The sequence below is a fragment of the Rattus norvegicus genome, chromosome 4 (genome assembly GCF_021556685.1).
Source record: "Rattus norvegicus strain SHRSP/BbbUtx chromosome 4, alternate assembly SHRSP_T2T, whole genome shotgun sequence".
In the NCBI taxonomy this organism is placed as follows: domain Eukaryota; kingdom Metazoa; phylum Chordata; class Mammalia; order Rodentia; family Muridae; genus Rattus; species Rattus norvegicus.
Window position 1 is genome coordinate 68,862,404 of NC_141537.1, and position 576,716 is coordinate 69,439,119.

Here is a 576,716-nt window from a genome sequence, read left to right on the forward strand (position 1 = left end):
CAGAATGAGGCATTAGAGAGAAGAGTGACTTAGGGCAAGAAGGAATGAATGCGCATGTCCACCACAGTAAGCTGTGACCCTAACAGTCCAACTCTGTAAGTGTGATCAAGGAAAGCAATGTCAACCTCTGGCCTGCGTACCAGCCACGTACACACACACACCTCACGAACATGCAAGCACATCAATATACATATACACATAAACACACACACACACACACACACACACACACACACACACACGAACATGCATGCACATAGCCATGCACATAAACACACACACACACATGTGCACATACACATGAACCTAGGAGCCACAGTCATCAAATGTACAAATGAGTATGTACCCTCACAAACCCAAAGAATAAAAACTTGGTCAGGCCATGGTGGTGTTTGTCTTTAATCCCAGAACTTAAGAGGGAGAGGCAGTCAGATCTATGAGTTTGAGCCCAACCTGGACTACAGAGTAAGTTCCAGGACAATCAGTGTTACACAGAGAAACCCTGTCTAGGTGGAAAAGAAAAAAAAGAAGTGAGGGGGCTCCCAAATCCAACGAGCTGCACAGGCTGTTTCTGTGGGTGGTAAGAGGATACGGTGTCCTCTTTGGCAAAAGGAGGTGCCACTGATGATGTCACTGATGACTAAGGCAGAATGACAGGCGCAGGGTGAGGCAGTCCTGGTAGGCATGGTTGCCTAGCTCAGTTGCTGAGGGGAAAGTTGTGGGTAGAGCCAGGAAGGCAACAGGAAAGAAAACCAGGATGCTAGTCAGAAAAACTAGTCAGTACAGGTGAAGACTCTTGCAGCTAGGCGTGGTGGCTCGTGTGTGTCACTCCAGCACTTGGGAGGCGGAGGGCCAGTTAATTCCACACCACAGGGTTACCAGGAGAGCACCTGTTTAGCAAGCACACAGGCCCTGGGCACCAGCTGCAGCACCAGGAAAATGAACTGACACATTCTAGGCCTTCGACCTAGCTGACAGGAGGGGATTTTCTTTCTTTTCCCAAGTTCTTATTTAAGGAATATATAACTACTATTGTTAAATTCCGAAACACGCACACTTAAAGGGCAAAATGTTTCCTGTCCAGGAACTCTTTATCTTAGTGTGTAAAAGCCCCAAATTAATTTTTCCCCCAAAATAATTTTTAACTAACCAAGGATCCACTTTCAAACCAGCCTTTTCTACTATTTCTGACATATGTCAGCATGTGTGCACAGGTGTGTGGGCACATAAGCACACGGAGACCAGGGGTCGGCGCTCGGTACTTTCTCTATCACACACCCTTCCCCACTGAAGATGTATTTTTTATGTGTATTCGTGTTTTGCCTGCAAGTACTTAAGTGTACCATGTGCACGTAGTGCCTGTGAAGGCCAGAGGGGGGCGCTGGATCCCTTGAGACTGGAGATACATAGATGGTCGTGTTCTGGGAACTGAATCTGGGTCCTGAGCCACCTCTCCAGCCCCTCACTCTCTTCTGAGATAGGCTCTCTCCCTGAACTAAGCTCACTAATTCAGCTGGACCCGTCTCAAGTGGTTCCTGAGCACTGGTATGTGCTGCTGCACCCAGATGCACATATGGGGACTGAGAATCCAAACTCAGGAGTTCATGCTTTTGTAGCAAGCACTTCGTTCGCTCAGCCAGCCCCCTCCCCAGCTCTGACTCTTTCTTCCAGGGAGACATTTAATAACAAAATGAGGTGATCGCCTAGGCATCTGTTAACTTTACTTCCTTCACAGGTTGGCAGAGGTAGATCGAGATTGCACTCAGAGACTCTGAGAGAAAGGCATCATTTCATCCTGTTCTGAGTGTTTACAGCTCCATTTCAGGTACAGCTTGGAGAGCCAGGGAGAAGGGGGTGCTCAACCACTGGGGACTAACCTGGGAAGGCACAGGCAGATAGCAGAACATGAAGATGCCACCCACTGATGAGGATGAACCTCTGAGCCACACGTCTCTGCACAGGGAGAGGGCAGGTTTATACAGCACCTAAGGGCAATCCCAGTACCTAGGGCAGAGGAGCAGCTCTCGCCATGAGGAGCAGCAATGGGCAACTCAGGGCATCACTGTACTTAACTGTAAGGCTGGGCTGGAGTGCAGCACAGTGGGAGACACACACCGGGCATGTGCAGGACCCAGATTCCACCCTAGCACCACAAAAAGGAAAAAACGAGCCAATGTAAAGCTTAGGCAGGGATTAGGTAACCAGACAGCTGGACGTCTATTACAGAAGCTGGGGGTGGATTTGTCCCCTCTTCTGTGTTTTGTGCTTTCCCTTTATGTCAGTGACTGAACAGGAAATGGTCAGAAATCTGTAGTATTTCATTTTTTGTTGGGTTTTTTTTAAAATATTTATTTTATGTTATGAGTACACTGTAGCTGTCTTCAGACACACCAGAAGAGGGCATCAGATCCCATTACAGATGGTTGTGAGCCACCATGTGGTTGCTGGGAATTGAACTCAGGACCTCCGGAAGAGCAGTCAGTGCTCTTAACTGCTGAGCCATCCCTCCAGCCCCATCTGTAGTATTTTTGCAAGTACATGAAATATACATTTTGGAGCATAAAGCAAGAGGTGGAAGAATATTTCCAAACCCAAAATGAATTAGGTGTCCCTCAAAATTGTACATTTTCCTCCTAGTTTGTTTACATAATTTAAAATGTATGTACAGAATGACCTTCATCATCTTGAACATACACTCTACAATCTTCTAAAAAGGCAGGCCTCGGGCCCTAACAATACACTAACATGATTCAGTACATAAACTTCACACCCCCTGGACAAATTGCCTTTGTCTTTTCTCTAAGCCTGGCCTTCTGCAAAGGTAACTCCAGGAACTCAGCTGTGACTGTGACAGAGACCAATCTTTCAACAATAAGGCTACATAGAACAGCTTCTCAGAGGGTCTTACCTTTCCTAGACTGTGAATGTGGGGTTGAAAGTTCCATAATGGAATGTCTAAAATAACTTAATAGTTCACAAACAGAAGACTGCTCCTAGGAGTCAGTCAAATGAGAGTGAAGTCGGAGGAGAACAAGCAAACTGCCATTCTGGAGAGGACGAGGACTTCCAGAAGCCACAGAGTAACCCAGCCATCACAGGGTGTGATCTTCCGCCTCTGCAAGGTGCGCTCTGTCCACAGCAGGCCTGCAGCATCGTCTGGACTCCGCTCTGCTCTGATGCTTAGGTGATCCACACTCTGCAAACGTGGCATCAGCACAGCGTACCTCAGTCTCCTCGCCAATATAAACTTACATGATTCTGCCTCCTGCTCACTTAGCTCTTGATTAAGGCTGAAGAACAAGGGTCCAGGACCAAAACCAGTATTTAAGGTCAGAGGGAAAGGCTGACAAGCCCAACAAAGATGCTGGCAGCTTCACTTTCCCTTCAGTACATCCACAAATGTAATAAAAATCTTCCGTGACTGCTGTAGTGTACAAAAATAATTCGGCCCTTGCTTGCCAGTGTCTGGGGTAGCTGGCAGTGTTGCAGGATGCCTGGCAAGCTGAGGCTCCATTAGTGTTTAGATAACTCCACACGAGTGGGCTGAAGACCTATGGGCCCTCATAAGCTTCCAGTCCGTTCCCTCTTGTGGGTACCCGCTACTCATTAAGTATGGGCGCTTGTCTCCTCTGCACAAGAGAGAATACTTCCCTCACTATCAACGGTGAGATAAACAGAATTGTGCAACTTGTCTGTGAAGAGAAAAAAGTTTTTAAAATGAAGCAACAACTTATTTCTTTTAGAGCATCATGATTTGAGCATTAATGACGGATTTGGGCAAAACATTCATTTTGACTTCACAGAAATAAAACTTTCTGTCTTCTGTGAATTAGAAAATGACTTGAAAATTATAGTTAGAATAACAAACACATAATGTCACACAGCTGTGAAAATATAACTTAAGTGTGCCACAGCTACAGGCAAAGCAAGTCACTAGAGATGAACGTCAGGCTTCTTACATCAGATCTGGTGTTTAACAGTCCCTGGTAGCCTCATACCCTCAGGTACTTTGTTCTATTTAGCAGGTCTTCACAAGCCTGCATGTTTATTTTTATTATTCGTTCTCCTCTCTCTCTCTCTCTCTCTCTCTCTCTCTCTCTCTCTCTCTCTCTCTCCCCGCCCCCCCCGTGTGTGTGTGTGTGTGTGTGTGTGTGTGTGTGTGTGTGTATGTAGGGAGGAGGGAGAGCGTCAATGTGCACATGTGTACGCAGGTGCCACAGAACGTAGGAAGGTCGGAGGACAACTTGGGGCAGCATGGCAGAAGGCTGAGGCAGGATCTCTCATTTCTGCTGCTGTTCCTACAGGTTAGCTATCTGCAGGCTTCCGGGCGGCTTTCCTGTCTCTGCCTTCTGGCAGCAGCTATGGGGTCACAGATGTGTGCCATCACACCTTGGTCTTTACAGAGGTTCTGGGTATCACACTTGGGTTACCAGGTGTGTGCAGCTCGGACTTTTACTGAACTGTCTCCTCTTTGTTCTGTGGAGCTGGGCACTGAACTCAGGCCTCAAACATGCTGCATCCCAAGCCCACAAATGGATACTAGAAACGACTGGACTAACTTTATTTTTAAAGACAAGGTCTTTTAGGCTGGCCCTGAACTCATAATCCTCCTGCCTCTGCCTCCCAAGTGCTGGCATCCCAGGTGCGTGACACAAATCTGAGTCATTAGAAGCTGGAGAAGAGAGTCCCCCAAACTTGCTCTTGTTGACAGGCTAGAGGACAATTGTCTAGACTTAGATGGTGGCCTGTTAGGATGCCTAGTATCAAGAGCAAGGTCATCGGCAAGTGAGCTTAGTTGACCTGTCTTGAGCCCTGTCCCACCAACAATACAACAGAATATGTCACTTGCCTTTTCAACAGGAAGCAGCATTTTAAAGACAGGGCCTAATTGACTCTTTCTCATAAAGCACAAAATCTCAGCCGATGATCTCTAGCTGAGAGGCTTCCCCTGCAGAGTGTCCTGGAGTTGGACGTGTTAATTAGAGCCTCACTTCACTCCTCTGTAACACTGTTGCTTTGCTTCAGAATGCTCAAGTCCTGTTTAGCAGCCAGTCAGCCGCCCAGAGGAGCGCTGATTAATGAGTCTTTTCAGTATAATCAAAGGTTACTTTTCACACTAAAGTCTTTAAAAGCAATCAGCAATTTTGTTGGTTTCGAATCCTGATGAAATCAAATATTCTAAATTAAATATGGAAAATGGTCAAAAGGAAAACACATTTACCATGAGAATAAAAAACCACACTTACCATGAGGATAAAAAAGTAGAAGACCCACATCCACCCCAAGTTGTCCTGGATCAAAGACACCAGATACTAAAGGGAGAAAGGGAAACCATGATCAGTTCTTTATAAATTTACCAAATGATGGCTGGGGACGCGACTGCCCATGAAGTGCTTTGTTAACATTCACAAAGGCCCCAGGTTTGATCCCCAACATCACATAAACTGAACATGGTGGTGCATGCCTGTGACCTTGCACTTGGAAGGAGGATCAAAAGTTCAAGGTCATCCTCTACTGCACAGGCATTTGAGGTCAGCCTAGGCTAAATGAGACTCTGTATCAAAACGACAGAACGAAACAAACAAAAACAAGGGAACAGACAAACAGGGCTTGTAGTTAAAGCACTGGCTGCCCTCACTCATAACCACCTGTCAGTCCAGCTCGGGGGAACCCACACCCTCTCTGACCTCTGAAGGCACCAGACATCTCTCCACGCACACACATGCAACCAAGGCAAAGCACTCAGGCACATAAAATATAAATAAACCAGACAAGGTAGCTTGAAAGGAGATTAGGCAGGACTACTCTGGAAAATCAGGAGCTGGAGTTTGAATAACAACTTGTCGTTTTATAGAGCTCTAGATGGGGCCGCAGCATGCCCAGGCTGGTCTTGAACTCATGCTCAGTCAGTCTGAGTGCTGGTAATGACTACAGGCTTGGCCCAACACTCTGCCTCCGTTTACATTTTATTACTGCCTCATCCTGTACAAAACTGCCGGGAAGCTGTGTGCTCAGTCTGCTTTCAGCATCTTCTGCCCCTGCTGCTCGCCCTTTATCCTGGAGCTGATGCTTCCAGAAACAAGCTGTCTCCTCCTGCAGCTCACTCTTCTTTCCTTTTCAAGTGTTTCTGAGGCACAGTCTTAGCATGTAGCCCTAATCGGCCTGGAAGTTGATATATAAACGATGGTGGCCTCAAATGCCCTGCTCACGCTCAGCCACACTCTCTGTTCACAGGGTTACTATGTTACCAACATTCTGCAGCCTAACTCTTCCCCTTTACCTTCAGTTACTGAAAAGAAGCTGAGAGCACTTGACCCAGCTAACCCTCCCCCCTTATTACAGGACTATCTAACATAAACTTTGCAGTCCTATGCTTCTTTTAGTGTGTGCGTGTGTGCACACATGCACGCACATGCACAGGCCCGTGAGTGTGCCCCAGTGTAAAAGCTGGAAGAGCATCTGGAGTCTTCCTCCATCCCGGTGCCTATTCCCGAGGTCGCCAGACACAGGAGCCATATTTTCTCAGCTAGGCTGGAACCCACCAGGCCCCAGCAATCCTCTTGGTCTATGCCTCCCTCAGTGCTGGGCTACAAGTGAGCCTGGGACTCGAGGATCCTAATTCAGTCCTCTTGATTGCCCAGGGAGTACTCTGCCCCCATTTTAACCATTTTAAACTCACAATGATGTACACTCACAAGAGCAGTTTGTTACCTAAATCTTTTTACCCATAACACAAGCCCAGTAAACAGCAGTACCCACAACCTAGCCACTGGTAAGTTGTATCTTGTTTTCTTCTCCCCAGAGTCAGGGTCTCACTCTAGCCTAGGTTGGTCTTGAATGCATTATACAGTCTAGGGCTGCCTTGAACTTGTGTCCATCCTCTTGCCACAGTCTTCCAAGTGCTGAGATTACACCTGACTTAGCAACTTTTAAATTTACTTTCTGAAGCTATAAATTTGCTTATGTAGATACTTTATGTAAATATTTTTTGGGTTTTTTTTTTTTTTTCTGTCTGGCTTACTAATCATTCATTTAGTAAAATTTTCAAGATTCAACCAAACAGTAAGCAAGCATTAGCTCCTTTTCATGGCTGAACAGAATTTCACCGAGTGCATATATCATGTATTTTTTAATCCACTCATCTGTTGAATACCTGCTTCCACCTTTTATCTATCATGAATAACACTGTAATAAACACCAGCATACGAATATTAGTCCTTGCTTTCAGCTGCGGAGAGGGGAAGTAAACATAGGAGAACTATGCTAGGTCACATAATAACTGCACATTTAATCTTGGGAGGGGTCCACATATTTTCTGCACCATTTTATTTATGCTCATACCAGCATGTAAGGCTCTGACTTTGTCTGGATGCACAAATGTATGGCACTTAAATGCCTGGTTCCACGGGGGTCAGAGAAGGAACCTGGATCCCCTGAAACTAGAGTTACAGCCACCACATGGGTGCTGGCTCTCATGCTCTCTGGAGGAGCAGCCAGTCCTCTCTCCCGCTAAGTATCTCTCCAGTCCCTATGTTCTGCTTTTCTTTAACTACAGGATCCTCATTAGCAATCAAGTCGGACATCGGTGACTCTGTCCGTTTTTCTCTGCTAAGGCCACGGAGACGCCTTCCGTGCATTCATGTTAGCCGCTTATATATATTTTTAATAAAAATTTGCCTTATGGGGTTGGGGATTTAGCTCATGGTAGAGCGCTTGCCTAGCAAGCGCAAGGCCCTGGGTTCGGTCCCCAGCTCCGAAAAAAAAAAGAAAAAAAAGAAAAAGAAAAATTTGCCTTATGTTTTCTTTTAAGAATTTCATAATTTTAGCTCTTAAAGTATAAAATAAGAATTCAATTACATTATTTTTCACGGGGCTCTCTAGTTCCTCCATACCACTGCTGAAGAGAGGACTTTCCTTCTCTAAACCTTCCTGCTAAACAGTCTTGACATTAGTCCTGAAAATCACCTGATCACAGATGAGGTAAGCCACATCCTCTGACCACATCATTACTGAAATGTGTGCTGGGAAAATAAAAGCAAAAGCACTTAGTGACCTGGCCTAGGTGCTATCAGACAAACGGACAGCGCAAGTCCAACGGTGCAGCAGCGTGCCTGAGACAGAAGCACCTGTGAGAATGAGCCAGGAAGGTCATGTCAGCCCGGACAGCTCGACGCCCAGCACAGCTTCAGAACATGGTGCCTGCCAAATGCTAACTGGAGCTCGACCCTTAAAAATATTTATCATTCAAACAACCACAAGGATGTTTTTTGTGTTTGTTTTTCAAGACAGGGTTCCTCTGTGTGGCCCTGGAGCTCAAGGGGGTCAGCCTGAGTGCTGTGATTAAAGGCCACTACCCGACTAGCACTGTTTTCTTATTCATTATGTGTATACATGGGCTCTCTCTCTCTCTCTCTCTCTCTTCTCTTCTCTCTCTCTCTCTCTCTCTCTCTCTCTCTCTCTCTCTCTCTCACACACACACACACACACACATACACACACCATTGTACATGTGGAGGTCAAAGGACAACCTGTAGAATTTAGTTCTCTCATTCTACAGTGTGATGGCCAGGGATCAAACTCAGGTGGACAGGATTGTTGGCAAATACCTTTCCCCACTGAGGTACCTTTAAAAAATGTTCTGTCGATGTGCAGTTTGATAACATAAAGGTTCATCCACTACAAGGACAAAGCACAATGGTTTTCAGTGGATCTGAACTTATGCAGCCAATCATATGCAGTCAGTTAGCAATGTTCTGACCAACTCCAAAAGCAGCCAGCCCACAGCAGTCACTCATAGATACTCCACCCCTAGGACCCCAGATCAGTCTTTTTTCCTATAAGTGTACCAACTTTAGCCATTTCACATGAATGAACACACGGCGTCTCCGGGACTGGCTTCTTTCAGTAGCATATTGTTGAGGTTCATCTATGCTGCGGCATCTTCCAACCCTTCGCTGTTTTTTTTTTTTTTTTTTTGGTTCTTTTTTTCGGAGCTGGGGACCGAACCCAGGGCCTTGCACTTCCTAGGCAAGCGCTCTACCACTGAGCTAAATCCCCAACCCGCCTTCACTGTTTCTAACTGATGGGTAACACTTGCTGTATGGATATGCCACATCCTGGTTACACATCCACTGACTGCTGGACACGTGTGCTGTTTCTACAGTTAGTGGATAACATGTTGAAGTTTCTTTCTTTCTTTCTTTTTTTTTTTTTTTTAAGGGTTTGTGCCTTTCTTTTTAAAGATTTATTTATTTATTAAGTGCACTGTAGCTGTCTTCAGACACACCAGAAGAGGGCATCAGATCTCATTACAGATGGTTGTGAGCCACCATGTGGTTGCTGGGATTTGAACTCAGGACCTCTGTAAGAGCATTCAATGCTCTTAACTGCTGAGCCATCTCTCCAGTCCCATGTTTAAGTTTCAATGGAGACATTAGACATTTGTTCTCCTTTCTCCTTAGTAGACAATGCAATTTGATCTAATCCAGAAATGTGTGTCCAAAATGCAGTATGAGGCTTGGTAAGCTGGCCATGCTCAGTTTGGAACAGAGGACGGAGATCCAGATTGGCGTTGACCATGTGTAATGGCTGCTCGCCAGGAGGCAAGCAGCAACTGCTATGGCAACCAGGAGGAAAAACAATAAAGTCTTAAAAAGTCCAGGGAAGGAAGAAGCAACATTGACCTGGAGGAGTCCAGGAATGGCTAAGGGCAAGGCTGATGGAGTCTTAACCTTCAGTCACAGAGTTTATATATAAGGCAAATCCTTAGGCAATGAAAAGTCATCCAAGAGTCCCCAAGAGCTGTGCATGGTGGCTCACACCTTTAATCCCAGCACTCAGGAGACAGAGGAAGGTAGACCTCTGAGTTCCAGTACAGCCAGGGTCATCTGGGAAATAAAATTTTACATATATATTCCGCAAGAGAGGGGTTGGGGATTTAGCTCAGTGGTAGAGCACTTGCCTAGCAAGCGCAAGGCCCTGGGTTTGGTCCCCAGTTTTGGAAAAAAAAAAAAAATCCGCAAGAGAAGGAATAAACAATGGAGAATGATTTACTCCTGACCCAACCGCCCGACTGTGGCAGTCAAACTCATGGTGACCCATGCTTACAGTTGAGACACGCAGGACTAAAACTCCAAGTAGCCAGCACAGTAACACAATCCTATAATCCCAGCACGTGAGAGGTGGGTCAGGAACTCAAGGTCAGCCTGGGCTACATAAGAAACTGTCTTCAAAAAGGAAAGAAGAAACTTCAAAGTAAAATGTATTAGGAAGGAACAATTTAAAATCCTCAATGTGATGGGGCTGGAAAGATGGCCAAGGGTAAAGACCCTTGTCGCCAAGCCTAATGATCTGGGTTCAAACTCCAGGCTCACACAGTGGAGAGAGAACAGATTCTGACAGGTTGTCCTGACTCCCACATATATGCCCCATGGCATGCACACACGTACAGACGTGTACATGTATAAAACAAGACGACTAGTCACCTCCCCTCTGACGTGAAGCCTTCCGAATGGGTGACAATATCCCTGCTTGATTTCCACCCAGAGCAAACAGAGATAATTCTCCTACTCTCGTTAAATTATTTTTTTAATGCTTTTGTTCTTTAATTATACAGTCAAATATCAAATATTTCTTGTAGGTGCTTTGGAACCAGAACGTCCCCCGTGTGCCAGGAGCAATGAGGTAGGGCTACAGGGGTGACCAGTCACAGTGCTGCTCTCACGGAGCCTGCACTTCTGCAGTGAGCAGTCACTGCAAAGCATGCACTGTCTGGCCGGGTCACATCTGGATGGGCTACTGTCCCTCACTGTTTGCTCCCTCACTGACCACAGGCACTAGCTATCAGTGATTCACCCCACTAATCAAGCAAACCAGCAAACTCAAATCATCCTGACTCCCATGGTAGGGCAGTCTTAGCCTAGAGGCTCTCCACTGTCCACACGGGAATATATAGGTCCACAAGTTCCAACTCAGCATGTCTGCAGACCTCCAGGATTCTGCATCCCGGATGATTTTGCTACAGGACACCTATGGTCAACCTCTGGGACCAGTCAGAAATGTCTGGCCTTGGAGAAAACAGATTGTACCCAGAGTTAGCTACATAATCTATGGCCATGTGTGATGCCTTCCATGCTAGGTCCCACCTAGGGCTGAAAACCTAGGGTTTTCTATGCAGCAGTCCACAGCACAAGAGCGCCCCCTGCCGTGGGAGTCAGCAAACACATGCTCTCTCACCTGGCCCACGGCAGCACCAATACTCCCAGTTCCATCAACGATCCCTGTGACTGTAGCCAGAGCCTCGCTGCTTCCTTGGATCAGTTCTTGGCGACCCAAGTCTGCAGAAATAGCAGAGCTAACCATATTGGATGGTCCACCAATAAAAAACCCTGAAGCCATAAAGAGAACAGGTTCAAGTTAAAATATGATCCACATTTCTAGCCATTGACCAGAGACGAAATATCCCAGTGTCTTAGCCAACGAGTTGGGGAGAAACAGAAACTAAAGGAAGTGCTTCTAGATAGTATTTTCAGACTAATGGTGTCTGCCCTTCTAAAATCCCTTCTCCAATGATATGACACTCTGGTGTGCCTACAGCACCTGAGGGAAAGAACATCATGGCGGGATGGTCAGCCTTTTTGATGCAATAGGCATGACCTCATTATCAACAAGTGGCAGCAGCTTGTCAGAGTCTATTATAGCAGAATTATGTCCCCCAAACACCAACCCACTCAGGTCACCCAACACACTGGAAAGAGAGGGATGAGACAGTGCTATTTCAAAGGGGACCAACGGGATTTTATCTGCCACTGCTCTTGTAAGGCCACCCGTCGATGGGCATGGCTTGGCTCTGGTAAACTGAGTCATGCTAGTGTCAGTCCACTTGTGGGGGATAGCTTTCTCTGAACTCCTAGAGGGACAGCGCAGCGAACAGAAGTGTCAGTCCACCGTACCTGTAATGGTCATCAGGAGTGCATTGACGGACTTGTTGTTTGGAGAGCCTGTGAGAGAAGAGACACAGCCCCGTGACTGGAAAAGCAGTTGCATGTGCCTCCATCAGCAGTGCACAGCCAGTGGCTGCATCCCGGCCACCTCACAAGCCGTCCAGAGACAACAAAGGCAACAACTCTCAGGGCCCCTTCCAGCTTTTGTCCTGCCTGCCTCTGGCTACTGCTCAAGCTAATGAGATGTCTAAAAGCCAAGAAAGACTCTGCCCCTTTAGAACACACACACATACTCCAAGACCTACTAATTACCATCTTCCCACTTTTGAAACCTTGCCTCTTTTTATGGTTTTATTGGCTCTAATGCTGTCCCTCTGGAACCGCCCCTCAAACAAAGCAATCCACTCCCAAGCAAGCTTTTAAACAGGTCCACAAAGCAAGGGAGATGACAGTTTCCTCCCCACACAAATAAAACCATGTGATGACAGTTCCCAGGCACTCATAGCTAATCACAGAGCTCTCCCTGGCTGACCACTGACTCTGGGTAAGTGCCTACCTTCAGAGAGCAGGAATCAATGCAAATGCAAAGGAATACTCACGACTATACCCAACAAGGGACCCAACTGCCAGGAACAGGCTGAGGGCCAGCACTGGTGCTCTCTTTTGCAGGACGTCAGAGATGAAGCCTTGCAGAGTCCCACCTTCAAGCACAAAGAGACGTCAGTGGAAAGCAGCTTTGGCTGTTCCTCGGGGGCCAAGGACACAGCTGGTTCTCCCAAGTCTCCCCCCAGTCACTGCCCATGGACAGGACACCACAAAGGAAGAAAAAAGAAAGCCACCGAAACCATTAATAGTCATATTTACCACTTTCCCTACCAAATAAAGACTGAACTGATTCCCCTGGATTTCCTCACTTGAATTTAAAGCATGATGAATGGAATCAAGAGAGTCTGGGGGCTGGAGCAGGAAGATCACAAACGTGAAAGCGGCTCAGGCTGCCTGCGTGACTAGAGAGGCTCAGGCTGCCTGTGTGACTAGAGAGGCTCAGGCTGCCTGTGTGACTAGTGAGGCTCAGGCTGCCTGTGTGACTAGAGAGGCTCAGGCTGCCTGTGTGACTAGTGAGGCTCAGGCTGCCTGTGTGACTAGTGAGGCTCAGGCTGCCTGTGTGACTAGAGAGGCTCGGCCGTGAGGCTCGGCCTCAGTGGCACAGCCCCGAGCTGCAGCTCCAAACCACTTCCTCCCCTTTGCACCGAGATGCATGCTTGAATTGTGGAGGATACAGAAGCATGGTCAGGCTCGGGTGTCTACGTTACTCTTGGCTCTGGACCTAAGACTACCAATAACCAAGTTCAAATGTAACAGCAGTGTAACACCTAAGGGCCTACTGTGCAGTTCGTGTGTTCAGGATAGCGTGGCTTTCCTGTAACTATGTGTAAACACCAGACAGAGATGTTTAGGTGGGGCCCCAGTGCATAATCCGCTGGTCTGGTTTAAAGGTTTATTTCCTTGTTCGTACTTCTGGCTCTGATGCAAAGCCCCTGCTAAAATCTGTTATAGAACTAGTGTTACAGTGCATTTGCTATATGGTTCAATCCTCAGCCTGGAAAATAAAATAAACCCATTGTATACAGCAAGGCAATTGGGAACACACACAAGAAAGGAAAGGAAAGTCCCTTCTGTTTCCCTTTCTCTGGCACCTGACAATCTACGTACTAAGGCGCTATGTTTGCTTCCTCGGCCAGAGACAGCGAGACAGTGGGAAGAGGCCAAAATGAACACATTCCTACTCCATCTTGAATCTCTCACAAAATCAGCTTCAAAGCCAAGCCATCCCTGAAAGCACACAAAGGCCCTGCATTTAAAGAGATTCCCAAGTGTTCCCAGGACAAAAGAACTGATCCGTCAACCGCAGACTAAGAGAAGACAGCCCTATAAATCACAGCCTGTCTCGAGCTGGTCTTCCTTCCTATGGACTTTTTGTTCTCACAGAAGTTTGCGTGTTTACTGGGAGGACAGGTTGGGAAAGACGGCTGTGGAACAAGCAATAAAACTTCAAATGAGGCGAGGTTCCCTAACTGTGAAAGACGGCCGGCGACTAACTGCGGGAGGGAGGTGCACACGTGCGTACCTATGATGCCTCCAACATCGTACCAAATGGACAACTTGTCAGCTTCAGCCTCCTTCCACCCGAAGTTGTTACTCAGATAAAAGGGCAACCAGAAGAAGAAGGAGTAATTCACTAGCTTCAGGCAGGCGTAGGCCAGTGAGTACTGCAAGAAAAACACAACTATCAACAAGCAGCACGCTGCACAGCATGACATCGCCCTGACTTTACCCAGAAGCCCTTTTCTCTTTATTTCTATTGGTTTCAAAAAACAAAAACAAAAAACCAAAAAAAAAAAAAAAAAACAAAAAAAAAAAAAAAAAAAACCAGAAAACAAAACAAAAAAAAAAAAAACAAAAAACAAAAAAACAAACAAACAAAAAAAAACCCAAAGAACTATGCACAGGTTTTCCCTAACTACCCCCAGTTTCTTCTCCTATCATTTCTCTGGTAAAAGCAAGCCAGTGTTTGAAACCCAGAAAGCACCCTACCCATATTTCTTTATTTAGACAAAAGGTCCCTGGTGTCCATGCTTCCAACCAGCATCAGCCACAGGCAAAATTGGCCTAGCAAACCTCAGCTCATACTGCCAGCAGTCAGACTTTCTTGGTTCTCTTCCCACAAAGTTAATTCTGCAAACTACAGAGATTAAGTGACTAGGTCACAGACAAAAGACATCCACCTGAGGATCACGTTGGAGCTTCCAAAAGCCCTACATCCCACAGAAAAGAGCCAAAAAGAGAAGGACCATGGTCTTCACTGGCCTCTGGCTCTCTTCTGAACGAGAGCTGCCTTAAGTGGGTGATGGCTGAGACTCCTAGATTCAACACATACATTATGACCAGGAAACCCTGACCATTAGCATCAAAGGGAAGGCAGAGGAAGAGGGCGGACTTCAAAGGGTGTCTGGCTAGTACTTCTGCCCCTTCCCCCCAGTGCCAGTTATTTCCCAGGTGCCACTTGTTTTAAAAGAGCTTCCCTGGCAGGCAGGGCAGCAGACGCCCCATAGAGAGTCAAATCCCAATCGCTGCAGCTCTCTGCCCAGACAGCCTGCTACAAAGACAAAGGCTTAACTAGACTTCCTCTCCACCCTGCCTGTGCCGGAGAACAATGGCTCAGGACGTACAAAGGAGCCAGCAAATGAGTTTCTTGTTTAGCCACAACGACTGAAGTTCTGTCTCAACCAAAACAACTGCCAGTAAAATAGTTTAGTAACTGAATGAACGGGCCTAAAGGGCCTAAAAGAACCAGTCTCCCTATGCCAATCGCTGTCTTTGGATTCAAGGATTAGAGAGTGTTACGCTTGACTACCTGTTGGAAGGGTTGTTTCTCAGCAGAGAGGCAGAGGGCAGAAGAGAGCTGGGAGGGACAGAATAGCATGGCCTACAGACTTGTATCAGGAAAACAAGGTGAGCAAACAGATGCTTTGACGACTACACGATGAGCTAGGTAAGCTGGGTGTCATCTCATCCAGGGCACTGAGACACAAGGATGGGTTGGGTGACTTACCCAGGTCTCACGGAAAGTTACTGGGCAAGCGGCAAACACAACCTAGGCCTCTTAACCTCCACTCCAGTGCTAGGCACCTAAAACATCTGGACAGACAGACTGCAGCAGGACGGGTTCGGCTCAGACAGAGTTTATCCTGACTGCAAAGGTTGTGGAAATGCTGGGACCCATTACCAAGAAACACTTGTATATTCTGTCTTAGGCAACTCCCTACACCCTGGAATGATCAGAACTCACAAATAAGGCAGATAATGAACTGTTCAAGCCCCTTCTTGGTCCAGGAGAATCCGACAGATTCAAAACACATATTTAGAAACTTGTTAATTTTGCCTTGGTGGTTGCATGATGGGTCAGGATCAGCAGGTCCACAGTCACAGCTGGCCTTCCCACCTGACCCAGGTTGTCTGAAGCTTCTATGTGTGACAGGCTTAAGTGAAGACTTTTCAGTTCTCCCAAAGCTGAAAGTCTCCACTTATCACGGCTACCAGGGAAGCCGACAGATGCTACACAACCCTCTCAGACTGTCTCGTAAACTGAAGGCAGCATGCTTCCTCCCACCCAGCAGAGCACCACTGAAGGCCTGAGGCCTGGCCAGCTGTGGGAGGAGACAAGCATCCTTACCGGTATGACTCCAGGAAGGCAGCAAGCCTGGTGAAAGCTTATTGCCTTCACCTGGATGACAGCTCTGTCCTCCTGGATTGAATAATTGGGCTCATAGTCATCTTCATTTTCAGCACCATTAATGAGTGGCCTCTGTGAATCTTCCTCCGAGCCCGCCTCTGCCTCGATACTCGGGAGACCTAGGAGGTGTTAACAGCAACTGTTTACAGAATACAGGCCTTCCTAGGCTCTGCACACATCACCACTTACAAGGTTCATACTGTTCTTATTTTCATTTTGTAGAAGACCCAACTAAGGACAACTACATCCAACTGACTCCACTGAGCCTTCACTCACGAAGAGCTACGCACTTCTCTGTTCCTGAGGCTTTGCTTGTACACCCCACATTTAACCATAAGAAAGTATCAAACGCAATCCTTTCTTATAGAGGAAAAGAATCCATTCTTAGCCAGTATCTCACTCACGCAAACCATGGACAAGTGTTCGGTTCTTCCTGTACTCAAGAGAAGGTGAGCTGCACTCCCCTCAACTCCCTGCAGTGGTATAAGATGTGGCTGTGACAGGGGACAGGGGACAGGGGACAGGGGACAGGGGACAGGGCAAAACTGCTTCTTTAATTTCCCAAGAGGAGTGTGCAGCTTTCCTTAGAAAATGTCATTTCCTGTCCTTGGACTTTCCTCGGCTCCTAACAGTAAGATATTTTGAATGGAAGAGATGGCTTTTCCTCACCAATTTCTTCTGGTGACACTAGAAGTCCAAAGAAAATGACGATCCCACCAGCAAATTGCACAGACGCGGTCACGAGAAAGGCGTACTAGAGGAAAGGAGAGAGGTGGCTCTTATAGAGGTCATCACAGCTATGTTCATTACAGACACATGAGGGAGGGTGAGGACAGGAAAGACAGGGAGGACTTCAGTGCCCTGAGCTCCAGGCTGGGCACTGTTCCAAGTGACCTACATGTGACTTCCCATTGCATTTCCTAAGGACATGGTGAGACTCAGAGGACCACAAGGGTCACCTGGATACTAAGTGGCTACTCTTAGGATTAGAAAATCAGGATTAGTTCCTCAAATCTCATTCTTTTCATTATTCACACTCCTACAAAAAGCATCTGCCTTTGAAGACATTAAATCAAGGGGATCAAACAAACGCAAAACAGTGTTAAAAGGTAACACGCAGGTAAACAGACAAGAAGAACCTAGTAAGAAACATTCAAGATTGGGGCTGGAGAGATGGCTCAGAGGTTAAGAGCACTGACTGCTCTTCCAGAGGTCCTGAGTTCAATTCCCAGCAACCACATGGTGGCTCACAGCCATCTGTAATGAGATCTGATGCCGTCTTCTGGTGTGTCTGAAGACAGCTACAGTGTACTCATAACATAAAATAAATTTTTATTAAAAAGAAAAGAAACATGCAGGATTCAGAAGGAAGCACCAGCTAACGGATGCTGACCCAACAGGATGGTGTGAAGGGAATAGTGGAAAATTCATCTTCCAAGACACAGGTACGACAGGCTAGGGATGAGATGGGACATTCTCTACAAGCAAGCCCTAGGTGAGACTTTGGCCTAGGACTACAGGGAAGAAAACTGCCACGGAAGATGGCAGAGGTCAGGAGGGAAGACTCGATGGCCAGGCTGTACTGCCAGCTTATCAATAGGGAAGACATGTTGATAGTGTTGATACGGACAACGAGGCAGAATTTTTAAACAAGTGAATGACAAAATTAAAGCATTACTCCAGAAGCCAGCCTGAGGAGCAGCACAGGGGTGAGTGAAATTCACACTTGCACCAATTAGTACAATCCAGGTGTGACAGATGTGAAAAGGCCTGGAACAAAAAAGGTGATTGTGATAGAAGACAGGCCTCTGCCTGGACCACATCTACTCTCTGAAAGAGCAACTGACTTAATTATTTAGGTTTCTGAATGGGCATCCTACTTAAGAAAATATGCATTCAAAGGTGGAGTAAGTCCTTTTTCCCCAACCCCTCCCCAGCCCAAACATGTAAACACTGCTGTATTTTATGTTATGGACCATGGTTAGGAACCATACAGGCTAAAACGGCCCCTTTCATTTCTCCTTTCTCCCAATGGCTCTCAAGGCACACTGCTTGGCCTGCTTGCTGTCTGTGAGGTCTTCCCTGTGTCTTAATCATTTTCAGTTCCGAGCTTCTGATTCTATGCCACAGTTACATGGCATCTTCCAACAGGTACAGCAGAGTTTAATACTTCCCCATCTGGGGTTGGGGATTTAGCTCAGTGGTAGAGCGCTTACCTAGGAAGCACAAGGCCCTGGGTTCGGTCCCCAGCTCCGAAAAAAAGAACCAAAAAAAAAAAAAAAAAAAAACTTCCCCATCAGCTGACATTTAACACCAATCTTTGGCTATTACAAACTGTGCTGAGGTGACTGTAATAGCATTTGTTTGTGCGTGTGTGAGCACGTTCACCGGTGCTGATGCTTCCTGGAGGTGAAACAGCTTGGTGAGAGCAGCTATAACTTGAGACATTGCCAATAACTGCCGTGTCATTGCCTCACAGCCTCGAGGACACAACAAGTTACCAACCTGAGTCTTACCAAGCTAGTAAATACTCAGTAGAGATTTTCTGTCCCTTCCTTCCTTACTTAATTTTCCATAAAAAAATTATTTACTGGTTCAAAAAAAAATAGCTAAATTCAAAATACACCAAGAATTTTGGATAATTTGCATGCTTCCCTTTCTTTGTTTTTGCAAAGAAATATTGGAAGGCAGAACGAAGACGACTCAGCTCTCCAGACGCTCAGACTACGATGCAGCAGGTAGACCCAGCTTCTCGTTCTGTTAGTTCTAGGGACTGTTTTCTAGGATAGCTGCACTTCTAGCACCACTCCAACTCCCAGGGATATTTGGGATGGATGCCTAGAGCTTCCTTGGCCATTTGATGCCTCAGGAATACAAAGCAGTTAAAACATTCCAAGCAATTGGCAGCATCTCATGAGATACTCCCAAAAGGCTCAAGGGTCAGGAAGGAAGCGACCTGTCTTTACCCCTCTTTCTACAAGCACAGGCTTACTTAAACTTGAGCCAGCCGGGAATCCACTACCCCACCCCATTCAGACGCTGCCAAATGCACATCAGACTGATCAAGCCCCACCCCAAAGGCTTCCTCCCGTTGGCATGGACATAGTTGACAGTGTACCTGGAGACTGAAGGTCCCTTCAGAGGCTCTTCCACACCCACAAAGGATGTTGGCAGCTGGGCTGCCCCCCACCCGGCCTTGCTCAGTACCCACGGTTCTACATCCTTTCCTTTCTTGCATGCTGGGCTATCAATCAAGTACTCAAGTACTGGTGATCATCACACAGCCCAAGCCCCTCAAAACCAGGCTGCCTTCCTTCTACCAGTAACATTACACACCACGGCTCCCAAAACACAAAGTCTTCTTGCCAGGCCTGGTGGTGCACTCCTGTAATCTTAGCACTTGGGAGGGAGAGGGAAGAGGGTGAGGAGTTCTTGGTTAACTAGCAAGAACAAGTGTACACACATAAGCTGTGAAAGAAATACCCACCTCATAGCCATACTGGAGAACCGATGAAGCCAGGCATGCTCCCAAAATATTGCCCACTGAAGCACAGGCACTCCAGAGACCAAAGACAACTCCTCGGCTAAGGAGAACATGGAGGACCAAAGACAGTGTGTCAGAGGGATTCTACACCCAGGGCAAAATGAAAAACAATGGCTCAAACAGTAAAGATGTGCACTACAAAAAAACAACAACCACAACAACATTCTATTTAATTTTTTGAAAAATACATCAGAAAGGTAAAACCAGATTCCTGAGATGTAGTGCTATTACACTTTCATTTAGAGGCTAGACACTGAGCTCAGAGGTACAGCCCCCGCACTACAGTAGTGAAGGCCTGAGTTCCTTGTAGGGCAGGTCAAAGAAAAAGAAGTGAAAAGAAGCCAGGTATGGTGGCTTATACCTCCAAGCCCCGCACTTAAAAGGCTAGGGCAGGATTAGAGCAAGTTCAAGGCACCCACACTACATTGCAAGACCCCATTTCAACAAAAACAAAAGATGAAAATCTCCAGTGTATAAAATTACTAAAACCCATCAAGGGGTCATGGAGGAGGCAAATCAGGAAGCCAGGACCTAGCTGCCCACTGAGAAGAAGAATCTGGCCTGTGAAATCTGTGATTTTCAGCACTCAGTCTCAGAGGACTTTGTGATTACTTAGTGGTCAGCTTCCCTAGCAGTCAGAGTCTGAAGCAGTACTGTCCTGACTTCTCTAGGGACAGCTGTTTCTTTAACATCAGTCGGCTGGCACTTCAGAACCCCAGCAGAAGGATCCCAAGTTCAAGACCAGTCTGAGCTCCATGGTAAGACTCTACCCCAAAGGCTTCCTCCAATTATCATGGACTAATCTTTGTTGGCAGTGTACCCTGGAGAAGCAAAGTCCCTCAGAGGCTCTTCCACGCCCACAATGGACACTTCCATAATGCCGAGGTCCACAAGACCCCTCCCTCAGTTTTATCATCCTTTTCATTCTAGCCCTACATTCTTGAAAAACCTCCAAGATGGGCTACAACTTGAGCATTAGTGTTCATCACACAGCCCAGGCCACTGCAAACCAAGCTAGCGTCCTTCCATCAGTAACATAGAGCTTTCTTGCCCGGCCTGGTGCTGCATGTCTGTAGTCCTAGCACTCAGGAGGCAGAGGCAAGCGGATCTCTGTGAGTTTGAGGCCACCTGTTCTACACGTTCTAGGTCAGCCAGGGCTACATAGAGAGACCGGAAATTTTAAGCTGGGTTGGGAGCACACACTTGGGAGGCAGAACAGGTAGATCTCTTTGAGTGTGAAGCCTGCTTGGTCTACACTAGTCAGGGCAACACAGCGAGATGCTGTCTCAAAAGGAAAGGAAAAAAAAAGGAAAAAAATTTAAAGGGCTGGGGGATAAAACTTTGTGGTAGAGCACTTGCCTAGTATGTCTGAAGCCCTGTGTAACCTCTAATTCCACCATTAAAAAACAAACATAAAAAGGAAGTGCCTTTACCATGCAACCGTACTAATACGTGGGCAGAAGGAAGCAGAGGGCACAGTCTGCTGTGATATAATCAGAGCGCTCTAGAATGTCACTTATCCTTCTGCAGGGCAGCTGACAGGCAACGGTCACAGCACTACAGACTGTTTGTGATCAAGGAGCTCCAGTTATGAAACTGGGCAGGATGGAGGCTGCGAAGCATCCGCCAGTGCACGGTGACCGCCACAGCGGAAGGGGAATGTCTGTTGCATCCTCTGCTTCCCATGTATAAGAGTAAATGTGCGAAGAAGCCAGATGGGAGATAAGCATGCCCCTGACAACACAGACACACTGACCCAGGCAAATGACTAGAGTCCAAGTCAACACTGCTTCCGAAACAGAGGCATCGGCAACAGTGACAAGCCACAGAGCAAGTCTAGTTCAGTGAACCCTGTCCTACGGCTCAGACCCAGCATGCCTTCTTCCAGGCTGCCTGAAGATCCACAGCAGGTAGGTACCTTCCTCTATCTCGCAGCTCACACCACACATGGCAAATCCAGTAGAATCTAACCTGAAGGCTAAGGGGTAGGGCAATGCTCAATCTAAGCTCCAAAGTGTGCAGCACCTGAATTAGAGCCCTTGCTTGTGACCTTAGGCATGTCCTTAGGAACATGGGAACTTATTTCCTGTGTACTGGCAGTATCTTCTACATGTGACACAAGTGCTCAACCCTGGGGCTATCCCCCCCAACTTTCACGAATAACTTTCGAGCTAAGTTTCTTATGGTAATGAATGATAAGGAAACCACAGAGTCCCAAGATGTGACAAAGAGGACTACACTCAAAAGAACGCCCATAAAGGATGGCACATGGGTGGGACTGTTACAGTTCCTAAAGGAGAAGAGCTCAAGGAGGATGAACGGGGACACACAGCCTTAGGAATATGACTCTCTGGGTGTCTATAGACCATCACTGAAGTCCACAAGACACTCTGCCATGGGCCTTGTATCCTGAAACTGCTCGGAGAGATGATGAGGCTCTGAAGCACCAAGTAAACAGAATGTGACCCAGACACAATGGCCCGACATCAGTGGCAGTCAGAAGAAGGAAACAGCATACCCAGCTTTCCCAAACCAGTTGCCCATCACAGCAACCACACAGGGCCAGCCAGTGGACTGCAGCAGGCCGTTCACAATCCACAGGCCACAGTAGAACCACTTGTTGTAGAAGTGCAGCCATTCCGTAAGAGTACCAAAGACAAACACCTTCGAGAGAAGGAAAGAGAAAAGGGACATGTGACATCCACACAGACAGTTGCAATACACCCTGCTTTCCAGGATACACAGAAAGTACACTCATGGGATAGGGAGAAGGCTCAATAGGTAAGTATGAAGACCAAGTGCAAATCCCTGCAGCCATGTAAAAACCTGAGTGTGGTCATGTGTACCCTTGTCACCCCAGAGCTGTGTGGGATGCAAAAAGAAAGATTGCTGAGGCTTGAGAGATGCCAGCTAGCGCCAGGTTCAGGGAGAGACCCGCCTCGAGAGAACGGGGTTGGAAAGGGGTAGATAGATCAGGACCCACTCTGCCCCCCGCATTGGCTTCTGTATGTGCACACATGCGGGCAATATACTCGTGCAGGCACATAATTATGTGTGCACACACACGCACATGCGCACACGCGCACTCGCACGCACACACACACACACACACACACACACACACACACACACACACTTCAACTTGCATCTTCTACTCTAGAAGCAGAATCCTCATTTTCTGTCTTCTTCCATCTGCTCCCTCATCCCCTGTGTGAATGGCAATCTCAAGAGGGCTGCAGCGCCACACAAACCCACATGCCCATGTTCGGTCAGGACAGAGCGAGGCACTGGGCATCAGGGCAGTCCCAGGCGAGCACAGTTGTTATGGCAACTACTAAGTTCACTCCCATGAGTGAATCCTAGCTGTCATCTGCTGAATTATTCAACAGTTTCTACCATGGGCCTATTTTTTTCCAGACACTTTGCTCAAAGGGACTTTTGATTCACAGTCGAACCCTATTTTGAGAGGTCTTGGTATGGGTGAGTAAAATACTGTCAGATCTCAGTTGTAAATTCTGGAATAAGCACAACTACAAGAACAGAAAAATGGGCAGTGGTTGCCAGCAGCTGGGCAAAGGGGGAGAGGTAGTCCCTCAGCTATGCTTGTCTGGGGAAGCAACACTACATGCTTAAGGGTTTAATGGATGCACTGTTTAAATATTTAAAAAGCATGAATATAAGTAAGTACAGGCCATCAGCTTATGGATAAACTGCTTTGATTTCTAAAACTCTAAGAAAAAAATTTTTTCCCTGTAATATAAATGTCAGACATTGAAAAACTATGATCTCAGAGTTGATTCCATCAGTAAGAACCCCTTACTAACTGGCAGTGAGCAGTGACAATGGCTCTGATATGGATCCCGCCTTGCACAGCACCTACCTTGTGACGCGCCATTCCAAATGGTGGCAGGCAGACGCACACATGCACGCACGCACGCACACGCATGCACGCACACACGCGCACACTGCAGCAGCGGGAGGAGGGATCTGCACATCCCTTTGTAATGAGGAAGGTGAGACACTGCAGAATCTGGGTCGGAAAACAGGAGAAAGAAGAGGCAAGCCCAGGCTGTCCCAGGCTGTCCCAGGCTGTCCCAGGGTCTGTCGTGTTACTCTGGAAAGCCAGACTGAAGCAGAAGCACAGGTGAAGGGAGAAGATAGCAAGAGTACCGAAGAGGTCAGGAATGTGCCTGCCCAAGCAGGGGAGGAAGTCAGGACTCTCACTGACTCAGAGAGGTGCAGGGGTGTCACCTGGCCATGGCACGAGGGCCATTTGAGGCAAGAGGGAGAACAAAAGCACTGGGTAGGAAGCAGTGTCCGGGGAAGGTATCAGAAAATATTTTGTCTTCAGCAAAGAGAGACAAGCAAATATGATTGGCAGGCAGCCTGAGACCAAATGCAGACAGCCCCAGCACTAGGCTGTTTATTCAGACTACGGGAATCAAGGAAGGACAACAAGATCCACCTGAAGCTGGGCAGTGGCAGAGCACACCTTTAATCCCAGTGCTCAGGAGGCAGGGGCAGAGGCAGGAGGATCTCTGAGTTCAAAGCCAACATGTGCTACAGAGTGAGTTCCCGGACAGCCAGGGCTACACAGAGAGACACTGTCTCAAAAAAACAAAAACAAAAAAATAAAAAAAAAATAAAAAAGATCCACCGAAGCCAAAGACACACAGGGGGATGGCATGAAGACGGCCTCTCTCCTCCACTCCAGATGGTAGAGAGGGCTACCTCAACTCTAGAGCATCCGGTCAAAATAGTGGTAACTGTTTATTTTTAAATTTTATTTATTGTTAGCGTGTTTATGTTTGTGATATGCAAGTGTGAGTGGGTGGAGATACATGCAGGGTGCACTCGTGAAGGTCAAGGGGCAACTTTCAAGCCCAGGGTCTCCATACCCACGGTGGGATCAGAGGACTGAACTCAGGTCACCAGCTGAGCTCAGCTTCTTTAACTAAGCCATCTGGCCAGCCCAGTAATAACTACAATAATTATAAAATCTTCCAGCTTACCACGAATGCAGAAGAGCACATGCCAAAGGACAGAACCCATCGCAGATTCAGCCGGTCCCCTATGATGCCACTGATGAAGAGGCCCTAAAATAAAAGCATTTCATTTGGTGGCTCTACAAAAGGTCACAGTCGGTGACACATGAGGCAAACCAGAGAGGTGACTGAAAAAAGAAATCAGCCCTTATTCCCATGTCCACATTTGTTCAGGAATGTCAGTGCTTCAGCAAATAACAGTGCACTGTAAACATGCTGCAGGGAAGCCAAAGCCAAGCCTCCAGGACACCCTGTTTTCAAGATGAGCTGGGCTAAGCAGTCCTCAGCCTTCCTGCACTATGAACCACCTGCCCTTGGAGCTAAGGAGTGTTGCCTCTGCTGGTGACTTGTAAGGTGCAGGACAGCTCTCTAGCTGTCTGTGCCCCTTGGCTTTCAGGGCATCTCTAAGCAGAGGACGGACGGGAAGGCTGGAAGAGGCGTGACCAATGAGAGGCCTAAGTGGCCTGTCTTCTGCCTGTCTTCCCAGTGCCAAGCAGGAACTAAATACTGAGATCAGTCCAGAACTTGAAGGCAACACACCTTACATTTCTGCCACAAGCGTGTAAAATGAGTAACTGTCCTGACTTCAAGCTATTTCTAATACACTGACTGTCTTGATGACACAGAACCCTTAGATGACAGATATCACAAGTGCTTGTCCCTCCACACTGCAAGCACAGCACACAAGCATTAAAGTAGGCTCAGTGATCTACAAATGCCACGAGAGGCCTTGTGCCATTTGTGACCAAGGGGACAATGAAAAGCTCTTTCGGATGATGAAATCAGCTGGTTACGTGTTGCTCCAGAAAGCAGAATGCCGGAGGGTCATGTGAAGAAAGGCAGATGCAGAGAAACAACCAACTTGGAGCTGGAGAGATGGCTTGGCAGTTAGGAGCACTGGCTGCTCTTTCAGGGTCTGACGCTCAGAACTCACAACTATCTGCAGGCCAGGTCCCAGGGATCTGATACAGACACTGGGCACGCAAGCGGTGCACAGACATACATGCAGGCAAAACGCCCATATACATAAAATAAAAATCTACCCGGCATGGTGGAGCGTGCCTTTAATCCCAGGACTTAGGAGGCAGAAGCAGGAAAGTCTCTGCTGAGTTTGAGGCAAGGCTGAGCTATATACAAAGCAAGCTCTAGGGCAGCCAGGGCTACATAGACCTTATTGCAAAAAGAAATGAAATTTTTCAAAGGATCTTATGAGGGGGAAGGGAAGTCAGTAGTAGTAGAACATGTGTCCAGGTACAAGCCCCAGGTTTAATTCTCACCACCACAATATTTAAAATGATGATGATGATGATGTGATAATATAATAATAATAGTGATAATGATAATGATGATGATGATGATGATGATGATGATGATGATAATAATAATAATAATAATAATAATAATAATAATAATAATTGGGGTCTAGAGAGATGGCTCAGCGGTTAAGAGCACTGACTGCTCTTCTAGGTGTCCTGAGTTCAATTCCCAGCAACCACATGGTGGCTCACATGGCTCTGTGATGAGATCTGATGCCCTCTTCTGGTGTGTCTGAAGACAGCTACAGTGTACTCACATACATAAAATAGATAAATTAATTTAAAAAAATTTAGTTACTTAAAAATTAAAATAATATAATTATATATAAATTATATATAGAATTTAGTAGCTATTTAAAATTTTATAATTATGTATAAACTATATGTAAAATGATATAATTTTAATATATTAAATTTATATAATAAAAATCTTTGATTTAAAATTTTAAATTAAGGGCTGGAGAGATGGCTCAGAGGTTAAGAGCACTGACTGCTCTTCCAGAGGTCCTGAGCTCAATTCCCAGCTCACAGCTCTCTACAATGGGATCCGATGCCCTCTTCTGGTATGAAGACAGCTGCGATGTACTCATATACATAAACTAAGTAAATATTTAAAGAAATTTAAATTAGGGATATTTTATATAATAGTTATTTTAAAAACAAAATATAATTTTATATATGAATTTATAAATTATACTTTAAAATTATACATAAACTAATATAATTCTAATACATAAAAATTAAGCCATTATTTAAAAAACAAAAGTCAACTTCATAATATTAACACTCACCACCGCATAGGAGAACAAAAAAACAGTATCTAGTGTTCCAAGAAAAAGAGTGGCGTCCTCCGTGCTGGGAAACAGATGGTTGCTGCTCCAGATCTGCAGAAACACAGGACATGTCACTCCGCTGCGGCCTCAGTACTTCATATCGTTCATCCACCTGCAGCCACCATGACTGCCTAACCCCAGTGGTGAAGGGCACGGCAGGGACCTCTGGTAAGGAAACGCAGGCACACGAGGAAAGGGGTGATCCCAGACCAGGCTTCCTGTGTGAAAAGCCAGCTCTACAAGGGCCTGCTGCCCCTCTAGGGCGTTTGGGATGCTCCTTAGCACACTGTCTCTCTTAAGTAAAATGCTGAGCTGCTGGTAATGGGGAGCTGCTGGTGACCTAGTCGTCAGTGAGGACACTAGGCGTGTGTACAAATGCAGGCATCTGGAAGAAATAAATTCTGACTGAATTAGATGCCCTGTAAATGAGAGACTGTGCCCCTCCATCTAGGAAAGCCATGTTTCATATACCTTAAAAGTAACTCCCCGGGGCTGGGGATTTAGCTCAGTGGTAGAGCACTTACCTAGGAAGCACAAGGCCCTGGGTTCGGTCCCCAGCTCCGAAAAAAAGAACCAAAAAAAAAAAAAAAAGTAACTCCCCGAGCTGGAGAGATAGGTCAGTGATTAAAAACACTGGCTGCTTTCAAAAGGCCCAGCTTCAGTTCCCAGCATCCACCATGTGACTCACAACCAGAAGCCTGATGCCCTCTTCTGGCCTCCATAGGAAGCAGGCACACATGTGGTACATACATACAGGAGCAAAACACTCATATGCATACTTTTTTAATTAATAAAAAATTAATAATAAAAATAGAATAAAACGAGCTCCCCAGAGCAGACACTGACTGGAGCTGGCGTTGCAGGAAGACCTGACCACAAATGAACGCAGCTGAGTGTAGGGGTCCACACGTCTGCTTGTGGGTTACAGCAGTGGTTAGAGCACCTACTTTAGGATATTAAAGAGAAATTTTACTGTCAGAAGTATGATTTTTCTAAGATTTATTTTTAGAGTCTGCAAGGTATAGGCCGGCAGGTATAGTCCAGGCCCCTTGAGTTCAATCCCTCAGACCCACGGTGGAAAGAGAAAGGTATAGGCCAGCAGGTATAGTCCAGGCCCCTTGAGTTCAATCCCTCAGACCCACGGTCGAAGGAGAAAGGTATAGGCCGGCAGGTATAGTCCAGGCCCCTTGAGTTCAATCCCTCAGACCCACGGTGGAAGGAGAAAGGTATAGGCCGGCAGGTATAGTCCAGGCCCCTTGAGTTCAATCCCTCAGACCCACGGTGGAAGGAGAAAGGTATAGGCCAGCAGGTATAGTCCAGGCCCCTTGAGTTCAATCCCTCAGACCCACGGTGGAAGGAGAAAGGTATAGGCCGGCAGGTATAGTCCAGGCCCCTTGAGTTCAATCCCTCAGACCCACGGTGGAAGGAGAAAGGTATAGGCCGGCAGGTATAGTCCAGGCCACTTGAGTTCAATCCCTCAGACCCACGGTGGAAGGAGAAAGGTATAGGCCGGCAGGTATAGTCCAGGCCCCTTGAGTTCAATCCCTCAGACCCACGGTGGAAAGAGAAAGGTATAGGCCGGCAGGTATAGTCCAGGCCCCTTGAGTTCAATCCCTCAGACCCACGGTGGAAGGAGAAAGGTATAGGCCGGCAGGTATAGTCCAGGCCCCTTGAGTTCAATCCCTCAGACCCACGGTGGAAGGAGAAAGGTATAGGCCGGCAGGTATAGTCCAGGCCCCTTGAGTTCAATCCCTCAGACCCACGGTGGAAGGAGAAAGGTATAGGCCGGCAGGTATAGTCCAGGCCCCTTGAGTTCAATCCCTCAGACCCACGGTGGAAGGAGAAAGGTATAGGCCGGCAGGTATAGTCCAGGCCACTTGAGTTCAATCCCTCAGACCCACGGTGGAAGGAGAAAGGTATAGGCCGGCAGGTATAGTCCAGGCCCCTTGAGTTCAATCCCTCAGACCCACGGTGGAAAGAGAAAGGTATAGGCCGGCAGGTATAGTCCAGGCCCCTTGAGTTCAATCCCTCAGACCCACGGTGGAAGGAGAAAGGTATAGGCCGGCAGGTATAGTCCAGGCCCCTTGAGTTCAATCCCTCAGACCCACGGTGGAAGGAGAAAGGTATAGGCCGGCAGGTATAGTCCAGGCCCCTTGAGTTCAATCCCTCAGACCCACGGTGGAAGGAGAAAGGTATAGGCCGGCAGGTATAGTCCAGGCCCCTTGAGTTCAATCCCTCAGACCCACGGTGGAAGGAGAAAGGTATAGGCCAGCAGGTATAGTCCAGGCCCCTTGAGTTCAATCCCTCAGACCCACGGTGGAAGGAGAAAGGTATAGGCCGGCAGGTATAGTCCAGGCCCCTTGAGTTCAATCCCTCAGACCCACGGTGGAAGGAGAAAGGTATAGGCCGGCAGGTATAGTCCAGGCCCCTTGAGTTCAATCCCTCAGACCCACGGTGGAAGGAGAAAGGTATAGGCCGGCAGGTATAGTCCAGGCCCCTTGAGTTCAATCCCTCAGACCCACGGTGGAAGGAGAAAGGTATAGGCCGGCAGGTATAGTCCAGGCCCCTTGAGTTCAATCCCTCAGACCCACGGTGGAAGGAGAAAGGTATAGGCCGGCAGGTATAGTCCAGGCCCCTTGAGTTCAATCCCTCAGACCCACGGTGGAAGGAGAAAGGTATAGGCCGGCAGGTATAGTCCAGGCCCCTTGAGTTCAATCCCTCAGACCCACGGTGGAAGGAGAAAGGTATAGGCCGGCAGGTATAGTCCAGGCCCCTTGAGTTCAATCCCTCAGACCCACGGTGGAAGGAGAAAGGTATAGGCCGGCAGGTATAGTCCAGGCCCCTTGAGTTCAATCCCTCAGACCCACGGTGGAAGGAGAAAGGTATAGGCCGGCAGGTATAGTCCAGGCCCCTTGAGTTCAATCCCTCAGACCCACGGTGGAAGGAGAAAGGTATAGGCCGGCAGGTATAGTCCAGGCCCCTTGAGTTCAATCCCTCAGACCCACGGTGGAAAGAGAAAGGTATAGGCCGGCAGGTATAGTCCAGGCCCCTTGAGTTCAATCCCTCAGACCCACGGTGGAAGGAGAAAGGTATAGGCCGGCAGGTATAGTCCAGGCCCCTTGAGTTCAATCCCTCAGACCCACGGTGGAAGGAGAAAGGTATAGGCCGGCAGGTATAGTCCAGGCCCCTTGAGTTCAATCCCTCAGACCCACGGTGGAAGGAGAAAGGTATAGGCCGGCAGGTATAGTCCAGGCCCCTTGAGTTCAATCCCTCAGACCCACGGTGGAAGGAGAAAGGTATAGGCCGGCAGGTATAGTCCAGGCCCCTTGAGTTCAATCCCTCAGACCCACGGTGGAAGGAGAAAGGTATAGGCCGGCAGGTATAGTCCAGGCCCCTTGAGTTCAATCCCTCAGACCCACGGTGGAAAGAGAAAGGTATAGGCCGGCAGGTATAGTCCAGGCCCCTTGAGTTCAATCCCTCAGACCCACGGTGGAAGGAGAAAGGTATAGGCCGGCAGGTATAGTCCAGGCCCCTTGAGTTCAATCCCTCAGACCCACGGTGGAAGGAGAAAGGTATAGGCCGGCAGGTATAGTCCAGGCCCCTTGAGTTCAATCCCTCAGACCCACGGTGGAAGGAGAAAGGTATAGGCCGGCAGGTATAGTCCAGGCCCCTTGAGTTCAATCCCTCAGACCCACGGTGGAAGGAGAAAGGTATAGGCCGGCAGGTATAGTCCAGGCCCCTTGAGTTCAATCCCTCAGACCCACGGTGGAAGGAGAAAGGTATAGGCCGGCAGGTATAGTCCAGGCCCCTTGAGTTCAATCCCTCAGACCCACGGTGGAAGGAGAAAGGTATAGGCCGGCAGGTATAGTCCAGGCCCCTTGAGTTCAATCCCTCAGACCCACGGTGGAAGGAGAAAGGTATAGGCCAGCAGGTATAGTCCAGGCCCCTTGAGTTCAATCCCTCAGACCCACGGTGGAAGGAGAAAGGTATAGGCCGGCAGGTATAGTCCAGGCCCCTTGAGTTCAACCCCTCAGACCCACGGTGGAAGGAGAAAGTGGACCCTGGAAGTTACCCTCTGACGTATCTACATACCTGCTGTGGCATGCACACGTCCTCACTAATACACACGAAACAATTTTAAAATTTTAAGATTTATTTTTGTTTCTACCCTCCTTTGGGGGGAGGGTCTTGCATGTGTGTGTCTGGAAGTGTAGGTACCGTAGAGGCCAGAGGCACTGGACCCCCTGAAACAGAACTTGACCTCTGCAAGGACAAGTGCTCTTAACTGCTGGGCACCTTTCCAGACCTAAAACACGGCATCTTTAACAGGAAGTAAAATCCTGGGGCTGGTGATATGAGTCAGAGAAGGAGAAAAGCTGGATCTAAACTAATTTCCCAATTTCTGCTATGGTTCAGAGCACAGGATCCACAGGATGGGGCTTGGCAAGGCAGTGGTGGCACGTGCTTTAATCCCAGCACTTGGGAGAGGCAGGCCAGCCTGGTCTACAGAGTGAGTTCTGGCAGGCCAGAATCTGATTTCTTAGGGACAACCAATCCAAACTGAAAATCAGCAGCTCTGATTATAGACAAACTAAATGAAAACCTCAGGAGCTGGGGTAAAGCCCAACCTAGCACACTTGTGAAGCACATGCCTGGGACAGATGAAATCCTGGAGCACCAGGACTGATTGATTAACCAGTGAGCAAGCAAGGATCAATATTATTCCTAATAATAAGGGCTAATAATGGGAATAATTTTTTTCTTTTTTTTTCTCTTTTTTTCGGAGCTGGGGACCGAACCCAGGGCCTTGTGCAATAATGGGAATAATTACCACCAAAAATAGTCAACCCACAGGCCAAAGATAGCCCTCCTTAGCAAAGCCTGCTGACCAGGCTGGCCCCTCAGCAGGAGGGCACTCTCCTGAGGACTGAGAGCACTCTCTGTACCCAGCAATCCTGAACCCTGCTTTCCTGAGACCCAGGAATTTTAATATTGTGCCTGTGTGGCCAGCCCCAAATAAAATCCCTGGGTATGAGTCTCCAATGGGCTTCCTGAATAGACAGCAATTCACATATGTTGTCACAGCCGCTTGCCCTAAAGTAGAAACCCACCCTGGGAGGAAACCTGCAAATGTGTGCCTGGTTTCCGTTTGCTAATTTCACTTCCTGCCCTTTCCCTGTTATAAATCACACATGCTGAGTGCTGTGACCACTACCTATCAAACCCCGGGTGGTCTTGGGGACTGCAAACCCAGAAACGCAAAACCCAAATCTAGTTTTCTGGGTTCTGGGCAGACTGTACCCAAATCCCACACTGAGAGCTCAAACATCGCCAGCCTACAGCTGAAGGAGACAAAGATGTTTGCAGAAACGAGGGGCCAGCAAGAAGGCACTTAAATCTCCAGGACCCACAGGTAGGAGGCAAAAAACAAACTCCTGAACACTCTGAATATGCAAATAAATAAAACTCTTTTTTAAAAAAGGAGGAGGAGGGAGAGGAGGAGAAAGAGGAAGAAGATGATGATTATTTCATCCCAAAGAGAAAAGCAAAATTTAGGCAGAAAATGGGCAAAGAGGAGCTGGAAAGATGCTCATCAGTTATGAGTGCTTGCTGTTCTTTCAGATGACTGATATTCACTTCCCAGTACCCACATGGGGCAACTTATACCCTCCAATTCCAGAAAGCCTAATGTTCTCTTGGCCTCTGTGGGCACCTGCATGCATGTGTGGGCGCATGCAGGCACACACACGCACACACGCACACACACGCACACACGCACACACGCACACACACGCACACACACGCGCACGCACGCATGCACGCACATGCCCCAAAATGTTTTAAAGGAGAGTTAATTTTTAAAAAGGAAGCATTAGTCAAGCTGGGTGGCACTCGCCGCTAATTCCAGATCTCAGGAGGCAGAGGCAGATCTCCGTGAGTTCAGGGCCAGCCTGGGGGCAAGCCCAGAGCAGCCAGAGTGTACAGAGATCCTGTCAAGAAAGGAAAGGAGCAACAGAGAGAGGAAGGGAGGGAAAAGGAAAACAAAAAAAGAAAGAAAGAAGTAAGTGTCTGGGCATAAATGACTCACACCTTTAACCAAGCACTCAGGCGGCAAAAACAGGCAGATCTCTGTGGGTTTCAAGCCAGCCTGGTGTACAAAGCAAGTTCCAGGCTAGCCAAGACTTCACAGTAAGACCCTGTCTCCAAAAAAAAAAGAGGAAGAGAAGGAAGAAGAGGAAAAGAGATGGAGTGAGGAAAAGGAAAAGGTAAAAGATTAAGTAACAACTAAAAATAAAAAATAAACTAAGGGGGCTGGAGTGGAGAGGTGGCAGAGGTTAAGAGCACTGGCTGCTCTTCCAGAGGTCCCGAGTTCAATTCCCAGCACCCACATGGTGACCCAATCTATAATGAGATTTGGTGCCCTGTTCTGGGTGCCAGAATGCTGTATACATCATAAATGAAATAAATCTTTAAGAAAATAATAAAATAAATCAAGGGGAGAAACATGCATGGCATTTGTTAAACTCAGTGAGGGCGAACCAGAACCATGTGATTTCACAACAGTGAGAAATAGGGTGCACGGGCTGAATCTGAAGGTTCTGAAATGATGGCAGTCTGGACCTCAAACCCTAGGACACAGAGTCTGAGAAGACGATGGAAAAAGGAACTGAGGAAGCACTTATGGGCAGACAGAGGGAGCCCTCCTTAGCTCCATCCGGCACTCTGCATACCTCTGCAGGCAGGTCAATCGATGTGTTAAAAGCATCTGGGGTCCACTGCTTAGAAATGCTGACTTTGACGTTGCTAAATGTTTTCCTTGATGCATGGAGCAGTGAATAGCTGCAAAACACGAGAGAAGACACAGCTGAACGAGAAGCAAGGAAAACAGGTCCCAGCAAAAGTCAGACACCTGAACACTTGCTTTGAGTCTGGAAGCTTTACAAAAAAGAAAACTTTTTGCTGCTTTGTAAAAATTACTAATTAACAGAAACTCTGCTAGGCAGATGATGTCAGTGCACACTTTTAATCCCATACTCAGGAGGCAAAGGCAGGCACAACACGGAGTTTGAGGCCAGCCTGGTCTACAGAGAGAGAAAATTCCAGTGCAACCAGGATTACACAGGGAAACCCTATCTCAAAAAACCAAAGGGCAGGGGGGCGCTGCTATCTTCCTTGTGATCCCACTGTCTGCTGTTTGTGCATAACTTACCCTGGAACTAAATGTGACGGGCTGCACCTACTTTAAGGCATGGTACCAGTTCTGGAAAGCAGCCTTGCCCTCAGGTTTCTGTCTCTCACTCACACAGATGCCTACCCCCATCTCAGACAAATGGAGAGCTCTAAGTCAAACTGTCAAAATTACCTACAACTCTTATAAGCCTACAGAACCACTTTTCTAATTATTACTGGAAGGGAAAGGAACACTTAAGAGTGCCTCTGATAGAGATTAATGGGGCTGGTGGTGGCTCGGTGGCTAAGGAGACCTGACTCCAAGCCTAATGCCCTGAGTTCAATCCCCAGGGCACACATAGAAAAAGGACAGAACCAGTTCCAAGAACTTATCTCCTGACCTCCACACTCAAACCAAGGCAGAGATCATGCCCATGTCCAAGAAAATATATCAGAACAGTTGGATAAGAGGTCTCTGTATAATATGCCCCTACCCCTAAATGTACCAGTTCAGGTTATGTTCTTAAAAAGGTCACTTAGGGGGCTGGAGAGATGGCTCAGCGGTTAAGAGCACCCGACTACTCTTCCAGAGGTCCTGAGTTCAATTCCCAGCAACCACATGGTGGCTCACAACCATCTGTAAAGAGATCCGATGCCCTCTTCTGGTGTGTCTGAAGACAGCTACAGTGTACTTATATATAATAAATGAATAAATCTTTAAAAAAAAAAAAAAAAAAAGGTCACTTAGGGCTACAGAGTCAGAAACATGGGGGATGGAGAGATGGCTCAGCAGTTAAGAGCCCTCATTGCTCTTCCAGAGGTCCTGCAACTATATGTAATGGGATCCGATGCCCAGATCTTCTGGCGTGTCTGAAGACAGCAACAGTGTGTGTGTGTGTGTGTGTGTGTGTGTGTGTGTGTGTGTGTGTGTGTATCTTTAAAATAAAAAAGAAGGAAGAAGAAATATGGACAATTCCTCCAATCATGCTAATTAGTCAGGGGTTACTTACTAACCCTCAAAAGTTACCACGATTCCTTACACATCTGTCTCATCTTTGCTGCTCTGCTAGGCTCTTGGTTCAAGGTGGGACATTTAGCAGCACCCCCAAGTCTCTGACAGTAAATGAAAATAGCAACCCTCCATCAAGACAATCAAAATGTCACCGAACTGTCAAATAACCCCTAGAAAGCAAAATGAAAAATGACCTAGAGAACTTCCATCCTAAAGTCATCAGTAAACTAAGTACAACGGGGATACCTGCATGCACATATATAATATAAGGGCAGATGTAGAATTGTGATTTCAAGGCTAGCCTGAGTGACACATGTATAGGTCGTGCGTGTGTGTGTGTGTGTGTGTGTGTGTGTGTGTGTGTGTGTCTGTGTGTGTGTGTGTGTGTGTGTCTGTGTCTGTGTGTGTGTGTGTGTGTCTGTGTGTGTGTGTGTGTGTCTGTGTCTGTGTGTGTGTGTGTCTGTGTGTGTGTGTGTCTGTGTGTGTGTGTGTGTCTGTGTGTGTGTGTGTCTGTGTGTGTGTGTGTGTGTGTCTGTGTCTGTGTGTGTGTGTGTCTGTGTGTGTGTGTGTCTGTGTGTGTGTGTGTGTCTGTGTCTGTGTGTGTGTGTGTCTGTGTGTGTGTGTCTGTGTGTGTGTGTGTGTCTGTGTGTGTGTGTGTGTGTCTGTGTGTGTGTGTGTCTGTGTCTGTGTGTGTGTGTGTGTCTGTGTGTGTGTCTGTGTGTGTGTGTGTCTGTGTCTGTGTGTGTGTGTGTGTGTGTCTGTGTCTGTGTGTGTGTGTGTCTGTGTGTGTGTGTGTGTGTCTGTGTGTGTGTGTGTGTCTGTGTGTGTGTGAGTGTGTGTGTCTGTGTGTGTGTGTCTGTGTGTGTGTGTGTGTCTGTGTCTGTGTGTGTGTGTGTCTGTGTGTGTGTGTGTGTGTCTGTGTGTGTGTGTCTGTGTCTGTGTGTGTGTGTGTCTGTGTGTGTGTGTGTGTCTGTGTGTGTGTGTGTGTGTCTGTGTCTGTGTGTGTGTGTGTGTATGTCTGTGTCTGTGTGTGTGTGTGTGTCTGTGTGTGTGTGTGTGTGTGTGTCTGTGTCTGTGTGTGTGTGTGTGTCTGTGTGTGTGTGAGTGTGTGTGTCTGTGTGTGTGTGTGTGTCTGTGTGTGTGTGTGTGTGTGTGTGTGTGTATTTAAAAAAAAAAAAAGTTGGGCAGCCAAGAACTTGATGAACACTGTAGTGCAGACAGTGAAGGCGTCCTACGTGGCTTCCACCAAATACCAGAAGTCACAGGGGATGGCGTCCCTCAACCTTCCTGCTGTGTCATGGAAAATGAAAGCCCCCGAGAAGAAGCCCTTGGTGAAGAGAGAGAAGCAGGATGAGACACAGACCAAGATCAAGCGGGCCTCCCAGAAGAAGCACGTGAACCCTGTGCAGGCCCTCAGCGAGTTCAAGGCCATGGACAGCATCTGAGCTCCGTAGCCCATGGGGTCCCGAAAAGTCGGTCACATACTTCTCCACTCAGATGTGTTTGCTAAGTAGAGAGCTCTGTTGTATTCCACAGGGAGGGAGCAGATTTCAAACTCAGCCAGGTGGTGAATTTTGCAAGGACATGTTTGTGTTAAAGCTGGTTAGAAAAAAAGCTTTTAGAATTCAAAATATATTTCTAGCTATATTTTTATAAGCTTAATTGAAATAAAAATTCTGTAATCAGAGAGTGCCACATTAACTTCTTGGTCCATTTCTGAACAGGCCGGGGTGAGCACCCAAGGGAGAGGTTGCCTTTAGCCCTACTGTGGGGCAGTATGGAATCAAATGGCCAAGGGTGACCCAGGGTAAACCACGGGGCACCTTAAACTGTGTGAGAAAGAAGGTCCAGAAACCTGAGGAATAAAACAATGGATTACCCTGGAAATTGATTGGTTTCTTTATGAAGCAGAATAGGAATTATGATTCACGGCTAAGTTACTAATGTGCTCTGCTGTAGGACACTAATAGAGTTGCTTTTCTCGGGCTAGAACGTTATGATGCTGTAATCAGAACATGCTTCCCCTGTTATTCCAGCTGGAAATGCAAATTCATCGTCGGGCTCTCGTAATAATCGCAGTGTTTCCTGCTTTGGGCTGGCTAAGGAGCCTTGACAGCAGTGTTCGCTTAGGCAATAATTTAGACTCCACCTTACTTGTGATTACTATAGCAATTACCATAGCTACAAGATAAGATTTTACTGTCTTATTTAAATTTTATGAATCTGTTTTTTATACTAATTTTCCCAATAAAGTCTATTATGAACCAAAAAAAAAAAAAAAAAAAAAAAAAGTTGGACTGTGGCTGGGCTGGGGTGGTGGTGCACACCTTTAAGCCCACCTTGACTCCAGAGGCAGAGGTAGGTGGGTCTCTGTGAATTCAAGACCAGAGTAGTATACATAGCAAGTTACAGACCAGCTAGGGTTACATGCTGAGAAGCTATATCAAAAAGGTTGACTCAGGAGGGCATCATTAAATATTTAGGGGGAAGAAGTGAAGCTCAGAGACTGAGCTTACTCTCCATATGCTTGCAGCCCTGAGTTCCATGCCGAGCACCAAAACAAAACAAACAAAATAAGAAAGAAAGCTATCAGAAAGAAAGCTATCACAGAGAAACCTTGTCTCAAAACAACAACAAAGAGAGCTATCTATTTCACTAGAATCCTGTGACAACCAGCATACTGATACAGTATCGTCCCCACAGGCAGAAGACAAGACTGTCAGCAAGCCATTACCTGAAGAATGTAAGCAGGAACACAGCAACATGGTGATGGCTGAAGCTGGTGAGGAGAGTTCCTCTTTGCAAAAATCGTGGCCAGGCCATGCTCTTCCCACCTCCCTCTTCACCTTGACATCAGTCTTCCCAGTGACGGAATTACATTGTTTCTTCTTTCTGGGAAGACAAAGATACATTATTGACATGTCTTCAAACATAAAGCAGACCTACTGACACACACCTGTACTTCCAGTACTTGGGAGGCTGAGGCGGAAGGATCAAGAGTTAGCTCAAGGGCATCCTCAGCTACAAGGTGAGTTTGAGGCCACAGGAGCGCAGAGGACACAGATTCGCTTGCCAGCACCCACATGGAGGTTTGTTCACTCCAGTCTCAGGGAATCTGATACCCTCGTTTGGCTCCTCAGGCACCAGGCACACATGTGGTGCAGACATGCATGCAGAAAAACACACATAAAATAAAATTTTATGGGTTCGATCCCCAGCTCTGAAAAAAGAACCAAAAATAAATAAATAAATAAAAAATAAAATAAAATTTTAATTTTAATGTATTAAGGTAAGTATTTTAGTTTAACTGGTCATGGTGGCATACATCTGCAATCTTGGTATTCAGGAGACAGAATCAAAAGTTCAAGACTAGCTCAGGATACAGAGCAAGTCACTAAACACTAACTGTTTTAGCCCCAAATCAATAGAATGTAGCTAATTCCACTTTTAAATATTCCTTCTGAAAATGCTAACAAATTTATGAGCATAGTAAGAGTCTAAAAATTCTGACAAAAGAAAAAATTTTATAATTCCAGAAGTTATAAAAACAAGAGCTATCATGTGCTGCTACTTAAATTACAGTTCTTGGTCTTGGCAGATTGCTTGCCTGGCATATGGGAAACCCTGAGTTTGATCCCCAGCACCATATAAACAAGGCATGATCATGCATGCCCGTTATACCAGCACTGGAGAGGGGGAGGCAGGAGGATCAGAAATTCAAAGCCATCCTTGGTATACAACAAGCCCTAGGCCAGCTGGCTGTGTATAAAACAAAACCAAACAAAAAACAAACAAGAAACCGGTTCTTTTACCTGAACACATTCCAGGTCAGAACCCTGTAAAAACATAAGATATAAAATTCAAAATGTAATATAAGAAGAGCTAGGGCCAGCAAGACAGCTCAGTCCATTAGGACACGGGCCGCCAAGCCTGATGACCAAAGGTGGATCCCCAGGACCCACACAGGGAGTAGAGAACCAACTCTCTCCCTCAAATTGTCCTCTTACCTCTAAAGTGCACCATCCCCCACATAAGAATAAGTGTAATAAAAATAATAAGTGTAATAAAAATAAATAAATGGATACCTACATTAAAACTCAACGAATTGAGATTACTATTGCTTTAGTAGTAATAGTTGTTTAATCAGAGTCACATAAATGTATGTATGTATGTATGTATGCATGTATATATGTATATATGTACGTATTGAGATATGAGACCATGTGGATATGGTTTCTAAATAAACTATTTTATCCTAAGCCATGGAGATGAAAGATAAAATATGTGGGGAAAGAGTTTTAAATAGTCACCTGCTGTTGGCAGACTGCCATTTGAAATGAATACTATTATAGTATTTGGTCCTATGTAATTAGAATAATTAAAAAGTACACTGTGCACATATATCCCTCACAGCCCAGACACAGCTTCCAACCAGATGTGAACGAGGGGCCCTTGAGCACAGGAGTTTCTGCCAAGTCTGGATGTCAGTATACCCTGCTTTCAACAGATCCAACACTCTGAACACACACACTGTTCATGCCTAGTGTTTTTCAAATTTAGCCAGTTCTGTTACGATGAATAAAACCCAATTTTTTTTTCTCTATTTTATTTATGTATTTCCTTCCTTCTCCTTCTTTTCCTAATCAGGCAGGGTCTGGTTATCCTACCTAAGCCGGCCTTGAACTCTCTACATAGTCAAGGATGACCTGATTATCTGGCTTCCTTCCATCACCCAAGAGTGCTAGGATTATAGGTGTGCACCACCATAACCCATCGGAAGTCTAGACAAATACTTTACCACTGAGCTATTGTTTAAGAAATACACCTGCCTCTGCCCCCCACGTGCTGTAACTAAAGCTGTCCACCACATGTCCAGCTTGCTGACTTTCCCCTAAGGACACATCCTGCAGAGATGGTTCAGCAGTGGAGAGCACTAGCACCCACTGGTGGCTCACAGCCCTCCGTACTCCAGCTCCAGGGAGTCTGACGCCCTCTTCTGACCTTTGCAGGTATTAGGTTCATGCAGGCAAAACACGCATACACATAAAACAAAAATTTTAAAAATATTTATAAGGACATGTCTTAGGCTAGCCTCAAACTCACTATGTAGTTCAAGATGTCCTCCAACCTGTTGCAATCCTCCTGCCTTAGCCCCCTAAATACTAGGATCATAAGTACAATCACATTCCACTTATTAAAGTCAAATTTCTTTTTTTTTTCTTTTTTTCAGAGCTGGGGACCGAACCCAGGGCCTTGCGCTTCCTAGGCAAGCGCTCTACCACTGAGCTAAATCCCCAACCCCTAAAGTCAAATTTCTGTTTCTGAAGTCATAGTAACTTTAGTATTTTCTCAGTGTGAATACTGAACACATAACTATCATGTAATAGTTGATGGTGCTAAGAATTGGCTCCCCCCCCCCCCCGGGGGCTGGGGACTGAACCCAGGACCTTGCGCTTCCTAGTCAAGCGCTCTACCACTGAGCCAAATTCCCAACCCCAGAATTGGCTTTTCTTATTATTTATGTATGTATTTACTTATTGTGTGTGAGCGTGAGAATCTGAGTATGTATGCTAAGATACACCATGGAGGTCACTTTTGGGAGTTGTCCCATTACTGTCCCACCAATGTCCTCTTACCATTCATTATGGGCTCTAACCCAGGACATCAAAGCAAGCACTGGCTTTTCCTATTTTTAAACCACAAAATGCAGTGTATATTTGTCATATGCAGTATGTTTTGGAGTGTGTATACCAGTGGAATGGGTCCATCAAGGGAGTTAACAGATGCACTGCCTTACCAGCTATCACTTTCTGCAAAGGGAAACACTTAAAATCTACAAGACACATTGTTTTTACACCAGTTACCATACTATACATACAATAGGATCTTGAACTTGGTCCTTCTTTCTGAAGGAAATGTATCCTTTGAGCAATAACCCTCAACTTTCTACACTGATACCTTAAAAGTAAAAATAATACTAATAAAATAAAATGTTAAAAGTAAGGCCTTGGGCCAAGTGGAGGCACACAGGTCTTTAATCCCAGCACTTGGGAGGCAGAGGCAGGTGGATCTCTGAGTTCCAGGCCAGCCTGGTCTACAAAGCCAGTACCAGGATAGCCAGGGATACACAAAGAAACTTGTTTTGAAATTAAGAGGGGCTGGGATGAGGGAGGAGAGAGAGAGAAAGGAAGTCAGTCAGACAGTCACAGGCCAGGTTGTGACACACCCACTCTTAATCCCAGCAGTTAGGAGGCAGAGGCGGATGGATTTTTGTGAGTTCAAGGCCAGCACTAGCCTATAGAGTGAGTTCCAGGACAGCCAATGCTGTACAGACAGACCCTATCTCAAAAATTGAAAACAATAAAAAGGTCTTGGCAAGAGCTATTAGCTCCTGCTGGTGGGCTACACTTTGATCTCAAAACTCAGGAAGCACATATGCATATATATGTGTGTAAATACGTGTGTGTGTGGGTGTGTGCATGCATGCGTGTGTGCGTGCATGCGTGCGTGTGTGTGTGTGTGTGTGTGTGTGTGTGTGTATGGGGCCAGCAAGACATCTCAGCAGGCAGGGGCACTGGCTGAACTAGCCTCGTAACTTGAATTCCATCCCTGAAACTCTCATAAAGATGAAGGGGAGTGGGGCTGGGGATTTAGCTCAGTGGTTAGAGCACTTACCTAGGAAGCGCAAGGCCCTGGGTTCCGTCCCCAGCTCCGAAAAAAAGAACCAAAAAAAAAAAAAAAAGATGAAGGGGAGCACCAACCTCTCAAAGCTGTCCTCTAACTTCAACATGCATGCTGTGGCACACCCCAGCCCCAACACATACACACACAAAGAAAGTTAACTTATAAAGGTGAGCAGCAAGATGGTTCAGCAGGGAAAGACACCTATAACAAAGATAGCAATCTGATAACTCATGCAAGGCAAAAAGAAAGCACCAGCTGTGTGTGTGTGTGTGTGTGTGTGTGTGTGTGTGTGTGTGTGTGTGTGTGCGAGCGCGCGCGCACACATTCTGCAGAAAAGAACAAAAGTACACTATGAATGCTGATACAAGATGCCTTTACTCTGCCACACATCTGGAGATGGTGTCTCCCTATACTATGCTGCTTTGGGATTTAATAGTTCCCTAAATTGTTACATTGTTACTCCTAAACTTCTAATTTCTTTATTTTTAAACATTGTCTCACTGTGTTGCCCAGGCTGGTCTAGAACTTGAAGCAATTCTGCCTCAGCTGCTCTCCCAGAGTGCTGAGGTTATACGGGTGACCCACTATTTCATTTCTATAGAGATATTTACAGTTTATTCCAACCCAAATTTAGCAAGCCTTTAAAAGTTTCTTGTGCAGGAGATGGTGAGGCAGTACTGTAATGCCAGTACTTGGGAGACTAGGGCAGGTGCCTATCTAAATACATAATACATACATACATACATACATACATACATACACACACACACACACACCATACATGCATACATAGGTAAATACATAAATAGTGAATAAATATGTTTTCATTGGAAATGTTCTGAATTGATAACACTTGGATCAAAGTCCACAGACAATGAAAAAGAAGCTGGTAGGAGAGAAACCATCTAACAGACCCAACACTCCTGCACAGTCTGCACCACTGTCTAGCCCACCCTCCCACCAGGCTTCCTGGGAACCCAGAGAGCAAGCTAACTAATCCACATCCTTACCAACACCTGACTGTCTCTGTCTCTGTGCCTCTCAAGAAGCCACCACCCCTATCACAGCTTACCTGCTTCAAAAATCAAGGGGCCCTGCCTACCTTGTCCCCAGGGCAGCTCTCACCCATTTTCCTCCGAAGCTCTTGCTACACTACCCTTGGGTTGTGGTACCCACTACCACAACCAGCCCTCCACACTGGACAGCTCCTGTTCCACAGGCCCTTCCCCTTTGCTTTCAGAGGTTTTGAGCAGGCAACTGGAAGAGGAAAGAGTCCCCTTAAGACCCTTCTGTAGTCAGGCCTTCTTCACTTGCCCTTTCCCTGTGTCCCCAAGAAGCCTTCATGGGTGAAACTCAGGCCCGGCATCGGCTCCCACAGGCATTCTAAACGCCCTTGCCTTCTAGAGTGCTTGAGTTAGTCAGCTCCAACACGCATTTCGCCCAGCCAGGCTCCTCCCTTACCCACACTTCCTTACCAGATTACATGCCATCTCCCCAATGAGTCTCTTCTTCTCAGGGCTGGCCCGCTTCCTTCCCTATATCCTCACAGCTGAGTTCTGTCAGAGGAAAATCACACAAGCAGGCTGACTTCAGATTCAAACCGCAAACCTCAAAGGGCAAGCACCACTGCCCGGCAAGCCTCCCATACTTCCCTAACAGCTTCTCCTTCTCAGCCTGTGAGGCAGAGCTTTCTCTCTTCCCTTTCTAAACTCCAGTACCTTTTCCTGCTCTGTCGCCCGGGCCTGTGCCTTTACACCAATGCCTCCCAGGTTTATGCCACTAACCAACTAACTGCACGATTGGCCCTCCACAGATCCAAACTGGGATCCATTTGCTCCAAATCTATCCCTCCCCTGGGATTTCCCAGGATTCCCCACCTCAGAAATAGCACCACCATCCCTCCTGTGAACAAAGGAATGAATAGGATTCATTATTTTCCCCTTTCTCTGAGCTCCCATATCCAGCCCATTACTAAATACCTTTTTACTGTGTCTCCCTGCAACCACCCTAAAATGACCTTCCCTGATCTACCACCTGTCAGCTATAACAGGATTTTTCTCCCCATATGACCCCACCCACAAATAATTCCTCACACTTTAGCAAAAGTACATCAGGCAGAGCGGCACACATATAAACGCAGCACTCAGGAAACTGAGGCAAGATTACTGATTTTTAAGGTCAGCCTGAGCTACACAGAAAAAGACTCTATCCCCAAAACATATATCAAGGGATTGGACCCTACATAATGGTAGAATGCTGACCTAGTGACACCCCCCCCCCAAAAAAAGATGGGTGATAAATCAAATGGTTTAAAAGCTGTGATGGTTTTTCAAGAGATAAGATTAAAAGGTCAAACTCTTTGTAGAGCCTTCTCCCCCTGTCTGACTTAGTGCCCTGAAGGAGAGGAGTATGAGTAAGGGATAAGGAACGGCTGGGGCTGGTAGGGGTCTGCCTGAGTAGATGACTGAGCTGGAAAGGTTGAGGGTTGGTAATAAACAATCCAGGCAGTGTTAGCTGTCCCATCATGTGACAAATACCTGATGGGAAAGACTTAAGAGAAGGACATATATTGGCTCACAGTTTCAGAGATATCAGTCCATATTTGTTTGGTTCAACTGACTCTGGACTTATGACAAGGCAGAACTTCAGGATGAAAGGACATGGGGGTAGGGGGCTGGGGGAGGGGGATGCTCACCTCATGGCAGCCAAGGAAGCAAAGGGAGCAACAAGCAGCAGACCCCGTGACCTCCCATCAGTCTGACGGGTATGAACTCATCAGTAGCTTAGCCTACTGAAGAACTTAGCATCCTAGTGATCCAATCACACACAACAGCACTGCCACCTGGTGACCATGATGCCCACAGATGAACTTTGCAGGACGGCACCTCATGTGCAAACCGCACAGAAGATCAAAAGGTATAAAACAGTAGACAGTGGAGACAAAGCCTCCCTTTGTCTCCAAGTACCTTGTCTGAGCAGTTCCTGTCCTGTCTTGCAGATTCTGCACCTCTGCTTTCGCATGAGGCAGAGCCTCTTCAGCTAACCCTCCAAGCACAGAACACAATTCGGTACTTTCTCTTCTTCGCTGGGGCAGTGTGCTGATTCACCCACCTCTGTTTCTTCAGAGGCAGTCTATTTCCTCAGCACCTACCAACCCGCTGCTTCTAGGCATGTGCAGTTCCCATTACGTGAACAAACTGTCTATTTTACCAGTCCCACCCTGAGTTCCCCATCCTTTGTCAGGCCATAATCTACTCTCTGTCCACTTGTCCCCTTCCCTCTCCACCCTCCCTGTACCTACCCCTATCTCCAATCCCTGAACCCAGCAAGCCATCTCCTCTAGGCCTTTGTGCTTTACTCTTGGTTCTTTGCAATAGCTTGTTCCTCCCTTTCTTGGCTCATGTCTCAGATGTCACCTCCCTAAGCGGCTGCCCAGACAACTCATCAAAAATAGTTCCTCTTGCGGCCAGGTGTGTGGTAATGAATGTCTTCAATCCCACAAGAGTGAGCAGAACTGAGTGTGTTTGACGAGGTCAGCCTGCGCTACAAAGCAAGTTCTAGGCCTGTCAAGACTTCACAGTAAGGCCCTTTCTTAGACAGACAGACAGACAGACAGACAGACAGACAGGCAGGCAGCCAGGCAGGCAGGCAGGCAGGCAGGCAGGCAGGCAGGCAGGCAGACAGACAAAATGCTCCCATTAACCGGATTCTGAGCCACACCGACCCACTTATGAGGTAGATGGAGGAAGACTGAACACCCAGGGAGAGAGCACTTGCCTCGCATACACATGCGAGGCCTGGGTTCAATAAATAAATAAATAATTTCTATTCCCTGTTTCTGTGTCTTTAACAATTTGCATGTTTACTGTTTATCTATAAACTCCATTTAAAAACAAACAAACAAAAAAATCAAAACAGTGTCTCTCTGTCCTAAATCCACAGCTGTGTTCCCAGGGCTTACCAGAGCATTTAAACAGATTCCAAAACACAACAACAATAACAACAACAACAACAACAACAACAACAACAACAACAACACGAAACTTTGTCAGTGACTTCTTTAGTTGAGTGCCTATAGGGCACCAGGACCCTGATAGGTACTTTGCAAATATAATCAGTCAGCTCTCTGGATATTTCTCATATGTACACGTGGAAAAGCTAAAAGAAAAAAGCGCCTTGGGCTGCGTAACACATGATAATTAGAATTACCACAGCTTAATCTCACTGGTATGTAGTTTAGGATGGGAAAAGTCCAACTTATAAACAAATGTGGTTCCCTAACATCCTCAAATGTACGGATGTGGCAATCATCTGGCTCCCAAGGATTTGATTCTTACATGTGCGAAGTAAAAAGATTATGTGTACTCAGAGCACTGGCTGGTCTGTAGGCAAGCTCTAGACGGATTGGTGAGCTGGGTCCTTTTACAGTTCTGTATATGCTATCACTGTGTGCCAATGCTCACACTTACACAGTATCTTTCTGATCTCTCGTCATCTAACTTAGAAGCTATTTACTGGCACATTATACATCCTTTCTCTTTTCAAAGCTCAAGCCTTCCCAGGTGCACACTCCTATAATCCCAGCAGGAGGGAGAGTCCAAGTATGAGGCCAGCCTGGATGACAGAGCTAGACCTTGTCTTCCAAACAAGCAAAGTACACATTCATTTGAGAGCCTGCCTTAAAAGTATGGTGTATTTCAGTGGTAGAGTGCTTGACCTGCACCCATGTCACCTGCCAGGGTGGTGCACACTATTTACCCTAGCACTCCAGAGACAGAAATATTAGAAGGTCAAAGACAGCTTCAGTTACACAGGGAGATGGTGATTACCTGGACTATTTGACACTGGTCAACACACACACACACACACACACACACACACACACACACACACACTCTCTCTCTCTCTTAAAACTGCCTCATTACCACAGATGTTAAGGACTTAGCTACTGTTTCAGGGTTCCTAAAACCACATCCATTTATACCAGGGTTCCTAAAGCCAACTTCTCCCTATTTTCTATTCTGGGGCATGTTTCAAAGACAACTACTTTCTCCTCCATCCTCCAGACAAAGCACTAACCGTGCCAGCGATCACTGCAACGGCTGTCAGTCTCACCGATGATCAGGCACTCGTCCCGAACTTTAAACAATGAATACTGAACTGCCCCTGAAACACTGAGAGCTCTGACCCTAAAGTTCAAGTCTATTTACTTCACTTCTTTGAGGGTCGATTTCCTCTTCACTTAAGGATTAAATGAAACGACTTACTGGGATTTTAGGGTAGAGTCTGTTTTACAGGAAACATCTGGCAAATGGCAAAGAAATAATACAACTATCAAGATGTTCTCTTCATCAGCGATTGCTTCGTAAACAAAAATGTGTGTGAAGACACCAAGCAATGGTCAAAGAGGCTCGTCCTGGTAACTATGCATCCTCTAAACACTTCAGTAAATTATCACGGCATCGCTTAACATATTGCAGAAAATGTTAAAAATGGACACATCCCCATTGTCTTATCAAAATTAAGAACAGGCCACACTCTGCAAATAAGAACAACCAAAGTCTGACACTCGAAACAGAAGCAGAGCCAAATTCCTTAACTGAGGTCGTGGTAGTTACTGGAAAACAAAACCCTAGTTTCTCCACGAAGTCCGTTCTCCCTCTCTGACCTCGGAGCATCCTATACAAAAGCCTCCCACCCTACCTGAAACGTGGCCCTCCTCTTGCTAGACCATGAATCCTTTCCTTGGGTTTCATTTTCTTCCGTTCAAATGTCCCATGATCCAAGATCCGTAGGCCGAGGGGAACAAGTGCCCCCAACCCGGGAGGTCTGCGTGGGCTGGGCTGGGGCCACCTTCCCTCTCTAGTGTCCTCCTCCCCCTGCGGTGCACACAGCCTCAGGACCGCACAGCGGCAACACCAGGCGCTCCGGTGGGTCCGGGTCCGAGTCTTGTAGGGGCCAGCTGCCAGCAGCGCCCGAGCCGCCACACCCACCAGCTGCCCGCGCTTCCCACGCCCGAAGCCCACCGCGCGCCCAACCCCGCCAGGACCCGGAACACCGGAGTGCACGCAGGCTCGCACCTGAGACCCGCAGAAGTACCCGCTCCGCTAGACTCGGCTCCGGCCGCCCCCGCCGCCACCTCACCCAGAGGGATGTGGCCAGAGTTTCCGGAGGCTCACGTGACCTCGCGCACAGGTGCATGCCGGGAGCTGTAGTCCGCCAGTGCCGCTTTACCTGAGAGTTGCGAAATCCACTGGTGGGGTTTAACTGAACTGCAGGAAGAGACTAGGCCTTGAAAAATTAGCTGAGAACAACCGAATGAGAGATATAATTTGAGAAAAACCGATAGGTTGAGCATTTTTTCAAGAGGAGGCTTTATTCTGTTTTAGATTCTTGTCTAATTAAATGTAGTTGTCCATATAAGTAGGAACATTCATTCACCTGTCTGTATTCGCACCTCTACACCACATTGCCATTACATCAAAATAAGTCATATTAAGATCCCAGCAGTGTAGCTGCAGATACTATTAAATACATACATACATACATACATACATACATACATACATACGTGCATTTTTTTTTAAATTGGGACTGGAGAGATGGCTCAGCAGTTAACAGCATTAAGAGCAGTGGCTGCTCTTCCAGGAGAGTTAGATTTGGTTCCGTGGTAGCTCACAAACACAACTCTAGCTCCAGAGGACCTGACGCCCTCTCGTGGCCTCTGTGAACGCTGCACGCAGATAGCATACTCTCAGACAGACATGCAAAAATACATAACAACCCTCAGAGCAAGATTCCAAAAGTCGTGATAAACACAAAGCATGCATGTAAGCAGACTCCAGAAACACCTCCATGTGGTCAAACATGATAAGCGTTGTTTTCTGGGGCACTCCTGGATCTGGGTTCATTTCACAGTTAATCATAGGCATTGGTGACGTCCACTAAACTTCTCTTGACTTGCATACCAACTTTTAGCCAAACTTTACTAAGACCCTGAGGGTTCTGGTTAGGAAAGCTCAAGCCACAGCCATAGACCCAAGATTCCTCAGCAGAGGAGAAGCTGGAGTAATGAGCTAATGCAGAAAGCCTTAGGGTCACCTAAAAGCAGCTCAGCAGCCCCAGACCCTAACACGGAGACCTCAGTGTGTTTATTTGTTTTACAGCTTAGGGTGCACACCATAATGAGGGGCTGGAGAGCTGGCTGCTCTTCCAGACAACCTGAACTAAATCCCCAGCACACATAGTACCTCACAACCATCTGTAACTCCAGGGGATTTGACGCCTTTGTCTGACCTCCTCCAGCACCAGGTGTGCACATGGTGCACAGACCTATGTGCAAGCAGAACACCTAACACTGTAAGAGAAAAGAAAAAAAAAAAAAAAAGGAGGGAGAGTCAGGTAAGGGAGGGACACAGGTAAGGGAGGGACACATCCACTTAGCTTGCCAAGGGAAGCATCTCAGGTAGAAGATGTGGGCAAAAAGAAAAAACACTAGTAAGTAGATTTCCAGATTGTAAGTACTTCAGTTTTCCACTTGTGGATTTAAGATGAAGTAGAAGAGGAGCCGAAGGTGCTGGGGAGATGTATCAGTGGTTAAGAGCCATCGCCGTTCTTCTAGAGAACCTCAATTCTGTCCCCAGCACCCGTATTAGTCAGCTCACAAGCTGCCATACCTCTGGTTCCAAAGGGTCCCATGCCTTTTTCTGGTCTCCTTGGACACCTGAGCATGGCGTGCACACACGGAGAGACACCCTCATTCGCATAACTAAGAGTTAATTAATTGGACTGGAGAGATAGCTCAGCTGTTAAAGGCTAGGCTCACAACCAAAAATATAAGAATTAATTAGATTGAAAAAAAAATGGGGTTGGGGATTTAGCTCAGTGGTAGAGCACTTGCTTAGGAAGCGCAAGGCCCTGGGTTCAGTCCCCAGCTCCGAAAAAAAGAACAAAAAAAAAAAAAAAAAAAGTAGAAAGGCATCTGGCGGGCTATTTAACATTTAATTTCCACGTCTAAGTGCTCTCCCAGTGTGTGGGCTGGGTCTGAGACCGTTGACTTAAACAGTAATCATCACCAAAACAGAGAAAGAAGACATTTACTGCTCCCCTCTCTGACAATGACATTTCCTGCCCCAGCCCACACATTTGTGGTGGATTCTTTTTTTTTTTTTTTAAAGATTTATTTATTTATTTTATGCATATGAGTACACTGTAGCTGTTTTCAGATACACCAGAAGAGGGCATCAGATCTTATTACAGATGGTTGTGAGCCACCATGTGGTTGCTGGGATTTGAACTCAGTACCTCTGGAAGAGCAGTCAGTGCTCTTAACCACTGAGCCATCTCTCCAGCCCTTGTGGTGGATTCTTGACCTACAACCAGTTTCCAAGTTACACATGTGACAGTGGCTCTGAAAGCCGCAGCCATCAGCAGCATGCGACAGTGTCATTTTCTCTGGATAGAGTGAGAAACAAATCCAGTTTTGGGTTACCTTGCTCAAAAGAGATATTCCTGAAAAGCCATTGGGTGGGTGGGGCTTGGGGTAAGGTGAGTCACAACCTAGAGATTACTTGAAGGTATCACAGACACCATGTTCTCGAACGAGGGACAGCTAGCTGTCTCCTATCTCATGAACGCTGAGAACTGAATTCGAGCCCCCTAGAAGAGCAAGCAGTAAGCGTCCTTAGCCACTGAGCCGTCGCTCTGAAGGGGACTAATTAATACAGTGTAGAATTAATGGACTCTTTTGGTGGGAATAGGAAATTTACCTCAGATCTTTGCTCTTAATGCCAGTGTGAAGGACGAACTGGTTCTAGGTTCTCTCACACTTAAAGATTAGCCTCTGCTTCGAGGTAAAACTTTTTTTTTTCTTTTTTTCAGAGCTGGGGACTGAACCCAGGGCCTTGCGCTTGCTAGGCAAGCGTTCTACCACTGAGTTAAATCCCCAACCCCACAAGGTAAAACTTTTAAGGAACACTCCCTCCCCACACCCCCACATGCAGTAAAGCAGTTTTATTTTATGTACTATTTTATTTTGGTGCTGGAAACAGAACCTAGGGCTTTGCACTTTCTAGGCAAATATTCTACCATTAATATAAATCCCCAACTGCTCTAAACTCTTTTAATTCGGGGCCTTTTTGTTTGGTTGGTTTGGGGTTTTTGTTATTTCGTTTTGTTTTTTTTTTTTTAATTTTACTTTTATCTATTTGGCATGTGTACATGTCTTCGTGCATGTATTGTAGTCAGAGAACAACTTGCCACTCGTTGGGTCCTGGAGCTAGAATTCAGATCTTCGAGCTAGAATTCACATCTTCGAGCTTGGCAGCAAGCACCTTTACCTAGAGAGACACCTTGTGGAACATGGCTTTACTTTTTCCAGTTGCTTGAGCACCACCTTTTTTCCAGGGACTTCTCAAAACAAGTCACTCAAGACCCAGATCAGTATCCTCCTCTAAGCCGCTGTCATCTCAGTTAACAGCCTCTCGGCCCAGCCAAACAAGCGTATCGGGCAGGATGTGCGGTGAAGGATGCGGAGCAAAAGGAGGAACAGGGTAGCTTAGCAGTCGTCAGCTGAGCGAAAGGCAATTCTTTGCGCTTTCTCCTTATGTGATGAATCCTGGCAGGAAAACTAGCTGTGTGCGCTGGGCCCAGGGCTAGCCAGCACCTCGCCTTGGACTTCAGGCTCCTTGCAGGTGGGAGGGAGGCATTGCCCTGTTTCCCTTTCGCTTTCTCTGGCCACCAAACCTGACGCCGCCGGAACTTCAGTTCCCACCGTGCAAGAGGAAGAAGGGGACGGCGGAGGGCTGCAGAGAAAACCAGAAGAAAAAGCAAAAACTACCTGCTCACCAGCGAGGTGGGAGAGTGCCCAGGTAAGCAACAGGTGGACGCAAGAGGTGAAGGGTGCCGGGTTTGTGGGATGGTTTTGTGTGGGAGGACTCTGCTGGTTTCTCCTTGCAGGATTTATATGCTAGCTTAAAGGGGACTTTTGTGGAACCCCGGGCACTTTGAAGAGAAAAAACAGAAAGGGGACTTGGAAACAAGGTTTCAGCTCAAGTTACCGTGATAAGATACCGGAAGTAGAATGGCTTTCTTCAGTTGAAAAGACTGAAAAGACGCGGAAGAAAAAAAAAAGTGGTTTGACTGTAACTCACCTCAGCTGGATTAGTTTTCCGTGCGATCTCAGGGGCATCCAAACGGTACTAGACCATTCCTTGCCTCCTTAAAGTCTTTGGTTTTTACATACAGACAGGATGTTTGTGTGCGTTTTTATTTGTCTGCCAAAATAGACATGCGCATTTGTATGAATTTTTATATATCTGTCAATATAGACGTGAGGTTTTTCCATGACATCAGAGAAAACTAAAAATAAATGAGGGAGATATGAAGGTGTCATAAGGTAAGAGCAATTTACTCAACCTCAAATTCAATCATGAAAGGGGGTGTTTTGGTTTCATGAGATATTTGGTGGAGAAACCTAACTACATATGTGAAGGACAGTTTAAATGCCTAAGTGCCTGCCCTTACAGGAATACGCTTGCTGCTTCAAGTATCTGCTGAGTTGTTATGTGGACCAGAAATTTAACATGGTGCAAAGCAAGGGGGGTTCTGAGATTGGCAGATAGGAATCCCGGGAGTCGGGTTTCATTCAGTTCATGGAGTGTAGGGCTGCCCCTGTGCACAACTGTATTGAAGAGAAACGGAGTTCCTTGATATTGAAGATATGGAAGCACAGGTGAGTGTTGAAACAAGATGCTGAAAGCGGGGATGCAGTTTCAGGTGATTGATGTATTGAGTGATGGGTCTCAAATCTCATCAGATTCTCCTGGGAAACATGCACATGTGTATCCATTGTTTTAATTCTTATGTGTGTGTTCATGTTTGTGAGAAATGACTCAGGTTTGGTTCCTAGTACCCACATGGCATCTCACAATCATCTATAACTCCAGTTTTAGGGGATTCAATGCCGTCTTCCAGCCTGTGGCAGCCAGAGGTCAACCTCATGTGTCATACTCAGCTGCCATTTGCCTTGAACACATTTGACATAAAAATAAATGTTTTTTAGTGTATTTAATCTTATCTTTTGTGTCTGGGTGTTTTGTCTGAATATATGCCTGTGTTCTGCATGCATACAGTGCCCACAGAGGCTGGAAGACGGCACTGAATCCCCTAAAACTGGAGTTATAGATGATTGTGAGATGCCATGTGGGTACTAGGAACCAAACCTGAGTCATTTCTCCAGCCCTATAAATTAAATATATATAAATATAAATGTATATATGTGGATATAGACACACACATACATATGTATCAGGTCTGGGATATATAACCCTGATAAAGTTCGGCAAATATCATCATAGAAACCTTTAATACATTATTTTCTTTTCCATACTCAAATCCCCCACACCCATAGTGTGTGTCAAAACACACACACACAACCGTGAGTCTCACTATGTAGCCTTAGCGATCTGAAGCTTGCTAAGCATGCCAGGCTAGCCTTGAACTCATAGAGATCCACCTACCTCTGATTGCTGAGTGCTGGGGTTAAAGTTGGGTGTCACCGCACATGGCCTTGCCAAATCATTCTAATTACAGTTTTAATTTTGAATATCCTCAAAATTCTAATTTCCCGGATGAGAGGAATGGAGTACTACCTAGAATAAAAAGACCACATGGGCGCTGGAGAGATGGCTCTGAGGGTAAAAGCACCTGAGTTCAATTCCCAACATCCACTTCAAGCTCCTAACTGCCTGTCACTCTGGTTCCAAGGCACCCAATCTCTCCAGCCTCTTTGGCCATTGTACCCATGTATACTCACAGACATGAGCATCTTCTCAGCCAGATCCTGTCATTGGTCAAGGGCTGACTGGGTAAGCAGTCTTTTAGTGGCTGGGGTGTGTCTTCCACCTGACTGACAGCTAGAAAGTTACTCCTGGAGGCATTGCCTCCACTGTCCCATTCTTTGGGTACCTCATCTTCAGGACTGGGACTTCCTCAGCTCTGTAATCAGGTAGAGTCAACTACATGCTATTCCCATGGAAGAACAGCCTTACGTGTCCACCTTACCTGGGGTGTGGATTTATGGGGCATCTCCCTACAGCTGACCAGTCCCTGGCATCGTTCACCCATGAGAATATTTGCCCCGTGAAAGCCACAACTGCCACAGCTTTTCTTCTTCTACGGCAAGGAGGTAAAGGTGACCTCAGTGCCCAAGCCTGGTTGGTGCTCCCTAGAAAAAAACTAAATGCTCTTTTCTCCCTAGGTCTGTTCTGGGAAGCCAGAGCCATGCAGTTCTCCAGCGCAGCCAGAACAGTGGACGAGAACGTGGACTATTTGTTCAAGGTCATCCTTATTGGGGACTCCAATGTGGGGAAGACGTGTGTGGTTCAGCACTTCAAATCTGGGGTCTACAGTGAGTCACAGCAGAACACCATTGGGGTGGACTTCACAGTGCGCTCCCTCGAGATAGATGGCAAGAAGGTGAAGGTGAGAGGGGGACCAGGGGTAGCTCCATCGTTTTCGTTAGCCAGAGGCCCCATTTTAAGTATAAACACAGAAGCCTTAAAGATGATATTGCTAAGTCTACCTAAAGGTCATAAGTTCTACAGTCAAAAATAAGGTAAAAGACCAAAAGAGGATTCACAAACTGGAAATATTTGCACCATGAGAAAGGGCTAGGTTCTCTAATATGAAAAGAACATGGATAAATGTCTAAGAAAAGCCCAGCGACTACCTCATGGTGCCTATCCATAATCCCAGCATAAGACAGACAAAAAGGTTGAGGCCAACCTGGGCCACATATTGGGTGCCAAGCCATGCTAGGCCACATAATAAGAACCCAGTCTCAAAAATAATCAGAGCTAGGTGTAGCAGTGCACACCTTAGGCAGAGGCAGTTGGATCTCATTGAGTTTCTATGAGTTCAAGCCCAGCCCCAGCCAGAGCTGTATGAGACCATGTCTCAAAAATAAACAGACAAAACAAAAACAAAAAACAAAAACAAAAACAAAAAAAAAAAAAAACAATGACCAAATGTAAAAAATGGCCACAGACCAGGAAAAACCTCACTTCACCAATTTGTAAGAACAAGGTCAGTTCCAGCATGACAGCTTGCTACCTAGTCTGGGCCCTACTCAGATGGAGAATTCAGGAAAGTTAAAAGAGAGGTTTACCTGTCTTCCTCTTGGAATGCCAAGAAGAGACATAGGTGACGACTTGGTGACCCTTTGCTCTCTGTGGAACCAGACTTCACCCATATCCTCCCAGAATTTATGTTTGTTTATCCCAGACCCTCTCCGCCTAAATCTTGAGCATTGCTTCTGAGGCCATTAAACACATCCTTATGAGATTCATCACTTTTACTTTACAGTGGCCTATGTGACTTTTTAATCTTATTTTATTTTCACAGCAGGGTTTCTCTGTAGACCAGATCGAACTCAAAGATCTGCCTGCCTCTGCCTCCGGAGTGCTGAGATTAAAGGAGTGTTCCACCACTGCCTGGCAACTTCTACGATATCTTAGGCCAGTTTATCTTCATTATTCTCCCTAGACCCTAAATCTAAACCCTAAACACTGCTTGTAAGTCAACAGGGCCCACCTTTATGGAAGAAGCCAATTTGTACTTTGCAAAAAGTCTCAAAGTAAACATGTCTTAAGCTTTGTTGCACACACAGGACTAAATTAATTGTCATCAGAAAACATCTTTTTTTCCAGGGGCTGGAGAAATGGCTCAGTGGTTAAGAGCACTGACTGCTCTTCCAGAGGTCCTGAGTTCAGTTCCCAGCAACCACATGGTGTCTCACAACCATCTGGAGTGGGGTCTTGGCGCCCTCTTCTGGCATATAGGTGTACATGCAGGCAGAACACTGTAAATAAACTTTTTTCAAAAGAAAAAGAAAACTTTTTTCCAAAATTGTGCTGTGCTTAAATATTGGCTGAAATAAGCAACCTGGTGTCAGACTCCAGAAGTTTGGCTCAGCACCAGTGAACTGAGTCGATCTGAGCCAAGTTTCATCCTTACCTCACCTAGATCGTTTCTTTGCTGACTGTGCTGCTTTCAGAGAAGCACAAGCACATGTGTACCATGCAAATATACACAGAACCCGTAAATAAAATGTAATAAATAATAAGTATAAACACCCATCGTTACTCTCAGAGAACTATAAGACGGTGGGGCAAGCTGCCGTGTCCCTGTAATCCTAGTACTAAAGAGGCTGAAGCAGGAGGATCACAAGTGTGAGGCCAGCCTGGGCTGTATGTAGAGAGACTTTGCCTCTAAATAAATAGGTAGACAGACAGACAGACAGACAGATAAATAACATTTTTTTTAAAGATTTATTCATTTATTATATATAAGTACACTGTAGCTGTCTTCAGATACACCAGAAGAGGGCATCAGATCTCTTTACAGATGGTTGTGAGCCACCATGTGGTTGCTGGGAATTGAACTCATGACCTCTGGAAGAGCAGTCGGGTGCTCTTAACCTCTGAGCCATCTCTCCAGCCCCCAATAAATAACATTTAAGAAGGCATTTTTAGGATCATTGGAAAATTTTTAATATGGTCTCGCTATTAGATGACACCAGGGAATTGTTAGCCGTGAAGCTGGCATTGTGATTATGTAAATGAACATCTCTCTGTAGCTTGGAGAAGAAGTAAGTCCAGAATTCAGAAGGTAGAGGCAGGAGGATGACAGCAAATGTGACGGGCAGACAGCAGCTGGTCTGGGTTTAGGGCTGGGTTTAAGAAAATAGCTACTGTGTATTAATACAAGTCAGCTGAAGGGATTGGCTATCAAAGAACAGCACAAGGGAATCCCCCAAAAAGGAAAATCTTTTTTTTTTTTTTTTGGTTCTTTTTTTCGGAGCTGGGGACCGAACCCAGGGCCTTGTGCTTCCTAGGTAAGTGTGCTCTATCACTGAGCTAAATCCCTGGCCCCAAAAAAGGAAAATCTTAATAATTATTGAATCCTAGTATAGGAAGACTCATTTTTCCCTAGTCTCTTCTGTCTGGTGGCATGTTCACAATTTTTCTTTCACAGATAAAAGGGGAGAGGAGCTGGCAGGATGGCTCAACAGGTAAAGACAACCCCAATGACCCAGACACAAGCTGACTTCCTGTACCTGTGGGCTTTCCACCCAGTCACTTTGTTCCCAGAAATAACAAATCGGAGACTAACTATTTATTAATAAATGCCTAGGCCAATAGCCTTGGCTCTGCTCTCTGACTAGCTCATCACTTATGTACCCTGTTTAAAGTGTAAATCATTCTGTGTCTTCCTCGTTGGTTACCTGGTCCTCAGTTTCATGAGACAGTCTTCCGCAGAGTCCAAGGCAAATCTCCCTCCGACCTAAGTCTTCCAGAATTGTTCTCTATCTCTGCCGGAACTCCCACCTCCTATTTCCTGCCTCAGCTCATTGGCCATAGGGCTTTTTATTGATAGGTGATGTGTCCATACAGTTCACAAAAGATTCTGTCCACATCTGACCTCCACACATACACCATGGCATACAGTCCCCAATGCTTAGACACAGGATTTTTTTTTCTGATACTACAGTAACTAGGGGTTTGTACATGTTACACAAACACCATACCTCTGAGTTACATTTTAGCCTTTTTTTCAAATATTTTATTTTTGAGACAGTATCTGGCTAAATCAGGCTGGCACTAAACTTGCTTTGTAGCACAGGCAGGCTTTGAACTTGTGGTCCTCTTGTCCTGGCCTTATGAGTAGCTAGGATTACAGATACCAACCCTGCTAAAGATCAGTATCTACATAAATGGTCTGACATAGGAGGGGAGCAATGCCCAGCATAGAGACTCATGCCTTGGATATCAGCGCTTGGGAGGTAGAGGCGCTTCATGACTTTTAGGCTAACCTCAGCTGTTTACTGAGTTCAAGGCCAGTCTGGATCATATAAGGCTTTATCTTAAAAATGAAAACTTGGGGGCTGGAGAGATGGCTCAGAGGTTAAGAGCACTGACTGTTCTTCCAGAGGTCCTGAGTTCAATTCCCAGCAACTACATGGTGGCTCACAACCATCTGTAATGAGATCTGATGCTCTCTTCTGGTGTGCCTGAAGACAGTTACAGTGTACTTATATATATAAATCTTTTAAAAAAAACAAAAACAGGGGTTGGGGATTTAGCTCAGTGGTAGAGCGCTTGCCTAGGAAGCACAAGGCCCTGGGTTCGGTCCCCAGCTCCAAAAAAAAAGAAACAAAACAAAACAAAACAAAACAAAAACAAAAACTTATACACAGGGATGGAGAGACCACTCTGTAGTTAACAGCACTTGTTTCTCTTGTAAAGGACCCAGGTTTGATTGCCAATACCCACATGGCAGTTTACAACAATCTATTTCAGTTCACAATCTCCAGTTTCAGGCTGTCTGACCTCCAGTTCCAGGGTATCTATCTGATGCCTTCTTCTAGCCTCCTTGGACACAAATGGTGTAGGCGTACAAGTGCACATACACACATGCATGCACGCACACATGCATGCAAAATACATCTACAATGATTCTAAGTTATTTTTCTTTCTTTTTTTTTTCTTTTTTTCGGAGCTGGGGACCGAACCCAGGGCCTTGTGCTTGCTAGGCAAGCGCTCTACCACTGAGCTAAATCCCCAACCCTATTTTTTCTTTATTGGAAGGTGCGAGTTGGTGCTGATGTGATTGACGTCTCAGACAGTAACCTGGAAAGTATTGTTGAAGGAAGCTACTGAATGTGAACATTCTGAGTGATCCTTTAAAACCAATGCAGTTGAGCCTATGCCATCCCCTTTGCCAGAGTTCTTCCCAATGGGTAAACTTGAAATACATATCTGAAAATCTAGGCCAAGGGATGTTTGAGGTCAGCAGTCAAAAGAGAAGATGCAGGAATAAGCACCTCCTCCATCGGTGGAAGAGACCTTAGGGTGACCGCTAAACCAGAGAGCACACTTTGGCCCTTCCCATCCCTACTGAACCTGAGTGGGTTGAAATAAGACCCGGGAATTTGTTTGTTCTTCTAAAAACCTTATATCTTATATCGTTTGTCTGCTGTGTGCGCTAGCACATCTGCCACCGTGTATTTGTGAAAGGAGGACAACCTGCCAGAGTTGGCGCTTTCCCTTCAGTAGGGGTGCCAGGGGTTGAACTCAGGCCATCAGACTTGGCAGTAGCGCCTTTACCCACTGAGCCATCTTGCCAGCCCACGGGAAAATGTTTGTATGATGACTTAAATGAAGGAACGTCCATGCTGCTAGAACTCCTGTCATGGCCTCCGTCCTTCTGCAGATGCAGGTGTGGGACACTGCAGGCCAGGAGCGCTTCCGTACCATCACCCAAAGCTACTACCGGAGCGCCCACGCGGCCATTATTGCCTATGACCTCACGCGGCGGTCCACATTCGAGTCTGTCCCTCACTGGATTCATGAGATAGAGAAATATGGAGCCGCCAACTTGGTCATCATGCTGATCGGTAGGAGGTTTTCCAAGCAGTTATCTTCCTGACCCAACTCTGCCTGCGCTCAGCTTGCTTTCCTCGGTAGTGGACTGTGAGATCCTGAGAGTCTGAGAGCGAGCCAGCCGTGTAATCCCAGGTCTTTGGATGGTGAGGCAGAAAGGCGGGAGGTCAAGGGAAGCGTGAGTAAGAGACCGTGAAACTCTCTTTAAAAGGTGGGGTGGGGGAGGAGATAGTCCGGTCAACACAGTGCTTGTGGCAGAAGCCTGAGGGCATCAGCTCAGATCATCAGAACCAAGGTCAAAGGCGGGTGCTATGGCGCACATCTGCAACCTAGAGCTTGGGAAGGAGAAACAGGAGGATCCACCGGATTCACTGGCCAACCATTCTATCGGAATCAGTGAGGTCTAAATTCATTGATAAAAAGAAGTGTAAAGAGTATAGGAGGCAACTTCTCATGGTAGATTATACCGATGTCTACCTTATAAAGGTCTTTAGCATATGGAATTTCTCTTTTTAAAATGTCAAAGGGAGGGTTGGGGATTTAGCTCAGTGGTAGAACGCTTGCCTAGGAAGCGCAAGGCCCTGGGTTCGGTCCCCAGCTCCGGAAAAAAAAAAAAAAAAAAAAAAAAATGTCAAAGGGCTGGGCATGGTGGCTAGAGACAGATATTTCAGAGTTGAGGATTTGCCAGATTCAAGTCTGGTACATTTGGTGTTCTGTAGAAGGGCCTAAGCCAACACCTTAGGGACTGTGATCATATAACAAGGTCCAGTCTAGCCGGGGCAACTTGAGATCCGTCTCAAAGAACACAGGAAGGGGTGGGCAAGATGGCTAAGTGATAAGGGCACTTGCCACTAAGGCTTAAGACTTGAATTCAATCCCCCAAGAGAAATAACTCTTGAAAGTTGTCCTCTGACCTCCACATATGTGCTTTGGCATGAGAATGCACCGTGCTCCAACACAAGAAATAAATGTAATTTAAAAAATATAAAATTAGGGTTGGGGATTTAGCTCAGTGGTAGAGCGCTTGCCTAGGAAGCGCAAGGCCCTGGGTTCGGTCCCCAGCTCTGAAAAAAAAAAAAGAACCAAAAAATATAAAATTAAGTACAGAGACAAACAAGGGAAGGGGAGAGGGAAGAGGGTTTACTTTGGATCAAGACAGGTTCTGTTACTCATTTGTGTTACATTTACACATCTTTCACCCGCAGGGAACAAATCAGACCTGTGGGAGAAACGCCACGTCCTGTTTGAGGATGCCTGCACACTGGCTGAGAAGTATGGCCTCCTGGCTGTCTTGGAGACATCCGCCAAAGAGTCCAGGAACATAGATGAAGTCTTTGTGCTCATGGCGAAGGAGTTAATTGCCCGAAACAGCCTGCACCTATATGGGGAGAGTGCCCAGCAAGGTCTTCCCCAGGATTCCAGCCCAGTTCTTGTGGCCCATGTCCCCAGTGAGCGCACTCACTGTACTTGCTGACCATGTGTGGGAGGCCAGCACACAAGCCAGGGTATCCAGATGCCAGTGTCTCCCCGGTAGCATCGAAGGCTGAGCCTTACTGATGGGCAGCACAGACTCTCAGGAAAGGGGACACCACTGTCCTCAAGGACTCCTATTGAAATGAGGACTTCAGGCCCTGGAGGAAGAGGGTTAGGATGGATTTTTCCCATACTGGTCTCTGCCTCCCCAATGCCCAGCAGTTTTATAGTGGAGTTTGCTTCTCTGTTGTACAAAGACAGTAGTTAAGTAGGGAGCAGGAATATGCAGAAAGGATATTTGGAACATTCTAGATTTGGGAACAGCCCAGGTACTATTGGGAAAGGCCTGTAATGAAAAGTCAGCCTGCTTTCCAACAGTCAACACAACCAGGCCTTCTTCCTGAGGAGCAAGGCCTTTTGACCTAGAAGCCAGCAATGCCTTCTTGCTTCTTGGTTAGGAACTAGGAGGCAGATAGAACTGGCTTGCCCTCTGTTAATCTGTTTGACCAAGAATTCTTAAAACATCAAAATATCTCCTGTACAGAAGTCAGTCCTGCGTTGAAATTAAATTGTCCTTACATTATTAGCAAACCAGTGTTGTGTTGCCTCCCATAAGATGTGGTCCCAGAGCAGCTGATGCCTTCTTACTATGGAGGAGCCCCTCCTTCAGAACTACAAATAGAGGGCTAGGGTAGCTCAGTGCTAGAGCACGTATAATGTTCTAGGTTCAATCTCCAATGCTGCAGAAATAAATGAAAATCAATAAATTAATTTAAGCATAAAGGAGGCATGGTAGCATGAGACTAACCCCAGCACCTAGAAAGGAGAGCCTGGAGGGCCACAAGTTCAAGGCCATCCTGGCTCCTTACTGCATTTGAGGGCAGCCTAGGTCTGTATGAAACCCTGTCTTATTGTACTTAAAAGTGTAGGGTTTGGTGGTACAGGCTTGTAATCTCTTCTGCTCAAGAGACTGAGGCAGGAGGATCAAAAGTTCAGACCAGGGCTAAAGAAATGGTTCAGTAATTAGCAGGTACTGCTCTTGCAGAAGACCTGAATTTGGTTCTGGGCACCCATATTGGGCCACTCACAACAGCCTAGCTGCAAGCCCTCCTCTGGATCTCACAAGGACCTGCACTCATGTACACATAGTGTGTGTGTATGTGCGCGTGCACACACACACACACACACACACACGCACGCACACACACTTAAGCCTTTAAAAGGCTCAAGACCTGCCTTGACTAGAGAGCAAGTTCAAGGCCAGCCTGGGTGATTTATCAAAAAAAAAAAAAAATCCTAACTCCAAGGGCTGAGGATGTATAGGGGTGGTGTTCGAGGGCCTGGGTTCAATCCCCACTACCAGAAACCAAACCAGACCAAAAACCTACCAAAAAGTAAAGGAGACACGAAACAGGTACTGTGAGGGTCATACCAAGTACATAAGGGATCCCAGAGCTTCAGGAGTCTACGCCCCAGAGGGCAGCAGCACCCTGATGAAGGACACATTGGCAGCTAAAGGCCAAGGACTGCCCTCTGTGACTGACAGAAGTTGGGTGACACCAGTGGGAAATCAATAGACCCCTAGTTACCAACTGCAGTGCAGGAGGGAAGCGCCTGAGACTAGCTGAAGTCTCGCCCAGGCTCCCTCCCTGCCTGCCCCTGCCATGGCTTGGCTCCCCTTTTCCCTGCTCTCTTCCTAGCACTTCAGCTGTACTAAGGCCTGGCAGGAGACAGAGAGCTCGCTCCAAAAGCACTCGCATCCCTGGGGAAGCCGAGTCCTTCAGGCCACCTCGGTCCTGCCTTCTCTCATCCTGACATCCTGAAGGCCTTAGGTTGATTGTTCTCAGGCTTCTCATAAGGACATTAGGTAGGATGGAGAACTTGACCATGGCCAACAGTTGGGAGATGTGAGGGAATTTGAATTCTGACCTTCATAATGGATCCGGAAATGAATCTGTCATTGCAAGATGAGAAGAGCAATGGAGAAAGCCTGTCTCTCCCAGTTTGTGCCTGCATAAACAGAGGGCATTTTACATACTCTCTTTCAAGCTTCCTTTGAGAAAGTCATAGTTTTTTGTTTTTTTTTTAAGATTTATTTATTTATTTCATGTATGTGGGTAGGGGCTGGGGATTTAGCTCAGTGGTAGAGCGCTTACCTAGGAAGCGCAAGGCCCTGGGTTCGGTCCCCAGCTCCGAAAAAAAAAGAACCAAAAAAAAAAAAAAAAAAAAGACCCAAAATAATCATGTATGTGGGTACACTGTTGCTGTCTTCAGACCCACCAGAAGAGGGCATTGGATCCCATTACAGATGGTTGTGGTTGTTGAGAATTGAACTCAGGACCTCTGGAAGAGCAGTCCGATGGCAGCTGAGCTACCTCTCCAGCCCGAAAGTCACAGCTTTCGTGTATTGTTTTAACTTGTGTGTGTGTGCATGAATGTGTGTGCACACACGAGCGCTGTGGCACACTCATAGCTGCCAGAGATTGAACTCTGATTGCTAAGCTTGGTGGCAAGTGGCATTCACTGAACCATCTTGCAGGCCCCCCCACAATGTCTTCCTAGAACACAGGTTCTTGGGACCTTCCCCCCAGCCCCCCACCCCCGGTTCTCGGAGTCATTCCCCCCAGGTTCTCGGGGCGTCCCCCTCGGGTTCTCGGGGGCGTCCTCCTCGGGTTCTCGGGGGCGTCCCCTCGGGTTTTCCGGGTGTCCCCCTCGGGTTCTGGGGGCATCCCCTCGGGTTCTCGGGGCATCCCCCCGGGTTCCCCCGGGTTCTCGGGGGCATCCCCTCGGGTTCTCAGAGCATACCCTCGGGTTCTGGGTATTCGTCAGCTTTCAATACCTGAGAAAATGAGGTTGTGAGGGGGAGAAGTTAATTTTGGCTCAGGTACAGAAAAGTCATTGTGTGGGCTGTGGTGGCACGGTTCATCACAGCAGGAGGAGGCTGTGTGGTGAAGGGTGGGAGACAAAATGGAAGGGAGGAGTTAGAGTCCCAAGACCTCCTTCAAGCCATGCTGCCACTGACTTGGCTTCCTTGTACTGGGCAGACCCCTTATAGGATCCACTTCCTGCTTCCTGCCCGTCGTAGTGTCACATACGGAGACGTGATCCTTTAACACGGAGCCTTGAGTTAGTTCTCTCCAGAGAACTGTAACAAAAAGAGCCAATCTGGTCCCTCTCCCTCACTCTTTCTGGCCTTCTCAAACAAATGTCTGGCATGGTGATACCATGCACCATGATGTTATATTGTAAGTACATCTCTCATCAGGGCCAGCACCATGACTTTTAACCCATGAGTTAAATAAGTCACTTTCCTTTTGTGAGTTACCTAGTCTCAGGTATTTCATTACAGCAATGTGGATGGACTGCTGCAGCCTGCCGAAGGTTGTGTGTAAACAGTGGATGATTAGTGTCAAGCATCCTTGATAAGATCATGACTTGGGGATGCTAGGCACTCGCTGTGGCATGAGATCAGGTGGCATGTGTCCTGTGTAGGAGATGCTTCTTATCTGAGATCTGCTGCTCTCCAACTAATAAACAGAGTAATGTTTTTCATTTGTTCATTAAATGGAAGGTGGCTTTGGCTGTGATTTTTGCAGGTGATTTTTGCAGATCAGTAACTGAAACCCTCTTACTATACATATAAATGTGGGGCCAGGGAGATGGCTCAATGGTTAAGAGCATTGTCTGCTCTTCCAGAGGTCCTGAGTTCAATTCCCATCTGTAATGAGCTCATAACCATCTGTAATGGGATCTCTTCTGGTGCATCTGAAGACAGCTATTATGTACTCATATACATAAATAAATCTTTAAACACACACATACATACACACACACACACACACACACACATATATATATATTTTAAGGTAGAGCACTTGCCTAGTATACATTAGGCTCTGAGTTTAAGTACCAACATTCCAAATAAATGAACAAAAATTAAATAGTTTAAAAAATTAATTTTTTAAAGACAGTCTCATGTAGCCCAGGCTGGCCTTGAAGTCCCTGTGTAGCCAAAAAGGACCTTGCAGTCCTGACTCTCTGGCTTCTATCTCCCAAGTACTAGATTACCACTGTACACTGTCACTGGGTCACTCTGCTTTCTGGAGCAAGGACTTGGAGATTAAGAATGCTTGTTGCGGGGTTGGGGATTTGGCTCAGTGGCAGAGCGCTTGCCTAGGAAGCGCAAGGCCCTGGGTTCGGTCCCCAGCTCCGAAAAAAAAGAACCAAAAAACAAAAAAAAACAAAAAAAAAACAAAAAACAAAAAACAAAAAACAAAAAAAAAGAATGCTTGTTGCTCCTCTGGAGGACCTGAGCTCATTCTCAAGCTAGGTGACTCACAACCAGTCTGGCTCCAGATTTGACGTCTCCTGGTCTCCATAGATACCCACACACATAAAACTAAAGATACATCGAAAACATTAACCGATCTAACCATAGCATGTCTTAAATCTCAGCACTCAGGAGGCAGAGGCAAGAGGATCCCTTTGTGCTCCTGGCCAGTCTTGTCTGCAGAGTGAGTTCTAGATAGCCAGAACTATATAGTGAGATCCTGTCTTGAAAAAACAAAACAAAACAAAACAAAACAAAAAAAAACTCAAAACAAAGATTAAAATCTGCAAGACAATAGTATGCACCTTTAATCCTAGTATTGTGAGGTCTAGGACAGTTTGATCTACTGAGTGAGTTCCAGGTCAACCAGGTCTGCACAGTAAAACCCTGCTTCCAAAACAAAAAGAAACAAAGAAATCTCTTTTAGCTGCCCTCGTGGGTTTTTGTTACTGTTTCCCTCTCTTTGTAGCAGGTCTGGAGATTGAACCTTGTGAGGATGTATGCCTGTTCAGCTGGGAAAGCCAAGGGCTTGGGCCCCTTGCACACAGGGAGACAGGAGAGGTCACAGATTCTTTCCTCACAAAGAACTTCAGATCACTCAGCAATCTGAGGAAGACTAAAATGCATGTTTAAAATAATTACAGGTCAGAGGATGGCTCAGAATGTTTAGAGAGGTTTACTGCCCAGGCTGACAACCTGAATTTCGAATTTCATCCCTAGGACTCACACAGTGAAAAAGGAGAAACAATTCCTGCAAGGAGTCCTTTGACCACCCCATGTACACAGTTCGCAAGTACACACCACACACACACACACACACACACACACACACACACACACACACACACACACACACACACACTGTATCCCCAAGGGCTGAGGATATAGCTTAGTTGACAGAATGCTTGCTTCTGCAAACCCTGGGCTTCATCACCAGTACCAAGTGTGGTAGTACTTACTTATAATCCTAGCACCCAGAAAATAGAAACAGGACACATAGAAGTACAAGTTTATCCTCAGCTAAATAGCCGCAAGTCGGAGGGACAGACTGGGATACAAGAGACCCTGTATCCATCAACCAAACCATTAGAACATAAAGCTAGGGGTTGGGGATTTAGCTCAGTGGTAGAGCGCTTGCCTAGGAAGCGCAAGGCCCTGGGTTCTGTCCCCAGCTCCAAAAAAAAAGAAAAAAAAATACATAAAAGGAAGTAATTCGTACCTTGAAAGGAAGTGCTCGCCAGTGGGTCGCTGGGCTGCAGACCTGTGGGTGCACGTTCATCTTGCCTTGCTGTGTCCCTCTCACCAGCACTTTGAAAGTTTCCTCAACTTCTATGATTTATACACTTTGGGGGACAGTCTGGACTCTGTCCTCCCTACAGCTCCCATGTGGGAACAGAGTCCACCCGGATACTGGCAACCTCTTACTAACCACCCCGGCTGGGCTACTGTTGAAATTCTCAAGTACGTACTTGAGAGGGACCCAGGAGACATATAGACAGGCTGGAGGTGGGGGGAGGGGGGATTGTTGGTTACACGCACCAAAGTCTTGCCTGCTATTAAGAGTGAGGCAGTTGGGTTCGGTCCCCAGCTCCGGAAAAAAAAAAAAAAAGAACAACAACAAAAAAAAGAGTGAGGCAGTCTTTCCCAAAATTTGGCAGGTTCCTACGTGCCCTGTAAAACCATTCTCAAAAGACCTGGCCTCACGGATTTGGCCTAGACAGGCTGGGTAAACTAGAATTACTACAGCCGTCACACACCCCAGATGTTACATAGCTGGCAACCAGGTGGTTACACGAAACCAAGATCCCAAAGGGACAGTCTGGGGAAACAAAGACAGAAAATGTTTCATTCAGTGATTCTATTGTCTGGGGGTGTGAATGCGTGGAGATACTTGTTAATATTTCATTGCTCATAAGTTGTCCCTGAGGAAGCTATGGCACTTTCAAGCTTCCTAATGGTGGCCAGCAGAACCTGTGAGGTGGAGTTGCCTCAGTGCCTGCCCTGAGCAAGTGTAGCCCTGATGCAATTGACTGGTCAGTCAAAGTACCATCTAATATGGCTGGCAGGCTGGTGAAGTCATGGTGTTGTGTGAATCAATCAACGAAGCTCTGTCTGCAAGGTTAATAGTGGCGAAAATGTAGTTCCTCATGCCTGAGTGTTGATCTAGCCTTTCATGGGGCTGGGAACTAAGCAGTTCCAAAAGCCATCATTTGAGCTGGTGAGATGACTTACCCAAGTCTAACAACCTGAGTCTAATCCCCAGGACCTATTTAGTGGAAGGAGAGAACACTTCCTTACACAAGCGCGCACACACTCACAGACACACAAATTTATTAACAAATTTAAATGCAGTCTAAGAAAAGTCAACCTTCACATAGAGGAACAATGATGTGGCTGGAGCAGAGCTCCCATGGCTCTAATTCCCCTTTATTTACAATTTGTAGAGACTTCACTAAAGGGGAAATTGCCTTAGATCCCAGAAATACCAATTATCTATGGTTTGCTGCAGTCCAGAACACCTAATCAAAAAGCTGAAGGCAGCTTCCGGCTCCAGCTGAGCTGCACCAGATTGTGAACCACCCAGGAGGTAGAGGCTGGCAGATGTGTTAATTCCAGGCCAGCCAGAGTTACAATGAAACCTTGTCTCAAAAAGATGGATATAGAAACAAAATAACAAAACCAAAATGGTCTACACTGATTTGCAGCCTGATTAACATTCTGACTTCTCAAAGCAGGTGGAATACCATGCAGTTTTTGACCTAAGATTGTTCGGCATCAGAACCCAGAACCTGTCGTGTATGTTTTGCCTGTATGTCTGTCTGTCTTTTTTTAATTTACTTATTTCATGTTTGTGAGTGCACTGTTACTGTCTTCAGACACCAGAAGACAGCATTGGATCCCATTACAGATGGTTGTGAGCCACCATGTGGTTGCTGGGAATTGAACTCAGGACCTCTGGACGAGCAGTCAGTGCTCCTAACCGCTGAGCCATCTCTCCGGCCGTGTATGTCTGTGTCTTGTGTGGACTTGGGCCCAAGGTCAGAAGAGGATGTTAGATCCTCAGAAACTACTTAGGGATGGTTATGAGCCAACATAGTGGTAACTGGCGTTGAACCCAGGCCTTTTTAAAGACACAGTCTCATTCTGTAGCCCTGGCTAGCCTAGAACACACTCTCTAGCACCTGCCTCCCAAGTACTGGGATTAAGGCATGTGCTACATGCCTGACTTTGGACAGGTTCTTGTGTAATTCAGAGCCAGGCTGATCTACCTAGTTCAGGACAGCCAGAGCTTCCTATGAGGCCCCACCTCAAACAAACAAGTCCTCATAATCCTGTGACAGCTTTTTTAGGCAGGTGAAGACAGGACATTGTATTAAACTGTGACAAAATGTGGCAACAGCTGTCTCACCCAGGTTTAATCCCCCTCATCTATGTCCCTGGGGCTACGCTTTTTCATAGTAGACTGAGGCTGGCAGCATATCCATTTTTCCACAAAATTTCCTGCTATGGAAAAGGATACGAAATCACATAAGGCTCACTTGACTGATTTAAGTATTTGGTGTGAAATTTTTTTGTCTTCATGTATGTGTACCATGTGAATGCTGTTCCTCCTAGTTTAAAACCGTGGGGAGAGAAGTTGGTGAACAGGGACAGTTGTTATGACTAGACAAACCCTTCACTAGGAGGTATCCCACCTCCTCCCAACCCCAAACATAAGGCACATTCTTGCTTTTTTGCTGGGGACTGAATATTGGATTTGCTTATTTTTTTTTAATTAAAAAAATACTTATTTTATGTATACAAGTACACTGTGGCTATTTTCAGACACACCAGAAGAGGGCATCAGATCTCATTATAGATGGTTGTGAGTCACCATGTGGTTGCTGGGATTTGAACTCAGGACCTCTGGAAGAGCAGTCAGTGCTCTTAACCTCTGAGCCACCTCTCCAGCCCTGTTTATTTTTTCAAGACAGGGTTTCCATTTGTAGTCCTGGCTGTCTGAAACTCACCATCTGTAGGCAACACTGGCCTCTAACTCAAGTCTCTCCAGTCCTTGAGCTTTAAGCTCTTTTTAAAGATTTGGGGGGGCTGGGGATTTGGCTCAGTGGTAGAACGCTTGCCTAGCAAGCGCAAGGCCCTGGGTTCGATCCTCAGCTCTGAAAAAAAGAATAGAAAATAAAAAAAAAGATTTGGGCTGTTTGGACCAGGATGGTCATGAGAAACATTGACATTGAGTTCCCATCTTTGTCTCAAGTGTGGCTAAGTGCTGGGGATGGCGAGGGTAGGGTGGGCAGATGAGTTTAGGTACTAGGGTACAATGGAGCTAGAGAGATGGCTCAGAGCTTAAGAGGACCTGCTGTTCTTCCAAGGTATCCAGATGTTCCTAGGTAACCAAGGTATTCCTAGCACCCCCATTTCAACAACCAGCAATGGTATTACACACCTTTAACAGTAGTTAGGAGACAGAGGCAGGCAGAACTCTATTCAAGGCCAGCCTAGTCTACATGAGACTCTTTCTCAAGATAAAGTGTCCCACGGATATTATTTTCTTGCAGAGAACCTGAGTTCAAGTCCCAGCCACATAGTGACTTAAGACCATTTGTGACTGCACTTCCAGATGACCCAATGTCCTTACCCTCTGCAGGTATCAGGCATGTGGGACAGACATATAGATATGTGTTAATTGGAGGGGCTGGAGAGATGGTTTGGCCATTAAAAGCACTAGCTGCTCTTCCAGAGTTAAATTCCCAGCAACCACATGGTGGCTCACAACTGTCTGTAATGAGATCTGGTGTGCACAAAACAAAAACAGAACATCCACGCCCATAAAAAACATGAACAAATATTTTTGTAAAAAATGACTCTTTCAAGCCAGGTATGGTGCTGCACACCTTTAATCTCAGCACTTGGGAGGCAGAGGCAGGAGGATCTCTGAGTTCAAGGTCAGCCTCGTCTTCAGAGTGAATTCCAGGACAGCCAGGGTTACATGGAGAAATCTGACCCTGACAAAAACAAAAAGATTAGTCTTTCAAATTCCCCATCCATGATTTACAGCTGTCTTGTTGGGAGCCTGAACCAGGCTTCACTGCAAGCATGTTACCAGGAGAGAGACTGAGCCTGAGGTAGAAGGCAGCCTTGAGAAGAGACCCACTTCTGGCCAATCCACACAGGACTGAGAATGAGATGAACAACTCTGCCATCTGTGGGGTTGAAGGCAGGTCATCCGTCACACAAGACAACAAACTTTTTCTTTTTTCAAAATTGTTTTATTTGGGAAAAGTGCTTCTTACAAAAGGGCAGCTGCAAAACAGAGACCTCTGCAACGATGACGTGTTTTTCTTAAGTGAAAGACTGGGTGAGTTCCGGGTAAGCAGGGCAGAGGGACAGATCCGAGCATCTCCCACGTTATTTCAGGAAAGAGCAACAGAATGCAAAGGTGAAATTCCCGCCAAGGAATTTTAGCAACTCTTGCTTGTCTTGTGGATGGCCACACCCTCCCTTCTCTTTACCGGGAAAGGGGTTCATTACTTCTGCAAACCTCTAGCACAATCAACACCTCAGTTTGGAATCCACCTGTCTTACTGTCAGAGCTCAGGCAGGGATGGAATGAGGCAGATACCCACAAAAACAAGCACAGAACCTCACAACAGGCCCCCTCAAATGAGGACAAAGTTTTTTTCCAAAAAGTGCCTGGACTGAAAAGGCTAGACTGTAAAACATTCAAAACATCAGTGTGTCCAAGACCCACCTTGTACTGAAAGGGACAAGTAGGTCATTTAACCTCTACAGCTGATCCCATTTCTCTAGCATACAGACAGACAGCTACTGCTACGTTAACAACTACTGACATACTGCTTGGTCCTTTAGATCTACCTGACACATGTGGCTGAAACCACTAACCCACATCTGCCCACTAAAGCTAAGAATACTGCACCTATGCACCGATGGGAAGCTGCTCCCATGCTCGCCCGTGCGCGCCCATGCTCACCCACCAAGTCCATCCACCCTTGGGAGTTAACCGCCAGCTCTGCACTGAGGGAACACCACCGCATCCTTCATGTTTTTAGATTTTCTCATGTCAACCTCAACACATTTGCACCTGGTTCTGGTTACCCAGTAGTAGTTCTTGCGTGCAATTAAACAAGAGCCCAAAACCACAGCACAAGCACATGTTGATGGGGATTACAGGGTAGGGAACATAGATAAAACTGTGAAGGTGCAGTGCAGGTCTCACAGAAACCTCGGGGAACCTTCCTACACCTATCGCAGAGAGCGACTTGCCAAGTTAGGTCCCTTTTTTTTCCCAATTGCCCCTATCCTTGGACCCCAAAGCACAGTCAGTGCTTTTTCCTTTGAACCTCAAAGGGGTCTCAAAATGAGTGTGCAAAGTCCATGAACACAACCTGGCCAAAAACAGATGACGCAACAAACCTACACTAACTGTCTGACAGTTAAATTCATGTTACAAAAAAACTAACTTTAAGATTTATTTTTGTAACTTTTGAAACAGAGAAAACAACACACTCTTGGGGGAAAGGTGAGGGTAGAGGAACAGGCCCTGGGTAGTGATCACAGCACCTGGAGTTTGAGAGGCCTGCCTAGGAGAGCCACACGCACTGCCATACAGCACAGGGGACAGCTACTGTCTGAGGCTCCGCAGACCAGTTCCTGCGCCACGCAAAGCTGCTATAGCTCCAAGTCATAAAAATCCTCCAGCTCATCGTGAAACAAGTCCCACTCGTCCTCAGAGTCTGTCAGCTCGTCGTCCCCACCTGCAGCCAAAAGCATAAGCAACATCTCGCCCAGCTCAAAGGTGACAACCTCCTCTTCGTCGTTGTCAAAGGGGTTGTTCTCTCTCTCCTCAATGAGCTCCCAGAAGTGGCTCCTTCGTTGGGCCTGTAAGAAACAAGGCCATGATAGGGGTGGCACTGTCAAGCAGTGTCTTCTATCCTGTGGCTTATAAGGCAAACCATGTGGCACAGAGAGGGCATGGTGGACCAGAGGTCTCACTTAGTCCGCCTTGCCAGAGCCTCCCCTTGGCTATTTGCAGGTTTAGGCTAGGGCTTTGCACAAGTTCCTTTCCTACCCCTCCCCGTCTTCTGAAGTCTGACTCTTTTACTCTAGTCTCCCCCCGCACCTGAGTGTCATTCTCCCCTACCCCAATATGTGCAGGACTTAACTGACAGTGTGCTATTTCCCCGTTTTTAAAAAAACAGCGAGAGTTACCCGGTATCTGCTTGATGTTCCCACTTTCTGTCTCTGTGGCTCCTCTCTACGGCCATCAGGGTACGCATGCTTGTAAAAACAGTTCCCTCCAAATGGGCAGCTCCCACGTCCTTCATCAAAATACCTGCACGCCTTGTTGCTGGAAAGGAAAATATCGCAACCCTTATTCACAGTGGACTTCAGGCCTGTATGACTATCATCTGGGGCTTCTCTTTAACAGGGCAGAACCAAGACGTCAGTGCACAGCCCCCCAAGATGTGTTCTTAGAAACATGTGCTCCAAACACTGACTAGCAACATCTCTGCTTAAATGTACACGGTTCACCAGCACCAGCACGAAGTGAAGATCATTTAGAATCCCGATACACAAGAATTCCTAGGACGACTCTTATGACTTGGAATGCGCTAGAACACCCTGCACAGGCTTTAGCTAGAGTGGAGACTTCATTCTCACAGCCCCTCAGCATACACCCAAGGACTGAGCTAAAAGTTAGAAGCACGAGACAAACTGGGCAAGCAGTCATGGAGGTGACAAAGGAAGCGTCCTGTGCAACAAGGGAAGGGTAGGAAGCAGGAAGGAGTGCACAACGCAGCGCTGTTCTATCCAAGTGAGCCCGGCTGCTCATACCTCATGGCCTCCTTGTATTTCTGAATGAGTTTCTGCTTCTCTTCTTTCTCTTCCACCCAGTACTCACTTGGAATGACAAAGTTAGATGTGATCCGGCATTCGGGGCAGGACCTGGGAAACAATGAACAGGCTGCAATGGACATCCCCCTCTGTGCCCACTCTGTAGGACACACCCTGGTGTGTGGCCCAGACTTAGGTTAACTGACAGGCATGTGAGCATTAGCAGAAAGGGATTCCACAGTCACAATTGACCCCTTCTTTGGAGGAAAGACAATCTCCTTCAGAAATCAACTCAATGGCTAGCCAGTTTTTTAAAAACTTATGTAAAAAACAAAAACAAAATAAAAACAAAAACAAAAACAAAAGAAGACATTTCACACAGACTCCTTTCGTTTAAATAAATTTATTTCTTGTTAACTTTGCTCTGGATTATGTGGCTTTTGTTCAATTATGAGAACAGATTTAACGGATGGTGGATTTTTGGCTAGCTTAATGGATGATATAGGAAAGTGGAAAGTAGAAAACACCAGGAAACATACATTCAGAGCTAGATATGTTTGTTCAAGAAACCTAAACTGTCTAATCCATTAAACACAATCTCCTCAAAAAGCAATGAAGACTCTACTAACTGATACACAGGGTTTCCTCATTCAAATAAAATAGACAGACCAACTAACCTAGCAGCTAGCTGAAATACAAAGAAGAAATCCCAATTAGAACACCCAGGTTCATGATAAAATACATGCATTTAAATGTGGTCCTTCTGGTTGGAAGTTGGCACAAGACACTAAATTCTTCCCGAAAATAGAAAGCACAAATGAAGATTGGGGAGGAGTCTCACTTTATGATCTTGCTCTCAAATTGTTTAGCACTTCTCCACTTGCGAATACACTTGAGACAGTAGGTGTGGTTGCAGTTGGAGAGGATCCCAAAACGACGCTCGCTGGGGTTGGCTTTCTCATAGACCACCTCCATGCAGATCCCACACACCATGTCCTTGCTGCGCTGAACAGCAAAAGAGAGCTCCATGTCCTTCTCATGGGCCTCAATGCACGACTGGAGGGAGGGAAGAGACATAGGCACGGTCAGGCCGCTGCAGTCCTGACTTCAGTCAAGGCCCTATGAGACTGGTTTCAACCTGACCTGGTAAAGGCTTTATTACAGCACAGGGCCATACCGCCAACGTGCTCAGATCACTACAGTCAGATGGGAAGGCTCAACTTCCAACATTGCAGACCTGCAGCGCTCCACCCCACACTTCCCCTGCAGCAAAGACCCTGTTAACTTCGTTGATATTTCAGTTTCTGGGTGGAAAATGAAGAAGTAAAGGCTTCATTTCAAACTTTAGGATAGTGAACACTTGGGAGGCGGCGGCAGAAGGGGCGAGAGTTCTCTAGGCCAGCCCTATGCTACATGAGACTTTGTCTCCAAAGGAAAACAAAAGAGAGTTGGCTGTGGTGGGCACACCTTTGATACCAGCACCTGGGAGGCAGAGGCAGGCAGAGCTCTGTGAGTTTGAGGCCAGCATTGCAAGTTCCAGAACAGCCAGGACTATGTAGAGACCCTGTCTCAAAAATAAAAACACACAAGAAAAAAGAAAACTACTAAAGTAAATCAAAACAGGTACCAGGTGACAGTTATGTAGGGCACATTACTTCCATTATCTCTTTAAAGGGGTGGTCTCAGTGGCTCATACTTGAGTCTGGGTAACTCCAACATTCCAGACGCAGAAGCAGGAAGAACCCAGTATTTTGAGGTACAGCCAACCTGATCTATGCAATGAACTCCTGGTCAGCAAGGGGAATGCCAAGAGTCACCATCCCTCAAAAATTAAAATTAAACACACACAAAACACTAAACTATTACGGAGACAATTCATACACCACCCAATTTACCCACTTAACATACGCAATTAAATAAACCTCAGGTACTTTCAGAGGTACAACACTGTTATTTAATATTCAAGGTTTATCTTATAAATTATGGGGTGGGAGGTATGAAAGTGACATATGACCAGTGAAGCCCAGGAGTTGGCGCTCCTTGGATTCTAGGTGGCTGTGAGTCACCAGATGTGGGTGTTAGGAACTACCTATGAGTATGTAGTATAAGAAGGCCAAGCCACCTCCCCAGCCCCACTATTTATTTGAATGTGCACGTTACCCCTCATAACCCCACTCAAAAGTTGCTCATTTTCCTTCAAAATTCCCATGTGGACAACCATTGTTCTGTGGTACACCAATTCTATGGCTTTGACACTAACTTAATTGACTTACTATATTTTACTGCTGAGTAATATTCTGAATTTTCCTCAGCACCTATTTTCTTTACCCACCTCCACTCCGAAACTACATGAATAATGCTATTATATTATCAAGGGCACTGGCCATACAAGTCCAGCAACCCCCACACAAAGGTGGAAGGAAACAGCTCCTCAGAATTGCCCTGTCTTCTACAAAGGGTTTTTTAATAATAAAAGAAAGCTGAGTGTAGAACTGGAGAGATAGCTTGGAAGTTAAAACCCAGGCTGCTGCTTCAAAGGACTTGGTTCAGTTCTCAAAAACCACAAGGCAGCTGCATAGCTTTTGTTCGAGAAAATCTGACACCTTCTGGCCTCTATGGCCATTGCACGCATGCTCTCAGCATCACCCATGCACATAGAAAAGCTACATCTGTAAACAGGGCAGCACTATATATCCCCAGTCAGCCAGGCACTCAAGGGGCTACGCAGAATTACTCGGTGACCAAGTCATTACCCTTCCAAAGGATAGTCAACAGAGGGCCAGCGACAAACAACCTGGTAGGTCAGGCCTAGCAAACAAGATGAAGTACTGGGTTTCATACAGCAGGAGAGAACCATCACCCAAACTGTCCGCTGACCTCTACATATATGTGCTGTGACATACAACCCTCCTCACAATGAGTAAACTTATGTGAAAGCAAGTTTTAAAGGATAGCTAAGATAAAAGATGCATGTTCACAAAAACAAAAGCTTACACACCATGAAACAATCCAAGTATCTATCAAGTAATGAAGAGAAAAAACAAACTATTGGAGCCCAAAGGACTCCTCAATAAACTGCTTATAGTATAAGCATGAACGCCTGGATTTGGGCTCACAGAGTGTGTGAGAGAGCCAGGCTCAGCGAGTACATCTATACCCAGGACTAAGAGAGACATGGACACTAGACACAGGCAATCCAACTGGTGAGCTCCAGATTTTAGTGAGAGACCTTGCTTGTCTCAAAGTTGAGGTAGAGAACAATAAAGGAGGATACTGAATGTTGACCTCTGGCCTCCATGTAAGCATACACACACACACACACACACACGCACACACACACACACACACACACACACACACACACACGACTGTATAATAAATAGCATTCAACCAACATGCAACCACAGAATGAAGTAGGGTACATATTCCAACAGGGAAAACCTTGAACATCATCATCTAAACGAGAGGAACCAGTCACCGAAGGTCAGATATACCAAGTAATTCCAGCTACATAAGTCATCCTCAATTGGCAAACCCCAGAGAAACAAAGCAGGCCCACTGCTGCCAGAGCTCAAGGAAACGTAGAGAGGAGGCTGACTATAAGTGGGCACAAGGCTTCTTTGGGGAATGAAAAGGACCTAACTTAGAATTATGGTAATGGGCTAGACAATGCTATCAGTGCATTCAAAAGCAAAGAAACATGCATTTCACAGAAACTATAAGAAAAACTATTAGTAAAAAAAAAAAAGAAAGAAAAAGAAAAATTCGAACAAAAACCAGAAAACCACCAACTACCTTTTGAATGCCCATAGTCTGAGGTTCTGGAACCAGAACTTCTTTAGGAAGAAGTATGTCTTACCATAACTAGGCTCTCCAGACCCTCCTGCCTTTGGCCTCCACTCTGCCTAGATTCTATAGGTTTATCTTTGACAAAACACTATAAAAACGTGGATGTACATCACCATCTATTGGCTCCTCATACTTGGCACGAGCTGCTCTGAGCACTTACTTTTATGTGCTGTGACCTCTGGGCAGCATCCATTGGGTGTAGGACCTGCAGGCCACACATGTCACAGGAGTCTCCGTGGAGATACACACAGTTTTCCCCATAGCGACACTCTCCCACTGCAGCATAGGGGCAAAGCTGCTTCTCTGTCTCCACCGTAGTTGGCTCCTTCTCTGACTCTTCCTTGGTCACTGAGCCCTGCAGGGGCACTTCAGTGCAGGAAGGGGCAGCTGAAAATGTTTAAGATGGTGGTAAAGGTCCAAACACAAAAGGCAAGCACGAACTATAAGGTAACAGAGTAATAAAAATAGAAAACTTTAATGAAACCTAAAGCCAGGCCTACTGAACACCCTTCACTTTTTCACCCCTTTGGTTTTTTGAGACAGGGTTATACAGCCAGGCTGGCTTAGAACTCACCCTCTGCCTACCTCAGAATACCCAGTGATGGAATACAGGTACACACCACCACTGTCCAGCTCTGTTTTGTTCTTTCTGGTAAGATCTGAATAACCAGGCTGGCCTTGAACTCAGCACTCCTCCCACCTCAGCCTCTCTAAAGCTGGCATTACAGGTGTGTGGCACCAAGCCCAGTTCCGTATGTGACTTTCTTTAGAAGTGAAGTGTAGTATTAGTTAAGTACTGTAGTAGGGGTAGATCAGGAGAATCAGGAGTTCAAGGTCATCCTTAACTATTTGAGGAATCTGAACCATAAGACACCCTGTGTCAAAAAAAACAAAACATCAAAGGACTGGTAGTGGGCTGAGTGTATAGCTTTATGGGAAAGCATTTGCCTAGCATGTGCAAAGCCCAGGGTTTGATCCCAGCACCACCAGGAGCAGGCGGGGGACAGCATTCGGAGACACCAGTTTTTAAACACGAATTCATTTTATTGTAGTTCAAAAAAATTTTTTTTTACTTCATCTTTAAATCTTAGATAACCCAATCTAACGTGTAGACAGTAGGTTAAGCTCAAACACTGGAAACAGAAAAGCTGACACTGAGTTCACCGTGGCCTGTCATTTAGCCCTTTGATTGCAGTTTACAGGGTCTTCACAATACTTACTACGGCCACAGTAGGGCTGCCCAGGGACAAACTCAATGGCATTCACCCAGTCCTCTGAACCCGCTCCTACAGTTGGAAAGTTTGGGTTTCGTGACTCAGCTTCGCCTGGATTCATTTCAGCAAGTGATCCAACACCAGAAGGGAGACTTGAGGAAGCAGCAGGGGATGGCTTTGCACTCAGGTCTGTAGCAGTCACTTCTTCCTGTTTCAGTGGCTTGCTGTGTTCGTATCTGACACACAGAAAAGCAATCAGTTACCATCAAGCTACATAGAGCCCCCAGACACTTTTCAAACTTCAGTGTGAACTAAACATGAGCAGGAGCACCTGTCAAGGCTTATTCCTGTGTATGTGTTTGTTTTTTTTTTTTTTTTTTTTTTTTTTCCGGAGCTGGGGACCGAACCCAGGGCCTTGTGCTTCCTAGGTAAGCGCTCTACCACTGAGCTAAATCCCCAGCCCCTCCTGTGTATGTGTATCTGTGTGTATGGGTGTCCACAGAGGCCGGAAGACAGCATCTAGATCCCTAGGGCCAAAGTCAACAGGCAGCTGTAAGTTGTATGAGTGCTGGGAAAACCATATTCAGGTCTCCTCCAACAGCAAGTGCTGAGCCATCTCTCCAACCCCTAGATGACCTTGAGTTGGAGGGCTTGGCTATGTAACTCAGGCTAGCCTCACACTCATTATATAGCTCATGATGACTTCAAATGCATGGATCCTCCGGCCTTAACTGCTTAAATGTGGGGCTGCAGGCATACCAACAAGCCTAACTGAATCCTTTTCATCTCTGTAATGCTATGGATCAACTCCAACCAGAGCCTTGTGCATCTAGGCAAGAACTGAGCTATGCTCACTGCCCGATACCTAACTTAAGTCTGGAGTCGAAAGCCCATGACTCAGCCTGTCTAGGAAACCTCACTATGATGTCATATTGCTGATAAAGGTATGAGACCCAGACTTAGCAAACTTTACAGAGTCAAGTACAACTGGATGATGGGCCACACCCATAATGTCAGCTATCTGGGAGACCGAGGCAAGAGGATTCCATGTTTAGGGTCAGCCTAAGAAACTTGCTGAGACACTGCACTAAAACAAAATTTAGTAAAGACTGTCCTGTATAATACTAGCACTTGGTGGGCTAAGGCAGGACAATTACCACAAATTGAAGCCATCTTGGGTTATAAATTGAGTTTCACTCCCTACCCACCCCTCAAAAGAAACTGACAAAAAGAAACAAACAAACAAAAACCCCAAAGTTAAACATTTTCAAGCAATTATTTCTTTTCTTTTCTTTTTTTTTGGAGCTGGGGACCGAACCCCGGGCCTAGCAAGCGCTCTACCGCTGAGCTAAATCCCCAACCCCAATTATTTCTTTTCTTAATACCTGGCAGTAATAATGAGTGTCTACCAAGCACGAGGAACCGGGCCTCCTACTGTGCAAGTGGCATGAATGAAGCCTCCTTAGGAAAGAAAATGTTCTGAAATGGACATCAGTTAAACAGCAGCAGTCAGTGATTCTGCTAGTTTGGAAGTTGTCTCAAAAAAAGAAATCTAAATAAAAAAATCTAAATCTTTTTTAAAAAGGTCTATCTATTTATTATATATAAGTACACTGTAGCTGTCTTCAGACACACCAGAAGAGGGCATCGGATCCCATTACAGATGGTTGTGAGCCACCATGTGGTTGCTGGGATTTGAACTCGGGACCTCTGGAAGAGCAGTCAGTGCTCTTAACCACTGAGCCATCTCTCCAGCCAGAAAAAAATCTTTGTTATGAGATTATATTCAAAAGTAAATGGAAAGAATATAAACGTATGTAAAAGATGGGCCTTGAGGCAGTGTACACCTATAATTCCAGTCAGATCTCTGAATTCCAGGTTAACTTAGTCTACATACCCAATTGCAGGACAATCAGAGCTATATACTAAGACTGTCACCAAAAGAATCAATGTTACATTATCAAATCTCCTCAGTGAGACAATAATTCCCTTATAGATCTGCATAGAATGTTTCTGAAGTAAAAACTATACCAGGAAGGATTAAAAAACAAAACAAACAAAACAAAACAAGCCATGGCCAGCAAGGTGGCTCCAGGGCACCAAGCACACACACACACACACACACCAAGGTGCAAAGTTAAATAAATAAGCGTTCAGACAAACAGACTTGTGCACACAAAACAAATTCAACTACAAGGAAAAGGTTAACATACATACGGAAACCTGTATGGGGGTCTCTGAAGAGCACAGACTGCCACTACATGTAGTCTTCTACCCAACTTCAGGTAAGAATGGCCTTTAAAACCACATCTTACTTCTTTTCTTCTCTTTCATTTTCAGTTTTTCTGAGTTTCTCTGTGTAGCTCTGGCTGTCCTGGAACCTGCTTTGGAGGCCACGCTGGCCTTGAACTTGAGATCCACCCACTTATCTCTGCCTCCAGAGTTCTAGGGTTAAAGGCATGTGCCACTACACCCAGCTCAAGGAACACCAACTAATGCCCTTGTTAACATTCAAATAGTAGTGGCCCAAAATAAAAAGCTGTAATTGGAACTACTGTATTCATTAGTCTGTTATCTATGGCTGATTTTGCATAAGAAACCATGTCTTGAGTCACCAAAAAAAAAAAAAAAAGTGTACACACCCATCCCGTAGAGAACATTTGCCAATCCAGCTTATGAAGATTCTCACATCCACTAGAATCAAGAGCCACTGACAGAGAAGTTGTTATTACAGCTAATAAGTTATAATAGGATGTCACAGAATTGCTGATTCTTTTCCAGTGTGTTAAGTGATGAATAATTAACAGAGAAAACATACGTATCAAGCTCTCTTCCATACTCTGCATTAATACAGCATCAAGAGCTCCAACGAGGCCTGGCAAGACCCTGACTGAGCCCCGTGGATAAAGGAGTGTGCCAGCACACCTAAGCTGAGCTCCATGCCTGGGACCCACCTGACGGAAGGAGGGTGCTGCCCTCTGACCTTCACCTTAGTCATCACACCTCTCCATCACTCTGTCCTGTGGTCTGCTCTCCACAGCTCTCTGCTCCTCAAAATTTCCATTCCTCTCTCCATGTCTGTCATACATGGGGCCATGACGTACTGACTGGAACTAACTTCCCTCAATGAGCCTCGTCTACATCATCTATCGAAACTGTTCTGCAAAGAACTGCTCACTCAGCATAAAGATGGTATCCTGACATCTCCTCCCTTAGCAAGTTTAACAGCAAAAGACTAACCATTAGGCTCAGACGCCAAGGGATCCATTTCTGATCCCTAACAGTTAGTTATGAGGGAGGGGCTTACATTTTACCCCACCTTTATTTACTGATTTTCTAACTAACTCAGGTAAGGATGACTTCCAAACATTTCTAACCAACAAATGTTGCTAACTACCAATCTGTTGGTCAATCTATGTACATACCTATCCATACATACATACAAACATACACCCACCCACCCACCATCTGTATATGTCTGAGATACTGACTATAAATCTTACCTAGTATAGAAGTTTTTAAAACCTTTTCTTAAAGATTTTTATTTTATTTTATGTGAGTACACTGTTGCTATCATCAGACACACCAGAAGAAGGCATTGGATGCCATTACAGATGGTTGTGAGCCACCTCGTGGTTGCTGGGATTTGAACTCAGGACCTCTGGAAGAGCAGTCAGTGTTCTTAACCGCTGAGCCATCTCTCCAGCCCAGAAGTTTTTATCCTTTCATTCATCCACCCAGCCACCCAACTAGCTATCTATCTGTATGTGGCTGTTATACTGGCTACAAGTCTTACCTAGTGTGGTATGTATGTATGTATGCATGTATGTATGCATGTAGTCATGCATGCATGCATCTGTATGTGGCTGTGACTACAAGTCTTACCCAGTGTGATAATTTCAAAGATGCTTCTTCAAAAGTGGAGCCCAATACCTCCTCCCTTCAATGTGGCTGGACTTAGTGACTTTGTCCAGATGTTAGTGAAAGTGACATGTTGTGACTTCTGAGACTTGGTCATAAAAAAGGTGGTGTATCTTTGCTGAGCTTTGACTGCTAGCAATAAGCTCTTTTCAGATCAAAAGCATTGTTAGAATACTATGTATAATGCTATTAGAATTATATATACAAAGCTACCAGAATGACCTATGTTATTTTCATTCTTCAGCCCACCCTTAACCAAAGAGTTTATAAACAAATCCTTACCTGCAGCGGTCTCCATAAACACAGTACCCTCTTTGAAAATACTTGCACACTACACCATATGGACTGTCAGAGAGGTCATGAGAGTATCGACAGTTATCTCCTTCCTTACAAACCCCATGCATAAAATATCTGTAAGACAAATAACCAGAAATCTAGATTAGAAGACTAGAGCCAACTCTCAGAGAACTCATCACCGGGGTTGGGGATTTAGCTCAGTGGTAGAGCGCTGGCCTAGCAAGAGCAAGGCCCTAGCAAGGCCCTGGGTTCGGTCCCCAGCTCCGAAAAAAAAAAAAAAAAAAAAAAAAAAAAAAAAAAAAAAAAAAACCAGAGAATTCATCACCACCAGTCAGTCTCCTGGCGTGTTCACAACTGTAGCAATGAACACAGTCAGCCTAGGCTGGAAGACACCTTTGGGTCTACAGTAGGTAGCACACAGATCAATCAAGGAAGCTGCCCTGAAGAAAGACTATCCTTATATGGGGCTCCTTTTTGGGAAGGTGGGGGATAAACTAGGGCCTCACACAAGCACTATATCACTAAGCTGTACCCTCAGCTCCCACAATTGTAAATTTATCTTGTTCACTGAAGGTCAGTTCTGGCCACCGCCCTTGTTTTACCACTCTAGAGGAGTAGCTTTGTTTGTATTTTCCACTAACTTAAATCCCTAACCATTACTATCCTCAAAGCACACAGATAAAGAAGCTACATATACTACAAAGTGTCGGACTACCATTTATATTCAACTTTGTTAAGGAAACTCTTTTAATTCCTTAAAAACCACATATGACAAAAGCAAAATTAGGCCAGCAACTTTAAGGATCACAGGTAGACATGATTAACCGTTTCTAGATATCAACAAACAGTGACACCATTACATGAGCATTTGCTAGCCATGTAACCTTAGACCCCACCCGCCCTACCTAGTACCCAGTGCTCTTTCTTCTAAATTGCCCCAAGGGATATTTGCAGAGCCCCTCCTCCGCCTGTACATCACTCCAGCCAGAGTCCATTTTCCTCCTCCCTTGGTCTCTGAGCAGGACATTGATGTCACCTTTTGGCATGCCAGAGAAAGACAGTAACTGTTTCTTAGGTGTAACTTTGGTTGGCCTGGCAGAGGACTCTACTGTATGTTTGAGCCACAGCTCTCTAGAATGTGGGGGAAAAGAGCAGTGGGGATGTTTACCACAATGCAGACCCCACTAAATTGAATGCTATGGTTTAAGAACTCAGTTGTTAAAAGTACAAACTAGTTATTATTCTTGCAGAAGACCTAAGTTCAGTTCCTAGCACACAAGTCCTCATGACCAGTAACTCCAACACCAGATCTGAGTCCTCTAGCCTGTGCAGGTAGTGTCATGAAACCCACAAACTGACAACTTAAAAAAAATCTGAAAATTAAAAACAAAGGCTTGGGAGCATAGCTGAGTTAGTTGTACAGTCCTTCCTAGCACACGTGAAGCTCTGGGTTCAATTCCCAACACGGTCAGGAAGAAAAAAAGAGTAAACAAACCCGGTTTCCCTGCAAGAACAAGTGTCCTAAGCACTAAATCATCTCTCCTGCCCTGACACATACTCTTTTTTTTCCCTCCTTTAGGACAGATGTCAATATGTATCCTTGGCCTCCTGAAAGCTAGGATTAAAGGTGAACATTACCTTGCCTGGCTCTGATGTACATAGTTATATACCCTGTATCGCAGATGATACTTTTAAATTCCTAGTGAAGGAATACTACGGTTTATTCTTTCTCTGCATTTCCTATGGTACCTATCTCTTTATCTAGAAGACCATGAAAGTGCCAAGGTAAATCAAGAGATTACTGAGTTCAAGACTAACCTGGGATACACAGTGAGACCCTGACTCCCCACTCTCCACCTACCTCTCCTCCAAAATCCACTGTAATTGGTCAATAATAAATTTCAGAAACCAGGTGTGGTGGTGCACACCTTTAATCCCAGCCAGGACTGGGAGGCAGAAGTGGGCAAATCTGACTTTGAGGTCAGCCTAGTCTACAAGGTGAATTATAGGACAGCCAGAAATACAGTGAGACTCAGCCTCAAAAACCAAAAATAAATAAATAAAATTCACTAGGAATCTTGTGGCAGTTGGGTAAGGGATTTCTAGAAACTTCTCTCTGGTTTAAAGGTACAATGTATTCCCAAAGTCATATTAGCCACATTGGGGAGGAGAGAGGCGGCATTTTTTTATTGGGGGGGAAAAAAAAAATCAAAGCTCGAGCTGAAATGAGGCTCAACTGGTAGAGTGCTTGCCTCGCATACACCTAAGCAGCTCGGGTCCAATTGCCAGCACTGTGTGAAACAGGCAAGCATGATGGCGAAAGGCCTGCGATTCTGCCTCTCAGGCTGTAGAACAAAACAATCGGAAGGTCTGACAAAAAAAAAAAAAAAAAATAGATTTTTAGGATAAGGATATGGAAAGGCCAGTCTCAGTAACCCAAGTCCCTGACTCAAACAAAACAAAATCAAAACAAAACCAAACACAAAAGACAGAGCCAGTTGTGGTGTCACATGACTTTAATCCCAGAGAATGGTGGCCCAAGCCTTTAATCCTTGAAACACTTGGGAGGCGAAGGTGGGATCTCTGGGTTTGAGGCAACCCTGGGTTCCAGAACAGCCAGGGCATCACAGAGAAGCCCTGTCTCAAACAACCAACCAACAACCAATGAACAAACAAACAGTAAGAGGAGAAACAGAAAGAAAGAAGAAACTGCTTAGGATCTCTGTGTTCTTCAAGATCTATGTAGAAGCATCTAACTTTAAAATTACTGTTTGAGGGCTGGAGAGATGGCTCAGTGGTTAAGAGCACCCGACTGCTCTTCCAGAGGTACTGAGTTCAATTCCCAGCAACCACATGGTGGCTCACAACCATCTGTAAGGAGATCCGATGCCCTCTTCTGGTGTGTCTGAAGACAGCTAAAGTGTACTTATATATAATAAATGAATAAATAAATCTTTAAAAAAAAATTACTGTTTGGGAGCTAGAGAGATGGCTCCTCTTCCAGGACTGACTTGACTTCCAGTGCCTACATGTTGGCTCACAACTCTTCAGATAGCCTCTTCTGGTTTCCATAGTCACTGGACATACAGGTGGCACAGACATACATTCAGGCTACACACATAAAGTAATTAAAACAGTTTCCAGCTTAGAGGCTGAAGAGATGGCTCGGTAGTGAGAACATGTACTGCTCTAGCAGAGGCCTCCATCTTGATTTGCAATATCCATCTCAGGTGGTGCACAGTTGCTGTTAACTCCAGCTCCAAGGAGATTGATGCCTCTGACCTCTTTGTGCAACTACATCATTCACGTGGATGATGGACACACACAAAATAAAAATGAAAATAAATCTTGCCACTCCTACATAATGACTTCGAGGCCAGCCAAGGGTACATAGTGAGACTCTGTCTCAAAAAGCCGATGAACAAATATTGACTGTCTTATTCCACACTCAAGGCAGCTAGCAACAAGGATTGGTTTCATCGCTGAAGAAATGAAGGCCAGCCTGCTGGTGGCAGCATAACACAGTTTCACAGCAGAGGTATTTGTTTCTTAGGCAGCACAAACAGAACACAAAGAGAACTTCAGGATCACCGACAGTAGCTAATGAGGAAGTGAGACTGAGTAATTACAAATGAAAACTAAGTGAAGTGGTCCACGGCAATCAGGCCTGCCACAGCCACAGTGAGACTGTCTCAAAACAAACAAAAGAACAACATCCCTGGGCTGGAGAGATGAGCAGTTATGCTTCTGCAGAGGACCCAGGTTCCATATCCTGCACCCACAGGGTGGCTCGAGCACAACTACTTCCAAATCCAGCCCCAGTGGATCTTAAGCCCTCTTCTGGCCTCAATGGCCACAGTACAGATACATATATTCAGGCAAACACTCATACACATTAAAATATAATCTTGAGGCTGGAGAGATGGTTTAGCGGTTGAGAGCACTGACTGCTCTTCCAGGTCCTGAGTTCAAATCCCATCTCACAACCATCTGTAATGAGAGCACATGCCCTCTTCTGGTATCTCAAGACAGCTACAGTGTACTTATATGTAATAAATAAATCTTTTAAAATATCTTTTTTTAAATTAAAAAAATAGGGGATGTAGAGATGGCTCATGGTTAAGAGCAATTGCTGCTTTTTCTTTCTCTCTTTCTTTCTTTCTTTCCCCCGGAGCTGAGGACCGAACCCAGGGCCTTGCGCTTGCTAGGCAAGTGCTCTACCACTGAGCTAAATCCCCAACTCTGGCAACTGCTGCTCCTAAATTCAATTCTTAGCACCCATGTGGTAGATTAGTCTACAGCTGCAGTTCCAAGGAATCCAAAGCTCCCTTCTAGTGTGCAGAAATATAGACAAAACACCCATATACATAAAGCATATAAATTAGTTTAAAACAACAAAAAAAAACATTCTTTTCTAAGCAAATAACTAATATGCCCTAATATAGAAAACATTCTACTTCAGGGGTGCAGATGGCTTAGTGAATACTGGATCCTAGTACTCACCTGGGCAGTTCACAACAGCCTGTAACTCCAGCTCAAGGGGGAAGCTGATACCTCCAAGGGCACTGGTACTCACATGCAGACACCCACACACGCATTCTCAAAACCAGGTGTTACTATCAAGCTCACTTAAAATTAGGTACATTTCTGCAGTTAACTCAGTACATAATCAATGTTTTTCTGCTGAATGAGATAGTCCCAAGAAGATAAGCATGTTCCAACAAGTCATCTCCCTTTAGCAACTTACAAGTGTACTTTAAAAAGAGTCATGGGATGAATGCACAAATGTTTGTAAGTAAACAATTCTACATTTTAAAGATTTTACTTATTTTAGGTGTATGAGTGTTTTTGCCTGTATGTATTGTTACTGTGTGCGGGAAGAACCCATGGAGGCCAGAAGAGGGCACTGGAACTGGCGTTACTTAGTAGTCAGCACCATATAGGTAGGTACTGGAAAGCAGGCTGGATCCTCTGTAAAAGCAGTAAGGAAGTGTACTTAACACTGAGCCATCTCTCCAGAACCACTGTACTTTCTTTTCCTTTAAAATGAAAGCAGAAACTTCTTACAACATCAATTGGAGCATTTACTAGTGTTCTATGCTGGGCTCTGAGGAAAAGCCCCGGAGGTGTGATAAAATAGAACTCAGCTCCAAGGGATCAAAGTCTAGAACAAAGATTTCATCGTTGTTATTCCTCCATTCAAAAGAAAGACTTTGGGAGATCATGTTGACAGCTACAACACAAAACAATTGTCGAGATTTGTACGCAAGGCATATCAAATAATTAAGGTGGGTCACCTCAGAGGTTGGGCTGGTCAAGACAACATCCTACCTCAGCCACCTGACTAGCCAAAGCACGGGTACAGATGTGTGCAGGCGTGAAGGATTCCACAGGCCACCAGAAGTGACTCTGCAAATACATTTTTAGATGACTGGTCTAAGCAGAAGCTATGGAGAACATTTCTTTGGTTCTAATCCTCAGAAGCAGCAGGAGGACCTGCATGAGTTTAAGGACAGCCTTGTTTACATAGGAAGTTCCAGCCAGCCAGTGCTAAGTAATGAGACTCCACCTTGACCCACTCCCTCCAAAGTGCAAGGAATTTAAAACTATCTAAGTATGGAAGCCTGAAGCCCTTTTCTTTCTATTTTGGGTCGTGGGGAGTTAACTATCTTGGAGCCTGGAGCCCAGGCGGGTCACAAACCCCTGTGCAGCTAAGAAAGACCCTGAATTCCTGATGCTTTGCCTCGACCTCCCAAAACACTGTTACAGGTGTGGGCCTCCATGTGAGGCTTTAAGCTTGTGTCTTGTTTTGCCTTTTTTTTTTTTCTAATGAATACACATTGGCATATGTGCCACGGTGCATATGTAAAGAAGCTGGAGGATAAGTAACTTCCAGGAAATCAGAGCGAACCCCCTTGCTACCTAAGGCATCTTTTGCTCATTCATCACAAGCCTGTACCCTTTCAGAGCTTTTCATACTGTGCTTTCAGTTTACCTCATCTACATAGTTTTCCTGAGACTCATCCCTCCCCGTGAAGCCCTGACTGGCAGAATCACCATATATTCCAGGCTAACTACAACTCAAGATTCTCCTGTCTTAGCCTCCCAAACCAGAATACTCAAAGACATTTTTGTGTTTGTATGCATGACCAGGTGTTTTCCTCTATTGTTTTGACTTATTTTTTAAAGAGAAAGGTTCTTTGAACCTAGAGCACACTGTGCGGGCTTTTTCAAGGATGTTGGAGATCAGAATTCAGAACCTCATGCTAAAGCAGGAAGCTCTTTACTCTCTGAGCCATCTGGATCTACAGCCTTAAAAAAATTCCTTTTAAGAGGTTGGGGATTTAGCTCAGTGGTAGAGCGCTTGCCTAGGAAGCGCAAGGCCCCGGGTTCGGTCCCCAGCTCCGAAAAAAAAGAACCAAAAAAAAAAAAATTCCTTTTAGACTTATAGTGGTTCACACTGCTCCAGGTAGGACCTAGAAAACTCCATTAATTCATTGAACCTTAAGGAGTTGGGCTTGGCCTATGTTTGTAATTCAGCATTTAAAATAAATGGGGGGATGGACTGGAGAGATGGCCATTAAGAGAACGGATTGCTCTTCCAGAGGTCCTGAGTTCAATTCCAAGCAACCACATGGTGGCTCACAACCATCTGTAATATGATCAAATGCCGGCTTCTGGTGTGTCTGAAGATAACGACAGTATATTCATACATAAAATAAATCTTAAAATAAAATAAATCTTAAAATAAAGGTCCTCCCGGGCACATTGGAAGCTCAAGTTCACCCTGTGCTAAGCGAGACCCAAGTTTATTTTTTAAAGACCCTACACTGGGGTCGTGGTGGAAGCCTTTAATCTCAGCACTGGAAAGGCAGAGACAGGTGGAATCTGAGATATTGCCAGCCTGGTCTACAGAGTGAATTCTAGGATAACGAGAGCTATCCTGGAATTGAGACAGAGAAACCTTGTCTCGAAAAAGAAAAAAAAAAAAAAAAGTAAAGCATAAAAAGCCCCTAAAATGGAGACTAGAACAGTCTGCTGAGGAACTAAAAAAGAGGAAATAGGGAAAAGCAAACGGGAAGCAGGGGAGCTTCAAAGTTTACCTCATCTACCAAACCCTACCCTCCTTTGTAGGGGATATATAGATGGTTATGATCTCAGGACTAAATGGAGACAGAAGTGGATCAACAAGTCCCAAGTCATTCCGGGTTATATTAGCCTCTGCATCACTCACACACCCACACAGAGACACACACACACTCCTCAGAAGAATAAAAAAGGGGTGGTGACAAGACATCTTTGTTGATACAATGAAGGCTGAGTTTGATTGCTGAGCCACTTATAAAAATGAAAGACACTAAAATTGTCCTTTCAATTTTACTCCACATCTCCACAGGTGCCAGGGGAACAACTGTCCCACCCACAAATCTTAATAAATAAATAAATAATGCTAGCTGGACAGCAGTGGCTCACCCCTTGAATCCCAGCACTCGAGAAAGAGAAGCGGCTGGATCTCTGAGTTCCAGGTCAGATGATCTACAGGGCTAGTCCCAGGACAGATAAGGATACATAAAGAAACACTGTATCAAGGAAAGGAAGGAAGAAAGGAAGGAAGGAAAAGAAACGTTGAAGCAGAAATGTATAAAGTTGCAGACATCTGACAGGATGATAATGAAATCAGTTATGAAATGTTATTTGGTGATAACTAGCCTAGATGAAGATAGATGAAAGGAAAAAAAATCAAGGTATTTAAATTTTCAATATCAATCCGGGTAGTAACACTATCCTAGCACTAGGAGGGCAAAGACTAGAAGATGATAGTTCAAGGCCAGCCTGGGCTAATAAGTAGCAGTGTTAGGACAACCAGGGCTGCAAAGCTGGACCTTGCCTCAAAAAAAGAACAGGCCGAGGGGAAAGCTTTAATATGACGTTATTAAATGTACTACAGAAAAGACTGGAAGGCTGGGGATTCTTCAATTTCGGAGTTAATATCAACACCGAGTTCTTCATTAGGAACGGCCTTTGGCATTTGCGTATAATGGACTGTCCTTGTCTGGTGAAAAGTGGCATTTCCTTTTAATTTTTTTAGCCGATAAAAAGGCGTACAGTCCTTCCTGGTAGTTAAATCAATATTGTCGGGCGTGGTATCATCTCACTCCTGCAGTCCCGCACTAGGGAGAGGCAAAAACAGGATTGCCGAAAATCCTAGGGCAGTCAGACTATATAGGTCAACCGGGGCTTAGAACAGGACTGTCTCAATAGCCCCCCTCCCATCGTTAATACAAACAATCCTCCAACGTTTATAGCTGGGAAAAAATTTTTTTACATGCGTACTGCAAAATCGCCACCTGATCATACATTTTCCGAATAATTTCGTCTCGCTTACCAAACAAGAACCAAACCTCTCTCCTCGGATCTCCTTTCTCGCAAAGAGGAACGCCGCTCAAAGGGACAGTAATAATAATGGCAGTTCATACAACCAAGGTTGGAGGAGCCTAACGCCGGCTCCGAACGCTCGGTTCGGGGACAAAGCTCGGAACCGCCGACCACCGACTCACATACAAAGGCATACAAAAGCGGCTGCTCCCGGCGGGGCGGGGGTGAACGGCGCAGAGAGCAGAAAAAACGTTACAAACGGATAGCCCGGCGCGGAGCCCCGGGGCCGGCCGAGCTCGCCGGGACCCTTGGAGGGTCTCAGGGCGCACCGAGGGTCGTTAGAGCCCGATTCGCATCGGCGAGCTCGCGCCGCATCCCCGAACCTGTGGCGATGGAGGTCGGGGCGGGGACACCGGTCCTCTCAGCACACACCGGGGAGCCGCTAGGCGAGGGGAGGTGACGGGACAGCCCCGCAGTCCGAGCCCGCAGACTGAAACCCGCAGCGATGTCGCGGCCAACCTCTGCGGAGGCTGACGCAGCGATGCTGGGAGGGCGGCCGCAGCAGGGACCCCGCGACGCCCGCCTCCGCCTCCTGCTCGGCCCCGCAGCCCCCGCCCTCCGCCGCGCCACGCAACGTCCTACCTGCAGGTGACCTGTTTCGTCCAGCCGCCGCCGCTGCCGTCGCTGCCGCCGCCCCCTCCTCCCGCCCCCGGGGACGGGGCAGCGACTGTGGGGATAGAGGTGAGGGAGGCCGCTGCCACCGCCGCCGCTGCCGCTCCTGCTCCTGATGTTGTGGCTGTTGTTCCGGGAGCCGCAGCCTCCGCCATTACTGTTTATCCCACACAGCAATGGCCCCGGAACTTCCGGGATCACATAGTTCCGGTCCGGCTAAGAAGGAGAAGACAGCGAAGGGAGGGGAGGGGAGGGAGGCTGAAGAGCCCGAGAGCTCCACGCCAGTCCCGTGCCGTGTCACCGCGTCTCGGAGCGCTCTGGTCTCGGGAACTGCAGGCTCCGCTGGGCGCCCGCGGCCCTCCTTCGGCGATGCTGATTGGTGAGGAGTCAGGCCCCGCCCTAAAGGGGCGGGGCTGCACGCTTAGCCAGGTGTGTTCAGATGGTCCTGGTCTTAGCCATCAAAGGACCACAAGCAAGGACCAACCTCAACCTTTGGCTGATAACACTGTACAAAGTGAGGAAAGCCCTGGAGTGGGTCTGCCCTTTCTCGAGTATGAACTGGATACCTATTGTGTTGGGATCTGTTTCCTTCTCTCTCCGGAGGACAGTGGCCACTGTCTCCCAAGAACTGTCAGGATCTGTGTTGATGGAAGTGCCAGGTGGGCCTGGTGGCAGACATCTTGGAATCCCAGCAATCTGAAGACTTGAGTATCACAATGACTTCAAGTTCGAGGCCATCCCAGGCTACATAGACCCTGTCAAAATAATAATAGTAAGGATTAAATAAATTATGTGAGGTAGCCTATGTTTGTAATACCAGCTCTTGGGAAGCTAAAGGAAAAGTGTTTGGTTTTGTACACCTGACAAGGAGCTGAAGTGCAATTTTACATACCAAAGCAGACTTGGCTGACAGGTTTTCCCAGTATCCATTCAGTCACTACCCGGCATACCCTGTCCTCTCTACCTTGAACTTTCCAGCCCAGGGGCTAGGCTGCAGTTCCCCTAGAGGCGCCTCCCTATATATTCCAGACATTTTGGTCTGTCTCTTCCCCTTCTCTACGCCTGCCTGCCTGCCCGCCCTTTCTCTCTCTCTCCCTCTTACTTCTTCCCCATGGCAACTCCCGAGGCCAGTGAACTAACCTGCCCCAGAGCAGCTTCCCAATAAACCTGCCTTTAATATAATCTAATCTGGTTTGAATTGGCTCATTTCACCAGCATCAGAGAAATAACCCATCAAAAAGGGTCACAGGCGGGGTTGGGGATTTAGCTCAGTGGTAGAGCGCTTGCCTAGGAAGCGCAAGGCCCTGGGTTCGGTCCCCAGCTCCGAAAAAAAAAAAAAAAAAGAACCAAAAAAAAAAAAAAAGGGTCACAGGCTTGAGGCCAGCCTGGGCTACCCTGCAAGAATCTGTCAATAACATAGAGCCTTCAGGGGCATGTTCCCAAGGACTGTGTTCAGGCAACTAGACCTGTTCTAAAGTTTCCACCATCAGATTGTATTAATCCACTGATAAGGTCAGTATTGTCATGAGCCAATCATTTCTCCAAAACTCTGTCTAAGCCTAAAGCACTGGAGACCAAGACACATCACATAAACTTCTGAGGAACATTTTAGATCCAAAGTTCTCTCTGCCCCCCTCTCCCTCCTCCTCAATATGTAGTCCTGGCTGGACTTCAGTGAGCAGAGATCTGCCTCCCACATACTGAATACTAGGGTTTAAAGCCTCCATCACGGTCCCCCTTTATCCTATTTTACCTTTAATCTACCAGGTTTGTTACACAGTTGTTGGGGAGGTAGCAGAAATGTTAGCAACAGATTCAATAGAAAAGTTCTTGTCACCATAGTCATTCACAGGGACCAGCCATAGCCCTCCGAGGTGTAGGCTTCAAGACTCCACCATATGCTGTCGTCTCCCACATCTGAGCCAATTACTAGGCAGAGGAAAAGACTGTTTCAGATTCCGAGTGGATGGTGTGTCCAGTTTCACATTGTGCTGTCCACTCCCTGGTCCTCTGGTGTCCACAAACACCTGGGAGGCAAAGAGAAAGAATCAAGCAGCTTTCTACCACAGAGGTTTCTAGAGGCTTCTGGACTGCAGCAGCCATGGATGGCAGGAAAACTGTTCCACAGGAGGGTGCAACTGAGGCTCATGGGATGCTTGCAAAACTAGGCCAGAATAAAACCCCCTCCAAGCAGAGCCCTGCTCCTACCTCCCTCCCAGAAGCCCTTGGGGCCACAGAACAGCGCTGGTAGACGGCGTTTGGTGAGCCTGGTATGAGCAGGCAGGAGACTAAGAGGCTGTGATAGGGAAGATGTGTTCTAAAGCACCAAGGTTTGACAAGGACAGGAGTGGACCTTCCAAATACAGGGAAAGGCGTTCGCTTCCTCTCCCTGCAGTACCAATGACCAGAATCCAGGCAATCCAGAATCAATACAGGCACCCCCTTCGATTTTTTTTTTTAAATAATTCAAAAGTTTGTTAGACATAGAAAAAAATAATATCTCACAGTCAATACTTAACTTCCTGGTCAAATAATACACTTGAACAGAAAATTACCATACTTTTGGCCTAAGTGGTGTAGGCAGCTAAATATGTGAATGAGTATACTTGCCCCAAATGTGCAGCATCATGAGAAAAGTGATTGACAAACTCATCACTGGTCCTGGGACCAGCCAGCTTTGGGCCCTGGGGAATCTTTTGCGAAAAATCACCACATTCACACAGCTCAGTCCCGGCAGAGGTGGTGTAGCATGTGCTCCTGGTTCCACAGTGGACAATTTTTTCCCTGCCTGACTATGCATAGATCTACGTTGCCCGTGTTCGAGATGTTTTGCTGGGAGGGGGCCCTGAGGAAACCATATCGATGCTAACAGCTGCATGTTTATCCGTGAGAGTAGTAGGTTCCAAAGTGGTAGTGGAGAACAGACTAAGTTTTCCCTTTCTTTTTCTTTCTTTTCGTGGCCTTTTGAGACAGGGTTTCACTGTGTAGCCCTGGCTGTCCTTGAACTCACAGATCCATCTGCGGCTGCCTCCTAAGTGCTGAGATTAAAGGCATGTGTCACCATTGCCAATGTATTCGTTTAAGGCGTACAGTACAGCACGATCCAAATATATAATAAAGGGATTATTATTAACAATAAGTGCATTACCTAACAAGTTTCTTTGTACATGGTAAGAAGCTAAACTCTAATCTTTCAGAAAAATTCTAATATATACTATGCTACTTATTGTATACCTCATTTAGTAGATTAGACCTCTAAACTTATTTGTCCTACCTAACCCTTTGCCAGAATTTCCCCGTTTCCTGTCCACTGTCTATGACAACACTGGTTCTGTATGTTTTATTTTTTTAAAGATCCCACAACTCTATGACATCCCTAGAAGTCTAAAAGCAAGGTAGGGGTCACCGAAGATCTTCTGGAGCCATTTTTAGCCAGGGTTCTGGCTCTTGTCCAATGTCTGTTCAAAATGCCTCAGTCTGGTTGGAAACAGGGGCTTGAAGGTGTGCCAGAGCATTTCTGTCAGTATTCAAAAGACATAAGTTCCTCAGCCTCCCCAGGGCTGGGGTGACAGCCATGTGCCACTATACCCTCCCCCCTTTTTTCATAAATTGTTTTCCCTGTTTGGTTATTTAAGTTTTGGTAGTGATTGTGAATTTTGCGTTTGTTGAGGTCAGAAGCCAGTCACAAGGGCACCGGAAACTGAGGAGTTCATAACCCTTGAACCATCTCTCCACTACCCCCAATCTATATCTTCTCATTGTTACCGCTGTAATAACGGCACATTGTATCCGTGTGGAAAAATAGAATGAATGAATGACTATGAGGAAGACGCCATCCAAGGCCTGCACTGAATGTAGACTAGGATGGTGCCCAGCGCTTAGCTTTCACCCCATCGACCTGTGTTTAGTGAGAAAATGAGAGGACTCAGAATGCAGAGATGACAAAGCCACCTTCGTGTATTGATTTGTTCTGAGAAATAGACCAACCTGCTGACTAAGAAGTTGGATGCCTGACAGGGGAGCCCTATCTGCAAGCAAAGCCTTTGATCCAGGAACTTGCAGTCAGAGATAGCTGTAGCTTGCTTGTTCTTGGAGCTCACAGAGCACCGTGAAGCCAGGCGGGCTGGGAGGGAGGGTGTCGGCGCAGGTACAATTACAAACTGACTTTTAAATAAGATGGGGGTGGTGGCGTAGGCCTCTGCCATAGACAGCAGGTGAACAGACAATGGGGGGCCCAGGATGGCGTGGGAGGAAGCCAGAGATAGCTCTGCAGTGCTTCCTGGGAGCAAAGTCCCCTGCTAGGAGCAGGCTGCAGCCAGCAGCTGGTTGGATCTGGTCCTGCAGACAACACCCCTCCCCCCCCCCCCCTGAGGACCCCAGCAGGGTTTCATCCTTCCTTCTAACTGGGATGTTCCCGGGTTCCACTCAAGGTTTCTATACCTAAACTCTTATAAAAATAAATCAGCCCTGAGTCAAATCAACACATCCTGACCATTTATTTATCAGACAATTTGGCACCTGCCTCCCAGTCTCTATCCAATTGATATCTAGCGTTTGGTGTCTAAAGGCCACACATAGTTCACATGACCTCCAGATTCCCATGCTTTCATCTTTGTTGTCCTTTCTGTTTTCTTTCTTTCTTTTTTTTTAATGTCTTTCCCCCCCCCCCCCCCCCCGGAGCTGGGGACCGAACCCAGGGCCTTGCACTTGCTAGGCAAGCGCTCTACCACTGAGCTAAATCCCCAACCCCTCTTTCTTTCTTTTTAGATGCATTTATTTTATGTGTGTGAATCTTTTGCCTTCATATAAGTCTGTGCACCACAGGAATGTCTGGTACCCATGAAGGTCAGAAGAGGACATAAGATGCCCTGGAACTGGAGTTGCAAATGGTTATGGGCCACTATGTGGGTGCTAGGAACCAAACCCAGGTGCCCTACAAGAACAAGTACTCTTACCCTCTGAGTCATCTCTCCCGCCCCTCCTGTTTTCCACAAGCTTCTCTCTTTAGTGACCACAGGCCTTCTCATATTCTGGGTCAATGGTCGACTACTGAACGCCCACCCCATCGCTGTTCTTATATCCCCTTCTTAGCCTACCACCCAAAGAAGCACCATTTGTCATATAGTGTTTCTGGGTAACCGAGTCCTACACTACTTCAGTGAAAGCCTATAGACTTGTAAAATAAAACTGGTCAGTTAGGGGCTGGAGAGATGACTCAATGGTTAAGAGCATTTGCAGCTCTTCCAGAGAATAGGAATTCAATTCCCAGCACCCATATCTGTCTGTTCATATCACCCAGATCCAGGGCGATTTGAGGCACTCCCACGTAGATGACATGTACTTGCCCAAGTGTATGTATGTGCATGTGTGCACACAGAGACACACATGCCATATTAATTAAAAATTATATACTTATTTTAAATTATCCAATGTGGGTGAGACACAGTGGAGCACACCTTTAATCCCAGCACTTGGGAGGTGGAGGCCAGCGGATCTTGCTGAGTTGAAGTCAACCTGGTCTACGCAGCTTACTATATAAGCTAGTATAAGTAACTTACTATATAAACTTACTACGTTAGCTACTATAAGACCCTGCCTCAAACAAGTAAAAGCAAGAAGCAAGTAAGAATAAATAAATAAAAATTGGCCAATTCAAATCTGATTAATCTGGTAGTATAAGCCAGGCGTGGTGGTGAATTCCTTAAATCTCAGCACCCAGAAGGCAGAGACAGACGGATCTCTATGAGTAGGAGATCAAGGCCAGCCTGATCTACAAAGTGAGTTCTAGGACAGCCAAGGCTGTAACACAGAAAAGCCCTGTCTTTTAAAAAAAAAAAAAAATGGGGGTTGGGGAATTAGCTCAGTGGTAGAGCGCTTGCCTAGCAAGTGCAAGGCCCTGGGTTCGGTTCTCAGCTCTGAAAAAAAGAAAAAAAAATTAATAATAATAAAAAAAAACTGGTAGTAAAGACCCTCATTTCAATGCTGCATTTGAGATATAAATAAATTCAGTTCTGTGTTAGTCAGGTTTTCTTTGAGATGGGATTATAAGCATAAGTCACCATGGCATGTTAATAATTTTTTTTCCTTTTGGCAAGACCTCACCCATGCTAGGCCAGGAACACAAGGAATCATATCTCCAAACCACGAAACTTCAATTCCTCTGTCTGAGGGTGTTCCAGCTAGTTAAGGCCTTCCTTGTTTTGATAGCAAGCACTGAAAAGGGGCAGGATCAGCATGGGGGGGGGGATTAAATGGTACAGTATACTTCTGTAACAATACTGTAACAGTATATTTTGTAACAATGTGTTTGTTTATTGTAGCCCAGATTAGCCTCTAACTCATGATCCACAACACCACCACTTTAACTTCTTGAATGCTAGAATTACAGATGGGTACTACTGTAGTACCAGGAAGCATTCGTGAACCCCAGAAGACCAGTTGGGAGCTGATCCAATGCAATCACACAAGGGTCTTTACTCATAAGCTCACTCTTGGGCTTAACTCACCGCCGATCCACAGGATGGTTTCTGTGAAGAAGCCCTAGCACTCATCGGGACAAGGTTTTATAGGAAACGACGAGCAAAGTGTGAGTGTTACTCTTCTAAGCATCTAATTGTGGGGGGAGAAGGGGGCCTACTGTGGCCTTTAACATAATTGGCTGGTGCTGGGAGCCAAACCAGAGACTTAATTTCTGCTTTCGTCCTGATTGGTGGTTGCTAGGCAGGGGCAGGCTTGTAACCCGGAGGTGCAGATTTGTTGGAGGGAATAACCTGGAGACTGGTGCTAGACACTGGATTTGTTGGGGGTGGGGGAGGTAACCTGGAGACAACGCAGGCTTTGTTGGGGGGTAGCCTGGAAACTTGTGCTAGGCTCATTAGTTTACTTGAGTTCAAACTTAGATCAGGTTCTCTTTTGAGACTAAATTTGGTCTCTCACTACCATTCGTGGCTTATTTTATGATTTTTTTTCCAGTTCTGAGACTTGAGCGGCTTTTTATTACCGTATTAAGATTGTTGTTGTTGTTGTTGTTTCTGTTTTTGAGACAAGATCTCAAAAACCTGCCGTTCTAGATGACCTCAAACTCCTTGGCTGATCTCAAATGTTCACCATCAGCCTGCCTCTGCCTTAGTACCAACCACACCCTGAAAGTTGTATTTTTGTTTTGTTAACATCTATTTCCTGGTGGTAGCAATTTGATTTGCTCCCCACCCCTGTGTGTGTGTGTGTGTGTGTGTGTGTGTGTGTGTGTGTGTCTGTGTGTGTCTGTGTGTATGCATATGCTCGCTTTTTTTTTTTCTTTTTTTCGGAGCTGGGACCGAACCCAGGGCCTTACGCTTGCTAGGCAAGTGCTCTACCACTGAGCTAAATCCCCAACCCCATGTGCTCGCTTTTGAAACAGGTTCTCACTCATGTAGCCCAGGCTAGCCTTAAACTTGTTGGATTTCTAAACTGGCCTTGAACTCCTGATCCTTCTGCTTTTATATTCCAAATGGTGAGGCTGCACACTGGGATGGATGTTGAACCGGATATCAATGACTAATAGTTTAACAGGTAGAACTATGACCTGACTGGTGTTGGGGTGGGACTGAGGTGGTGAGGAGAATTTCCACGGAAAGCACGTTAGGCAGATTGCTGCCCCACCCACCACAGCCAATGCTGAGGAGGCGATCCCCTTAACTGAGTCCTGATCTAAAAGCTGTCTTTGGGGTAGTGTGAAGTGGGACTAGAGTTCAAGTGTAAATCAGAAGGTGAATTCAGAGACATCCCTGTAGTCCCAGCACTTGGAAGGTGGAGGCAGAAGACCAGAGCTACCCTCAGCTACGTAACAAATTCAAGGCTAACCTTTGTTACCAGAGACTTTAATCTCCAAGGAAATACCCACAGCACTAAATAAGTAAATAGCATTTGTAACAGATAAAACACAGCCAGCTAAGTGACTTTTTGTCATATAGCCAATGTGAGACAGGAGCCAAGCTGCCTACCAGGATGACATCACAGGTACAGCAGCCTGCTACAGTTAGCTCCAGATAATAAGGCCCAGATGTTATAAACAGCCCTTCTGACACACTGACTTTAAGGTGAGCTTTTCCGTGAGCTTCCTGGAGATAGACAGTAGCTACATGGTCTATTCCCTCCTTTCACCCCGTCTACTTTATAATAGACGCCTAATTACCCACAACTCTCGAATCTGCTCCATGTCACCATCAGGGATGTGATAATCAGCCTGAAGGTCTTGGGAGCTGAGCCTGAACCACTGTCTCTAGGTTTCAAGACTCAGAATAAGCTGAGATCAGAAGGAACCACATTTCCTGTACAGGTGGAAGAAAGGAGTCACAGAAAGCACCATAGCAACCAAGTGACAGACAGGCTAGGATGCACCAGACCTTTCTGTCTCCCATACTTACTTACCTTCCCTTGCTGCCTTGGTGTCCATGGGGAGAGGGAGGGTAAAGGCTGGAAAAAAAACAAAAACAAAACAAAACAACAACAACAACAACAACAAGAAAAACAAAACAAAACAAAACAAAAACCTGCTTTGGCTGAGCCAAACCAGACTCTAATCTTCTGGAATTGTGTAAAAACAACTCCCAGGGCTGAGCTGAGTGGCTCAGCTGGTAAAATGCCTACTGTACAAGCAAGAGGACCTCAGAACACACAATTAAAAGAGCAGGGGGCGGGGTGGGGGTGCTGCTTGTAATCCCAGCACTGGGGAAGTAGACACCAGAGCACTAGGGGCTTGCTGGACAGCCAGTCTAACCTCATCAGCAAGAGGCAGGCCAAAGCAAGGTGGTCTGGCTAGATGGCTCAGTCGGTACAAACCACTTGCCATGCAAACCGGAATTCCTGAGTTTGGATCCCCAGAGCCCACATGAAAACCTCAATGAGCACAGTGGCCTCCAACAGGAGATGAAAGGCTGAGACAGAAAAATCAGTGGAACTCTCAGGTCAAGTAGCAGGGGATATGGAATAGCAAGGAGTCTCTGTCTCAGACAAGGTAGAAAACTGAGGACTGATGTCAGGATGACTGCTGACGCCATGTGTGCTCTCTGAGTGTGCCTGTCTGTGTCCACACACAGAACATGTGCACAACACACATATCACATATCAAATACACATACATTCACACACACATACACTTTGAGGTGGAAGGCACCAAAGAAACAATACTATAGGTTGACCTCTGGCCTCCACATGTGTATGCACCCTAATATACATAGCACCAGCCCTCATAAACACCCCATGAATAAATACCAATGCCTACAATTTATTTGTATTCTCTCTCTCTCTCTCTCTCTCTGTGTGTGTGTGTGTGAATTTATTTGTATTCTCTCTCTCTCTCTCTCTCTCTCTCTCTCTCTCTGTGTGTGTGTGTGTGTGTGTGTGTGTGTACACATGCATACATGTGCATGAATGGATTTGGAAGCAAGTGCTTTTATACACTGAACCATCCTCCTGGCCCTAATGCCCACAGTGTAAATGGAAGTGATCAGGACATGCTACTCCTGAGTGTGTCACGTTAGCCCAACACAAGTTTTAAGCAGAAGGCAGTTGAGCATTAACAGCCACAGAGGCGTTCTTTATTAGGAGCAGCATGAGGCTTCACTGTGCCTGTGGCTTTCTTCCAAGAAGACAGAGGGGACTCTTATCACCAAAGACAGGAGAGGAATGGGATGAGTCGGCATGAGCTCAGGCCCTCTCATTTCTTATCATTTCTGGCTTTTTATATGTGTTTTTACATATATATGTATATATAACTTGGTTTTGTTTTTAAATTTGTTTTCGTGGGTCTGAAGAGATGGCTTAGTGGTTAAGAGCACTGGCTGCTCTTGTAGAGGACCCAATTTCTATTCCCAGCACCCATGATGTAGTGACTTACAACTACCTGTAACTACACTACCAGGAGATCCAATGCTCTCTTCTGGACTCTGTGAGCCCTAGGCATACATGTAATACACAGACATACAGACAAAACACGTACACACATAAAACAACTTAATTTTCTTTTTGTCTCTTTTGGCTCTAAACTTGCTAGGCAGTTACTCTGTCGCTATATTCCCAGACCCCAACTTACTTGTTATTTATTTAGAGATAGAGTTTCTCTGTGTAGCTCTGTCTGTCCTGGAACTTACTCTGTAGACCAGGCTGGCCTCTGCCTCCTGGTGCTGGGATCAAAGACGTGCACCATCACCTCCAGGCCCAACACAAGTTTTTCTAAAGTGCACATGTATGCCTTCTTATTTCCTTTTTTTTTTTTTTTTTTAAGATTTATTCATTTATTATATATAAGTACACTGTAGCTATCTTCAGATACACCAGAAGAGGGCATCAGGACTCTTTACAGATGGTTGTGAGCCACCATGTGGTTGCTGGGAATTGAACTCATGACCTCTGGAAGAGCAGTCGGGTGCTCTTAACCACTGAGCCATCTCTCCAGCCCTCTTATTTCCTTTTTGCAATAGGATCTCACCACATAACCCTGATTAGTCTGGAACTTGCTATGTAGACCAGGTTGGCCTGGAATTCACAGAGATCTGCCTTCCTCTGCCTCTTGAGTGCTGGGGTTAAAAGTATGTGCCAAGAGAAACCCTGTCTAGAAAAAACAAACAAAACAAAACAAAACAAAACAAAACAAAATAAAACAAAAAAGTGTGGCACCTCACCTGGCTGCATGCAAGTCTTTCACTGACTATATAGTTAAAAGTAGAATTACCAGATCATAGGACATTTTTTAAAAGATTTATTTATTATTTTATGTGTATTAGAACGCTGTAGCTGTCTACAGACACACCAGAAGAGGCCATCAGATCCCATTACAGATGGTTGTGAGCCAACATGTAGTTGCTGGGAACTGAACTCAGGACCTCTGGGAGAGCAGTCCATGCTCTTAACCAATGAGCCATCTCTCCAGCCACGTAGAACATGTTCATTTCCAATTTTGCTTGGAATATCAAGTTTTCCCAAGTGTATGTGCGGTTTTATTACCACCATTTATTGCTTCATATTTTCTCTTCAAACTGTATTCTAAAGGAACCGAGGGATCTCCAGTGACCTGACTCCAGCCTATCAGCAAAGCTATGGCTCAATCAGAATAGGCAGGGGCTTGGGGATATGGTAGGTACAGTGCTCACTTATACCATATAGAAAGGTTGGTTCAACCTCCAGAATGCCATAAAAACTGAGCTTGGTAGTGTAAGTGAGTCTTAACTACTGGGAGACACCCCCCCAAGTGAAACATGAGAACAGAGTTCGATGCAAGTACAAGAGGTTTATTTTCCGGCACGTTGGGGTCAACCTTCAATCAACCCCTTGAGGTGAGTTCCTAGAAGGTGACCCCAAATGGCTATAACAAGCAGTTTTTATACTTTTTAGGGGTATAGGTTGCATCAGCAAGGTTACAGTTTAAACTTATTGGCTAAGCATATTGACCTTTGAATCTATTGGCTAACAAGCATGTGGCATGCATTCGAACTCTTTCTGGGACCAGAGGGTCAGGTGACTGTGTCAGTACATTCTTTGGATTTTCAAGTGTCCCAGCTCCTCCTGAGAACTGTGGGTGGAGAGTGGAACTTGGCCTAGCCTTGACCGAAGACAAGAAGCTGGTACTTGGCCTAATCTTGGCCTGAGGTGGTGGGTGTAAAGTTGTTGAGACCTCTTAGGGTCCCCATAACCCTACTTTCTACCAGGCCAAGCCTCTTAATAGCTCTTACACTTCAGTAAGAACTAGGGTCCTTACATACCTGTAAGTACAGCAGTCTGGGTTTTGGAAGCAGGATGATCACAAGTTTAAAGGTGAGCCAGTGAGATAGCTGCCCCACATGGGTACAAGGAATTGAACTTGTAAGAGTGGTGAGTATCTCCGGTCCGTGGTGGTATACACCTTTGAGAAGAGGCAGCCAAATCTCTGTGAGTTTGAAGCCAGCCTGGTTTACAGAGTGAGTTCCAAGGCTGCCAAGGATACGCAGGGAACCCCTGTCTCAGAAAAAAAAAAAAAAGTAGTAACTGTTAGTGTATAGGCATTCTGCTGGCCTGCCCTTGGGGACCTGGCAATAGCTTATGTCATTAAAGTATCTGCCAGGTGCACATAAAAGGATGACCTGCCACCCCAGTCTCTCCCTTTACCTTCTCCTCCCTCTCCCTAGACCTCAAGGCTCTGCCCCCGTCTGTCTGCCTGTCTACATGTCCACTCATCTGCCTCTACTCCTCCGAACCCTCAATCCTCTCCCTTTCTCTCCGCATCATGGCCCACTTGTCTGCCTCTGCCCTTTCCCAGGTCCTTCCTCACTCTGCTCCATTCCCTCAATAACTTCCTGCCTCCTTTACCCCAGATCAGTTGCATGACGTAATTACCCAGGGGCACATCTTGGCACGAGGCTGCCAAGTACTCCTTCCTTTTAAGTGCAGAGCCTTTTCTCCAGCACTATCCATTGATATTCTATGTATGAAATAGAGACATATTTATTTTTTTCTATATGGAAAACCACTTTCCTCAAGGATTCCTTGATTTGGGATATTTTGAAACAGCTTTAGAACCAATCACAGTTCTTTTAATATTTAAAAAATAAGGAAAATAAGGAGACTGGAGGTTGGGAGACTTGATTCCTAGTGCTACATAAACATGGCTGCACATGCCCATAACCCTCATCACTTAAGAACAATGGCTCCTCTTCCAGAGGACCTGGCTTCAATCCCCAGCACTCTTGTGGCAGCTCATAACTAGTCTGTAACTCTAGTCCCAGCAAATCTAATGCTGTCTTCCAGCCTCTGTGGTCACTGAGCACATACACGGCACAGAGGCATGCACACAGGTAAAACACCCATACACATAAAGAAAAGTCATCACGTGCTACTGTTCCAGTCTAGGCCTCTCAGCCTGGTTCATCTTCTCTGCCAGGTAAAGGAATAACAGGCAACAGGGAATATCCTGACCACAGCAAACAGAATCAACCACTGAATGAAAGGCTTTCTTTACAGGTGAGAAAATGTGCCCACTCACACAGCAAGCACATACAGGTCTTCCTTCCCTAATTTAGGTTTGGTGGGTGATCAGGTCACAACTGTTAGGTAACATGTCCTGACCTGGCCTTGAACTTGGTGAGCCAATCTATCTTCAGAAGAAAAAAGTTCTTTGTTTTGGGCTACCAGGCTTTTGTCTCAGGTCTGAAGGGAGAAGAAGACTGTCATCTTGGAAGTTCAACACCTGTATTACTTAGTCATGGCTCCTCTCCCTATCTGTCTGCCTGTTAAGAAGTCTATCTAATTCCTCACTACCTTAGTGCTCTGTAGATTTGGGAGTCCTATCTGGGTGTAGCTCAGTGGTAGATTCATTACTTACTTGGGAGAGGGCTTGGGTCATCCCTGAGGAGACACACACACACTCAGCATGTGTCTCTATCTTAAGTTCTATGACCCCAGTCCCTTAGTCAGGGTTTTCTCTGGTTCCTCTGGCCTGGCATCCCGGCTTTCGTTTCCAGAACAGCGCGAAGGTTTCCAGGGTGCTTCCCATGCTAGGGATGAGGGAAATTCTCTGCATAAGCTATCATTTTTAGACCCAGTAAACTGCTTGACCTTGGCCAAGCATAACAATGAGATTGTAGAAAGATGGAATGCTCTCTTTAGGTCGCACCAACAAAATCATCTTGAGCTCTATCCCTTTAAATAGCCATTACTATCAACCTTTGACAATGACCTACGGTTTTTAACTTTCAGATAAAACTCTCAGGAGCTTGACACACCCTACCTTCACCAACATTAAAGCTTAATAGGTGATAATAAAAATAGGGTTCTGTGCCGGGAGGTGGTGGCTGAGTGTGTTTGATCCCAGCCCTTGGGAGGCAGAGATCTCTGAGTCTGAGACCAGCCTGGTGTGCAGAGTAAGTTCCAGGGCAGCCATGACTATAAGGGAACCTCTGTGTCAACAACAAAACCAACCAATAGGGTTCACTTGCTGTTAAGGTTTGACTGTGAAGTGTTCCCTTTCCCCACCCCAGACCCTCAACAGGCTCATCTGTTTGGTCTGCTGGTCTCCAGGAGGTTGTAGAACCAATAAAAAGTGAGGCCTAGCTGGTAGAAGGGCACTAGGGACGGGCTGTCAAAGGTTACAAAGCCAGTCCTGCTTGCAACCTGGCCATCTTGTTTGCCACTGTGACACAAGGAGTCTGGCTACACACACCTGCTGCCGTCTGTTCCGCCACAATTTCAAGGTCAGCAACGCTGTAAAATTGCACCACCTTGCCTGGCTAGAATAAACTGGTTTCTCATCGCCCTGAGGTAGAGTTGACGCTTTATGTAGACACCTCGGAGGAGCCGAGGGAGGATGGGTACGAATTGGAAAAAAGAAAAGAGGAACAAAAACATTCCTGCTTCTTTGAAAAGCTGGGCTGTGCTGTGACCCTGGCCTTTTGTGTGGAGGCACCATCTGCCCTCCCAAGTGTGGCAATAAACTCCACTGTGTGTCTGAGAGATGCTGCTGCCATTCATGTGAGCGGAGCACATTGAAGCCACTCTGTTGGTGAGTTCAGGGACCCAGCAGGACGCTGACAGCTGCTATAATGAAAAGATGCTTTTCAAAGAAGAGCAGGGTCTCTAACAGCCGTGGGAGAACTTTGGGTGTGTATTGTGGAGTTATTCGCTGAGGCAGCAGACCTATTCCCAACCGCTTGAGAGTCAACCAACATGGGGTCATGGGGATTCTTTTTTTAATTTTTTTTCTTTCATCTCTGCCCTCAATTTTTGCTTAGCTCTGAGATAGGACAAAAAGACAGGAAAATTATGAGGTCATGAAAAGTAAAGGCACCCCACTCATGGGGTGGCCTTCAACTCAAGGTTAAGGCATTTCATCAGCAGCGAAGCAAGAATTCCAGCACAAATAACACCTCCTAAAGGCCCTTAAGCCTTCCTGGTTACACCTACAACTCTTTAGAAACTCTTTGTCTAAGCCTAGGGCTCCTGGTTTTACCTTTTGAGATGACAATCCATTTACACCCAAGGCTCCATTCTGTAATCTCATTTATTAAACGGAGAGATGAGCTCAGGCGGTGCTGACTCAGCCTTTAATCCCAGCACTTGGGAGGCAGAGGCAGGCACATCTCTGAGTTCCAGGACAGCCAGGGTTATTATACAGAGAAACCCTGTCTCAAAACCCTCTGTTACCTATGTCCCTCTCCCCTTCAAGCCCGATCACACAGCTTCGTCTGGTTAAAGTTACTTCAGATTCCAGAAACAGAAGAATGATCCCCCAAATAAAAATAATCTCTGCTGCCCAAGGCTATACCCTGAGGCTAGAGAAGGTGTCTCCTGAGAGCAAGCCTGCCCTCCCAAGCAGTAAGGACTTCGGCTTCCAGCCAGCCCATAAAACCAGAACATCTCTGAGATACTGATCAGCCTGAGAGCCTTGACGGACCACTGTTCAAGCACACCTTTTGCCCACTCTGATTCTTCCTCTATTTAACCCTAAAGCTCATGTCAGTACCCCAAGGCGGACTGGGCACACATCTTACTGGTTTGGCCGGTAAAAGTGCTTGCTGCTATATCTGACAACCTGAGTTGGATTCCTAAGACCCACATAGCCGACGGCTAATCTGACTTTCAGGTTGTCCCCTGATCTTCACATAGACCATGTTATGTGCCCTTCCTCTCCCAAGTAGGTAAAGGTAATAATAGTGCTTTGCTTTGTTCAGTTATTCAGAGAGAGCCTTGAACTCAGAGATCCACCTGCCTCGGGCGCTGGGATTACAATGGACGATCATGCCTGCCTTGATTCTTATTTATTTGTTTTTTTTTAATAAATAAATAAATAAAGCAAGCAAACTCTTTTTTTTTGCTTTTAAAGATGTATGTATGTAAATATGTATGTATGTATGTTTGTTATGTATGTATGTATGTATTATAAGTAAGCTGTAGCTGTCTTCAGGTACACACACCAGAAGAGGGCATTCTATCTTATTACAGATGGTTGTGAGCCACCATGTGGGTGCTGGGAATTGAACTCAGGACCTCTGCAAGAGCAGCCAGTGCTCTTAACCTGAGTCATCATCTCCCCAGCCTAAGAATTTTTTTTTTTCAAAGAAAATTTTCCGGGCTGGAGAGATGGCACAGTGGTTTGTTTGTTTTGTTCCTGTAAAAGCCATTCATTTAAAAGGATATCTGGCCCTGGCCTGCAGTGTGTTAGCTTTCTTGATCATGAACATGAGGCATTTGGTACAGACACAACTTTTTTTCCTTTTTTTCCCCCAAGTTTATGTATTTTATTTCAAAATAATCTTCCTGGCCAGGCATCCCTAGTAACTGAGATTAAAGGTTTTGGCTTTATTTGAGACAAAGTCTAACTAGGCTGACCTTGAACTTGCAGTGATCTCTTTGCATCTGGAGGAGGGCACTGTCTGGGATGGTAAGTCCATCCCACCATTTTGTGTGTGTGTGTGTGTGTGTGTGTGTGTATTTATCGAGGGTGTTTGTGTGCTTGTCTGTGTGCATGTACAAGTGAGGGCATGTACTTCCCTGAGTGTGTACACATGAAGGGATGTGTGCTTGAGTGTGTATGTGTGTCCATGTGATCATGTAAGGGGGTTAGAAGCTTGTCTACCTTTGTATACATAGAGGCCAGACAGAGGTCAACCTTGAGCATCTTCCTCTATTGTTTTCCACCTTTTTATAGATGTAGTTTATTTCTGTGTGTGTGTGTGTGTGTGTGTGTGTGTGTGTGTGTGTGTGTAGTGGGTACAGTGTGCATGTGTATGTCTCTGTATGTGAGTGGTGTGTATGAGTGTGTGAGTGAGCTGTATAGGGTATGTGTGTGTATGTGTGTACCTGTATGTGATGTGTGTGTATGAGTGAGTGATGTGGTGCATGTTGTCTATGTGTATGTGAGAGGCAGTGTGTGTTTGGTGTGTCTGTGTTCATGTGTAAGTGGTGTCTGTGTGTGTGTGTGCACGAGTGCATACATGTGTGTGAGTGCCACATGTGTATAGGTGGCCAGGAGAGAGTGATGGATCCTTCCAGAACTGTGCTTGTGAACCACCTAACATTAGTGCTAAAACCAAATTGAAGTTCTTTGGAAAAGCTAGAAGAATCCTTAATCCTTTTTGAGCAATAATATATATATATGTATAGATATGTATTTTTTTAAATAAATGATTGTGGGGGCTGGGGATTTAGCTCAGTGGTAGAGCACTTGCCTAGCAAATGCAAGGCCCTGGGTTTGGTCCCCAGCTCCGAAAAAAAGAAAAAAAAGATTATATATATAAATGTTTATTTTAAAATTATATTTATCGTGTGTGTATGTGTGTGTATATGTATGTGTGTGTATGTATGCATGTATGTGTGTGTATGTATGTATGTATGTATGTGTGTGTGTGTGTGTGTGTGTGTGTGTGTATGTATGTGTGTGTGTGTGTGTGCATGTAAGTACAGAGGGATCTGACCTCTGTGACTGGAGCCACCCTGGGCAGCTGTGAACCACCTGACCTGGTTGCTGGGAACTAATTTATGTCCTATCTAAGAGTAGTTAAGTGTTCTGCACCACTAAGCCATCTCTCTGGTTCCATCTAGACCCTCATTAAACACACACACTCACACACAACCGTATATATATAATATATATGCACATATGTGTATACATACACACATACACATAAGCATACACACATAAGAAGAAAACCCACTGTATTTAATTAATCCTTCTTTCAGGAACATGGGTAGATCACAGTCAGTAAGCCAGTGGCTATATCAGTGAGGGAAACAAGATGTCCTCAATTCCACTTTCTAATTTACAGAATCTGGAGCTTGACATTTTAAGCTAAAGTTACTGGTCAGCAAGTGCTAAGTGTCCTCTTGTCCTGCCCCAACATAAGCATTGCCACTGGATTTTCTCATGGGTGCCAGTTTCTGGCACAGGTCCTCGTGTCTGTGCACCAGGCACTTTACCCACTGAGCCATCTATCCAGCCCACCTCAGTCCGTTCTGTCTCTCTCTGGCTCACTGCTTACCCCTTTAACCTTTCCCCTTCAGCCAGGTAGAATTCTAGAACTAAGAGGACTGATTGACAGACAGGTTTGTGGCATGCCACTATGCCCCATGGGGCAATTATTCATGACTGGAGGCTGCACACTGGAACAGAAATAATCTTCTCATGGGGACTAGCTGGGCAGTAGCTGGGGGGAGGAAGGAATAATGGGTTCTCTCCACAGGTGCTTCCACAAAAGAGAAGGTCTCTCCGTGCTGAAGGAGCTGGGTTACGAGGTAGGAACTGCCTAGGGCAAGTTGAAGCTAAGGTGGGTATGCCAGAGCATGGCGTTCAGAGGCCTTACCTGAGTTAGGCAGGAAATCATGAGGAGATGGCAAGTTAAACACACAATACAGAACAGCACCCAACCCTTGATGTCTCCCCGAGACACCAGTCTTCACCCTACAGTCTCCAGTCTGGACGCTCCAGCCCAGACTCTGGCAGATGGGATGGGACTGCCCTTCAGATGGTTCCTCACTCTGAGGAGTTATAGACACAGCTGATTTGGAAGTAGCTGCTCCTGGCAGTTCTCCTGCTAAAGGGAAGATTGAATCCTGAGCTGTGTTGGAGAGAGACTAACAGGAGAGCCCAGATCAGAGGGAGAGGCCAAACTCTAGCAAATCTGTTGTTGGATGAAGGTGGTGGGGGAGACAGAGCAGGAAGAACGCCATTACTCTAAACCCACATTTGCCATTCGGCACCTCAGATATCTGATTTCCAAGCTTAGTCCATAAAACTAAGTCTCAGGAGAAGAATGGCAGAGAGGAAGAAATTGTCATTTGCTCTGCAGAAACACACGCATGGAGGGATGTAAGACCGAGGTTTGGAGGCAGTTTTGAGCACTGACTACTCATTGGAATCCAATGCCCTTTTCTGGTGTATGTGAAAACAGCTACAGTGTACTCATATACTAAAATAAATAAAACAAACTTTGAAAATAAAGTAGATAAGTCTGTATCGAGACAATGTAAATCTGAACAGGCATAAACTAAAAAAAAAAAAAAAAAAAAAAAAAAAACCAAAATAAGATATTCTAAAGTGACTCCCATTCTATCATACCACTGAAACAATGAAGCTCAACTCCACAAGGCAGAAGGGATGGTGCATGCCTTTAAGCCCAGCATTTGGGGAGGCAGAGAGGCAGGTGGATCTCTGACTTTAAGGCCAGCCTTAGCATACAGATCGTGTTCTAGGACATCGCAACCAGAACTACACAAAGAAACCCTGTCTCAACAACAAGAAAAGAAAAGAAAGAAGGAAGGAAGGATGGATGGAGAGACCGCAAAGAATTTCCCCAGGATTATCACTGTGGAAAAAGGAAAAGGCACTGGCCAGGAGAGAGCACTCATCTTCAGGGAGAGATTTACAACTGTGAGATTGTAAAACCAGCCTGCTGCTGAAAGAGTGTACCCCTAAACGGGGAGCCGCGTCTCTCGCTCCGATCGCGGGGTGGGGTGCCCCCAGGAATCACAAGTAGCCAGTCTTGATGTAACAGCAAGAGGTAGCTTTTATTAACGAGATCCCTATTAGCGGGATCCCAGGTCGATACGTATCTCACACAGGAGACAGAGGAATCGACCCCAGGCCTCCAAACTCGGGGGTTTATATAGGGGAGGTTAGGGGCATTCTCTCGGTTACACATGATTGGTCATTTCAAATGGTGCATAGTTACTTTCGGCACGAAATTACATCAGCAAGGAGTAAGTGCTCTCTAGCAGCTCGGCAGGCAGGTAGGGTGGCTCATCTCACTCAGGCGGGTGAAGGAAGGGGAGGGGGTGGCTACGGATGGTCAGTGTCCTTGGGGCTGATAGCTGGTTCAGCAAGTCCTATCTCTGGCTCTCCCTCAGGCACGTCCGGCCCTGCACATCCGGACTCTGACAATGAGTAACCTTTTAAAAACTCTAGTTCTACACTGCCATCTTATGCTTGAAAACCATCACGCAGTAAAGACAAACTCGACACGTTCCTGTTTAAGATTAAACCTGTTTCTCAAGGACTGTGCTATGCCCCTCCTGTAACCATTAAATACAAATGTTTCTGTTCTGCTGTTCCAGGAAATGACATCCTTGCCTTTGTTTCAAATGGTTATTCTGACCACCTTGTTATGACTCCCTTGTTCTATTCTGCTTCTGTAGCCCTTCTATTTGCCTGCTAAATCCCCCATTTGAAACCCCTCTATCCCTGAGATACAAAACTCTTATCCGCCAAGCAGTGGAGCTGTGTGCCTTTGATCCAACACTCAGGAGGCAGAGGCAGGTGGATCCAAGCCCACTCTGGTCTACAGGGCCAGTTCCAGGGCAGCCAAGGTTACATGGAGAAACCCTGTCTCAAAAATACAAACACCTAACCAAATCAAAGTAGCCTATCTTCCTTCCCTACATCCAAGGCCAATCTTTTGTATTCCTCCTTAGGGGGAGGCAGGGGTGTACACGAATAAAAAGTCGTGCTTTAATTAATTGCTTGCTTTAATTGATTTGGTCATGATGATTTAGGTAGGTGGTCTTTCTCCTCACAATTTCAGGATTAACATTATCCCTTACATCATGGGATTAACATGGATTTATACCATGAGACTGAAGCTGGGCAACAGCCAGCCTACAGCTTCCCGGACCACACCTTGGCTGGACCCATGAGTTCTGGGTGTCGCTTGCTTCTTATTTAAATATTACTCTTAGGGCTGGAGAGATGGTTGAGAAGACTTGAGGTTCAATCCCCTACAGCGGCATGGTGGCATCTGTCACTCTAGTTCCAGGGGACCTGATACCCTCACATAGACATACATGCATTCAAAACACCAGTGCACATAAAAACAAGTAAATTATTAAAAAAACAAAATAAAAATATGACTCTCATTTCAGGGCCCTGAAGATGGATTTGAGACTCACTAGACCACTTTCTCTCTCCCCCATGTGGCCACATTACATAATTTTTTTTTTTTTTTTGGTTCTTTTTTTTCGGAGCTGGGGACCGAACCCAGGGCCTTGCGCTTCCTAGGCAAGCGCTCTACCACTGAGCTAAATCCCCAACCCCCACATTACATAATTTTGTTCTGCTTTATTAATTTACATTGTTGTTGACTTGCATTTAGTTGGCTTACTGAAGATGGGTGGCTGAATCCCGCTTGTTGGGGTGCAGGCTGTGATTCCCCGGGCTTAGTAACATTCTTTGTCTCTAGCTCCTAAGTGCGAGAACTCCAGACTTGTACTATCTATCCCCTTTGGCTTCTGTTCCTAGTTTTGATGTGAGTGTGGAAGATCCTCCTTCTGCCATCTTCCCAATAAGTATTTAGGAATCCAAGGCTGCTGTGACTTCATACCTAGAACAGTGGACTTGACCGACTACAGAGGTCTCAACACCAAACACGGTTCTCCCCTCCAAGGGCATAAGAGAATGTTCATTCACGAGACAAATATTAGTGACCATGGTCAGGGAACAGAGGGTCAGGTGACCCTAAATACCAGTGTTCCAATTGATGACGCTTTCATGAGTTTTCTCACAGTAGCAGAAGTGTGAAGAAGTTCATAAATCAGGATGCTTTATATAGATTTTGGTGGGAGCATCAGGTAGGCGGGTTTACAGCAAAGCAAGGAGACCTCTGCTGTAGGCTACAGTGCTCTCTGATGGCATTCTTAGATTTGTATTGATAGAAAGAAAGCTAATGGTCTGCTTAAAAACTCAGAAGAGGCTTATCTCATAGTCAGGGGATGGATATAGGGCAAATACAGAGGGACTTTATTAACGGCTATTAAGAAGCTAGGTCCTGAGTTCAATTCCCAACAACCATGTGGTGGCTCACAACCATCTGTAATGGGATCTGATGCTCTCTTCTGGTGTGCACTCATATACATTAAATAAATAAATAAATCTTTTTTTTTTTTAAGCTAAAGATAGTCCACAATACTTTGGTTCCAGATCTGTAATATTCCAGTTCACCACAAAACACAGACGCTCCAGCCAATGAGCTTTTAAGACTCCTTGGCACAGGTACAGCTCCCGGCTTTCCTCTCAAGCTTGGGACTTTATCATGGGGCCCTCTGCCTGGCTGAACTCCAAGACAGTGGACTTGTTTTCAGGAAGGGTGCCGGGCATCCCTGCCACATTCTAAAAGAAATTTGGGACCAGGTGTGGCGGTGCATGCCTTTAACTTTTAATTATAACAATTCTAGCACAAGGAGGCAGAGGCAAGTGGACCTCTGAGTTTGAGGCTAGCCTGGTCTACAGAGTGAGTTCTAGGCCAGCCAAGGACTACAGTGGTACTCTGTCATAGAAAAACAAAGAAGTAGGATGTACACTTCCCTTTCAGTGTAGTCATTGAAAATTGTGGCCGGCTCTGGTGGCGCAGGCCAGTAGGATTTGCTGAAGGAGGCAGAGGCAGGAGGATCTGGAGTTCGAGGCCAGCCTGGGATACACATTTTGGGGCTGGTGACATGGCTCAGCGGTTAAGGGCACTAGACTGCTCTTCCAGGGGTCCTGAGTTCAATTCCCAGCAACCGCATGGTGGCTCACAACCATCTGTAATGGGATCTGATGCCCTCTTCTGGTGTGTCTGAAGACAGCTACAGTGTACGCATATATATATATATATAATAGATAAATTAAAAAAAAAAAAAAGAAAATTGTGAAGTCCAGTCAGTATAGTGGCACACACCTTTAATTTCAGTACTCAGGAGGCAAAGGTAGGCAGAGCTCTGAGATTAAAGCCAGCCTGGGCTACAAATCGAGTTCCAGGACATCCAGAGCTACACAGAGAAACTCTGTCTTTCAAAACCAAATCAAACAAACAAACAAAATATTGAAATCCAAAAAACCTTCCAAGTTTATGTTTGTGGTCTTAGAGTGAGTTTGAAACTTAGATAAAGAGCTAAAAGTATACACAGTTCCAGTCAAATCTCATCCTCGAAGGTGGACTGACATGTTTTTTTGCAACTTTTAACAATCTCTCCAGGAGACAAGTTCCCCCTCCCGCTGGTGCCTTGTCCCTCGCTCAGCACTAGATTCCTGGGGGGAATTCCCATTTCTTTGGTGTCCATTATTCCAATTGATAATTTTATTGATAGGCAGATTGAGAGACACAGGTGTCTCTTTAGAATATCTTCTCTTTAGAATATCTTTATTAGTGGCAACACCTGCAGGTGGACGTCAAAGTTAGAGGCTAACCTGATCTACATAACAAGTTCTAGGACAAGCTAGGACTAGGCAGAAAAATAAAAAACAAAAAAGGCTTTTAGCCAGCAGCCTCCACCCAGGAGAGTAGAACAAAGGTGGGCTCCTTAATCTCTGAGAACAAAGGGAGCTCCTCGTGGTTCACAGTGCCCGAGCCACCTGAAGAGACCATCAGCTGCCAGTTAGTCGCTCAGCGGCTAACGAGACACAGAGATGGACTGAAGGGATTTCAAGCATCCAAACTGGGTGGGCAGCCCAGGGACAGAGCACAGGTGTTGAGGCAGGGGACAAGAGTAGAGCGGCTAGCCCTTTGTTGGCTAAGCCTATGGAGGCACAGAGAATGAAAGGATCTCAGGAGCCTTTTCCTCAATTTCATCAGGGTCCTATTTTTAAAAAAAAGGGTAAGCGAGTTGGGGTGGGGGTGGGTGGTGGGAGGATGGGGGTGGGTGGTGGTGATGGAGAGCTGGCTCAGCGGTTAAGAATACTGGCTATTCTTCCAGAGGTCCTGAGTTCAATTCCTAGCAACCACATAGTGGCTCACAACCATCTATGATGAAATCTGGTGCCCTCTTCTTGTGTGCAGACATGTCTGCATGAGAACACTGTATACTAAATAAATAAATTAAAGGAAAAAGAATAGAAAAAAATTAGAAGAGTACAATGGCTCTCTCTCTGAAATTCCTCTACTCTCAGTAGTTCTAACTTTTCTTTAATTCTCATTTCTCTGCTTTTTCTTTTTCTTTTAGAAATAGGGTCTCAGGGTCTCACTACAGCAGCTTTGGGCTGGCCTGGAACTCTCTGTACAGACCAGTCAGGCCTTGCAGGGTTAGGATCAAAGGAATGTGCCACCACCCCCCACTTCCGCAATTCCTTTTAATGAAACTTGCTCTGTACACCCATGAAAGCCTGTGACAAAGGAACTCTCTCAAGTTGAGCTTCACTGACCAAAGGACCATGGGTCAGACACAACTGTTTGGAGAAGAGTCCCATCATCCTATTAAAAACAAAACAAACAGCCCTGGGGCTGGAGAGATGGCTCAGTGGTTAAGAGCACTGACAGCCAAAAAAAAAAAAAAGCACTGACTGCTCTTCCAGAGGTCCTGAGTTCAAATCCCAGTAACCACATGGTGGCTCACAACCATCTGTAATGGGATCTGATGCCCTCTTCTGGTGTGTCTGAAGACAGCTACAGTATACTTATATAGAATAAATCTTAAACAAAACAAAACCATGTCACTGGAATTATAGGCAAATCACCATGCCTGGTCTATGCAGTTCTGGAGATCAAACCCAGACCTTCATCATTTTTTTTTTTTTTTTTTTGGTTCTTTTTTTCGGAGCTGGGGACCGAACCCAGGGTCTTGCGCTTCCTAGGCAAGCGCTCTACCACTGAGCTAAATACCCAACCCCGACCTTCATCATTTTAATAGGTTTTACATCATTTTTATTTATTTTTATGTGTATGTGTGGTTTTTTCCCTGCATGTATTGTCTGTGCCCCATAATATCCTTGGCACCCACAGAGCAAGAAGAGGACATGATTCCCTGAGATGGGAGTTACAGATAGTTGTTAGCTGTCACTTGGGTCCAGGGAGCTGAATCCAAATCATCTCCCAGATCTTTTGCAAGAGTAGCCAATGCTAAACTGCTGAGTAACCTTTCTAGACCTGCATCTCATTTCTTAAAAAGAAAAAAAAAACAATTTTATAGAAAAGATGAAACAAAAGCCAGGAGAAATAAATATATTAATACAAGCTGTCTGAACTGTGCGGAAGCTCTCCCTAACATGTGCTTCTCCTCTTGCTGGACGCAGGGTTGTATAACTTTTTCTGATGTGACAAACATCTATTATCTCAGGTACCACGCTGGCAACAGACCAAAGGAACCTTTCTACTCAAGTCTGGCTTAGTTTCCTGGGGTGAGTTTCAGCAGTGTGGGTGAGGGCTTACTTATAGGGACGTGGGTGAAGGGTTACCTATGGGAACACAGAGGAGAATGACTCAAAGACAGCTGCATCATTGAAAATCCCAGTGGGCTGATGACTCACAAAAATTGCCTCCTGAAGTCCCTGCATGACTTGTAGGCAGCTCAGCTTGCTGGAGAATCTGTCCTTGCCTGGAGTTATTACTGCTTATGTAATCTTAGAGGGTGAAGGGGAGGCTTGAGTCCTGTAAGTTTCAGGAACTTCTTGAAGGTTGTAAGTTTAGCTTACTTCTTTTTTTTTTTTTTTTTTTTTTTTTTTGTTCTTTTTTTTGGAGCTGGGGACCGAACACAGGGCCTTGTGCTTCCTAGGCAAGCGCTCTACCACTGAGCTAAATCCCCAACCCCTTACTTCTTGAGTCTTAAAGAGTCTTCCCCAGGAGAGAATGGTTCCATTTAGAGGAAATAATAAGACAACAGCCAGGGTTTTAGCCCCCCTTTTTCCCCTAGTAGGCTTTCCTGGAAATGGTTAATTTTGAGAAGATCATTGTTTTTAGCTCTGTAGAACACAGGACCATAATGAGCAGAATCACAGACTATATTGACTTGGTTTCATATCCTGGAACAAGGGACTAAGGTGTATATTTTACATATCAAAGCAGACCTGACCTCCAGGTTTTCCCAGCATCCCTTAGTCCCTACCTGGCATACCCTGCCCCCAACCCTTGTAGAACTAGAGTTTAAAAAGGTTACTCATTGTCAGAGTCCGGATGTGCCTGAGGGAGAGCCAGAGATAGGACTTGCCGAACCAGCTATCAGCCCCAAGGACATTGACCATCTGTAGCCACCCCCTCCCCTTCCTTCACCCCCCTGAGTGAGATGAGCCACCCTACCTGCCTGCCGAGCTGCTAGAGAGCACTTACTCCTTGCTGATGTAATTTCGTGCCGAAAGTAACTATGCACCATTTGAAATGACCAATCATGTGTAACCGAGAGAATGCCCCTAACCTCCCCTATATAAACCCCCGAGTTTGGAGGCTCAGGGTTGATTCCTCTGTCTCCTGTGTGAGATACATATCGACCCGGGAGGGGTTGGGGATTTAGCTCAGTGGTAGAGCGCTTGCCTAGGAAGCGCAAGGCCCTGGGTTCAGTCCCAGCTCCGAAAAAAAGAACAAAAAAAAAAAAAATGTATCGACCCGGGATCCCGCTAATAGGGATCTCGTTAATAAAAGCTACCTCTTGCTGTTACATCAAGACTGGCTACTCGTGATTCCTGGGGGAACCCCACCCCGCGATCGGAGCGAGAGACGCGGCTCCCCGTTTTGGGGTACGCTCTTTCACCCTGAACTTCCCAGCCCAGGGTCTTGGCTGCTCTTTCACTATATTACCCAAACATTGGCAGAGATACTCACTCTGCAAAGCACAGAGAGCTGCAGAGGCCAGCATTTAAAAATTGGAAACTCTTGGTCATAGCACATCCATAAATCTGGGTTGTTGAGTACAGTCAGAGGGTGTCCATCTTGCCTCTGCAGCCCACCACCGTAATCATGCACAGGTAAGAAGTTTGGGAACTGTCAACACAATGTGTGGCTTGTCGAACATGAGTGAGGACTTCACATTCTTTGGATGAACAGTTGGGGCATCTGTATTAAAGCTTCCTGTTACTCTTACTGCCTCTGATACGCTTTTCTCTCTCACAATGAAACCAACTCAGAGAGACCCAGAAGATACCTGCTATGACATAAATTTTAGTAGGGAGCCAGCAGGCAGGCTCGCAAGTTTTCAATGCTTTCTCCAAATTTCACTTTTATTAAAAGGTTTCTGAACCAGGCAGCAGTTAAATATGGCTTTAATCCCAGTACATGGGAGGCAGAGAGGCAGGTGGATCTCTCTGAGTTCAACGTTTTCCTTGTGTACAGAGCAAGTTCCAGGACAGACAGAGCTACACAGACAAACCCTGTCTTGAACAAACAGAAAGGTTTCTATAAAAAGGAGGGGAAAGCATTTATCTCTTCACTCTGGAGTCCAGGGGTCCCTCAAATGGGGATTATTTCAGTTAAATTTCCATCCTCCGTCAGGTTAATTAGAGCAGATGCAGACTAAGACACAGGATTGTAATGGTTTGGGCCTGTGAGCCCCAGGATCGTGTCTTGTGGGTGGTACTTACACTAGGGAGCTGGGCAAGCATGCTTATTAGAATGAGAAACTTCCACAGGCGGGAAGCATAGTGAATTCCAGGAAGGATACAATCCAAGTGGCTAGTACTGTGTGCTTTTAAATACTCACACAGCAAAGAGCAATAGTGGGGAGAGGGAAAAGGGTGACTCCTTCTGGTACGAAGCCAGACTGATTACTTCCTGGCTCTAGAAGGCTGTCATAAACCAATACAGGTCATCAAGCAGGAGACTTTGGTCCATGGAGTCTGGCAAGCAGAGGGCTTTGATCCCCAGAGCATATGCAGCTGAAATGGGCAGAGTTTCTTCAGATGGTCAGGGTCTTGCTGGGACTGGAACCTAAGTTCCATTGTCTCTGGTAAGTTTTTTTCTCTTTTGGTGAAGTGAGCCAATTCAAGCCAGATTAGATTATATTAAATGCAGGTTAATTGGGAAGCTGCTCTCAGCTGGGTGAGTTCACTGGCCCCAAGGACTGATGCTAGGGGAAGTCGCCTTGGGAAGGGAGAGAGAAAGAGAGAGAGAGAGATAAAGATAGAGACAGAGACAGAGACAGAGACAGAGACAGAGACAGAGACAGAGGAGACCCAAATGTCTGGATTATATAGGGAGGAGGCTTTGGGGCGAGGGCAACCCAGCTCCTGGACTGGAAAATTCAAGGTGTCGGGTCAGGGTAGGCCAGGTAGGGACTGAGGGATGCTGGGAGACCCTGAAGTGGAGGTCAGGTCTGCTTTGATATGTGAAATATGCATCTCAGTCCCCTGACCCAGGCCTGAAACCAAACAGTCTCCTGCCTTAAAATGACACCTAACAAGAGTTAGAGCAGCTCGAGCGATGGGCGATGTTCTTGCAGAGGACCCTACTTTACTTCCTAGAGCCTGCATGGGGCCGCTCAGAACCACCCATAACTTCAGCTCCAGAGGACCTGACATCCTCCTCCTGCCTCTGAGGGAACCCACACACACCCATAAATAAAAAACAAATATTTACTTATTTTTAATATCTATTTTATTTTTAATTGTATGCACACATGAGTGTCTACGTAAGAGTTATGTGAACACGAATGCTGGATGCCTGAAGTGAGTGTTGGAAACTGAATTTGGGTCCAGACAAGAGCAGAACAAACTTTTGACCATAGAACTGTCATCTCTTCTGCCAAAACCCAAAAGCAGCAACAAAAAGAGTTATTGTAATTCATAGTGCATTCAGACAGTAGAAAATCTCCCCTAGGTCCACAGCGATAACCTATCATTACTCTCTTTCTCTCTCTCTCTCTCTCTCTCTCTCTCTCTCTCTCTCTCTCTCTTTCCTTTCTTTCTTTCCTTTCTTTCTTCTTTTTTCTAGGTTTTCGAGACAGGGTTTCTCTGTGTAGTCCTGTGTTGTCCTGGAACTTGATCTGTAGACCAGGCTAGCTTTGAACTGGAGATTCTGCCTCTCCCTCCTGATCAAAGGTTTGCACCACTGCTCAGCCACTGCTGTTTCACATAATCCTACACTAACAGTAGTAGGAATCTCAGCAATTTGCTCAAATTCAAATGTAAGCCAAGAATGATGGCTTATGTGTGTGGGGAAGGGTCTCAGATGACTCTGGCTGACCTTGAACTCATTATGAGACTGAAGGTGGCTTTGAACTCATGCCCCTTCCTGCATCCACCTACCAAGTACTTGGGTTACAGACATGTACCACCATGCCACAACCAAGAATCTTACTCTTTCTCCCATTGCAAAGGCAATACCCTCAAAGATATTTAGGCCTGGGATAGCAGAAGTCACCCATCACAGATCAACTGTCATTTAAGACTCAAGATGAGTCCAAATGGCTTCACACTCAAACATGAGAATAAAAATTTAAATGCAGTCGGAAAGCAGGAACACAAGAATTAAGAATTAATATAAGGGGCTGGAGAGATGGCTCAGAGGTTGAGAACACCAACTGCTTTTCCAGAGGACCTGAGTTCAATTCCCAGTAATCAGAGTGGCTCACAACCATCTATAGTGAGGTCTGGTGCCCTCTGTTGACTTGCAGGAATACATGCAGGTAGAACACTATATAATAAATCTTTTTTTTTCTTTTTTTTTTTTTTTTTTGTTCTTTTTTTCGGAGCTGGGGACCGAACCCAGGACCCTCCGCTTCCTAGGTAAGCGCTCTACCACTGAGCTAAATCCCCAGCCCCAATAAATCGTTTTTAAAAAAATTAACAGGAAAGAAGCTAGTTGGCATAGTAAGACTGGAAACCCTTCCCTAGTGGGGCTACATACAACAAATAGAGCATGCTCAAAAAAAGCTTATGCTGTACAAAGGTGGGCAAGGCAGGTACTATGGTATGTCCTATGAAGAGTTAGAGGCTTGTGACACTTCGTATATGTGTGTGTCACATACCCATGTGGAGGTCACCTTTCACGAGTCAGTTTGCTCTTTCCATCACGTGGATCCCAGGGATTGAAGTCAGGTGACTGATCAGGCGTGCCCACGGGTACCTGTACCACTGACCCATGTTGCTGGCTCCCCATTTCTTTTGCTTCTAATGATGGGTATGTCTGTATGTCCTCTGTGGGCATGTGCCTTGCGTGCTGGTGCCCTCAGAGGTGGGAGGTGTCAGATCCCTTGGAGCTGGAGTTACAGGTGGTGCTGGAACCACGCTGGGATCATTTGCAAAAAGCAATACGGTGTCTTCACGCCTGAGATGGCTCTCCATGTTTCACTGTTTCTATTTCTCACCCTTTGTCCCTGAGTTAATTCTTTGCCAGCAAGTGACCCCTGAACCTGGATCCTCACCTATACCATAAAGACAATGCCAGAACAAGTCACATAGAAAGCAAATAAAACGAGCACTCTACCAAATGAACCCAAAGTCCAGCAACTGTTCAGCTAATGGCTTCAAAAAGAACATTTCAAATGCTTTGTCTTGGGCTGGAGAGATGGCTCAGTGGTTAAGAGCACTGACTGCTCTTCCAGAGGTCCTGAGTTCGATTCCCAGCAACCCACGTGGTGGCTCACAACCATCTGTAATGGGATCTGATGCCCTCTTGTGGTGTGTCTGAAGACGGCTACAGTGTACTCACAGACATAAAATAAAATAAAATCTTTTAAAATGCATTGTCTTCACAGATGGGCACCCAAGAACACAAAACAAACCGAGGTCTGGGTTGTGAGACTTTACTGGGAACTCTCCACGCCATAAAACCGACCAGCTGAGAGGACTCCTCATACCCAAACACAGTCAAAATCCTTTATCAATGAACCAATATGTATTTGTAGGCAGCTGACATCCTAGGTCAGGGATTGGAGGAAAAGCTCCCAGCAGACAACAATCCCCTTGATTTCCAGCCCAGAGTATCAGCCATGAGCCGACCTCCTAATCGTGGTGGAGGCACACCAGAATCATGTCTTATTACACAGCATGGAACTGTATTAAAGGGTCAGGGTATTAGGAAGGTTGACAACCTCTGCTCTGGAAGATCCCTCTTGCCAGGTTGTTATAGGCTTTGGGTCCTCATGTTGCTCAGTGTAAGAAATAGTTATGGTGCCATTTTCAATATGACCTCTCCCTCCCTTAGCCAGGGGCTGGTACCTGCTTGTCTCAGAATTCTGAGAGGTAGTAAGGTACAGGTGATCTTCTAAGTAACTGATCCCAGAATGGCATGGGACTGGGAGGGCAGTCCCAGGTCCCTAACAGTTCATCCAATGAGGCTTTGTGTCCTAGTCAATGAGATGGAGAATTTGGGATGTGGGAATCCCAGCCTGTAGAAGAAGAGGATATGACTTTTCCCCTATTCAAGGATTTGAGACAGCGCTTTCTGTCAAGTCATTATGCTGGCCATTTTTGCCCCCCCCCCCCCCTTGACACTGGCATCCCTTTCTGCAAAGCTGTGTGTTAAAAACTGCTTCAAGGTGTTAGCAGTAGTTTTATAAGTGTGCCGGTTTTCCTCATAGCCCAGCTAGCTCCCAGATCATTGAGACTAGACTGTTGGTTTATAAAGCTTGAAGGGCACAACAACCGAGCAGTACTATTCCATTTTAATCCTCTATAGTAATCTGACTACCTCCCAGCCAAAATCCTTGAGATACTTTGCATTTTATGGTCCAGCTGTTTTTCTCTTGGTGTATCCTGAAGTCTCTCCCCATGGCTAATCTCCTTTTCCTCTCCCTTTTACTCCCTCAACCTCCCCTGGCTGGGAAGAAGCCCAGCCTCATTCTCTCCCCTGCTCAGTCATTGGCCGATCAGCTTCCTTATGGAACAATCAGGGAATGGCTGGGGAGCAATGTTCGCACAGCATTGAGACAGGGGCGTCTCAGAATAAGGATTGCAACCCGATAAGGGAACACAGAAATCAGCATTTGGGTTACAGAGTGCACAATAATATCATGCCTACATCAAGGTGTCATGACATATGCTTATAATCCCAGCAGTCGGGAGGTAGAGGCAGGCAGATCTCTGAGTTTGAGGGCAGCCTGACATATATATGCTGAGTTCCAGGCCAGCTAGGGATACATAGTGAGGGCCTGCTCAAAACAAAATGGAATAACCCACAGGAAATCCAACGACAACAAAATTGCCTCTCCCTTCCTAGTCTCTCTCTCTCTCTCTTTTTTTTTTTTTCTTTTCTTTTTTTCGGAGCTGGGGACCGAACCCAGGGCCTTGGCTTGCTAGGCAAGCGTTCTACCACTGAGCCAAATCCCCAACCCCCCTTCCTAGTCTCTTGAATTCATTCTCACTAGGAAATTCACCAGTTTCTTTAACATATACAATTCTTTTATATGTTTCTTTAACATAACAATTCACCAGCCTCTTTAACATAGGCCGGACCCACCTTAAATGCAGGGCTGCTATGCCATTTCTGGTCCCACTTGGAGTTTTCCCATAGGCTGTTGAGGCACAGGGATGAGAGAGTAGAGAACAGCTTCAGTCCAGGTTTCAGGGTTCCAAGGGAAACTCCAAGGGAACAGGGTGGGTAGGGGCCATCCCGGTTACGTGGTGGCCAAACCCTATTGCTCTGCTGAGCGTTTAGCTAGCCTGTAAGCGTGGTCCTGCTTCACCCACAGTCCCTTGCTCAAGTAGTTTTACAACTGTCATTTAGCCAGAGCCCTAGGCGAGGTCTGTGCATTAAATCTGTGTTCCCCTCTAGGACAATCTAGCCTAGACTCTGACCAGGGACTCCAGGAATTAGCCTTTCGGGGAAGGGTCCTTTAGGAAAAGGAGAGTAGGATTGGGCAGGTAAGCGACCCAAAGCTGGTCCTTGTTAGGGAAGCTGGTACCAGGCTACCTAATTGCAGCCAGAAGTCCGCAGTTGAACTCCTCTTAGGGCCTGGGTGAGGTTAAGGTGTGGTCACTAGAGAGCGGTGGAGCGTACTTAATTGACCTTGACAGGTGTGAGCAGTACAAGCCTGTTCATCCGCCCTGTTTTGCCTTTTCCTGTTCTTGCCTCTGGTCAGGCCTGTTATAGCCCCACCTACCCACCAAAGTCTGCCTAGAAGGGACCGCTGCAAAACAGATGTGCATTCTGGTTTAGGGGAAGGAAGAAGTTCCTATCAATGCAAGAGAGGTTGTAATTGCATACCGTGAATTACTTACTTTAAAAGAATGGCTAAGTTTATGTTCTGTGACTTTCATTGTGATCGAATAAGGAAACCGGTAGAGAATGCAAGGCAGGATTACCCTGAACTGACCCAGGGAAACAAAGACAAGTGGGCAAGAGAATTTGCCACATCCCTCAGTCTCTGGAACCCCTTACCTCAGATTTCACCCTCACTAAGCCCCTGGCAGTTTGTGTGGTTTCCTTTGCAGTGTCTAGCGTAAAGGTCTTTCTTAGCCTGCTGCTAAGGTACCTGGGTGAAGCAAAGAGCTGTTTCCAGCAACAAGAGTCCCCTCCCTCTGAGAAAGAATGACACCCATTTATTGCTCTTTGGTTGTATATGTTCTTGTGCTTTTTTTTCAAGCATTAAAAAACAAAAAAAACAAAAAAAAACAACAACCTCTGTGTGGCCTGTGTGTTCAGTGTGCCTGGCTATGTGCATGCAGGTCCCCTCGGAGGCCAGAAGGGCCAGAAGACAGCATCAAACCCCTGGAGCTGGAGTTATAGGCAATTGTGACACCCTGATTAGGCTACAGTAGCTGAACCATTGTGCTCTGCATGAGCAGCTCTTAATCACCGAGCCATCTCTTCGTTTTGTGGGCTTTTTTTCATGTTTTGTTTTAGATGTGTGCATGTGTATATACGTGTACTTCTCATTTGAATGGGGTATGTGTGGATGTATGTGTGTGCACGTGTACTGTGGAAGTCCCAGAACAATGTGTCAGAGTTGGTTTTCCCTTCCTACTACGTGGGCCTGAGGACTGAACTCAGGTCATTAGGCCTGGCACTGGCAGTTTGCCCACTGAGCATTCTCACTGGGCTCCACCTTATTGCTATCTTCTTACTTTATTGCTTATTCATGCAGGTGGTGCATCTGTGTCCGTGAGTGCAAGTACTGGTAGAGGTCAGAAGGGGGCAGTGAATCCCCTAGAACTAGGATTACAGACGGCTGTGAGCCACCTTGGGGATGGGTGTGGATCTAGGTCCTTTTGTTGACAGAGCTCTTAACTGCTGAGCCATCACTCCAGACACACCCACTTTTTTTTTCTTTTCTCTTTTCTCTTTTCTTTTTTTCCGGACCTGATCTCTTTCTTGGCTTGGGGCTCACCTATTAGCTTGGCCACTTAAGGCAGCAGGATCTGCCCGTCTCCACTTCCCCAGTGCTGGGAATTACAAATACAGGTCATAAAGCCTGGCTTTTAAAAACATGGCTTCTGCAGACTGAACTGACGGGGTGTGTGTGTGTGTGTATGTGTGTGTGTGTTTTATTTTTTTTTAATTTTTTTTTTCGGAGCTGGGGACCGAACCCAGGGCCTTGCGCTTCCTAGGCAAGCGCTCTACCACTGAGCTAAATCCCCAACCCCTTGTGTGTGTGTTTTAGAACAGGATCTCACTGTGTCGCATGGCAATCCTCCTGCCTCAGTCTCCAGAGGGCTGGTATTTGGTATTTAAAGCATGAGCCACCAGGCCTGGCAGTGCATGTTGTGGTGCCAAATAGCAGAGGGAGACTGGTGATATAGCAGCAAACCTGATTTACAGGGCACAAAGACCTTATTTATTTTGAGGCAGGGACTCTTTATGTAGCCCAGGCTGTCCTAGAACTTGCTTTGTAGATCGCATTGGCCTGGAACACACATCTGCTTGCTTCTGTTTCCTGAGTGCTGGGATTCAGGGAATGCACCACTAGGACAGACCAAACAAACCCCCTTCTATTATTATTATAATTTTTTGAGACATGGTTTCTCTGTGTAGCCCTGGCTGTTCTAGAACTTGCTCTGTAGATCAGGCTGGCTTTGAACTCATAGAGCTCTGCCTGCCTCTGTCCCCCGAGTGCTGGGATGGTGTATGCCACATGCCCAGTAATGAGGTGGTACCAGCACTGCCAGGCTCTATTTAAAATTTTTACTTCATTTATGTGTTTGCATGTGCACAAAGCCCAGGCGTGACACATGTCTGGAGGTTAGAGGACATCTTGCGGGTCCTGGGGATTGACCTCAGGGGGTCAGGCTTGGTGGTGGCAAGTGTTTTAATGAGATAAGAATCTTGCCATTCTTAGTTTATGAACATTAAAAGTAAACTCACCAGTGCTTTAAAGCATTAAACAAATACTGTGTGACGTGCTGTAGAGAGGTATGTGCTCCACAGACAACTTGGTGGAGCTGTCCTCTCCTCCATCTCCCTGAGTCCTCTATGCAGCGTTCACCAGCTGAGCCATCTCGCTGGCCTGATCCTTCTTTACACATCAGTGTGTTAAAAGATGTAAAGGACACTGAAAAAAGCTTCTTTAGCGTGCCAGAGGGCACAGGCCTTTGATCCTAACACTCTGAAGGCAAAGACAGTAGATCTTTGAGATCGAGGCCAGCCTGGTCTACAGAGTGAGTTCCAAACAGCCAGGGCTCCACAGTAAAACCATGTCTCAAAACAAAAACAAAAACAATTTTAGAAAAGGAAGTGTATATTTAGGGGCTGGAGAGATGGCTCCGTGGTTAAGAGCACTGGCTGCTCTTCCAGAGAACCAGGGTTCAGTTCCCACAGGGCAGCTCACAACTCCCTGGAACTCTAGTTCCCGGGTTTCCAACCCCCCACACAGACATACATGTGGGCAAAACACCAGTGCACATAGAATAAAATTGAGAAATAAAAAATAAAAAGAGAGAAAAGCCTCTTCATACAAGTAGCCCAGCACATTTCTCCCAATTTTATTTTAAATTTTGCTTAAGTCAAATACAAAAAACATTAATAAAATAGAATATTATATACTTGCTAGGAATGTTGATAAACATATATTTATTTATTCACCTGGAGTTCTTCAGTAAAACAGTATAATATAAAATAAGTTAGAAAAGAATAACGTATATTCCAAAATACTAACCATGGTCACCTGGGGGCAATATAAAAATACACGGAATATTGCTGTCAGTAAGGTTACCTAAACGGGGAGCTTGTGTGGTGGGTTCCTCAGCCCCCATGCTCACATTCTTTCTCAGGCTTCCCTCGACCCTAGCCACACAGCCCTATTAATCCTGCCCAGGTCAGAGGCAGTCCAGATGTGGTTAATTACTGGTGGCCGTCACCGGGGCCCAGCAGTTTCAGAGTGATAGCCCCGAGGCCAGCCTGAGAACCTTTCTTTTGCTGCACACAGGACTCTTGCAGATTCTCACTGGCCCCACAGGTCAGCTGATCTGGGTCCTCCCTCTCATTAAGAGAAGCAACTACAGAAGCCTTTCCCAGCTATGTTGGCCAAGAGGACTAGGTTCACAGCAGTGGCCTAAGTGTCATGGTTGGGACACAGGAAATAGAAACTTCAGGACCCTTAGAACATTTTATTACCAGTTGAGAAGATTTCCTGTTTTTATGTGTCCCTCTAAAGGTCACAGACTTTTTGGGCATGAATGGTTTTATATGGCTTCTAAGGGGGGAAAAATGAAGTCAAGAACAGTAAAGTCCACAGTCTCTGCCACCAGGTGGCGTCATAGACTAGTCGGGAAGAACCAGTGGCATAGCTTCTGCGGCTGCCACCCTTCCCATGTCCTGGCTCCACAGTTGTCAACAAGCTGGCCCAGAAGAGATGAGGTGGGGCAGGAGAGCTGAATGAAGAGCCAAACACTTCCCTTCTTCTTCTCTTTTAATATCTAAGACTTAAAGATTCCTAGAACCAACCAACCAACCAGAGTAACAACAGTCTGTCTGCTGGCGGGTCTCTCCCAGAGCTGTTCTGAGCGTCTGCCACTTGCCCAGCTCAGGGCCCATCCTGGGAGGACTGGGGCGCTAGGGAGGAGGTCTTCCCTTGAGCCAAGATGAGGGCTATTTCTTGTGGAGAAACTTCATTTTATTGCCTAAAAAAGAAAGTGAGAACATTTTATCAGGGAAGAGGGAGGGAGGGACAGCGGGAGGGGTACGGGAAAGTATGTATCTCAGCAGACTGTGGACTCAGTTCCCTCCTCCCACCTTTATGTGGGTTCTGGGGACCGGGCTTTGGCTTGTGTGGCAAGTGCTGAGCCATCTGGCTGGCTGGGTCACTGAACTTCCTGCTCTTCCCATGTTCACCTCCGAAATGCTGGATTGTAGTATGCACCATAAGGACCCTTTTGCTGATTAAACTGCAGTCCTGATTCTTTTCTGCTCATGGCCATTCGGAGGTTGGGAGGAGTCCTACCTGTGTTAAGATACTCCCTGTCTGCTGTCCCTGCTGTCCAGGGGTGCAGGAGATGGTGGTAAGGACGTCAGTGTAGTAACCCTGGGGCCCAGAGACAGACTGAGAGGTAGACCGTCCACCCTGTACGGCAGTTCCCAGATCTGGTAGACTGAAGTAATGAAGACTCCAGGAAAGATAGTTTAGAACTTAGGTGGCAACAAAGCCCCAGGCCTTACCCAGTCCCTTGAGGAATTTATTGACCCCGCTGTGCTCTCCGCTGGGCAAGGTTTCTAGGTACTCCTGGGCTCGGACTTCAAACAGACCTGGTGATGAGAGATAACAGAGTATTTTAGAGCCTTGCCTTTGCACCTCTGCACAGACCTTCTTCCTCGACAGCTCAGGAAAGGGGAGCCTTGCTTCTGAGCTGCAGCTGGTCTATGAACATGCTTTCAAGCATGAGGTTTATAGGGTTTTTACTATCCTTATAATTGCCCCACCTTGTATAATGGCTGTCTGTGGGAAGCTGCAAAGTCCGCTCACACATGGGACCCCCTTCTCATTCCTGCTTCCTTTCTCACCAACAGCGACTTGGAAACCTGGCTATGTGACTCTGGAAGCGAGGGAAGCACTGAATGAGGCCGGCCCTCTTACACCCTCTTGTCCTGAGGGAATCCTCTTCAGAGCTGCCTATCTTTCCTGTGCAAATGGCTGGCTGTGGGAGTTCAGGGCTTCTAGCTGAGTTCACAGCACCAGAGAAATCCCAGGCCAGGGACCAGCTATCCCTCTGGAACTTCTGGCCTCAGCACAGCCATGCTGCGAAGGTAAGTACCTTCCCAGCTTTAGCTCCTACCAGAACAGCCTTTACCAGCATCCCTAGAGTTTAGATTCCCAGAATGCCCAGGACAATGAACATAGGTGTCTCTGTCATTAGGTAATCCTTGTTTCCTATCTCCCTAGAAGCAGCATGGAGTCAATGCATGTGGGGCAGGAAGAAGAAGAGAATTCAGAGAGGAGGGAGAAGGGCCAGCAGGAGAATTCAGAGAAGGAGAAAGGCCAGTGTGGTGGGAAACTGAAGCAGGCTGCCCAGATGATGCAGTACTGGCCTGAGCCTGCAGGCCTCAGACCAGGCTCTCTGGAATTTTCATCCCATACACAGTCCCTGGGCAGGGAAGGGAAGATGGGAAGAATGGAGAGGCTTGAGGAAGAGGAGAGAGGGGCTACAGAGAAGCAGGAGGGATAGGGGAGACCTGGGAGAGGTAGTCCACATTCACTTCCTGATTGCAGCTCTTGTGGAGGCCAGAATACTCTTCTTGCTTGAGTCTTTGTGACTTTCCCCTGCTCCTCAGCTACTTACAGCCTTAGGCACCTCTACCCCACTGCTCCAGGGAGGTTTGCGTGTGGTTCTAACCTTTGGCATCTTGCCTGCGCAGTTCCCGCTCCTGGATGAAGCCACGGAAAGTCTGGGTCTCCATGAAGACCTCCAGGAAGCGTCGTAAGCTCTTAGAGGAGACAGCTTTTCTGAAGGCCTCTCGCTGCAGGCTCCGCTCCTCGCCCGACGTCAGGAACAGGGAGTAGTGGCCCACAATCTCCACAAAAAATCGGACAAAGGCTTCGGAGACCACCTCACTCAAGGAACTGGACTCGGGCCCTAGCAAGGGGCACAAAGGACGTGACGGTGAGGGGAGTGGGTGGACCAGAGGCCAGGTCGGTTACTGATCGTAAACTACTTCCCTCCACAGCCGCCTGGGACCTCCCAAGAGAAAATGCACTTAGAGTTGTCCTTTTCTCTTTTAGAGCCTAAATGGAGGGAGTGGGAAACTCCTGCGATTATGGCAGGAATGAAGTCCAGGTGACGGCTGCACCCCACCCACGCTCTCCTCCTAACCCTGCTCTCTCACTCAGCCATTGGCCAGTTGTTCCAAGGCCCTGGCATTTACCATGCACACAGTCCAGCGGGCCCCCGTCCTGGTCACAGGCCAGATCGTTCCTCTGCTCCAGAATGTGTTCCAGGGCTACCTGAAGCTTCCGGGGCAGAATGGAATCCTCGTCCTCCATCTGTAAGGCAGGAGACAAGGTGTGCCCACCGCATCCCCAGGCAGGAGCTGAGCTCATGGTTTAAACTTTGTTTTTTTTGAGACGAAGTCTCACCTTGTCTGGCTAGTCTGTGACTCACTATGTAGACCAAGCTGGTCTCAAAGTCATAGAGATCCCCCTGCCTCTGCCTCCTGAGTGCTAGGCTCAAAGGTGTGCACCGCCATGCCTGCTTGTTTGTTTTGTTTGCTTTTGAGACAGGGTTTTTCTGTGTAGCCCTGGAACTTGGAACTTACTATGTAGACCAGGCTGGCTTTGAACTCAGAGAAATCTGGATGCCTCTGCCTATTGAGCGTGCTACCACCATCCAGCAGATTTTTTTTTTTAAAGTACTCAACTATTTAGAGTGTGTACTTCTCTTGTTCCACCATGTTGGTCCTGAACTCAGGCCATCAGGGTCTGTGGCAAGAGCCTTTATCCACTGAGCCATCTGACCCGCTCTCAGCTCCTAACGCAGTAGGAGCTGTGAAGAACCACAGATTTCAGGTTCAGATCTCCACTCTAGCCTTTACACGCTGTGAGCGCCTCCTTGTGTTCATTTGTAAGACAGGCTGCCTTGTCTTAGAGACTGAAGTCCACGCAGTTCTCTTGTGTGGAGACAGAGACCCGGCCGGGGCAGTTATGGCTGGGGACAGTAACTGTATGGTCCAAAGCTGCCTTGGAGCAGTGGTGGACCTGGTGGTGCAGGCAGCACAACCACTCAGCCAAAATAAAGGTCTATTAGTTCTCTTATATTTGGTTTTTTTTTTTTTTTTTTGGTTCTTTTTTTCGGAGCTGGGGACCGAACCCAGGGCCTTGCGCTTGCTAGGCAAGCGCTCTACCACTGAGCTAAATCCCCAACCCCAGTTCTCTTATATTTGAAACACTGTGGATCAGTACAGAAGACAGATGGAAATGTGTGGTGTTGAAGGTCTGTAAGGCCAGCAATGCAGGTAGAGCTTATTCCCAGGTCAGGCCAGCCTGGCCTATAAAGTGAGACCCTGGCTCAGAGGGCAAAGTATAAACGACAAAACCACCACCTCCTCCTCCTCCACCACCACCTCCACCACCACCACCACCACCACCACCACCATCTCTGTCATGAATATCTATAAATGATTCTAAACCAATCCATCTGTTTCCAGTCTCCCTCCCAAGACAAACACTAACGTTTGGTAGGTCTTCTTATCAATCTGTTTTTTTGGAGGACAGGGTGTCCCTGTGTAGCCCTGACTAACCTTGAACATCTATACCAGCGCTAACCTTGAACTCTCGGAGAACAACCCACTTTTTGAGTGCTGGGATTAAAGGTGTGCACCATCACACCCAGCTCCCATCAGTCTTTTAAAGGAAGAATACATATAATTTTCTTTCTACTTGTTTCTTTTTTTTTTTTTTTTTTTTTTTTTTCCCCGGAGCTGGGGACTGAACCCAGGGCCTTGCGCTTTCTACTTGTTTCTTTTATCTTTATCTTACTTCTCTTGGAGGGGGGGGGGGGGGGATAGAATCAGGCTGGGGAATGATACTATAGTGGTCTAGTACATGGAATCATGAGATCTATGTCCAGCACCCGAACAAGCAGAGACAAAGCCAAACGAAATACCAAACTAAAACAAAAAAGAGCAAAATAATAAGACACATAGTTTTCTATATCTATTCCTTTATAATTTTTTTCCTGAAAGTATCTATAACCTAGGCTGGCCCAGTTCTCACTATCCCACTGTGTGGCCCAGCTGGCTTGAAATTTAAAGCAATCCTCCTGCCTCCGTCTCCTCTTCCTCCTCCTCCTCCTCCACCTCCTCCTCTGCCTTCACCTCTTCTTCCTCTTCCTCCTTCTCTTCCTCCCAAGTGGAAGGATTATTGGAAGGTATCACCGTGCCTGGATGTACCCTGATTCTTTTTTTCAATTAAAATTTACTTATTTTAACTTTATGTATATGAACGCTTTGTTGGGAACTGAACCCTGGTCCTCCGCAAGAGCCGGAAGTGCTCTTAACCGCTGAGCCAGCTCCCCTGCCCCCCCCCCCAATTAAAAACATTAGTGTAAGCGTCTGTCCATGTGGACCTGGGCATGTGAGTGCAGAGTGCAGTGACTGGGGGCGGGAGCTGTGCAATCCCTTTGAAGCTGGAGTTAGGAGTGGTTGTGAGCTATGGCTTCCAGGGGAAGAAACTTGAATTCTTCAAACACTCATACAAGCAGTGTGAACTCTTCATTGCTAAGCCTTCCCTCAAGCCTGTACCCTGATAATTAACTGGCTGAAGCTCGTAAGGTGAAAACCAATCTTTGCTAACACCTTCCTCTTCCATCCCCCATCCTTGGCTGGCCTTGGCCTGGGCTGGACCGTTGTCCGGCTGAGCTAGTGGGTTCAGGCTTGCTACAGAGCCTTCCTGGAGCTGGAGTTGAGCTCTCTGGAAGGAGCAGCAGGCAGGGCTGGATTTCTACTCACCTGTCTGAGGAATCGATCATTGATGAGATCGACCACAAGAACCTACAGGACAGAAGAAAGGGGTGAGTGTTGTCAGTAGGGTTTCTGGGATAAAGACGAATGTGTGTGTTTTTATTTTCTCCTCAGCCCTGGAGATGGGAAGAATGTGTGTGTCTATGTTCTGTCAGGGAATGGGGAAGTGGACCAAGCTCGTACTGGAGGCTAGGACACACACATCAGCAGCTGGATTCCCAGACCTGTTCTGACTACCCAGAGCTTCTCTGCTGTTTGTTTATGGGTTACAGAGGTGGGACAGAAGATGCTAATCTGCCCCTCCCCACGCTGGGGTTTCACCCTTTTATCCCTGAGATATTCAGTGAACCTGCCAGTTCTTCAGAGGGAAGAGGGGTGGAGTCTGGGGGACACTGTCAGGCTGCAGGCTGTGTGCTTTGTTAGTTAGTTTTGGGGAGGGAGCACTCTCCTCAGAGCGGGTTGAGATACAGGACCAGCGAAAGGGTGAATGACCTACACTGTGTACAAAGCTTAAGGACACGCTTACACGTTGCCTCTGAGGGCGGACCCTCATGCAGACCCTAGCTTAGATGGCCAACTATGATGGAGGAAGATCAGGGGTTGGATGGCCTGCCTGACTACTTGCAAACAGGTTTGGCTGTACTGAGAGCTACATAAGCTCCGTGCCTTCACACAAACGACCAGTATCCCCAGTCCTGGGACAATGGAGGGCACCTTCACCAAGTTCAAGGCTGAACAGCAGAATCTGGTTTCCTACTCTTGACTCCTGGGGTCCCCTGATTCAGGGCAGGTCAGACACTATTTAAAGGGGACTGAATGATTGCGGAAGGTACCACACGCAACTTCCCGTGCTTGCACACTAAACTGTAAATCTTGGGTGTTATCACAACAATGTGGTTTATTTTGCAGTGTTTTGTTATATAGCCCAGGCTGACCTCAAACGTGAGATCCCTCTACCTTGCTTGGTGAGTGCTGGGGTACGGAGTGTGATACCCACACATCCAGCTTTGTGGCTCTATTTTTCCCTCCCTTTAATTCCAGCTTTTATTTATTAGTGTTTCTTGGACTGGGGGCTGGACCTAGAGGTTTGTGCATAGTGAACAGGCACTCTATCACAGAGTTAATTCCTTAGCCCTGGTCTCCCCTCTCTCTTCCTCGCTTTAGTGAGTGTGTGTGTATGTGTGTGTGTGTGTGTGTGTGTGTGTGTACGTGTACGCACACCCCAGCATGCACATGGAGGTCAGTGCTCTCCTTTCAGCATGTGCCTCTCAGAGAACTGAACTCAGGTCATCAGGCCTGACACTGAACCATCTTGCCAGTCATGCCCTGTGGTGGTTGTTATTATTGTTATTGTTATTATTATTATTATTACTACTACTACTATTATTATTATTAAATGGCATAACTAAGTCCTTGACTACTCTGTCATCAGTGCAGGGAGACAGGAGGATGGGGCAGATGGCTATGTTTGATGTCAGGGCTTCTAAATGGCTGCTTATACCGGCCATGTCATTTAGAGGAGAAGTGACTGATGAGAGACTCTTCCCACTCCTGCCCAGCATCCCCTCCTGTTGTGTGGCCTGGGGAATCAGGTAGGGCTCCTTGGCTCACTCACCTCTTCCAGTGGCAGCTCCCTGAGCAGTGGCAGCGAGCTGGAGAGCAGCCCGATGAGGAAGGGCGTGGGCGAGCACACTATGTCAATCATGGCAGGCGGCAACACTGGGATGTAGGTGTGCTGCCAGCTGAAGGGGTAGATGAGTGCTACCATGGCGTGGCAGCATTTGGACAGAGTGCTGCAGGGGGGACAGACAGACAGAAAAGGCTGGCTCAGTGTGGGTGGGGCAGAGCTAGGGACGAGGGATCCCAAAGGGGCACTGGTTAGAATAAACAGTTCTCAAGTGATCACAAATCTACACACATCTACAAAAAAGTGTTCAGCTTCACCAGCCATCAGAGAAACACAGGCCAAACCACACTGAGATTCCCTCTTTCCCTGGTCAGAATGGTAGTCACACGGGGAAAAAAACGGTGAATGCGCTTACCACACAAGATGATGACCCGAGTTTGGTTTCCAGAAGCCAAAGGGAAGGGAGACACAGACTCCTGAGAGTTTTCCTCTGACAGTCATATGTGCGCTGCACATGCACTTTAATATACACAATAAACCCCCCCCCAAATAAAACCCCAAAACCCAACACCAAATACCAGCTGAACACAGTGGCACACGGTTAATCTTAGCACTCAGGAGAGAGGGGGGACCATTGTGGGTTTCGGGACAGCCTGGTCTACATAGACAGCCAGGAACACATGACCTTGGTTCAAAACACACAACAAGCCTGGTGGTAGTGCTCACGCCTTTAATCCCAGCACGTGGGAGGCAGAGGCAAGCGGATCTCTGTGCAGTGGAGGCCAGCCTGGTCTACAGAGCAAGTTCCAGAATAGCTAGAGCTACCCGGAGAAACCCTGTCTCAAACAAAACAAACCAACCCAAAACTAGACCATTACACACCAAAAAACAAACCTCATCAAACAAACAAAACAATGAGCCCAAGTAACAAATGCTGTGAGTGTGGAGAAAGGGAACTGCTTTCCAAGCTGGTAGAAAGGTTACCTACTGTAGGAGTCAATATGAGCTTTCTCTAAAAGCTAACACCAGCCCCACCCTTCTCCTAGTTTTCCACTCCCATGCTTTACCTAAGGCACGGCAAGCTGACCTCTCAGAGAGACCTGCACTTTGATGCCTACTGAGTGCTAGTCACAAGAATTAGGTTCGCTGTGGGACTCATCTCAGTGTTCAAGAACAGGAATGGACAAGAAGAACGTGGCAAATTTCATTTCTTTTTCCTTTTTCTTCTTTCTCCTGAGTCAGGGTTTCTTTGTGAAGCCCTGGCTGTCCTGGAACACACTACGTAGATCAGGATGGCCTCAAACTCAGAGATCCGACTGTCTCTGCCTTCCGGGTGCTGAGATTAAAGACGTGTGCCAGCACCGGCTGACCTGTAAATGTAAATTTTATTTCTGTGTTTGTGTGTCCTGCCTGCATGTGTGCCTACGCATCACGTGTTTCTGGTGCCCTCTCAGGTTAGAAGGAGTCAGATCCCTGGAACTAGATTTATGGACAGCCGTTAGCTACCATGGGGTTCTGGGACCTGAACCTGGGTCCTCTGTAAGAGAAAAGTCTTAATCACTAAGTCAACTCTCCAGCCATTTTAGTGTGTGTGTGTGTGTGTGTGCCTGTATGTGCACGTGTATCTCATATAGAACAAAGTTGTATCTCTTCCAGGGAAATAGATGCAACTGGAGATAACCAATCATGTTAAAGAATTAAGCCAATAACAGAAGACAAATACGTTTTGCTTTTGGTTCCCAGGTTTTATATGGACACACACAATCCTGTGTGTATATGTGACATGGATGTGGAAGTAAAAGTGTCTGAGGGATAAAGGGCACTAAGGCTGGGAGATGGGGGAGGGGCAAGAAGAGGGAGATAAGGGGGCTGTGGGGAAGGATATTCAAACAGTGTACACTGTATGAGAGTAAGTTTCAGAACCATCAGTGCCTCGAACTAGCGTATCACGTCCTTTGGCCCTAGCATGGCTCAGAACACACTCTATAGATGCTATAAGAAACAGCTTCAGGGATGATTCAAGCCCTAGGTAACTATTAAGGAAGGACTTTTTTTTTTTCCTTCGGAGCTGGGGACCGAACCCAGGGCCTTGCGCTTCCTAGGTAAGCGCTCTACCACTGAGCTAAATCCCCAGCCCCAAGGAAGGACTTTTACATATGAGGCCATAGGTTCCACCCCTAGCACTGCAGAATGACCCATGAATAAAGTCCTTTCATATTAAAGAACCGTCTCAAGTAGTTCAAGACGTCCTTGACCTCTCTGTATAACCAGCCAGGATGACCCTGAACTTCTGCCTCCTTAGTGCTGGGGTTATAGGTATGTGTGTGCACAGCCATATATATCTGTGTGTAAACCCCATGCCCCACTTATGAGATTCTGGGAGTCAAGGAGGTTCAGGGCCTTGTGCATGGTACAATAGTGCTCTACCAGTGGAGTTATATCCTCAGCTCCTTGAGCTGTCAAGGATTCTCTCTCTTTTTTTTCTTTAAGGATTTATTTATTTATTTCATATATGTGAGTCCACTGTCACTTGTCTTCAGACACACCAGAAGAGGACATTGGATCCCCATTACAGATGGTTGTGAGCCACCATGTGGTTGCTGGGAATTGAACTCAGGACCCCTGGAAGAGCAATCAGTGCTCTTAACCGCAGAGCCATCTCTCCAGCCCCTGTCAAGGATTCTCAAGCTAATACTTTCCCTTTTGGACCTACCAGTACAAAGGAATGAACCAAGGGCCTTAATTTTTTAATTTCTTTTTAAAAGATAAAGGGTCTCAGGGGTCCTAGGTTGGCTCAGATTTACTATGGTGCTGAGGTGAATTTTGTGAGCTCCTGATTGTTGTGGCTCTACCCCTCAGTGCTGGGATTCAGTGGACACTGGGATCTCTTAAGTACTCCCGACTCCAGGAAAGTTTTAGATCTGGAATCACGATTCAGATCTGGAATCAGTCCTAGTGATGTCCTCAAATCCTTCTTTAGAAACAGGGTCTTGACGTGGAGCTCAATCTGACCATAAACCCGAGAGTCCTCCTGCGTCAGTTTCCAGGGTTCTGGGATGTCAGGCACGTGGCACCTTAACTGGCTTTGGGTTTATCTGGTTTTGAACTTTGTAGCTAAAGACACTGAGCCCTAAGGAGTTTAAGGTAAACTCTAGGGCAGCTAGGGACCATGAGCCCCAGAAGGCAGTGTATGGGGGCCAGGGAGCGTCCGTGGGACTGGGAGGGATGCTGGAAGGAAGAGAGAGAAAGAGAGGGGAAGGAAGGAGGTTCAGGAGACCGAGGCCCAGGGGAGGGCAGCCTGTGTGCTTTCTCTCTCATTGCCATAGAAAAAGAAACCTACTTGACCTTTCCCCAAATCAGAAAAAGGCAGCTGTGCTTTTCCTGTAAGTCTCGTCCTCAGGAGAAGGCTGCTCTCTCTGCTGCTACAGCACTGTTGTGATGACGCCTTTAAAAACCCTCTGCTGCCATCAGGACTTCAGCAAACCAGGTGGAGGGAAGTGGAGAACAAAGCTGGACCAAGGCTAGGAAAAACCACTATCCATGGATGCGAGATGCTCAGGCAGGGTGAAGGAGGGTTAGAGAGAGATGGAATTCACGCCACATCAGGATGCTGAGCGCAAGACCCACTGTACTCAATCAACTTCCTTTTTCTCCTCACAGTGATGGGGACTGAATGATCCCAGGGGCCCCAGGCACATCCCAGCCAAGTACTCAGTTCCACAGGGGACAACCGAGGAGGACACAGCTGCTGCGTAACATGTAGGCAGGGCTGCTACTCACAGTCATTTTTTGGAAGGAATGTTCAGGATTTTCTCTGCTTAAAGGTCAGAGCCTTTAAGGACCAAACACCCCCGGTACCTGCTATCATTAACACCTCATTAGCCAGACAGGAGGGAGGATGGAAAGGGGACAGACAGGACAACAGGCAGGCAGCTGCGGAGACCTCATTCCTCCTGCCCCAGCCCATTCGCTACCTTAAACAATTCTGTTCTGGGCACCAAGGAAAGGAAAGGTTGGACTCTAATTACACCGGTGGTAGCTGCTCGTTCCCTAACAGAAGTGGCAGAGAAGAAATGAAGGACTCTGAGAACAGCTTGTGTTTTTTCCAATTACTGCAGTGAGCACTGATGGAATTTTGCATGCATGGGTGGGGCAGGGGGTGGGTACTGCAAGGAAAGGGGGAAAACAGAGCCTAGGAGGGGACTCTTGGGGTAAGCTGGGGCAGAGCCCTAGCGCCTCACTGAGCTTGGCTGTTGCAGAAGCGGCATCTGTGAAGGATGGCCAGGAGAACTGTCTCACAGCTGGCTCCCATTACTTCGGGGGTGGAGGGCCTGCCAAGCTCCCACAGCTGTGACCAATTGTGCAGAAGTAAGGGAGGGAAGAGAATGCCCCAGTGGGAAGGTGGTTGGGCCAGAGGGCTCAGTGATGGACGCAGGTGAGAGGAGGTGTCAGGTCTTAAGATGTGTAGTATTGGGAGGTGGTTCCTAAGGGCATTGTACTAGAACATCAGCATGTGTTTGTGAGAGGTAACATCTGGAAATGTTTCAGTTCTGGGTGTTTGGGTTCCTGAGTTAGACACCCAGGAACAGCTCAGATGGTGATTCACTCAGTACCCAGAAGAGCGCACAATGTATCTCTCCCCATTCCTGCCATTCCCAAGAACAGGAATGAAGGGCAAAACTCAGGTTGTCCTGCACATGAGGTACACTCCCAGGAAGTGTATCTCGAAACAAGACGGCCATGTTTCCTGATAGCACCTTTAACTCTCAAGTAACATGTCACTGAGTTTAAAAGGCACACAGGCTGGCCCTCGAGAAAGGTCTGGTTCTGCTGTCTTTCACTACCTCAGGTCCCCCACTCTTCCCCTACAATAGATGCGAGCTGGCCTAGACGAGTCCTAGTGTCCCTCCAGCTTAGCACCCACCCACCCACTCTGAATCTGTATGATGGCACATCCAGGGGCTAGAAATGGGTGCTTTCTCCTGAGGCCACAAAACTAGTCAAGTATATCATGGTAAGACTTGTTAGCATGCCCGGATGGAGGAACAATGGTGACATCGCCCTTGCAGGAGCTGAGATAACCCTGGTGTCTGAGCTACCGAAGGCAGGCCTGAAGTGGAAGGCCTGACAGAGGTTGCATGAACTGGGTGGGCACTGACTTCCCATTGAAGGACACTTAGTGATGGGTTAGAGGACAAGAGCATTTATGTATGGCTGTGCTCCCAAAGCTAGCTTCCTCTTACAAACCAAGTGTTCCTCTTATAAACCAAGGGAGTTCATATTTAGTCAGAATGTATCCTCCCCCTTTTGAAACAGGATCTCATATATCCCGGGGACCTTGAATTATGCCATGAGAATTGAGCTTCTCATTCTCCTGCATTTACCTCCTGAGTACTGGCTACAGGTGCTGGTTTTATTAGGTGCTGGGATTGGAACTCAGGGTTAGTGCACACTAGCCCAGCATTTTACCACCCAAGCTACATCCCAGCTAGTGAGAGTTACTAATTGTCTTCAGTGTGGGCAGCGGAAGCTAGACTCTCCATAAGCTATGCAAGTACAACAATCTATTTTCCTGGCCCATGGCTTTACCATGTGCTATCATGCTATTAAAAGACTTTCTTTCCACAGAGTTTTCCTAGACTAGACTCTTGTCAGCTGCTCTGAGAACCTGCTGGACACTCAGAGTATAGTACACTAGGTGCCAGAGCATCAAGGTGGTGGCTGCCACCATTGCGTGCAGGCAGGCCTTGGACAAACTGTGTAGCTGTGTATAGAAGACATGCAGGACCTCACTGAAGCTACGTAAAAATGAACGGAGAGGAATAAGCAAAAGAATGAATATATACAGCTACACACAGAGCTCTGTGTAGCGATCTGTGTGTGAAACCCAAGGTTCAAACACCATTAGTCAGGACTTGGTCACCTCATCCCACACACATTAGCTAGGAGAGGAGTCTTCAGCTTATGATTTTTTTATACTGGAAAAAGACAGAATATTAAATATTAAACACTGCCATCTTAAACTTTTATACAAACTTGCTTATGTGCAGCTATGGTCTATAGTTGCTGAAGCTTTCTAGAACTGACACTAGTAAATAAACAAAATATTTATCATAAAAGAAATGAAGACGGGTATAGGGAAATATTTATCTGGGTTGTTATGGAGACGGCACAAGCCATCATAACAGCATTCTTTGCTTTCCATCTGTCAAGTTTGAGCTTGACAGAGCCTTTAGAAACATTCAAAGTCCACCCTAAAGATGAAACAGAGTAAAAATGTTATTTTAAATATGATAGGTTTTTGGCTCAGTTAAAAACCCTTCTGTAACTCAAGAGTGTTTGCCACTGAGTCCCAGCAAAGATAACTAAATGCAATGGAGGTTGGGGAGTCAGGATCGGGGTGGGAGGAGAGTGCTGAGGGCAACTGAGGCCCACCACAGATGTCACAGGGTCACTCCCTGGGTTTGTCATCTCTGGTGTTCTCATGCTCTGCTCGGTGGCCTCACTGAGACTGGGGCATGGAAGGAAGAGGGGTAGGGTTCAGCCTTCTCCTCTTGGCTGAGCAGGATGGGGATCAATGTGCGCTCAGCAGGGGAATGTCTCAGGTGAAGGCCGAGCTGGGCCTTATGCTAATGACTTTCTTCTCAGAGTCTCCCAGCTCAAGAACAGCCAGCCTGCTCCCAGCCCTTGTTTGCTAAGGTTTGAACAGGGAAGCTTTGGCTTCCCATGGTTCCTACCCCATACACCTAACAGAAGTGAATAGATTCTTCCACCAGGCCTACGAATCAGATAATCTTAGGGAACATGGTGCCAGGAGAGTTGGAGGCTCTTGGCCCACAGAGTCTGTTCCTTTCAGATCTAAGAGAAACCTGGAGGGACTCCCAGTCATACCTACCCACCGGGGCCCCAGTGGGAAGGCCACCGAGAGAAGGAAGGTTCCAGAGAAAAATACTTAGCTTTCATAGCCACAAACGAAGGGGAAAGAATCTTACAAAAGACAGGCTCTTGCTCTTTTGACAAGACTAGCCTGAAACTCAAAGCCAGTCGACCTCAGCCTCCTCATACTGGATTACAGGCACCATCAGGCTCACAAGGGATCTGCACGGCCTACCTGACGAAGACTTCCTGCATGTCTGTGGATGTGCAGGGCCCCAGAGTCTGTTCTGTCACCCCTCCCACCACTGCCCTGCAGCTCCTGACTCCCCCCACTTGTCCCCAGTGTCAGGCAGCTCTCCTCTGCCTAAGGAGGGCCTAACTTCTCAGCACATTCTGGCTGCCTTCTCCCCTGCCACAAAAGAAACACGCTGGGCAACCGGACCACTCTGGGAACTCCCTGCAGAAGCTGCGGGGGCAATATCAGTGCCTCTCCCTGCCAAAGGCTGTTCACAGAGGGTACAACTCCAAGAGCAGACGGTTGGTCCGACTGCATGGAAAGTGAGGTGAGGAGAAAAAGACCAGAGGCCCTCGTGGAATGGATGCTGAGGCCCAGGGCAGAGCCCACTCAGGTGCACAGGGTTTGCTAGCGTCCAATCTGCCCACTCAGAAATCTGTCCAGGATGGAGGTAGGTGGGTCGTACCTCTTTCTTGACTTGGGTAGAATGTTTCCTCTGGTTTCCTAACATTCTGAGTCCATGTTGCCTTTGGATGTTTCCTCCCTATCTGTTCGTATCTTTTCTGTCAGTGTATGCTGACCAGAAAATTCCTACTCGATGCTTGGTTGGCCTGCTCAGCTTCGGCTGGCTGCTCTCACGGTCTCGGGCATTTTCTCCAGCTTGGTCTCCCCTAGTCTAACATCTTCATTCCCAAGGCAGTACCCTAGGGGCTGTGTCCTGAACTCCGCTCCTGGCAGGTGCTGGGTTTACTTAGCTGATCTCCACTTCTTGCCAAGACCTTTCTGAAATCCGTCTTTTCCCTCTTCTCCAAATCTAAGCCTTGAGAATCCAAGGGAATGGGGGTTGTTGGGGAAAGGGGAGTGGGCCTTCCAGAGCATGGAGACAGTTACCATAGAGCAGAAGAAATCCTGGTCACTAAAGGGTTATTATTACTCATGCCTAGCTTCTAGTGCCCAGCACTGAGAACGCTCTGTGTGAATCCCCCAGTGCCCAGGAGCTTGGAGAACTGCCCAGCTCCTAGCACCAGCTGCAGGCTGAAGACGGGGCCTGCTTCCTGAGCTAACAGAAACACACAGGGGACACAGTGATGGTGACATTTAAAGTGAACAGAGAGCTCAGACGTGAGGTGGGGGCAGCCAGGGAATAGCCAAGTGGTTATCATAAAGGTGACCAGATGGATGCATTGAGCATAGGGCTGGATTGTTGACCCCTCCCCAACCTCCTGATGAGCTCCATGTTGAAACATGTTGTCCTTTTCATTCTTCTGTCCCCTTTCTTCTTCCCCCCTTCTGTTCTCTGCAGCAGCTCAGTCGTTTCCTCTCCAAACCACAGACAGCACCGCTCTTCTTAGTTGCTGGTGTGTATTCTCTCCAGATGGCCTCCACTGTTTCAGCTGCTGGTGGCCTCCTTCTTGGCCTTTCCTGGAGTGGCAGGTATCACACATACTCCCATAGGTTCTAAAAAGCTCCAGGTCCGTGTTTCAGAATTTTAAAAGAATATACATTTATTGTGTGAATTATATTTGTGCATCCATACATGCAGGGAAATCAGGGGACAACTTTGTGGGAGTTGGTTCTCTCCTTGCACCACATAGGCCCTAGGGATTGAACTCAGGAAGTCTAGCGTGATGACAGTCTCCTTTATCAGCTGAGCTCATCAGTGGTTTTATTTGTTTGTTTGTTTTTAATTTTTTTCCAAATCCTATTTTTTTTTTTTTTTGGTTCTTTTTTTTCGGAGCTGGGGACCGAACCCAGGGCCTTGCGCTTCCTAGGTAAGCGCTCTACCACTGAGCTAAATCCCCAGCCCCTCCAAATCCTATTTTTAATGATGGTTCTTAAATGTTTTTTTTAAAAGACTTATTCATTTATTATATATAAGTACACTGTAGCTGTCTTCAGATACATCAGAAGAGGGCATCGGATCTCTTACAGATGGTTGTGAGCCACCATGTGGTTGCTGGGAATTGAACTCAGGACCTCTGGAAGAGCTGCCAGTGCTCTTAACCACTGAGTCACCTCTCCAGCCCGGTTTTATTTGTTTTTAAGATAAGGTCTTACTATGTGATCCATGGTGCCCTGAGCTCACAGAGATCTGCTTGCTTCTGCCTCCCAAGTTCTGGAATTGAAGGGCTGAGATCACGAAAATGCTGGAATCATTCCCTTGCTAGAATCCAGAATCGAGACTTATTTACTTATTATGTATACGGTATTCTGCCTGCCAGAAGAGGGCACCAGATCGTATTATATATTATAGATGGCGGTGAGCCACCACGGCTTTCTGAGAATTGAACTCAGGCCCTCTGGAAGAGCAGCTAGTGCTCTTAACTTCCAGCCCACCAATCCAAATTCTTTCCTTTTGGATTTTCTTTGATTTGTGATGTGGCCTTCTGAATCGGAGAATATGTTCACTGGGATATGGATGGCATCCTACGGGACAGAGGTGTGTGTGTGTGTGTGTGTGTGTGTGTGTGTGTGTGTGTGTGTGTGTGTGTGTGTGTGGTGTTGTGTTTGATTTCTTTGGTTTAGTTTAATAACAAACAAGAAAGGGATGTAAGTCTGTAATCTTCCACTTAGTCTTGTGGTCTTTCCCTGAATTGAACCTTGTCTTTTCTGTCTGTTCATCTCTTCCTGCCCAACCTCGTTCTCCATTCCAATCAGGGAGCTGCCTCACAGTTTCTGAAGGTGACAGGTTTAGCCTCTACTGATTCCTTGCCTTTGTACAGACAACTCCTTCCGCCTGCAACATGCTCTTAGTCTTAGCGCTAAGTCAGATTGCTCCACACTGGAGAGGAGTGGCCTCTGTCATCTTCTCAACTCACTGCCTCTAACAAGCCCTCCCAACATGGTGTAGTGTACTTCCTGGTCCCCCCACGGAATGAGAACTCTGGAGAGAGTGCCTAGCTCACAGTGAAACCTGGAAAGCAGACCAAATACCAGAGAGGCTTGTGCAACGTGCAGTCCTACATCCCTTTACATTAAGAGTGAGCCTCACAGGCCTCCAGGTAGCCTTGTTTCTCAGAACCCAGTCTCGACACCCTTGAGAGTTTAAGAGTAAGCATGTTTACACGTATGTTTACACGTACTGTCAGGAGCAGCAGAGTTGGTACCTGAGTTTGTCTGCGATGAAGATGACCCTCCTTTCCAGAAGTAGGGAGGCAAAAACACTGACCAAGTGTCGGACACTGAGGGAGGAGAACAGAGACTCAAAGTCCACATGCTCTAGCCGGGAGTCCAGCGGTCGGCACAGCTCAATCACCTGCCAGGGAACAGGAGCAGCTGAGGTGGGCTTACACAGCAGGCCGTCCTGGGACTCCCAGGGCCTCTGCACGGGTGGTCCACTAGCATGGGGAAGGGAAAGAAAAGGCAGGAAAAGGGAAGAGAGTGGAGAAGGAGGTGTTAGAGAAGCAAGTGGCTCGTGCTCAGTTGAGGAGAGTTGGACAAAGGAGACAAGGAAAATGGACGGCACCATCCATGGCCCTTGGCCATATTGGGAGGCTCATCCTCTGCATGCCCCCTGGATAGTTACGTTGAAAACTGACCTAGCCTCAGAGTCCTGGAAGAAATCCTGTCTTCTGAAGGCCTGTTTCAGCTAGAAGGAAATCCCAGGCCTGTGCCTATAGCCCAGGTTGGCTTCAAATTTTCTATGTAGCTTAGGGTGGCCTTGAACTCTCTGTCTGTCTGTCTATCATTGTGTCTGTGATGTGTGTATGAGTGCAGAGACACATGTGCCAAGGCACATACATGTGTGAAGTTTGGAAGACAACTTTCAGGAGCCAGTTCTCCCCTTCTACCACGGGTTCCAGAGATCGCACCAGTCATTGACTTGAGCAGCTGGTGCTTTAAAAGAAAATCTTTTATGTGTATGGTTGTTTCTCTTGCATGTATGTGCACCATGTACATGCAATGCAGTGCCCATAGAAGCCATCAGATCCTCTGGAACTGGAGTTACAGATGGTTGGGAGCCACCATGAGGGTGCTGGGAATCGAACCTCTGGAATAACAACTGATACTCTTAACCACTGAGCCGTCTCTCCAGCCCACGGCCTTGAACTCTTGATCCTCCTTGCTCCGTCTTCCAGAGGCTGAGCTTACAGTGTGCACCATGTCCTAGGAGTTCCAGTCAGTTCCATGACTCTTCCTACCCTTTACTGTCTGATAGGATCCTGGATTTATCACAGGTTACATGTGTGAGTTTCTAAGTTTCCCTGTAAAAAGCGGCTTCGGCAGTGTTGTGAGGGGAGACTGGCTTTTCCTCTACCACAGCATCCACTGAGACCTCTCCCTACACTGGGGCCCTCCCTCCTGACCTTCAGTACAGTTCCATGGTCAGCTAACTCTACCTGGATGGGGTAGTTTTGGGTTCCCAAGAACTGCTCAGTGCTGGACAACTGGGTTGAACGGGTACATCTCTTCTGCGTCTAGAAGCAACTGGTTTCCAGCAGAGATCCAAGGCTGGAGGAGACCAGTGCTCTGATGTTTACTGAGATAGACGGTATGAAAAGAGAGATGAGAACATACGTTGTCATCAGGTCCCATGGTCTGACCAGGCCAAGGACAGGCTTTGAAGGGTAGGGTAGATATTAAGTACACCCAAGATGGTCTTCACTGAAAAGAACAATTCAAGTTACAAAGTTATAAAGTGAGGCAGGCCCCAAACGTGAATAGATCTAAATGAGACTGATGACGGACAATGGGCTTCAAAAAGAAGCCAGGGCGCACAGAGCACATCTCTGGCAAACCTCATGTTGTACAGCATGGCTCCTGTGGGTTGCTCCCAGGAGCCGAGCCGCTGGACAGACAGGACTGAGGGTGGGTGAAGAGGACTGACCACTGAATTGGATGCCCTGCTGAAAGGCACAGCCTCTCCAGTCACAGGGACTGGGCTGGCTGGACCACCCGTTCTCCTGGCAGAGGAAGAGTCTGACAGCTTACCTCAGTCCCCGAACCTGGTAGGAAGTTCTTGACAGTGATGGTTTTGCCCAGGGCTGGGAAAGGGGCTTCCATGACACTCCTCATGAGGGGCTGCACCAGGGCAGGGGAGATTCCTCTTCTCTTTTCCACCTCGTCCAAGATCTATGAGAATAAGAAAAGTACCTCAGCTATGCTGAAGTCCGTGTGCTCAGTTCTGGTGTAGAGGACCTGCCAGAGCAACTCACGGATTAGGGGGATGGAGATGTGGGAGCTCATGAGGGGCTGTTGGCTCCTTGGGGGTATAAAGTTGGTTTTTTTTGAAGGTGTGGCTGGCCCCTGTATGTTGACCACAATAATACCCGTGAGCATATATAAGGATGACACAAACTGAACCTAACAGTTACTACAAGACAAGGGGGCTGGTGAAGAGCACTGACTGCTCTTTTGAAAGATTTGGGGGTTTGCAACACCATAGGAAGAACAACAATATCAACCAACTGAACCCCACCAGAGCTCCCAGGGGTATGGGAGAGTGGAGAACGGGGATAACATTTGAAATGTAAATACATAAAATATCCAAGAAAAATAAAATTATTAAAAAATAAAGAAAGATTTGAGTTTGATTCTCAGCACTCACATGGTGGCTCACAGCTACCCTTAACTCCTGTTCCAAGGAATCTGACACCCTCTTCTGGTCTCCACAGATACGGCATGCACACAGACATGCATGACAAAACCCCATACACATGAAATAAAAATAAAAAGTCCTAAAAACAACAACAATAACAACAAAAGCCAGCATGGTGGCACATGCCTTTAATCAAAGCCCTTGGGAGGCAAAGCAGGCAAAATTCTGTGACTTCCAGGCTGGCCTGTTCTAGGTCAGCCAGGGCTACACAGTGAGACGTGACCATAAGGAAATAAGCAAACAATGATAACGGGCGCATGGGTGGGGGCAGGGTGGAGAACAGAGGTGGGTCTCGGGAGGAGCTGGGGGAGGAAGAAGAACGAGCATGATTAAAAATAAACCCAGGGGTTGGGGATTTAGCTCAGCGGTAGAGCGCTTGCCTAGCAGTGCAAGGCCCTGGGTTCCGTCCCCAGCTCCTAAAAAAAAAAAAAAAAAAACAAAAAACAAAACAAACAAAACAAAACAAAACAAAAACCCAAAGTGAAAAACCACGCACATGTATGGAATCACAAAGAATTAATAAAAATGTGTAACAGTCTCCACAAAGAATTAGGGGGAGCTCTGCAGTTCCTATCAGGGGCTTCAGGGCTCGTTTACCATGTGACTCTGTAGTTCACACTACTCATTAATAGGGAAGCCACTGTTTCTTCTTGTTGACATGTGACTTGCTGGCTAATCCGTGTACATTTTTTACTCCTGGGCTTTGTGCATAATAGGGACTGAGCTACAATGCTGACCCACACAAACTTCCTCCCTTCTTTGTTCCTTTCTCTTCTTCAGGGCACCAGTTCTTCTAGGAGTGAGCCACTCTGGCCACACCCTTCGCTAACTCTTATTTCTTGAACTAACAATGAGAGAAATGGATAAAAAGTGAGGAGGGAGCAGACAGGGAGCAAAATACTAAGATTGAAAGCAGCAGGGGACGGGGCGCTGCTGCAGACAGATGCCACTTCCAGCCCTTGCCCTGCTCTCCCACCCTCTCTCTGGGCAAGTCCTCACCTTTGAAAAGAGGCTGAAGCATCCCAGGCGGCTCACGATGCAGTAAACCTCAGGAAGTCGCTTCCCTTTGCCTCCAGGCTGTTTGGGAGAGAAACATTTGGACTTGTGAGTGTTGAGGTTGGGGAAGGTGGACCCCCGAGGCCCTGGAGCTATCCTGTGTCAGTTGTGGAACACCCAGTAAGGCAGGCACTTGCTAGCACCCCATTTTACCATTCAGAAGCCTGAAGGTCACAGCATGCATTTTTGCTCTACAAATATTTCTGGCATTTACTTACTTACTTACTTACTTACTTACTATCTGTGTGGGTGGGTACATATGCCAGGGCACATATGTGGAGGTCAGAGGACAACTTGCAGGTTAGTTCTCTCTTTCCAGAACTAGTCAAGACACCCTGGAGCTGGAGTTATGGATGGCTGAGAGTCTTCAGGTGCATTCTGGGAACCAAACTAGGTTCTTTGTAAAAGTAAGAAGTGCTCTAAGCCCCCAAGCCATATTTCCAGCCCAAGTGGGTCCCAGGAATCAAACATAGGTCATCAGGCTTGGCAGCGAGCACCTGTACCTCCTGAGCCATTTAGCCTGCCCTAGTTTTATTCTTTAGAAGGACCCAGGTCAAGGGTTTAACATGCATGGGTGCTGAATGTGGTCTGGGGACCTGCTTCACTGTAGCCCCTCCTACCAGTTGTTTGAGACGGAATGTCATAATATCATAATCAGTACCCTAAATGAGAAATTATTTCTGAAGACCCTTCTGGGAAATCACTTTAAACTCATTTTCAAGGGAAAAGGACCAATCAATGTCAACACTTTAAAGCAACCATAATAACACAGATATCACTCCACTTACTCTCTTTGGTTGTTACCCTTGGTTTTTACCTATCAAATCAATAAATATTGTCACACAGTAGCTGCTCCATCCCTCCTCCTCCCTGCAATGGCTGGAGATAGAAACCAGGGCCAGCGATGACGTATATACATACATACATACATACATACATACATACATACATACATACATATATACATACATGCGCGCGTGCATACACACACACACACACACACACACACACACACACACACATCTCTATGCCTGGCATCCCTGGAGGTCAGAAGACCAAACTGGATATTTTCTAACTACAGTTATGGATGGTTGTGAACCAGCAGGTGCTGGTTCTGGACTCCAAACCCGGTGTCTTTTGCAAAAGCAAGAAGTGCTCTAAGCTCCTGTACCAGCCTCCCAGCCCAAGTTTCTGATTCTTTTTTTTTTTTTAATATTTATTTATTTGTTTTATGTGAGTACACTGGCACTGTCAGACACACCAGAAGAGGGCATCAGATCTCATTACAGATGGTTGTGAGCCACCATGTGGTTGCTGGGAATTGAACTCAACGACCTCTGGAAGACCAGTCACCGCTCTTAGCCACTGAGCCATTTCTCCAGTCCCAAGTTTCTGATTCTTAAATATTCCAAAAGGGATATTTTTACATTATCTGAATCTTCTAACTATTCTTAATGCTCTCATCCAGCAATCAGGTCTGTTTAGCAATGTTTTATTGCAAAGGAAATTTGGCTTAAGCAAGAAAAGATCTTTAATTTGGGAAAAATCAATGAAGTGTTTTCTTCCTTTTTTTTTTTTTTTTTTTTGGTTTTTCAAGACAAGGTTTATCAAGATAAGGTGTAATAGCCCTGGCTGTCCTAGAACTCATTCTGTAGACCAGGCTGGCCTTAAACTCAAAGATCCGCTGCCCGTCTCTCTGCCTTTGAGTGCAGGGATTAAGGGTGTGTGCACAATACCTGACAATAAAGTGTTTTCTTACTGATGGAAATAATCACTTCTACCGAAGGAAACCCAGTGAGTTTCCAAATCATCCCTCTCCTCGTACCCCCTCTCTCTGTGAGTCTGTGTGTCTATGTGGTGTGATTAGCCCTGACTCAGGAGCCTCCGGCACAACTTCTTTGGTACTGGGACTGCAGGTGCACATTACCAGGGCTAGCCTCAGCTGTGATTTTAACTCCCTGGTTAACCTGCCACCCCCGGCTCCTTCTCCAGCAGCACAGGTGACATGCGAGTGTCTGTCGAGGGGCTATCTGTCTGGGAAGCGCTGGCTGGATACTAACCAGCAGTCTTCGGCAGTAGCCAAACCTTCTGCTGCCATCTTCTCCAGTTAAGACAAACGAGAACGTTTCACTGCGGTTGAGGAAACACAAACAGGTTACAAAACCCGACACACCCCAAAGAGACGCCCCCTACTGGAGCGATCAAGTGGCAGTAAGGAAGGGGGACAGGCTGGAGAGGCCGCTCATGCTCCTTGCTCTGACTGCCCATCTCTTTGTGAGACTTGGGTCGCCAAAGCAAATGTCAAGGAGTGTACCGAAAATGTCCTGAGAGGAAATGAGGCTTTTCTGCCCTGAGCTACCCCACAATTCTGTCACCTGAGTGATCCTAGGCCTTAGGAACAGCTGCTATTTACTACAGAGAGGGACGAGGGATGGCTGTCTGTCTCCACAGTGGAAGGTGAGGATGTGACTCAGGAGGGACCAGCTGAGGAGAGAACAGGTTGGGCCTTTCTCAGGACTGCCTGCAGTGTGGTTCTCTCACAGGAATGTTTACACCTTGAGGTTTGCCTTTCAGGCAGCAGGCCAACTTCTTAGGACACAGTGTGCCTCAAGCACTCCGCATATGAGCCTGGTGAGTTGGGTGACTTCTGATGGCTCTAAAGCAGAAATGCGAACAGATCCCAGGCCTAGCGGCAGCTAGAGAAGTCACTGGAAGGCTTCTGGACCCTGTGTGGGTGAGGACGGACGACAGGCTGCTGCCCTAACTTCTCCCAGGTTAGGATTATATCCGGGAGGTCTGACACAGAGCTGCAGACTGTGTGGAGGCTTTGTTAACACCCACTTAGCGGGCACCTTTTGCCTCGGGGAAGTTTTAAAAACCCACAGGGGAAATCTCTAGGCTGGTACCCATCAGGACTGCTTAACTCCTGAGTTCCAACCTCCGTACCCGACATCCAACTCTCGAACTCTGGACATGGACAGAGCCGTTGGAAGCGCTTACCTGGTAAACTCCTGGACAGGACTCCAGTCCTTGGCATCAGGGAAGCAGAACTGGGGAATAGCCTTCAGCTGGTCCTCAGCCTCTCTCAGGAACTTGAATGACTTTTCTAACTGCAGAGAGAAAGTTGGGAGAGAATCACAGACTAAACCCCACTAAGGGACAAAGAAAAAAGTCCCCGTGCTCCCTTCTCTGCCTATGACTACCATTCAGCAACTTCCTGGGGAAGGGTCTGAAGCCCATCTGTGGGCTGTTTCCCCCGAGACAATCCCAACTGTAGTCTGAGAGGGCAATCCGGAGACAGACAACCACAGGCTTCAGAGAGACGTCCTGATTCACACTCTGGACTACGTGTAAGAAAGGCTCTGTGGCAGTCCCTTCCAAAGGGCGCGTGTGGATATGGGGAGCAGTGCTATCCATCAGCTCTTCTGACTGCCAAGTGTGGTAATCCCCAGTGACTGATAGCAAGGTCATGCTGCACCTAGAAACCAACTGGTCTCACCGGGACACTGAACGCAGAGCTGGAAGGGAACTTAGACAGCATGGGGCCCACACTCTCATTTCACAAGGGAGGAAACATGACCTGTGATTTGTCCTGGTCACACAGCAAGTTTAGGGGGAGGGAAGGTGGTCATGACAGCTGGTGTCTCTGCCTCCCACACTCAGGACAGAATCCCAGGCAGTACGGACGGGAAGGATGAGGATCAATTAAGTCTGATTTAGAAATCATATTTAATGTCATGAAGACCAGGCATGGTCATGCACACATGTAATCTCGTCCACTTAGCTGCATAGTGAGTTCAAGGCTGACCTGGGCTACATGACAATGTGTCAACACAAACGGACAAAGGACAGTAACGAACTTGCTTATTTTGTGTATCAAATCAATAGGAGTCTGTTTTCATTTTATAGGTAGTTTTTTGTTTTGTTTTTATTCTTATTTATTTGTTTACTTTTATGTATATGTGTGTGCACCTGGATGAGTTTATGTGCACTACATTTGTGCAGGTGCCCTGGGAGGTCAGAGGGCATTGGATCCCATGGAGCAGTTGTGAGCCACCTGGTGTGGGGGCTGGGAAAGGGATGAAGTACCCCTCAGAGAGTGGTAAGGTGCTCTTAACCACTGAGCCATCTCTCCAGACCCTTGCTTTGCTTTCTGGAGACAGGGTATCAGTATGTAGTTCAGGCTGGCTTCAAACTCACAAAGACTCTCCTGCCTCAGTCAGCCACACCTGGCTTAATGGAATATTACTAGTGTGACAATGTGGACTCCCGACCTTGAATAAAAGGTTTATTAGACTGTGGGATAAACCCCATTTCTTAAAAGCTTATAAAAAGTCTGGGCATGGTGGTGCACCCCTTTAATCTCACCACTTGAGAGGCAGAGGCAGGAAGATCTCTGAGTCTGAGGCCAGCCTGGTCTATATGGTGAGTCCCAGGTTATGAGGATGAAATAGACTCTGTCTCCACATGCACACATGTACCCACACAAACAAGCATTACCCAGAGAACCCCGAACGGCAAAATCGGGAAACATCTAAACGAAAAGGTCCAAGTCTGGGCTGTATAGAAGCTTATCTCGGGCTGGAGAGACGGCTCACCTGTTAAGAGCAGTCTGCACTCCCTGAGCTCAATTCCTACCAACCACCTGGTGGCTCATAACCGTACTGGGGTCTGAGGCTCTTCCAGTGTGCAGGCACACATGCAGACAGAGCACTCATACATATTAAATAAATAAATAAAATAAAAAGACTATCTCGAAACAAGGAGGTGCAGAATGATCCAGAATGAACAGAATAAAACAGACTCACATAAGAAATATCAGGGGCCAGATACACTTCCAACAGGGAAAGACCAGTTAAACAAAGGAGGCTCCCTCCATACTGGGGCATTAGAGAACTTCAAAAATTATGCTTCAAATTTGAACTAACTATGTTTTAGAATAATATGCTTACAAGGCTGTGCATTGAACAAGATACAAAAGCCATAGTTATGACTGAGAGTAACAATAGAGGGGACACAGTCTGAGGAAAGACTAGAAGCCGAAACAACAACATGCTAGCTGTGGAGAGCTCGTGCAGATCATGGGTGACTTTTTCTTTACATCTTCCTGAGTGAGCTCTGTTTTCAATAGTGACTTAACTATCTCCTAAAAGGGGGTTTAGTGAGGCTCCAGGCAGCAAATGGCAAGCAATCAGCGGTTCTAATGACTCAGTAATGAATTCATGACTTGATGCCTTTGTTCTGGAACCCCAATTAAGTGTTACCACGTGCTCCACAATGTGCTGAGCCCTGAGGGCAATGCAGAATGACAAGCCGGGCCTCATGCCTTGGCGCCTCCTGGGGCTCTCGACTGGGCTGTATGAGCCAGTCGCATATGATACACTGGGGGTTTTCAAGAGCATGTTCCCTAAAGGTGTTGGAGGAAGAGGGCAGGCGCTTGTGCCCATGGTTACTTCCATTCACACCATCGTTCCAAATGTCAGCATACTTCTCGTATACCTCCTCCCCACCACCCCCACCCCCCCACCCCCTGCAAAGGGCAGGAAACCCATTGTATTCTCTTTATAATCACTTTGGGATCAAGCAGAAGATCCTTAGAATATCTGGATGTAAGCACTGGTTTGAGTGAATTAGAATACAGTTGACTCTTTAATGCAGATGTGAGAGCCCAAGAGTGGCAACACTGGCTTTATTAAGTGCCCCTTTTTTAGGTGCCTAGAAACGATTGGTGGTGTAAGCCACAATACGGCAGGGTTCCCTTCCCTGCCCCGAGCCCCCACCCCCCAACACCTAGCGGAACAGGATGTATTCAAAGAAGATTCAGCTCAGACATAAGGTGATGGATTTAGGAGTTGTGTGGCTTAAGGAGAAAATGCTGAGATGGGCTGAGGGGCTGGATAAGGAGACGGCAGAACGACAGAGACGATCAGCACTGTGGCCGTAGGAATGCAGGAAGTTTTGTTTGTTCTGAAATATGGTCTCATGCATCCCAGGCCTGCCTTGAACCCACTATGTATCCTTGAAGATGACCTTGAAGTTCTGATCCTCTTTCTCTACCTTCCAAGATTACAAGTGTGCACCACCCTGCCCAATTTATATGGGATTGGGGCTAGGGCTTCTCTTTTTTTCTCTGTGTAGCACTGACTGGCCTGAAATTCTCCATGTAGACCAGGCTGATGTCAAACCACACAAAAATACCCCTGTCCACCTCCTCAGTGCTGAGCTTATTAAAGATAATATGCCACTACAACCTGGATTATCTTTGCCTGCTTTTTTTGGGGGGGAGTTGCATCCTTTAATCTGTCCTCCTGGACCCTGTCATGTTCCCAGTATTAGCTTTTTCACGGGGCAGACACTCCTTGGGGCTCACTCCTTGGGGTTCCAGACCCCTCCCTGAACCCAAGCTGACAGCCAGAACATGGTGGTCCCCGGGCAGCCCCCAGCGACCCATCTCCCCTACCTTCAGAGGAAATTGCTGGGTGAGCTCTGGCACATAGGCAGCCCCTGCCTGCTTCTTGTGTAGAGATACGACCACAAAGTACTCGAAGAGTTGCCTCTCTTGGTACTCAATGAGATCTCGGTCAAGTGATGAGTACCGAGGGGCCTGCTTCAGGCGTGACTTCACATTGACCAGGCGCTGGCTGTGAGCTGGAGAGAAAGAAGCCGCAGGCCTGTTGTGACTCACTTGTCAATGTGGAATTGCTCAGCATCCAACTATTATGTAATTCCTAGCTTCAGTACGTTTTCTAATCCCCGGAGTCTTTCCACATCTAGCAAATTAGTAGAAAACTCTCTGGCCTCTTGCCAAACTCGTGGGAGGGGTGCCATTCATTTACAGGCCTGTCGGCCAAGCAAGGCACAGTACCCAGGCTCAGATCTGGCCGGGGCTTTGTGGCTAGGCCTGGAGATGGACACGTTTCCTCTTTGTCTGTCTTTAGGGTGGAGACTACCTTTCTCCTTATTCACTGCCATGTCTTTCAGTTTGTGTGATATTACAAAATCCAGACTATGGGACTTTTGGAGCTGAGGGCTTTGTAAACATCCTGTATGACGTGACAATAGAGATCTGGCTACCTCAGGAACCCCCTCCCACCTCTGCTCCAACCAGTTCTCTGCAGTGGGAACAGACTTACTTGTTCTGGGGGTGGCCCAGTAGTAGATGGTATCTGAGGTGAATGAGGGAGAGCCACTAGGTGTCACCTCACTTAACACCCAGGGCTGCCTTCACTGTTCTCTCATGGGGGGCTGAGAAGTCTCAAAAAATTCACTAAGTCTTAGACCAGGATCACTGAATGTCAGGCCCACAGGCACCAATTGCTTTACCAACTTCATCTGGCAAGAAAGGAGCCAGAGGCTCTGAGATCTTAACAGATTGCCTAAAGTTCATATAACCATTATCAAGTAGGGTACCTGACATCATCATCAGGTGGCTGCGTTACTGTCATACCTGATCTCTGCACAGGTCTGGCCTACTATCAAGCCTTGATAAGCAAGCCTGAGCAGGCCATCTGTCCCTTAGCTGTAGGAAGGAGCCATGTCTACAGCTGGCCAGTCAACTCATGCACCCTGCTCTCCTCACCTCCCAGTCAGCTCATGCACCTGTTCTCCTCACCTCCCAGTCAGCTCATGCACCTGTTCTCCTCACCTCCCAGTCAGCTCATGCACCTGCTCTCCTCACCTCCCAGTCAGCTCATGCACCTGCTCTCCTCACCTCCCAGTCAGCTCATGCACCTGCTCTCCTCACCTCCCAGTCAGCTCAGGCACCTGTTCTCCTCACCTCCCAGTCAGCTCAGGCACCTGCTCTCCCCACCTCCCAGTCAGCTCAGGCACCTGTTCTCCTCACCTCCCAGTCAGCTCATGCACCTGCTCTCCCCACCTCCCAGTCAGCTCAGGCACCTGTTCTCCTCACCTCCCAGTCAGCTCATGCACCTGCTCTCCTCACCTCCCAGTCAGCTCAGGCACCTGTTCTCCTCACCTCCCAGTCAGCTCATGCACCTGCTCTCCTCACCTCCCAGTCAGCTCAGGCACCTGTTCTCCTCACCTCCCAGTCAGCTCATGCACCTGCTCTCCTCACCTCCCAGTCAGCTCAGGCACCTGTTCTCCTCACCTCCCAGTCAGCTCAGGCACCTGTTCTCCTCACCTCCCAGTCAGCTCAGGCACCTGTTCTCCTCACCTCCCAGTCAGCTCAGGCACCTGTTCTCCTCACCTCCCAGTCAGCTCAGGCACCTGTTCTCCTCACCTTTTAGCTTCTCCTCTGTGTCGCTGTCAGACTCACTGTTTTCATCTGTCACTGGAACAAAACAACAAGGAAGGAAGAGGTAGATGTGAGTCCCAGCGCAGGAAACAAACCCCAAACTTCTAGGCGAGAGGGGGATGTTTTGTCAACTAAGTAAAACATGTCAGTCAAATTCGGCTCAACTAAATGCATTAGCAAACTGATTAGACTCAGGGTAAGATGGCTCCTTGAGCAGACTATCTATAGCAAGAGGCAAAAGCCCTCTATTGTAGCCAGGAAGGTCGCTGCCGGGTCAGGTGACATGCAGCCCTCAGCTGACTTGATGGTAGGCAAGGCAGAGGGAGCCAGAGCATGTGCCACTGAGGCGGGCTCCTGGCCCTTTATCCCAGAGAGAAGAGCAGACAAGAAGCAGCCATTGCTTCCTCCTTGGCAAACTGGGGAAAAACAAGGGAGGATGCATTCTCTAGGAAGGATGTCTTCTCCCAGTTCTAGTGAGGAGAACAGTCCTAGCAGGGTGGGCCAGAGGAGTCTACCTTTTCCTGAGTTGCTCTCCGTGGACTGGGATAGCCTTTTCACCCGTTTCTTTCCTCTCCGGGCCTCATAAATGGCATTGATCCTCAACACCAGCTGCCAGATACCAGAAGAAAAGCCATCGTTAATTACAACCCTGGTGCAGATGGTTGTCTACGTTGACCCTTCTTTCCTAGGATGATGAAGGGAAAGGGGAGGGGACACACTTCCACTGCCTCATGTCTTCTGATCATTCTTTTTTTTTTTTCCAAAAGGTTCTCTACCTTTTTTTTTTTTTGAGCTGAGGACCGAACCCAGGGCCTTGCGCTTGCTAGGCAATTGCTCTTCTGATTATCCTTGTCAAGCACACTGTCAAAACACTGAAGGAGGCTGTCTCCACTGTTGTGAGGCCAGCCAGGTCTAAACGCCCCTGCCCAGCCCAGACACTGAGGCAGTCCTGGGCTCTCGGTATCACTCAGTTCCTCCTTCTGATACTTTAACACTGTGATGTCACTGTGGCTTACGTATTTACTCCCAAAAAAACGAAACAGGAGAAGGAAAAGACAGAATAATTCCCAGGCAGGGCCACTTTGGGGGGAACCATTCCAAAGAACGTTTGAGCAGCCCCAGCAGAACGGTTGCCTTCAGAGTCCTACTCCTGACTGTGCAAAAAGGAGCTCTGTGGAGGAACCTCGCTCCCATGCTCTCGGGTCCCCATTGTACAGCAGCACATGTGTGGCACGGAAGTAGCCAGAGTGCTCTGAAACGTGACGCATCCCAGGGCTTAGGCCCACTGTTACAGAGCCTCTGCTTCCTGCCATAGCACCGTCTGGACCCTGTGGGCTGTCACTGCTTACAACAGTCACTTCCTTGAGAACAGAGCTGCTTCAAAGGCAAAGGTCTCTCTTGCTGTTGGTGATTCCTGTATCTCTCCTTCCTGTCCTCTCCTCAGCCGCTGACTGTACTCACGTGTCGTGCCAGATCACTAGGGCTTGTCAAAAGGGTACATGGTACATGTGCCTTAGATTCCCACACCAAAATTAGTTTAACATTCATCTTTTTCTTTGTGGGGAGCTAAAGAATGAACTTAGGGTTATTAAGTACACTAGGCTTGTACTCTACCACTGAGCCTAACCTTGACTCTGCCTTTTTGTGGGGTGGGGTGGTACAGAACTCACTCACTACTTAGCTCAGACTGGTCTTGAGTTTATGATGCTTCCCTTAGTCTCCTCCTAAGTGTGTGGACTACAGACATGAGCGAGTACACCTAGCCAAGCACTCAATGTCTGTTTTTACTTTTTTTTTTTTTTTTTTTTTCCGGAGCTGGGGACCGAACTCAGGGCCTTGCGCTTACTAGGCAAGCGCTCTACCACTGAGCTAAATCCCCAACCCGTCTGTTTTTACTATACCTTTACTTTCCTGGCCCCCTCTGGGTACTAGCAGGCCATTTCTTTGGCCTCTCTGGGCCTGACTGATGTCCAGAGAGTTACTTCAGGTTATTTCAAACGTCTCTTGCCTTTAACTTTCTAGGTGATCAAGACGTTTAGTAGTCCTCTGCTGCCCTTCACTCTAGTGTGTTTCTCTGGGAGCCACTCAACGGGCACCTGAAAGGCCCTCTCAGCAGAGCCCCTGAAATCATGGCCCATTTTTCCTCTCCACAAGGGCAGCCTCCAAGTTAACCTGAGGTAAAGGAAGGAGGAGAAGGAGGAAATCTACCATGCATAGTTGAGGCAAAACAAACAGCATAAAAATGTGGACTAGAAGTGAAGAGATGGGTCAGTGGTCAAGCACATAGGCTACCCTTGTAAATGATCCATGTTCTTTCTCTGTCTGTCTGTCTGTCTCTGTCTCTCTCTCCTTTGTAAGTATAGGTGTTTCACCTTTATGTAATGTGTCTTCATGCATGCATGGTGTCTCTAGAGGCATTAGATCCTCCAGAACTGGAGTTACAATGGTTATAAGCCACCAAGTGGGTGCTGTGAGTTGAACATGGATTCTCGGGTTGGAGAGATGGCTCAGTGGTTAAGAGCACTGTCTGTTCTTCTGGAGGTCCTGAGTTCAATTCCCAGCAACCACGTGGTGGCTCATAAGATCTGGTGCCCTCTTCTGAATGCATGCTGAGAGAGAGAGAGAGAGAGAGAGAGAGAGAGAGAGAGAGAGAGAGAGAGAGATTGTGTGTGTGCATTTCTGTGTGAAAGTGTGGTGTATGAGTGTGTGTGACTATTAAGACTGTTAAATCTCTACCCTATCCTTCCTATCTTGGACCAGCTCTCTCTCTCTCTCTCTCTCTCTCTCTCTCTCTTTTTCTCTTTTTTTTTTTTTTTTGGTTCTTTTTTTTGGAGCTGGGGACCGAACCCAGGGCCTTGCGCTTCCTAGGCAAGCGTTCTACCACTGAGCTAAATCCCCAACACCGGACCAGCTCTCTTAAATGGATCACTAGCTCCTCTCTGTAAGTCAGTCACTGAGGAGAATGTATCTAAATGGTAGAGTGCTTCCCTAGCAAGTGTGAAACTCATGTTCAATGTCACACACACACACACACACACACACACACACACAAACACACACACACAGTCGCAGGAAAAGACTCTTGTCAAAAGGTTAGGTAAGGAGAAGGGCACAGACTACAGTGGTAACAGATGACCCACATATCCTAGTTTGGTGTCTGTCTGTCCCACAATGAGGGAAAACCAGAGGACCTCCTACTCTCTCTCCTCAACCTCCTTCCTTTACAGAGAAGTGGGGGGTGCATCCTGGACCTCAAAACCCAAAGTATGTATTACCTTGGGGATCTTTTTCTTCTTCCTGCCATTCTGTAGGTCTCCAAGGTTAAAGAAAGTGTCGTCCGGGCTGCTAGGTGTGGAGGGAGGGCTAGTTCTCAGCGGGGACCCAGTTCCATCCCGGCTCAGCTTCCTAGTGTCCAACAGCTTGAAGTTTCTTCTCTCCGAGTTTTGCCGGAAAAATGCAGACTTGGACAAGGACTGCTGTGTGAGAAAGGGGAAGGCATCAGTCCATACAAAGGGACTGAGGTGTACGGTCAGTGCAGAGACACGGAACTGAGCAGGCTGGGCTGGGTTCCCAGGGTACTGTGGTTTGCCATGCTAACTAGGCTGTGCTACCATTCCACTGTGGAAAATGTATGCGACAGAGGATGTAACTCCAGTTTAATCTCTTTTCAGATGTGTGGGAAGCCACCTGCCACCACTGCTTTACAGTTGAGCCTTGATAAAAGTTACATGTCAAGGGGTTGGGGATTTAGCTCAGTGGTAGAGCGCTTGCCTAGCAAGCGCAAGGCCCTGGGTTCGGTCCCCAGCTCCGGAAAAAAAAAAAGTTACATGTCCAGGGAATTGCAGGACTAAACCGGCTTGCCAGGGGCCTGCTCTGTAGGAACTGTCGTCCCTCTGGGCATTCGCATCTTCTTCTATTTGGAGTACTGAGGTTTGAGTCTAAGGCCTTACACGGACAGGCACTCTACCGCTGAGCTAGAGCCCCAATCCAGGATTTTGTTTCTGAAACAAAGCTTCTTTCAAATCGAAAAGCAAACCAAAAGTTTACAGCTCAGTAGAGAGAGTGGCTCAGAGGACTCATGTGGCACATACACAGTGCCAAGTTTGATCTTCAGAAACCCCCAAAATAAAAATGAACTTTACTCCTGGCCTGGTAGAGCATGGCTGTAATTCTAGCACTGGGGGAAAAGGGGGAACCAGATGTACATGGCAAAGTCCTCCCCAGCTGCACAGCAAGTCTGAGGCTCGTCTGGGCTGCACGAGGCTCTCTGTATCAGAGAAAAATAAAAAATAAAAAAAAGAGAGAAAGAAAAAAGAAAAAAAGAAATTTATAGTTCACAACACAGAAGAGAATCCATTTTTTTCCTGATAAATACAAGTTGATAAGCACAAGCCCACTCAAAGAGACAAACAAAACAAAACAAAAAGCAAAAAAAGATAAGAATGCTCCTAAAGTGGGAGTATAATGATTCCCAGATCTGTAGAAGAATCTGGACTTGCTCCAAAAGTAAAAGAGAATTCAGGCTCCACCAAGGAAACATTTTTCACTCAAAAAAGTAACAATTTGCTAATCCACTCTGTAAGAGAGACTTTGGGGAAAGTAACTTCCTTACACCACGATTGAGAATCAAACCAGCAAACCTTGAGGAGGGGTAAGCTGAGCACACGTTAAAAAATGACAATGTGCATACCCTACAATCCAGCAGTCCCACCCCTAGGAATTCCCCTTCCTGACGCACGTGGGTAACGTTATATTGCAAATGGAAAGTTACACTCTGCAGAGAACATCATACATTGTGACATGGCGTGCGATCACAAAGTGCCGTGAACAACCTAAATGCCCATCGACAGAGGTTGAGCAGACAGATTGGGATAGAACCTGATGGTGGAAGAGCAGGCAAACGTCAGATGAAAGTTGAAGACGGTATAAAGGTTCTTCGGGCACAGATTGTATTTTTTAAATGTATCTATTTTATTTTTATGTAAATAGGTATTTTGTACACCATGCACATTCCTGGTGTCAGCAGAGACCAGAAGATGATGTTGGATCCCCTGGGAATGGAGATATAGATGGCTGTGATTGTCACATGGGTGCTGGGAATGAAGCAGGGTCCTCTGGAAGAGCAGCCAGTGCTCTTACCTGCTGAGCCGTCTCTGCAGAGTGGGATCATTTTTAACGGTTATTTACTGTGTGTGTGTGTCAGTGCTTGCTGTTGGTGCACGTGGAAGCCAGGGGACAGCTTTCCAGGGGTCACTTCTCTCCTTGATTTTGAGGCAGGGTCTCTCTTGTTTTTGCTACTGTACTGTGTTCAGGAAATTCCTGATGATCATTTTGTCTGACTTTCATCTAATCATGATAGGGCTGAGCTTGTAGACTCTTACCGGCACATCCAGCGTCTTAAAATTACCAGCTTATGTAGTACTGTGTGTATGAGTGCATGCTGTGCGTGCCACCGTACGTGTGTGGAGAACAGCTTTCAGTCTTTCTTCCTAGCTTTACCTGGTTAATGGGACCAAACTCAGCATGGCCGCTTGTGCAGCAAGCACTTTTACCCACTGAGCCATCTTGCTGGCCCATCAGTTGAATGTTGCTCTGCATAGAAAGCAAGGCATGGCATGTTGGTTTTCATGTGTTTTAAGATATAGGGTATCTGTCTGGAGAGATGGCTCAGAGGTTAAGAGCACTGTCTGCTCTTCCACAGGTCCTGAGTTCAATTCCCAGCAACCACATGGTGGCTCACAACCATCTATAGTGATACCTGGCACCCTCTTCTGGTCTTCAGGTGTACATTCAGACAGAATGCTGTAAACATAATAAATCTTTAAAAAAAATTAAAAAGGGGAAAAAAAAGATATAGGGTATCACTGGGTGTCCCAGCTGTTGGGAGGCAGAGGCAGGTGAATTTCTGTGAGTTTGAAGCAGCCTGGTCTACAGAGTTCCAGGATAGAAACCCTGTCTCAAAAAACCAACCGAACAAACAAACAAAAAGATATAAAATATCTGGCAATCGGTAGGCATTCACTGTCTTTGGTCTCCTTCCTTCCTTTCTTTTTTTTTTTTTTTTCCTTCGGAGCTGGGGACTGAACCCAGGGCCTTGCGCTTGCTAGGCAAGTGCTCTACCACTGAGCTAAATCCCCAACCTCTGTCTCCTTCCTTTCAACACTGATACTTTTCCCCACTCAATATTCTCTCTCTCCTGTGTTTTGGATGCGATGCTGTATGCCTATTCTCCTTGGGGAACCCTCTAATATTTCAGGCTATCTTAAGACATGTCCTCTATAGAACTAATAACCATCTGCCAGTTTTCTTTCGTATTATATTTTCATCACAGGGAACAGCTGGCAGAAGAACTGTTTTGCTTTTATGGTGCTGGGGTGGGGGCAAACCTTGAGCATGAGAGGCAACTGCTCTCCACTGAGTTCCCCCCGACCTATATGTTGTATAGATTTTATTTTATGTGTATGGGTGTTTGGCTGCATGTATATATGTGGACCACATGTGTGCCCAGTGCCCAAGAAGGCCAGAAGAGGACACTGGATCTCCAGCAGCTAGCTGGAGTTAAAGGTGGTAGTGAGCCACCATGTGGGTGCTGGGAATCAAACCTGATAGTTGGGGACTTATGGAAGAGCGGCCAGTGCCACCTCTCCAGCCCTCTTCTTGTTGGTAAAAGACTGATTTTTATCTTATTTTTCGCTCCTGCTCCTCTCAGTGTTTGACTTATTTTTCAGTTATTTGTGTGCATGTGTGTCTGCTGTATGGGTTGTATACGTGCATGTGTGCTTGCAGAGGCCAGAGACATCAATTCCTTTGTAGCTGGACTGAGAGGCCAGTGAGCCTAGTCCCCTCATGGGGACTAGGAACCAAACTCCAATCCTCGCAAAAGCAGTGATGGTGAGCCAGCTCTCTAGTCCTCTAACTTCCTCATTCTTTACCCAGAGAACCTATCTGCTGGGCTGGTGAGATGGCTCAGCAGGCAGGGGATGCCATGCCTGAGGACCTGACATTGGTCCATAGGTCCCACGTGGTAGGAGAGAACCAACTCACACAGGCTGTTCCAACCCCTACTCGCTCGCCTGTGGTACGTGCATATGCACACATATGCGAAGGGAAAAATTAGAAAAAGAAGAGCATCTATTTCTTGTTAGATGTTTAATAAATACTGGATTCTATTTTGGTCTGGATTTTCTTGGTTTGCTTTTGAAACATATTTTATTCATTAATCCATTGGAAATTTATTTTATGGTATGCTAATCTAAATCATTTCCCTCCATGCTAATTTATCCCGATTCCATTTAATGAATGAGCCTTTCATTCTCAATCAATTTACAAAGCTTCGTCTACCTATCTTAAGTGCTCACAGAATAGGCCTATGTTGTCCCTGGATTCTCCGGTCTTGCTTAGTTCCAAGTAGGACAGATTTACAACTTCAGAGCCCTTTCTTTTTCAAAATTTCCAGGAACAAAGACTCCTATCTGCCCTGCGGTTGGTTCTCCCATTCATCATTGGTCTACAAGGAGCAAGGAACTGCTTGGCACAGAAAGCTTCCAACAGTGGAGTGCTGACCTGCTGTGGCCAGTGTGGGCATCTTTATCATCTTGGCACAGAAATCAGCTTTCTTAGCAGCCTAATTCCACCTGCAGTGAAGTCCAGGAAAATGTCCTGAAACTTTCAGGACACCGAAATCTATATAGCTGCTGGCAACCAGCGGCTATCTGTTTCTGTTCAAGATTTACACTGGACCAGTTTGCTTACAGAATATTTGGCGAGTGAAAAGGTCTGAGAAGGGAAGCAACCAGAATATGGTACTCAACTCTGGATAGCATGCCAAGGAGCCTGGCGGAAGCTATGTGCAGGCTGCATCCAGGCTGCATCCTGGTGCCACTGCTGGGGAGAAGGGATCCCGCAGTCTCCAGAGTGTCCAAGCAACTGACGGTCCAGGGAGCTGGGGAAGGAGTAGGCTCTCAGTAGCTTCTTGTTTGACAAAGGGGGAGGCAGCAGGATATGGGGATGAGTCTGAGGCTCAGAAAAAAGAATCAAATTCTGACAGGAGTCTCTATTCGGGGCAACAAGGGTCCTGAGGGTCCTGGGGGGAAATGGCACCATAGTGAGGAAGTCTGTGTGCGGAAGCTTCTGGAAGCAAGGGTGCGAGTCTAAGACCTAGCAGGAGCCAGCAAATATCTTCTTCAGAGTCAGACAGTATCTACGGCAGTGTGGGCCGTGCCCTCTCCGCTGCAGCTTCCTAACCACGCTAAGTCCTTCTACAGCATATGTAATGTGTGAAGGGCTGGTAGAGAGATAACACTTCATTCATTAAAAATCTCATACCATGGGCTGGAGAGATGGCTCAGCGGTTAAGAGCACTGACTGCTCTTCCAGAGGTCCTGAGTTCAATTCCCGGCAACTACATGGTGGCTCACAACCATCTGTGATGAGATCTGATGCCCTCTTCTGGTGTGTCTGACAGCTACAGCGTACTGATATTAAATAAATAAATAAATCTTTAAAAAGGGTTGGGGATTTAGCTCAGTGGTAGAGCGCTTACCTAGCAAGCACAAGGCCCTGGGTCCCCAGCTCCGGAAAAAAAAAAATAATCTCATACCACTGCATTCATAGAAATCAGCAACTGGCAGTAGTTGCCAAACCCTGACTATAGCTTTGAAGGGAAGCCACTGGAGCACCTTAAAGGTGGGGTTTCCAGGCTGTCACGCAGCAGATTCTACTGTTTTTTTCATTATTTGTTCATCAATTTTTATTTCAATAATTACTCTACATACTCTTTATCATCTATTTATATATCTCACTAGATATATCATCTATTTATCTATCATCTACCGATATTTATTTATTGAGAAATTTAAGTGAGAGCACAATTTTCTCTACAGATCTCACATTATTCACTCATGAACCAGTAGTTAAAGGTGTGTGTACACGTGGTCCATCACTAGTTCTCTCAAGGAATTTGGTTGTATTTGCCCCATGAAAAAGCACTGTTCCACTGCCATGGCTGAAACACACTGATTTTTTTTAAGGCACCAACTAACAGGCAGTGATGTACTATGGACGAGAAGGTTTTAAACATAGGATTGAATACCATTGTAGCAAATGAAATACACATTTATATGAAATATGCCAGAAATTAAAATATGTTTCAGTGTCCACTGGAAAGTGTTATTCTCTCTTAGCAAACAATACTATTTTTTTTTATTAACTTGAGTATTTCTTTTTTTTCTTTTTTTTTTTTGGTTCTATTTTTCGGAGCTGGGGACCGAACCCAGGGCCTTGTGCTTCCTAGGCAAGCGCTCTACCACTGAGCTAAATCCCCAACCCCGAGTATTTCTTATATACATTTCGAGTGTTATTCCCTTTCCCGGTTTCCGGGCAAACATCCCCCTCCCCCCTCCCCTTCCTTATGGGTGTTCCCCTCCCAACCCTCCCCCCATTGCCGCCCTCCCCCCATAGACTAGTTCACTGGGGGTTCAGTCTTAGCAGGACCCAGGGCTTCCCCTTCCACTGGTGCTCTTACTAGGATATTCATTGCTACCTATGGGGTCAGAGTCCAGGGTCAGTCCATGTATAGTCTTTAGGTAGTGGCTTAGTCCCTGGAGATTCTACTGTTGATGGGAACCAACAGGTCAGCACTCACACTGCCTCATCCTACCACGGCTCCTCCGGCAGCTGTGTCACCACGGCATATGGCCTCTAATCTCACGGGCGCTGGATTCACCATGCACCACAGAAAGCCTGTAGGGCCTGAAGGAGAGAAGCAGACAAGGACCCTTTTGCCTGAGGTCTGACTTGCCTGGTCAAGCCTTGTGAGTTGTTGCAGGAGGCTGTGATGGGTCCTGGCATGTTGAGCCTCCTCAGAGGGAGATGACACAGGCACAATATATGTATTGGAAAAGGACCATCTTGATTAGCACATCTTTCTCTGACATGAAAATTAGTCCTTGACAGCTGTATAATTACAACACTTAGGAAGCTGGTGCAGGAGAATTACAGTTTGAGGCCAGTCAGGGTTGCAGAGTGAGGACACCCGCCCCCACCTCAAAACATATAAACGAACAGACAGAGGCTGGGGAGATGGCTCCGTGGGTAAAATGCTTGCTCTGTAGGTGAGCCCCAGCGCTCACACGAACACAGATGTGATAACACACTTGTAAGCCTAGCACTTGGAGACGGTGGTGGGATTTCCTGGGTAAGCTGGCTAGCCAGAGTAGTGAAGCCGCAGATTCAGAAAGACTTGCTCACGAATAACGTGGAGAATGACTGAAGACGACACCCAGTGTCAACTTCAGACCTTCAGTACACACCTTCAATGCACAAATGCAATACAACTGTGCACAAACAGGGACATACAAGCACCCAACACCCCCACATGCATGCACAATTTCTTTTTAAGTTTTACCATTCTTTGTGTTGTAGTGTGCAGTAGGTATGGTTATATAACACTGTTTGGGGTTCGCAGACCGCAACATCTGCTCTTTTCTGAAGACACTGTCCAATGGTCCCTCCCTTTCCCTTGGGACCAGACAGGAGTTAATTAAACAAACATCCCAATAATGGCGTAGGGCTTTCTGAGGCTGGTAGGGGAGTTCAACACAGAGGGGCTGCCTCAACTACTTCTAAGGTCCCAGATGCAGCCCAGATGTGGTAGACGTTCAATGAATAGCTGATGAGAGAAATGGGGGAGCGGCAACGTCTGCAGCTGTCCCTCAGAGCGGCGGCACAGACCAGACACCCAGATGTGAGAGCCGAGGAATGAGCTTGAGACACAGGGCCCAGGGAGGACTCGCACAGGCCCTAACGGCCTGTCCTGTCGGGGGCACTGGTCAGTGCACCCTGCTATCCAGGACAACCGCCTCTGGACAGAAACCTGACCTGCATCACCACCACTGCAGTTCGGCTGCTGTGCTGGCACAGGCTCCAGGTTTGCCCAGCCTCGCAGACAGGAAGGGCTACTCAGCCTTCGTTTTCTGGTATGAGGGCAGAGCTGCCTGCTCACAACATAGCTGTTCAGCTGTTACTCAGTTTCTAAGAGCACAATGTGGAGAGCTAGGCAGGGGGAGGTGAAGAATGGAGATGACCACTTCTACTGTATACGCGTGTGGGGCCACATGCACATGCGTGCACGAGTGTGGAGCCAGGGGTCAACCTCTGGTGTTGTTCCTTAGGATACCGCCCAACTGTTCTCTCTGTCTCTGTCTCTCTGTTCCTCCTCCTCTCCACTCTTCCTTCCCTCTTTTTCTCCCTACCCCCAGGCCCGTCTCCCTCCCTTCCTCCCTCCCTTCCTCCCTCCCTCCCTCCCTCCCTGACACAGGGTCTCTCACTGACATAGAACTCTTATTCAGATGGACAATAAGACCTCTGCCTCTCCAGCGCTGGGATTACAAGTACACACATCTCTACATGGTTTCTGTACATGGGTTCTGGGGGCTGAACTCGATCCTCATGCTTGCAATGACAAGCACCTTATAGACGGAGCCATCTCCCTAGCCCCACCCCACTTCCTTCCCACCCTCCCTCCCTCCTTCCTTTCCTTTCTTATTTCGAGATGCGGGTCACTTATATCCCAAGCTAACCTTGAACTCATGACATAGATGAAGCTATCTTTGAATTTCTGGTCTTCCTGCCTTGGCCTCCCAAGAGCTAGGGTTATAGGTGTGAGCCATTATGCCCAGTTTCTTCCTTAGTGCCAGGGACTGAACCAGGGCTTTGTGTGCATTCTGACACTGATGGGCTCGTAACCCTTGTTTCCTTACCTCAGTCTAGTTTCTGAGGGAATGGAAGTTCGTAAATGTTAGACACATCCATATCCAATGGGAACACATTTCCAAGGCAAGTAGAAGCCACTAATTATTGGTTACCATGCAGTCCTCATGACAATTCTTCTCCATGTGACACTTAGTTGATTCAGGCAAATACTGAGGCAGCATGACTGGTTATGTCCCTAATTCTTCTAGAAGTCTGTGGCTGCTGGAAGTGTTCCTGTCTGACACCAGGTGTAGAGAGCATGCCCTATGAAGATCCTCCCCACCTTCCAGCAAATGCTGACCCCGCCCTGGGAGACTACAGCTATTTAGATGCAATTCTCAGGCTGGAAACAATCCTGACAGTAGACATCGAATGACTCTGGTAGTTTAAAATTTGGTCTTCCTTTATTTACTTTCTTCAACAACAAATCTCTTAAGAAGTTCAAAAGGGGGGTTGGGGATTTAGCTCAGCGGTAGAGTGCTTGCCTAGCAAGCGCAAGGCCCTGGGTTCGGTCCCCAGCTCCGAAAAAAAGAAAAAAGAAAAAAAAAAAAAAAGAAGTTCAAAAGGATCTTCTGTAAGAGGGAAGTCAGTCTCTGGATTCTCCTAAGACCACTGAGGTAGCTGCTTCCCTCACAGAAATACTCTGTTCATGCATGAGCAAATGTAAGGTTTTTTTTTTTGTTTTTTTTTAATTCTTTTTTTCGGAGCTGGGGACCGAACCCAGGGCCTTGCGCTTGCTAGGCAAGTGCTCTACCACTGAGCTAAATCCCCAACCCCGGTTTTTTTTTTTTTTTTTTTTTTTAAAGACAGGGTCTCACTGTGTAGTTCTGGATGCCTGGAATTCACTACATAGACCAGGCTGCCCTCAAACTCACAAAGATCCACCTGTCTCTGCCTCCTGAAGGCTGGGAACAAAGACATCACTACACCTGGCAACTAAAGAAATGTTTCTAAAAAATGTACACAGATGATATCAAACCTCACAAAACCATGCTATACTCTGCCTGCCTTCCTTCCTTCCTTGTTCCCTTCCTTCCTTCCTTTCTTTCCTTTCTTCTTCCCTCCCTCCCTTCCTTCCTTCTTTCCTTTCTTTCTTAAAGATTTATTTCTTATGAGTACACTGTAGCTGTCTTCAGACACACCAGAAGGGGGCATTAGATCCCCTTACAGATGGTTGTGAGCCACCATGTGGTTGCTGGGAATTGAACTCAGGACCTCTGAAGAGCAGTCAGTGCTCTTAACCACTGAGCCATCTCTCTAGCCCTTGCCTTTCTTTCTTATATCTCTATTTCATTTCTCTATTTACTTACTTGTCTGTTTATTTATAGTCAGGATCTCACGGTCTTTGTCTACCAGGCTGGCCCTGTACTTGAGCAGCAATTCTCCTGCCTCTGGCTTCCAGGTGTGGTCCTCCACTCATGGCTCAGGACAGTCATCAGAAGATGTGCAGTTTGAACACACTGCTTTTCAGTCACTGAGTTAGGAGAGGGTCCTGAGCTAGACACCCAGAGTTATTTTAGGGACCCCTCGGAGAGGGCTGGTTTCAGGAGACTGGTGCCCAAGCTAGTACCTTGGTGGACGTGTCCGGGATGGAGGAGGTGGGAGATCCAGGGAAAGTCAAGACACACTTCTTGCCCAGGCAGCGGCCATGTGACTCCACATCCTCATAAGGATTTTCCTTCATTGGCGGATCTGTGACAATGACAAAATGGGTCAGGATGTTAGAGCTTTACCTCTTCTCCCTTTTTAAAAGATTTATTTTTATTTTATGTGAATGGTGCTTTGCTTGAACATATTATCTGTGCACTATGGGCATGGCTGATACCTGAGAAGGTCAAAAGAGGACGTTGGCATTGGGCTTACAGATGATTTTAAGCACTGGAAGCTGAACCTGGGTCCTCTGAATAGCGGCCAGTGCTCTCAACTGCTGTGTCGTCTCTCCAGCCCTGGGCACTAAGCCACCATCTTGGCCTCCTCCTGGGAGTGCTTGTGGGATGTGTGTAGTTTTGCTGGCCATCCCTTCCTTGTGGCAGCAGATCCTGATTCTCACTGAGGAGATAACGTCCCATCTTCCCACTTGTAGCTGCATCAAGTAAACTCCACTCTCAGTTTCCAGGCTAACTGTTCTGCCAGGTCTGGATCCTGGACAGCCCAGGCCCAAGGCAATCTCCAAATGGTACTTCTGGCTCTAAAAGTGGACATGGGACAAAAGGTGGTCTGGCTGGAGTGACTGAGGACATTTGCTGGGAACTGAAGGCCCCAAGGCTCTGGTTTTACAGAGGAAAGCCATGGGTCCCAGGGAGCTGGTAACGACCTTCCTGGGGACTGTAAGAAGCCCGGCTGAGAACAGAGACACCCTGGGGAAAAGAGACCATTCTCCCAAACTACCTTTGCTATTTCAGGGGTGGGAACCCGGACTGAAATGGCTCTGCTAAGCCCTCCCACAGTCCTGGGCTTCCTCCTCTCATGAGGCATTTCTGATACTGATAACACCACGAGTGTCGTCTGTGAGCATCTACCCTCTCTGTGGGCCTTCTCCCTCTCACTGGCTCCTTTCTGCTTTTGTTTTTTTTTTTTTTTTAAAGATTTATTTATTTATTATATATAAGTACACACTGTAGCTGTCTTCAGATACACCAGAAGAGGGCATCGGATCTCTTTACAGGTGGTTGTGAGCCACCATGTGGTTGCTGGGAATTGAACTCATAACCTCTGGAAGAGCAGTCGGGTGCTCTTAACCGCTGAGCCATCTCTCCAGCCCTCTGCTTTTGTTTTTTAAGGTTATATTATAGTTTTTATTAGTGATCCTGAGCATATGTATTTATAACAGTTAAAGTGTAATGATGAGTGAATTTAACATATTAAAAGCTGTATACCATCTGCGGAAGAGACTATATGTTATACAAGAGATACGCAACCATTTTTTGGTGTCTTTCCCTGAGATGGGTTACAGAAAGCAAGCAGTGCCTTCATGTTTATTATTTCCTTCTTCAGCAGCCCGGTCTCTCTCCTGCCTTTCTGCCAACTCTAGGAGCAACACCTCTACTTCTGGATTTCCTGACCTCTTACCTAGAATGTCTTCATAGACGTTCTCCTCTGATAAAGTGCGTGTGAGTCCCAATTTGGTCTGTGCATACCAGTCCACCCTGCTGTTCTCAGAGGAAGACTGCAGTAAGTCCTCGAACTCATAGGACTTTCTGGGTTGAGGAGAGTGGAAAGAAACAAAAAGAGAACTTGAATCAGTTTAGGCTGGTTCTGAACACAGCAGAGGTCAGAATGCAAGGGGGGCCGAGCCAAAGCCTTCAGAACAGGGCTGCAGAGCTGTAAGTCAGGGCAAACGCCTGACTTGCAGCAGAAACCCATCTGCAAAGGAGGGGCTATCATTCCGTTAGCCTCTTCTGCTTCTACTAAGGGACCAAGTCTTAGAGCGCTAGCATACTGAATCCAGTCCAGTCATACATATTAACCATTTCTCTGGGATGATAACATGCTGTGCTAGACGGACTCTGAACTCTGTCAGTCCAGGTTATTTCCCTATTCAATACTATAAGGGTAGATGACAGGGTGAAGGTGCAGTTCGCAGCTCAGAGCCCTAACGACTAAAGACATTTGCACACTTCTTGGTGCAAGCTCTCTTTCTTACAGTGCATGCGACACAAGTCATTTGGAGTATCGTGGGGTTTGTTGGGATGGGATTAGCCACCATCCAAATAGACACTGCTGGACACCCTGAACTTTCAAGATATACCTCAACTCTGTGGTGATTTTTTTCCGTATTTGTGAGAGCATGATGTTAACATATAAGGCATGGTTTGCATTTGAATCCTGACGCATAAAAGGCTTTGTTAGTCTAAACAGCGTTTGGAAAGACTATCTTTTAGGAATAGGAATTTTCTTTTAAAAAGCAGTTAGGAGGCGGGCATGGTGGTACGCGTCTGCAATGCTACACTTGGGAGGCTAAAGCAGGAGGGTATAACATCAGGCTCTAGGTCAGCCTGGTCAATGTAATGGATAGGCACTCTGGAACAAGTCTTTAAAGCCAGTGTCTAGGAGTCACAGGCAGGCAGATCTATGTGAATTCTAGGCCAGCCTGGTCTACAGAGTGAATTCCAAGCCAGCCAGAGCCACATAATGAGGTCCTGTCTCAAAAAAAACCCCACAAAGGTACAATACAATAAAACAAAACAACAACAAAACAAACAAAACAAAACAAATAAAAGCTGGGTATGATGATTCATGTTTCTAATCCCAACACTCTGAGGTAGGAGAACTGTCAACGGTCTGTGGCCTACTTTGGGTGCAATAAATTTCAGACCAGTCCAGCCAGTAGATTCTGTTTCAAAACGAACAACAAAGCATAATAAAATATCAACAAACAAAACATCAGAACCCAGAGTCCACGAGATGGCTCTGCAGACAAAGGTGCCTGCCACCAAGAATGAGGACCTGAGTCCAATCTCCTGGATCTGCATGGCAGAAGAGACCCAACCCTCGTGAGCCGTCCTCCACTCGTGCATCCCTCGCAAGCCGTCCTCCGCTCGTGCATCGTGGTACCAGAGCATGCCTCGCCGTGCACACCCACAAATAAGTGCACTACAAAATCCAAACCATTCGTCTGCCTCTACGTCCTAAAGGCTGGGATTACTGGTGTATAGATCATGCCTGCTTATGGGGTGCTAAGGATTAAATCCAGGTCCTCATGGATGTTAGGCAAGTAGGGGCGACATCTCCAGCATGTACCCCACCCTGACCCCCAGCTCCTCTGGTGAATTTCATCCTCTAATTTCCCCCTTTTCTTTCCTAGCCCCCTTTCTTTTGCACATTTCCCCTCATGAGAGACTAATCCCAATCAGGAGGTTGAGGCAAGGGAACTTGAGTTTGAGGCCAGCCTGGAAAACATCATGAAATTGTCTCAAAAAGACATTAAAAAAGAAAAAGAAAGAAAATCATGACCAACGTCCAAATAGTGTGTGGGGGTTTACTAATGGCGTTTCCATATTCTTGTAAATAAATGCTAATTGAATGAAGACAATGGGCAAGAACCTCAAAATTAACATGCCTCAAATGAAAGTCCTCTCAGAGCTGCCATCTGGAAGGCCAGCCAGATGCTGGAGCTGCAAGGCATGCACGGCCCCTTCCGGCCCACCTACACCTAACCAACCAAGTGGCCTTCTGCCTCCCCAGCCTCCTAGGAACTGACCACATCTTCTGTCCTCACTATAATTACATCATGGCAGTGACCACAACACCCACTGAGCCACCAAGGGGAACCCTGGCAGATGCCGATCTGATGACTGCTTCCTTCGAAGCTGTCAAATGCTTACCACCATTCCTCTCATCTCCAGAGCTCCTCTAGAACTGGTTCCATTAGACCTCAAGGCCTCCTCTTTATCCTCGGGTACCCCTACCCCACTCTGTCCTTTAGTTCCTCCGGCACAAAGAAAGCTCAATGTCTACACCTACTTTCTGATTGACCACTGTCTGCCACCTCCTTCTGTGCAGAGCATCTGACCTCCCCCTCTCAAGGCTGCCCTTCCCCCGCAGGCTGGATTCCCACAGCACCTTTCCTCAGAGCACGAACACTAAGGTCAGCGGCCAAGCCACACGTAAGCAGTGCGTGCTCTACGAGGGCGGGGTCTGTCAGCCTTGCTCATTAATAAATCCCCACGTCTTACACTAAGCACAGCAAACAGTTGGCTGAATAAGTAAATGAGCATTTATTAATTAGTTAATTAATTGGCTGATTGATTTTGGAAGCAGAGTCTCGCTCTATAATGCAGGCTGATTTGAACTCACGGCAATCGTCCTGAGTTCAGGGACTAATGGTGTACGCCACTGTGCCTGGCTATGAATGAATAAATATATGGAAAGTTGCTTTTAGCCTGATATGGTGGCCCATACCTTTAATCGAGCACTGTGAGGCAGAGGCAAGCAGATCTCTGTGAGTTTGAGACTAGCCTTGTCTATATAGTGAGCAGGGCTGCATAGGGAGGTCATACCAAAAACCCCAAAATCAAAACGAACAAAAAACACTCTGACATGTAAATGTATAAATTTATGGAGCAGAGTGGGGACTCAGAAATAAACACAGTTACAGCCACCTAATTGGACCAATGCGTCAAACACAAATTGGAAACGCTAGCTTACCTATTCAACAAACAGCGCTAGGAAAAATGATCACCAGAATCTCTCATCTGCAGGAAAAAACCTATCTGATTAAAGACGCCGAATAAGACCTAAAACTCTGAAATTGCTGGAGTCAAAAGCATGAAGACTATACACAGAATCCAAGGCCCAATGGTTCTCACCCTCCAGTGAAAAATAAGACCCAATAATGGCTCTTAGAATACAGAACAGCAACTAAGGTCTCTCTGATTTCCAGTGTTGCTCCTGGTGAAATAAATGTCTGTTAACCCAAGCTTTCCAGAGCTTTCAAGGCAATTTTGCTCTGAACCTCAGACTAGCCAATTCAATCTTCTCTGACATTCATTTAGTTGCTTTTTGGCTTTTTTTTTTTTTTTTTTTTTTTTTTTTGAGGCAGGTCTCTGTGTAGCCCTGGCTGGCCTAGAACTCACAGAGATCCACCTGTTCCACCTCCCATGCGCCACCACTGTCCTTTCGTCTTTTTTTTTTTTTTTTTTTTTTTTTGGACAGGGTCTCTCTATATAGCCCTGGCCGTCCTGAAATTCATTGTGCAGACTCAGAGATCCACCAGCTTCTCCCACCCAAGTGCTGGGATTACAGGCACGCACCAACAAGCCTAGCTTGACATTCTTTTTAAAAGATTTTTCTGGGGCTAGAAGGAAGGCTCAATGGTCAAGAGAGTGGTCCTCTTACAGAGGACTTAGGTTTGATTCCCAGTACCCACATGGTGGTTCACAACATCTATAACTCCACTCCAATTCCAGGAGATCCAATGCCCTTTTCTGATTTCCATGGGCACCAAGCACATACATGATACACACATGCACACGCACACGCACACGCACAGGCAGACAAACACATGTTTGTGCAGGTGCCTGCAGAGAGCTCACTGAATCTCCTGGAGCTAGAGTTATAGGTGATTGTGAGTCCCAGACACAGGAATTGGGAACTGAACTAAGATTCTCTAAGAAAGCAAGAGCTCTTAACCACTGAGCCATCTCTCCAGCACTCCTCTGCAGTTCTTAAACAAATCCATGTTTTAGACATACAGCCTGGCACCCATGTTGACTGGGACCTTCTCACAACGACAGGGACACAGTAGCAAGGCTAAAGAATTAACTTGAACTGGCAAACGGATGATAGCTAAGGGTCCTGTCCAGTCAGACCCAGAGTGGGGATGACAGAGTCAGTGATGGCACAGGGGCCGTGTATGAAGTTTCCTCAGGTCCTAACGTCTGACCAGGACGCCCCAGGGAAAGGAGAAATCTATTTGATGCTAAAACCATCTGATGAAAAGCTAAAACCGCGGACAGTGGCGAGGTGTTTGGTTTTATAAAGATTTAAAAAAGTGCAACTCAAATGTAAAAATCTGAATTCAAGTTCAAGTACTTGGAGCATACATCTGGGTGTGAATTCAAGATATTGCTTATAGTTTAAAAAAAAGAAACCACTTGTCTCCTGGCAGCCTCGAGGCACTCCTGCCGGGGTACTGAACGTACGCCATGAAGATATACAGCCAAGCTCACATTACTTAGGAAGCTTATCTTTGGAATTTCCTGACATGTGAGGGGCTGGGGGCCCATGTCCTTACAGTTAATTTCCTGGGGTTTTAGAGAAATGAAGAAAAGGAAGGGGGCAGGTAAGGAGAGAGGGGAGGGGAAAGAAGGACAGAGAGAAGAGAGGGGACAAGGCTTTCCTCAAACCAAGAATCACACTCCCTGGTTTGGTGGCTGGGGTTAGCTGATTGGCCAGGGAAAATACAGTGACTTCAGCCTGTGAAGCCCCCAGACTGGCTGTGTCATTCTAAACCCTCAAATCCTCGGAATCCTTCATTTCTTCAGCCTTGGCTTGGCTCTCCTGACTCAGAGAGGGCAGGCCGTCTGCCAAATGCAAGAGTAAGCCATTTTTCTTTCTCTATGAGATAGGACCACAACAAAGAACATTCTTTTTTTTTTTTTTTTAAGGGTAGAATGTGAGCATCTTGCCCTAATCACCTCCACTGTAGTATTTTAAACAAAACGAGAAACCTAGAGTCAAAAACTGTTAAAACGCAGTTGATGTGATCATATTCAAACTAGCCAAGAAAAACTTCACTGTTGGATTGAAACTAAGAAATTCTAGCTGCTTAGAAAGAAAACGCTAAAAGGCTAAAGGCAGCAGATTGTAGCATGGAGGAAAAAGATAACGAGAGTAGTGACTCACCAGGCCGACCGCCTGTCCAACCATGACATACACAGACAAAAGATCTGTTTCCAGAACCAACCTGCCCCGGGGAGGGTGAGGGGGGACATCCCTCAGAGAAGCCACGAGGCTGCAACTAAAGCAGCCAGGCTTTGGCGCTGGGCTGGGAAAGGGTTTAGGAGATGGGGGCTGAGGGTACGTGGGTCAGGGGAACATGAGTGCAACATGCACAAAGCTCTGGGTTTGATGCCCAGCGCCAAAGCCAGGTCTTCCGTCAGCAGCAAACTTTGACTGGGCTGGCCAGGTGGGGCAGCAGTTGCCCCTGCAGAGGACCCAAGATCGATTCCCTGCCCCTCGTCAGGTGCCTCACGACCACCTGATCTCCAGCTCCAAAGAATCTAACACCCTCGCTGGCCTCCACAGGCACACAACCATGGGGTATACACACAGACACACGAGTAAAAGTAAATCTTATTTAAAAACAACAAAACTAACAAAGAGCAGGCTGGAGATGGCACAGGTCAGGAGACCTGGCTGCTCCTTCCACAGTACCTGAGTTTAACTCCCAGCATGCCCAGGGCAGGTAACACTATGCATCTCCAATTCCAGGAGATCGGAGACCGTCTTTTGGCTCCCATGGGTACCAGGTATGCATAATCCATGCAGGCACAACACCCATGTACATAACTTTTTTAATTAAACAAATTTAAACAAACAAATGAACAACAACAAAACAAATACCCAGTCTGGGACTGGGAAAATGGCTCACAGGATTCGACAAGCGTCAAGGTCAGCAGGGAAGTGAGCTGGTCCGAGTGAGGAGCAGCATGACTTAAGGAGTGCTGGTTCAAACCCGGCAGTTTATTGTAACCATATTTAAGTACAGTACATTCTGGAAAAAGGCTTCTTGGTAACAAGTTCCTCAATCCCATGTGCACAGTAAAGGTTAAGGCACGATTGCATCAAAACTCTTTTGCAAACTGCATGTGACCTCTGCCACGAACATAGGTTCTAGAGCTTAAGCCTAGGATCTGGTTTGGTCTCCTATGGCGGTAGCATAGAGGTCACCAGGCTATAAGGTACACATGAAATCTCCCCTAAGGATAGGTTCTGTTGACTGAGAAACAAAGCTAAAGGTAAAGGTCTAGGAAGGAGAGTCTGGGATAAACATTCTGGGGGTTTTGGGGGAGGCCTGGTCCTAGAGATGCCAAAAGTCACTTGATTATTAACAACATTCACTCCATTTCCTCAATTGAGGAGACAACCCTGCCTGACTAACATTCCTATAAAAAACTGTCTCAAAAAAAAAAAAGAAAGAAAGAAAGCTTGCAGCTTTCGGGTGACGGTGCTCCCTGCCACCTGATTTGATTCTCAGAATCTACATGGTGGAAGGAGGGAAGCAACTGCTACAAGTTGTTCCGCTCCTGTGGTAAGTATATATGTGCGTGCACACACACACAGACACACAGTGAACAAATGTGAACCAAAACACCCACCCGAGTGTAGATTTCCCTCATTTATGGAACACTACACAAAAATCTTCAAATACTAGCAAACTGAAATTACCCATACACTAAAACAGAAGCAAAGCAGGACAATTACAAGTCCGAGGTCATGTGATACGTGCAAGTTGGAGGCCAGCCTGGGTTACATGAGATCCTGTCTCAAAAAACAAAATCAGGGCTGGAGAAATGATTTGGAAGGTAAGGGTACTTGCACGAAGCCTGACACCTTGAGCCCAATCCACAGAGCCACACTGTGGAGGAAGAGAACCAACTCCTAACTCTAGTCTTGCCACTGCCATATGTGTGTGCACACACAGCCCCACTGTCCCTGCAAAACAACAGTAAATGTAAAAAAGTGTAAAGCAACTTCTCAAAAAAAAAAAAAAAACAAACCAAAAAACCCAAAACAAACAAACAAAAAACCCATAGGTATGTGAGGGCTAGAGAGGTATATTTCCCAGGTAAATAATTACGAAGTTAAGAGTGCTGGAAAGAGAGATGGCTAAAGTTTGGTTCCCAGTTCCCATGTCAAGCAACACGGCCTGTGACTTCTGCTCTAAGAATCCAATGACTTTGCCCTCTGTAAGTACCCAAACACAGACATACATGTATGTACACACATGTACACACATGTACACACATGTACACACATGTACACACATGTACACACACACACTTAAAACTAAAATAAATCAAACCTTGAGAGGTAGACAGGAGAAAAAAATGAAAATAAAATATATAACTTTTGAAAATAAAATATATCTTTTAAAAATAAGAATGAAAGGGCTGTAGTTAGAGCACAGGCTGCTCTTACAGAGAACCTAAGTTCAGTTCCCAGCAACACCTGGTAGCTCATTCCCATCCGTAACTCCAGTTCCAGGGGATCCAATCTCTCTTGTAGCCTCTGTAGGCAATAGGCATACACGAGGTTGACCGGTATGTGCTTACAGTCATACAAATGAATAAATCCTTTAAAATTATCTATGATAAATACTATCCTGACATTACAAAAACACAGATAAGATCATCTGACAGTGAACCACTAGAAAAGCAGAAAAATGTTTCTCTAAGGGGTCCTTTAAAAAGACCACATAGGGGTTGGAGGAATAGCAGTGGCCAAGAGCAGTCACTGCTTCTCCACTGAACCTGGGTTCAATTCTCAGCATTCATGTGGTGGTTCATATCCATCCATAACTCTGATACCCTCTTCTGATCAATGGAGACACTCAGCATGCATGCGGTACACATACACACACTCAGTCAAAACACTCACACAGAAAACTCAGTGAGTAAATCTAAGGAAAAATGAAGGATAATAATAAAAACAGTTTCCTTAAACATACCTACTATAAAAGAGGGGCAATAAAATCACATGAAAATTACAACAAAGGAGTCAGGCATAGTGGTACAGGCATTTAATTCTGGTACTTGAGAAGCAGAGGCAGGTGGATCTCTGAGTTCAGTGCCAGGCTGGTCTACATATTGAGTTCTAGGACAGGCAGAGCTACATAGTAAGACCCTATCTTGAAAAACAAAACAACAACAAAACAACAACAAAAATTACAACAAGGAGCTAGAAAGATGGTTCAGGGGTTAAGAGCACTCACTGCTCTTGCAGAGAACCTGAATTTACCTAGCAACTAATCAACTATAACTCCAGATCAGGGGACTCTGTCTCTGATCTTCATGGACACCTACACACATACATAATTAAAAATAATTTAAGATTGTAACAAAAACATGAAGCTATGTAAGAAGAAACAAATGTGCACAATACTAATTTAGAACATGTATTGGAGTTATAAAATATGATAGTAATAGAATATTTAGAAAAAACACACAAGAGTTTTTTTTTTTTCTTTTCTTTTCTTTTCTTTTTTTCGGAGCTGGGGACTGAACCCAGGGCCTTGCGCTTGCTAGGCAAGCGCTCTACCACTGAGCTAAATCCCCAACCCCAAGAGTTTTATATATATAAATAATTATATTTGTCCGGTATACCCCTCTGAACCCCATATTTGGGAGCAGAAACATCTGTATCTTTGTGAGTCGGGGGCCTGTCTGGTCTGTATAGGGAGCTCCAGAACAGCCAGGGCTACACAGAGAGACTCTGTATAAACAACACACACACACACACACACACACACACACACACACACACACACACACACACACTTTAGAACATGCAAACTTTTTTCCTCTTGGAAGAGAACAGAAAAAATTAAGTTATCTGAACCAAAACCACCAGAGCTGATAAATGACACTCACTGAGTGGGTGCAGAACACAACTTAATTTCTGGAAATTCCCTCTGACTGCTGAGGGAGGACTATTCTGGGGGTGGGGGTGGGGAATGGTGGTGGGGAGTGGATTCAAGGTGATATAATCAGATTCAAGATCAAGTTTCAAAAGTAGGACTGAAGGACTTGCTTGCTGGGTTAGCGGGGAGTGAGCATGTGACAAAGATCAGGGATCGCCCAGTTCTAGTTCTTGGGTCTCTTAACTAAATGAAGGGAAATGAAGGGAGACGCCTTTTAACAAGATGTTGGTTCCGGTGAGAGGAGATGGTTAGTGGTGGTCTGTGGTGACAACCACATGGGGATCCAAGCAGGACATGACCACACACATCTGAGACTGATGAGAGCTCAACTGGGAGTCAGACACTCACAGTACATGTACAGGATGGGAGGAGACCATCAAGGAACAAGTGTAGGCAGGGGAGAGACGTCCTTGGCTTGAGCCTGGCTGGGGTAGGGGTAGATTAGGATATTAGGTATTATTCCTTTTGTTTTTTCAAGACAGAGTGTCTCTGTAATCCTGGATGTCTTGGGACTCACTCTATTGACCACGCTAACTAGTACAGGTACGAGGAAACAAGAGATTCCTGAGAGCAGCCAGGAGGAGGCCTTACCTGGCAGTTCCTGACCCAGTTGCCAAATAAAAGCAATGTTTCAAAATGGGTGATGTAGAGGATTTTTAATCCAGCAACAGGCTTCTCTGGCATGGGATCACATCCAAAGACCTAGGTCTGTGTGATCTGGCTGGAATTCAGAGACACCTTTAATCCTTCTGGCTGAAATATAGCCCCTAGTACACACTTTTAATCCCAAACAATGTGGGTAAAAGTAGTTGTAGAAGAAAGACATCAATTTTTGAAAGTGATGTCTAATTGAGGAGCAGACAAAGTGACGAATCAGAAAAAGATTTGACAGAATGATAGGATACACCCAACTCTCATGAGAACAGCACAGGAAAGAGAACCTGTTTAAGAGCAATGCAGAGAGAATCAGTTTGGCATCAGTGCAGTGAAGAGTTGAGTTAGTTCATGTAGTTCAGTGCAGGTCAGCAGAAGCAGTTGAAGCCAGAGAATAAGGAACTAGAAGATTAGAACAAATTCCCAGACTTGGTTTGAGGCCAAGGAGAACAATTCAGTGAGAAGCTGAGAGAAGCCAGGTTGAATCAGTCAGCTTGGAGAGGCATTTGAGCCTGAACAGCTGAGTTGAACCAGCCAGCCAAGGTTCAGAAGGAACTAGAAAGGGTGAAGTTATCAGCAGTAAATCTCCAAGTCAACATAGAGTGAATAAAAGGCACATTTACAGGGTGATTAACAGTTGTCCTCAATACCAAGGAATGTCATCTAAGAAAGTGACAGAAAATTGGCTATTGTATTTACTGAGATGAAGGCTGCTGGTGGCCTTGGGCAATGGTAGATTGAGGATGAATGGCCAAAGCCAATGTGGAAAGCTGGGAGGCAAATAAAGGAATAAAGTAGGTCACTGTTATCTCGTCACTTGAGAAGCTAAGGATTGCCACAAGTTCAAGGCCAGCCTGAGCCACACTACCTGAGTTCTATGACAGCTTGGTTCTCAGAGTAAGACCCATAGAGGACTCGATATCCTGAACAGACAACCACTAGGGAAATCAGGAACGTTAAGCATGCTCATCACTTCAACGGAAGGATGTGTGTACCTGTTTTCCATCCAGAAGGCTGGAGTGAATGTTGTTAATAATCAAGTGACTTTTGGCATCTCTAGGACCAGGCCTCACCCAAAACCCCCAGAATGTTTATCCCAGACTCTCCTTCCTAGACCTTTACCTTTAGCTTTGTTTCTCAGTCAACAGAACCTATCCTTAGATTTCATGTGTACTTCATAAAGCTGGTGACCTCTATGCTACTGCCATAGGAGACCAAACCAGATCCTAGGCTTAAGCTCTAGAACCTATGTTCGTGGCAGAGGTCACATGCAGTTTGCAAAAGAGTTTTGATGCAATTGTGCCTTAAGCTTACTGTGCACATGGGATTGAGAAACTTGTTACCAAGAAGCCTTTTTCCAGAATTGTACTGTACTTAAATATGGCTACAATAAACTGCCTCTAGAAGTTTGAACCAGGACTGGTTAAGTAGTGCTGAACCTAATTTCCTTCTTGCCTCTCAAGGTTAATTTCTCTACTGGCTGTAGAGTCTATAGGGACCCCTAAAAAGACCCAGCTGGGAGTGGTGGCACATACCTTTAATCCCAGCATTGGCAGGCAGAGACATCTGTGAGTTCAAGGCCAGCCTGGTCTACACAGAGAATGCCAGGACAGCCGAGACGACATACATAAACCCTGTAAAGAGAGTGGGTGGGGGAAAGATATAACAGAGCTTTGATTCCTGAAACCTACAGAAGCCAGGCGGGCAGTGCTAACCGTCTGTGATCCCAGCACTCTGGAGACACAGCCGTGGCATGCCTGGGCCAGGCTGAATTGGTGAAAGATGAAAGACCCTGCCTCAGTAAAAAAGATGGAGAACAATGGAGGAGGATACCTGATGTCAACTCTGACCTCCACACCAGACAGACAGACACACAGACACACAGACATACATACGCACAATGTATAAACAAACAAACAAACAAACAAAAACAAATAAGGTAAGCCAGGAAAGGTTGGAGCTAGTAAACTAGGAAGTGGCTGGGTTCACAAACTCCTTCGCTTAACCTTTGGTTATAAACACAAGTGCTTATCACACCTGAAATGTAACTTTTAAAGACAGGATCTCACCAAGCTGCCCAAGCTGGTCTTCAACCTGCTATGTTGAATGGGCTGGCTTTGAATTTATGATGCTCCTTCCTCAAACTCCCCAGGCTGGATGATAGGCTTGACCACTGTGTCTGACTCCAGAGGGAAATATTTAGAAGCAAACATCCCTTTGTGAGGACAAAAGCAAAACACTGCAGTCACCACCTTTCCAGGTGAGCCAGCAAGCTGCCTCACGGGATGAACACTCACTGCCCTTGCCTCACGGGATGGACACTCACTGCCTTGCCTCACAGGATGGACACTCACTGCCCTTGCCTCACGGGATGGACACTCACTGCCCTTGCCTCACGGGATGGACACTCACTGCCTTGCCTCACAGGATGGACACTCACTGACCTTGCCTCACAGAATGGACACTCACTGCCCTTGCCTCACGGGATGGACACTCACTGCCTTGCCTCACAGGATGGACACTCACTGCCCTTGCCTCACGGGATGGACACTCACTGCCTTGCCTCACAGGATGGACACTCACTGCCCTTGCCTCACGGGATGGACACTCACTGCCCTTGCCTCACGGGATGGACACTCACTGCCTTGCCTCACAGGATGGACACTCACTGCCCTTGCCTCACGGGATGGACACTCACTGCCCTTGCCTCACGGGATGGACACTCACTGCCTTGCCTCACAGGATGGACACTCACTGACCTTGCCTCACAGAATGGACACTCACTGCCCTTGCCTCACGGGATGGACACTCACTGCCTTGCCTCACAGGATGAACACTCACTGCCTTGCCTCACAGGATGAACACTCACTGACCTTGCCTCACAGGATGAACACTTACTGACCTTACATAGGAGCCCTCAGGTGAGTGTGAGCCATCAGACGGAGAAGAGGCAATTACACAGGAACACAGGCAATGGCAGAGTCATCTGGTGAGCACCTACCTGTGGTCAGCACTGGGTCTCTGCCTCCCAGTCCACAGTCTTCTATTCACAGAAGTGGGAGGAGGGGAGGAAGGCAGCGGTGGGGGAGGGGGAGGCAGAGAGGGCAGGGGAGGCAGGTTTCTCTTCTCTTTCTTGAAGCTGATGCCTGGGTTTCCGTCCTTGTCCCCTTCTCCAGCGTGTTTGAATGTTCTGCGGGGTTTGGGGACGGGGTTGATGAAAGGCTTTTGGGGGTGCCACCTGGAGCCCCTGTACACATTCTCCTGGCCTTTCCACTCCTCTGAGATCTCCGGGCCCGGCTCCCTGACCTCCGAGTGGTGAGCTCTCCGGCCAGATGCTAAGGAGACCCCACTTTCGTGGCTTTCCGGAATGGGCTGGTCTTCCTCCGTCTTGTCAGGCAGACAGTGAGGTGAATAACAAGTCCCCGGCAACTGGGGGTCCAAGCCAGCGGAGCCATCCTTCAAGGCCTTCTCTAGCCTCTTGACCTGTCTCAGCACGGAGAGATGGTCACTTTGAAAGCGTAGGTCACTGGGCTTCAGTTCACGACCTCGGGGCTGGCTGGGCTCTGGCTGACCATCGATCTGCCTCAGGCCTGGCAACCGTTCTGCGTCCTGACACATGGTTCTTGTCCTGCTGTCGTTTTGCAAGCTCTCTGTTTCAAGCCTCATTCCATTCTTGGTTCTGGTGAGTTCGCTGCCTCGTCTCTCTACCCTGCAGGACGGCAGGTAGTCCTCTTGGCCATCTGTTTGCCTGGCAGGGTCGGAGGCCGGTGGCTCCTTCTTGCCTTCCCACTTGGATATCTTGTCCTTTATGCTGAGGGGCTGGGCTCTGGCTTGGGTAGATGGTCCAGGGTTCTGGACACTACTGAGCTGCTTCTTCAAGGGCCTGCTGGCTTCTTTAGCACCGAGGTCTGCAGCCGGGCCACTGATGATCATGTTGGAGCTGAGCATGTCCACTCTTGCCTCCAGCATGAGGGTGTGAGGGCTTGAGGGACTCCTTCCCAAGGGAGGTGCTGGATTAGTCTTTTGCAAAGAAACGGACCTCCCAAGCAGTTGTCTTCTAGACGCTTCCCTAGGCTTTGCAACTTCTGCTTTGACCCTGGACCAGAGACACAAATACAGAGAGGCAAATACAAGAGGGGTTTGTAAGTTACTGCCCTTGGTCAAGCATGGAGAGTTGCCAGAACTCAGTAAGTAACCACAACACTGAAGCAATTATCTAAAAAAAGTGTTTTTATCAGTTTTAATTTTTATGTGTATGGGTGTTTTCCTGTATGTCATATCTGCTAACCTTGTGCGTGCCTGTGCCCGGTGCCCATGGAGGTCAGAAGTGGGGTCAGATCTCTTGGAACTGGAATTAAAGATAGTTATGAGCTGCCGGGTGGGTGCTGGAAGTGAACCCATGTCCTCTTATTAGAAGAAACAGTACTTTTAACTGTTGAGCCATCTCTCCAGCCTCTGAAGCTGCTTTTTGTTTTATTTTATTACTTTTATATCTATGCTTTTTTTTTTTTTTTTTTTTTTTGGGACAGCGGTTTCTCCCGGGTTAGAACTACTAGGTACTGTGGCTGGGTAGTGAGACGCTGGGATCCTCCTGTCTCTGCATCCTTACTGCTAGGATCATAACTGCCATGCCCAGGTTTTCCCCTGGGATCTCCCCAGCACAGCAATGGCCAGTTAACAACCAAAATAACGCCACAAGTCCCTGAGTCTTTGTTAATCCTAGGCTTAACAACCTGTCTTCAGGTGAGCTGTGAAGTTAGGATGAGCGGGAGGCTCTCTGGAGCATGTGCCCCACTGAAAGGGCTGAGAGAGGGGTTGTTACGTCTGCTTCCCTACTTCTAGAAGAACCTGGCAGAGCTGGAGTCAGTAAGTAAGTTGCCTGAGTGAATGTAAGTCAACAGGGAGATCTAGATTTTATACATGGCCTAGAAATGCACCGTCCAATACAGTCCCCAGCAGTCATAAGCGGCTATTGGAACTTAAGACTCTCAGTTACCCCAGTTGCCAACAGGTCACTCAGAAACCCCGTGTGGCGAATGGCTTCTTAGTGGACAGAAGAGGTTCTCTGTGATTGCAGACAGCTTTGTCTAGCGTGTGCATGTGGAAATAGACTCCTCGAAATATGACTTTAGGAGGTTGGTACCACAAAGGTGCCAAAGACTCGTTAGGCAGAAAACATCCGAATGTTAATGAGAATACATATGTTTAAAATAGAAAACATTCGTGCTGTGCATGGTGACTAGATGTGTGGGTGCAGGAAACAGACATGAAGCTAGGGGGTTGCGGGGTGGGAAGGCATATTTTCCAAATTTGCATAAATCTGACGGTATAGTAACCGAAGAACTCCAGCTAAGGTTCACAGCAAGGGAGCCGTAATTAGCCGCCACATTCCTCCTGTTACTATAACTTTCCATTCCAAAGACCAGGAGTTGTTTATATAAATAAGGACCTCTCCCTTAGTTACATCATGGGCACACATATTATGCTGCTGTTGCACAGTATAAATTTCAAACTTGTGAAAACACAAACACACTTTCCATGGTGATCAGACCAGAATTTGTTTTTGAAAACAACAATTAGGGTTCATAAGAGTGCTTACAGAAGAAAAAATAGTATTTATTTTATTGGTACTTTATGCATGAGTGTGTTTGCTGGCACATATGTAAGTGCGCCACATGTGCGTTCAGTGCCCCTGGAGGCCAGAAGAGGGCGCCACACCCCTTGGAACTGGAGTTACAGGTTGTGAGCTGCTGTGTGGGTACTGAGAACTGAACCTGATCTTCTATAAGAGAATTAAGAGCTCTTAACCTCTGAGCCACCTCTTCATCCTTAAAATTCTTTTTTAGGCTTCCGGTTTCTGCCTGCACCCAGAGCTGAACTGATCCCACAGCTCTCTGTACCCATATCCAGCTGAAAGAAAACAGGTCTACAGCAGTGCTGACACACAGGCTTACAGGAGGGTCAAGCCACTGTCAGAGACAGTAAGACAAGCTAACACCAGAGACAACCTGATGGTGAGAGGCAAGCACAGGAACCTAACCAAAAGAAACCAAGACTACTTGACATCATCAGAGCCCAGTTCTCCCACCAAAGCAAATACTGGATATCTAAACACACCAGAAAAACAAGATTTGAATTGAAAATCGCATCTCATGATGATGGTAGAGGATAAGGGACATAAATAACTCCCTTAAAGAAATACAGGACAGCACAGGTAAACAAGTAGAAGCCCTTAAGGAGGAAACACAAAACTTCTTTTAAAGAATTATAGGAAAACACAACCAAACAGGTGAAGGAATTGAACAAAACCATCGAGGATTTTTTTTTTTTTTTGGTTCTTTTTTTCGGAGCTGGGGACCGAACCCAGGGCCTTGCGCTTCCTAGGCAATCCCCATCCCCCCATTGAGGATTTAAAAATGGAAATAGATACAATAAAAAAAATTACAAAAGGAGAAAACCCCTAGAAAACCTAGGGAAAAGGTCAGGAGTCATAGACGCAAACATCACCAACAGAATACAAGAGAGAGAAGAGAGAATCTCAGGGGCAGAAGATTCCATAGAAAACATTGACACAACTGACAAAGAAAACGTAAAATGCAAAAAGCTCCTGTCCCAAAACATCCAGGAAATCCAAGACACAATGATATCAAACCTAAGGATAATAGGTATAGAAGAGAGTGAAGACTCCCAGTTCAAAGGACCAGTAAATATCTTCAGCAAAAGAAAACTTCCCTAACCTAAAGTAAGAGATGCCCATAAACATACAAGAAGTCTACAGAACTCCAAAAAGATTGGACTAGAAAAGAAATTCCTCCCATCACATAATAGTCAAAACAGCAAATGCACAAAACAAAGAAAGAATATTAAAAGCAGTAAGGGAAAAAGGTCAAGTAACATATAAAGGCAGACCTATCAGAATTACACCAGACTTCTCACCAGAGACTATGAAAGCCAGAAGATCCTGGACAGATGTCATACAGACCCTAAGAGAACACAAATGCCACCCCAGGTTACTATATCCAGTAAAACTCTCAATGAACATAGACGGAGAGATATTCCATGACAAACCCAAATTTATACAGTATCTTTCCATAAATTCAGCCATACAAAAGATAATAGGTGGAAAACTCCAACACAAGGAGGGAAACTACACCCTAGAAAAAGCAAGAAAGTAATCTCCTTGCAACTGACCCAAAAGAAGAGGCCCATACAAACATAATTCCACCTCTAACAACAAAAATAACAGGAAACAACAATCATTAACCTTAATATCTCTTAACATCAATGGACACAATTACCCAATTAAAAAACATAAACTAACAGACTGGATAGGTAAAGAGGACCCAGCATTTTGCTATATACAGGAAATATACCTCAGTGACAAAGACAGACACTATCTCAGAGTAAAAGGCTGTAAAACTATTTTCCAAGCAAATGGTCCCAAGAAACAAGCTGGAGTAGTCATTCTAATATTGAATAAAATTTCAACCTAAAGTTATCAAAAAAGATGAGGAAGGACACTTCATATTCATCAAAAAAATCCACCAAGATGAACTCTCAATCCTGAATCCTGAATATCTATGCTCCAAATGCAAGGGCACCTACATTCATAAAAGAAACCTTACTAAAGCTGAAAGCACACATTGCACCTCACACAATAATAGTAGGAGATTTCAACACCCCACTCTCATCAATGGACAGATCATGGAAACAGAAATTAAACAGAGACATAAAGAAACTAACAGAAGTAATGAACAAAATGGATTTAACGGATATTTATAGAACATTTCATCCTAAAACAAAAGAATATACCTCCTTCTCAGCAACTCATGGTACCTTCTCCAAAACTGTCCATATAATTGGTCAAAAAACAGGTATCAACAGATACAGAAGAAAATAATCCCATGTGTGCTATGTCCTATCAGATCATCCCGGACTAAGGCTGGTCTTCAATAACAACAAAAAACAACAGAAAGCCCACATACACATGAAACTTGAACAACATTTTACTCTATGACAACTTGGTCAAGGAAGGAATAAAGAAAGAAACTAAAGACTTTTTAGGTTTTAATGAAAATGAAGGCACCACATACCCAAACTTATGGGACACAATGAAAGCTGTGCTAAGAGGAAAATTCATAGCTCTGAGTGCCTCCAAAAAGAAACTGGAGAGAGCATACACTAGCAGCCTGACAGCAAACCTAAAAGCTCTAGAGAAAAAAACAAAACAAACAAATAAACAAACAAACAAAAAACCCGAATATACCCAGGAGGAGTAGAAGGCAGGAAATAATCAAACTTAGGGCTAAAATCGACCAAATAGAAACAAAAAGGACCATAGAAAGAATCAATAGAACCAAAAGTTGGTTCTTTGAGAAAATCGACAATATAGATAAACCCTTATCCAGACTAACCAGAGGGCACAGAGAGTGTGTCCAAATTAACAAAATCAGAAATGAAAAGGGAGACATAACAATAGAATCTGGGGGCTGGGGATTTAGCTCAGTGGTAGAGCGCTTACCTAGGAAGCGCAAGGCCCTGGGTTCGGTCCCCAGCTCCGAAAAAAAGAACCAAAAAAAAAAAAAAAAAAAAACAAAAAACAAAAAAAAACAATAGAATCTGAGGAAATTCAAAAAATCATCAGATCCTACTACAAAAGCCTATATTCAACAAAACTGGAAAGTCTGGATGAAGTGGACAACTTTCTAGACAGATACCAGGTACCAAAGTTAAATCAGGATCAGATAAACCATCTAAACAGTCCCATAACTCCTAAAGAAATAAAAGCAGTTAATAAAAGTCTCCCAACCAGGGGCTGAAGAGATGGCTCAGCCGTTAAGAGCACTGACTGCTCTTCCAGAGGTCCTGAGTTCAAATCCCAGCAACCACACGGTGGCTCACAACCATCTGTAATGAGGTCTGATGCCCTCTTCTGGCCTGTAGTTGTACATGCAGGCAGAAAGCTGTATAATACATAATAAATAAATATTGTTTTTTTTTTTAAAGGGGATTTAGCTCAGTGGTAGAGCGCTTGCCTAGCAAGCACATGGCCCTGGGTTCGGTCCCCAGCTCCAAAAAAAGGAAAAAAAAGTCTCCCAACCAAAAAAAGCCCAGGACCAGTTGGGTTTAGTGCAGAATTCTATCAAACCTTAATAGAAAACCTAATACCAACATTGTCCAAACTATTCCACAAAATTGAAACAGAAGGAACACTACCCAATTCCTTCTATGAACCACAATTACTCTTATACCTAAACCACACAAAGACCCAACAAAGAAAGAGAACTTCAGAACAATTTCCCTTATGAATATCGACACAAAAATACTCAATAAAATTCTCACAAACCAAATTCGAGAACACATCAAAATGATCATCTATCATGATCAAGTAGGCTTCATCCCAGGGATGCAGAGATGGTTCAATATACGAAAATCCATCAACGTAATCCACTATATAAACAAACTCAAAGAAAAAAACCACATGATCATCTCATTAGACGCTGAGAAAGCATTTGACAAAATTCAACACCCCTTCATGATAAAAGTCCTGGAAAGAATAGGAATTCAAGGTCCATACCTAAACACAGTAAAAGCCATATACAGCAAACCAGTAGCTAACATTAAACTAAATGGAGAGAAACTTGAAGCAATCCCACTAAAATCAGGGACTAGACAGGGCTGCCCACTCTCTCTCTACTTATTCAATATAGTACTTGAGTCCTAGCCAGAGCAATCAGAAAACAAAAGGGGGTCAAAAGGATACAGATTGGAAAGGAAGCAGTCAAAATATCACTATTTGCAGATGATATGATACTATACTTATGTGACTCCAAAAGTTCCACCATAGAACTTCAAAACCTGATAAACACCTTCAGCAAAGTGTCGGGGTATAAAATTAACTCAAATCAGTAGCCTTCCTCTACTCAAAGCATAAATAGGCTGAGAAAGAAATTAGGGAAATGACACCCTTCGCAATAGTCACACATAACATAAAATACCTTGGTGTGGTATGACTTTAACCAAGCAAGTGAAAGATCTGTATGACAAGAACTTCAAGTCTCTGAAGAAAAAAACTGAAGAAGATCTCAGAAGATGGAAAGACTTCCCATGCTCATGGATTGGCAGGATTAATACAGTAAAAAATGGCCATTTTGCCAAAAGCAATCTACAGATTCAATGCAATCCCCATCAAAATTCCAATTCAATTCTTCATAGAGTTAGAAAGAACAATTTGCAAATTCATTTGGAATAACAAAAAACCCAGGATAGCAAAAACTATACTCAACAATAAAAGAACTTCTGGGGGAATCACATTCCTGACCTCAAGCTGTATTCCAGAGCAATCCTGATTAAAAAAAACAAAAAACAAAAACAAAAAACTGCATGGTATTGGTACAGAGAAAGGCAGATAGATCAGTGGTACAGAACTGAAGACCAAGAAACGAACCCACACACCTATAGTCACTTGATCTTTGACCAAAAAGCTAAAACCATTCAGTGGAAAAAAAAGATAGCATTTTCAACAGATGGTGCTGGTTCAACTGGAGGTCAGCATGAGGAAGAATGTAAATCCATCCATTCTTATCGCCCTGTACAAAGCTTAAGTCCAAGTGGATCAAGGACCTCCACATCAAACCAGATACACTCAAACTAATAGAAGAAAAAGTGGGGAAGAATCTCAAACACGTGGGCACTGGAGAAAATTTCCTGAAAAAAAAAAAAAACCACCAATGGCTTATGCTCTAAGATCAATAATCGACAAATGGGATCTCATAAAACTGCAAAGTTTCTGTAAGGCAAAGGAAACTGTCATTAGGACAAAATAGCAACCAACAGATTGGGAAAAGATCTTTACCAGTCCTACATCTGATACAAGACTAATATCCAATATATACAAAGAACTCAAGAAGTTAGACTCCAAAGAGCCAAATAACCCTATTAAAAAACAGGATACAGAGCTAAACAAAGGATTCTCATTTGAGGAATATCGAATGGCTGAGAAGCACCTAAAGAAATGTTCAACATTCTTAGTCATCAGGGAAATGCAAATCAAAACAACCCTGAGATTCCACCTCACAACAGCCAGAATGGCTAAGATAAAAAAATTCAGATGACAACAGATGCTGGTGAGGATGTGGAGAAAGGAACACTCCTCCACTGTTGGTGGGATCGCAAACTGGTACAACCTCTCTGGAAATCAGTCTGGAGGTTCCTCAGAAAATTGGACATTGAGAACCCAGTTATACTTCTCTTGGGCATATACCCAAAAGATGCTCCAACATACAACAAAGACACGTGCTCCACTATGTTCATAGTAGCCTTATTTATAATAGCCAGAAGCTGGAAAGAACCCAGATGCCGTTCAACAGAGGAATGGATACAGAAAATGTGATACATCTACACAATGGAGTACTACTCAGCTATCAAAAACAATGACTTCATGAAATTCATATGCAAATGTATGGAACTAGAAAATATCATCCTGAGTGAGGTAACCCAATCACAGAAAAACACACATGGTATGCAATCACTGATAAGTGAATATTAGCCCAAAAGCTTGAATTACCCAAGATAAAATCCACAGACCACATGAAGGTCAAGAAGAAGGATGACCAAAGTGCAGATGCTTCAGTCCTTCTTAAAGGGGGGAACAAAAATATTCATAGGAGGGGATATGGAGACAAAGTTTGGAGCAGAGACTGAAGGAATGGTCATTCAGAGCCTGCCCCACCAGGGGATCCAGCCCATGTATATACAGCCACCAAACCTAGACAATATTGATGAAGTCAAGAAGTGCATGCTGACAGGAGCCTTATATAGCTGTCTCCTGAGAGGCTCAGCCAGAGCATGTTGAAAACAGAGCCAATCATTGAACTGAGAATGAGGTCCCTGTTGGAGGAATTAAGAGAAAGGACTGAAGGAGCTGAAGGGGCTTACAACCCCTTAAGAACAACAATACCAACCAATCAGAGCTCCCAGGGGCTAAACCACTACCCAAAGACCTCACATGGACAGACCCATGGCTCCAGTCACATATGTAGCAGAGGATGGCCTTGTTGGGCACCAATGGGTGGAGAAATCCTTGGTCCTGCCCAGGGTGGACTCCCCAGTATAAGGAAATGTCAGGGTGGGGAGGCCAGAAGGGGGGTGGTTGGGGAGGGGGAACACCTTCATAGAAGAAGGCGAAGGGGGAGGGAATAGGGGGCTTATGAACGGAAAACTGGGAAAGGGAATAACATTTGAAATGTACATTAAAAAAATCCAATTAAAAAATTTTTAGTTGTCTTCAAGATAGTAGATGAATTTAGGTTTTAGGCAGAATCATGACTCATCACTATTTTCCTGAGAACTGAAATGGCAGAACTTACGGTTTCCTTTCTCTTGACAAGAGGGAAGACGACAGATGAGTGAGAACATGGCCACCCAGGTTAGTGTGTGTTGCTGACAGCCACCGACAGAGCAGACGTCACTCAGTCACAGACACTACCGTGGCTCTGCACGGTGGATACATGCAAGGGCTGTGGAGTCACAAAGATGTGGGTTTGAGTCCTTGCTAAGTTTTCTTCTCCGAATGGAGACTGAGCCAAGGATTTGAGCATGCTGGGTGGGCTCTACCCCTGAGCTATATCCCCAGCCCTCCATTTTTTTTTCTTCTAAAAGTAGGAATACAAGCTCCTTTCTTCTGGAGCCTTCTGAGTGCAGAAGCCACGTCAGCCTAGTTTGTTGTTCCTGGTACATGGTAGGTTAGTACATATGCATTTAATAAATGAATATATATCAAATATATTTACATATATTTATTTAGAAATGTAATATATTTCTATAATATTGATTTATATAGTATATAAATGTTTTAACATATAACAAATTTAAATATATAAATATATGTTTATATGTAAATGTTATTTAATTATATATAAAATATAATAATATACAATAAAATACAAATGAATATATATACATATATATATATATGTATATGTATCCATCCATCCCAAGGCACTCAACTGATGGCAACTGTGACCTACAGTTTTCATTTAATATCTCAAACACCTGGAGTTTGAGGAAGAGACAATGGCTTGTTGGAAGAGCATACTGTATTTACCAAGGTCAAGCAAGAGGGGTAAAGGATGAGAACACTATTTCAACTGTCCCCAGGCCAGACAGAGTGTCTTCTCCACATGACTCTTATACCCGTGGGGGTCTGCGGTTCCTGTTTCTAGGGTCTGGGCTGCAGAGTTGTGATGAGCTGGCTCAGTGATAGAGGAATGTGAGCAGTATTAGGGAAAAGCTCCACGCTAGCAGAAGGTGGGAAACGCTGACCATGTGGCCAGCTACGGCTGCAAAGCTTTAAGGTTCAGAGTTATATGAAAAACCGTGATTCTACCCTAGAAAAATAGGCTCTGGCCTGGAAGGCACACAACACTCACTCAGCAATGTCCACACCTCTCCAATGAAGGCAGTTCAAGGAGACGTCTGACGGGAGGCTCGGGAGAGTGACACTTCCTTAGTTAAGGAAAGGGGGTTGGTGAAGGAAGAAAAGGAAGGAAGGGAGACAGGCCTTCATTTCCTACACTCTCAGGGAGAGTGGAAGGAGGCTGAGAAGCTTGCTTGTCTGCTTCTCATCCTTGGTGCACGCCAAGGGAGACTCTTACTTGTCAGTCAATCTGTAGCTCTGAATTGCAGTTGGGCTGTGGCTGCCTGTGGCCTGCCTGTCCCTGGTCACTATGTCAGCATCAAGACAGGCTCCAGGAAGCCTAGAGGACCAGGGATACATACTCAGTGAGGCACATGGGTCCCTCCTTCAGAAGGAAATGTGTATGTGGCCCCACTTCACCCAGAATGGGAGGTGGCAAGAAGAAACCATTCAGGGCTGGAGAGATGGCTCAGTGGTTAAGAGCACCTGACTGCTCTTCCAGAGGTCATGAGTTCAATTCCCAGCAACCACATGATGGCTCACAGCCATCTGTAAAGGGATCCGATCCTCTCTTCTGGTGTATCTGAAGACAGCTACAGTGTACTTATATATAATAAATGAATAAATCTTTAAAAAAAAAAAAAAAAAAAAAAAAGAAGAAACCATTCAGAAAAGCTGTCCCAGGTGGATGAGGTCACATGATCTCCTCAGGCTTCCAAGACTTCTTCCCTTTCTTTAGGGCTGGCAAGCCTGCCAGGTAACACTGAGGTTACTCAATGTCCTGGCTCAGAACTTCCCCAAAGCAATCAAGGGGCCTGTTCCAAGACATGCTTATAGATCTTAGCTAGCAGCAGGGAAAGGCCAAAGAAGAGACATAAATAAATACATGTGGCGGTTTGAATGGGAATGACCCCATAGGCTCATATATTTGCATGCTTAGTCCCCAGTTAGAGGAAGTATGTTGCTGGGCTTTGATGTTTCAAAAGCACAAGCCAGACTCAGTCAGGCTCTGCCTCCCCCGTGCCGCACCCCCCCCCCCCCATTGTCACTGTCTGTTTGTCTCTCTGGCTGCTGCCTGGGATCTGGATATAAAGCTCTCAGCTACTGTTCTAGTGACATTTGTGTCAGCACACTCCGAAACTTCATGTAAGCCCCAGTTAAACCCTTTTCCTTTATAAAAGAGCCACCTTGGTCATGATGTCTCTTTACAGCAATAGAATAGTGAATAAGACAGCAAACACATAAATTTAATTACAACATAAAATAAATAAAAATATAGTACTGATGGACCACACTTTATGAAGATGAAGACACGGTCTGGTGAGATGGCTCACAGGTAAAGGTGCTTGTCACCCAACCTGATGACCTGAGTTCTAGCTCCAGGGTGGAAGGAAGGACTCACCTTACACCGTGTCGTCTGCCCTTTTCACCAGTGTGCATGCACGTACAAATAAATAAAGATACAAGCATTCTTTTTTTTTTTTTTTTGTTCTTTTTTTCAGAGCTGGGGACTGAACCCAGGGCCTTGCGCTTCCTAGGCAAGCGCTCTACCACTGAGCTAAATCCCCAACCCCACAAGCATTCTTTTTAAGAGGAAGGAGGCAAGGGGGACCCGAGAGCTGAACAATGACTGGAGCAGGCGAAGTCACTGGAGCTGGAGCTGGAGACTGGGAAGAGCTGGAGCACAGGCTTGCCCAGGGGCTTTTACTGTGCAGCAAGCCAGCACCATATATTCTGGAATAAATCTGTGGTGTAACTGAGCCCAGTTCTCCAGGGAAGCCAGGAGCTTGGGCCTACCCATCCCACAGTGGAGGGGAGCCCTGAAAGGCCTTTCACTGACAGGAAGGAACTCATTGTCCCTCTCACAACACTCACAGCTGAAGCTTCTGGAGCCTCTCCATGCGGCTGGGCCCACAGACACTGCCTTTCTGTCTTCTTCTGGCAGATAGCCACATGGGACGGGAGGGGGGGGGAAGCACAGTCGATCTCCACTCCTTACCCCTGCTCTCTACAGCCTGCACTCTGCCTCCACAGACCAAACACCCACCATGCAATCCTCTTCCCTGTGAGCCAGGCAGCTTCCCATATTTTTTTTTCGACTCCTGTCAAGCTGTGTGCAGGATGCTTTAGGGGACTCCTAGTGAAGTAAGACTCCTTCCTTCAGGAGCACACCAGGACAGTGCCTGGGCTACAGTCAGCTCCTGCAGCAGCTTTCTCTCCCCACTGTCTGAGGAAGCAAAGCTTTTCCAAATGGAGCGGAGCCACCAACATCCTTCCAGAGGATGCTCCCAAGTAGTGTTAGCCTCAAACACATGACACTAAGTGAAGTCACTTCCCATCAGGTAATAACTCCCAGGACTAAAGTCACAGGCTCCTGGGGACCGACAGATGGTATATTCTGGGGTCCTATTCCAAGGGCAAATCTGAATGGGCAGCAGAGTGTGGAAGTGAAGAGACAAAAAAATACACTCACATTTAGCAACAGCCATCAGGATGTCTCGATTCACACAAGTGTGGAGTAGGCTGTTCTCTCTCTCCCTCTCTCTCTCTCCCCCCACCCTTGATGATTAGGCTAGCCAGATGTCTCAGTGGGTAGAGATACTTGCTGCCAATCAGGGATCATCACCAGAGCCCACAGGGTAAGAGAAATTGACTCATACAGCTTGTCCTCTGACCTTTAGAGGCAAGCTTGTGGCACACATGCAATACACACATACACCACACACACACACACACACACTCATACACACATAATAATAATAAATCCAGGCTGGAGAGATGGCTCAGTAGTTAAGAACACTTTTATTTTAGAACAGAACTAGGACCTGAGTTCAGCTCCCAACAGCCACATGAGGAGGCTCACAACTACCTATAACTTTAGCTCTGTGGGTCTGACACACCCTTCTGGCCTGCACTGGCATCAGCACACACAGTCTATACTCACATATACATGTAAATAAAAGTAATTAATCTTTTTGTTTCTTTCCTTTTTTGAGACAGGGTTTCTCAGTGTACCCCTTGCTGCCAGTAATTGAGGCTGACCTTGAACTCAGAAATCTACCTAACTCTGCCACCCAAGTGCTGGGATTAAAGGCATTTACCAACATGCTTGCTTCCTAAAAATCAATCCTAAAACAATAAGGCTAGCCTTATTTGAGAGTACTTTATATACATAAACTTTACTGTCATTTTATAGGTCTGCACTCCAAGTTTGTGAACTGTGCACTGTGAGCTTAGGGACATCTGTGATATACCGAATCAACTCTGGGGGCTGGCCTGGAACCTAGCATGATAAATAACAGTATTTACATGACTGTCACACAACTGAGAACTCATTTTTTTCTTCAGCAATTTGGCCTTGTGATTCAGACTGCTGACCAAGACAGATAATGAAAGAATATTTATACCACATTTCCTCACCCAACTGTTTTCTATAAAAGTAGGACTTCCTATTAACCAGATGGGCCTACTTATTACTATTTTTGTTTTTTGAAACAGTGTGCAAAGCACACACATCATGCATGAGTGTGTGTGTGTGTGTGTGTGTGTGTGTGTGTGTGTGTGTGTGTGTGTGTGTGGCAAGCTGTCTTAGAATTCATGGCAAGTCTCCTGCCTCAGACTGGTATCTACAGGAGTGTACCATCTTATCTCTGACGATTAAAAATTTTAACAGCCCTCAAATGGTCTATAACTACAAAGCTCATGTTATTTTTTTAAAGATTTACTTATTCATTATATATGAGTACACTGTAGCTGTCTCAGACACACCAGAAGAGGGCATCAGACCCAATTACACAGTTGTGAGCCACCATGTGGTTGCTGGGATTTGAACTCAGGACCTCTGAAAGAGCAGTCAGTGCTTTTAACCCCTGAGCCGTCTCTCCAGCCCTGTATTATTATTATTCTTTTAAAGATTTACTTTTATGTGCGCTGCCAATATGTATGTCTGTGTCACGTGCATGCTTGGAGCCTACAGAGGTAGAAGAGGGGGTTGGTTGGACGGGTTCTCTAGAACGAGACTGTAGTTATGACATGGTGCTGGGACCAAACCGTGGTCTTCTATAAGTGCTCGAGCGCCGAGCCACCTCTCAAGCCCACTGCTGCATTTATTTAAAAAGCAGTATTTTTTTCAGTCCCTTAAAGCATACCCTACCCCCAAGGTTTACAGTCCAGCTAAAACTCCCTATACATCATTTTTTCTATTTGCAAGTGGCCTGGACTACAAGTCAAGTCATTAACTAGAAAAACAATACCTCTCTGGCAGAGGCTAGAGAATTAAAACCGAGAGTAGTTTATCCCAAATAGGAAGGGGGAGCCTGCAGCTCCGCACCTCAAGGGGAGGGGAGCCTTCAGGTCCCTGGCACTGTCTGTGGAATTCACCCCGGCCTGACTTTCTGACTCTCTTGCCTCCCAGTGACCAGGGAGGCATAGCTACTTGGGCATTAATTATCCCCTTATGACTTAAATATGATATCTCGGAATCCCATCAAGCAATTCTTGTTGCTTTTAAGAGTTATTTTCATTCCAATCATGTGCATGTGTGCATGTCTGTATGTGGGTGTGTGTGTGTGAGGGCCAGCGGCCTCATATTCCCAGAAGTTGGAGTTTCAGGTGATTGTGAAATGTCTCGACCTGGAGCTGGAGAGATGGCCCAGCAGAAGAGCACTGGCTGCTCTTCCCAAGGTCCCATTTCCAGTCTCAGCACCCGCAAGATTGCTGACGAACCATCTGTAACTCCAGTTCCAGGAGATATGCACCTCGTCAGCCTCCGTGGGCATCAGACATGCATGGTGTACACACGTATGTGCAGGCAAAACACCCATAAGGTAAAGTAATTAAAACTACAACTAAAACAAGTATGTTTATGGAAGTGGGAATAACCAGGCAGGGGAGCGGGTGCATCTCCTGATCTCACGTTGGTAAACTATTTCTGCAGCACAGTATTTATACACTTGATAATGGTCATACAGTTGTAGATTACACTCATTATTAGTCCTGTCTGTCTGTCTGTCTGTCTGTCTCTCTCTCTCTCTCTCTCTTTCCTTCCTTTTGAGACAGGGTTCCTGTGTACAGCTCTGCCTATCCTGGACCTTGTTCTGTAAAGCAGGCTTGCCTTGGATCCACCGAGATCCGCCTGCCTGTGCACTGTTAGTGTTTCAAGAACAATCCAATGTTTGCACATATGGAAGAAGATGGAGAACTCTGGGCCCCAGGAAACGCCTTAAATGGCTTGCACTGCTTCACAGTGGCCTCAGGAATCATACAATAGGCTCTCTGTACTCTCTGTGTTTCTAATACAACCACAACTCAGAGATACTTGGGGAGAAAGAGCTGCATCTGTCTGTACTAAACATGCACGATTTGGGGAGGGGAGTGGTTTCAAGACATGGTTTCCCTGGCTGTCCTGGACTCACTTTGCAGACCAGGCTGGTCTTGAATTCACAGAGACCCATTTGCCTCTGCATCCCGAGTGCTGTGTGTGTCACTACCACCCAGCTTCATGTACACATTTAAAATTTTTTATTTATTTATTGCATGTAGCACAGCATTTATGTGGATGTCAGAGACCAGCTATGGGGAGTTGGCCCTTTCTTTCCACCATGGGGGCCTGGGGTTTGAATTCAGGTCATCACACCCACCCTTGTTTTGTTTCTGGGGCAGGAAAAGCTCATCTCAAACTTCTATCCTTCTTCCTCAGCCTGCCTGGTGCAAGGGTTGTAGCTACGTGCCACCACGTCTGCTGATCTTGGACTATAACTTAACATGGTTTATTTTGATGCAAGGTAAGCCTTTTCTCCTTATTCTCCCAGGGATTTGCTAAAGAAATAGAGGCTTGCAGATCCCCACACTGGCTTTGGTATAAGGATTTCAGGTCAAAGCAGAAGCTAAGTCACATGGAGACTGCCTGTGGCTATGAATACTCAGTCAGTGATAATATCCTCTTCTAGCCATCTGATTGGTATTTTCCTGACTGATACCTGACTGATTTCCTGTCAGTCCGATGTATCAGTGCCTCTGGGAACCTGTGGCTAGCCCAGCCTGAGAGAGCTAACTAGACCTCACATGGCACCGAAAACAAGTCAAGATGTCCCTTCTCCCTTTCCTAAAGGCAGGAACTCACGTGTGCAGAGAATTCTTTCATTTAGAGATGTATTTGGCTACCATAGAAACATGGGAAAGTGTTTATTTCTCTTGACATTGTGTGGAAATCAAGTTGCCATCTCTTCTCTCATTAGCAATGTTAACGCTAATTAGCAATTAGAATTGCTTCCCTGTTGCCTTCCGGAGGGTTAACAGGCAGACGTGTACTTCCATAGGCTCCTTGTACAGGAACACAAGTTACAGGGTGAGGAAAGTTGATGGTGTCAGTCCCCTCAGTGTCCCTAACTACTAGTGTTGTTGGCTCTGACAAAGCCAGTGTGTGTGTGTGTCATAAGCAATAAAGTAGAAGGTACAGGGCCGGGCGTTGGTGGCCCACCTCGTAATTTCAGAATTCAAGAGATGGAGGCGGAAGAATCTGGAGATTAAGGGTTTTCTCAGCTATCTAAAGATGGGTCTGATGCTTCTGATGCTAACCTGGCTTATATAAGATCCCATATGCAAAAGTCTGCACTGTGAAATGTATTAAAGTATGACTTCAGAGTCTTAATTTGGATTTCTCTTTTGTGTTTACTAGAAAATGAAGCCAGGGACTAACATATATCAAGCACGAGCTCCACCCTAAGCTCAATCCTTCTGTCTGTCTGTCTGTCTGTCTGTCTGTCTGTCTGTCTGTCTGTCTGTCTGTCTTTAAATTAAAAGTAGTACAGAGCTGGAGAGATGGCTCGGTGTGAAGAGGACTGGCTGCTCTTCCAGATGGCCTGGATGTGATTCCCAGCAACCACAAGGTGGCTCACAACTGTCTGTAACTTCAGTCCTAGGGGACCCATGCTCTCTGTGACTTCCAAGGACACCAGGCACACATGTGGTATACAGGCATGCATGCAGACAAGACACCCACACACATAAATAAAATGCACATAAGCCAGGCAGTAGTGGGGCACACCTTTAATCCCAGCACTTGGGAGGCAGAGGCAAGGAATCTCTGAGTTTGAGGCCAACTTGGACAGCAGAGTAAGTTCCAGGACTGCCAGGGCTACACAGAAACCCTGTTTTTGTTTTTGTTTTTTTAAAGCACATAAAATTTAAAAATAAAAGTACACTTCCTCTTGGTTCTTTTGTGCACTGCAGGTTCTCAAACTGGTAAGAGTCAGAAGTTCTAGCTTTCTTTAAACTCCTAAATATCTAAATTGCTCTTGCTTCTCTGTTCTCATCTATGACAGGAATTATGTTTGTTGCTTATTTCTGCAGAAATCAACACTCTGCCATTTACCTGATGAGAAAATGAATCTCCGAGAATTAAATTCCTAACTCACAGGTAATGGAAGCAGGATTGCAGCTACGCTCTAAATGCAAGTTGGTACACAGGGTCAGGGTGTCAAGGCTACATCCCTGGGTCTCCCTCACCCATGTTGTCAGTCACCTGTGGTCAGGTGCCCTAAGTCAATTTAAATACTACATGAAAACTGACAGGCAAAAAAGAAAGGATCTGTAATTTTTTTGTTTTGCTCCTTCTTTTTTGTTGTTATTGTTGTTTTGCTTGTTTTCGTCTGAGTCTGTTACAGTCTCACTCTGTAGCTCTGGCTGTCCTGGAGTTCATTGTGTAGACCAGGCTAGACTCAAACTCACAAACTGCTTGCCTCAGCATCCTAAAGGCATGTGCCACCACCGCACCCAGCTCATCTGCATATTTTACATGTATGCTATTCTGAGTAGCGAGAGGGTAATCTCATGCTGTCCTGCTTGATCCTACCACATGGGAAATCGCTCCTTGGTCCTGCAGGACAGGCTGTGTCACAGAGTAGATGTAACAGTTACAGTGACGTCATCAGTCAAGATAACACGGTGATCACGTGCATGCCTGTTACTACGCAGGCCCACATCATTCCCCTCAGTTCATCTCACCACATGGGACCCGTATCCTTGTTTATCATCACAAGAAGGGCGAGTGTGGGAGTAGGACAGGTATTTTGAGAGAGCGTTAGTTCGCATATCCTTATTACAATTGTCATGTCATCGCGTTTTACTGCACTGTTACTATATTCTCTATTTCTCTACTCACTACTGTAGCCTCCTCCTTTATCTTTTTGTACCACACTGAGTTTTGTAACACTTGCTCATTCCCACTTGGGCATGGAAGGTCTTTAATCTCAGAGTTTAATCTAGAGGCAGGAGGATCGGTGAGTGTTAGGTTACGGTGAGACCTTGTCTCAGGGTTGGGGGATGAGAACGGGCTGGAGGGATGACTCAGTCCAAGTGCAGGTACCAGAACTCATGTTGAGCAGCCTACAGCAGCTGTAATGCAGCTCTGGGAGGGATCTCAGCCTGTGGCTCCCATGCACACTTGAACTCACATACCAAAAATAATAAAATAATTATTTTAAAAATGGAGTAGGGGGGCTGGAGGGATGGCTCAGCAGTTAAGAGCACTGACTGATCTTCCAGAGGTCCTGAGTTCAATTCGCAGCAACCACAAGGTGGCTCACAACCATCTGTAATGGGATCTGATGCCCTCTTCTGGTGTGTCTGAAGACAGCTACAGTGTACTCACATCAAACAAATAAACAAATCCTTAAAAAAAAAAAAAACAAAAATAAAGTTTCTAAACAAAAATTAATAACCAATTTAAAAAAGATTTAAAAAATGGAGCAGGGGAAAAGACTGTTTTTAATGGAGCTGTCTTTTTATAGTTCTGTAACTGTGTTATACTTTGGAATTTATCCTAAGAGATAACTCTAAAGACAGAAGAAAAATGTATGCATGACACTCATAGCTATTACTTATAATACTGGAAAACTAAAAGCAGTTCAAACGTTAGATAATATATCTATTCCCTGGAATATTATAAAGTACGTTATATTTTAGAGGACTATGGTTCTGGGACGGGGAAGATGCTCGGCGTTAAAAGCACTTTCTGACCTCCTGTGGGCCTGAGCCCAGCACCCCTTTAATAAGCCAGGCATGGTTTCCAACTCACCTCTAACACCTTTGCTGGGCTCAGTGGGGAGACAGAGTTCTTTTTTTTTTTTTTTCTTTTTTCTTTTTTTTTTCCGGAGCTGGGGACCGAACCCAGGGCCTTGTGTTTGCTAGGCAAATGCTCTACCACTGAGCTAAATCCCCAACCCCCGGGAGACAGAGTTCTTTTTTTTTTTTTTTTTTCAGCTTCATTATGATTTAATTTTCTGGAATGATGACAATTTCCAAATTTAATGTTATCTTTAATAGAATCAAATTCAAAGAAGACATTGTTAGGATTTAAGACAAAAATCTTAAAACATGAAGTTGTGATTCTTCCTTGCTGACGAAATTCACAGGAATTTTAGAGACAGAGTTCTTAATGTGTTACTGGACGCCTGAGCAGCTCAACAGAATAGTGGTCAATTAAAATTAGCCTGAGGCGGGGCTGTTAGTGGTAGAATACACTTAGAACTCGGGAGACCCTGGATTCAACCTCGAGTACCAAAAGAGAAAAGGTAATTTCATAAAACTGGATGAGCCTTGAGCCTGGGTCCTTCTCAGCCAGAAATCCAGCAGCAGCAGACAAGGACTAGTTTCACAACACAGCCGGAGCCTGGGGGTTGACAGCAGCCTCTGAGGAACTAGATATCCACCCACTAGCTATTAGCCTCACTTTAAAAATGAGGTCAAGGGTCAGAGGCTTGCCCAGTATCAACACGTTTAAGAAAAACAACTGGGAGCCCAGGCAGATCTCTCTAGTCCAAATCCCACATTTCACTTTTCAAACTTTGATATCTGTTCCCTACACACCTGAGATAGTAATTACATGGGATCATCACCTCTCTAAGATTTGATTCAAGAATCTCAGCTCTGCCAGGCCCCACTGGTGATAGTAACCTCAGAAACCCCACAGGGTTAGGCTATTTGGAGCAGCTTGACCTGCTTCTAAGGGCAACAAGCAGGAAATAACTTTCATTCATAACGTTCTGGGATGGTCAGGGTGAGAAAATTAACAGTTACAGTCTGCTAGGCATTGCTGTAAGCGCAAACATAATAACAGAAGTAACACATGCCCTGAAAAACAAAAAACTATGCCCATATATATTCTACAGAAATGTTCAGAGGGGCAGTGTACATACTGACCAGAAAGCAATAAAATAGAAACATTGGACAAAGAATTCCAAATAACCATCAGTCAATGAATGGGTAAATAATGTGGCATATCCATAAAATGGAATATTATTCAGCCATAAAAAGGACTGCGGTACAGATACATGGATGAACTTGGAGAACAGTATGCTAAGTAAATTGAATTTAGTAAAAAAATTCCACATACTGGAGCTAGAGAAGTTGCAGTTGAGAGCACATACTCTTTTTGCAGAGGACCCCTGAGTTTGGTACCTAACACCTAGGTAGGATGGCTCACCTAACTCCAGCACCAGCGGGGTGGATGCCTCTGGCCTCTGTAGGCACCTGTGCTCACAAGAACATAACATACACAGAAACACAGTCACAGCCACAGCCACAGCCACAGCCACAGCCACACGCACACTTTAAATAAATCTGGGTCTGTAGTGAGATCTGGCATGTTTGGGCTACTGGGCAGGAGCATGTACTGCTCTTGCAGAGGACATAAATTTGTTCCCAGCACCCATGTCTGGTGACTCATAACTCCTGTTACTGCAGCTCCGGAGGGATCCAGGACTTCTACACCCCACAAGCACCCACCTGCACTGCATACACACTCATACATTAAATGATTTTTTTTTTTCGGAGCTGGGGACCGAACCCAGGGCCTTGCGCTCTTGCTAGGCAAGCGCTCTACCGCTGGGCTAAATCCCCAACCCCTCATACATTAAATGAAACAATAAGTTTTAAGAATCCTTTTTTAAAAGCCCACATAGTGTATAATTTCATGTTTTTGAAATGTCCCCAATAGGCCAGTCCACACAGACAAAGCAGCACAGAGGTCACTTAGGGCTTCAGGAGTTTGGATGACTAAGGGACATGCTGGATACGGGTGTTTTTTTTTTTTTTTTTTTTGGGTTCTTTTTTTCGGAGCTGGGGACTGAACCCAGGGCCTTGCGCTTCCTAGGCAAGCGCTCTACCACTGAGCTAAATCCCCAACCCCGGGTTTTTTTTTTCCAGTGAAAAATTGTCCTCAAATTTTGATACAGACAAATGAAAAAAATCAAACTGTACACTAGTAAATCATGAATTTTTCTTCTACATGAATTATACCTCAAAAAAGTGATTTCCCCCTACCTGGAAGGCAGAAGGTAAGTTTTATCCAACCCCAGCAGTGAGGCAATCATAACAGGAAGTCCATTTCAATTACAAGAGTCTTGAAGCAGTTGAACGGTATCACTGAGCCTTAGGGGAGCTGTGTCTTTCCCCATATCCTCAATTTCTGCTTAGGTCCAAGTATTCACTGAATGGACTTTAGGACTAGGATCTAAGAAGCACAAGAGCTAAGCTCGAGAAATGCTATGCATAAAGAAACCACTCACAGGTAGCAGGTAGCTCATGCATGCACGAAAAGGGGCTAGCTTACATTGCAGGGAATCACCTTCTACAATCTTCCTGTGCTCAACCACCGATCTCAAGGCCACTGGCAGCCATATTTAAGCCAGAGACTCACTGTCCTGGCCCTACAACAGATCAGGGTTAATTGGATCTAAGGGACAATTTGTGTTTGGCCAATCAGATTCCACTTTAAGGAAGCTGGGTCAATTTCTGTGTGTCTGGAACAGGAAACAGTTGCTGTAAAGCAGCTGTTTCCCTCCCTGTGGGCTAAGGAACACAGAGCCTAGCAGGGGAAAAATGGTGGTAGTAGGTGACTGTGTACCTCCCCTGGTTCTAACCCTCTTTGGGAAGTCTGCACTCCTGTCCACAGGTTCAATGAGATATCATCATCTTTGTTTAAACAACACAAAGGATCTCTACTAACACACAATGCTCAATAACACACACCTATTTTCCAAAGTGGAAAGGGAAGGGGAGAGAGTCTTAAACAGGATTCTGCACTCGTGTGGTTCATTAGAGGAAGCTGAGCTCTCTTGACTCTTGTGATGCTTTGTATATGCTTGGCCCAGAGAGTGGCACTGTAAGAAAGTATGGCCTTGTTGGAGTAGGTGTGACACTGTGGGTGTGAGCATAAGACCCTCATCCTAGCTGCCTGGGAGTCAGTATTCTAATAGCTGCCTTCAGATGAAGATGTAGAACTCTCAGTTCCTCCTGCACCATGTCTGCCTGGATGCTGTCATGCTCCCATCCTGATGATAATGGACTGAACCTCTGAACCTGTAAGCCAGCCCCAAGTAAATGTTGTCCTTTTAAGAGTTGCATTGGTCATGGTGTCTGTTCACAGCAGTAAAACCCTAACCTACACAGCTACTAATGAAACCCAAGCCCCATCCCTTTGCCTCCAGCCTGCATAGCAGATTGGCTGTGAACTAATAGCATTCAATACAAACTCAGGAAAACTGCTTTCAGGAAATCCCTTTTCCTGGGTGAGGTTGATTCCTCATTAACACTGGATGTGCCAGTGATGTCTGTTGTCTGTAAGGAGATGGCCACAAGACCTAAGTTTCTCTGAAGACTTGGGAAGGTATTAGGTGCTAAACCAGAGGGTATGCTAAGCCCTGGATGAAGTAAATGAAGTCACCATATTAGAAAGTTGCAAAACCACCACCACTCACTAAAAAAACAAAACAAATGACTAGTATATCCTGAGAGAATTTAATGAGTGGCCACTGTGGATATAGGACCAAATAGTAGCCGCTCCCGGCTTGTTCAGTCCTTGCTTTTGGAACTACACTACATGAGGCAGCTGACTGCACATCCCACCCCCAGCTGCCAGGGACACACGTGAATGAAAACACTCCCAAGAGGCCACAGCATCAGGAGCAGAAGCCAGAGCAGGCTACTGGGAGAGAGAGGATGCTCAAATCTCTTCCCATTTTCCCATCCTTCTATTTACAGAGTCATTTGGTTCCAGGAAGTGCCGAGCCCCTTCTCCCAGGACCCTGTTGGGAGTGACGCCTACACTGGCTGACCCAGCCTGCCACATCCTCCTGCTGGCCTCAGCAGCTCTCTCCTCATGACCCTGGGGTCACTGGGAACCCAGCCTGTAAATGACTGTGCTCCTAAAAGAGCCCTAGTCTAGTGAGGACATTCAGAGAGGAAGGGGGTGGGGAACATAAGAGCTAGGAAAGCCCATCAGCTAGGCGCTCCCAAGCATGCATGCAGGGGAGTGGCAGGAAGTCAGGTCTGCAAATGACAACACTAGCCCAGGGGCCCCCTTGTCTTCCCTGTGGAGCTGAGAAAGGCAGGAACAGACTCTGCAGAACCCAAGGCAACTGTCATTTCGCGCCTACCCGCCTCCTCCCTAGTCCTTTCTCCAGATGACTCAGTTTCTGTACAGAGCTGCTTGGGGGGGGGGGGGGGGAGACCATGGGATACTTGTTCAGATCCCCCCTCCTCTCTGTCTCTGTCTCTGTCTGTCTGTCTGTCTGTCTCTCTCTCTGACACACACACTCTCTCTCTGTCTCTTTGTCTGTCTCTGTCTGTCTCTCTGACCTTCCCTCTCTCTTTCCCTCCCTCCCCAACCTCTGGTTTTTACTGTTTGTTTTTCTGGATTATCAGAAAGCTCTGAGGTTAGTGATTTTATTTGAAGAAGCGCTGATCAGCAAGTGAAGGGCTTTCAACTCTGACAACCCGAGTTTGATCACTGGGACCCACATGGCAGAAGGAGACCATCAGAACCCACATGATGAAAAGAGAATCAACTCCTGCAACCTCCTGACCTCCATACATCTGCTGCCACAGATGGTCACACAGAGAGAGAGAGAGATGATGGATGGATAGATAGATAGACAGATAGACAGACAGAGAGATAGGTGGATAGATAGATAGACAGATAGATAGGAAGGAAGGATAAAATGCAATGAAGTGGGGTTGGGTTTTTTTTAGGGCGGTGGGTTTCTGAGACAGGGTTTCTATGTGCAGCCCTGGCTATCCCAGAACTTTCTCCATAGACCAGGCTGGCCTCGAACTCAAAAGATCCACCTGCCTCTACCTCCCAAGTGGGGTTAAAGGAGTGTGCCACTACCACCTGACTGACTTTTTAAAGAAAAGACATGGTCTTGCTATTTTGCCATGTGCTATGTGCTGGGATTAAAGGCGCTCGACATCAATATCTGACTGGTGTTTGTTTGTTTGAAGAAGTAATAGTCTAGCCAGGAAGTGGTGGTGCATGGTACAGGCCTTTGATCCTAGCTTTGGGAGGCAAATGCAGGAAGATTTCTGAGTTCACAGCCAGCCAGGTCTACAGAGCAAGTTCCAGTACAGCTTGGGCTACATAGAGAAACCCTATCTTGAAAAACAAGTTAATAGCTTTTGTTACAGGGTTGGGGATTTGGCTCAGTGGTAGAGCGCTTGCTTAGCAACCGCAAGGCCCTGGGTTCGGTCCCCAGCTCCGAAAAAAAGAAAAAATAGTTTTTGTTACTAGAATGTTGAATCAGACAGACAGACAGACAGACCACCAAGTCAGACCTGGCAGAGCAGCCTATAATCCCAGCTATTCAGAGACTGTCAATCCCCCTCCCCCCTCCCCCCTCCTTATGGGTATTCCCCTCCCAACCCTCCCCCCATTGCCGCCCTCCCCCCAACAGTCTAGTTCACTGGGGGTTCAGTCTTAGCAGGACCCAGGGCTTCCCCTTCCACTGGTGCTCTTACTAGGATATTCATTGCTACCTATGAGGTCAGAGTCCAGGGTCAGTCCATGTATAGTCTTTAGGTAGTGGCTTAGTCCCTGGAAGCTCTGGTTGCTTGGCATTGTTGTACATATGGGGTCTCGAGCCCCTTCAAGCTCTTCCAGTTCTTTCTCTGATTCCTTCAACGGGGGTCCTATTCTCAGTTCAGTGGTTTGCTGCTGGCATTCACCTCTGTATTTGCTGTATTCTGGCTGTGTCTCTCAGGAGCGATCTACATCCGGCTCCTGTCGGTCTGCACTTCTTTGCTTCATCCATCTTGTCTAATTGGGTGGCTGTATATGTATGGGTCATATGTGGGGCAGGCTCTGAATGGGTGTTCCTTCAGTCTCTGTTTTAATCTTTGCCTCTCTCTTCCCTGCCGCTCAGGCTGGTTTTAAACTTTGCATCTTCCTCCTTCAGTCTCTGAATAGCTGGGATTATAGGCTGCTCTGCCAGGTCTGACTTGGTGGTCTGTCTGTCTGATTCAACATTCTAGTAACAAAAACTATTTTTTTTCAATGTCAATCCCACGCTGCAATAATGAACAGATGTCTAGAATTATTGAGGATTTACTATTTGGTTGCTGTTGTTATTTTGTGGGAGGGAGGAATGAGGTCTCACTATGTAGCCTTGGCTGGCCTGGAACTCACAGAGACCCAGCTGCCTGTGTCTTTAATGCTCACATTAAATGTATGCACCACCATACCCTTTGAGCACTTACTACAGGTAAGATACACTGTGAGCTGTTTAAGTGGGTAGCCATCTTTCTGGCCCTTGTTCAGGTTTTGAGATGGGGATCTATGGGTTCTAAGCCAATCTTAAACTCTCTATGTAGCCTTGAATGGCTTTAAACTCCAGCTCCGCCTGACTCCACCTCTCAGGTGCTGGGATTACATGCCTGCACCACCACATCTGGCTTTCTTCATTCCATCTGTACACAAAACCTACTACTGCCCCCTTTACAGACATCTGGAGAGGGGATGAACTTTGCCCATGCCTGAATGAACACAGGTGGTCAAACGAACGATTCCAGACGTCCGGGGGTGGGGTACAGCCTTCAATTCAACGGAACTGATTGCATTCAAAGCAGCCAACCATCAGCCTGTTGTCCACCAGCCATGCCCTGGTACAGAGGCATGCCGGGGCAGCCGTCTACACCTCCAGAGGCAGCCATATACACTGCCATTTGGAATTTCTTTCTCTCTGTAGGCTTTCCTGCTGTTTGTTTGCCTTAACCTGACCTCACTGTCCCTAACACCAGAAGAGGAAGGGCCACCCTGCTCATCTGTCCAGGGCTGTGGAAACCCAGAGGGTATCATGGCCTGCCTGTGCCTCTGAGGGCTGGATGTTCACACCACATCACCAAGCAACCACTGGAGTGGAGTGCACCTGGAGGTCACATTCACTTGCTTCCTGGCAGCCACCCCAGCTCCAGCTGTGTTGCCTCCCTCCCTCCCCTTCCTGTCCCTCTCTTCCTTTCCTCCCCCTCAGCCTCCTTCCCACCCTTTTTTTGCTGGCTTCTGTTCTTTCTTTCCATGAGCAGAGAGTTTCCAGGCTTGGCCCACAGCCAGCACATGTGGACAAAAGACAGCGATCTTAGAGGGAGACGTCCCCTTCCATGCTGTCCGCAGGGCCAGCACAAGAGAGCCTAGTGAGGCTGCTCCCGATTCTGGGAAAGGGGTGGAAGACATGGCCTATCACAGGGATTAAAAGCAGAGGATTTGGCTGGTTCTGGACCCCAGGCTCTGAGTCCAGTGAACCTGAGAGCTGTAGGCCTTCTGGCAGCTTTCCTATAGCGACTTCCCTATGCCCAGGCCTCTTGGTTTTACCAGCAGCTTTGCAGGACCTTGCAGCCATGAGGCTGCACCTGTCGGACATTCCAGCACATTCTGAGAGAAGTGCTCAACAAATGTCTGCTGTGGTTTTAAAACAAGCCTCACCCTGGCAAAGATACTAATATCCATGGCGCTGGGCCCTGGATTGATAAGGACCGTGCACCCGAGTTCTATGAAACCTAAAATACTCTTTCAGACAGGGCTGTGTGTGTAGTTCAATGATGGTGTACTTACCTAGCATATACAAGGCCCTGGTTTAAATCCCCACCACTGTAAAACCCACCCTCGACCCTCACGCTCACACACCCACCAGCAAACTCTGAAGCAAATGATCACAGTGGCAACGTAATCTGAGAAAGTTAGTTTGGGTTATCCCAAGAGCTGAGCCCCTTTCTTCTGCAGTAGAAGCAAGACACCCAGGACATACTGACCCCCAGCCTCCGTTCCCACAGGGTCATGGAGCCTGCTGTCCGTTCTGACCTCCCCAACCAGAGCTATTCAGTTTCTTGTGGGCGAAGGCCCTTGTCTGTCTGTTTACTATCTTGGCCTGGTGTTTTTGTACTTGAAAGTTTTGCAATGCCTGCGAGTATGTTCTTCTTCACTAGCTAAATTTTGAGATATGAAAAATGGTCTTTTGCCTACAATTTCTCTTAGTTAATCTGAGGCAGGGTGAATGGATTTAAAATTGACTGATAAACTCAATCGCCAAGCAGAACACCAGAACACCGCAATGGTGCAGTCTGGAACACACCAATGTAAGAATTGGTCTCTGCCCTGAACTAGAGAGATGAGACAATGCCAGGCAGTACAAGGGCAATAAAGAACTGCTATTATTCTAGACAAGAAGCCGGCTGGAAGCCAGGAGTGGTAGTACAGCCTTTAATCCCAGCCACCTCTGGAGGAAGAGGCAACAGGGCAGGGGAGGAGGTAAGGGGGATCCCTGAGTTCAAGGGCAGCCTGGTCTACACAGAGAGTTCCAGAAGAGCCAGGGTTACAGCTACAGAGAAACCTTGTCTTAAAAAAACAAAACAAAACAACAGCAACAAAACAAAACAAACAATAAAATAGAAGAAAAAAATAATAAACAAGGAAATGTGATGCAATCACAGGGGAGTTTTATTTGGCCATGAAGAAAATGAAGGAACTCATATCACTTGTAGGGAAGTGGAAGGAATTGGAGATCATCAGGTAAAGCAAAATAAATCAAACTCAAAACACACAAAAAAAAAACCAAACCAAAACAAAAACAAAAAAAAAAACAAAAACAAAAAACCCCCAAAACCAACCAACCAAACAAACAAACAAAAAAACCCCCAGACAAACAGATAAGACATACCAGGCACAGGAAATGTAAGATATACATTAAACAAACAAACAAAAATTCCAGTGACTCTGCCTAAGTGCTGAATTTACCATCACAGCAGTAAATATGAAAGAAAGGGTATAAGAATCCAGGAGGACAGTGAACACTGTAACACTGCATGGGCAATGCTAGAGGAATCCAGGAGGACAGTGAACACTGTAAGACTGCATGGGTAATGCTAGAGGAATCCAGGAGGACAGTGAACACTGTAACACTGCATGGGTAATGTTAGAGGAATCCAGGAGGACAGTGAACACTGTAACACTGCATGGGCAATGCTAGAGGAATCCAGGAGGACAGTGAACACTGTAACACTGCATGGACAATGCTAGAGGAATCCAGGAGGACAGTGAACACTGTAACACTGCATGGGCAATGCTAGGAGCCACAGCCGCCTTAAAGGAAAGCAGAACCTAGTAAGTTCTTAGATGTGACTTGCCATATGATTTGAACATAGGTCCCTTTGAAGTCTGTGCTGAAGTTTAGCCCCCATTCTGAGATATTAAGGTGAGACCTTGAGGGAACCCTCAGGTGATTAGGCCTCTGGCCTCATAAATGAATTAATCTATGCACATGATTAGCAGGTTGAGTCACTATCTATCTAAAGAGTGGATCTACTACAAGAGCCAGTTTCCTCGGAGACGCAGTGGTATAGTGCCTGTTTAGCATGCTTGAGGCCGTGAGCTCAAACCCCAGAACCACAAAATGGAAAACAAAAACCTCTTATTAAACAGCTTGTCCATTTAAAAGCCAGCTTGGTTAGGTATCCCCTGTTCCCTGACTCAACCATACGATGTCCCGCATCATTTGAGGATTCTGACAAAAAGGACATCGTCAGATGTTGTTGACCTTGGGTCAGAATCAAGCTAAATAAAAAACCCTCTTTTCTCTATAATGTGCTCAGCCTCCGGTACTGCATTATTAGCAACCAAAACTGTACAGTTGCCTGACATGATGGAAAATCTCTGTAATCTCAGCACTCAGAAACAGAATGTGAGCCCAGCTTTGGCAATAAAGCAAGAGTCGGCCTCAGAGGAGGAACCATAACAGATGGGCTCTACTATCTGGAAACAGCAAGACTTGCAAGCTAGGATGTTGGAGGGAAGAGAGAAGAAGACAGAGGGCTGGTAAGCTGAACGGGGGCGGGGGGGGTGCTTTGAAAGCAGGACAGAAAAACTAATCAGTGTTTGCTACCCTAGGCAACGTGGAGGGTCTGCAATAAAGAGCTGTTTTTTTTTTTGTTTTTTGTTTTTTTTTCCTTTTCTTTTTTTCGCAAGGCCCTGGGTTCGGTAAGTGCTCTACCACTGAGCTAAATCCCCAACCCCAAGAGCTGTTCTTTTGTGCACACAGGAGTAGGAGAGCAGTGAGCTAAAGGAGAAAAAACAGCTCTGAAGGGGCTGAGCTGAGATGTGAGCATAAATGAGATGTCTGTGAGAGCGGCAGCCACTTGGGATCTTACATCACCTTCCGCTCAGCTGCATCAGACATTGCTGTGTCTGGGCCTGATATGTGCATTGGACTTTTTATCTTATGAAAGTAAGATTTTATTTTAAATTGTGTGTATAGGCAGCATGTGGTGGCATGGGCCTTTGACCCAGTACTCCAGAGGCAGAAGCAGGTTAGTCTCTGTGAATTCAAGGCCGGCTTGGTTTACAGAGAGAGTTCTAGGAAAGCCAAGGCCACGAAGAAACCCTGTCTTGAAAACCAAAAACAACCACCAAAAAATTGTGTATATGTGTATGAGTGTGTTGAACATGAGTTTGAATCCCTGCAAAGACCAGAGGTGGTTGTGAGCCATCTGGTGTGGGTGCTGGGAACTAAACCGGTTCTGAGAGAGCAGCAAGCACTCTTAACTCATGAGTCATGTCTCCAGTCCTCCCTTTGTTGCCCAGGCTAGTAACTCAAGTGATTTTCCTGCCTCGTCTCCCAAGAAGCGAGGACTCTAGGCTCATGGCATCTGACTGAATTCTTTTTATGTCTCTACTATTGTCTAGCCCAGCCTCGGGCTACTGAGAATGAGGAGGGTGATCAGTGAAGATCCCTTTTGCAAAAAAGGGGTCAGAGAGATATCTCAGTGGACAAGAGAGCTGCAGACCTCAAGACCTGAGTTTGATCCCTGGCATGTACTACATCCCCTTGCACACCAGTAAGTCCTTGATTTGCACAACAGTAAGGAGTTGGGGGTGGGGTGGGGGGAGAGTTATGGGCAACCAGCGTGGTATGGCTTCCAGGCAAGGAAACAGCACATCCGCATGCACGCATACATTCAAACATACATACATACATACACACATACATACATACATACATACACACATACATTCATTCATACATACATACATACATACATACTTACTTACTTAATAAAGTCAGGACATGAGCACCAGCCAATCAGAACTGCCTCTGGTTAACTCCTAAATAGCCATTCTACGTGGTCCTATGTGATTAGTCATATACTAACATAGCAGTATTTCAATGTTCTGACAAGTGGTACAAAGGTACCAGTCTATGCCAACTTCCTATCAGCCGTGACCTGGGTTTCGGAAAGGGATCAGCAACCATGACAATGGGGAATTGGCCCCTTTATTTATAGATGGTTAGAGGCAAAAGCCAGTTTCAAAGCTCCAAGGGAAGAAAGTTGGGGACTTGTCTCTGGCCCCCTCCATTTGCAAAGTGTCCCTTCTCATCTTGAAAGCTGTTCTCTCTTTTCCTCCAATAAACTGTCATCCTGGGCCTTAAGCTCTGTGTGTATGTAGCTAGAGGTGACCTCAGGCTCCTTAGTCAGGCCTGGGCCAAACGTCGTGCCCGGACTGTGTTTGGGAGTAAGAGCCTCTCCTGGTCTTGCCCATGCAGCTGGGATCTAAGCTTGGTTATTTTAAGAACCATTAAACATCTCTGTCCCCTCTCTGCCCCTTTCCCATCATGTTAGATGCTTCAGTCAGCTGGAGGTAAACAAAGATCACTGCGACCTCTTTGATGTCCTGGGAGCTTGTGAATGCTCATTGCCACTAACACAAACGATGACATGGCCAGATGGAAAGCATGACAGTCACCAAAGGATGCAAAACGAAGAAAAAAATCTTCCTAGTAGACCACCCACTCCATTCCAAGACTGAACTAGTGTTACCTGTAGCCTGAAGGATGAAGAAGAGAATTCCTCTCTGCCTAGGGAGCCAGACACTATGCTCAGTAAAGAAGCCCAGAATAGCCAGCCAGTGGCACCAGAAATCTCCCGTCTTTATTGCCCCGGTCTCTGATCAAGTCTGTGTAAAGTGGTTTACCCTCTCCCTGTAGGGGATGTGGGTCCTGAATCTCAAGCTGCCCATCTCACACTTGTCTAGGAACCAAACAAGAGTGTCCACTCCCTTGTCACTAAATTACCAACCTGCCTAAGGAAGGTTGTTGTAATGGGGTTTGACCCACACTCCTACACAAACAATCCTGCTTAACTCATCTGCCTGTGTTTCCCAGGGACAGGAGAAGTGCAAAGTGACAGAAAGGTCTTACTCCAAGCTTTTAGTTTCTTGGGGCAAGATGTCAAGTCCTACTTCCCCATGGTGAGCTGGAAGGGGCAAGCATAGCAACCCCTCCTCTGACTCTGACCAGGAACAACCACATCACTCACAAAACCCATCCTCCACCTTGTTCCCCTCCTTCCCTGGGCCCAGGGTCTAACTCCAGAGGGCTAGAAAAGTCCAGGAAACAGAAGAATAGCACCAAATCATTCTGCTCAGAGTCAGAAGAATGAATGCTGCATTCGGGCTTTCAGTTTTTGCCAGCAAAACCACAAGGTGCAGCCTACAGGACTGCCCAGTTCTGCCTATGCCTCTGTGGAAAAACTCATTTTTACTTACACTGAGTACAGAGGCAGACACAAGCAGTCCCAGCAGACAAGAAGTAGAGACAGAAGGATCCTGTCTTCCCTTCAAAAAGAAGTCGGCTGGATGTGGTGGCAAGTTCCTTTAACCCCAGGATTGGTGAGGCAGAGGCAGGTGGCTCTCCACTCGTTTGAAGCCAGCCTGGTCTACAAAATGAGTTTCAGGCCAGACAAGTGCTATACAGTGAATCCCTCAAAAAAGGAAAAGGAAAAGTATTCCCCTTTAATGATGATTTTTAATGAGATTGACTTTATGTGTGCATGTGGGTGGGTAGGACTGTATGCATACATGTATGTGTAAATGTGTATTTGGGTGCCCAGAGAGGCCAGAAGCAGGTGTTGGACCACTTGGAGACATAGGTATTTGTGAGTTGCCCTGTGTGGGTGACTGCATTAGAATTCCAATTCTTAACAGCACCCCTAGTACTAACTTTTTCTTTTCCTTTTCCTCCTTTTTTTTGTCCTGGAACTCACTATATAGGCCAGTCTAGCCTCAGAAGCTGCCTGCCTCTGCCTCTGCTTCCTGAGAGCTAGGATTAAAGGCGTGCAAGCACCATGCATCATGCCTGGCTACAACCTGGTGGGTTTTATGTGGTGGTGGGGAGTGAGTCTGGAGGAGGTAGCCCAGGGATTCCTCAGTGCTAACAAGTACCCTGCCAACTGCACCACACGCCCAGCCCAATTTTACCCACCTACCGTTCTCTCTTTTTGTCTGAAACAGGGTCTCACTAAGTATCCCTAGTTCACCTGCAATTTACTGTATAAACTGGACTGGCCTCAAAGTCACAGAGATCTATCTGCCACCTTGCAGGGACTGGGATTAAGGTATGTACCAGCACGCCTGGCTCCCCAACTTTACCTTCAATCTGCCCCCAGTTTGAGACAACCCCCTTATCTGCAGTATACTACCTTAGGCATGCTAGACAGACACCACCCCTGAGGCACGCCTGAAGACCCAGTCTGGCTTGCATGCAATCATCTGCCACCCAGTACGGGTTTGCAGAGAACTCCTGTGGAGTCGGATTTGCGTCTTCTGACTCTCACTGCATTTTCTGAGAACAAGGAAGTCCGAGGGAGAAGTGGGCAGCTTGGGTGGTAGAATGGTTGAGTGGGTAGCACACACAAAGTTCTACGGTGACATTCAACTACACGGTGAGTTGGAAGCTAGCCAAAGAGCTTCAACAATAAAAGAAAAATAAACACAATAATAAATAAACAAGTGCAGAGGAGAAAAGGCAGGAACCATGTGGCAACTGTTGGCTGTTGGTTTTTTTTTTTTTCCGTTTTCTACAGAGGGTCTTGCTATGTAGATCAGGTTGTCCCCTGGAATTCACAATCTTCCTGCCTCACCACCTAGGGGTGTGCTACCACACCCATCCCAAACGGACTCCCATGAAAGCGACAGCACGAGACAAAATGGAAGCAACTTGTTAGCCAATAACCCACCACGCTTTCCTCAGAAACTTCAACGCTGTCGGTTTTACACTTGATAATCCTCAGAGTTACAAATTGCTTCTGAATGTGCCATACCACAAACTTTGATCTCATATAAACTTAAATGAAGATCCATAACGAATTCAGCATGGAACTGGTGTGAAACAGGATGATAGGTAATATATAATTTTTTTAAAAAGAGCATCAGAACTTCATTTTCAAAGGAGTGACTGGGCACAAACATTATTTAATAAGTACCTGACCTTTGAGTTCCTCTTTAATCCAGCAGTTCCACTTTTAAAAATTTAGCTGACAGAAATATTAGACCCAGGGTTTGTGGCAACGTCATTTGCAGTAACTAAAATCGAACCATAATTGATAGTTCGCACAAATTAATTTAAACGGAGGCACCACAGACAGTGGTTAAAAAGAAGACTGTTAGGTGGAATTATTCTCATAAAATATTGTTATATTGTGATACTATGCTACAGAAATGTTTCCATTTTGCCATATATATATATGAATACAGATACATATATAATATACACATACACACACATATACACATATGTTATATATAACATTCACACACATATGCAAAGAAAAAAAGACCTAGGAGTCTTGGTAATACAGGCTTGTAATCATAGGTAGGGCAGTGAGATTAAAGGTAAGGCCTGCTCAGGCTATGAGTTCAAGGTCAGCCTGGGCAATTTAGCGATGCTCTGTTTGAAAACAGAAAGCTAGGGGGAAGGGGGAAAAAAAGGAAACAGAAAGCTAAAAAGGGGGGCCCAAGAAGGTGACCCAAGCCCTTCCAGCACTCCGAAAGCACAGGAAGGAGGACTCTTTAAGTTTGAGGACAGCCTGGTCTACATAGGATTATAGACTGGAGCTTTGATGGTTAGTGGGTAGTGGTAGTGGGGGTGGGGTTAAAAAAATTGGATATGGTGCTGATGAGGTGGCTCTGCAGGTAATGGCACCTGATGCAGGTCTCATGACCTGAGTTTGATCCCAGAGACACACGTGGTAGAAGGAAAAGAACTGAATCCCCCAAAATGTCTTCTGATTTCCATGAGCTATGTGGTGCTAACATATACATGTGCACTCTTGTACTCTCTCTCTCTCTCTCTCTCTCTCTCTCTCCCTCTCTCTCTCTCTCTCTCTCTCTCTCTCTCTCTCTCTCTAATAGATAGAAGCTGGAGAGATGGCTTGGGGGTTAAGAGCATATAGTGCTCTTGCAGAGGACCTGATCGATTCCCAACACCCATGTCAAGCAGTTCACAGCCACCTGTAATCCTAGCTGTACAGGAATCTGATGCCTCTGGCCTCCAAGGGCACCTGCACACACATGCATGCCATTAAGGATAAAATATATCTTTAAATTAAAACAAGGATATAGCTCACCGGTAGAGTGAATGCCTACCTAAGCAAAGCCTTGGGTTCAATTCCCAGTAAAGAATGAAACGAAACTAGGATCTGGGGGATTTGTTTTATATACAAAACATCCACCTTTTTGGGGGCTAGAGGGAGCATAGGGAATACGCTTTCTTTCTTTCTTTCTTTCTTTCTTTCTTTCTTTCTTTCTTTTTTTTTTAAGACTTTATTACAGATGGTTATGAGCCACCATGTGGTTGCTGGGATTTGAACTCAGGACCTCTGGAAGAGCAGTTAGTGCTCTTAACCACTGAGCCATCTCTCCAGCCCCCAGGGAATACACTTTCATCATACATTGCTGAAAGGTTCTTGTTTTGGTTTGCTTTGTTTTTTTGAGACAGGATTTTCCTGGCTGTCCTGGAACTCACTCTGTAGTTGGCCTCAAACTCCGAGGGATCTGCCTGCCTCTGCCTCCAGAGTGCTGGGATTAAAACTGCTCCGCTCTGAAAGGTTTTATAATGAACACAAGTCTTCTTAGTCTACATATAAGCATACACGCATAAAAGTGAAACATTTAAAACATAAATTCTAAGAAAACAAAACACAAAAGGAAATGAACTCAACACTGTACTTGAACTGGTCTGTCAAGTGTCTGACAAGAGCCACTGTCACAGAAAAAGTAGCTCGTCACCGTCTCAGTCATAGCCATAGTCACAGTCATGGGTCTCCAGCCTGACTCCACCCCCCAGCTTGATGCCCTCCCCCCACCTCACCCTGTCCTGGCACTTGAGGGCAGTGAACCTCTTCCCTAAGCTTGCAGGGTGACTCACCCCATCTCGCTCTGAGGTTACGGGAAAACACCTCATAACTTGGTCTTTCAAACTGAGCAGCTAGAGGAGGAGGACTCTGGAGGTCTGCAGCTCATGGGGGTAGGGAGGGGATAAAGACAAAGACTCTGGCCCAGATGATACAGGGCCCAAGTTCTGTGCAAAGTGACTTGATTTTGGTCTGAATCAGCCTCTGCTTATAAACCAGGGCAAGGCTCTGACTGTGGCTTCTCTGCATGGTGCTGCCTTCTGAGCATCGAGGTGAGGGCTGAGCTTGCCTCAAGTGCAGACAGGTCCAGCAGCCTCTCTGCTTCCCCCTGTGAGAAGACCTTCAGCAGAACTGGGCTGCCTCTGGATTCTTAGGAGACCAGTGGTTCTGGCTGCAAAACAGTTCACGTGGACACTTGAGGCTGTTGGATGAGCCCAAGGCTGGGTTCCTGGTGTCACCGAGGGACAAGAATGTGGACTGAGAGGAGGCTGAGAAAATGGTGAGATCTCACAACTTGAAAAGTGTGTGGCCCTCAGCCATTTCACCTCAGAGGACCATTTCACTAGCATCCAAGGTAGCCTCAGGGTAGGAACCCCTGAGCCCCAGTCTTGAACAAAGTAACCACCAGAATAACACAGAAGGGCCTGCATAGACTTAGAGTGAAACAGTAAGTTCAAGAGCTTCACGGAGACTGTGGGACACACAGCCCCAAGCAGGGTCAGCCTGGGCTACTTGGTGCCTAGGATACAACCCATATGTCCCGGGGGACCTTCTGGAATCCAAGGTTTATCTGCTTTCTGGGGAGGAGCCCTCAAAGAGGTGGTAAAAGCCTCAACTCTCAGACTTAAAATCATCTGGAGACCCTACCCTCACCCCTAAAATCCCAAACCAAATAAACAGAAAGCACCTGAAGCAGGGTCCACTCTCAGAGACTTTTCTTTAACTGGTTCGAAGGTGAAATGGGAACATGGGCTATTTTTTAAAGTCTCCCTCCCTAGGCCTGGGGTTGAAGCTTAGTGGTAGGATGTTTGTCTCCTATATATCTGAACTTTCTCCTATACATTTGACTTGAGGACCACAAAGCAGCCCCTCTTCCCCAGAAATGTCCCTCTCTCTGGCATTTACATATACACTCTGAGGTGCAAGACAAGTTTAAACTATCAAGGAGTTTGAGACAGGCATGGTAGGGCACCCCTGTAACTCAGCCCCCGAAGGATGTAGTGGTCCAAATGAAATGTCCCCCGTAAATCTCGGGCATTGAATAGTCAGTCCCCAGTTGGTAGCTATTTGGAGAGGATGAGGAAGTATGGCTCTACTGTGGAAAGTAAATCACTGAAGGTGGGCTTCGTGGTTTCAAAAGTCTACACCACTTTGAGTTAGGTCTTGCAGCTTTCTGTCGGTGGTTTGAGATGTGAGCCCTCGGCCGCTCTCCAGCCGACTGACACTTGATACTTGCTACCTCTGGTTTGCTGCATTGGACTCCAACCCTTTGGCACCATTGACTCCAAATAAACCCTTTCTTCTATAAGTTGCCATGATGTTTTATCACAGCAATAGAAAAATCAATCTACGTGGTGACGTCTCATAATCAAAGAGGCAAAGAAACTGAATGGGGTGCGGAGGGCTGGAGAGATGGCTCAGCAGTTAAGAGCAAGGGCTGCTCTTCCTGAGGACTCAGGTTTGATTCCCAGCACCCACATGACAGCTCACAATCCTCTGTAACTCCAGTTCCAAAGGATCCAATCTTTCTTCTCTTCCTCTAGGTCTGCCAGTCACACATGTGGTACATGAACGCACATGCAGGCAAACACCCAAACACACAAAGGTTTCAAATAAGTGAAAAGGAGAGAGAAGAGAACCTGGATGGGGAGAACAGAACCCCACCCTTCTTCGATGCCAACCATGCAAGACCTGTCATGAAGTTTACAGAGCTTGTCAGCAAGGCTGTGGCCACGGATTCTGTAGGCTGCCAGCCTCGTGCAGACATCAGAGGGAAGGGTCACTAAGGAACCTGTGCACAGTATGCAGGACTTCCACGATCACTCTTTCTGAAACTTCACCTTGTGGAAACAATGCCCCCATGGTGGGGACCTCTTGGGCAGAGGAGTTCAGATCTGCTGAATCCTACCCTCCCCTTTAGATTCGGACCCAGAATCAAGGCTGGAGGGCAGAGGGATCTGGATCACACCAATCAGGAAGGAAACTGAAACCCTGCTCCCAGGGCTACACCCCAGCTGACACTCCACCCTCACCAAATCCAGGCTCCCCTAGACCTGAGGTAGATGGTACAGGAGGACTGTTCTGTGGAGCTTATCGTCTATCTTTTATAACACTGACAACGAAGGGTTTTTCTTTCCTCTCGATTTCTCCTCCCCTCCCTCTCTCAGCCTTATCTATGTCATTTTGTTTACGTATAAAGACTTTATTTTTCCCCCTCTGTCACTCTCTACTCTTTACATGAAGTTCCTCTGCTGAACTCCCAGTTGAGTTCAATTCCAGGAAAAAGTTTGTTCTCAAAGTTCATCTGTGCGCTTTCTGTTGTCCCCGGTCCAGAGCTATGCAATCCAGTGCATCTTTGTTTGTTCCTAAGCTGCCAGGAAACTGGAAGCCAAGCTCACTGTCCAAGTGCTGCAATCTGCTCCATTCAGGCCATTCAAAATGTCCCCCCTCTTCTGCTCCCTCCTGCCGAACATCTCCAGCTTTGGGTTTAGTTTGAGGAACCTCATCCTGTGCCCACACCCATCGCCCTTGCCTTCTTCTTGACCTCCGGACTCCATCCACTCCTCCTGCCTCACAGTTTCCAGGACACCAGGCTGCAAAGCCTGGGTCTCACTGGCCTCAAAGCCAGAGTGAGCTTTCTAAAACACAAAGCTGGTCTATCGTTCCTACTTTGAGGAACCCCTCCTTCTACATACTGCCCTGCCTTGCTGAGACAGACATCAGAGAGACAGACAGATAGATGCATGCACAAGGGAAGTGTCGGGGAGAAAGGCAGAGGCTATGACTCTGACTCCAGGCCCAGGCACACAGAGTCTCCCCCATGCCAGCCTCTCTCCTCTTCCAACTTTGCATCAGTTGTTTCCTCTATCTATGACCAGCTTCCCTGCGATTCCACGGTGAAGTGATTTGCAGGGCATTCACAGGCACCCTCTCTGAATTCTCCTGGCTCTACAACATACAACATGAATAGCCCAGGCCAGGGTAAGATGGTAGCTTCAGGTAGCTTCTTAACCACTGCGTCCCCGGTCACCAGCACACAGAGCCATTTCTTTCTTTTTTTTTTTTTTTTTGGTTCTTTTTTTCGGAGCTGGGGACCGAACCCAGGGCCTTGCGCTTCCTAGGTAAGCGCTCTACCACTGAGCTAAATCCCCAGCCCCACACAGAGCCATTTCTATGAGTGAATTAATGTCCAGGCAGGTGCATTCTTCCAGAATGAACATCCAGACATGAAATGCTCTTCCAGTTTCCTCATCCCCATACCTTACAGTCTCTGAGGGATGGCAAGCCGGCTCAGTGGGCTTTTTGCCAAGCCTGATGTCCTGTAAGATCTATCCTGACCACCCACATGGAGGGAGGGCAGAACTGACTCCTCCAGATTGTCTTCTGATCTACACATATGACTGGTAGCACACCCACAATCAATAAAAATGCAGTAAAATTATTTTAATTAAAAAAATAGTCTCATAGCTGGAGACATGGCTTAGTTGGTAGACAGCTTACGGCGCATGCAGGAAGCCTCCGGTTTGAGCTCTGGCATCTCCTAAAGGTTGGTGCCACGATCCTGTAACAGTGCTTTGGAGGCAGACTCGGGCTAGAGCGATGGCTCATCAGTTAAGAGCTCTTCCAGAGGACCCGGGTTTGAGTCCTAGCACTCACATGGCAGCTCACAACTGTGTGTGACTAACTCCAGTCCTAGGGGATGGGCACCAGAGCCTCTGTCGGCACTGCATGAACATGGTGTACAGACATACATCCAGGCAAACTCATAAGGATATATTAAATTTTTAAAAATTAATTCAAAATCAAGTTTAAGGTCTCTCTAAGCTACCAGAGATTCCCGTCTCAACAAACGAGTCCCTGAACTGAGCCTGTCTGTGCCTACCAGTAATCCTGAATTTAGAGAGTTAAGGAAAAAAAGAGGACTGTAAGTGTGAGGCCAACATGGGTCACATACTGAGACCCTGTCTCAAATAAATAAACAACAGGGGCTGGAGAGATGGCTCAGTGGTTAAGAGCACTGACTGCTCTTCCCAAAGTCCTGAGTTCAAATCCCAGCAACCACATGGTGGCTCACAACCATCTGTAATGGGATCTGATGCCCTCTATATAATAAATAAATAAATCTTTATAAATAAACAACAGTCTGTTTCTGTTTGTCCTCGGCTTCCTCTCAAAATCTCCACTTCTCTCCCCGTTTAGGCCATCCCCTAAACAGTCTATTCAACTCTTCAGGTGTTTGGTACTGAAGGCTTTTCTATAGTAACCACAGCAGGTGCAAGTGATTCATAACAAATTACTGTAAAGTGCCTATTATAACACTATTACCACACCCCACAATTACCTGTCTTTTGGAGAGCTTAAGTCACGACCCTGAAAGCCATCAGAGCATGGGCCAGAAGTCAGCCTGCTCCTTCCTCAGCAGACTGATTAAGTCAAGGGACCCTGCATTTTCCTCGTTTCAATCCAGGGCCATGGAAGGCACTTCATAGCTTCCTGTCTCTGCCCCTCACTACAGGATTCCAGGCGCTGAGCTCCCTCTGGCTCAGCGGTCTGACTCCATATCTCAGTGACTCTCTTGCACAAGACTATATCCTGTGTTGTTAAGAAACTTACCCCTGGGCTCCATCTACTCCCAACTCCATTCTTTGGGGTTGGGGGGGGGGGGAATGGGAGAAGTAAACTTCAATGTACCCAACTTTCCAACACGGCAAATCCTGACTAGAGCCGTCTGGACTCCCCCACCCCGGCGTACACACTCGGTCTCACACACGCTTACTCACTCACAGGCGCCCGGGAGCTCCGGCACAGCGCAGGGCCGGGCTCTGCCCAGATTCTGCAAGTTTCTTCGGCCCTAAAGTTAGCCCGATCCGGGGAAGAACTATGGATCGCTCCCCGCGCCGGTCCCCGGGGCTCCGAGGAAGCGTCCCCAGCGCCGCCTGCAAAGATCCCCGGCTCGCGCCAACACAGTTTCCTCCTCGCCCCGCGCGTACCCTCCCGGGTCTCCCGGAGCTCGCCCCGCACTCTAGCGCCCAGCCCTACCTCTCCACGGGAGGCGGCTCCGCGGGTTCTGGGACGCAACTCGCGGTTGCCCGGGGCGGGGGCGGCGGGGACCTGGGGCGCCATGGCCCGCTGCCCTCCGCGCCTTTGTCCGCGCGGCCTCCCCCGGCCGCCGGGAGCCCCTCGAGTCCCCGCCGCGCGCGCTCTCGTCCGGTCCCCGCTGCCTCCGGCCTGGGAGGCGCGTTGCGTCCCCTCCGGCCTCTGGCGCGCGCGGCCCCTTCCTCTGCCTTGGGCTGCGCCGGGACCGTCTGCAGTGACGTGCGCCCCCTCCTCCCGACCCATCCCGCGGCTCCAGTGAGCTAATCCGCAGCTGGCGGGCGCCCGGCCGGTTGCCACAGCAACCACTCTCCCAGGGCCCTCCGCCGAGGGGAGCCACGGTAAACAGGACCTTCTGCCGCACTCACTCGCCCCCTCGCCTTTCAGGGGGTGGGGGAGACGGCGTTTAACCTTTTCTGTGCTGAAGATCGCCACACGGGTTCTCTTCTATCCCCGGCCGAGGTCCATTCTCGAGATGCACTGAGCCAGGGGCCGAAGACCAGATTTAGACAGCACCAAAGCCTCAGCCACGCTCCCTGCCCAGCTTTGTTTCTGGGCAGTTAGAGTGGATGCCTTAGGCAGAATTGGGCTCCACATTTGCCCCCAAGCAACCGACAGTCATGAGATAGGCCTTCGAGACCCACTGCCTCATGTTTGCCCACAAGCAACTCATAGTCATGGGATAAGCTATTAGGACCCAAGGGTCCATATTTGCCCCCAACTGACTCACTCAGGAGATGGGACATAAGGATCCAGGGGCCCATCTCCCTACAAAAGTGTACAAAATGGGTCCCAAGTCCTGGTCAGGAAAAGTGATCAAAGGACTGACTTTCCCTGGTCCCACTTCCACAGGGCACAGTTAAAGCACATATACAGGAGGTTTTAAGACAGTATGATTGCCAAATTGAAAATGCTGTGGTCCCCCCTCCCCCGCACCACGAGGGAGCCAACACAGGTTGGGGCATTCTCTGGGGGCTTTGATGGCCAGCGATAGTGAATCAGTTATAGAAGGTGGAGAAACAGGACAGACAGAGAAGGCAGCCTGGAAGAGGAAAGAGTATGACTAGTGACTTTGGGGGAGTCGCCTCATGGTATTTGGGGAACCCTTAAGTGTCCTGGGCAGAATTTGAATATTGTGCTCAAGGCAAAGAGGTCCAAGCAGAGGAATACCAGATAAGTGCTCAGGCCTGACAGTGGCAATTTGTCTGCCCTGTGGGGAGGTGCCAGCCAGTCTCCTTCCTGGCTATTAGAGACCCTCAAGAGTTAACCTATGTTTCTGGAGTGGTCTAGTGGCCTAAGCTTAGGTTAGGGTGGGCAGTTGGGGGTGGTGTGGGAACAGACCCAGACCTGTGACAACTTCACAGAGAGGGTCCCTCAGAAGAACTATTTTTCTTCTATTTAGCTCTATTTAGCTGTATATAAAGAGGAAGGCCTGGCCAGGCATGTCTGTAATCTCAAGACTCAGGAGACTGAGGCAGGAGATCTCTAGTTTGTGTGCAGGGGTGGAGGTAATGAGAGTGGACTTCAGACACCAGGGAACTGGGTCCCAGGCCGGGGAACAAAAAGTTGCATGTCCTTCATAGCTAAGCGGTTTGCTCATTGCAGGAGATCTTTGAGGCCTTCCTAAATTCTTCATGCCACACCCATTTCAATGAAGCACTGTAGACTTTCAGAACAGATATTTGCCAAGTATAAGCTTTTTTTTTAAGTGTTAGCATTCAAAGTATTGCTTTGTTTGCATCTTTCTAAGTTCTCCCTTTCTAAATAAAGATCAAAGGCTTGGCTTCTTGGGGGTTAATTACTCCCAGGGCCACAGGGTACCCTACAGCAGCAAACTGGCAAAGTTCAATGGGAACTGGGCCAGGAGCCCAGCTGGCTGCCTCCCTTGCCCCAAGCGCAGAAGCGCTCCGGGGCCTTTGAGTGTCTGGTTTTCAGATAGCCAGTCTCATCTTAGGTGGACCTGACAAAGCACTGGCTGAGGACCCAGTCCTTTGACAATTCCCAGGCCACAGTTTTATCGTGGAATTCTGGGCTCTAACTCGTCTTAGGAAACTTCGTCTGCATCTGCCCCTGGGTCATATTTTGATGAATGTTACTGGGCCTTTCCCATCCCAGTCTCCTCACTTCCGGTGCTCCCTTACTGCTGGGTCATCCTATGGCTTTGTCTCCAAGACCCAGATCCATTCATTGTCCTGTCCCTCTTTCTCTGTGTGGCCTGTGCTGGCTTGTGCCCATTTTCTCAGCTGCTGGCTTTTGGTCCAACCCAAACCCTGGTGAGTTTCTAGTTTCAGGTAGCAGCCCCCACCCCCACCCCCACTCAGGGTAGGTGCTCTGTCCTGGGGATGCTCCAAATCACATATCTCCTACCTTCCCTGTCTGTCCTCAACCTCTCTCCAAATGAGACCTAAGATAGGCATAAGGTCAGCTTTCTGTATCTACAGGAGAGTGGCTTTACCATCCCCATCCCCCCACCCCCATACCAAAAACATTTGGATGTTCCGACCAGTTCCTTGTAAAAAAAAAAAAGAGGTTTTGCATTTGCATATATCATACGTGAATTCTTCCACACCCTTTAACACATCTCTAGATTATTATTAATTACCTCTATCTAATCCAATGTGTTGTATTAACTATACATTTTTGGAAACTGTGTCTCATATCTCTGGCCCCCAATTTTCTGTGTAGTTGACAAGCACTTTGATCTCCTGACCCCTTTTCTCCTCCTCTCAGGTGTTAGGATTGCAGGTGTGTACCACTGTGCCTGACTTTAGACTCTAATGTTTAGAAGCTGGTGACAAGAAAAGAAAAAGATTATGCATGCCTTGCATGGTGGTGTCCATCTCTAATCCCAGCACTCAGTAGACTGAGGCAGGAGGATCATGAGTTCAGGGCCAGCCTGAGCTACATAAATCTCCCAGGAACCCCTACCACACATTTCCAGTTGTACATTTCAGGATATTTCCTACCAACCATGGGCTGAATCTAAGACTTTAGAGCACACAGATACAGAATCCACAGACGTGAAGGGCTGACTGTATGATCTGGTTCTAGAGGGTAAAGGTAAGGATGAGACAGAGATGACTTCCTGTAAACCTTTAATTCTGCTTTCCCTATACATCACAGCGTTGGACCACTTCAGAACAGATGTTATTTCCTTCCCCCCCTCTTCCTTCTGGGTCCTATTGAAGAACATAGGCTTTGGATTAGACAGCCAGAACCAGCTCTGGAACAGGTTATTTGGTCTTGAGTCCTGTATTTTCAGGGATAAAGTGGACATAGAAATAGTTGTGACGGGTTGGAGAGATGGCTCAGAGGTTAAGAGCACCGACTGCTCTTCCAGAGGTCCTGAGTTCAATTCCCAGCAACCACATGGTGGCTCACAACCATCTATGAATAAAATAAATAAATCTTTAAAAAAAAAAAAGAAATAGTTGTGACAATGTTGTTGGGTTGGTGAGGATGGTGAGGATGACATTAGATAATGGATAAGAGGGTTTGCTGCTGTGCCTGACCCAACTGAGAAGAGAACTCAAAACTGGGTCTCCTGTCTCCTGTCTCCTGTTTCTCTCTCTCTCTCTCTCTCTCTCTCTCTCTCTCTCTGTGTGTGTGTGTGTGTGTGTGTGTGTGTGTGTGTGTGTGTGAGAGAGAGAGAGAGAGAGAGAGAGAGAGAAAAGAGAGAGAGAGAAAGAGAGAGAGAGAGAGAAATAGGAGGGGGGAGATGAAGGTATGATACCTGTGTGGGTATTTGAAAGACTAGAGGAGGGCAGTGTCAGGTACCCTCAATCACCCTCCACCCTTTCCCTTTGAGGCAGAGTCTCTCCTTGAACCTGAAGTTCACATTTTACCTTCTTTTTTTTTTTTTTTTTTTTTTGGCTAGAGTGGCAGCCAACAAGCTCCAGCTCCAGAGATCCTCCAGTCTCTGCCTTCCCCACCCTGGACTGGGGTTATGGGCTCATGCAAGAACATACCCAGCTTGTTTTGTGGGTGCTGGGATCCAAACTCAGGTCCTCATGGTTGCTCAAGTCCCCTTAACCATTGTGCCATGTCTCTAGGGTTTTTTTTTTTTTTTTGGTTTTGTTTTGTTTTATTTTTAGTTTAGTTTTCCCATTTTCTCTGCTTTTCTTTTCCCCCATGAATACAGGGTGTGTCAGGCTGGAGATAAATAGGGAGGTTTACTCTTCTCCCAGCAGAGCCTTCTACCAAAGAGCGATAAGCAGCCAAGAACTCACTCACCTCAGCCACCAGCTAGGGCGGATGAGAGGGAGCACCCCAGCGACCTGAGCAGCTTAGCTCTACTGAGAAGCTGGATATCACGTGAAGAATGAAGCTTCGGACATTGCCCTCAAATTTTCTCATTTTGGATGCTAAATTTTTCCTGAGTAACTTATTTGTCCTAAGGCACTGTTCCCTGTCGTGTCATGAATCTTATCAGAGAGCACATGAGCCTAGGCCGCCTGTCCGCTGAACCCAAGTTCTTTCTTTGACACCAGACTGTCCGGGGAGAGCGGTTCTATACAGCACCGCCTACTTTTCTAGAGCTCTTGGTCTGCATCCAATCCATGTCTTTGCCATGGTTTCCCCTTGTGGAAGATACAGGTAGTGCCACGACTTGGGGAGCTCTTAGACCTGGGTTTCCTCCCAGCTTGGTATGTGGGGATGGACTCCTTTTGGGCTCTTGTCAGAATCTTTATTTTGACTCACTGACACTTGTCTGCCAGAAACGTATACACAGAGTCAATGATGAACAAGACCTTTGGTTAACTATTCTCTTGAACGCGGTATTGAGAGCACGAACACATTTCCATCGGATAAGGTAGAACAAAGGAGGGACCTAACAAAAGTATGTCTTATGTTGACACAGTGTCGTCTCATCGACCATGCATACCCACAGGACTTAGAGTCTGTGGAGACATTCTGGAAAGCCTTTTTCTAGTCTCCTTTAGGGCCCTGTTCCTTTCCCCCTTTGGAGGCCACCTCCTCAGACCTGTCCTCATCCCACGGTCAGGCCCATCCTTGGCTCTGTCTCTCTTCTTGGGGTATTAGCAGAATATCTGGAAAAAAAGTTGGAATGGTGGTTCATGCCCTTAATCCCAGCACTCAGAAGGCAGAGGCAGTCAGGTCTCCCTGTGAGTTCCAGGACAGTCTACAAAGCAAGTTCCAAGGCTGTCTCGGAAGAATGAGAGAAATCAGCCAAGAGAAACCCTGTCTTCAAAAAAAAAAAAAAAAAATTAACCAACAAACAAACAAACAATCAAAAATTGGCTATGCAGGCCTGCATTCAGAGAAAAAGACTGTATTCATGTATGTATGTATGTATGTATACATATGCGAAAAAATAATTTATTCATTTTTTTATCAGAAGTGGGGATTCCTTTCTTTTTGTTTGTTTTTAAGACAGGGTCTCTCTGTGTAACATCTCTGGCTGTCCTGGAGCTCACTTTGTTGAGGCTGGGCCTGGAACTCATGCCTCTAGTATTAAAGGTGTGCGACCACCACCACCTAGCCAGAACTGATCATTCTAAGACCAGGAGTTCTGGATCACGCTTAGCTACATGGTGTGTTGGAAGACAGGCTGGATTACCCAGTCTCAATAAACAAAGCCAAACCCAGGAAATACGCATATGTAGATTTAGCTGAGTCTTAGTCCAATAGGGTGGCTTGGCCCCTGTCACTCCTAGTACGGTATTTCATGCACAGAGTCCAATTCCTAAGGAACCTTTACCTGAGGACTTGTAAGTTCACTCAGGTCCTACCTAGTTGTCTCCCTCAGAGAGAACAAAACACAAGCAACTTGACAAGGGGGATGGTTTACTTTGGCCCAGCGTTTGAGGTATGGTCCATCATGGTGAGGTGGAAATGGAAGCTTGAAGCAGCTGATCACACTGCACTGTGCAGTCGAAGCAGGAAAAACACGGTTGCCCAGCTACTCCTTCGATTATTATTTTGTTTTTGAGTCCTGCACCTTCCAGACCATGGAATTGTGCCAGTAACATGTAGAGTGGGTCTTTTCATTTCAATTCACTTAATTATCTGTCTGTCTGTCTGTCTGTCTGTCTGTTTCTCTCTCTCTCTCTCTTTACACACACACACACACACACACACACACACACACACACACACACACCTGTAATGGTATTTTGGGTTTTTAAAAAAGATTTATTTTAGGGTTGGGGATTTAGCTCAGTGATAGAGCGCTTGCCTAAGAAGCGCAAGGCCCTGGGTTCGGTCCCCAGCTCCGGGGAAAAAAAAAAAAAGATTTATTTTTATTTTATGTTTGTGATCACACTGTAGCTGTCTTCAGACACACCAGAAAAGGGCACCAGATCCCATTACAGATAGTTGTGAGCCACCATGTGGTTGCTGGGAATTGAACTCAGGACCTCTGGAAGAGGAGTCAGTGCTCTTAACTGCTGAGCCAGCTCTCCAGCTTTTTATTTTTTCGAGACTGGGTTTTTCCATGTAGCCTTGGCTGCCCAGGAACTCGATATACAGACCAGGCTGACCTCTAACTCAGAGAGCCTCCTGCCTCTGCCTCCCAAGTTCTGGGATTAAAGGTGGGTGTCACCACAGTCCAGCTCCTATGATGTTTTAGGTTTACAGTTTTGGTTCCCATTCCTAGCTATCCTGCGGTGTATGTAGCTGGAGCAATGCGTGTCTGCATGTCAGTCCGGGGCTCACATACTCTTGTGGGATTTCCTCTGAGATCCAATTGAACACTACCACGAACAAGAATAAGGGTGTGGTGGCACCCACCTTTAATCCAAGTATTCAGGAGGCAGACACAGGTGGACCTGTGAGTTCAAAGCCAACCTGGTCTACATCTTGGGTTCCAGAACAACCAGAACTATCTGATAAAGAGACTCTGCCTCAACTTCTCCCCCTACATCCCCCTCCCTTTCCCCAAAAGTGGCTTGGACCTTTGGGAAAGTGGACTCATCTGTGAGTGAATGCCGGCGGAACTCTTTATGCCAACGATGCACCCAGGATGCACGATGTCAGTCGAGCTGGTACTGTGAGTCAACCCTTCTCTCTTCTCAGGTCCCCGGGCAGATGGGGTCCAATGGGTCTTTGGGAACTCCAACTCCAGCACTACGTAACTACCAGTCTGACTCCCATTCTGCTTTTCCCCGCAGCAGGTATCAGGTGGTACCACTGATTGCAGAGCTTACCTAGAAGGCTCTCCTAAACTGGCTTCTCATTTAACAGAGGCAATGAGACAGAGGTCGCCTGCCTTATCAAGGACAATATCATCACGCTTCAGAGTCATGGCTACTAGTCAGGCTTTTTGTCATTGACGGCTTGTTTTTTTTTTTTTTTTTTTTTTCTTGGAGCTGGGGACAGAACCCAGGGCCTTGTGCTTGCTAGGCAAGCGCTGTACCACTGAGCTAAATCCCCAACCCCCGTTGACGGGTTTTTGTTTTGTTTTAATATTGTTTACTGATGGTGTGTGCATCATGCCTGCAGGTACCCACAGAAGTTGGAATCCGTCAGATACAGGTACTGGGAACCAGATTCTGGTCCTCTGAAAGAGGATGAAGTGATCTTCAGTACGGAGCCATTTATCCAGCCTCTGCTTTGTTTTTGAAACCAGGAACCACTCTGTAGCTCAGGCTGGCCTGAAACTCATAGCAATCCTCTTGCCTCAACCTCTTGAGTCCTGGGATGCAGGAATGAGTCACCAAGTTTAACCTGGTCAGGTTTTCAGAACAGATAAGTCCCAGGTCTCCCTGGCAGCAGAACTACTGGGTTTAGCATATTGGAGCTGGAGGGATCTAAGAGATAGGCACACCCGTACTTCCCAGACGGAGAAAAGGGACTGTCCCTGCAGTGTTAACACAAGTCTAGAATCTGGGAAGGCATAGCAAGGAGCGTGACAAAACTTCAATGGGAGAAACTCTGATGCAAAGAATGACTTTGACTCCAGTGATGAGCAGAGAGAAAGGGAGAAGTCACTGAACCAGCCCTCCCTAGGGAGGGATATATAGGCAACACCACAGGGCATGGTTGACAATGGCTTTCTCTTCTCTTCAGAGTTCTGACATTTTTTTTTCCTCTGTGCATACGGCTGTATGGGACGGCTGAAAAAATATGATACATATTTAAGTATACATGTATATTTAAAAAACACTGGAGATTAAACACACACACCAAGCAAGCACTCTGCTCACCTGAAGCTCTATTCCATGACCAAAATTTTTACACCAGGCTCCAACTTTCTTAGGGACAAATCACAGGTCAGGTGTATCACATAGGACTTGGAACAAGGTCGGGGGGCAGAGGGGGTGACCTCAGACTTTTCTTTGCCAGATAATTACCTTGACCTTGTGGAAAAAGAAGAGACGGGAAAAGATAGATTTTAGCTTCTCATTCACCATTTTGGACTGTAAGAAATAAGGGTTTGCAGTTTATAGGCTGCTAGTTATGGTATTTTGCTGATGCAGCCCAAAGGGACCTGCAGGAACAGGGTTGATTCTGACATTGTGTGCGAAGGGGTCGGAGCTGCAGCTAAATAGCTTCCAGTTATAGGACACTCCTCCTGCACCATCCCCTCTGCAAAGCAGGGAAGCGTCCTGCTCAGAATGTCAAAAGTACGGAAATCAGGGCTGGAGAGCAGTTAAGAGCAGCCTGGTTCTATTCCCAGCACCCACACGGTGGCTCACAATCATCTGCAACTCCAGTCTCAGGGGTTCCAATGCCCTTTTTGACTTCCACCAGTCATGCATGCAATAAACAGATGTACATGCAAGCAAAACACCCACACGCATAATATAAGAAAGCCAGCTTCCTTCCCCTGAGCACCGTATGTGCCCTGCCTCATATCTTCCACGTAGCCATCTTACGTAGGAGGTGCTAAAATGCTAGGCTCCTGTGCAAAGAGACATCTAAACGGACTTAACATCCCTTTGTTTTTCCTTCCTTGGCACGTCTGGAACACTAGGGGAAGCCTGGTGGCACTTCAAAGTGAGTAGTGACACCTAGTGGAAGTAATGCGAACCACACTAGAAGGGACGCTGCTGAGAACTGGAGATTTTATTTGTGGGCTTTTGCTGTTGAGAAGAATCTGGAAGTCAATAGAGGATACCAAGACAAGGACAAATGGGATGTTTACTCAGACTTAGCTGAAGAAGGGAAGCTGGCTACCACTGTGGGCAGAAACCGATACTCAAGTGGAGCAAATGCTGGTGGGCACAGGTGTGTGGAGGTGTGCCGGACCCAGGTGCTGTTGTGGGTGGGGTGAAGGAAGGGACGTAGTCTAGTTTCATTTCTGCTGACTGTGATAAGACATTTTTTTCCTCATTATGTAGCTCTGTCTGTCCCAAAACTCACTCCGTGACCAGGCTGGCCCTGAACTCACGGAGAGCCTCTTGCCTCTGCCTCTCAAGTGCTGGTATGAAAGGCATGTGTCACCATACCTGAATAATTTCGTGTACTTGCCAGGTTCCATTCCATCATTGGACAGAAGTCAAGGCAGGAACTCAAACAGCTAGTCCCCGCAACGGGCTGATTAACAATCAAGACAGTCTGTCACAGACGTGACCAGAGGCTAGCCTGATCTAAGCAATCCTTCACTTGGGCTTTCTTTCTAAGTGATTCTAGGTCATTGCATGTTGACATTTAAAAATAACCCTCACAGCTGCGCAGGAGAGAGGGGAGGCAATTGTTAATAGCCAGCAGCGGTGGCTGACCCCAAGGAAGCTGAGACTTCCAGACACAGCAGGAACGAGACACACATGAATACACAGACTGTGACAGCACACAGTCCTGGGCAGGCCCCACGTCTACCAGGAGTGAACACGACAAAGCAGACTCCATGGTTCTTGCTCTTGATCTTTTTGTTTTTCAGGGTTTTTTTTTTTTTTTTTTTGGTCTTAATAGTTTTCTTTTTGTTTGTCTGTTTTGATTCGTGGATGAGTTAGGGGAGGGGAAAGAATACACTTAAAACGTATGAAAAAAATTTTGAATAAAAGCTTAAAATTAGGGGTTGGGGATTTAGCTCAGTGGTAGAGCGCTTGCCTAGGAAGCGCAAGGCCCTGGGTTTGGTCCCCAGCTCCGGAAAAAAAGAACCAAAAAAAAAAAAAAAAAAGCTTAAAATTAGTCATTGTAGGTACATTATGTGATTGACTGTCTACAGTTGGTTTTGAGTTAGAAGCAGGGTGAAACTGGGAAAGTGGAAATCTTTGATTTTCTTTTTGTAATCAAAACTTTAATCCCAAGGATTCTCACAAACATATTACAAATGACAGCATGGAAAAAAAAATCTTGCACACAGCAACTCAATAGTTCAGCTCTACAACAATGTATCCTTGAACTCACAGGGCTCTGGTATCTTAGGGTTTTTTGTTTGTTTTGTTTTTTGGGTTTTTTTGTTTTTGTTTTTGTTTTTGTTGTTTTTGTTTGTTTTTGGTATCTTAGTTTTACATTTCCAAATAAAGACGCTACAACAGCTCTCCGTCAGCAGACAGCAACCAGGAAGGAACCGCTTTGAAAACCGTCAGAGTGCTGTTCCTTCCCTTTATCTGTTGGCTTGTGTTCACAGCAGCTTTGAAAGACCGTTCCTCATTTCACCCACAGTGCCACACTGTGTCTCAGCTACTGGAGGAACGACAGCTTCAGTCAACCCCAGCCAGCTGCTTCATAACATTAGAACATCACACTTAAAACGAGGCCGGATCTAGGTTTATTTCAGTCTATGAAAAACTAAAGTGCAAAGAAAATTCAATCTTGCTTAAGGGAACATTGTAAAGTAACAACTCTTGATATCACATTGCCTCTTATGATCCATTTGAAACAATAGAGAATTACATTTTGTGTGTCACTGTTCCAAGAGACAAAACAAACTTGAACAGCTAAAACAGCTGAAAAATGCACCAAGCCTATGAAGTCTCAAACAAAACTTGAATTTCCTGTACATACTCCTGTCAAATGAAGCTATTTTCTGTACTTTTGCAAACTGGTCTTCTATTTCCTTTCATTTGACCTAGATCGGCTACTATATGTAGAGAAGAATCGAAACGACTTGTGATTTCTCTCATGAGAGAGAGAGACCTTTCTCTTCTCCTCTCTCTAGCTTCTCCTTCTTGGGGATCTGGGCAGAGGTGGAGGACTCCTTCGGTAATCATCTCGAGGATGATGACCTCAAGAGGAAGGCGGGCCACAGTTCTGTTCCACTCTTACATGGCAGCCACATAGCGTTCTTCCATCTAGCTCGCAGACAGCATCAGCAGCATCTCGGGGATCCTCAAATTTGATGAAAGCAAAGCCAGGAGGGTTTTGAGCAACCCACACACTTCAGAGTGGTCCACAACAGCCAAAAGCCCGTTTGAATTCAGTCTTGTTCCCATTGTTCCCTAGATTACCTACATAAACCTTACAGTCCAAGGGACAGGAATCACAATGCATTTCAAGATCCTGGGTTCAAAAAGCCCGAACAGGCCCACCCACTTCCCTCTTGCTCTCCTCTCACAGAGGAAGCGTCCATGAAATAGCCAAGATTTTTTTTAACTTAATTTTAATTTTTTAAAGAATTATTTATGTATATGAGTACACTGTAGCTATCTTCAGACACACCAGAACAGAGCATCAGATCCCATTATAGATGGTTGTGAGCCACCATGTGGTTGCTGGGAATTGAGCTCAGGTCCTCTGGAAGAGCAGTCAGTGCTCTTAACCTCTGAGCCATCTCTCCAGCCCCCTTAATTTTCTTTTTCTTTGTGTAGCCCTACCTGTCTTGGAGCTCTCTCTGTAGACCAGATTAGCCTCACAGAGATCTGCTTTCTTCTGCCTCCCTGGTGCTAGGATTGAAGGTGTGCTCTATCACTTTCTTGACTCTGCAGCTGGCATTCTTATTGTAAGCCTATAGCTGTTGCAGGGGTCAGAGGTCAACCACAGCTCCACTGTGAGATATGGTCTGGCCGTCCTTTCCTCTCCAGTGTAGTCTGTCTTATGGTACCACGCAATCTTCACTGCTTTCACGGCCTTTGCTACACTTTGAGACTGCACTTTATTTTTTTCCTTTTTTTTTTTTTTCCTCGGAGCTGGGGACCGAACTCAGGGCCTTGCGCTTGCTAGGCAAGCGCTCTACCACTGAGCTAAATCCCCAACCCCAAGGCCCAAAATATTAAGAAGTAAAATTTGTATACTTACAAGAAGACTGCACACTTATATGTTCTCTCATTAGTTCTTCCCCTTCTAGAAATGCATATTCTCTTGCCCTGTTCCTAGGTGTACAGATACAGAAGCTGAGGGTGGGGCTAGCCTTCTAAGTATAGTTATGACAGATAATATGGTACCATAGGTAAATGTCTAGGATGCTACAAAGGCACCCACTCCTGTCCTGAGAATTGGCTAAGTGTTGTTTTTACTCATTTTTATGGGTGGGATGGGGTGGAGTGGATGTGGGCTTTAACAAAAGCAAATTGGAAAACATGATTTATTTATTTAGAGGTAGGGTTTCCTGTACCCATGGTAACTTTGGACTTTTGTTCCTCTTGCTTCACTTTTTAAGTGTTGGGTTTCATTTGCGAGCAACTATGTCCACCTGGCACCACTTAGACAGGGTTTCACTATGTAGCCCTGGCTGGCCTGGAACTCACAGAGATCTGTCTGTCTCTGCCTCCAGAGTGCTGGGATTTAAGGCATTTGATGTGACGCCATGACAGGTGAGGACTTCATTTTAAATGAGATCTTCTGGGCTGGAGAGTTGGCTCAGCGGTTAGGAGCTTGCTCTAACTCAGAGGTCCTGAGTTCAATTCCCAGCAACCACATGGTGGTTCACAACCATCTGTAATGGGATTTGATGCCCTCTTCTGGTGTGTCTGAAGACAGCAACAGTGTACTCATATACATAAAATAAATCTTTAAAGAAAAATGAGATCATCTTCTACTGGGCATGGTGGCACATGCTTGTAGTCATAATCCCAGCACTCAGGAGGCAGAGGCAGAAAGACCAGAAATTTAAGGTTATCCTCAGGAACATGTCAAAACAGAAGCCAGCCTCAGCTACTTAAAATCCTGTCTTTAAATTATTTATTTATTTATTTACTTACTTACTTACTTCACGTAATGCCTTACAACTATCAGCCAAGTACTTGGAGAGCTGAGGGAGGAGGACCTGAAGTTTGAGGCCAGCTGGCTCATCCTGAGATGCAGACCAGCCTGGGCTGCGAAGTAAGGCTTTGTTTCAAAGTAACAGTAATGGTGATAATACTGCTAAATAATAACATAGAGAACAGATGAGGTCTCCCACAATCCTCCTTCCATGCCTGTTGTACAATGAAGGAGAAACAGAATTGCTTCTGCTTTTATTTAAATGATAAAAACGACAAGGTTTGCTAATTGTGGAGATCAACACATTACATACACCCAGCTTGCTGCTGCTTCTTCTTTCGTACTTTTTACTGACTCTTTGTGAATTTCACACCGTGTCCCCTAATCCTACTTATCTTTTCATCCCTCCATATCTAACCCGTCTGCCCTGGCGACCTCCTCATCAAGAGAAAACACACAAACAAACAAACAAACAAACAAACATCTCGTCCTGAAGCTGCATGGTGCCATGGTGTGTCACACAGAATATCCCTTTGCCCAAACGTCTTTCCTTGCAATTCATTACAGTGAGTTATTGGTGTAGGTTGAGCCCTTCCCCTTCAGCATACCATAAATACTCGACCTGCACTGGCGCTTCTCTCAGATATCCTGTTGTTGCCTGTGCCACGGAGATCCTGCAGCCTTGGTTCTGGAGGACCAGTACCTTTACACCCTGTAGCAGTTTATAGGTGAGGTAGATGTTAGGGTGGGACAACTCAAAGTCCTGGATCTGGGCCTGGGTGATAGCTCAGTCGGTCAGCCTGACGGCTCTTTAGCACTGTCCATGTGTCTTAGTTAGGGTTTACTGCTGTAAACAGACACCGTGACCAAAGCAACTCTTTTTTTTTTTTTTCTTTTCTTTTTTTCAGAGCTGGGGACTGAACCCAGGCCTTGTGCTTGCTAGGCAAGCGCTCTACCACTGAGCTAAATCCCCAACCCCCAAAGCAAATCTTATAAGGACAACATTTAATTGGGCTGGGTTACAGGTTCAGAGGTTCAGCCCATCATCATCATGGTGGGAGGCATGGCAGCATCCAGGTAGTACATCTTCATCTGAAGGCTGCTAGCAGAATGCTGGCTCCAAGGCAGCTCGGATGAGGGTTTTAAAGTCTAAGTCCACAGTGGCACACCTACTCCAACAAGACCACACCTTTTAATAGTGTCACTCTCTGGGCTAGGCATACTCAAATCACCATACTGTGCAAAGGGCAGGGCCAGCTCACCCAGTGCCATAGCTGGCAAGAGGCTGGGCTAGCTCTCCTGCTCTCCTGCCCTCCTGGCCAGCTCTCCCACACTGTACAAGCAAGCAGTAGGGCCAGCTCTCCATGAGCTTCCTTTTTAAACTATTATTTTATGTGTGTGGTTGTGTTGCCTGCATGTGTGTATGGATATCAGACGTGCACAGACGTCAGAAGAGGGTGATGGATCCTGTGGAACTGGAGTTACAGACAGTTGTTAGCAGCCATTTGGGTGCTGGGAATGGATCTTGGGTCCTCTTAACTGCTGAACTCTCTCTCTCTCTGTGCCTTTTTGAAACAGGCAGTATCGCTGATTGGCCTGGAGCTCCCCGTGTAGATCAGGCTGGTCTTGAACTTTACCTGCCTCAACCTCCTCATCTCCTCTACAGATGGTTGCTGGGAATTGAACTCAGGATCTCTAGAAGAGCAGTCAGTGCTCTTAACTGCTGAGCCATCTCTCCAGCCCCTAAAAATTCTTCATAGATAGATTTATTTATTGGAGCCCAGAACTAGGCAGCATTAGGAAGGTTGAAAAAACACTGCCTTAGGGGAACTTGTCTAACTTTAGTTGGATTTCTCTCCCCATGTCCACCCTCATGTGTCCTTTTTTGGAGAAATAAAGGTCCAGAAAAACTTGTCTGGGGTCACACTAGAAGGTGCCATGGGTTAAAATGATGTACTCAGAACTATTCAAGTCTTTTGTGAACAACTTTGGGACAGGCAAATGAGTCAGGAGAAAGGGGATACTTAGTAATTAGGGTCTGGCCACATTTCTAAACATTCTTTTTTAAAAATAAATTTATTTTATTTTATTTGTATGAGTACACTGTCGCTGTTTTCAGACACCAGAAGAAGGTATTGAATCCCATTACAGATGGTTGTGAGCCACCATGTGGTTGCTGGGAATTGAATTCAAGACCTCTGGAAGAACAGTCAGTGCTCTTAACTGCTGAGCCATCTCTCCAGCTCCTAACAATTCTTGACAGATAGATTAATTTTTTTTCTTTTTTTCTTTTTCTTTTTTCTTTTTTTTTTTTCGGAGCTGGGGACCGAACCCAGGGCCTTGCACTTGCTAGGCAAGTGCTCTACCACTGAGCTAAATCCCCAACCCAGATTTATTTATTTTATATTATGTGTGTTTTGCCTGTGTGTGGGTCTGAGCACAGATCCCCCTGGAACTGGTAAGTTAGGGATGGTGGTAAATCATCATGTGTGTGTGCTGGGAATTGAACCCACAGCTTTTGCAAGAGCAACCACTGAGTCATCTCTCTCCAAGCCCTATTTTGTTTTCTTGGAAAAGGGTGTCACTATGTAGTCCCTGTTGGCCTGGAGCTTGCTATACAGAGCAGGCTGACCTCCAACTTACAGAGACTCTGCCTCTTCCTCCCTGTTGGAATCGAAAGTGTGGGCCACCATGCCTGGCACCTGACCACGTTTCAAAGCATGATTTCCCAAGACATCATGTCTGCTTTGGGAAGCCCAAAGGGTGTATGTACCCCCATCTTTTAGAGTTAGGAACTGGGTTGTTATTGACAATATGTGTTTTGGGCCACTCTGCCATTCCTGACCTCCATTTGTGGCCCTGATCCTACATTTGGGGAAAATTACTATATCTTCTGAGCCTTCTGGATGGCCTGGGGGTGTGTCTTAAAGTTGAGTGACATGTCCAGACAGGAATACTGGATCTTGTCCTTCGTTCTCTTTTCCCCATAATTCTTTTCACCTGTGATGCCTTTAAATCTACCCTTGGCCAGACTTTTGTGCAAATTTCTTTCCACACAGGGGCAAAAGCTGTGGATTGGTAGTAGGGACTGTGGTGCTCCAGGGCAGGCAGCCTTTTAAGTCCCACAGTGCTGAGAAGAAATCGTGAGACCTTTCCTGACTGTGTAGGCTCAGTTCCCATCCTACCAATTCCGCCTCACCTCCTACAACCCCACAAGTCCAGGCTGTCCAACCTGGTTGGTTGGTTATTCAAGATTGCATGTGCTGACACACACACACACACACACACACACACACACACACACACACACACACACTCGTCTTAGACCATCAAGTTTTTCCTACTTTGGAGTTTCCGTTTGGCCTCTCTTCCAACATCCTTTTTTTTTTTTTTTTTTTTTTCCAAAGCAGCCCCTACCTGCTCCTCACTGCTTCCGTGGCCCTTGCTATATTTTTATTTTTTTTAATCACATTTATTTTGTATGTGGGGGACACGACTTAAAAGAATTGGTGACCTCCTTCCTTCATTGTAGGTTCCACGAATCGAGCTCATTTATTTCGTCGGGCTTGACAAAAAGTATCGTTACCTATCTATTATTATGACTCAACAAATATTAGATTAAATTTAATAAAGATGGACTTGGCTCAATAAATATTATTTAACTGTATGAGCCATTCCCTAAGGTCTAAACACCACCGCCAAGCCAGTGCAGTCTGAGACTCAAGAACCTTGGACCTGTACACAGCAGTTGAAAATCTCGCCCTCCCTTTGGACCCAACTACAATATACCGTGTAGTTTAACATTTCGGATTTAAGCTACGAGGCTGTCGAAGAGGAGAGGCAGACGTGGAAAAAAGGGCTACAAAGCTTGCTTCTGTGTTTTGCTCTAAATCTCTACCGGGACTCGGTGTGCCCAGGCTTTTGCCCTGGTTCTCGCCGCGGCCCCTTTAAGGAGCGTGTCCTAGGCAGAGAGGGCAGACCTAGGTACCGGAAGTCCGGAGGAGCCGCGCTGGCTTGGACGCTGAGTGCTCTGTCTGGCTGACTGTAGGCTCCGTGCTGTCCTGGGGTGGTCGGGTGGGTGTCCCTGCTGTACCCCGGGAGCCCGGACCGTTCGCCCGCCGGAGCGTTCTTCTCTGGTCTTCCCGCGGCCCTCTGAAACCTCTCCGTCCGCTCTAGGCCGCGGGTCCTCATCTCCATCCCTGGTGTTCGGTGACTCCCGGCACTCTGAGCTCTGGCGCTGGACAGCTTGTCGCCCGTGGTCCCGGGCTCAGGTTCCCATTCCCTGCGCTGGGGGTGGGAGCGCGGTCGGACTCAACCCTGCTTCGCCACGGAGTGTCTCCACAATGGCTTCCCTTTAGGTAGAGGGCAAGCAGCCTAGGCCTGGGGGTCTGGAGAGGATGGTGAACCCCTGGCGTTTGTCTGTCAGGGTCTGCTTGTCACACTTGAGATGCTTTGAGTTCGGAAAGGAACTTGGGCTTTCCAGACCCCTGGGATGCTCTCGAAATGCCAGATTATGTTGGTTTCTGCTAGGTGCTTTACCCAAATTCATCTCAGCCCAGGGCAGTGTTGGGGAGGCGGCGCCTGGCAGCTTGTGCCAGCGAAAGACTCACTGGAGTAACCTGCCTGAAAATGGACTAGTGAAGGTGGCCCAAGAAGGGCCTCTGGCCCGCATATTACTGTGTCTCTGCCTAGGGCTCCGCGCTGGTGTGCTCTTGGCGAAATTCCTCCCCCTCCTCTTCTTGTACCCTCTCACCTACCTGGCCCCCGGCTTCTCCACCCTCTGGCTCCATCTGCTTTTCAAAGCTACAGAGACCTCAGGCCCAACGTATATCAAATTGGGACAATGGGCCAGCACCCGGCGTGATCTCTTTTCAGAGGCTTTCTGTGTCCAGTTCTCCAAGCTGCATGTGCAGGTGACCCCCCACCCTTGGGCAAGGACGGAATACTTACTCCAGCAGGCATTTGGGGAGGATTGGCACAGCATCCTCTTTTTCGAGACCCAGGAACCTGTGGGTTCAGGTTGTGTGGCCCAAGTGTACAAAGCATTCGCAAATATTTCATTGCTGGAGAAGGGCAGAATCTGGAGACTTGGGGAGCTCTCTGTCCCAGGAACCGGGACAGTCGGGACGCAGAGAGACCCCTTTATGAAAGACTGGAGGCCTTCAGAAAACCTTGCCGACGAAACATTTATAGAAAAGCTGCTTCTTCCTAAAGCTGACCTTGTTAGGTCAGAAGTGGGTGTGTCTCAGGCTCCTGGCCAACCACCCAAGTCAGATCACCTCATCCCAGTGGCAGTGAAAGTAAGTGCTCTCAGGACCTGGCCTAGTACTCTTCATCGTTAATCAAGTGCCCACTGAGCTATCTGCCCCAGATCAGAAACTGACCCCAGCGAGAGTCACATTGCTTTCTGTTCAAAGATGGAGTATTCCGTCTCCAAAGATGCTTGGGAATGGAAGTGTTTTGGATTTCATATGTTTCTGGATTGAAGAGGATTTGCATATATATCTTTGATGAGATAATCCTGGGATAGGACCCAAGTCTAAACGTGAAATATGGAATTCATTTATGTCACACACACACACACACACACACACACACACACACTCCCCAACTTACACATGTAATGACGTGCCCTCATCCCCTGAGGTCTGGTTTGGAATTTTTCACTTGTCAGTCCTTAACTGTGTCAGATTTTGAAGCATTTTGAGTTTGGATTAGGGCTGCTCAACCTTTATTCTCGTTACCTCTGTCAATACCTGTTAAATTCAGGCTGTTTCAGTCAAACTTAGTTCACACATGCTAGGCAAGCCCTCAACCACTGAGGTATATTGTGAGGCCTCACTCTGCCTTTTATTTGTAGATAAGGCCTTGCTATGTTAATTGTCCTCCCAAATAGCAGGGATTGCCAGTACCCCTAGGCCTCCTGGCTCAAGCTTGTTCTTCCTCCTCCTCCTCCACCTCCCTTTTTTTTTTTTTTTTTTCTTTTTGAGGTAGATTTGTAGTATGTAGCCCCTTGGCTGTCCTGGAGCTTACTATGTAGAACAGGCTGGCCTCAAACCCACAGAGATCTGCCTGCCTCTGCCTCCTGAGTGCTAGAATTCAAGGTGTATTCCTCCACAACAGGCCCTGATTTCATTTCTTGACTTCAGGGTACATTGGTATGAATAGTCTGAAGGAGGAAAAAAAATGACTTGGGTTTTGCTACTTCTGGAGAGGAGGGGCCACCCCCCACCCCCATCCCCCCAGAAGTGTCATGGGTATTGGGTTACTTCCCTTTGTTTTGATGGGAAGCACTCTGGCTGTCTTGAAAGTGGCAGCCTGTGCTAGGTAAGATGTTCTCTTCTGATCACCCGCCCTGTCTCCTGGTTCTTTCTGGCAGGTGTTACACCCAGGCTTGCTCTCTCAGGTGTACATAGATTTACTGCTGATGAAGATTGGAAGCCAAGCCCTGGGGCTCATACCAGGAGTCAAATGGCTTAGCCTGCCTGAGATCGTGGAGGAGTTTGAGAAGCTCATGGTCCAACAGGTTAATCCTTTTCTCAGCTGTAAATGGCGTGTAACATAGTTCTTGCCGTTAGCAGTTGCTCATGAACCAGCTAAATGATGAGTGAGTCTGTAATTTCCCATTCTGTCATGCAGAACATAATCTATTAGTCAACGTGGGTAATGCTGGCTGGCGGGTGAAACAAGGAACGATCCAGTTCATGCAGCTAGGCTATTTCTTGCTTATATTCAGGTAACCCGAGGGAAGAGGGGAGCTCTGCTTTGAAGTAGTATTAGGACTCATTCCCTTTGCAAGATTGGCACTGTCATTACAACTGGGAAAACAGAGCCTGGGCTGCCTGTCACCACAAAGGCCAGTGAATAGAGACAAAAATTGGGCCTTAGCATTTTTTTTGTTGTACCTTTTATTTATTTATTTATTTATTTATTTATTTATTTATTTATTTTTTTGTGGGTATGTGGTGATAGTAGGCATGGTCATGCTATGGCATGTGTATGTAAGTCAAAGGACACCTTTGAGGAGTCATTCTCCCTTTCCACAATGTGGGTCCCTGAGGCTGGCCTCCCATTGCACCGAGTGTTTTTACCCAGTGATCCATTTTACTGGCCGAGAATTGAATCTTTAAATTGTGCTTTATTTAGAGAGCCTGTGAAAGACCTGCCTTACATATTTTCTCCAGTTAGCAGACTCTGTGGAGTGGGTTGGGAGTGGGGAAACATAGTCATTTATCTGGAGCTCAGTCTTGCCCCTGTGGTCAGCCTGTTGGCTGTAGTTTTGAGGCTCTTGCCTCTTTGGCCTTGCACTCTTCCCTCACTCTGGGGAGTTCTAGAAACACCAAGTCTATCTAGTGTCCAGTTATCAACCTTGTACGTCTCCATGACATCTGAGCAAAGGTAGAGAGAGCCCAGTATCTTTTAATATTGTGCATCTGTTAAGCTGTTAATAACAGGGACATGTAGATTCCTTTTTGCAATATAGAATTCAGGTCTGATACAGAATGAAATTGCTCTAATCCATCCCCTCTTACCATCTCCAACACAGTCAGTTTGGAATGGAGATGACATAGAAGGTGTAAGAGATTTTATGGGTAGGCCAGGAAGTGAGAAACATCTCTTCCTTCCAATCTACCCAACCAGATTTCCCAGAGCCCTTGGGAAACACAGTTTGAGGGCAAAGTGAAACTAGATGGGTGACATTAACTCTGCCACCTTAGATGGCTGACCTCTAAGACAAGAAGCCTCATCTTTGTTTTCAGAGCTAATTGAGTAGACATGGACCCTCCCTGTTGGAGACCTTTGTGTGAGCAGACCGACTTTGTAAACTAAGTTGGAGGTATCTGGGCCTTCAAATGAGCATCTGGCTTCCTGTTGGTAGCTTAGGTATGGGTAGGGTTTCAGAAGCTATGTACTAAGACTTCATTTATAGCCTCTGATTGAAGCTTGGCTTCAATCCTTTTCAGCTTCTAGGCACTTATTTTAATGTTTAGGAAGTATTTGGGTGACTCAGGCCTATAATCCCAGCACAAAGGAGGCAGAGGCAGGCAAATGTCTGTGAATTCAAGTCCAGCCTGATATAAATGAGTTTCAGGTAGCAGGTCCTGTTTCAAAAAAACAGAAACAGACAGTAAAGTATCTGAACAATACAATAAAGGAATTTTTGCCTACAGTCCTGAAGACTAGGCCCAGGCCAAGAGAGATTCTGGTTCATCAATGCCTTCACATGGTAGAATGTGTTAGCATCTCAGGCCTCTTGTATTAGGACACAGAGAGCTTTACTCAAGGCCTAATCACTCTGTGCAGCAAAGCCCTAATTGGTTATACCATATTCTTGGGAGCTAGGATTTGAACATAGGGATTTGTGGGGAATGGGAGGTGTATGTGGAGGGGTATGGCATTCAGACCAGGGTAGAGAGCTTGGTTTCTGTTCTGGAGTATAGCAAGTTTGATAGAGATTACAGAGAAAGTAGCTTCTAGTGTAGCCATCATCTCTTTATTTTGACTCTTGGCTTCACCTTCTATCTGCGCTTCAGCTTCCATTAAAAGCCTGAAAGACATCAGGGTCCCATCGCTGAAACTCTCATCTCTATGTTTTACTCATTTGTCTTAAACCAGTCTCTCTTGCTAGCTCTGACCCCCAACAGACCTCGCACATGGCAGGCTAGGTGTGTGTGTGAGTTCTGTCTCTGTTCATTTGTAGAGTCATGTCATAGTTATTACAAACTCTCGGGATCGAGGAGTGTCAGGTCAGGCTGTTCCACTCCGTAAGACTTGAGTGAGGCTGGAGTTTGGGATGGTAGAATAAGGTGGGCGTCACCAAAGGAGGAGGATCTAGAGAGGAGCAGGAGCCAAATCTTCACCTACCTGAATGTCACTCTAAAGAACGTTGATTTCAGGGCTGGAGAGATGGCTCAGTGGTTAAGGGTTGTCTTGCAGACAACAGCCCCCAAGCGTACAGTGGCTCACAATCTTCTGTAACTCCAGTTCCAAGGCTTCTTTTGATTTCCATGGGCAACAGGCATACAGGTGGCACACATACATATATGCACACAAAACACTTATACACACAAAACACTTATACACATGAAATAAATCTCTAAAAATATTTAAAGAATGCAGACGTCACCATTCACATGGCATGGATATAGTCAAACAGATTAAGAGAAAATTTGGAAAGTTTAGTAAGATAAAATTGGGGTTGGGCATTCAGCTGTAGCAGTTGCGCCAGTGGGTGGATGGCAAGGCCCTCCCCATGTGGAACATTGATCATAATGGAAGGAGAGGGGAACAGGGATGGACTAGTTGGGCAATGAGGTGGCCAGATTGTGGGAAATGAGCAGAGCATCCTTTGGTGTGAAGGGGACCCAAATCCTCTCAGAGGATCTGAGGTCTGGCTTAGAGGAGTTCATGTGCACAATGGATGTTAGCACCTTCGGTGGTAACTTTGAGCTGGCTGGTGTATCTTCTCTGAGGTGCCTGGTATTCTGTAGAAGCCAGGGGAGCTGGTAAGGAAGGAAGCTGACCTGGTCCTCCTGGCATCTTGAAGTCCTCCTTGTGTCCATACTAACTCATCTTTCCTCACCATCCCTGCAGACAGACCTGCGCTATGAAGCTCAGAATCTAGAGCACTTTCAGCACAACTTCCAGAACATGGCATCTGTGAAATTCCCCACCCCGCTGCACCCCCTCATCACTAGGGATATACTGGTGGAAACATACGAAGTAAGGACCTGGTTCTGCTTGGTACTCATAACTGGCCGTTCCCACAGACGCTTCAGGCTGAAGAGAAGATGTGGTTTTGTTGGTAAAACTGGGAGGAGGTTGGGAGTGATGGAGGGTTTGTCCAGCATGTGCGAGGCCCTGGGTCCATGATCAGTACTGCACAAAACCAATCTACTATACACCCAAAGCCTCGGAGGAGCAGGAAAGGGAGTGGAGTGAGCTGGTCCCGAGAGCCCCAGGTAGCCTCAGACTGAAGCCTTGGATTGAAAACCTACTCTGCTCTCTTATTAGCTGGTGACCTCATGGTGCTGTCCCAGGAGTAAGTGACACATTGAAAACACATGTGACTCAGAGAAAGTACACTTACCTTAGCTGTCCTCTAGATTGTCTTATTAGCGATTGGTATGAGAGGCCCAGGGCTGTGTTTCCTAGCTGTGTAACTCAGAGCCTGTTCTTAGACTCTCTGGGCTGTTCTGTTGCACTCCATCTCAGTGGGTTGCCTTGACAAACTGAGCCATCTGTTGATTTGCTAGTTGTCCATTCTTCTGGCTGCCCTTTCCCAGCTCATGTCTCTGTTGATTATTATTTTCTCATTTTATTTGGTCTTGAGACAGTCTCACACATCCCTGGTTGGCCTCACGTTTTCTATGTAACAAACGCTGATCTTAAACTCCTGTTCTTCCTGCCTCTGCCCCCAGGGGCTGGGGTTCCAGGCTTGCACCACCAGGCCCAGCTCCTGGTTGACCGTCAGCACCTTCTCCTGCCCTTTCCCAGGGCTCACACATCTCTTTCCTCTTAGTAGCAGAGTCGATGGCTATTAAGAACAATGTGTGAGTAACAAATAGGAAGACAGCACAGATATATGACCTAGCCTGGAGAGGAGGTGGGCAGCCATCTGAATTAAAGCTTTCTCCCTGCTGTCTTCAAGGAGAGTGTCCCGGTGTCCAGCTACCAGCAGGCAGGCGTTCCCACCGACCTGAAGAGGAAGATTGCACAGCTGGGGATTAACATGCTTTTCAAAATGGTGAGCAGGGGGCGCTGCCTGCGTGCTGAGGCTCAGTACACAGCGTGTGTACGGGAAAGTGCCAGGGCCAGCCCAGCAGAGAGCTGCAGGTTGAGTGAACCAGCTGAGTGGAGCCCCTCCCCAAATGCTTCTGTGACCCAAAGCTTGTGCTGAGACCTTGCTCTGTGATGTGCATTCTGTGCTATGGAAAGAGTGGAAGCACACAGTCTAGCCCATGGTGCTGCATGTCAGATACTGTTCTATCCATCCTTCAGTGCTTATGGAGTACCTGCTGTGTGCTAAATGCTGGACTTGATGCAGAGCAGACCTGACTCCAGTGTTCATTGGGTGAACTTGGGGAAGAAGCACATGGCATCAAGGGCTGGAGCCCTTGATGGGGACCTTGAAGGGACCTTGATGAAGCTTGAAGGGACCTTGTTTGGACCTGAGGTTTCATTCAGGAAGTACCTCCAGGTCAGCCAGGGATGGGGTGGGGAGGCTGTGTCAACCATGGTAAGACAAATAGGGGACTCATCTAGAGACAACAGCCTATGACAAGGGTGGGATGCAGTGGGAGATGTGAAGGTGTATTGTGCAGAACATCCCAGGGAGTCAGGACTTTAATCTGTGGGCAAGGGGCCCATTTGAGTTCTGTTCCTGTGAAAGGATTTCACTATTACAATATTTGCCAAAATTGTGTGTGTGTGTGTGTGTGTGTGTGTGTGTGTGTGTTCAAATTGAGAGTAAGTTGAGACAGCTTTGTTCTGTATAGCTTAGATTGACTTAAAACTTATTATAGAGCCCAGGATAACCTCAAACTCACATTAATCCTCCTGCCTCAGCTGTTTAAGTACTGGGATTACAGGCCATTCTGCCAGGCAAGTATACCATCTTAAGTATATTCTTAAATTTTCATGCTTTTCAATTTATTAAAATGTTTTGACTTTTAAAGGTTTGTCTGGTACCTAGAAAGCCAGAAAGGGCATTAGTTACAGATGGTTGTGAGCTCCCAAGCTGGTGCTGGGAATCTAACCCAGGTCCTCTGGAAGAGTAGTGAGTGCTCTTAACCACTGAGCCATCTTTCCAGCTCCAAACTTTTATGTAAAAAAGCACAGCGTTATTTTTAGTGTTTGCTTATTTGTGAGCCTGCACACGTTGTGTGGCATCATATGGGAGCCAAAGGACAGCTTGTAGGATCATTCCTCTCTTTCCATCATGTAGATCCCATGGATCAAACTCGGGTGATCATCAGGCTTGGTGGCAAGTGCCTCTACTTACTGAGAAGCTTACTAGCCCCTTAGTGAATTTTAAAGTATCATTCTTTAATCCAGACTCAGACGGTGGGAGAGTGTGAATGAGGCAGAGAGATAAGTTAACTGTGACAGCTGTGACCTGGAGTTGGAGTTGGGTTGGAGGAGTGACGTGAGGCAGGGAGGTAGGTTAGGGCACTTTTGTGGAGGAGTCCAGAGGCAAATGGTGACTCCTTTTCTTTTTTTGAGACAGGGTCTCGTGTAGATGAGACTGGGCTTGAACTTGCTCTGTAGCGGAGAGTGACTTTGGAACTCCTAATTCTAGTTTCCCTACCTCTCCAATGCTAGGATTACAGGGTTATGGTCGGAGCGCACTGTCATGCTGGGATTAGAGGATTGTGGCCTGAGCGCACTGACTTACATACTGGGCTGATGTTGACTCTGAAATATATTTGGGCCTCCTCATCTTAGAAGCCCGCATTGAGCTTTTCTCATTCCTGTACATCAGGATGAGGTGGGGGGATGAGTAGCAGGCACCTGGCCTCATCACAAGGATTTCTGCCTTTCGTAAGACTGCAGCAGGGCATCTCGGCGCACTTTGAAGCACCAGGAAATGCCTGCTATATTTGGAGACATAATTAGTGGTCAGAGCTGGGTCTGGGATGTGTCTTGAACCAGGTGTGTAAAAGAAGGCTATGGATGCTCCAAACACTCAGGGCACATAGGAGAGCACTTGGAACCCAACGATGAACTGAGAAGCCTGCTGAGAAAGGGCAGGAAAAGTGAGTGGAGAGGCATTCAGAGGCTTCTTGCCTGGTGAGTCAAGAGTTGAGGTTCCCTACCAATGAAATGGGATGCAGAGGAGAAAGGGAGGTTTGAAATTGCTGCTTTGGTTCTGAGAAGAGAGTCAGGGGGTTTAGGAGGCTGCCTTGTGTTGTCTAAGTCACATTGTCATTTTGGACATTTGGAGGCACATTTGAGCTATCTGGTCTACCCAGGTGGTCTACCAGTGGTATTATCTGATTTAGTTGTGTTACCTGCTACCTGGGGACAGGGAGGGACAGCTGGGGCAGGACTCTGAATCTCTGCCCTTAATTCTAGCACTTGAGAGGTAGAGACAGGAGGATCTATCAGAAGTTGAGGGCCAGACCGGATGACATTAGACCCTGTCTCTTAAAATTAAAATCCAAACCAATTGGAATCAAAGTCTCCTGCCCAAATTGTTGTTTGAGAGCATCCAGCAGCAAGGGCTTTATGAAATGCCCACCTCCTTGCCTTGTCACAGGCAGCCCACTGTTCCCTAAAACTTTTTCTGCAGGTATCCCAGAGGTGCTAGGGTGGGAGGGTTGACACAGACCTGAATGATACAGTCTCTTCCAGATATTTGTGGATAACTTTGTGCATGGAGACCTACACCCTGGAAACATCCTGGTCCAGGGTGCTGATGGAGTGTCCTCAAGCCTGGAGATGCAGCAGCAGCAAGTGGATGTCTATGACACACTGGTGGCTACCATAGCACCTGCCCTGTGCCCACTGCGCCTGGTGTTGTTGGATGCCGGCATTGTGGCAAAGTTGCAGGCTTCGGACCTGAGGAATTTCCGGGCAGTTTTCCTGGCTGTAGCGATGGGACAGGTAAGACTCACTGGGGTTGGCCTTTTAGGCTCTGGGGAACTCATCCTGTGTCACTGGTGAAAGCCCACCGTTGCCAGACTCTATGGTTAGACTTGAGTGGAACAGGTGTAGGCATTGACAGTGTGCTGGTTCTCAGGCTTGGCAGTGTAAGGTTGGAACCCTTAGTTAGGAAGGCATTCTCTCATGTATTTTGCAACTGTAGTTTCTCTCACTCTGTCAGCAAATTTGTTGGCACGGCAGTGACAGGAGGCTACCTTAAAAAATTGTCATTTTATGTGTGAAGTGTGTGTGAGTACAGGTGCACAAGAGACATGGTGTGCATGTGATGGGCAGAGGAAGACTTCGGGAGTCAGTTCTGTCCTGTAGCCCTGCACTTCAGAGACTGAACTCAGGTCATCAGGCTTAGGTGGCCAGCATCTCCATCCACTGAGCCATCTCACTGGCTGCTCTAGCTTTTTGATCAAACAATGGCTGTCTTTCATCTGTGAACTTTGTTGCAAAGTAAAGGGTGGGAAGGCTCCACACTGTAGAGAACATTTCCTCTACGTGGGGCAAGATGGTTGGTTTCTATGGTACGGGGTATGAGTAGTTTCCCTCAAACACTCTGAGGGGCTTTGGAAGTTATCGTTAGACAATAAAAAGTCTGACAGAGCTTCTGTGGAGCTCAGATGATGTGTTGTAGCAATGAGGATGGGAAAACACTTCTGACTGCACGGTAGAGAATTTTTCTGTGACAAAACTCCGGAAAAAAAGAGCACCCCACCTCCACCCCCAAAACAGGCTCTTACTTTGAACTCACAGAGATCCACCTGCCTCTGCCCTAGAGCACTGGAATTAAAGATGTGCTCCACTACTCACAGCTAGAGAGCTGTTTTCTTTTTAAAAGAAGCAGGATCCAGGGGCATCCCTGCTTGGCTTTTGAAGGAGTCAACTGAAGCTGTAGCCTGAAACCAGTTTGAACGAGTCTCCTGCTTAAACAATGGGATGCTGTGTCTGAGGACATCTTCCTATGCCTAGATTTGTGTGATGGTGAACTGTCACAGTCACTAAGAAAAAGCTTAGTTCTTGTGGCCATGAATTAGGAGGTGACAGACATTTGAGGGGATCACCGGGGACGGGCTGTGGAGACTGTCCTGGGTACTTTAGTCGGAGGGATTCAGGAATCTGGGGAAAGGTCTGAATCACAGGGACCAGGAACGCTCAGCCTTTCCGGCCTAACCTGTAGGGCCTGGTGGCTCCAATTGGTCGTGGAAGCACCCCATGTGGCCCAAGAGGGAGACAACTGCATCATTGTCTTAGCAGAGACCTTAAAATCTTAAAAAGGCCTAGTGGATGGCAGCAGCTGAAAGGGGTTGGGGCCCGAGAATGGGGCTGTCGACAAACCAGGTGGGAACAACTGAGATCTAAGAGCATTCAGTATGCTTGAATAGACACTGCTTGCTCCGCTCTACAAAGCCACTTTTCTTTTCACCATCCAGGGCCACAGAGTGGCTGAGCTCATGCTGCATCATGCCCAGGCCAATGAGTGCAAGGATGTGGAAAAGTTCAAGGCTGAGATGGCTACACTGGTGACCCAGGCCAGGAAGAACACCCTCACACTGGAAAAGGTAGAGGCTGTGTGATTGGTCAGAGCAACTCTTACACAGGAGTGAGGGAGGGGGTGGGGGATGTCCTCTGTGGGGAGTTTGCAAGGAAGTGTCTTTTTGTTTGTTTGTTTGTTTTTCCTGAGGCAGGGTTTCTCTGAGTAGTCCTGGTTGTCCTGGGTCTTGATTGTAGACAGGCTGGCCTTGAACTCAGAGATCGCCTGCCTCTGTCTTCCAAGTGCTGGGATTAAAGGGTTGCACCACCATTGCCCAGCAGGAGGTAGGGTTTTAGTATAGGTAAAAACCAGTCAACCAACAAACCCCCAAACTTACCTTGTTCCCATGTCTTCTAAGAAGCTCAAGGGGCCTACTGAAATCACAGGCTTCTTGCTGGTAGAACCCTGCTTTACTCAAGGAATAGCTGTTGTCTGAACATGCAGGAAAGCAGCATCCCAAAGATGTGCCATAAGCCTGTGTCCCTCATTTGGCCTCCCCCAGTCTCTGGTGTATTTACCTTCAGTTAACTCGGGTTGGTGGCCTGTATTAGCAGGACTGGCTATGCACAGAGTAGACACTACCGCTGCTGATCTGGCTTATTCAGATGGTTACAAATCACATGCTCATGTGTTCGCTCACACACACACACACACACACACACACACACACACACACACACACACACATGTTCAGACACCAGGCAAACCTCTTTTTTTTTTTTTTTTCCTTTTCTTTTTTTCGGAGCTGGGGACCGAACCCAGGGCCTTGCTAGGGCCTTGCTCTTGCTAGGCAAGCACTCTACCACTGAGCTAAATCCCCAACCCCCAGGCAAACCTCTTGTCTCTGCTATCTTGATACAACTTAGTCTGTTTCCTTCCAGAAATTCTGAGTGTGGTAAGGGACAGGGAGAAGCATGGGGTGGATATGGCTCTGAGATTTCCTCTGCAGGCATTTGTGACTTGAAACTTGAGATGGGAGTGAGGCCCCTATTGGTAAATTCCTTTCTGATGTTCATTGGGTAGTGTGTGTGCACACTTGTGAGTGTGGCAGTGGGGAGGGGTAAGTGTCAAAGGACAGGACCCTGGAAGGGAAGAGATGCTTCTGGGATGCTACCGGGACCTTTTGTCTTGCAGCTTCATGTTTCCAGCCTCCTGTCCAGTGTCTTTAAGCTACTGATGACCCATAAGGTGAGGTGCTGTTAGAGGGTGGGTGGGGGGAGAATCCCATGGACAGCTCAAGCGGGGCTCAGTGATGTGGTTGTCCCAGATCCTGAGCTGCATTCCAAGGTCAGAGAAGAACTGCTGTTTGTCTGCTCCAGGTGAAGCTGGAGAGCAACTTCGCCTCCATTGTGGTGGCCATCATGGTGCTGGAGGGGCTCGGCCGCTCACTGGACCCCAAGTTGGACATCCTGGAGGCAGCAAAACCCTTCCTCCTCAAAGGGCCAGCATCCTTCCTGTGACTGTGGCAGTGGGCACACAGTAAAGGCAGATCCCAAGGGTCTGTCCTTTGGCAACTGAGACATCTAAAATTGGGATGTGTGGCAGAATCAGCACCACCGCTCCCAGTGGCCTAGCCTCAGGGTCTGCTTAAAAAACTTTGGGTTATTTTAGGGCAAAGGGAGGGAAACGGAAACTGGTGCCAGGGACACTATTTCAGGAAAGAAGACAAAATACATTTACTTATTTTGTTTTTCTGTTTTCTTCTCCTTAAGTCTGTCTGTCTGAGTGTATCTATATGTACGTAGATGCCTACTGAAGGCCAGGCGAGAGCATGGAGTCCTTTGGAGTTACAGGCAGTTGTGAGTGCTGGGAACTGAACTTAGGTCTTCTGAAGAGCAGCAAAGTGCTACTAACCACTGAGCTGTCTCTCCAACCCTTCTTTGGCCCCTCCCTCCCTCCCTCCTCCCTCCCTCCCTCCCTCCTTCCCTCCCTTTTTAAAATTACACATACTTGTGTAGGAGAAGGGGCTGTGAAGATCAGAGCCACAGGGATTTCTTGGGATTGGACGCCTTCAGTTCAGCCATCTTGCTGCCTGCCTTTCTTGTTTCTTAACTCTACAGTCTTTGGTCAGGTCCTTTTTGCTGGTGGTTCCTACCTCTTGCATGTAATAATTAAAAACCAACCCACACGATTGCCGGCTATGCTCTAGTAATGCGGTCTCCCTATCCCTGTGGTCCCCATGCGGCTGCTCAACTCATGGTTTTCTTGCCTTGCTCAGTACAGCTCACATTTCCAGTCATCCACGCCCTGCCGCTAGCTGTCACAAATCCCTATAACCCAGTAAAATCAAAAGTCTAGAAGCTTGTAATTTATCAGTCAGATTTATATCAATTAATTCTCAACCCACAAAATGCCTACACAGTGAACTCAGAGCCAATATATATATTGATACAAGCTGCCCACCTAGACTGGACAAATTGCCCTATATTATTCTATGCTCTTCTATACTATCCATAGCTACCTGTGGCTTTTTAAGCCCATGTGATTGGGTTCGTCCTCTTATTCCTCCATCTTCTCTGTCCTTCTGTCCTCTCTGTCCCCTGTCCTCTGTCTCTGAAACTCTCAGCCCTGCCTTCCTTTCATGCCCTCACCTGCGTATTGACAGCAATCTACACCTACCTTAGGTTAGAAAATGCCATGAAATCCTGCAGACCACAATTAATAAAAACTTTTTTGAAAATAATGTATGCAGTTGGGCAGTGGTGACACACACTTAATCCCAGTGCCTGAGAATCAAAGGCTGGCAGATCTATGGGTTTGAGGCCAACTAGGTTTACAGAGTGAGTTCCAGGACAGCCTGGACCACATAGAGAAACCCTGTCTTGAAAAACCAAAAAAAAAAAAAAAAAATCTAGATTTTACAAAAAGTTGAAAGTCATTTTAAGTTTTATATGGGCACTTTCAATACTAAGAAAATTTTAAAGGTATAATTGGCAATTTGGGTAAATTTTAATGGGGTTCAAATTATCTTGACAATTTCTAACATTTGCTAATTTCTTTCTGAAGGTATTTTTCTTTCTTTTTTGCACCAGGTATGTTTTATTTTCATCAATCATACAAATAATTTTCTATAATATCCTAGGGCAAACTGGTGAAATTTGGCAGTCGGATTAGTGGAGGGGTCCCCTTCAGAGACCCATGGGCCGGTGGCATCGGTGCGGAGTGCCCAGGTTCACAGTGGAGCTTGTGGCTTGCGTCCATCTTGCAGGTGGCTCTTCCTCCACATCACGAGAGGGTCTTGGAGATGAAGGGGTGGGGTGGGGGAATCTTCACAGGCTTTTAAGAGATTTCACTCTTTTCCTATTCAATGGTCTCTTTGGTAGGCAGGGTGTTCTCCTGTGTCTCGGTTTTCTTCAGCTTGGCCTTATTGAAGCTGGCGATTTCCCCATGTCCGTTTTGTCTGCCATTTTCTTACAACTTGTAGATCCTCATTCCGAGGTCATGCTCCAAATGCTCCCACTCTCGTTGCTACAGCAAGAGACCCTGAAGGTATTTTTCAATGTTAGAACAGTGAGGCTGGTGGTATAGCTCCACAGTGGAGGCTCGGTCTACCAGGTCTGTGGCTCCAGGGTCAACCCCAGCACCACCTACCCCATCAGTGGCTGTTGTAGAGCCAACAGCTTCCTCTCTTCGTTGGTGGGGAGGGGACGTAGCAAGCCTTTGAGAAATAATCATTTCTGTTTTCTCATACATCCACTTTGGGTGACTTACTAAGAAAGATGAGTGAGGGCTGGGGAGACAGTCCAGTGGTTAAGAGCTCTAACTGTTCTTCCAGAGGTCCTGAATTCAATTCCCAGCACCCACATGGTGGCTCACAACCATCTGTAATGGGATCTGATGCCCTCTTCTGTCATGTAGTCACACATGCGGACAGCACTCATATTCAAGAGTCAATGAACTTCAGCCTACCTGTAATACTTTAATACTAGGAAAGGAGAGAGTAACAAAGGAATAGGAATTTCCTGAGAACAAGCTCTGAGCTTGATAATATCTTAAGTGACTTGTGCAGATGAAAGGCTTTGGTGTTCAGAGAAGAAAGCTTTCTTGTCCTAATTCACAAGGTTAAGTGCCCCAGCTGGGGTTTGACTAGATGCCTCCCACTTTCTAAGGTCTTTTCACTGTGTGTGAAGTGTACATGTGGATGTTGAGATCAGAGGACAAGGTCAGGTGTTGGTTGTCTCCTTCCGTCAAGGATTCTGAGGAAGACCTAACCCTATAAAACAACTTTTATTCTTTTGTTGTAATTGTTGCCTGGGAAGCTTACAGCCTCTATCCGCTAATGTAAGCCTAGTCCTGGAAGCTTCTAGCCTCTGTACAATCTAATCTGGGCCTAGAATGCTTTCAGCCTCTTAGACTTGTTGCTGAGTAAGCTCACCCTCTCTACCCTTTTCTGAACCCTGGCTGGCTGGTTCAACTCAGCTGTTCTGGCTCAAACTCCTCTCCCAGCTGATTTATTCCACCTGGCTTTTCTCTCTGCCTCTGAATCGCTCTGCTTTGCTTCCAGCTAACTCAAGCAGTCGTTTTGAATCTTCTGATTCCTTCTCATGTTCGTTCTGAGTTTACCTGTATCTAGCTTGTTCTCTCTTCAACCTGTCTCTGTAAAACTCTCCCAGTAAAATTGCCTTTTCCCTCTGAGCTGCTCGCTCTGCTCTGCTCTTCTTCTCTTCCCCCTCCTGTATTCCTGTACTGTACTCTCTTCCTCCTGTGTGATCTCTCCTTTAAGTAGCTTCCCTTTCCCCTATCTTCTTGTGAGAGTTGGGCAGATTCTATTCTGTCAAATCTTTCTGTGATTCATCACTTTGTCTGTCACTCAATTAGACATCACTTTCAAACATGGGTGCTTCCTTCTACAAGCTAACTGTACCTTCATTGTTTGGTATTAAAGGTAAGTATTAAGGGTGCGTTTGTATTCCAGCCAGAGGGGTTAAATGTGTGTCCTAAGGACTGATCCACACAACTAGAAATAGGTTCAAATATCCCGTAACAACCCAGGTTATCAGGTATGCATGGCTAACATGTTTACACACTGAGCATCTCATGGGCCCTCTATAACCTTTTAGAAATATAAACTGTGTGTGTTCTGTAGTATTGCCTAGAACTAGACAGCTATGTAGTTTGAGAGGTGAGCTTTCCAGAAAGAACTGAAAAGTGCCCTTTCCATTCATGAGCTGTTTCTCTTAGTGGGTTGTATGAGTTGCTAAAAGGAGTGGTGCACAGTAGCCCAGAGAAAACCATGCCTTTGACTATAAACTGCAAAGTCAACTTCCATCCATAGAATTCTACAGGTTCAGGGTTCAGCCGAAGGCTTGGATTTAGCAGATACAGTTTGCCAGTCAAAGTCAGCATCTGGGAGCCAAAAGTTGGTGGGATGGACTGAAGCTTAGAAAATGGAGGGGCTATTATCTTTAAAACTGCAGCTTTGGGGAGCTAAAAGCCAAAGAGAAACTATTTCTATTTAGTAAAGCCAGTGAAGTAGCTTAGGCTCAGTGAGTGAAGGTGCGGGCTGCCACGCCTGCCGACCTGAGTTCAGTCTCTGGGACCTACATGACAAGCCGACGTCTGCAGATTTCCCCTGACCACGTGTATACAGTGGCACTTGAGGATCCACAGACATAACAGCCACACACAGACACACATAGACACACACACACACACACACACACCACACAGACACACACACAGACACACACACATACAGACACACACACACAGACACACACACACACATAATAATAATGCAAGCCTGATCGCAGATGGCAGGAGAATAAACTGCTTGTGCTCTGACCTCTCATGCATGCCTTGGTACAGGTGAGCCCACACATAACACTCAAAAATCTGAGTTTTGTTTAGGTTTAACTCCTAGGGCAGGTTTCCTGTAACATACAAGGGCAAAGAGGCCCATATGTAGGCACAGAAGGCAACTTGTTAGTCATATTTGATGTTCCCAAGTCACTAAGTTCAGGTCTGGCCTTGATGAGTACTTGACTCTTGAAACTGAAACACCATAGTGATTTTCTAGTGTGTGGAAGGCTAATGTTATAACCTAAAAGTGCATGTTCTGCAAACAACCCCAAACCATAAGCTGCCAGGGACGATCTTGTTGGATCAGTATTTTTGGTATCACAAAGATCCCTACTAGAACATAGCGAAAGTAATCCTGCAAGGCAGTGTCTTTTTTTTTTTTTTTTTAAATAAAAAATGTGTGCCATAAGCCAACTGACCTTGCAAGCACACTAGGGCAGGAAGTTCAGTTGTTATTCTAACATAGGTGATGACTGTGTCTCGTCCTATTGGAGAGAGCTCCACCTCAGAATCTGCCATGGTTGGATAGCTCCCTATAGATGCAAAGGAAGGAGGGAAGGGGTCAGAGGCTCTTGTCATCAGAATGAAAGGCCTTTGTATAAACAAGTTTTCCAGGTGATTAAAATACTTGAATAGAAACTTTACAAGGTGGAGATTTTTAGAGTATTGGCCCTTTGTATGTTAGCCACTTTTTATAGAAAAAAAGCCCGTTTCTCACCATCTCTTGAGGTTGTTAGCACAAGTCGTAGGTTTGGAGTCTATCCAGATTTGGACAGAGGCAATATTGACAGAGAAAAGCAGGCTGAGGAAGGACGGTTATTTTGTTAGTAGCCAGTGGAGCCTTTGTTTCTTGAAGGAAATCTGAAGTGAAAGAAAAAAAATTAAAGTTATTCGGAAATATTACAGTAAGCTATTCTGTAGATCTAGTAACTAAGAACAGAAATGCAGGTTTTGTTTTATGGAGATGAGCTTGAAAATTCATGTTCCCTCCCCACTCAAGGGAGGAGACTGAGTGCATCTGTGCGTCTACGTGATCCATTTGTGCTGTAGCTCCCACTGCAAGTACGGCTGAGGTCAGGTCTCAGATTTCTTGGTGATTGTTAGCCTTAACCGGACTGCCCTCACGTCCTTGTTTTTCTGCTTGCTTATTACAATAACAAGAGAGAGAGAGAAAAAAAAAAAAAAAAAAACAACAACCAAACCTAAGAACCCCGAATGGTCTAAGGATTAAGGCGTTAGAAACCTTTACTCATATTCCTGGCCGCCTTATTCCAAGGAGGCAGGGTTGGGTTCCTCAGGTGACTCTGATGCCAGCGGTCCACGTTCTGAGATTTAACACCTGGCTGCTGGTGAATCATCAGGTTTCAGAACAGTACTGGAACAACGATGTTATAAACTAAACATGGCATGGTTCAGAAAGGACTTAGCCTTTAACAAGGGCCCACAGTGGCAAGAACACGCACGAAAGCACCGTTCATATAAGCCGAAGCAATAAGGTCAGCTAAGAGCACCTTGCCACGCTGCGTCACGAGACAGCCAGAGCTCCTCCCAAAGGACGATCTATCTGCCCGTTAACCCGGAGCCTCTAAGGTCCGCCAATAGTCTGAGCTTGTCCGCTGTGGCCTACCATCAGCCCCGATAGAGACGCGCGACGCAGTGACGTCACGTTCCAGGACTCGGGGAAGTGACGCATCAGGGGTGGGGACTGCTCTCCCGCTAGGATGTCTGCGCTGGCCCGCCTGGCACCTTTCGGTCGCGTTGGAGGCCGCCTGCTTCGGGGCTGCCGCGCGCGGGCAGCTGGAGACGGTGGAGTCCGTCAGTGAGTGTCGGGTGGGGACCAGGGCTCGGCCGGCTCGAACAGGCAGCGCTGCCATCCCGACGCTGTCACCTTGAAGCAGTCGCCCGAGCGAGTGCATGACACTTTGCTGCCGCCTGAGGCATGCTGGGTCTTGTAGTCGGCCTGGACGGAGACTGTGGCTTTTTGGTCGGATTGGTGGGGTAGAGGTTGGATGGCACAGGGTTAGGGGAGAGAGGCGTTAACTAGGACTTGAGTGCAAAGAATCCAGCCGTGCACAGTCTCCGGGCCTGAACCTTCCAAGTCGCTGGCTAGTGTAGGTCCGGAGCGCAAGGAGACCAGTGGAGATGGGCTCTGAGACCAGAGTGGGCCAGGCAGGGAATGCCTTGGAGGACTGAGGATTTTTCCATCAGTCCTGGGCAGCCACGGGAGACCTTAAGGTAGTAAGGTAGTAAGTTTGTTATTTTCACCATTAGGTACATTTTTACTATTAAAATTTGGCACTTTTTTTTGAGCCTCACTTTGTAGCCTCGACTGGTCTGGAATTCGTTAGTGATCCTTCTGTCTCTGCCTTTGGAGTGCTGCGATTAAAGGCGTGGCTTACTCATTTTGCCTTCTCTATCAGAGATTTGTAAGACTCATAGCTTTATTTGTTGTATTGATATTTCTCTCTCTGTCTCTATGTGTCCCACACCCCCACCCCATACTATCTCTCTCTCTTGACTGAGCTCGCATAACCCGGCAGGTTTTGTCTATCGAGAATTCCTTTAAGATCTTCATACTCTTACCTTCTTGAGAATGCCTCCAGCTCAGTCTCACTCTAAATCCTTCACTTGGATTTCCCTTACCTCCAACCGGGGAAGGGCTCCGCTATTCGGCTAAATCCCCAGCCCTTGGTTTGGATTTTTGGGCCACAAAAGGTCCAACCCAGGTATAGTTTAGGTGCAAACCTACCTGAAGTTTGGGCTCTGGTAACGAATTCCAGCTCTCTTCCCGTTGGTTTACTATTTTTTGCCCTTTTATTATAGGGCTACAGCTTGATTCAGAAGTCTAATGATTAGGCCACTTGTTGTGGGTCTCCTAGTTACCTGAGTGGAATCCCTGTGAATGCCAGCTCCAGTACTTGCTTCCCAGCCATTTGTGCTCCGTTATTGATGCTTGAAAGAGAACCTTTATTTATTTCATTTGGCATCATGTTTATTTTAATTGGAAGTTTCCTCAGGGTATCTAGATTGCCACAGTGCATTTAGTCTAGTTTGTAGCATGACAAACAAGTATTTGTTGAAATTTTTGTCTTCCTTCCTCCCTCCTACCACTGCCTTTCTTTCTTTCTTTCTTTCTTTCTTTCTTTCTTTCTTTCTTTCTTTCTTTCCTTCCTTCCTTCCTTCCTTCCTTCCTTCCTTCCTTCTTTCTTTCTTTCTTTCTTTCTTTCTTTCTTTCTTTCTTTCTTTCTTTCTATCTTCTTTTTTTGGAGACAGGATTTCTCTGTGTAGCCCTGGCTGTCCTGGAACTCACTTTGTAGACCAGGCTGTCCTCAGACTCAGAACTCTGCCCACCTCTGCCTGCAGAGTGCTGAGATTAAAGCCTGGCTGCACAGATAGCTCGTGAGTAATACCTGTTAAATACAGTTGGCATGGGAATTCCAGAAGCCGTTCTGCTATCTTCTTTAAGTGGTGAAGCAAGGACTCCCGACAGTGGCTGAAAGTAATAGCTGAGCATGATGTGGGGAGGCCTTGCCGGAGGATCAGGAGATTGAGGCCAGCCTGGGCTACACAAGAAGATCCTGTCTATAAGAGAGTAGAGCATAGTGATTACACTCCTTTAATGTCAGCATTCAAGAGACAGAGGCAGAGGATGATGAATTCCTGGCCAACCTGGGCTAAATAGTGAGTTCAAGGACAGCCCGGGCCACACTTTGAGGATAACTAAGATCTCATTCGGAGCCTTCCAATTGAATGTGCTAAAGGCTGGGTAAATATTTACACAAGAATATAGAGCTTTATCACCAAGATGACTTTAGGCCGATTGGAATTTCGAGGAAGTTTTTTTTTTTTTTTTTTTTTTTTGTGTGTGTGTGTGTGTGTGTGTCTCCGGGGACCAAACCCCTGTTAGGAAACTACTGTATCATTGTGCTACACTCCAAGCACAAGAGTTAGGTCTTTGCTTAATAAAGTGAAAAAGAAAACCAAAATTATTGATGTTATTTGCTTGTAGGCAACATTCTTGGGCTTTGTCATCAAAATGCTTGTGTTCACATTTGTAAAACAGTCACAGCATCTGTCTCATAAAGTCATAAAGTTAAGACAACAGATAACAGTCACAAAGTCCAGTATGGTACTTGCACATGTGAATACGAGTCCCTGCCTGCAGTCTTTCAGAATGGGAGAGAATAATAAAAACAGTCCCAGCTCGTCAGAGTAGTCAGGGCTGAAGAGTTGGTTCAATGGGTAAGAACAGGAGCAGCAGAACTTGAGTTTGGATGCTGGCACCGGGAGGGAAAGCCAGGAGTTGCCCTCTGTACATATAACCCCAGTGCTGCAGGAACCAAGTCAAGAGGATCCCTGGGCCCAGCCCCAGGCTCAGTGGGAGATCCCATGTCAAGGGGATGTGGTGGAGAGTGATTGAGCAAGGCTCTCCCTCTTCTGCTAGGACAAAAAGATGGGCAGAGGTTGGGGAAGAACCATAGGAACATTGCTATTTACAAATTCTACAGTAACCTACAGGACATTTTAGTGCGTTTTTGCTATGCTGGGCTGAAATTGTTGAACATGTATAGGCATTTTTATATCTGGTTCTTCGCATCAGCATATGATTTTACTGCTGAATAGGTCACATGCCTTAAGTATATATGGTTTAGTTAGAGTTAACTTACACGCTCACAGTTCCGGTAGAATAAGTAAGGCCCTGACGGACTGTGTTCCACAGCTTGCCAAGAAATGCCTGACGGACAGCTGGGATCTTCGCTTACTGTTGCAGCTTCTTTGCCTTTTTCCAGAGGTATTGGAGTTTTAAAGATTTTCTAAAGGTCACCTTCCTGTCTGATGGTCTTTTTAGATGTTTAAAGAGTTTCTGGGATAAGGTCTCCTGCAGCCCAGGCTGACCTTGTGCTGCTGCTGCTGCTGATCTGTCCCCAGCCTTTCTCCTCCTAGTGCTGAGTACAGGTCTGTGCTCCAGTGCTTGCTTCTGGATAAAGCTTGCACTAGGGCACAGATGTATGTCATCTCTGAAGTACACTGAGAAAGTACACAGAACAAAAATAATTTTGATTTTCTTTTTTGGGGAGGGTAAGTTAATTACCGACTACTTCAGGTTCTCAGTTGTTCATACAAAACTTCTGGGGTAGCACCCCATAACCATCACCAATTTTTCTGGTACAAAATGGTGACTCTTCACTAAATGAAACCATACATTGGCCTCTTGTCTATTCAGCTCCTTTTCCTGCTCCCCAAATTTAAAGCAAGCTAAGTGAAAAGCCATTATACAGAGGGAGTAGGAGCCTGCCAGTCTGTATTTTTGTGATGAGATGTGCTAGCTTCAGCTTTAAGGATGCTACAGAGAGTTGAGATGAGTTCTCTGAAAATGGAGTAAAAAAGCGATTTTTTTGTATTGCTTTGTCTTCTAGTGTTGGCGATGGTGGACACATTCAGCCCCGGTACAGGGAGTTTCCCCAGCTTACCCAGTCCCAGGTGATCCATGGTGAGGTCTTAAGCTCACTCATGTGGTTCTGGATTCTTTGGAGATTTTGGCATGACTCGGATGCTGTGCTGGTAAGTACAGGAGAATGGTTCTAGTCCTGATTTGACAGCAGGAGAGGGGAGATTCATGGATAGCTTAGCTTGTGTTTGGAGATTTTTTTTTTCTGTCCAGGTATATCCCTTTACCACCATATTGTCATATAACCTAGTGAAACTTGTCACTTTTGGATCTGTTTATATGACAATGTACATTTTGGGGATCTGCGATTTGTGGTGTCCATTAGGTAGCCACATGAGGAAGGGTGGTTAAAAAGAATTCTAGGGAGCTGGAGAGATGGCTCAGTGGTTAAGAGCACTGACTGCTCTTCTAGAGGTCCTGAGTTCAAATCCCAGCAACCACATGGTGGCTCACAACATCTGTAATGGGATCTGATGTCCTCTTCTGGTGTGTCTGAAGACAGCTCAGTTTATTCACATACATAAAATAAAAACATCTTTAAAAAATTAAAAAATAATAGTTGTAGGATTGGTGGGTTACACATCTTCATTTGTGGTCAGATTTCACTTCAATGGTTTTGGGTAGTGTGTAGCCCAGGCTGCGCTCACTTTCCATATAGGTGGGACTGGCCCTTAACTCCCAATCCTCCCTCCCGTCCCTGCCTCCTAAGCACTAGGCAGCCTAGCATTCAAATGCTTGGCATCCTCTAGTCTGTCTAGAGGCCCAGAGCAACTAGATTTGGTTGACCTCAATAGAAGATAATTTGTCTTGAGAAAAGGAGTTATTGGTGATTCTGTTATTCTAGTGCTTGTCACATTTTTAGACTCTTGTTTTCTAGGAAGTTTCATCCTTAAGACTTTGAAACCTTGAGGTTGGTGGTTGAGCATGTTTAACAAGAATGAGTCCCTGGGGTCCAATCCCCAGCACTGAAAAAGACAAGAAAGATGGACGTTGAAACTTATGAATCTAGGACACTTTGAATTTTAGTAAATTTAGATTTGTTTTCAGGATAGATCGGGAAAAAAATCCAATAGCTTCTTCAGTAACAAAACTCTCTTTAGCTGGCAATATGGCAGTTTGGGCTTGACAACCTGAGTTCCATCCGTGGGACCCATGTAAAGGAAAAAGAACAGAGTCCCACAAATTGATGGTCTTCTGACTCTCCAAGGTGAAGGTGGGCATGTGGCATGCATAAGGCCACATGCATGACAAGGAAATGTAAACAAAGACGGTACACAAGGTTGTATAGGTTCAGAACTGTTAGGCTGCGCTGCTCTGTCCTCTTAGCACATCTCTGTGCCCTTGCTTCTCGGGAAGGAGCTTTGGCTGCACATTTCCCTGATGTCGGAGGAGACATCAGCGTTTCACTGTAGATCAGTCATAGTAGGCAGTAGATGGTACTGCAGCAGAGAGGGCTCCAGGTCAGGATAAGGCACCATCCACTTGAGGCTCCCAAAGCCCAGAGCAGGAGTGAAGAGCTTTTGTGAACATTTCTGTTTTGCCATGACAGTAATATTGCTGAGATGAGTATATATGAAATCTGTGGCCTCCACTTCTTATTCTCCATCATAAACATACGTATTGGCTTAGGCTGCTACCTCTAAAAGAATCCAAGCCCCTGGGTGATGTCATTGAAGTAGGTTGAGCCGGTAACCGGTTAAGGGAGGATGCTGCATGCTGTGTGGCAGGTGTTAGCTGTGGTAATTACATTGTTCATTCTTCTTTCAACATTTATCTTGAAACTTCATTAGCTGCATTTGTGAGTACAGACCCTTGACTTTGTTTTCTTTTGATCCGTTGTCACCAGGGTCACTTTTCATATCCAGATCCATCGAAGTGGACAGATGAAGAACTGGGGGTCCCTCCTGACGACGAGGACTGAAAGTGTAAACTCCTCTCTGTACGAGTAGGTTTACCCTAAAGTTCTTGTTTTTTTTTAAAGATATACACATTTTTATATACATCGATGTTTTCCCTGCATGTTTGTCTATATGAGGGTACCAGAACTGGAGTATACACAGTTATGAGTTGCCACGTGGTTGCTGGGAATTGAAACCAGGTTTTCTGGAGGAGCAATGAGTGCTCTTAACTATAACTAATGAGCCATTTCTCCAGCCTCTAAAGTCTTTAAATTCTGACTTGTTTTGCACTCTTTTTTTTTTTTCTTTTTTTAAAGATTTATTTATTTATTTTATGTACAGCATTCTGCCTGCATATGTGACTGCAGGCCAGAAGAGGGCACCAGATGTCATTACAGATGGTTGTGAGCCACCATGTGGTTGCTGGGAATTGAACTCATGACCTCTGGAAGAGCAGTCAGTGCTCTTAACCACTGAGCCATCTCTCCAGCCCTGTTTGGCCTTAGACAAGTATATCCCAACAGCATGAAGCACAGCCACCATGTCTGTGTAGCCATTTTCACATTTGCTAGCCTGTGCCCCTTTAGTCTTTCTTTTTATCATATATTAAAAACAAAGAAGTATTTTTAATATTGGGTTATAATTTTGGAATACTACACTCAATTCTGCACAAGTAGATCCCTGGGTTCAGTTGCCAGCACAAAATAAAGTGTAACTAAACAGAAAGGACCTTGTGAAACACTCGGGATGTGGAGGCAGGAGGAGCAGACAACAGTACTACAGCCTGAGCTTAGAAGACTCTGCCAGGAGCAGCTGGGTGGTGGAGCAGCCACTGGGAGGCAGAGGCAGGCAGATTCTCTGAGGTACAGGCCAGCCTGGTCTACAGGGTGAGTTCCAGGACAGCCAGGGCTACACAAAGAAACCCTGTCTCAAAAACCAAAACAACTAAACACCAACAACAGAACAGTTCTCCTCTGGCTTCTGGAATACAGTGGTGAGTTAGAGTTGGTGGCATGTGGCTGCGAAAGGACGCCCTGTTCTCACTGTTCACATGGGACGATGGGGTCCTTACTAATTTGCTGGCCTAGAAACAGTGACTTTGCTTCTCTCTCTGAAAGGCTACTCAGAGCTCAAAGATAAAAGCTTAACTGGGTAAACAAAATTATGCATTTGGATTAGTACAGGCAATAGTTCTTAAAACTTAACTACTTTTCTTTTTCTACAGGAGCAAGGTGAGACAATTCAAGAAATTACAGCCCTCATTAAAGGTGTAAATTAAAGTGGCTTGCCAAAATGAGGAACCGAGTTCTGTTTCTGATGACAAGTGTCCTTTATTTCCTATTCTCTAACTGCTTGCTGGTCCAAGTGGTTTGTGCCCTTTCAGCTGATCCTCTTGGGTCCCCTGGGATGTAGGTAGGTATTCTCTGAGGCTATCAAAGAACAGATGGTTCCTTGCTAAGCATCACACACTGCATAGTTAGGTTACGTTGTGCTTATACATATAAGGACCATGCCTCCGCCACGTGTGCCCACAGGTGATGTGACCATTGGATGTGACCAATCCAGCTTGATTGTTGCCCCAGAGGTTAGGGGTCAGGAGAGTCCATTGCTTTCAAGTGGCCTCTGGTAGGACTCAGTCACACCTGACTTAGATAAAGTTTTCTGTTTTTTTCTAAAATGTTGTTCCAAAGTTCCCTTCCACTTTCTGTGGCACCAGAGCAGTTATGAGGAAGTCCTCCATCTACAGAGAAAAGTCTGCTGTCAGGTACCTAATCACTCATCAGGTCGGTCACTTTGGCCATCGGAACAGTGCCAGGATTGGGGGTGGGATGGAGTTCACACCTATAATGTCAGCCTTATGAAGAGTGAGGCCAGGGGATGACAACCTGTCTCAAAATCACCCAGACAAAAAGATTTTTTTAGAGTACTTTAAGAAGGAATGACAGGTGGTAAGTCAGCAATCAGAATTGTGAGAGAAGTCCACTGGATGCTGTGGTAGGGCAGTGCCTTAGGGTTTCCACTGCTGTGAACAGACACCATGACCAAGGCAACTCTTACAAAGGACGACATTTTTTTTTTTCTTTTTCTTTTTTTCGGAGCTGGGGATCGAACCCAGGGCCTTGCACTTGCTAGGCAAGCGCTCTACTGCTGAGCTAAATCCCCAACCCCAAAGGACGACATGTAATTGGGGCTGGTTTACAGTTTCAGAGGTTCAGTCCATTATCAAGGTGGGAAGCACGGCTTCCAGGCAGACATGGTGCTGGAGGAGGAGCTGAGGGATCTACATCTTGATCTGAAGGCAGCAGGAGACTGTGTGCCGTTCTGGACATAGCTTGAGCACTGGAGACCTCAGAGCCTACCCCACAGTGACACATTTCCTCTAACAAGGCCATACCTCCTAATAGTGCAACTCCTCATGGGCCATACATTCAAACACAAGAGTCTGGGTCCAAACCTTTTCATATTACAGATGATTTAGCTGTACTGAGTAAGTAAGGTCTATAGAAGGTATGTTTAAGAACAAAATGACTTACCAAGGTCTAGAGGAAGATAAGGTTCTGTTTGAGAGACTGTCTGAGGCGGCTGTGGACAAGGAAGGAAAGAGTGGGACTAGGTGGTAATTGTAAGCTTCCGTCAGTCATTACGTATCCCCAACCAACTTGTGGCAGGCTTCATACTGTAATACGACAGGTTTTCCTATAACACAGATAACTACTTCCTTTTCTTCGGTTACCACAGAGACCACAGTAGCAGTAGAAGCTGAAGTAAGTGGACAGCTGCCTTTCTCACTGGCAGAGTCCTAGCTATAGCACTAGGGACATGTCCATGCGGCTGTGTTCCCATCTGTGTGAGTGTGAGCAAACTCAACCAGTCCAGCAGAGGGGTTCTCACTCACGGCAGTAGAGCCACTTAAAGTCACAACAGTGAGTTCAAGCAGGATAATCCCGGTAGTTCTTTACCTTAAAGGCAAAAAACAGTAGAGTTATGGGAAGATGGGGTGGAAATTTGCCAAGCTCTTCCTGTTAGTAGAAAAAAAAAAAAAAAAAAAAAACAAAACCAAACAACAAAACATGGCCAGTGGCTGCATTCCAAACTGGTTTACCTACCTACTTGTGAGTCTCCATGTACAACCTGAGAGATAAAGCACTTCAAGCTCTGGGGGTGTTACCAGGTGTGACCCTAAGTCTGTTTTACTTGCTCTTAGTGTGGGGAAGTACTCAACTTTAATCTTGTGCCTTAATTTATTCCTCATTTGTAAAACAGTTTAGACTATGCCCAGCAGGAAGGGAATATTCTCTAAACCAGTGGTTCTCAACTTTCCTAATGCTGCAGCCCTTTAATAGGATTATTCATGTGGTGACCCTCAGCCACAGAATTTTTTCACTGCCACTTCATAACTGTAGTTTTGCTACTGTTGATTTGTAATGCAAATATCTGTATTTTCCTGATGTTTTTGATGACCCCTATAAAGGGGTTGTCCGACCCCTCAAAGGTCGAGAACCCATATAGGTCAAGGACCACTACTCTAAATAAAAGCAACGGTTTACTTTTGTGACGAATATTTTTAGAATATTTCATCTAACATTTCTGACCACCCTGGGATCGTGGCGTGACTTTTGCAGGAACAGGATGGCTCTGTTTTACTACTACCTTGCCATCTGCAGGATACAAGTGTGTACTGTCAGGGAACCATGAGCAGCCCAAGCTGCTGTGAGGACCTAAGGAGCCTCCACTTGCTGTCATTTTCTCTGACTTACCTGATTGATAAGGACAGCAAGTGCAAGTGCAGCACTGTCTGGCAAACATCCTCTTCTGGGAAGTCAACACTCTAGGTTTCATTACAAACCAATTGTGTATTGATGGGTTCTGACTGCTTAGGTAAGGCACAGCCTTCAGTTTCCTGGGATGAAGGCTCTCTTTCTAATGACTCTCAGCTAGTATTGTGAGTTTGGGAGATATTCAATCCAGGCAGTAAGATACACTGATCACAGCCCTTTAGAAGAGCTGGCATGATAGAGATCTTTGTGAAGGCATTTTGAAAGGTAAATAAAACATCTGCTTTTTATTGGACACTTATTTACATTTCAAATGTTATCCCCTTTCTCCTCTGCAAACCCCCTATCCCATCCCCCATGCCCCTGCTTCTATGAGGGTGCTCCCATACCCACCCACCCACTCCCACCTCACCGCCCTGGCATTCCCCTACACTGGGGCATCGAGCTCACAGGACCAAGGATTTCTCCTCCCACTGATGTCAGATAAGGTCATCCTCTGCTACATATGCAGCTGGAGCCATGCAAACCATTCATATTCTGGAGATGAGTTGTATGGAAAACTTCCATGTATGATACATAGAAAAATAACTTTTGTAATTAGACATGGTCATTTAGGAAGCCAGTTTGTAAATACAGAATAGGTTTTTTTCAGCTGAGGAAACTGTAGTTCAGAAATGCTAAGTCCTGACAGTATGTGTAGGTTGGAGAGGCACACACAATGGAAAGGTCAGAAGTAGATCCCTCAGGCCGTGCCCTCCTGCCAAATACCCTTCGCACTGTTCTTGGGGTTCCCAGGGATGGCGCTTTATTTATTTATTTATTTTTAAAAAGATTTATTTTTATAATTATCTTTAAAAAGATTTATATTTAACGTATATGCACTGTCACTATCTTCGGACACACCAGAAGAGGGCATCAGATCCCACTACAGATGGTTGTGAGCCACCATGTGGTTGCTGGGAATTGAACTCAGGACCTCTGGAAGATCAGTCAGTGCTCTTAACCGCTGAGCCATCTCTCCAGCCCCCAGGGATGGCGCTTTAAAGCTATCTTTTTTTCTGGAAACTGTCTACTAGGTTGATGTATTTTATCCAAAGTTATTTCAAGTGTTTTTCAAAATAAAAGATTCTGAAATTAAATGCATAAAGTTGATGGGTTAACCAGCACCGAGTGAGCACAGTTGTTCACTTTCAGATGTGTTTGTGGACAAAAATCTGTACTATAGAAAGGCTGTGATTGCAAGCTGGGTCACAAGGGGAAAACAGTTCTGAGATCATTTCTACACATCCACTTGCTTTAAAATTTTAAATTAGACCTTCAACTGTGTGTTTACACAGAGAACAGTTACTTTAAACCAAATATGCAGGTCACAACACTGTTAAATGTTTGAGGGTCTTTCTTCACCAAAACTGGATGAAAAGTCTACTCCAAGCTGGCTTTACTTTACCATGCAGGAATCTGGCCAACTTTAACTCCACCCATCAAGGAACCATCAGCATTGTGAAACCATGTGTGCATTTTAGCCTGGAAATGACTGGCAGCAGCTGGTGCCTTCTATTATTGGATGGCAATGCTAGAAAAATAATCTTAAGGTTTCTCCATGCAGTCAATCTTTATTATAGCAGTATTCGCATATTCACATCAATTACATAGCACTTTTTTGGGGGCCTTTTTTTTTTATAATACAGAGTTTTTAAATAACTTTACACAGAAATAAATTTCTTCAATTTGATTTTCAGCTATCTTTTTTTATTTAATTCTCCATGCTTTCTATCCAAACTGAACAATATTTTCCATTATACAAATTTACATGAGAAAAACTCCAGAGTACAAATGAAGGGACCTGAGCAGGTAAGAACTAAAGAATTAGGAAGTAGGTATAGGGAAGAAAAAAATCCAAGCAAACATTGAGGAATAAGGGATAAGAGACATCATCCATTTGATTGAAAATAAATGTCTTTTTCTTATGAATTGAAAAATAAGCTTTAAAAATAGTTACTCCATTATAATTTTTGCAAAGCAGGTATAGAGAGGTCTGTGGATAATGAAAAAGTCCCCATCTTTTCCCTGGGCACACCCCAGACTCCATGAGAACCTTTTCAATGCTTGAGTGGAACTGAAGTGACATAAACCCAACCTTTGGCAGTTATAGACAAGAGGAATGTATGAGTTGCCATGGGTTCCGGTGGTGAAACAGGAGCCATAGTAATTCACTGCAGTTCAAACATGAAGCATTTCCTCCCCTCTCCCTCACTGGAGACTTGCCCTCAGACCTTTTAGGGTGAGGCTTGGTAGATGCTCAGAGTTCTCTTTTTCCCTGGTCTAAAGCCCAAGACTGGTCTATTTACTAGAAATGAGGAGACATGATGAATGGTGAAGTCCATCCCCTGATGAGTTAGTTGTGTGACTGACTATCTTAGGAGAGGCAAGTGCTGTAGAAGCAAAGTGTCAGAAGGACACCCAACAATGGGAACACCATAAATTCTGGTACCAGGACACAATCCGTTACATAAGGTGACAGTGAAAGCCAAGCCAAAGTTGTATTGTGGAATGGCCAAGGAGATGACCCAGTGAAAAGTGTTTTCAAATAAAGCGAGGAAGAGTACAGCGCGCGCGCACACACACACACACACACACACACACACACACACACACACACACACACACAAACACACACACACACACACACCTGGTATGTAAACTAATACAAAATGAAGATAAATAAGACATCAAGGCTAGCTACTTAGACTGGAAGTTAACTAAGAAGGCATATGCTCACAAAGCTGGTCCTAGTCAGCAACGGAACACACATAAACGCATTAGAAAGGAATGGTTTAAAAAGTTCACAGCTTAGAATAAGCACATTATTGCACTCTTGCATTGTATTCCGGTGATTACAGCTAATCTCCCTCCTTCAGTTTTCTCTGAGGCCCTAGATTTAAGTGTCACCCTGCCTTATTTTGGTCCATTTTCTTCCATTTGTGCCCAGTCTGTGAGCTTTGTGTGCTTAAGCTAGCTTGCAGTTTCTTCATGTAACTCACAGCCCAGCCAAACACACATGGGTTCAACAGTCTTAAAATAACAGTGATTTCCAAGGCAACAATAGAACTATGTAACTCACTCACAACCCCCATTCCAGCTCTGTAAACACAGCCTTCATGTCTGTCTCCCCTATGTACACTGGAGATGGGAACCAGCAATTGTGGGTGCTGGATAATGTACTCAGCCTGCCAGGAAAAGCAAATGATTTGCACAAAATGTTTTTTGATACTAACAAGAATAAATATATTTCAGTTCTGTTTTCAAAGAGCACTTCAATCTACAGAATTCTTTACAAAAAATGCACCACAAAAAAAAAAAAAACAAAAACAAAAAAACCAACACACTGGCTGTTGTCCTCATGCACAACTGGTTATATAGCTGCAGTTAGTCAAACCAGGTAAATAAAGTAAACGGTTTAGTGATACTGAGTAATTCATAAAAGGGACAGTTGGAATGGTGGAGACTGAAAGGACCCACACTTCTCACTTTACTAAGGTGTTAATGTTTGTGTATTTACGATTGTGTGTGTATGTTTTAACTGTTAACATTTTATACTGGGAAATGTGGCTTAGTGGTAGAACCCTTGCCTAGTGCATACAAGGCCCTTGGTGCAAGCCCAGTGAAAAGAAAAAAAATGAGGACGTCAGATTCTATCTCAAAAGTACCTTATAGGAACTGTTAATTTTTCCTTTCAAATGACAAAAGTTAGGACTAAGTTTCCATTTAAATGTCTCTGTCAAAATGGAAGTAAAAATAAGTTATCTGAAACTATTGAAGTTATTGTCCCATGAACTGGTCCACCACACAAATATGCTGGCCCTTTCAGCTGCTTCTGGCATTAGTAATTCACCTTGGTGTCTGAGGGAAACAGCTGAAGGATAACTGGGGAAAGCACACGGAGTTCCTTGGGGATGGTGAGGACAGAGATGCAAGTGCCATAGCATGGAGTGTCCAGCGTCCACACACTGCCAGGTCTCTCACATTCCAACGTCCCTGTATAAAGACACTTGAGGGACACCCCTGCCTTCCATCATGCACCAGAGCAGTCAACAGCACTAGCCAACTCCATTTGCAAACAGGACTTGGGAGGCAAGTTCACACTTGACGCTCTGAAAGCTCAGTGTCTAGGTTGGCAGCATTTCTCTGAAAACAGATCAGATCCACACTTGTCTTTTTCTCATTGAGTTAGTACACGGTTGCTGCCCAGCACACACTATTTCAAAACTAAACTACAGCAGCATCTTAAAAGGTCAAACATTTTGTATAAAAGTTCCATGCTTTGAAGAGCCTATGGGAGTAGAAAAAGTTTCTCTAGAAATGTCACTTAACTGTATTTTCAGTCTAGTTGCTCTATGTGGTAAATATTTCTGGCTATACTAGGGGTTATGTGCTTTAAAAAAATATTTCACTGAAAATTTACCATTTTCTTATTTTTTTTAAATGTGAATTGGCTATAAATTCTTTAGTGCATTTTTCTTCCCAGTCTAAATTGCACTGCACTCTAAAAAATATTATCACAGCTGAGTTAAACCAGACTGGCCATTCTCTTCACAAATCACTGATTTCTGCTAAAATGCTAGCTTTTTTATTGCATCATGAAGGCACAGTAAGAACATTTGGCAAATTGTCACGATATTTTTCTAGAGCCTCCCTACACTGCTTCACTCCTGTAAGCTTCCTGCTGTCTCTACTCAGAGTGAGCTCCCCATGTGTACTCAGTGAGCTCCCCATGTCTCCTCCGGCTGTGGTTTTATAAACAGCTTATTGGTTGACATCTGCTGGCCAAGGTGCTGATATATTAGTACTAACAGTGCCAACATGGACAAAGAAGAGAATCTTAGGAAAAAAGGGTATTCTTCTACCCTCTTAGCTGGGCAGTCTCTGGCACCAATTCCAACAACAGATACTAACAGTATCACTGCTTAAATGTATAATGCCCTTTAGGACAAAAACGAGTGCTCAACGACAAGTACACATAAAAGTTAAAATTGTAAATCACCTTCATGTTCTAGAGCTCCTGACTTTTCATACTCTAAGATAAATAACTATTCATTACCTCATTCTGAGGAGGTAGTTTTTTTGAAGAGGTCACCTGAACCCTGAACTGTGTTTCCAACTAAAGCTAGACGCTGAGGTTTGCAAAAGGCTGGAGGTGGGTGTGCAGAGGGACAGGTGAGATCTACAGAGGGATGAACAGCAGCTCTGACAGTGCCTGACAAGCACAAGACATCACGTGATAAAAGGGGCGGGGCTGCACCAAGACAGGAAGTCTCTACAAGGTTTCTGGTTGACAGTGCTTAAGTCTTAAACCACATCTTTACAGAATACCATCATCAATCTAGCACACAGTCTGTATCCCACTGTCTTTAGCATGTTTCCTCATGCCTTCCCCAACCTCAAATATAGAAATGGGCTGTTCAGGAGCCAGAATCTGACAAGTTACAGAGAATCTTCGTTGAAGATGCACTTAAGTACAGATGCTATCACACTGGATATTCTATTTGCAAATTCCTTCTATAAACTAAACTACATTTTGAGGTTAATAATATCTCAGTAGTAGAGTTTGGGTCCTGTAGCTGAATAGTGAAAAAGCCCATCAGGAATACTATTTATTTAAATAGAAACAGTTCTATATAGTTATACTCAAACCTTTCAAAGACTTCACTCTAAACAAAACAGATGTCAGGAGGCACTGCAGGCACTTCAAGGCCTGGCAGCTGTAGCCTTCCAGGAGTGAAGCAGCCACATTCTGTCTATACAGTCACCCATAAAGTGCTCTGCACAAACAAGGACCAAGACTTCCTTGTATTTTCTTAGGAGCTCAATAAGATTATCTGCAGTCTAAAACCAAAACCAATAAAACCCACAAAAGAAACTCTTTTTATGTTGTTTGTAAATGATAAGAAATAAACTATTTGATAGGAAATAAGGTTTAAATATTAATTTCTATCTTTTATAGTCTCTATTTAAAAAACAAAACAAAACAAAACCAACCCTCTCCATACCCTGAGCCTGGTTTCTGGGCACAGCTTCATTTAGTATCAACTCTGCTTTCCCTTTTCAAGTGAGACGTCACCCTCTACTGAAATGAGAGGAAGGAGGAAGTCTGTCCCTTTACATTTTGTCTGGACCACTCACATGCTAAGTTCCCTCTCTAAGTGCTGGCCCTGTCCTCCAGCACCGAGGTGGCCTCCAACATGGCAACCCTTGAAGGCTCTCACTACTCAGCAAGACCTAAATGTGTATCTGTGCCAAACCTAGCTCTTTCTACCTGATCCTGGATAAGGGGAGCCAAGCCATGTCAAAAAGCATTTGGAAGGTAACAATGCCTTTCTGTGTGGCACATCACATGGAGAGGCTATTTTTCATAACAAGCACAATATCTTCTCAGCTTTGAAAAAATTTAAGACTTTTCTCTATTTATGTAAGACTTAAAAACACACTGTTGTTAACTGATTAATAACTTCAGAACACTTTCTAATTTACTGGGAATATATAAAACTTTCAGTAGGTCTTCTTTTGATGACATTTTAGTTTTTACTTTTTATTATCAATTAATTAATTTTGTTTTTTTCGAGATAGTGTTTTTGTTTGTGTGTAGTCTTGTCCTGGAACTACTCTGCAGACCAGGTGGGCCTTGTATTCAGAGATCCACCTGCTTCTGCCTCCTGAGTTGCTTGGATTAAAGGCGCACACCACTATCACCACCATCTGGCAATGAGTTTAGCAAAATTCATCTAACTGCTCTGAGTACGCTTAAACACATAGTGGTATCAATTATAATTTGAAATTTAAAAATAACTCAAAATTCCATTTTATTTTAGATTTGAAAGTATATGTGTGTGTGTGTGTGTGTGTGTGTGTGTGTGTGTGTGTGTGTGTGTGTTTTGAAGTTCTTGGCTTGAAGTTGCTAAGTACATATCCTTTAATTTGCATCTTTAAATCCTGGAGATTCAAGCTTCCTGGATAGGAGAGGTGCTGGCCATTAACACATGCAGTTATTTTCTTTACAACTACAGTGACTTTCTATCGCCTTGAGTAAAGGCTATGGGAAGCTGTGGCTAGGCTGTACTTCTAATCTGTGCAAAGACTTAGCGATCTATAAGAACAACTGGTGACAGGCCTCACGCTTTCCTACAACCCCAATGTCCCTAATAGTTCTATTTCTACCTAGGGAACTCAGCTACTAAATTACCCAACCTTTTGAAGACCAGGCTTGGGGAAAAAAGGAAGAAGAAGAATGAATGGAGACACCACCACTTTTATTTTAGGTTGCATATTATAGATAAAAGACTAGAAAGAGGATGGAGGATGTAGTGTAGGAGTGAAGTTGGAAGAAACAATGGGAATGTTAGCAAAGATGTTAGTGTGGATCCAGCAAGTACCATTTATTTAAAAAGTATAAATAATTGTCATTATGCTAAGATTTCCCATAATTTTAGGTAGAGAAAAGGATAATAACCATTTTTTAAAAGTTGTTTACAATTAACAAAAATATAATTTTCAGGGTATATAGTCTTTTGGGAAGTATTCGTTTATTCCAATTAAACCTGAAAATTATTTTCTTCGTTTAAATAAAAATAGAAGAAACTTAATAGAAGAAATTAAGACCTGTACCTTACATTTAAATTACACAAATGTCTCACATTCAAAACTGTCAGTAAGCAGTTTTGTAGGCTTTTAATTAGGTGTTGTCCACGGTGTTTTATGTCCTGGACAAAGGAGCCACGTAAGTATTTGGTGACTGGAAGAGCTGAGAGGAAGATATGGACTGTATTTTCCTGAGAATTTGCTACATTGTGGAGGAAACAATCCCCCAACCCTCTGCTCAATTGCTGGACCCAATGAGAAAAGGCGGCAATGTGTGCCAGCACTGCCCAGCCCGAGTGGTTAGGCGGAGCCCAGTGTGCAAGGCAACCCGAGGTGAGAGAGCTGGAGGTGAGGAAGAAGATGCAGCATCCCCTTTTCTCTGCCCCCAAGGCAGTCTCTCCTCAACACTCACCCACCACTTAAATTTAAAGAGCTTCACTGTGATAGCATTGGTTGAGGACTGGACAGGTGCTACACAAAGGGTATGCTGCATTTACTCCATCCCTCGGAAATTAACGGTGGTGGATAGGGAAAGTGCTCCACGACATAATCCCACAACAGGCAAGAACGATGCTTGGTGATTGAAATCGCCCCATCAGATGACCAGCCACAAATGGATCTGGTGGTTAGAAGGGCAAAGTTGACTGGCAGACTTTCCATAGCAATTTTTCCCAAGCTGCAGCAGCAAATTCTTTCCATCATGCCTGACCACCAAAAGGGCAGAATTCGGGGTCTCTCCTCTTTCTTCTTGGGAATGGGCAGAGTTGTATGCACATGATATTTGTGTTGAAGAAGAAACACGGGCAGCAGAGAATTCTGGTTCCTAAAACATTCTTCCCTCTTTTGTTGAATAGGAAATTCCATTCTGTTCCACACGAGCTTATGCATTGAAAATTTTGTATCTTTAAAAAAAATTTGAGGAACAGAACTGTGTTTTGATGTTAACAAATTGTATGAACACAAGACTTAAGAAATAAAGAGTAGATGCTGCCATGATGGAGTGGCTACTTGAAGGCTGCAAATTCTCCTGTAGAGGGAGGACAAGAGCTGATTTTAAAAAGTTATCTCGAAAGAACTTCAAGACAGAAAAGCCTTATTTGGATCTTACTGGAAAGGTGGTCAGTTAAATCTATCACAAACCTTGTAACGTAAGTCACTGGTTTAACCCTCAAGCCCTAGAATCCACAAAAGAACAGTTCAGCTGTATCAAGAAAACAACAAGCTCCAGGAACTGTCACAGGTAGGGGTCAGGCTGCAGGTCAAGTCACAAACAGCCTTGCAGGCCTCACACAGTGACCTTCCTACTTTGCTGCTTCAGTACTGGGATCATAGGAGTGTGTTACCTTGCCTGGCACTAAATAATTTTGCTGTTTGTTTTGTTTTTTTAAGATAGGGTTCTCTTATGTGGTACTGGATGTTTTGGAACTAGCTCTGTAGACAAGGCTGACCTCAATTTACAGAGATCTGCCTGCTTCTGTCTCTGAGTGCTAGCCCCATCCCCGAGTCATGTTGCTAGTCCCAGCTACTTGTCTTTGTAAGTGCTGTCACCGACTTTTTTATTTTAAAGAATATCTTGCTATATAGATGACCTCAGATTCATCAACTTCTGCCTTAGAGTCCTGGATATTATTACCATTGATTTTCTATTATCTAGTAATAACCTCTCCGGTGTTTAATTTCTGTCAGATTTGGACTGGTTGCTAGGGAATGTTGGCATGTCTCATATATAGCAGATTGCTAACGACTGGTGGACTGAATCCTAAGCTTTGTATGCTGACAGATCAGCAAGATGGTCTTGACCTTGCCACCTTCTTTCTCTTCCTCATGCTGGGACTACCAAAGTCTCAGCTCTCTAATCAGGTTTTACTAATTAAATTTTGCTTTCCTAACCTGAATACAACTAACTGGGCTACAAAGAGTCATACTATTTCTATCAAGGATTCTTTTTAATGATTAACTAATAAAAGGCACTGTTGAGCCAAAAGACCACAGAAGGCAGTGAGGCACAGTGGTTCCCACTTGTAATCCCAGCACTTGGCAGGTAATGGTAGGAAAACCTGAAGTTCCAGACCAGCCTGGAATAATTCAAAACAAAAATAGCACCACTTAACAAAAATATACAGAAAGGGAAAGTAATTTAATTCTAGTGCTTCCAATTTCTTTGTATCGCTGTTACCTACAAATTTTACCTCCCATATTTTAATACACTTCCATTTTGGTCACTTTCCCAGTGAGCCAAATGGGAAGGGGAAATCAATTACTCTGCACTCTATGAGTAATGCTTGGGAGCCTGCGGGACAGCACGTGAGTTTCTGAGCAGCTTGAGAGAGCCTAGAAATGCCAATGCTGGTGAGCTAATACAGGAGAAAAGGAGAAAGTCAGGAAGGGAGGGGAAGGATGAAGTGTGAGAGGGTCATGAAGACTACCAGTAGGGATGAAGGGTAGCAGCAGTGAGCAGAAAAACAAGGACAAAGACAGGAACACACTAGTAAGACAGGTATGCTGGGGGTTAGAGAAGGAGCTCCACTAAAAAACATTGCTCCATGTTCTGTATTTCATATGCTTAAAATGTTCGAGTATTCTATGGACCAAGTAAATGTTGTAAAAACTTCAAGGTACATATACCACCACCCACCAATAAACTCATCTTAATGGCACCAAAGATTTAGAAATCCTGAGTTTTGATGGTTTCTAATATATTACATTGTGTTATCTCTTTTCCCTAATTTCCTTTCCCATGCCAGTGATCAAATACTATGCAAACATTCGCACACTGTATAAAGTCATCTACCACTAAGCTGTATTCCCTAGTCCGAAGTTTTCTGAGACAGGGTCTTTATGTAGCCCAGTCAGACCCTGAACTTATCACCCCAATTGCACTGTGCTGGTGTTTTTTGTTTGTTTTGTTTTTGTTTACTATGAGAAAGGTTCTCTTATATTTAGAATCATGAATCAGTATATAAGATTACAATGGCATTCGTAACTTACCCAAATTAGGGACAAAAGGTAAGTCATAATAACTAACATGCAGTTTTCTTATGTGAAATCTAGCAGTACAGGTAAAGCTAATATTTCATAAGTTTATCTATGGTACTTACAAACTCAATTACCATTAAAGTTTTCCCGATTTTCTGCTCTATTGTTTCCAAAGGAGGATAGCATGTATGCAATATGACCTGTCTGCTGAGGGTGCTTGCTGTGGGTTGTACTAGGCATTATCATAAGCCTAAACTGAATAAATATCAACAGGCTTTGTCTTTAGGTGACTATGACATAGAGATGGCAGCATTTTTTTAAAGACCACATGATTCCACTTTTCTGCTTTTAGATTTTTTTCCAAGTCACAGGAAAATTATACTCCATCACAGTTACACACTCATTTTCTATACATAAAAAATGTAAACATTAGAGGTACATGAAACTGTGGAATGCAAGAAGAGAGTATCAGTTATTCACCATGGATGGGATCTTCCTGGACAGAGACTATCAGGGAGAACGTTTATGAGACACAAGGCTAAGTGACTGCTGGGTACACCAAAAAGGTAAGGCTAACCTAATACAATCACTTAAAGCTCATTACGTGCTTGTTTGGCAACCAATTATCTAAAGAAGCAAAACAAAAACAAAAAGTAAACACCCTAAAGATCCTTGCAATTTTGTAAAGTTTTCTTTTGGGGAAGGAAATAAGAATAAAGGGCAGGGTATCTGCAAAAGAAATTCGACTTTTACACATGTACGGCATCTTTAACATAACTGTCACCTAAGAGGAGTCTTAACTTGTACTTCTCTATTAAAATCCAATGTTAAGTCATTTACCCAAGTCAAATGTGCCACTGTGATATTTTTGGCACTCACATCCACAATTTATTAAAAGAAATGATCTATTGCTTCAAGGAAATAAAGGACTTCCACACACTCTAAACCCTAGTAAAAAAAAAAAACAATGCCTATAGGAAATTAAGTATAAAGGCCAAGCCTGGGATTCTGTGCTTCTGTTATCTGTCAGTTCACACAGCGGACAGACAGAGGCTAGCCTACTGTGGACTTCCCACCTGTACACATGCAGAGGGAAGGGAAGCTTTCCTTCCTCTGGAGTCCCTGTGACGAGTGACCATTCATAACGAGAGCCGCAAGAGCAAACTGAGGGAGACCTTGAGCTCAATGATGGGAACACTCAGAATAGGAAGTAAGACCTCTGGAAGGGGCACTGAAAATGTTTATCAGTGTTTGTGCATTTTTATGCATTGATGTTGAAAATTCAGTGTTCAGTATAATTTTAAGATTTGGAAAGCAATTTCTAAGTTTTTTTTTTTTTCTTTTTTTCCGGAGCTGGGGACCGAACCCAGGGCCTTGCGCTTGCTAGGCAAGTGCTCTACCGCTGAGCTAAATCCTCAACCCCAATTTCTAAGTTTTTAAACATAAACACTCTTTGGCTCACCTATAACTATCAGAGTACCCTATCTAATTTAAATGTAAGGATAACTGTTCATTTGCTTTTGTTGCTACCTTACTCTAATGTCTGACTCATTCAGTTTTTTTCAGTGGACTGGAAACCCACCATATCCCCCTGCTTGGATGGGTGTTTTTGGAGAAGCACAAGCATACAGACTAAAATCTTCTGTTTGGAAACCAGCCCGATTCAAGGAGGGTTCTGATGCACTGCGGTGAATTTTTGGCAATGAGCGGGCCAGCAGCTCAATAGAGGCGAGAATCTGTAAGAAAGAAGAAAGGCGTGGGGGAGGGGACAAAAGAGAAAACAAGAAAAAACAGAGTGCAGAATAAAAATCTGGGTAGTATAAAGTCTTAAGAGCTCATTATCTTAGAATGAGATTTTACTTGAGCATTGTTTTCAGCTTGATTAATGAACAAAGAGAAACTGTGTATTTCTCCATCAGCACACAAGTAAAAAATGCTAACTAGCACAGTAACAAGGGTTTAGATCCGTGCACAGCTGACTGAGTAAGTCACTCACAGTTACTGTTTGCTTCTATTTCAGATCATTTGCTAGCCTCAAAATGAATGGTCAGTAAACATTTAAAACTAATTACAACCCCCAAACTCTGGCTCTAGGGGATCTAATATCCTCCTGTTTCCTTCCCAGGTACTTCAACTCACACCCACACACACCCACACAAATTGTTTTAAAGACTATGTTAGGTGTTGTAGCAGACACCTTTAATCCCAGCACTCACTGAGGCAGAGGCAGGAGGATATCTGTGAATTTCAGGCCAATCCAGTCTACAAACTGAGTCCCAGGTCAGTTGAAGTAAGACCCTTTATATAGTGCATATAGTATGAGTATAATAAAAAACAATAAAATTAATAACATATTAGTATATACTAAAACAATACATAGATATAATTAAAATTTTAATAAATACATAAAAAGTTTAAAAATCTAGCATAAACAGAAAACTTATGTTTATTTTACCATCAAGAATAACACCTGGTCAAAAGTGTAAGTAGAAAAGTAAACCATCAGAGGCAACACAGTCTAAGATTCTAAAGCACAGTGAGTACAAGTGTGTTAACTGTGTAAAAACAATAGGAAAAAAATCAGTATCAACTGTTCAGCTTTTCATTGTTTATAAACTCATAATGTTATTTTCAACTTATGTGAAAGGATTCTAAGATCAAAAAGTTTGAGAACTATGGCTGGAGAGATGGTTCAGTTCCCAGAACCCACAACAGGGCTCACAGGTCTTTCACCTAGCCTTCAGGGCACCAGACACACAAATGATACACACATACATGCAAGCAAAACACCCATACACAAAATAAAATAAAATAATTTTAAGAGTTTGAGAACTGCAGGAAAAACACAAGGTCTTGCTAAAGAGCTTGTATTGGGATCCCAAAGTTCTTTCAGCTTCCATAAAGTCACTCCTTGTTTGTTCATCTGCATCTGCAGAGTCCCCACTCAAAACCCAAACTCTATCTATCCCTCCACTCCCCTGCATCACACTACGAAGCTGCAAGTGCAGATTATGCAGTGAGTAACTTTGGGGTGTCAGGATGTCTTTCTTACTTGGGGAAAGAGTGGTCTCTCGTCTCTTTTCTTTTTGAGGCACTCTGCCATTAATCTCTTCATGGCTTTTGGACAGTTACTCCGTACCTTACTGAGATCTGGAGATAGGTATCCTCGTCCCACCATAAAAATTATCTGAAGGGAAACAGGCAAGTCATACATTCTTATTAATAACTAATAAGCAATGCAAACTTAACCAACTATACATTTATGGCATTTGTACTTTCCTATATGTACATTAGACTCTGATACGCTCAATACAAATGTTAATGCCTGGCCTCCTAATCCATCACAAACTGTTGGCAACCCATATCAACAAGATGAGAGTTTATTTGTGGCTCCAGGTCTATCGCAAACCCTTCTAGTGAATGAATCCACTTCTTATACCACTCCTTATCTAGTGGTATCCCACTGACAGTGCTCAGAGACATTGGTGAGATGAAATAGTGCTTATTTCCTTTAGAAAAGATGACTGAATACTATTTGTTGTTGGGCGCCTTGGCTGATAAGTCTTTTATGCGTGTGTAAAGGGAACAAAACAGTTAAGCACATTATAGTTGTCACTTGGCAGCTGCAGTTAGGTACTACTGTCCTAGAAAGTCATTTACCTACACCACCAGAAGCAGAGCGTCCTCCAGGAGAAAGGAGGTCAAGAGAGATGAAGCTAAAAATCGTCTGTCTTGTAAAAAGGCTGGTCTTCATTAGAGCTTTTCTAATTTCTTCAACTCTTAAATTTTTGGCTCCTTGGAGGGTGGGCAGAGCTAGGTTAAGAATATTGTGTCTGAGGGAAGAGGGGGCCCAAGAGAAAGGACTTTGAGAGGGGCAGATTAGAGGGTAGCATGAAAAAAGTGAACTCCATTGTAGACAGGGCTGACGGATTTTAGAAATGGTCATATCTGAAAGTTATTTCCTGTTTGATGACTAAATTTCATTGATGAACCGGTAGTAAAGCTTTACTTCAATGTTGTCTCTGCGATTCAAGTTAAAGAGAACCCAGAAATATGCTGGAGCAGTAGGAGATAAGTAATAACTGAGGACATGTAACTACTGCTGAGGCCTTCATCTAGAGGAAGAGACTGGCCTGCCATCACACAGGACAGCAGTTCAGATAGCTTATATTCCTAGAAAAGGCATGGGAGATTTAAAAAAAAAATAAAAAGTCTGCAGGGCTGAAAACCTTGGGCTTTTGGACTATATATATTATCTATTTTGGTATTAGAAGTAATTCTCTGAGGTGTAGGGATTGATCCCCTGTTTCAGATTAGGTATTCAGTGCTCAAAAACCAAAAACCAAGGGACTTGTCCAAAAATAATATGGCTAAGAAAGTGACAACAAAGAACTGGGAGACCATGCAGATACAAACCCTGCTCTGCCTGCAATGACTCCCTGTGCTCTGTCCAGCTAATCCGGAGTATGGAGAGAGCAAGGCCTAACTAAACTCCCCTTGTTTATCATATCATCCTTTTTCTAGAGTTCCGCATCTTTTAAAAATGATAATGTTGTTCTCTCCACCAACAGCTGTAATGACCATATCTACTCTTTATCTGATTATTAAAATTTTTGAATATGTCTCATCCACATCCTCTAATGAGACAAGCGGTCCTTGGAAAACAGGGCTGTCTAGCATTTATGTACTTTTTCTTTTGACTTGAATCTTAAAACTAATTTGCCAGAGAACCACTTAGGTGTATATGTCAAGAGTTCTCCCTGTTGCACCTAACCACTATTTTAAAAAAGGCCTTTACACTTTACCAATATGGACTCTAGTACATATCATTTTAGGTTACAAAGATTATGGGACATCAAGAAGACATTCCCAAAAATGAGTGTCTAAGTAGGCTCTAATGAACTACCACAAATTCCTTTCAAAATTTCTTGGTTTCCAATTCCTCACTTTCAACAGTTAACTGAATTTTCAGCTGACCATTAAAACACTTTTTAATGACAAATTACAATTTTTAGTATGTCATAGAAATGAATTCAAGTAACTGAGAGACATGGTCTGCTGTAAAGAGATAGTCTTGTCATCGTCCTAAGCCCTGTGACTTTTACAACTAGAAGTTCTTTAATCCAAACTCCTGTTTTCATAAAAAACAAACCTTGCAGTAAGATGGCCTGTTGATACAGATATTGAGTCCAAGGCCTGCCATTGTATCAATATTATCCTACCAGAGTCTTGCTTTGAGTTTACATGCAAAACACACCCTCCAAACCATGGAAGGGAGAGTACAGACGGATGGTATCAACACTACACAGTAAAAAAAGTAGCTGTTCTAACTTTCCATATAAAAGAAGAAAATTCATGGATTCCCAGAAGTCTAATCTGACAGCACAGTTCCTCTGAAGGAACAGTTTGAAGAACTTAGGGTACACAGGACAATCAAGTAGAATTGAGTGGAAGAATTTAAATTTTTCCCTCCCTCCCTCCCTCCTGCCTTCACTAAACACATAACTTGGCTTTAGACTGGAAAATTCTAGGAACTTCAACTATACTACCAGGAAAGATTAAATGATGGAGGCTTCATCCTTCTGCTGGTCACTCACTTCGCTCAGAGAAAACAAGCCTTTCTGTTACTTTCATTTATTATACTCTCATGGAGACAAAGCACCTCAAATGCCAGTAAGTAGCCAAATTCAGTACTCTAGGATGCTTCAGATTTCTCGCCCTAAACACAAGCTAATTCATAGTGAATCATGATCTTACTACAAGGCCTTAAACCGTAGACTGGCAAGATAGCTCACTGGGCAAAGGCATCTGTCCCCGAACCTGACGACCTGCATTTGACTTTAGGGACTCACATGGAAGGAGAGGGGACGCCTGAACATTTCCCTCCGATCTTTATGCATCACTCAATCACAACAACAAATAAATAAAAGGGAAAACAAAATGATCCTCTATCTACCTATTCTCTGTCTGTCTGTCTCAATCAAAATCCTTGTGGGTTGAAGGTCATACAGAGACTCAGTATTCTTGTCTGCTGAGGCGAAGAGCTTCCTTCTTTTTTTTTTTTCTGGAGCTGGGACTGAACCCAGGGCCTCGTGCTTGCTAGGCAAGCGCTCTACCGTGAGCTAGATCCCCAGCCCCGCAAGAGCTTCCTTCTTAATGTTCTCTTTAATCATAACCTTCTGCTTTACTGTGGGCGCAGAATCAATGCAGCCATGAACAGCGGACTGAAATCGCTGAAACTGTAAGTCCTTACCAAATCATCACATAAAGTACAGGCTTAGAACACACTTCTTTCATACCATATCACAGCTGAAGTTTAAAAGTCAGATTATCAACAAAAAGACTGAGAGTTTTATCTATTGACCAAAGCTAACATACAGGGCCAGAGACAGCTCAGTTAATAAAGCTCTTGGCACACAAGCCTGGCAACGTGAGTTCAATATCTAGAATCTACATAAAGGCGGAAGGGAGAACTGAGGCCACAAAGTTGTCTTTGATATGCACATACATGCTTTACAAACACACAATTACAAAATAAGATTTAAAAATCCCTCAATGAAGGAACATAGTGATACATAAAGCCTATCACTTTATTTGCTTGCTTTTACAATTTGGAATGATAATTCTCATCTTTGGTGTCCTGGCTGGGTTTGTATGTCAACTTGACACAAGCTAGAGTCATTAGAGAGAAAGAAATCTCAGTTGAGAAAATGCCTCCATGAGATCCAGCTGTAAGGCATTTTCTCAATTAGTGATCAATGTGAGCGGGCCCAGCCCACCGTGGGTGGCACCATCCCTTGGCTGACAGTCCTGTGTTCTATAAGAAAGCAGGCTGAGCAGGCCATGGGACACAATCCAGAAAGCAGTATTGCAGAGGCGCTGCATCAGATCCTTCCTCCAGGTTCCTGCCTTATTTGAGTTCCTGTCCTGGCTTCCTTTGGCGATGAGTATCAATGTGGAAGTATAAGCTGAAAAAACCCTTTCCTCCCCAATCTGCTTTTTGGTCTTGGTGTTTTGTTGCAACAATAGAAACCCTAAGACATTTGCTATGCTTCAGAACTATTCCTGAAGCATAAAAAAGTGTAGGTACTTGGACTCTATCCTATGGAGTCAGTCTGCTCTAGAATCTCCATTTAAAATTTATTTTAGCCTTTTGTGGCCATTGCTGGATCGCAGCCACCAAAATGAAGTTCAATCCCTTTATGATTCTGACTGAAGCAAGAACTGCAAATGGCATCTCAATGCACCTTCTCACATTCGGAGGAAGATCATGTCTTCCTCTTTTTCCAAAGAACTGAGACAGAAGTATAATGTTTGGCCTATGCCCATCCAAAAGGATGAAGTCCAGGTTGTTTGAGGACACTACAGAGGCCAGCAGATTGGCAAGTGACCCAAGTGTGGAGGAAGAAATACATCATCTACACTGAATGAGTCCAGTGAGCGAAGCACAACTGTCCATGTGGGCATCCACCCCAGCCAGGCTGTTATCACCAGGCTAAAGCTGAACAAGAACTGCGAGAAGGTCCTGGAGAGGAAAGCCGAGTCCCGAGAAGTAGGAAAGGAGAAGGGCAAATACAAGGAAGAAAGGATTGAGAAGATGCAGGAGTAGAGATGCTGCATACATGGCTTTCATTAAAGATGGCTTAAGTTGTAAAAAAAAAATTGTTTTTATTTTAAATTAAATGTGTGAATTTACATCTGTATGGAGATGAGTATGTGTGTGCAGTTGCCCATGAAGGCCAGAAGGTGTTAGATCCCCTGGAGTGGGTTGTGAGTGACCTATGGTGTGGGTTCCGGGAACAGAACTCAGGTCTCTTCAAGAGCAGTATACTCAAATGTACACCATCTTTTCAGCTCTTAGGATCGCCATTTCAAAGCAGTCTTTTAGGTGATTACAGTGCTACCACAACATAAATACACTAAACACTGCTTACATGGTAACTGTCTTAATGATGTTTAATTGCTATTACCCTCCTCTTTACTTATACACCCACACACTTTAAAAAAAAAAAGATTTATTTATTTTACATGTATGAGTGCTTTGTCTGTATGTACATCTGCACACCAGAAGAGGGCATTAGATCCCATTACAGATGGTTGTGAGCCACCATATGGTTGCTGGGAATTGAACTCAGGACCTCTGGAAGAGCAGTCAGTGCTCTTAACCACTGAGTCATCTCTCCAGCCCCCACCCACACAGTTTTTAAAAAATGTTGAGGCATCACTTTAATGAATTGTAAAGACAATTCATTCACTTTTTGGCACTGGTAAATTGGAACTGATGGTACAAACTACAATTCCCAGTACTCTAGACATGAAGGCAAGAAGATCAAGATCTAAAGCCCTGCCTAGATTAGAGTACTATTCTGTTGAAAGGCGAAGAAAGAGTGGGAGAAAGGAAGCAAATACAGAAGGAAAAGCCTAGGGAATTTGGTGTGAAAACACAGATGAGCAATGTTTTGTGAGGTGTGCCTGGTATCTTCAGGAAGAAGAACAGAGTAAGGACCTAGGAAAGGGAGAAGGGAAGACGCACCCCTCTGGTGGAATTTTCATTACAGACAAGTCACAACATTATGGAACAGCCATGTCATCATTTCTTCTCTAGTTTTGTTGTAAAGGTGTGTGTGTGCATGTGTGCGTGTGTGTGTGCACCAGCACAGCAGGTGCCAGAGTTTACTCCTTTAGTTCTGCTTTAGTCAAGAGACAGGCTACACTCCATTGTTATACTTGTAGTTTCTAGTCACAAGATTGGGGATGTCATTCATTGTAGCATTTCTGACCAACACTTCAAGCAAAAGCCTCAATACCAACAAAAAGCACACAAACATTTTCTAAAGCTGATCAGAGATTGGGAGCGCTATCACTTATATTTACCTCCATTTCCATACTTCCTATAGAGAGCCAGAGCCTTAGGAGAAACACTAAAATAACTGCTAGATGACAGATATTTACCTGATCCCTGTTGTTGATGTTTGAATAAGGTAGCTGACCAGTCATCAGTTCATACAGAACAATCCCAAATGCATACACGTCTGACTGAAAGCTATATGGGTTTTTATCTTGCATTCTGATTACTTCGGGTGCCTGTTAAAATATAAGAAAAAAATTTCTAGTTTACCTTTAACTTTAATTGAATAAAGACTGAAATAAAAACAACAATTCACAAAGTAACACCTTATTTAAGAAATCATTTACTATGTAATTCTTCTAATGGTCAAGGAAATAAATCCAAATAAGATAAAGGGGAAAATCCCTGTTTTATAAATTCTGCAAGAGTTTGTTTGAGCTGAAATTTCATGGTACATTATTAAGATTTTATAATTTTATCAGCAACCCTCTTTCTGAATAAACATCAACATTGCCATGTGGCCATTTCTCAAGGCTATCCTATCAGAATGAGTTTCCACTTCCTAGTCTTGATTGGCCAAGAAATACTAGACTTGCACTTAGAAAAAACTTGGGAGTAGGTACAGGAATTAAATTTTGTCACTGGTATATATGATTTTCCTCAACTCAGGGAATGTTGGAAAATAATGGTAAAATTTAGAGGCTGATATCGTTTCAAGTTACACCATAAGTGTATAGCATGAAAATGCTTTTTTAACAAAAGTAAGATATAATAGGTTGACTCGTTAAATTTTTAGTTGTTGCTTCTAGGGCAAACAAAAATCATATCTACCAAATTTTCACACAATTTAGTCAGTCTACTGTACAACTGGGTTTCTTATTTCTATGGAATACAATGAATGACTGCTAAAGAACTAGAGTTTCTCCCTTCGCTTTGCATTCCTTACACTGTTCTGTCAGAGAGGAACTGAGGAAGTGGCAAAGGGTGTTAGTGAAACTTGGCAAACTGAGCAGGAAGACAGCGTTCTTGTTCTTGTCAAGGAAGTATCTTTCCTGAGGAATAAAAGGACTCAACTCTAGCTGCAAGTCAGAATTGCCTGTGAAACCTACTCAGTGCTGACTACACTCCAGTCTGATACAGAACATCTGAATCTACAAGTGAGACCCATACACTGCTATGCAGAATTCTATACTTGGGTCTGCTGCTTGCCCAAAGTTAAGAAACACTGATGGAAGATCTGTGGGAAACCTGAAGAGATTAAAGGACAACAGCGGAGGAAGATGCTTTCTCCACTTGTTTTTGTTATGGATTTTGTTGACGGGTGCTATTTTTAGTGACATGGGATAAAACAAATCACATACAACTGTGATAAGATGGACAAGTTATTTTTTTGGATCAGGGGATATATTTTAGTTCAGCTGAAGAACTGCCTTTTAAAATTTAGTTTGCTTTTACTGCTGATAGATGGCTAGACAAAAAGTGCATGCCATCTACTTAAATGAAATGTCTGACAGAACTTTAATTTGTTAATTAATTAATTTTTTAAGGCACTTTCTTTTTTCTTTTTTTTAGATTTTTAAAAATTTATTTTATGAATACACTGTAGCTGTCTTCAGTCACACCACAATAGGGCATCAGATCCCATTACCGATGGTTGTGAGCCAACATGTGGTTGCTGGGAATTGAATTCAGGACCTCTGGAAGAAGAGTCAGGGGTTAACCCTGAGCCATCTCTCCAGCCCAATTTGTTTGTTTATTAAAAATTTCACATAAATTTATTTCTCTTCTAAGATATAAATGAAAGTACAAAAGACTATTGTAAATAATTTAGAGGACCACATAAACTGGTTTATGACCAAATTATTTTTTCAACTTATGAATAGTCCTCACCCTCAAAAACTTGACAGGGTCTCACTATATAGCTCTGGCTGTCTTGGAACTCACAGAGGCCACCTACCTCTACCTCTGCTTCTGGGATTAAAGGCCTGTGCTACCACAACCAGGCTATTTATTTCAATTTTTATGTGTATGGGTGTTTTGTTTTTATATATGTCTGTATACTATGGAGGCCAGAAGAAGACTTCAGATCCCTTGGAACTGGAGTTTATAGATATTTTGGAATTGCCATTGGGTTCTGGGAATTAAATGCAAGTCTTTAAAAACATCAGCCAGAGCTCTTAACAACTGAACAGTTTCTATAGCTCCCCATATTTCTTTTCTGAAGGCAGTTATCAACCTGAAAGATTTGATCAACAATGAAGTGCATTATCATCTGGCTATTCTTGTTCTCTTAAGAAACTTCAGCATGATTGAACATAAGATTAACTCATTGATCCAGGGCATCAACAGAAAAGTAATCAGAAGGAACTATAAAACATCTTGCCTAATCCTCTAACAACTATATGAACTAAGGCCTTTAAAAAAGAGCAAACCCAGAGACTGGACCCAGAGCAACCGTTGCACCACTGTTAAATGGACTGGTGAAGCATGTGAACCATCTGTCTTAAATTTTTGCTTCTGTAAATTTCAGAACCAAAAAGTCCCTCCCCCCATCTCCCTGGGATACACTGTGAACTTTCTTAGAATTATGTGCCTAAAAGGTTCTTGAAAGCCAGATTATTAGTCTCTTCTAATAGTTAAAACAGTTAAATATATGACCAAAGGATTTTAAACAGACACGTAGCTAACTGTAACATAGGGTCTTGTCATCCTCCGGTCTGACCTAACGTTTCAGATGAAGAGGCTCAAGGAAGGCTAGGAAACATTGAGGTTAAAGGCCAGAGGACAGTTCTCTTGCCCACCTCTGAAGGGCAGCTTCTTCTCTCTCACTTTGCCACTTGTGATCCCAGAGATCGTCCTCAGTCTAAGGCTACTATTTGGAGAGTCTGCTTCTCGGAGACTGCTACATATTATTCTGGACGTTTAGGCAAATGTGGGTTTGAAAGCCCTTCTAAATTTTCTTTTTCTAGTAGGGTGACCCAACAGTGTTAGGGAAGATTAATTTAAAGATTAAAACTGCACAAAGATGTTTAGTACACCCGTATTCAGCTCACAGTTGATATTTCAAAGTTCTTTGAACTCAGAATTGTTTTTATTCAGATATAATTGGAGATCATACAGAGTGTTCATCTACATGGACTACTCTGTGAATATTTAAGATATTAAAACTCAACTGACTATTAAATTACTTACTAATTCAATTTAAATATTAAACACATATTAGCAGAGAATACCTACTCTTAATAAAAGTAAAGCTCAGTGACAACAGAGCTACAACTCTCTGTGCTCTCTGACTTAACAGCAACGGGCTTAGAGTCTTGTAGTTGTTTTTATATTTGGCCAGCTGCACTATGTCATTCCGACTGATGGACAGGAAGAAAACTGGTTTCACAAAGGAAAGATCTATGGACTCCCTGAGAGGTCACATGGAATCACTGTGGGTTCACAGCAGGATTCCTAGAAATAACTCTTCAATAGCCTGCTGCAGTAATTGTGTTCTTATCTTTTAGAGAAGACAGACCTGCACAGAGGGCACAGGATGTCTAAAAATATCCTCTTTTTCTTTTGTCTTTCCTCTTCCAATTGGCCCATAATTATGAAGTTCTTTCTAGTGTGAAGAAGGTTTATTTCCAATTTTAGCTCAAATAAAAGTGTCAAAGAGCCTTTATGTTACGGACAGCCCTGTCTCTGACTCTGTGTCTGCCTTTGATATTCACTCTCTCTCTCTCTCTCTCTCTCTCTCTCTCTCTCTCTCTCTCTCTCTCTTTCTCTCTCTCTCTCTCTCTCTCTGGATAGGTCTCTTAAGATGTGCCTTAAATGGCAATGGCAAACCTTAAAAAAAAAAAAGTCAGCAGAATTCACAGGTCATTTGAACATAAAAGTTTTGTTTTTGTTTTTGTTTTGAGACAAGGTCTCACTCAACTCTGGCTGGTTCTGATCACAGAGATACACCTGCCTCTTTCTGCCTCTACCCTCTGAGTGTTGGGACTAAAGGTGTGCACCACCAAACCCAGCAAACAAAGTATTTTAAACAATTTTAAGTAACATTTAAACAATTTATGTATTTTGTTTAAATATACCAAAACTGGTATTATTATAACTTTTTTAAAGACAAGAAAAAAGACCATTTACACAAAAAGTAAGAACAATATTTATTCTTTGTTTCTTGTTCAAAGACAAGGTCTCACTTTATAGCTTTGGCTGTTCTGGAACTATGTAGACCGGCTGGCTTCAGACTAACAGACAACTACCTGTTTTTGCCTTCTAACTGCTGGGATTAAAAGCATGTGCCAGTATGCCTGCCTTCCAAGCCTATTCTGTGACTAGTGGGAACTGTAAAGATACTGTCAAGCCCAACAGTGACTTTCTAGTAAGCAGTCACTCATTTAGATTGAAGAATGCAATCAACTGAGAGACATCCTCAATTCTTACCATCCACAAAATAGATCCAGACAACTGTTCAAACTGATGGGACCCACTCCATCGGGACTTCACTGTGGCTAAACCAAAGTCACCTATTTTTACCGTGAGGTCTTCATGAAGAAATATATCTGAGGTGTAGTAAGTAAAGGAAAACACAGATCTCATTTTCATACTAGAGAAAGAATTTTGAAGATTTCAGGTAAGAGAGCTACTTTCTATAACTCTATAGTAATATTTTCTTTTTAAAATATAGTGATTCATATGATTCCTGAAAGTCAACAAACATGTTTTAAACAAGAATTCATTCTATTTAGCTTATATGACCTACTTTTTTTTTTTTTTTCTTTTTTTCGGAGCTGGGGATCGAACCCAGGGCCTTGCGCTTGCTAGGCAAGTGCTCTATCACTGAGCTAAATCCCCAACCCTATATGACCTACTTTTAAGATGTCTCAGGCCTGAAATATGTGAGCATAAGGTTAAGACACCTTCCTAAGCCTCTGGGAGATCTGGGAACTTTCTAATTTGACTTGGCCCAGATATGCTTTAACTCTGCTGGGGAAGCTGCCAGGTTCTTTATTAGAAAACCATGATATCAGAAAGGAGCCATGGGGACGGAGAGAAAGAAGAAAAATCGTTTTTCTCATGTTACTGTTAAATAATTTTGAATCTCATCTACTACCCAGTCAGATTAGATGAAGTAAAGCAGTTGCTACAAAATATCCAGTTTATAAGGCACATAAAATATAAGCAAGCAAGACAAAAAGTCCTACTATGACTGACTTTTGATAGACTTTCCTACAGTGCCCAGTCCTGCAGAAACCCGATCAGGCTGGATCCGCTCTATTATACTCTCATGCAAATTGGGTTCATTTTCCTTATAGAATATGAAACTTAGCACGAAACTAGTTTTACATAACATGAAGACAAAATGTAGAGGAAAAAGTCAGGGTGGTTTCAGACTCCGCAGACCAATTTCAGGAAGGATACTATTACTCTTGAGGTCTCTGTGGATGATTGACTTGGCGTGTAAGTAACTGAAAAACAAAACATCATTTTAACCTGAGACACTGAGTAGGACTCCAGCCTCAAAATCTAAAGAACATACTTAGTGGTGTACAGACATACTCAGAATAATGAACAACTGAAACTGATATATTGTGATAACCTCTTTAAGAATAATTGATGTAATTTTAGGATTATAGAAACATTGCTATTATATACAGCCCAAATCCTGTTGTATAGAAGAACTCTGCTTTACCTTTTACTAGTTACAAATGCAAATCTTTCACTCAGTCAGGTCTGTTTATTCTAATCTTGAAATACACCTTGGTACTTAACCCTACCTCTTTCAATGTTCCCCTGCTGTACCTTTCCCTAAATCAGCCTCCATTCTACTTTCCATGCATTCATACTCTAAATGAACAACCATTCTTCTTTTCTCATAAGGAACCCAATTACTGCTCAATTATTTAGTAATTAATGCAACAGTTCGATCCTTGTTTGCTTTGTTTTCCATGTGCTTTCCATTTAGAATGTAAACTCCCTTAGACTATGAAAGTTTGGTAAAGACAATTCATTTTAAGGAAGGCATGATATATTCTTAAAACTTCTTAGTACTAGAGAGGAAGAAATTTTCTCATACTGTCATATTACTATTACTATGATGATGATGATGATGTCTTTTTTGAGATATGGTCTCACTAGATAATTTTGGATGTCCTAGAACTCACTGCATAGACCAGGCTGGCCTGCCTCTGTCTCCTGAGTGCTGGGACTAAAGGTGTGTACCAGCAGACCTGCCACACTATTACTGTCAACACTAAGTCACCTCTCTGTAGGTATCTTAAATTATCCTTCAAAACTACTTCAGTTTTAGACCTCATTTCTGTTTATTTCCAATGTGTGGAACAGGGCCTAGCAGGTGTGAAATATTCAATACATGGTTGCCAAATGAACTACAATAGGTGCATGGGATTTGTCTTAGAAAACAGATAGAAAGGACTGGAAATGTAAGAGTGACCACATTGAATTCCATCTTAAAATCAGGATATAAAATCAAAATCATGTCATGAGCACTATTAAAAATAGGGATTTATAAATAGTTCACACTGTTCCCACCTCCTTATCTTTATAAGCCGTCCTCATTCTTCCAGGCAGACATCGAGATCTGCAACTATGTCTTTTGAACAAAAATTTTATTTTAAATTGCTTTATCCAAAGTAACCCCTTTCATCCATTATTCTCACTTCATGATCTTTCCTTTATAACATCGATTACAATCTAAATGATCTTGTCATGACTCTGAGCTCTGTGCTTCCACTGCATCTTTAACAGCAAAAGGAAACCAGAGATCACTTAAAGGTCTCCTCTGCTTTAAACCTTTTAAAGATTTATTTTATTTCTTATTATGTGTAAATATGTGTTCCTACCAGCTACACATGTGCAGATGCCTGTGAAGGCTTAAAGAGGTTGCCATAGGGAACTGATTCCCTTGAACTACAGTTAAGAGAGTTAGGAGCTGCCCAATGTGGGTTTTGGGAACTGAACTTGGGACCTCAGAGGGAGCAACAAAGCAAAAATCGGTCGAAAGAAACACAGCACGAATGAAGTAGGTAAGATTTAACTGGAGAGTTGAAGAGAGAAAGTTAGGGTGAGGAAGTTGGTGGATGCTGATCAAGATACATCTAACTGCTAACTAGTGACAAACTTGTTAGTAAAAGCTAGGACAAACCATGCAGAGCCCAAAGTCACAGCAGCTGCCTTCAGGTTGATTGTGTAGTTCTTTACAGTATAAACTGCCTTCTAATTTTTTTTTTTTTTAAATGTATGTGAGTACACTGCCGCTGTCTTCAGACACACCAGAAGAGGGCATCAGATCTCATTACAGATGGTTGTGAGCCACCATGTGGTTGCAGGGAATTAACTCAGGACGTCTGGAGGAGCAGTCAGTGCTCTTAACCACTGAGCCATCCCTCCAGCTCACTTTCCTAATTTTTATTTAGTATTTTCTTTCTGTACCCAAAGTTGCAAAAAGTCTGTCTAATGGAAGGCTGGAAGGAAAAGGAACTGTGTCTGCTTAGCTAGAAGAGTAAGGTGAGTTATTCCACACTATCACACTCAAAATCTGTATCATATATTATTTCAAAGTAATTACTGCACTTAACAGTTCTACACAAATTAATGCTACAACCTAATTTACTAAGCTCAGAGTGACTGTAATGGAAGGTGCCAAGTAAGTGCAGAGTTGGCTGGGAGTAAGGAAGGAAACAACACTAAATAAACTCTGACATGACAGAGAGTGTGACCATTATTTAGGATAATTACAATGGATTTCCTCCCTACCTTCTAAAAACATTTATTTAATTTAGTGCATGTGTATGTGCATCTGCCACTGTATGAGTAGAGATCAAAGGTCAGCTTTTGGGAGTCAGTTCTTTTTTTCTACCATGTTGGTACTGAGCATTGAACTCAGTTGGCAGACTTGAGGACAAGTGCTTTTACCTACCGAGCCATTGTGGTGACCACTGCTTTCTACAATTGTGTGTGTGTGTGTGTGTTTGCTTGCAGCACTAGGGAAGAACAAACATGGTATCAAATAAGTGCCACACTCCTGACAAGATTCTCTTGCCAGTCTCCTTCCTTGGAGAAAGTATGTTAACTGAAGCTACTCATACAGCTTCGAAAACACTTGATAAAAATTGTCTTTATTCTATGTCTTTCAAAATCTTACACAAGATTTACCTTTCCAACATTCTTGGACAAGTATAAGATGCTGCCCGAAATTAAGGTGCTTCAGACCTGATCTGATCGGCAGAAACTGGGCTGAGTTCTCGTCACCTCCCTTGTGGTAGGCATGGCATTTATAATCAAGAGTCATGCTCATTCTAGGGGTCCTATAGGACTGTATTTAATTACAGCTCTACAATAATTTTGCTTGAATTACTTCTATGAAAGTCTTTCTTGATCCTCTATTTGTACATTCTCGTCTTTGCAGCTAGACAGAATCTGTTTTGAGACATGCTATAAGATTGAGACACGCTATAAGACTCTAAGCTGTTGGATTTCGTTTTCAGTGGTTATGGCGGCCCACGTCTGTATGAGCAGCACTTGAAAGGCTGAGGAAGACGAGATGCACCTTCAAAGCCACCCAGCTTGTGGTATAGAGCTTCAGAACAAACAGCAGCACCAGCCACAACAGAAACCCCACAAACCCTACCTCAAACAAAAACAAATTCACTACAGTTTTGATTTATTTGTACTTTGAGACATACAAATGAACTTCCTAAACTGACCTTGAATTTAAGACAATTCTGCCTTAATCCTGAGTGCTGGGATTTCGGATGTGCACTACCATGCTAGGTGGTAAAAGTAAAACTTTAAAGATCAGAAGACTAATGGCTTCTTGTGTTACCTCCTTTTTTGTTTTTATTCTTTTGATGGGTCTCATTCTAGTTGCCCAGGCTGGTCAGGAGCTTACTGTGTAGTTCAGGTTGGTCTCAAACCTGTGGTGATTCTCCTGCTTCAATATTCTTAGTGCTGATAACACAGGCTATCAATTTCTTTTCAGCAAGTTTCCTGCTTGAAGTCTGAGGAACATTTGTGAAATTGTGCACAAAGAGGGGAAAGCAGGCTTTTAAGTGAAGGTGCCTTAGTCAGCCAGGTCTGAAGTAAGTGTTGGAAATAACTGGGAAGTACAAGAAAGTACTAAGGAACTCACATGAGCCACTGGGGACTTGCCCAAATGGACTCACTGATATGACCGGTCTGTCAGCTAGGTGATGTACCACAGTATTAATCTCTTCAAAGTAACTGAGTGATATCTTTCATGAAATTCTTAAAGAAATGAAAGACAAGCAGCTGGATTTAATTGTGTCAAAAATGGATGAACGACTGTGTACTTGAAGATAGCAAGCTAGAAGATTTCTGACTTCATTCCTTAAATATGATGAGCCTTTATATGCTTTATTTTTATTATTTTATGTGTGTAGGTGCTTTGTCTATATGTATATGTTTAAGTGCAATACATGTGTGCAGTGCCAAAGGCCAGAAGAGGGTATTGGATCCTCTCAACTGGAGCCACACATGCTTATGAGGCTCTCTATGGGTGCTGGGAATCAAACTCAAGTTCCCTGGAAGAGCAGCCAGTGCTTTTAACCCCTTGGCCTTCACTTTGGCTTCTCTTTTTCAGTTGTGCTTTATAGTGGCCTAAATTCCATTTTTAGTTTGATTTACAAAATAGTTGCTTTACTTTTAAGAAACGTATTGAGGGGGCTGGAGAGATGGCTCAGCAGTTAAGGGCACTGGCTGAACTTCTAGAGAACCTGGGTTCAATTCTCAGCACTCTGGGCTCACAATCATCTTTCTCCAGTTTCAGGGAGTTCTGATGCTCCCTTCTTGCCTCTGCAGGCATGAGGCACCAACATGGTACACAGAAATACATACAAGCATAATCCTCACACATTTAGAATGTGGATTTAGAATTGAGATTCTAGAGCAGTTACTGATAGGTAAAACATAATTCACCAACTGTAAGTGTGAGGCGACCAGCCAAATAAAAAAAAAAGAATGCCCTCAAAAGGCCTTTCACAGGCAGGCAAGAGGGCTCGGTGGATACAGGAGCATGCAGCTGAGCTTGACAGCTTGCATCCATTCCTGCAGGACCAGCATGGTGAAGAGAGAGAGCGATCTGCCATAGTTCTCTGACTGCTACACAGCCATGGAGTATACACATCTATCAGTAAGAAATACATGTGCTAAAAATTTAAAAAGGAGTTTCTTCATTTTTGCAATTACAATATTCCTTTAGACTTAGGTAACTACTGAAAATGTTTTCTTTCAGTATGGATTAGTTTTTTCTTTACTAGAATTTAAAGAGACACTTATTTTTGCCCAGCCTAAGGATCATGAACTCCACATGATGGCTGCATGTGTGGTATGAATATCCTTTGGTGGTTGGAATATGGGTCGTCTTGAGTTTTAGTAATTATGTATAAGCCTTTGTTGTTGCTTCAGGTTGTTATTCCTTTTGGGTATTTAGGCAGGTTTAGATCTGCTAACACGCTAAGTTTAACATTAGAATACATTATTACTGTTTGCCTAAATCTTACCAATAAGATAAAAGAGTTTTGGCTGCTCTTTATCCTTGCAGAGACTTATGTATTGCAGGTTTAGAAAAATGGGGATGTGTTGCTAGCTCCCATCATAGTTCCCCTGTACCATATCGCCTGATGTGTAGCTGTGAAAATTTTGCATGCAGTTCCTGGCCATGCATATAACACCTTTAAGAAAGTGTTTTGTACGCACACTTCTTCCATGCGTAGACGAGGTCTCACTACAATGCTGCATTACAGTGAACTCTGGATCCTCTTTCCTTGGCCTCTGAAGGGCAGGGATTACAAGTGCCACCACGACTAGTTTCTGGGGCTCATTGAGTGGTGTGTTGTTGTTGTTATTATTATTGTTATTTGTGTTTAGGTGTTTCGTCTGCATGTATGCTTGGTGTCTGGGGAGTCCAGAAAAGGGTTTCAGATACACTGGACTAGAGTTAAGATGGTTGTGGGTATTTGGAATTAAACTTTGGTCCTCTGGAAGAGCATCTGGTGCTCTTAACTGCTGAATCATCTCTCCAGTTACTATTGGCTTTAACAATTCTTTATATACCTTGGAGACTTTCTATCAGATATGTTTTCAAACAATTTCTCTAAGACTGTGACTTGTCCTTTCATTTTCTTTTGTTCAGCTATCCTTACCTGTGATCCAGGGGTCTGAACCCAGGTCTCACACAGGCGAGGTAGTATATTTCCCCAGATATATTTTTATTTTCTTAACAAGTGTCTTTGGAGGAAAACTAATGTTGGATTTTGATGTACTTCAAGCCCCATTTCTTTTCTTTCTTTCCTTTACCCTTTGTGCTCTAAGAAATCAATGCCTATCTTTATACTATGAGGATTTTCTCCTTTGTTACTTAAAATAATAGATTTTTGTTTTTAATCCACTTCAAATGTTTGTTTTGTGCCATCTAACAGTTAATGGCTTAGTTTTTCTATCAAGCTGTTACAGCAACATTTGTTGAAGAACTGTCTTCATGATTACATTAGTACCTTACTTAAAGAAAATCAAATGAAGAAAAATGAAGAAGAGTTGTATCTAAGCTATATCTCTTCTTGCCCAATGATTTGTGTACAGTTATACAAATAGCATACTATATTGATTACTATGGTCTTATACTAAAATTGGAAATCTCCAACTAAATGCCAACTTTGTTATTTTTCCTTCAAAACTGTCTATTTTCTTCTTCCTCCTTTTTTTGTTTTCTTTTCTCCACCTTTTAGAATTCCTTCCTGAGACAGGGAGTCTGATAGCTCAGTCTGGCCTGGAACTCCTGACCATCCTGACTTTATCTCTGAGGGACTGTGATTATAGGCATGTATCACCACCTGGCTTCAAGTGTCAGGGACCGTAAATATTTAGCCACTTGCTTCCACATAAGTGGCCAGATTAGTAGCTCATACTGTGACTGGCATTATGCTGCAGCTGGAGAGCAACTTGGGAAGAATTAAGAACTTAGTGATATTGGGTCTTCTAATACACCAATATGATAATTTTCTATCTCCTCCATTTCCTACTTTGGACATACATTAGAGAGGGCAGTAAATGCCCCTTTAGAAAATACTTTACTCACTTCTAATAAATAGAAAAATGGCCTCAACAAAATTAATGGATATGTATATAAATATAGAATTTTGTAATATTGGTGGGAAATCAAAAAGTGTACTATTCTTTCATTTTTTTAATCCATATTAAACACCCACAAACTGAAACACAACCAGAGACATACTACTTACTATTAAAAAAAAAAAAAGGTAAAATAGAGGAAAAGATGGTCTTTTTTAACAAATGCTGCCACAACAACTGGATAGCCACATAGGGAGAAAGAAAAGAGCCCCAATTGCTACCTTAGACACAAGTCATCTGAAGTGGACCAAAGACTCAAATGTAAAAGCAAAAATGATACATTTTTATAAGAAAATGGAGAACTATCACTACCTTTTATACATGTGAAATACTTTGACCTTCTCAGATTATTTTTTATATAATCTGGCTGCATAATCCGGTGTGTTTCTTGGTGAGGCAGGTGAAGGGACAATAATTCTTTTAGCAGAGAGGCAAACTAAAGAGCATAAGTGAAATGAGCAGAGACACAGGGAAGAGGAAGGGGTTTAAACTCCATCTGTGTTACTCACCTTAGCAACATTTTACAATCTAACTTTCGACTACTGATCTGTAACATGGAGATGATGTTTATTTTGAATGCATTCTTTTTTTTTAAAAAGATCTATTTATTATGTACACAGTATTCTGCATATACAGCTGCATGTCAGAAGAGGGCACCAGAGCTCATTACGGATGGTTGTGAACCATCATGTGGTTGCTGGGAACTGAACTCAGGACCTTTGTAAGAGCAGTCAGTGCTCTTAACCACTGAGCCATCTCTCCAGCCCTTGAATGTATTCTTTTTTTTTTTTTTCTTTTTTAAAGTACCGTCACATTAACTTTTTTTTTTAAGATTTATTTATTTATTATATATAAGTACACTGTAGCTGTCTTCAGATACACCAGATCTCTTTACAGATGGTTGTGAGCCACCATGTGGTTGCTGGGAATTGAACTCATGACCTCTGGAAGAGCAGTCGGGTGCTCTTAACCGCTGAGCCATCTCTCCAGCCCCCTTGAATGTATTCTTAAAAACTACTTTATATGTTTAATGAAAAACCACTATGTGCTAATCAAAAGCTGTTTTAGTTTTAGTCTTGGAGACAAAGCAAGATACTTAACACTTTAGTGAAGAAGATGGAAACCAAAATATAAATCAGTAAGACATAAGTGTATTGCATACTGTTGACTGTGCCAGGTATGCACAGGACCTGGGTAGAAGATTCTGCAGGGCTGTTAACTTTAGGCTTTCACAGGATATTTTGAGTAAAGACTTCGAGGGGGTAAGATGGGGTATATTGTTAAGGGATGAGACTATATCAAGGACAATGAAAAAAGATCAGAGCCTTATGGCAGACGTATGACTCCCATATACACAGAACAGCAAGTCGACATAGAGTAGACTGGAGGGAAAGCACAGATGATCTGAGCAGCAGCAAGCATTGGGGTAGGGGAATAGAGAGTAGGTTGGTGATGGAGGATCACTGTATAATTCTGAGATAAGCAGCTGAACGCAGAGCACTGCTGAAAACAGGCTGGAGAAAGATCAACAGCCGAGTTTTAGATCTAGTAAACATGAGCTCCCACTAGACAATCAAGTGGACATGTTAAGCAGACAGTTTGATAGAAGCTGTAAGTACAAATAAAATGAGGTAGCTGGAGGTTGATACAGAACTGATTTTAAAGGGAATTTTCCCCACACCATGAAACTGACTGAGGTCCTAGAGGGATGACAACCAGCTGAGGAACAGCTACTAATAGGACAATCAGAAGAATATGCTTTGATGTACATTTCTTCAACCTTTATACACTTGTGAATTATCTGTAGATCATGTTAAAGTATAAATTAACTTCAGAAGATCTGAGCAGTGTCTAAAATTCAGTATTTCTAAGGGTTCCCAGCTAGGTGCTATTTAGACCAGAGTTTGACTAACAAGAGATCAAGAATCTGATTAAGCAGAGGACAAAGAACATTCTCCATGAGGAACTGGGCTATCTACCTGCACCCTATGTTTCTGACAGATCAATACACTTAGACCTGAGAATTTAATCATGGCTCTAGCAGCATGGAAGTCTAAGGAACTCTTTCTTTTTAAAAGGCAAGGTCTCTTTCTGTGGCCCAAGATGGTGCACGCCACCACTCCTGTTCAACACATTCTCCCCCCTTCTCTCTCTCCCTCTTGTGGGTTTTCTTATTGGATATTTTTTAAAATTTATATTTCAAATGTTATCCCCTTTCCTTAAACATTTTCTTAATAAAATGGTAAGCAAGATCACTAGATGGTATTCTTAGAGAAGGGGGTTGGGGGGGGGTCTCAAAAAAGATATAGCAGTGTCTAGGAGAGAGGACGAGTAAATGAAGTGTGAACTACAAGAAGAGCTGCATCAAGGGCCAAGGTTGGTGAAAGAGTTGCACTATTTGGAGAAGTGACATAGTTCAAGGCTCAAAGGACTGTGCTGGGGCACATTACATGACCTTTCTCCATCCACCGAGTTTACCGGTCACTGAAGAGTAAGTGAGGGTGCACATATGAAATACAAAGAACAATGACACAGTGTGAGTGCACACATACAGCAGGAATGTAAATGCTGATACAGAAATACCATATTGAAACACAAGAGTATTTGGCTCTTAAAATAAAAGGAGCCACTGAGTAAATCGTATGCAGCAGAGCGTGGTCAGAATATAAGATTGATTAACTAGTAATGGTGTGCAAAGAGTAAAAAGGGAGGCAAATCCTGATTCTATAGTGACAAAATCGTAACAAAACCATTATGCACGCACGGTATTAACATACACAATTATGAAGGACACAAACACACGGTAAGCCATCAAATACAGTTATCCGGATGGGAAGTTACTGGGATGTATTCGTGTTTACATTTTTTTCAAATGATTGTCTATTACTCTGTAGTAGGTTTACTTTGAAATTAAGACAAATCATCCCAAAAGATAGTGTACGAATCACTCATATTTCTAGCCTAACATGCTATTAAGACTTTTACATGTTAGCTTTCACAGTTTTCAAAGTTTATACTAGTTCTCTATCTTTCTTGTAGTAAACTTGGTGAGTTATCTTCTAATTCCTGTTTCCATTTTTATATATACAACACTTTTATAGATGCAAATATGGGTCAGGAGTATTGTATTGCATGCCTTTAATCCCAGCACTAGTGGGGCAGAGGCAGGTTTAATTAATATTAAACCAAATAGCATGCTGTTGTTTTGAGGCAAGTTACCATATATTCCAAGCTGGTTTGAACTCTGAGCTTCCTGTCTCCAGCTCCCAAGTGATCGGGGTTACAGAGTGTATGTGCCACCACAACCAGCAAAACAAAATTTTGCATAATAGTTTTAAACTTCTTTTGCAGAAAACAACTCAAATGAATTCTTAATGACTATATGATTCTCTGTGAATTTTAAAATCAACATTTAGGGGTTGGGGATTTAGCTCAGTGGTAGAGTGCTTACCTAGGAAGCGCAAGGCCCTGGGTTTGGTCCCCAGCTCCGAAAAAAAGAACCAAAATAAATAAATAAATAAATAAATAAATAAATAAATAAATAAATAAATAAATCAACATTTAAAGGTTAAAATAATTGAAAAGGACACTATTTCTAATATGCTACAAGTATCAACATTTAAACGTCTTGATATCCAATGGACTTTTAGGTAGAACATTGCTTTGGCTGGCCTGGAACATGTTGTGTAGACTAGATGATCTTCCTCACTGTCTCCCAAGCATTGGGGTCAGAGGCATGGGCCACCATGACTTTTTTTTAATGAAAAAGTCCTTTTATTTGTTTGAGACAGTGTTTCTCTGTATATACTGGCAGTCTTAGAACATCTTCTGTAGATCAGGCTGGCCTCAAACTCCAGGGATCCACCTGTCTCTGCCTCCTGAGTGTTGGGACTAAAGCGTGTGCTAACACACTGAGCAGTCTTTTTATTTTTAATCTTGCCATGGAAACTAATACATCTGCTCTTGGTGAGAGTGGTAATCTCTTCTTTCATTGGATCTGTTTCTCCCAGTGCACCCCACCTTGGTGTGTTTTGACCTTTCATTTCTTTCATACTTCTCTAATGTTAGATGAATCAGAGAAATTGTGTCTTACTCAGACTAAGTGGGGAACTAGAAAATTGTCCAGCTTATTGTCTGTGAACTATACAGTGACACAGACCGGAGTCCCTGCACTCTCTTCCTCCTGGCCTGGTTAAGATTCTCTAGAGAAGACTCCTAAGACTGCCGTGTAGGAAAAGTCAGGTTTGGCTGCCTTTGAGAATCAGAAAGCACTGGGTTAGGGTGTGTCTCAGTGGCACAATATTTGTCCTAGGGATCACCCCAAAAGGCTGGGAGATGGGCAGCAGAGCTGGACAGTATTTGGTAAGTAAAGTTGCCTACCGCACTGTTTTGGTAAGATGTCCGAATGCTGGACAGTGGAATTCCCAAGCCAGATACTCATTTCCCACCTTCCAGAGAAGTTCAGTCTTCCAGTTGCTCAGAGGCACTTGGTAGGAGAGACGAACAGAACAGCTCCCCTCATCACAGGAACTGTCAATTTCTGAAGCTAATGTCTGCAAAGACTCTTGAAAGTTGTGTTGTAAACATGATGGTTTTCATTTTTTCCACTGGCAACTAATAATTTAGTTTTTGGGTTTTTACTAAAGTCTATCATCGGTTTTCAACCTGCTTTCCAACTTTCAAAATGTTGCTACTGTCTTCTTCCTACTCTCCTAATTACTTTAGTCTTTATAAAAATACTTCTTTATTATATAACTTTATTGTAGTTTTAATGGGGTTGAAAGACAGAGGAAAAAAATTTGTCACTTTAATCCCAAACCTACTTAATCATTTCAATATAGAATTTTCAACTATCAAAGACTTTAGAAATTAGAATATATTGGTAAAAGCAGGTGCAAATTACCATCTCAACTGGAAGGAACAAAAAAAAATGGGAAAGGCATTATGTTATCCTTCATTAGTTTTAAATTAACAATAAAAAGTAAACTGTCTTAGAAGGCTTAAGATTTAACAGTGCTTTCTCAGCTGTGAAAATCTATCTGGACAGTCTGACAGAGGGATGCCAGGGACAGTCTGATAGAGGGATGCCAGGGACAGTCTGACAGAGGGATGCCAGGGACAGTCTGACAGAGGGATGCCAGGGACAGTCTGACAGAGGGATGCCAGGGACAGTCTGACAGAGGGATGCCAGGGACAGTCTGACAGAGGGATGCCAGGGACAGTCTGACAGAGGGATGCCAGGGACAGTCTGACAGAGGGACGCCAGCACTTGTACCAGCAGGGAAGCAGTGTTTTAGAGCTGGTTATAAAAGTACACTGGTAATCCCAGACTGTAGTGTGATGGGAAAGTATCACCTCTTTCTTGAAAACTCTGGAGTTATTCATTTTCATAGGTTCTTCCCTGTCACACCTTGTTTTAACTAATCCTGTCACTCCACTACCCTTTCTTCTCAAAATTATTACAAATACTAATTTTTATTGCCTGTTCATATCAAGATATTTTCTGTCAGTTCCACTCTCTTTTTTAAAAAGTTTAAAACATTTCTGAATTCTGATACAAGCAGAATTTGAATTTTCTTTCTGGACAGTAAATAATACATAGTTTTGTATAATCATGCATATACGACTTGTCTTGTCTGTCTGTCTGCTTGCCTTCCTTGCTTTTATTCATTTTACTGATAGATACTGAATATCCATCATAGCCCAGGGCCTAGTCCAGGCAATAGCCACAATTCAATGGACAAAACAAAGCCCCTGATCTTACCTAATCTGTACTAGTGGGGGCAATGGAGAACTTTAAAAGTCTGTTTGAATAAGCATATAGAAAGTGATAAAGTGAGCTGGGGAGTTGGTGATTATATACAGTGATCAGAGACACAATCTTAAATAAAAGTATTTGTGGTACGAATATTCCAAAGAAACAGGGCAGATACAGAGCTGTTGAGGGAGAGAATTCTCAGCCTATTCTACAAGTGCTAGAGACGAGTGGGAAAACATGAATAAGCTGTGCTTCTTTTTGTTGACAGTTTCTGCCAGAGACTTTTCTTCTCGAGATTTTAATATACTCTTTTAGATTTGAGTACATTAAAATTCTAGCTTTGCTGAAAGGCTAAGATTGTTTTGTTAGTAGATAAGGATATTACTACAATAATACTTTGATTGTGTGTGTGTGTGTGTGTGTGTGTGTGTGTGTGTGTGTGTGTCTGTCTGTCTGTCTGTCTATGGTGTTTGAATAAGAACATCCCCATAGGTTCATAAACTTGAATGCTTAGTCACCAGAGAGTGGCACTATTTAAAAGGAACAGAAGAATTAGTAGGTGTAGCCTTGTCAAAATGGGTGTGCCCTTTTCAGAAGCATATCAATGGGCCTGAACTTTGAGATTTCAAAAGCCCATGGGAGGCCCAGGCTGTTTTTCCGCCTATAGATCAGGGTGTGTTCTCAATACTGATGCAGTGCTGAGCCTGCTGCCATGCGCCCTGCCATAATGGTGAGGGACTAAGCCTCTAGAGCTGTAGGCAAGCCCCCAAGTAAACGATTTCTTTGATAAGAGTTGTCTTGATCATGATGTCTCTTCACAATAGAACTGTCACTAAAGTGATAAGGCATTTTGGTTGAACAAAGGCTTGCGAGTTATTGCTTAGTTTTGAATGAAGAAAGGTGGTAAGTTTATTTACTTACTGTCCTTGAGGCAAGGGTTGTTAGGACATGTACTCACTTTTACCCATTTGTTCCAATTGGATAATGCAAAGGTAGCATAAGAGGTTTTAGGATAACTTTGCTAACTATGACCTAACATGTTCTTTCACTAAGAGCCTGTTTCCTTACTGGTAAAAGGGAAATTAAAGTATCTACTTTATAACATTTAAAGATTAAATGACACAATAATCCAGTCACACAGAAGAATTAACACATTCTTTTGAACTATTCGTAGAACTTTCAAATTAATATTTTATTGTTTTTCAGCCAAGTACTTTTTCGCTCGCTTATCAGTTTTTGAAGCAGAATCTATTTAGTTCTAAAATCCACAGAGATCCTTTCTGCCTCTGCCTCTTAAATACTGGGATTAAAGGCATGCATCACCAAGCCTGGTTTCAGCTTTAAAGTACTTTCAAATCTGCTCCTTCCTGTTTGTTTTGTGCTGGGGACTGACATGGGTTTGTGAATGGTGGGAAGTGATTTACTACTAACATCTGCAGTCCTAAATGTTACTTTTTAACTGTGCAATTCAACTTAAAGAGTTTTATGCAAAATTTTTCTTAAGCCAGTTTTTTTGTTGTTGTTTTGTGAGACAAGGTCTCTTAAAGGAGTCCTGGCTATCATGGAACTCAGAGATCTGCCTGCTTCTGTCTCCTGAGTGCTGGGATTAAAGGTGTGCCCTACACCTAGATCTGGTTCATTTTAACCTGTATAAATCATGAAAAAAATGTATCTTTTGGGTTACAAAGTAAACTTCAGTAGATATACCTGTTTCAACTTAAAGTCCTCAACAAGAATTAAAATATAGATATTCATTTAAAACTTTATCAACTGGCCTTACGGTAGAAAATGTAGGCATGTAAAAGAAAATGATTTAAAAGCAACAAAAAATAGTCACACTTTAAAAATGATTAACAAATAACTATTAATGGCTCTGTTTTAGTAGGAGTGTGGCTTTTCTGGTTCCTAATTTTCTGTACTTCCACTGTTCACATAAACCACTGAGTGCTAATCATCATTTGCAATTATAAACTTCTCATCAAACACCTCACTTCTTGTATACTTCAAAGGCTGAGCTAGAGAAACAGTGTTTTTAGTATGTGAGTGCTCTCTAGTAGTTAGTACCTTTGCACAGAAACCTAGTAAGCAGCCCATAGATGTATTATTAGGACCTTTAACGTATCCGTAAGTGGATTTCAAGAGCGCTGTGAAGATTTAACAGCATTGAACTTACTCCATGCCCTGTGCAGTCTGCCGTGCAATATCTATAAGTTTGATCATCTCAAATTTGGTCTCAATGATGTGGAGATGGTGATATAAGCTGGAGCCTTCACACCACTGTGTAACAATAGCCAGCTGTGGCTTTGTAGAATAGCCCATGAAAAGGAGGATGTTCACATGTCGAGTTTTCCTGGCAAAAAGAAATGTGACAATGTGTAACAGTTCTCTAAGGAGAGCTAAATCAATACAATGCTCTCAGGACAACGTACCAAAAACGAAGCAAGGCTGACCTATAATTATTGAGTCTAACCTCCAACTCTGTTCAGAAATATAGAAATTTATCGAGTGAAGAAGCAGAGGTCACTTTCATTTGTTAAAGTTGTTCCAAACTTATGAGGACGTTTTCTAAGTGGAAGTAAAATCATTTTCCTCTCACCGCCACAACTAGCTTCCCTGTTCTGTTCTGTCCTTCACAGTATCAGAGGAGCCATGCACCCTTGTGAATACAATAGCCTTCTCTGGATTAAAATATCGGTTTTGTTGAATACTCCCCTCACATAAAATTATAACTATAGAACCTTCCCTGTATAAGTTTTCTTATGGATTTACTCTCATTTTCTAATGTTCCTCGGGTCCTAGGGTCCAGGACTAAATATACTTTTAAATGTGCTTTGATATATTTAGAATTTTTAGAGTACTATTTTCCTAAAAGTAACTATTATACACAATCAGGCATTATTTTTTATTTCCATTAATTCAGTCTTGTCTTCTAGATGCAGGACCAAATTATACTGAGTATCAGGGAGACAATGTAAACATAAACTCCAAGTAGGCACATTATGTTTCTTTGAGTAAAGCCACTGAACGCGGTGATGCACACACTCACCTGAGTACTCCGACTTCGTTTTTGAAGGCCTGTAACTGCTGAGGTGTGGGTGCTGTCACATTCAGCATTTTCACTGCCACGTCCCCTGAAAGGAAATTGTTACTCCAAAATTTCAAATTGCAAAACATGAAATATTTATTCTTGTTTTTTTTTGCTAATTATTTTAAATCTGTATCATTATTAAACTGTAAATAAATTATATTTAACTATCTAGTAATAAACTACTTTTCTTCTTTTTAACACAGACTATGGGTACACACATCCTTGAATCTCACACAAAGCAACTAACAGTGATATTCCTATACTACTATTTGAAAATAATATGCTAAACAACCCACATGTCCCTCGACAGAGGAATGGATAAAAAAAGGTGGTACATTTACACTATGGAGTACTACTCAGATATTAAAAACAATGACTTCATGAAATTCACAGGCAAATGTATGGAACTAGAAAATATCATCCTGAGTGAGGTAACCCAATCACAAAAGAACACTCATGATATATATACATATATATATATATACTCAATATACTCACTGATAAGCAGATATTAGCCAAAAATTGAGCTCAGAATACTCACGATACAACTCACAGACCATATGAAACCCAAGAAGAAGGAAGATCACACCAAGTGTGGATGCTACAGTCCTACTCAGAAGGGGGAAGAAAATAATCTCTGGAGGTAGAGTGAGAAAGGAATCTGGGAAAGGAGGGGAGGGAAAAAGGGGGGCTGGTTCAGATACTGGAGGAGATGGGGGACAAGTACAGAGGGTCAGGAATTTGAAAGGAGGCATGTAGCAGTAGGAGAGGGGGATCTGGGGGTAGCCACTACAAAGTCCCAGATGCCATGGACCCCAAAGGTTCCCAGGACCCAACAGAGAGGATTAGGAGAAATACCCAAAAAGGGGAGAGAGAACCTATAAAGACCACATCTAGTAGATAGGCATGGCCCCTGGGGCCACCCATCCACCTAAAAAATAATAATTCAGAATTCCTTCTGTCAAAAGGAAATACAGGGACAAAGATTGAGCAGAGACTGAAGGAAAAGCCATCCAGAGACTGCCCCACCTAGGGATCCATCCCATCTACTGACACCAAACCTAGACACTATTGCTGATGCCAAGAAGTGCTTGCTGACAGGAGCCTGATACAGCTGTCTCCTGAGAGGCTCTGCCAGAGCCTGACCAATACAGATGCAGATACAGCAAACATCGAACTGAGCATGGGGACCCCAATAGGGAAGTAAGGGCAAGAACTGTAGAAGCTGAAGGTGTCTGCAATTTCATAGAAAGAAGAACAATATCAACCAACCAGACCCCCAAAGCTCCCAGGGACTAAACCATCAACCACAGAGTACACATGGAGGGACCCATGGCTCCAGCTGGATATGTAGCAGAGGATGGCCTTATCTGGCATCCTCTGGGGGGAGGGTAGCCCCTTGGTCCTGTGGAGGCTTGATGCCCCAGTGTAGGGGAATGCTAGGGCGTTGAGGCAAGAGTGGGTGGGCCAGTGGGGGAGCACTCTCAAAGAGGCAAGGGGTGGGAGAAGGGGAGAAGGGATTTGTGACGGGGAAACTAAGAAGGTGGATAATACTTGATATGCAAATAAATAAAATAACCAATAAAAATATGAAAAAAAAGGGAAAATATATGCTAGGGCTGGAGAGATGGCTCAGTGGTTAAGAGAACTGACTGCTCTTCCAGAGGTCCTGAGTTCGATTCCCAGCAACCACATGGTGGCTCACAACCATCTGTAATGAGATCTGATGCCCTTTCTGATATGTCTGAAGACAGCTACAGTGCACTCTAAATAAATAAATAAATAAATAAATAAATAAATAAATAAATAAATAAATAAATTTTTAAAAAAAGAAGAAAAGAAAAAGAAAATATATGCTAAAATACAATGACCTTTGCTTCCTGGGAATACAGGTTAGGTAACTAAGTACTTGGGGAATTCTCCTAATGATTTAACAGTTCTGACTGAGGTGTTACTTACCAAGTGAGTGCTCAAAACCATGGACAACAGGTTCAATGCAACTTGGTTTAAAATAAAAACTTGCTACTTTTCCCCAAAAGTTATGGCTTATTTATGTGGACTGGAAAATTATTAAAATTATAATCATAGTTCAAACACTTCTAGTGGATATGTAAACTGGCTTAAGTACTTGGCAGCACTGATAGGAGTATGTATAAAATTGCAAGTATGCATATGATGTAGTTCTAAAATTCTCTCTTAGGCATATAGCCAGTAAAAATATACACATATGTTCTTTAAAAGACATATACTAAAAATATGCACAGCAGAATCATTCAGAATTGCACCAAAGTGGTAAGTCCCCAAATGGTTATTATCTCATAGATGGAAGGAATCACATTTCACTCACACAATGGAATACTATTCAGAGGACGAATGACACACGAACACACCCAATAACATTGATGGATCTTAAAATATTGAGAGAAAGGTTACACGTTATATTCTACTGAAGTCAGGAGGTTAGTTGTCTTTGCAAGATGAGTGAATGAAGAGGGCATATGGAGAGCTTCTAGAAGACTAATAATGGGGGTTGGGGATTTAGCTCAGTGGTAGAGCGCTTGCCTAGCAAGCGCAAGGCTCTGGGTTCAGTCCCCAGCTCCAGAAAAAAGAAAAAAAAAAAAAAAAGACTAATAACGTTACAAGTATTAATCACGAATGTATTCAGTCACTTCGTGAGTTTTAATTACCTGAACACTTATAAACATTTTAATAAATTTTAACATAACCAACCACTATAAATATTGACTTTTCTTAACTATCAAAGTAATATAGTATTCATTTTATCAGACACCACCAACAGTGCTTATTACTTAAATGTTTCAGGAAAACAAAAACATTCCCCATAGGAGCTGGAGAGATGGCTTAGTTAAGAAAACTGGCTGCTCTTCCAGGTCTCGAGTTCAATTCCCAGCACTCACATGGTGGAAGATGCCGGAAGACAACCATCTATTATGGGATCTGATGCTGTATTCTGTCATGCAGGTATACATGCAAATAGAGCACTCATGTATAAATAAATCTTAAAAAGTCCCCATAACTATGGCATTCAGAAATATACATGCTTACATATGCCTATATATGCATATTCCACTATTGCTATCCCTCTGCTGAGTATGCTTTCCCAAACATTGACCTATTCATTGCTGTCCAATTACTTGCTTAGGCTCAGTGTACATACTGCCAACCTTTCATATTTCCCCAAAATAAAGAGCATTATAATCACAACCTTCACATGATCAATTAAAAAAAAATCTGTGTTCAAGGAAAGTCATGACTTCTATCTTTTGAGTTTGTAATTCTTAGAAAACTAGTGAGGCTGAATACTTTTTATGTTTACTTGTGATTTATAATACCCATAACATCATCAAAAGGAATATTTCTAAAAGAAAGAGTTCCTTTGGGATTAACTGCTCGACAATCTTCATCTTTATGAATCACTACTCTAAAGTACTAACAGCACTCCTGGTTACTCTGAAGCCAGTTTTCATGTTCCACCATTTTTGTTAGAATCCTTTGGAGGACTCCTGCATTTCATGAAAACAGCTTAACGATGTAAACAGTGAATATTTTGACTTTATACCTGTTTTTGAGACAATCTCTGTCACTCAAGTTGGCCTTGAACTTTCTATTTTCTACATAGCTAAGGATGTTCTTGAATTCCTAATCCTCATGCTTACACCTCCTAAGTGCTGGGAATATAGGAGTGTGTGTCATCACGCCTGCTGTTCCTCCCCAGACACACTTCTGTGTGCCCTGTCTGTACTGTCTGTAACTTGCTCTGTAGACCAGGCTGGTCTTGAACTCAAGAGATCTACTTGCCTCCTTTGCCTCTTGAATGCTAGGGTTAAGGAATGTACCATTATGCCCAGCTTTTGTTTTTTTTTTTTTTAAATAAACATTTCTTAACATATCCCCACTACACCAATGTATTACATACATACCATGTCCCAGGTGAGCCACTGACACTGTATTACATACATACCATGCCACTTTCCCTTGTAGACAGTTCCAAAGGACCCAGATCCAATTCTCTGTCCCACTGTAATCTGTCCATCAGGAATCTCCCAATCATCACTTGAATCTCTTCTACCAAGTGTTTTCTTGAAAAATATAATACAAAAGTCAAGCCAAGGCAAACAAAAGAGAAAAAAACCTTATGTTTCATGCTAAATATATTGACCTGCCTGACATGAAGTTAGGAACAGAGAAAAGTCTTAAAAAAACAAACAAACAAAAAAACCAACCAACCAACCAAAAAAACAAAGAAAGAAAACAATAAAATATCCACGTTGAAGAAGTAATAGTTATACTCATGACTAAATTTAAAATTAGCCAATTCAAGGGTGGAAAAATTACTTAAAAACAGAAATATTTGGGGCTGGAGAAATAGTTGAGAAGTTAGGATTAGTGGTTTTTCTTGCAGAGTACCCAGGTTCAGGTCCCAGCACCCATGACAGCTCATCTATAACTCTAGTTCCAGGGGATCCATTACACTCTTCTGACCTCCTTTACCACTGGGCATGTGCAAGCTGTACTTATATATGCAGTCAAACACCCATCAACACAAAAATAATACTAATTAAAAAATTAAAAATAGGGGCTGGGGATTTACCTCAGTGGTAGAGCGCTTACCTAGGAAGCGCAAGGCCCTGGGTTCGGTCCCCAGCTCCGAAAAAAAAAAAAAAGTTAAAAATAGAAATAATTGGGGTGGAGAGATGCCTCAGTAGTTAAGAGCACTGACTGCTCTGCCAGAGGTCCGGAGTTCAATTCTCAGCATCCACATGGTGGCTCACAACCAACTGTAATGGGATCTGATGCCCTCTTCTGGAGTGTCTGAAGACAGCTACAGTGTACTTACATATAAATAAATAAATCTTAAAAAAAAAAAAAAAAAAGAAAGAAAGAAAGAAACTAGAACAAAGGTCAGGTTTGTGTGAATACACTTCAGGCAAGACCTATTAACCCTTAAATGCGGCAGGAACCTCGCGCCACAGGGCTCTTACATTTAGATGGTCCAGTCACAGCACAGATCCTTACCATCCGACTTCTGTCTTCCGTGGAGGAGGAGGAGGAGGACTTCCTTTCCCGCTGAGGTCCTGGAGATTTCTGTAAGGCTTTCACGTTAGTGAGTGAGCCAGGTAATGAGGCAGGTGGGGTGGCCGACAAGCCTGTGGTTGACCCTAAATTAGAAAAAAGGGGAAATTACCCACATTAAGGAGGAGTAAGCATTAAGAAGGAACAAATATGTCCACATAACAGGGGCAGAAAGTGGGGAAATCTAGACTTACTTTAAAATGGAGTGCATGTTTAAATATTGGCCCTTAACAAAGGGTAGGCCAAAAGAGGCATGATATGTAATGAGCACAATAATTTTTTAAGGTTTTTTTTTTGGCCAATTTAATGACCCTTAAAATAGATAATAATAAATAAGTCTAGAAAAATACAATCTCTAAACCAAGACACAATTTCTAAAATTCACTCCCAAGTTCCTGTGCCTTTGATAAGAAATTAAAACATCAAAACCAACGCACAGGCATGGTACCACACACCTTTAATCCTAGCACTTGGGAGGCAGAGGCAGGTGGATCTCTGCATTTGAGGCTAGCCTGTCTACAGATAGACTTCCAGGATAGCCAGAGCCATGTAATACAAAGACCCTATGTGATAAAACATAGGAAAAACTAACAAAACCCAACAACAAAATCAAGGCATATTTCTATAAAACTTATTTTGTATTATTTCACTAGCCTCAGTACTTCAAAAACATTAAAACATTAACATTAAACATTAAAACTCAAACATTTTAATGGCCTTTAAATATTTCTTTCCTATTAGCCTTATATTTATATATGATACCAAACTACAAACTCTACTATTTGAGTGGTTCTTGGAGGTTTTTTCTATCTTTGTTACCTTTATTGCAAAGTTAATATAAACAAAGCCAAGTAGGCTTTCTTATTGAAAAATTATTATTTTTATTTATGTGCATTGGTGTTTGGCCTGCATGTGTATCTGTGTGAAGGTGTCAGAACTTCTGAAGCCACAGTTACAGACAGTGGTGAGCTGCCATGTGGGTGCTGGGAAGGGAACCTGAGTCCTCTGGAGAAGCAGCCAGTGCTTGTAAACTAACACCCCAGTCCCACTAAAGGCTTTCTGAAAACTTGGTATTGCAAGGGTGAACAGGTAACTGCTATGGCATCGCACCCATATTCCAGATATATTCTAGTATGTTATATGCCAAGTGAACCTTGTAAGTAGGCTCAGGTTTCTAATATGCAAACTTCCAGCTACTCATAGCACTATGTGAAGTAGCTGGGACAGAGAAGTGTACAGTGAACAGGCCTGAGAGTTCTAGGTAGGATTTTCATATATAGCTGAGAAAAACTTCCAAAAAATACTATTCTCAAGGGTAAAAAAAGAGGCTCTTTCAAATGGCAAGGATACAATCACATTTAAATGTTAAATCTGGACAGATGTTTTATAGCCACTACATCATGTTATATAGCACCATATGGAAGTTCTATGATTGCACATGCAATTTTCTAAAAGAAAATGGTGCCTGGAATTTCTTTGAACTAGAGCACAATACATTCTATCCTGGTCATTGATAACTTCCCACATTGTGAAGCAGCAACAACCTCGGGCACAGTCCTCGTTCATTGGGTTATTCAGTTTAATTATATCCCTAAGTATGGAATGACTTCCACTATAGTTAAGGCCGGCCTGGTGGAAAACGCTAAAGCACCATGATTACATAAACCTAGGTCACTAAGTGCATCAAAGCAGTAAAACAACTTTATAACAGTTTTTAAAGATATACAATTTTATCTTAAAATTTAAGTCAATTTGACAGTAAATTAAAATATGACATGGCAAAATATGGGATAATTATATTGTTAACTTTCCTTATGTGAGGGACATAAGTAAACATATACATTCAGTTTTCTTGAACTCATGTTTATAGATTAATTACTAATATTACTAAATTTGAAAACACTGTCAAAAGTCTCATAAGAACTTTTTGGCCTCAAACCTGCAGTGATTTTCCTCCTGCCTCTGTATCTCAAGTGCTGAGGTTACAGATGTGAGTCATATGCCCAATGTAAAGCTTTTTCATAGGGGTTTCCACATACATTTTTATTTTCTTAAATAGTATTAATATTAGTTAATTGCAAATTATCATCCAATGCACTAAAATAGAAAGAGTCCTGCCTGTGTCTCCCAGAATTTAAGAAGTTATCCAGACCAAGCAGAACTAAGACAAAAATGAGCAAGATGGAAATCCCAACTCAGAAATTTCTTGCTTTTAAAAGTTTGTAATAGACAGCATACAGGAAGCTTGCAGTAGTGAGGATGTGAGAAGCACATTCAGAGCATTCCAGCCAGGCCAAGCAGAAATTTAGTACTTAACACTCTCACACTTACAAACACACGCTGTGAGGTGAGGCACACACAGAGTCTGTATCTTATATTTAGTTTGCTTGGGTGAGAACAAGAAAGAAGAGCCCAACTACCTCTGAACACTGGGCCAGGCTCAAAATCAAACACTATTTCACTGGGGACAGAATGGAGGAGGGGGCTGGGAGTCCGGGATTGGTATTTCCGAAGACAGCGCATCAGCTGGTTCAAAGGGGCTGTTAGAAGAGAAAGAGAGGGGCAGGCAAACACAGGAAGACAGACACACAGAAGAAATGAAAGAAGTCATGGGGAATAAATTAGATGAACTAAAGCCTGCTTCATAAAATAATTATGGATGATATTTTAAAAATCTGCTTATATTTTCACAAAAACCCCAATGAATTTGTTCAAAGTGACTCATAACAAGGATAAGAAATGCCACTTGACTTTAGGTGCTAAGCAGGCTGTTTACTACGGTTAACTGTGATGCTAACATGATGGAAACATTTAAATGCTGGATGTATTGGGCAAAATTATCAGCAGCCACAGCTACTAAGACATATGAAGTCAAACTGGCAGCAACATTAATTGGCAGGCTCACGGAGTAACAAACAACACATACTCTTGAGTAACTGTGTGGTAAGTCAGCATTAAGTACATAATTTAGGCTTGTTATCTGGTATCTTCTCAGGAGTACAGAACCATAACAATATGGTTTACAATGTTTACTCAGTATAACTATTGAGTCTGGGCTTGGCCCTATTTTGAAGAGACAGAAGGCCACAGTGAAGAGCCCAGCTCTAGGCATGATGTGCAGCTAACACAGTCTTCCTTGTAAGACAGAAGGCAGCTGAGAAGGTAAGCACAGTGGAGCTCTTGAAAGAAAACGCGAAGACAGTCTCAAATGCCATCTTTTAGAAAACATATGTGGTAAATTATTAGAGTCTGCTTGTTTTGTTTTTTGAGAGAGCCATGCTATGCAGACTGGGCTAGCCTCAAACTCATGTTCTTCCTGCCTCAGCTAGGATCATAGGCATATGTTATCACATTTGGCTCAAAAACATTTTCTTAAAACAATACTATCTTTGCTAGAGGGAAAGCTAGATGGAAAATCTGTAAGAAATCTTAATATAATTTCCAATAAGGGGACAACTAAAATTCTCCATTAATATAATTTCTCATTTGTATATTTTATTTACTATACCAATAAGGGGTAACTAAATTTTTCCATTATGGGTCCATTCCATAAAATAAATGTATCTTTCAAATAGATCTAGACAGGGGATGGGAAATGTTGATAGAGTCTGACAGTTGAGGAGATATGGCCAGCCACCCCAAAGAATGACTGACAATGATTCCATTTGACTCTGAGCTCTCTCTACTTGGTGTGGGCCAAGAGAAACGTAGTGACTCCAGCTTTGGAGGCAGCAGAAATTAAAAAGTGGATACAACAACTAAGGGTCCTCCTTGTGCCGTACCTAAGATTGGAAGGGGTGCATTTAAGACTTTCTTCTATGTCTTCTCACGTTCTCTCCTTGTTATGGATAATTTTAAATTCTGCTACTAGTAAATAACTACTATTAAAAACAAACAAACAAACAAACAAAAAAGCCAAAAAACCAAAACCCATTTGGTTTTCTCTACACATTTTTCTCTGTGTCTGTTTCAGGAAAAAAAAAAAAAAAGCAACCATAAAGGAGACAAGCAGCAAAGCAATTGCATTTTTGCCTTAAAACAACAACAAAAACAAAACAAAATAAAACCCTAAAATCACTACTTACCTCCATCCCCACGAAACCCCTGGTCTCTAATCAAATCCTACAAACAAATAGTAAATATGTTTATTCAAAGCACATGGTAAAAAAGTAATAACAACAACAACAACACATTTTCTACTATGCATAAGCAGAAGGGTTAATTCAAAACAATACCTGTCTTATAATTATTTCACAAAGCAAAGACTATTAAATTAGCTAGTGTACATGACAAACACTAACGTTTGAAGCACTTGCCACCCTGACCTACGTGAAAGGATTATTAGTCCTGGTCAAATGCTGAAATCCATTCCAGGCCACTCAGTGACTTCATAAATCCTTAAAGAAGATTCTACTGGCACATATTAAGAGCCATAAAAATGTTCATACCCTTTGATCCTGTAATTCCACTTCTGGGAATTTTTCCTAAGGAAATAATTCAGAAGAAAAAATGATATGCACAAAGATGTTTAGTGCAGCATTATCCATCACACCAAAAGTCAGAAATAATTATTTCCCTCTGATAGGCATTTAGTCATATTATGGCTATGGTGTATCAATTTAATGAAGTAGTGCACAGTTACCAAACAACTATGAAACTTAAAACATGGAACATGTTTACATATAATAAAAAATACAAAATTAAGCACACTGAATACTATCATAAAAATCTGGATGTACAAGAAACATTAAAAAGGAGGGGAGATCAAAACAGCTCAAATAAGGATTTTGTTTAAAGTGGTCTTTCTTATTTAAAATACAGCTTTTACAGTAATGTTGGTAGTAGGGGAAATTCCATATACAATGAAATTGGATCCTAGTCTACAGAACCTGGATTACTTTACTCAGTTAACCTAAGTGTCAGGGATTGAAAGGCCACAAATGTCTCTGAAAAGATTAATTGCAAATAGGCACCATTTTGCTTATTAAAATGAGTGAATTCTTTACTGTGTATGTCTACCATATTCAATGTACTACATAGACCCTTCAATATACAAAAGTCTCTTTTTTTTAACATTCAAAAACCTATTTAATAGAATGTTTTTCATGAAATATACAAAAGTCTTAATGGTTTCACTACCTTTCTGTGGTTTCAGAGCTTACAAACACTGTGAGATGTAGGCACATGAAAAGTAGGAATAAAAGAGAGATACACCAGTTCATTATAATAAAAAGTGATGGCATTGACAAGACTTTTAGTGCCATACATTAAGACTATGATGATCTGGCAATCTGACACTGGGCTTCCAGCCTCCAGATCTATAAGAATTGGTGACTACAGTGCAAAAGAAATGACACTAGGATTTGGCATTGGTGAAGCAGCTAAAGAAATCTGAGTCAGGGCTGTGAAGACTAGACAGGCATGTAGAAATCAAGGGGCTTTCTAGACAGAAGGCCCCACAGGAGAACAGTTGTAACCCCTTTCCTGTTTCCTATCCTAGCTCTGAAACTCCCACACACCCCTACAGATGAATGTGGCTTTCCCACTCCTAGAAACTACTGGAGGTCCAATACACATTTACCCTTTTCAATGTCATGTGTTCTTAAAGCTCCCTGTTCAACAATCTACTCGATCTAGTTTAAGTAGGATAGTCTAGTATTTTAAAACCATTTCAACTGTTCCCTAACCTCTTCTAGTCCCTTGTCTGTCATCCCTGTGATTCAGCATCACAGAAGAAACAACCAAAGAACTTCTGGCAATACCTTTGTTATCTGTGAACATCTGCACAAGTAGCATCCATCAGCTGTAATTTCTAAATTCATTCGTTCTCCTTGATAGTCCCTTCATCTCCAGGGTACCATGTGTCATAGGCTGGTCTCCAGCTCTGCCCCTCTGGTGCCTTTAGCGGTCAGCGCCAAGACTAAAGGTGTGCGCCACAAGCGCATGGTTCGCTTCTAGCTACCATTTGTTTTAATGTGGTGGTTTGAGGAAGGATGGTCCCCATAGGCTCACAATATTTGGAGACTTGTTTTAATGTGGTGGTTTGAGGAAGGATGGTCCCCATAGGCTCACAGTATTTGGAGACTTGTTTTAATGTGGTGGTTTGAGGAAGGATGGTTCCCATAGGCTCACAATATTTGGAGACTTGTTTTAATGTGGTGGTTTGAGGAAGGATGGTTCCCATAGGCTCACAATATTTGGAGACTTGTTTTAATGTGGTGGTTTGAGGAAGGATGGTCCCCATAGGCTCACAGTATTTGGAGACTTGTTTTAATGTGGTGGTTTGAGGAAGGATGGTCCCCACAGGCTCACAGTATCTGGAGATTTATTCTCCAGGAAGTAGCCTTGTTGGAGGTAGGCTCTGAAGTTTCAAAAGCACACACCAGAACAACACCCTCCCTGCCCTGTCTGCAGATCAAGATGTAAAGCTCTTAACTATTGCATGTCGCCATGCTCCCCACGATGATAAAAATGGACTAAACCTCTGAAACTATAAGCAAGCCCCAACTAAATACTTTTTTAAGAGTTATCTTGGTCATTCAGACATGTACTCAGATAATAAGGTAAGAAATGACTGAGCATGAATAAAAACTTTAAGTCATTAAAAGCTTTCAAACAAGAGAATAGATGATAAGAGTATTATAAAAATTATCCTGGTGAGATTACCAGGGTGGAAATGGTTAAAGAAAAATTAATGGTAGGAATAAATTCATTAAGTTGTTCATATGAATGAATATGGAGGCAAATGGTTATGTCAATAAGTTAGAAGAGTCTAGACGTAAAGGGGAAAGGAAAACAGTTTCGGCAGTTATGAAAAGGGTAAAAGAGTAAGGCATAAAGTGATTCTTCAAATAGCCAGGCCCAAGAAACTAGGAGGAGGCATAGCAGAGACAAGGGGAAACAGTTTAACAGACTATTTGTTTTCAAATAAAGATGAAGGCTCCAAGCTGGGGCACATCGAGAACACACCTAACCTACAGATACTGTGCGACTCCGACTTTCCAAGCTCCCTACTCCCACAGCTCCCTTTCCCACTTCTCTTTCTGTGTGTTCAGGTCTACATAGAGAGAAAAGCCTTAGTTAAAAATGGTACTAGGAAAAAGCTACTTATATGAACTTACTCTCCGAAACACAGGGGGAAACAATAAAAGTAGGAAGAAAGGCTGATTTTAAAATCCTTTATTCATGATTTATCTTGGTAATTAAATAAAATTTATAATAAAGCATTTTAAAAGTTAATAAAATTTAAGTTATAGTTCCAACTGTAAGATTTTAAAAAATATAAATCCAGAACTCTTTGTTGGTTCTAATGCCAAATTCATGTCATTTTCATAACAGATAAATTGAACAAAAATCTTAAGAGAACTCGTAAAATTCCCATTTTAATTTAAAATGTTTTCAGAGATAGTGTCATAGAAAAAAGTGAGAATAATTGCAACTTGACAATAGTAAAGTACTTAATATTACCAGAGAAGATGCTTGGGCATCTGGATCCGTAATGTAGGAGCCTAGCACTTCCATGATAAGTGAAAAGTGGCATCTACTTCCCATCTGTATTGAAAGTCTAACAGGAAACCAGGGGAGCACACTCAGATTGCTTAGTGCTAGCACCGCCAGTACTTACATCAATATTGACAGGTTCGATTGTGTTTATATGAACATTGGGAGCGGAGGAGGAGCGGTCTCGTTGCCCAAACTGATTGCGATGATCTTCATCTGCTGGCCGGAAGGGCTGTGGAATTGGAATGGATTTTGAAGGAGATGGACTGGTGAGGATTTGGGGCCTGGAAAAACCAAGTCATTGGGAAGATAAGATTTAGAGCAATTATATTAATAATAATATTTAAAATGAAAGTTATAAGATTGTTGTACTTAAAATGATAAGCTTTAAAGAAACAAAATTACAGTAGTAATAGCTTTACAAAAAGCATTAGTTTAAAAAACATCCCTACAACTGGTACTGACAAAGTTTTGCTCAAAAGCAGAACTTCCAGGGACTATCAATGGTAAGAACAATGATTCTGATCCAGAAAACTCCAGAGGATTCTACAAATGGCTGGAGATTACCTGTGGTTAATTCCTTCAAAATTATATATGCAACTAAAATGCTTCAGGTGGGGACTGGCTGAATAAAACATGCTATGTTTCCTATATACTATTTTTCATAACCTAAAGTCACTCAAGTAAAAATTTGAAGAAGGTAGTTTGGAAGTTACAAATAGTTTTGAGAATATATCTGTATATTTTAGGACCCTAAAGATAGAATTACTACTTAATACCAGTATTGATTGAAATTTTTATAATATCAAATATTATCTCCAAAGTTTTGGAAGATAATCTATATGGTGCCAATTATCTTTCATATTTCAAAATGTTTTTCATGTCTAATTATTAACACCAGAGACAAAAAAAGAGAACCAGATAATATTTAACACTGCAGCAAATATTTAAAATAACTAAAAAAATGTGGGGTATTGTGGTTGTGTGGTGCCCTGGGGAGCCAGACACTGGTATCAAGTGCTTCATCTCTACCTTACTTTTTGAGACAGTCTCTTCGCTGAAGCTGAATTTACAATCCGTTAGACTGCTAGCCAACAAACTCCAAAAATCTTACCCTGTCCTCCCAGGACTGGGGTATAAAAATACCTCTTGGGGCTGGGGATTTAGCTCAGTGGTAGAGCGCTTACCTAGGAAGCGCAAGGCCCTGGGTTCGGTCCCCAGCTCCGAAAAAAAGAACCAAAAAAAAAAAAAAAAAAAAATACCTCTTATGCCCTGAAGAAATTGTTTCTGAGACTTACTTCCTCTGTCTGCTAACCCAGGCCTTGCCGTGGAAGCTTCTAGCCTCGATACAATCTTACCCAGGCCTAGAATGCTTTCAGCTTCTGAGATGTACTGCTGAATCAGCTCACTCTTTCCTGGTTCTTTCAGAACTCTGGCTGACTGGTACAACTCAGCTGTTCTTGCTCAAAACTTCTCCAATTTGACTGATTCAATCTGGCTTCTTTCTCAGCCTCTCCTGAACTGCTCGCTTGAACTCATACTAACTTTGGCAAAATGTTCTAATTTTCTGTCTCTCATTCTCTGGCTCATTCTGTCAACCTGGTCAAGCTTGTTCTCTCTCTGCAACTTACTTCTTTACAACTGTCCTGGTAAAACTGACTCCTTCCCTTTTTTTTTTTTTTTTTTTTCTCTCTGTGCTGCTCTCTTAAACAGCCTCTTTTCCTTTTTTTCCCTGTGAGTTGGACATATTCTTCTTTTGTGGGTTGGGGGAAGATATCAAAATTCTTTATTTGAAGAAACAGTACAAATTAAAGAACTTAAATGGGTATTTTGGTGCAACTTATAGAAAAGTTAAAGGCAGCCCAACATATATGCACTGCCTGAGTGACCAGAAAAGTCACATGGCTTTGGGGAAGCCAGCTTAGCTCTCATCACTGTGTCTCAGGGTGTGCTTGTCAAAGAGATATTCTGCCATGCCAGATCCAGGGGCTCCCATCTTGCCTAAGTTGATCATGAGGTCACCCTGTTCTTTAATGGATTTCACCTGCTCATTCAGGTAATGTGTCTCAATGAAGTCACATAAGTGGGGATCATTCTTGTCAGTAGTCAGTTTGTGAAGTTCCAGTTGTGCCTGATTCACTCTTTCCAAGTGCAGTGCATACCCTATTGCATTCAGCCTGCTCTACCAGGCATCATGGTCTGGTTTCTTTATATCCTGCAGGAAGATTCGGCCACCTCATTGGTTCTGCAGCTTTATCAGTTTCTTATCAGGTTCTCTCTCCTCATGAGATTGGTGGAGAAAGTATTTGGCAGAGTTCTTCAGAGCTGCATCATCCTGGTCAAAATAGCCAGATGTAGAGACAGACATAGGAAGCACACAACTCTAAGTTGATCTGACGGTTGATGGCAATCCTGCTGGTAGTTCGGGAGAAGTGGTGGTCATGGCAGCAGCCAGGCGAGGTACAGCAGAGCAACAAAGTTGTAAAGGGCTCAGGCTCAAAGAGGCCAGCTGGGGTCAGAGGGGCTGAGCACCCAGTTCTGTTCAAGCACAGTTGAAGCAAGAAACCGCCGGGACTCTGGGCATGAATACCTCAAGTTGGGCATACTCTATTCTATCACGTCTTTCTCTGATTTGTCATTTTGTCTACCACTTAGATATCACTTTAAAACATGGGTGCTTCCTTCTACAAACCTTACCTTCATTGTGTGGGATTAAAGGTATGCAGTAAGGGAGTGTCTGTATTCCAGCCAGAGGGATCAAAGGTGTATGCTAAGGGCTGAGCCACAACACATCTAGAAACAGGTTTTTTTTTTTTGTTGTTGTTGTTGTTGTTGTTGTTTTTCCTCCAGTAAATAACACAATTTGGGGGTTCAAAATTCGATCAAATATCCTGCAACACTGGAGTAATGGGTTTCAACGACAGTCACCACTCAACTTTTTAGGTGGGCAATGGGGATCCAAACTCAAGTCTTCAAGCTTGCATGATAAGCACTTTAGTCACTGAGCTATCTTCCCAGCTCAAAAATTACTCTGATTAAAATACTTTAATAGGTTACAGAATGACTTATTTTGCTATAGATAGTAGAATCTATGAGTGCTGACCTAAAGGACCTGGCATGAAGAACCTAGAAATTTGAGGCTAGATTTTAAACTCCTATAAAGACTGTGGCCCCTCAGAAGAGTCTCATCAGCAGGGAAGTGAGCACTTCTCGGGGGAGGAGACAGTAAGGCTCAGCCCAAGCTTCAACTGGCCGTGGAAAGTCAACATGGACCAAGTTCTCCTCACATACTGGTCATCATTTTACCCCATATTATAAGGGTTAACCAGCACTGTTTATGTCATTATTAGACCAGAATGACAATGTTGAGATAACAAGGGAAATTATAAAAGAATGGTAAGAAAATATATAAGGAGGGGCTGGTTAAGATCACTCAGTGGATAAAAGGGTACTTGCTACTAAGCCTGATAACCTGGGAATTTCCCCCTGGAGCCCAGATGGTAGAAGGAGACCTTATTCCCCAAAGCTGTCTTCTGACGTCGACAAAGGTGCCTTAGCATGCACATGAGTGCACACACACATGCATAGTCATTTTAAATACGTATAATCAAAAAGTTAATAGAAAAGGGCAGAAAAAAATGTTTGGCGAGCAAAGCTTAAGAGTGACAAAACTCTAAATAAAGCATGTCATTGGAATATGAAGCTCATGAGGTAAAGATAGGAAAAATTTACTTTGGGGGATTCATATTAACTACATGAGTCTGTTTAAAATGAACAGGACATAAATGTTATTCTCTAAAAGAAATGGGCAAACGCCCAATTACAATTAATGGAACTGGACATGAGGGAAGTTGTGTTTCACTGGTTTTCGAGAATTAATCAGTTTTTGTCAAAGCTGACCTTATTCTTGCTTTATAAAGCTAAATAAAAATATAAACAACAATTCCTTAGCAAAAAAATAAAAAAAATGTTATTAGTTAATAAGTATTCAGAAATAAAAACTGTCAGGCTACTTATAGTCATAGGATGACAGTGTCCTTGAGTTTAGCACTAAACCTGAGAAAGCCTCAAGTAACTGGATGTGTAGTTGATATAATATGTGATCTAGCATTGGTAGAGAGGCAACAAAGCACTCCTGAAATGTACTGAGTACAAACTATGACAGAAATATCAATTGGATAACAAACCAGAACTCTGTTTACAAAGGACAGTGATTCAGAAACAAGGAGACACAAACCCTGCATTTAATCTGGTAAAAGAAGAGGGCCTGTAACACAAACTCCACATGCTGTGTTAATACCATTTGGAGGTGAACTTGACTTACCTACCCCTGATGACTGTGAGCAATATTTCATTATTATACCTATCTGTACAACATTTTAATTCAATGCTTCACAGAAGCAATTATAATGTTTTCTCAGAATGACTTTCCAAAGAAGAATGGGCCCATCCTACACAAGTCTAGGTTAGGTAACACATATATTCTCTGTTCTGATTTTGCTCAACTTAAAGCAATATATTCACACTTATCATCATTTTGGAAAACTGATAAAACTGTACCTGCATACTGTGGACTCTTTCTTTGATGTAGGTAATTTATAACTAACCTATGAAGGACCCTGACTATCACCTAATTGGCTTTCTCCCAGAGGTATATATTTGTACTGACCACGCCACAAACTTTCTTAAAATTAAAATTAAAAAATTAAAAATTTAAAATAAACAGAATATTAATTCTAACACTCTTCAGAAAACTACTATGATTTAGACTTAAGTTTTAGGTTACACTATTTAAAATTTTTTGAAGCAAAGTGACTATTTCTGTTCAGTGATAAATAATTATCTCTTTGTATTCTAAACGGAGTAATGTATTAATTTTGCAAAATTTCTTGGTATGCCCATACTTGCTTTAGGATAGAACTAGTAACTGTATGTAAGTTATTGAGCATGGCATAAAGATTATCCTTATATTATTCAAATACTGACTTCTCTGCCCCCGTCCGTATCTGGCTGCATTCCAGACATGGCACTGTAATGCTTGTTCTAAGTTATCTCCTGCCTCAATGTTGTGCAAACATTGCTCCTATTTATTCTCTTCTTTGTCAGTAAAATCTGGTTAGCCAATGGCTAAGCAGAGGAGAGAGTAGAACTGGATTTCTGATTCCAGAGAGGTGAGGGGAAGAAAAAGAGAAGAAAGGAGGATTCAGCCTTGAGGAGAGTTGAGACACCATGGGAACACACCTGAAGCAGAGAGAGCCAGATTGAAACTAAAACACAAGTGTCTTGGGGATTTTGGCAGGAAGGTAGCCAGATTAGAGGATTAAAATAGATTAATAAATACTCAGCTATTGGACTGTAAAGCTTGATTAAATAAATCTTACAGTCTAGTATTTATTTGAGAGCTAGCCAGGAAAAAGAAATGCCATCACTTTTTAAATTGCTCTAACAAGTAATAAATCAAATACTGTGATATTGAACATAACTGATACGATGGCTATTTTTGGTTATCAACTTGACTATATCTGGAATGAACCTGTGAGGGATTGTTTTTCTAAATTAAACTATCTGAAGTGGGAAGACACAGTCTAATCTGGATCCTTGAGGTAGAAAGATACACTTTTTAAATCAGATCTTTAGAGATGGCAAGACCCACCTTTAATCTGGCCCACACCTCCTGCTGGCAGCCTAGGTAAAGGACACAGAAGAAGGAAGCTTGTTTCCTTTCTGCTTGCTTGCTCTCCCTCTCACTAGCAAGTCCACCCTGGCACTGGCATTAGAGCCTCCTTCTTCAGGATTCTGGCAGATACTGAAGACCAGTAGGGACATCCAGCCTTACAGACTGAACAACTACTGGATTGTTGAACCTTCCATTGGTAGACAGCCATTGTTAGACTAACTAGACCATAAGCCATTCTGTAAGCCATTCTAAAAAAAAAAAAAATCACACACACACACACACACACACACACACACACACACACACACACACACACACTCTGTAAGTTCATTATGTAAGTTATGCTCCTCTAGAGAACCCTGATTGGCTCCTATCTTTACAAAGGTAATTTTACACACTGACATAAAAGCATTAGGAAATTAACTTATAGAGAAGCTTGCACATTTTTCAAGACCAGATCCTATTTGACTCTAGTCAAGAAAAAATAGCTGTGGCAGAGGCAAATGCTCCCTTAATTTTGAAACAGTAACCCTTCACTAGAAGACAACCTGTGCTGTTACCATTATGACCCTTCAGAGAGGCCAAGTTAATTTTATGTTCTGTAACCCCGTTCACAGAACTGGCATCTGTCATTAGAAAAGCCTCACAGATCAATAGATTCTGAATTGTGGTAGCTAAAGGATTAACTGAAATCCCAAACATTATTTTGATTTGATCATCTTAAAAACAAAATAAAAGAACCAAAAAAAAAAAAAAAAAAACCTAAGGCAGAGCCATCAGAGAGAACTGTTACAACCTGACAATACTACATAATTGTCTATATTCTAGTGATATAAAAATATGCTCTTTGATATTATTATTGCGTGTTTGTTTGTAAGTGTCCATGCCATGATGCACACATGGAGCGAAGAAAACAAAGTTTTTGGAGTCAGTTCTCTTCCTACCTCCTTCTGAGGTCAGGTCCCTTGTTACTGCTATGCTGTGTAGACTTGTGTTGATGTGAGGCCCTTCCATCCTTTGTAGGAATGCTGGGGTTACAGCTGACCACATTTGGCCTTTCCCTCCTCCTATGGCGAGCACTTTTGCCCATTAAGCCATCTCATCTCACACACACTCCAATTCTGTGTGTGACGGGGGAGGAGGGCACCAGGCAGCCTTCTCTATTGCTTTCTTATTTGAGGAAGGGTCGCTCCTTGATCCTGGAAATCAAGTTCTTTCAACTAGACTGCAAGCCTGCAATAAAAACTGCAGGTCTATTATAAGTATCCCCTTAATGTTATTATTCTTTGAGGTATAAGTCTAAAGAAATAAGGGCTAGCGAGATAACCATGTGTGTGACTGTCGTGAAAGGCTGACCACCCAAGTGGTCCCTGGTTCCACAGTGAAAGGCGAGAACTGAGTCATGAAAGCTGTTCCCTGACCTCTACACAATCACTATGGTATATTATACATACACAAACACCTATATATCACTGCCCACACAATGAATGAATGAATGAATAATGAATGAATGAATAAGGTTTTTGGGCCTAAAGTAATAACATACTGTGAAGAATACAAGGAAGAAGGGACTAGTAAAACAATTACTTGTGCACTAAGCATTTTGGAACTATTCTAGGTCAGAGTGCTATCTGGAAACTTCTCTTCCCCTCCTTTCCCCTCTCCCACTCTGTCTTTCCAAGACAGAGTTTCTCTGTGCAGCCCTGGCTCCTGGAGTTAGCTCTACAGAGACGGTTAGCCTTGAGCTCACAGAGATCCATCTGTCTTCGACCCCAAAGTGCTGGAATCAAAGGTGCGTGCTGCTACCACCAGAGAAACATTTCTTTTTAAAACTATATACTTCCAGACATAGCATAAATAATCTTGCTTTAAACATAATGGGAAGAGCGTAACAGACCTATGCGAAAATATTCAAGAGCCAACTTAAATTACTGTCTCTTTTTCTACTGTGAATTAATGCCTTGGGGATAGTTTAAGAGTAAATGTTTGCCTTCCCCCCTAAACTGACAGCACTGCTTCCACCTGCCTTCTGTCCTTGTGAAGCCCTGCCTTTCTGCATATGGCCTCCCCTTAATTTTAGGCCGTCTTCACCTTAGGGTTTCCTGCCCATCTAAATCTTACTGCTAAGTAAATTCTCCCTTCAAAATCATTTTTATCTCATTGGTAACTTGCTTGAAAACCTTTATTCTCCCAGATCTTCATATCTCAAGTAAATACGAGCCAAAATGTCAAGATTCCCTACTACCTGGTCTCACATATGGCACTTTCCTTCTTCCAACTTTCCATTGTTATTTGAGATTATGGTCTCACTCTGAAGCAAAGCTCAAACTCATCACCTTTCTGCTTCAGCCTCCTAAGTGCTGGGATTTCAGATTTGTGCACCCTATCAGTCTCTCTTATACTCCTTAAAAGCTTAGGTAAGCTTCGTGACTAGCTCTGAAACCTGCTCTCTTCTCTACATCCGCTCTCACTCAGAGTTCATTTAGCTTCTAGCCATTCATTCTCTCCCTCCAGTTCCTTCCCCTGTCCCCCATCTCTCTCTCTGGTTCTTTTAGACAGGGTTTCTCCATGCAACAACCCTGGCTGTAGCCAGCAATTCTTTAAAGACCAGTTCAAATCACAACTCTGCTAAGCTTTCTTGAGTACATCCAACTTTCTTGCATTCTATAAATATAAAATATTTACGTTCTTATCACAAAGTTTAATATACTCTATTACAATGTGTAGTTTTTAAAAATTATCAACTCATATGTTAATGCTTTTTAAGTAGAAGTCACACATTACCTGATAAAATGGTGAATAACAGGGCATAAGAATTTTATTTTGACATTCTTCACAATTGATCTTAAAACCGTCTACATACATCAGCTTTAATTCCATTGATTGATTGATTAATTGATTGACTGTGTGTGTTTCAAGACAGTAACTCACTGTGTAGATCAGGTCAGGCTCCACTCACAGAGATCTGCCTGTTTTGGTCTCATGAGTGCTGGGATTAAGGCTGTGACCTACTCTAATACCAGGCTTTTAATCCCACTCTGGACCAAATGAATGTAAATGCTTCAATGCTGTGATACTATACATTAGTGATAAAATACATAATTGGGGGGGGGATATCTATAATTTAACAGTTCCAGTGTTGAAAAGGTTTACAATTATACAAACAATCCAAAGAAAGGCAGTCCGTCTAGCACATCATTAAACAGCAAGAATCAAATCATACCCAATAGAGTCTGAGGGGGGTGCGGAAGAGCATCCGGATGGAAGGGTAGTCTCTGCTGAGAAGGCCTCCTCCTGTGGTACTGGGTGATGCTCAAAGAACTTGGAGACAAACAGCAAACTGTGAGGCAAAAACAAAACAAAACAAAACAAACCTAACTTGTGCAAAACCCAGAAGCTTCAATACAAGAGAACACAGAAGTAGTGAGAAAATGTGGGATCAAGTTTTACTTTCAGGATCAACAAAGTTCAATTACATATATTTTTGTCAAAGGTTTCTTTAAAAAAATTATATTGTACTTTCAAGGGCATGCTCAGATCTAGAACTAATTGTTCTTTTCAGTCAATTTCTATACCACAGGGAGAAAATCATCTATTTAAAAACTAGAAGAAAAACATCTAGTGGTAAGTTAGATTATGCTTCTTGTTTTTTTCTGAGATTCACTGTGTAGTCCTGGAACTCACTTGTAGACCAGGTTGGTCTTGAACTTACAGAGATCCACCTGCCTCTGCCTCCTCGGTAGCTGCTAAGTTGGATATATCATTATAATTAATTTTAAAGTCAAATTCCATTTCAGCAGCAACAAAAAGAATTATAGAGAAAGATTATTATATAATAGATACCATCTACTATGTTTATTAAATATGCTATAAAGAAAAAAAGAAATTTTAGAAATAAATAACTCGTGTATAAGTATTCCCTTAAATAAAGGGAGCAGGGGTTAAGATGAAACAGATGGACATGGGTGAGGTGACAGTGAGGGGATCAACATAACTGCTATAATAGGCTGTAGAATCAGACTCGTCGTCCAGAAAGACAACCATCAACTTGACTAAAACAATATTCTATATCCACCCCAAATTATATAAAAGTGATTCCTAAGGACTAGTAGTTGTTACTTAAAAAGCACATGAATAAAAGTTTTATATGCCCCAGAGCCAGTGCTCACCTCTCTGAGAGAGAAGAGCTGCTTGGACTATTTGTTACTTTAAAAATTCTTTAACAACTGCAATGGGCAAAACGTCCCTCATGATTTTCAAAGTACACTAATTCCACATTATGAAAATTTAACTATAAAGTAATAGTAAAGAGGTTCTTTGTGGATTACTTACTCAAGTTGGTCATAATTAACACACATCAGTGGAACCTCTGTACTACAACGCTGGTGAAACTTATAACCACATGTTTGACAGCGGAAACCCTGGAAAAGCAGCTTTCGGCAAAAGTCACAAAATGCTAAGGTGAAAAAAGTTTTCCGTACCTGGAAAGTGAAAATCATACATGGTTTCAGATACTTGCAAGAATCCAATTTTTTTTTTTTTGGTTCTTTTTTTGGAGCTGGGGACCGAACCCAGGGCCTTGCGCTTGCTAGGCAAGCGCTCTACCACTGAGCTAAATCCCCAACCCCGCAAGAATCCTTTTTATAAACAACACATTCATTCACTTACTTAAAATAACAATTTTTAGTATATTTATATCATAAAAAGTCACACATCAAAATGCAATACTAAAACCATGGGATTTGAAATACTATCCCATCTTAATAGTCAACATAAAAACTCAGAAATCAAGACAATAAAACAAATAAAAGAATTGAGACCCTGATATGTTATCCAGCTTCAAATGGACAACAAGCAACACTCTAAGGGACTTGTGCATGAAAGTCTCAAAAAAATTTAAACAACTGAATTAAAAAGAATAACTGATTTCAAGCTTAACAGCATAAAGGAAGTAAAAATACAAAAAGAAGAGTTAGAGGTAAAAGGAAGGAAACCCAAGGCTATCATTCAATTCCTACCCAAAGAAGGAAGCTAAGGAAAGCTAGTGCTGACAGTAGAAGAAACAAAGATATAGACTTATTCAACCTCAGTTCTCAAACAGAACAGCAGCGAGATGGAAGAAAAGAGGGAGAGAAGGCAGAATCCTGCAAACGAGTTACTCCTAATGGAACCAGCAATCAGCATGTGAGGTCTTAAGTTGCTAAAGCAAGAAATCATGGCAAAAGATATTTAGTAATATGAAAATAATCACCCAGGGCTTAAAATAGAAACTATTAAAATTATCAATTGCTACACAAAATCTATACCGCAATTTTATTCTGACCACAGAATTACGAAGTGAATTGTTTGTAATACTGTTAAATTTAGCAACTTTTTAAAGTTTAGATCTGAAACTTGGGTAATAGGAAAGAAAACTTCTACCTTCAGACTTGAACACACTGTTAAAAGTTAAATGCTGTTAAATACTGTTGTTTCTAACTTTCCTCCTTTTCCATTTGCCTTTCAGATTAGTTTCTTCATATTACAAAATAAATAAATGCTCAAAAGTATTAAAAATTTATCAGGACTTTTAATGTACAACATGGATCAAAGAAACTGCACTGTACTAAGGGAACTCTCTGTTCCCGAGGGAGAAATTAGATGAAGTGTATACGCCTTGCAGTAAGCAATAGGCAGAAAAATATATAACAGAGAGACTCCCAACAATGGCTATTTCAGAATGCTGATAGCAAGGATGACTTTTTGTATTTTCAATCATCTTGGATTTTATTTTTTAAAAACCACAATCAATAGATAATGTATCCTTTTATGATGACCTAATATATACCTAAACCTACATAATAGCACTTACATCAAGCATAGCTTATAATTTTATATCATTTATTACAATTTTATGTTTTTGTTTAAATGTTTTCTGTGACAGAAGTTGGTCTTGAACTTTCAACCAGCCCCTTGCTTCTGCCTCCCAAGTGGAGGGTTCCAGGTATAGAAAAGCAGGTCTGCTCTAAAACTCTAGTTTTTTGAGACAGGGCTTACTATGTAGACAAGGCTGTCCTTGAATTCCTAGTCATTTGCATGTCTCTGCTTCCCAATGCTAGGTTTAAAGGTGTGTGCCACTATACCGACTTAAAATTCTATTTTCAAAAAATATTAATCAACAGCTATTAAGAATTAGTCTGGTACATAATCCATTCTGGCCTTTCAGGAACTTTTACACAGTGGGGTGTGCTTTCTTCAGTTTCCCCATCACTTGAGAAAGCATGTGAGAAAAAGCAAATGCTTGTTTCTAGCTTTCTTCCTTTTCCATTTGCCTGTGATTACACAGAAGTGAGAAATACCTCTTTTGATCTATTTAACTGCCAAACTAAGCATCTTTAGCACTGCTACCATTATCTCAGGAAACAACACACACACACACACACACACACACACACACACGCACACGCACACGCACACGCACATGCACATGTACCTACCTGTGCGGGGTGGGGGTGGGATGAAGAGGACAGTAAGAGAAATAGAGAAGAGAGCAGAACAACGGAAGGGTAAAAGGTAGACTATGCATCTGAGTATGGATTTTATGCAAACCATATCTGAAAGATAACTTTGTGAATAAAGACGGACCAAAAAAATTATTTCTTCTGGCCGTAGCTTCTGCTTAGTTAAGAATAGAATTTAAGTATATCTAAAGATGTATTAGTTGAGTGGGGAGTGGTTAGGAGTCTGTTGCTGGCTGGTGACAAACTTAAGCTAGGTTTTATCAAAGGCAAAAAACAAGATAAAGTCTCAAGGAGAGCTCGATATCCAACTATGCTCCTTTCCCATCCATCCCCTTAATCTTTGGAAACAATATGTATGTCAAGATACAGGCAGTCTAACTCTATATATGATATGTTATAAAGATAAAAACAGAGAGAAGGCCTCAGATTCTATCCTCATAGGCTGCTAGGCAATTATTACAAGAACAAAGCTAGGTGTGCTGAAACACAAGTCCCACTGAGGAGAAAAGGAAAAAGGGAGAATATCACACAGCAGGACCCCATCCTTCACTTAAGAGAGAGAGGGATGGGAAGTAAGCAAGAGAGAAATAAGTCAGCTGTGCTTACCGCCATGCATTTGTGAACAGAGACAACTAAGCTATTAGCTATTCATCTATACAAATGATGACTTGTAGGAAAATTTTATTTTACTAGATAGATAGACTTTTATATCAGACTAATTTTTTTTGTTTTTATTTGTTCTTTTAAGAGACATATATGTTTTTTAAACTATAAAGAAAGAATAAATATCAATAAAAGTTCTCTAAATACAGTATTTTAAAGAACAGAACTCAGGCCAATTATCAACCACAAAATTATTCATCTGTATTTCATATTCCCTAAATAAAAAATTCAAAAGAAACTGACCAGTTTTGACAATTCAAATATGAATGGATACATACGAAGTTGTGGGTTGTCAGAGGAACATTCTCTAGTACTTCAACATGTAGCTCCTCTCCAGTAAGCCAGGAAATGTCAGTGTCCCAGCCAATTGGTTTCTTCTCTCTGAAAAGAATGTAGGAGAAATCCTTTCTTGATTACTCTACCCCAATATTTTCAAACAATAGAAATTTCAGTCTTAATTTTTAGGTTTAAACTTTAATAAATGTCAAACAAAGAGCGGTATAAATATATTTACTCCTAAGTTGGTCCAGAAAAACCTACAACAGTCAAAACCAAATTGTTCCTGGGGTTTAAAAAACAAATAAGCAAACAAATGAAAACAAACAAACAAAACTTATCATCAAATTCAGAGAACAAGACCATCCAGGGAACAACATGCCTCAAGATGTAGATTCAAACATAACTATTTAGAATAATATTACTTTATGAAAAGATGCTTTAATATAAGAGATTTTATAGACTTTCGTAGAACTATGAGCTTGTATTTAAAAAGGAAGACTATAGAAATGTAGACTATCTAAACAAATCACATTCTACTGTAATGGTTCTTAACCTTCCTAATGCTATGACCCTTGAAATAGTTCTCATATCGTGGTGATCCCCAACTGTAAAATTATTTTTGTTGCTACTCATAGGTGTAATTTTTCTACTATGAATCATACTGGAAATACATATATTTTCGGTGGTCTTAGACAACCCCTGTGAAAGGACTGTTTGACTCCCTAGGTTGAGAACTGCTGTTCTAATTGTTCGCAAATTATAGAAATTATAATCTCTAATAAAGGCATCTGTCACAGGAATAAACAATATAACTGCACAAATTATCAATAGCTTTCGAGATTTCTTTAAGAGTAGTATTAGTACAATTTTAAGTTGATATTTTAAATCTTTTAGTAAAAAATATTCTCCCTCTTTCTAATGTATATGGGTGTTTTGCCTGCATAAGTCTGTGCATCTCATGTATACCTGAGGAGACCAGATGGTTTTAGAGCCCCTGGAACTAGAATTACAGATGCTATGAGCTGCCGTGTGGGTACTGAGCCACCTTTCCAGTCTTTGAGCTAATTCCCTATTCCAGAGGTTTGGATAAAAACTACTCAAAGCTTATGTCTAATTTCTTTTCAAAGAAAGTGACACACACATACAAAGCATACCCGTCCTGAATTCTGTAAACAGCACAGCACTCTGGGATGAGACCCCTCATCATTAGTGCTTTCTTTAGACTGTCTCGGACCGTTACACCACATCTTGCGGGCACCTATGACACAAATACATGCAAGAGGTAAAGGAAGGAGGTTTTCTTTCAAATCATTTCTTAAAGCTCAGCTATTTACTTTATAACACCTTTAAAATATCATATGGGTTCCTTTACTCATTAGTCAAAGGAAATTGTAACTAGTAATATTATTTTACCAACTTAAAGCAAATGGATTAAGGCCAGTTGTGGTGGTGCGTGAGTTTAATCCCACTTCAGTGGCGGAGGCAGCAGGATCTCTGTGAGGTTAAGGTCAGTCTGTGAGGTATCTGGTCTACATAGATTCCAGGGCAGTCAGGACTACATGGACTGTGATGTTTATATATGCTTGGCCCAGGGAATGGCACTGTTGGGAGGTGTGGCCGTGTGGGTGTGGGCTCTAATTCCCTTGTCTTAGCTGCCTGAGAGTCAGTAAATCTATTAGCCGCCTTCAGATGAAGATGTAGAACTCTCAGCTCTGCCTGTACCATGCCCGCCTGGACACTGCCATGCTCCTGCCTTTTTTGTTTGTTTGTTTGTTTGTTTGTTTTTTCTTTTTTTTCCGGAGCTGGGGACCGAACCCAGGGCCTTGCGCTTGCTAGGCAAGCATTCTACCACTGAACTAAATCCCCAACCCCAAGGTTGTATCTTTTACTATTAAACTATGGTGCTAATCAAACTAAAATAGGTTAATCAGTTAGAAAATGTCCCTAAGGATAAGAGAAGCCTTTCACTGCTAGAAAGGCTTAGAACTTCTGTCTCAATAAATTAACAAACAAAGAAATTGGATGTAGTAGCATGTGTACTGGGGAGGCAGGGAAAAGTGGGTCTTGAGGGCTCGCTGCTGGCCAGCCAGCTTACCCTATATGCTGAGTTCCAGGCCAGTGAGAGACCCCATCTCAAAAAAACAACACCTCAGGATGTCCTCTGGTCTCCGCATGCATGCCCACATGTATATGTATGTGTATATGTACACACATGAACATAAGCCCACCTACTCACACATCCCAAACAAGGTAAGAAGTAAGTGTAAGAGAAATATGCTCCAAGTATACTATATATGTTCATGAAAATGAAGAAAGTAAATGATCGAAAGGACCTGACTAGCAGTCAAACAAACAGAAACATCACAGTTTTCTTTATTTGATGTAAAGGGCAACTTCTGATATGATACAGTAAGAGAATCCAAAGCTTTATGACATGAGGAACAGTCATAATTTATGAGAATAAACTGTATCTTCTATTAATTTTCCTTACATATTTATCGTTTTATAATTTACTGCCACTAGAAAGCCCATCTGTTGCCTTCCCACAGTTTTACAACATTCTTTCTTGGAATGGTATATACCTTGTCATGCCTACCTACTTACTGGGTTCTCACCTTTTGTGACTTCACATACATATAACAATGTTAACATCAAATAAAACTTATATGCCTTTTATGATGCATATGTCACAGTCCAATTTCTAGGGCCTCAGTTGCAGAAACAAACAGAATTTTCAGCAGCTACAAGGCTTCTTCCATTTTTTAAAAAGAAATTTATTTTCTGACAATTTCTACAAATGTCTTGATCACCTCCACCACCAATTTCCCTTCTCACTCTCCTGCATCTCTACCCTAATAGATGTTCCTCTTACCTTCATGTCTTCCAGCACTTCCTAGAATTTTCTATTTCGTGTGTGTGTGTGTGTGTGTGTGTGTGTGTGTGTGTGTGTGTGTGTGTGTGTGTGTGTGTGTATTTTGCTGAGAATCAAACGTAGGACCTCATACATGCTAGATAAAAGCTCTACCTCTGCGCTATATATATATTTCAGACCCAAGAATCCATTCTGTTTCTTAATTTTATACTTCAAGTTATAAATTTTTTTTTCCAGAGCTGGGGACCGAACCTAGGGCAAGCGCTCTACCACTGAGCTAAATCCCCAACCCCACTGAGCTAAATCCCCAACCCCCAAGTTATAAAATTTTATTTACTTTTAGTACTACTGGAGATCAAACCCAGAATATAAATAGGCAAATATTCCATCTGAGTTACTGCCTCAGCCCTAGTCATAGCAATTGTGTGTATGTGTGCGCGCGCATGTGTGTGTGTGCATAAATATGTTCATGTCATAGGCACATGTTTGTGTAGAGGCCCAAAGTTCACGTTGAATCTTTCTTAACTGCTCACCATATTATTATTTTTTTTTTTTGTTCTTTTTTTTGGAGCTGGGGACCGAACCCAGGGCCTTGCGCTTCCTAGGCAAGCGCTCTACCACTGAGCTAAATCCCCAGCCCCCACCATATTATTTTTTGAAGCAAGGTAACTTGCAAAAAAGAAAGCACCATGATGATTCCTGCTAATTTAGCTAGTGAGCTTGCACTAGGGGGTCCATTTTCCATCTTCTGGGCAATGAGAAGACAGGCAGCCACAGTGCCGGTTCATCCTTAAGGGTTCTGGGTCTCTGACCCACCAGTCCTCCAGCTCACACTTGAGCAACAAACGCTTTATCTCCTGAGCCACTCCCTCAGACCTTTATTTCATGCAATTTAAAAATCGATAACTGTACAGCAACTGGGTCATTATTATAATTATTACTTTGATCTTCATCTTATTTCTTGTTCAAATCCAGGTGTTTAAAAAACTCATAGAAATTATTAAAATGCAAATTTTATATGTTGCCTTTTGTATATCCTGTCCTATTTCATGCAATATTTTCATTATTCATAAAAATACTTTTTAATTTTCCTTAGAAATTTTTAGTCTGCTGAGAAGTGACTGCAATTCTAAAAGAAAGTTTTTCTATTGGTATTCATTTTTATTTTAATTGCAGTATGTTCAGAGAATTTGTATTTTTGGATATCCCGTGTTGCTAAAAATATAATAAAGCCTTTAAGTGTCTTCAAAAAGAGTATATATTTTTTTAGCTGGTATCTACAGGACCAACCTGTAATATTATATTAAGAATGACATCTAGGCTTTGCATGCTGGGATAACCTGTAATCCCAACACTTGAGGAAGCAGAGATAGAAAGATCTTAAGTACAAGATCAGCATGGGATACAGACCTCATCTTAAAAAAACAAAACCAGAAATGGGTAACTGACAAAGAACTGTTTAAATACAATACTTAGTATTCTTGTGGTTAGGACAAAACGGCAACCAACAGATTGGGAAAAGATCTTTACCAATCCTACAACAGATAGAGGCCTTATATCCAAAATATACAAAGAACTCAAGAAGTTAGACCGCAGGGGAACAAATAACCCTATTAAAAAATGGGGTTCAGAGCTAAACAAAGAATTCACAGCTGAGGAATGCCGAATGGCTGAGAAACATCTAAAGAAATGTTCAACATCTTTAGTCATAAGGGAAATGCAAATCAAAACAACCCTGAGATTTCACCTCACACCAGTGAGAATGGCTAAGATCAAAAACTCAGGTGACAGCAGATGCTGGCGAGGATGTGGAGAAAGAGGAACACTCCTCCATTGTTGGTGGGATTGCAGACTGGTAAAACCATTCTGGAAATCAGTCTGGAGGTTCCTCAGAAAATTGGACATTGAACTGCCTGAGGATCCAGCTATACCTCTCTTGGGCATATACCCAAAAGATGCCTCAACATATAAAAGAGACACGTGCTCCACTATGTTCATCGCAGCCTTATTTATAATAGCCAGAAAATGGAAAGAACCCAGATGCCCTTCAACAGAGGAATGGATACAGAAAATGTGGTACATCTACACAATGGAATATTACTCAGCTATCAAAAACAACGAGTTTATGAAATTCGTAGGCAAATGGTTGGAACTGGAAAATATCATCCTGAGTGAGCTAACCCAATCACAGAAAGACATACATGGTATGCACTCATTGATAAGTGGCTATTAGCCCAAATGCTTGAATTACCCCAGATCCCTAGAACAAACGAAACTCAAGACGGATGATCAAAATGTGAATGCTTCACTCCTTCTTTAAATGAGGAAAAAGAATACCCTTGGCAGGGAAGGGAGAGGCAAAGATTAAAACAGAGACTGAAGGAACACCCATTCAGAGCCTGCCCCACATGTGGCCCATACATATACAGCCACCCAATTAGACAAGATGGATGAAGCAAAGAAGTGCAGACCGACAGGAGCCGGATGTAGATCGCTCCTGAGAGACACAGCCAGAATACAGCAAATACAGAGGCATATGCCAGCAGCAAACCACTGAACTGAGAATAGGACCCCCGTTGAAGGAATCAGAGAAAGAACTGGAAGAGCTTGAAGGGGCTCGAGACCCCATATGTACAACAATGCCAAGCAACCAGAGCTTCCAGGGACTAAGCCACTACCTAAAGACTATACATGGACTGACCCTGGACTCTGACCTCATAGGTAGCAATGAATATCCTAGTAAGAGCACCAGTGGAAGGGGAAGCCCTGGGTCCTGCTAAGACTGAACCCCCAGTGAACTAGACTATGGGGGGAGGGCGGCAATGGGGGGAGGGTTGGGAGTGGAACACCCATAAGGAAGGGGAGGGGGGAGGGGGATGTTTGTCCGGAAACCGGGAAAGGGAATAACACTTGAAATGTATATAAGAAATACTCAAGTTAATAAAAAAAAAAACAAAAAAAAACAATACTTAGTATTCTAATTGTTTTGTGAAGTAGATTTTAAATACATCTCTCCTTGTCCTTAATTGTTTTCTTTAAAATCTATCTTATTATTTCTAGGACTACCAGCATTCTTCCTTTTTTATTGAAAGTACTTTCTTCATATAATATATTCTGATTTGTTTCCCCTCCCCCAGCTCCTTCCCACTTTCCCACCCACCCAAATCAAGCCCATAATCCCCTCTCATTAGAATATAAGCAAGCATCTAAAATAGTAATAATAAGAGAAAATAAGAACAAACAAGCCGAGTAAGACAACCAGCATTTCTAAAGTCCCGTAATAAAACAAGAGTAAGATAAGGGATAAAGGACATACAAACATGCAGTGATGTGGAGTACCCAGGTTTATACACATTGTACATACACACACATATACTGTCTGGTTACACATATACTTTTCTGTCACACAAGCTAGAGTCACCTAAAAGGAGAGAACTTTAATTAAGAAATGTTTCCATATGACTGGGCTATAGGCAAGCCTTTATGGCATTTTCTTATTTAGTGATTGACTTAGGAGGACCCAGTAAATTATGAGTAGTGCCACCCTGGCTGGTAAACCTGAGGTCTATAGTAAGGCTCACTAGATAAGCCATGGGGAGCAAGCCTGTAAGCAGAAGCCATGCACAGCCTGTGGATCAGCTTCTGCCTCCAGGTTCTTGTCCTGTTTAAGTTCCTGCCCTGACCTCTTTGATGATGAACAGTGATGTGGAAGTGCAAGCAAAATAAACTCCTTCCTCCCCAGCTTGCTTTTGGTCATAGTGTTGTATTACAGAAATAGAAATCCTAACTAAAACAATTACAATATTTACAATAATGAACATATACATAATCTTCTGAAGTTTCCTTGTACGTCAATGCAATATCTCCTTCCTTCCCTAATCCTATGTCTAGACAAATACTAAACATCTTTCTGTCACTACAGAAAAATTTGCCTTTGTTTATAAAACTTAACTATGTAGCCAAGGATAACTTTGAACTCCTAATCCTCCTGCTACCACTTCCTAAATGCAGGTAATATGCATTCACCACCATATATAACCAAGAGTTCATTTTAGAAATTTATATAAATGAAATTACAAAGTATGTATCTATTTTTGTCTGCCTTCTCTTCAGCACACTTTTCTTGAGATTCATCTATATTGGGAGTATCAGTAGCTTTTGTAGTACAGTATGTTCTTTACATAGATACACCACAATTTGTTTTTTTTAATTTATCTATTTTTATGTACATTGGTATTTTGCCTGCATGTGTCAGGGAGTCAGATCCCCTGGAACAGGAGTTACAGACAGTTGTGAGTTACTAGGGGGTGCTAAGAATTGAACCTGGGTCTTCTGGAAAAGGACAGTGCTCTTAACTGACGAGCCATCTCCCCAGCCCTACACAATTTGTTTTAAAATATCACTGACTTTTTGTTTTTAGCTTTTTAAACCTTTGAGATGGGGTCTCACTCCGTGGCTCTAGCTAACCTAGAGCTCCACACAAAGATCAGGATGAAGCTACACTGACCGACCTGCCTCAGTGTCCCAAGTGCTGTGTTACAGGCATGTACACGAAGAACCAACTTAATAATTTACTTGTTGATGGACATTAGGGACCTGGAGTTATGAGAAATAGATTAACAAACAAATGCTTGTTTTTCACACTCGGAAAAAAATACTTCGAAACAGACGGCTGGATCAGTGTTAGAGGTATTTTAACTTTGTGTATTATGATCATACTATTCCTTTAAAATGTATTAAAGTGTATGTATAAAAAAGCCACATCAATTATTTTTAAAAGTTATCTGCTCAAGGTTAATATTCATGTTACTGTATAACCAGCTCACTAAACTCTTTTCACGTTGTTTTAAAAAATATTTATTTTAAAATTGTGTTTCTGGGTGTTTGGCCTGCATGTATGTCATCACATACACGCGGTGCTTACAGAGAAACTACTCTGTCCCCTGGAACTAGAGATCCAGATAGCTGTGTGCTGTCTTGTGGGTGCTGAGAACAGACCCAGGTTCTCTGCAAAGGCAGCCAGTGCTTCTAACCACCAAGTCACCTTTCCGGCCCCAATGTTTTCCACGTTCTGCTCACAAGCATAAACAACAAAACACGAAGACAGAGATGGGATGGGTGTCCATTAACTTTTTAAGCTTCAGAGATAGAATTCCCATTTACAAATGGTTTTGCATTATACTCCTGCTTTTGAGGAGGAGGAGGAGACTGAATTTGTTTTGGAAGTTAAGTTTATTCTGCACAAAACTTAAATAATCCCAAGTTTGCTTTATTACAAACCATTCTTCCTGGAAGAAAGGGCAGAAATAAAGTGTGTAAAAATACACTCTGGATAATTAACAGTGTTTGAAAACAGTATTTTCTTTCTTCCTTTTTCCCCAGACATGGTTTCTTTGTGTAGCTCTGGCTGGTCTTGAACACACAGAGCTCTGCTTGCTGATGCTTCCCAAATGCTGTGATTAAAAGCATGCACCACTATGCCCAGCCTAAAAACAGTATTTTCTAAGGGCAAAATCCAAAAATATGTAGGTAGTTGGCAACTCAGATGGTTCCTAATCTGATCATTAATGCAGGAATTTTAGACTCTAGGGCAAAATGCTTTTATAGTAACATTTTTTTTTTAAAGTCAGAAGGAATTTTGGAACACTGATAAACACCAACTTTTGAATTTCTGTTGTCTCACAGGGAAAACAAAGAAAAACTACTTTGATTTTAGCAGATTTCTAACTCTTTTAATTAAAGTTAGAAGCAACCATCCAGGGTTGAAGAGATGGAGCAGTGGTTAAGAGTACTTGCTGCTTTTCTAGGGATGGAGTTCAGTTCCCAGAATCCACGTCAGGTGACTCACACTAACTATCTATAACTGCAGCCCATTCTAATGTCTCTAGTCTCTGTGAGCACCCACACTCTGTGCGTGCACACACACACACACACACACACACACACACACACACACACACACACAAAATAGTAATGTATATCTTATTAGAAAAGCAACCATATACATTAAGAAATTACTGGTTTAAGGTCAGAAATGTTATTAAGGCTTTACTTGAAGACTGAAGATCCTCTATGAGGACTTGGAGATTTCTCTGCTTTAAATGTTTCTTACTGGTATACAGTTTCAAACAATGACACTTGTGACAACAATTTTCAGAGTTACATACACAAGAAAAGAGTATCAGCACACTGAAAGGTAATTCTGATCATTTAGATTACACAGAGGAAAGAATCTTACCTGATACAAGCTTAAATCCTGAAATTCTGACCGCCTCTTAAAAAATATGTATTTGTTTTTATTTTATACTTATGAGTGTTTTGCCTGCCTGTCCATTAGTTCACCATGTGTATGCCTGGTATTCTTTGAAGCCAGAAGACGGCACCAAATCTCCTCAAAATGTCATTATAGATGGTTGTGGTCCAACATAAGAGAGCAGAGAACTAAACCAAGGACCTCTGAAAAAGCAGCCAGTGCTCTCAACTACTGAGCCATCTCTTCAGTCTCCTGACTGACTCTTAGCTGGTACTTACATTTAAGTGCCAATGAAGCTTGATAAGTTAGGCATACTGACATCCAATCACTTGAAGAGGCAGAGGCAGGCCAATCTCTGTTAGTCAAAGGCCAGCCTGGACTACGTTGTGAGTTCCAGACCAGTCAAGGCTACATAGTGAAACCATGTACACAAATACACAAACAAAATTAAAAAGAAAAAAAAAACTCTGTAACTATACAGATTGACATAAAATAATCATGTCTTTTCTATCCTTATTTAAAATGGATAATTCTGTTTGCATGGCTCTGAATAAACAATGATAATAATGTTCAACACAAAGAAAGAGCAAAACGATGATGATGAAGACTGACTTACCACTGTCCTCTGTTTGTTGGGCAGGAAGACACGAACGATAGGTTTCTGTGGTGACTTGGGGTTGTTCCGTGATACATCTGTGGGAGTTTGAAAAACTGAAAGAGATGACGGTAGCACTGAAAGGCTAGAAGAGGAGGAAGATGTAACGGTGTCCATTGATGCAGAGCTAGAAACAGAAAAGTCTGCTCCATTACCCAGGGATTCCAACAGCTGCTGCTCTCTCTGCTGAAGGGCATCTAGCTTGCTGGTGTACTCTTCATAGGCCTACAAAACAAAGGAGATTCACATGGACCTGGACACCGCTCTGACATTCCCAAATGAAAATACAAATCCAGTCTTTGACTACAGCTTCTTTATAATCTAAAACAGGAGTTTTAAGTTACAAGTTTTGAAGTAAATAATGAAAATACTACAAATATTCTCACTTTTAAATTAAAAAAAAATGTGTTATAAAATATAAGTTTATTATGTTAGAAAACTTGATCTATCTAAGTTGTATCTACATGGTCCTTAAATGTTAATTTAAAAAACAGTATTTCCTAATATTCTGGTCAAAGAGTAAGTTACATTCCAAAGTACAAGTTTAACATAAGACACAATATATATAAAGTATTATACTACATCAAAGATAAGTAGGTGTCTCTTCCTCTATATAATTTTAGTTCCCAAAAAAGTTGTGGGCATATCAAGACTTTGGCAGCAATCACTGCTGTACTCATTTGAAATGGATACTTCCATCTGTGTGCTTCTGAATATACAGTGATGTGTGCACATGTGCACACAAGTGAGCACATGAAGATACACATACACAAAGAGCGAGAGCAGGGTTGGGGGGGAGAGGGAGAGGGCAGGGAGAGAGAGCGGGGGGGGTTAGAGACATGTTAAAATTCAGGAATACATTATGAGTGTCAGATCACACTGATCTCACTGTCAACAACAGAGCCTTGGTGAGGTCTAAATGATTTGTAACTACTAACTTAAAAATGATTTGTAGGAAAGTATATTGCAGACCTTGAATATCTATATACTGAGAACTGATCAGCAGTTTTATAATTGGCCTTTCATGAATCAGTGTTTTTCTTTAGTGTTCTCATTTATGATGTGTTGATAATATTTATAAAAAGACATCATATAATAAAAGAGCTTATTAGAAAGGAAAAAAAATGATTTGTAACACCACCTTCTTTCTAAAATAGCCAGAGTCGTTATTGATCATTTATTTTTTTAAAAAATACTTTCTCAAGCACACAAACATAATCTCACATCCAAATACAACATAACAGGAAGCAACAATCACTATGCCTTAATACCTCTCAACATCAATGGCCTCAACTCCCCAATAAAAAGACATAGATTAACAAACTGGACACGCAATGAGGACCCTGCATTCTGCTGCCTACAGGAAACACACCTCAGAGACAAAGACAGACACTACCTCAGAGTGAAAGGCTGGAAAACAATTTTCCAAGCAAATGGTCGGAAGAAACAAGCTGGAGTAGCCATTCTAATATCAAATAAAATTGATTTTCAATTAAAATAAGTCAAAAAAGATAAGGAAGGACACTTCATATTCATCAAAGGAAAAATCCACCAAGATGAACTCTCAATCCTAAATATCTATGCCCCAAATACAAGGCCACCTACATACATAAAAGAAACCTTACTAAAGCTCAAAAAACACATTGCACCTCACACAATAATAGTAGGAGATTTCAACACCCCACTCTCATCAATGGACAGATCATGGAAACAGAAATTAAACAGAGATGTAGACAGACTAAGAGACGTCATGAACCAAATGGACTTAACAGCTATTTATAGAACATTCTATCCTAAAGCAAAAGGATATACATTCTTGTCAGCACCTCATGGTACTTTCTCCAAAATTGACCATATAATTGGTCAAAAAACGGGCCTCAACAGGTACAGAAAGATAGAAATAATCCCATGCGTGCTATCAGACCACCACGGCCTAAAACTGGTCTTCAATAATAATAAGGGAAGAATGCCCACATATACGTGGATATTGAACAATGCTCTCCTCAATGATAACCTGGTCAAGGAAGAAATAAAGAAAGAAATTAAAGACTTTTTAGAATTTAATGAAATTGAAGGTACAACATACCCAAACTTATGGGACACAATGAAAGCTGTGCTAAAGAAAACTCATAGCTCTGAGTGCCTGCAGAAAGAAACAGGAAAGAGCATATGTCAGCAGCTTGACAGCACACCTAAAATCTCTAGAACAAAAAAAAGCAAATACACCCAGGAGGAGTAGAAGGCAGGAAATAATCAAACTCAGAGCTAAAATCAACCAAGTCGAAACAAAAAGGACCATAGAAAGAATCAACAGAACCAAAAGTTGGTTCTTTGAGAAAATCAACCAGATAGATAAACCCTTAGCCAGACTAACGAGAGGACACAGAGAGTGTATCCAAATTAACAAAATCAGAAATGAAAAGGGAGACATAAATACAGAATCAGAGGAAATTAAAAAAATCATCAGATCCTACTACAAAAGCCTATATTCAACAAAACTTGAAAATCTGCAGGAAATGGACAATTTCCTAGACAGATACCAGGTACCGAAGTTAAATCAGGAACAGATAAATCAGTTAAACAACCCCATAACTCCTAAGGAAATAGAAGCACTCATTAAAGGTCTCCCAACCAAAAAGAGCCCAGGTCCAGATGGGTTCAGTGCAGAATTCTATCAGACCTTCATAGAAGATCTCATACCAATACTATCGAAACTATTCCACAAAATTGAAACAGATGGATCACTACCGAATTCCTTCTATAAAGCCACAATTACTCTTATACCTAAACCACACAAAGACCCAACAAAGAAAGAGAACTTCAGACCAATTTCCCTTATGAATATCGACACAAAAATACTGAATAAAATTCTGGCAAACCGAATCCAAGAGCATATCAAAACAATCATCCACCATGATCAAGTAGGCTTCATCCCAGGCATGCAGGGATGGTTTAATATACGGAAAACCATCAACGTTATACATTGTATAAACAAACTGAAAGAACAAAACCACATAATCATTTCATTAGATGCTGAGAAAGCGTTTGACAAAATTCAACACCCCTTCATGATAAAAGTCCTGGAAAGAATAGGAATTCAAGGCCCATACCTAAACATAGTAAAAGCCATATACAGCAAACCAGTTGCTAACATTAAACTAAATGGAGAGAAACTTGAAGCAATCCCACTAAAATCAGGGACTAGACAAGGCTGCCCACTCTCAACCTACTTATTCAATACAATTCTTGAAGTTCTAGCCAGAGCAATCAGACAACAAAAGGAGGTCAAGGGGATACAGATCGGAAAAGAAGAAGTCGAAATATCACTATTTGCAGATGATATGATAGTATATTTAAGTGATCCCAAAAGTTCCACCAGAGAACTACTAAAGCTGATAAACAACTTCAGCAAAGTGGCTGGGTATAAAATTAACTCAAATAAATCAGTAGCCTTCCTCTACATAAAAGAGAAACAAGCCGAGAAAGAAATTAGGGAAACGACACCCTTCATAATAGACCCAAATAATATAAAGTACCTCGGTGTGACTTTAACCAAGCAAGTAAAAGATCTGTACAATAAGAACTTCAAGACACTGAAGAAAGAAATTGAAGAAGTCCCCAGAAGATGGAAAGAGCTCCCATGCTTATGGATTGGCAGGATTAATATAGTAAAAATGGCCATTTTACCAAAAGCGATCTACAGATTCAATGCAATCCCCATCAAAATACCAATCCAATTCTTCAAAGAGTTAGACAGAACAATCTGCAAATTCATCTGGAATAACAAAAATCCCAGGATAGCTAAAACTATCCTGAATAATAAAAGGACTTCCGGGGGGAATCACTATCCCTGAACTCAAGCAGTATTACAGAGCAATAGTGATAAAAACTGCATGGTATTGGTACAGAGACAGACAGATAGACCAATGGAACAGAATTGAAGACCCAGAAATGAACCCACACACCTATGGTCACTTGAGTTTTGACAAAGGAGGCAAAACCATCAAATGGAAAAAAGACAGCATTTTCAGCAAATGGTGCTGGTTCAACTAGAGGTCAACATGTAGAAGAATGCAGATCGATCCATGCTTATCACCCTGTACAAAGCTTAAGTCCAAGTGGATCAAGGACCTCCACATCAAACCAGATACACTCAAACTAATAGAAGAAAAACTAGGGAAGCATCTGGAACACATGGGCACTGGAGAAAATTTCCTGAACAAAACACCAATGGTTTATGCTCTAAGATCAAGAATCGACAAATGGGATCTCATAAAACTGCAAAGCTTCTGTAAGGCAAAGGACACTGTGGTTAGGACAAAACGGCAACCAACAGATTGGGAAAAGATCTTTACCAATCCTACAACAGATAGAGGCCTTATATCCAAAATATACAAAGAACTCAAGAAGTTAGACCGCAGGGAGACAAATAACCCTATTAAAAAATGGGGTTCACCCTGGACTCTGACCTCATAGGTAGCAATGAATATCCTAGTAAGAGCACCAGTGGAAGGGGAAGCCCTGGGTCCTGCTAAGACTGAACCCCCAGTGAACTAGACTGGTGGGGGGAGGGCGGCAATGGGGGGAGGGTTGGGAGAGAAACACCTATAAGGAAGGGGAGGGGGGAAAGGGATGTTTGCCCGGATACCGGGAAAGGGAATAACACTCGAAATGTATATAAGAAATACTCAAGTTAATAAAAATTAAAAAAAAAATGGGGTTCAGAGCTAAACAAAGAATTCACAGCTGAAGAATGCCGAATGGCTGAGAAACACCTAAAGAAATGTTCAACATCTTTAGTCATAAGGGAAATGCAAATCAAAACAACCCTGAGATTTCATCTCACTCCAGTGAGAATGGCTAAGATCAAAAACTCAGGTGACAGCAGATGCTGGCCAGGATGCGGAGAAAGAGGAACACTCCTCCATTGTTGGTGGGATTGCAGACTGGTACAACCATTCTGGAAATCTGTCTGGTGGTTCCTCAGAAAATTGGACATTGAACTGCTTGAGGATCCAGCTATACCTCTCTTGGGCATATACCCAAAAGATGCCCCAACGTATAAAAAAGACACGTGCTCCACTATGTTCATCGCAGCCTTATTTATAATAGCCAGAAGCTGGAAAGAACCCAGATGCCCTTCAACAGAGGAATGGATACAGAAAATGTGGTACATCTACACAATGGAATATTACTCAGCTATCAAAAACAATGACTTCATGAAATTCGTAGGCAAATGGTCGGAACTGGAAAATATCATCCTGAGTGAGGTAACCCAATCACAGAAAAACACACATGGTATGCACTCATTGATAAGTGGATATTAGCCCAAATGCTCGAATTACCCTTGATGCACAGAACATATGAAACTCAAGAAGGATGACCAAAATGGGAATGCTTCACTCCTTTAAAAGGGGAACAATAATACCCTTGAGAGGGAATAGGGAGCCAAAGTTTAGAACAGAGGCAGAAGGAACACCCATCCAGAGCCTGCCCCACATGTGGCCCATACATATACAGCCATCCAATTAGACAAGATGGATGAAGCAAAGAAGTGCAGACCGACAGGAGCCGGATGTAGATCTCTCCTGAGAGACACAGCCAGAATACAGCAAACACAGAGGCATATGCCAGCAGCAAACCACTGAACTGAGAATAGGACCCCCGTTGAAGGAATCAGAGAAAGAACTGGAAGAGCTTGAAGGGGCTCGAGACCCCATATGTACAACAATGCCAAGCAACCAGAGCTTCCAGGGACTAAGCCACTACCTAAAGACTATACATGGACTGACCCTGGACTCTGACCTCATAGGTAGCAATGAATATCCTAGTAAGAGCACCAGTGGAAGGGGAAGCCCTTGGTCCTGGTAAGACTGAACCCCCAGTGAACTAGATTGTTGGGGGTAGGGCGGCAAGGGGGGGAGGATGGGGAGGGGAACACCCATAAAGAAGGGGATGTTTGCCCGGAACCCGGGAAAGGGAATAACACTGGAAATGTATATAAGAAATACTCAAGTTAATAAAAAAAAAAGAAAGAAAGAAAGAAAAGAAAAAAAAAACCTCAGGTGACAGCAAATGCTATCGAGGATGTGGAGAAAGAGGAACACTTCTCCATTGTTGCTAGGATTGCCACTGGTACAACCATTCTGGAAATCAGTCTGAAGGTTCATCAGAAAATTGGACATTGAACTACCTGAGGACCCAACAGAGGAATGGATACTGAAAATGTGGTACATCTACACAATGGAATATTACTCAGCTATCAAAAGCAATGACTTTATGAAATTCATAGGCAAATAGATGGAACTGGAAAATATCATCCTGAGTGAGGTAACTCAATCACAGAAAAACACACATGGTATGCACTCATTGAGAAGTGGATATTAGCCCAAATGCTCAAATTACCCTTGATGCACAGAACACATGAAACTCAAGAAGGATGACCAAAATGGGAATGCTTCACTCCTTTAAAAGGGGAACAATAATACCCTTGAGAGGGAATAGGGAGCCAAAGTTTAGAACAGAGGCAGAAGGAACACCCATCCAGAGCCTGCCCCACATGTGGCCCATACATATACAGCCATCCAATTAGACAAGATGGATGAAGCAAAGAAGTACAGGCAGACAGGAGCCGGATGTAGATCTCTCCTGAGAGACACAGCCAGAATACAGCAAACACAGAGGCATATGCCAGCAGCAAACCACTGAACTGAGAATAGGACCCCCGTTGAAGGAATCAGAGAAAGAACTGGAAGAGCTTGAAGGGGCTCGAGACCCCATATGTACAACAATGCCAAGCAACCAGAGCTTCCAGGACTAAGCCACTACCTAAAGACTATACATGGACTGACCCTGGACTCCAACAGCATAGGTAGCAATGAACAACGTAGTAGGGGCACCAGTGGAAGGGGAGGCCCTTGGTCCTGCCAAGACTGAACCCCCAGTGAAAGTGATTGTTGGGGGGAGGGTGGTAATGCAGGGAGGATGGGGAGGGGAACACCAATAGAGAAGGGGAGGGGTTAGGGGGATGTTGGCCTGGAAACAGGGAAGGGGAATAACAATTGAAATGTAAATAAGAAATACTCAAGTTAATAAAGATGGAAAAAAAAAAGTAAGCTACAGGATGAGAAAAGTCTTTGGAGCACATATGTCTTAGGAAAGTCATGCAGAGAGCTTATAAAAAAAAAAACTTCCAAAAAATAGTAACAAAAAAGAACACGTTTTAAATGAACAAAGGACTTGAAGTTACTTCATAATGAAGAAGACATCTTGGTAATGAGCCTAAAAGATATTTATTCGTGAGTATGACCATTCATTAATTGTTAAATTAAAACCTACTGTTGTAAGTTGACATGTTAAATTGGAAATGGTTAACAATACTAAGCATAGAGAAGTATGTGGCATACCTAGGGCTGTCACACATTGACAGTAGAAGCATAAAATGAAACACCTTCTTGGATAAACTGTTAGAGCCTTAAAAAGTTACTTATATTTTACACTGTGCGCAAAGAAGTCCATTATTCCATATTATTAAAAAACAATAGTGGGCTGGAGAGATGGCTCAGCGGTTAAGAGCACCAACTGCTCTTCCAGAGGTCCTGAGTTCAATTCCCAGCAACCACATGGTGGCTCACAACCATCTGTAAAGAGATCTGATGCCCTCTTCTGGTGTATCTGAAGACAGCTACAGTGTACTTATATATAATAAATGAATAAATCTTAAAAAAAAAAAACAATAGTTATGCATGCTCCCTCTGCAAGGTCTATTTAGCAATATGTGCAGATGTTTTCATTGATAATAACTCCTAACTTGGCATCAAGGAGTGGTGCTCCTCACCAGTGGAAGGGGAAGTCCTTGGTCCTGCCAAGACTGAACCCCCAGTGAACATGATTGTTGGGGGGAGGGTGGTAATGGGGGGAGGGTTGGGAGGAGAACACCCATAGAGAAGGGGAGGGGAGGGGTTAGGGGGATGTTGGCCCGGAAACCGGGAAGGGGGAATAACAACCGAAATGTAAATAAGAAATACTCAAGTTAATAACGATAAAAAAAAAAAATAAAGAAAAGAAATAAATGAGTTCTACTTTAAAAGAAAAAAAGAAAGGAAGGAGGGAAGGAAGGAAGGAAGGAAGGAAGGAAGGAAGGAAGAAATGGTGCTCCTGGCATCTGGGAGACAAAGTCTATCACCTTAGAAACACAAGATAATTCACTAAGGCAAGGAATTCTCCACCTTAAGAGTTTACAGCAATTAGATTGAAAAACCATAGCCTACTCAGGAATGTGCAACTGGGTGACCTTACTCAGAATATCCTTCAACTAGAAAAATCTCAGATATTCACCCACAGGTGTAAATATTCACCAATAGGAGTAAAATAACAATATTATGTTCATACAATGAAACAAACCAGCAAGGCAAGAATGGCTGAAATGTGGAATGGTGTGTAAAAATTTGAAACCATTTTGCAGTAAAAGAAACAGGATATGAAAGAATACGTGAATTTGATTCCATTCATGTGGAAATCTGGGAAATACAGAATAAAACATCTCAGAGGATTCAGGGAGCTGAAAGCTGATGGTAGCCCATGGTTCATGGGACAGGAGAGTTCACTTAGGAATGACACTAATATTTTATATTTTGTAAAGTGTAATTTAGTCAAAATTTCTTGAAATGGTTTTCAATATGTCTACAACTTTTATATTTTTTCCTCAATAAACTATTTTTAAAAGGTAAAAAAATACTTTCTCATTATAGATTCCTTTTTCCCCCACAACATAATATTTTATTAATTATTTGGGAATTTCATACAATGTACCACAATCATACTCACTTTCCCATTCTCCCACCCTTGCTCCCCCCAAAACAATTAAGAAAGTGAGGAAGAAAGAAAAACACAAGTCCAATTTGGATTGCTCATGTACTCAGGGAAGCATGGTCAAACTCCCAGCAACCAGCCCCTTAAAGAAAAAGTCCTTCCCCAACCCCAGAGAGAAGCTATCAACTGTGAAGAGCTCTACATATACTTCAGCATCTTTATCACAATTTGTAAGGACTCTCTTCAACAGTTTGTCTGGACTGTTTTTTTGGGGGGGTGTGGGGGTGGGAGTGTGGGGAGGGGTTGTCACAGAAGCTTTCAATGTCTCTCCTTCTCAGTTATGAGTCTGCAGTCATCAATACCACCACAGAAGCTTCCTTGTCCATAGCAGCCAGTGGCAGCAGCATGGATCATGCTGGACACATGGTTTCCAGCAGCACTGTAGACATGGACATCCATGGTATCCTCTGGGGGCTGCACAAACCAAGGATACCATCACAGTCTCCTGTAACAGCTATGATCCAGGACATCAACATGCTCTCTGGCAGTATTCTCATCACCTCCTTCCCCATCAAATGCTGCTTAAGCAAGTAAGAATTGATTTGATACCTTGCAACCATAGGAAACTCTCGGCCACTCGGAGTATATCCTCCTAAACATTCCATTTGACAAGAGCTATAAAGTCAAATGGCTTACCATATTAAATACCAAATTCTAAAGGAACAGAATGATACTGAAAGTAAAGGGATAGCATTAACTGGAATATACATATCCAAGTTCTTTCAGACAATGGAAATCTCCTCAGCCCAGAGCAATTTAGCCCTTTTGTTCCTTAACATCCCAAACAAATGCAGTACTACAGGCATTGATGAACCTCTACAAGAGAGAAACAAGGATTTTAATATGGCATTCCCCTTTTCTCAAGAAGGTTACAGGGCTAGCCAGATAGCTCAGCAGGCAGAAGTGCTGGCAGAGCAAGCCTGAAGACGTGAGTTTGATTCCTAGAACCAGTGATGGAAGGAAAGAACTAACTTCTGAAGGCTGACTTCTCACCTCCACATGCATGTGCATGCCCCATCCACATGAGCACATCATAAAACAACACACAAGTAAAAACTTTAAAAGGATTATTTGGTTGTAAAGAAATAGATGGATATAGTTTTACTTGTGTATTGTGCATAAGAAATTACATTCCTGCTCACAGCTAAAAATGCAGAGTGAGGCAGGGCCTAGAGAGGAAGGCAGGTACATGGATGGGAGAAATAGGAAGGGAGACCTCTATGCAGAGAGTTTTTTTAACAAAGAATATATTTTAAGATATTGGGGGGAAACCCCACAGATTTCTAAACTGAATGTTGGGTAATATGTAGGAAAGTACAAGGAGAAGATTGATACATATCTGTAGAACTTAAATGAAGAACAGGTATACAGGGAAAAAGGCTGAAGAAATGGGCAAGGGCCAGACTGCAGAGTATATGGGCCACGCTAGGAAATTTGAATTTCATAAGCAGATAGGAATTATCTGAGGTAGGGGACAATGAAAGAGCAATTTCATTTCAACAAAGGCTACAGCACTCTGATGGACTTCATGTATATCTTGCTGAACAACTTTGAAAGGAGAAAATATAGTAAAAGTACTGAGGTAAGGAGCCTGAACTCTAGAAAAATTCCCCTTCGACAATTTGCTAGTTGCCCAATCCTAGTCTAGAACTGTCACAAACAGAATAGACCATTAACCATCAAATCAACTCAAATCTGTCTGAGCTGAAATCCTGTTAGCTTTCAAATCAAGTAGTTAATTACTAAGGATGCTTTTCTCAATATGCTTCATTTATTGAGTCCTTATTCATTCAATAAATATTCACTGTTTATCTCTATACTGGCACTGTTTATGCTCAGACTACAAAAACAGACAAGGTTGACAATTCTCACCCTTAAAGGTTATCTATAAATACCTGGGAGACAAGGTCTTTCTTACATAAAGCAAATATTCTTATTACTGAAGTCTAGGCAAGCATGGTTATTATATAAAGTTAGCCTTATAAAAAAGAATTATTGGAAACAATGAACTTTCCAAATGTTCTTTTCTTATCAAAGTATTATTAGTGTTAAATTTTGAAAATATACCAATGCCTTACTCACAAATTACAAACTATCACCTCACATTATCAATAGCTTTTCCATCCCGACAGCTCAGTCTAACAGGTTATTTCAGCAGCAGTCAGTGCTCTACTTGTTAGTTGTATGTCGATTTGACAGACGCCAAAGTCATCCGAGAGGAGGGAATCTTAATTGAGAAAATGCCTTCATAAAATCAGACTACAGGCAAGCCTGTAGGGCATTTTCTTATTTAGCGATTGATATAGAAGCACCCAGACCATTGTAGGTGGTGCTGCCACCTGACTTGGTACTACATGCTACGAAAAAGCAGGCTGAAAATGAAAATTTATTTATTTTTTAAGGAAATTTCTATTAGGAAAGGCTACAAACACAGCAGTAGATGGCCAACAGAGGAAAAACCAAACTCAATAAGCATTGAGATTTTTGGAGGTTCCTTGTCTCATAATATGGCATTAGTGCCCTCACCCCTTAATTTTTTTATTTGCATTTTATTTTACTTATATTTTCTCTCCTTTTACCCTATTGGCCCTTTAAATATACATCATGGCTTCCAGTTTAGTGTGCGAATAATTGGGTCTCTGCATCTTTGTTTTATTTCCCCTTTGGGGGCTCTTTTCCTTCTGTCTGTTTTGTTCTATTCTGATGTGCTAGTTCTTGTTTTATATTATTATATTATATGATATTATTATTTCTTTAGAAGCCTGTTTGTTTTCTAATGAGAGACAGAGAGGGATTGGATTCAGATAAGAGGGAAAGTGGGATCTGGAGGGAGAAGAAGGTAGGGAAACTGTTATCAGGATATATTATATGAGAAACAAATCTATTTTTAATAAAAGGGGGGAAATAAAAGGAAGCAGGCTGAGCAAGCCATAAGGAGCGAGCCAGTAAGCAGCATCCCTCCATGGTCTCTGCTCAGCTCCTGACTATTTGAGTTCCTGCCTGGGCTTCCCTCAGTGGGCTGTGATTCAGGATACATCGGGCAAATAAACTCTTACCTCTTCAAGTTGCTTGGTCATGGTGTTTCATCATAGTCACAGTAATCCTGTTAACGCTTCTAATATCCCTGCCTTAGAAATTTAAGCATTTATTCTCATTCTGTCTTCAAGACCCAGAGATACTCATACCAGAGGCTTTGTAAAAGACTGAAATGATGCCAGGATCTGACTCTGGAATGTTCACACCCTTGAATGGACACTACTCCACCTTGATTTGACATCTTATTAGCACAAGAATAGATTTCAAGTCAATATTAATATCTCTAACTCTTCCCAGACTTGGGTCTCTACTGTATTCTTTCCCACATTTTATGGACTATTATTCCAACATCATTGTCAATTGCATCTTTGATTCTTTGGGTAATTCTTGTTCTTTCTTGATAAGATTGCTAAACTCCATTTTTGGAAAATCGTACTATTAACCACTCCCAGTTCCTCCCCAACTCCCAAACCTGATGATCCACCCCCTTCCTGTCTCCATTAGAAAATAAACTGGCTTCTAAGGGATAATAATAATAATAATAATAATAATAATAATAAATAGTAATAATAATGACATATAACTATCCATTGGTAGAGAAAATAAAATCAGGCCACCAGTTAGTTCCATTATCTATTCTTAAAACTTCAAATTTCCTGGTTTTTCAAACTACTATCTGAACAATTTGTTGTTGTTGTTTTGTCTGTGTGTGAGTTTTTGTTGTTTTTGTTTTATTTTGAGACAGGGTTTCTTTGTGTAGCCCTGGCTGTTCTGGAACTCACTCTGTATATTAGGCTGTCCTTGAACTCAGAGATTCACCCATCTCTGCCTCCTGAGAGCTGTGATTAAAAGCATAAGCCACCACCACATGGCCCCTGAACAATTTTTAAAAACAATATATCACATTCCTTATAATATTCATTCTAGCTGTTTCTTTTTCCCTAAATCCCTAATGTTTAATTCATTTTGAAAATGACATTATGGTCAAATTTATTCTGAAGATCAAATCCATTAAATGAATACTAAGCTACAAAAACAGTCCAAAGACAGCCTATACAACTTAGGTGAGACCTTGTCTCAAAGTTAAAAATCAAAAGAGGGGTAGCTTTTAGGTGTGGAAGTGCCTTTAATTCCAGTACTTAGGAAACAGAGGCAGTGAAGGATCTCTGAGTTCCAGGCCAGCCTGATCTACATAGTGAGTTCCAGAAAGACTCTGTCTCAAAACAAAACAAAGTAAAACAAACAAACACCCCAAACAAAACAAAACAGAACAAAGGATCGGAATAAACAAATATTTCTTAGAAATACACAAATAGGGGCTGGAGAAATGTCTCAACAGAACACTGGCTGCTCTTCCAGAGGTCCTGAGTTCAATTTCCATCAATCACGTGGTGGTTCAAGATCATCTATAAAGTGATTTAATGTCCTCTTCTGGCATGCAGGTGTACATGCAGACAGAGCACTCCTACATATAAACGAACAAACAAATATTTTTAAAGATGCACAAGTAGCTAGTTGATGAAAGATACTCAAAACCATTTCTTACTGGTAAGTTGCAAACTAAACCAAACTGAGATACTATCCCACACCTACTAGGATGATAACAAGTTGATAGCAATTCAGAGAAACTGAACCCCAACGTTACCAATGGGAATGTAAAATAGTGTCAAGGCTTTACAAAACTATCTTCAAATTATAAGAATTATCACAAGACCTGGTAATGCTATTCCTAGGCATACAACCAAGAGAATTTAAAGCAAAGCAAAACCAAACCAAACCAAAAAAACTTCACAAAATTTATGGTGTGAATGTCCATGGTGGAATAACTATTAATTAGTTTCCAGTAAGTTAAACGGCTGAATGTTCGTCAATTGCTGCACTGGTTAAACAGTCCACCTGGTAATCAGTCACAAAGGAAATGAAGTGCTGATGCACGCCACAGCTTAGGTAAACTTGGAAAACATTAAGTAAAAGCATCCAGTCACAAATGGGCATGTACAAGGTCTACAGTACAGGCAAATCTACAGAGACAAAAAAGACCAGTCATTTCGAGGATTGGAGGGAACAGATGCTAATGGATAAACAAATTCTTTTGAGGAATACTGAAACTGTTTTAACATTTATGGTGATGGCTTCATCTCTTCACAAATCTACTGCACCTGAATCATTACGTTTACTTCTTCCCCCTTTCTGTCCCAGTAATTGAACCGAGGGTGTAGTGCATTCTAACTAAACACTCTCACCTAACTACATTCTACACTTTAATTTTTTCTAAATTTTAGGTTTTTTTTTTTGTTTTTGTTTTTTTTTAGTTTTTTCCAGAGCTGGGGATCGAACCCAGGGCCTTGCGCCTGCTAGGCAAGCGCTCTACCGCTGAGCTAAATCCCCAACCCTAATTTTTTCTAAATTTTAAAACAGAGTTGCTAAATTGCATGGACTAGTTTAGAATTTGCTTGCTTCGGCCTGTCAGAGACCTGGGATTACAGGTATGTAAAACCTGTAATAAGAATAAGTATTGTGATGGTTTGTATATGCTGGGCTCAGGGAGTGGCACTATTTGAAGGTGTGACCTTGTTGGAGTAGATGTGTCACTGTGGTGTGGGCTATATGACCCTCATCCTAGCTGCCTGGAAGTCTGTATTCTGCTAGCAGCCTCCAGATGAAGATGTAGGACTCAGAACCTCAGAACCTGTAAGCCAGTTCCAATTAAATGTTGTCCTTATAATTGCTGTCAGGGTGTCTGTTCACAGCAAGTAAAACCCTAAGTCCAGGGTGATTCTTACTCATTTAATCTCATTATCTAATGAAAACTTATTAAGTTTACACAGATATATACAATGAACTGATCTACATTCTCATTTTCTTTTCATTGCAGAATCGATGAAATGTGTCTCACTGTTTCCAATTTAACATCTCAAGTTGAAGAAGATGCCATATATTATCAGAATGAAGAAGGTGCCATATATTATCAGAATGAAGAAGATGCCATATATTATAAGAATGCTATGGTGACTGTTTTGGTTCTAAAATGCTCCCAGAAGTCACATAATAAAGGCCCTTTTTACTACAGTGGTAGAACCTGAAAGAGGCAAGACCTAATGTAAGGAAATAAGATTTTCAGGGACATTTCTTTTCCTTTTCTTTCTTGAGGAAGGGTTTCAATTATGTAATCCTGGCTGATCTGGAACGCCCAGCCTGCCCCGGCCTATGGAGTATCAGGCATAGGTCTGCCTTTGAAGAGAATACTAAATTCTGGCTCCTTATTTTTCTCTTTGCTTCTTACTCTATACACCATATATCAGGTACAAAAACAAGGAGAAAAGCCTCTCGAGCTAGCAAGATGGCTCAGCATTTAAAGGTACACGCCTCCAGGCACAGGCTGAATTCAGTGCCTGAGAGCCACATGATGAAAGGACAGCACTGACTCCTTAAAAGTCTGACTTCCATACGCACCACATGGCACATAGTCATGCACAGACATCTGTGAGTGCACATGCACATCTAGGACAAAGAAATGTAAACAATTTGTAAAGCATTTAACACTTCCACAGAGATGATATTCAAATTCATTAATTGAATATAAGCAAGAAAATTAAAGAAAAAAATCCTGGAAATAATTTTCAGGGGTAAACAGATTTTTTTCCTTCTTAAGATTGTGGTGATTAATGAGTAAGCCAGAGATCAACAAACAAGATAAATTTCAAATTGTGTGAAGCCTGACTTGTACTAGAGATCCCAATATGTTGGTGATATCAGAGCTGTGAGATCTCAGCCACGGAGTTGCGTATAAGTGGTAGAATCAGCCTGAGAGAGATGTATGTTACAGGCAGCAAAGTCGGGGAGCGGGGGGCTGAGCCATCTGAGTCCTCTGAAACTCAGGTCCCAGACACTATATAGATTTTTATACTGTCGGAGTTTGGTTTTGCTTTGGTCCTGTATTTTCTCACTATGCCTTCATTCTGCTCTTGGAGAATGGTAATATAAATCCTGTCCTGACAACCTAAGTTTTATCCCTAGGACAAACATGTTTGGAAAGAGAAAAATTCTTTGAAGTTGTTCTTAGGTCAACACATATGAATGAATGAATGAATGATGGAAGGAAGGAAGAATGAAAAATAAACTAATTAATTTAAAAATAGCAACTAAGGGGTTGGGGATTTAGCTCAGTGGTAGAGTGCTTGCCTAGGAAGCACAAGGCCCTGGGTTCGGTCCCCAGCTCCGAAAAAAAAAAAAGAACCAAAAAAAAAAAAAAAAAAAAAAAAAAGCAACTAAGTGACTAAAACCCAAACAGTTCAATTAAAAATTAAAGAGTTAACATAGACATTTCTCCAAAGAGGATATCCAAATAAACAATAAACTGTAAAAAGATCTCAATATCATAGTCACTGGGGAAATGCAAAGCAAAGCCACAAAGAATACCACTTTCATTCATTAAAATGGGTATTATATCTAGGTCAAAAGAGAAAATGTTCAGTGTCGGTGAGGCTATTGTGCAATCATCGATAAGAATGTAACACGGTGTAGGCACAGTATAAAAAGGTATGTGAGTCCACTTACATAATGAAATAGAAGCACTGTATAACCCTGTGGCTGGGTATAAATTCAAAGACACTGAAGGCTGGTCAAGCCTAAGGATCTGAGTTTGCTCAGGATCAACAATCCACATTGTTCACCACATTTTCTCTGCCTTTCCCATAAATGCGGGCTCAGCTGGAACCACTAGTTAATTATACAGAAGATAAACCTACATTACAAATGATCAGGTTACCATGAGCTTCAATTATCAGAGATTTTAAAGCCACCAACCCTGATGACCTAATAACTGATTCCTCCAAGTTTTTACTAATCTTCACACGTGCACTGTGGCATGTGTGTGTGTATATAAGTTTGTGTGTGCATGTACGTGTGTAGAAAGTATATAAATATAATTTTAAAACTTGTTTTCAAATTTGAAAGCAAAAGTTCAATTATCTCCACCGATGACCATTCAGCATTTCTGTAATTCAAGCATCCACAAATAGGCAAGCTTTCTACCGTAAGTATTCCCCCTGGTAGGGAAGGGAATTTACACATGTATTATCCATATGTAGTCTTTGAAAATATGCTAAGTAAAATAAGCCAGTCACAAAAGGACAAATGACTCTATTAGAACAGTCAAATTCACAGACACAGGAGTACGTAGTTATTATTACAGATCATGATGAGAAGAAAAAGTAGATTTGGTAGTTAATATATAAAATAAAAAAGATCAGTCTTAAATGATGGAAAGTTCTGGAGATGGACTGTGTTGATGGTTTCAAAATAAAATGAACTTGCTAAAAATTTATTTATTTTAAATTTATTTATTCTATGTATAAGTGCACTGTCGCTGTCATCAGACACACCAGAAGAGGACATGAGATCCCATTACAGATGGTTGTAAGCCACCATGTGGGTGCTGGGAATTGAACTCAGGACCTCTGAAGAGCAGCCAGTGCTCTTAACTGCAGAGCCATCTCTCCATCCTTTAAACTTTATTTTTTAAAGCGGTAAATTGAATATATCTTTTATTCTAAGAAAAAACTGTTAAGGATTCTTAAGGAGCGACCCTGAAATTCCGAAGAATTGTGCACCTCGGTTGTCATCGGGAGAAGTGGCTTTTGACTGAGGCCTTCAAAGTTCAGTACCTGAGTCTTTCCTCCTGAGCTGATCAGTTACCTTTCCACAGGCAAGCATGCTGTCATCCGTCAGTCTTCCTTATAGTGTCTGAGATGCTAAGACTAATATTCTAACTCCTTTATATGTTCATTGTTTATACAGCCCTCCCCCTCTGAAGCACAATCTATTTGAAGACACAGATTTTTGGCTCTCAAACATGTTTTTAATATCACTGCAAACAGTATAAATAATAGAGGTCATTCAGTGACTATCCCTATATGTAGAACTTTAATGTATGCCAGGAACTATGCTATTTTGTAACTATAAACTCAATTCTTAACTTATTACATATAATACTATTCTAATTTTTTCTAAAATATTTCATAAACACTCAATATAGTTATATTATATGGCGCTAGTACATATGAATCTATTATTTTGTCACATACTTATAACCCATTAAATTTTGCTCTGACGTTACACTCATTTTGAACATATGATTCAAGGTTGTATGCCTACTTGTAAAAAGAAACCAATCCAATTAAATATATCTTTAAAAAAAAGATCCACAAAGAATGGATAAAGAAATTAGAAATGTTTAGCCCAAATAAGAGCTGCCTGGTGGTGGAACAAGGGCAGAGACACAGCAGGAGAGCAGAGCATAGAACAAGGCAGGGACCAGTACCGTAGATTTTAAGCTGGATATCTATCTGCCTTCCTCCCTTTAGCAATAGTACCTGAGGTAAGTTACTTAACCTCTCTATTTAGCCTGTAAAATGGAAATAAAATACCTATGCAGGAGTTTGCTAAAAGTAATTATAAATATTAATGAAAGCATTTAACATAGTACAGGGCACAGAATAAGAACAAGTGTTTTTCTTTCTACTAATCAATTTTCATGTATTCAAATGTCTGAAGAGTACGTGTCTTGCTAAAGCAATCCATCATGACTGTGGCATGTTCACTGATTCGAATGTGGGAAGGTCCCCAGCAGAGACAGACAGATGCTGCTTATGTTGTAAAGCTGATAAACAAAGATGAGCAGCTTCAGTAAGACTACACTAAGACCACTTCTTACGTCTTCGCTTGGCTTCTAATACTATACAACTGGAGTCCAGATGTCACTCTAGTCCTGCACTGATATCATCAGTGTGATCTCAAATCAGCCATATGAGGAAGACAAGAAAAGAATGGTTTTTCTTGGTGTTTTCAAAGTTCCAAAATTGGTTTTATAAATACAAACTTAACTTGCTCACAAAATAATGAAGACTTAATTTTCCTTTAAAAAATAATTAAGGGGCTGGAGAGATGGCTCAGCGGTTAAGAGCACTGGCAGCGGGGTTGGAGATTTAGCTCAGTGGTAGAGCGCTTGCCTAGGAAGCGCAAGGCCCTGGGTTCGGTCCCCAGCTCCGAAAAAAAAAAAAAGAACCAAAAAAAAAAAAAAAAAAAAAAAAAAGAGCACTGGCAGCTCTTTCAGAGATCCTGAGTTCAATTCCCAGCAACCCCATGGTGGCTCACAACCATGTGTAATAGGATCTGACACCCTCTTCTGATGTGTCTGAAGACAGCTACAGTGTACTTACATACATGAAATAAATAATTTAATTAGATTGCTAAATTAGAAATTTTAGTTAGCAGTTCTTCAAACCATGTTTTAAAAATCTCTGGTATTGGAAGCCAAATGCTAATCTTTGATTTTGTTTTGTTTTGTTTTGTTTTTTTTGTTTTGAGACAGAGTCTCACTGTCTAGACCTTACTATGTAACCCAGGTTGACATTTTTGGTAGTTAGCAGAAACTCACAGACATTTGTCTGCCTCTGCCTTACAAATACCATCATGCAGTCATAGCTGAGCGAGAGTTACTGGAGAAAGGCAGTGGGAGTGTGGCAGGCCCTGCTGGCTGTTGAGCTTGACTGACTAGACTCCACACTAGCTTGCATGCTAAGGATGGACTGACTTTTAGAAAGAAACTAAGGACAAAAAGGACTGTCTGTGACAATGTAATTCCTACTGTCTCACAGGATTAAGAACAATGGCTAACTACAGATTTATAACCTCACTCAAGGCAGATGATACAAGTCCTAAGGCATCTAAGAAGAAAGAGTAGCAAAGTTGGGCCACTCCTAGATTATAAACTGTATCTATGAGAAAGCAGAAAACAACTATGGGGAACTTATTCTAAAAAAGATATTTTACAAAACCACCCAAATTTCCCAGGATGGTAACTCATTCTGCTAACTTCCAAAACAGTGTGCTTTTTCTCACTTTCTTTTTAACAATTCTTTTTTAAAAATTCAGGCACTATTTTGAAGTTTATAGGAGACATCCCTCTTAGTTTTGACATTTTTCAAAATAAAACTAACACATGCAGACTGCAACAAGTGAACAAAAACAAGACTAAGAAGAAAAATAAAAGAGAAAGCTAATTCTTCCAATGTTTCCAATCCTCTCTCTAAAATAACCAAAACTATGACTATTAAACATTTTCAATACATTTTCCCTCAGAATTCCTGTAAAGCAATACTCAGAACTTACCTCCAGGTATATTGACGGTGGGTTATGCTCCCCACCAAACTTGTCCAATAGGGCCTCTATATGTTCCTGTGTCAACTTAATCATTTGCTTGATATTCCACACCTAAAAAAAGCAAAACATTCTAAATAAAGATCACTTAGCATATGAATTCAAAAATATTTAAATGTAGAATGCAGTAACTATGAGTATTCTTAAGGTTTTAGACAATTTATTGGGGTTTTGTGACTATTAATCTTTTCTACTTAGTAATATATTGTTATCTATAAATAATTCAAACACCTGAGTATTCAGAATAAACAATCAAAACTAGCAATTACTATATTAAATAAAATAAGCCAGACTCAGAAATACAAACATCACATTTTCTATACTGTGGAACTTACATTCAAAATTATATGTGTGTGTGTCCTTCAAACACAAGCACCATGGCACATGTGTTTCTATACACATACAAATCTCTCTCTCTCTCTCTCTCTCTCTCTCTCTCTCTCTCTCTCACACACACACACACACACACACACACACACACACTAAATCATGAAAATCTATTTTCGTCTCCTATAAAATTTGGGGCTCGCCACCAGAAAACAAATTCTTTTTTAAAGAGTTTGTTATTGTATGGTTACTCTTCAGTGTAAACTTGACTGGATTTTTATTATTATTTTTTTTAATGAAAGGAGATATGGGTCAGGTAGTGGTGGTACACACCTTTAATCCCAGCTCTTGGGAGACAGAGGAGGGCAGAGCTGTATGAGTTTGAGGCCGGCTTAGTCTACAGATTGAGTTCCAGCCAAGTGACAGCCTAGGCTCCAAGTGACAATCAAAGTTACACAGAGAAACCATGTCTTAAAAAACAAAACAACTAAAACCAAAAAAAGAAAGGAGAGTGCCTGGAGAGTTTATCTGAAACCAGCTGTCTTACAGTGAATGGAAGCCACATGAAGGTCAGGCTGTTCTAAGATGGGACAAATGAAAGGCCAGAGTGCAAGGGCTTTCTGAGGTTGGGATTTACACCTATTTCTGCCTAGAAAGCTGGGAATGGATGTAGTAATAACCTGGTGGGTGATCTTTGTTACCGTCAGGGTCGCAGTCCCCTAGACTGTTAAGTTTATCCCTGACTCTTCCTAGACTCCTGAGCATTGTTTCTCAGTCAGTGGAACCCATTCTTATGAAGGAGGTTCCAGGTATTTTGCAAGAGTTTCAATGTAGTCATGCCCTAGGTTTTACTGTAATAACTATAACCAGAAAAATGTTTCCAAAATTGTACTGTGTTTAGATATGTCAAAAATAAACTGGATTCAGACTCTGAACCAACACAGGCTAACAAAGTCAGTCATGTTGAACCAGATTTCCTTCTTGCTTCCGTCAGGTTATATCCTGCAGGAATCCCGACACCCTCAATCCATGGGACACAGAGTACAAGAAGAGAAACCACTTCTGAGAGTTGTCCTCTGACCTCCAAATACAAGTGCCACGGCACATGTGCTTCTATCATCACGCACACACACAAACAAATAATAAAGCAAAAATTAAAAAGGGCATGCAAAATGGTTCAACAGGCGACAGTACTTTCCACTAAGCCTGACAGTCTGAGCTTAATCCCCAGGACTGTGATGGCGGAAGAAGAGAACTGCAATGGTCCTTTGATCTCCACATACACACCACAGCCTGCTCGTGCTGCTCCTCACAACCACCACATACACCATAAGTAAATAAATGTAAGGTTGAAAAAAGATACTAAAGATGCCCTTACAGTTATAACTGGGGTGACTCTAATCATGACTGCTATAATTCTTGCACCCTAGAAGAATGCTCGTCAATAGCTACCCACACAGCACTCACTTGGCAGTGTCTATAAGATGACTCCCACTTAAAAAGAGGCCTAGACTTATAGAACTGCAGAATCCTACTATAATCAATTTATTTAGTCTTTTAGTCAGAAATACTAAAAGCACTCAAAAGACAGTGAAAACCCAACAAATCGAAAAATCACAAGGAACAAACGAACTAACTGGACGAGGAAAGGTAACTAGTGGATGAGGACAAGGCTTGAGAGACGTAGAGTGAAATGTATGTTCAGAATTCTGAAGTAATATTTTACAGGGAGCACTTCACATTCTGTGAAGACTTTACAGACATAATGTTACTATGTTTAATAGAAAAAGAGTACCTCAGGTCTGGAGAGATGGCTCAGTGTTAAAAAGCACTTGCTGTTCTTGCAGAGGACCAGGCTCAGTTCCAAGCACCCACATGGTGGCTCCCAACCACCCACAGGCACATACATAGTGAACATACATACACACAAGGCACATTACTCATATATATAAAATTAAATAAGCAGTTGTAAAGACAACTGGCTCATTTACTATATGTGGCTTTTCACGCCTCCCCCCAAATAAGTTTTTTAGGTTTTGTAATTCTAATATTAAAATCTCTTCAGTTTTCCATTTAACGTGCTCTGTATACTTCAAGAACAGGTAGCTGCTAAGAATACTGTACCATACATAAAATATCAACTTGATGTAGTGCTTAGTTTATACCGGGCACTGTTTATTCATTTATTTGACTACTAACAACTCCTCAATTCAATAAGTGTCTAAGTTTTAGTCCTTGATCTCATGAAGTACACATTTAGCTACATAAAGTCAAGTATTAAACAAACATGTCAGATTATGATTTTGAAAAACATACATACATACATACATGCATGCATGCATGCATTCATACATACATACATACATGCATGCATATACACATATGCATTCATACATACATAAAAAACAAACAGGTGAGCTTGAGATCAGCATGTGGACGGCTATTAAGTTAAAGCTCTGAAGGAAGGGGAGTAAGCGAAGAATGCACATCTAAAAGAGAAAGCCAATAAAACAGAGGAGAAAAAGATGCAAAAGCTTAATATAGGGAAAAGATTGTTTCATGTGTGACAGGCTGATTGCATTAATGCCCCCAGAGAATGGTCTAATAGGCACACCTTTTAGTCTGTAACTTTGTAAGTCCTCTTTCTACTCTGACCCTAGGCTTCTTCAGAGTCTTGGTTGTTCTTGTGCTATCTTGCAACACGGTATTGGCAAGCATGACTCAAACAGAAGTCTGAAATGCAAATATGAACTACTGGCTATCTTGCACAACTGAACTCTGCTTGCTCTTTCACCTCTGCTCTGCTCTGCTCTAAGAACATGCTTCCCCTAGCCTATTAGCACAACACTGTGCCACGTAAAGCTATTCTAGAATAGTTAGCTATCTAGAACCACCAACTGGCCACAGATAAATGATTTGAACTCAGCCAACGTTAGTGTAATTTACAATAGCATGATTTCACAACTGAAAATAATTATTTTAAGTGCTGGGCTTTAAGGTGGTTTATTGTATAAAAGAAAATATATTACACAGAAATATGCAACAGAACACATAAAAAATACACATGAATGTTTCTAACCGTAATATTCCTAATAGCCAAAATGTGAAAACAAGATGGACACTGTTTTACATACCTGTAATCCCAGCACTTGGAAGAAACAGGCAGGAGGATTGGGAGTTAAGGCCAACCTCAGCTATATAACAAGTTCAGGGACAGACTGGACATATGAGACCCTACTTTAACAAAGAGCTGAGGAGCTGAGGAAGTAGTTCAGCTGGTAAAGTGTTTGCCATGAGGATCTGAACCCCAATGAAACAATGTTTCCCCAGTGAAAACAACCCAAATGTTCATCTGCTAATAAATACATAATATACAGTGCATCTATTCAAATAAAATGTCATGTCATGAAAAGGAAATAAACCATGAATATGTAAATATGTACTAAAGCATAACATATGCTGTACTAAGTGAAAAAAGCTGGCAAGCAAGGACTAAATACTATATATGATTTAAAATTGTCCATAATAAGGAAATCTAGAGAGAAAGAAATAGATTAATACATTACTTAGTTGATCAGGAGTGGGGAGGATAGAGGGAATAAAGGAAGATGGTCATGAGTTTCGGGGAAATCAAAATATTTTAAAATTAAATTTGGTGATGGTGAGAAAGATTAGAGGCCATCTTCCCTGGGGCACTTAGCAAACATGAAGCACTGTAAAATAACTATTTCTGCTAGCATTATGTCCTTTAAGTTCATACTGTAGACATTCCTGGTGTTCCTCTTTGGGACTCTAAGCTAAGGGTTTATGGACTTTCTTTTGCTCCCCTGGTTGCCTTGACTGAAAAGCTATCAGTCAGTTAAGCAGCAGGACTATCCTTCTGTTAGCACCAACCATCTGGAACTGTCCAGAGACACTTTGAAGACAAGTACAAAGCTGAGAATGGAGAGCAGTGGGGAACCTAAGTAAAGATCAAAGGAGAGATGACCAAAGGTTTTTTTCCTTGTCAAGAGAGTATGGAAGAAAATACAGATGCCAAGTGTTCGAATGGCATCCCTTCACAAGGATTACACAGAACTGCCACAAAGAAAGTTATGACAGTGAGAGAAAAGCCTAAGCTATTCTACAACTTGTAAAAAGTCTAATTCTATTAAACCTTTTAAGATAACTTTCTCAGTTTTAAAAATAATGACGCTAAGGCTGGAGAGATGTCTTGGGGTATATGCCGGGGGAATATTTGCCTGGCTACATGGATTCAATCCAAGAATTCATGTCAAGAGATGCTCCTGTCTGTAATTCCAGCACTTCTATGGCAAGATGTGAGGTAAGATAGGGGAACTAGCTAGAAGCTTGTATATAGATGTACACGCACGCATGCATGCATGCATGCACGCACACACACACAGAATAAATACTTTTTAAAACAGAAGCTAATAGTTCTTTAGATTAAAATGTGCAGGTTTTTTTTTTAAGATTTATCTTAAAGAAATATAAAAGTAGAAAAAAGACAGACAGACATGGTGGGTGGTTTATGCCTATAGTCCTAAGTTAAGGTGTGAGGAAAATTTGAACCCAAGGATATAGGGGTAGCTTTAGCAACCCAGAAAGTGACCTGTTTCCAAAGTTAAAATGAACAGTATAAAAATAAATTAAATAAAAAATGAAGTTCTATTGAACAAAATTCTAAGATACTTTAAAACTTTAAAGGAAAACCCTCAGTTCTATACTTAACTCTTTAGATTCTTCCTGTCTTTGTCACTAACAACCTCGCTGCAACTCTGGAAACATAGCTCCCAGGTTCCAGGCAGTTCAGTAGTTCTCCTTCCAAACCTTTGCTGAGATTCCCTTTGAGGCTCTAGGGGGAGAGGTTCTACTGTATTTTCTAAGTTGACTCCTGTCAGTATTTGCTTGCTTGAATATAACTACAGCAAAAAACAGAACAGTGAAGAGAATTTCTGTGGCTCACTGATTTCTCAAAGAAAATATCAATCAGTTCCTTGAAAGTTTCAGTAAATAACTGGAGGTGGTGGCACACACCTTTAATCCCAGCACTAAGGAGACAGAGGCAGAGACAGGCAGATCTCTGTGAGTTTGAAGCCAGCCTGGTCTACAGAGAATGCTACAGCTAGGGCTACCCAGAGAAACCCTGATTTGGAAAAAAAAAGTTTCAATAAACCACAACAAAAATGCAGTCTAGGAATCAAAAGGTAAAATAACTGCAGCCTAGCTGAAGAGTAAGTCTTATGACAGGAAAAGTATTATAATTTTAACTCAACAAATTCAAAATACATTTGACATAGATATTTTTGTAAAAATGTAAGTACATTGCCAAAATCATCTCAGTAGAGAGGGAAAACATAACTAGGCCAATAAACATGTAAAGAAGTTAAAAATTAGCCAAAGGTCAATCTAAAGGAAAGAGCAAATCCCTCCCTGGAACAATTGGGTGGTGGGGCCATCTTATCTCATCTCCTCCAAGGTTGGCAGGGGCTAAGCAGCCAGAGTTACCACTAAGTGAAGTAAATAGTTGATACACACAGTTGGGCAATTTTACAGTGAAATTCAGACTTAATCTCCCCAACTTCAGGCAAGGATTTAATTAATAAGAACATGCTGAGATAATGGAACATTTATCTATCATATGATAGGTTGGTAATTAAGAAAAAATTCTCTAATCTCTCAGAGAAGTATTAATACTTGTACAAATTTAAAATATTGAAAGAAAAAGTAAAAACTGAGAGAGTAAAATTGTGCTTTTTGTGGTACACATTCATTTAACCAGCACCCAAAATAACTTTTTAAATTTCCTTCAGGATAGATTTGGAGTAAAGTGCTTGCCTGGCCAGAGCACCCATTCTCTAGCCAAGTTAACAGGTGGAGGGGGAGTTTCAGATCAATTAAATTAGAGAAGAAAGGAGCATATTACAACAATGAGGAAATTCAAAGAAATGAGAGGCTTGTATATTAAAAACTTGACCCTGAAAAAAGAAATTGAAGCATATTACAACAATGAGGAAATTCAAAGAAGTGAGAGACTTGTATATTAAAAACTTGACACTGAAAAAAGAAATTGAAGCAATTAGATGGAAAAATCTCCCATGTTCGTGGACTGATAGAATTAATACTGTAAACATGGTCATTCTACGAAAAGCAATATACAGATTCAGGGAAATCTCTATCAAAGTTTCCTAAATCAAAATATTCTGTACATTTATAATCTTTATTTTCCTTGCAATGCAAATAAAGATAAAAACAATATGCTTTATATACCAACAACACCCACAATTCATATAATTTAAAAATCTTAATGAACCAAATAGCAAATATCTAAAACAACTGGATTCAACTTTCTGGCCTTTTTTTGGCTCTTATTTTTTATGTTTTGTTGTTGTTTTGTTTTTTGTTTGTTTGTTTCTTTGTTTGTTTGTAGCCTTGACTTGCTTGGAGCTTGCTGTATATATAGATCAGGCAGACCTTAAACTCACAGAAATCCACCTGCCTCTGCTTGTGTGCTGTATGAAAGGCATGTGATACCACATCTGGCTTCCAAGTCTTGTCTTAAAACAGATTTTGTTTTGAGAGTTTGCTTAGCAGCTAAGAGCATCAGCTGCTCCTCCAGAGGAGCTGGGTTTGATTCCAGAATCCACATGACAGCTAACAGTCACCTGTAGCTCCAATTCCAGGATTCCAACCTCCTTTTCTGGCCTCCTTGGACACCAAGCATTCAAGTGGTACACAAACAGATGTGGGTCAAACAGCTTAAAGAGTTTATTATTTTTAATTTTGTATGTGTGCCTTCATGTACACATGTAGACATGTGTACAAGTGCTTAAGTGCTTATAGAGGCTAAAGTCCTAGAGCTGGAGGTACGGCAGTGTAAGCCATTGATGTGGGTGCTGGGAACTGCAACAGCAACAACTACTCTATCTCCCCAGCACTACCTAATCTAAATCTAGATTTCTTTTTTAATTGAGACAACCGATCATCTCCTGGGTTACCCTGTTTCATGTCATTAGTTTAAAAAAAAATCCTATTATCATGCCTCTCTCTAAAATATTTATAAGGTATCATCCCCCATGTCTTTACTCCATGCCATCATTCATCCATTCTCCTGTCAGACAGAAATCCCTAGAACACATCTCACCACTTTCTTCCCTTACCTAAAGACTTTAGTAGACCCCAGTAAGAAACAAGTCCGTATTCCTTAAGAAGGGTTTCCTTCTGTCTCATCAGGCACCGCTTCCTTCATCTCTTACACCCACACAACGCATACATGCTATTCCTTTCCCTGCAAGTCTTAAGCAAAAAACTTTAACTCCCGCTTCCTAAGAGGGCCTTTTCTCATCTCAATCTATATTGAATCTTCATTAAACTCTCTTTTGGAATGTATCACAATTTCAAATCCATATGTATACACGTTTCTTTTATAATGTGTTTTATGGCCATCTTATTGCAGAGACTACATGTAAGCCCAAGCACATACAATAAAAATATTTAAAGCAATATTTTACTGTTATAAAATGGCTTTTGATCTGGTCAGGATGATATTTTATAATGTTTCCTCTGGAAATAATGCTTAGGTTATAAGTCATAAAGGTACAAGAGGCGACTGCATTAAAAGCATACTACAATAGCAGCGAAAAGAAGAGTAGTAAGAGTCTGAACCTCTGTTGATAGATTTAATATATTTACAGCCCTGTAATGCAACAAAATCAAGGTTCAGAGAGTAAGCAAGTATTTCAAAGGGGTACTGTAAAAACACTTTGTGTTGTAATTCAGCTCTGAATTTAGATGACTGAGACTATTGAGAGAAATTATAATCCTCCTTCAAAATAAACCATCACAAGACCACCACTGATGGGAATGCAAAAGGAGCCCCCGAGTCAGTCAGTTATGTCTGGTAGCTGATAAACTAAATCAGATCATGGCAAAAAATGTAAACACAAGCCAAGCATGCTGGCACACACCTTCAACTCAGCACTCAGAAGGCAAAGGCAGGTGGATCTCTAAGTTCAAGGCCAGTGTGGGCTACAAAGCTAGTCCGGGATAGTCAGGGCTACACAGAGAAACCCTGTCTCAAAAACAAAATGAAAAAAAAAATGCAAACACAAACCTTACACATTAAACAATAAAACCATAAAATGAACATTCTAAATTCTTAGGGTCAATGATCTTCCATTAAATATGACTGACATTTAACCTAACGGCAAAAATATGTTTTGAAATGGATAACCAACATAACCTGAGTGGGTCTATTTCAATTCAAAGAGCAAAAACTTTCTTTTTTAACATTATGGCTGCAACAGTAGATTACAATGTAATGGTCAAAGTGTGATCTACATAAATGGGTATATACTTTTTTGAGATACTCGTTTGCAGAGATGTTAGCTGGCTAAATTATTTAGTATTGGGCTCATATAAACCATTAAGAAGAATCAGCTTCTCACAGTTGATTACACAAATAAACCACAGCTTCAAATAGTTTAAATCTCACTTGGGGTTAGAATCAGAGAAACATGAGCATACGGTCAACAGGCAGTGTGCCCCAGGCCGGTTGTATAACCTTTTAAAACAAACTTCACCGACAAAACAGAATTTATAATATCTACCTCTCAAGAGTTGCTGAGAAAAACTTAGTATTTGGTATATAAGTAAGTGCACAGGCTGTAAACCTCTATTTCCAGTTTTGTCACTTAGCTGTATGACCCTGGAGAAGTTAGTCTGTCACATCATTCAGTTTCCACTGTCCCTCCTCCAAAGCTTTTTGACATATCAATCTTTATTCATGTGTTACATGCATGACATAAACTTCATAGAGCTAATTTGAGAGAGTCTCAGTATCTAGCAGAAAATAAGTTAAAAACTAAAATACAACTGAATTAATCTATTCATCAACTTGACTAACAATAAAATGAAGTCAACGCATTATCAATGCAAAACATTTCTTTGTATTAAAAGATTCTATGATGCTGAGTCTGGCATTGCCTAAAAGGTACAGAGTGACATGGTTTCCTGCCCCTGGAACAGAGCCCGCGAGGCAAGGGCCTCTAGGAGTGATCATGAGTTGCTAGGCGTGAGACTTGTTTATATAATAATGTACATATTTTATGTTTCCTCCTTCAGGAGATGTTATTAACTCCAAGGTTATTAACTCCATAATAATCAGATGAGGTTGTGGTTATGTCCTTAGCAAAATGGTAAGTGCTGTGACCTTTAGGACAGCCCTTAACACTGTGGGAAAGAACTCTGAAAACACGAGTTCAAGAATGTATAATTTCCACTTCCAGGTAAAGACAAAAAAAAAAAAAAAAGAATGTATAATTTCTCACTTATGCACAATATAAGGATGCAATATGAAAATATGAGGAGCTTCAAAAACCTAAAAGAAAAAAGGCAACTGCACTATGAGCCAGCTTGTCAGAAAGATATTAAAGCAATTTGGGCTGTGGTGATCAGAGTAAGATCCAACCTAGCTAACTAAGTTTTTTGGTTTGTGTTTTCAAAAGCAGGTAGGCAGGCAGGCGGACACCTGAGCTCAGGGTCAGCCTGGAACAGAGTTAGTGTAGAAGAAATGGTGATCTTGGAGCCAGATGCCACCCAGCTAGTTTACTGTCTGTGTTTACTTGACAAGTAGATCTCAGTATTCATTTGCCATGGTTTTTTTTTTTTTTTTTTTTTTTTTAATGTGCTGCTGTCTTCTTGTAAGAATCAAGGGGTTATGGTCAAAGAATCCTGATTTGTGGGATAATCAAAAGGGAACCTGGAGTAAATGACTGAATTGATATGCAAATAAAAGACTGGGCTTTGGTTTGTGAGAGCTGAGCTATCTGATGAGCTGTCTGGAGATCTCTAAAGAAAGCTGTCTCAACAGAACACAGGCTGTCAGCTTGTACCCCACTTGATTGACTTGATTGACTTCAAGTCCTTTTTTCGTTGCTCTCAAACACCTCTTCTCTAAGGAACCCTCTCCAAGCTGAGGCTGATCTACAGCAACTATTTTTTTTTTTTTTTTGGGAACGGAGGACCGAACCCCAACCCCTACAGCAACTATTTTCAAGTACTTGATGATGACATGCATTTATTCACCCAATATTTATTACCAAATGCCCACGTATGCTCAAAAGTTCCTTACCTCAGGAATTCACAGGCTTGTTCTAGTTTGTCCTTTTCCCTAGGTCTAAAATTTCTGACTCCTTCCATTATTCTTTAATAATTTAGCAATCCTGACACTGTTAATTGAATTTTCAAAATGCTACATTTTAGAGTTTCACAAAATTGAGGTTTTTCACTTAGCTACAAACTTAAAAAAAACAACAACAACAACAAGGGGTTGGGGATTTAGCTCAGTGGTAGAGCGCTTGTCTAGCAAGCGCAAGGCCCTGGGTTCAATCCCCAGCTCCGAAAAAAAGAACCAACCAAACAAACAAACAAAAAACCAAAACAAATCAAAACAAAGAAACAAAAAACCCACCTAGTTGTTTTTAAAAGGTGTAGATATAGCAGGGCCTCATGCTGAAAAGCCAGAACTTACAAAGACAAAACCCACATATATTTACTTTAAAAAAGTATTTTTAATGTGTACTCAAAATCAATCGGAAACATTACTCTAAAAATCTGTCATACTTAACTTGCATAAGATGAAGTTCTGTCTGATTAAAAGGACTCGTGTGTGTGTGTGTGTGTGTGTGTGTGTGTGTGTGTGTGGTGGGGGGTGTCTGGTGATGCCTAGCATGCCAGAGACCCTAGGTTCAATCCCTTAAACATGTCAACTCAATGGGACTCAAGAGTCATGTAAACAAGCCTTTGGATGTGTCTGTGAAGGATTTTCTAGATTAGGTTAGTGGAGGTGGAAAAACTACTTAAATATGAGTGGCACCATTCCATGGGCTGGGATCTTGGATTGAATAAAAAGGAGAGCGGAGTTCCAGCATCCTTCAGTATCTACATGTGATCACATGTGCAGTGAGACCAGCTGCCTCAAGCTCCTGCCACCACGCCCGTGCCATGAGGACTGCTGCCCTAACTGTGAGCCAAAATAAAGCCTTCCTTTCATAAGTTGATGCTGTTGTTTGTTTTTTGGGTTTTGTTTATTTGTTTCGTGTTTTTTGTTTTGTTTGGTTTGGTTTGATTTTGTTGCTGCTGCTTTTGAAATAGGGTCTCTCAAACTAGCTATGGCTGCCCTGGAGCTCACTATATAGACCATGTTGTCTTTGAACTCACAGAGATAGATGCATGTCTACCTCTGCCTCCCAAGTGCTGGGACTGAAGGCATGTGCCACTACATCCCAGCCTTAAATGGCTTCTGTTAGGCATTTAAAGAACGGCAATGAGAAAAGTAACTAATACAGTGTATGTGTAAAGTGAGTCGTCCATTATTTCCCACAACTATACCTGTACAAGACATCAATGGACTGTAAGAAAGCATGGCTTCTTAAAAGCCACACCTCACTTCTGTTACTATAACTTACACACTGACAGATTTGTGGGATACATTTATTTTTTTAAAAAGACATATCCCATGGACCAGGGATACAAAATGTCTCTGCCATCAATAATTTAAGCTCACAGTAAGGTACAGGTATACCGTCTTAATCAAGTACACTACAAAATAGTTATTTCAAGTAATATAGATGTACATAAACATTTTAGGATAGTACCAAGCAAACAGGAAGGATATGGGGTGGAGAAGGGGAAGGAGAGGAGACCAAAAGATGTAAGATTAATACATCTAGAAAAGATGATCAAAGTTTTTTGTTGTTGTTTTTGCCTCTTTGAAACAGGATCTCACTATGTAGCCCTGATTGATTAGGGCTTGTTATATAAACCATGTTGGCTTCAAAATCAGAGACCTGCTAGCATCTGCATTCTGAGAGCTGAGGTCACAGGTGCATGCCATCATGACTGGCTAGAACTAAACTTTTATTATTTTATTATCATTATTTACATTAGTTTATTTATTATTTCACGGAAAAATCAGAGGACAAATCTCCAGAGTCTGTTTTCTCCTTCTGGACCCAGAGACTGAATTCAGGCTGACTGAATTGTCAGGCTTGACAGCAAGTGACTTGGCCCACTGAGCCACCTCACTGCCCCAGAACTAAACTTTAAAGAGTAAATACAAAGTTAATGGGGCTGGCCAGATAGCTCAAAGGGTAAAGGTTCTTACTTACTGTGAAAGCCTGGTGACCTGAGTTCAATCTCTGGACCAACAAAAAGGTGGAAAGAGAGAACTAATTCCACAAAGTTGTCCTCTGACTTCCACATGCACATTATGGCTTGCCCACACACATAGTAATATACCTACATACACAACAACATTTTTTAAAGTTAATAAATTCAGAAGTCTGATATGGTGGCATAGGCCTCCAGTCCCAGAACTCTCAAGACTGAGGCAGAGATCATAAGCTCAAAGTCACACTAGGCTATAAAGTAAAACTTTGTCTCAAAAATAGATAGATGACAGATGTCAAGAAAAAACTTGAGTTCAGTGTTTAAGGTTCTTCAAGGAGAATGTACGCAGCATTTTGAAGTGGGTAATTCTCGCCATGAAGAACTGCTAGTGCATGGCAGTCCCTGATTCATGTAGCAGCCCCCATTCATGACAATTCAAACATTTCCAAATGCTATCCTGTGGGACCAGTACCACCTTAAGAAACACTAAAATAAGACTGAAATTTGGGAAGAGAGGTGGTACCTGTTCCTTATTAAGATAAATGTAAAAATAACAGAAAAGAAATTAAGTCAGCTGAGCAGACTGAAAATGTCAAATCATTAAACAAGACTATCTAAAGTCAAATTTCACAAGAAGCCTCCGCCTATATCTTCCTTGGGTGGACACTTCATCTTTCTGAGTAAACAACTTAGCCCCAAATCATTGGAAGCAGAAGAAAGTTATTTCAAAAGACTCTGCATGTAAAGTCACTCTTGGCAAAACTTTGATGACTTGGGTTCAATCTCTGGAACCCACATGGTAGAAGGAGAAACCATATTTGCTAGTTAAGTAATCCTTTCGACCTTCAAATGTGCATCATAGCATGTGACCTCCCCACACACACACACAACTTTTCTTCTCTTTAATTCGGGGGTGGTGAGATGGCTTGGCAGTTAGGAGCACTTATTGTTTTTCCAGGATTTGTTTGGTTCCCAGTGCCAACACTAGGGGACTCACAACTGTTAGTATTTTGTCTAAGCTCTGTCCCACAGTCACCTGGCAACAATCAGGTATGCCTGACTCACTATAAAAAGGGCCCCCTCCTCTCTCTCTCTCTCTTGCTCTCACTCTCTTCCCATTCTCTTCCCTCCTCTCTCTCCACTTGCTCATGGCCGGCCTCTACTTCTCTACTCCCCTCCCCCCTCCCACCCTTTCTCTCTGCTTCTATTACCCTCTCAACTCCCCTCCCCATGCCCTGAATGTACCATTGTGTGACTGTTCCCTGGGTTAGGGTGGAGGGGGAGGGATGCCTCAGCACGGGCCCACGAGGCACCCTCTTCCCCCATACCTGACTACACCTCCACTAAAACATATCCCTTTCTCTCTTTATCTTTTTATAAAACATCAACAACTGCCTGTACTTGATATTTTTCTGTTAACTGGACACAAGCTAGAACTAGAATCATTCTGGAAGAGGAACCTCAAGTGAGAAAACACTCCTGTCATACTGGCATAAAAACAAGTCTATAGTACATATTATTGTTTGATGTTGATGTGGGAGGGAGGGCCCAGTATACTGTGGTACTGCCACTCCTGGGTTGGAAGTCCCATTATAACATTATAACAAAGCAAGCTGAGCAAGCCAGTAAGCAGTGCTCCTCCTTGGCCTCTGTATCATAATGTGCTTGCCTCCTGGCAATTTAGTGCACACATGTACTCTCTCTGTCTCTGTTTCTCTCTGCCTCCCCCCCTCTCGCTCAGACACTCACTCTCTCTCTCTCTCTCTCTCTCTCTCTCTCTCTCTCTCTCTCTCTCACACACACACACACACACACACACACACACACACACACACACACACTTGCACATACAAATAAGTCTTAGGGGAAAAAATCTATACCAAAAAATCATCATAAAGAGTTGAAAGAAAAGGGTAGGCTCAGAGGTTACTTTTAAAGCCCACTGAACAGTCAAGAAATATAAAGGTGGAATGCCTTTAGTCCCAACACATAGAAAACAGGAGGAGGAACATTTCTGTGAGTTTGAGGCCAGGCAAGTTGCCAGCCAGACCAATATAGTGGGACTCAGTCAGAGAGAGAGAGAGAGAGACAGAGAGACAGAGACAGAGACAGAGACAGACTGAGAGAGACTGACTCTAGTCTAAAATAAAAACTGTATAGATATAGGCAGATTTGAAAGGCTTATCAGCTCTAATTGTTGGGTTTCAGATCCTGGAACAAACAGCTGAGGTGCATACCTTACATACCAAAGCAGACCAGGCCTCCAGGTTCTCCCAGCATCCCTCAGGCCCTACCTGGCATACCACACTCCCAACATTGAACTTTCCAGCCCAGTGACTTACTTGGCCGCCCTTCCCCCACCTTGAGGCTCTTCTATATATAATCCAGACATCTTGGTCTCTCCACTTTTTCTCTTCTCTTCTCTTTCCGCATGCTCTTTCTCGCTTTCAAAATGAGTTAAAAATAGTACAACAAAATATATCTAGTAACCTAAGAGTTAGGCAAAACTAATGCCTATTAATGAAATCACTTATATCAACAGGTGATATGATCACCTCAATAACAATGGAGGGAGATGTAGAAATTTCATTTAAATACTCATGAATGAAATGATTCAGAAGAACTTCACAGCAAACTACAAATCAAGAAACATTCTAAAACTTCACGTAGAGTATAAGAAATTTATATTAAGTCATTAAAAGTACACACTTTTTAAGATTTATTTATTTTACACGTCTGAGTACTTTGTACAGATATGTGCACCACATGCATGCCTGGTGCAATGGAGCTCCTGAAACTAGAGTTACAGATGGTTGTGAGCTGCCATGTGGGTGCTGGGAATTGAACCCCAGTCCTCTGGAAGAGCAACCAATGCTCTTAACCACTGAGCCATCTCCAGCCCCAAGACACATTTCTAAGAAAGGAAAAACAAAGGTGACCATTATTATTTATGACTATATATGGAAGGCCCTAGCTAATGCATTAGAACAATAATAACTACATAGAGCAACCATTACTTGTACATGTAAATGTCATTTTAAAATTCCGGCAATGCAATAGGGAACTTGAAAAATACTAAGTACTGTGTCAGAACCAGATAGAAAATTCAAACAAACCAATCAACAGTTTCTTCCACACAACTTTATTTTATTTTATTAAAGATTTATTCATATATAAGTACATTGTAGCTGTCTTCAGACACACCAGAAGAGGGCATCGGATCTCTTTACAGATGGTTGTGAGCCACCATGTGGTTGCTGGGAATTGAACTCAGGACCTCTGGAAGAGTAGTTGGGTGCTCTTAACCTCAGAGCCATCTCTCCAGCCCCACAACTTTATTTTTGATTTTTATTTATTTATTCATTTATCCATATTCATTTATTAGTTTTTATTTATTATCTCAGGATTGGAGATGATTCTGATTAACAACACTCGCTGCCCTTCAAAGAGAGTTTAGTTTTCAGCATCCACATCCCACAGCTCCAAACTGCCATGCAACTCTAATTCCAGGAGATCTGACACCATGTCCTAGCAGCCTTGGGTTTCTGCACACACATGCAAACACACACAAACACACACATACAAATGATAATAAAAATAAATATTCAAAGCATCTCATTCACAACGGCACAAAAGGATACAAGAATTAAAACCAACACCCTCATGTACAAAGTGAAGAACACTGTATAGAAAAATAAAACCTAAAAAAAAGAAAAGTAAAACCTATTAAGGAAAAAAACCATAAACACCTAAGTAAGTGACGATAAAGACCATGATTATGAGTTGTGAAACTCTGAATTATAATTATAAATCGACCTATATGAACATATAGTCAATAAAATTACAATCAAAATCCTTATGGTTTGAATGGGTATGGCCCTCATAGACTCATGTATATGAATACTTGGCCTATAGAGAGTTGTACTATTAGAGGGTGTGGCCTTGTTGGAGGAAGTGTGTCATTGTGGGGGCGGGCTTTGAGGCCTGCTATGCTCAAGCTACACCCAGAGTACAGTCTCCTTCAGATGCCTGCAGATCAAGATGTAGAACTACTGGGGTTGGGGATTTGGCTCAGTGGTAGAGCACTTGCCTAGGAAGCGCAAGGTCCTGGGTTCGATCCCCAGCCCCCAAAAAAAAAGAAAAAAGAAAAAGATGTAGAACTACCTCTCGGTTCCTCCAGCACCATGGCTGTCTACATGCTGCCATGCCTCCCACCATGATGAGACTGGACTGAACCTCTGGAACTGTACACTAGCCCCAATTAAATGTTTTTCTTTGTAAGAGTTGCCTTGGTCATGGTTTCTCGTCACAGTAGTGAAACCCTAAGACAATCCCAAAAGGACTTGTGTAGATTGTCACAACTTAATTCTAATGATCTCATGAAAAGTTAACTAGTATAGGTTTACACAAAATCAACAAAGAGGCTGGCATTAGCAAAAACCAAGACACTATATAAAAAAAGAATAGTAATGTGGACCTGACACTATTAGAGAAAACAGAATCTAGTATATATTCAAGGGTGATTTACAAATCAATGAGAATAAAATCACATACATATGCAAACATGGTATTTGGATAGTTACATGTCCCCAGACAGTTTCCTATTTTCACAAGACGGCATAAATTAAAAAAAACTATAATTTTTGTAAACTTAAATTTATCAGATGCAATAGAGTAACATTCTGCAACACTAGGGAGCAAATGTTCTAAAGAAACAAAAAGAATTCTAAATAAGAAGAAAAATAAGTTATATTGTGTCTACAATAAACCATTCCCTCAAAATAAAATTTTAAAATAAACAGCTCAACCTAAGATGTCCATAAATTTAAAAAAAAATCCAAAGGCTAATAAATACATAAAAACAAATTTAACCTTAGAAGTAGTCAGAGGGAAATAAAAGGGAAATCATTAGTTTATAGAAATTAGTTTAATGAGTTCTAAAACAAGCCCCTGTAAGTTGAACTGACATGGCCAATCTTGTTTCCCAAGAGCGGATTACTATCACATACGCTTCTGACAATTTGTCTCTTGTAATTCTAGTACCTATATCTGGATTCCTAAACAATATCATTAATTCCACCTTGCTTTGAACTTATTTTTTTGTAAATATGTGCATTATTTTCTCAAGACAAGTGTGCACATGTGGGTGCAGGTGAGTGTCTGAAGTGCTCAAACAGTGCCTTCTGCCTTTGTTTGAGATGGACTAGAACTCTGCAACTAGCCTAGCCTTAACCTTGCTAGATGTCATTCACCTTAATCTCTGCCTCCCATCTTGCCATCACTAGGATTACACACACACACCATATGACGCGCACACATGCACACACACCACACTGTACACCACACGCACTGGCTCTAGTGATCTAAACTCAGCATTTTGTTTTTGAACATTCTATTAGAATCATGTTGTCATATGGTTTTGCAGCTTGCTTCTAATATCTTACTAATATATTTGTGAGGTTCACATGTACTGATACAAGAGATGTCTAAGATTTGTATATCTTTTTGTTTTAATTTTTGAGATTAAAATATAATTACATCATTTCCCTTCTTCCCTTTCCTCTCTCCAACCTCTCTTGGGTACCCCAACACAGCTACTCTCTTTCAAATCCATGGGCTTTTTTCCTATTTTGTATTTCTAATCCACTTGATCTAGTTTTATAGTCTGTAATTAAATATATATCACTAAATAAATATGTAATTATATATTTATTTTACTAATGAATGTCTGAATTTTTGTATTTGGTGGCTAATATCAATCAACCTTCTTTGTTGGTAGTGGTAGTGGTTTTGGTGTTTTGAGACAAGGTTTCTCTGTGTAGCCCTGGCTGTCCTGGAACTGACTCTGTAGACCAGGCTGTCCTGGAACTCACAGCTACACCTGCCTCTACCACCCAAGTTCTGGGATTAAAAGTGTACACCACCACCACCTGGCTTCAATAAGCCTTCTTAAATATATGCTTCCATTTTTCTAGGGTAGCAGTTCTCAACCTGTGGGTCATGATACCTTTGGAGGTCACTTACCAGATATTTATATTACAATTCAAAACAGTAGCAAAATTAATTATGAAGTAGCAACACAATAACTTTATGGCTGGAGGTCACTGCAACATGAGGAACTATATTAAAGGGTTGCAGCATTAGGAAGTTTTGAGAACCATTGCTCTAGGGAAAAGGTTGAATCACAAAGCAGGATTCTGGGGTTGCAATCAGGATATGCAACTCAAAAAGCAAATTATCAGTTTCCACCCAACTCCTCTTTAATCAGAAGCTGTAGGAGTAGAGTCCAACAACTTTAATTCTTATGCATATCAAGCTTGAAAATAGTTGGAGCAAGATAACTGTCTACCAGAAATATTGCTTGTTATAGGTCACCTAATTATTTTCTAAAGTGAGTTTTCTAATTAACACTCTGACTAGAAATCAAAGAAACTCCTACTTCTCCATATTAACACCAATAACTGATATTGTCAGATGTCTTCATTTCTACAAATCTAATCTATATAAAATGGTCTTATTGTTTTAATTTTCCTGATTGTTCCTAAAGTTAAAGAACATTCCAAATGTTTACTGGCCATGTCCCCCTGTATTTCTATCTTATCTACCTACCTACTGCATTTTCTTTTGATTTTTGTTTTGTAACTGTGGAGATGCAGAGACCATTTTTTATTTTTGTGTGTGTGTGTGTGTGTGTGTGTGTGTATATATATATATATATATATATATATATATACACACACACACACACACACACACACACACATATACATATATACATACACACACACACACACACACACACACACATACACACACATTATGCACTTGAGTGGAAGTCAGAGATCAAGTTGCGTGTCTAAGGCCATCAAGAGTGCAAAACAGGGATGGAGAGATGGTTCAGAGGTTACACTGACTGCTCTTCCAGAGGTCCTGAGTTCAATTCCCAGTAACCACATGGTGGCTCACAACCATCTGTAATAAGATTTGATGCCCTCTTCTGGTTTATCTGAAGACAGTGACAGTATACCCACATACATAAAACTAACTAACTAACTAAATAAATAAATAAATAAATCTTAAAAAAAAAGACAATGGCTTTCACTCTCGTCTGAAAAGTCAGCCGTGGTGCCATGAAAAGGCCCCTTATGAGTAAATCTGTGAGTAAGTCTGCTATATCCAGATGAGGAAACAGGGGAGAAGACTATCTGTCACTGGGACAGGACTTGAAATGATTACATCCTTGGTTATTCTAGCCTTGTGAGATCCTAGTGCCAGAACTATGCCAGCTAAGTTGCTGATTCTTGCCCCATAAAAGCTGTGACCTGTTTGCTATTTTTATTATGTTTTAGAAACACAAGAGGCTACTAAATTTTGGAAGAGCTTATTAACTATTATGGGTGGGCTGCAAGTATCTTCACTTATTTGTTGTACCTTGTCTTTCAGTCTCTTAATTAGGTGGGGGTTGTTTCTGCATGAGCATGTGAGGCTGTATATATGCCTGTTCACATGTATGTGGGTACATGTATAGAGAGAGAGACCTAAGGTTGACCTCAGGCATCTTTCTCAATGGAACTCAGAGCTCACCAATATTGCTCATCTAGCTAGCCTGCTTGTTCTGGAGATTCCATGCCAACCTTCTAAAAGCTGGAATTGTGGGCAAACTGCCATACCATTAGGCATTTATGTGGATGATGGGAATCTAAACTCTGATCCTCATGGTGTCTTAAGAGTTCTGTGAAGAGTGCTGTGAAGGGACACCAAGAAAACTCTCACAAAGGAAAACATTTAGTTAATTAACTGTCTAACAGTTTCAGGGGTTTAATCCATTATTGTCATGGTGGCATATAGGCAGACACAAGAGAAGGAGCTAAGAGTTCTACATTTCGATCTGCAGGCAGCATGAGACTGCCACACTAGTCCAATTTTGAGCATGAGACCCCAAAGCCCATCTCTACAGTGACACACTTCCTCCAACAAGGTCACACCTACTCCAATAAGGCCACACCTCCTAATAGTGCCACTCCTTATGGACAAGCATTCAAACACATGAGTCTATGGAGGCCATTCCTATTTAAAACCCCACACTTTATTCATTGAATTACCTCCCAGGCCCATTATAAGGTATTTATAAACAGAAGTTTCTATTTTCTCTTTCTTTTGTTGTATATGGGCATATGCACTGCAGTGTGCATATGGAGATCAGAAGACACCTCTGGAATCTGTTCTTTCCTTCCACCTTAACCTAGGTTCCAGAGATCAAACTTAGGTTATAGCACAACAAGCACCTTTACCATCTCTCTGGCCTCTCTTTTTAACGTAGTCATGTATATCAATTTCTTTTTCTTTTTTTGTGGTAGAGGTTTTGAGTCACTTAAAAAGTTCTTTTCTGGGCTAGAATCATGCCTCAACAATAGAGTACATACTTAAGGCCCTAAGGATCTATCTCTGGCATTACAAACCAAAAGAATGTCTTGAGCTCATAACATTATGCTCTTATTTAAAAATAAAATTATTTGACGTATGTGCACAGGCATTTTGTCTGCATAAATGTCTGTACATCATATGAATATCTGGTGCCAGAGGAGGGCATTGGATTCTCTGAGATTGGCGTTACAGAGAGCTGTGGGTTGCCATTAGGGTGCTTGGATTGAACCCAGGTTCTCTGGAAGAGCAATTAGTGTTCTTAACTGCTGAGTCATCTCTTCAGTCCCCAACTCTGTTAATTTTGTAACGGGTTTTCTTTCAGCTTTGCCTTTTTAAAATTTAATCTACTAGAAGCTAACATTTAAGGAATGGGGTTGGAAGGTTCTGAGTGTACTTGTTTACTTTGTGTGGAAGTCAGAAGACAGCTCTCACAAATTGGTCCTCTCTTGCCACCTTGTGGTATCTAAAAATGTCCTTACCTGCTGAGCCATCTTCTTAGAGTAAGCAATTGTCCCAGCAAGTCAGGAACCCTTCCCCAACTAATTAACCATGGAGCATTTTCAACCCACTGACTCCAACATAAGCATATTAAATCCATTCTCTGCATACTATTTTCCATTTTATATGCATCTTTCCTTTTCTTTTTATAAGCCTCTCAGACATTCTACAGGCTACACTTTAAAATCTGTCCATAAGATCCTTTAGAGCATAATCCCTTCCCCAAGATCAGTTGACTCTGAAGAGCATTCAGCAGTAGATTCTCTTCTCCCATAATAACAAATCTGTGGTCCAAATTTATTGACCATGAAAGATTTATTTTAAGCAAAATTACTCTACTTCTCATCTTCCTTGTATTAAAAATATTAGCAAAGTCTAAAGAAAATAGCTGGACAGTGGTGGTGCACAGCTTTGATCCCAGCACTCAGGAGGCAGACGCAGGAGGATCTCTGAGTTTCAAGCCAGCCTTGAAACAGAATGAGTTCCAAAACAGCCAGGGATACAGAAAAACCCTGTCTCAAAAAACCCAAACCAAACCAAACAAACAAAATGCAAAGTAAATCAATCACAGGAGAGCTCAGTATGTTCAGAACTCTAAAGTTATTATAGTTTGTCCTAGAATAAAACACAGGAAGAAGAACAAAGAGAGACAGGACTGTGATTATTAGATCAGGAAGGTTTGGGGAGTGAAGGTGAATAAATTTTATTTAATTTGTAAACAACAGGGTGTTACTATGTTACTAAATTCCTTAAGCTTTAATAGCTAAAGCTTAAGACTGACCAGTAGGTATAATGGATCAAAAATAGAAGTAAACTATGGGCAAAACAAAAATAAAAGGGTCTTAAGAGAGAAATAATCAGGGCTTAAACTAGAGTGCTGGAGAGGAATAAACTGAAGCGTCATGGCAGATGGTAAGTCAAAGGATCTGGGTGCTCACTCTAGAGAGAATCAGGAACACAGAGCAGGTACTGCTATGGAGTATCCAGCATCAGTTCTAGTAAGTGCTAAGTTTTCCAGGAGAAAACAAAGGGAGAGTCAACTTGAAGGCAAGGATCACTGAGTGTAGGACTTGCTGACTTTGTGATGTCAGTGAAACACTCAGATGACAAAGACCAAGGAGTACAGAAAATGCAGGCAGACACTCGTTACAGTGCACAGGTAGCCTGCGGTTAAAAGAACAAAGTGGTTAGAAATGCAGAGACTGTCAAGAAGGAAGGTCTGAGTGAGTGCATAGTTAAGTTCAAGTACTAAGTAATCAGAAACGGGTGTCAAAAGCAGCAACAGAGGCCCTGCCTGGCGTGGAGAACATCTTCAGTTCCATGGTTGTTTACAAAAAGGCAGGAGCAAAGTCAAGCAGAGGTATTTTTAGTTTGGAGTTGGGGTGACCTGGATACATATACGCATGAGGGCAAACTACAAGTAACCAGAGTCAAGGAATATCTAAAGATTTGCTTGTGCACCTACCTATTAAATGAGAATACAAAACTAAGACAGCAGAAGAGACTGTACTGTGATGTTGCAGAAGACTAAACTAGGATAGTAGAACTGGAGACATACATTAAAGAAAGCATATTTGTGTTCCATATTTGCAGGTCTCTTTATCAACAGTAATTTTACAAAGAAATTGTCTTACTCTTGATAATTCACTTGATACAGATGCTATAGAAAAAAAAACCCTCCAGACTCCCTTCAATTCTGATCTCCGACTGGGCAGACATCTCCTACATCTTTCTCTTTCCTCCCCTTCTTTTGTGGTGACAGGACTAAGCCCAGGGCCTCCCCTTTAATGGTTTGTTTGTGTTTGTTTGGTCCTACAAAAGGACAGGATCTTTAGTACACAGTTCAACTGTGACTAGAAGTAGTCACTCTGAAAAACCTGCTGTCTCCCCTACATAAAGGTCTTAGGACACCACCCTCATTTGTGTATGTCCATTAAGGGTCCTAGAACTTTATGCAATGAGCACTCATTTCAGTGCATGCTCCTCTTTGCTTTTCACTCCACCCTGCACCTCAGACTTTTTACTCCATACCAAGTGCCTTTCCTTGCTGAGCCACTGGCCTGGCCCAGTTTCTTCTTTGAAGGACAACTTTCTTTGCTTTGCTTTGCTTTCTCCTTGTTTTACTATGATTTGTCTGGATACAGATTTTTTTTTTCTTATACTGTTAAAAATTCAGTGCACTTCTTACATCTGTCAGCTGGTTCTTATTAGATCTAGAAAATTTTCACTCAGAACCCACTCTGCAAATATTAACTTTACAATGCTTTACTCTGGAGCACTGACTGAATATGTTAGACTCCCAACCCACCTCCCAACCTTCTTGTCTTCTATGCTTTCTTCAGCATTTTCAATCTTTTTGACTGTAGGCTTAATTTGATATATTTCTTCAGATTTATATGCTAAGCATCCCCTTCTTTCTTCACCTAAGACTATTCGGTTAAGCTTTTCGTGTATTTAATACACGATAGTTTTCGTCTCAGAGTTTCTATTTTTTCTAAATATATGAAGTCATTTTTATAGTTTATCTTCGTTTTAAAATTACCAATTGTTTTGAATTTGGTAACTGGCATATCCCCTGGCCTTTGAATTAATGCTTAGTTATTAGGGTTTTTTCTTTTCAGAGCTTACTTTGAGGAAGCCAGGTATTGCAGCACACACTTTTAACCGGAGGACTCGGGAGGCAAAGGTATCTCTGAGTCAAGGCCAGCCTGGTCTACGAAGCAAGTTCCAGAACACCCAGGGCTACACAGTGAAGACTGTCTTGTTTTGTTATTTTAATTACCTTTAGTATATATATTCAAGATGAATTACATAAATCTTATATTGCAATAAGACTTTTTTTTGACCCAGAATATGTTTTCTTACATGCAATTTTGCTTGATTTTTTTAAAACGATTCTTGGTTACTTTTAACAATGTACTGGCTTATTCACTTGGGATCCAAGTTCAGTTCCCAATACCCACCCACAGGGTAGGAGAAGGTCACTGCATATAACCTTAGTTCTAGGATTTGATACAGGCTTCTGGCCTCTATAAGCACTCATATACACATGGTACACATTACATGTATAACATTTCAGACCCATAAACCTATACAGAAAATTAAAAATAAATAAGCAAATTTAAAAAGAAAAATTATTAGTAATAATTTCCTAATAAGTGTGGACCTTCGCCTTTTTTTCTGCCAAATCTTGGAAAAGTACTATCTCTGAAACTAGGAACTATGATAAATAGCTTTGGAGCCACTGGACCCTTACCATCCCCCACACCACACCCCAAACAACAAAAACTGCTCTAAAAGTTTTTTTTTTTTTAACTTTCCCTTTGATTCCTCTGTTCTAGTCAGCCTTCTCTAGGATCTCACATTTCTGAAATGTAGGACCGTATCTGGTTTTTACAAAAAGATTTTAAAATATGTATATATATCTAGATGTGTTATGTACCTGAATGAATTTAACTTGGAGGCCAGAAGAGGGGGTCAAATCCCCTGGACCTAGAGCTATAGCTGCTTGGCCATGATTGTCCAGAAGTGAGCTTGGGTCCTTTGAAAAAGAGGGGTGTGTGTGTGTGTGTGTGTGTGTGTGTGTGTGTGTGTGTGTGAGAGAGAGAGAGAGAGAGAGAGAGAGAGACAGACAGACAGACAGACAGACAGAGACAGACGTGCACACGTGTTTAAATTGGTTTTAGGGGTCAAACTTGGGTCCTTGAGTCCTCAACTGACTAAGATATTCTCTCAACCCAAGAACCTTTTTGAGAAAGGGAATTGCTGGATAATCCAGGATGGGTAGGAAACTTACTTTGTAAACAGCCTAGGTTGGTACAAAATTTAAGATCCTCCTACAGGGGTTTGGGGATTTAGCTCAGTGGTAGAGCGGTTGCCTAGCAAGGCCCTGGGTTCGGTCCCCAGCTCCAAAAAAAAAAAAAAAAAAAAAAAAATCCTTCTACAGGTATATGTCACACCAGGCTTAGAATGGTAAAGAACAGTTAATAGAAGCTGAACCTTTTACAACACAAAGTTTTCAACCCTAATGGAGCAGAAAACTCCAATCATTACAGAACTTAAGAGCTGCATAAACCAACAGAATTCTGAGAGCAAACTGAAAAACTATGGTTAAAGACAGACAGAACTTTGGAAAAGAAAACCAGCACTTCCCAGATTAGTGATAACTCTTTGGATTAGGAGCATTGAGATTAGGTGAATACTTGGTGCACAAGTCTAGTGTGCTGGTTAAACCCCTGGAAACCACATAAAGGTATAAGGAATCAACTCCAAAAAGTTGTCCTCTGACCTCTACAGCTGCAGAGTGGACACACACACACACACACACACACACACACACACACACACACACACACAGAGAGAGAGAGAGAGAGAGAGAGATTGATTTTAAAAATCTAAAAATAAAACTGCACACAGCACTGACAGAACAGCTACTCATTATATGAGACTATTTAATCTGAAAATTACATAAATTTAGTGCATCAGTGCTGCCAGGCAAACTGAATGAACAGCAGCCTATCACTGGGCAACAAAGAACATTTTCAACATCATAGAAAGTCTGACAGAGACTGACAAGTGTTAGTCTAAAGGAAGCTGATAAGAAAAAACAAAAACCAAAAAAAAAAAAAAAAAAACCAAAAAAACAAAAAAAAAAAACCCAAAAAACCTTGCAATATCGTGGGTAAAATGATACAGGATGCTGTCCGTCAACAAGCAAGGCAAAGGCACGGAATTGGGCTTAGAAGAGATTAAGGACTCTTCTTCCTACAATAGATGGTAGGTCACTGAAGCATAGGAGGTTTGGAGGGCAGAGAGGGGAGAGGTGGGATTTATATTTTAGGCAATAAAAAGATGTAAACTAAACCAAGTACAATTTTAAGTATTAAAAAAAGTACAGAATGGGAAGTTTCACTGCACAGCATAAAAGTTTAATTGCAATGATAGATACTGTTCTACATAAACAAAATATAGGATTTCTTTTTTCTTCTATTGAGACTGAATCTCTCTATGTAGTCCTGACTGTCCCGGAACTCACTACATAGTCCAGACTGGCCTTGAACTCAAAGAAATCCACCTGCATCTGCTTCCTGAATGCTTGAATTAAAGGCATACATCATCATGCCCAGCACAGAAACTTTCTTAAAAAGAAAAATCAGTCACCAAATCTCTCAAAATTTTGCTTAAAGCCATGACAGAAGAGTTACAGATACCTCATGCAGTAATAATTCATGTCTTATTTGAGTCAAAATGAGAGTGACTCATACCCAGCGTTTAAACTGCCTTGTCAAGTTACATTTAACTGTGCAGATGCGACACCAAAGGTTAGGAAGCCCACAGTGCTGCCCAGCTTCTCCTAAGCTAACACTGCCCACCAACTTGACTGTCTGTCAGCACTCCCTTCCCTCCTGTGTGCTGCTGAGTTGTAACACTCACTTCCCTTCCGAAACACCATGCTCCTTTGGGATGAAACTTTACCCTACTGGAGACACAGCCTGACACAAACCAAACAGACCCTGAGCAGGTTCCGCTGTCACTGGTACTGCCCAGCAGTTTTACTGTCACGTGCTCTGCAGCACTGCTTTATCATAAAGTATCGTACTGAGAGCCATCCTTCCGCCACACACCAAACCTGCCTTCCTCCTGCCTTTACAGAAGCACTGCTTCAGCAGCTCTTATCTTTCCTGAAATAGTTGGTGTTTTGCTCTAATGTTTCATTTCCAGCATCTTACAACTTTATGATTCTCATCATCAAAAAATATTACTTTTGCCTGAGGCTAATATGGGAACACATGCATACAATTCCAACACCTAGGATAATAAGGAAGATGATTGTGAATCTCAAGTCAATTTGAACCATATAACAATTCTTTCTTTCAAAACCCTTTAAAAATTAGGTGGAAGCACTTTGATCCCAGCACTCAGGAGGCAGAGGCAGAGGCAGGCAGGAGTTTAAGGCAGGAGTTTATAGATTGAGTTCTAGGACAGACACAGTAAAAAAACACAAAAATTAAATTAATTAAAATTAAAAACATAATTTCTTGATTCTCACTTGTCACGATCCACTTCTTGATCTCTTAACCCATTTTGTGCTATAACAAAATACTTGAGGCTGAGTAATTTTAAGGTAAAAATAGTTATTTGGTTTACAATTCTGAATGAATGGAGGGTTCAAACGGCACATCAGACAACTGCTGTAATACCCAAAAGGAGTTTAATAAGGTCTATTTCCTAGTTTCTAACAGTAATAAGTAGTTCAACCAGTTATTAAAGCGGTCTATACTTCCACAGTCAGGGCTACAAAATAGAAACACTATCTCAAAAACAAAACAAAACAAAACAAATATCCCTCATTCTATTTCATGGGCCCCCTTGCTGGAACTGGAATGAAAGCTATTATACCTTCATTCTAAGCTCTGTTATAAATGATAAATTGTCTAGCAGCCTAAGTTCTCAAATGAATGTTTTTGAGATAAGGTTTCAATGTGTAGTCCTGGCTGTCCTCAAACTCACAAAGATCTACCTGCATCTACCTCCCAAGTACTGGGATTAATGAAAAGCATGAGCCACCAGTGCCCAGCTACACAGAGGCTGTCATATATGCCATATCTAGAACTGGTACACATCATCTGTATCCATAGGCTACTAGCTAGAGTGCAATCTTTCCATCATACCTACGTAACTACAAAGTAGAAACGCTAACTTGCTGTGTATGAAAAGGAAAATAAAATATGGCTATCATGATAGTATTTGCCCCAGGGGCCTCATTCAACTCCAGAGCCATAAATCCAATTACTTATTCAAAATCTTAGACAGCATTTGCTATCTGCCTCTAACTTACCATCCCATAAAGTGAATTTCTGACCTGATCTTCTCTTTCCTAGTGACATATCTCTCTCTCTCTCTCTCTCTCTCTCTCTCTCTCTCTCTCTCTCTCTCTCTCTCTTCACCCCAGCATTTTACATTCAGTCTATCAACAAATCCAAGGGCTTAGGATGTTGCTCAGTGGTACAATACCTGCTAGAAAGTACAAAGTCTTGGGTTAAATCACCAGCATTGTTGTTGGGGGCAGGGTAAAACATATCAGATTTGATCTATTTTCAAACTATTCAAAATCTGATTTTTCTTTCTCTGCTTTCCTGATACAACTCTCTCCTCCATAGTTCTTTTACCTTGTCCCTTAAAGTCTATTCTCTATACTGTAACCAAAGTGTTCCTATTAAGATGTGAGAACTGGGGCTTAGCTGTCCAAGTACTTACCAAGTTTAGTTGCCAATACCCATGTAAAAGACTGGCTGCTTGCTGCTTTTTTTTTTTTTTTTTTTTTTTTTTGCTAGACAGTCTAGCCAAATGAGTAAGTTTCAAGTTCACTAAGAGACCTTCTCTCAAAAAGAATAAGGTAGACAGAAATTGAGGAAGACAGCTGACATCAACCTCCAGCTTCCACATGCATACATGAGCACACATGCGTGCACACACACACACATACACATGTGCATACACACATGAACAAATAAAAATAAACACAAAAACCTGTGATATCAGGTCACTCAGCTCTGGCTAACGAAACTTAAATAAGGCCTTCCTTTCCCTTTAAAATGTTAAACTCCTTTACAACGGTCTTTGGCCATGCCCCAAGCCCTCTGGAATTTCATCTCCCACTGGCTTTCAATTCTTTTGAGTTACTCCAGCAACTCTGGTCTCTTACTACAATAAGTAAGGTACATTCTTCACACAAGTGTGTTAGTTCTCCAAGGAATGCACTCCCATTTTCTTTCTTCCAACTCTTGTGCGAATGCCACCTTCTAAAACTGAGGTCTGCCTTGTTCTCAGTGTACCTCCCCAGGCCTACTTTGCTTCCCTGAAAATTTTCACAGAACTTATTATCTTCAAACATACTATGTAATCTCCTTTCTGAAGCCAGGCATGATGGTGCATGTCTTTAGCCCCAACACTCAAGAGGCAGAGGCAGGACTGTCTTAAGTTCAAGGACAGCTTGGGTTCAGAGCACACATAAAATAGCCTTAATTACATAGTGAGACTCTAAACAGTTTGGAAAAAGGGTTTGAGGAGTCAGCTCAATGGTTAAGAATTTTTGTTGCTCTTTTGTGTCTTGCAGAGACATAGGTTTGGTTTCCAGCACCCACACAAAAGCTCAAAATCATCCTTAACTCTAGTTCCACGCGGTCCATCGCATCTTCTGATCCCTGCGAGCACCAAGGCACATACATGGTGCAGGCAAAACGCTCATGCACATAAATCTCAAAAGTTATTTATAAAGAAATACTTTCTTTTGTTTCTTGGATGGGTTTTCGGTTTTGTTTCATTTTGTTTTTGAAACAGTCTCACGTAGTACCAGCTGGTTTCAAACTGCCTAAAGTTGCCAAGGACAGCCTTGAACACCTGATCCTCTTGCTTCCACCTCCTGAGCATCAAAATTGATTATAGGTGTGTACTACCACAGCCAGACTACAACTTTCCTTTTTGTCAACATGTACTGCTCTCCCAGAAAATAGACTCCATAAAGGGTACAGATTTTTGTTTTGAAATATATTCCTAAACTCATAAAATATTACCTGACATATTGTAGGCACTAAGTGTTTACTGAACATAGGAATACCTACTGTTCTATGAAATAACTCAATGCAAAGCAGTTTTAGGTGCCAGCAAAGCTAACAGTGACCACAGTTTTAAAATCGCCAAAGCAATGTCAGTTTATCACCTTAGCCATAAAAACACAGCGTGTCCTTGTACTATCACAGTGACTCTCTTATCCTTGATTGTTTATCCAGTACGTCAATAATATGTTGCCACTTTATGTTTCTTGGATTCAAAGGTAGTTTCAAGACAACATTAACAGAATGCAGTCAACACTCAGTTTTAGATCAATTCTAAGGACTGTCAAAATTTCATAACTAGAGCCTAAGTTGTCTGTTACTGGATTTCATTTAAAACAAGCATATACAACAAAGATTTCTGGAAGAAGCGTCTTAATTATATGTACCTTTTGTCTTGCAAATCAGCAGAAAAATAATAGTGATAGTTTTACATATTTATTACCTCGCTTTATTCTCATAGCAGTCCTCTAAGCCACATTTGCGCTAACAGAAGTTCAGTGCACAGCATACGGAGGCGTGGGGGAAGATCAAGAGGTGCCAGCAAAAAGCTTGCTGTGAGCGAATTATGTATTCATATAAAGATAATGTGTTGCAACTGTGTGACTTTTGGCTAATATGAGAAGCCACATGTAGGAAGAATCTATGGATGAAATCTAGGCAATCACTAACAACTAACAGAAATGGATACTTCTAACAACTTAGGATACCCCTGTGAGGACTCCGCAGTTCTCTAAACTGTAACCTGTTCCCTACTTGATGTTCTCTGGAAGTAGAGTAATATGATGGAGGAATGAGCATGTGGGCACAGCACATGGCAAATTGTCCATTTGACATACAAAAGCCCTGGGTTTACCCCCTCCTTATTCCCCCACCTCCCTAACCCTCCACCCCTCACCCTGAAACCAATTAGTTATTTGAAAGTAATTAAAATAGTATTTTTGTTTTGTTTTGTTTGAAGCAGTGTCACTGTATATAGTCCTGGCTGCTCTGGAACTTACCAGGACGGCCTTAAACTTACAGAGATCTGCCTGCCCCAACTCAAGAGGACTGAGATTAAAGTTATGTACCATCAAACCCAGCAAAATAGTTCTTCTAACAACACCACCAAAGAGTTATAAAAGGTTATAAACACAACTACTTGGCATTCATAGAAAAAAGATATTTTAAAATGAATATTCCTTATACATTATCAAAAACTGTACTAACAAGAATTCCTTAAAGTAACTCCAGGGCTGGGGAGATGGCTCAATAACAGGTAAAATTCTTTCTGTCAATCACTAGGACCTGAGTTTGAGTTCCCAGCATCTACTAGAGCTGGAGGACAGAGACAAAAGGATCCCAAGGGCTTGCTTGTCAGCCAGGATAGCATTGGAGTTATTGGAAAACCATCATACTATAGTACATCTTCCCCAGAAGTGCTGTCACTAACTATAGCCGCATAGTAGGAATGAAAATGAGGTTTATTTGATATTACTGTGCTCCCAGAGGAAATATGGTTAATTGAGCTCAGAGCAATTTTTACATTCTGTATAAGGTATTCCTGGGGTCCAGGAAGGAATATAAAATTACTGGGCATCATTTTCTTGATACCAGATAGTCAATAGTCTTGATATTAGAAGTAACATTTATTTATTTACCAAAGATCAAGAGAAAGCCAGGTGGTGGTAGTGCAGGCCTTTAATCCCAGCAGTTGGAAGGCAGAAGTAGGAGGAGCTCTGAGTTTGAGGCCAGCCTGGTCTGCAGAGCAAGTTCTAGGACAGCCAGGGCTACAAAGAGAACCCCTGTCTCAAAAAAACAAAAATAATGATCAAGAGAAAACAGAGAGCAAGATAACAGTAGAGGGAGAAAGAAATAACTGCCTAAGATGAGGTACAGACTGGGTAAAGTGGCTCATTAAGTATGCTAACAGACTGGTTAGTAAAGACTGGAAACAAAACAAACAAACAAAAACCAAAAGAAACCGCCTTCCAGAATGCCAGTGCATCCACAAAATATTTTTAGAAAGGGATATGTGAGCCAATGAGGATGCAGGCCTTGTTATATTAACATGAAATTATCTCTAGCACTATGGTAAAGAAAGCACAGCATGACCTCAAAAACTAGACAAGCTCCCAAACAGGTCCACTTCTTTTGAATTCAGAAGTAATATGACTGGGCTGTACAGAAGAATCACCATAGGTGAAGTGGGCAAGAGGAAAGAGGGAGCTGCAAACAATTTTAACATCTGAGGAAGACAAAAATCTAACAAGAGCTGCTAACAAAAAGGCTTATCCTGATAGGAATTTTGACAGAGAAATCCAGGAATAGGAGCAAACAAGATTTCTAAACGAAGGGGATTATGACAAGAAGTTCACGAAGTACTCACTTAAATTAATATTAAGTTGTCAACGAAACAAAATGCATTTCTGCAGCTCTAAAGGAGAAAGCAAGCTTATGATTGGAGATAAAGGGGGATTTGGTAGGTAACAAGCCTTAGAAAACACCAAAGCACAGTGAAAACACCATGGACTTTCTTCTTTGTCACTCCAAGAACATGGCTTTTCAGCTGCCACTAGACTACTCATCCTGATCAGTAAAACAGGGGAAAGAAAAACAATCGAAGTCTGATTGCTTTAGTCTGCTGTACTGCTGTAATTTTTCGGGCCTCCAAACACAATTAAATCAATTCTGCAATTACATTTAAGACATGCCATAATTCAACTATCCAGTCCAACATTCCTTTTGGTCGACTTAAAATAGATTGCCAGCATATATAAGCAACGATACAAGATAATTTTTTTTTTAAATAAAAGGTGAATGGATGCCTAAAGGAAGGTGTTAAGTCAGGAAAAAGAAATGGGTTCAGAAAAGGAGGAACACAGACACACTGAAAACAGCCACTCTCCGAAGGACATTTTTGCATATACCTAGACAAGTATTAATAGCAACAGCTAAAACTTACTGCACATACACACACCTTCCTGCCTTAGTGAGAACACCACTTTTCAGAGGCATGATGCAACCTAAGATGTGTTTTAATACAGTGGGCCTCATTATAAAGCAGATCCCATCCTAGAATATTCCCTAGTCAGTGCATTATTATAATTATACAGCTTAGTCAAGACTGCCTAAGAGATCTTGAAAACAGAAAATAATACAATTCTAATTGCATTACAGTTTTAAGAAACTCTGTTCTCTAAAAACACAGCATGAAAGGAACAGGTAATAAATATCACACCCTGGTATCACACATTTTAAATTATATACGTATTTATTATTAACCACCTGGTAATATTATATCATGTACATGTCATGCCATAAGGTCAGAAAAAGAAATTGTCGTCAAGGAAATAGAAATGGTCAGAATTAAAAGCTTAATGGCAAGATTATAAGATACTGAATAAATATTTAGTAAGTTCTTGTTATGTATTAGAATATTTTATTTTGGGAACCTATACAGTAATACAAAAATGGGTCATAAAATCTGTTCATTCTCCAACATAATTTTACATACAAATGTCTACATCCTATGTTGAAGATGCTTGATAACAGCAATTAAAAAAAATAATAACCTAATGTCCAAAAATGTTATCATTTAAATCATACTTTATCTAGGGACACATTAGTTTTGTTGTACTATTGTTTCAAAAGTTACAAATCTGTATATAAAATGTATTGGCCAAGCATTAAAAAAGACTGGTTGTAATATATGCAAATAATTTATATTTATAGCAATTATACATTGTGGGTACTTTTTGTATTTTTCCCCCTAACTTTTTAATAATGGATATGTTTTCCTTTTGTAATTAGTTTTTGGTACAGCTGAAATTTCTCTTTGACAATTTTTTTTAAACTCAGGTAAGATAAAAATTTATAATAAAATGTCATTACACACATTCATAATGTTTTAATCTTTCAGTGTACTTAATAATTAAAGAGATTCCTTTAAGTTCATATAAAAAGACAGTGAATTAAAAGACCACAGGATACTTCAGTTCCCTCTGAGTTGATGTTAACTTTGAACTGCTGGGTATAGGGCACATGCCAGGAATCCCAGCACTTAGGAAGTAGTGGCAGAAGGACAGGAGTTCTAACTGCAGCCTCAGCCACATACTGAGCTTCTGAGGAGCCTGGGACCCACGATACTACTTCCCAGAAGAATTTATTTTGTTATGTATAGTGTTTGTCATCTTTTTCCTTCTTATCATCACCAGACATTAAACCCTAGGAAGAGTGCAATGGGAAACATCTGCTTTTAGCCAAATAAATTAAGAATAGAGTTTCAGGAGATACAAACATGCCTTCAGTTATGAGTGGTTTAGTTTAACTTCATCTGGCCTAGAGGTCCTCAAGCACTGGGACATGGGGATTGCCTAGAAAGTATCAAACAAAGTTACAGCCCTAATACTCACTACTTCAGAAAGAAGGGGGAGGGGGCAAGGTAAGAGATCCAAGTGCTCTAGCTCTCCAAAGTAAATAACGAAATCTTCCAAACAGGAATGCAAACTGTCCTAATAACCCTGACATAAAGTTCTCAAGTTAGTGTCATCTCCGAGAATTATCCTTGTATAACTCCTATCCATTAAGTCGCCCATACTTCTATCCTAGTCCTCACACATCTATACAGTTCAAGACACCCATACAGGCCCTGCAGAGTAAAGGCCAGACACACCTGTGCCTGGTAAGACAAAGGCATATCCGATTCCTGGGGAAAATAGACAGCAGATGTGACCCCTAGCATTTCTCCATTAAAAACAATGTATCCTAAAAATAAATTTCCATGTCAACGGAACAAAGTTGTTTATAAATAAGAAGGAATGTGGAGGTGTGGGGAAGACAAGAGGAAACTTCAGCAAGTCAAGTACCAAAAGCCAGGAAACACGACAGAATGAATGGTAACTAGGGATAAGGGAAACAGACTGAACTAGGAAATGGATGAAGGGAAGAGCTTTATCCTTGGAATCGAAGAAGCTGGGGCAAATAAGGAAATGCAAGTGGAAACTGACCCGAGCATGAATTCAAATGGGAAGCTGGGATTATTTCAAATTAAGAAATAAGAAAAAAATGTGAGAAGTTTAGGCTGGTTCAAATGATGGTACTGAACACATTCTGGGGCAGAGATGGCATCAAAAGGTGGAAAACAAACATTATTGTGAACAGACTCCTAATGATTTCTCGAGAGTAGTGGATAAGTTTCCCAGGTAAATATAATGAAGCAGGAAAAAGAACATTGCAGAGATAAGGAGGGAGTATGAGAATTGGGAAACTTAAGCAGCAGGTTTATCTTTAAGTGAAATGAACAAAATTAAAGTCACTCTACTCAATTGTTTGTAAGGTGTTGTTCATGTGATACAATGCCCGAATAGTAAATGCAGTAAGTTTTACAAACAGAGAAAAGAGAATAAATTAAGTACTTTGACAAGGTAGGTTGGTTGAATGATGCAAGGACAAGCTAACAAAAGCCAAGTACTAAAGACAGGTAAACATGAAAGATGAAAAAGAAGGGACAGAAATGGCAGCGACACAGATAATTAAACCCACTAAAACCAAAAAGCCCACGAAGGGTATCAATTAAGGCGTGGATGTGCACTGAAAGGCTAACCCAAATCGCCAGCTGTGCAAGGGAGCAAAGGGTCAAGTGAAACCTGATGGAATCTTGACAGCCTTGGGGTTCTGGGAGTAAGTGGCTTCCAAAGTGTCCAAAAGGACTTGTGAAGGTAACAACAGATTGCGAGGCCAGGGAGCAGTGGAATGGAGTAGAGGCCCTCAAGAGGACCAGGGTAAGAGGAGCAAAAATGTTCTTCAGTGGAAACTAAGGTTAGAGGTAAGTAGGTACAGTTGGGAAATGAGCCGGGTGGTGGTTGAGGATAGAGGTTACAGTTAGCAAGGAAGTACTGACAAACGTTATTATTCGGGGATCAGAGACCAGGATGGGAAAAGCTTCAGAACAGTAAAAAATGGGGCTGAAAAAGTAAAGACTACACCAAAATCCCCGCCGGGGCAAAACCGGTCAAAAGAAAAATCCCCTAAACAAGTAGAAAAGTGGGAAGGGGACCAGGGCCTGCAAAGGGAAGATAGTGAGGAGAGTATTGAGAGATGCGCTCCGTCATCCCCACGACTAGGGAGTAAGCACACACGGCAGTTCCTAGGTCTAGGGGATCGAAGGGTACTGCTCCGGCCACTAAGCTCCATCCTCGACGCCGTCCCTGCCGGCTAGCTAAAAGGAAAAACATCTCAGGGATGCAGGGCTGGAAGCCTCAGTCAGGCGTGACCTTCTCCACCAACCCGGAGTTTCGCCCCCTAGGGAAAGGCTCCAGCTCTGCCCCCGCTGCCCCAACCCCATCTGGGTGGGGGCCGGGGAACCCCCCCCCGGGGGCCATCGTGTATGTTTACGTAGCGAGAAGCCACAAGACAGAGGGGGACACTCCGCAGATAACCACCTCCCCGTAGGCTGCCAAGCACCGCCGGGGCTCCGTCCGCTGCCTCGGTTCCTCACATAAACACTGACCCGCCGAGCCCCCGACGCGCGAGCACTGGGGGATGGCGCCGCCACTCACCTCTTCAGGAATGGCCGGGTCCGCGGCCGAAGAGGCCGCGGCGCCAGCGCCGGCCTCCGGCTCCATGTCGCCATTGAACAGAGCCTGTCCCTGTTCGGCGCCGCCGCCGCCGCCGCCACCACCGCCGCCGCCGCCGCCGCCACCGCCACCGCTGCTGCTGCCACCGCCGCCACTCAGCGCCGCCATCTTCGAAGCGCGAGCCGGGCTGAGTGGCCGCCGCGGGGCGGGGAGGGGGAAGGGAGGCGCAGGGCGGGCGGAGGCGGGAGCGGAGGCACGGGGGGCGTGGGCGGAGCGGCCCGGGCGGAGGCCACCTCTGGAACCCGCCAGCGGTCCCCGGCGCAGCCGAGCCTGAGGGGACTTGGGGGGGTGGGGGCGGAGACGACGAGGAGTCGCCGCGGCAACGGCGTCACCCGCAAGTCATGGCCGTGACGTCACCTGGATGCGTGACGTCATCCGAGGAGCACCCTCGCGCCGCTGTCTCCAGGGGAGTGTTCCTTCTCCTCCAACCACCCTCGCGCTCACACGTTTCTACCCGCACAGTTTCCATGGCGCCGGCTTCCTACTTTTCCTCCGTCCCCAGCCTGTTCTGTCATGTGGGATTTACTAGAAGAGCAGGGGTGGTGTTCTAAAAGAAGTTAAAATCCTAGAGGGAAGAAGGCCGGGAAGTCTATACTACTTGTTACTGCCATTACAAAGAAGCTCTGGGTGTCGTAAAAATAAGACTTTAAAGTCCAAGGTTGAAACATCAGCCAAGCCAAATGTCATAGAAATATGTCTTAGAGCAGCTGAATTCTCAGTATGCTGTTCGTATCCTGTCTATGTTTGATCTGTTGAAGTGAATATAAATGAAAATCTAAACCTGGTCTTCAGTGTATTTGCTGCCTAGTTTCAGTCACTTACTATCAAGTGGTTCCTTCCGTGCACTAGGGCCTGAGGAAAACACATAGCCATTCTAGACATCTTAAGGATCAAAACTAATTTTTATTCCAAAGAAAAAGCATTTGTAGACCCTGTTGCAAGGCATTCTCTTCAAACTACATATGAAAAAAAAAAAAAAAACTGGGAGAAGAGAATTAAATTATCTTAGAGAAGCCCAAGTTGCAGAATGAAATTAAACCTAATTTCTTTATATAAATTACATGGGTAAAGTACATTTAACTCTAAGAAGGGAATAATGGAGAGAGGAAGTGTGTTGAGGAAAAGAGAAAACAGGAGTGAAAAACAGAAGTTACCAATAGTGTACAGTAATTGCCAATTTAACTGAACATGGAGTCACAGACACTGGCGTTGATTCGTCTGTGTGTACACGCGTGCACTTCTGTTAATGGGAAGGGGGCGCTCACCACTAACCTCTTTATTGCCTTCAGGATGAATTGAGAGGTAGAAAGCTTCTGACAACAGGATGTCTGCCTATTTGATCTGCTCTCCATCAGTCTAGGAACTGATGCTTCGTTTCGAGGTAAGCAGTGCATGTATGACTGCTTAGTGAATCAAAGCATTGTTCTTGTATATCGAAAAAAAATCACCAATCAAACAGCTATTCTGTGTTTGCCAATGACACTGTACGTTCTTTTCCAAGCGTGGATGCTCCCTTGAGAACTACATTTAAGTCAGAAGATGGTTTGACCCATGTGAGTGAAGGAGATGATCATAGACTATGTTATCAAGCTACCCTAGTTTAAGGCACTTTTTTTAAAGCCATAAGTACATAATGTCTAAGCATACTAAAATAGGGCCAGCAACCAAGCAAGGGACACTCCCCCTTGATTTTGTCTGAAACACAGTTAGGGTTTGAGGTGTTTTTCGTTATTGTTAGTCCCCAACTGTCCTAGTTTACTTTAGGAAAGTATTCCCTAAGAATGTATCATTATAACACTTCTTTATAACATTAAAACTTCTCAGACATTTTCTCTTTTGTTTTGTTTGAGACAGGGTTTCTCCATTTCTCCGTGTAACAGCCCTTGACTGTCCTGGACTATGACTCTCAGAGATCTGACTACCTCTGCCTCCTGAGTGCTGGGATCAAAGGCATGCACCCCCACGCTCTGCCTCTAAGACGTTTTCGATGGTTCCATTATCAGCATCAATCTATACAGAGATCATGTCTTACACGATTATTTCTTCACAGGATGGCTGGCCTCATCCATTTAAGATGGATTCTTGTTAGTTTCCATTCATCCAATTTTATTATTATCATTATCATTATTATTATTGCCTCCTGTACTGGTTAGTTTTTGTTACCTAATGGTGCTCCTGCTGTATGTGTTTGTTTCCTCACCCTCAATAAAGGCTGCTGATCCTGTCTGCTCCCGTTGTCTGTGTTCTAGATTTCTCCACTGCTACCAGACAAGCTCAAGATTTTTCAGGCCTTCTAACTCTCTAACTGGCAGAGAAAAAGGAACCAAATAAAGAATCCTAGACTGTAACATTTTTGAGACCTTGTCCAGGATTTCTGGTCCAAGACCACCAACTCGTCAAAGTTGTCACTTAGATGCTGATGTCTAATTGTGACTTTAATAAGTAGAGTCTGCATGTCACTCAGATTTGGCCCATGTCGCTTGCTTCCGCTGGACATTACATCGGGTACATGGGCAGAGGTATCTATTGCTGATGATACATGTCTCACGTCACACTTCAAGAATATACACTACCTGCTGAGCATTGGTGGCATATGCCTTCAAGTCCGAGCACTCGGAAGGCAGAGGCAAGCGATCTCTCTAAATTATATCTTAGTATGTCCAGCCAGGGCTATACAGAGGAACCCTGTCTCAGAAAACAAACAAACAGAATATACAGTGTTGCCAAAGTTTTACGTTCTGAATTGTTGCCAGCCGTTAAGTTTCATCATGAGCCCTTAGATCAAGCCTCCTCTGAGGCACTTTGACCATTGCCTTTCACTTCTCACACTTTTTGTCAGCTCAAAGCAGGTAAGAAGCCCCCAAATCCCTAACAGCAGGTAGGGTGACCTTTGAGAAGAGAGCATGAGGGACTAGGAGTTAGACTCCCTGGTAGGCAGACATATAGGGAGAAGGGCCGTGACTAAGTAATAAAGATGTTGAACTTTCAAGATGGCTGGCTTCTTCCTCCTCCCGCTCCTGACCTGAGACAAAAGCATCAGAGCTTTAAACAAAGGCTTGTGGGCTTTTGTCCTGCCAGCATTCCCCACTGCTGATGGGCTGGTTTAACAAGTTCGAGGCCAGATCTGGACAGGTTTACACAGTAGTTGTGGGCCAATCAGCCACCCCGTCTTCCTGCAGACTGACCGGCCCTAAATTAGGAAAGGAAGACCTTTCAGAAACTTGAAAAGCCCGAGACCTGACTACGACATGGGTTTCCAGCTTCTCGTGCCCAGCATCAGTTCTGCGAAGGATCTTTTGCTCTGTGCCTGCTGTATATTCGTTTACTTCCTCCAATAAAAGCTGCTCCTTAACTGCAAAAATAAATCATAAATAACAATACAAGCTGAGCAAGCCACAGGGAGCAGACCACTAAGCAGCACTCCTTCATGGTTGTTCAGTTTTCCCCTCCAGGGTCTGGCTTGAGCTCCTGCCCCTCAGTTTCATACATGATGGGACTATAACCTGTAAACTGAAATCAGCCTTTCGTCCCCAAGTCGCTTTTGATCTGTGTGTATCACAGCAAAAGAAACCAAAGTAGGATAGTCGCCTTCAAATTTTAGATATCTGGTACTTTGGGGGCCATTTGAAAGTCTCACCGTTTAAAAAAAAAGAAAAATAAATAAAATCTGGGGGATGATTGGACTAACCTTTACTCTCAGAGATCCCCCTGACTGTCCACAGCCAGTGCGGTCAGGACTACACAGAAAAACCCCTGTCTCAAAAAACACCGAAAGAAAAAGAAAAAGGCTGAAAATTCTATGATACAATGTCCATCAAAAGCTGGGATGAATTTGAACCAGATTTACCTGTATCTAGTAAAACAGAACAGACGTGCTGCTGTGTGCCTCTGGGAGCTGGACCGCAAAGTATGACAGCTTTCAACTTGCTACTGCAACAGGAGGCGTCTGAAAGTCATAGAGGCCCGAAGGCTGACTGCCCTGAAGCAGCCATACTAAGAGGAAGCTCAGGGTGCGTGAAGGAAGTGCAATTGTGTCTGGAGCCTTAGCTGTGGTTCCAGTTTAACTATCAGCCACGTCAGTAAAGTCAGTAAATGTCCTCCCAGAGCACGTCGGTCCTCAACCACGGAGCTATCCCCAGGCATCGAGTCGAACTCTGCCGAGGCCCCAGACGTGATGGAGCAAAGAGATAAGCCACCTTTGTTTTACTTTGAATTTTGAAAGTAATTTCACAGTTTGCAAAAGGCAAAACTGTAATATCTGATCCTCGCGGTGCTATGATATAAAGGACAAGTTTAAATCCGTCTTTGTTGTGTTTGGTGCAGTTTGTCGGTGTCAGATCGGCTATCTTAATTAGATTGTTGTTGTTATTATTACTCTCATTTTATAGATTTAAAAAATAAGACAAAGCCAGGTCTAGTGGTATGTAATCCTAACACTCTGGAAACTGAGGCAGGAGGATGGTCAGTCAGAGGTCCTCCAGCCTGGATTATAAAGTGAGATGCTCTCTGAAAACAATAGCAACAGAGCAATACAAATCAACCATATTAAAAAAAACCTGATAAACAGGGATTTAACTTATCCATTATGAGAGCATATAGTCAAAATGTTGACACACAGACACTAACATCCAGAACTTTAGACACCTGAAGTTTACACTTTCTCTCTTGTTTCTTTTCTGGATACTGTAGAGCTTTTTTTGTTTGTTTGTTTGTTTGTTTGTTTGTTTGTTTTGTTTTGTTTTTTGAGAGGGTCCCTTGTGAGATATTTGGCTGGCCTGGAACTCACTCCATAGACCAGGCTGTCCTCAAACTCTTAGAGATCTGCTGGGATTAAAGGCATGTGCCACCATAGCCTGGCTCAGACTAGTTTTAAAACTGCCATGTGTCTTTCTTAGAATAATGGACTGGGTACTCTGTAGAACTGACTGTGCTCTCTTTGTCTCAAAGAGATTGAACACAAGCCCAGTTCTCTCCGCTTCGTTGTGGGGAACTACCAAGATGTGTCTCAGTAGTCTAATGAGCAGACAGTCACTTTATCTTTACTACTTCTGAGCCTTCACCTCATGAAAAGTAGGCACAAGTCCTTTTTCGTTGAACACAGCTTGTCTGTTCCTGGGAACCTCCTCCCACCGCCTAGTGCGGCCATATGTGGGTAGACATGCTGAAAGCTTCTGCCTCAAAGTGTCCCTGCCGTTTGTAAGGAGCCAAGCCAGAAAGCGATCTAAGCAGAGCCACAACACCTTCCTCTTGTGCTGTACAGTATGCTGTGTGAATGTCAAGACAGTACTACTATGCACTGTAAATTCTTACAGACATGTTTGTCAACAGTTCTCATGGGTGTGTCTCACCCTGCTGCACCCCATGGGCAGGGGATCCTCCACTGGAAACTGGAGGCAAATGAGTAGATAGTGCTAGGGTAACCCCTACCTTTCCATTCATGGCTTCAATGGATGACTGACCTAAGTCAGGCTTTACTGGGTCTCACCTTGCTCCCCTGCAGGTGAGTTTATGTCTAGCCAGGACTTCCATCTCGAATCCTGGGTTCTGGTGGACATTAGATAATCCTACTAGTCAGATAGACCTGACCCCACATTAATCTATTCAACTCAGAATAAAAAGAAGTAAGTGGCCTTTTAGAAGCTTCTAGAGCTCCAGCCGGTTCATTGATGCAAAGCTGATCACTTCGTTTTCCTTGTGAAATAATATCTTTATTGTGGATAACATATTCTATCACTTAGTGGAAGGCAACTCTTAGAAGCTGAGTAGATGTGAGTAGAAATAATCACAGGACTCGGTTGAGGCCAGCTTTCCAGTAGACGTGCACTTAGAATTCCCTCAGTTGAATTCCAGATTCTAACCAAATCTTTTAATTATAGGACCTTAATAATATCTTCAACTAGCACCTCCCATTTACCAAACAGTGTAACTTTTGCCCACGAAAACATTGCTTCTAGATTCCTGAAGTATATTAGGGTACTGTGTTCTTTATAGTTAACAAAAGATTATTTTGTTATTTATCATAACATCTTGTGCACACTACCCTTGGGAATGTTCAGACAGAGTGTCTTGGTCACTATTCTATTGCTGTGAAGAGACACCATGACCATGGCAATTGTTACAAGAGACAACATTTAATTAGGGGCTGGCTTACAGTTTCAGAGGTTTAGCTCACTATCGTCATGGCGGGGAACTTGAAGGTTGGCCTGGCAGGCATGGTGCTGAGAAGTAGTTGGAGAAGAGTTACATCTGATCTGCACAGAGGGAGGGAGGGAGGGAAGGAGGGAGGGGCAGACAGACAGACAGAGAGACAGAGGGAGAGAACAGGACTTAACCTGACATGGGTTTTTGAAACCTTAACCCCCCCCCTTACCCCCCAGTGACACACTTCCTCTCCTTGGTGACTAAGCACTCAGATCTTTGACCCTATTGGAGCAATTCATATCCACACCACCACAGAGCTCTTAAAAGTACTCTCTGTGAATGTATTTTTGTGCTAAATTCTTATTTTTACTTACGTATGTGTATGTCTGCTTGTCTGTGTGTGCACCATGTATCTGCAGATGCCTGAGGAGGCCAGAAGAAGCCGTCAGAGTCCCTGGAGTAGGAGATGTAGGCGGTTGTGAGTTACCTGATGTAGGTGCTAGGACCCCAGCCCGTCTTATGCAAGTCTAGGTGCTCTTGACTGCTACTCCATCTCTCTAGTCCCCTGTACTAAACTTTCCATTTGCTTTTATGGAAGGTTCAGGATGATGTGTTATCTCTTGGCAGAGGAGGGAAAGGAGAACTACAGTCTAAGAGCAACCTACTCCTGACTGCCTTCTGAAATTTTGCTTTCTGTGGGCCACTTGTGGTCCTCTGTGGCCTTAAATATTAAATGAAAAGGTTCAGAAATAAAGAATTCATAAGGTTTAGAGTTTTTAGAGGAGGAGAGAGGTTGAGAGAGGGTCTCATTACCTGGCCCTAGCTGCTCTGGAACTCACTAGTCCAAGGAGACCGTAAACTTGGAGCTATTTTCCTGCCTTCACCTTCCTTCTGAGAACAGTTGTGCACCACTATTCAATAATTCATGTTTTAAATTTTATCCCATTTTGCACTTTGCACCATCCTATTCTGTCTTACCTGGAACGAGAGTCTCCCTTTGCACAGCACATCCATAAAGTATATGCTACCCATCCGTGAGTCACTGAGTAGCTGACTCAGTTAACAGATCAATTGTCCAAGTATTGCAGTGTTTATGTTTAATTCACCCTTGCTTTACTTAGAGACCTGAAATGAGACATCAAATTATTAACAGTGAATTGTTACAATTGTTGTGTTATTTTAGTTATTATCTTCCCTCTGTTATTTTTGCCTGAATGCTTAATTGGATTTTGTCACAGATGTATATAGTTTTGGAACCAATCAATCATCAATCATCAATCAATCAATCAGATTTGCTTCTATCTGCAGTTTCAGGCATCTACTAGGAGTCTTGAAACATATCTTTCATGGATAAGGGGAAACCGCTAAGTCTGTGCTCGTGTTTGAAAGAATAATACTATCTAGGTGGCATGGAAGGGTTGGAATGGAACGAAGGACCAGCAAGACGGCTTACTAGGCAAAGTGCTTGCTGAGCAAGCCTGACATCCTAAGTTCAAGACTAGGAACCCTTGTAAAACTAGAAGAAAACCAACTCCAAACATGTAATCGGGCCTCCATGTGTACATTGTGGCTCCTGTGTGCTCACCTTCATCTATCCTACATACATATGCAGAATAGTAATAACTAATTTTTAAAAGAATAAAGAGTATAGGTGCAAACGTGAACTCTCCAAATAAGTGAAAAAAATGGTCCTAATTGTGTACTTAATTGATAATCATACAGAGGAAATTATTAACTTAAAAAGCCTTTGAAGGTAGGGTTTTAAATTCAGTTACCTTTTGAATACAGGGTCTTGCTTCATTATTATTTGTAGCAATGGGGATTGAACTTAGGGCTTTGTGCATGGTGGCAAGTGCTTTCTTTACTTTTGAACTGTATCCCCTGTCCTTTTGTTACTTTTCATTTTGAGACAGGGTCTTGCTAAGTTACCTAGGCTAGCCTTGAACTTGCCATCTTTTTGCCTCTGCCCCCTGGAGTAGTTAAGATCACAGGCAACCTCCAGGCCCAACTTGAATACAGTTATACAGTTTTCTGAGTATCGGTTTTTACTGTTGCAAAGAAGCTAAGCTGAGACAGTTTCTCAGAATTCTTTCCCACTGTGCAACCACTTAACCACTGGGTGCTGTGTGTGTGTGTGTGTGTGTGTGTGTGTGTGTGTGTGTGTGTGTGTGTGTGAGAGAGAGAGAGAGAGAGAGAGAGAGAGATGCATGATCTGTTATTTGAGCCAAAGTGTACCAATGTGTGTGTAACCACAGGAAACAAACATAGACCATAGGGCATTACCCAGGGTAGATGACATACCCCCAAATCAACCTCAGGGGGACAAGTCGAGGGTAGGCAACTGTCCCTGTTTAAAACATAAAACTAAAGCAATGAACATGAAACTTACCTAAGGTCTGGATAGAAATCTACAGAGCAATCTTGTTCTTTTTTTTTTTTTATTTGTTTGTCATTTATTTGTTTTAATGAGGGAAATTTAAACAGGAATTATCCAGTGATGGTTGTGAATTAGTATTAATTATTAATAGGAAAATCCTTAATTTATAAAGTAAACGCTGATGCTTAGCATTGAAATATCATGCCTTTGACTAACTTTAAAAGGGTCAGAAAAAAAATCCCCTGGATACAAAGACACAGGTCTGGAATCCAGCCCTTGGGAGACGTAGGCGGGGGAAGGGGGGGGGGTCAGTTCAAGGTCAGCCTCTGCTACAGAGAAAGTCCAAGACTAGCCTGGGCCCTGTGAGACCTTGTTTCAAAATGAACAGATAAAAAGTGGTCTAGCAGAAGTAGTTAACACCTGGGAGCTAAGTGAAGGACGTAGCAATCTTTATAACGCTGTTTTCTTTTCACCACTCTGTACATCTGAAAAATTTCAAAAGAAGTTATACAAATGCATGGTTGTGGTGATAAAATCCGATGAGTTTCTAAGGAACGTTCAGGCATCTCTGCTGTATGTGTTACCACTATCACTGTATTAAATTATGGATTGAATTATGTGCCTAAGGTGCGTTCCTTATCAATCGATCCTTTGTTTGCATCTAACTTTTTTGACGGTGTGGTTGAAAGTCAAAGTATTTTCTGATGCTTTGGTATGGATTGTTTTACATCATGGCTCACTAGTAATAAGAATTCACGAGAGAATTTTTTTTTTTTTTTGCTAGATCTTGCTCAGGTTTTTAATAAGATGCTGTACATATGCCCATTTATCATATAAACATTTTTTGTGTGTTAAATTGCCGTATACATTTTTATTATGCCTATTTGGAGTAAAAAGCTGTCTCTCTGTCACCTTAGGATATTTTGTGATAAATTGTATTTCCATTCCTTCATTTCTTAAATCAAAAAGATATTGGTGGGATGCCTTCTGTCTGCAAAACTCTTTACCGGGTTTTTAGATAATCTGAATGGTAATGAGAGTCTTAGCTTTTGTTTGTTGTACCATTTAACTATTATCCTGAATGAGCCTTGAATACAGTTTACCATTAGAAAGTAAATCTCCAGTAGCACTCCATTTTATGTGTAACAGACCTTCCTTTACTGTTCCTAGCTTCTCTGGTGTCAATTGTCAAATGTCCGCTTTGCTTTTGTCTTTGACATTAAGTATTGATACATTTCTCTTTACTACGAGAATGCCTGCTGGGTGTGAGAGCGCATGCCTTTAATCCCAGCCCTTGCACTAGGAGGCGGAAGCTGGTGGATTTCTGCAAATCCAGGGCTAGGCTGGTCTGCATAGCAAGTTCCTAGACTGCCAGTGGTATGTAATAGAAAGACCCGGCCTCGCCCCTGCCCCAACCCACCCTACCCCACCAAAAATGGAACTGCCAACTCCACCCATCCCAGGTACAAACTTCTGTGCTGCTTCGCTCATTCACGCCTCCTTGCCTACCTCAGAGTATAAAATATTCCTTTGGCTTGGGATTGGTGGGTTGCTTTTCTTTAGTGTTGGCTGTTTCCAAAATCTCTGATGCCTTACATTTCATAATTCTGCACACTTCTGGGCCTCATCTTCAGTGCTTCCTCCGACTGTTCTTTGGAGCCAGCTCTCCCCATTGGCAGTTTAATTGTCCCCGTAACCCAAAACTTCCCCCTTCCCACAGCACACTCCTTAGCCTACGTAGGCCATTTCAACAAAGTGTCCTGTAAACTCGGAAATGCATTTCTCACCAGACTGTAGGCTAGACTTCTCAGGTCATAGTGCCCACACACTGAAACCCTGATGAGGGTCCTCACTGGGTTACACACTGTCATTTCCTCGCCTGTCAGAAAGAAAATGTAGGTGTTCTCAGGGTCCGCTTTTTCTCAGGCCACTGTGATTCCCATAATTAGAACCCCCTCAAAGGTCTCATAGCTTGATGTTGTGTCATAGGATTCATGACTTCAGCATATGAACACAGTCCATTACCGAGTACCTATCCTCTTATTCCATTGGTTTCATTAAACCTATGTTTCAGTCTAGACATCTCTACCCAACCTCAGCCTCTGCATCCAGGTACCATATGCTATGCTTCTTTCCACCTGAATATCATAAACATGGGTCAAAGGTTCTTATTCTACTAACAGCTCTATGCGAATGGTTCTTTTGATTAATCTCAATTTGTGGCATCACTTTTTGACTTTCTATGGAGAGATAATATTAGTCTCCTGTTATCTTTGCTGATAAAGCAAAAACTCCTGTAACTCAGAAGTTCTTCAGCAGCAGGCTGGTCCGTGTCTGTCTCCTCATGGTCACAGGCTCTCCTCTGCTGATGGGAAATATGTGTCTGTCCTTTAATCACACTTCCCTACTTCTTTACCAGCCTCCTTTGTTTCTGTGCCTGGAATTCTGGCCTCAGCATCTACCATGTTCACTTCTCTCATCTTCATTAAGTCAATGTTAGATACTTAAGACAAACGTTAATTTACTATTCTACGAATATATCTGATGTAGATTATTCGTATTCCTGTTAACCACAGTCAATATAGTTTATGTATTAAACTAACCACGGCTCTGGGAGGCAAATCCTAATTATGCAAACTTTCCCTTCTATATATATCATCTGTCTATTGCTCAACCAATCACGGATAAATAGGCATTTTCCTAGAGCTAGCACGGTTTTGTAGGTGCCACTTTTTCTATCACAGTATCTCTTACACGAATAGAAGCATAACCCAACTGATTTCCTGCACAATCACTTGTTTTCTATAGTTAGGATTACTAAAACAGTGAAAAAAGTCAAGAGTGAGAGATTCGGGAGCCAAAAAGACTGAGTGTTCTTTCATATTATTTAATATAGCTCAAACATAAGTACAATGTGCTATTCTGTGTGACTTTCGACCCAGTGGTTTTTGAAATGCTGAAGAAAAGATATGAGGTGTTGTGATACTATGTCCCTCACAGCAGACTTCAAGAGTAAACACTATCATCTGGGCAGTGGTGGTGCATGCCTTTAATTCCAGCCCTCCTCAGGCAGAGGCAGGTGGATCTCTGTGAGTTGCAGGCCAGCCAGGGCTTCAGAGTGAGTTCCAGGTGAACTAGGGCTCCCTGTGTCCAAAAAAAAAAAAAAAAAAAAAAAAAAAGTTGGAGCAGTTGGCAGAAAAAGGGCCATGCTACGGGCTTACATTGATGCAAGCATCAGTTTCAGCTTCATGGTATTATTCCACCTTTATAAGGATTTGAACATATAAACCAAAGTATCTAAGCAGAAGAATGCTTAGAGAAGTCTCCAACCAAAAATAATGAAGTTAAAGGCAAAATGCAGACTATAAGGCAATACGAAAGCCTTTTGTGTGAAGAATTGAAATAGCCAGGTGAGGCTCATCTAAGCCCTTAGCTGGCTTATTTCACTAACGAAGACACCTGGTCATGGACCCTGTGTGCCGGCTGCATAGTGTTTCTAGTTCCTGAGCAATATTCCAACTTCCTTGATCATGTGGAGCTGAAAAAATGGCATCAGAGCCATGATAATTGTCCTTAAGACACTTGCAGAATGTCAGATGCACAGAGTTACATGAGGCGTAAAACTCGTTTTCCTCACTTTGGGAAGGTGTACTTGTCGTGTTTTCAGCATCCTGACATCTTTAGATGGGACTTATCCAGTCACTCTCTGGGCCGGCTCGTTTTATGTCAACTCGACACGAGCTGGAGTCGTTGGAAAGTAGGGGGTCTCAACTGAGAAAAGCCCTCTATCAGATCAGGCTGTCGGCAAACCTATTGGTCATTTCCTTCATTAAAGATTGCTAAGAGAGGGCCTAACCCTCTGTGGGTGGGACACCCCTGGGCTGGTGGTCCTGGGTTCTATAGGAATATAGAAACCAGAACGAGCAAACCGTGAGCAGCAAGCCAGTAATCAACACTTCTCCATTGCCTCCGAGTCAGACTGCTGCCATGTTTCTGCCCTGGCTTCCTTTAGTGATGAGCAGTGATGTGGAAGACTAAGTCAAAGAAATGCTTTTCTTCCCAACCTGCTTTGGTCATGGTGTTTCACCACAGCAATAGATAATCCTAAGACATACTCTATGACAGATTTGGTCCTAGGAAATTATTTTAGAAATATGAATATTTTAGAAACATGAAATATACTTAGTAAAACAAAGTGTGTGTGTGTGTGTGTGTGTGTGTTACAGTAGTGTGTTTATGGAGTGTAGTGTGTATACATGCACTTGGGGAACGTGGCACATCCCTACATGCACATGCAGAGAACGGAGGAGGATACCCAGTGTCCACCTTTATAGCGTTCCCCATATTCCTTGAGACAGTCTTTCCATGAACATGAATCTTACTAGTTCTGGTGGTCTGAGTGCCCAGCAAGATCCTCAGATCCATCTGTCAATGCCTTCCAATGCTGGGGTCACAGGCATATAAGACCTGGCTTTTACATGGGTGTTGGAGACTTGAACTCTGGGCCTCACACTTGCACAGCAAATGCTCTTACCACTGAGCCATCTCTCCAGCCATAATGATATTTTAAAATTGAAAGTTATAGGCAAACTAGATATAGGCAAACACCCAATTATTTTCTCCCTCAAAAACTAAAGTCACTGATAAGATATTAAAATTACATAATTTAGTTTCGTGTTCATTTGGCCTTTGTTCAATTGAGAGACTGGACACAGTGTGTGGATGTGATAGCGCAGGAAGACTGTTGCAGACTACATAGGGGAGGAAGAGAGTTAAGACATGGAGAACCAAGAGGGCGAAGATGCTGACAGGAAACTTTGGTAAGAGACTTGTGAGGCATGGGCCTAAGAACCCAGGAAGCAAAGAGTCATGGATATTGGTTCTAACATTTTCTCCACACCCCAATGTACAAGCACAGGCTCTCCAGCGTCAGGGAGCAGAATCTTTGGCACAAGTAATGGGAAGCCTATGAAGCATGCCCTCGGAATTAGCATCAGTGTTTTTCCAGGTACTGGTAGGCAGTGGCCAGGATCAACTGAAATAGAAGAGAACAAACATGGTAGATCCTTATATTTTTGGTTGTGAGCCTAGCCTTTAACGGCTGAGCCATCTCTCCAGCCCAACATGGTAGATCCTAAGAGGGAACCGTTGTCTGAATATCTGCAAGACCTAGAGCCACCATTAACACCATTCCATGGTCACCAACATCTTACACAGTGTGACTCTCAGTTGTGCTCTGGAACTGATACTCATCCCCAACACGGTGTCAGTCCGGCCCCCTGGGGTTGGGCAATGTGGATGCCCGGTCTTGGGAATCATCTCTTTTGGAAACTCCCAGGCATAATTACAGGCTGCTTTTTATGAGCTGCCGATGTTCAGGCTATCAAACTGGAAGAAACTCACGCTATTAGGATTTCTGGGTTTGGGCTACTGTGACTTCATTTATTCCTGTGGTCTGATAACATCTGAGAATTCTGGTTCCTCATTTTTAACCACTCCTGTTAGGGCTTGCTGTATTGACTTAGAGCAGAGGCCCCACTGGAGTCGAAGCAGTGTTCCAGATTCAAGTGTAATTTCAGATTCAGCTAGTGGGATGTGCTGCCAACGCCGTGAGGGCTGTGGTCCTGATTAGGTGGGTCAAGAACCAGAAACCTGTGCTAAATGAAGTGATTTTCAGGATAGTCTTATACCGTATCATAAACAGATGACTCTCAAGTTTCTGTTCACCTCTGAGTTTTGAGGAAAACCTACAAAAAGACCACATTTCATTTATGTACCTCAGTATGGTGCTTGTATCAACAACATTCAGTGGGAAAACCACAAAACAGATCATTCTGGAATAACTCCATAACATCTGAAAATGAGAATTGTATACCTTTGAAAGACACTTCTTGATACAGTCTGAGCCCTGAGAGACAGAATACTTGTCCGTGGGTTCAGAAATGCTGTTAGGGTCTTTATCACATTCACCAAATTATAAAGATCATTGGGCTGAGCTGTAGCCCAAAGAAAAACTTTGAAAGATCACATTCCAAATGAAACAATATGGCCTAGAGGGCGTAAGTCAACTGCAGGGATGTCGGGGTCAAATAGTTCTGTTGGGAGCTGCGTTAGTTACTTGTCTCATTGCTGTGCCAAAATACTTCACAAGCAACTCAAAGAAGGGTTTATTTTGCCTCACAGTTCAAGAATACAGTCCATCATGGTGGAGAACTCCCCAGTCATGAATGATACCAGTCATCAAACCTGTTATGGTGTCTATCATGGTGGCAGAAACTTGAGACCCTGGGCCATACTGCAAGGAAGTGGAGAGGGCTGAGTATTCCTGTGCAGCTCACTTCGTCTTTTTTATTCATGACCATGACTCCCGGACTGGCGATGCCTATAATTAAGGTAGGTCTTCCCATTTCACTTAACCTATTCGAGATAATCACTCACAGGCAGGCCCGGAGGCTTCTGTCAAAATCATTGTATTAGACTAGTTAAAGCAGAGAGGAAAAGCCCAGACTTGGCATCCAATTCAGGACCATCAACAAGGTACATGGATACAAACTGCGTATGACTGTGGCTGCATCCTATACATATTAAGGGTGGCCTTGAACAATAGTGAGCAGAGGAAATCTTGGCATGGCAATATCAATGATATGGCTGTCATCAGTTTGGGTGGAAGAAATGATTGTAGATGAGAACAGATTCCTGGGCTATGATTGGGGTCTAGACAGAGTGTGAGAAATGGAGAGAGAAGAAGTCCCAGGAAGAGGCATGTGAATAGCAGATGAGTTAGTAGGGAATAGATCATTGCATTAAATGTAAACGCTCACCGGAAAGCCTCCGACATGGGTAAGGCTCGAGGTGGGTCTTTTTTTTTTTTTTTTAACTTGGCTGCAGGGTTCACAGACTTTTGGTCAAACACGATTCTAAAGGGTGTTTCTGGGTTGGGTTAACATTTGAGTCAGTAGATGGAGTGAAGCAGATTGTCTTCATCAATGTGGCTAGCTTTAACCAATCACTTGAAGACTGGTTTAGAACAAAATGGCTTACATTCCTAGAAATAAGGGAGATTTTCCTCTTGCTTGACCTGCCTGTACTGGGATATTTGCTTTTGTTTTATTTGTTTGTTTCTGCTGCTTTTGAGATGAACCCCCTTCCTTCCTTCCAAGACACACACATACACACACACACACACACACACACACACACACACACACACACACACAGAGAGAGAGAGAGAGAGAGAGAGAGAGAGAGAGGGAGAGAGAGAGAGAGACTGGTCTCAAAGCCTATGGGTCTTTTGTTGTTATTTTTAATGAAATAAAATATAATGAGATAAAACAAAACCTAACACATCAGAATTGGACAAAACAAACAGATGGAAAAATAGCCCAAGAGCTGGCATTCTAAGAAACAGAGACCTGCTCTTTCACATATTCAGGAATCCCATAAAAAAATACTAAACTATCATGTATACATGAAGGGCCTGGTGTAGATCAGTGCAGGTCCTGGGCATGCTGCCTCAGTCTCTGTGAATTCATGTGAGTTTTTGTACGTGTTGATTTAGAAGGCCTTATTTTCTTGGTGTCCTCCATCCCCTCTGGCTACCATACTCTTTCTACCTCCTCTTCTGCAGGGTTCTCTGGGCCCTAAGAGGCGGAGTTTGATAGCGATATCCCATTTGGGGGAAAGTGTTCCAGGTTCTCTCATTCTCTGCACATTGTCTGGCTGTAGTCTCTGTATTTGTTCCCATCCACTGCAGGAGAAAGATTCTCTGATGTTGGCTGAGCAAAGCACTGAATTATTAGTACAGCAGAATGTCATTAGGTGTCATTTTATTGTTTTGTTTTTTCTTTTTTTTTTCTTTTCTTTTTTTTTTTTTTTTTTGGTTCTTTTTTTCGGAGCTGGGGACCGAACCCAGGGCCTTGCGCTTCCTAGGTAAGCGCTCTACCACTGAGCTAAATCCCCAGCCCCTGTTTTGTTTTTTCTTAAACCAGTAGTATTTGGTTTTACCGTAGGTCCCTGGGGTATCTAGTCTCTGGTTCTAGGTTACCCGAGCAATGTTAAGTATTGGTTCCATCTCTAGGGGTGTGCCTTAAGTCAGATTAGGTAGCATAGGTCACTCCCACAAGCTATGTACCATCGTTGCCCTAACATATCTTGCATGCAGGACCGAATTGTAGATCAGTGGTTTTGTGGCTGTGTTGGTATTTACACGCAGAGTAACTTCCTGTAGCAAAGATGTTAGCATGTAGGGGTGAAGGTTCTATGTAGGCACTAGCTCAACTTCTCCATGTTCAAGGAGGAGTGTAAGGGTTGTCTTTAGCAATGGGGTCTTGCCATCAGCCTGGAGAATAAACTATAGTCTTGGCAACACCCTGGGTTGTTTGAAAATTCCCCTGGGGCCCCTTTGGCTAACAGCTCAATTAGATGTAATCCAATCCTGGTACTGGAAGTGTCATTTGGTGACTAGAAATGGCCAGGCTCTGTCTCTGCCCATTATTTGGTGACTTCATTTAGATCACCTTCATATATGTATATATTTTAGAAAGCTTCTATTATATTAGGTTTCCATACTACTCTTCAAATGGTCCTTAAATGTTAGCTGTCTTTAATGCCTCCCTTGTCTCCCTCTCCCTGCCCACTCTCTACTTGATCCTCCTGTTGCAGTTTCTCCATCATCCATAACTATCTATTCTGGTTCCCTTTCCGAAGATCTGTTGTTGTCCCATCCCCCTTCCCAGTCCTTTACTCTATACCTAAACTTCAAAGTTCTACAGATTTGTAGATTGTAGCTTGATTGTCACTGACTTAACAGCTAATATCCACATCTAAGTGAATACATACTATATTTGTCTTACTGGGTCTGGGATAACTAACTCAGGATGATTTTTTTTCCTAGTTCCATTCATTACCTGTGAGATTTATTCCTCCCTTCCTTCCTTCCTCTCCCTCCCTCCCTTCCTCCCTCCCTTCTCTCCTTTCCAGCTGAAAATACTCCACTGTGCAAATGTATCACAATTTTGTTATCTCTTCTTCTATTGAGGAACATCTAGGTTGTTTCCAATTTCTGGCTATTATGAATAGAGGAGCAAGTGTCTCTGTGGTAGAATGAAGTGTCCTTTGACATGTCCTCTGTGGTGTACAGAGGGATCTTCAGGTAGATCTGTTTCCACCTTTCTGAGGAACTTCCACATTGATTTCCACAGTGGTCGTACAAGTTCTCACTCCAGCCAACAATGGATGAGAGTTCTCCATGTTCTACATCCTCATCAACAGGAGCTGCCATGTGTTTTATTGATCTTAGCTGGTCCCACTGGTGTGTGGTGGAATCTCAATGTAGTTTTGATTTGCGTTTCCCTGATGGCTAAGAATAGTAAATATTTCTTTAAATGTTTCTCAGCTATTTGAGTTTTCTCTTTTAAGAATTCTCTGTTTAGATCTGTAACCCCATTTTTAATTGGGTTATTTGTTTTCTTTGAAATCTGTTTTTTAATCTACATTTTGGGTATTAGCCCTCTACCAGATGTGTAATTTATAAAAAAAAAATCAAAACAAAAAACAAAACTTGTTTCCTGTTCTATAGGCTACCACACTGCCTGAGTTACAGTGTTCTTTGCCATGTAGAAGCGTCTCAGTTCCATGAGGTCCCATTTATCAATTGTTAATCATAGTGCCTGTGCCAACAGTGTTCTGTTCAGAAAGTCTTCTGCTATGCCAAGGAGTTCATGCTATTCCTCCCCTTTCTCTCGTATCAGGTTAGGTGCATTTGGTTTTTATCGAGGTCTTTGATCCATTTGAAATTCAGTTTTATGGAAGGTGATACATAGGGATCTATTTGGATTCTTCAATATGCAGGCACCCAGTTTGACCAGCACCATTTGTTGAAGATGCTGTCCCTTTTTCAGTGTGCATTTCTGGCTTCTATATTTAAAAAGTCAGATCCATAGGAGTGTGGTTTTATTTCTAGATCTTTAATTTGACTCTTTGAACAGTCTGTCTGTCTTTATGCTAATACCATGCCGTTTTTATTACGAGAGCTCCATAGTACATCCTGACATTTGGAATACTGATACCTCCAAGAGTCACTTTCTTATTCAGGGTGACTTTAGCTATCCTGGGTCTTTGTGATTCCATATGAAATCAAAAATTACCTTTTCATAATATGTGAAGAATTCTATTGGAATTCTAATGGGGATTTCCTTGAATCTGTAGATTGTTGTTGGGAGTATGACCGCTTTTACTATAGTAACCCTATCAATCCATGAATGTGAAAGATCTTTACAATCTTATGGTATCTTATTTAATTTCTTGCTTTTATGACTTGGTGCTTATATCATACAAGTCTTTTACATACTTGGTCAGAGTTACTCCAAAATATTTTATATTATTTGAGGCTATTTTGTTTCCCTGATTTTGTTCTCAGTCCATTTGTCATTTGTTTATAGGAGGACTACTAATTTTTTTAAAATTAATTTTATATCCAGCTGTTTTGCTAAAAAATTTTTCTTTTCTTTTTTTTTTTTTTTTTCGGAGCTGGGAACCGAACCCAGGGCCTTGCGCTTCCTAGGCAAGCGCTCTACCACTGAGCTAAATCCCCAACCCTTGCTAAAAATTTTTATCAGCTGTAGGAGTTTCCTTGTAGAATTTTTGGGGTCACTCGTATGTACTATTATATCATCTGAAAACAAAGGTATTTTGGGTTTTTCCTTTCCAATTTGTATCCCCTTGATCTTCTTCAGTTGTCTTATTGCTCTAGTAAGATTTCAAATACTATATTGAATAGGTATGGAGAGAGTAGACAACCTTGTCTTGTTTCTGATTTTAGTGGAATTGCTTCGTAATTCCCTCCATTTAAATTGCCATTAGCTGTTGACTTACTGTAAACTACCTTTATTATGTTGAACTATGTCCCTTGTACCCCTAATCTCTCTAGGACTTTTATCATGAAGGGTGTTTGATTTTGTCAAAGGCCTTTTCTGCATCTAATGAGATGATCATGAGATTTTTGTCTTTCAGTTTGTTTATATGGTGGAGTACATTTATCAATTTATGTGTGTTGAATCATTCCTGCATCTCTGGGATGAAGCCTACTAAATCATGATGGATGATCTTTTTGATATGTTCTTGGGTTTGGTTTGTAAGTATTTTATTCCAATTTCTGCAACTATGTTTAAAAAGGAAATTATTGGCCTGTAATTCTCTTTCTTTGTTGGGTCTTTAAGTGGTTTGGGTTAGAGTAACTGTGTCCTCATAAATAAATTGAGCAATGTCTCTTCTGTTCTATTTTGTAGAATAATTTGAGGAGTATTGGCATTAGCTCTTATTTGAATCTTTTTTTTCTTTTTTTTTTGGTTCTTTTTTTTTCGGAGCTGGGGACCGAACCCATGGCCTTGCGCTTCCTAGGTAAGCGCTCTACCACTGAGCTAAATCCCCAGCCCCTCTTATTTGAATCTTATTGTCTGGTAGAATTGTGCTAAAAACCATATGGCCTTGGACCTTTTTTTTTTTTTTTGTCAGAAGATTTTAATGATTGCGCTCTCTTTCTCTTTCTCTCTCTCTCTCTCTCTCTCTCTCTCTCTCTCTCTCTCTCTCTCTCTCTCGGTTATAGGTCTGTTTAAATTGCTTTCCCAATCTTGATTTAACTTTGGTAAGTGGTACTTATCAAGAAAATTATTCATTTCTTTTAGATTTTTCAAATTTGGTAGATTATAGGTTTTTAAAGCATGTCCTTATGACTCTTTGGATTTCCTTAGTGTCTGTTTTTACATCTCCATTTTAATCTCTAATTTTCTTATTTGGATTGTCTTCCTTTACCTTTTACTTAATTTGGCTAAGGGTGAGTTAATTTTACTAATATTCTCAAAGAACCAACTATTTGATTCATTGATATTTGTTTCTGTTTTGTTAATTTCAGCCCTAAGTTTGACTATTTCTTGCAGTCTACTCCTTCTGTATGTGATTTATCATTTTTGTTCTAGAGCTCTCAGTCTACTGCTAAGTTACTATATGAGATCCCTCCAACTTTTTATGCAAACACTTAGTGAATTTGCCTCTTAGAACTAGCTTCATTGTGTCTCAGATGAAATATGTTGTGTTTTTCTTTTCATTCAATTCTAGGAAGTCTTTAATTTCTTTCTTAAATCCGGCCTTGACCCATTTTTCATTCAGTTGTGAATTGTTCAGTTTCCTTGAGTTGGCAATTTCTATTGTTTCTGTTGTTGGTCTTTTCCTCTTGTAGCCTGTCTTAGTTAGGGTTTCATTGCTGTGAAGAGACACCATTACCAAGGCAACTTTTACAAAAGAAAACATTTAACTGTGCCTGGTTTACAGCTTCAGAGGTTTAGAGCATTATCACCATGGTGGGAAGCTGGCAGCATGCAGGCACACATGGTGTTGGAGGAGCAAAGAGTTCTACATCTTGATCCACAGGCAGAGAAAGGAGACTGCGTGCTACACTCGGTATAACTTAAGCATAGGAGCTCTTAAAGCCTACCCCCATAGTGACACATTTTCCCCAGCAAGGCCACATCTCTTAATAGTGCCACTCCTTATGGACCTAAGGGGGCCACATGCATTCAAACTACCACATTCCACTCCCTGGCCCCATAATGCAAAATGCATTTAGTCCAACTTCAAATGTCCCCATACTCTAAAAGTCCTAAACTTGTTTAAAATTCCAAAGTTCAAAATCTCTTCTGAGACTCACACAATCTCTTACCTGTAATCCCCTGTAAAATCAGAATCAAAAAGCAAATCATATACTTCCAACATATAATGGCATAGGATATACATTACCAACCCAAAATGGAGGAAAGGCAGCATAGTAAGGAAATACTGGACCATGTCTCTGGCATCTGTAACATCTTGGGGTCACCAATGCAATCCAGGCTTCACCTTCACAACTTCATGCAATAATCTTTCTAGGCCTCCATGCAGGGACACCCATGCCACAAACCTGGCCCTAGCAACTTATCTTAATTGCAGAGGGCGATTCAGTTAAAACAATGTACATTGTTGCTCTATTCAGACTCAGGAAACAAGGGCATCAGATCCTATTACAGATGGTTATGAAATACCATGTGGTTGCTGGGAATTGAACTCAGGACCTTCAGAAGAGCAGTCAGTGCTCTTAACCACTGAGCCATCTCTCCAACGCCAGAATTTTTTTTAATTGATTTTTTTCTTTTTTTCTTTTTCTTTTACTTTTTTTTTTTTTCGGAGCTGGGGACCGAACCCAGGGTCTTGCGCTTGCTAGGCAAGCGCTCTACCACTGAGCCAAATCCCCAACCCTATTGATTTTTTTTTAATTGTGTCTTCAATGTCTGAGATTTGTTCTTCCATTTCTTGTATTCTATTGGTAAGGTTTGCCTCTGAGGCTCCTGTTCGAATTCCTCAACTTTTCACTTCCAGATTTCCTCATTTTGTGTTTTATTTACTGGTCTATTTATGTGTCAGGTCTTGAACAGTTTCCTTCATTTCCTTCAACTGTTTGCATTTTTGTATATTTCTTTAAAGGGTTTATTAATTTCTTCTTTAAGGACCTCTATTATAGTCTGAAAAGTATATCTCAAGGTCTTTTTATTGTGCTTCAGTCTGTGCAATAACCAGGGCCTGCTTTGGTAGGGTTGCTGGGCTCTAATGGAGATATATTGTCCTGGCTGCTAATGGTTGTACCCTTATGATGGCACCTTGGCTTCTGACTTTGGAAGGACTATAATCCTAGGTTCTGATATCTAGTTTTGTCATTGTTGAGCAGGAGTTTTGTTCCCTGGATTCTGTTGCCCTCTCTGGTTTTTAGGACAGTATGGTAGCTGTGTGTTGCCTGGTTGGAAATACTTCTGGGGGCTAGATAGGTGTGGTCACTGGGGCTTCCAGGTAAAATGTGGTACCAGGTATTGAGAGCTGACACTTAGGAAGAGTTTTGGGGTGGATGAGGGGTGGGAGGCGGGGGACACTGAGGGAGTTACCAGGTGTGAGGAGAGTAGGTGTGCTGTCAAGATCTGCTTAGTTCCCTGGGAATGGGGGCAGAGAGTGAGGAGGGTCTGAAGCAGGTGGTCTGCTACAGAACTGGGGATGAGGCACTATGGGATTGGATTATTCAGAGGAATGTTGGAAGGTGAAGATCTGTAGTTAACCTACCTGCTTCACTGGCTAGAGTAGCTTGCATGTTCCGCAGGAAAGCCTGTTAGAGTTGGGGGCTGGGACAAAGCAATAAATGAGAGGAAGGAAGTTTGGAGGGGAAGATCTGTGTGATCCAATGGCGAAGGGGGCAGGGCAGGAAGGGGCCCTGCAGCAAGTGATCTGATATAGAACTGTGAATAAGACTTGGGCATTAGTTTTGGAGAAGCTGAGGGAGAAGTAAAGATCATCACTTAACCTACCTGCCTCCTTGGTTAGAGTGGCCTATGGGTCTACAAGGAGTGCCTGCTAGAGTTCGGGTCTGGATAAAGTTAGAAAGGGAAAAATCTGTGTGATCTACTGGAGATGGGGGTTAAAGAGCAAAGAAAGTCCAGGCTGTCTTACATAGCAAGTCATAGGAAAGTTAGGTCTACATAGAAAGACCTTGTTACAAACAACTCAAAATGATAGACAGACAGACAGACAGACAGACAGACAGACAGATGATAGATAAAGCAGCAGTCATAAATCGGCATTGGTTAGATCCAGACACAGATGCTACAAGACTGTGATTTCATCATTGAAAGGCTGAAGTAGAAGAATGATGACTTTGAGGATGCCTGGGTACTTGGTAAGTTCCAGGTAAATCTGAGCTACATAGCCAGAGCCTGTTACAAAATAACATGAACTGCGTTAATGCTCATATACTGAATATTACAAATAGTAGCACAAAGGAGAAGGGAGAGATTGAAACAAAGTTGCTACTAATCCAAACCAGATTATTATGGGTTAAGATGATTCGTTAGGTCCTGCCTGTCTCTTAGCACTTTCCTGTTCCTCTGTCTTTAAACTTGGAGAGATCAGAAACCATGTGTAGTTGAATGGAGAATTAACATGAGGACAAAGTAGATAAAATCAAAGTCAACAGAGCTCATCTCTCCCTACTTTGATGTTCCAGTGGAGGATGAAGAGGATACTTAATTTAAATGTGTTCCATTTCAATTCACTTATCTGTTACCACGTGTACATTGTTAAACATTATGGTAATATTTTGTATATTTTAATACTTTATATAAATATTCTACCAAATAGACAGGATTCTGTGAAATAGAATCGGCACTACAGTAGTTTCTTTTAAAAATGTTCTTACTTAATATGTATGGGGATTTTGCCTGCATGTATGTCTTTGTATGTGCAAATATGTGCATGCTTGGTGCTCACAGAAGCCAGTGGTGTCAGATCCCCTGGAACTAGAGTTACAGATGGCCATGAGTTGTCATGTGGGGGTGGGAATTGAACCTGGGTCCTCTGGAAGAGCATCCGGTGTTCTTAACCACTGAGCCACCAATCCAGTAGTTTCCCATCAGTAGTTTCGTGTTTGCAGCAGGATGGGGTCCTCGACCCTTAACACATTGGAAGGTAGTTGAGAATGAAGTTTCTAAGTTTACATCCTGACTCAGCTGCTTGCTTGCCTGCCACCAGCCTTGACTCTCTCTCCTTTGTAAAATAATAATAACAACGCTGTCCAGATCATGGAACTGTTATGAAGGTGGATAACATACAAAGCTCTTAACACAGTGCCACACACACTCACTATGAAGTAAGCGTGAGATAAATGTTGTTATTTGTTGACTAAAGGATTGTGTCTAGGCACTTCCCTCTGGGCATGCTCATGCTTCAAGTACTCTGGGGCTTGGATACAGTTTAGCATCAAAGGCCTTTATTCTTTTCTCTGATCTATCAAATGTGGAAAGAGACTGACTTAATGAACTGGAAGGCAGACAGTAGTTTACGATGCTTACAGCATTGAAGCAGAGGCGTTTGATGCCTGTGTTAGGCATTTTTCAGGCCACTGTTTTTCTCCCAGTCTGACAGCCTCTGTTCCCTTTTCTTTTTGAGGAGAGCTTGTTACTGTTCTAGTATCTGCCCTGATTTTTTTTCTTATTCTTTTTTTTTAAAACTGAAATATTTTCAGTACAGACAAAAATCACAGCTACAAGTTTCCAAAACAAGCACTTCTCAAACATTGTCGTCTTACCAATTTGCTTCAAAGTTACATTGCTACAAAGAAAAGAAAAGATACGGTTTGAAGCTCCTCTGCTGCTTTTCTCCTCCAGAGGTAAATTTTGTGTTTATTATTCCCATTCATTTTATGCATGCAATTATATATGCAAATGCACATACAGAAGCTAAAGAATAGTGTTGAAGTTTTAAAAGTGTATAAACGGTATCATATTGCACTGACTACTTCAAAGGCATAAAAAAACATTTAATGTTCAATGAACATAATGATACAAACATTTAATGTTCAATGAACATAATGATACTTAACTGTTTATCCCCCGACCAGTGGTCACTGTTTTCCTTTTCGTTTCTTTTTTTTTTTAACCATCAATCTTGTAATGAATATTTTGTTTGTTTGTTTCCTTGTGCACTGGTATAAAGAATCTTGGATTTCACAGACCACAACTTAAATACCAAGTTCTAGAATTTATATCTAAAAATACAGCCCTTATAGTCATGTTTTACTTACCTTGTTCTCCAAAGACTGTAACAATTCTCCCTTTGACTAGCAGGCATTTATTGATTGATTGATTGATTGATTGATTGATTGATTGGTTTTTCGAGACAGAATTTCTCTATATAGTCCTGGTTGTCCTGGAACTTGCTCTGTAGACCAGGTTGATGTAATTAGCACTACGGTTTTTTGAGACAGGGTTCTGTGATAATATAACGCAAGTTGGCCTCAAATTGGTGATCCTTCTGCCTCAATCTCTAAAGGGCTGAGATTACAGGCTTGCCCTACCACATTACGTTCCAGAAGGTTCCCTTGAGCCCCAGGATTCTGGGACTAGTCTGGACATCATAGACGCACTTTTCTTTAAAACAAAACAAAACAACCCCCCCAAAAAAACCGAAACAAACAAACCAACAAAACACCCAAAGAAACAACAAAAAACAAAGTGATTTTTTTTTTTTCGGAGCTGGGGACCGAACCCAGGGCCTTGTGCTCTTGCTAGGCAAGAGCCCTACGGCTGGGCTAAATCCCCAACCCCAAAACAAAGTGATTTTATTCAAGTCCCTAGCTGATTTCTACTAATGCTTCAGTCAAAATTTTGTTACTTAGTTCCTCTTAGCATCAAAGGGTAAAAAAGAGGATGATCTGCCTGAGGTTGTTTGTCTCTGTATCTGGAGCCTTTAGATAAGAAAACAGAACTCTTGGAGGCATTTCTGGTAACTTAATTAAAACAAACAACAGAAGAAGAAAAACCCTCTAAAACAGAGCCTTGGGAGCCTCAGCCAATCACAGCCAATCAGCTGATTGGGTTAGATACTAGAGAGGTCCCCGTGAGACTTTACTACAAAAGGAATGGCCTAGCAGCAGCTCTAGGTTCCTTTGGACTTCAGCATTCAGCCTATGAGCGCTAACCGCTCACTCTGAAGCTCTGCCACTTCCTGGCTCTGCCCGATCAGCTCTGCCTGAGATGATCACCATCTTTGCCCACACCAGCTTCAGATTTGCTTCGTCTAAAGCCTTGTTTTTAGTGCAGATAACAGGTTCTATGGTAGGACAGCAAGAGATAAGGCTGGAGATTAACACTGGCTTAGACCCTTTCCTATCAGATCCTTGCACAGACTCCGTGTCTCTTGGTGGGGAGACAACAGAGTTAGCCACAGGCGACATCCAGCTTTACCTCTCTGGTACATGTCTGTGACATTCTCTTCAAGAATAATCTTGGTGGGGCTGTAAGAGTTCAGCAGTTAAGAGCTCTGGCTGACTACCTAAAGACTATACATGGACTGACCCTGGACTCTGACCTCATAGGTAGCAATGAATATCCTAGTAAGAGCACCAGTGGAAGGGGAGGCCCTTGGTCCTGCTAAGACTGAACCCCCAGTGAACATGATTGTTGCGGGGAGGGCGGCAATGGGGGGAGGATGGGGAGGGGAACACCCATAAAGAAGGGGAGGGGGAGGGGTTAGGGGGATGTTGGCCCGGAAACCGGAAAAGGGAATAACACTCGAAATGTAAATAAGAAATACTCAAGTTAATAAAAAAATTAATTAAAAAAAGTAGAAAAAAATAAAATAATAATAATAATAATAATAATAATAAAAAGAGCCACTGGCTGTTCTTCTAGAGGACCCAGGTTTGATTCCCATTGCCCATTTAGTAGCTTACAACTCTCTGTAACTTCTCTACTGCCCTTGGTGGGTGTAAGGCTTGCAAATGATGCACAAACATACATGTAGGCAAACTACCTATACACATGGGATTGAAATATAGTATTAATAGTTTTGGCTTATTAGAGTTCTACAATCACATAGACAATTTATCAGTGGTCAGGACACGATGAATAATATAATGTTAGGGAAGGCCAAGGCAAAATGGCTCCATCAGAGAAGGGGGAATGTTTCAGGAGTTACCAAGATTTAAAAAAAAAAAAAACCATTGAGTCCTGCCCACCAATCACTGGATACTTTGTGCAGGAAGAGTGAAGACTGCTAATTAGTGAACTGATTTCTTTGATCGGGTAGTCTGGTAATTCCAGGCTTTTCTCTAGGTTGCCTCTCTGCCCATTTACCCACTAACGAGTTTCTCTGGGCTTCAGATTTCCTTCTTTTGCTTGGTTTTCCCAGTTTTCTGAGATAGAGTTTCACAATAGTCCAGGCTGGTCTGCCTGCCTCCTCTTCCCAAATGCCAGAATTACAGGCTTCTCGTTAGTAGCTGCAGACTGCAGTCCAATTTTATGTTTTGTTTTCTTTAAAAGGGCTTTAAAAGAAATCAACACCGTCCTCTCTAAATCTAGTAGATTTTTGGATTATCTATCGTCAATAAAATAATTCTAATATAAGAAACCACATCCAAGATCCCCCTGCCTCGCCCTGACAGCCTGAACCTTATTTTTGGCTCTCAGGCTGGCCTTTGCCCAGGTCCTTGACTAGCAGTCCTTATCACAGGCATTTCTAGCAGTAGCCAGGAGACAACCAGTCTCATCAACACTTGGCCTTCCTTGTTTACCAGGCAAAGAATTCTTGGCATTCCATGCCTCTTGCAGCCCTGCTGCCTCACATTTCCCTTGGCCTGGTCCAAAGGCTGAGGTGCTAAAATATTTGACATTTCCATGTCTCCCAAAACTAGGACAGCAGGTTCTTTGCACAGAATGCATCTTCAAACAATACCCAGTAAGGACGAATTATCAAAAGTAAAATAAAATATAAAATAAAAAAATCAAGAAAAAAAGAGGAAGGATGCAAATAGTATTAAGAATGAAAAGGAAAATTACAGTTATACGGAGGATCAATGTTGTTCTTGTTTTTTGTTATTTTCTTTTCTTTCTGTTTATGTGTTTATTTATTTTGCTTTTCAGGACAGGGTTTCTCTGGCCATCCTGAACGGCACTGTGTAGACCAGGCTGGCCTCGAACTTTGGAAATCCACCTGCCTCTACCTCCTGAGTACTAGGATTAAAGGCCTAGCACTACCGCGTAGTTAGGACCAACAGTAATAAAAGAATTGTATTTTTATGTTAACATGAATGAATAACTTAAGTTTTAAGATTTATTTTTGAATTAAGTATGATGGTACACCCCTGTGTCCTCAGCACTTAGAAGACTGAGGTGTGGTAGCAGGAGTTTGAGGCCAGCTTGGCCGAGAGACCCCGCCTTAAAACAAAAGGACGTATGCACAAGTACATATCACAAAACTCAACACAAGATAAGATAGAAAATCATTTCCTATTACTAGATGTTAAAAGAAAGAAAGTTTTCTGTTGGTCAATTTTGTAGGTCAAATGATCCAGGCTTTTAAAACTTCTTTGAGAATTAAAAAAAAAAATTAGAATTTTTTTTAAAAGACTGTACTCAAAGAATACAATACCAAATCTGTATTACTTTACTAATCCCAAAGTTCTAAGGACTTGATACAAACAGTCCTATATGTAATAGCCACATTGGAAAAAATTTAATTTTTTATTTAGTCTCTTATGTATTATGTCACAAGCACAGTTTCTCCTCCCCTTTCTCCTCCCAGTCCCTCTCCCCCATTCACTCCTCCTCTGCTTCCCTTCAGAAAAGGGCTGGCCTTGGTTTTTTGGGGGGTGGGGTGGGGTGGGGGGAGGCTAGGATTACAAACACCGTGCCACCATGGTCATCTTAACACTGACGTTTCTGAAGATGCACAGCACTGGGATTTCAAGCCCACGTGGCCACTTGTGACTTGTAACGTAGGTACTGGGCATTGAAACTAGGTCTTCATGCTTGGGTGTCAAGCTTCACTAATGGAGCCATCTTTCTAGTCCCCCCTTCCCCAACCCCAATCATGCTTCTAAAAGCTAGATTTTAAATAGGAAACGGTGGTACACACCTTTAATCCCAGCACTCGAGTGGCAGAGAAAGGCAGATCTCTGAGTTCAAGGCCAGCCTGCTCTGCAGAGCAAGTTCTAGGACAGCCAGGGCTACAGAGAGTAATCCTGTTTCATAAAACTCCCCAAAATTAAAACATAAAATAAAATTAGACGTCCCGTGTGTAGAACAGTTCGCAAACTGGGAGACCTCAATCTGGGTGATGAGAATCCCCATCTACAGCTGCTACAGCACAGCTCATAAGGCTTACAGGAGGCAGCATTCTGACCTTTGAAAGGGATTTTTCTGTTATTCATTAATGTTCTTTTTAAGGCAAGCAGAACTGGCTAAGCTTATTTCTCTATGGCTAATTGATTTAATTTTATCAAGTTATACTGATAAGGACATAAAATACAGGGTCTGTGTTTTGTTTATAACCAGAACTAGTGTTTCAAGTATATCAGGATGGTGAGCTTTGGGGAACATGGCTGTGGGCTATTGGCTCCATTTGGTTTTTCTTTCCCAGTTCTCTCCCCCATCTATTGGTCTTATAGCTGGATGGAATGGCAGTCATTTAGTGCTGTCCCCAGTCACCCTATATTTTCTTTTCCATAGACATCCATATGTCACTAATACATAGATTCATCCATGACACTTCTGCCCATAGTTCTTGCTCATCCCTCACAGAGGTCATTGTCACCTTAGTGGCTGCAGGCAAGACTTTTGAGAGATTATGCTATCTGGGGACATTATCCATACAACTAATAAGATAGTCAAAGAGTGTGAAAAATACCTCCCAAACAAGGTCCCCAACAGCCAAGGTTTGGTCAATTAAACTGATTGTGTTTCCCTAATCAAGCTGACTACGCAGATGTTTCAGATCACTAAATTTTGGGTGACAATTCCTGACTTATTAACATAGGAACATTGATTTTTTTTCAATATAATCATTTTCTTAAACGTTTTATTTTCTTAAATGTTTTATTTTCTAAGGGTCTGGAAATAGCTTTATGTAATAAAATATGGCACACCACCTCAGCCACTCAACTTGGTTATGATGATCTTAGCTTCTAAGGAAAAACAACAACACCAAAATCCGACCAAAACAAAACAAAAGCTTTGTTTTTTACATACTAAATATCTTGGTAAGTGTATCATTAAACACAGTAAGGAGCTTAGACACCAAGATTAAGGAACAAACATAGTAAGCATTGTAGCATGAACAAAATTTATCTAAAAAACAAAGTAACTTTTATTGGTTACATTAAAATTTCCCAACTACCCAAACTTTAATAGAATAAAGCTACATTTCAGACTCTTCCCTGTAAAGTTTAAAAACTTCCAGTGTCCATTATGAAAAGTTTTTCTACCAAGCCAAAGTGAACCAAAACCTCATTAACATTATAACACATAATAATGTTGAACAGCAGTCATTATTCAGTAGAGCTTTGGAGGATGGGGGTGGGGTGGGGCAGGATCTCATGCTATACAGGTTGCTTATCTCTTTTTCATTCAAAGTAGGACAGAACAAAATCTGAGGATGTAAGTTAGCTCAGTCAAGGTAAGACAGTTGTTACCCAGCCCCAAGAACCGCAGGAAACATGTCCACAAAAGTAGGACGTGTAAATCTGGATAGATAGCTCATTGCTCAAGAGGGCTTGCTGTACTGGGGCATGGTGGTTAAGCCTTTGATCCCAGTATTTGGGAGGCAGAGGCAGGTGGATCTTTGAGTTCAAGGCTAGTCTGGTCTACAAAGTGAGTTCCAGAACAACCAGGGCTCCACAGAGAAATTATGTCTCAAATCAACCAACCAACCAACCAGCCAGCCAGCCAAACAAACAAAATTAATAACAAAAAAGGGCTTGCCATTCATGCAGAGGACTGGTGTTCAGTTCCCAGCACCCATGCTGGGTGGCTGACAACTGCTTGTAACTCTAGTTCCAGGGCATCTAAAGCTCTTTTTCTGGCCTCCATGGGCACTCATACACATGTGAGCAGACATGTACACATATGCATAAAAAGAAATTAATCCAAAATAAGCATATACATTAATAAACATGACATACATTTTCTTTTTAAAGAGAAGGACCAGTGGTAGAGAGCAAACCACCATGTAATCAAATACATTTTTCTGGCTTGGTGTTCATGTGTCTCTCATGATGTTATTGGATGTTCCAGTGATCTTTTTGCTTGGCCCACATAGCAATAGGCACAAAGGCTGTTCATATCCGCGCTATAGAGGTGATTTCCCTCGTTCGTATCAAGTCATTCAAGCCTTCTTAATAGGACTGTCAAGCTGGAAACAAACTCAGTTCAGGCTATTAGAAATTTATGCTTTGTATCAGGTCTAGTGGGAACATGTATTTAATCTGAAAATTTGGGAGCCAGAGGCAGGCAGGCCTCTGTGAGTTCAAAGCCAGCCTGAACTACATAGTACCAGGACAGTCAGAGCTTCATAGTGAGACCCCATTCTCAACAACCACCACTGCCACCCTCCAAAAAAAGAAAAAGGAAAAGAAATCTGTGCTACTCAGTCCTTTTCACGAGCTTCTTGTAATTTCGTATCATAACCGTTTGAAAAGCTTTCAGGAAAGCAGCAGGGTAAACAGCAACTGCTCGTGCAGTGGAAAAAAACTTCAAGTGGTTGTGAGAAATCATCTTAATGCAACTGGTAAGTGGATTTAATTATATCTGGATTTAGTTACTATCTATCATTATAACTGATGTCAGGTGACAATAAGAACATTGACAGATTTTTTTTTAGTAATTTTAGATACTTTCTCTTGCATTATTGACATGCGTTGATATAAACACAATCTTAAAAAGTAGTAGTAGGGGTCATGGAGGTGACTAAACAGATAAAGCACTTGCCACACACACATGAGAACTTGAGTTTGAATCCTGAGCACTGTTCTAAAAGTGGGACACGGCAGCGCACTAATTAGTGAGCTCCGTGTCCAAGGAAGGCTGTCTCAAAAAATAAGGTGAATTTTCAAAGGTCTATAGCCTTAGTTATCCCTCCCCATCCTGCCTCCTCTTCCTGGCCTCCCATGCCCACCCCACTTGCCCCTTCATGTTACATTATTCCCCTGTCCCTCTTCATACACCTGTGTCCTAGTTCATTGACAACTTCCACCGTGGCCCCTGAGTAGTTTCCTCATTTCCTATGCACACTCCATAATTTTGGACAGATAGCCAAAATTAAAAATCTAACATCCACATATGAGAGAAAACATATGGCATTTACCTTTCTGGGCCTGAGTTACCTCATTCAGAGTAACTGTTTCCAGTTCTATCCATCTAACGGCAAATTTCATTTTTCCTAACCACTAACTCATATTCTGTTGTGTAAACACGACACATTTCCATTATCCATTCATGAGCTGGTGAATCTAGGCTATTTCACTTCCTAGTTATTGTGAACGGAGCAGCAATGGCCATGGATGAGCACACATTTCTATGGTAGGTTATCAGCCATTTGGTGTATTGTTGCTAGCACTTCTTCCCAGGGGTTAGTTGTAAGCAATGTCTACCCCTCTTCCTAAGGTCTCAGTGACAAACCAAAGTTCACTCTGGGGAATCAATGTGTTTATTGGGCTTCCTTATAGAGCACAGATGATAGGATTACTTATGAGGTGTGGGCACACTTCCCTCAATTGACTACACTCAAATAACCTTACCCAGCCGAGATGAAGGCTTCACTGTGGCAGTATAGAGCATGCATAAGCCACATGCACAAGCCACATGCACAGTTGCTAGGTGGTATAGAGCAGCTGGATACTCAGGGAAGAATCTCATGCTCATAATGATTCCACCCCCTCTATGTGGGGTTATAAACCATCAACAAGCCCAGATGGGACAAGCCTTAATAATCCAAGATGGCAGTCATTCACCACAGGCGTATGTCCAAGAGTGGCATAACTGGATAATGTGGTAGATCTCTTTCTAGCTTTTTGTTTATTGTTTTTAGTTAGGGTCTCTCCAGGTAACTCTGGCTGGCCTAGAACTGACCTTGAACTCATAGAGATCCCCTTGCCTCTGCCTACAGAGTGGGTTAAGGGTATGTGTCTCGGTGCCTCCAACTTTATATTGTTGTTTGTTTTGTGAATGAGAAAATAAGTAAATAAGAAAAAAAAAGAAAAGAAAGAAAGGACATGACTGCTCCTAGGTATGGTGAGAGAGCTTAGCTGGAGGTGGGGAGCTCTGAGAGACTCCAGAGTGGACATGACCAGACTGGGCTGGGCTTAGCTATGGGAAGAGAGAAAGGGAAGGGCGTGGTGGGGGTGGGGGTGGGGAAGCAGATACAGCAGCCAGGAGGCCCAAAGGTACCAAACCAATGGGTAACCAGCATGGTTGGACTACATAGGGAAGCTCTGCCCAGCCCCTGGGACTGCAATTTAGGGTGTGGAGGGGATGGGGTATATCAACCTGGAGGGCCCTGTAACACTAAGAGATGCCGGGAGAACCTGGCAGCCAGTGTCCAGTTTGATATGTTAACTAGGGACCTCAGCCATCTGTCCTAGGTTTGAAACCTAACATTTTGTTGATAATAGCTAGATAAGGGGTGATTTGTAATCTTCTCATGACTACTTCCTGTTGACATTGGGGCATCTTTCTTTGCGGGAACCTGTGGAAGCTGAAATGCTGGCCAATTCGGGGAAGAGCAGGCTGTTTCCCTCACTGTCCAGGTTCTGCCGTTCCACCTGGGGCTAGGGCGTGCAGGCCACGTAGGAGCCATCTGTGAGGCTGACTCACCTGGGCTAGGGGCTCTGAGGCTGCCTGAGAGGCAGAGTTTTGAAGGAACGTCTGGAGCGTATGCTGGAACCGTCCGCAGTTGATTTGAAATCTGCCGTGACACAGCGGAGAGACTCAGAAAGTAAAATTTAGAAGTCTCAAAAAAATTTGTTTTTTTTTAATCTTGGGTGTGTACTTGAAACTGGTAGTTGGAGGAGGGGAGTCCCAAGACCAGGAGAGCCCCACCCTAAGAGTAGTCAGGTAGTAGGCAGAAAACCAGACTGTTGGTTGATAGGACTTCTTAAATCTGTTTGACCTATGAGACATGGATCCAAATTGATTCACTGAAGCTACAAGAGGTTCCTTTTCATTTTACAAAAAGAGGCAAAGTTCTAGATAGGTTAGCATTACCACTGTTTGCAAACTGTACAGAAATTCACATTGTACAAAAGGCAGTAAGCAGACTCACGCTTATGACTCATAGCCTGGGACCCGAAGATGATTTTAGGTTAAAAACATGGACACTCTTTCCCCATCCAGAAGGCTGGGTGTGTATAGATTGGACACAAGTCTTTAGCACAATGCGACGCAGTTTTTTAAAGTGAGACAACCAAAGGACATTTTAGAAATTAAGCTTGTGAGCTGGAGAGATGGCTCAGTGGTTAAGGTCACTGACTACTCTTCCAGAGGTCCTGAGTTCAAATCCCAGCAATCACTTGGTGGCTCACAACCATCTGTAATGAGAATCCTATACCCGCTTCTGAAGATAGCTACAATGTATATATAATAAATAAATCTTTAAAAAAATTAAATTTGTGACTACGATAGCATTTGCAGTTCTTTACCAGAGCCAGATTAACAGCTTATCAGAACTCTGTTGATTAATGTTAAGACTTTGAAGTTTTTAAGCTTTACTATAGAAAGGGAAAGAAGTCTGAAGCATTTTCGATACCTTAAGTCATTTCCTCAGACTTGTAATTCTCATAAACGCCTCTTTAAAAGTGGTTGGTGATTAAGAGCAGTCACTATAACACAGCAAGCTCCTTTAAATAAAAGAATAGCAAAAAGAAAAATTACCTTGAGACCTATTTTATGAGTTTGTCTCTTTTTAGAGTCTAAACAGCAAGATAAATTGTTAGTCTTTCTCAGCTGGAGGCCTAGGAAGTCTAAGTGAGTGAGAGCTGAGAGGAAGGAGCCCGGAAGGTGAGAAGGCAGCTGAAGCCTTGGGTGAGGAGCTCGTATGCTTACAGCTGTTAAAGGTACAGTCACTCAATGCGCTCAGAACGGTAAAGCACACCCGGAAGTGTAATCCAAAGGTCTACGTATCATTTAAAATGACAGAGACTTCTCCATCCCTAGGGTGGGTCTCCGTAGGCTCTGGTGGCCTTCCTAGTTTTACTGGGGACAGTAGTCATAGGTCTTCCATGGTCAGAGAGCACAGCATCTCATTTCCAGCTGTCAACACGGAGCAGCATAGGCCTTTGGCTGTCAGACGCAGGCCTGAGATTTTTTTTCCTGTAGAGGAACTTGGGAAAACTGATCTTTCTTTGACCAGGCAAAGTAGATCAATCAATCCCAAAGTGTCCACAATTTGGGCAGAACCCTGGCCTCAGGCAAGGCATGGGGCAGTTTTACCTCGTGGGTGGTAAGTGTTAATCACAATTAGGGGGAGTCACTGTGCCCCATCTATCTTCCCACTCAAAAGGGGCGTGTCTACTATGGGAAGCATAACCATTTTCAACACCATACTCAGCAGATCCCTGAAGAGTTTGAGGACCACCTATCTATTAAGTAGACCTGGTCTCAGGCTTAACCTTGAAAACACACACAGGAGGCTAAGTAAAGCTCGCCACTAAACACACAGTTTATAAGTTAGTAGCTTAGCCAGGCAAGCAAAGACAAAGGAGCTAAACAAATATTGCTGTGAACCTGGGTAGGCCTTGGACTTTATACATTTTATTTATCAAATGTACCTTATTGATTAAAATCTGTTGTTAGTTATCTAAATTTTCTAGAAGACTGGTGTTGAGCGGTTAACAAAGGCATAAGTAGTTGGGTTTAAATCTCTAAGTTGGCTCTTGTTAATCATAGAAAAATCCATACCAATGCAAAAAATTTTGGGGGCTTGCTGTTGTTTCCTTAGTCTAAAAAGAGGTGCAATGATAAATTAAAGGACTGAGAGGTTTTAGAACTGTTACTTTATACCATGTGGTCATCTTAATAGGGAAGTCACAAGGCATGTACCCTTTAACCTTCGTAAAGATGGCTACCAACCACCACATGGCCGGTGTTTAAAATATCTATTTTAAAAACAAGAGTCGAATCCAAGTTACATGTATGTATATTCTAGAAAGGAGTTGAATCACATATATAGGATATTATAGCAAATTAAATTTTCTATGTATAGGTTTTAACTATAAGCCTTTTGTTACATGTTTTAAGCCAAATTTTGTTATAGATTTTATAGATTTTTAAACCTTACTCAATGAATTTATGAATTATTTATGAATTTATTATCCTGAAATAGAGATTATAGTATAACCTTAAGAGATATTTTTTGGGGTTGGGGATTTATTTCAGTGGTAGAGCACTTGCCTAGCAAGTGCAAGGCCCTGGTTTCGGTCCTCAGCTCCGGAAAAAAAAAAAAAAAAAAAGAGGTTTTTTTTTTTTTTTTTTTTTGAGAGCCGAGTGCAGAGAAATCACAGAGCTAAACAATGTTTTAAAAAGATTTATTTATTTATTTTATGTATATGAGTACACTATATCTGTCTTCAGACACACCAGGAGAGGGCATTGGATCCCATTACAGATGGTTGTGAGCCACAATGTGGTTGCTGGGAATTGAACTCAGGACCTCTGGAAGAGCAGTCGGTGCTCTTAACCACTAAGCCATCTCTCCAGCCCGAGCTAAAAATTTTAAGAGTGGGAAGTTATAGAGCCTTAGGAATAAGAGACTTTAGGATCATTTGTTTGTGGCAGAAGTTGTTACAATCTGCCAGAACTTGGAAATCAAGTGCCCCAATTTTTGGCCATTGATCTGTTCTGAGGCCAGATAATAATACCTGAATAAAATCTGAGTCCGTGGAAGAGAGAATGTGGAACACTGTGCATGGGAGAGGTGGGGGGAGGGGCTGCTCCTGCAAACTCTCAGAGAGAGCTGAGAGCTGATTGATGAAGCTGCAGAGTGGAGCAAGAGCACAGCGGGGACTGTAGACGGGTTGCAGTTCTGGGGGTGATGAGAGAGAGCCTGGAGAGAGCAGGAGAAACAGGAGAGACCCAGACAGGTGTCAGCCGAGAGCCTAGTGGTGTATAAAGTATTACAGTGTTAAGAATTTCCATCTGGGGTCACCTAAGCAGAATGATAAACTAGTCAGAGAAAAGGCATCCTCAGACTTTGTGATTGGAGCCCAGTAGGTGAGGAGCTTCCTGGCACGCAGGTGTGGCCTTTGTGGTAACAGTGGACATAGAAGGCAGCTCTGGCGAGCCTTATCCAGTAGAGAATGAGAGGGAAGAGGGCAGAAGAAAAGTGAGATGTCCACATGAGTGTAGCAGGTCAGAGCCATGGTAGCCAGAGGAGCACATAGGTGCCCACATGGAGGGCAGAGAAGGCCGGAGCCCAGAGAGACAAGAGCAGCAGGGAGAAGTAGGTAGAGGAAAGCATCAGCTGGAGAACCAGACTCTAGAATTGGGAATGAAATTCTGTGGGTGTCAGAGCCAACATAAACAAATGACCCATACTTAGGAGAGTCAGATCAGCAGCTTGATATGGAACAGATGAGTCTCACAGAAGGGAGCCATTCCAGGTCTCAACACCAAATGCATGAAAAAAAAAAAAAGAAATAAAAAAGAAAAGAAAGGAATGCGATTGGTCCTGAGTATGGCGGAGGAGAAAGTTTATTATAGACATGTGGGAGAACATAGCCAGAGGCAGGACTTCTGAGCATCCAGAGTGGACTTGACCAGATTGAGTGTTGCCCCATCAGAAGAGGGGGAGGGTAGCATAGGGAGGGGAGAGAAGGGAATCAGGACAGTAGCCAGGAGGCCCAAAGAAAATAGTGGGTAACCCAAATGGTTGGACTACCTAGGGAAGAGCAGCCCAGCCCCCTGGATTAGAGAGTTTAGGGTGGAGGGCAGGTTATGCCAGCCCGGAGGGTCAGGTAACAGGTAGAGACTGAGGGATGCAGGGAGAACAAGGTGCCAGTGTCTGCTTTGATATGTTAATGGGCACCACAGCCATTTGTCCAGGCTTTGAACCTAACCTGGTCTTGTTTGTTTTTCAAGACAGGGTTTCTTGGTGTAGTCCTGGATGTCCTGGAATTAGCTCTGTAGACCAGGCTAACCTCAAACTCACAAGAGATTTGCCTGTTTCTGCTTCCCTAGTACTGAGATTAAAGTAGTGTGCCACCACCACCCAGTTATTTCTAGCTTTTAAAGGAACTTTCACATTGATGTTTAGTTTCATATTGGGCTCGATGCCTATGATAACAGGGTCCCCTTCATAAAGTTCTTTCCTGTGCCTAGAAGTTGAAACATAGTCCCTACTTTCTCCTCAATCAGATTTAAGGCATCAGGTCTTAGGTCAAGGTCTTTGATCTATTTAGAGTAGAGTTTTGGGCAGAGCGGGAGATCAGGATCAAGTTTCATTTTTTCTATATGTAGCTGTCCTGTTTGACCAGCACTATAGAAAGCTCCTCAAATATATACATATGGCAGAAGAGCTTACATGGAGTTACCCTATTAACAGAGAAGAAAATACCGTAGGCTATTGAAGAAAAAGCCCAGGGCCAGGTATGGTTATCTCTTTGCATAGATTTGGTCACTGGGGTCTCGTAGAACTCTCCCAATTATTACAGGCTATTGACATAGCTCTTGGTTACCCTCCAGCATTTGGTAGTAAGATCCCATTGCTGAAGACATCACATACTTGAGTCATAGAACACAGAGAAACCAAGCTGGTACTGTTCTAGAAGCTTCATCTCTGCTCTCCTGCTTCCATAGTGCTGGAAGGTCCTGTTTACGATACCAGGAAGAAATGTATTCAGTAATCTTACCCATCTGTGAACACCGAAGCTGAAATATTGTCGGTCCTGGTGAGATGTCCCCACCCAGGAAACAGCAGCACAACGTTACAGGAGTTTTTTGATTGAATATAAGGTACACTCCACGAGATAGAATTAATGACTGGCACCGTTAACTGGACCCCAAACCCATAAGTAGCTAGGGCGTAGACCACAGAGGGGAACCTAATACTAAGATTCTGTTAAATGGACATACTTTTAACTGTCGCATAAATTCTCATCTTCATGCCTTGAGATTAGTGCAGCCCTCACAGAGAAACTTCTTTCTTTCTTTCTTTCCTTGGTGATGCGCACAGCAACCCACCACTGGTCAGTGTGCAGAGCGTTAGAGGCTGTGGAGGGCTCAGCTCTAAATGGGTTACGCCAAGGCTCAGGCATCCTTGTGGAAGAGGAAGCAGGAAGCTTCTAAGAGCCGGAACTAGTGGATGACTGTAGAAAGACATTATTTCTGAACACAACAGGGCTGTTGCACAGACAAACTCTTGGCGGCAGTGACTGTGTGTATAAAACCTGCACAAGATCAAACCATCCTAAACCTAAGTGTAAACAGGGGAGACATTCATGGTGTCCCACCCACAATGGAGGAGCCATTGGCAAGCGATGGTTCTAGTAGAAGGAGAATAAGTTGTCCTCAGGAATCCAGCCCTGAATACTCCAGTGGACGGTCCTATATCCATGTCTATATGGGTTGCACTTAGTGGACTCAGGGAATTTAAAAAGAAAAGGCACATGAAGCTGGGGGAAATGATAGGGAGATAAAGAGGAATAGGAAGAGAAGGACTGGAAGGTAGATTTGGCCAAAACGCAATGTAAGCATGTGTGAAGTTCTCTATTAATTTTAATTAAGTGAAAATAAATAAAAAATGAAAAAGATGAAGGTAAAGGTGGAAAACAGCAGAGGAAGACACTTGATGTTGACCTCTGACTTCTACATGCATGTGCGCATATGTGCGTGTACATATGCACATATCACACAGACACATATCCACGCTCAAGGAAATGTTAGTGTTACTGTGTACTTGATACCAAATAACTCAATCTAACCCAGGGTTCTTTCTGTAAGGAGATAACACAAAGTTCTGGGGTTTTTCAGGGGCTCTCTGGGAAACCCCACTTGGTTTGAGATTAAAAGACACTCAGAGTTGGAATAGAGGCAAACTGTCATAAAGGTCAAAAGACTAAAACATTCAGACAGCATGACAGTCAAGCTGTGGAATGGTCATCCGTTTAATCAAATGTGACAAAGGATTTCTATGTCAAGTACAGGAAATTTGAGAGTTGTACAAAAGTAAGGTAAATAAAACAGCCCTTTTTAACAGAGAAGACTTATTTTTTTAAAAAAAAAATAACCAAAGGTTTAATGAAACAGAAAAGTACTTTAAGAAAACATAGAATTTTTGTTTTCTTTGTTTGCAGAGCTGGGGCTGAAAGGATACACACTTTTCATACTCCTGTGTGAAGAACATACTTGTTTCATGTACACTGTAGCTGTCTTCAGACACACCAGAAGAGGGCATCAGATCGCATTACAGAGGGTTGTGAGCCACCATGTGGTTGCTGGGAATTGAACTTAGGATCTCTAGAAGAGCAGTCAGTGCTGTTAACCTCTGAGCCATCCCTCCAGCCCCAAGAACATACTTGTAAGCCAAAAGACCTTTGTCATTTTAACAGAAGACAGCATTCTAGCTTTATTTATATCAGCCTACTTTTAATAATAAGGCTATTTTTTCAACCCTTATATTAAATTCATTCAATTTAAACCATCTTAGCCATATAAGCGTCTTTCCCTTTCTTTTTCCTCTTTCTTCCTTTTCTCCTTTTTCTTTATCTTTTTAGGCTTTGCGTTACTCTCTCTCTCTCTCTCTCTCTCTCTCTCTCTCTCTCTATATCTATATCTATATCTATATATATATATATATATATATATATATATATATATATATGTGTGTGTGTGTGTGTGTGTGTATGTGTGTGTGTGTGTGTGTGTGTGTGTGTGTCTTTCTGTAAATACTGTCTTCTTCTTAGTGAAAATCCATTGCTTAGCACATAGAAGCACTTACCTTATAATCCTGACAGGAACAGTCTGACCTTCAGGACCTATGGTGGAAGGAAAGAATTAAATGCCAAAAGTTACCCCTCTGGCCTCCCTGTGTATGCACACACACACACACACACACACACACACACACACACACACACACCTTTTAAAACTTAAAAGAACATATATATATATAGTATATTTTTCATAATTAAATCACATCTCAGTTTCTTTGAGAAATTAAAATGTTTACCTCATTGGTTTTACTTATTAGTTATTTAAATGTTATTATTTATTGATACTTATTTTCTTGTGTATGAGTGTTTGGGCTGCATGTATGTATGTGCACCACATGGATGCTTGGTGCTTGCACAGGTCAGAAGAGGGCATCCGGTTTTCTGGAACTGGCGTTATGGATGGCTGTGAGCTACCATGTGGGTGCTAAGAACTGAAGCCAGGTCCTCTGCAAGAACAAAGGCTCTCAGCCCTGAGCCATCTCCCCAGCACCTTGAAAAAACATTTTTATGTATAGATTCTCTTGATTATACCTACAGATTATGATTTGTAACCACTGGCAGAATTTCTTTTACAGAGGGAGCTAGGAACTGCAGAGCGGTGAACTTTCAAACTAGGGTTATGCATGAACACACTAGTAAATCTAAGTCTGTCTTATAGTTCATGGGTCTAGATCTCTTCTTAGAATACATTCAAATGCTTGCAAGGAACACTGTGATGAAACCAGGCATTAAAAAAAAGAAAAAAATCATCTCCCTATCTAGCCCTCATTGGCCTAGCCTGGAACTCTCCATGTTGCCCAGGCTAGACTCGCCTCAAGCTCACAGAGATCTGCCTACTTCTGCCTCTTTGGGATCAAAGATGTGAGCCACCACAGCCTGCTCAGCAACATTTTTATCTAAGTTTACCTAAGTCATGTGAGCAAGCAAAATCTGGGTTAGTTTCTATTCTTCAGAGAGTTTTACGAATATGCAATTTTACAAAGCACTTATTTTGTTTGTAAGCCAATTAGGCAAAACTGTTCCCAGATTAACTTTAGCAGCATGATCCTGAAAGTAGAAAATATCACATGTACATAGCACATAGAGGCAGAGAAGTATGCAGAGAGACGAAGACAAAGATTACGGCTTTTGTTATAAAATGTTAGCCACGTATCAGGCGCAGGAACACACGACTCACGATTTTTATTAAGGAATGGCGGCTTCAAATTGTTTTTGTCAGTTAAGATTGCTTGCCGGGGTGGTAAAAGCTTTTTCTACTAATATTTGTAAAGAAGATTTAAAACTGTTTCCCATTTACTAGTTTGTTTCTGCACAGCTCTTCCCGGTCTTTAGATGAATCACCTTCCCAGTGTTTGCATTTCTAAGAGATGACATTGTGGTCTCAGAGACGACAGGAACAAAAACGTGTATCTCACAGGTAAAGGGAACTTTAGGGGTATACTTGTGTCTTAGCCTTCTGTTTCCATCTCCCCAGCGAGCAGCTAGTGGTTAACCCTAAGGAGTCAGGACTACATTTAAGGTGAGGGACTGCAGCAGTGTCCACAGCTGTCTGGGTGGTTTTCAAGTCCATCCAAATGTGGGACCCAAGTCCCTCCCTCTTCCCCAACGCAGGGGGTTTGACTGAGCTTATCCCAAGCTGCCACTGGGCAGGTGCTGGGCTTCAGGGAAGCACCTAGATACCACCCTGGGGATGGCGAAATGACAAGATGTGGGAAGCTGAAGCTGGTCTTCTTTGAGTCCTTGGCATCTAGTCGCTGCTAGAAAACCACACAGAGAAGTTGGTAAGAAGTGTTAAGGATCCTTAGGCCTTTGATGAGGTGTGGCCATTGGGGACCTGCAGGCTGAAGACAGCCTCTGGGGGGTGGGGGGTGGGAGGCGGGGAACTCGGGCTTTGCTCATAGGTGAAGGTAGCAGCAGTCGTCTGGAAGCACAGAGAGGCCTTCTATGGGAGACTTAGGCTGCATGGCTCTGTAGGGGAAGGCCTTCTCCACGTTCCCCATGGCGGTGGTAGATGAACGAGACAGTCCTTGGTTCCAAACTGTTTATTGGTTGTTCATCATGGAAAATGGAAGTGTACCAACTTCTCAGGGTGGGCGAGAGATTAAATACCTTTTGCAGGGAGGAATGTCTTGGAAGGGGAGCTTATTGGCTAAACCCTCAGGGTTTCTAGACGCCTCATTTTCATGGAGAACTCTGTTCTGGGCCTATGTCACCATAGGTCATGTTTCCTTATGTGTGAAGTGTGGCAGGAATCTGGCAGGGAGTAGGGAGCCGCCTACCATCTCAGGTGTGTACCCTGAGTTTCTGGGACCCAGACCCGCTCTACCTTACCAAGTTTCCAAGTAGATATGATATTCAGTCTATTTCCAATTGACCTCTTTCTGTTTTCACTCTCCCATTGGAGTTGCCTGAAGTTTGGGAGTCTGAGACGTGTGCATGCTCACACAGATATGCTTGCACGCATGTGAGAGCACTTGTATATGTGTGCATACGTGTGCAGACCAGAGGACAACCTCAAATGCTGTTCTGGTGCCATCCCCTCTTTGTTTGTCTGTTTGTTTGTCTTTCACAGGCCTGCAATATGCCAGGTAAGCTAGGCTGGCCATGTATTGCCAGTTCCTGGGATCTGCAGTTTTAACTTCCCTAGAGCTGGGATAACAAGCTCACCACCACACCCAGTTTCTTCACTTTTGTTTCTGTTTGTTTGTTTGTTTGTTTGTTTGTTTGCTGTGGATTCTGGAGATCAGATCTTCCTGCTCGTAAGAAAAGCACTTTGCCAACTTAGCCCTCTCCCTCCGGCCTCCATAGCTGAAGGTTTTGTGGTTGTTTGTTCGTAGTGATGTAGGTACATTTATGGAGGGGTATATATACATGTGTATGGAGTACATGTATGTATACATACATGTGTGTGGTGGGCATGTGTGTATGGAAGCCAGAAGTCTGTATTGAGTGTCTCTGTCAACCTTTTTCCACCTTATTTTTTGAGATAGGGTCTCTCATTGAACCTGGGACTCACAAACTTGGCTAAACTGGCTGGCCAGTAAGCCCTCAGGGATTCTCTTGCCTTCTCCTGCCTTAGCCTCTCTTGTCTCTCTTGTGCTGGGATATTCCCTCTCTCTCTCTCTCTCTCTCTCTCTCTCTCTCTCTCTCTCTCTCCCTCTCTCTCTCTCTTTGTGTGTATATTGCCGCAACAGAAAACCATTTTCATCACCTCACTTTTCTACCTGACCCCCTCTCCTGAGGAACTTCATCATGCAATTTTTGTACACGTGGAGCTGGAGATCAGACTCAGGATGTTACTCTTGATGGTGGAAATTCTATTATCACTGGATCACACCAAGCTGGCCTGAAAATCTGTGTTAATGTGCTAGAAAATGTTTGTTTTGCTGTTTAAAGACAGGCTACTTTTCAGTCCTCTGTCTCAGAAAACTGTGTGCCAATCAAAGAATGCACTGCAGTGCTTTGGAACGGCCCTCTTCTTTCCACACAGTGATCACTACGACTCCAAACGACGGCTGCAAAGCTTGCTCATTTTCCCAGAAAGGCACAAGACACTGACTGCCCGTTAGACCAAGTGAAACTCATCTCTGCCTTTGGTTTTCCTCAGATGCCAAGAAAGCCACAGGGAGTCTAGTCAGGCTGGTAGAGCTGTTTTCCTGGGGCTCAGGGGAATACAGACTCCCCATCTTATTGAATAGGAAAATATGACTAACCAAGAAGCTTCAGTGAACAAACAGAGAGAGAATATAATAAAGTTGGGGAATGCAAAATGCAGGAACAAGTGCCTTACTCCGAGAGAGACTCTGGATCTGAGAAAAGGCCCTGAGGAAATGAGCCCTGAGGTGCTGGCACAGGCTTGTCAGGGCCTCCTTCAGATCCCTTCTCCCCCCTTTTCCTTTTTTAGACTAGAGTCTCACTATATAACCCACACTGCCTTGAAATGTCTTGCCCTTCTGCCTGCAGATCCCAAGGGCTGGGGTTGCAAACACCACCATCCCTGGCTCGATCCCGGTTGGACGCTAAAACAGATGAAGAATAAGTCATGTATAGATAGAAAAATAATGAAAAATCTTAAAGAAAGAAAAATTTGTATTACTTTTTAAGTTCTGTCTATCCATTCATCCATCACCAGCGGACCTGGGCTGCATCAGCAGCTTCAGAGATTTGTGAATGCTGTTACTACGATTGTGGGTATGCAAATGCCCATTCAAATCTTTTGCTTTTAATTCTTGGGGCATAAAAGTGGAAGTGCTGGATTATATGGTGGTTCTGAATTACTTTTTGAGCAAACATTTTGCTACTTGTCATACGGGCCGCACCATTTTGCAGTCCCACCAATAGAACACAAGGGCACTAATTTTTCTGTATTCCTCTCGGTATTTGTATTTCTTTCTTTCTTTTCTTGTTTTTGAGCAAGGTCTCTCTATGTAGCCTTGGCTGGTCTGGAATTTGCTATGTAGATCAGGCTGGCCTCAAACTTGCGTGCTGGGATTGCATGCTGGGATTGCATGCTGGGATTAAATGCACAGGCCACTGTATCTAGCTCAGTATTTGTGTGTTGCCTGCATGTATGTCTGTGTGAAGCTGTCAGAAGCCCTGGAACTGGAGTTACAGACAGGTGTGAAATGCCATGTGCCATGTGGGTGCTGGGATTTGAACCCAGGACCTCTGGAATAGCAGCCAGTGCTCTTAACCACTGAGGCATCTCTCCAGCCCCCTCCCCGTCTCCTGATAGCTATTTTTGATAATGGTTAGCTGTCCGGATGGATGTGAATGATAGCAGATTATTATTTTGAGTGGCAGTCCCCTAATGATTACAATGTGAAACATTTTACCGTGTGCTCATTGGCAACTTAAGTACATTTTTTTCCTTCACTGGAGAACTATCTGTTCAAGATATTTGCCCATTTAAAAATAATGTTGGGGTTTCCTTGCTGTTGCCAAGTTGTAGGAATTCTTTATTATCTTTGATTTTTAGATCTTGCTGTAATGCCCAGGCTTGTATTGAACTCAAGATCTTCTGCTTAACATCTTGAGCGATCCATTTTTCTTTTTTTTTTTTTTTCAGGAGAATGCTGCCGTCTCTCAGGGTGAGTGACTCTCCACTCCAGGAGTCCTGGACCTTGAGAGTTGTGTGGTATAGAGGGAGCATAGTTCTTCTGCTCATGCCTACCCACCTTTCTTCTTTCTGTACAGAATCAGAGCAGCATGAGACCTTCATGGAAAGAGAAGTGGATACTAATACCATGCCCTTAGAGTTCCTAGCTGCCAGAACTCTCAGGCAGATAATAGTTCAGAAAGAGTACTTATTTCCATGTAAGGCAGTGTTCAAGACGCTAGCCCGCCAGAAACAGGACTGAAGTTGTTTTGTTTCTAGACTATCTGGGAAGAGAGGATCTGGTGAGGACACAGAGATCGACCTTCGGTACCCGATGCACAGACCCTCCGGGTCTGTGATCGCCCTTTGACAGGTTCTCTTGTCTGCTGTGGCAGCCGGTTTTTCAGGTTCTGTGAGACGCTTAATGATGGACCCTGTCATCAGCATGGTCGGTGATTACACAGGCCAAAGTGTGTTCACAGGAGAAAGACAAATCTAGAGCTTCGTGTTAATTATGGCTTTCACCTCCTAGGCATTGCCTCTCCTTACCCAAGTCACTCCATGTCAATAGAAGCTTAGACCTAAGAACCTAAGGTCTACTGCTTAGTGTTTGTGACTTCTGGGAAGTGCAAATCAAAGAGAATTTTAATTATTCACTCCTAAGCCAGGTAGACCTATGTATCTTACTATTCTTAAAGGCACAGGAAATTTTTGAGGCTTATCAATTTTTTTTCCTGTTTTGGTTTTTCAAGGTTTCTCTGTGTAGTCCTGGCTGTCCTGGAAGTTGATCTGTAGGCCAGGCTGGCCTCAAACTCAGATATTAGCTTGCTTCTGTCTCCCAAGTGCAGGGATTAAAAGCATGTGCCACCATGCCCGGCTTTATTGATTATTCTAGAAACAAAATCTTGTCAGGGTTGCTACCTTAAGCCAACCAGATCTACCTGCTGCCCTTCACATAAAGCACAGCATAAAATGCTGGGCCTGGGTTGCAGAGCCCCAATGCTGCTGTTGGCACTTGAGTCTCGATCAGAAGTGGAGCAACAGCAGAGACAGCATAAGTAATCGACCTTCACTCTTTTAAAGAGCTTTTTTGTATCTGTAATATTTGACGACAGCCCCTTGTTGAATTTGTTTGTCAAACCAGTGACGTTGCAACAGTTGTCCAGTTGTCCCTCCTTCACCACCCACCACCTTTTATTAAGGCCTAGCTGACCAAAGTTGTGTGTATTTCATGTATGCAAGTCAGTGGAGTTTTGATTGTACTAAACTGGGTTTGGCTTTATTTTTCGTGACTTTTTTGCTTTGGGTTTTTTTTTCTTTTTTAAAGATTTATTTATTATATATAAACACACCAGAAAAGGGCATAAGATCTCATTACAGATGGTTGTGAGCCACCACGTGGTTGCTGGGATTTGAACTCAGGACCTCTGGAAGAGCAGTCAGTGCTCTTAACCACTGAGCCATCTCTCCAGCCCTGTTTTTTGTTTTTTGTTTTTTTTTTTTCATTTGGTATTCTATTTTTAATTGTTTGTTTGGGTTTTGTTTGAGAGATGGTTTTGCCTAGCGCGTGCTCAGATGTTCTTTCTGCCCCAGCCTTCTAGCGCCCACAGCTCGATTTAACACCGCATATCCGTTGTGAAATACTTGCCACACTGCAGTTACCTCACACACGGCTGTTCTCCGGTGCATGTGATGAGAACAGCTAGGATTGCCCTCGGAGCGAGTTTTCAGCGCGCTGTACCGAATTCACATTGCCGTGCATCAGGGGTCTGGTCATCCCATAATAGAAGCTCTGTAGCCCCGATCAACACCTCCTCTCCATTTTCTTCTCCCTCCAGCTCCTTGGCTTCTGTACTTCTGCTCTTTGCTTCTCTGGGTTTTCTGATTCCGATTCCTTTGTCCCCCAGCTTTCACATCCACAGTTTCCCTCTCCCAGGCAGCTTCACAGAACCTATCTGTTTCTAATCAGGTTAGCTCAGTCCTCTTCTTGCTAAGCATCCTGGCTGGGTATGTTCTCCCATTGGATTCTTCTAGAGCATCTTGCTCTACGGCAGAACTTGTATGTATGGCTTTTACCTGTTTACCTGTGCGTCTCTCACAAGAGATTTGTGTCCTGGCACATTGAGAGTACTCATTCACTGAACTTTCAGACGGATCGAGAGCGGGGCCCTTGCCAGGTATTGAACAAGAAAATTGTAGGAGACAGAATTAGAAAATATTTTATTTTTACATCTGACTCGGGGTGGAATGCTGACCAGTCCAATGGCTCTTGACCAATGAGCCATTGGAATGCTGACCAGTCCAATGGCTCTTGACCAATGAGCCATCTCTCTAGCCCCATGGAAGGGTATTTTGATATGTGGCACACTGGCACACTCTTTCCCTGGCGACTTCACATTCAATATGATATGGCATGATAAATGTTCTTACTTTGCTAGTAGTATTGGAGGTTGTCTTTCTAAGTCTAGGTCTGTCAAGTATTTGAAACGTATTTTCCCCATGGGCTTCTCCTTGATGTGGTCTCCAGAGGCTTCCCCTTGGGACATTTGTCTGTGCGTATACCTGTAACTCCCTCAGTGTCAGGCATCCAGGGCCAACCATGGCTGCATGCTGAATTCAAGGATAGCCTGTGCTATAAGAGACTTTGTCTTGTGTCAGCCTGGAGAACCTTGAGCTTCAGATACACCCCCCCTCCCCCAGTGCTGGACTTACAGTGAGATTCACTGGCTTTGACCTCGATGGCAAGGCAGCACAGCAAGGGGGGGACATGAGGTAGAACTGTCACCTTCTGCCTGGGGAGCCATAGAGAAGGAAGGAAGGCAGCAGGGCCTGCAGTTCCTTCTGAAGTCATGACTCTAGGGTCCTGTGGTTCTGCTAGTTAGCCCAACCTTCAAGGTTCTACCAATGCCGAGTGGAGCTGCGCCGGGGACTGAGCCTGCAACACATGGACTTTTAAGAATATACAGTATTCAAACGCTAAGAAGTGTGTGGCTTATCCCATTGCACCTATCTTCAGAAGATCCTACTGAAAATGGCTGAAACTCACAAGGTCCCAAAGGTGACAGTAGTACAGCGATCAATCAGACTGAATCATGTGTATCAAAGGCTGGAGTTGGCAGGAGGATGCATGATCAACATTTGGAAGGCCCTGAATCCAGTATTCAAGAACCACCTCTTCTCTATGTATGTGACCCACACACATATGTAAGACTCAAACTTTGGAGAGCTATTTAAGGGTTCATTGTTACTGACTTTCTCTGGAAATAAATTCTCTTCATGCAGTGCCAGAGTATAGAGCAGTCACTTCTTAGTAAGCAGATTCACAGATTTAGGTCAACAGAATTCAGGAAAATGTGTTTTGGCAGTGGTGACTGCTGTTGTTCTAGTACATAGGTTATCAGTCATTCGCAGGTCAGCTGATCTGTATGTCTGTGGGCGTGTCATAAAATTGTCATAAAATTGAGCTCATCTAAGAGAATGCAAATCGTAGGAAGTGTTCCTCTTTAGTTCTACTATGAATTGAAGTAGATCAACGCTGCAAGATTTAAATTTTATTTATATAACGTACTTAGCTGATTGAGTCGACATTTATCCATCTTATTAAAAAATAATTTCTTCAGAGACCATTTTGGAATGTGAAGGTCCATGAACAGAATATATAACTCATGAGGGTAAGGACCAGCTGCCCCTGCTGCGTTCTAGGGCTTAGCACAGAGTGGGTGCCTGGTGGCCATGTGTTGAGTGAGGGCAGCTCCTCCCAGCCCCCAACCCCATTTTCCCTTCTCCCATTCCTAAACACACCAAAGTGGATACAAACAATCCAGTTAAGGGGTATTGGCTTTACAGAAATCCAGCAGTGGGTGTGAGGTCAGCATCCTCCATAAATGTTTTGATAATTGTACACTTGTAATTAGGTTTTGCATGAGAGAACTCGTTCTCACAGTAGGTCCCGAGAACTTTCTTTGCATCGTATTCCAGAGCTTGGGGCCGGAGTGGGAGTGCAGGGGGTATCTCTGTGCCCTACCAGTCAGGAATTGAGTTTATTGCAGGATCTAAAGCAGAATCATAGGTGGACAGATAGCATCCTCTATCTGACTTGTTCCTAAAACATGGTAGAAACAGACGCTCTGTCTCCAAGGAAAGAAAGGCACCGCCTGTTTATACTTAGGTTGTTGAGTATCTCCCATCTAAAGGAGAGCTAATGACACTGTTTTTCTTCAAGGGGGTAGTTGGTTCTATGTTTCAGCTATTGTGTTTGCGTGTATATGTGTGTGTGTGTGTGTGTGTGTGTGTGTGTGTGTGTGTGTGTGTGTGTGTGTGTGGTGTGTGCCTGTCTGAAAGTAACAATTCCAGTTTAGCAACCCCCTAATTGCAGGGATTGCTAAAAAGATTATTATGCATGTTATTGCAGAGAGCTCAGCGCTCTATAAACTCATGTAGCAGGAACTAGGGCATGTCTCAATTTCCCTTATAAGTATTGCAATAGACCAACTCCTCTGTAAACAGCAGGCTGAGGACAGGGTGGCCCCGTGACGCTCGCTGCACAGGCCTTCCTTTTCCTTTGCCTAATTCTTACCTTGGATTTGGCTTTTCTCCTTCTTTTATATTCTCTCCTTCTCTCCCTCCCTCCCTCCCTCCCTCCCTCCCTCCCTCCCTCCCTCCCTCCCTCCCCCCCCCTCAGAATAATAATAATGCATGCCAGGTGTAAAGAAGTCTGTAAAGTAGATTAGAGTATAAAAATCAGAAATAAACTCATTGGATTCTGCTTCTCAGTCATAGCCAACTTTTGGAAGCTGGATGCTCTTTCAGACATCTTTCCCTGCGTGTAAAATATGCTTATGGCCTGCTTTCTGCACCAACTATTATTGTAAGACATTTAAGAATCACTTGTAACTATCGTTTTAAGAGGTTAGTACTTCGTTAAGAGGCTAGTGTTTTGTTTGCGGAACCTGTCCAGATAGATCTCTATTACTAAATGCTGTTTATGTGGAATGTTTCACTTATATAAAATAAAGTATTGAGTATCTTCATGTCAAAGTATTTGTAAATACGTTAGATTCTTTAGCACTGATTACTGAAACCAGAAATACAGGTAAGGAAGCAGGACTGTCCCCAAGCCCCTTTGAATACACTGCTCATCACAAAGGTCGGTCCTATCAGGTTTTGCTCTGCCACCAGCAGTGTGTGAAAGGACACGCTTTAACCCCAGGCTAGCTGAGCAATCCACATTTTAGCACATATTTTAGTCAATTGGCAAGTAGGCAGAGTTTAATATATTGCCAGGTTTTATTTTTAGCTCTTTAGTTCTTAGTGAAGTTGTTCACTTTACCAAATGTTAATTGTTTAACGGTGTTTGCATCCATATTCTTGTCTGTTGCCTCATGAAACTTTAGGTGTCTTTGACTCGATGGTCTAACAATTATCTATATCGCAAACTTACCTGTATCTTTTTAGTGTAGAAGTTTAAATCTTTATACAGTTAAGTCATTCCTTCCCTTCTAGCTTCCTCCCTCTGTTTCTTCCTCTCTCCCCTTCCCTCCTCTTCCTCTATCCTCTTTTCCTCCCCCTCCCCCTCTTTTCCTTTTTCCTTGAGTCTAACCCAGAAGCTGGTAAGCATGCTGGGCCAATACTCCATTGTTAAATTGCAGCCACAGTCCCTTTGTTCCATATTCTCTCTCTCTCTCTCTCTCTCTCTCTCTCTCTCTGTCTCTCTCTCTGTCTCTCTCTCTGTCTCTCTGTCTCTCTCTGTCTCTCTCTCTCTCTTTCATTTGGAGACAAAGTTTAGCTTTGTAGGCAAGACTTGAACTCTTCCTGCTTTATGACCATGTGCTGCCATCTATGCCTGGTCTTTTTGTTTTGTTTTGTTTTGTTTTTTTTGTTTGTTTGTTTCAATTACTTAAAAAAATGGTGCTGGGAATGGAACTTAGGGTGAAGACACCCTGAAACATGCACTACCACTGAACTATACCTTCAGTTCCTTTTCATGTTTTTAAAAATAATTATTTTTTTTATGGGTAGGAATGCTTTGCTACACGTTTATCTCTTCCTGGGTCTGGAAGGCAAAGGTAAAGATTCTTGTCCTTAAAACTGCCGCCTGTTAGGAACCAGTTGGACTGCAAATCTCAGCAGGGGTGCTGTCTACTGACAGCAGGACCAGCTGCCGGTCACAGAAAGCCAGGGGGAGGTTACTGGGGAATCCTCCTCCCTGGACAAATGAACTTTCACACCCAAGCTCTCTGTGCTCCTTTTCTTCCTCCTCTTTTTCTTTCTGAGTTTCTAGAGGAAACTGACACCCATCCGTGGGTTTAAGGAATGATGCTATATGGTGTCTTGGTGTTGTAAAACGTTCTGCTGCTCATTTTGCAGAGGAAGCCAACAGAAGCTAAAGTACAATAAAGTAGCCTGTCACTCAGTGGTAGAGGTCCTGGCTTTGATGCCCCTCCACCCCCCAAACAAACACACACCAGTCACGGGGAGACAGGGAGACAGGTGGGTAAACAGGCATGGGGTGTGAGGCTAGAGAACTAAACTGAAGGGGAGAGCTACCTAGGGCATACCTTTCCAGTAATAGCCAGAAGCAGCTCCTTAGGTGGGAAATGTGAGCCCCAGGGTACAGACCGTGAGTCAGCTAGTTGTGAAGCAAGCGCTCCCCCCCTCCCTCTCTCTCTCTCTCTCTCTCTCTCTCTCTCTCTCTCTCTCTCCATATTTAAGTGTTTTTGTTGGCGATATGGTCGAAAAACACGTTTGCTTTTCAGTTCCATTTATGAAGTGTCTTTGTAATCATCCTCCCTTAGAAAAAGCCTAAATGACCGGTTCATCAGCTCCCAGCAAAGCTTGGTTCTGGAACCTCTCTGAACTGCAGGCGTCATGACTAAGAGGAACCACTGGGTTTGTTAAGAACTGGCTTTGTGAGCCTGGCCTTAGGAAGTGACCACGGATTTCACAAGTCCACACATGTGCCTGTTAGAGCACGTTTGTCAAGAGTCCTACGTAACTCCGGTCTGATCTGCACCTGAAGAGACCGAAGGTAAAAGCGCTTTGCTGCTGGCACACCAGGCTGGTCAGCTACCACATCGGGGCTTTAGCTAAGCCTCTAAGTTCCTCCTGTTTTCCAACTTGGACTTTAAAAAGTCTGCAGTTGGGCTGGGGATTTAGCTCAGTGGTAGAGCGCTTACCTAGGAAGCACAAGGCCCTGGGTTCGGTCCCCAGCTCCGAAAAAAAGAACCAAAAAAAAAAAAAAAGTCTGCAGTTGCAAGTGGCCTATGGGACAGAGCGTTTCTTGCTTTCTTCATTCAAGATAACATTTCAAGGCAGTTGAGGCAGCCCTGAAATTCCTAGATGATTAGGAATGCCAGGGAGACAGAATCAGTGTCACTTGGAAGTCTCACTTTTCCACTGGGTCGGGGGACGATAGACTTTCACTCCAGCCAAGTGGTCAGGGCCTCCAGTGGTCACATTGGCCTCAGGTGGCCTCATCCTCCGGCTGCAAGCCTGTCCGCAGTCAGACTTGATCTAACTGGGATGCTCTCTAGTTAAACTTTGATCTGGAGGTGTAGTTTAAGGGTGTGTAGCTCCTAGGTGCTGAGGGAAAGCTGGTGCATGACACTGGACACTGCTGGCCCTACCACAAAGATTGCAACAAAATTTTTGGAAATATTTATATATACCATTTCCAGTTTGTCTCAGAAGTGTACTTACACATTAGTACACTACAAAAAGGAAAAGAAATACTATATATAGCCCTGGCAGGTCTGGAACTTGCTACGGAGACCAAACTGGCCAGGAACTCACTGAGAGCAGACTGCCTCTGCGTCCTGAGTGCCTGGCTATACTATCCTTTTTTTGGTAGTTCCAGGGACCAAAGCTAGGACTTCTCGCCTCTCAGGTCATGTGAGCCATGCTCAAGTTCTAGAACAGCCTTTTATAAGGGAAATTTTTGCTGGACAGATTACTACTGGAACAGTATTGCCACCTGGTGGAAAGTACCCTAATTACAGGAAAATGTATAAGCCGAGTGAGGTAAAAACAAAATGACAACACAAGTTAAAGTTTTAAATAGTCCTCTGAAATGTACATTTAATAAGGAAATCGCTAAATATATAAATTAAAAATCTACTCATTAAAAATCAGTATCTTTAAATCTGAAGTCTTCTGACACTGACCAGTATTTTTCACCAGTATCTTTGGGAAGGAAAAAGAAAATCCACCTTTTTTTTTTTTTCTTTTTAAGATTTATTTATTTAATGTATATGAGCACACCGTAGCTGTCTTCAGACACACCAGAGGAGGGCACCAGATCCCATTTCAGATGGTTGTGAGCCACCATGTGGTTGCTGGGAATTGAACTCAGGACCTCTGGGAGAGCAGTCAGTGCTCTTAACCGCTGAGCCATCTCTCCAGCCCCAAAAATCCACCTTTTAAGAATTGCCCCAGGGACTAGAAAAATGGCTCAGTGGTTAAGAGCACTGTTCCAGAGGACCAAGTTTCAATTTCCAGCATCCACATGCCAGCTCAAAACTGTTTGCAACTCTGCTCCCAAGGAATCCGACTCCCTCTTCTGGCCTTTACGGGTACCAGGCACAGTCGTATTCAGCTGAAATGGAATATTGATTACTTCCCGATGGAAAGCCTGGAGAGGCTGCGCACCAGGTACCTGGACTACAGTCACGAGGAAACACCAGACAAATTCAGTGAGCAGCCTGCTGCAGAAGAACCAGACTGTACTGACCAGAAAGACTATCTCTTTCTCCTGAAGGATAACACAGCCTGGCACGGTGGTGCATGCCTTTGATCTCAGTATTTGGGGGGTGGGGGGAGGTGGGGTGCAGAGCTCATGAAAAACAAAGAAAGCTGGAGGAGCGGCTGCAAATTTAAGGAGAGCATCGAGATAGGATAAGTGAGTTCAATTCATCATCTGGGCTTTCCTTTCTTGTAAAACTCATGATTGGCTGGGCATGGTGATGTGAAGCTGAATCCCGGAGTTTAGTGGGCGGAGGCTGGAGGGCTGTGAATTCCAAGACAGTTTAGGCTATAGCCAGACTGACAAACAAAACAATGAAATTGTTGTAGCAATTGAAAAAACTTAGAAATGACTTTAACAGGAATTAAGCAATATCAACCATTTGATCGTCAGGATTATTTGGTAATTATATAATGGTCATATATAGAATGACCACATATACATATATATTGTATATGTGGTTATAGAATTTCCTTGTGATTAGAGAATGAAAACTATCTAGGGCTAAGGAACATCATTTCGTCTCTTTACCTTCAAAAAGTTTTGAAATTTACATTACACTTCTCCTCCTTCTCCTCCCCTTCCAACATGTGCGCACAGGGCCAGAGACGGGCCAAAAGGTCTTGAACTTTTTAATGTTTAGGGTCTTTGGGCAAAGATTATACAGGAATTTTGTAACATTTTTGCAAATAGCCTGTATTTCTGAAAGATTGTTGCACATTTACATTTGCTAAGTGAAATTTAATAACATCAAGGCAATTGTCCTGTAAAAGGGAACAAAAGTGTCTTTGGGTCTCTTTTCAGCCTAGTCTGGTGGTGCCCTAGCACTTGGGAAGGTGAAGCCAGGGGATGGCGTGGGTTCAGAATTCAAGACTGATCTAGCCACATAATGAGCCCTGGATCTGGGGGGAGTTGAGGGAGGGGAAAAAACATGACACTGTATGAGGGGAAAAAAGGAAAAAAAAATCTTCATTTACCTCTGTCCCTTACACATTATGATATGGACCACTTTAGAAGTCGCTTTCTAAATTTTTCCTGTGCAAATATGAATGTGAGTATAGATTTATTTAACTAATATATGTTTATATTATATTATTTCATATATATTTATAATATATCTATACATATTTATTTTATATTTATATATTTTATAATATATTTACATATAATATATGTTTAATTAATATAACTAAGTATATGTTTATATACAAATTTTTTTTCCTGAGACAGGGTTTCTCTGTGTAGCCCTGGCTGTCCTGGAACTCTCTATAGACCAGGCTGTCCTTAAACTGAGCCTGCCTCTGCCTCCTGAGTGCCAGGATTAAAGGTATATAGCAGTATGCTCGACTCTGTGCAGAAATTTTAGTAGGTTCCTGCAATCCTAGATCACACATGCTACTTGATTTAAATTTTTATTACATTATTTATTTGTGTGTGCATGTGCATGCGTGTGTGTGTGTGTGTATGTGTGTGTGTGTGTGTGTGTGTGTGTGTGTAATGTACACATGTCAGGGTGCACATGTGGAAGACATGGGGCAACTTGAAGGAGTTGACTCTCTCCTTACTTGTGGGGCTCAGGGAATCAACTCAGATTATCAGGAGGGGGAAATACCTTTACCTGAGTCATCTTGCCAGCCCCGGCTATATGACTTTTAAATGCTGTTATCATATATTTTTTTAAAAAGAACACCTGCTATATAGATGGCCTCAAATTTGTGACTCTTCTGAGCTCGAGGATATCATAGTTAATATTTTCTCACATATGTATGTGTGCATGGCACATATGCTTCCTTATTTTTTAAATCTTTTATTCTCATGTCTAGGGTCTGAATACAATATAACTTATTTAATAATCTTCCTATTCATGGGCATGTAGATTGTTTCCTTTTTTCTATTAAAAAAAGAGAGAGAGACACCTTGTTTGACATTTTTCTGTTTTTTAATTATTTCTATGGTTTAGCTGTGGAATCCCTGAGTCAAAGAGCATCCACCCTTAGCTTCCTGGTAAATATTGCAAGGGCCACTTTAGGTGGCAAAAGCTTAAGTGGAATGGCTTCTTTTAGTGGCCAATGCCACAACCATACATTCAGAAAAAGCATGGCCAGTGGACAGGGTTGCTCTGCGCTCCATCTAAATGCTCCTTGTGGCTCTCAGCTGTGCTCTGCTGACAAGCACAGAACAATGATTGCTACCCTTGGGTCTTCCCAGAGAACACCTCTGGCTGTGTTCTCTCGTGCAGGTTGGTACATGACCACAGTCTCTTAAGAGTTCATTGTTAAGCTGAGGGGTTATGCCAGTTCTGCTAAGTGCTCTTAATAACCTGCATGTTTCGTGGTGTGTTTACTTTAGGAACCGAGCTACTAATTATTGTGACTCCTGGGTCATTACTTTCCTTCTTAGTTTGCTTGCTTCTTTTAACCACATTCCCATCTTTCGCTCACTGCTGATAGAGTTATATCATTTGTGTATACACAGGAAAGTATCAGAGGTACCAAGAAAGGCTTAATATAAATGAATAAATATCATAACCCTTCCTAAAATACACGATTGTAAGCTGAATACTTTTTTTTTTTATCTGCACTGGATTGTTATTCTGGGAGAAGAGTGTGTATAAGGGGAGAGGCAGAAGTAACTATCCCATTGAAATGTAGGCTCAGAGACTATTTCCAGGCCAATGGAAATGTTTTGAGTCACTCCTATAAACTAGCATATGGGAGATATAACAATAAGCAAGGTGACTGAACATGACAATAATGTATTGTGTGTTTCGAAAAAAATTTTCTAAGGACTCCTAAGGACTTTCTAAGGACTTTTCTGCGAGTAAGTGGTTCCTTCAGTAATGCAGGGAGCAATTCAAAAATGGTAAAAAGAGGCCAGGCACAGCAGCCAGGTCTACATAGCGAGATCCTGTCTGAAAAAAGGAAAGACTAAAAGAAAAAAGAATTTTGGAATTCTTAATCATACAGAAACAACCAATGTTTCAGGGGTTAGGGTAAGATGGACTTACCCTAAGACAAGCTTGTGAGTCCCGGCAGAGTCACCTGCATTGAGGAGTCTGAGAACTAGTCTGGGCAAGGTTCTCTGTCTCTGACTTGGTCTCATCTCTGTCCAACATTGATAATAGTAATTGGAAATGCATACCTTAATTTGAACATTATATAATACATACAGTGTATCAAAACAACACATGCTCTGGAATGTGTAGAAAACAGTTTAATATCAGTTATGACGATATTAAAAGTATAGGAGCAGCTTTTCAAGGATAGGTTAAAATCTAAGTATCTTCCCAAGGATGAGATTTACTTCTATGTTTCTCTGAAACAGTGGGAGGAAGGCGACAGAGCCAGTTTTCCTGAAACATTGTATCTCTTCTGAGTTAGTTGCTAGGGATGGAGAAAAATAAGATACACTTTGGTCCTTGAATAACTCGCTTTCACAAGCACATTCTATGATAGAAAAACCGTCTAATATCGAACATGGCATGAAGTGTGAAGGGAGCAGGGAGGAGAGACAATGGGTTTTGTCTCGGGTGCCAGGGAGACTTCCGTATGATGCAGACAGAAAGGGTTGAGCAGGAGTTGGCTGAGAAAGAATAAATAGAAGGGCTGGTGAGGTTCAACAGAGGCTGTTTCCAAGAAGGGAGAGTAATAGGCTTGATTAGTGAAGCATTTGGATCCCTGGTGCACTCGGGACCTTGGAAGACACTGAAAGTTACTATGAACCCTAGGTTAGTAGGTCTCTTGTGGTATGCAGATTGCCTGGGGGCTCACTAAGGCGTGGATTCTGATTCTGAAGGTCTAGGGTGGACCTGCATTCCTAATGAGGTCCCAGGGGCTCTGTGGACCACACTCAGAGTAGGAAGGCTGTAGGCACTGCTGACTGTGACTGCCCTTGTCCTGTCAGTTGGCACAACTTCAGAGCAAAAAGCAGAGCGCGCATTGCCTTTTGCTGTAAGCAAATGAATACAAAGCAGCTGGAGGCTCTCTTTTGGAAAATGTGGCACTGCAGGAACAAGTTCTGACTGACCTATCCTGGAGGTCATCTGCCCGGATGATATGGAAGCCAGTGCTACAGGCAAGGTGATGGACAGGTGTGGATTGGCTTAGCCAGTTCCTGTTGATCAAAATGGTTGCTCAGTCGTGTAACCCTGAGTCTCAGGGCCTGTGATGGAGGCTGGGAGGAAGGTGGGACACATGGAATTGTCACAGACTTTAATTGTTTACGGGGGTTCCTTCAGCATAATAATTAGAAAACAGAAACCATAGTAGTGTTATCTTGACTATGTCTTTTCAGAGGTTTAGCTTGTATTGAGAGAATAGCCACACCATTCTGGGATGCTTCGATTTGAATACCTGACATTGTTTTTATCTAAAACTACTTACTCTTTGTACGTCAGCTAAGAACAAATGACATTTTGGGGTTGTTGAAAGGAAAATTATACGAATTCTAGGTTTAGAAATATAAAATTAAAAGAGTAAGCCCCAAAAGCCACAAACTCAGGGCTAAGCCCTGCCGCCAGGAATAGCAGGCCATAAAGATAAAGAAAAGGAATACAAAACCAGCTCAGGCTATCGAGGACTGACCCATAAACCATCCAAAGACATCCCCCCAGCTTACTCAGAGTCATACTTTAACCAGATGTCCTCCAGACCCTGATAAGCCCCTACTTGTGTTTTTCAGCCATTGTGTCCTACAGAGAGCACTCCAGGAAACCAGGCAGCCCAAGCCTAACCAGAGGTGTTTCAAATACAGATGCTTCATCAATTTTGACAAACTTTTAAAAATAATGAGGACCTGAAGACCCAACCCTTCTCCTGATTTAGTAGCTCTGTTCCAGGAACCAGGGGGCCATAAAACCTTCTGGCGTCCCCTTATCTCCTGGAGCCATAAAACAATCCTGTAACTTGTGGTGCATTCCCCTTTGACATCCCCCATCCCCTGGTGCTCACAGCCTCTGCCTTTAAATACTCTTTTTCCCAGCCTCTCGGGGTCGACACCTCTGTCTCCTCGCGGGATACGTGTCGGCCCGGAGATCTCTGTAATAGGTCTCCGTAATAAACCTCGCCTTTGCTTATTACATCCAAAATGGTCTCTCTGTGTCTGGGGTCCGCGATTTCCCAAGACTTGAATAAGGGTCTCTCTGCGTGGGATCTTTCATAATGGGGGCTCGTCCGGGATCTGTGCGACCACCCCAGACTCCGAAGACCCCTTGGAGGTGAGTTGGATGTTTGTCTGAGTGTTTCTGTGTGAGCTGCGCCGCAATTGTCAGTCTGTGTCTGTCTCTGTTTTGGTTCCGCCGTGTGTGTGTGTATATATGTGTGTCTCGGTACCGGTGAAGTCTCACTCTGGTCAGTACTTAGAGAGTGGACGTGGAGTCTCACTCTGGTCAGTACTTAGAGAGTGGAAGTGGAATCTCACTCTGGTCAGTACTTAGAGAGTGGACGTGGAGTCTCACTCTGGTCAGTACTTAGAGAGTGGACGTGGAGTCTCACTCTGGTCAGTACTTAGAGAGTGGACGTGGAGTCTCACTCTGGTCAGTACTTAGAGAGTGGACGTGGAGTCTCACTCTGGTCAGTACTTAGAGAGTGGAAGTGGAATCTCACTCTGGTCAGTGCTTAGAGAGTGGACGTGGAGTCTCACTCTGGTCAGTACTTAGAGAGTGGAAGTGGAATCTCACTCTGGTCAGTGCTTAGAGAGTGGACGTGGAGTCTCACTCTGGTCAGTACTTAGAGAGTGGAAGTGGAGTCTCACTCTGGTCAGTGCTTAGAGAGTGGACGTGGAGTCTCACTCTGGTCAGTACTTAGAGAGTGGACGTGGAGTCTCACTCTGGTCAGTGCTTAGAGAGTGGACGTGGAGTCTCACTCTGGTCAGTGCTTAGAGAGTGGACGTGGAGTCTCACTCTGGTCAGTACTTAGAGAGTGGAAGTGGAGTCTCTCTCTGGTCAGTGCTTAGAGAGTGGAAGTGGAATACGTGTTAGTGTCTGTTGTCTGTATTCTGTTTCTGTGTTTGGTATCCCAGAAGCAGCTAAGGTTAAGCTGCAGTTTGGGCCAGGTACTGAAGGTACCAGGCATCTGTGAAAATTGGTTATAGGATGCTTTGTCTTGGTCTTGTTTGTCTGGTTTGTTTACTGTGGTATTGTCAAGTGTCTTTTTGGCTTTTGTTTCGTTTTTTAATTTTGGACTGATGACTGTGTTTGAATTTGGACTGACGACTGTGTTTGAATTGAAATCTTGGACTGATGACTGTGTTTGAAATCATGAAACTGTTTGCTTTGTTCGTCAAAGAGTTTTACTTGGTCCTCCTGGTGCTTAAGTTAAAAGTTAAAAATAATTTGCTTGAGAAAAATTGTTTTCTGCCAGGGAGTTTTGTCTTTCTCTCTTGAGCCTCCTCCCCAAAGAGAGAGGCCCCTCCCTTTACTCCCTTTGACCAACCTAGCTGCTGTTAACAGTTGTGTAAACAGACATTAACAAAAACCTTGAGGAAGAAACCGCTCGTAAATAAAAAAGTTCCCCAGATTAGGCCTTCTGCTATAAAACAAGTATAGTGAGTAGAAAACTTAATTTTATTGACCCTGCTCTAGGGGAGGTGTGTTGGTTGATAGCCAACGTTAATTTTTAAAACATAGTGTTTTATCTGTGCTTGTGCTCGCAACACACAGTAGGGGGGAGCGAAATTAGCTGCGGAGCTGCTGCAGTGAGCATGGGGACTTCTCAAGTCTCACCCAATTTTTCTGGCTCTTCAGGAGCTGTTTAAAAGGAAAAGGCTTAAGATAAAAAGAAACACTATAGAGAGATTTCTTAGTGAATTACTACACCTTGGTTCGCGATCTCTGGGAATCTCATGGTGGACAGCTGAGATAAGCTAGAAAAGGATTTAAATTTTGCTTGGGAACAAAGAATCTTGGCCTGGGAAACCAGAAGAGACTGCTCCCTGCACACACATCTCGGACGCCAGAGGAAAAAGCCAAAGATCATCTGGAACCCTGGTGCACTGAAGCTCCCGGAAGGGGCGGCACAGGTCTTCCTGGTTGCTGCCGCTGCAGAGAGCCCCTGGGCAGCACCCCACGAGCGAACTTGAGCCTCGGGACCACAGGTAAGACCAAATTTTCTGCTGCAAGAAAGCTGCCTGGTGAGCTTGGGACACACGGAAGCAGAATTTCTCTAGAACCGGGCACGTTCTGTGTTTACCGGAAGTCCCACACCCGCGGATCCCGGCCCGCAGCAGCTCTCTGCTCCCAGACCCGGTGAGAGAGAGACCCAACCGCCTGGTCAGGTGGGCACTCCTGAGGCTGCAGAGCGGAAGAGACCACCAACACTGCTCACCCCTGCCCACATCCCTGGCCCAAGAGGAAACTGTATAAGGCCTCTGGGCTCCCGTGGGGGAGGGCCCAGGAGCGGCAGGACCCCTGCCACAGACACCGCCGGACCCTGAAGGAAACAGACCGGATAAACAGTTCTCTGCACCCAAATCCCGTGGGAGGGAGAGCTGAACCTTCAGAGAGGCAGACAAGCCTGGGAAACCAAAAGAGACTGCTCTCTGCACACACATCTCGGACGCCAGAGGAAAAAGCCAAAGACCATCTGGAACCCTGGTGCACTGAAGCTCCCGGAAGGGGCGGCACAGGTCTTCCTGGTTGCTGCCGCTGCAGAGAGCCCCTGGACAGCACCCCACGAGCAAACCGGAGCCTCGGGACCACAGGTAAGACCAAATTTTCTGCTGCAAGAAAGCTGCCTGGTGAACTCAAGACACAGGCCCACAGGAACAGCTGAAGACCTGTAGAGAGGAAAAACTACACGCCCAAAAGCAGAACACTCTGTCCCCATAACTGACTGAAAGAGAGGAAAACAGGTCTACAGCACTCCTGACACACAGGCTTATAGGACAGTCTAGCCACTGTCAGAAATAGCAGAACAAAGTAACACTAGAGATAATCTGATGGCGAGAGGCAAGCGCAGGAACCCAAGCAACAGAAACCAAGACTACATGCCATCATCGGAGCCCAATTCTCCCACCAAAACAAACATGGAATATCCAAACACACCAGAAAAGCAAGATCTAGTTTCAAAATCATATTTGATCATGATGCTGGAGGACTTCAGGAAAGACCTGAACACACTTAGGGAAGCACAGGAAAACATTAATAAACAAGTAAAAGCCTACAGAGAGGAATCGCAAAAATCCCTGAAAGAATTCCAGGAAAACACAATCAAACAGTTGAAGGAATTAAAAATGGAAATAGAAGCAATCAAGAAAGAACACATGGAAACAACCCTGGATATAGAAAACCAAAAGAAGAGACAAGGAGCTGTAGATACAAGCTTCACCAACAGAATACAAGAGATGGAAGAGAGAATCTCAGGAGCAGAAGATTCCATAGAAATCATTGACTCAACTGTCAAAGATAATGTAAAGCGGAAAAAGCTACTGGTCCAAAACATACAGGAAATCCAGGACTCAATGAGAAGATCAAACCTAAGGATAATAGGTATAGAAGAGAGTGAAGACTCCCAGCTCAAAGGACCAGTAAATATCTTCAACAAAATCATAGAAGAAAACTTCCCTAACCTAAAAAAAGAGATACCCATAGACATACAGGAAGCCTACAGAACTCCAAATAGATTGGACCAGAAAAGAAACACCTCCCGTCACATAATTGTCAAAACACCAAACGCACAAAATAAAGAAAGAATATTAAAAGCAGTAAGGGAAAAAGGTCAAGTAACATATAAAGGGAGACCTATCAGAATCACACCAGACTTCTCGCCAGAAACTATGAAGGCCAGAAGATCCTGGACTGATGTTATACAGACCCTAAGAGAACACAAATGCCAGCCCAGATTACTGTATCCAGCAAAACTCTCAATTAACATTGATGGAGAAACCAAGATATTCCATGACAAAACCAAATTTACACAATATCTTTCTACAAATCCAGCACTACAAAGGATAATAAATGGTAAAGCCCAACATAAGGAGGCAAGCTATACCCTAGAAGAAGCAAGAAACTAATCGTCTTGGCAACAAAACAAAGAGAATGAAAGCACACAAACATAACCTCACATCAAATATGAATATAACGGGAAGCAATAATCACTATTCCTTAATATCTCTCAATATCAATGGCCTCAACTCCCCAATAAAAAGACATAGATTAACAAACTGGATACGCAACGAGGACCCTGCATTCTGCTGCCTACAGGAAACACACCTCAGAGACAAAGACAGACACTACCTCAGAGTGAAAGGCTGGAAAACAACTTTCCAAGCAAATGGTCAGAAGAAGCAAGCTGGAGTAGCCATTCTAATATCAAATAAAATCAATTTCCAACTAAAAGTCATCAAAAAAGATAAGGAAGGACACTTCATATTCATCAAAGGAAAAATCAACCAAGATGAACTCTCAATCCTAAATATCTATGCCCCAAATACAAGGGCACCTACATATGTAAAAGAAACCTTACTAAAGCTCAAAACACACATTGCACCTCACACAATAATAGTGGGAGATTTCAACACCCCACTCTCATCAATGGACAGATCATGGAAACAGAAATTAAACAGTGATGTAGACAGACTAAGAGAAGTCATGAGCCAAATGGACTTAACGGATATTTATAGAACATTCTATCCTAAAGCAAAAGGATATACCTTCTTCTCAGCTCCTCATGGTACTTTCTCCAAAATTGACCATATAATTGGTCAAAAAACGGGCCTCAACAGGTACAGAAAGATAGAAATAATCCCATGCGTGCTATCGGACCACCACGGCCTAAAACTGGTCTTCAATAACAATAAGGGAAGAATGCCCACATATACGTGGAAATTGAACAATGCTCTACTCAATGATAACCTGGTCAAGGAAGAAATAAAGAAAGAAATTAAAGACTTTTTAGAATTTAATGAAAATGAAGATACAACATACTCAAACTTATGGGACACAATGAAAGCTGTGCTAAGAGGAAAACTCATAGCGCTGAGTGCCTGCAGAAAGAAACGGGAAAGAGCATATGTCAGCAGCTTGACAGCACACCTAAAAGCTCTAGAACAAAAAGAAGCAAATACACCCAGGAGGAGTAGAAGGCAGGAAATAATCAAACTCAGAGCTGAAATCAACCAAGTAGAAACAAAAAGGACCATAGAAAGAATCAACAGAACCAAAAGTTGGTTCTTTGAGAAAATCAACAAGATAGATAAACCCTTAGCCAGACTAACGAGAGGACACAGAGAGTGTGTCCAAATTAACAAAATCAGAAATGAAAAGGGAGACATAACTACAGATTCGGAGGAAATTCAAAAAATCATCAGATCTTACTATAAAAGCCTATATTCAACAAAATTTGAAAATCTTCAGGAAATGGACAATTTCCTAGACAGATACCAGGTATCGAAGTTAAATCAGGAACAGATAAACCAGTTAAACAACCCCATAACTCCTAAGGAAATAGAAGCACTCATTAAAGGTCTCCCAACCAAAAAGAGCCCAGGTCCAGACGGGTTTAGTGCAGAATTCTATCAAACCTTCATAGAAGACCTCATACCAATATTATCCAAACTATTCCACAAAATTGAAACAGATGGAGCACTACCTAATTCCTTCTATGAAGCCACAATTACTCTTATACCTAAACCACACAAAGACACAACAAAGAAAGAGAACTTCAGACCAATTTCCCTTATGAATATCGACGCAAAAATACTCAATAAAATTCTGGCAAACCGAATTCAAGAGCACATCAAAACAATCATCCACCATGATCAAGTAGGCTTCATCCCAGGCATGCAGGGATGGTTTAATATACGGAAAACCATCAACGTGATCCATTATATAAACAAACTGAAAGAACAGAACCACATGATCATTTCATTAGATGCTGAGAAAGCATTTGACAAAATTCAACACCCCTTCATGATAAAAGTCCTGGAAAGAATAGGAATTCAAGGCCCATACCTAAACATAGTAAAAGCCATATACAGCAAACCAGTTGCTAACATTAAACTAAATGGAGAGAAACTTGAAGCAATCCCACTAAAATCAGGGACTAGACAAGGCTGCCCACTCTCTCCCTACTTATTCAATATAGTTCTTGAAGTTCTAGCCAGAGCAATCAGACAACAAAAGGAGATCAAAGGGATACAGATCGGAAAAGAAGAGGTCAAAATATCACTATTTGCAGATGACATGATAGTATATTTAAGTGATCCCAAAAGTTCCACCAGAGAACTACTAAAGCTGATAAACAACTTCAGCAAAGTGGCTGGGTATAAAATTAACTCAAATAAATCAGTTGCCTTCCTCTATACAAAAGAGAAACAAGCCGAGAAAGAAATTAGGGAAACGACACCCTTCATAATAGACCCAAATAATATAAAGTACCTCGGTGTGACTTTAACCAAGCAAGTAAAAGATCTGTACAATAAGAACTTCAAGACACTGAGGAAAGAAATTGAAGAAGACATCAGAAGATGGAAAGATCTCCCATGCTCATGGATTGGCAGGATTAATATGGTAAAAATGGCCATCTTACCAAAAGCAATCTACAGATTCAATGCAATCCCCATCAAAATACCAATCCAATTCTTCAAAGAGTTAGACAGAACAATTTGCAAATTCATCTGGAATAACAAAAAACCCAGGATAGCTAAAGCTATCCTCAACAATAAAAGGACTTCAGGGGGAATCACTATCCCTGAACTCAAGCAGTATTACAGAGCAATAGTGATAAAAACTGCATGGTATTGGTACAGAGACAGACAGATAGACCAATGGAATAGAATTGAAGACCCAGAAATGAACCCACACACCTATGGTCACTTGATTTTTGACAAAGGAGCCAAAACCATCCAGTGGAAAAAAGATAGTATTTTCAGCAAATGGTGCTGGTTCAACTGGAGGGCAACATGTAGAAGAATGCAGATCGATCCATCCTTATCACCCTATACAAAGCTTAAGTCCAAGTGGATCAAGGACCTCCACATCAAACCAGACACACTCAAACTAATAGAAGAAAAACTAGGGAAGCATCTGGAACACATGGGCACTGGAAAAAATTTCCTGAACAAAACACCAATGGCTTATGCTCTAAGATCAAGAATCGACAAATGGGATCTCATAAAACTGCAAAGCTTCTGTAAGGCAAAGGACACTGTGGTTAGGACAAAACGGCAACCAACAGATTGGGAAAAGATCTTTACCAATCCTACAACAGATAGAGGCCTTATTTCCAAAATATACAAAGAACTCAAGAAGTTAGACCGCAGGGAAACAAATAACCCTATTAAAAAATGGGGTTCAGAGCTAAACAAAGAATTCACAGCTGAGGAATGCCGAATGGCTGAGAAACACCTAAAGAAATGTTCAACATCTTTAGTCATAAGGGAAATGCAAATCAAAACAACCCTGAGATTTCACCTCACACCAGTGCGATTGGCTAAGATCAAAAACTCAGGTGACAGCAGATGCTGGCGAGGATGTGGAGAAAGAGGAACACTCCTCCATTGTTGGTGGGATTGCAGACTGGTAAAACCATTCTGGAAATCAGTCTGGAGGTTCCTCAGAAAATTGGACATTGAACTGCCTGATGATCCAGCTATACCTCTCTTGGGCATATACCCAAAAGATGCCTCAACATATAAAAGAGACACGTGCTCCACTATGTTCATCGCAGCCTTATTTATAATAGCCAGAAGCTGGAAAGAACCCAGATGCCCTTCAACAGAGGAATGGATACAGAAAATGTGGTACATCTACACAATGGAATATTACTCAGCTATCAAAAACAACGAGTTTATGAAATTCGTAGGCAAATGGTTGGAACTGGAAAATATCATCCTGAGTGAGCTAACCCAATCACAGAAAGACATACATGGTATGCACTCATTGATAAGTGGCTATTAGCCCAAATGCTTGAATTACCCTAGATCCCTAGAACAAACGAAACTCAAGACGGATGATCAAAATGTGAATGCTTCACTCCTTCTTTAAATGAGGAAAAAGAATACCCTTGGCAGGGAAGGGAGAGGCAAAGATTAAAACAGAGACTGAAGGAACACCCATTCAGAGCCTGCCCCACATGTGGCCCATACATATACAGCCACCCAATTAGACAAGATGGATGAAGCAAAGAAGTGCAGACCGACAGGAGCCGGATGTAGATCGCTCCTGAGAGACACAGCCAGAATACAGCAAATATAGAGGCGAATGCCAGCAGCAAACCACTGAACTGAGTATAGGTCCCCTATTGAAGGAATCAGAGAAAGAACTGGAAGAGCTTGAAGGGGCTCGAGACCCCAAAAGTACAACAATGCCAAGCAACCAGAGCTTCCAGGGACTAAGCCACTACCTAAAGACTATACATGGACTGACCCTGGACTCTGACCCCATAGGTAGCAATGAATATCCTAGTAAGAGCACCAGTGGAAGGGGAAGCCCTGGGTCCTGCTAAGACTGAACCCACAGTGAACTAGTCTATGGGGGGAGGGCGGCAATGGGGGGAGGGTTGGGAGGGGAACACCCATAAGGAAGGGGAGGGGGGAGGGGGATGTTTGCCCGGAAACCGGGAAAGGGAATAACACTCGAAATGTATATAAGAAATACTCAAGTTAATAATAAAAAAAAAAAAAAAAAAAAAAAAAAAGAATCTTAAAGGCGGAGTTTCAGCCGGTATGGCACTTAATGCGTAGCTGCCTAAAAGATCAGAAATGCTGTCAACAGGCTATAAAAAAGGGACAGGCTGTGTTAGAAATGCTACAGGAAGAATGATCTAAAAAGGCTGAGAGTGAGGTGGGGGAGGACTCTAAAGAAAACAAAAACAAGAAAGAAATTTCTGCTTTTAGTGGCCAGACCTTCAACTCTTGCTCACAGAAAGAGAGTGCTCATTAAGAAAAGTTCTTTAGGGAACCTGCCTTATCTGCTGGCCCTATTCCAAGAGAGGAGTCAGTCTCCAGCATTAAATTACTTTTCTCACTGGTCATCATTAGCATGGAGAATGCCTTTGATCCTATCCCCACAGCAGCTAGTTCCTGTCCCTGTGGTCGAAATGTCCCAGGTTGGGGGACAGAGAAGCCCCTAAAATAGTTTCAAAGAATCTACAACAAACTGTGAAAAACTTTGTTTTGTTTTGCCAGTTTGAATTTAGAATTCAGGCTTTGGCTGTGGCCAAGGTCAGGATTAATGTTTTCGTTTCCATGGGCCCTTAGCCCACTGAGACAGTTTGGTGAAGGACTACTACTGCAGTCCTGATATTCAGAGACATGGAGAGAGCTATTTTTTTTTTTTTATTATTAAAGGTTGGTACTATAGTATTAACAATCTCTTTATTAGATGTAAGAGACAAGAAGCCCAGGTGAACTGGTTACAATTCTTTTGTCAGCTGCTTAGTATCTAACACTCAGGTTCTAACCGTCTCTCCATCCTTTTGTTATTAGTTCTTACTAGAAGCCTAGTGTCCTTCAGAGGCTGGGTTTATTGAGAGACAGAGTCACTGAGCTGGCACCAAAGGGAGGTACTCCTTAAGGGAAAATCTAAGTCCAGAGAGACAACCTGTAACAGATAGACTGCCCCTCTGCTCACTTTTCTGTTTCACAGACACAAGGCTTTTTTGTCCCAAGAAAGCCTCCTGGCTTAGCTGTGTGACTAAATGCTATTTGTCCTCTTCAGTGGACCTCTATTCTCGAGATTCCCTTGTTTTCTCACCATCCCATTTGAGATGCTTAGTAACTGTTACAGGTCTTCTTTACCACCGAGGAAAGATGGAATCCTACTAGAGGCCAGAAAAAATGTTCCAGACACGGATGGAAGGCCCTCACTTCTGCCTGTTGACTTCAAAACGCCTAAAGGTAGGGAGTGCCAGGTCTGCCCCCAGGCTCCAAGGGTGGGTCTCTGAGGGGCTAGAAAATGCCCCACCAGTCTGGCTATGATAAGGAAAAGATATGAAGAGAATGTTACAGAAATTTAAAGGGTTAAGTTAAGTTGCTGAGAGTTAGTACAAGTTACAGAGAAAGAGGTAAAAAAAACAGGAAGCTAGAGAAGAAAAGAGACAAAAAAAAAAAAAAAAAAGAAGTTAGAGAGCTAAAGAGAGATAGAAGACAAGAGAGGAACATATACTGGCCACAGTAGTTAGGGAACCTAGGAAGATAGTACCTGGCAACAGAAGAGAATTCCTGGCTAAAGATTAGTGTGCCTAATACAAAGAAAAAGGACATTGGGTCAGGGACTGCCCCAGAAAGAACAAGAGGGGACACTGGAGAGCCTCTTGGTGCTGGCTATGCACAGAGATAGAAGGGAAGCCCGCCCAGTTGTTTTGTGGATACAGGGACCCAATGCTCTGTGCTCCTATGCTCCAGTGGGCCAATATCCAAAGACCTTGAGTACAAAGAGCTACTGGCAACGAACAATACTTATGGACTGCCCGAAGAACAGTGGACCTTGGCGTGGGCCGGGTAACCCACCCACTAATTCATGGTCATCCCTGACTGCCCCTATCCCTTGCTCATGAGAAAACTGTTCTCCAAAATGGCTTACCTGGGCTAAAATGGCTGGGTGAGGCCAGGTGTATGCATATCTGCAGACTATAAATGTGGAGCTTAAGACCTGTCTCAGTGCACCAGTACCTGATGCTGGGAGATGTGTGGCTTAGTGCTTTTCGGCCTGAAACACATCACTCCTGCCAGCCGGGCACTAACAATTATCACCCAATCCAGGACTTAAACTGTGATAGAGTGGCTGATGTTTTGCCTTTGGATAGAGTGTCCCAAAAGATGGGACCACTGGTCAGCTGCCATGGACTAGATTCTCCACTGGTTGGGGACAATCTGGTCACCTTGCTGCCCAATTCGGACCTGGAGCCACCACAGCACGAGTGTCAAACACTGACAGAAGCACATGGGTGGAGGAAAGACCTCTGCGACTGGCTGATTGACCCCTGCTGAAAGCCGAGGACCTTGTCCACAGACGGGAACAGTTCTCTTCATGAATGAAGATCAGAGACAAGTGGGTACTGCCATGGTGGACAACACAATGTCATCTAGAATGGCTGAACCCCAACCCCCCAGCACATCAGCGCCACAGATGTCTTTGCCATCTCTTAGATGCCCTGATGAAGCCAACAACTGTGAGTACTATTCATTGCCCAGGACATCAAGAAGGAAGAGATTCAGTGACATGAGACAATAACAAAACAGATAAAGTGGCTCGGGAAATGGCTATACAGAAGCCTATCCTGGTTACAGGCCTACAAGAAATAGCCACTGGGAACTGGGATTGGACTAAGAGATGGCCTCACTTAGAATGTACAACAGAAGAAAAGGCCCAAGTTGTTTAAAAGATAAAAAGACAATGACACACTTGGGGAGAAAGCTGTACCCCCCCCCCCCAAGAACAAACAAAAGACTCACTTTGCCAAATTAAGAAATGGACTCATTTAGGAGATAAGAAGTTTGTCCAAATAGTTAAAATATATGTAATAGACTTTAAGATTTTAGCCAAGAGAGACAGTAAAAAGTATAAGGTATGTCAATAAGTGAATGCTTAACAAACAAACAGGACAAAGAGACCTAAAAAGTTTAATAAAAACTCAAAGTGAACTTCATTGAGATAAAACCAGAAAAATATAATCACAAATATCTCCTAGTGCTTGTAGATACTTTTTAAGGAATAGATTAAAGCTTTCCTCACCAAACCAGAGACGGCCTCTACAATCATCAAGAAGATACTGGAAGAAATCTTCCCCAGGTCTGGAGTGCCCAAGGTAATCTGGTCAGACAACGGCCCTACTTTCATTGCCAAGGTAAGCCAGGGTGTGGCCAAGTATTTAGAGGTCGATTAAAAATTACATTATATCTACAGACCTCAAAGTTCAGGACAGATAGAATAAATAAATAAAATTTTAAAAGAGACCCTGAACAAATTGACCATGGAGACTGGCACAGACTGGGTGACACTCCTTCCCTCTTGCTCTCTTCAGAGCAAGAAATACCCCTTCCAGATTCAGCCTTACCCTCTTTGAGATCTTATATGGGGCCTCAGCTCCCCTGACTGTATTAGATGATGTTACTGAACCAACATGTCATAGTGCCATAGTAATAATGATTTGTGTGCCAGGCTAAAAGACCTACAGGTGATACAGAAAGAAATCTGCTCACAGCTGACAGCAGCCTATGCCCCGGAGACCCCTGAGACATCCCATCAGTTCCAGGTCGGAAGCAGCTACACTGAGCCCAGACACTCGAGCCTCGCTGGAAAGGACCATACCTGGTGCTGCTGACCACCCTGACAGCCGTCAATTCTCAGCCCTCACCAGCCGTGTACTAGCTGTTAGGGCTGAGAGCTGGGACCTAGAGGGAAATTCAGTCACGTTTGTCCTGGGTTCCATCGAGATAGGCATGGGGATAGGCTTGATTTCTATTACAAATGATGTAACATTACATATGTTAATACTCCTAACACTTCTTGGGACTGTGCCTCAGGGATCACAACCTGTATAAGTTTAGAAGTTCTAAAAGACAGTCATGACCTTGGTGTATAGGTTCAGATAGTGTCCAGATTGGAATCCTGATGCTAAAGACTTAGTAAGACACAAAAAAAAAAAGAGTTGAGAATTACTTAGGGCTAGGGCTATCTAGGTGCTACAAGGGCAGCACAAGGACATCTGCTGTTGCCCTACAATACAAGGCTTATAGAGAATTCAGAACTGCCATTGACTCAGATATAAAAAGAGTAAAAGACTTTTTAGCTGACCTCCAAGAATACCTAACCTCCGTCTCAGAGGTAGTACCTGATATTTCTTAAAGAAGGAGTCTGTGTGCTATACTGAAAAAAAATGTTGCTTCTATACAGACCATTCAGGAGTAATTAAAGACTCCATAAATAAACTTAGAAAAAGGTTAGACAAAAGACAGACAAAAAAACACATCAGAGATGGTTCAAGAGCTAGTTTAGTAGATCTACCTGGATGACTACCCTACTCTCTGCTACAGCTGGGCCATTATTAATAATTTTCTTGGTTTTAGTTTTTGGCCCCTGCGTGACAAACAGGTTGATTGCTTTTGTTAAAAATCGAGTGGGTGCTGTGCGGTTGATGGTTGTGAGACAACAGTACCAGTCAGTTAGGACAACTGGTGAGACCAAATACGAGACTTGATATCAAAATTCTAAGATTAGAATTATTTAGTAGGAGAAGACGGGAATGAAAGGAAAATTATACGAATTCTAGGTTTAGAAATATAAAATTAAAAGAGTAAGCCCCAAAAGCCACAAACTCAGGGTTAAGCCCTGCTGCCAGGAATAGCAGGCCATAAAAATAAAGAAAAGGAATACAAAACCAGCTCAGGCTATCGAGGACTGACCCATAAACCATCCAAAGACATCCCCCCAGCTTACTCAGAGTCATACTTTAACCAGATGTCCTCCAGACCCTGATAAGCCCCTACTTGTGTTTTTCAGCCATTGTGTCCTACAGAGAGCACTCCAGGAAACCAGGCAGCCCAAGCCTAACCAGAGGTGTTTCAAATACAGATGCTTCATCAATTTTGACAAACTTTTAAAAATAATGAGGACCTGAAGACCCAACCCTTCTCCTGATTTAGTAGCTCTGTTCCAGGAACCAGGGGGCCATAAAACCTTCTGGCGTCCCCTTATCTCCTGGAGCCATAAAACAATCCTGTAACTTGTGGTGCATTCCCCTTTGACATCCCCCATCCCCTGGTGCTCACAGCCTCTGCCTTTAAATACTCTTTTTCCCAGCCTCTCGGGGTCGACACCTCTGTCTCCTCGCGGGATACGTGTCGGCCCGGAGATCTCTGTAATAGGTCTCCGTAATAAACCTCGCCTTTGCTTATTACATCCAAAATGGTCTCTCTGTGTCTGGGGTCCGCGATTTCCCAAGACTTGAATAAGGGTCTCTCTGCGTGGGATCTTTCATTGTCACAGGTGAATAAGTGGTCTGAAGTCAATCCTTCCTGCTCTGGTTTCCTATGTAGCCTTGGTTTCCTCTGTTTTGATGAAGCCAACACCAGTGAGGGGTTGGTAATGTGGCAAAATGGAATCCGTGGTTAGAGAAGAGCTGGAGGCCGGCCTGCTGTGTGGTCTCCAAATGAGATTGCTGTGTGTTTCTTTTGTCCCTGCTGCCCAAGCTGCTTGTGAAATACAGCGGGCAGAATTCATAAGACTAAGGCAAGAGGAAGATCACGTGATTGTTTTCCAGAAGAACCCCAGCTCTGGCCGAGCCTTTCTTTATTTGTTCTTTTTTTTTTTTTTTTTTTTTTTTTTTTTTTTTTTTTTTTTTTTTTTTTTTCGGAGCTGGGGACCGAACCCAGAGCCTTGTGCTTCCTAGGCAAGCGCTCTACCACTGAGCTAAATCCCCAACCCCTGGCCGAGCCTGTCTTAACCCAGTGAAATTCCCAGTTTATGTAGACAATCTGGAGCTGACCACATGGCTAGATTTAGCACCAGGGATTGGGATGCTCTCATTAGCTTTATAGACAAACTTGTCCTACATTGAGACCCTCGTATAGATAAGGCTGGACTAGAATGAATGCGGTTAACACTCTCTGGGAATAGAACTAGATAGATCCAGGAGCTTGCTGAGGGAAATGATAAGCCCAGACACTGAAGGAGCCTAGATAGGACCATACTACCCTGCAAAGTGGACTCACGATAGCTTTTATAGGTCCCCAGATCAGAAACCACGTTGTCATGGTTTGTATATGCTTAGCCCAGGGAGTGGCACTGTTAGAAGATGGCCCTGTTGGAGTAGGTGTGTCGCTGTGGGTATGGGCTATCAGACCCACTTCCTAGCTGCCTGGCAGTCAGGCTTCTCTTAGAGGCCAGCAGATGAAAATGTAGACCTCTCAGCTCCTCCTGTATCATCCCTGCCTGGATGCTACCATCTGCCTTGCTGATAATGGACTGAACCTCTGAACCTGTAAGCCAGCCCCAATTAAATGTTGTCCTTATAAGGGTTGCCTTGGTCATGGTGTCGGTTCACAGCAGTAAAACCCTAACTAGGACACACATCTAGCTCCTGCACTTTGTCGACTTCAATTGGTCACGGGGTGTCTAGATATTTTGCTAAACATTTCTGGTATATCTGTGTCTTTTAGGATGATACTAACATCCTAATTGCTCCACTCAGTGAAGCAGACTGCCCTCCTCATTGTGGTTGGGCACCACCTAATTTGTTGAAGGCCTGAATAAAACAAAAGGCAAGAGAAAGGGAGAATTCACTTCCTTTCCGCATGGCTGTTAGAGCGGGGGCACCCTATCTCATTTGTTCTTGAACTGAGATTTTTTTACCAAGGGCTCGGTTCTCAGCCAAGCTGAATGGTACCACCATCTTGCTGGCTGCCCTGCTCACAGATACCACTAAAGGCTAACCACTGGCGTGCCTCCACGACTGCGAACTCACTCGTTACAGTAAGCATCTGTGTTAGTGAATTGTTCAGAACGCTCACAGGACTCTCCTATCCTTCTGCAGTTCGGAGGAAGCTAGTTTTGAGAAGTATGGCTGTGAGGTGCTACTTTCCAGTGCAACTGCTTCTTGCTTGGCTCACCCTTGGGACTTAACTGCTTGTTCAGAATCCATAACTCCTTTTGTGGAAGAATAGTATTTAGAAAGTGAGATTTAGGTCTAAGTTGTATTTTTAGGCCAAAGCGCAAGGATATCTTTAATGGCTCAGTATACATGTTGACAGAGACTCTGAGATGAGATCACACTAGAGAGTGCATTGCCATTGGGATTATCCAGTGTCAGTAAATCCTAGCATCCATTTGAATTAATTGTCATTCATCTGTTTCCTCCTTATTCTTTTATTTCTTGCGTTGCTTTTCCTTTTTTCTTTATTTTTTAATGTCATAGTCTACTATACTAAAACCAAAACCAACGAACCAAAACCAACCCCCCTCATTTATTCTCTAAGTGACGCACCATTCATTTCGCAGATCTTTTGGTGATGCCTGTACCAAGCTGGGTTCTGCGGAGTCCAATCATCTTCTTTCAATTGCTCTTTGGATATCTTATCCATCCTTTCACTTTTAACGTATTGACATCTTTCGGTAGGAAATATTTGTACATAGCACATGGTTAAAGTATACATATAAAATATGTCTATATAATATGTATTATTAGTGTGTATGCAAGGGTAGGTACCATGACATGTGTGTGGAAGTGAGATGATAATTCCCAGGGAAGGGATATTGAATTAAAAAGCTAATTATTCCTCCTGTCTCTCTCTTTCCTTTCCTTTTTTTTTTTTTTTAAAGATTTACTTATTTTGTATGTGTGTAAATTCAGAAGAGGGCAACAGGTCCCATTACAGATAATTGTGAGCCATCATGTGGTTGCTGGGAATTGAACTCAGAACCTCTAGAAGAACAGTCAGTGCTCTTAACTACTGAGCCATCTCATGGCTGAGCTATCTCTCCAGCCCTCCTCCTATCTCTTTAGCATGTCTTAAGGTGAACCAGCCCTTCCTGAGGGGTAGTCTCTTGGCAGGCCAAAAAGGAAGAGATAGATGTCCTTTTGACAGTTTGACAGTCATAGTTTTCATTAATGAGCCTTCAGTGACACTGTAACACTGGGGTTACAGATGCAAACTATTTTGGCTTGGAAATTTTAAGGTAGGTACTGGGAACCAGACTCAGGTTCTCAGGCTTACTAACTGAACCATCTTCCTGATCCTTCCTGGCTTCCCTACTACCTGTGCATTTAATACTTTTTAATACTTGTTTTTTAAACGTTCTTCACAACTTCTTGTAGTCCTTTCACAAAGTTATTTTAAAGGATTTGGTGGATTAACTATAGTTTTTTTCTTTGAGACTATAGATTGTAGTAGAAAGGAAAAGCTATCCAATGACTGGGTTTTGGTTCATGTTTTTCCTAGGGCTTTGTTCCTGCTAGGTCAGAGCTCTACCGTAGCCACTCTGCCCCCTTTTTGGAATGGGCCAAATGTTTATCTGCGTGCTTTGTTATTCTTGTTTTGTTACTGTTGAAAATGACTTGGGAGGGCTGGGGAGATGGCTCAGTGAAAGCCCTCACTGCTCTTCCAGAGGTCCTGAGTTCAAATCCCAGCAACCACATGGTGGCTCACAACCATCTGTAATGGGATCTGATGCCCTCTTCTGGTGTGACTGAAGACAGCTACAGCGTTTTCATATATAATAAATAAATAAATAAATAAATAAATAAATAAATAAATAAATCTTTAAAAAGAAAAAAAAAAGGAAATGATTCAGGAATCTAATAACATGGCCGCTCGTAAAACACATTCTCTTTTTTCCTAGGGTTTCTGTTCTTTTATGTTTGTTTGCTTATTTTAAACTGTTGATCCTAAGTTTTGTGTTTCACTATTGTAGGCTTCCTCTGTAACACAAATAGATGTGTGAACTTAATGCCCTTTCTGGTCTTTCTGTCTCTGTGCCCCTCTCTGGGTTCATATGGTCACTTTCTAATATTTTTCTGGATAAGCTTTGAGTGCACTAGTCTTTAATGTGTAGCTCCCAAAAGGAAAAACCAGAAAAAAAGGAGAGGGAAGAAATGTACTGGCCCTTTAAATAAATACATTGAAAATCACTTCCGCCAGATACCAGACAAGGGAAATGCGAAAACAATGCCCACTTGCCTCTGTCTGCACCTCAGTCCTGCAACAGTCAGGAATGAGCATGGTTGTCTGAAGACGACTTTATTTTTGATCACGTGTTTTCTTGCAGGGGGTGTGCAGGTTGTTCCAGGGACATGCACAGATGCCTGTCGGGTAGTTTCACTTGAGGAATGGTTAGCTGCTACTGTGCTAAGAGCTGAATGTGACCTAGATTAAGTGCCGTTTACCCCTCTTCCCCCAAGCCTTCTGTTGGAAGTTGTAAACCTTCAGTACATGCTGGTGTTCAAAAATAATTACACCCGATAGGTAGAGCCCCGGCAATTGCTGGCCTGGAAGAGACAGATTCCTGATGTGTCTTACTCTGCCTCCTCTCCAGAATCCTCTCCCTAGATATCCATTTTGAGTCTTCTTGCCTTTTCTCTGGGGCTTCTTTAATTATTTCAACTTTGAGAAGAGCCTATATATCCACGTTTAACTGTGGGGGTCCCTGCAAATGCTATGGCTGGTGGAGGAATGGTCAGTGAGAGGAAAGAAGGAATTCTGTTCAACATGACTTGTAAAGACAATTTTGGAATTTTGGTTTCTTTTTAAAAAACACAGAAATAATACAAGAATAGGTTTTCCTTTTAATCCCAGGGGTGGAATATGGGGCTGTCAGATTGTCCTCAGCAGATGACTGTAACAGGCCTCAAGCTCTGGAAGATGATTTTGCCTGTTGCAGATAGTTTCTGTAAGTGTGTGATGCTTGGAATTCTGGGGACTTTTCAGCTAGAAATGCTAGGACCCCAAGAGGTGATTGCTGGTCTTGGATTGCTAAGAGGTTGTGTGCAAGGAAGAAACAACAGGAAGAAATTAGATGTCTTGACAGTGAAGATCACTGTCAAGGAATTTGGCAGCAGGAAGTAGTCTAATGATAATATCACCCCCTTGCCATCCCCTGACTTTAATCAGGAATCTCTTTCCTTTCCTCTCTCTCCTTCTGTCTCTTATCCAGTGTTAGGGGATTGAAAGAGTGGGAAAAGGGTGGAAGACAGAAGAACCCACAGAGGAGCAAAAACCCGGCAACAGTGGCCTAGTTAGCTGGTGTTGGTTCAAACTTCCAGAGCCTGACACCAGGCAGTTTAATTAGGCATTTTTAAATACAGTATAACTTTGGAAAAAAGTTCCCTGGTAATAACTCTCTCAACCCCATGTAAACAATGAAGCTTACCGTGTGGCTACATCAGAACTCTTTTGCGAAGCGCATGCGACCTCTACCGTGAACATGAGTTCTATAGCTTTAAGGGCCTAGGATTTAGTGTGGTCTTGGTCACGTATATGTAACACAGAGGTCATCAGGCTATAAAATACATGTGATTGAGAATGCTCAAGATAAAGGTCTAGGTAGGGAGAGCCTGGGATAAATAAAATAGTTTGGGAATTCAAGTGTGGCCAGGCCGTACAGAGTGCAGATCACTCACCAGGCTCTTAACTGCATCCATTTCTAGCCTTCTGGGCACACCCTTAACACACTATTTCATTTTACTCACTGTTTTTAATATTTTTAATTAATTTATTCAATTTGCATACCAATATCCAGCCCCTTCTCCACCCAATCCCCCCAAATGTTTTTAAGGTTTAAACATTTTTAACTTATATGTATGTGTTGGGGTATGCACCTATGTATACGGATGCTCATGGAGACCAGAAGAGGGAGGGCATCAGATCTCCAGGAGCTGGAGTCGGAGGTGATGTGCTTCTCCCAACATGGGTGTTGGAAACCCAACATGGCCCTCTGCAGAGCAGTAAACTCTCCCAGCCCCATCCTCTCAGCCCCATAGCTTCACTTTGATTATTTATCCTTTTAAAATGTTTTTAATGCATGATATAAGATAACAACCAAGATTGTTCTCCTAATCCAACTTCAGTATATGTGCTGCCAAAGCGAGCACTGATCTCCTAATCCAATTGACAATGGATTGTCACACATCATCTGTTAACCAATTTTTTTTTTTTTAAGATTTAACTTATTTTATGTATGTGAGTATACCGCTGCTCTCTTCAGACACACTAGAAGAGGGCATCTGGTACCATTACAGATTACTGTGAGCCACCGAGTGGGCTGCTGGGACTTGAACTCAGGACTTCTAGAAGAGCACTTAGTGCTTTTAACTGCTGAGCTGTCTCTCCAGTCCCATTTAAAAAAATCATGTTTGGATAAACAGTTCTCTGCACCCAAATCCCGTGGAAGGGAGAATTAAACCTTCAGAGAGGCAGACACGCCTGGGAAACCAGAAGAGACTGCACTCTGCACACATCTCTGATGCCAGAGGAAAACACCAAACGCCACGGAAGCTCCTGGAAAGGGCGGCGCAGATCTTCCTGGTTGCTGCCTCCATGGAGAGCTCGTAAGCAACACCCCACGAGCAAACTTGAGCCTCGGGACCACAGGTAAGACCAACTTTTCTGTTGCAAGTGACCTGCCTGGTGAACACCAGACACAGGCCCACAGGAACAGCTGAAGACCTGTAGATAGGAAAAACTACATGTCTGAAAGCAGAACACTCTGTCCCCATAACTGGCTGAAAGAAACAGGAAAACAGGTCTACAGCACTCCTGACACACAGGCTTATAGGACAGTCTAGCCACTGTCAGAAATAGCAGAACAAAGTAACACTAGAGATAATCTGATGGCGAGAGGCAAGCACAGGAACCCAAGCAAGAGAAACCAAGACTACATGGCCTCATCGGAGCCCAATTCTCCCACCAAAGCAAACACGGAATATCCAAACACACCAGAAAAGCAAGATCTAGTTTCAAAATCATATTTGATCATGATGCTGGAGGACTTCAAGAAAGACATGAAGAACTCCCTTAGAGAACAAGTAGAAGCCTACAGAGAGGAATCGCAAAAATCCCTGAAAGAATTCCAGGAAAACACAATCAAACAGTTGAAGGAATTAAAAATGGAAATAGAAGCAATCAAGAAAGAACACATGGAAACAACCCTGGATATAGAAAACCAAAAGAAGAGACAAGGAGCTGTAGATACGAGCTTCACCAACAGAATACAAGAGATGGAAGAGAGAATCTCAGGAGCAGAAGATTCCATAGAAATCATTGACTCAACTGTCAAAGATACTGTAAAGTGGAAAAAGCTACTGGTCCAAAACATACAGGAAATCCAGGACTCAATGAGAAGATCAAACCTAAGGATAATAGGTATAGAAGAGAGTGAAGACTCCCAGCTCAAAGGACCAGTAAATATCTTCAACAAAATCATAGAAGAAAGCTTCCCTAACCTAAAAAAAGAGATACCCATAGGCATACTAGAAGCCTACAGAACTCCAAATAGATTGGACCAGAAAAGAAACACCTCCCGTCACATAATTGTCAAAACACCAAACGCACAAAATAAAGAAAGAATATTAAAAGCAGTAAGGGAAAAAGGTCAAGTAACATATAAAGGCAGACCTATCAGAGTCACACCAGACTTTTCGCCAGAAACTATGAAAGCCATAAGATCCTGGACAGATGTCATACAGACCCTAAGAGAACACAAATGCCAGCCCATGTTACAGTATCCTGCAAAACTCTCAATTAACATAGATGGAGAAACCAAGATATTCCATGACAAAACCAAATTTACACAATATCTTTCTACAAATCCAGCACTACAAAGGATAATAAATGGTAAAGCCCAACATAAGGAGGCAAGCTATACCCTAGAAGAAGCAAGAAACTAATCGTCTTGGGAATAAAACAAAGAGAAGAAAAGCACACAAACATAACCTCATATCCAAATATGAATATAACAGGAAGCAATAATCACTATTCCTTAATATCTCTCAACATCAATGGCCTCAACTCCCCAATAAAAAGACATAGATTAACAAACTGGATATGCAACGAGGACCCTGCATTCTGCTGCCTACAGGAAACACACCTCAGAGACAAAGACAGACACTACCTCAGAGTGAAAGGCTGGAAAACAACTTTCCAAGCAAATGGTCGGAAGAAGCAAGCTGGAGTAGCCATTCTAATATCAAATAAAATCAATTTTCAACTAAAAGTCATCAAAAAAGATAAGGAAGGACACTTCATATTCATCAAAGGAAAAATCCACCAAGATGAACTCTCAATCCTAAATATCTATGCCCCAAATACAAGGGCACCTACATACGTAAAAGAAACCTTACTAAAGCTCAAAACACACATTGCACCTCACACAATAATAGTAGGAGATTTCAACACCCCACTCTCATCAATGGACAGATCATGGAAACAGAAATTAAACAAAGACGTAGACAGACTAAGAGAAGTCATGAACCAAATGGACTTAACAGATATTTATAGAACATTCTATCCTAAAGCAAAAGGATATACCTTCTTCTCAGCTCCTCACGGTACTTTCTCCAAAATTGACCATATAATTGGTCAAAAAACGGGCCTCAACAGGTACAGAAAGATAGAAATAATCTCATGCGTGCTATCAGACCACCACGGCCTAAAACTGGTCTTCAATAATAATAAGGGAAGAATGCCCACATATACGTGGAAATTGAACAATGCTCTCCTCAATGATAACCTGGTCAAGGAAGAAATAAAGAAAGAAATTAAAGACTTTTTAGAATTTAATGAAAATGAAGGTACAACATACCCAAACTTATGGGACACAATGAAAGCTGTGCTAAGAGGAAAACTCATAGCACTGAGTGCCTGCAGAAAGAAACAGGAAAGAGCATATGTCAGCAGCTTGACAGCATACCTAAAAGCTCTAGAACAAAAAGAAGCAAATACACCCAGTAGGAGTAGAAGGCAGGAAACAATCAAACTCAGAGCTGAAATCAACCAAGTAGAAACAAAAAGGACCATAGAAAAAATCAACAGAACCAAAAGTTGGTTCTTTGAGAAAATCAACAAGATAGATAAACCCTTAGCCAGACTAACGAGAGGACCCAGAGAGTGTGTCCAAATTAACAAAATCAGAAATGAAAAGGGAGACATAACTACAGATTCAGAGGAAATTCAAAAAATCATCAGATCTTACTATAAAAGCCTATATTCAACAAAACTTGAAAATCTGCAGGAAATGGACAATTTCCTAGACAGATACCAGGTACCGAAGTTAAATCAGGAACAGATAAACCAGTTAAACAACCCCATAACTCCTAAGGAAATAGAAGCACTCATTAAAGGTCTCCCAACCAAAAAGAGCCCAGGTCCAGACAGGTTTAGTGCAGAATTCTATCAGACCTTCATAGAAGACCTCATACTAATATTATCCAAACTATTCCACAAAATTGAAACAGATGGAGCACTACCTAATTCCTTCTATGAAGCCACAATTACTCTTTTTTTTCTTTTTTTTTCTTCTTTTTTTTTCAGAGCTGGGGACCGAACCCAGGGCCTTGCGCTTGCTAGGCAAGCGCTCTACCACTGAGCTAAATCCCCAACCCCCACAATTACTCTTATACCTAAACCACACAAAGACCCAACAAAGAAAGAGAACTTCAGACCAATTTCCCTTATGAATATCGACGCAAAAATACTCAATAAAATTCTGGCAAACCAAATCCAAGAGCACATCAAAACAATCATCCACCATGATCAAGTAGGCTTCATCCCAGGCATGCAGGGATGGTTTAATATACGGAAAACCATCAACGTGATCCATTATATAAACAAACTGAAAGAACAAAACCACATGATCATTTCATTAGATGCTGAGAAAGCATTTGACAAAATTCAACACCCCTTCATGATAAAAGTCCTGGAAAGAATAGGAATTCAAGGCCCATACCTAAACATAGTAAAAGCCATATACAGCAAACCAGTTGCTAACATTAAACTAAATGGAGAGAAACTTGAAGCAATCCCACTAAAATCAGGGACTAGACAAGGCTGCCCACTCTCTCCCTACTTATTCAATATAGTTCTTGAAGTTCTAGCCAGAGCAATCAGACAACAAAAGGAGGTCAAGGGGATACAGATTGGAAAAGAAGAAGTCAAAATATCACTATTTGCAGATGATATGATAGTATACTTAAGTGATCCCAAAAGTTCCACCAGAGAACTACTAAAGCTGATAAACAACTTCAGCAAAGTGGCTGGGTATAAAATTAACTCAAATAAATCAGTAGCCTTCCTCTACACAAAAGAGAAACAAGACGAGAAAGAAATTAGGGAAATGACACCCTTCATAATAGACCCAAACAATATAAAGTAACTCGGTGTGACTTTAACCAAGCAAGTAAAAGATCTGTACAATAAGAACTTCAAGACTCTGAAGGAAGAAATTGAAGAAGACCTCAGAAGATGGAAAGACCTTCCATGCTCATGGATTGGCAGGATTAATATAGTAAAAATGGCCATTTTACCAAAAGCGATCTACAGATTCAATGCAATCCCCATCAAAATACCAATCCAATTCTTCAAAGAGTTAGACAGAACAATTTGCAAATTCATCTGGAATAACAAAAAACCCAGGATAGCTAAAGCTATCCTCAACAATAAAAGGACTTCAGGGGGAATCACTATCCCTGAACTCAAGCAGTATCACAGAGCAATAGTGATAAAAACTGCATGGTATTGGTACAGAGACAGACAGATAGACCAATGGAATAGAATTGAAGACCCAGAAATGAACCCACACACCTACGGGCACTTGATTTTTGACAAAGGAGCCAAAACCATCAAATGGAAAAAAGACAGCATTTTCAGCAAATGGTGCTGGTTCAACTGGAGGTCAACATGTAGAAGAATGCAGATCGATCCATGCTTATCACCCTGTACAAAGCTTAAGTCCAAGTGGATCAAGGACCTCCACATCAAACCAGACACACTCAAACTAATAGAAGAAAAACTAGGGAAGCATCTGGAACACATGGGCACTGGAAAAAATTTCCTGAACAAAACACCAATGGCTTATGCTCTAAGATCAAGAATCGACAAATGGGATCTCATAAAACTGCAAAGCTTCTGTAAGGCAAAGGACACTGTGGTTAGGACAAAACGGCAACCAACAGATTGGGAAAAGATCTTTACCAATCCTACAACAGATAGAGGCCTTATATCCAAAATATACAAAGAACTCAAGAAGTTAGACCGCAGGGAGACAAATAACCCTATCAAAAAATGGGGTTCAGAGCTAAACAAAGAATTCACAGCTGAGGAATGCCGAATGGCTGAGAAACACCTAAAGAAATGTTCAACATCTTTTTTTTTTTTTTTGGTTCATTTTTTCTGAGCTGGGGACCGAACCCAGGGCCTTGCGCTTCCTAGGTAAGCGCTCTACCACTGAGCTAAATCCCCAGCTCCAATGTTCAACATCTTTAGTGATAAGGGAAATGCAAATCAAAACAACCCTGAGATTTCACCTCACACCAGTGAGAATGGCTAAGATCAAAAACTCAGATGACAGCAGATGCTGGTGAGGATGCGGAGAAAGAGGAACACTCCTCCATTGTTAGTGGGATTGCAGACTGGTACAACCATTCTGGAAATCAGTCTGGAGGTTCCTCAGAAAATTGGACATTGAACTGCCTGAGGATCCAGCTATACCTCTCTTGGGCATATACCCAAAAGATGCCCCAACATATAAAAAAGACACGTGCTCCACTATGTTCATCGCAGCCTTATTTATAATAGCCAGAAGCTGGAAAGAACCCAGATGCCCTTCAACAGAGGAATGGTTACAGAAAATGTGGTACATCTACACAATGGAATATTACTCAGCTATCAAAAACAATGACTTTATGAAATTTGTAGGCAAATGGTTGGAACTGGAAAATATCATTCTGAGTGAGGTAACCCAATCACAGAAAGACACACATGGTATGCACTCATTGATAAGTGGCTATTAGCCCAAATGCTTGAATTACCCTAGATGCATAGAACACATGAAACTCAAGACGGATGATCAAAATGTGAATGCTTCACTCCTTCTTTAAAAGGGGAATAAGAATACCCTTGGCAGGGAAGAGAGAGGCAAAGATTAAAACAGACACAGAAGGAACACCCATTCAGAGCCTGCCCCACATGTGGCCCATACATATACAGCCACCCAATTAGACAAGATGGATGAAGCAAAGAAGTGCAGGCCGACAGGAGCCGGATGTAGATCTCTCCCGAGAGACACAGCCAGAATACAGCAAACACAGAGGCGAATGCCAGCAGCAAACCACTGAATTGAGAATAGGACCCCCGTTGAAGGAATCAGAGAAAGAACTGGAAGAGCTTGAAGGGGCTCGAGACCCCATATGTACAACAATGCCAAGCAACCAGAGCTTCCAGGGACTAAGCCACTACCTAAAGACTATACATGGACTGACTCTGGACTCTGACCTCATAGGTAGCAATGAATATCCTAGTAAGAGCACCAGTGGAAGGGGAAGCCCTGGGTCCTGCTAAGACTGAACCCCCAGTGAACTAGATTGTTGGGGGGAGAGCGGCAATGGGGGGAGGGTGGGGAGGGGAACACCCATAAAGAAGGGGAGGGGGAGTGATTAGGGGGATGTTTGCCTGGAAACCGGGAAAGGGAATAACACTTGAAATATATATAAGAAATACTCAAGTTAATAAAAAAAAATCATGTTTGTTTACTTAATTGTGTTTGTGTGTGTGTGTGGGGTCTGTGATGGTTTGTTTATGCTCAGCCCAGGGAGTAGCACTATTGGAAGGTGTGGCCTTGTTGGAGTAGGTGTGGCTCTGTTGGAGTAAGTGTTTCACTGTGGGTGTGGGCTTTAAGACCTACTAGCCGCCTTCAGATTAAGATGTAGAACTCTCAGCTCCTCTTACACCATGCCTGCCGGGACATTGCCATGCTAAGGCCTTGATGATAAAGCAACTCTTATAAGGACAACATTTAATTGGGGTTGGCTTAGAAGTTCACAGATTCAGTCCATAATCATCAAGGTGGGAGCATGGCAGCATCCGGGCAGGCATGGTGTAAGAGGAGCTGAGATTTCTCCATCTTCATTTGAAAGCTGCTATGAGGAGACTGGCTTCCAGGCAGGTAGGATGAGGGTCTTAAAGCCCACACCCATAGTGACACACCTACTTCAGCTAGGCCATACCACTCTAATAAGGCCATACCCTCTAATAGTGCCACTCCTTGGGCCAAACATTACAAACTAATATTCCACTTCCTATTCACCATAGGCTTCTTCAAACAGATGAGTCTATGGGGGACATACCTAAACATAGCATAATGCAAAATACATTTAGTACAACTTCAAAAGTCCCCATAACTATTCCTCATACAACTGCAGATGCATTTGTAAATTTAGAATAGGTCAATGTCCCTTGGGAATATACATTTTTTTAGTATCTCAACTTTAGTGATTGATGTTAAAGAATTAGAAGGAAGCACAAGTATATATACAAATATCTATACAAATGTGTTCTTAATAAAACAGAAGCATTCATATTACTGTATAATCCTCATTTCTGCAGCTGATCATGCAGCCTTAGCTGGTCTTTATAACTGCCTTCCTCTACTGCCCATTCTGTATCCCTCCCTCCCCCCCTGCAAGCCCCTCAGCGGGTTTTGGCTCTTTTCCTGGAGGAGTGACCCATACCTTCATTCCTGATGGGTCTGCCACCTTTGTCATCCTGCTTGGATTAGGCTGTTGTAGTCTCCCATTGACTTTAATCACTGGACATGGTAGTACTAATAGATGCCCTAAGGGATCTCCTGCAGTCCAGACTTAATCCTTCCTACCTCCGCTGTGGAGAGGCAATCCAATTTATCACCCCTGCTAACACTGTTAGTCCTTTCTTAGCCTGTAAGGGCATTAGAACCCCAAAATGACCAGGGGGGAGTCTAAGCTTCCAGTTCAATGGAATGTTTGTTGTGGCTCCTGGTAGAACACTGCCCCCCAACCCCCATCATGCTGCTTATAACTATGAATCTTTTAACATGATCTCACAGAGAAGAAAACAATTCCCTCTAGAGATTAAACTTTTTTTTTTCTTTTTAGTTTTCTGAGACAGGGTTTCTTTACGTAGCTCTGGCTGCCCCGGAACTCCCTTTATAGATCAGGCTGGCCTTGAACTCACAGAGATCCACCCACCTCTGCCTCCTGAGTGCTGGGATCAAAGGTGTCCACCACCGTGGTTTGGTTTCATTTCCTTATTCTATTTGGATATTAATTTACTGTGTAGTGAAGGGGATTGAAACTGGTTCCTACTGAGCATTACCCCAGCTGCTGCCATCTCCTGTCTTGAACCTTCAACAGCTCACCTAGCTTTGTGGCTGCTAGACAGGACACACACACACACACACACACACACACACACACGTTTGTTTCAGAATGATGGTAGCAGTTTCTGATGTTTACAATACCTTTTACATATTGGATCATTTTAGCCATTCCTTAGAGTACAAAACTTGTTTAAGCTTGCTCATGTAGATGTTACTGGAGGAGTCAGAGATTGCCAAGTTCCTAATGGGTTCCTTCTCATAGCAGCAAGCACATGGATACACAGTCTGATTCAAGGCCCAACTGACTATAATACTTCTCTTCGTCTTCATACAGAAGGGATGTTTACTTATTCAGATCATCTGTTATAAGGTTCAGTAGTTTCACAAGCTTTTTGCATATCAATAAGAACTTTCTCATTTAAGGGTGTGAAGTTTTGAATTTTCTGTCAGTTTCTAAAGATGTGTCAAGTCCTGATTAGGAAGAGGTCCCAGGGAATCTAAGAAAGTTCACTTGAGTTAGAGAATTCAATAATTTATCAATTGGGGGAACTTTGGCCAAATTTCTTTAAGCCACATTTTTAAGTTCTTAAAAGTAAGGTTCGGGGCTGGGATTTAGCTCAGTGGTAGAGCGCTTACCTAGGAAGCGCAAGGCCCTGGGTTCGGTCCCCAGCTCCGAAAAAAAGAACCACAAAAAAAAAAAAAAAAAAAAAAAAAAGTAAGGTTCCCAGATGAGCAGCAACAGCAAATCCTAATGCACATACGAATTCTGGGGCCCTGTGGAAGATCTGGATAAGGTACACCAGTGGGGCCCATCCATCCATCTGTGTCTAACAAGTTCTCAATAGCATGTGGGTGAAGACTTGATCTAAGAACTATTACCTGATGGACAGCAATGTTTGTTTGTTTATTTATTTGTATTTGAGGCAGTATCTGTGTAGCTTATGCTGGCCTCAATGTAGCAGCAATCCTCCTGTCTGGTTTCCTTAGTGCTGGGATTTACAAGTTCATACCCCCAAGTCCAGTGGGGTTTCTTATACTTGAAGGCACAGCACAGCCACTTCTGCTATTTTAACGCAAGAATGCAGGGCTAGGGTGCATCTTAGCGGAAAGTGTTTGTCTAACATATGTGAGTTCTTTGATTTAATCCTCAGGTTCTTTAAGAAATATAAACACACACACACACACACACACACACACACACACACACACACACACACCTCCTCCCCAAAACAAAAGCAAAAACAAAAAAACAAGTGACAAGGAAAACCCCACACGGTAAAAGCAAGCCGTCTTTCAAACACCAATGCCTTAGCTAATGCCTCCTTCCCTGATTCGACTCTGATTAGTCTGGACTAGTGCCAGGTACAGGATCTTACAACTTCTCCCATATAGCCAGGATTCACAGCCACAGCTCCAAACTCAAGTTCCTGTATAAAGTGGGAGAAAATATTAGCCACAGGGCCGTTGTAGAGACCAAGTGACAGTTATAGCAAACCGTGGAGTACCTAGCAAATGGCAGAGCTTGGCAAATGATTGCTCTGACCTTTGGACCAAGAGCAGAGCTTCATCCAGTCACAAGAGCGCTGGCTAGAGGGGTAGCTCAGCAGTAGAGCATTGGCCTAGTATCAAGACCCTGGCTATTAGCCCCAGCACTGCACTGGAACAACCAAACACATTCTGGGAACTTGGTGTCAGGGTATTGAGATTCGCAGACCACGCCCTTCATAACACTCACTGGTGTTAGGTTTAATTGTTGCTTCTAGGTCTTATATTTGCTGTTTATTCTAAACTTTCCTTTATGCTTGTAGAAAATGAGTCTGGTGACCCAAGACTTTGAATTTGTCTAGGTATTTGTAGATGACTACTTGGGCAGAAAGTCTAAGTCTCAGACTCTCGTAGGACGAGATGGAAGGAGTTCATGAGATAGGACGTACATGACACAGTGACCTGTATGTGATGAGTGCTGTGAGAATGTTGGCATACTTGCATTCATTGTTTTCAATGCTTAGGAACTCATTCCTATGCAAACAAAATGCCCTCCTAGCTCTATTCCCCTTCATTAGGTATTTCTATCACTGTGCTTGTCACTAGTTTGGTGTTTAATGTGTTGGCCAGCCCTTATGGATACTCAGACTGGAGCCTTTTAGATTCATCCATGTCCTCTCCAAAACATTCAATCTCTCTTTAAGAATTCTGTTTTTCTTCTATTCTATTTATGCATTTTTTGAGCATTTGTGCCTGTGTGCCATGTGTGTGTCTGGTACTTGTGGAGGCTAGGAGGGGGTGTTAGAATCCCTGGAACTGGAGTTACGGATGGTTGTGAACAGTCACGTGGGTTCTGGGAACCAAATTCAGGTCTTCTGGAAGAACAGCCTGTGTTCTTAACCTCTGAGATGTCTCCAGCCCTGTCTTTATTCTAAGCTCAATGGGCCAATCAGTGGCTTTCTGTCTCTTTTGAGATGATGATTTTGCCCTGAGCATTAGTTTTGTATTGAAATAATCTGAGGAGTAGCTCATGGCTTTCATACCAGGGACAAGGAAAGCTCTTCATAAATGGATTCATCCTCTCCCAGAAAACATGTTTCCTTAAGTAGAATGAGTCTTTGACTCTACATTGACTTTTGTTTCTACTTTTTAAAAAGATGTATTTATTATAGATAGGCTCTTATGTAGACCTGGCTGACCTGGAATTCACTGTGTTAGACCAGGGTGGCCTCAAACTCAGACTGTTTCTGCCTCCTGAGTACTGGGATTAAGGACATGTTACACTCACCTCTTAACTTTTTTTAAATACCAAAAAAAGGGGTTGGGGGAGATTGGAAGGTTAACGACAGACTAAGCTATCTATTGCTCAAGTTTGTTCTTAGCTCCATCTCAGACTGAGCTTTAAATTTAGTAACTTTAGGAGCTTTGGTGAAAATATGTGAGGAGAGAGGGAAATTGGAAAAAGTGGACTTGTAAGTTTTGCTTTATTTATATCTATCTTAGAAGATGCAGAATAAGCAAAAACATCAGTCCAGGGATGTATAGGGCCACAGCAAGTAACTACATCATAACCTTTCAATTTTTGGATGCAATAGTCAACAATTTAAATTATTTATTTATTTTTATTGATTATTTTATTTATTTACATTTCAAATATTGTCCCCCTTCCCGGTCTCCCATCTGCAAACCCCCCACCCTTTCACTCCTCCCCTTTGCCTCTAAGAGGGTGCTCCCCCACCCACCTACTCACTTCCTCCCTTACTCCTCTAGGATCCCCCTTCACTGGGGCAACAAACCTCCACAGGACCAAGCACCTCCCCTTTCCATTGATGCCACTGTGCTCTGCTACATATGTAGTGGGATCCATGGACCCACCAATGTGTACTCTTTGGTTGATGGTTTAGTCCCTGGGAGTTCTGAGGGGTCTAGTTAGTTGATATTGTTCTTCCCACAGGGTGGCAGTTCTCTTCAGCTACTTCAGTCCTTCCCTTAACTCTTCCATTGGGGTTAGCAGCCCGGGTTATCTCACTCAGGATGAGTTCCATCCATTTGGCTGCAAAATTCATGAAGTTGTTATTTTTAATAGCTGACTGTTATTCCATTGTGCAAACATACCACATTTTCTGTATCCATTCTTCCATTGAGGGACATCTTGGTTGTTTCCAGCTTCTGGCTATTATAAATAAGGCTGCTATGAACATAGTGAGCATGTTTTTTAACATACTATAACAGAATCCATGGCAAAATCCTTTATGCACACTAGGTGCCAAACATTAGAAAGAAGGCACAGGTAGTTTAGGTTTTGATCAGAAATCTGATGATAGCAATCTAGCTAGTCTAAGTTTAAAGTTAATTTTTTCATTGGCTGTATTTATCCTCACTGAACCTAGGACACTAGTGTCCTGAATTGCATTGCCTCCTATGGCATCTAGTTACTTCCTTTTCATCCTTCTTCCCAGTGTGTCTGAAGCAATTTAGTGTAGGCTGTCTTGAGTCTCAAGGTGTTTCTCCAACAGTTGGTTTTTGGGCAGTTTACATGCAAATAAATCCTAGTTTTTTTTCTGAATTTTAGCCTGTGACAGAGGCACATAGATCTGCACTGGGTTTGTTTTAGTCATTGTTGTTTTGTGAGGAAACACCGTGACCAAGACAACTCTTACAAAAGAAACATTTAATTGGGGGTTTGCTTGCAGTTTCAGAGGTTTAGTCCATCGGTAGCAAGTACAGTGCTGGAGGAATAGCTGAGAGGTACATCCTGATTAGCAGGCTGAGGGAAGGAGAAGTGGGTCTCTCGTGGGCTTCTGAAACCTCAAAGTCCACCTCTAGTGACACACTTCCTCCAACAAGACCACACCTCCTAATCCTTATAATCCTTTCAAACAGTTCCATTCCCTGGTGACCAAGCATTCAAGTATACGAGCCTCTGGGAACCTCTGTTTAAACAACCACAGCCATTGCTAGGCCTCTTGTCAGCCTGAGCTGTTGAAGCTCTTCCAAGAGAGATTCTTTTTGCCTCAGGTTTGTGGTAAGCATTGTCCAAACATCTTCTTATATCTTCTAAGTACCTCTTTATGCAGCGCCCTTTTAAAATTAAAAAAAATTATTTTATGTGTGTTTTGTCTGCCAGTACACATGTGTACCACATGTGTATTTGGTGCTTGCCAGGGCATCCAATCCCCTGAAACTGGAGTCAACATGTGGGTACAGAGAGCCAAACTCTGGTCCTTTGCCAGGCAAGCACTCTTAACTGTTGAGCCCTGTCTTCAGCCCGAGGGCTTCTTCCTAGGTTGGCGAATCATCACAGCTGTTACCGTGCAGGCTATCACTCTTTCCTACCTCAGCTTCTACCCTGGTTCAACTGCAGTGCCAGATGCCCCGTTTCTAAGCAGGTTTCTGACTTGCCATTATGTTGTCACAGCAGCGGCAGCAGCTCATTCACACAACGTTGGAGGGACCATATCCATTCATTCTATCACCTCACAACTATTATGAGCTAGGCGTATGGCAGGTACTCAGTAGAAAACTTTAAACGAACGGATTCCAACCTTCTGTTTGAGTTCAGCTCTATCAGACACAAATCACCCAGTTTTAAGTATCCACTCCCCCAGACAGGCTATATAAGCCCTAGCCATACCATCTGGATTATGCATGTTTAAAAATAACATTTGTCTAAACATATGCACTCGAGTTTTTACTAGTCCAGCACTCATTCAGTGTTCAGGGAAGGAAAATCCCATCTAAAGTAGCTGATAGGTTTGTTCTTGCTTCTGCACATTGCTTTTTGACTAAGGCTAAACAGGACTTTCCCATGACATGCACAGACCATCCTCTTTCCTGTTCTGAGACAGGGTCCTGCTAAGTTGTCCAGGGTGGCTTTAAACTTGCTGTTCTGCCTATGCCTCTTGCCTGACCTGTTTATGTCCTTATGGCTAAACAGGAGCCAGTCAATGGTCTGTTTTTAATTTTTGGAACAAGGATTCCTTACTTTGGGACTTTTCAATCTTTCTTCACCTCAAACACTTTCCCCCATCATTTTTCTCTTATTTATCATTTGTGTTCAGCTTAAATGGAATCTCTTTTTTCCTTTGGAAGCTCTCTAAATTTCCTAATGTGGTTTTTGTCAATATTTGCATTTATCCACTCATCCACTGTCCCAAAAAGTAGTTTTTCCCTTTGTAAGCATTTAATACTATTATAATACAACACAATTATAATCATGCTAAATATATATGTATTTATATTAGCCTCCTACAAAACTTAAAGTCTTACGAACTAAAACCTTTTTCTTTTTTAACCACTCTATTACTAAGCTCCAATACCTTGTCTACACAAGGTGTTCAATCTTCCCTTCCCCAGAGAGCTTTTAACCCCTTGGCACCTCTCAATCTTCCCTTCCCCAGAGAGCTTTTAACCCCAGTTAGGCACCTCTCAAAGAGCAAGCTGGATGGTGAAAGCAAAGGCTCACTGGTCGGAGAGAGGAAAGGTTAGGGTTGGGTGGGGAAGCAATGGAGGAATAAAGAAAGCACAGCACATTCATTTAGGGAGGTTCCCCTACTCCAGTCCCAACAGCCATTCCAATCTTAAACAAATCACTCAACGATAGTTTATTTATTCCATTACAGAATTAGGCACGCTTCAGATTACAAAACCAAGCTCATTATAATCTTGAAGGATTAGAGTATCTTCAAGAAACCAGTCACAGCTCAACTGAAGTGAACATGGACACAGGGTTGGTGTCTACTGAGGGAAATCATGTTCCTCCAATACACGGAAAGATAATGAGATGCATTTTCTTAGTCACCGAGGAAGGCAGTTTCTTCCTTGATAAGCTGAAACTATTTCTTTTTTGTAGCTCTTTTCCCTTCTCCTTTCCTTGGCTTCCCCTTCCCCCGGAGCTTCTTTAGACGTCTTTGCTCATCCTTAAAGTCCTGATGCTCATCTCTGGATGAAGAAGGGAAAAAAAAAATCAAAGAGCTATGCTTGTCACACTAGAGAAATACCAATCTAGAACTGTTCTCTTAGGCTGTTGACCGTGGCTTTTCAGGGCACATGGTGAACAGAAAGCATAGAGGACCCAACATACAGACTGGCTAGGTTATAAGAACTCAGGTGTCCGTTTTCCTTTACGGACACAATACTACAAAGGAGTAAACTTCCAGGTAAGACCCAGTAAGCCTAGGCATCTACGAGATACACCACCCAACATTTCCCTATGTTAAGGCTAAATGCCTTGGCTAAGGATCTCAGTATTGAAAAACATTGAAAAGACTAAACACTGAGAGGAGTAAATTGTGAGTATAAGTTTTCAGTAGCTGTGCAGAGATCCTGATTGCCCTAGGAATTAGCATCTACCAAACCAGGCCGTTTTCCAGAATGCCCTGAACGGCAAGGGATGCTGTTGGGAAAGTGTCAAACAGATGGGAAGCAGACCAAGACAGGCATTAAAAAAGTCATGGCAGCCAGGTCTAATTATACATGTGGACAGTGTAGAAGGTGAAGACTTCTGCAACTGTTTAAAGTGTCTACATTCTAAGACCACATCCCCAAAGAAAGTGCTAAACATGTAAGCCATGGAGCTCGAGTAAACCTGCCTTTAAAACACAGTTCTAGCAGATACTCGCTCCGTGACTTTGGAGTCAAGACCTGGCTCTCTCTTGCACCTTAGTTTCCTCATCTTTAACAGACTACATTAATAGCTTATGGTTTAAATATATATTATTAATGGATTTAATAAAATGAACTAAATACATAAAAAAGATCCAACAGAGCTGTTTTTTAAAAGATTGGTTTTAAAGAATTTGATATTTTATTCCATAAACGTGGACAATACAAAATAGACTGCATTGGGATAAGCTAGGCATGCCAAATAATTCTTAATATAGCTATAATAATTCATCTTAAACAGACGTCAGATCATTTTGTTGCCCAGGGCAAAAGCCCCTTTCTTTACCACAGCACTCAAAGGCCCTTGTGACCTGCCTCCTGTCTCCCAGTCATTGCCTTAGCCCAAACTGTTCCTGGGTCATTGCAGGCACACTCCAGCCTCAGGAAGCATGGCCTTTGTTCACTCTTGCCTCTGTCCCACAGTTCTTTCCTAGGTCCCACCAGGTTCACTCACTACCCATGAGCCTCAGCCTAAACCTCCATCTCCTCTGTGGGGCTGACCCTGACTGCCCTGTTTAAGGCTGCTCACCACAGGTCCTGTCAGCACTCTGGATCCTGTTTAGCTAGTTTTGCGCCCCCCCCACCCCCCCAACCACATTGTCAGAAAACATATACGATGTATTACATCATCCCCCAGTCTTTGTTCTCCATCAGACAGAAAATGCTGCAAAGGCTGCTAGCACGTCATGACTGCTTGTTAACTGAGTGAACCAACTGGTTGGAGTGCTTACACTTCCCTCCCTCTATTGCAGGCCTTTACATCAGACTTTCTTTGTTGAAGTGATATCTACATTCAACCTGACTGACGCTACAGATGGCCATGCACTGAAGACATCACTTACCATTATAACTACTGACTAAACACATACAAATAATTTTGCTTTTCAATGAACAACTGTTAAGTATTTTTTCCATCTTCAAAGATAGTTTTGTCTTGTTCTTCAAATGAACAAAAAGAATAGTATTAAGCAGCATATTAAAACAGTCGAATGTGACTTTGTTATGGGTTATAACTTTGCATGGAATCTGGCTTCTGATGGTTTATTCTGGGCCGTAATAAAATTAGGTTTATTTTCAGAGGCAAGACTAAAGGCACAGGAGAGAGTCCCAAGCAACTGCAGACACTCAGAAGCAGGTCGGACATTATAATCTCTAGTAATATATTAATTTAGATTCTGTTTGTTTTGTTCATCGCTGCTCTTTTAATGTCCATCCTAAGTATGGGCACGTGGAAAGTACTTAAGAATATGTCAGATAAATGAATATACCAACATTTAGCTCTCTGCAATGAGTATGTATCATGCTGTGCTATTAATTTTATATTACAACAAATGCTCCTAATTTAATGGTTAGGTCCAATTAAAGCATGTTATATTTTAAAGATGATATGCAGTTAAACTTTATGAAATATACTGTTTTAATCCTCTTTAAGGAGCATGTATTGGTTTGGAGGTGAAAAAGAGAAGAATGACCGTCTAGGCACTTTACCCTTTTTGCCCTCGACAAAGGTCTTAAGGACTTACTCAAACATACAAAGCACAATATTGGAAGTTATATAATTTATAAATTATCCTTAAAAGTGAAATACAGCTTATTCAAGCCAAATTAATATATCAAAAAAGGCACAAAATAAAATGCCAGAAGCGAGTGGGAGGAATAAGAATGTCAACGAAACTGCCACCGCAGAGAACAGAGGCTCCTACACACCCAGGAAGAGGCAGAGCAGTGGGGGGAGTTGGGGGGGAGGGGAGGGGGCAGGACAAAGAGCCAGCGGCTCAGGCAACCACCGTGCTTGGGTGGGAGTGTTATTCCTCGTCATTTTGGCCCATTCACCTGCCCCCTTGAGCTGCCCCCATCCTTTTTCGAGCAGTTTTAAATTAAAGAGCAATTAGACATCTCTCTATAGCTCAATACAATTTGATGTCAGTAATGCTTTAGACATAATTCCAATAAGCATATGTTTCTGTTTGTGAATCAAGGCGATTTTTGAATCTCCCCTCCCTCTTACCCTTTAGTTCACCTGGACTCTCATAAGAACCACAAAGCTGTAGGGAGGACAAGCTAAGCGTTTTCCGTGGCTGTTCTATAACTTCCTCTCACAAAACCCTATCTTTCCCCACTTATCACCTGTAAAGGCCAAGAAAACGGAGGGTGCCCATGAGCGCAAAATACGTGTTGTGATTCGGGTACCAGTCGTACGTCTCTTTCTTCTTGGCCAGGGGCTGCTCGCTGAACAGGTTTACCACTTTCATGGACTTTGAGTCAGTAGGCCTGGCCACTTCACCAAAGATACGGGCACTCAGACGGGACATGCGCACTGCATATTCTGAAAGCGACATTTCCCCAGCAGTAAGGAACAGGATTCCTATAGAAAGGGAGATTAGTACGTGAGCGTGAGAAACCCCACGTTTATCTAGTAAACGTTTTAGAAAACGAAAATACAGCAAGCCACCCACGAATTCTTGTGGGCCTTGGGCAGGTTCTGCCCTGGAGTGGAGACAGGTCCACTCTAGAACTATGTCTCTCCCCTGGCCTGCAGTTTTTACATTTTGTGTTCGTGTACTATGTTTCTTTGGCGCATTGCCTTTCTTACAATTTGTAATTTAGTAGGTTATTTACTTGTCAAGTTTACTTCTTTGCAAGCTGGATGAAGGAAGGGTCAGGAAAACAAGTCATTCTGCTATGGCATTGTTATTACACCTTTAGAAAACAACCACCCAAGCAATCTGCAAGGAAATATGCTGACTGCTTGCCATCTAGAGGTGTAATCATGGCAAAGAAGTAATTACGCTGTTGTCTTTATTATCAGTCCTTTGAACACTGTTCTCCTCAAGGGCACCAGATGGCTCTGAGAACTGCTAATGAGTTATGAGGTCATTTGGCCTCTAGGTTACTGGATTGAATTCTGCCTAGCAACTGAAAGCCATGTGGGAAAAACAGACAGTGGCTCTGTAGAAACAAAATTCAACAGCTCAAATAAGGATCATCGGCTCAAAAGATTTGTTATTCCTGAACAAAAGTCACTTAGGAATTACGATACGACTTATCAGCCTTAAAGCAAAGCAGCTCCTTGGTACTTTCTACCGAGGTGCAGATCGATGGAACAGATGTGAGAATGGTAACTAGGGCATTAAAAATTATAGCTAACAGATATTAAAAAGCCCTACACAGTGGACATGTAAAAATCAAGAATGCTTCTGGGGGCGAGAGAGAGGTCAGCAGTGAAGAATGCTTGCTGCTCGTCCGGCCCAGGGCAGCTCACAGCACCCGTGTTGGACTGCTCACAGCTGCCAGTGAGTCCAGCTCCATGGGCTCTGATGCTTTCTTCTGGCCTCTGTGGGAACTGCACATGCAAATGGCATGAATTCACACAGGCATCGAGACACAGACACACACAATAAAAAGTAAAAAAAAAAAAAAATGCCTGGCAGTGGTGGCGCATGGCTTTAATCCCAGCACTCGGGAGGCAGGGACAGGAGGATCTGAGTCCCAGGACAGCCTGGCCTACAGAGTGAGTTCCAGGACAGCCAGGGCTACTCAGAGAAACCTTGTCTGAAAAAACCAAACCAAACCAAACCAAACCAAACCAAACCAAACCAAACCAAACCAAACCAAAACAACAACAACAAGAAAACCAACAAACCCCCAAAAAACCCACCCCCCCCCAAAAAAAAGAAAGCTTCTGGTAGAATAACTGTAATCTCATTCTAGGTCAGAAATGTGGACAATTGTTGGCAGAATATACCAGTTTATGTTAAATTTTCATGCCAAGGTGAGAATCCTTGCTGGCTGAAAGACTATCTGGGGGATAGTTTGCTTGAGATATGAAGGAGCTAGCTTTTAATCGTAAAAAAAAGGCATAAATCCATCTTGAAAAAAAAAAAAAAAAGAATGGGAGAACCATACCAAAGCCTCCTCAGGAGAAGGGAGCTAAAGTTCCACACACTACCCTTGCAGAGCAAAATCTGGTTCCATCAGACTAATACTTCAAAAATAGAAATGCCAGGATCGTGGGAGGACACAAGAATGCCAATAAAACGCCACCTGCAGAAGAGGTTCCCACACACCTGCTAAAAGACAAGACTAGGTAGAGGGCACCTGATACATCTCAAAATAGTGCTTGCAAGAAAATAAACTCAGTTTGTTTGATGAAAGTCTTAATGCTATTTCAACATTCAGAAACAGAACAGAGGTTGACCTTAGAGCAACTGTAGAATATCAACGTCAAACCACTATTACTCTGAATGTCAACTACATGATCTTGGGCCAGCAGTGCCACCCAAAGGCTAGCCAGGGGAGAAGATTCACAGTCTCATTCAAACTAATCTGGGCTCCCATAGCTTTCTTTCCTCTTCCCTTTCTACACCCTGCTCTCCAGTTCTTGTTTGACTGTGTGGATGCAGATGGGTTTGGGCTGGTTTTAATCAGAACAAAGTTTTCATTTTTATCAGGGGAAAATCGTCATTACCAGTTTACATCTAAGGAGAACGTAAGTGTCATAATCCTTCCAGAGCCTTTTAGATGTCCAGAAGTCTTCAGAAGCAGCCATGTTTCTATGTATGCTTTCAACAACACCAACACCACAAATAAAAGAAAAACCTCCTCCAAAACCGTTTGGACTTTTTCCAAAAACAAGTTTAAGCCACCTTCTTCCCCATTCGTTTTGGCCTCTTTTGCTCAATTACTAATATAGTATCAGAATAGATTTTCACTGTAATTGCAATAACATTTCCAGAGATACTGTAAAGCAGGTTGGGAACTATCATTTGCTACAATATTTAAAGGAAAATACATCTTGAATTCCCAGTCACTTTAATTCTTAAATAGAGGCTACAGGATGAGACCTGACTTTGTATCCTGGCTCTGTCACTTGATCTATTCTGAACTCTGTCTAAATTTTACTTTCCATTCTTCTGAAAAGATTGCAGGGATACTGTGAGACGTTAAGGAGGGCAGTGGCACTCAGTAAATGGTAACTCACAAAAGGAACAGCCCCAAACCTCTTTGAAAGCTTGGTGTTTGTGTGTTCCACACAGACACTGTTCCTTGGTCGATTCCTTGTCCTGACTTGAGAGAGTGAGTGCAAGGGCACGAGCACACACAGTTACTCCCGCACCTCCCTGAAATGATACCCTGATTTACAAAGCCTGACAGGGGGCAGCCAGAACCTTGGTAACCTGACAGGCAGGAAGGAGAGGAAGAAACTCTAGAAAGCAGCCAAAGCCATCATAGGATGCTAAGGTAATTCCATACTCACTCTGCAGTGTAGCAGACAGGTGGGGTATATAATCAGTAATAAGATCAGATTAGAATCCATGGCAACACAGACCACAAAACCCACGTCTTAAAATGACAGTCTTTATGACAAAGAAAGAGAATAAACCTCTTTCGAACCGAGTCCCTGACTCAGTCCTACTCCCAGCACTGTGGCTTTAGTTTCCTTCCACAGCATGGCCACACATCCCAGTAAATGACAGGGGAAACTGCTTTAAATATATACACTTGCATGCATCTATCTATCTATCTATCTATCTATCTATCTATCTATCTATCTATCTATCTATCTATCTCCCCCAAGGGATGTGCTTTTAAAAAAGCTTTAAAAATTGCACTTTATTTTGTGTATGTATGTATGTATGTATGTATGTATGTATGTATGTATATATGTACGTACATGGGCACACATGTGCTACAATACACATGTGGAGGTATGAGGCCACTTAATGGTCCTTTCATCTATGGGTCCCTGATCATTAGAGTTGACTGTAGTGTCTTTATCTATTGAGCCATTTCACTGGTCTGGTAAATTTTAAGTACAAACAACACACAAATAAACCAAGAGGTCAGTTGTGGCCTTGAAACCTGGCACTCCAAAGCACAGGCTAGTGATTCTCTGAGTCTAAGACCAATCTTGTTTTAAGTGGATTTTTAGGCAAGCCACGGCTACATGCTAAGACACTGTCTCAAAACAAAAACACAGGCTAAAAATGACTGCTTTCTGTAACCTGTCCTAAGACTGATACATTGCTACCTCCCTTCCCCCTTCTCTAACATTAAATAAAAAGAAAGGAATAAATAAGGTCGGAGAGATGGCTTAGCAGTCTATGTGCTTGTCACCAAGTCTGCCATCTGAGTGTGAACTCTGGAACTCGCATGGTGGAAGGAGAGTCCCCCAAGGTGTCTTTTGACCTCTGCATGCCTGAGCACACACAAATACAAGTAAAAGAAAATTTTAAAATGTAGGACTTTTCAAGATTTTTTAGCATGCTTTCTTAAAGGACTTCAACTTTATGAAAGATATAGCCTTTTAAAATGACATTAAGTCAAATAATTTACATGTCAATTAGATTTCAATTCACATAAAATTATCCTAGGAGTTACACAATAGTGTAGAAATTAAAAAAAAAAAAATCAAAGGTTATTTGTGTGTGGGTCTGTGTGATTATGTGCCCAAGGAGGCAAGATGGAGAGGGTCCCCTTAGAGCAGTGGTTCTCAACCTTCCTAATGCTGTGACCCTTCAATACAGTTCCTCATGTCCTAGTGACCCTGTCGACCATAAAATTATTTCACCGCTACTTCATAACTGTAATTCTGCTACTGTTATGAATCGTAATGTAAATATCGTAATGTAAATAGCTGATATGCGACCCACAGGTTGAGAACCGTTGCCCTATACTAGTGGTTGTGAGCTATCTGACATAGGTACTAGGAACTTGATCAATCTGGGTCCTGTTAACTTACTGAGCCATCTCTCCAGACCCACAAATTAGTTTCTTTGAAATATCATGTTTCTTTAAATGTGAATGAAAGAAAAATACGGGAGAAAATAACTTGAAAATGAGAAGTGAAATCAAGTTACTTAAATATGTCAAGCAAAACACATAAAGTGCACATCTGAGAATTCAGAACTGCCACCCTATGCCCCCCACCTTCGGCATAAAACGGCAAATTTATCTTTTCATGGATCTATTTATTTAGAATGTTTGCAGGTGCACGTGTGTGCGTCAAAGTGTAGGTCAACTATCAACATCAGGCGGCCAGTTGCTCTTCACCTTACTGACGGACATACAAAACTGAGGCCATAGTGCCTACCTAATCACGATCCAAGGATGCACACGAGTTGTTCTGTTCAGAACGAACATTTGAAAATTGGTATCAACTATTTTATTGGGTCACAGGGCATGAATGCCACCGAATAGGTGATAACTTTATTTTGTTCAGCATGAACAACTCATACTCCCCACTGTTTGATCCGATCACTCCTCTGGTAAAGGAAACTGTAGCAGTGTCACTCATTTTCCCAAGCATCATCTAATATGCATTTTAAATAACTAGCAACAAACAATCGTCTGCACTCCCCACACAAAACTGAGTGCTGAGGACGGGCTAAGAGAAAGGAAGCACATTCTTGGTTTGTTCGGTTTCCCACAGGACGCAGGAAAAGCCCCAAGTGTTTGTGGGGTACACGTGGAACCTCCAGGAAGGTCCCTAACTGACTTGTCTAGATCTGGCAATTCCACCAGGATAGGAACCTGGGTCTGCCGGCATCACCGCCACCCTCTGCTGTGACCCCAACACTCAGCAAGCCTTACCTGCTCCTGACCTCGCGTGCGCGCGCCCCCGGAAGGCCCGCCCCCTTGCTTGTTCACAGCTCCAGAGAGCAGGAGAGAGGCGGAAGCTTGGTGGCTAGAGCGGAGTCGGTGGAGAACCCGGAACTACTATTGTTCCCTGGGGGCGGGACCTCGGGTGACACCTAGCGGCTGCGCTCGCTCTGAACCGAGGGCCGCCGCCGGTGATGAAAGCTGGGTATGTGGGTGTGGTTCAAAGAGTGGGGGAGTCTTGGCTTTCCAGGAAGGTTCTGGAGGGACCACACGCTTCATTCTGTTGAGAATAGCCAGAGCTAAGTCTCGTCTCTGAAGCTACTTGCTCTGTGATAATAGAATGAAATGCAGTATTTTTCCTTTGTCCTCACATTTCATTTTTCTTTTTATTAGAGCTTATGCCCTATGTGCTCCAAAGATACTACTTGATGCTAGCTCCGAGTCTTTCTGACTCTGTTAGATTCCTATCAGTCAAGGAGTAGAGCTGTGTTTCTCTCTTTGGGGTACAGGGATGGGACTATTGGGTAGTGGATAAACAGGAGCAGTAGCACTGAGAGAACTGTGTCTTGGAAGACCCCCTCCTCCCCTCAAGTTCAGCGTCTCTGGACAAGCTATTGGAAAATTCTGTCCCCAGCTTTATTCTTTTCTTTTTTTGTGTGTGTGTTGTTTGTCGCGACAGGGTTTCTCTGGGTAGCCCTGGCTGTACTGGAGCAGACTGAGTAGACCAGGCTGACCTCAAACTCAGAGATCCAACTGCCTTTGCTTCCCATATTCTGGGATTAAAGGTGTGGGCCATCACCCCTGGGCCCAAACTTTTATGATAAACTCTCAATTAAAAAAAAAGCAAGATGTCTTAAATGTGGGGCAAGAAAATATCATAACCCATGGACAGTTACGATATAAATCATGGGATCTTGAGCAATCCCCAAAGAAATCAGATATGTGGACCAAGACAGCTGCAGCTTTATCTGTGCAGTTGCTGATCAGAGTACCTTTACGGTTAACTGACCTTGGGGCTGAAGAAAGGTTGTTCATACCATATCAGAAACTAAGGCACCGGGGTATTTGCCCACGTGTGCGCTAGTGAAGGGTCTGCATCCTGCAAAGACCATGACTTCACTACGGTATCATTTTCACTGTGGTCTTGGCCTCAGTTATAAGCTTTTCTAGAGGATCCTGTGGAGAAATACCCTTAAAAAGTGATCTGATCCACCGTGCTTTGGGAAAGAGAAAGGCTCACCCAACTCTACACTATGGTACCCACTTTATAAATGTAAGAATTTAAAAACAAATTTCAACAGGGAATCTTCTGTGGTATTCCCCTTCTCTTTGGAACAGCTCGTTCCTTGCAATCTCTGCTTGCTTTGTTAGGTAAACTGCTTACACTGTGTGTCTCCTCTGAATTTTTTTCCTTGAAAAGACAAGAGCTGAGAGACTACCTCCCACAAAAGAGGCATGTCTCCTCAGCGGTTATCTAAGCCTCTACTGAGGACAGAAACGCTACCAGTATTTCGCTCCTTGCAAAATCTGCTTTCAGTAGAGCCACCTTTCATGGGGATTACTATACAGCACTTATTGAGTGCTTGGTAGGTCGATTGAGAAACGAGTACTTTATTCAGAGCATTAATCAAGGCCTTACATAAATACACTACGATAGATTTTAGAATTGAGGCAAGTCAGCAGCGAGTTCTCTGTCTAGAGGAGGGTATTCAGTTGACATTGTCTTCGCTTCTATAGAATTTGTGTTTGTCAAGTTCTAATATGTTATCAACCCACATTATGGTATGCAATCTTCTTAACATTTGCACTGAGGCTATTAAAGTCCTATGCATAACTACAGCCACCCATCCCAGTGACAGCAGTGCAGCAGTCCTTGGAGACCTTTCACTCGTGTCTTTTGTTTCTGTAGGTTTGGATTGTTTTTAACCAATGCCCTCCAAGTTTTGTAAACATGAAGACCTTTACTCTAGTTTGCCTCTCTGTTGCTGTGATGAAACACCGATCAAAATCTACTTGGGGATCAAACTTTACTTGGCTTGCAGCTTACAGTCTATCATTCTGAGAGACCAACGCAGGGCCTCGAGGCAGGAACCGAAGCCGAGATCATGGCGGACACTGCTTACTGGCTTGCTCCCATGACTTGCTCAGCCTGCTTTCTTCTACAACCCAGGGCAACTTGCACAGGACTGACACAACCCACAGTGGGCTTGACCCTCCCAAATTAATAATTAGTCAAGAGGATGTCCCATAGACCTGTCAGGCCAAATTGATGGGGGCAATTACTCAATTAAAGTTATGTCTTCCTGGGTGACTCTATGTCAAGTTGATAAAAACGAACCAGCAACAATTCCTTTATGTATTGGCTGTGAGTTTTAAAGCCAAATTTGTAATTGACTCATGGCATGAAGTATTCTAAGTATATATATCCCCTATATATGGATTGATAACATATTAAAACTTGACAAACACAAATTCTATAGGAGCGAAGACAATGTCAACTGAATACCCTCTTGATAGAGAACTCACTGCTGACTTGCCTTAATTCTAAAATCTATTCTAGTGTATTTATGTAAGGCCTTGATTAATGCTCTGAATATAAGTTCTCGTTTCTCAATCGACCTACCAAGCACTCAATAAGTGCTGTATAGTAATCCCCATGAAAGGTGGCTGCTGAAACTATATATGGGGAGCTGGTGCCAAGACATATCATGGACATCATAATCTATGGCCTCTCAGCACATAGATTTGAATATAACACATGCACAGCTTATGGTATCCTTTAAATTATTTCTAGATTAGTAATGATACATACGTAAAAGATATGTGAATAGTTGTTATACTGTATTGGTAAGGGACTAGTGACAAGAGAAAAATGTCTGCCCATATTTACTCCAGATGTATGTTTTCCCCCAAATGCTACTGATCTATGATTAAGTGAATCTGTGGATTGAAACCCACAGACGTGGAGGGTCTGCTGGATTTGTATACTGCTTGTTGGTTCTACTTTTTCTGTCTTTTAATCGATTTGCTGTATTTTAAGAAGTTGGTTTTAATTGTGTGTGTGTGTGTGTGTGTGTGTGTGTGTGTGTGTGTGGTTATGTTCACGTGAGGGCATGTACCAGTGGAAGCCAGAAGAGACCATCATATCCCCTGGGCGTGAAGTTATGGGTGTTTGTGAGCCATCTGACATGGGTGCTGGTAACTGAATTTGGGCCCTGTTCCAGAGCAGTGTTCATAACTGTTGAGCCATTCCTTTGCTGTTATTAGTATATTTTGTGAATATTTATAAATCACATCATATCTTCCTTCTGTCACTTTGTAAAGCTTGGCCTCCCTATGTAGCCTTGGCTTTGCTATGTAGATCCTGTTGGCCTTAGGCCCACAGAGGCCCACCTGTCTCTACCTGCCGAGTGATGCGATGTTTCATCATGCCTGGCAATAAATCTTTCTTAAAACACGGCCAGGTGTATGTCTTAGTTTGTGTTTCATTGCTGTGAAGAGACACCATGACCAAGGCAACTTTTTATAAAGGACAACATTTAAGTGGGCTTGGCTTACAGTTTCAGAGGTTCAGTCCATTATCATCATGGTAAGAAGCATGGTAGCGGTCCAGGCAGACATGGTGCTGGAGAAGAAGCCTATGGTTCTACATCTTGATCCAAAGGCAGACAGGAGAAGATGACTCTTCTATACTGGGTGGAACTTGAGCATAGGACCTCAAAGCCCTCCACCACAGTAACACACTTCCTCCAATAAGGCCACACCTACTTCAACTAGGCCACACCTCCTAATAGTGCATTCCCTGGGCCTGCCAAGCACATTCAAACCATCACAATGTATTAGTTCTTTTTCTGTTAATAACCCAATGCCACAGATTTGTTATGTTGAAAAGATGTTTATTTTGGCTTCTAGTTCTGTTTGAAACATTTGGTAATAGCTTTCTTTTCAGGGGTATGTGTATAATGTTTGTGTGCACATTCACGTACGTGAGCATGGGTGTATGAGCGCAACTGTGGAGGTCAGGGAACAATCTAAGGTGTTGGCCTTTACCTTGCCCCTTGTCTGGGACAGGGTCACTCTTGTTCACTGCTGAGTACAGCAGGCTAGCTGGCCTGGGCGATTCTCCTTCTCCTCTCTGGTCTCATGTCCTGTCCTGGTGTTAGAGACGGAGCTATTGTGTCCAGCTTTTGTGTGTTTCTGGAGATTCAGATTCAGGCTGTCCAGCTTGCACGGCAAGTGCTTTTCTCACTGAGCTATCCCCCTGTGCCCCTGGCAGTAGCCCTCTTGCTCACAGAATCTTAAGGTGGTGCAGAACAACACATGGCAAGAGACAGGGAGCATGTCTGTATCTTCCTGGTCTCTTATGAAACCTCCGGCATTCATTCATGAGGATTCCAACCCATGGCTTATTTAATACTAATTTCCTCCCAAGGGCCCCATCTCTAAATGCCCTGTTAGATTAATTTTTCATCCTCTTAATATTTTACAGTGAGGATTAAACTTCAACCCATGAACCCTTCAAGGATACTCCCAAGTCATATCCAAACCATAGTACAAGGGGGTGTAGAGAGTGATAGGTGGGCACTGACTGTCATTAAGTAGAATTTGTGGGGGTTATTGTAATTAAACATCACACCCAGTGGCTTACCACAATGAGTTTATTCATCATATTTCTGGAAGTCAGATGTTGGAATTTGCTTTATTGCACTTAAATCAGGACATTGACTATGCCTTGCTCCATTTTAGAACACATGCTCCTTCAGGGAGAATCAGTTCTTTGACTCTTCTAATATCTATTTAGTGGTCCCTGGCTCTCATTGGTCTGTGGCCACATCACTTCAGTCTTCAAGGTCGGCATCGTCACATATTCCTTTGCTCCCTTTGTGTGATAGATTCCCACCGATCCTGAGAAATACATATGGTTATGCTTATGACCCACCCACTTGGCTAGTTCTGAATAGTCTTCTTATCTCAAGACCCTTAGTTTAACTATACATTTGAAGACACTGTTCCAATATGGAGTAATGCAAATAGGGATTATTTGACCTTTTTTCCTCTTTGTAGACCTTTTATTATGTTTTCATACTTTATTAATCCAGCTAAGAACTAGAACACTATGTTGAGTAAGAGTGAACAGAGTGGACACTTTTGTCTTGTTCCTGGTTTTAGAGGGAATTTTTAAAGTCTTTCTTCCATTTAGTATAATGTTGGTATACATTTGTCATTCATGTTCTTTAGTATGTTGAGGTATGTTTTTCTATTTTCTTCAGGGCTTTTATCATGAAGCGATATTGAACTTTGACACAGGCCTTTTCTGCATTTATTGTGACTGTACGAATTCTGACCTTGAACTTAGAATTATCTTGTCTCAGTCTCCAGAGTGTTGGAATTACAGACTTAAGCCATCAGATCTCACTATATCAGTTTTACTTATTTAAATGTTTTTTTTTTTTTCCGGAGCTGGGGACCGAACCCAGGGCCTTGCAATTGCTAGGCAAGCGCTCTACCACTGAGCTAAATCCCCAACCCCCAGTTTTACTTATAATAGCCTAAACTAAGGAACAACTCAAATGGTCATCAGTAGGTAAATAGATAAGCACACTGTGGTATTTCTCGACAATGGAATACTACTAAGTAACAGAAGGGAGTAAATTATGAATAAATATGTACTGGGTAGTTTTATGTCTACTTGACATAAGCTAAAGTCAGCAGAGGAGAGCCTTAATTAAGAAAATGCTTCCATAATATGGGGCTGTAGGCAAGCCTGTTGGACATTTCCTTAAATAGCGATTGACGGTAGGTGGCCCAGCCTACTGTGGGTGGTACCACTCATGGACAGGTGGGTTCTGTAAAACTCCTGAATTCTGTAAGAAAGCAGACTGAGCAAGCCACAAGTAATAAGCTAGTAAGCAGCACCCCTCTGTGGCCTTTGCCTTATCTCCTGCCTCCAAGTTCCTGCCCTGTTTGAGTCCCTGCCCTGTTTGAGTTCCTGCCCTGTTTGAGTTCCTGCCCTGTTTGAGTTCCTGCCCTGTTTGAGTCCCTGCCCTGTTTGAGTTCCTGTCCTGTTTGAGTTCCTGCCCTGTTTGAGTTCCTGCCCTGTTTGAGTTCCTGTCCTGTTTGAGTTCCTGCCCTGTTTGAGTTCCTGTCCTGTTTGAGTTCCTGTCCTGTTTGAGTTCCTGCCCTGTTTGAGTTCCTGCCCTGTTTGAGTCCCTGCCCTGTTTGAGTCCCTGCCCTGTTTGAGTCCCTGTCCTGTTTGAGTTCCTGTCCTGTTTGAGTTCCTGCCCTGTTTGAGTTCCTGCCCTGTTTGAGTTCCTGCCCTGTTTGAGTTCCTGCCCTGTTTGAGTTCCTGCCCTGTTTGAGTTCCTGCCCTGTTTGAGTCCCTGTCCTGTTTGAGTCCCTGCCCTGTTTGAGTTCCTGTCCTGTTTGAGTTCCTGTCCTGTTTGAGTTCCTGCCCTGTTTGAGTTCCTGCCCTGTTTGAGTTCCTGCCCTGTTTGAGTTCCTGCCCTGTTTGAGTTCCTGCCCTGTTTGAGTTCCTGCCCTGTTTGAGTTCCTGCCCTGTTTGAGTCCCTGTCCTGTTTGAGTCCCTGCCCTGTTTGAGTTCCTGTCCTGTTTGAGTTCCTGTCCTGTTTGAGTTCCTGCCCTGTTTGAGTTCCTGCCCTGTTTGAGTTCCTGCCCTGTTTGAGTCCCTGCCCTGTTTGAGTTCCTGTCCTGTTTGAGTTCCTGTCCTGTTTGAGTTCCTGCCCTGTTTGAGTTCCTGCCCTGTTTGAGTTCCTGTCCTGTTTGAGTTCCTGCCCTGTTTGAGTTCCTGTCCTGTTTGAGTTCCTGCCCTGTTTGAGTTCCTGTCCTGTTTGAGTTCCTGCCCTGTTTGAGTTCCTGTCCTGTTTGAGTTCCTGTCCTGTTTGAGTCCCTGCCCTGTTTGAGTTCCTGCCCTGTTTGAGTTCCTGCCCTGTTTGAGTTCCTGTCCTGTTTGAGTCCCTGCCCTGTTTGAGTTCCTGCCCTGTTTGAGTTCCTGCCCTGTTTGAGTTCCTGTCCTGTTTGAGTTCCTGTCCTGTTTGAGTCCCTGCCCTGTTTGAGTCCCTGCCCTGTTTGAGTTCCTGTCCTGTTTGAGTTCCTGTCCTGTTTGAGTTCCTGTCCTGTTTGAGTTCCTGCCCTGTTTGAGTTCCTGTCCTGTTTGAGTCCCTGCCCTGTTTGAGTTCCTGCCCTGTTTGAGTTCCTGCCCTGTTTGAGTCCCTGCCCTGTTTGAGTTCCTGTCCTGTTTGAGTTCCTGTCCTGTTTGAGTTCCTGTCCTGTTTGAGTTCCTGTCCTGTTTGAGTTCCTGCCCTGTTTGAGTTCCTGTCCTGTTTGAGTCCCTGCCCTGTTTGAGTTCCTGCCCTGTTTGAGTTCCTGTCCTGTTTGAGTTCCTGTCCTGTTTGAGTCCCTGCCCTGTTTGAGTTCCTGCCCTGTTTGAGTTCCTGCCCTGTTTGAGTTCCTGTCCTGTTTGAGTCCCTGCCCTGTTTGAGTTCCTGCCCTGTTTGAGTTCCTGCCCTGTTTGAGTTCCTGTCCTGTTTGAGTTCCTGTCCTGTTTGAGTCCCTGCCCTGTTTGAGTCCCTGCCCTGTTTGAGTTCCTGTCCTGTTTGAGTTCCTGTCCTGTTTGAGTTCCTGTCCTGTTTGAGTTCCTGTCCTGTTTGAGTCCCTGCCCTGTTTGAGTCCCTGCCCTGTTTGAGTTCCTGTCCTGTTTGAGTTCCTGTCCTGTTTGAGTTCCTGTCCTGTTTGAGTTCCTGTCCTGTTTGAGTTCCTGTCCTGTTTGAGTTCCTGCCCTGTTTGAGTCCCTGCCCTGTTTGAGTTCCTGTCCTGTTTGAGTTCCTGTCCTGTTTGAGTCCCTGTCCTGTTTGAGTTCCTGTCCTGTTTGAGTTCCTGCCCTGTTTGAGTTCCTGTCCTGTTTGAGTTCCTGTCCTGTTTGAGTTCCTGTCCTGTTTGAGTCCCTGCCCTGTTTGAGTCCCTGCCCTGTTTGAGTTCCTGTCCTGTTTGAGTTCCTGTCCTGTTTGAGTTCCTGTCCTGTTTGAGTTCCTGTCCTGTTTGAGTTCCTGTCCTGTTTGAGTTCCTGCCCTGGCTTCCTTCAAAATGGAAGTATAAGCCAAATAAACCCTTTTCTCCCAAATTTGCTTTTTGGTTATAGTGTTTCATTGTAGCAATAGAACCCTAATTAGGACAACAAATAAGTATGTCTATGAGTCTATGAAGCCTTGTGATAAGCAATTGTCAGACCCAAAAGGCTACATGCTATATTAGTCCATTTTGGTGGCATTGCGGAGGTGTTTCACTGGGATTGGGACCCACAGGGACAGAGGACCACAGAAGGCACCAGTGAGGAGGAAGAGCGATTGGCCTCAGAGGGGTGTGAGGGAACTTTCCTGGGCAGTAGAAGTGCTTTTCAATTATGCTAGTGGTTACACAACTGTACTTGTTTGCTAACACTTATCAAACTGTATATGTAAAAAGGCTGAATTTCGTGGTATGTAAATGGCAGCTCAGTAAACTGGTTTTAAAATGAGAGGTTTTCTTTTTATAGCTCATCAAATGAATGCTTCCTCTACTTTTTCTTCTTTAAAATTTAGATTTTGCTGTGTAGATATGAATACGGAAAAGGTGAAGCTCATTCCTCCTACTTTCTCCCTCACCCTCTGTCTTCTCAAAGATGGTGATCATGATGATGGTTGTGGTGCACTGTTCCTGAATGTGCGTTTGTCCTTTTGGACATCTCTGTGTTTCTCAAATAGGATACAAACAGCCAGGCCTCTCATTCAAAAAGTACACAGTTGGGAATTTTCTGTATACATCTTCTGCCTCTTGTTTTAATCACTTGAGATTGTGTTTTTGAGAGTCATACATCTTAACATATACATATATAATTAATCTATTTTAATTTATGTAGAGTATTCCACTATATGAATATATTATGGTTATTTAACATTTTGCACCAAGGGAATGTTTTTCTCTATTTTTTTTTTCATTATCAGAAACATCCAATGAACATTCTCCCGCAAGCTGCTTTTTAGCACATTCATAAGCTTCTCTTCAGGTGAGGCACCTGAAATGTCATCACTGTGCTCACGGACTTTCAAGTCGTCTTCTCGAATTGCATTCATTATATCCTACCACCAATGTATCTAACATTGATGTATCAAACAGTGTATCTAACATATTATCAGATTTGTTAAGCTTTGTGAGGCAATACCTGGTATGCATATTTCAGATTACAAGTAGTAATCATATGGTGGTGGTGGTGGTGGTGGTGGTGGTGGTGGTGGTGGTGGTGGTGTGTGTGTGTGTGTGTGTGTGTGTGTGTGTGTGTGTGTGTATCCATGTAGGGGTCAGATGTCAACCTTAGGTCATTCCTTAGGTGCTGTCTACCTTAAGATTAGGAGGTATGGTCTTGTTGGAGGAAGTGTGTCACTGGGGGTGGGCTTTAATGTTTCAAAAGTGCATGCCAGGCTTAGTCTTAGTCTTTCTCTCTCTGTCTCTCTCTCTCTCTGTCTCTGTCTCTGTCTCTGTCTCTCTCTCTCTCTCTGTCTCTCTGTCTCTCTGTCTCTCTGTCTCTCTGTCTCTCTGTCTCTCTCTCTCTCTCTCTCTCTCTCTCTCTCTCTCTCTCTCTCTCATGTGCACGAGCTTTCTGACTTTTTCTGTCCACATATTAGGGTGTAGACTCTTAGCTACTTCTCTAGCACCATGTCTATTTGAAATGTACCATGCTCCTGACATGATGATAGTGGACTAACTTCTGAAACTGTAAACAAACCCCAATTAAATACTTTCTTTAAAAAGAGTTGTTATGGTCATGGTGTCTTTTTACAGCAATAGAAACCCGAATTAAGATAAAAGTTGGTTCCAGGGACTGGGGTATTGCTGTGATAGGCCTAACCATGCTTTTATCTGGAGGAATATTTTGAGACTTGGGGTTAGAAAAGCAGTTGAACACTTTACATGGGGCTTAACAGGCTATCCTAGCAGGAACATGGAGGACAATAGTGCCAAGGGTGAGTTAAACTGTGTGGGCCTGGCTCTAGAAGATTCAGAGGAGAATACTAATATGTAGCTTAGAGACCATTCTTGTGATATTTTGCCAGACAATATAGCTGCTTTCTGCCCTTGTCTGTAAAGTCTGCCTGAAGCTAAATTGAAGAGTTATAGATTAATAGCTTTGGCGGAGGAAATTTCAAAGTAGCCTAGTATTGACTCTGTCGGGTGGTTATTAGTGTTCGTTCTTATGAAGATCTATAATGGAAAAGGAGCAAGCTGAGCAAAGAAGAATAGAAAATGTACAGTTCAAGGAGAAGAGGGACACCAGGAAGTAGAATGGAACTAAATTCTGTATTCAAGGAGATAAATAGATTAAAGAAAAGCCTGATGTTAGATGGAATAAAGGGAGTGGTGACCTCAGGGCAAGACCCCATGCAGCTAAGCTTCCAACTTGTGAAAAGGAATTGAAGAAAAGCTTAGGGTTGGATGTGGTGAAAAATACCTTTAATCCTAGCACTCTGGGCAGAGGTGGTTGGATCTCTGAGTTTGAGGCTACCCTGGTCTACAGATGCAGTTTCAGGACAGCCAAGTTTAGGCACTAAAGGAAACCACTGAAAGCAGAAAGCTGGTGAAGATGTCCTTGAGCAAGGGGGACATGTTCCAGCCCTAGCAAGCAGCAGAATTTGGCAGCTTTGGCCATGTAATTCTGGTTTTAGAATCTCCCTTCAAGACTAAGGAAGACTGCTGAGGTGTCAGGGGTGTCCCTACATGGAGGCTTAGAGAGGCCATCTCAGCACCAGGTCTGCTTTGCACACCACCATGCTTCCTGTCATGCTGATAAACCTCTGAGACTGTAAGACAGCCCCAAGTAAACATTGTCCTTTGTAAGAGTTGTGGTAGTCATGGTGTCTTTCCACAACAATAGGACCCTGAACTAAGACATTCCCTCAACTTTTGCTAACAGCTTCCCACTGCTCACTCGGAAGTCTCCCCGCTGCAGGACTCTGCACAAGCTGCTTTTGCACTACGCAGCCTAGCATTGTACTCCACAGGTCATTCTAAGACACTCACTCCAGTGTCTTCTTTCCGGCTAATCTCCCAGTTCTCTCAGATGAACGACAAAGAAACATTTCCTCTGGGAAGACTCCGCCACCTCCTTCTGATGATCTTAAACTGTTCTCTGTCTCTGTCTTGTTTCTCTCATACCTTAGCCTATCTTCTCTTGCTGTAACAGAAAGCCTGAGACTGTGCAATTTGTAAGAGTAAGAGGTTTATTCTGCTCAGTGTTATTGAGGTTGGAATATCCAGTATTAGGAGAGGGTCTTGTTCTGCCATACAACATAGAGGAAAAGCAGAAGAATGAGTGATCACTTGTGGGAAGGGCAAAGCACAGAGGCACCCCCACTTCATATTTAAATACCCTCCCTGTGGCTGATCCAGTTCTAGGAGAATTGCAAATCCCTCTTAATGATTCAGTCACCCCTTAGCGTTCCTTCCTACCACTTCTCCAGAGTGCCAAACCTAGTATGCATTTCAGTGTGAGTTTGGAGGGAACAAGCCATATTCAAGCTTAGCAGAGAGCCAGTAGTACAATAAAGGCTATGGGTCAAACAGTAAACACCTAAAGAATCTGGGTTAGAAACTTGGCTCTGCGATTTCCCTATTGCTCACTCTGGGCAATAATTGTTGATATCCTGCGCTCTAGCTTGCTTCTGGAAGGATGTAGATTGTGTACATTTGCTTGAGCCAAAGTAAAAATCTAATCAGAACTTACAGATTAATTGAAGGAATATACAAATAAGAAAATGCTTTTGAAGGTAGTCTGACTGAAAATGTATCCTGCTCTAGCTCCTTGTGTGTGTGTGTGTGTGTGTGTGTGTGTGTGTGTGTGTGTGTGCACGCGCGTGCGCGCGTGTAGCCTCACATTGTGTGTATACCTGTGGAGCTGAGAGGCTGAAGTTGGTGTCCTCCTTGGTCATCTCCACCTTAGTTTTGAGAAAGTCTCTCACTGAACCTTGAGCTTACTGGTTCAAGTAAACTGTCTGGCCAGTGAGCTTCCAGGGATCTAATGGTCCCTGTCTTCCCAGAGCTGGGATTACAAGCGTGTACCTGGATTTTTATGTGGATTCTGTGAACTGAAACTCAGGTCTTTATGCTTGTACAGCAAGCACTTTACCAGCTCCTAGGTCCCTCTAGCTACTTCAGATCGTAGGACCATGTTTCTTATTGCTGGTCTTTAGTCATTTCTCCTAACAAGACTCCTAGGATGATTGACATACTATAGATTCTCTCCAGGCACTTGCTTCGTGGTGGCGTTTTCACCTTCCCTTTGTTAGATGCCAATACTACTGTAATGACCTCATCTCCCCTCTGTAACTCCTGGCTGTTTCTGCTCACAGGACGTCTATAAGGTCTCATCTTCATCTACACATCAACATTGTTTTAGTAAGTGTTATTATTACACACTTCCATGTATCAACTGAAGTGACTATATAATTAAAACCCCCTTTCTGTATTATACAGATGGTTTACCATTTAATTTTGAAGTATACTTAACTTGGTTGTGAAACAAAATTATTTTATGTTTTTTCTCTACTTAGCCTGTGAATATTTAGTCTGGGGATTTTGCATCTACACTGAGGTATGTGATTGGTGTATAATTTTGCTTTCTTTAAGTATAGTCACTAGATTTTAGTGTCAAAGTTATACTAACAGGCAAAAGCCTGGTTTCTGCTGTTTCCTGGAGGAATTGTAAAATTAGCATTATTACTTCTAAAGATATTTGGTAGAATTCACTGGTGTTTGAATTTATTTGTAGTTAATTTTTTTGTATAAAAGGCATTAAGTTAAAAATTCTTTAAGATCATCATTATTCTAACTGCTTTGGTAATTCTCACTGCCCATTTAAGATAATGCTTTTTTAGAAATTTCTTCATTATTATGTCAATTTTGGCAATATATATTTTCTAGAAATTTGTTGGTATTACCAAAAATTTAGTGTCTGCTTGCACAGTATGTTAAGGGTTATCAATATTTGAAGGACCAACTCCAGGCTGATATTGTAACAGGCCCTCAGACGTTAATAGGCCCCCAGACCTTAGCACAACTGATTCCACAAAAAAAGTACCATTTAGGTTGTAAAACTTGCATGTAGACAACACCACCGACCAAAGCAAAAACAAAGACCTAACCCATCAAAATCTATATTTCTGGGAAAGTCTCTAAATGTACTAGCCTTGCTTTTGGGCTTCTGTAGTTTCCCTTCTGGCTAACTGTTCTTGTTCATTGAGTTATGTCAACTCAGGATATGTGTCCTATCACCCTGAGACAGGCTTAGGGCTCCACACTGGATCCTGAACCCTGAGTGTAGTTGCTGGATGGTTAATAAAGATTTTCCATTGGCTTAAACCTATATTTGAGCAGTCCTTGCTGGCGGCTGCCCAGCAACAATATAATCTTTATAATATGTTTGCTTTCTGTTTCGTGTTTTCATTCATCCTTCTTGTCTTTTTTTCTACTCTGTTTGAACTAAGTTTTGCTGGATTTTTTTCTAATCTCCTGATGACTTGGCTTACTGGTGTTAGCTGCAAATGGATGTGGCGGTTCATCACCTTTATACTAGTGCTTTTGGAATTCTCCATATAAAATCATGTGAAAAGCGTTCCTGCCACCAGGGCCGTAAGAGGAGTGAGGTTATAAACAGCCCTTCCTCTCTGTGAAAGCTCAAGTGCCATCCGTGCTCTGTGTCCGTTTCTTTAAATGCAAACATTAAGAAGTTTGGAATCAGTGGGGCAGGTGCAACAGTTGGGGAAGAACAGGCCTGGAGCAAGAGCGAGGTCGAGATGTTGTCTGAACCCCGAGAATCTCATCTTGATACCCACAGGACTGGGTCTGCATGCTCCTGGGCACATAGCCCTGTGACCCCACCTCCACCACTGCTAAGGCAGTTAGGCAGTCTGTTGGCCAGATTACAGACATAAGCACCCCTCTCCCTAGAAGGACATGTCCAACAAGCATCTAGAGTTCCTCTTCTTGCAAATGGAGCATTCCTAGCACCTCAGCCCCAGCCAGTGATGTACACACACCTGGAAAACCCCTACCCACTACCCAAGGTTTATATAGCCCTTGTTACCCCCAAATAAAAAGAGCTGGAACACTGAAAACCATCCTGGAGAAGGCTGCTCCCTCCTCTAAGTGTGCTAAAACCACGAAGGCAGAAGCAGGACTGACCTGCAAAAATCAATGTTTATTTCCTTCTCAGTGTGTACCTTGAACAACACTCCCTCCTCTTCCTCCTCCTCCCTCTCTTCCTCCTCCTCCTCCTCCCCTCCTCCTCTTCTACCTCCTCTCCCTCCTCCTTTTCATTATCATTATTGATATGCTGAAGATTGAATTCAGGGTCTCACTCATGTTAGGCAAGTGTTCTACTATGGAGTTTACACTCCTATTCCAATGATAATATTTTTTTTTTTTTTGGTTCTTTTTTTGGGAGCTGGGGACCGAACCCAGGGCCTCGCGCTTCCTAGGCAAGCGCTGTACCACTGAGCTAAATCCCCAACCCCACCCAATGATAATATTTTGAAATACAAAACGAAACTCCCAGCCTCTTGGGGACCTTGTAATGAGATGTCACCTAAGGCAGATTTTCATGGTTCTTTGGTTTAATGTGATGGACAATCTCAATTGCCAACCTGGCTAAATCATCTGGGGGGGGAGCTCTCTTTGGTTATGACTATGCAGGATGATGTTGATTAAGTTAACTGATGTGGGTAGATGCATTCACTGTGGGTGGTAGCCATTTCCTGGGATGAGATGTTGTATAAAAAAGGAGAAAGTAAATGGACATAAGAACTAATTGCTCTCTTCTCCCTAGCTGTAGGTGTTATGATGGAGTGCCTGGCACAAACAACCTCATGGAAGAAAGGTGTTTTTGGCTCATGGTTTTAGGAGGTCCAGTCTCTGGTCATGTGACCCCATGTACTCTGACAGAGCATCATGGCAGCACTGAGCATGTGGCAGAAGATGTTCTTCATCTCCTACTGGATACAAAGTTGAGGATGAAAGATTGGTGACTAGATATCTAATCTTCAAAGTCATATTGGCATTGACCTGCTTCCTCTAGTGTGGCCCTACCTCCTAACATGTCCAGAAGCTCCCCAAATAATGCCATCAGCTGGAGATCAAAAAAGTGGAATATTTCATATCTGAAAATTAACACAGGAAACACTGAGATTGACTGCCTAGGGTAGCCAATGGCCATTTAGAAGGACCCTTGTTTCAGGGCTGTGATGCTGTGTGTTAATCATAGGCATAGTTTTGGGGCTGACTGTCTTCTTTTCTCTGTAGCCTTTCATAGTTCCCATGGCCACAGTGAGTTTGTGGCCCTAGGATAGGCATCCTCTTTCTCTGTTGCAGAGGGGCAGCCCAACGGAACGAAATGAAAATGTGTGGAGCCAAATGAGGTATTTTTCTTTCTTACCCCAAACTATTTTTCAAAAAGCATTTTCCTTCATTAATCAAATAGTTAGGTCATGGCTACCTAAGGAGGCTATGAGGAATAATAGCATATGAGGATCCTTTGGTCTGTGTCTGCTATCTGTTGGTGTCCCTTTCAGTTGTAGGTTGAACTTGCCCTCCTAGGAGTTATTTGCACCTTCGCATCTTTGGTTTCTGTCAACAAAAAAAGCCCATGAAGTAAACTCTATTTTCAGCATTTTTTTTTCTTTTTTTTTCGGAGCCAGGGACTGAACCCAGGGCCTTGCGCTTGCTAGGCAAGTGCTTTACCACTGAGCTAAATCCCCAACCCCTATTTTCAGCATTTATTAATATTAACTTGTCTGCTTTTAGGATGTTCTCCATACATTTTAATGTTTTAAACCAAAAGTTCTCCCAAAGTTCCAGTTTCTCCACAGTTTGGCTCTGGGTGGCAAAGAGTTTTTGTCCTTGGGTACACATTAAAATGTTAGAAATTCATATTTCACGGAAGCATCATGCTTTTGAACTTTCTACTGGCATCATTAGCATTCCGAGGAGTTCACACTGATAGTTCTATATTAACCCATTTTGAGTTCTTAATCGAGTCATAATAATTTGAAGAGGATATGTTCCTTTCCAATAGCACTGAGGGGAATCTTCAAGATGAGAGAAAGAGGTTTGAAAAAGAGTTTGGAAACCCCAGAGGAAATGTTAATTAGCTTCCCAAATTTGCTCGCAGTTTGCTGTCACAGTGACTAGACTGAGTCTACTGCATTGTCGCTTTCCGGTGTTTCTTTAGCTTCTGAGGCTATATGTCACCATCTTTAACAGACCATAACGTTAGTGGCTCGTATCCTCTGAATGAAATCAGGATAAATAGACACATGGTTTCTTAGTAATTACAGCAGCACCATACTTACCCCACAGGTTAGATAGTCAGGAGACTGTTATAACTAAATACAAGTGCCAGACAGCCGGGGTTGAAGCCCATCTCCACTATGCACCTCCCATGTGACTCTGGGCAATTCTTTTATGTTTTTCAGCTTTATTTTCTTTGTTTGGAACGGCAGTAATGGCAGCACCTACTTCATATGGGTGCTAGATGATTAAATACAATAAGTTGCCATTTAAGTGTTCTTTAAAATTATTTGTAACTTTTACTTACGCTTTAGTAACTTCTTATTTGAATACAGTGTATTTAGATCATATGACTACCCTCTAGCTCTTCCAGGCTCTCCTCACACACCTCCCTTCCAACTCCCCCTCCTCTTCTCATCCCACTGGGTCTAATTATTGTTTCCAATATGGGCGTGAGTGTAGGTGCCTTCCACTTGGGAAATCTACCAGGCCAACTCCTGAAGCAAAGTGACTCTTCCTACTCCAGCGCCATCAGCTCCAATAGCCCTACAGCTATGGACAGGGCCCATGAGTCCCATTTCTTTCCATGCTCTAGTGCTGATGAACCTGATCCTGTGCAGGTCTGTGCTGGCAACCGAAGGGCTGGGAGTCCTGAGTGCAATGGCCCCGCCATGCCCAGAAGATATTCTTTTGCAGCAGGGTCTCCCCACGTAGGGGCTTTACCTCTGCCCACTCTTCTGTGATATTCCCTGAGCCTTGGTGGGGAGGGGGTGTGATTCAGGGTCGAACACTCCACAGTTGCTTGTACCCCAGACTGTTGGGTCTCTGCCGTCCACTGTGTAAAGGAGCTCCTTTGACGAGGGGTCAAGTTTGCAGCAGCAGCTGCCTCACGGCAGCTATCTACAGGCAAGTGATAGACTTAGTGGCTATTTCCTCTGTTATTTTACCTTCTTTCTTTGTCATCTTTGCTTTGAATAGCAAACATATAAAGCAAATGGCATGTGGGTCCAGCTATGTGTGTCTGCAGTTCCAGTCTCTTAAGATTCAAGAGTTAGGGGGTTGGGGATTTAGCTCAGTGATAGAGCGCTTGCCTAGGAAGCGCAAGGCCCTGGGTTCGGTCCCCAGCTCTGGAAAAAAAAGAACCAAAAAAAAAAAAAAAAAAAAAAGATTCGAGAGTTGGAGACAAGCTTGCACAACATGGTGAGAGACCTCCCATCCCTGCAAGACTCTGAAAGATTATCTGTGTTCAAATCCTCAATCTAGTATGTTTGCCAACTTTGTGACCTTTGGTAAGTTAATTTCTCTGGGGTTCAGTTTCCTCATAAAGGAAGAACAATAGTGAATGCGTACACCCCCACCCCCCACACTCCAGAAGCATATGTCCTTATTTTGTGAGTATATATGGTAGATTATGGACATTTTTAGGTTGGATGAACTATGGATTAATTATGTACAAATAAAATAGGATTTGGGCTGGGGCGATGGCTCAGTTGGTAAGCATGGTACCCCAGTAAAAAGCCAGGTATGATGGTTCATCCCCATAATTCCAGCACTGAGGAGGATACAGAGTCAGGAGGATCACTGGGACAGAATGTTTCTCAGAACATTGGCTTCTGCCAAGGCCCTGCGATCGGCCCCCTCATTCCCAAACAGAGGTTTGGTATCACGGCAGTGCGTGTCTAGGATCCAGCTCTCTAATATTGGAGACCCACGTTTTTGGGCTATTTCTTCTTTCTTTCCTTCCTTCCTTCCTTCTTCCTTCCTTTCTTCTTTCCTTCCTCTTTCTTTCTTCTTCTCTTTCTCTCTTTCCCTTTCTTTCTTCCTTTCTTTCTTTCTTTCTTTCTTTCTTTCTTTCTTTCTTTCTTTCTTTCTTTCTTTTTCTTTCTCTCTCTCTCTTTCTCTCTCTCTCTTTCCTTCTTCTTCCTTTCTTCTTTCCTTCCTCTGTCTGTCTGTCTGTCTGTCTGTCTGTATCGAGTGAACCCAGTACCCTACACAAGCCAGGCAAGTGCTCAGCTGTACCAACACGAATTTTGCCTTAATTATCAGAAGGCATCATTTACAGTTTTGACCACACATTACATATATTTTTGGATTGGAATGCCTGGAATTTGTTTGATTTTATTATTTCATGTATTTTTCCGAGTTTCTGTAGGAGAACCATTTGGGCTTGGGTGGGGGCTCCTTTTTTTCTCCAGAGGCAGCACAGTGACCAAGGTCTGACCAATCAGGAGCAGGCGGTTTAGGGAAGTTGAGTCGCTCTGCAAGGGAGGCATCATTGCCTGGAGATGCAGGTAGACAGTGAGAATGACGATGATGGAGAAGAGAAACAGGAAGGATCTGAACCTGATAATGTCGGTCGGGCTCCTGGACCAACTCAATCTTGAGAATCTTCCTGGGGTTTCTCTCCCCGTTTGTTCTGTTCCGTTTCCAGTCAATTGCTCTTTCCTCCCTCCTCTTCGCCCCTCCCCTCCTCTAATCACGAGCCCCTCCCCTCTCTCTGCTGGAAATTCGGCTGGCTTGATCTTCCGTGCTGGCAGCTAGAGCTTCTGTGAGTTCTCGAGTGCAGTGGCCCCGTCATGTCTAGAAGAAATTGCACAACAGCCTTTTCCAACCCATGGCTCTTACCACGACACTCCCTCTGTCTTTATGTTTCCTCTCCTCTCCCCCTCAGGTCTCAAGGTATAGCACAGTCTTGAATCTGTGATCTTCTTGCCTCAGCCTCTAAGTAGCTTGGATCACAGGCATGCACCACCATGCCCAGGCTTCTGTGGATTTTTCTTTCTCTTAGTCATTTAAAAAAAGGTCACATATATAGGATATATATTTATTTAATTAACATGTAATATATAACACTATAGTATGTTATATATATACTATATATATGTTATAGGATATAAAAAGATTTTATTTTTATTTATATGTACATGTTTGTGACTATATGAATGCATGCATGTGAGTGGGCACTTGTGGAGGTCAGAAGAAGGTGACAGAGTCCCTTGATCTAGAGTTTAGATGGTGGTAAGTCACCTGATGTGACAGCTAGAAACTAAACTCAGGACCTCTGGAAGAGCAGCAAGCCATGTCCTCGGTCCCACTTTGAAAAGATTTTTTAAAAAAGGGTTTATTTGATTTTTAGTTGTTTGCACATGTGTGTCTGTGAATGGGCGTGTGCACATGGGCGTGCAAGTGCTCATGGGAGAAGGTTTTGGGTTTCCTGAAGCCGGAATTACAGGCAGTTGTGAGTTTCTGAAGTGGGTGCTGGGAACCAAACCTGCTTGCTCTACAAAAGCAATATGGCTCCTACCACCTCCCTGGCCCCTTTCTGGTAGTTTTCAGTGAGACCTTTGCGTGGCAAACTGGGTCTCTTCCACTGTCAGCAGGAAGAGTTGTACCTGATACTGCACTTGGCAGTCGGATTGCAGACCTCATATTAGCTACAGCAACTTGAGTTTCTGTTTGTTTTTTTTTTTTAATTTATTTTACTTTTACAAATATTTTTGTAAAATACTGGGTAGTGGTGGTATATGCCTTTAATCCCAGCACTTGAACACCTGGAGCTCTTGGGTTTGGAGAATTTCCGGAGACCTTCATAAATCTTTAATCCTTCATTAACATCGTGTCATCTAATTTTTCCTGATGCCCCTGCGGGTGAGCATGTCCATTGCAGCACACCAAGGGCAGATAAAGCTGCGGTGGAATGTGACTGTTGGGAGTCATCAACTTCTGCTTGGGGCATGGGATTCCGAAGATGAGTGTTTCAGTAACAATCTCGATTCCTACATGAGGGGGACTTGATGGTCATTGGAAGATCAGACCAACTCTTTATTGCAAAGTCCCAGGGTGTAAGGCCGCTGTATTTCAGAATCACACTAATTTGTTATTTGCAATGCATTCTCTTCCCTAGTCATTTCAAAGTCTTTCAAAAGATTTTGTAGATAATATCCATGCTCCTACCTGAATTTAGTGTCCAAATTTATTTAGGAGACACTAAGACAGAAGGATAACATTGGAAATACTCTTTTTCTTTGTTTTGGTTTTGAGCAAACAAACAAACTGATTCTTCCCTGAGGCCCCTGGTTTATCCACCTTTATTGTTTAGATTTCTTGGCTACTCACTGATGTAGGAAAGCACACTTTAACTTGATATTTCAAATGATCATTTGTATTTAAAATATTTTCCACCTCAAAGTTTATATGCCTCCTCTGACTATTCACCTTATTAAGTAAACTATGGGACTGAATACATACGTTTTACTCACAATTTCCTTAAGAAGCCAAGGAGAGAGCCGAAGTTAGATTACTCTGCTCAGTTAGAGGCTGCCTGGGAAGTGGTAGTTGGTAATGGGTCGGTTATGTTGCTCGTCCCGAGTGTTCCCCTCTCTGCAGTGTGAGTGCTGTTGTTTGACTACGGTTTCAAGGGTCCAGAAGTCTGGTTCCAGTGTGACCAGGTAAGAGGTGATGGGTCTGTGACTGGGAGGGTAGAGAAAGGAAATTAGGTCATTTGGAGCATCTCTCTCAGAAGGGGTACGTGCCTGTCTGAAGGAGTGAGTTCTTTCTTGCCACAGTGAATTGTTCTAGAAACAACAACACTGGGTCTTCTCCTTACTCAGGCTTCCTGACAGTGCAAACTGTCTCAATGTGATTCCACTCTAGCACATTGTGCTGTGGCTGAAGGGGCATCACTAGGGGCTGAGCAGGCAGCGATACGTAAGCTTTGGATTTTCATCCTAGGCTAAACGGTGAGCTTTTACAATCCCATTGCCCATTGTGTTGAAGCTCTTTCTTTCTTTCTTTTTTTATTAACTTGAGTATTTCTTATATACATTTCAAGTGTTATTCCCTTTCCCGGTTTCCGGGCAAACATCCCCCTCCCCCCTCCCCTTCCTTGTGGGTGTTCCCCTCCCCATCCTCCCCCCATTGCCACCTCCCCGCAACAATCTAGTTCACTGGGGGTTCAGTCTTAGCAGGACCCAGGGCTTCCCCTTCCACTGGTGCTCTTACTAGGATATTCTTTGCTACCTATGAGGTCAGAGTCCAGGGTCAGTCCATGTATAGTCTTTAGGTAGTGGCTTAGTCCCTGGAAGCTCTGGTTACTTGGCATTGTTGTACATATGGGGTCTCGAGCCCCTTCAAGCTCTTCCAGTTCTTTCTCTGATTCCGTTGAAGCTCTTTCTTGCTGTATGCCTTGAGGTGTCTCTATATGGGAGGGCATAGTATTCCTACCTCAATTTTCTACTTGGATCTGTGACTTGCTAGAGCTAATGGAAGGCTCAGATGCCAACCCAAGCCGAATCAAGCCATCCTTCAAACACCCTTGCCGTCAATCACTCTGAATCGGGGATTTAATCTGGCACTTAGCGTGTTGCGATGGCAAAAGATGACCTACCTAGGCTGGTTTTGTGGTTCAGAAGCCAAACCTCGTGACTTTCTCTAGCTCTTCAAATGATTCTGTAAGCTATTGATATTTAATAAATCCCTCTTCTGCTTAAATTAAAGAAAATTCTATTGTTTCTTTTTCAGCAAAGACATACAGTCTCTACAACGTATACATGTTTCCAAAGGCATTTAAAGATGGATGTTTTATGTGCTTTCTGTGGAAATGATAGGCATGTCTGAGGTTATTTGTGGTATGTATAATGCTTAATGGACTTTTCTCCCAGCAGTGAGAGAAGAAAGATTAAAAGAAAGTGAGGATGTAGCCCTTTAGTAAAGTGTTTGCTCAGCACTTGCAAGGTTTGCGTTCTCATTCTCAGCACCAGAAAGAAGAGCGCCAGGAAGAGAAATGGAAAGCAGAGGAGGAGGAGGAAGAGGGAAAAAAGGAAGAGGAAGATTAAGAAGATATTTCACTGAGTGTGGTGGTTTGAATGAGAACTGTCCTCTAAACCTGAGTGTTTGTACTCTCTGTCCCTAGTTGGGGGTATTGCTTGGAGGAGTTATGGGGAGGTCTAGCTTTGTTGGAGGAAGTGTGTCACTGGGGTGTGGGCTTTGAGGGTTTAAAATACTCCCCCCTAGTTCTAGTTCACTCTATCTGCATTGTGCATGCAGTTGAGGGGATCTACCAGCTTCCTGCTCTAGTGGCTGCTTGTCTGTAGAGAGAATCTTTTATAAGCATCTCCTGTCAATAAAAAAGCCTATGGCCAATGAGCTGAGGCAGGAACTAGGAGGTGGGACACTGACAGGAAGAGAAAGGATTCTGGGAAATAGTGAGAGACTAAAGGGAGATTCAAGAGAGCCACTTGGGAGACATGAGGAAGATGTGAAGGGAGAAGCAGGCCAGGACTGAAGGACAGGTAACTAAACGTGGAAGACACAGAGCAGATGGAATGGGTAAATAAGTTATGAGCCAGTCAGGGAGCAAGTCAAAGCTTGTGGCCAAATAATTAGTCCCAGAGTCGGCATTCTGCGAGCAGGGGCAGGCAAGAGAAAAACCAAATTTATTTATTTACTTTTACACCTGTCTGCTGCCATGATAGACTCTAACTCTTCTGGAATAATAAGCCAAAATAAAAATCTTTACATAAGTCACTTTGGCCATGGTGTTTTCTTATAGCAACAGAAAAAGCAACTGATACACTGAGGATAGGTGACAGTTTGGTAAAGCAAGAACTCTCACATATTCTGTGGGAATAGAAGGCATATAAACCATGCCTGGCTTATATTAGCATAGTTTTTAATGTTTTGTAAACCATTTTTAACTTTTAGTTACATAAACAAGATTTATTCACAGAAGCATCAGATGTATGTAAAGATATGGTAAAATGATGTTTATAATAACAAACGTGTATAGAAAATTATTTGTAAAATATTTCTGAAGAAAATTTGGAACGAGGTACCTACCATCAGATAGAAACCTCATTGAATGTTATATCTAGTATATCTGTGGCTGGGCTTTGCAACCTAGCAAATAAATGTTAGACCTTTGTGGTGGTGGAAAGATACCGCACGTTCGCAGCTCAAGGAAGGCAGGACACATTTTAGCTCTAGCTTAAGAAATTACAGTCCATCCTGGCGTGAAGCAGGGAGAGCTGTGAGCTTTCCAAAACAGTATCTTAGAAGGAGCGAGAGTGAGTGCGAGAGCGAGAGTGAGTGTCAGTGAGATCTCTCCTTACTGTCTTCATTTCTTTCATGCCACCATCATATAGGATGTTGCCTTCTCATTCAGGGTGAGCCTTCTCCCTATTAGTTAATTTTCTCTGGAAATGCCCTTACAGATACTCCCAGAGGTAAGCTTTACAAATCCCAGGTGCGTCTCCGTCCAATCAAGTTAGTGAAGTTAATCATCACACCTTGACATGCAAGCATGGCCTCTTAAACCCTAACATCCCACCACCCTCCTCAAGCCCCCTAACTCTTAGCCAGTTCATAACTTAAAACGACTTCAGTCTGCCTCCAAAAGTTCTTAGTCTTAACAGTTCAAAATTACTAAAAAGCACGCATTTAAAGGCCCGACCCGGAAGACAAATCTTTTGCCGAGATCCCATGTAAAATCAAGAGATTCACATACTTCAGATATATAGTGGCTCAGAGCAAAGATACTGTCATTCCAAATGGGACCATGGGAGGGATAGGACCATGGAAAGGCCAAATTCCATAAAGGAATGTTAAATTTTGTAGCTTCTTGTATCGCATCTGGAGTACACAGAAGCCCAACGTGAGAGCACAGTCCTTGTCTCCACAGCTTTACCGTTTGCAGATAACGTGACCTTCCTCTTCCGCTACCTCTACTTGTTGTCTGCTTATTTCTTTGGCTGATGCTCCATGTTTTTGGCATCTCTAACATCTTCTGGGGTCTTCAGTGCATTTTCAGGTTCACTCTCACAGTTTTATTTACTACCCTTTCAAGTGCTACCTTCGCAGGTCCCGACTCTCACTGCTTGTTCCAGGAGGCCTTCCTCTGAAGTCTGAACAGAGGCCTCCAAGACCCTTAACTCTTTTTTTTTCTTTTCTTTTTTCTTTTTTTTCATAGCTGGGGACCGAACTCAGGGCCTTGCGCTTGCTGGGCAAGCGCTCTACCACTGAGCTAAATCCCCAACCCCGACCCTTAACTCTTGTATTCCTCATGGCTGCAGAAGCAGAGTCATAATATCAATGTCAAGGTCTGCTACTAGCTTCCTTCAGTAGTGGCTGAGTATCTGTAGATCACCACTGCGGTGGTCTTGGCATTACTGAGTGGTTAAAAGCAGAAAACTCCTAGGCAGCCCCGTGTAAGCTGGGTATTCCAGAGAGGTGTTTTTGTTTTGTTTTGTTGTTTTTTGTTTTGAGATAGGGTCTATTTGTCATCTTTCACACCTTGTACCCTGACCTTCACCCTGATATAAGACGTTCTGCCAGGTAACTTTGAAATGTTCTGACAAGTTCCTACATAACCCAAATCCCTTGAAAACGCCATAGCCTTTCCGTTTTGGTGCTAATATAAACTCCATCTTCTCCTATGTTTAGTGCTACTTTCTTGAAGCCCACTTTAGGGAGACAACCCTGCCAAACAAAAATAAAGCCTGCATAATTTGACCGAAGAATTTACTCTCATTCAGTGGTATATCAATATGAAGCTGAAACTGTCCTTTCACGTTCTGTAAAGAATTGAGTTGGATTGCATTGACTCTGTAGATCGGTTTTTGGCAGGATGGACATTTTCACTATATTAATCTTACTGATCCACTAGTGTGGGAGATCTTTTGGTCTTCTTTTATTTTCATTTTTGGTTTTTTTTTTTTTTTTTTTTGGTTCTTTTTTTCGGAGCTGGGGACCGAACCCAGGGCCTTGCGTTTCCTGGGCAAGCGCTCTACCACTGGGCTAAATCCCCAACCCCTATTTTCATTTTTTTGGTTCTTTTTTTTTTTTTTTTCCGGAGCTGGGGACTGAACCCAGGGCCTTGCACTTCCTAGGCAAGCACTCTACCACTGAGCTAAATCCCCAACTATTTTCATTTTTTTAATCATATGCTTTTCACTTTCTTGGTTAGAGTTATTGTAAGATATTTTGTTTGTTTTTTTTTGTTGTTGTTGTTTTTTGTTTTTTGTTTTTTTTTTTTTTTTTGAGGCTATTATGAAAGGTGTAGCTTCCTTGCCTTTTTTCTCAGTTTATTTGCCATTTATATATGGGGAGGCCTACTCATTTTTCAGTATTAACTTTTTTTTATCCTGCTACATTGCTGAAAGTGTTTGTCAGCTGTAGGACTTTTTCCAGTGGAGTTTTTATATGATCATATCTGCAACTAACAATATTTTGGCTTTTTCCTTTCCTATTTGCATCCCCTTGATCTCCCCTCAGTTGTCTTATTTTTCTAGCTAGAATTTCATGTATTGCATTGGATAGGTAGAGTGGATATCTTGTTATGTTCTTCATTTTAGTGGAATTGCTCTGAGTTTCTCTTGATTTAAGTTGCTGTTGGCTATGTGTGTGCGGTAAACTGCCTTTATTATGTTGAGGTATGTTCCTTGCATCTCTAGTCCCTCCTGGATTTTTAATCATGAAAGAGTACTGGAATTTGTCAGAGGCCTTTTTCTGCATCTAATGAGATGATCATGTAGTGTTTTTTTTTTTTTTTTTTTTTTTTTTTTTTTTTTTTTTTTTTTTTTTTAAAGACAGGGTTTCCCTGTGTAGCTTGGCTATCCTGGAACTTGCTCTGTAGATCAGAATGGCTTCTAACTTACAGAGATCCACCTGCCTCAGTGCAGGATTAAAGGCTTGCACCACCATCTCTTGGCTCATCATGTAATTTTTGTCTTTCAGTTTATTTATATGGTGAATTACATTTATCAGTTTATGTGTGTTGAATCAGCCTAACATTTCTTTTTTTTTTTTTTTTTTATTAACTTGAGTATTTCTTATATACATTTCGAGTGTTATTCCCTTTCCCGGTTTCCGGGCAAACATCCCCCTCCCCCCCTCCCCTTCCTTATGGGTGTTCCCCTCCCAACCCTCCCCCCATTGCTGCCCTCCCCCCATAGACTAGTTCACTGGGGGTTCAGTCTTAGCAGGACCCAGGGCTTCCCCTTCCACTGGTGCTCTTACTAGGATATTCATTGCTACCTATGGGGTCAGAGTCCAGGGTCAGTCCATGTATAGTCTTTAGGTAGTGGCTTAGTCCCTGGAAGCTCTGGTTGCTTGGCATTGTTGTACTTTTGGGGTCTCGAGCCCCTTCAAGCTCTTCCAGTTCTTTCTCTGATTCCTTCAATAGGGGACCTATTCTTAGTTCAGTGGTTTGCTGCTGGCATTCGCCTCTGTATTTGCTGTATTCTGGCTGTGTCTCTCAGGAGCGATCTACATCCGGCTCCTGTCGGTCTGCACTTCTTTGCTTCATCCATCTTGTCTAATTGGGTGGCTGTATATGTATGGGCCACATGTGGGGCAGGCTCTGAATGGGTGTTCCTTCAGTCTCTGTTTTAATCTTTGCCTCTCCCTTCCCTGCCAAGGGTATTCATTTCCTCATTTAAAGAAGGAGTGAAGCATTCACATTTTGATCATCCGTCTTGAGTTTCGTTTGTTCTAGGGATCTAGGGTAATTCAAGCATTTGGGCTAATAGCCACTTATCAATGAGTGCATACCATGTATGTTTTTCTGTGATTGGGTTAGCTCACTCAGGATGATATTTTCCAGTTCCAACCATTTGCCTACGAATTTCATAAACTCGTTGTTTTTGATAGCTGAGTAATATTCCATTGTGTAGATGTACCACATTTTCTGTATCCATTCCTCTGTTGAAGGGCATCTGGGTTCTTTCCAGCTTCTGGCTATTATAAATAAGGCTGCGATGAACATAGTGGAGCACGTGTCTCTTTTATATGTTGACAGCCTAACATTTCTAACTGATTATGGTGGGTGATCTTTTTGATGTGTTCTTGGTTTTGGTTTGTAAGTTTTTTTATTGAGAATTTTTGTATCTACGTTTATAGGGGAAATTGGTTTGTAATTGTCTTCTTTGTTAGTTCTTTATGTGGTTTAGGTATCATGGTAACTGTGGCACTGTAAAAAGAATCTGACAATCTTCTTTTTGTTTTTATTTTGTAGAATAATTTGAGAAGTATTGGCATTAATTCTTCTTTGAAGATCTGGTAAAATTCTGCTCTAAAACCATCTGGCCCTGGGTTTTTTATGCTTGGGAGACTTTTAGTTACTGCTGCTATTTCACTAAGGGATATAGGTTATTTGATCTTGATTTAACTTTAGTAGGTGGTATATATCAAGAAAATTATGCATTTCTACTAGAGTTTTCAATTTGGTGGTATGTAACTTTTTAAAGTATGTCCCTTTGATTCTTTGGTTTCCCTAGGTGTCTGTAGTGATGCCCCCATCTTCATCTCTAATTTTTTTAATTTGGAACTTCTCTGTCTACTTTTTAGTTAATTTCGCTAGGGGTTTGTCAATCTTACTGATTTTCTCAAATAACCAACTCTTTGGTTTTTTTTCTTCCTATTTTATTGATTTCACTCTTAGTTTGATTATTTCTTGCCATCAACTTCTTTTGGACCTTCTTTCTCCTTTTTTGTTCTAGAGTTTTTAGGTGTGCCATGAAGTTACTAATATGAAATCTCTCCAATTTTTCAATGGACTTAATTGTGTTCCATAAGTTTGGATATCTTTTGTTGTCATTTTCATTTAATTCCAAAAAATTTTAATATCTTTTTTGATCCAATTTTTTATTTAGTAATGTGTTTTTTAGTTTCCATGAGTTGTGAACTTTCTGTTGTTTCTGTTGATATCTAGCTTTAATCCACAGTGGACAGATAGAATATTATCTCAATTTTCTCGAGTCTGTTTACACTTTTGTTGTGTCTAAGTATGTGGTCAATTTTGGAGAAAGTTCCATGAGGTGTTAAGAAGAAGGTATATGCTTTTGTGTTTGGGTGAAATGTTCTGTAAATATGTTAGGTTCATTTGGCTTATGATGTTATTTATCTCCTGTATCTCTATGTTTAGTTTTTGTCTGAATGACCTGTCTATTGGTGGGTATTGAAGTCTCTCACTAGCACTGTGTGAAGGTCAGTATATGATTTTTGGCTATATAGTGTTTCTTTTATAAACCTTGGTGCCCTTATGTTTAGTAACCAGATGTTTGGCATTGCAATATCCTCTTGGTGGATTTTTCCTTCGATGAGTATGCAATGTCCTTCTCTATCTCTTCTGATTGGTTTTGATTAAAACTAATCAAATCAAATTAAAGTATGTCCCTTTGATTCTTTGGATTTCCTCCGTGTTGGATATTAAGATGATTACACTGTCTTGGTTCTATTGGTCCTGGTTCTACTCACTTCAAAACCCTTTTCCATTCTCTCACCCTGAGATGATGCTCATCCTTGATATTTTTGGATGCAACAGAAAAACAGATGCTGTTTTTTGTATCAATCTATTGGCCTATTGGTCATTTTTTTTTCTTTTTGAAATTGAGACCATTGATGTTGAGACTTACCAATGAGAGGTGTTTGTTAATTCCTGTTATTTTGTTTTTGTGGTTGTGAGCCCTGACCCCCCTCGGTCTGGTCTGGTATTATTTATTCCTTGTGTTTTCTTGGGTGTGTGGTTAGCCTCTTTAGGTTCAAATTTCCCTTCTATTGCCTTCTATAGAGCTGGATTCATAGATAGACACTGCTTAAATTTGGTTTTATTGTGGAATATAATCTCTTAATCCATCTATTTTGATTGAAAGTTTTGCTGGGTATAGTAGTCTGAGGTGACATCCATGGTCTCTTAGAGGTTGTAGAACATCTATCTAGGCCCTTTGGCTTTTAGAATCTCTATCGAGAAGTTGTTATTCTAATATTTAATATACTATTATTATATGATACTTTGTCACTTTCCCTTGCAGCTTTTTAATTTTTTTTCTTTTCTTTTTTTCGGAGCTGGGGACCGAACCCAGGACCTTGCGCTTGCTAGGCAAGCGCTCTACCACTGAGCTAAATCCCCAACCCCTCCCTTGCAGCTTTTAATATTGTTTGTTTTATATGTTTAGTGTTTTGATTATTATGTTTCATGGGGAATTCTTTTGGTCCAGTCTATTTGGTGTTCTGTATACTTCTTGTATTTTTATAGGTCCCCTTTCTTTAGATTTGGGAAATATACTTCTAATGATTTTGTTGAAAATATTTTTTGTGCCTTTGACCTGGGTTTCTTCTGAAAAGAAAATTATACGAATTTAAGGTTTAAAAATATAAAATTAAAAGAGTAAGCCCCAAAAGCCACAAACTCAGGAGTAGCAGGCCATAAAGATAAAGAAAAGAAATACAAGAGAACTACTTTGCTTATCACCCGGTGTGAGTAACTGTTCTTTGTTCTGCCCCTGTGATGTTTATTTAAGCCCCTACTTGTGCTTTCCAGCCATTGCGTCCTACAGAGAGCACCCCAAGAAACCAGCGGCCCAAGCCTAACCAGAGGTGTTTCAAATACAGATGCTTCATCAATTTTGACAAACTTTTAAAAATAATGAGGACCTGAAGACCCTACCCTTCTCCTGATTTAGTAGCTCTGTTCCAGGAACCAGGGGGCCATAAAACCTTCTGGTGTCCCCTTATCTCCTGGAGCCATAAAACAATCCTGTAACTTGTGGTGCCTTCCCCTTTGACATCCCCCATCCCCTGGGCTCACAGCCTCTGCCTTTAAATGCTCTTTCTCCCAGCCTCTCTTGCCACCTCTGTCTCCTGCGCGGGATACGTGTCGGCCGGAGATCTCTGTAATAGGTCTCCGTAATAAACCTCGCCTTTGCTTATTACATCCAAAATGGTCTCTCTGTGTCTGGGGTCCGTGATTTCCCAAGACTTGAGTAAGGGTCTCTCTGCGTGGGATCTTTCACTTCTCTTTCATCTATTCCTATTATTTTTAGATTTGGTCTTTTTTTTTTTTTTTTTTTTTTGTAGTGTCACAGATTTCCTGGATGTTTTATACCTGGATTTTTTAGTTTTAAAATTTTCTTTGACCAAGGGATTCATTTTTTAAAAAATTGTGTCTTCAATTCCTGAGATTCTTCCATTCCATTTCTTGTATTCTGTTGGTGAGGCTTGCCCCCAAGTTCCTCTTTGAGTTCCTAATTTTTATTAATTATTTTATTTACATTTCAAATGTTATTCCCCTGTCTCAGTCCCCCCTCCATGAGCTTCCCACCCATGCCCCTCCTCTTCGCCTCGGAAGAGGGTGCTCTTCTACCTACCCATGCACTCCCACCTCATCCTTCTAGCATCCCCCTTCTCTGGGGGCATCAAGCCTCCACAGGACCAAATACATCCCTTCCCACTGAGGCCAGACAGAACAGTCCTCTGCTACATATGTAGCGGGGTCCACGCCATGTACCAGCCCATGTATGCTCTTTGGTTGGTGGTTTAGTCCCTGGGAGCTCTGAGGGGTCTGGTTAGTTGATACTGTTGTTTTTCCTATGGGGTTGCAAACGCCTTCAGCTCTTTCAGTCCTTTCCCTAGCTCTTCCATAGGGGTCCCTGAGCTCAGTCCAATGGTTGGCTGTGAGTATCTGCATCTGTCTTAGTCAGGTGCTGGTACAGCATCTCAGAGGACAGCCATGCCAGGCTTCTGTCTGCAAGCACATCTTGGCATCAGCAATAGTGTCGAGGTTTGGTGCCTGCACATGGAATAGATCCCAAGTTGGGGAGGTGTCTGGATGTCCTTTCCTTCAGTCTCTGCTCCATTTTTGTCCCTGCATTTCTTTTAGACGGGAACAATTCTGGGGTAAAAATTTTGAGATGGGCGGGTGGCCCCAGAGTTTCTGATTTTTTTTTATTTCCAATTTTACTTCATTTTTATTTCATTTCAGTTTTTCTTCAACAGTCTTCTTTATTTCCTTCCACTGTGTTTTATTCATATCCTCTTTAAAGTTCTTGATAATAGTCATACTAGCTCCTTTGCTATCTCAGCTATATTTCTTAGGGCCTACTGTAGTGGGGTTGCTGGGCTCTAGTGGAGACATACTGTCCTGGGTGTTATTTATTGTTTTGTGCTGGCGTCTATGTGTCTGGGCTTGGGGTGATTGCTAATTCCAGGTGTCGATTTCTGGTCTTGTTTTTGTTGGTTGGATTTTCCACTCCTTGGTTTCTGTTGTCCTCTCTGGATCTTAGGAGTATTTGGTAACTATGGGTTGCCTGGTAGGGAGTGCTTCTGAGTCCCTGCCAGGTGTGACCACTAGGGAAACTGGGTAGAACTGGTTTCTAACTGGGAACTCAGAGGCAGGGATGGGGATGGGCTAGAAGGGCAGGGCTAGAAGGAGAGGGTCACAGGAGGGAGAAAAGCTGGGTCTGCCTTGAGGATCTGGTTCTGTACTCATGGGCTTCCTCCTATTGATTCTCTTTTGATTCTATTAACCCGTCTATAGCCTCTGGGATGGTGCAGCCCATAATGTTCACAGTGGATGTTTTCACTTCCTCAGTCCTGTTGAGGTTTGGTTTTTTGCTGTGTATTGTAATGCTAAAGACTGGCCCCCAAGGCCTGGTGCCCTCAAGGAGGAGAGAATCTACTCTGTGGGTGTACAAGTGATGCTTTGTAACCTTGCCCACCCCACCCCCAGCTTATATCTGATTGGTGAGTAAAGATGCAGACAGCCATCTGCTCAGCTCTAGTGTATTAAGGCTTATTATACATATAAAAGTTGTGTGTCTTTTATCTGGGAACCGAATGACCAAAGGTGGGGTAGAAACCCCCACACTGAGATTAAACATTTACTACAACACAGTCCTTCTTGAAAACCATTCATGCACACACCCAGAATGTGGGCCAGTAATTGTCTAGGCGCTTCTTCATCTAATCAAGACCGAACATCACAACCATTGAAAAGGAAGAACCATGAGGATTTTTATTTGTTCATTGTGAGTTTCACATCATGCACCCCAGTCTCACTCATCTCCCCAGCCCTTCATATCTGCCCTTTGCCCTTGCAACCTCCCCCTGCCAAAAGAAAGCAAAAACCAAACCAAAACAAAAAAAGTAAGTGAAACATAGGAAACATCTTGTGGCGGTAGCTGTAGTGTGTCACAGTGTGTCTCGCACTATACCCAGTTGTCCACGCGTCTTTACTTGCAAATGTTCATAGCAATGAGTCAGTAGTGTGGTTCAGAGCCTCTGGCTTCTGCTACACCATCAGTATTGGATCCTCATCAGGATCCTCTTTATTGTCCTGTTGTTGCTCTGTGTCATGGACATCCTGTAGCTTTGAATCAGCAAGGTTGACCCTTCCTTTCACGTGCTCCAGCAGTTCATAGATGAGCTAGATTTTGGGGTGGGCCAACTCAAAGCCTTGGATCTGGGCCTGGGAGGTAGTTGAGTTAGTCAGCCCACCTGCTCTCCCACATATGCACCACTAGGGGGAGCTCTCCAGCGTTGCCCTGGCTAACTCACCCAGGGCTTCCACCACAGTGTGCAGGGACAGACAGCTCTTCCACTTTCATGACCTCCGGGTGGGGGTGGGGGGTGAGGGGGTGGTGGTGCTCACCCACATTCACACAGCCACCAGAGCCAGCTTCACTGTGCTGCGCAGTGCAGATGCAGGGCCAACTCTCCTGCTCTCATAACTTTGTGGCAAGGGTGGGGAAGACATCTCCTCTGCACCCACTTTACCTCGCAGCAGACAGTGGCAGGGTCAGCTCTCCCATGCTCATGCCCTCAGGCAGGCTCCATTGTACTGCATGGGGAGAGAGGTGCCGAGCCTGTTCTCACAAGTGCTGTCTCAGGTGAGGGATGGGGCCAGTTTTGTACAGTCCCCAGATAACCACATGGTCCCAGATTACTACCTACACCAGGGATGTCTGCATGGTCTATAATGCCACTGCAATGGACATCCACACAGCCCCTGCTACTGCATGGCCACAGATCTAGACATGGCTGTAGGACATTGATTCTAATGCTTTGAATCTGTGAAGTCAGGTGCTAAAGGTCCTTGTCCCCAATTAGTTTTTGATCTATCCATAAAGATGCCAACAGCCAATGGCTGGACATGAGGTGGGGCACTTTAGAGTTGCGAGGTCCTGGGGTAGCAGGGGAAGGTTTAGGAGTACCCAACTTTTGAGGTAGCCAAGGCATTTTAAAAATAAGCTAATGTGTGTGTTTTTCATCTGCGGATCCAAAAATAGCTCCTGGGCAGGTGCACAAAGCAATAAAGCCAAAACTCACTGCTACACGTGGCCTTCAGCGGCAGCATGGGCCAGGACCTCACCATGACCTCAGGTGGCGGGGCTGGCTACTTACTACAGGCCGTTCCTCTCCACCCTCTCCAGTTGCACATCTCTTCATAATGCTCAGACAGTTCTGCCCACTATACACTTGCACATTGCAGTGGCTCCCACTGTGGGCAGGGCATGCTTTCCTCCATTGTGTGGTAGAAGGCCGGTGGGTATCCTCCACCTGTCCGTGTGGTGGTCCCCTGTGTGTCCTCTGCTTGCCTGAACCACGTGGTGGCAGACACGTTTCTGGGCATGTTTCAGTGCCTGTGCCACAGAGCATGGCAGAGGTCAGGTTTCTTGAGATCATTCTTCCATGTCTTCTAGAACTTTGACAACATTCTTCAATGTTACAGTCTTTCAGTGAGGTTCCTGTAGTTCTGTAACATTATATCTTTGTAGAGACTCTTCTGGGAAGGATCCAGCAAAGTCCACTCTTTCTGAAGTAAGTTCACGTCAGCATAGCTCACTGCATTCATGTCATGGCTTTGGAGCTCGCCTGAGCTCCTCTCATAGGCTCCAGTAACAGTGCTCAGAGCACATTGCACCGAACCATTTGAGCCTCCTCAGCTACAAAGCCGAACCTGGGGGACAGCCCCAGGATGAACCTTCCGCCTCTTCCCCCTCCCTATCCATCCCGTCTCTATCTGTGAAACAGGATTTCTTCAGGTAGCCTTGGTTGTCCTGGAACTAGCTCTGTAGACTACGTGAGCCTCATAGTAAAGTTGTTTCATTTTTGTTTTTAAATCAATATAAAAATGTTCATGATAGTACTTATGCAAAAATGGATACAAATTAGAATTTTGACATTCAGTTTCAGGTTCTGCATGTAAGGAGCTTGGGTGGTATGATTTTCACCATCACAAGAAAGAAAACAAAACAAACTGAAAATCAACAACTCTTCTTGGACCCATCGACTCCCCAGGAATGGAAATCATTTGAATACTAAGTATCATATTTCCTAGAGCAGGAGCCCAGGATGAGAAATCTGCAGCCAGAGCCAACATCTGGGTAGGAGAATTTAAGCTATACTAATGACATGTGGGCGATGTGTGGGCAAGGCTGGGAGTTAGAAACCAGGCTATGGAGTCTCTTGGGTGTCTCTACTCTTAGAAATTTTACCTCTCAGACCTTTGCCAGATTCTCAGGTATAGTTCAGAGAAAAATATCCTTTAGTTTCAGACAGGAGGAAGAGAAAACCATTTTGAACAGTGTACAGAGCATTCTGTTTTCTTTATGGCTTCCCCAAAACCATCATTAAGGGGAACTAAGTTCTAGTGCATAAAACACTTAGTGCTTTAGCAGAGTCGAACTGATATCAAGGAAGAGAAATAAATGCCCAACTGCATCTCCCTTTCTGTCTCCCTTTGCGGGGCAGTGCTGGGAGACCTCAGTGAAGTCCACAGGTGAGGTGCATAGGCTCACCAAGATACTGAGCCCTAACCACAGGACTGCAGAAGGTATCTGCTTTTCCTCTATGTTACTTGCTTTGCAAAAAGAACGTTAAGAGAAGTTCCCCAGAAAAGAATGATGTAGATCAGAAGCTTGGGTCTCCATAAAGGAAGGAAGTGTGCTAGAGAAGAAATGAGTAAAGAATTATTTTCTCCTCCTCCTCCTCCCTCTCTTCCTCCCCCTCCTCTTTCTCCTTCACGTACGTGGGTGTTTCACTTGCACATATGTCTGTGCAACACATTAGTGCTTAGTGTCTGCGGATGCCAGGAGACAGCATCAGATCTCCCAGAGCGAGAGTTATAGACAGTTGTTATTTGCCATATGGGTGCTGAGAATAGAACCCAAGTCCTGTGGTAGAACACCAAGTGTGCTTAGCCACTGAGCCATCTCTCCAGGCCATTCTTCTTATTCTTAATTGACCTAACAGACAACAATTTACTGGAAGTAATAAAAGCAACAATGTATTTGGCCATAGGTAGGGTTAACAGAGGTGATGCTTACTACGGGGAACAGGAGGAAGAATTTGCAATACTGCGTCTGTGTTGTAAGATACTTCTGTTATCAGTGAAATAATATGGTTAATTGAAAGTGAACTTGGGTCTGTCATAAATGAATATTTCAAGGTTTAGAGCAAAACTAAAACACAAAAGTTAAAAACAGAAGTGCAATCAGTATGTTAAGAGAATAGGTAAAAGAATCCTATCCAATGCTCAGTCAAAAACCAGAGACAATAGAAAAAGCATAAAACAACAGGAACTCACTTGAACAAACAGAATTAAGGACAATGAATATAAAACAATAATGACACATTAGCTGTTAATCCAACCATATCAATCATTGCTTTAAATGCTGATGTTCCAGATACACCAATTTACAGACTAAGGCTGCATGAGTAGATTTTAAAAAAATGAGTATGTTTTGTCCACAAGAGACTTACCTCATATATCAGCATATAAGTAGATCAAAGTTAAGGGGATGGGGAAAGACATAACACTGTACCAAATGCCTCCATCAATCAACTGGACTTAATTGACATTATAGAGTATTTCAATATTTTGTCTTACAACAGCACAACAGCTTTGTTCTCAAGCTCACACAGCACGTCCACCTAGACACCCCCAGGGTGGACATGGTGCTATGTGCTTCTACCAGCTGCACTGACTGGTGGAGGGAAGATCAGGGGCTCAGGCTTATCCTTGGCTACATAGCTAGTCAGCCCCAGAGACATGATACTCTGGGAAACAAACAAGAACAAAAGTAACCTCTCTAATACAAAACAGAGCAGACATCCTGGGTCATGAAACAACTCTAAAAACGTTAAAAGAACAGAATCACACAATGTATGGTCTTAGACCATGAAAGATTAAGTTAAAAATAAGAAACAGGAAGATAGCTAGAATATGCCAAAATACTTGAAGATGAAGCAGTAGGAGCCAAAGATGGATTTGGAGGAGAAAAACAAAACCATTGAGCTAAATAAAGACAAAAATTATTTATTAACACTGTGGGAGGCATGAAAACCACTGGTTTAGTTCCTTTTTCTGTTGCTGTGATAAAATAACCCAGCAAAAGACACTCAAAGAAAAAGGGTTTATTTTGCTCACAGCTTAGGAGTGTAGTCCAGCATGGAGAAGTCAAGGTGCTGGGAGTCTGAAGCAGCTGCTCACATCACAAACACAGTCAGGAAGCAGAAGGTGATGGATTCACATTGCTGCTCAGCTCCCTGTCTTTATTTATATACTCAGAGGAATAGTACTACCCACACTGGGTGGGTCTTTCCACCTCAATTAAAGCTAGCAAAGTAAGTCCCCAAAGGCATAGATTTCTTGATGACTCTAGATTCTATTTAGTTGACAGTTAGCCCTAGGCATCACAGGCACAATTAGAAGGAAGGCTACAGCCCTGGAGTGTATGTTAGGAAGTGGAAATAATCTAGTATCAGTAGTGTAAGCTTTTACTTTAGAAAACAAAGAACAAGGTAAGTCCAAACCATAAGAAAGAAATAATAAAAAATCAGTGTAGAAATCTTTGAAAAATCAAAGCCATCAAATCACTGGTACTTTGTAGAGATTAAAAAACAAAACAAAACAAAACAAAACAAAACAAAACAAAAACCTGAATAAACTCCCCCTAGGCTAACTAACAAAAAAGAAGGCAGCCAATTTTGATTTCAGGAATGAAAGAAGGACCAAGCACATTAAAATGCCAACAAAGGAGGGCTGAGCCAACTCTCTTAGTAAAGTGCTTCATACGGAAGTGTGAAGTTGAGTTGTAGCTCTAGCGCCTATGTAAAAAGCCAGGCATGGTGTCGTGTGCCTGTAATTCCAGAGCTGGGGACACGGAGACAGCAGAGTCCCCGGGGCTGGCAGCAAGCCAGTCTAGCCGGATCTGCAAGCTTCAGGTCTCAAGGAATGAAAAGGTGGAGAGAACTGATGAAGACACCTGATGTAATCTCGGACTTCCATGTGCTCATGCACATGCATGTGCATCTACCCATACTCACGTGTGTCCGTGTGTGTGCACACACATAGAGACAGACATACTATATACACACACATACACATACAATGCACACAATATGTGCACACACAGACAGATATATACATATACATACACAATGCACACAATGCACAATGATGCACACACATGCATGCATACACACTTTGTAAACACCAAGAAAAGAATGGCAAAAATGTGCTCGTAAACTTGGTAACCAAGATGAAATGAAATACTTTCTTGAAAGATACACAAAGTAAGAAACAGATACTTACAGTAGGCCTATTTCTATTAAAATCAAGTCAACAATTAATCTCCCCACGAGGTCTTGATATGCTTACCAGTAAAATTTACCAGATATTTAAAGAAGGAATAAAATGGATTCTCTACAACTCTTGAGAAAAATAGAACCAGAGGGAACATTTCTCAACATTCTCTAAGACCAGTATTTTCCTCATTCCAAACCAGACAAAAATTTACAAGAAATCAGAGCTAAAGACCAGCATCTCATAAAAAACAGATGCAAACATCTTCATTGAACTGTTACCAAATTACCAAATTCGACAATGAATAAAATGTACTGAACAACCACAATCCCACAAGATTTATTCTAGCTATGCATGAACATCCTTCATGCCAACAGACTAGAGGGAAAAAGCATATGATCATATCAGGAGATTCAGAAAAAGCACCAGATAAAATTGTGCTTTGACACCGATTTTTATAGATTTATAAGTACCTATTTTTATTTCTACCCCAAATCTATGCATAACTTCTTGCGATGAGGAAGTTCTATTTTCCTCTTCTTCCTTCTCTGAATTTTCTAAGTTTTCCATACGTCTTTCTACATAAAAACACTTATCCAGCTGGGCAGTCATGGTGCACTCCTTTAATCCCAGCACTGGTAGGGCAGGGTCAGGCAAATCGCAAATCGCTTGAGTTCAAGGTCGGCCTGGTCTGCAGGACAGCCAGGGCTTCATAGAGAAACCCTGGTCTTGAAAAAGGCCCAAGCAAATGTAAAAGTAATTCAGTAATTCTGTTTCCCCTTTTATCTCCCAAATAAATGACGTCGAGACCTTGTTTTTACTAATGAGCTTTAAGTACCATGGCTGGGCAGATAGTCATCTCTTCTAACCCGGAAGGCTTCCCAGACATCTGCGCCATTCCTTGCCGTCTTAGCCTTACCCTGACTGCTCCTGCTCCACAGCGTCCTCATGGCAGCTCCCCTGGTAACCAGCTCGTGGTGAGTCTCTCACAGCAAATCTCCTCTATCCCACCCGAGCTCCTCTCTGAAATCAGAAGTGCTGCTTCCTCCTTTCCTGCCCAGCTATTGGCTGAATCAGCTCTTTATTAAGCAATCAGAGGTGATGGAGAGCAATTTTTACACAGCATTGAGACGGGAGACGCTTGACAACGCCAAAGTCCATACACACAGCGCACACAAAACCAACCAACCAACCAACCAACCAACCAACCAACCAACCAACCAACCAACCAACCAACCAACCGAGCAACCCGATTTATCCAAGGTTTTCCGAATCCTTTATTAGACGGACAGCAGGCAGGAGCACCTACTAAATGCTTCAGGCTGAGTTGGGTGCAGTCGCGTGCACCTGTCGTTTCTGCTGCTCAGAAGATTAAGGTGGGAGATTATTTGAACCCATGGGTTTGAAGCTAGCCTAGGCCACATGAGATTCTTTCCCAGAATAGAGAATAAGCAAATGAGTAAAATAAGGGGTCAAATGAGGGACTGAAGTCTCCCTTGGTAGTGTCCAGGTGACTTGGCAGTTTCAAGTATGCAGGCAACGTACAGAAGAACAGTAAAGCCACGCAGACCTCTGTCCCCGCATCATTCCCACTGACTCCCTCTGATAATCGCTGTCATCAATGGAACCTCACTTGAGACCTCTAACATCGCAGATTAGTTACTTCTCTCTTTGATGCAACAAAGCATACCATAAAAGCAGCTTGAGGAGGGGCTTATTTTGGCTTATAGTTTCATAATCATGGTGGTCAGATCCACCCATGTAAGGAAGCAGAGATGAATGCTGGTGCTCAGCACCTTTTATTTATTCTCATTCATTCATTCACTCATTCACTCATTCATTCATTTATTTGTGTGTTTGTTTTTATTTATTTATTTGTTATTTATTTATTTATTTGTTTATTTATTTAATCCAGAACCACAGAAATTGTTCTGCCTGCAGTTGGAGTTGGGTGGGTCTCCCCTGTTACATTAACCTAATCAAGAAACTCCCTCCCACACGTGCGCAGAGGTTTGTCTCTTAGATAATTCTAGATCCTATCAGGTTGACTTTCAATACTAACCACTAACCATTGTACGGTTACTTGCCTAAATGACAAGCCTGTGCAAGTCAGTTTCTCTCTCTTCGTCTCTCTTTTTCTTTTTCTCAGTCTGCCTGCCTGCCTGCCTGTCTGTCTGTCTGTCTGTCTGTCTGTCGGACCCTCCTTTGAAGCACAGGTATGCGCAGTACTGATATTGATCCATCTAGTTTTTGTAGACGTGCACACCAGGTTCTGGTTGCCTTGGTAGAGATGATGCTCATGGCTTTCTGCCGTCAATTCCTGCATCTTCGTTGCCCCTCTCCTCATATGATGACTGTTTTGGGTCTCATTGTTTTGTGTCTTGATTCTTTTTTCTGTGACTTCACTAGGGCTGGGAGCCTGCTGCCCTTAGAAGTTCAGGTTTGAGTTCCACCCCTTCGGAGCCCTCCTAATATGGCCTTTAACCTTAGCAAAGCAAATGCCATGTACAATATACTGTTAGCATTTTGTCTAAGCTCCACCCCACAGTTACCTGGCAACAGCCAGGTGTGCCTGACTCACTATAAAAGGGGCCGCTTGCCCCCTCCTCTCTTGCCTTCTTGCTCTTTTCTTCCTGCTTCTGCTCTCTCCTCATTCCCTTCCCCCCTTTCTCTCCACATGCTCATGGCCAGCCTCTACTTCTCCACACACTCTCTCTGCCTTTACTACCCTCTTGACTTCCCTCCCCAGGCCCTGAATAAACTGTTTTATACTATACCAGTGTGGTTGGTCCTCGGGGGTGGGGGGAAGGGATGCCTCAGCATGGTCCCTCTGAGGCACCCCTTTTTCCCACACACACCCACCAGAACAAATCCCCCTCTCTTTATCTTTTTATAAACACATCGTATACCTCACTTCCTTTTTTTTTTTTTTTTTTCTTTCCGGAGCTGGGGACCGAACCCAGGGCCTTGCGCTTGCTAGGCAAGCGCTCTACCACTGAGCTAAATCCCAACCCCTATACCTCACTTCCTTGTAGCATGTGCCCATAGACAGAAGCAGAGTTTTCCAGAGGAGGGAGGAGAGGCCGCTGCTGCTTGAATGTCACAATGGGTTGAAAATTTAAAGCAATGAGAAGGAAACCTTGGAAAAACCATATTTCTTTTCTCCCCAAAAGGCTCTTTACTATAGAGAGGAGTAAGGTAAGATACATAGTTCAAAGCACTTAGAAGCAGAATTATCTCTAAGGAGGGTACTTTTAATTTTGGATGCCAGTGACTCTTTGTAGAGGAGCTTTTGATCCATTTGTTCAGTTGGAACTCAGGGAAGCCTTGTAAAATGGAAGATTAATCATAAGCATACAAATTTGCATGTAAGGACTTTTACCCTCTTACCATGAGCTCTGTTGGAGGCAGTTAAGTAACATGTGTTCATTATAAGACATCTAGAAAATGCAGACAATTTAGAGAAAATAACAGTGATATTTGTAATATTTTGTTGTATTTCTTAATTTTTTTTACAAATTTTAAACTATATGTCATCTATAGTTTTACATTGCAATTGGAGCCAGCTGATTAGAAACTGGGCTCTTTGAACCATGAGCCAAAATAATTATTCCTTCTAAGTTGTTCTGCTAAAGTATTGGACATAGAAATGATAAAACTGACTGTGTCTCCCCTACCCCCATCTCCTCATCCTGTTTGTCTCTTGGTAGGTCTCACATTCAGTCTTTCTATATTAGCTCAGTTATATCTCTGGCTTTTACTATGACCTTAAAACAGTGGTTCTCAACCTGTGGGTTGTGACCTCTTTCTGGATCTAATGACACGTTCATAGGGTTGAATATCAGATATCCTACATATCAGATATTTACATTATGATTCACAACTAGCAAAATTACGGCTATGAAGTGGCAATGAAATAATTTATGATTGGGGTTCGCCTTAACATGAGTGTTGTGGAAAATATTTAACCTCAATCTGGAGCTTCTACCCTGCCTTTGATTATTTAATACCAAGATAAAAGCCTCACATAATCTTTATATTCCTTAATCAGCACTAGAGCTGGGCAGATATCTACCTTCTGTGCTGTTATGTCTACCTCCCTCCCACTAACTCCACAGTATGACTTGCCATGTTCCACTAACTCCAATTGGCCAACCCTCATGGCCATGACTTCAAGATTCTTACCCATTGGGGTCTTCTCCTCTCTTCACCTTCCTCTCTGCTCCTCGTGGTTCTCCTCAGACCCCACTCCTGGGAACTTCAAATCCCCTCCCCCATGTCTCTTCTGCTCAACTATTGGCTGTCAGCATCTCTATTTAACCAATAGTTTTAAGTTAAAGAGTAGGGTCACAGTTTACATGTGGATTCTCTTGTTCCCAGGAGCAACCAGGCCTTGGGGGACAATATATATCCTTACAATACATATCAAACCTAAACACCGGAGGAACTGTGTCAGTGGGTCGCAGCATTAGGAAGCCTTAAACACTCCTTCAAAACACTGTCGTTTATGGTTATTCACTATCCTACTGACTGGCTATATTATAATTTATGGAACCAACCCTTATGGTTGAATGTTTGTGAATCTTATTGTGGATCATAGTTCACTGTGAATATTTGAACCTCCATTTTTGAGAACACATCTTGTTCTACCCTTAAGATTCCCTTCCATCATTGTATACTTCTAAGGTGCTCTGCCTGTCTCTGGCTCCTTGGTTGCTGTTTCTGCTACACTGTGACAGTCAAAGTCAGGCTAAATGATGGCTGTTAATGTGGGGATTCTCTATGGGAGGGCTGTTTTTATTACTTTTGGGTGAAGGTCCCTCTAAAGGACGAATGAGGTGATCAAGCAGACAAAGACAGCCAGTTGGTTGGTTCTGAATGTGTTTTCTGAGTCGTCTGTTTCAGGTTAAAGCCATGTAAGCACTTACAATACAATACAATGCTCTAGGTAGTGTTTCTGACAGGCTACTGTTGACAAGTTTGTTTCCTTTATGAGATGCTTCTTCAGAAGCCCTGTTATCTATGGAGAGGGATGGCAGAAAGGAAATCTCCATCTCGAGGTTCGGTCTTGGTAAGAATGACCTCCTGCTATGCGGGAGTCAGTTCCCCAGGTGAGAACCAGCAATGTCCACAGCCAGCGAGTGTTTGCAGGTGTGTGTTGGTGTATGAGAGAGGGTGAGCAGACAGAGACTTCTGTCCAACATTCTGAAGCCTTCTCCAAAGAATGCAGAATTCTCTCTTTTTCTTGGTGATTCTGTCGATTCCTTGTGTTCAGGTTGTTATACTATAGAAGGAATGCTTAAATAGCATGCTTAATTGTTCATGGTTCTGAAGCCTACAAGGCCAAAGTCAAGTGCTAGATGGGTTCACCTAGGGAGGGCTCTTCTTTTGGCTTGTGGAATGGCACCTTCTCTGTGTGTTCCTCACATGGCCTTTCCTTTGGGGGTGGGGGGGGGAGAGAGAGAGAGAGAGAGAGAGAGAGAGAGAGAGAGAGAGAGAGAGAGAGAGAGAACAGTAGGAACTAAGAGGCCACTTCTTTTTTGTTTTTTGAAACATGATTTCTCTGTGTAGCCCTGGCTATCCTAGAACTTGTTCTGTAAACCAGGGTAAGAGCACTGATCTTATTGTGTTAAGGCATCAATTCTTTTTTATTTAAAGATTATCTAAACACTTTTTATTTAGGTGTGCATGTTTATGCTTGTGTATATATATATATATATATATATATATATATATATATATATATATATATATATATACTCCATGTGTGCAGGTATCCTCAGAGGCCAATAAATGGTGTTGGGTGCCCTGGGCCTGGAGTTGTAGGTCTTGTGAACACCTATCACTGGGGTTTGGAACCAAACTCAGGTCCTCTGGAAGATCAGCAAGCACTCTTAACCACCGAACCATTTCTCTACATTGCTCAAAGCCTTTCTCGACATGCTTATCCATCCTTGCTTTCTCTGGATCTTGTGGAAATGGTCACTAAGAGGTCTAAGTCATGTTCTCCATGTTTTTTATGGAACGAATAAGCTGTGTTTCTTTTTTTTTTATTTATAAAAAATAACGGGTTTTCTGTGGAGGAAGTGTAGGGTCTTAGAGGTAGGTGGCAAACTATTTAAAATATTGTGTCTTTTAGAAATATCTAAATGTGTACATAGAAATGATTTCTTCATAAATTAGCTGTTTTCATGAATATATTTTCCAGGTGGACTTCTGAATAACTTCCTTAATGTTTCAAATAAACATCGAGCATTTGATTGAAACAGCGTACATCTATAGAGAACTTTGTAATCCTTTGCCATTTTTGCTTACCTGCATGTATATGTGTGTACACAGCATATGGAGGCTAGAGAACTGCCTCAGAAACACTGTCTTTTGAGACAGAGTCTCTCATTGACCTGGAGATCATCAATTAGGCTGGACTGGACGGCCGTGAATCCAAAGGATCTTCTCATCCCTGCCTTCCCAGTTCTGGGATTACAAATGTGTGCCACGATCACCTGCAGTTTTACCTGGGTTTGGGGTTCAGACTCAGGTCCTCTTGCATGCTCTCAACGCAAGCACTGACTCAACCATCTCCCCAGCACAGCATTGCAACATGGGGACAGCTCTACTTTATCATCCAGGCATTGGGTATAAAAGGGCTCTTTCGGGTTTGGGTGGAAAGGACTGATTGGTCATCACACAGCATAATTATCACACAGGTGGGAATCGAGAGTGGGGCTTGTGTGCAGAGAGCTCTGCTTAGGGTCATACTCCAAATAAGTTCAGAGGCACTCTCCAACGAAGGCCCGGAGAGAAAGGGAAGCCCCGCCGAGAAAGAGAGCCCTCCATTTTATGCTGAGCCCAGAGGGCCATCCCAACATGGTGGACTGTGACCTTAACAGCAGGGTTCTCCAACATTAAATAATACTAAGTTGGTTCATTCAGAAACATGATAAAGTTCCTACTTTGCCTTCCAAGTCGTTTATATCTCTTAATAACGTTTCGTTGGTTTCGTCATGCCCTTCTCTTGCTTTGTAATGTTTATTATTAAGGATATTGCCATTTTTGTTGGCATTGTGAGTGAAAACTTTCTAGGGACATTTTCTAACGATGGCTATCATATTGGAAAGTATTTGCATCTTTCTATACTGAGCCACCTTATTGAATATTAGTGCTACTGTTCAGTTCTTTTCTGTCATCTCATCTATATGTAACTATGGTTTTCATTTTATAAATCTTATTTCTGCTTCTCTTGTCATCGTCTTGATTTCTAACCAAGAATAAGTAGATTTGTCCTGTTCTCTTTTTTTGTTCCAAATTTGGGATGTTTTTAGGTTTTTCGCTGAGCCTACTCATCCTGGCTTCCTTGCCCTCAGAATCGATCTGTTCTTCTTCAGGGGACTGAATGCTGCATGGTTTATGTCCCAAGGCTCCCAGGTTAGCTGGCTTCTAAAGCAGACAACCAGTGAGCGATGCTAGCAAGAGAGGGTGAGCAGAAGAGACCCGGGTATTCCTTCCCCTCTCCCTGCATCTAAGTGTCAGCATCGGCAGTTGTACACGCTCTTCACAGCTCCAGCCTTGGCCACACTGGTGTCTCTGTGGATCCAGCTTTCTCTGGATAAACCTGGTCCATGGGCTCAGGAATTATTCTTTTCTTTATGCTTCTCCAGGTTAAGTTGTCCCAGCAAGAAGGCCTCCGTCTTATGATCCACATTTTAGAGGGCCCCAAACGTCACAAACACACTAATTAATTATTGGAGAACTATGTCTTAGGATTCTTTGTAGCCCTTGGTTAATACAATATAGGCTCCAGGAAAACACTTTGTAGTACTTCCTGTTTTGTATCCTTAAAACAAAATTATTTCCTCAAGGTTGTGTCGTGTCTGTGTTAGGGACTGTCTATATTTCAGAGCACCAAGAGGATCTGAGGGGCAGAAACACACTCATACAGGAGAAGACAAATCAATTTGTCAGCCTTGTCTCCTAGATAGTTTGCATGCAGATTTTTGAATAAGAACTATTATTTTCCATAACTCATGAATACTCACCTCCCTTTTCTTACTGTGCTCCAATTCAATAGAATTGAGTGACTCTAAGCTAAGCAACTGTCATCTTGTGTCATTCATCTTGGCTCCCTGGACAAGATCACCTTAGCTTGGTTTGTTGACATTTCCACCCCCTGACCACCAGCATTGAAGAGGCCATAAGGGCATGAGATTCTCTCCTGAGTATCCAACTGTTGCCTACCACTGGTTGTATGTAACCCTGCCTTAATTGTATGCAGATGGGGAATGGTCTAGATTCTAGACTCTAGAATCCAGAACCTCTGGGAGGGGGTTCCCTTTCTAAGGGGACACCTTATCCCTGTTGAGTAAAGGCCTTTCAGGTACAGCTTGTTGGGGACGAGAAGCACCCAAACCCCTCTAAGTTACTCTTACCCTATGTCCAACAATCTCAACGTTTCTGCAGCGTGAACTTGGAATCTGTCTTTTTTTTTTTTTTTTTTTTTTTTTTTTTGGCAAAAGGGGTAAAAGTGTGTGTCATCCCCTGGAAAGGAATTTTAGCTGCCATTACTATGGTATTTTGTTAAGAGTTAGACAGAGTAACCAATGTTCAGTAATGCTAGGCAATTCATGTTCTTACCTAAACGTTTTTTAGACCCAGCCTGAATTTTCGCTCAAATGTCAAAAACATGCTAACAATATGTATGACACACAGTTTGGAGGTGTTATGGAGATGTAGGCTCAGCTTACGCCAGTATCCGTGATATTCTTCAGAGAAACTAAAAGGTTTTTAATCTCAAATCTCTCCATAGAAGAACTCACTTAAGAAAACAGAAAACCACAGTTACATGAAGACAGTGACAGATACTGACTAAAGAGATGCTGCCGAAGCCATCGGTTTAGAAAAGATCCGAGGAGTTGTATTAGGAGAGCTAAGTGGAATGGCGGCAGCGGCCTAAACACATAACACACTGGAAAACGAAGCTGACACAGGACTGGCGCTGCCCGTGATTCTTCTAAAGGAGCTGATACCTACTATTAATAGGGTAAATAAAACCAGATTCAGAGGATTTCAAGATGCCCTATATCTTAAAAATGCTTTTGTGAGATAGAAACAAACTACTCATGAAATATAAAAGAGAAGAGAGAGTAAGGAAATAGAGTTGGCCTGGTGGGTTGCTGGCATCATGGTATCCTCTCCAGTTCCAGCCACCCAGAAAGCAGTGCCAGGAGGATGCGCGTCATGCTCACACCAAAGATGAACATACTTTCCTGACTTTAAATAAGATTGAAATTGCAAGGTAATATCTATAGAAATCTTTCCCCAGTCAATCCTGGGGAAGACAATGGTCTTGATTGAGAAGCTATTTGAACAAATTAAGCAATAGACTCGGATTTTTGGTTTTCTTTGTCTCTAGCATTGAAATAATTTAGGGAAGAACTTCAGAAATACTGCTCGGGTCTAGTTATTTCTTCAGGAGATTGTCAAATAACAATCTATGTGATGACAGCATAGGATAAAAGCATATAGTACTTAATCCCTTTTCATATACGAGTGCTGCAATGTTTGATATATAAAACCTCAAAGGTAAATATTGAGAATGTTACTGATATGTCCAGGAGTGTTACCACTCCTGCCTGTGACATTTCTGCAAAAGGAAGTACGACAGCCAGCTGTGTTGCTGTAGAGGTAAAAATTTGAGCCTAGGCTGGGCCGTGTAGTAAATTCAAAACCAACTGAAGGTTAAGAGAAAAACAGGCAAAGTTAGGGCCAGCGAGACGGGCCAGCAGGTAAAGTGCTTACCACATGAGCCCAACCTGAGTTCTACTCCCAGAATCACACATAGGTGGACGAGAGAACAGACTACACAAAAATTGTCTTCCTATCTCAATAAATGCTATGGCATGAGAGTCTCCCTCCTTGAAAATCATCCATATATATATGTATATGATAATGATATTTATGTATATGATAATGATATTTATGTATATGATAATAATATCTATGTATAGGATAATAATGATCATAAAACCAAACTAAAGGCAGGCTGGGGAGATGACTCAGTGAGCAAGCATGAAGACTGAGTTCAGATCCTCTGAAGCCACGGAGAAGTTCTGTAATCCCATTTCTTCTACGGAGAAGCCCCCAGAAGCTCAAGGGCCAGCTAGCATGGTATAAGTATTGGTGATGAGATCCTGTCTCAAAGTAGAAGGTGAGGATACACACACACACACACGCACACACACTCCTCACACTCACACTCCTCATTCCCACACGTGCACACTCACACACACACACACACACACACACACACACACACACACACTTGCATACACACATACAAAGGCTGGTGTGGGGATGTGCTTGGCCGTAGAGTACTTTCCTCCTTAGCATGTATAAGATTCTGGCTTTGATCCTTAGCACTGAAAAAAAGTCTTATGAACTATAAATGGTGAATATCTTTATTAATTTTGAAGAATGCTGGTGCATCAACATATAAACAACAATGTAGTGCCATATTGGATTTGGGCCTGGCTGCTTTGTAACTGCATGGCCACAGTTAAGAAGTCATGGGATTGTTGGACAGAGGCCTCTCCCATGTATTTACGGCACAGGAAGAAAAGACCAAGTAGTAAACACCCGATATCTCCACTGCATGACCTCTGCTGAGCCCGGCTGATGCATGTGGAACTGACACACCTGGACCACACCTGGGTGGTGGTCAATTTACTTCTGCCTTTTACTTCCTCAGCCTTTATCCTTGAGATTTAGGCTGGTCTTCTGGGATTTCTCCCTAATTAATTCAGGTCTCCTAGTTGGTCTTTTGTTACCAAAGTCACGAGCCAGGTAGTCACGAGCCAGGGTTTCCCACTGTGCTTCCCAGTTATTTTCTACCTGGAGACTTGGGTATATAAGTGGTGAATAAAGCTACAGGAGACTCTCACTATTCCTCTCACTCTCACTATTCCTCTCACTCACTCTTCCTTCCGCTCTTCCTCTCTCTCTCTCTCTCTCTCTCTCTCTCTCTCTCTCTCTCTCTCTCCCTCCCTCTCTTCCTCTCCTGGCTTGACACGATAATCTGTGTGTGTGTATGTGTGTTTCTTTCATCCCGTAGGCTTTCACCCGATTCTCGGTACCAGGTCGGTGCTGGCGCCGACACAACAATAATTTGGTTCATAGTTTGTCAATGTCTATTCATAGAAAAATATGAGACATACTTCAAATTTTGTCATAAAGGTATTTCTAAGATAGAACACACTTTTATTAACACATTTTATAACACATATTATAACTTCTAGAAGTTTAGACAGAGCATATGAGCTTCTGATTATATGTTTTCATGGCTATCTTAGTGTTAGGAGTAAGCATGGCTTACTGCATTAGTCTAGGGTGAGAGTGGCTTTCTGCTGCGGCTGCTTGACTGCTTGGGTTTTCAATTATTTTTTTATTTTTCACAAATAAACAAGCAGGAGTTTATTTCTTGAACAGTGTCCTTCCAATGATCTATTGCGTCAATACAGGTAGCACACATCTATAAGCTTGGCACCCAGGAGGCTGAGGCAGGAGGACTGAAAGTATGGAAGGTAACATAGCCTGTGGAGCAAGTTCAAGGTTGTCTAAATGATAGCAGCACAATCGAACTCTTGGTTTGATGGATTGAAGTTCTACCCTGGCACTTGTCAGCAATCCAGACAAGGAGGCTTGTGTTCTGACACCTTGAGTGTAGACCTGAGCTTCCAGAATGGCATTATGACAACTATTAGGCGTTTTAAGATACATAGTTCATAGTAACAGGAAAAGTGGACTGGTAGCACACTAAAGGCGCCCTTAGCCTTCGTGCAAGTGTTTCTGCCCTTTGCTGGGTCATAAGCAACGTGCCACTCCCTATATCTTAGCGACTACTTCCAACTGTCTCTCAAGTGGATGCATCAGTTAATCCCCTACCAGAAGCACTGGATAGTATTTCCTAACGTCCCAGCCGCCAATGTGCACGGAGGCGTGTCCATTCTTCCCCATCTGATGGTTCAAATCAGTATTAAAAAATCCCATCCTTCTGATTACCAATAAGGTTGAGTTTTTCATATGTTAATTTCCCACTTGAACGGCTTCTGTGATTTTTCTCTTTATAAACTCTGCCCATTTGTCTGTTGTGCTATTTGTTTTATTCCCGCTAACTTGAAACATTTCTTCATTTCAGGAGATGATCTTATTCACTCTAAAATATTCCTAGTTAAAGGAGAGAGTGTTTACATATCAAGCAACTTTGTTTGGCTTAATTGGTTGCTTTTTCTCCCTCCAGCTTCTAGTGAAACGATCAAATGGTATTTATCTGGCCTATTGATATGAGACACCTGTAATTGTAAGAAATTTAAAAAGCAGAGCAGTTAAATATTTATGGGCAGGGGGAGTGATGTGATGCTTTCGGGAACATGTATAGAAGGTGTGCCTGAGAGAGACTGGAAATCCCTTTGGAGAATAGGCAGGGACCTCTTGTGAGGTCTAGCAGGGACCTGGACTGGAGCTTTCGTGTACAGTCAAGGTACAACTGCTGCAGAGTTCCGAATAAAGGAGAATTTGAAAAGATCGATGCGGTGATGTAATAGAGGAAGAAGAAATAAGAGCGAAGAGAGGACTTAGATGAGAAATACATATTTATTTTGACTGTAATGACCCCAAGGATGAAGAAAGGAAGGAAGTGATACAAACCAGGATGATTCTGTGCTGAGCTGAGGCTTAGAAGTCTTCCTGAGGATGAGTACCTGTTCAAGCATGATATGAACATCCCTTGGCCTTGGCTAACGGCTTTGGAAGGGCCAAAGTGCAAATTATTTTGGGGTTACACAAAGCGCCCAACACTGAGGACCACAGGATAGTAGGCAAGGCAAATCTTTGAAAGTAGGCCAAAGGCCATGGAAAAAAGTTAAAAAGTAGAGCAAGAGGGGAGGAAGAGTGTTGTGGGTAGGTAGTCGGGGAGGGGCGCTGGGAGAGGAGCACGTGTGCTTTTCTGCATGGGCGCTGCCATAGATCCTGAGGGATCTCCAAAGACCTGAGAGGGAACCAAGAGACCCAAGCTGTAGAGCCGATCTTGCTTTGACTTCCCACTGACCTTGTAGGTTCGGTTACTTTCCTATCGTCGTATGCAGGTACCCTACAGTTGAAAAACATTCCCACTCGGCCTTAGGGGAAGAAATAGCTTTAGTAGTTTTGGCATGTATGTCAAATGTATCCCTATGTTCAAGGACACAAATAGGAGAATTGGTGAGAAAATAACCTGGCTAAAGTCGCTCAGCTCCACCAGGGGCGTCTTAGGGAACTCTGAGGATGATGCGGACTAGCAGGTGCCTGCAACTTCTAGACCAGCCAAGCATCATCCAAGAGCCAAGCAGGTATCCTAAGGACTTCTCTTCACAAAGTAAATCCCCTTACAGAATTTAAGACTGAAAAACAAGGCACGCCCCTCCCCCACTAGATGGCACTGAAACGCCTTGTTCGCGATTTTCAAAATGCAGGGAAGAAAAAAAAAAAAAAGACAAAAAGAATATGGTGGAGGTGCGTTCGTTTTGTCTCACAAGTCCTGCTGTGCAAAGCTAGGTCCCTGGGGGACTCTTCTCTCCAGGGCTGCTCTTTATCCCGCAATAGGGGACCTCGACTTTGGGGAGAGGGTGAAAACGAAGGGTGAGCTTTAGAATGAAACCCCTAGTATGTGGAGCTGGATGGGAGGCTCCCAGCTTTGCGGCTCTGTCTCACGTGAGAGAAGCAGGGGGCGGGGTAGGGTGGGGATGGATCCTCTAGCGGGGGCCCACCTCTTCAAGGTCTGGAGTCCCGTCCCACCTCAAAGAGGCCCTGCAGAGGCTAAATCCAGGGGTCATAGAGAGATCATGACAAACCCTACACCGAGGTTGCCTTTAACTCTTCTTTTCCTCCAAAATCAACTGCCCTCTCCACCCAACAGCGATTGTCTTCTGGTCTTGAACAGATCTGTTGGTTGTCCCCTTTTCTTGCTGAAGAGTAAGGGCAGGTGTGTGTGTGTGTGTGTGTGTGTGTGTGTGTGTGTGTGTGTGTGTGTGTGTTGGGGTGTCATCGGGCGCTGGCTCACAGCTGCTCTTTGCTCAGTTCCAGGTGGAAACGCCAGTAGCTAGCAAGGTAGTGCTTATAGCTTTCGGGGGTGGGGTGGGGGAACAAAGATCAAAGGAATAGGAGACACCAGCGGCGGCGGAAATGGTGCAGGGGTTCACTCGGCACCGGTAAAAGATGGTTCTGTAAGCATTTTCTTCTTTAAATAACTGTGGCGAATTTAAGGGAATTTTCCACGGTCAAAAGAGAAACGGGAGACGTAGGCACCAACCCCACATTTATAATAACACACGTAAACATGCTACATATATGTATATGTGCATAAATATGGATGCGATGGAGCCCATACCTACTTAGACACCATTGACTTGCCTGGCCAAAGAACAAGGCTCAGACATTTCGTGCCTGGGAAATGGTGTGGTTTAACTTTAAGAAGGCTAGAAAAATAAGAGATGAGGCTCACGTTGCACGGATGACATCACTAGCTTTTGGCTGCGCGCTCCGTGTTCTCGGCTGTGGGTTTTAGCCAAGGCTGCAGCGCCTGGAGGCCGAGCGAGTGACAGCGGCTTTCTCGGGCGCCTACACCCGGGCAATGCGATTTCTGGGGCCCCTGGGGCGCAGCCTGGGCTCTCGCTCCTCGCGGGCGTCGGCTGAGCCTGAGAGGCCGGGAAGCCTCTGCAGCTTGTTGAGGTAGGGAGGTGAAGCCGAGGCACCCAGGCTCCCCCCACCCCTCCACTCCCCGCCCCATTCACCCCAGTGCGGGGAGCCGGATCGTGGGACGCTGAGGCCAGGACGGGATCCTCCACACGAGGCCGAGGGATCCCGAGTTTCGGCACCTGGGTGGGCTGAGAAGAAAATGGTGCAATCTGAGAGCGGCTGACCCCAGCTGGTTAGAGCAAGCGGTGCTGGAGTGCTTGGGCTCAGGTGGCGAAGGGGGCGGGTTGCTTCGAGCAGCCGGGCTCCGGGTTTTCTTCGAGCCCGCGGCATTTGCTCGGCACCTGGGCATCTCCGCACGCGGGGCTGCGGAAGGCCAGGTGAAGTGGAGCAGAAGGGATATTGGAGAGGGCCGGGTGCACATACTCTAGGAAGAAGAAGGCGCTGGGGAGAGCCCATGACACCCGGGAGGCTGGCGGCTGGGCTGGCAGCTCGCTACCCCTGAGCGACCTGTCCATGGTATTGAAGGAGCTCGGAGCGCTCCGGGTGCGCCCTCCTCTGTGCAGTCCGCCCTTAACGCCGGTCAGCTGCCGCCCAGTCTTTGCAAACCCCGGGTCCTGAAGAGTCGCGTAACGCCGCCCGGGTGTCCTCGCTGTCCAAAGGCCGGGCTGTCTGAATGGCGAGGCTAGAGGCAGGCCATCCGGGAGCTCGCGGGCAAAGGCTGGTAGAGACCGTGCATCTGCGGGGAGCTCGCTTCTGAGAGCACCGGTGGGTCGGCAGGAGTCAAGGACCTACTGGTGATCAGAGGACCCAGGCTTTGAAAAGACCCGACGCGGAAAAGAACAGTTCTGGGCACGCATCCCCGGCCTTCGGCTGCAGACCGAAAAGGGGAGGAGAGTCCCAGAGACAGAGATCCAGGCTGCACTCCGGGCAACCGGCGGCGAGCGCGATCCGTCCTTCGTCGAAGTGTCGCGTCCTCAGATCCTCCTCCCTATCATCCCCAGGAAGCCAGGACAGTCACTCCGATCCGCACGCTGCACAGAGAAACCCCAGCAAGCCCCGCTGTGGTCGAGGGCACTTGGTATTTAGTTCGCGATTGCGGGGCGGCGTGCCGAGGCGGACGGAGGGTTAGGACTGTTGCCCCCTGAACGGTGGGAAGTGACCGTGTTGAGTTCGCCACCACAAGAGGAGGCTGCACCTGCCCGGAGGATGCTCAGGACCCTGCGGGAGCTTCTCCGGATCAGAACTTTTTAGGCTGCTCGATTCTACTCCCGCAGTCCCCCGGCCGCGTACCCGCAGGTGGGGGCTGAGGGGGGCGCCGCGGCGCAGATCCCCTCCCGTCCCCACCCCCAGCTCGGCCGCCCGCCGCTTTGTTCCGGGCGCGCGGAGGGAAGGCGAGGCTGCGGCGGATCATGTCCATGGTGTAGCCGCCAAGCGGAGGCATGGCTGCCGGAAGGTTACTGCTCTATACCGGGCTTTCGCTAGCGCTCTGCGCCCTCGGCATGCTGGCTGTGGCCATCTGCTCCGACCACTGGTACGAGACGGACGCCAGGAAGCACAGGGACAGGTGCAAGGCCTTCAACACCCGCCGGGTCGACCCCGGTTTCATTTACAACAACAACAACAACTTGCCTCTGCGCGCGAGCCGTTCGCGCCTGGACCGCTGGGAGGGCAAACTCCTCCGGGCCCGGAATCGCCGGCAGCTGTTCGCCATGAGCCCCGCGGATGAGTGCAGCCGGCAATACAACTCCACCAACATGGGCCTCTGGAGGAAGTGCCACCGGCAGGGCTTCGACCCGGAGATCGCCGCCCTCATACGGAAAGGTAAGCTCGAGAGGCTCGAGGCGTGGCGCTGCAGAGAGCCAGGCGCCTCTAGGTAGGCCCTGCAGCCCCTTGCCTCTCCTGGTGGCCACAGGCTATGGCATCTCCTGGTTTCTGAGTGGTCCAGTTAGCCAGGCCTGGCTGAGCCTTGGCGTGGGCACAACTTGCCTCTCCGTATCTGTAATAGATTGTGGTAAAGGCTTCACTCTTTTGGCTCACCTGCTGTCTTGTTCCTATGGGTCCAGATTCACATGCACTCTCCAGGGGCACCAGGTTTTGCTTTTTAAAGCTGGGATAATGCTTCATCAGCCTCTGGAAAGGAAGGGAATCTCCAATGTTGTGTTTCTAGAGGAAACCCTTTAAGGGTGATGTGTCAGGGATAACTGGCTCCGAATTTTTAATATCTGTTTTTAGATGTTGAACTGATTTGATCAAGGAAACTGGGGGTGGGGGATGTCTCTTGCAGGAGACACTATGCATGCCAGAAACAGTTAGTAAGGCACTGTAGAAGTCATGGTGTAGCGACTGGTCATATAAACACCTTACATTACAGCCCCTGCCTTTTAGGAGCCCAAAGCAGGTATCCAGTAGCATTTCAATACAGTCTTTTATTTCTTCTTCTGGAGCAGTGGTTATCAGAGTGACGGTGGGCAGTGAATACCCAGCAGTCTAAAAAGCACAAAAAAAGTAACACAAAAGTGGGTATGTCAGAAGGGAGAAAAAATACCATTTTCAGATCTATATAAAACACTCAAGGCATATAAAACAGAAAACCAGCAGATAGTTGCTAATAACACTTGATATTTGAATGTGATCAGATGCACTGAAAAGTCTGCTTCTGTGATGTAATTTTTCAGTCCTGTATGATTTATATGCTAGAAACCAACCGGTCTGTCTCATCAGCCTACTGAAATACTGTTTGATGTGATATGCTTTAATGCCCTCTGAGGAGGGGCTGCATTCCCTTCTATGATGGCTGCACTCTGGGAAGATGTGTAGGCTTTAGACCTTGCTTCTCTTCTCATGTGTCACACTCCCTTCAACTAGTGAGTAGCTGACAACTGTGCTAATATTTGCAAATGTGCTTTGAAGCCGAGACGTAAAGCGACTCTCAACGTCTTGTTTTGCCGTGAAGTTTACTGCTGCTTTCAAATGATTTCTGAGAGAACCGATGTACTCTGATTTACAAAAAGTGTTGAGGTCGTTCAGAAGAAATTGTTAATTTGAAAACTCAACGCATGCACGACAGCAGCAATAACCAACTGTGTGAGGCTGGTTAGTGGGTACGGTTCAGGAGACCATTTCACAGTTCCAGGAGAGGAAGAGAGTGGTTCGAAGGAGAAAGAGTGAGTGTCCATCTTGGCATTTGTTGCATAGCTTGTTGGGAATGCCCAGGGATTCCAGTTTTAGGCATGGGCACGCTGGTGTGACAGGCATTCCACCTGCTCAGGGATGAGGCTTTTATTAGTGTGGCTCGACCTGGGTGGAACTCTGCAACTTTGTAAGAATGTGTAGGGTTATGCGGCTTCACTGAGAAGCAGGAAAACAAGAGGAAGCAGGATTGTTTTTCACAAGGGGGACTTTGAAAACATTTTCGAACTGATGGTGTTATTTTGTCGGTTTCCTGCTTTCTCCAAAATGGAAACGATAGGTAGGTAGCTAGCTGAACCGTTGTGGGGAACTGCTAATAACGACAGGTGAGCCGATTTGTTGAAGGACATTCTTAAATTTCCTTCCTTGAACCTTTTAGAACAAGACAGGTTTTTCTATGTCTGGTATTGGTTTACCCCCACTTAGAGAAAGAGGGGAATGGGATTTGTAGCTTCTGGTGTCTCCATTCAGGCCTCCGATTCCATCTTGTCTGCCTGGCAATCTGACTAGAGAGGTTGACTTGGTCTGTGCAGCCGAGGTCTGGTTACCATAGCGACACATTCTTCCGGTGAAGCTGGAAACAGTGTGACAGGGAAAGGGATAGGGAAGAATGGACAACATTTTGACTTCATATCGACTGATTTTTAATTGCAGCAACGGAAAATGGACATGCGCAGCAGGGGACTGAAGACACCGATACCCAGAGTTGGCAGGGCATTGTATTTCACGTGAACTAATGGGAATGCTGTTCCCCATCACCTCAAATACAGCAATCACTGTCAGCTGCGCGCACTGGCTCTCCATGGCTGCTTCTGTCCCTTTGGCATTCTCGTTAGGCATATGGAGATGGATGGCATGCTGGGTTTACAAATCCCGAGAGACCTAAGGTCACCACCTTCATTTTTTAACCTCATAACACCATCTTCGGAAGCCAGACCTTCCCTTTCCCAGCAGCAGCCGACACATGTCGGAGACAAGCACATTTTATATCAACAGAATTTAGAGGCAATAACACATAGAGAGCGACTTCTTCGATCAACCAGCATTTGTCCCAGATGGGTGGATTTTATATGGAAGCTAAAAAATGGATACTTCTCTACTTAGGAAATTTAGGAAATCTTAAAGGAAAGACATTTATTTCATATCATTCATTAGGAGCCCCAGAGAGAACTTAGACCTTTATTTATTATTTCTTTGAACATCTTCTATTACAAATGTGGGATATATATTTTGGGCAAAGGAAAAGGAGATCTGAGAAAAGGTTATTTAAAGTCTATTTAAATTTTTATAGGAAAAAAATATGAGTCGCGTCTCAATGATCCTTTTGCTCTAGAGCAGTGGTTCTCAACCTGTGGGTCAAAGCTCCTCTTGGGGTCACATAGCAGCTATCCTGCATATCAAATATTTACATTATAATTTATAACACTAGCAAAGTCACAGTTATGAACTAGCAACAAAATAATTTTATGGCTGGGGATCACCACAGCATGAGGAACTGTAGTAAAGGATCACAGCATTAGGAAGGTTAAGAAGCACTGCCCTAAATGGTTCTGTCACTTCTTAACTCAGTCCTCGCATTGAAAGTGTTGCTTGTGCTTTTGAAAGGAAGCACAACCACCAAGTGAATGAAAAAGCAGAAGCCAACCTCTATCAGACACGGAGATGAAGTATCTTGGATTCATGTTTCTCTCTGGCATCCATTCTTTCCCGTGTCTCATGCTGTGCTGTGCACACCCGTGTGTATTTCTGGCAATGACACTTGTTTCATTATTGAGCTGAAAGTTCCAGGAAGGCAAGCAAGACACACATTTGTAATGCATATCCAGAGGCCTATGTTCTTGGTAAAGACCTCATAAAAATCAGGATTATTAATGTGTCTATTCAGAGCCAATTATAATTATGGGAGTGCTTGTGTGGAAATCGGAATAGCGGATTAGTTGGGAAATCATAATTAAAAAAAAACAAACTACTGTGATTATGAGTCCAGGTTAATATTGTAACAGATGCTAAATGTGACACCAAAAAGGAATATTTTTTTGTGTGCAAAACCTTTGCCAAGGAATAAGGGAGACACCCATTTCCTTTTGGGTAACATATGCCACCGAACAGACACACATCATTCAAAGTCACTGTTTTCCAGGGTAGATAAGATTTTAATTATTCTTTTCTTGGAGGTCAGATTGAGTTTGGGGGTATGTGTGGCAAGGATTGATTACTCCAAATTCCCATATGGTTTTGTCAATAAGGATTCTTAGCTTACGTCCTCTTGCTTCTAAACCTCATCCTGGTCTTTCAGAAAACTCAGCACAGGGTGCTGGGGCAGATCAATGGCAGACCAATTTCTGAAGCTCCAGGCATAACCAGGTGGTTCTAGGTAAGGTTTATTTCAAGGAAGGAAAATTTTATTGCTTCAGTTTGTACTGAAGGGCTGCATTTATGGGGTTTGAAAGGAGCAGATATTTAGCTGATATTTATTTTTTATTTTTAAAATTTTTTAAAAATATTTTGAGATGAGGTCTCACAGTGTGGCCTTGGCTGGAACTCACTATTTAGACCAGGCTAGTTTCAAAACTTGTAGACATCTCTGCCTGCCTTTGCCTCTGAAGTACTAGGAGCAAAGGTGTACGCCACCATGCCCCGCCTTTAACTGATCCAAGTACTTTTATTGTATTGAAATTTGCTTTATAATAGACTTGGGTCCCAGGAGTTTTCATAGCCATGAAGTGGTTGTACTCTGAAAATTATTTTAATGGAACATTGTGCATATTTAAAATTTAATGTTGTAATCAGAAAATGCTTAGCATAAACACTCTTACTCTGTGATGACTTGGTTCATAGTACTGGAATGAGTGATGAGTAAGACCTGGTCCTCAAAGTTCATATATGGTTAGTGCCTCAGAGACTACGTCACAACTACTGACTGACAGAGCAGCCATAGGAATAGATCCAGAAGAACACAGTGGAGGTGACTGTAGCTCCTTCCCATGGAGGGTGAGATGGGCATGGGAGTGGGGGCTAGAACTGAATTCCCATGAAATGAAACAAGGTTCTGATGGAGTGTGGGTAAGGACGGATGTCCCAGACAAAGCGCTGGAGTTGGCAGAGCTGTGGAGGCGTGGGACAGCAGTTGGCCCTGTGATTTCTGAGTCGAGGGGAGGAACAGGGCAGGAGCGGGAGTGCAAGCAAGGACCAAATCCAGGAGCTTGTTTATTAAAATCCCCAGAGCTGCACTACCATATGTGCCTGGTTAAGTATAAAAGAACCACAGGTAGGTGAAATTAAAACTCTTCATTTCCTTGGCTGCGTGGAATTACAGATACTCAATGGCCACACATGGTGGTGGTTTTAGGCTGTGCAGATGATGATGAAGGTTCCCGCCATCAGAAAGTTCTGCTGGGCCTCTCTGCATAGAGCTCAGAGCTTCTGAAAAGAACAAGCTGTAGTCCAGACGAGGATGATTACACGGTCTTTTGGGTGTAAATGTCAGAGTTTTGCTTTACAGTTTAGGGAACTTTCTGCTTCTTGAAAATGTTGGGTTTTAGTTCAGGGTCATATCTGCTATTTTGTTAATTTCCTAGCATCAGTTCACAAAATTTGTATATGCTTCACTTCTTCCCCAGTTTCACACACACACACACACACACACTCAATCCATGAAGCAGGCATAGTGGCTGCTTCCTGTAGGCCCAACCCTTGAGAGGCTAAAGCAGAAGAATTGCAGTGAGTTTTAGGCTAACCTGGGCTACATAGTACGTTTGAAGCCAGTATGGGCTACAGAGTGAGGCTGTATCTACAAATTTTTTTTCAAAGTTTCCACTCAATAATAATGGCCAAACTTGACACCAGGTACGTGTCTCAAAGCTCCATATATACTTATTAATTTATGGTTTATAACAACTCTATGTGGTTGATATTCTTGCTATTTTCTTTTTGAGAATTCCATGTAAGAGTACTATATTTACATAGTTTCCACTGCTTGCTCTCCCTGCTCTAACTACTCCCATGTCACCCCACTCCTTCTTGGATTAATAACCTCTTGTTTAATTATTGTTGCACACACACACACACACACACACACACACACACACCCTACTGAGTCCACCGGTAGTATTCATATATACGTGCATTTAGGACTAACCACTTGGGATGGATAACATACCAAGGGGCGTGTCTCTGGAGAAAATCCATTCTCCCTTTCACAGTGGCCATTGGCTGCCTGTAGCTCTCTAGAATTCCCCCATTCATAGGGCATATTGACTGCTGAGGTTATCGTGTGGGTCTTGTTTATGCAGACAAATTGTTGAGAGTTCATGGGTGTAGAAATTACTAATATTAATTCTCATTTTATAATAGAGGGGACCAAGGCTCACAAATTTATATAATTTGCTAACTTTCTTGGGTAGTGAATAAAGGATTTAAATTCTGGCTCTAGATTTGAGAACTGATTTACCTGCATTGTCTCTATGGACTCTGGGCAGGAGGAGAAAAGACAGCACATTGATTTCCTAAATCTAAAAGGAAGGAAAGGAAGGAAGAAAGAAAGAAAGGAAGGAAGGAAGGGAGGAAGAAAGGAAGGAAAGAAGGAAGGAAAGAAGAAAGGCAGACTTCTAGCGTCTCTGTTCTACATTAAAGAAATTAAGACATCCCACACATCTTTTGATAGAACCTTTTACATATTTTGTAGTGTTTGGGGTCTTCATTTTGCACAGTGTCACAAATACTAAAGTTTTATGGGCACAAAAGACATGATCAATAAGCAATCTTTTGTGGAGCCCATGGCCTGGACATCCGGTACAATGCTGGACAAGTGGCTAGAAAGAGAAAAAATATGTATCAATACATAATGATAAGCAAATCAATGTCCAATTTAGCAAAAAGTAGTATATGTCCTAAAGATGAGGTCTGCCCCTAGGAAGCACAAAGGTAACAATGAGTTAGCGTAAGGGGAAATAGTTCTATTGGTTTTGGTCTTATGATCTGAGCAGACTTTGAATGCTCTGGGGAAAAGGGGAGGCAAACCTTGGAGAAGGTCCCACATTCCTGCAGGGTAGGGATTATTTAATGTCTGAGATACACCTAGGCCTCTGTTCACCAGTTGATTAAAAAATTTAAACCTAAGATAGTCCTGTTTATAGTCAAACCCACAGAGACACTCACGGTCTTTTGTGTTTGTGTACACAGGTCATAGGTTGACCACAGATGTCTTTCCGGAGGAGCCATCCACCTTTTCTTTTTAACATTCATTTACTTGTGTGGAGTCAAGCGCATGGGTCACACCGTGTGTGTGGAGGTCAGAGTTTCAACTCTGAAATCAGTTCTCTCATCTCATCTGGATGTGGGTTTCAGGAACTGAACTCAGGTCAACAGGCTTGCGTAGAAAGTGCCTTTACTAGCCGAGCCATCTTTCTGGTCCTGTTTTTGAGACTGGGTCCTTCTCTGGGACATGGATTTCACTGATTAGGCCAGGCTAGGCTCTCTGGCCAGCAAGCCTCAGGGACCTTCCTGCTTCTGCTTCCCCAAGGCTGGAATTACAAGCATATGCTACTATGCTTGGCTTTCTATGTGAGTGCTAGACATAGAAGTCAGGCTTTCTGTGAGTGCATGCGTGTGTGTGTGTGTGTGTGTGTGTGTGTGTGTGTGTGTGTGTGTGCATGTAAAGCACTTCACCAATAGGGAGACCTTCCTAGCCCTCATATGGTTGTATGTGTGGCATAAATCACTGTGCATATCTACTCAATGTATGTCCACATGCAATAAGTAAACATACTCTTAGTGATTCTCTTCTGCCTTGGTAGTTCCCAAACATAGGTAACCTGGGAGAGGTGAAGATTAGGCAGGGTATTTGGTTGTAATATTTGGGGGCTCATATATAGGGCAAAAAGTATATCTGAACCCCCTACTGTGTTCAGAAACATTTGCTAGATGTCTGGGATGTGTGTAGAAAAAGAGGTGGTTTGGAATGGGACAAAGGTGCCATGATCCTTGTCCGAAGGGAGCTCATCCTTTGGTTCAGTTTCCCAAGGTGATTGCCATGTGTAAGTGGGTCAGGCTTTCCCCTTAGAGCTCACATTAGCATCAGTTGGATCAGCAGTCAACTGGTCAGGGAATACTGGGGTGTATTCTTTTTATTGACTCAACAGAGTCAAGAGCCTTATTTCTGTCCTAGAAGGTCAGTTTACTTATTCTTTTACTGGTGGATCGGTAAAGATCAATGAGAAGATTGAGTCTGTATGCTTCACTTAAATTGTCAGTTGAAAATATTTCCCCCTTTTCTGCTACCAGTAGGCAATCCCAGGCTTGCAGGCAAAATGTTGTACACAGTCTGGGTTGGTGTGATCAGTCTCCCTGCCTCCTTGCCTCCCTACTTCCCTCCTTTCCTCCCTCCCTCTCTTTCTATCATTCATATCTAGGTGTTAGATATTAGAGTCACAAATAGTATAGATGCAATCATTTCTGAGATTAATTGCTCCAAATAATATGCATAGTGAGGAAGAAGAACATGGCTTGATAGATACTTTGCAGATGAAATGAAGTAAAAAATTATTGTGCGTCCTTTACTGCTGTTTTTAGTAGTGCAAAGATTCTCTCTCCCCTGCTTTACTTTCTCCTTGAGTACATATGTGTGTTAATGTATATGCAGGTATGTATATGTGTGTGTAAAGTCAGTGGTCAACTTCAGGTCTCATCAGGAGCTATGCACTTTGTTGTTTGAGGCAGGGTCCCTCACTGAGACATGGGACTATCAGATAGGTTAGGCTGGCCAACCAGTGAGAGCCCAAGATGCCCTTGGCCTCCCCAGTGCTAGGATTATAAACACACTACTCTGCTGAGCTTTAGTAGGGGCTGAGGATTGAACTCATGAACTCATGCTTGTACACCAAGCACTTTAACAGCTGAGCCATCCATCTCCTCAACCCTGAGAGTGCTTGCATTGTTAGGAAAGCATCTTCCTATCAGGTGTAAAAGAATAATTTTGGGTTCTAGAAACTCCAGTCCCTTCTACATTAGCATAATAAAATCTGAATTTAAATATATAATAGATACATGACTGAAAGGAGGAATAAAGAGAGGGATAGGAAAATGGGGGTGGGGAAGGGAAAGCAAGAAAACAAAGCTTGGAGAGGCAGAGGAAGTGTCTGTGAAGGGATTGGTTGAAGTGCTAACTTGTAGTAGGAAGAGGCAGGACAGCCAGCTGCTATCTTCTTCCGTATTAAAAACGAGCCTCTTGTTCTTTTGCTTAAATACCTTTTTGTAGACCGGAGCTAACATATAGCCCCTCTTCCAAATAGATAGGTGCTAATCATGTCCACACCACTGGACGATACACTTAAAAATGATTAAGATGGTAAATTTTATGCCATGTATATATTTTCTTCTGTTAGTTAACTTGCTTGTGATAACCAGTTTAAAAGAGGAAGACTTGTCTTGACTTATGGTTTCGAGCTTATGATGCATAGTTCATTGGCTCTGTTGTTGGCAGTCTATGGTCTATGGTGAGGAAGTACGTTAAGGCAGAGTGTGGAAGAAGATAGTGCTCTCTTTATGGAAGTCCAGAAGCAAAGATGTGAGAAAGGGGGAGGGGGGACAGAGGGAGAGAAAGAGAGGAAGGGAGGGAGGGAGGAAGGGAGGGAGAGAGAGAGAGAGTGAGAGAGAGAGAGAGAGAGAGAGAGAGAGTGTGTGTGTGTGTGTGTGTGTGTGTGTGTGTGTGTGTGTGTGTATGTGTGTGTGTGTGTCAAGGTCCTAATATCTCCTTTGAGGATGTGCTCTCAATGACCAAGACTTTCTTCCAGTAGCTCCCAAGTCCCAAAGTTTCTACTATTTCTCTGTAGTGTCCTTGGCTGGGGATCAAGCTTCAACACATGGTCCTTTTGGGGGAACATTCAAGAAACAAGTGATAGCATCTCTCAACTGAAGTAAATAGAGAAAGAAATGTAAACAGTGAAGGAACTGTTTGATTCACTCTAGTATAGAGAGTACTTCATAGTTAAGGCTCTTTATCCACCCAGCATATTTTTAAGCACCTACTATGTGCCAGGCAGCAAGCCAAGTATGCTTAGCATATATGATAGATGGTAATTAAATGGTCAAAATTTATATCCTTATCAAGTTTATGTTTAACCATTTTTGAGCATTTAAATATTTTCTTTTTCTAAGTTAAAAAAGATTTTTGGTGGGTTATCCCCTCTCCCCCATGCCCTGGGAAATCAATCTCAGGGCCTTCTACATGCAAGGCAAATGTTCTACTATTGAGTTATTCCATCAAGCCTAAACATCAATATATAAAACAAGTGGAAGCAATGAATAAATTCCTTGGGTCATTTAAAAGTCACTGAATGGGGAAGATTTCACTGTACTTGTTAAAAAGGACTGTTGAGCAGAAACTGCTAGGTACATCATCTGGGGCAGGGGCTCTTGAGTAAAATCCAGCTCTCACCTGTTCCTCTCTTTAAGGAGAAGGAGATGAGAAGAGAGAGGAGTGGTTTCATGAGCTCCATGTTTGACTCTGAGAGAGTTCAGGTGCTGGAGCCCAGGCATCTCAGTGCCATTTCAGAGCAGCCCAGCCAGGCTTAAAGAAACGCAGGTGTGATACCCTAGGACATGTTCACGGAAGTGCCTGGGGATGAGAGGGTGACACTCTTGCTTCACTTAAGAAAAATGTTAATTCTGACTGTGTAATCTGTGTCCACTTCAGCTATTCCCTTTGTACCTTAGACTCCCTGCCTGTCTAGGAGGCAGCCATAGCTAGTAGTTTTCATAGATCATAGATCATATCAGAGATACTGTGTTCCAACTGTTAAAGACAATGACACTAATGCGTATAAGCCAGACAGTGAACGGGCGATTCAAGGACAACAAAATGTTCATGTTTTATAAATTTGTGTGCTAAGAGATGGTGTTTGAAGGACCCTCCCAGGGGTTACAAGGGATCGTCTGAAGGTGAGGTCAAGTCAGGGTATAGGCTGATGCGGCACTCACGCAAGTTTGACAAGTTGGCTGCTCCTATGCGAAACAGACTACAGTCTCTGAATTATTTCAATTGATTTTTTTTTTTCCTGGCGTCAATGTATTTTGCCAAGAAAAGGCAATTTACTTTATATTAGGTCATCCTCTTGCGTTTCTGTCATTTCCTGCTTTTTAGAATGCCCCGCTCGTTCATGCTCAGGGCCTCGCTCTCAGACACTTTATTTGCTTTAGAGCATCTCATTCAGTTTTGCCCTGAGCTCTCTTTCAATTTATAATAGCGATTCTATTTAGGCAATATGAACCCTTTTCCCCAAGGGGTTGGGTATTTCCCAGGCCTGGGTGGAGTAGGGTTGTTTTGCCTAAAAGAAGCTCTGGGCTGATGTGCTGGTGTGGATTAAGGTCTCAGTGCTGGAGATCAGGAGATTGTTATAGAGTTGAGGACGTGCACACATGTCTATATACTAGTGGGTACATGCCACCAGCAGGAATACTCATGGTGTTTCTGCTTGTAATATCAAAATAAAAATATTGTACCAAAATCTAACTGTCTACTAATAGGGAATTGATAATAAATTATAATGTATTTATACAATGGAAACTAGCACAGTATGTTTAAAATATATGTCCCCACTTCTGGGCATAGACCCCAGAGACTCTGAATCAGCATATCACATAAATACCTCCACACACCCATTCACTGCAGTGCTGTCAGGTTATGGAACCTGCCTCAGTGTCTGCCAATAGATAAACCGACGAATGGATATATGCACAATGGAGATTTATCCAGCTGCTAAGAGGAGTGAATTTATATTATTTGTTGGGAAATGGATACAGCTGGAGTTCATCATATGAAATGAACTAGGTCAGATGCAAAAGACAAACTAAACAGGTTTTCTTTCAGTTTTGATTCTTAGAATTATTATTTTTTTTATTTTTCTCTCATACAATACATCTTGACCACAGTTTCCCCTCCTTCCTTTCCTCCCAGCCCACCTCTCTTCTCCCTCAACACCACTCCTCTCCATTTCCCTTTAGAAAACAGCAGGCTTTCCAGGGATATAAACCAAAGATGGTGTAACAACATAAATTAAGACCAGGCACAAACCCTCATATCAGGGCTGGGTGAGGCAACCCAGTAGGAGGAAAAGGGTCCCAAGAGCGGGTAAAGGAGTCAGAGTCAGCCCCAACGCTCACTGTTGCAGTTCCACAAAAATGCCAAACTACACAACCACAGCATATTAATGCAGAGGACCTGGTACAGACCCATGTAGGCTTCAAGATTGCCATTTCAGTCTCTCTGAGCCCCTATGAGCCCTGCTTAGTTGATTCTGTGAGCTGTGTTCTCTTGGTGTCCTTGACCCCCCCCCCCCCCCCCCCCCGGCTCCTAAAATCCTTCTTTCCCCTTCTCCGTGGAGTTCTCTGACTTTTGGAATTCTCTGTCAACACATATGACATGTAAGTTGAAGAAAGCTCATAGGAAAGAGGAGGGGGATTAAGGAGAAGGAGCAGCAGGAGGCGAGTGTGGCCAAAGTACATAATACACCTGAAAGAAATTGTCTCTATGAAGCCCAGTACCGTGTACAATGAATATCATCCAATAAAAATATTTTAAAAATATCATCCATATTTCTTAGTGGGTAAGCATGGATGTGAGTGGTGGAAAATGGTTTGGAGAGTACGGTGGCATTTATATGAAGCTCAGAAGCCATGAGAGGGGGCTAGGGACACAGCTTAGTGGTAGAGCTCTTGTCTAGCATGCATAAAGCTCTGAGATCAAGCCCTCATAACACAGCAAACCCAATATTAGCTGTTGTTTACAGAAGCACATTGACTTTGTAGGTGTAAAAATATGCATTGGGGTAATTAACACAAAACAAAGTATAGCTTAACCTCTTCAGAAAAACAGAGGTGGGAGGGGGAAGGAAAGGTGCCAGAAACTTCATATGTATCTATGATGTTTTGTTTATGAAAACAACAACAAAAACCCAGAAAAGATGGGAAGCAAGCACGGGTTCACAGAAGATTGTTATCATAAGTCTACAGATTCTAGCCTTTTAAAAGTCAGATTCTTGGCAAACTTTCCTTCTGGTGCTGCCTGTGAGTGACTATTTATAAAACAAGTCACCGGTGACAGAATGTATTGAAAGAAGAAGAGAATCAGGTAACTGGTAACAGTTTGCATTTAAATAGCCACAAAACAGGGCTGAGAGAGAGAAATAATTTAAGTTGTATTCCTTTCAGCTGTGGCTTAAGAAGAATCAGTCTTTTTATGATTAACTGCTGAAATAGGCGTTAATGTACAAGTCCCTAGGCTCTGGTTCTAGTTCCAATGGCTAGGTAGAGAAAAAAAGTCAAGGATTCTGAGGTCTAGACAGAAAAGAAAAGCAATCCTTTCAGCTCTCTCGACCAACAGTGAACTTTAAGTAGACAGGACACCTGTGTAACTCCACAGTGTAACTGGCTATTGAGTGTAGAGACTAACCAGGGACCAAGTACAAGCTTCCCAGGGGCTATTTGAACCCCAAGGGAAACATTTCAGCGCTAACCAGTAAAGAAAAAGGTTAAGAACTGGGTTTTAATGGAGTCAGAAGAGTCCTTTTCTTCTTTAGAAGTTTTGTGTCACTTTTGGAACTGGAGAAAAAAATATCAGTGAGGCTTTAAATAGTTTTTATTATTGATGAACAAGATGTGTATAATCCTCATTTTTAAAATATGAGGGTAACTTTAGCCAAGAACCTCCATTCTATGGTGACCTGTTCCTGCCCGTTCTATTTATACTGTCTGTAGCTGGAACAGAAAAATCCCATCAGAATTTTAACAAGGTCTCCGTTTTCACCTGAATGCTATAAAAAGCCAAAGCAGAGCCCTACCTTACCAAGAGATCACGGCAGCCCCTGGGGAGTTGAGGGGTGTGAAGCAGAATAACTCTGGTGCCTGTATTTTGATTACCTTGGGGCTGGAAGGGACGGATGTCTAGAGGCAACCAGGATTGGCCAGGCTGCCCTGAGCCACTGGGTTCCTAGTGGGCTGCATGGGGAAAGGCACACTGTGCTTCTGGGTGAATGACCTTACACTTTGGAGAGGGCTGACCCCTTGTGTATTCGGCCAGCTCTTCTCCCTTACCCCTCTCCGTGCCTGTTAACATTAAGAAGGCAGAAGGGCATTTATAGCTGGCTCATTCTGACTGTTGGAGGTGTTTTCTCTCTTGCCTGACGTTCGTCCCCCCAGTTACATCTGGGACTGCTCTTTCAGTTTAAGGAGCTTACTTTCCTTGGCTTCCCAGGTACTATTCTGGCCTTCATCTTTAGTTTTATTATTGTTTATTGTTTTTATTTTCAAGCATTCATAAGCTCATAGAATAATTGTAAGTGAAGTACAAAGAATGTGTGAAACTCGAGGCTGAGCATGGGCAGGACAGGATGTCTTATTGGTCTACAGCATCTCATTGTTTCCTACACTCAATGGACCAGAGTTTTGCATCCTACGTTGCATCACCCAACTGACAGAGCAGTGCTCTTTGAAGGCAGAGAAGAAATTCAGAGTCCCACACTCCAGCTCTGTTTTCCTTCTCTGTCCTTATCTGGATTTTCTTTTCCAGCCTGTATGTGTATTCTACAGAATTCCACCTTTTTCTCTCTCCTCTCCCTCTTCTTCTTTTTCCTCCTCCTCCCTGTCATCGTCACCATCATCGTGAAACTCTTCCACGACGATGGCCATTTTCATTCCTCCTCATGACTACTTGTGCTGGGCATCTATACTTCCCATCCAAGCATCTTACTGGTTGGATCTCTCCACTGGTCTCATCCTTAGGTCCCTAGGAATGTAACCCATATTTTGGTCCCTAGACCTTTTCCTTCTTTAGTTTTACATACTAGGAAATGACCTCGACACCTTTCTACTTGGTCTATCCAGAAACTAGAGGGTCATTTCAATGACTCTCTTCTCTCTTGTTCTCTTTGCCTAAGGAATGACTTTACCCAAGTCACCTACTGTTCATTTATCTGATCCCACCCAAGATTGCTGCTATCTTTAGGCGCTGATCTCCTAGACTCCTGAAATTCTGGACTCCTCTGGCTTCTCCATTCTGCAACTATCTTTTGTCAGTATTTTCCATTTAGAGTGATCATTCTTTTTTCTTTTTTTTTCTTTTTTTTCTTTTTTTCGGAGCTGGGGACCGAACCCAGGGCCTTGTGCTTGCTAGGCAAGCGCTCTACCACTGAGCTAAATTCCCAGCCCCTAGAGTGATCATTCTTAAATACATTTTTTTTTTTTTTTTAGTTATCTCCATCCTTAAAACACTTCAGTGGCTTCCCATGGGTGTATAATCAAAATAAGGATCAAAATCCTCGCTGTGACGCATCAGGCCTCCCTGGTCTGGGAACAAGCTCACTCCCTCTCCCATCTCAAGATCTTATTCTTTTACATTTCTCCACAATAGCTATTGCTCCAGCCAGGCATTTATTTATGTTTTGGAGGGCGTTTCTTAGGAAGTTCCGTGAAGACCACCTTCTTCTCCTCCTCCTCCTCCTCCTTCTCCTTCTTCTTTTCCTTCTCCCCCTCCTCCCTCCTCCCTCCTCCTCCTCCCTCCTCCTCCCTCCTCCTCTTCCTCCTCCTCCTCCTCCTCCTCCTCCTCCTTCTTCTTAATTCTGCTTGCAAATTAGGCTGGCCATTGCTTACCAACTCCAGAGGAGTCAACATGCCTCTCCTTCTCCTCCTGTTCTTACCTAATGCCCCCTGGTCCCCATGTGCAGGGTAGAATTGACTTATCTTCCCCTTAGGCTTAGTGCACATCTAGGACACTTCCTTCCAACCAACAGTGCTGCTTGCTTATATTTATTTGCTCCCTTGTATGTTTTTCTATTTTTTGAGACCACCGAGGCATTTTTAAAGATATTTTTGCCTGTTTTATGCGAGGCAAATATGTAATTCAGGGACTATAGTAGGTATCTATAGTAATAAATACCTGCAAACTGAACAAAAGACCTAGCCCAGTTAATACAGTAGACCCGGAAATCTCATTTAAAAGAGACTTACAATTTTACTGGACTAGAGGGATTCTCTATTAACAGGCTCCTGCTGTGAATTGTTTTTGTAGTGTGTATGATAAACTCCAAATTGCTTCCTTTTAAAAAGGTTGGTAGTTTCTTTTTTAATTAAAATTTAAAAATAGTTTTGTTGTATTTTATTTGTATGGGCGTTTTGCTTGTATGTATGCTATGGTGGTTTAAATGAGAATGTCCCCCTGTTGGCTCAGATGTTTGAATTCTTGGTCCCCAGATTGTGGTACTATTTAGGTAAGTTTAGGAGGCGTGGTCATGCGGGAGGAAGTGTATCAGTCGGGGGTGACATTTTGAGTTTGTTCTCTCTGTCTCCTGCTTGTGATTCAAATGTATGCTCTCAGTTTCCACCTCTAGCCACCAACCTTGACTTCTGCCTTATTTTCCCAAGGGAAAGACATCTCTCTGGAACCAAATAAACGCTTCCTTCTATCAGCTGCCTTGGTTATGGTATTTTATCACAGCAATAGAAATGAACTAATACATGCCATCTGTGTGCCATTTATTTGCCTGGTGGCCACAGAAGAGAACACTGGAGTAGAACTGGAGTTCTAGATGGCTGTGAGCTGCCACGTGGGTGCTGAGAACTGAACCTGTTCCTCTGGAAGAGCAGCGAACGCTTTCTAACTGCCGAGTTATTCCTGCCCACGGCAGGTTCTTAACACACCCATTTCATAAGTGGAGATGTAAAGTTTGGGTTATTTCCTGGAGGGAAACCTCTTCGGTTTGATCTTGATCACTTAGTTCATTCTCTTTCCCTCCTCTAGGCTGGTCCTTCCATCCAGAGTATCAATAGATAGAAGTCCACCTCCATTTCTGTTCTTGCTGTGAATCCAAACTTACAGACAGGTCTTTTACTCATGCATTCAACCACTGTCCTAGGATCCAGTTACAGATTCTGAATAGCTCTCGCAGGGTTATCATCAGGCTGTCTCCAAAAAGCCTTGCTCCAAAGCGTCCATTTAAGGCAGCCTTCTTTGATCTCTTGTATTGATACTTTTTCATAGCTGTGATCAAAATACCCAAGGGAACGCTACAGATGGAGGACTTATTTATTTTGCTGACACTTTCAGAGATTTCAATCCACTGTCCTTGGCTCATGGTGGTGGGAGCACGAGGCACAAATACCTCGTGTTGGAAATAAAGCAGGCAGAAAGTAAAGGGGCCCAGGGCAACCTTCAAAGGCGCAGCTCTTGTGATCCTCTTCCTCCAACCAGACCTCACCTTCCAAAGTTTCTAGAATCACCCCAAATCACACCACTAGCTGGGGACCAAGTGTTCAACACACAAGCATATGAGGCATATTTAATAATCCAACCATAATAACTTTCATGGTGATTTTGGTTTAATAACAACCAGAAAATAGACTGTGCCTACTGTAATTGCTTCTATCTGCATCTATTTCAGCTTATCTTTTACAACTTTCAAAAGTACTGTGTTAGCCACAGTGCACCTGCAAGCACCTGCTCCCGGTTCTCTGCTGCATCCTGTGAAGATCTTGCTGCTGTCCTCTGTCTCGAGCTCCTGGACTCTTAAGGCACTCTCTGCTTGACTCGTCACCTCCTAATCTAGTCTTTTGTCAGTGCTTTCTATTCAGAGTGATTTCATGCAGCTCTAACCACCTGACTTATTCATCACTTGCTTAAACCCCCCCCCCCAAAAAAAACCCCAAAAACCTCAGCAAACCTCTCAGAGGCTCTCCCATCACCTACCAATCAGCAGCAGGCCTGTGGTCCTTGTCAGGTTACAATGTGGTTGGTGAAGATTACAGAAACATTCATTCCCTCAAAAGGACTCAG

General features: G+C 43.6%; 9 protein-coding genes, 3 long non-coding RNA genes and 4 pseudogenes across 66 annotated transcripts in view; 7 read left to right on the forward strand and 9 right to left on the reverse strand.

Moving 5' to 3' along the window:
* Positions 1 to 2,316: 2,316 nt before the first annotated feature.
* Positions 2,317 to 48,021, reverse strand: Slc37a3 (solute carrier family 37, member 3). Of its 14 annotated transcripts, none has more exons than XM_087657295.1 (16): positions 47,921 to 47,996; positions 43,316 to 43,396; positions 37,891 to 38,048; positions 33,706 to 33,814; positions 26,933 to 27,025; positions 24,793 to 24,876; positions 22,299 to 22,444; positions 19,724 to 19,820; positions 16,906 to 16,990; positions 16,177 to 16,355; positions 14,071 to 14,212; positions 12,542 to 12,643; positions 11,952 to 11,999; positions 11,236 to 11,387; positions 5,247 to 5,312; positions 2,322 to 3,692 (listed from the first exon to the last, which is right to left on the reverse strand). In XM_087657295.1, the coding sequence occupies exons 3-16, from the start codon at positions 37,977 to 37,979 to the stop codon at positions 3,600 to 3,602; spliced, it is 1,485 nt and encodes a 494-aa protein (XP_087513421.1). In that variant the 5' UTR covers positions 37,980 to 38,048; positions 43,316 to 43,396; positions 47,921 to 47,996; the 3' UTR covers positions 2,322 to 3,599.
* A 3,595-nt stretch (positions 48,022 to 51,616) lies between these two features.
* Positions 51,617 to 61,348, forward strand: Rab19 (RAB19, member RAS oncogene family). 2 transcript variants are annotated; one of them, NM_001024326.1, is made up of 4 exons: positions 51,617 to 51,709; positions 54,100 to 54,323; positions 59,115 to 59,298; positions 60,490 to 61,348. In NM_001024326.1, exons 2-4 carry the CDS (start codon positions 54,123 to 54,125, stop codon positions 60,756 to 60,758), a joined length of 654 nt encoding a protein of 217 aa, NP_001019497.1. In that variant the 5' UTR covers positions 51,617 to 51,709; positions 54,100 to 54,122; the 3' UTR covers positions 60,759 to 61,348. The 2 variants fall into 2 exon arrangements, with proteins under 2 accessions (NP_001019497.1, XP_087514800.1); XM_087658674.1 differs by lacking the exons at positions 51,617 to 51,709; positions 54,100 to 54,323 and adding an exon at positions 56,877 to 56,913 and having other exon boundaries at positions 58,490 to 59,298.
* Positions 61,349 to 70,331: 8,983 nt separating this feature from the next.
* On the reverse strand, positions 70,332 to 91,618 carry Mkrn1 (makorin ring finger protein 1). Of its 7 annotated transcripts, none has more exons than NM_001398733.1 (8): positions 91,241 to 91,589; positions 82,208 to 82,336; positions 78,011 to 78,240; positions 76,951 to 77,177; positions 73,783 to 73,997; positions 72,942 to 73,052; positions 72,315 to 72,453; positions 70,332 to 71,984 (listed from the first exon to the last, which is right to left on the reverse strand). In NM_001398733.1, exons 1-8 carry the CDS (start codon positions 91,423 to 91,425, stop codon positions 71,775 to 71,777), a joined length of 1,446 nt encoding a protein of 481 aa, NP_001385662.1. In that variant the 5' UTR covers positions 91,426 to 91,589; the 3' UTR covers positions 70,332 to 71,774. The 7 variants fall into 7 exon arrangements, with proteins under 7 accessions (NP_001385662.1, XP_087512666.1, XP_087512667.1 ...); XM_087656540.1 differs by lacking the exon at positions 91,241 to 91,589 and adding an exon at positions 90,982 to 91,211 and having other exon boundaries at positions 70,333 to 71,984; XM_087656541.1 differs by lacking the exon at positions 91,241 to 91,589 and adding an exon at positions 90,609 to 91,211 and having other exon boundaries at positions 70,333 to 71,984.
* A 1,965-nt stretch (positions 91,619 to 93,583) lies between these two features.
* On the reverse strand, positions 93,584 to 93,707 carry LOC120102609 (small nucleolar RNA SNORA71; annotated as a pseudogene).
* Positions 93,708 to 126,763: 33,056 nt separating this feature from the next.
* Positions 126,764 to 225,412, reverse strand: Dennd2a (DENN domain containing 2A). Of its 4 annotated transcripts, none has more exons than XM_087657309.1 (19): positions 225,145 to 225,412; positions 183,961 to 185,055; positions 171,230 to 171,357; positions 169,731 to 169,852; positions 159,685 to 159,882; positions 156,925 to 157,018; positions 156,395 to 156,445; positions 154,616 to 154,803; positions 151,156 to 151,265; positions 150,216 to 150,285; positions 148,099 to 148,176; positions 146,433 to 146,573; positions 144,608 to 144,756; positions 134,378 to 134,555; positions 132,751 to 132,792; positions 130,171 to 130,288; positions 129,642 to 129,881; positions 128,470 to 128,556; positions 126,764 to 127,934 (listed from the first exon to the last, which is right to left on the reverse strand). In XM_087657309.1, the coding sequence occupies exons 2-19, from the start codon at positions 184,926 to 184,928 to the stop codon at positions 127,903 to 127,905; spliced, it is 2,994 nt and encodes a 997-aa protein (XP_087513435.1). In that variant the 5' UTR covers positions 184,929 to 185,055; positions 225,145 to 225,412; the 3' UTR covers positions 126,764 to 127,902.
* A 10,745-nt stretch (positions 225,413 to 236,157) lies between these two features.
* LOC147994816 (serine/arginine-rich splicing factor 3 pseudogene) lies at positions 236,158 to 236,598 on the reverse strand (annotated as a pseudogene).
* Positions 236,599 to 242,234: 5,636 nt separating this feature from the next.
* Adck2 (aarF domain containing kinase 2) lies at positions 242,235 to 256,115 on the forward strand. 11 transcript variants are annotated; one of them, XR_015685536.1, is made up of 9 exons: positions 242,235 to 242,319; positions 242,422 to 243,545; positions 244,625 to 244,771; positions 247,840 to 247,968; positions 248,897 to 248,992; positions 249,247 to 251,853; positions 253,332 to 253,460; positions 254,567 to 254,620; positions 254,752 to 255,143. XR_015685536.1 is itself a non-coding variant. In XM_087657314.1 (9 exons), exons 2-9 carry the CDS (start codon positions 242,643 to 242,645, stop codon positions 254,890 to 254,892), a joined length of 1,851 nt encoding a protein of 616 aa, XP_087513440.1. In that variant the 5' UTR covers positions 242,235 to 242,319; positions 242,422 to 242,642; the 3' UTR covers positions 254,893 to 256,115. The 11 variants fall into 11 exon arrangements, 8 of the variants coding, with proteins under 8 accessions (XP_087513440.1, XP_087513438.1, XP_087513439.1 ...); XR_015685537.1 differs by having other exon boundaries at positions 242,235 to 242,289; XM_087657314.1 differs by having other exon boundaries at positions 251,602 to 251,853; positions 254,752 to 256,115.
* Positions 256,116 to 256,359: 244 nt separating this feature from the next.
* Positions 256,360 to 260,874, reverse strand: Tmsb10-ps5 (thymosin, beta 10, pseudogene 5). Of its 3 annotated transcripts, XR_015686498.1 has the most exons (4): positions 260,746 to 260,874; positions 259,953 to 260,095; positions 259,654 to 259,767; positions 256,360 to 256,915 (listed from the first exon to the last, which is right to left on the reverse strand). It is a non-coding gene; the product is annotated as a thymosin, beta 10, pseudogene 5 (long non-coding RNA). The 3 variants fall into 3 exon arrangements; XR_015686497.1 differs by lacking the exon at positions 259,654 to 259,767; XR_015686499.1 differs by lacking the exon at positions 259,654 to 259,767 and having other exon boundaries at positions 260,478 to 260,874.
* Positions 260,875 to 260,920: 46 nt separating this feature from the next.
* Ndufb2 (NADH:ubiquinone oxidoreductase subunit B2) lies at positions 260,921 to 267,886 on the forward strand. The gene is given in 4 exon segments (NM_001108624.2): positions 260,921 to 261,053; positions 264,652 to 264,796; positions 266,530 to 266,628; positions 267,807 to 267,886. Coding segments are annotated over 3 exon segments (318 nt in total). The 5' UTR covers positions 260,921 to 260,955; the 3' UTR covers positions 266,605 to 266,628; positions 267,807 to 267,886.
* Positions 267,887 to 267,962: 76 nt separating this feature from the next.
* Braf (B-Raf proto-oncogene, serine/threonine kinase) lies at positions 267,963 to 403,356 on the reverse strand. Of its 19 annotated transcripts, XM_087655557.1 has the most exons (22): positions 403,007 to 403,356; positions 366,388 to 366,489; positions 346,464 to 346,533; positions 346,270 to 346,364; positions 337,683 to 337,786; positions 336,528 to 336,630; positions 333,419 to 333,567; positions 332,310 to 332,426; positions 323,534 to 323,693; positions 320,358 to 320,393; positions 319,995 to 320,031; positions 318,330 to 318,449; positions 315,853 to 315,995; positions 314,798 to 314,915; positions 310,774 to 310,858; positions 309,901 to 310,077; positions 295,223 to 295,269; positions 294,245 to 294,363; positions 289,918 to 290,049; positions 284,018 to 284,152; positions 282,548 to 282,701; positions 271,951 to 279,016 (listed from the first exon to the last, which is right to left on the reverse strand). In XM_087655557.1, the coding sequence occupies exons 1-22, from the start codon at positions 403,190 to 403,192 to the stop codon at positions 278,994 to 278,996; spliced, it is 2,412 nt and encodes an 803-aa protein (XP_087511683.1). In that variant the 5' UTR covers positions 403,193 to 403,356; the 3' UTR covers positions 271,951 to 278,993.
* On the forward strand, positions 288,061 to 288,627 carry LOC147994817 (large ribosomal subunit protein uL24 pseudogene; annotated as a pseudogene).
* Fth1-ps1 (ferritin heavy chain 1, pseudogene 1) lies at positions 325,248 to 327,975 on the reverse strand (annotated as a pseudogene).
* Positions 403,357 to 403,457: 101 nt separating the features above from the next.
* LOC134486574 (uncharacterized) lies at positions 403,458 to 405,313 on the forward strand. The gene is made up of 2 exons (XR_015686500.1): positions 403,458 to 404,465; positions 404,939 to 405,313. It is a non-coding gene; the product is annotated as an uncharacterized LOC134486574 (long non-coding RNA).
* A 91,294-nt stretch (positions 405,314 to 496,607) lies between these two features.
* Positions 496,608 to 505,319, reverse strand: Mrps33 (mitochondrial ribosomal protein S33). 2 transcript variants are annotated; one of them, XM_087656544.1, is made up of 3 exons: positions 505,285 to 505,319; positions 499,819 to 500,056; positions 496,608 to 496,968 (listed from the first exon to the last, which is right to left on the reverse strand). In XM_087656544.1, exons 2-3 carry the CDS (start codon positions 500,028 to 500,030, stop codon positions 496,863 to 496,865), a joined length of 318 nt encoding a protein of 105 aa, XP_087512670.1. In that variant the 5' UTR covers positions 500,031 to 500,056; positions 505,285 to 505,319; the 3' UTR covers positions 496,608 to 496,862.
* A 33,812-nt stretch (positions 505,320 to 539,131) lies between these two features.
* On the forward strand, positions 539,132 to 552,044 carry LOC103692103 (uncharacterized). The gene is made up of 3 exons (XR_015686501.1): positions 539,132 to 539,214; positions 539,584 to 539,780; positions 551,787 to 552,044. It is a non-coding gene; the product is annotated as an uncharacterized LOC103692103 (long non-coding RNA).
* A 7,062-nt stretch (positions 552,045 to 559,106) lies between these two features.
* The window catches only part of Tmem178b (transmembrane protein 178B), a 376,299-nt gene continuing 358,689 nt past the window's right edge, over positions 559,107 to 576,716 (forward strand). Inside the window, 1 exon segment of the mRNA NM_001195277.3 lies at positions 559,107 to 559,528. Within this exon segment, the coding sequence (NP_001182206.1) occupies positions 559,147 to 559,528 (382 nt within the window). The 5' untranslated portion in view covers positions 559,107 to 559,146.

What these genes read in the sequence shown, in the direction of transcription:
- Slc37a3 (XM_087657293.1), bottom strand. Translation starts at nt 37,979, where the DNA reads ATGGCCTGGCCACGATTTTTGCAAAGAGGAACTCTCCTCACCAGCTTC. An exon ending in CGATGTTGGAGGCATCATAG is followed by an intron (nt 12,644 to 14,070) that starts GTACGCACGTGT and finishes TTGTGCTTGAAG; the next exon opens with GTGGGACTCTGCAAGGCTTC. An exon ending in TTGGTGCTGCCGTGGGCCAG is followed by an intron (nt 5,313 to 11,235) that starts GTGAGAGAGCAT and finishes TTCTCCCTTTAG; the next exon opens with TATCTGGTGTCTTTGATCCA.
- Rab19 (NM_001024326.1), top strand. Translation starts at nt 54,123, where the DNA reads ATGCAGTTCTCCAGCGCAGCCAGAACAGTGGACGAGAACGTGGACTAT. An exon ending in TAGATGGCAAGAAGGTGAAG is followed by an intron (nt 54,324 to 59,114) that starts GTGAGAGGGGGA and finishes GTCCTTCTGCAG; the next exon opens with ATGCAGGTGTGGGACACTGC. An exon ending in CTTGGTCATCATGCTGATCG is followed by an intron (nt 59,299 to 60,489) that starts GTAGGAGGTTTT and finishes TTTCACCCGCAG; the next exon opens with GGAACAAATCAGACCTGTGG.
- Mkrn1 (NM_001398733.1), bottom strand. Translation starts at nt 91,425, where the DNA reads ATGGCGGAGGCTGCGGCTCCCGGAACAACAGCCACAACATCAGGAGCA. An exon ending in ACGAAACAGGTCACCTGCAG is followed by an intron (nt 82,337 to 91,240) that starts GTAGGACGTTGC and finishes TTTGTCTTACAG; the next exon opens with ATATTTTATGCATGGGGTTT. An exon ending in AGAGGTCACAGCACATAAAA is followed by an intron (nt 73,998 to 76,950) that starts GTAAGTGCTCAG and finishes CCCTCCCTCCAG; the next exon opens with TCGTGCATTGAGGCCCATGA.
- Dennd2a (XM_087657308.1), bottom strand. Translation starts at nt 184,928, where the DNA reads ATGCTGGAGGCAAGAGTGGACATGCTCAGCTCCAACATGATCATCAGT. An exon ending in AGACCCAGTGCTGACCACAG is followed by an intron (nt 171,358 to 183,960) that starts GTAGGTGCTCAC and finishes TCCTCAACCCAG; the next exon opens with AAAGTCCTATGAGTTCGAGG. An exon ending in GCTTCAGCCTCTTTTCAAAG is followed by an intron (nt 146,574 to 148,098) that starts GTGAGGACTTGC and finishes TTATTCTCATAG; the next exon opens with ATCTTGGACGAGGTGGAAAA.
- Adck2 (XM_087657311.1), top strand. Translation starts at nt 242,643, where the DNA reads ATGGTGAACCCCTGGCGTTTGTCTGTCAGGGTCTGCTTGTCACACTTG. An exon ending in TGGCTGTAGCGATGGGACAG is followed by an intron (nt 251,854 to 253,331) that starts GTAAGACTCACT and finishes TTCACCATCCAG; the next exon opens with GGCCACAGAGTGGCTGAGCT. An exon ending in ACACCCTCACACTGGAAAAG is followed by an intron (nt 253,461 to 254,566) that starts GTAGAGGCTGTG and finishes TTTGTCTTGCAG; the next exon opens with CTTCATGTTTCCAGCCTCCT.
- Braf (XM_087655551.1), bottom strand. Translation starts at nt 403,192, where the DNA reads ATGGCGGCGCTGAGTGGCGGCGGTGGCAGCAGCAGCGGTGGCGGTGGC. An exon ending in CACCGTCAATATACCTGGAG is followed by an intron (nt 346,534 to 366,387) that starts GTAAGTTCTGAG and finishes TTTGTTTTGTAG; the next exon opens with GCCTATGAAGAGTACACCAG. An exon ending in CGGAAGACAGAAGTCGGATG is followed by an intron (nt 314,916 to 315,852) that starts GTAAGGATCTGT and finishes ATATTTTTCAAG; the next exon opens with AAAACACTTGGTAGAAGAGA.
- Mrps33 (XM_087656544.1), bottom strand. Translation starts at nt 500,030, where the DNA reads ATGTCGCTTTCAGAATATGCAGTGCGCATGTCCCGTCTGAGTGCCCGT. An exon ending in CGTTTTCTTGGCCTTTACAG is followed by an intron (nt 496,969 to 499,818) that starts GTGATAAGTGGG and finishes TTCTTCATCCAG; the next exon opens with AGATGAGCATCAGGACTTTA.